General features: G+C 38.3%; 22 protein-coding genes, 1 long non-coding RNA gene and 2 pseudogenes across 27 annotated transcripts in view; 13 read left to right on the forward strand and 12 right to left on the reverse strand.

Moving 5' to 3' along the window:
- Positions 1–436, reverse strand: part of ier3 (immediate early response 3) — a 1,143-nt gene extending 707 nt beyond the window's left edge. Inside the window, exon 1 of the mRNA XM_067573424.1 lies at positions 1–436. This exon is cut by the window's left edge and continues 707 nt beyond it. Coding sequence (XP_067429525.1) covers positions 1–346 — 346 coding nt within the window. The 5' untranslated portion in view covers positions 347–436.
- Positions 437–62,026: 61,590 nt separating this feature from the next.
- On the reverse strand, positions 62,027–72,056 carry LOC137169975 (RING finger protein 223). The gene is made up of 3 exons (XM_067573425.1): positions 71,786–72,056; positions 66,116–66,987; positions 62,027–64,852 (listed from the first exon to the last, which is right to left on the reverse strand). The coding sequence occupies exons 2-3, from the start codon at positions 66,802–66,804 to the stop codon at positions 64,597–64,599; spliced, it is 945 nt and encodes a 314-aa protein (XP_067429526.1). The 5' UTR covers positions 66,805–66,987; positions 71,786–72,056; the 3' UTR covers positions 62,027–64,596.
- A 6,369-nt stretch (positions 72,057–78,425) lies between these two features.
- Positions 78,426–84,531, forward strand: LOC137172647 (uncharacterized). The gene is made up of 3 exons (XR_010925015.1): positions 78,426–78,525; positions 78,636–78,774; positions 83,358–84,531. It is a non-coding gene; the product is annotated as an uncharacterized lncRNA (long non-coding RNA).
- A 3,464-nt stretch (positions 84,532–87,995) lies between these two features.
- On the forward strand, positions 87,996–121,030 carry LOC137170075 (GTPase IMAP family member 8-like). The gene is made up of 5 exons (XM_067573433.1): positions 87,996–88,014; positions 88,458–88,517; positions 88,787–88,869; positions 90,679–90,726; positions 117,801–121,030. Coding segments are annotated over exons 4-5 (2,439 nt in total). The 5' UTR covers positions 87,996–88,014; positions 88,458–88,517; positions 88,787–88,869; positions 90,679–90,725; the 3' UTR covers positions 120,239–121,030.
- On the forward strand, positions 103,815–261,806 carry LOC137169991 (uncharacterized). The gene is made up of 10 exons (XM_067573426.1): positions 103,815–103,996; positions 192,782–192,824; positions 192,914–192,968; positions 194,936–194,998; positions 252,934–252,993; positions 253,111–253,755; positions 253,859–253,900; positions 254,278–254,334; positions 257,077–258,279; positions 258,798–261,806. The coding sequence occupies exons 3-10, from the start codon at positions 192,950–192,952 to the stop codon at positions 260,933–260,935; spliced, it is 4,227 nt and encodes a 1,408-aa protein (XP_067429527.1). The 5' UTR covers positions 103,815–103,996; positions 192,782–192,824; positions 192,914–192,949; the 3' UTR covers positions 260,936–261,806.
- Positions 121,818–235,832, reverse strand: LOC137170107 (actin, alpha skeletal muscle-like). Its single transcript, XM_067573435.1, is given in 2 exon segments — positions 121,818–122,001; positions 235,656–235,832. Coding segments are annotated over 2 exon segments (285 nt in total). The 3' UTR covers positions 121,818–121,893.
- On the forward strand, positions 143,194–148,850 carry LOC137170023 (GTPase IMAP family member 8-like). The gene is made up of 3 exons (XM_067573428.1): positions 143,194–143,247; positions 143,487–144,047; positions 145,960–148,850. Coding segments are annotated over exons 1-3 (3,288 nt in total). The 5' UTR covers positions 143,194–143,246; the 3' UTR covers positions 148,686–148,850.
- On the reverse strand, positions 154,196–177,995 carry LOC137167855 (S-antigen protein-like). The gene is made up of 15 exons (XM_067570167.1): positions 177,830–177,995; positions 177,585–177,722; positions 174,546–174,597; positions 171,711–171,734; positions 170,722–170,745; positions 169,733–169,756; positions 169,431–169,454; positions 169,287–169,310; positions 165,874–165,897; positions 164,026–164,049; positions 162,310–162,333; positions 160,239–160,265; positions 159,158–159,184; positions 154,668–154,771; positions 154,196–154,249 (listed from the first exon to the last, which is right to left on the reverse strand). Exons 2-15 carry the CDS (start codon positions 177,651–177,653, stop codon positions 154,196–154,198), a joined length of 525 nt encoding a protein of 174 aa, XP_067426268.1. The 5' UTR covers positions 177,654–177,722; positions 177,830–177,995.
- LOC137168010 (uncharacterized) lies at positions 178,149–180,649 on the forward strand. The gene is made up of 2 exons (XM_067570426.1): positions 178,149–179,652; positions 179,762–180,649. The coding sequence occupies exons 1-2, from the start codon at positions 179,569–179,571 to the stop codon at positions 180,647–180,649; spliced, it is 972 nt and encodes a 323-aa protein (XP_067426527.1). The 5' UTR covers positions 178,149–179,568.
- Positions 198,593–205,934, forward strand: LOC137170007 (uncharacterized). The gene is made up of 6 exons (XM_067573427.1): positions 198,593–198,719; positions 198,890–199,534; positions 199,638–199,679; positions 199,771–199,827; positions 201,751–202,944; positions 203,460–205,934. Exons 1-6 carry the CDS (start codon positions 198,608–198,610, stop codon positions 205,115–205,117), a joined length of 3,708 nt encoding a protein of 1,235 aa, XP_067429528.1. The 5' UTR covers positions 198,593–198,607; the 3' UTR covers positions 205,118–205,934.
- A 4,289-nt stretch (positions 261,807–266,095) lies between the features above and the next one.
- On the forward strand, positions 266,096–290,430 carry LOC137170039 (GTPase IMAP family member 8-like). 3 transcript variants are annotated; one of them, XM_067573430.1, is made up of 4 exons: positions 266,096–266,114; positions 281,665–281,751; positions 283,342–283,398; positions 286,009–290,430. In XM_067573430.1, exons 2-4 carry the CDS (start codon positions 281,730–281,732, stop codon positions 288,408–288,410), a joined length of 2,481 nt encoding a protein of 826 aa, XP_067429531.1. In that variant the 5' UTR covers positions 266,096–266,114; positions 281,665–281,729; the 3' UTR covers positions 288,411–290,430. The 3 variants fall into 3 exon arrangements, with proteins under 3 accessions (XP_067429531.1, XP_067429530.1, XP_067429533.1); XM_067573429.1 differs by lacking the exon at positions 266,096–266,114 and adding an exon at positions 280,329–280,423; XM_067573432.1 differs by lacking the exon at positions 266,096–266,114 and adding an exon at positions 282,353–282,428.
- A 1,834-nt stretch (positions 290,431–292,264) lies between these two features.
- On the reverse strand, positions 292,265–298,246 carry LOC137170091 (actin, cytoplasmic). The gene is made up of 9 exons (XM_067573434.1): positions 298,133–298,246; positions 296,180–296,304; positions 295,940–296,068; positions 295,285–295,395; positions 294,956–295,040; positions 294,586–294,747; positions 294,193–294,384; positions 293,545–293,726; positions 292,265–292,840 (listed from the first exon to the last, which is right to left on the reverse strand). Exons 2-9 carry the CDS (start codon positions 296,300–296,302, stop codon positions 292,697–292,699), a joined length of 1,128 nt encoding a protein of 375 aa, XP_067429535.1. The 5' UTR covers positions 296,303–296,304; positions 298,133–298,246; the 3' UTR covers positions 292,265–292,696.
- A 10,759-nt stretch (positions 298,247–309,005) lies between these two features.
- Positions 309,006–346,653, reverse strand: LOC137170172 (uncharacterized). 3 transcript variants are annotated; one of them, XM_067573440.1, is made up of 7 exons: positions 333,928–334,628; positions 333,386–333,503; positions 316,730–316,783; positions 315,849–316,490; positions 315,683–315,748; positions 312,902–314,076; positions 309,006–312,871 (listed from the first exon to the last, which is right to left on the reverse strand). In XM_067573440.1, exons 2-7 carry the CDS (start codon positions 333,423–333,425, stop codon positions 311,342–311,344), a joined length of 3,507 nt encoding a protein of 1,168 aa, XP_067429541.1. In that variant the 5' UTR covers positions 333,426–333,503; positions 333,928–334,628; the 3' UTR covers positions 309,006–311,341. The 3 variants fall into 3 exon arrangements, with proteins under 3 accessions (XP_067429541.1, XP_067429539.1, XP_067429540.1); XM_067573438.1 differs by having other exon boundaries at positions 309,006–314,076; XM_067573439.1 differs by lacking the exons at positions 333,386–333,503; positions 333,928–334,628 and adding an exon at positions 346,552–346,653 and having other exon boundaries at positions 309,006–314,076.
- Positions 318,664–322,334, forward strand: LOC137168124 (uncharacterized). Its single transcript, XM_067570615.1, has 3 exons — positions 318,664–318,729; positions 320,934–321,002; positions 321,112–322,334. Exons 1-3 carry the CDS (start codon positions 318,664–318,666, stop codon positions 322,012–322,014), a joined length of 1,038 nt encoding a protein of 345 aa, XP_067426716.1. The 3' UTR covers positions 322,015–322,334.
- LOC137170139 (uncharacterized) lies at positions 323,468–327,891 on the forward strand (annotated as a pseudogene).
- LOC137170123 (uncharacterized) lies at positions 327,991–333,266 on the forward strand. The gene is given in 4 exon segments (XM_067573436.1): positions 327,991–328,224; positions 328,227–330,152; positions 330,155–330,295; positions 330,298–333,266. Coding segments are annotated over 4 exon segments (2,682 nt in total). The 5' UTR covers positions 327,991–328,034; the 3' UTR covers positions 330,723–333,266.
- On the reverse strand, positions 342,550–373,663 carry LOC137170155 (trichohyalin-like). The gene is made up of 9 exons (XM_067573437.1): positions 373,489–373,663; positions 371,276–371,327; positions 371,049–371,133; positions 370,605–370,664; positions 369,655–369,714; positions 365,441–366,085; positions 362,103–363,881; positions 359,613–360,794; positions 342,550–344,438 (listed from the first exon to the last, which is right to left on the reverse strand). Exons 3-9 carry the CDS (start codon positions 371,065–371,067, stop codon positions 342,637–342,639), a joined length of 5,547 nt encoding a protein of 1,848 aa, XP_067429538.1. The 5' UTR covers positions 371,068–371,133; positions 371,276–371,327; positions 373,489–373,663; the 3' UTR covers positions 342,550–342,636.
- Positions 353,788–385,314, reverse strand: LOC137170208 (GTPase IMAP family member 8-like; annotated as a pseudogene).
- A 628-nt stretch (positions 385,315–385,942) lies between these two features.
- LOC137171831 (uncharacterized) lies at positions 385,943–395,099 on the reverse strand. The gene is made up of 7 exons (XM_067575992.1): positions 395,051–395,099; positions 394,824–394,908; positions 394,389–394,448; positions 393,439–393,498; positions 389,254–389,871; positions 386,216–387,669; positions 385,943–385,978 (listed from the first exon to the last, which is right to left on the reverse strand). Exons 2-7 carry the CDS (start codon positions 394,840–394,842, stop codon positions 385,943–385,945), a joined length of 2,247 nt encoding a protein of 748 aa, XP_067432093.1. The 5' UTR covers positions 394,843–394,908; positions 395,051–395,099.
- A 33,821-nt stretch (positions 395,100–428,920) lies between these two features.
- On the reverse strand, positions 428,921–447,451 carry LOC137170267 (GTPase IMAP family member 8-like). The gene is made up of 9 exons (XM_067573494.1): positions 447,349–447,451; positions 446,875–446,995; positions 445,755–445,818; positions 445,269–445,322; positions 444,949–445,035; positions 442,447–442,500; positions 442,114–442,200; positions 431,187–432,422; positions 428,921–430,382 (listed from the first exon to the last, which is right to left on the reverse strand). The coding sequence occupies exons 3-9, from the start codon at positions 445,768–445,770 to the stop codon at positions 429,232–429,234; spliced, it is 2,685 nt and encodes an 894-aa protein (XP_067429595.1). The 5' UTR covers positions 445,771–445,818; positions 446,875–446,995; positions 447,349–447,451; the 3' UTR covers positions 428,921–429,231.
- A 5,147-nt stretch (positions 447,452–452,598) lies between these two features.
- LOC137170258 (GTPase IMAP family member 7-like) lies at positions 452,599–459,737 on the forward strand. Its single transcript, XM_067573466.1, has 3 exons — positions 452,599–452,653; positions 453,313–453,380; positions 458,578–459,737. The coding sequence occupies exons 1-3, from the start codon at positions 452,616–452,618 to the stop codon at positions 459,720–459,722; spliced, it is 1,251 nt and encodes a 416-aa protein (XP_067429567.1). The 5' UTR covers positions 452,599–452,615; the 3' UTR covers positions 459,723–459,737.
- Positions 459,738–480,386: 20,649 nt separating this feature from the next.
- On the reverse strand, positions 480,387–498,063 carry LOC137170224 (GTPase IMAP family member 8-like). Its single transcript, XM_067573442.1, is given in 7 exon segments — positions 480,387–481,979; positions 482,763–483,971; positions 492,647–492,733; positions 495,951–496,004; positions 496,392–496,455; positions 497,491–497,607; positions 497,961–498,063. Coding segments are annotated over 4 exon segments (2,478 nt in total). The 5' UTR covers positions 495,988–496,004; positions 496,392–496,455; positions 497,491–497,607; positions 497,961–498,063; the 3' UTR covers positions 480,387–480,834.
- A 5,448-nt stretch (positions 498,064–503,511) lies between these two features.
- Positions 503,512–510,941, forward strand: LOC137170253 (GTPase IMAP family member 7-like). Its single transcript, XM_067573453.1, has 3 exons — positions 503,512–503,571; positions 504,231–504,298; positions 509,495–510,941. Exons 1-3 carry the CDS (start codon positions 503,534–503,536, stop codon positions 510,766–510,768), a joined length of 1,380 nt encoding a protein of 459 aa, XP_067429554.1. The 5' UTR covers positions 503,512–503,533; the 3' UTR covers positions 510,769–510,941.
- A 25,456-nt stretch (positions 510,942–536,397) lies between these two features.
- LOC137170240 (uncharacterized) lies at positions 536,398–539,150 on the reverse strand. The gene is made up of 2 exons (XM_067573443.1): positions 538,255–539,150; positions 536,398–538,135 (listed from the first exon to the last, which is right to left on the reverse strand). The coding sequence occupies exons 1-2, from the start codon at positions 538,916–538,918 to the stop codon at positions 536,751–536,753; spliced, it is 2,049 nt and encodes a 682-aa protein (XP_067429544.1). The 5' UTR covers positions 538,919–539,150; the 3' UTR covers positions 536,398–536,750.
- Positions 539,151–571,180: 32,030 nt separating this feature from the next.
- LOC137171843 (GTPase IMAP family member 4-like) lies at positions 571,181–572,891 on the forward strand (the record flags this gene model as incomplete). Its single annotated transcript, XM_067576018.1, has 1 exon — positions 571,181–572,891. A coding segment is annotated over one exon (1,149 nt), but the record flags the coding sequence as incomplete, so codon positions are not given.
- Positions 572,892–576,716: the final 3,825 nt, after the last annotated feature.

Raw genomic sequence — 576,716 nt, forward strand, 5'->3', positions numbered from 1 at the left:
CATGGTAGTCGCTGACCGGGCTGTCTGCGCTGCTCAGCGGCGTCTCGACGCAGGGATCCTCGGTGTAGATCTGCCACAGCACCACCAGGCACAGGATGACCAGCCAACGCTTGGCTTGGCTTTTCTCCGGTGGTGGAAGGTGCATGCGGACTTTAGCGGGGTACATCACCCGGGTGCAGCGCTTCTTCGGCCGGACGGGCACAAAGGAGTGCACGGCGGTGGCCTGAGTCGGAATCCGCTCGAAGGTGAAGACCTCCGGCTCCGTGCTGCGGGTCGCCAGCCTGGAGAAGGCGAAGCTCTCCTGTCGGCGAACAGTCAGAGTCATGCTGTCAGATCGTGAGTACATTTTCTTGGAGTTTTGTGTCTTTAGAGTTTCTCTGTTTGTCTCTCTCGAGGGCTTCTGTAAGTCAGATATGTCAGAAACAGCGCAGTGTTGAGATTTTATATGTTCTTCAGGTTGTGTGTTTTAGAGACGCCCATATAACCAGGCCACTCCCTAAAGCTCAGCCAACGCACCTTATTGCTCAAGTGTGTAAAGAACCTAAAAATTTGCATATTTCTACACCGGAGCAGTAGAAGTGAATCCGGAGGGACCAGGCGGCGGACACCAGCTGAATCATTGCGGTTTGGTGATTTAATTACATGGAATAATTTGGGGGAAAAAACAGATAATAAAGGAACTTCATCAAAATGAATTTTTTAATTTTATTTAAGTGCAGAAAACAATAATTGTTGATATAATGCACATTATGATAATGATAACACGATATATGTGATAATAGCCTAATTATCATTAACTCGACGTAACTTTTATTTGCATATAAATTGATAAGTTTTGGTTGAGACATAATTACTGAAATTCACAGGGATTTCATGCAACATGACAAGTCTTCATGTTATTGCACATGTGATTGTAAGAATATCACCTTCACATGATATTCAGAGTCATTCATAAGACCTATAAGGTGTCAGTTTACTGTCAACTCTTCAGTCACGTGTGTTACTCTGCTGGAAAATTACTTAAAATGATCGTCAGGTTGTATTTACTGGATGCAGAATTCAGGGTTAAAACCAAACATGAACTGAAACCTTGACAGGATGAATGAATGAATGATGAATGAATGACTGTCTCTCTAAACTGTTTGAATAATATCCTGTTTCATTTTTACCTCCAGGATGAAGTTGGATGTGTCATGAAGATGATGTAGCATTAATTGATGGTTCATAACTCATTTATTGATGTTTATAGATCATTTATATGAATATGAATAACATTTGGGTTATCAGGCTGTGGAAAATCCTCGTCTTTTTAGCTCTTTAGTTCATCAGAATTGTTTTACTGTCTGGAAAAGAGTTGAATCATCTGGACCTAAATTATAAACAGGTTATTGACATTTACAGCCTTGATGACTTAAGAGAAAGTGAGACACACAGGACTCTTTGTTAGTGACATTGGAGGATGTTGCTGATGCAATAAAGAGTTAAAAAGACGAAGAAAGGTCAATGCTACAGGAGGATTTTCCACTATTTGTTAACCCATGAGATGAGATGAGCAGCAGAAGAATAAACAGAGCACGTACAGCAGGTACAAAAAGAACAGAGCAAGACTGAATACAAATATAAAAATCAGGGAAAACTACCAATAAATCCAAATTAAATTAAGTCTATGTGAGTAAACAGTAAGTCAAGAACAAACTGTACAACATATTGACTTATGAAGGATTTATTAACCATTAATAAAGCCATTCAAATAAATGAAAAATACATTTTGACTTGATGTGGTCATTTTGTCTTGTAAACTCTATCCAGAGCTGGACATACAGTGAAATATCAATACCAAGCCCGATCTGAGAAATATATACATATTTATACGAAAATAAATGCATCTTTTTTAAATTTACACTCCGAAATTGTGCCACATGTTGACTCAACCATGATGGGGTTGTGTTTTTACCTTCAATTTACAAATTTCCCCCCCGGCCGTGTCTTAATTTGAACTGTGCAGAGTTTCAAAACACAAAGTTAGTTGAGGAACTCTGTGGATTTAAGGTGCTGTGACACAACCAAGGACTTTATCTTCAACCAAAATAGCCTTTGACTGATGTTGACCCCAAAACACTGAGATTAGGGTCATTGAAACAGTTGTCATGGCAAGTAAACATAAAAACTGGAGGTAACGGCTGTACTAATAAGCTGGAATATGAAATTACGGAGCCAAATCAACATGTTTTTCTGGATTATGTTGCCACTGTGGAAACTAAATGTTAGATATAAGTAAGTAAATAAGAGAACAAAAAAAAACAAAACACAAAAAGAGTCTGAGAGCTTCAGTTTGGGATCACTGTGGCACAAAACAGCCTCCACTATAAACACAAGCCTACATATTACTGTGTTTAATTATTTATTGAAATCCTGATATCCTCAAAAGCTGCGTCCGTTTGATGACGACCGATGACCTGATTCTAAAAATACATGTCGGTAATAACACTGGAGTTTTAGGAGTTTTCTAACCTGTGATTTTTGTCACGCTGAGCGGTGAAGTCACCGGATGTTACAGTTGTGAAATTCCAACCTCAAAGAGGAAGACGCTGTTCTTCAGCTACTGTTTCTGTAACAGAGTTTATACTGGGAAAAGTTTTTAATGTTTTATATATATTGTATATATTAGTCTGATTTGTTAAAACAGCTTCATAATAAAGACAATATTGTGCACATACACAAGTCATTCACAGGTCATTTAAATTTGGTTGCAGCTGCAGAATGTGTTCAAAGTTTACAGCACTTTATGTCAAGTAGATCAATGAATTGAATAAATAAAATAAAGAAACGCCCTTTCTTGCTTTGGTAAATATGTTGGTAATGCTTTAGTTTACAGGTCTCTTCATTTTATACAAATTTCCTAGAAATTTGCAGGTATTTAACAAGTAAATTTTAGGACATTTTACAGAAAGGGTGCTGCAATTTCGCAAAATTTGGCAGTATCAGTATTATGTGGTAGTAGTAATATAGTGGTAGCGTTACGAGAAATGTGCTCACAATAACATTTTTAAGAAACAACCTAATAAGCTAATATGTAGTTGGACACAAAACTACACACTAAAAGGCACCTTTTCTGTCTGTTAAAGAATTGTTAATAATCAAATTTTTTGAGAATTTTTGCAAATTAACAACAATGAACCCAAATATAATGACTTTTTTCAGTTTTTGCAGTACCCCTTCTGTAAAATGCCCATAAAAATAACAATTAAGCATTTGCAAATTACACAGAAAATCACTAGATAGCAAATGTGGGTGAAAATGAGGCGGTAAAAAGCTGGAAATGGAGAAAAATCTGAAGAGAGCTTCTGCCATGGAGTCCATGAGAGGCCGTGGAGAACAAAGAACTAATTTGTGCGCTCAACTCTTGATTTAGTAATTCATGCTCTCATCGTGTTTTATTTTGATCTTAAAATATATGGATATACTTTAGGCACAGTGCGTTCTCACTGAGATCCTTTATAACATCCCATAGCAGACTTTTTTTTGCCATAAACAATTTGATGTTCCTGCAGATATCATCCAGTTCATAAAAACGCTTCAGGGTGGAATTACTGAGTCGAGAACACGAATTATCACAGTGAGAGCACGGATTATTAAATCAAGAGCACGAATTATTAATTTAGAACAACATGAAACAAATTAGTTTTTTTGCCCTCCCAGGGTCCATAATTAGCAGAAGTTAAACTAATAATAAAATAACACAACAATAATAATAAAACCATCATCATCGCTTCAGCTCAGTGCAATTTTTGTTTCTCTCCTCCCCCTCTATTCTGTCCTTATTTCTGATGAAAACAAGGAAGTCATTTATTGCGGTCAGTAGTTAAAGTTGCCTCATTATCCTGCAGTTCTCTAGAATCCCTGCAGCCACCGCAACAGCGTGTAGAGATTCATGTCTTAACATCACTCCCAGATCATGTTGCGACATATCTGTTTCCATCAGGCCCTGCAGCATAAGAGATCTCATTTTTTTTTAAAGTAATTTTTCCTCAGAACTAGTCCTGAGTAACTAGTTAGTTCTATCAGATAAGAGCAGGGAAACATACGACAACAGACCTGCATTAGGAAATATATTTATGAAATGTATATAATGCTCATTTTCTGATGTGTCTTTGATTTCTATGCTTGGATTTTTGAGGTTTTAGTTGGTGCATTACATTTTAAATCTGCCATAATCAATATTTATCATATTAACTGTGAATCACATAGCTTTTTAGCCTCTTTTTGCAAATTAATACTTGTTTCCATCCATAACTGTTGTGAATATTAGAAGATAAACAGCAGATGGCGCTAATTTTCCAGTCGGTGCTGTTAAATCGTCGCAGCAGGAGACGACACGACGAGATGACGTCAATAAAAGAGCGACGGTCAGCTCAAACGATGGAAAACCACGTGGAAAACGTGATGGAAATATTTGTGTTTGTTTTGATTGTATTGATTTGAGGAAGGTTGCAGTCTCCTCATCGCTCCACACAGATCTGATGGGTTCAGCTCTTTAGTGACACATGCTTCATGTAGGTCATCAATAACTCAGTCTGTAGACTTTTTTTGTTTTGATTTTCAGATGTTCGAGTGACCGAACGTGTGTGCACCATTTGTTCGATTCATCACGTGCGGATATCCGTAAACCTGGCTCACAACACAGAGGTGTTTGATGAGGAGGTCAGCGCTCTGTGTAGGTTCCTCTCTAAACTGGGAAAATAACTTCTCTCTTTCATTTCCTTCTTTGTGGATGTTTGTTTAGAATTTTCTTTTTCCAGTAAGTTTCTGTTTCATAAGTTTAAACAAACGAATCCTCATTACTGTGTCTGGCTAACAGTAAAGATTCCCTGCAAACCTGTAAAGCTCAGTTACAAGTTCCGGTTCAAAATCTGCATCACAGCATTCTGTTGTTGTTTTCTGTGATGCAAAGACTTATTTCGGATTTCGTTAGGCGAAGGTTAATATTTCTATAAAACCATTAAGCTGAGAGACGTCAGAAAACGAGGATCTGCTGGTCAATTAAGATGTTTTATACTGTAACTGGGCCTTTCCTAAACTGTTGTCATAAAGTTTGAAGCATACTAATGTTTAAATTCTAAAGAACACTTTTGGCTCTATCCATTTACTACAGTGTGAAACTCAAATAGGGACCAAGTGGAAATTCACTAAAGAGAAAGTCAGCAGGTCACCAGAATAATCCTGAATCACCTCCTGGGTATCATGAATATCCACAGAAAAATCCATTTTATCTGTGTGACCTATGATTATATTCACTGCCGGAGGGCTCCTTGGTGTTTTCCCACAAAGCTGCCAGCTTGTTCGCAGAAACAATGTGATCTCATAGGATGGCGTATAAACATGGCGTGTTACGTTTACACATTTTAAGCTTTCCATGTGTCATTTAATGCCATTGGTTAGGTTTAGGCACAAAAACTACTTGGTAAGGATCAGAGAAAGATCAAGGTTTAGGTTAAAATGGTCAGTAAAATGTGGCAAAAATGTCCTGACTGATGGTAAAAACTATCCAGCCATCCACCCAACCCACCTTCTTCTTAATTAGTCAAAATCACCTTATAAAAGAAAAGAAAAATCACATTATATTGACATCATCTGAAATGCGTCACCTCCCCTGTCACTCAAACGAATTTACAACCTAAATGGTGAGATGACTTGAAAAAGCAGAAACCGTGTAGTCAATACACATGAAATGACTGAAGAAACTGGTGTATTATTCATATGCCATTTGTTGAGCCTAGGATAAACACTTTTGACTTCAGTTGGAATCTCTTCTGCCACCCACTCACTCTGTACAGTTGGCAAAGAATCACATCTACAGTTTCACTTGACATAGAACCCCTACGTGACAGTAAGCTTGCGACTTACTCTCTAATTACTAATGCACACAGTTCCTGGAGGTTTGGGTGGATTTTTCACAAGAATATCAAGATAAATGAAGAAGAGTGGGGGATGAAATGAATCATAAACTGCTTCTCCTCTCATAAAATTTTGCATATTTGGTATTTCCTCTTTGATCACATCTTTTCTCTGGATGTGCTTAATCAGTTTCAGCTGCAGAAGGCTTATTAATGCCATTCGCTTCCTTCCACAGTGTTTAGTTTTTGATTGATTTTACCACTACGGGGCACCAAAGTCAGAAATTTTCTACACATAGTGGCTTTAAAAAAGGAAATGAAGATGTAGAATGCAGGACTTTAACTTGTAATGGTGTATTTTTATACTGTGGTATTGCTACTTCTACTTAAACCTAACTGATTTTTTGTCCTCTAGTTTTCAGCAGAAACAAGTAGTGAACACAACTCTGACATATCAACCGTTAAGTTGATATGTTGAATTTGTTAGCAAACAGTTGCTTATTTCCACATCCAGCAGTTACGGAGCAACATTATCATTCATGTGGAGTCGTGTTTGGTGAATGTAAGTCCAATATTCACTCTCTTTTAGCTCTGTTTTTGCTCTCTACCAACTCCTGAGGGAAATATCTGGCTCTTTAGCTGCTAAATGCTCCACTATGTTCACCAGCTAGTCTACAGCTTACTGTGTCTGTTTGCCATTTGGTGCTCAGCACGTAGTGTACAGCGGCTTTTTACAGATTTTTATCTTAAAACAGCTGCCTGCTGCAGCTGAAAACGACCCTATGAGAGCGCTGCATGCTTTTAACACAGGATAGAGCCAAAAAACTCCACCAAACTCCATCACTCACCATAACTCATTTCACAGCAATAACCCAACAAGCTCAGTCGCTGTGTTGTGCCAACTGTAGCTGTAAAATTGAACCGCCGATGGGAAACCAGGAAACAAAGCAGTGTGTGGTTTTTGATATAATTTAGTGAAAGTTGAAAGCTTTGACGAGCAGCTTGTGGAGCGTTTCAGCAGCAAATGGCTTCATGTTGGGTCAAAGCCTTGGATTTGTTTAAGAAAACCAAACAATCCAAAATGTTTTGATTTCTTTTATTGTAAAGGCATAGTTGTAAGAGCCGTTGATATAATCAGACCGTGCCGAGAGCTTAATTTGAGGTGTGTGCAAACGTCTATATAGAACTGAAAGGAGAAGAAACTGTTGCTTGCAGGTTCATTTTGTTGTGAGAACTTGATTTGAACCATTCACAGCCTTTTTGATCCTTCATTAGTAATTTTGCAGGTTGTAGTGCAAGTTTTTTTTTACCCTTATTTTGCTTTACACACATGATCATTCGCCTTGTGCTCTCATCTAATATCCAACAAGATACAGATCTCAAACCTCGCCTGCCAAGTCTGTGGATGAAAATAACTCGTTCCAATGTGACACTTCAAACACAGTGGAGACCTTTGAAGGAGCCGCTGACAACTTGCTCCACTTTTAGTCCCAACAAAGAGCTTCAAAGTGAAACTTGTTGCGTTCACATGCTGCGTGTTTTGAATACCTGAAATATATTTCTGTTCCTGTTTCACAGTGAGCTTCAGCAGAAAGAATCAGTGGCATCTGAATCTGCTGCAGGATGAGGCTGCCATCAGCATAAGATCACACACACACACACACACACACACACACACACACACACACACACCCTTCCCCACCCTGGGAACCTTGACTGAGTGTCTGGGTGGCTGGTGGAGAACATGGCTATAAGATGTGTCACAAACACTCTCACATTTTTCTCTCAGTGGGGTGTGACAATCCTCACACTGTACATAATCATCTATACACACACACACACTCACCGTCTACTGTATCAGTGTTTCCAAATATGGTGAGTCAAGTTGCCGTCTCAGTCATCCGATGCAGTTTTCACCAACAGCAAAACTGAGTGAATAGTGCATATACTCACCGTCCTGGTTATCCGCTGCTCTGCAGATTGTGTGTTGGTGCAGAAGTACAGATTATTTAGTGTTGTGGAGTCATAATTTGGCAATTTGTTAACTAGAAAAGCCAGGAAAAATTAAGGCCAAGTTTGTATTAGCATCAAAATGTAGTTAAAGTATTAAAGTAAAAGTAGTGGTTTGGTCCTTCTGGCTGATAAATTGAGAACGCATTCACACTATTGTTCTTCAAAGCTACTTCTGCATACTTTGAGCTACAGGAACCATTCAGATTTCAAAATGTTCAGCGCTTCAAGGATATTTATGTTATGACTTTTCTTATTTCTAGCATATTCCAGTGATTTTATGTTTTAAAATATTAAAAGTTATAATGTAAAGTCTATGAGAGGAATGTTTGAAAGTGGATATCTCAAAAACTAAAAGCAGTGTTCATACTTCATGGACACGTGTCCCATGTGGAAATGCTTAACATATTAACACATGGTACCAATAGTGCCACCATGTGGTCAGTTATTACGTGTTTTAAGTTTTGGCTAATAACTCATAGCATAGCAATATTTGCACTGTGTGTTCCGACGATGCCTATTCATCTGAAATAGGCCACACCCATTTGCGCCTGGAAACATTTTCCGCCACTTTGGATTTTTTGGTAAACACGTTTTTGGGTTCTGTTGGCACATATTTCATTTAATTTTCTCCAAACTCAGTACATACCATATTTAGATGACCCTGAATAAAACTTATGAGTTAATTTTTGGGTATCACTTATCGTTTGTTTGTAACTGATTACCAAAAACCACTGGTTTCATCTTTAACAATGTGTTGTATTTTAAAAGCTTCTTATATTATCCATTGTGTCAAATCCTCATCTGAAAAGTAACTAAAGCTGTTAAATAAATGTAGTGGAGTAGAAAGTACAATATTTCCCTCTGAAATATAGAAAGTAGCATCACATGGAAATACTCAAGTAAAGTACAAGAACCTCAAAATTGTACTCAAGTACAGTACTTCAGTAAATGCACATATTTAATTCCCACCTCTGTACACATGAGTATCACCTTTGCAAAGGATGTTTTGACAGAAGTTACTGTTGGCTTTTGTGCAGTTCAACTTTCTCTGTTCATAAGTCCAAAACAAGTACACACAGGTTTAACAGCAGATTCTGTTGCGTGAGGATGTTTTGTAAGAGTTTGGAACATGCAGGCATTGAGTGACATCTGTAAATCTCACTCAGATTAATGGTTCTCAGGAATCAGAGTTATCGTCCAAAAACTATTAAAAACACATCAATGAGCCACACCGCTGCACTGGGTGACATGTTCCTGCATTATAAAGAGTCTGGTCACGTTAGTTTGTTCAGAAACGGCTCCAAAGACTAATAACAGCGATCATGTTTTCAATCTCCAGAGAGTAGTTCTGTGTAAGACAGACGCTACTGAGCATGTGCGCAGCTCTTTTCATAGATTCATTAGCTTGTTTTGCGACGTATCACAGCCTCTTGACTTTGTACTTACATTCTTTGAGTAATTTATAATGTAGTGCAAAGTGAAGAGGTTGTGATGTGTAGCACTACAAGCTTCAGGCTTCGAGCATCTTTTTCTAAAGGTGTTAAGACAGAATGTGATTGCATATAAAACTACTGCAGACAGCTTCAACAATGTCAGTAGTGTGATGTTAAAACGCAATGAAACATCTTAAACTGAGCAGACATTTACAGATTCAGCCCGATTGTAACCCTGAAACTGTTGCCGCTGACTGATTGTAGAATTGGACCGAATTTCCAACATATCCTCATAATTAAACGACCACATAGGTTGATTGTACCTTTCTCTCCAGAACGACCCAGTGGAGCGTCGCCTCTATCGGTGCTTTCCAAAAACGTTACCAATCACTCAATGGAGTGACAACGCTGTGGTTAAGGTCTGGTTAGGTTTAGACAGAAAAACCACTTGGTTAAGGTTAGAGAAAGATCATGGTTTGGGTTAAAATGATTAATTGAAATGCAGTGTGAGTTAAAGTTACTACTTCCTTAAAATTTGGCAACCTTCATCGTCATGGCAACAGTAAACACCATGACAATCGTAGTTACATTTTTAAAAAAACAGTGATCTCCTGTAGCTAAATCCACTTTTTGCCATCTAACTCTCTTTGCTATCCAGCCAACCTGTCACCTCCTAATACGGAAATTTGTTACCTTATACTGTATATACATCATCTGAGCTGCGTCATTTTCCCGGGTCATAATTACTAAGGCCGTGGATGGTGTCCGTCACTCAAATGTTACTAAAGGTCGTTTCTGCTGGCTGAATTTTCAACCCATATTGTCATTTTTCTTGTGAGGAGGGGGTGCGAATTTCTGTCAGATCAGTTGCAATTTCACGTGCAGTTTGAGGTCACAACGTCTGATTAATTACATAAATCATCAACAGTCTGTCTCTTGAATGATTGGTTCTGGCATTTGAGGTCGACTGTCTGCAGTTTGAGCACGGTCCACGGTCCAATTTCCCACTATTCAGCATAAGTTTACTTCAGAGGAAAACAACAACAAACATGGTGCAGACGAGAGAGCATGTCGTGTGGAGAGAATCTGTGGAGACCAGGTTAATCCAGCGCTGGGCTGGTTTCTGTATAAAATAAAATGGCTAAAACACTTTAATAGAACTTTATTGGAATTTTCAATGGACATATTCTGCTGGAAATCCATATGAAGGAGAAGAAAAACTAATACGGGGGATGAAATGTTCAGTGTGAGCACAGATGTCGTAGAATTAAGGACTGATTAAAATGTGTAGTGTGAGTTACAACATACACAATTAATAAAAAAACACACAGGGTCTGCCCGGCTTTAGGAAAGAGGTTGTGGTGGGTGGTTGGGCACAACAGCTCAACACTTAATGTTGGTTTTTTTAAACCATGCACCATCTTTCCCTCACTTTAATCAAGTAGTTTTGGTTATAAACTTAACCAAACCTTCACCATAGAAGTGGCAAATCAGCAAACTCTGGTTTTTGGAACAGTCCTCTGGGTCAGTGTGTGTCAGCACGCTTACAGAGGACCTGTTTTGTTATTTAGGATGTGTCGTGTGCAAGATACTGTCTGATAGTGCGGAGTTTATTCATTTATCTAAAGACAAGTTTGGATGGGAATCAACACTTTAAGCTGTTAAGCGCCGGCTCAGTTTCTGTGTGTGTGAACGTTTATTTTCCGCTCCGTCAGTAACTGAGGCTTACACATTAAAACAGCACTTTTTATGTCTGTAAAAACTCCCACATGTTGTTTTAATGCACCTAATGCTCCCTTTGTGCATGTGTTTGATTTCCGACTGAGACAGTGAAGTGACCTCAGCTCCGTCTGCTGTCTGGTATTCAAAGCCTCCATATCGTTTACATTCTGCTGCAACTCCGTCTGTCTTTTTCCACTTTTACTGTAAGTTATGGAGAGACCTTCAGCGGAGCGACAACAGATTTCTTTTCTTTAGGTTGAGTCATGTGTATAATGTCGACCACATGGTTTGTTTTATGGCGTGTTCACTTTCTCTCCCTGCGTTTCTCATCCTTTGAACCGCCGAGGAGTCATGGGTAGTTTCAGTCAGCACACGTACATCCCGTCCAACGAACGCACACTTGGACTTTCCTCGATCACATGTCCATCAGGTCGTTATGATGACTGTGTGATGTGGGTCACTGTTGTGCGGTAATTATGATCAAAGACTCTTTTAATTGGACATGCTGGCTGGTTGCCATGTGAACGGGCGTACGTGCAGAACCGGGCGACGACCGGCTGCAGAGAGGAGGCGACAGCAAGGGCACACACACACGTACACACACACACACACACACACACACACACACACACACACTTCCTGATTTCGGTTTTGCCATGCCTCTCCTAAAGGCTACGCCCCCAGTGAGGTCATATGTTTATTCCTGGATTGTTTGTTGTTGTCACAGTCTGGATTCATAACATTTGTGTTTATTCATTCTTTAATTTGCAGAAGTTTTTTTTTAAATCTGAGGATAGAGGGTGTCGTACAGATGGTAAAGCCCTCTGACTCCTGCCTGCTCCGTTATCTTTACACCCTCGTTCGGACCTCCGTTCAGTCTCTGTGATCATCTTTACTGTGTTTTAATGCAGCTGAATTCACATTATAGTTGTTTTTATTTACATATTTTTCTGTTGCTGTTGCCAGACATCAGCAGTAGTGTGAAATTTGATCACGACTCATAAATACTAACTTTTAACCAGCAGTCAATCTGCTGCTGCTGCTGCCGATAAAATCAATATTCTACGATCATTACATCGTCAGTCAGCACAAACAAAAATACAACTTAATGACATTTAAAATGAGGGATCACAGAGAAAATTAGAGGCAATAAAAAGGTCATCATATTCAAGTACAGCCACAAATCATCTGTTACTAAACTAGCTGTGTGATGCGTATTGAATATGCTGCAAAACAAGAAAAATGTCAGAAAAACGACTCTGAAGTACAGTTATATTAGAAACGTGGCTGCTGAAGAACAGACGCTCCACATCTGAAACGTGTCCAGTGGACATTAAAACAGCGGCTGGATCCTGCGGACATGAAGAGTGAGGCAAGTCTGTGATTTTCCCCTATTAGTACTGATATTATTATTAGTATTAAAAATGTTTTTACCATTATTCCTCTATAAGTCCTGCGGAGCAGACAAATGTCCAAATACTGAACTTTTGGTCTGGGTTTGTTTTTTCCTGGTTTGAGCCTCTTAATTCCAATGCAGGGAAATCTTCATCAGTGATATTTGAAACAATAGTGTTCTTCCAACTTTATAGCAACAGTTTGTGTTTGTCCTTTTGTGGTTTGAACATGCAGCGCCCCTGCAAACAAACCACCTCCATAAAGAAACGCTTTTCCCAGTTTGCTGTGGAAGAATTTGACTCAGATCTTTAAACCAGAAGAATAGAGGCTTTATGGCAGCAGATTAAAGGATTAAGGTTTTCTATATTTTTCTTATTGTCAAGAAATAAGAAACATAGTTCTTATTTGTTGAAGCAGTAATAAAGTTTCTAAACAAACTAACATGTCCAAACTCTTCATAATGAAGGAACAAGTCACCCGGTGCAGTGGTGTGGCTCACTGATGTGTTTTTAATAGTTTCTGAACAACAACGGAGGGAATAAGATATATCAGGCTTTAGATGCACACACAATACTTGTTAGTTCATTGTTGGTTTGGCTCCAAACATGAGATTTGTTGACAAAAAGAAAAGTATAGAAAATCACCAGACTAATCCTTTAATGCCCATGGTTTTGGAGGCACATGTTCACAGTGTGTGAAACAATCTGTTAACTCTTCTTGCAGTTTTTTTTTAAATTTAACACAGATTGAGGATATACTGTATTTGTATGAAATGTGCATAAACAAAGATACAATGAAAACATGAATTGTGTTGGTTTAAACTCATTCAAAGTTTATTAGAGTACAAACTGTCCAGTAAAGAGTTAAATCTGGACAGCAGGAGGTTCCGACCTCTCGTCTCCTCTTTGGCTCTGGAGCAAAACGCTTTCTCTGCTCTTTCGTCATTCTCCATCTGGATTTGATTGGACCAGCAGGTCTCAGAAGGGGGAGGGATGGATGGGGGGCGGGGGCGGAGGGGGGGATCCTTCTGACCAATCCCAGCTGTTTGTGGTTTGAGTCGAGCCGAAGTGGTTCATAGAGAGCTGCTGAACCATCCAGAAACGTGTTGCTTTTCACAGTTAACCTCGACCCCAGCAAACTAAACAGATGAGTAACCTCTGACTGCCGCTCCACGTCAGCAGCGTCTGATGTCCACGGCTCATCTCATAGAGGAAAATACACACAGGAGATTTTATGTCACACCGCTGTGTCACTGGTTTGTTTTCTCTCTCTTCCTGTAACCGCTGGACTCACCCTGACAGCTGGAAAGTCCCAGAGGTCTCTGAGTTCAAGGAAGTTTGACCTATGGATCATCATGATCTGACAAAAACATTCCTATCGTGAAAGTAAAAAGTTTTCAAACGTTAATGTAGGAACTTCCTTCATGAACAGGCTATAAGGGTGTTTCAGAGGGAAGCGTGACTTGCATTTTTGACATTTTAATCTCTAAATGTCAAGTAATGCAATGATTTAAAGACCCAAACTCATAATTTTTTGCTTTATTATGACGCTCAGTGTTTCAGTTGTGCACCCACATCCTGAAATTAAACCTCCAGCTCGGTAATGGATCTTTAGTCTTACACGGATGTGTTCACAGATTATGAGAAAATGGGCTGCTGAACAAAGACATGTAAAAGTTTCCACACCCTTCTACAAAGAGGCAAGATTCCCAGACTGAAAAAAGACACCAAAACAAAAACAACCCCGAACACGTCATTTTTAGTAAAAGCAGAGGTGGAAAGTAACTATGTACATTTACTCAAGTACTGTATTTGAGTACAATTTTGAGGTACTTGTACTTTACTAGAATATTTCCATTTGATGCTACTTTATACTTCCACTGCACTACTTTTCAGAGGGAAATATTGTACTTTCTACTACTACATTTCAACAAAAATCCGTCAGATAGACTTTCACAGAAGTTTGTGGTGAGCATGCTAACTCATAGCATTACATGCTAACTTGTAATGGAGTATATTTACATTGCTGTACTTAAGTAAAGGATCTGAATACTTTTTCCATCACTGGTAACTAAAATACACAATCCAGTAACTATTTAACCTCAGATATCTCGTACGCACTAATGTCAGATTTTAAAGCTTTATTATCTGATGTTTTTTATGAGTCTTGTAACTGTTGTAATTCATCCTTTTGTTGATTGTGTTCTTGTCTTATGAATGTTTCTTGTTCTCAGTTCTGTCTTGTATAAGAGATCTTAATCTGAATGAACCTGCCTGATTAAATAAAGAAAAGGAAGTGGAGATGTCCATGATTGTGTCCTTTTGGTTTTAATATAAATGATCTGTGAATACAATCCAATATTTGTTTTTGTTGATTTCATTCATAAATCAACAGCTTGACAGCATATTGAGGCTCCAATAACATGTCAGTGAAATACAGTAAATTAGTAAAGCAGTTAAAATTACAATTGAATATCCAGTGAATTAAATACTGAAGTTCAGCTGCAATTTTTGAAACAACAAGAACAAGAAGAGTTCTGCTTCACCTGCAAAATGTCACTGAAAGAGATAAGCAGAAGACGTACTCAGATCCTTTACTGCAGTAAAAGTACCAGTACAGTGATGTAAAAATACTCCATTACAAGTAAAAGTCCTGCATGAAAGATCCTACTTAAATAAAAGTACATAAGTATTATGAGCTTGATGTAGTTAAAGTATTGCAGTAAAAGTAGTGGTTTGGTCCCTCTGACTGATATATTATTATATATGACATCATTAGATTATTAATAGTGAAGCATCAGTGTTAGAGCAGCATGTTACTGTTGTAGCTGCTGGAGGTGCAAGTTCAGTCAGTCAGTTATCTTTTTTGTATGCCTAGGCCCGTAGTTTTATTTCTCATACCATCCATTGTCATTTTCCTCTCTCACACATGCTCACTCTATTTCCTAGTTCTCAGTAACTGGGGAGGAGATTGAGATATCAGCTGTTCATCAGCTGTCGCATCTATCCAATAGCGCAGTGACACACCTTCATTGTTAGCTTTTCATCTGGTTGCTGTCTTTTTAAATATGTCTCTCTCTGTTTAGTCTGGTATTCAGCTGTTATGCACACCCCTCCACCTCCCCATCTCCACCCAGTCTCCACAGGTTCATCAGTCTCATCAGTTCGTCAGCCTATCAGTCTCAACAGAGGTCATCAGCCATCACCACTAATGTCCATTTGGGGGATCTGTCTGGCGGCTGGTCAGGGATGATGTCACTGTGGAGTCCAAGCGCCTAAGACTTTCGTCATGTCTATCATTTCTACCTCAATTATAATAAACATTATCTTTCCATTCACTTGTCTCTCCTGATTGAAATACAGTTAGCTAGTTTAGTCCAGTGGTTCCCAACCTAGGGGTCGGGCCCCTCCAAAGGGTCAGCAGATAAATCTGAGGGGTCGTGAGATGATAAATGGGAGAGGAAAGAAGAAAAAACAAAGTTCTGATACACAAATCTGTTTTCAGTTTTTGGACATTTTCTCTAATCTTTGATTTTTGCTGAAATATTGGACATATTAGACATGTGAAATGTGACCCCGACTACACACTGCTTTTTGTAAGACGTCAAAAGACAAAAAGGTTGGAAACCACTGGTTTCATCTTTAACAATGTTTTGTATTTTAAAAGCTTGTTATATTATCCATTGTGTCAAATCTTCATCTGAAAAGTAACTAAAGCTGTCAAATAAGTGTAGTGGAGTAGAAAGTACAATATTTCCCTCTGAAATGTAGAAAGTAGCATCACATGGAAATACTCAAGTAAAGGTAGCTACTATTTGAATGAGAGATTAAAGATTAGAGATAAGAGATGTGAGGTAGTTTGGAAGCTTCAACAGTAGAGCTTTATAGATGAGAATCATCAGATGGTTACTTCTTCTTATCTGTACGAAAGTCCATCCAACCATATAATACAAAAAACAACTCATGAGTATGAGATGTGTCATTAGTGATGAAGCATAATGCAGTATGATAAACAGTCAAGGTTGACTGCACAATGGTTTAGAGTTAGTCATATCAAGTGAATACCTGCCACATTTACAGTCTTCTTAGCAACAAATTTCCACTTCGTGTTTCCTCGTACAGTGTTTGGACATCTTGGGCATCCATTCCCAGGAATACTGACAGATAGTGATAGAAGGATTTGTCACACTGAACATTGTAACAACTCTCGAAAACAAAAGAACTGATCTAATCAGAGCAGAAAACCTGAATCATTAGAAGATACCCCCTGTTTCTTCTGAGCATCATGAATGACCGCCACACCTTGAAACCTTAAGAAAGCTTCTTCTTTTATATACTGGCATCTAATCAGGCTTCAAGCCATTGAATGTGTAATGTGTACTCAGAGAAGCGTTACTTGTTGTTGGTATTTTTGGCTCAGATGGAAGGAAAACCTGTGATTATCCTGAAGTGTTTAAACAGCTCGTCTATTCATCTGTCCACTTTCTCTTCTCTGTAATCAGGTGTGATTTTTAAAACAAAATCAGCTGTCAGTGACTTACAGCTGACCTGTCAGCAGGTGGTTTTCTCTGGAAAGCAGGTAGAAGTTTCCAGGCAGCGACGTGCAACTAAAGCAAGATCGAGCTAACAATGGATTAGTGAAGTCACAAATAACCTGCAGCCATTCAAGTTTTTGTTGTTGGAAAACATGACGCACACACATAAACTCATGATTGACATTCGATCCATTTGGCTGATTCTGTGTTTAGAGGAGCTGCCAAAGTCCCGAAAGATAGTATTTTTTTCCTTGTGTGGTCAAGATATTAACTATGGATCTTGTTCACACAAGTTATTATGTTGTTTGAGCTCAAACCAGTCCACTCTTGACTCTGACTTGAATATTATCAGCTGTGTTTCACTGCACATAGCTGGAGTCCTTTATATGATGTTAGATGTTGTTGACCTGCAGCTGTATTCAAACATGCAGAACATCCAGACTGTTACACCACTGCACTAAGTCCTTTGTTTCATTCTACTGCATATAAAGTAGCACTGTACAAATAAACTACTTAATTTGACCTACATTTAATCAGTAACAATGTTTAATTGTATGATTCAATAATAATACTAAACACATGTAGCTGCAGAACAGGACAAGCAACTGCTGCAGCCTGTTGCATCAGCTGTGTGTAATAAAACTTAGTTATGACGTAAGTTATTACTAAATTGTGATTAATGCAATGCTAAAAGAAAAGCTTGCACCACAGAAATCAGTTACATTACAACTGAGTATTCACACACACGTCTCTGCGGGAGGTGTCACAAAATACCACAGAACTCACTGATGATAAAACAGCAGTTTTGCTGCCACACAGCGTCATTTTCTCATTAATTGCTGCCATTTTGCAACACAGTAATTACGTAGAGACCTAATTTATTGATATGATATTACTACAATGTGCTATGATACCACGTGGCTCATGCCAGCTTACACATAACTGGTGCAACTCAATGCAGAAATTTATGTTTTTATGGGGATAGCGTTAGTTATTATCACTGATATTGGTCAGTGAAATGTCAGCTCTGTGCCTTACGTTGTAGGAAGGAGCAGTTACCAGATAGCTTGCTATTGCTATTTGTTCTTTTGTTTGTTAGGGACGAAAATGAGGAAGAGCGTCTACTGGAAAATTATTCTTTCTTTTTTTCTTTTTTTTTTCCTTTGAGGGTGACCAGCACCCACCAGACAAGGTGGCGCCCTAAGCAACTGCCTATATGGCCTATGCCTTTAGCCGGCCCTGGTACAGCGGGTTTTCAGAGCTTTTTCTCTGGAAACAGCTGCCTGCTGTGGCCCAAAATGACGCTATGAGAGCACAGAGAGTGAACCAAAACAGTGAAGTTGCAGCCGGACAGATAAACAATGAGCTGAAACTCACTATAAAGCTCCATAAAGCCGAGAGGAGCTGCAGAGTCTCTGATAATTCTCTGTAGATTCATCACTACGATCCACAACCAACATATCACACACTGACAGATCAGACTGACATTTTTTTATGGTTTATGTGTGTGTATTGTCTCTGTGTGTGTGTTAACTTTTTTTTTTTTTTACATTGTTTTATGACTTTCTAAAAAAAGCACTTTTTTGCTACATATACACTGCAACATTCGATGAACATGAACACGTACGGAAAGAAACAGTTCAACATTCACATAAAGGCGCACAATTTTCTGAAAAGAGGCCGTGCTGACTTCAACATATGTTTGGTTTCATTCTGTCTGAAAACAACCTGCACAGAACACACCTTTCTAAATACTCACCCAAAACAAAACCAGACAAATAGACAGAGCTGTCGTGTGAAGATATTAAAGGGTGTTTTTTTTTTTTTAAATGCTGTCCTTTAGTATTCTGCAGAATCAGCTGTTATCAAAGTCACAGTCAGACACAAATATTCTGAACTTTGAAGGTCTAACACTCAGACAATGAGTCTCTCATAGTTTCATGATGACAATGTACATCAAATACATTCCTGCAGAGCAATATAGAAGGTTAATTTTTTTTAATTGCTGCAGTCACACAGGTATGTCACTGTGGAAAAGGTCAGTCGACTGGTTTCCCCGCTGAAGTTTTGCAAACATGCAAATTAGAAGATTTCAGATTACAGCTGCTGTAATGAGGTGTCATTATTATTTTACAACTTCCTCAAACTGTGTTGAGTCTAAATTTGTCCTTGTGGAAAAGATGAAAATGCAACAAATAACAATGAAACTGTACTGATTAATAATGAGATACTGTAGAGAAATTGAGCTTAATTAATATTAATTACTGCATTAATTACCTCCTGAACACAACTGGAATGAAAACATCTTCAACTAAAAAAAAACAACTCATAAAACAATAAACTGAAATAACTCAAAAAACAATTAATCAAAGTGGAAGTTGATATTTCGCAACAGTTCAAAACTTCTAAATATATGTTGAAATCTTCACTGAGTTAATGTGAAGCTCACATACACACACACACACACACACAAACACACACACACACTCACACACACACACACACTCCTGATAGAAACTACAGTCCTGTTCATCAAACTGTCATCCTTCTTTGAACTTTAGTCACTTAAGGAGTCACTCTGACAAGGTGACTGAATCTATCGAATCAACCTTTAAACATGTGTGTTGTGTTTGTCTTTATATGGATCTGTTCAGCAGAGCGACTCTGAGCTCATCACCACAAGCTGCATGTTTACAGTGAGTATTATTATCACTATTGATGTTGTCTGCTGACGTGTGTTAATCTATGACAAATTTTTAAAAAGGCCCAGATATATTAAACAAACAGACTAAACATGATGAGACACTGATTTGTCTGCTGTAATCATTCCTCCTGTCCATACTGACCATTAGAAGGTCCCTTTGTTATGCACGGGTGGATGATGGCATCTACGTCACGCAGACCAACGCAGACCCTCGTGGCTACGTGGACGGGGAAAGTATGAATTGGCCACCAAACACAGCTGCACCTTTTGGGTTACAAATCTTTGCACCGAATTTCACAGACTTTATTTGTAGGATAGCACCTTGAGATGTAGCATATCATTTTCAAAACACAAAATACAGAATATAACACATACTTACAACGACATTGTTACATAACAAACGTAGACTACAAATACACAGATACAGACAGCTCTCTCACCATCTCCCACCCACAACCCCCCCACACTCTCAGCAGTTGTACAAGAAGCTGGATACAAGAAATGAGAAATGACCCGTAAAAACAGATCAGTTTCATCATTACCGAGATTAACAATTCATCTTCTAATTGCAAATATGCACAGATTAAAAGCATGAACAGGTTGTTTTAAGATGACAAACTAAAGAAGTCTTGAAGCAGCGAAAAGAGTTAATAGATTTAAGACAGGGGTCGGCAACCCCTCTGCCCTGGCTCCCTGTGGCTTTGAAACAGAATATCAATAAATAATGGCTATTTCATTTTAATTTATTTTTATTTTATTTAGTTAGTTTATTTTAATGTAATAGTTGTTATTTTGGAGAGTTAGGTGATCTTGCAATATAAAAATAAAACGTGTTTTAATATTTTGTCGATCGAAATATACGTTACCTGCCGGGCCGTTGCCGGGCAACAGGCAAGTGCATTTTTTGAGCGGTCTATCCCCGGTAAGCTAACGATGGAAAAATCCAATAAAAGAAAGATTTCTGATGAAAATAGAACTTTTACTGCTTCATGGACAGATTTATTTGCTCTTACTGTTGACGAGAATGGTTCACCTGTTTGCTTAATATGTGGAGAGAAACTGGCGAACAAAAAAAAATCAAACCTTGAAAGACATTTCCAAAACAAACACTCAACTTTTGCTGAAAAATACCCAGCTGGAGATGATCGAAGAGCAGTTTCAGAACTGCTGCGGAAAACCGACCAGAGCAAAAACACTTTGAAGAGGTGGATGAAACCATTTGTACGTTTTTGTTTATGCGAAATATGAACTCCTAATTAGATATTCACTCATAAGTGTAATGTAACTATAAGTGGTGTAATCGTCATTTTAGGGATCAAACAGATTTTGCGGCTCCAGGTGGGTTTTATTTGGTGGGGAATGGCTCTTTGTATGCTGAAGGTTGCTGACCCCTGATCTAAGAGAAAGAGGGAGATTATCCAGTCGGCTGGAGCTTTGTACTGAAAAGACCTGCGGCCGAAATTCTGGAGACAGAAAAGAAGGGATACTGCATATGTCTGAGTGAATAAGAAGATATATATGGAACCAAAAACTGTTTCAAATAGGAAGGACAAGATGAACTGAACCCAGTGAAACTGTCTTCTAGCTTTAGGCTGCAACCAATGAAGTGATTCATACATAAAGCAATGATGAGTTCTATATGGGCACCTCAAAATAAATCTACACAGAGAGTTATACAATACATTTAGTGGTCTAAGATAAGTATCAGAGGTGTTCAGATAGACAATGTCAGCATTATCAATTATGGATAAAATTAACTGAGAAATTCTTTTTCTGACATGAAATGAAATGAAAAACAATTAATTGAGTGATAGAGTGAGCACAGACAACCAAATGTTTGTTTCATAATAAAATCAATATCGGGCTTAATGTGAAGTTCAGGGTCCAATCTAAAGTCCAAGATATTTGAAGGAGTCAACTCTCTCAAGGGGAGATCCATCATCAAAATTAATATGAAAGCCACAGGGATGTGAGCACTATCTAACTAACACCATGCTGCAGGACTTCTTCTTATTCAATATGAGTCTGTTATTATGAAGCCATTTTTTAACTTTTCTTGTGCAGAACAATTCCTGCACTTGGCTGTTATAAAACATCCTCTAACTTCCTCCGACTGACCTCAGAGAGTATAAGAAATTGTTTTCTCTGCTGAGGACTGTTTAAAGAAAGAAGAAAATCCCATTATTTTATATATACTGTATGATTCTGATGGTGTACATTCTGTCTCTCAGACAGAGTGTGACCCAAAATAGTGACTAATGAACAAGACACAGATTTACAGATACTGATCGTAGCCTTGTCACCCTCATAAAAAGTGTTGTACAACCCGACCTCCTCCCTACGCCGACTTTGTCACTCTATGATAACATCACCTGATTTCCTCCTTCACTCCCATCATAATTACTACGTCCACTGGAGAGCGTTGTCAATGCAACATAAACCTGTTATTTAGGGAACTCCCTAAAACAACTGATTTTATCGTTTGTCTTGGAGGGGCCACCTCAAATTTTAGCAGTTGGCATAGTTGGGTCATTCCATTCTTTAAGAAAACAAACAAAACACAAAAGAACAATGTAAAACTGTAAAGCAGTTACAGTTTGCAGCCTTATCAAGGAAGCAGAAACATTTACTTTCATTTTGCTTTCATGCGTTCATCCCACAAAGTCCTCCAAATGAAACGACCCATAGGAGTGTTTTTTTTAACATGGTGCCTCAATCGACAGTAATCAGCAGGACAACATAAACATCTGTGCTTTCCAAAACTGTTACACATCACTGTTACAAAATAATGATGTTTTATTGTGTGACAACGCTGTGGTTACGGTCTGGTTAGGTTTAAGGACAAAAATCACTTGGTTAGGGTGAAGGAAAGATCATGGTTTGAGTTAAAATCACTTGAAACGTGGTGTGGGTTAAAGTTACTACTTCCTTAAAGGTAGGTGACCTTCTTCGTCAAGACTACAATAATAACCACAGGGTTGAGGTTGGCAGCAGTTGCATGGCAACAGTAAACAGCACAACAATCATAGTTACGGTTTTTAAACTCGAAATGTGACACCTGCGATTGGAAGCAGGAAGCAAACAGCAAATTCTGCAGCAAAGTCCACTTTTGCAACCTGCCACCCGACCCACCACCTCCTAATATGGAAATTTGTCACCTTATATAGATTTAATCTGAAGTGTGCCACTTCTCCAGGTCATAATTACTAGTACAAGTAGTGAGACAGACCTCCAGTACAGACTGCACATCCACATATTTACGTATTTAGCTGCTAAGGTTTCCTCTCAGAGTCTTTGTTTCTGAGGCTGATGTGATGAGGTGATGAGTACAGAAACTGTCAGTCAGCTCTCTGATCAGCTGCAGTCCGTCTGTCATCAGTCTTCTTCTGCAGTGACGTGATGTTTGGGTTCACGTTGCTGAACAACACAGTGAGCTCACATACAACTTTATATGACTGAACACAGACACACATAAAACAGACACACAGAAAGCTCATATGAAATATTACGAATCCACAATGACGTCATTTTGCCTGAAGGCCGACTGTATAAACCTCTACTGTCTGTTTTCTATCTGTTCCTCCATACATCATAGATTCAAAAATCGTACATTATAAACAATATAAAACTCTTTCCTTTGTCTTTTGGCTGATAATATTTTGAGGTTTATAATTATCTGTATTTTGTTAGTCTCAATTTATTTGATTTGTTTAGATTGTTCTTATTTCTTTTAACTGAGGCTTTAACACCGCACATTTAAGGTGTCATTTCATGTTGTTTCTAGGATATTTTTATTATATTTACTATATGAAGTTTATAATATGATCTTGTAATTTTACATGTACTGTATATTGTCTAATTCTCATCTTGTAACATAGTTTGTGTTAAGAGATATTTTATGTTTTAGTCTCAGTGAGGTTTTCCTGGTTAAAAACAGTAAAAAAATAATTATTCATTGATCATCCAAAGAATTTCTCAGCCAAAATCGAATGTTTTTTGAGTGAACACAGTTTACTTTTACTTCTGAAATCTAAGTCCACTCAATATCTGATATTTAAAACACTTTACTTCAATCTTAAGTATTGATTCTTATGACTATTAACACCTAAATGTCTGTATATACACTGTAATGCACTGTACACAACACATTATATTATATATCATATTGCATTGATATATTGTGTATGAATATATGACATTATACTATATTGTATATTGAAAAATATTATATATATTGTATTGCTGTGTATATTTTATGTACAGTACATACTCTAGCTTATACATAATTATGTATCTTAGCAAGTCCCATTACTACTAAGGCTTCTGAGTTGCACTGACTAACAGTTCCATCATATTTATTTTTATATATTTGTATATTTGTAAATATTTGAACAACTTCAGATTTATATCTAATGTTATTTTATTTCATTCTGATTATTCTGTTTCCTGCTTCTTTAGGCTGTTTCTTTAGCTGCTGTAATGTTAAAACTCAATAAATTAGTATCTTACATGACTTAATATGGTAAATACAGTACATGAAAGCATTAATACCATATTGGTTCAGTCAGCTGGTGTTGCACACACCCTCACATACCAAGGCATGTTCAGACACACACTCATTTTCTCAGCCGTTGATACCAGCCAGTTGCATATTCCCTCTCACACACTCAGACTTGTGTGTTTGTTTTCTCAGCTTGCATAGGGCTGAACGAGGGATTACCTCCTCTCTCTGAGTCACTGCCTCAGTTCAAAGACCCCTCTGATAAAAGCAAACACCGCCCCACACACATTATACACACACACACACACCCACCAGATTCAGGCCTCACACAGTTTCCCAGACCGCCTTGGGCAACATCTGAGAGACAGCTGACCAATGAAGGAGGCGGCGCTGTCAGGTTTCAGAGCAGAAAGCAGGTCCGACCAGAAACCGATGATACAGAGTTTATACTGCACACCAGTGGTGGAAGAAGTATTCACATCCTTTGTGCAGGCTCTGGAAACAAGACTATTTATCTATCACTACCTGTCAGTCTTAATTTAAGAAAAAGTAGCAATACCACAACGTAAAAATACTTCATTGCAAGTAAATAAAAGTCCTCCATTAAAAGTGTCTGTGAAGATTCTCAGTCATCCTGGTCTTGAAAGTACATAAGTATTATCAGAAAAATGAACTTAAAGTATCAAAAGTACTCATAAGGCAGAAAAATGGTCCTGTGAATATTATATTATTGTAAATTATATTAATGGATTATTATAACTGATGCAGTAATGTAAAAATCAGTAATGTAACTTGTAGCTTGAATGTAATGGAGTAAAAAGAACAATATTTCTCTCAGAAATGTAGAAATCAGAGGCATAAAATAGAAGTACTCAAGTACAAGTACCTCAAAATTGTACTTCAGTATAGTGCTATAGTAAATGTCCTTTGAACACACATACACAGGCACACAGAAAAACGCTCACACACACTTTATTCATTTATTTAATTTATTAGAGTTTTACAGTTTAAAACTAATACTGATATTGAACAGCTCTCATATTTACAAATAATACATCATTATTGTCCTGCACACATTTTTTAAAAAACATATTTATCTTGGCATTTTTGCAGAAATGCAATGTCCTTTTGTGGCAGAGAATTTCTGGTTTGAATCCAGTCCTTTAATGAGATAAAGCACATCATCGTCAGTGTATCAGCTCACACAGTCACTGTACTTTAAAGTTTTTAGATTCTCCTCCAGGGAGAACCAAACATCAGCATGACCTCACACCCGAAATCAGCAACATTACGAGCATCCAACTGCTCCGAGGTCAAAGGTCAGAGGTCACCTGCAGTCCCGAGTCCAAATCCAGAAGAAGTGAACTCAACTAACTGCTCTTCGACTGATGTTATCTTCACCATCTGTCTGCTGCCTCTTCTATTTTGCTCACCAGCAATTGCTTTCATTGTCTTTGGGGACAAAAAATGGTGCAAGTGAAAATGACTCCCTTGTCCATCAGGCCACCACACACTCCAGCTGAGTCTCTGAAGCTCCGCCCACAGTTTGGACCCTCCAGGGTTCCTCCCCCGTCCACCCCCGCACTGCACCCAGGCTCCCCTCACCCTCCTGGGGCTGAGATGCAGCTATGCCTGGGCTCTGGCTCTGGAGCTCTGCAGATTCAGAGAAAGAGAGAGAAAGAGAATTATTTTTCCAAACTGAACTTTGGACAGAAAAGGAAAAACTTATCCATGCAATTAATATGCATCTGCAATTCACAGGAATTTAACACCTGAGAAAAACTTGGCCTATCACTCATAAAATTTGAGCATAATATACTTTAATCTTAAAGAATAATTGTACAGTATTATCAAGGCACTATTAAAGTCTGCAAAGCAACCTCTACACTGTTTTCTGGTACAAAGTAATCAGATATTATTCTTTATTAATAATTATTGCTATCTTTTTTGTGTTTGTCTCTAAAGCCATCACAACATTATCCACTGTAAGTTTTCCTTTATGTCTGTGAATCATTGCATTATAGGTAAAGACTGTTTATCAACACCACATGATTCGATTTTTGTCTGCATGTTGGTATTAAGTATACTTGTCATATATTTTTCTAGTGTACTTATATACTGTTAGTATTAGTTTTTATATTTGGTATATTATATATATTTTGCTAAGTAACTTGCAAATGTTGTCAAACAATACATGACTGCTAAAACTCATTCTTCATATCCTCCATAGCTGCACAAAATTCAGATTATTTATCTTTGCAGTGACAGATATATTTCACAGACACACACATGTGCAGACTGACCTGTGCAGGTGTGCGTCTCCTCTGTGTAGATCTGCAGGAAGACAAGTGCAGAGAGGAGCAGCAGCCAGCGGAGGGCCTGGTCCGGGGCCTCCCTCAGCGGGGGCCTCCGGCTCTGAGAGGCTGGGTACAGGACTCGACGAGGGCGACGACCGCGGGGAGGAGAGGGACGGAGTGAGGAAGAAGAGCAGGAGGAGGCGGTGAAGGTAGTGGGTGCTTCCAAAGGCCCCAGGGCCACAGGGAGCATTCTGCAGGAGGAGGAGGAGGAGGCAGACATGGTCGATGTTTGATGATCTTCTTTTGCTTTTAGAGCTTTTTTGTTTTTAGTTTCCAGTGCCTAAACACTCCATCAATATACCTCCTGCAGTCTGTTTTCTTTTATATCTAGTCTTCTCTTTCACCCCTTCAGTCTGTCTTTCAGTGTTGTCTTGTCCTGAATGTTGCTGCCAGAAACCTTCAGGTGTTGCTGTTGTCCTGCAGCAGATCGTGATCATCACAAACCCGCCTCTGCTTATCTTTCGCCTGAGTCTCACAGCCTGCAACAATCTCTATTTTCTCCTTCTTTTATCTCACTCTCTCTCAGTCTTTCAGACTCTTTTTCTGTATCTCCATCACCATCTCGTTCTAAACTCAGCTCACAGTCTGTTTAAATATCTGCAGAGTGGGTGTGCTCAGCTGCCTGTGGCAAGGTAAGCCACGCCCACCACTGAAATTATTGTTGTTGTGACTTAAAATTATTTTTAGATGCACGCAAACTCAAGTTCACCCCCTGTCCCCTAAAAAACTCCACCTCCACCTCCGAGCCTCCTGTGTGCATAATGTTTCCCTGCTGCGGGGAAATCCCCGCTGCAGCTGCACGGCAGGCTGTCATCATCAGTTTACTTGCAGAGATAGTTGAACTCTAAATGAGAAAAAGCTCTGCTGCAGTGCAAGAAAATACTATGAAAGTGAGTGCAGATTGCAGATTTAACTGCATGCAAAATAACAGCAGCAGAGCCAAATTCCCCAGAAAATAATAATAATTTTATTTTTATTTATTGAGTCAACAGATTTCACAGCAACTTTTAGTCTAATTGAGTTTAATGATGTTTCCTCTCCTCCAGTTCTCTGCAAAGTTTCAGCCTAGTCACCAGAATAAAACGTCTCCAAACCATGGATACGTTGAATCTCTACGTTTCAATACGTTTAATACATAGCACATCAACGTTTCTGAAATACCTATCATTGGAAAAGTGATGTAATTCAGTTGACATCTGTATGAGCTCACTTCCATATTAGGAGGAGGCAAGTTTGGTGGTTGGCTAGAAAGTTAGTTGCATGGCAAAAACTTGCAAGCTGTTTTTCTGGTGACAAAACCGGATATTTTAACCCAAACCATGATCTTTTCCTAACCAGACCATAACCACAGCGCTGTGGTTACCATAAAACACAATTATTCAATGGATGACGGCCATTTAATGCAGCGTTAAATGACACATGAAAAAGGTTAAAATGCGATCAACATTGACACGTGGAGACTGAAACATAGAGATTCAACGTTTCCGTGGTTTGCAGAAATGTACAATGCCAGCGTTTTATTCTGGTGATTAGGCTGAAAGTTCACAGTGCTTGTCCTGTCCTTGCAGGTTGTATAATATTTGTTGCCAACAAGAAAGAAAATGGAGAATAACACTGACCTTGTCATTTAAAAGGACTGTCAGATTATCTTCTTGTTGGAGAATTCACATTTGCAATAAAGGGAAAACCCCACAGACTTTGATATGATCATACATGTGCTTCCTGAAACATAACTCCATGGAGGATTCCTGGACACAAGAACTGCATCTGTTTTAAAATGCAAAACATGAGAGTGACGATCATCAGATCACCTGTAGCTCAGGCGGTTCAGTTCCTGTCTGCGACCGACACTGAATCACAAAAGTGTTGAGTCAAGAGGAACCGGACTAGTTGGTGATTCTTGAAGGTTTGAAAGGTGGACAGTGTGCACATCCAACCCTAATTGGGGTATTTGTATTTATTGCAACATTTTGACCTGAAACCAGGTTTGCAATAAATAGAAATATAACACAAATTCCAGTTTGCAGACAGCCACATATTTAATCCAACCCTGTCTCCTAGAAATTACGTTCATATGTGACTAAATTACAACAGCAAGCTGGATATATTATGTTTTCTCTCAACATAATGATAAAATGTTAATTAACGTATTTGGCAAGTCGCACAAATGATGATCTTGCAGCACAACATCCGCTAGAAGAAACTACAGCAATATGAAACTGTTCAGACTCTGGCAGCACTTGGTTAAGGTCAAAGGTCAAAGGTCAAGGTCTCTGTTTAATACAGAAAAAATCTGCAGTGACTCGAAGCTCAACAGGTTTATCAATATTTAAATGAAACCGCCATCTTTCACTGACCTTAACTAAAGTTAAACAAAACCACACACAGATCTGTTGTGTCCACCATCCTCCCTCCTGCTTCAGAGTGATATATAAATGTAGCTTCATTCATTAGAAAAAAAACTGTTACCTGTGAACATAATCCAGGCAGCAACTACACCTGCATACAGTGTTTCAGGTACTCGGCAGGTCGGTTGTTCCTGCATCTTGGAGAAGTTGCCACAGTTCTTCTGTGTTGAGATCAGGGCTCTGTGGGGGCCAAACCGTCTGTTGCAGGACTCCTTGTTCTTCTTGTTGATGAAAATAGTTCTTTATGACTCTGTCTGGATGTTTGGACTTGTTGTCCTGCTGTAGAATAAATATGGGACCAATCAGACGCCTCCCTGATGGCGCTGCATTATGGAGAAGAATGTAAACATCAAAAGTTCCTAAAACTTTTGCACAGTACTGTAGGTAAACAAGTCTTTTATTCTCAGTTTTATTGAACTTCATTATTTTTTACACATTTTGCTGCTTTTCCTTTGCTTTTTATTTACATTATTGTTTATTGTACATATATACACGTGTATCGTTGTTTCCTCTCCTCTCTTGTTTCAGTTCAATTCTGTTTTATTTATTTAGCACTAAATCATAACAGAAGTTATCTCAGGGCACTTTTCACATAGAGCAGGTCTAAACCGGACTCTTTAATTTACAGAGACCCAACATTCCTCCGTGAGCAGCACTTGGCGACAACAGCAAGGAAAAACTCCCCTTTAACGGGAAGAAAGCTCAAGCGGAACCGGGATCTAGGTGGGCGGCCATCTGCCTCGACTGGTTGGGTTGAGAGAGAGAGAAGGAGGGAGGGGGAGAGAGACACAGAGAAGCACAACAACAACAACAATAATATCAATAACAACATCAATAATAATAGAAATATAACTAATAACAATAATAGCAGGCATGGGTCCTCCTCCTCTCCTCTCCTCGCTTCCTTTCCTCCTCTCTCCTCTCCTTGCGTGTGGACTTTAGTTTTGTTTTTCCTCATCTCTCCTCAGGCTTCGACCACAGACACTCTCACTGAAAGGTCTGGAATGTTTTTGAGTTGCTTTGATTGCCTGCTTGCCTCTCTCCCTGCACGCAAAACACACACACACACACACACACACACCACATCACTGCACGCGACATACTGTATATCATTATTACATTACAGTATGTGATGTACAGTAATTTAGCACATGCAGAGTCCTGCATTCAGCGAGCAGTAAGTCAGCATGAGTCATGACACACACACACACACACACACACACACACACACACACACACAAGTTGTCCTAGGTCACTTTTGAGGACCCTAACCCTACCCTTAGCCCTAACCTTAACCTTAACCACTGACCCTAAAATCAACTCTTTCAATTGGGGACACTTCTTTTGCCCCCAGTTGGATAAGCTGTCCTCAATTAACTGGTCTTAAGTGTGAAGAAAAACAGGTTTCAATGTTCATTTGGGCTTCTGACTGTTGTTTTAAGGCACACTTGAAAAATTGTGAACCCGTCCTTTAAAATGTAAGTAACCATCTGTAGCTGTCTTCATGTTAACTAATGTAAACATCAGATCATTCAAGCCTGTTTAAGAATTTGTCATAGATGTTGTTCACAGTCATCAGCTGGTGTCATCATGATCAACAGATCCATTAAACGAAGAACACGCACACACGTGTAAAGATTGAGGTGTTTTGTCACTATGTGACTCCTGAAGTGACTAAAGTTCAAAGAGGAAGAAGAAGACGTCACGTCACCACAGAGCAGGATGACACTTTGATGAACAGGACTGTAGAGTCTATCAGAGTGTGTGTGTGTGTGTGTGTGTGTGTGTGTGTGTGTGTGTTGTTTTTTCCCACAGAGCTTCACATACACTCAGTCAAGATTTCAACACATTTTTCTACACTTTGAACTGTTGCTTAATATCAACTTCCTCTTCAATCAATTGTTTTTTGAGTCATTTGAGTTAATTGATTTATGAGTTTTTTTCTTTGGTTCAATACATTTTCATTCCTGTTGTGTTCAGGAGGTTAATTAAACTCTCTGAGAGTTACAGTAATGTCATAAAAACTCATTTTCTTTACAGCATCTCATTATTAATCGATACAGTTTCATCTGTATTTGTTGCATTTTCGTCTTTTCCACAAGGACAAATTGAGAATCAAAACAGAAGCAGAAATAGCTTTCAGTTTTGAGGATGTAGTAAAATAATAATGACACCTCGCTGCAGCAGCTCTTATCTGAAATCTTCTAATTTGCATGTTTGCAAAACATCAGCGGGAAACCCACTGAGCCACAGACAGACAGACAGACAGACAGACAGACAGACAGTCTCTCCCTTAAGGAAAGACTAACTGGAAATATCTGCAATTATCCCTGGATATAAACAATAGCATGTCTCACTCCTCTCTATGACGTCTGATGAAAGTGTTGCAACTGTTTTTCACAGTTTATGAGCTTGTTTCAAGGGTTTTCTTAGACCAAGTAATTAAAATAATCCAAGTAAATTACTACAAAAATCATTTGCACAGGGATTTAGAACCATGTAAAGTTTCAATATTGGAAACTGGAATCTGAACTTTCATATGATACAGTGAAATGTTACACTCCCAGTATGCGCAGAGGTGAGGTGCAGAAACGTACTGACCACTGATTTGTCAGACGGAGTTCAAGGCTGACGACTGAAACACTGAAATGTTTATTCTGTGATTCCCGCAGCTGCTTTGTGATCCATCACCATGACAACCCAGCATGTCGCCCGAGAGGAGAGAAGAAGAGGAAAACAGAGATGACCACAGAGAGGAAAAGCGTCTCACGTTTTTGAGACGAGCTGGATGTTGGATGGTCTCCATGACGTACGTGCTGAACTAAAATTAACAACAAATGAAGCTGGTTGAAAATGTGGTCTGACTCTCTGCTTCATTAAATCCTGACTCTTGTTCATCTCGACCCTTTGAACTCTGTGAGTTCACAGAGTCCAAACCCTCTCAGAGGCGTCCTGTTCAGGCCCGGCCAAAGAGAACACAATACTTCACTTGAATGTTGTTTTTATCCCTGAACCTGTTTTTATTAAGGTTCATGTATTCAATCAGTCTACATCCACAGGTGCTGAATGAGCACCAATAACAGTAAACAAGATATGAAACAGTCATTAAAGGGCTGGTATTGTGGGATGGATCGGGGTGATGTTGAGGTCTCCTGTGTTGATCTTTTTAAGTTATTTGAATTCAAGAGCGAGCAGTGTTGAGGTTGTACCTGTTACTTCCTCAGGGTACATTAGCCGCTACTAGCATAACACACCACAATCTCCAAATGAATGGCAGTTGAGCTGCATCATGGGTAATGTAGGAAGGAAGAAAATGTGTGGAACAAAAAAGATGAAATCTCTGGTTCTGTTGCATCAATTTTAGACCATTTATGTTAGGGATGTTAGGAGTGCAAAATACTAAAATGTTAAAGTTTAACTAAAAATGTTGATCATTAGGTGAAAAGTTAGGAGATCACCAAATACATTATAATTTATCTTTTGGGGTTCCACAAATGTCAAAACCAAATTTCATTGCAATCCATCCAACATTTGTTGAGATATTTCAGTCTTGAACAAAGTGACATTTCTGTCCATAGAAACATGCAACAAATCCATCACCAGCGTGCTTTACTGACATACAGGAGTCACACTAGTGTCATGTAAATAAGAGAACACCTTTAACACACTACAGCTGATCCCAGGAACCACAATCTACAGTTGGTATGAAGATCTATTTTTACAAGCAGGAAATGTCACACCGTTCTCTTGTGTTGATTCATGTCTCAATGAGCTCTTTCATACATAAATCATGTTTGTCACATTAGCAGAATAAATAGGTCTTGTTTTGATAAAGGCAGCAGCTTCTGTTGTTTAGGCCTCAACATTATTTATAACGCAGTGTTTTGTTCACATGCTGGAATCCTCCGCTGACATAAGTCAGAGCTGTTTTGTACGTCATCATGGTATATTTTCACAGCAGTAAGGTCACTCTTTTGTTCACACAACATGCCAGAGTGAAACCTTATACAGCTCAAGTTTAACACCAGTGTCTCTTTGTTTGTGTTGGTGTGTTGCTTCAGGTATAAGATCAAATAAAATCCAGTACAGTTTGACTGACACATATATGACTTTGGAGTTTTCTCTGATGCCGTTTATAACTCTATGAGACATGATTTTATTCCACAGTATATGCACAGTTCATGTATATTTTGAAGATGATTATTGGTGTAAATACTTGCTACATTTGTGTTCTTGGATGCTAGAATGCAGGAACATATAAAAACATGCTGCTAAAATGTAGGAATGTAGGAATTCAGGATAGACGCTGAGAGTGACAGTTGTAATGTATCTAACAGGCGACTTACAGGTGATATTACTGGTTTAACTGTTGCTAAGTGATCTAAATGTTGTTTTAGTGCCCTGCAAATGTAGGAATCTGCTATAAGTTCGGATCGAAACAAGTTTTTGACCATGTACAACGTGTTTTATGTGTAGATCAAGATAATGGATAATAACCTGTGTGTTACAGTTTGGAAAACAACATCACATCTGTAATGGACCAGGCTTTACATGAATACATTTGAATTTCACGTTTTTCACATTGGGGGTTTCACAAGAAATTGGATTTAATTCAGTGGAACATCAGTCAAAGCTCAGATACTTTGCAGATTGAGTGACCGAGGAACTTGCAACATGGTAAAACCATAGACTGTATAAAAATATGGACGTAGTTACCGTGACGTCACCCGTCGGTTTCTGAAGAGCGGTTTTGAAGCTCAAAGTGAGCCGCTCCGGCCGTCGCCATCTTGGCAGAACGTGATTCTGTCTAACTCCCAGCCAATCAAAAATGGGCAAAGAGGCGGGCCGAATGGCTGGCAGACCTGTCACTCAAAGCAGCCATGTCCTTCATTATGCAGAACTTTACGGCTTAATAAAATTTAAACAGGTGAGTTATAAAAAAATTCACCCCCCGTACAGTTGTCATGAAAGAGGAAATTAGCTACAGAGACCAAAACCGTTGTTTGTACCAGACTGTAAACATGTTTATTTCTGCTGTAAAGTTGGGCATTTTAACATGGGGGGTTATGGGGATTGACTCGCTTTTGGAGCCTCAAGTGGTCATTCAAGGAACTGCAGTTTTTGGCACTTCTGCATTGGCTTCATTTTACATCCCCGGAGGTTGCTGCTTGGGTAAAACAGCGCGACATCCGAACCCATCTGCATCAACACAGATGGATTTCTCTATGACAGTCGTGGTAAATGAGGTTTGATGAACACGTTCACATGCTGTGAATTCAGTGACAAGGTAAATGTGACTCCAGACAACAACAACAGTGTACGTTTATTTTATGTCACATTGTGTGAGACGTCTGTAGTAAAATCTTGGTCTAAATTCATTTCAGACTGTACGATATCAGCTTGAGGCTGGTGAATGCTGGTGAAATAGAAAATAGTTTATGAGAGCAGAGACACGTCATCAGCTCGTCATTAATCTGCAGCAAAGTCACACAAACTTCTTAGTCACATTGTGAGAATTTGGTCTTAAATTTCTGACCGTCAGAGTTTTGACTCAGACAGAATCACATGTATGATTTTCATTCAGTGGCTCTACTGTTATATCCCTCATGTTAAAGGACGAGTTCACAATTTTTCAAGTTTGTCTTAAAACAACAGTCAGGAGCTCAAATAAACATTGAAACATGTTTTTCTTGATGTAATCATTCCTCCTGTTCATACTGACCATTAGAAGATCCCTTCATAATGACCTTACAATGGAAGTGATGGAGGACAAAATCCACAGTCCTCCTTCTGTGCAAAAATGTATTTAAAAGTTTATCTGAAGCTAATATGAAGCTTCAGCGTCCTAATGAGTCAAATCAAGTAGATATCTTTCAACGTTACAGTCTTTTTAGTGTCAAAGTCCCTCTTTTTGTTACTATACTTCCACCGCAGCTCAACAGGGAAACACTGTCCGAGGACACACAACATACGAGTGCCCACGTTATAGAAATCCTGGGTTCCTGCAGTTGTTTTTACCAGGAAAAAGAGAGTAGATATTAGTAAGAACTCCTGCTAAAGAATGCAAACATAGAAGCAGCCAGGAAATCTGTTCTGCAGAACGGATATGACTGATATCGGTTGCGACACGGTGAGAAAGTGATGACTTCAGTTGAGGCCGACTCAGATTAATTCCTGAGATGATGGATTAGAGAGTCAGAGATGAAAATGGCTAACCTCCTGAACGCTGTCGAGTCTGAGAAGATGTTTTTTTTACTGCTGTTTGTCAGATCGCTGCAGTATCAACACCCTGGGAACATTTCACCTTCCTGTTGCCAAAATGCCTCTCACTGTCTTGGATGCTGCTGTGTGATGCTGAGGTAACTTCTGTCTGTTGTTTGCTCTGACATGGTAACAGAATACCGATGTGCTGGTTCATACCTGCTGAGAGGAAAAGGCTTGGCCTCTCGGCTGCAGGAAACGCGAAGCGAAGGCACGTTAGAGCTTGAAAATCACAGTTATTACAGCTTAATAATACAGATAAATATTTCCTAGAGCAGCGAACATCTTGCTGAAAGAATGCGGCCACATTATTTAATTTGTTTCAAAGGAGGGGTCTGAAGGAAAATTCCAGTTTTATCCAACATGAACTGTATTTTTGGCATCTTTCCCGCCGATTACTGTAAAGCAATTATTCCTCTTTACTCTAAACTGCTTCCTCAGGAATTAACATTAAAATATGAACTTTATGATTATTTCATCCACAAAATATTAAATGTCCAGAAGGTTCAATGGACTTTAGATAATGATGAACTCAGAAAGTTTGAGAATTTCAGTGTCTGAAAGCTTCAGTGTGTTTAAAAGCCACAAACATGTGATTTTGGACGTGAGTTAAAGATTTAAACAATTGAGTTTTGATCCGCTGGTTCCAGGATTGTTTTTCCCCGTCCTGTGTTTCCATCTTGTATATTTCTGAAAGCGACGTCCTCGATGTCACTAAACACAGAGACACGTGACTCTCCTGGATAATGTAACGATCATATAGGTGGTTTACGTTCTGACCATCAGTTTTAAATTTGTTTCTGAGAAATCATGTGTTGTCTGTTATTTTGGTGGATGGTTAAAAAAATACTACAATACCCATGAGCCTCGGCCGCCGTGCTACGGAGAAGAAACCAGGCAGAGGTGTCAATCAGAGCAGTAATGAATATAAAAAGTAAATGTATTTAAGCTGCTCAAATCAGTTTTTCAGCTCGGTGATGGCATATTTTGTTGTTGAAATGCACTCAAACTTCAGACTTCTTCTGTCCACAGCCTTGTGCTTCATCTGTGTTGCTTCTTTATGTTTTTAATTTTCAATTATTTTCTGTCTTTTTCTCTTGTTTTCTAGTGTACATTCTGCACTGTAAAAGTTTAGTGACTTTTTTGAGTGAGAGCGTTGTTCATCTTTTGTTCTGATGATTCAACCAGGAGAGTTTCATGTTGAGAACTAATGAGTCATTAATATCGTCTATGGAGGAAATGAATCGCATTTCAACTTGTCTTACCAGAGGCGACGAAAATCACTCCTCCAACTTCGCAACACAAATTAAGGAATGCATACATCCATTAAAGAAACAACCCGACTATGATTCCAGTCGTACTGGTTTAATGGAGAGTTTCTTCAACAATAAAGATGAGTTTAACAGGAGATTTAGTTTTAATGAGCCAGACTGATTAAATCCTGTTTGTTTGTTCAATACAGCAGACAAGGTTTTTAGTGAATAAGTGAATCGCGTCCCAAAGTCATAATTTTCCAACAAAACAGTATTGAGGATAGAGCTGAGAGTGACGGTTGTACTTACAGGTGATTGTACTGGTCCAACTGTTGCTAAGTGATCTAAACGTTGTTTTAGTGCCCTGCAGTCTATTTGGATTTAGTTTTATTTGCAAAAAAAATGTGATTCAGTGTTCACCTCCTGACCTGTGAGACAGTTTCACGTGTTCAGAGGAAATGAAAATACAACAGCTCTGAAAGCTTTTATTTAAATCAATAAGTGGTTTCTGAAAACAGGTTTTGTGTTTTTTTTTTCTTCGTCATGACAATCCTGATGCTAAACAGAGATAAACACGCACAATGTCTAATCTGGAGCCTAGTGATGATAAATAAATACAGCTGGAGGTAGAAGTTATAAATGAGCATTTAAACAGAGTGATTGTGTGAGTTTGTCTTCATGTTGTCATGACACAAACAGCCAAACAGAGGCCGAGAGATTTGGATTTACACCAGAAAAACTGGTGATATTCTATATTTTCCATATTTCTGTCAACAAATCCCATAAAAGCACCAAATCCAACAATGAACCGATCTACTAACAAGTATTGTGTGTGTATCCGAAGCCTGATATATCTTATTCCTCTGTGCCGTAGACCTCCGTTGTTGTCGAAAAACTATTACAAACACGTCAATGAGCCACTCATATTTTGTATCTCACATACAACATTCAGCTGCCAGAAATATCGTATTGGTGCAAATATAAGACGAGCACCCGGCTGTTTTCATAGAACACCGTCACACTCATCCTGGGAATTCTGACATACTGTTCATCAGAAGAGAGGAGAATCATCCTCATCCTGGAAGCTTTGTCTCATAAAAGTGAAATACTGAGGTGAAATATCAGTCACACACACACACACACACACTCTCTCTCTCTCTCTTTCCTGTTGGTTAGCAGTTTTATGACTATGATCATCGTCCTGTGTAGTATTTCTTTACTGTTTGACAGTATTCAGTCAGTCAGATTCAGTCATTGTCATTTTCACACAGAAAAACACGTCACATGAAGCTTCAGAAACTAAACTGAGCAACCAAACGCTTTTTAGCGCTGACTGACGCTACATCAGCTAGAAACAACACATAAAACAAGTTCAAAAAGAAGATCTGAGACGTCTCGTCACCCAGTCACGCCCTGAAATATAAGACATATAACCTCATTTTTTCAAAAGTAATATCCAGAATAAAATACCGTCTTAAATACTTGGCCGTATGGTACTCAATGTGAATTAATCCACTGCTGTAAATAGTCCCCAATAACTGCACTATTCACTGCTGTTTCAGTACAGTTTGTTAAAAACTACAGTGTCCAGCTGTTTTAGAAAATTACTGAACCTTTTTTTTAAAAAAATAAAGAAACTATATATTTACAGTATGTTGCTGTTTGTTAAAGATTTACGTCTTTAACCAGTGTCCTTACAGCTGAGAACTCTCAAAGAGTAGAGAAGGAGGAAAGTCTTTAGAGGGACAAACATACTGTTGGTTTTGTGTTTTCATGAGATTTGTTGACAGTAATAGAAGTGTAGAATAACAGTAGCCACGTAAAGCCACTTGTTGTGTTGTTTCAGCTACACGTTTAATATTAATAAGCTTTGAATGAACCAGCGAGCCGCTCCGCTCTGTACAGGGCAGGACGGAGCTTCAGGGCTCTGCTGACTGACTCCAAGCAGAGACAAGGCGTGACACCAGTCAGAGAAAAGTAGACAGTGAAAACAGAGCCTTTAATCAAGAATGGACACTCTGACACCAGGTCTGGACAGATGCTAATGCGTAGCATTAGCAGCACGTTTAGCAGACCGTTGTGTCGACACAGGAGGCGTTCAGGTATACGGTTGAGTGTAGGTCACCTGCATTTTGGAAGTGCTCAGAGCCAAATACACAATGATCATAGTTACAAACATAAAACGGAGCAAATACTTCCACAGATAGTTAAAAAACCAGTTGTGTCTAATGCGCTCAGAGACCTCAAATCCGAACTGAAGGCATTAAGAATAAGAGCCCAATATGATCGATCCACTTTAATTTAGGATGCACATTATTTTATTTTGAAATGCTGCCCTTATTTTAGGCTACTTTAAATGAGAAAAGAACATTTTTTTTTACTATTAGATTACTTATTATTTATAACATCTATGTATAATAGAATAGTTTCTGTCATGTTGTTGGTGTTTATACTCATTCACATCTCACATCAACTGTATTCATTCTTCTGTGGGTTGAAGTAGCAGCCGGAGGCCAAACAATCAGTTGGTTCCCAACAAGCACATTTTGAACAGGCACTGCTCTAGTTTTTGTGAGCAGCTGAAGACTGAAGCTATCTCATGTGTTCAGCGATATCAAATTAAAACTTGGCATGTTTAAAAGTCTAATTACAGACTGCCATGACAAAAAAAGCAGTCATTTTTGCATACAGACTGTTAATAGGATAATTAAGGGAGCTATTTTGCTGAGTGCCTCTCCCCTGCTCTACCTGCAGCCTGAGGCCTGCAGCAGGTCATGTTCTGTTCACTGGTTCTGTTGATCTGTTGCTGCTGATGCTGCTAGAATTTAGAGCATGAAATTACAGATTTTTGGATGAAACCATCTGTGTTTTAGATGCTCTAACAGTTGCAGGAATAGCAACAGACTTTGTGTAGCTGCTGGAGGTGGAGCTAGTTTCAACTACTTTATATACAGTTAGCTAGTTTAGTCCAGTGGTTCCCAACCTAGGGGTCGGGGCCCCTCCAAAGGGTCAGCAGATAAATCTGAGGGGTGGTGAGATGATTAATGGGAGAGGAAAGAAGAAAAAACAAAGTTCTGATACACAAATCTGTTTTCAGTTTTTGGACTTTTTCTCTAATCTTTGATTTTTGCTGAAATATTGGATCATTTGAACATTTATTGAAATGAAAGCATGTGAGAAGTTTAGAGGGAAAAATCACTATTTGGTGGAGCTGTTAACAACTCATAGACATGTGAAATGTGACCCTGACTACACACTGCTTTATGTAAGACGTCAAAAGCCAAAAAGGTTGGAAACCACTGGTTTCATCTTTAACAATGTGTTGTATTTTAAAAGCTTGTTATATTATCCATTGTGTCAAATCTTCATCTGAAAAGTAACTAAAGCTGTCAAATAAATGTAGTGGAGTAGAAAGTACAATATTTCCCTCTGAAATGTAGAAAGTAGCATCACATGGAAATACTCAAGTAAAGTACAAATACCTCAAAACTGTACTTTAGTACAGTACTTGAATAAATGTACTTAATCTCCATCACTGACATTTTCTAAGTGAGTGTAATAGATACACAAGACTTTCCTGCACACTCCCTCTGCTCTATGTTGCATCTCTGTCACCAGTTGTGTCTCATCAGTGTCATCTCATTTCACTTATTGCTTATTACATTTTATTGCTTTGCTTTCAGAGCTTGTGACATGTATTTTACATCTGGCCTCTCCATGTGTAATGAGCTCAGTGCTGTAGACTACCTGTTGTAGGCAGAGGCGGAGGAGCAATCAGGAGGACCAGGGAAAATCCTGGTGGGCTGGTACTGGTTTGGGTCAGTACTGTGGGCTAACAGGGTCTGAACCGACGGGTGTGTGCTGTTGCATTTTCAGGATAAGACACACTGGTTAGGTCACAATTAAGTCTACAGTCAAGGAGCAAATGAGTGGCCCCTCACCATGTAGTACAGTCCTACCTTGACCTGTTGAGATATTTACATGGTGGCTAACCTGCAGTTGGAGAGCAAAAAACAATCAATATATTCTGTGCTGGTGTGTGCTGCAAGATAAAATGCTAAATGAACGGATATAATTTAATTATTACATTTCAAACAGGCTACCCGTCACATGTACTCTGTCAGTAGAGGTGTGGCTTAACCATCACACTGTATCAGAGAAAGTCATTATATTTGGTTGAATGGCTTTGGAAAAAATGAAGAAGAATTACTGCAAATGATCGAATAGTTTAGGGGACTGAGCCAATGAACATGGAGGTTTAGTTTATTGTGTTGGCAGTCAGATCAATGATGAGGAGACGAGGAAGCAGAAAGACAAGCAAAGTGAAACTGACGAGATTTTATTTAGACAGCTTTGGAGCTTTGACCTGACTCATACCTCTCTCTGTGTTTCTTGTCTCGCTGCACTTCTGAGTGTCTAACAAAGGCAATAAAACTACCCAGAAAATCATCTTTACAAAAAAACATTTTCTTTAAATCACAGTCAGTGTGATTTATGAGTCTATGCAGGGTTTGAAGTTATTTCTTCAGACACTAGAAGATTTTAGTTGATTTCTCAGTGTAGTGTCAGGTATCTTTAATTGGTCGGGAGTCATGTCAAATTACTGCACAAATGATTTAAAATCCATCAAATGTTTTGGAAAATAAGAACACATTTTCTTAAAACTCTTAAGGTAATTTTACAAAAGATTGAATGTCTCCAGGATGCTCTGAGTGACATTACATTACAATTATTACAATGATTTTTACAATTTTTTCCTTTTGCTAATTTGTGCTAATGCTTTTCTTTAATGCTTTTTCTCTTGTCTTCTCAAAAGTAACCATCGCTTTCACTCACATATTGGTGCAGCTCTGTATATTATGTTCAGAAGTGGGTAATCGTGTGCAGAATAAAGGATTATGTGACAACAGCATTGGAGTTGGACACACAGTTTCCCTTTTAGTCACCACAATAAACAGTGACGAGAAATGGTTCAGACAAAGTTTGGGTTCTGGTTAAACGAAAACTTACTTATGGGAATCAAAACTGTCGTGAGAGTTGAACTTTCATCTACCTCCTCGACCTCCACACCCTCACGCTCCACCACAAACTACTCATGTCTCCCGCTGTTTAATCCTTTCCTGCCGGGGAAACATATTCGTCTCACTTTTCGTGCAAAGAACACATTATTTGCATTTTAAAGGCATCATCCTCTAAGGCTAAACTCTGCTGGGTTGATGCAGAGGACATAAATACAGCCAAGAAAAACAGACAGTAACACACAGACAGATGAGGTACAGTATGCCAGCCTCGGGCTGAATATTTGTGGGAGGTGGAGGTAGCGTGCAGGACACACACAGGTTATAACAGTGTGCAGAGGAAAAACCTCAGCTATGAAAATGAGTGAGTGTACAGGTGAATGCTGGCTCAGTGAACTCAGGTTCAACTCAGAGTCAATTTGGTTACCAAACATTTCACTGTCATAAGTTTTGATTATGAAAAGTGTAAATTACTGGGTTTGTTTTTCACACTGTGTCACAACATGAGCATGATATATCTGCAGGAGCTGATTCCTGATTATTATTGATCGGGATTGACTTCATGATAGTTTGACAGAGTGAGATTTCAGGCTTTCAAAACTTGTATGTACAAGAAAACTAAATAAATAATAAAATAAAATGAAATCCTGCTTTTTGATCACTATTCATGACCCTGAAAGGATGATTACTAATGATTTTAATGACCTCATGACCTTTTCTCTACTGCCGCCCCCAGGCCAGTCTTTCAAAAGTCACTTTTTAGCTTATTTTCTGCTTTGTAATGAACATTTTCAGTACTCCAGGGCTTTGGCTGTGTCCAAAATCACTCCTTCATTCATTCACTCATTCAGCATTTGATTTCCTACACTTGAGAATCTTCAAAGCTACCTGAGGCTGAAGCCAATGTGAAAGTACCTTAAAGGGTCACTGACAGCCCCTAGATGCTCCAACTGACTCCCATTCAAAAAGCCTGAACTTCCCTCTAGAAATAACAAGTCAATTGTTTCTTTCAATGAGTCATTCTGGTCTCAATCTTTGAATTCAGGCCCTCTTATAAGTGTGCCGGTGGTCATTTTGGGAATTATTGCTCCATTAATAATATTTAAAAACTTACAGTAGCTTTGATGTCCGCTGTGTGGGCGTTGATTGATGGCTGTGATTGACCGTTCGCTCACCTGCTGCTCTCCCTGGGTCCAGGACTTGCACTGAGTCAGACAACTGTGGAAATATTTCACTAAGTTTAATGTTACTTGATTATGATACCTGCCCTGTTAGCAGAATTTATCTAAAGTAGCTAACGTTAGCCCCTGTGTGCAGCGCTTGGTGTTTACACAAATGTTTGTGAGACATTTCTCCACCCTGAAACTATTCACCTTCTGCAGGAGATTGAGGTTGTTGGGAGGTTATAAGAAGGTCAGCTGGCAGATTCTCATCTTGCCTGAGGATGCTTCAGTCACAACAACTTTCTCTTCACACACACACACAACTCTATTAATACCTGCACATACAGACGAAGATGTTCGCTCACCTGCTGCTCTCCCTGGGTCCAGGACTTGCACTGAGTCGGACAACTGTCGCAGTATTTCACTAAGTTTAATGTTACTTGATTATGATACCTGCCCTGTTAGCAGAATTTATCTAAAGTAGGTAATGTTAGCCCAAGTGTGCAGCGCTTGGTGTTTACACAAATGTTTGTGAGACATTTCTTCACCCTGAAACTATTCACCTTCTGCAGGAGATTGAGGTTGTTGGGAGGTTATAAGAAGGTCAGCTGGCAGATTCTCATCTTGCCTGAGGATGCTTCAGTCACAACAATTCTCCCTTCACACCCACACACAATGAGTGTGTGTCAGAGTATTGGTGCAATATTTCCCTAAATTTAATGTTATTTGATTATGATACCTGCCCTATTAGCACAATTTATCTAAAGTAGCTAACGTTAGCCCCAGTGTGCAGCACTCAGTAATCCCAGTGAGCTAGTGTTAGCTTGGGTCTGAGTTAGCAGGACGTGTTTCTAGAGTGTGCACTGCGCTGACTACTGAGCTAAAACTTCACTCATCGCCTCATTGCAGACAGACCTCTACTTATTTATACACCCATAACACAGAGACACAGCGTGCAACATGTAGGGAAGAACTTCAAAGGTGATTCTTGCTTTGCACTTTTCATTTATTGCCTATTTTTTACAACCTAACTTTGTGGAAAGGAGAAGGGGAACAACAGGTTATGGAGAGTCCCTTTGGAGCACTTTGCTGGTGTCAGTAGCTCAGCTTTATCTCTGGGGAACATCCCCAACTCTGGGAGTGATGTCCATGTTAGGAAATGTGCGTCACGTAGCAGGTGGATGTGACTTCTCTCGTTGAGACCTGCTGATAGACATAACAGCGGAGCAGAGGAGAGAGACTGAGACAGTGATGTAACCGATCTGCATGCTGGTGTTTGACATGTTTTTTTCTTCTTCCCAAAAACAAATAATTTTTAAAATATTTGTACGAAATAAATATCGGTAAAAATCCACTATTTGAGCTTTGCCGAATAACGTATTTGTATTCTATATTCCTGGACTTCAGTTATTAATAAATTAATCTGAGTCCTGTCTGAGCCGGTTATATCTTTGAAGTTTATTTATATGCAGGTTGCTTTGAGGTTGAACATTGCTGACACTTTCATGCTTTGACAGAGTTTTTGTGCATCGTTGTACATAAACGATTTTGAGACATTTCTCCACCCTGAAAAGATTCACCTTCTGCAGTTGACTGAGGTTGTTGGGAGGTTATGAGAAGGTCAGTTGGCACATTCTCGTTTTGCCTGAGGATGCTTCAGGCACAACATTTCTGACTTTTCTTTCACACACAAACACATAACCCACAACTCTATTAATATCTGCACATACAGACAGAGACGTTCCCTTGTTCTGCTGCTCTCCCCCGCTACGGGACTTGCAGTGAGTCAAACAATTGTCGCAATATTTCACTAAATTAAATGTTAATTGATTATGATACCTGCCCTATTAGCACAATTTATCTAAAGTAGCTATTGTTAGCCCCAGTGTGCAGCACTTGGTAATCCCAGTAAGCTAGTGTTAGCTTGGGTCCAAGTTAGCGGGACGTGCTTCCAGAGCGTGACAGGAAACATCCTACACTAAAAAAGGAAAGGACAACATTGGCCATGAGCTGCAACTCTACGCTTCAAACCCGCTCCAATGAAACAAACAGTTGACGTCACAACTCACTACGTCCATCTTTATATACAGTCTGTGGGATCTTCATCATTTTGAACCTTGACTGACAGCTGTAGGGTTGCCTGATGTTAGTTTCCACGTCCAGCAAAGGTGAAGCATTGAGTTGTGTGTGTTTTAGAAAAATGTATAGAAAAAAGCATAGGAAAAAATACCCACAATTAATAGAAAATAGTAGCATCTATTCTATAGAAACTACTATTTTCAATTAATTGTTGTTTTGAGGGCACTTTATGGTCAGTTTAGTTCACAAAGTGTCCAAACTTTAGAAATTGAACACTTACATAAAATGGTGGGTAGTAAATATAGTGCACTAGAGAGCAAAGAACACAGATACACAATCCAGGACTTCAGTTATTAATTTACGAATCACAGTCCTGTCTGAGCAGGTTATATGTTTGAAGTTTATTTATGTGAAGGTTGCTTTGAGGTTGAACATTGCTGACACTTTCATGCTTTGACAGAGATTTTGTGCATCGTTGTACATAAACGTTTTTGAGACATTTCACCAACCTGAAAATATTCACCTTCTGCAGTTGACTGAGGTTGTTGGGAGGTTATGAGAAGGTCAGCTGGCAGATTCTCGTTTTGCCTGAGGATGCTTCAGGCTCAGCATTTCTCATTTTTCCTTCACACACAAACCAACACTCTATTAATATCTGCATATAAAGACAGAGGCGTGCCCTCGTTCTGCTGCCCTTCTCACCTACGGGACTTGATGTGAGTCGAACAACTGTTGCAACATTTCACTAAATTAAAAGTTAATCAAATATGATACATGTCCTATTAGCACAATTTATCTGAAGTAGCTATCGTTAGCCCCAGTGTGCAGCACTTGGTAATCCCAGTAAGCTAGCATTAGCTTGGGTCTGAGGTAGCGGGATGTGTTTCCAGTGCGTGACAGGAAACAGCAGCCACTATTAGGAAAAGACGGCGTTGACCATAAGCATCAACTCTGGGCTTCAAATCTGCTCTGATGAAACAAACAGGTGACGTCACACCTCACTACATCCATCTTTATATACAGTCTGTAGGATCTTCATCATTTTAAACCTTGACTGACAGCTGTAGGGTTGCATGATGTAAGTTAGCAAAAAAATACCCACAGTTCATAGAAAATATTAGCATCTATGCTATGGAAACTGCTATTTTCAGTTAATTGTGGGAAATTTTTGAGGGCACTTTATGTGAAATTTAGTTTACAAAGTGTTCACATTTTAGAATTTGGACACTTAAATAAAATAGTGGGTAGTAAATATAGTGCACTGGAGTGCAATGAACATACACAAACAATCCAGGGCTTCAATTTATGAATCTGAGTCTTGTCTGAGCAGGTTATATGTTTGAAGTTTATTTATGTGCAGGTTGCTTTGAAGTTAAACACTGCTGACACTTTCATGCTTTGACAGAGTTTTGTGCATTGTTGTACACAAATGTTTTTGAGACACCCTGAAAAAAATTCACTTTCTGTAGTTGACTGAGGTTGTTGGAAGGTTATGAGAAGGTCAATTGGCAGACGTCTTGCCTGAGGATGCTTCAGGCACAACATCTCTAACTCTTCCTTCACACACAAACACATAACCCACAACTCTATTAATATCTGCACAAACAGACAGAGGTGTTCCCTTTTTCTGCTGCTCTCCCCCGCTACGGGACTTGCAGTGAGTCAAACAATTGTCGCAATATTTCACTAAATTAAATGTTAATTGATTATGACACCTGCCCTGTTAGCATAATTTATCTAAAGTAGCTATCGTTAGCCCCAGTGTGCAGCACTTGGTAATCCCAGTAAGCTATTGTTAGCTTGGGTTGAAGGTAGCAGGACGTGCTTCCAGTGCGTGACAGGAAACATCCCGCACTATTAGGAAAAGACAGTGTTGACCATAAGCTGCAACTCTGGGCTTCAAACCTGCTCCAATGAAACAAACAGGTGACGTCACACCTCGCTATGTCCATCTTTATATACAGTCTGTGGGATCTTCATCATTTTAAACCTTCACTGACAGCTGTAGGGTTGCCTGATGTTAGTTTCCACATCCAGCAAAGGTGAAGCATTGACTTGTGTGAAAAATGTATAGAACAAAAGTCTGGCAAAAATGTATAGCAAAAAAACATAGGAAAAAATACCCACAATCAATAGAAAATATTAGCATCTATTCTGTGGAAACTACTATTTTCAATTAATTGTGGGAATTTTTTGAAGACACTTTATGGTCAGTTTAGTTCACAAAGTGTCCAAATTTTAGAAGTTGGACACTTAAATAAAATGGTGGGAAGTAAATATAGTGCACTTGAACGCAAAGAAAATACACAAACAATCCAGGGCTTCAGTTATTAATTTATGAATCAGTCCTGTCTGAGCAGGTTATATGTTTGAAGTTTACTTATGTGCAGGTTGCTTTGGGGTGAAACAGCGTTGATACTTTCATGCTTTGACAGAGTTTTTGTGCATCATTGTACACAAATATTTTTGAGACATTTCACCAACCTGAAACTATTCACCTTCTGCAGGAGACTGAGGTTGTTTGGAGGTTATAAGAAGGTCAGTTGGCAGACTGTCGTCTTACCTGAGGATGCTTCAGGCACAACATTTCTAACTCTTCCTTCACACTCAAACACACAGCTCACAACACTATTAATATCTGCATATACAGACAGAGGCGTTCCCTTGTTCTGGGGCTGCTTCGGCTCCAGGACTCGCAGTGAGTCAGACTATGGTTGCAATATTTCACTAAGTTTAATGATACTTGATTATGATACCTGCCCTATTAGCACAATTTATCTAAAGTAGTTAAAATTAACCCCAGTATGCAGCGCTTGGTAATCTCAGTAAACTCGTGTGAGCTTGGGGCCAAGGTAGCAGAATGTGTTTCCAGTGCATGACAGGAAACACCCCGCACTAAAAAAGTAAAAGATGGTGTCGATCATAAGCTGCAACTCTGGGCTTCAAACCTGCTCCAATGAAACAAACAGCTGACATCACACTTCATTACATCCATCTTTATACACAGTCTGTGGGATCTTCATCATTTTTAAACCATGACTGTCAGCTGTAGGGTTGCATAATGTTAGTTTCCATGTCCGGTAGAGGTGAGGCTTTGACTTGTGTGATTTTTAGAATGAAAGGTCCACAATTAATAGAAAAATAGTGGTATTTATGCTATGGAAACTACTATTTTTAATTAACTGTTGGAAATTTTTGAGGGCACTTTATGTTCAATTTAGTTTACAAAGTGTCCAAATTTTAGAATTTGGACACTTAAATAAAATGGTGGGAAGTAAATAAAGTGCACTAGAGAGCAAAGAACATACATACTAGGGATGTGCAGAGAGCCCAGTAATTGTATTTGTATCTGTATTTGTTGAGGCAGCAAAATTATTTGTATTTGTATTTGAATAAAAGTGGGAAGAGGCTTAAAAATCCTGTTTTTGTTTTTATTATGCTTTTAATTTTAGGATATTAAAGTGTTACAATAAGGGTTAATGAATAAACTACCTTACGAAGGAGGTTCCCACACCAACGACTACACTGACTACTGAGCTAAAACTTTACTAATCACCTCATTGCACACAGACCTCTACCTATTTATACACCCATAACACACAAACAGCACATTGTTTAATGTGTAGGAAAGAACTTCAGAGGTGATTCTTGTTTTGCGCTTTTCATTTATTGTCTATTTTTTACAACCTAACTTTGTGGAAAGGAGAAGGGGAACAACAGGTTATGGAGAGTCTCTTTGGAGCACTTTGCTGGTGTCAGTAGCTCAGTTTTATCTCTGGGGAACACCCCCAACTCTGGGAGTGATGTCCATGTTAGGAAATGTGCGTCATGTAGCAGGTGGATGTGACTTCCCTCGTTGAGACCTGCTGATAGACGTAAAAGCGGAGCAGAGGAGAGAGACTGAGACAGTGATGTAACCGACCTGCATGCTGGTATTTGACATGTTTTTTTGTTCTTCCTGAACACAAATAATTTTTTAAATATTTGTACGATATAAATATTCATAAAAAGCCCACTAGTTGTGCTTTGCTGAATGACGTATTTGTATTCAGGCACACCACTTATACATACACAGTCCTGGATTTCAGTGATAAATAAATGCATCTGAGTCCTGTCTGGGCAGGTTATATGTTTGAAGTTTATTTATATGCAGGTTGCTTTGAGGTTGAACATTGCTGACACTTTCATGCTTTGACAGAGATTTTGTGCATCGTTGTACATAAACGTTTTTGAGACATTTCACCAACCTGAAAATATTCACCTTCTGCAGTTGACTGAGGTTGTTGGGAGGTTATAAGAAGGTCACTTGGCAGATTCTCGTTTTGCCTGAGGATGCTTCAGGCACAACATTTCTGACTTTTCTTTCACACACAAACACATAACCCACAACTCTATTAATATCTGCACAAACAGAAAGAGGTCTTCTCTTGTTCTGCTGCTCCTCCCAGCTATGGGACTCACAGTGAGTCGAACAATTGTCGCAATATTTCACTAAATTAAACATCACTTGATTATGATACCTGTCCTATTATCATAATTTATCTAAAGTAGTTAACATTAGCCCCAGTGTGCAGTGCTTGGTTATCCCCGTAAGCTAGCGTTAGCTTGGGTCTGAGGTAGCGGGATGTGTTTCCAGTGAGTGAGTGCTAGAAATGTACACAGGAGTAGACCAACATATTTGGGTGCGATATTGCAATTCCTTCTGTCAAAATTATGAATTCTCAGAGTAGTCTAATGCTATGTAAGTCAGTTACAGTCCAACAGGCTTAATGCACACAGATCACCTCCAAATTATCACATAGTTGTCATATGGCAGCAAATTCATTTGACCATTTTACAAAAAATTTGTGACATCTAAACTGGTTTTAGTGATGAACATTAAAAGTTAACTTACAGCAGATAGTACTTTTAGATAGTACAATTTTGTTTTTGAAGGAAATTTGCCTAAATATTGAACAATTAGTCAGCTTTGGGAGCCCTCAGATCTTGACTTTCTCAGAGTCCATGTCAAAGTGCAAACAGCATTTCCTGGTAATGTGATGTGATCAATTTATGTTTCTTACTGTACGTCATCCAATTAAATACAATACAACAACAAATTATTTGTCCTATCAAAATAAAAGACCCCCCTTTTCACAACTAAACAGGAAAACATTTTGTTTTACTGCCTTTTAGTAAAATTGAGATAAAGTAATTGTTGCCATATGGCAACACCATGCAATAATGAATCAGAGTCCTGTCTGGGCAGGTCATATGTTTGAAGTTTATTCATGTGCAGGTTGCTGTGAGGTTAAACACTCTTGACCCTTCATGCTTTGACAGAGCTTTTGTGCATCGTTGTACACAAATGATTTTGAGACATTTCTCCACCCTGAAACTATTCACCTTCTGCAGGAGATGGAGGTTGTTGGGAGGTTATGAGAAGGTCAGTTGGCAGATTCTTGTCTTGCCTTCAGGCACAACATCTCTGACTTTTCCTTCACACACACACACACACACAGCTCTACACTATTAATACCTGCACATACAGACGGAGGCGTTCCCTCATTCTGAGGCTGCCAAACAAAGTATGTCTCCAATAACTGTGTTTAGCCTCACAGACTTCACAAACAGCGCTGATAAAACTAAAGATTACAGATATTAGATACATTTTATGTTGCATTGCATAATGGTTGTATGCATTCCATGATCTTCTCACATTTAAGTTATCGCATCTGCAACAATCGAGCCTCTTATGATGATTTATAATGGAGCAATTAAAATTCTAGACATGAAGCCAATGAGATCATATCACTGCCATGTTCTCAAGAAATGGAATATATCAAGTTATGACCATTTTATTAAATTTGCTGATCTTAAGCTCATCTGTAAATGACTCAATAACCAGCTCCTCAGGTGCTCAGTGACCTGGTTCCTCTCAGGGTTTCTGGCTCAGCAACATGGGGAGCGTCTACTGTAAGAAGCCGTTTTGTAAATCCTCATTGGGACAGATGACTTTTTCTGTTTCTTGGGATCAACATTTGGAACTTCTAACCCAGAGAACTCCCACAGAGGAAGACTGATCCTGAATGGGATCATTTAAGCTCAGATTGAGACCGTTTTTGAAGGATCAGTCATGTAGTCATGAGTGATCTGTTGCTTGTCGTTTTATGAAACTTTTATTGTATCATCGTCTGTAAATTATGCTGTTTTTGTATGTACTGTAAATTGTTGAGTTTTCTCAGTGAGTATACTTGTCTCTGTACAAATAAACATGAAATAAGAATAGGTTTGGAATATTTTGGAGATGAAGCTGATTATTAGTGTTGCTTCTTTGCGTAACGTTAGAAATATTCATAAAAATCTTCTTAGAAATATGCAAACACACACATTCACACTGTTTTAATATCAGCTTGTTAAGCACTAAGCTGTACAAATATTGATATTTGATTGATTTAAGATCCATTAGTAGTGAAATGTTGTGTAAATATGCATCCTATCTCCCAAAAACAGTATTAATAATCTTTTCTCAGCTGGTGAAGACAGAAGATGTCAGTAGCCACACACACACACACACACACACCTGGTGGAGATTTGATGTTTCAACATGTCGGCTGTGACAAAGGTTTATAGGGGGTGTCTGACTGTTCTTAAAACTTTCAATCCACTTGGATCCACACCCTCTTTATTCATTGATTGTTTCTCAGTTTTCTTTGGAAATATATTTCAGTAGAAGGTAGTTCCAATGAAAACCGTCTAGCCTGGAAGGTTAAAACAATCCTTGCTGAGGAAGTCCAACCAGACCTGAACATTGTTTCCATTCAGCGCTGTGAGTCTGCTGAGATATTTCCCATAACGTCCTTTATGACACAGTGTGTGACAGTGTGGGTGTGGGTGTGTGTGTGTGTGTCTGCGCAGGTGTATTAACAAATGACTTTTTGTATGACAGCAGTGAACACGCCTTAACAACACACTGGGCGATTCAACAAAGCTGTTTCCATGGAGAATCCCACCCATCCTGAGAGTTCACATTCTGCTCAGGTTTGACCTGAAGTCTGACAGCAAAGCTTTAAAGGATCATTCTGGTAATTGTCTATATTTTTCTTCATGTTTGGATCCAAACCAACAATGAACTGATCTACTAACAAGTATTGTGTGTTTATCCAAAGCCTGATATATCTTATTCCTCTGTGCCGACCTCTGTTGTTGTCTAAAAACTATTAAAAACACGTCAATAAGCCACACCGCTGCACCGGGTGACATATTCCATCATCATGAAGAGTTTGATCACCTTAGTTTATTTAGAAATTATTTTAGTTTAATTATTACTCTTTGGAACCATTTCTAAACAAACTAACTTCAAGTATTTGGGCATAATTGTTGATTCTCACTTAAATTTTAAGAAACATATAAAAAAGGTCACCAGCGTGTCAGAGCTAGCCTAATGAATTTTAGACATATTAAGCATCAACTGCTGCTCAGCTCTTCATGCATCGCTGTGCTACAAGCTGCTCCCAGGCAGGAGTGACTACACTAAAACCATTATACGCTCTTATCAAACAATCTGTGAAAATTCTTGATAACAAACCAATCAGCTCCCATTATTGTACCATCATTCAAAAGTATAATTTATTGAGGTTTGATTGTTTTCTTTGCTTTGCAGATAATAAGCCTGATTTGTAAATTAATTCATGATCATGCGCCACCACCAGTTAAACAATGTGTGTCATTCTGTGGGAACGATGCCAGGGAGACCAGGGCATCAGTCAGAGGTGACAGCTCGGCTAAATTCAGGGAAAACTGCTTTCAGACTATCAGCATTTTCAGTCAGAGCAGCAGATAAATGGAACTCAACTCCCTCCCATATCAGAGAAGCTTCAGTATTTTTAAAACAACACTTAAAACAAGGCTCAGGACAAACCGATCATGTGATCACTGATCTGAGCCTTTATGTGGAACCAACTGTTTTACAACATGTTGTTTTATATGTAATGTACTGTTTTGAATTTTGTTAATTATATTGTTCTAATTGTTTGTACTGTGTTGTTTGTATTGTGCTTTATAGTATTAATATCTTCCTGTCCGGAGACCGCAGATGTAAATTAGCTATAAAGCTGACTCTGTTGTGCATGGACCCTGTTAAATAAACTAATAAACTAAACTATAAATTTGACGTCATGTTTGCATGAATATTTATAATTCAAATGTGTTGTAATGAAGGGAGGTCATGTTATCTGCTGCACGTGTTACTCATCATTTAAACATAGAGACAAACAAACAGATGATTAAAGACATAAAGCAGATTAACAAACTTTACAGAGTTTTTCTCTTTTCAGAGTTTTACTCATTTTCCAGTGCCAGTACCAGTCGTGTTTTGTTCTTCTTCATTGTTTACCTTATGTTATAGTACAAATGGACAAACTAGACATCAAACATCCATTTAAAGAAGTGAGGAGCAGACAGAACATCCTCATACTGGTCCTCACAAAGACAGAAGTACAAGATCACACACACACACACACACTCATTGACACACTTTATCACTGAGTAAAGCTTTGTATTTTCTCAATGCTCATTCTTCTCAGTAATCAGGTTGTATAATGAGACAGAAGGAGAGAGAGACCCAACCAAGCAAACCAGGTAACACACAGTCCACAGTCTGCCTAGAGCTGCAACAATTAGTTGATTAATCAATTAGCTATTTAGTCTTTTATATAGTCATTTTCAATCATTTTCTTAAAAAAAACGACAAAATTCTCTGTTTTCAGCTTCTCAAATGAATATAATATAAATGAATATTTTCTGGTTTCTTTAGTCCTCTATGACAGTAAACTGAACATCTTTGGATTGCGGACAAAGTGAGACATTTGAGGACGTCATCTTGGGTTTTGATAAACAGTGATTGACATTTTTCACCATTTTCTGATATTTTAATTGCGGAACTAATCGGCAGATTAATTGATAATAAAAATAATTGTTAGCTGCAGGCTTATTATTGTTATTATTATTTCTTTGATTCAATCATTTTACTGTGTTACCGGAAAACCTGAGCATCAGATTCCTTAGAGGGTCTTTTAGTAACAAGAACTGAACAAGACTCTTTTAGGTGACCAAAATGTTACAGTGAACTTTCATGAACTGAAAACACACTGAAATAGTGACGGCTACGGGTACGCCTACTCTTTGAATCTGAGGTTACGCCATGGTTACGTTACCTTACCAACGTTAAGTGCCGTGGTAGCGACTTGCCTGTGACGACACCCATCTTTCACTCAAAGCGGCCCCGCCCTTAATTATGCAGAACTTTAAGCCTCAATAAAATTTAAATGGGTTATATAATAGTATATAATAGTAGTTAAAAAAGATTCACCCCACGTACTGTTGTCTTGAACGGCGATATTAGCTATAGAGACCCAAACTGTTTTTTGTACCTGTCTGTAAACATGTTTATTTCTGTTTTTGGCACTTCCACGTTGGTTTCATTTTCAGCTCCGTAGGTTGCCACTTGGTTCTGACAGGACTTTTGCAGGGATTAGTCATTTTATTGCCAGGACTCGTCTCCCCAAGTCCCCCCCCCCCCCAACACTACTTTGCAAGGGCACCATTGCTGCATCCTTGGCTTAGCGCCACTCAAGATGATTGTGATTGGTTTAAAGAATACAAGGAAGCCGGAGGGTTTTTTCAGTGTATTGCAGAACGATAGTGGGTGCAGAAGGTCTTGCTTTGCTAGACTAATAAATACTCTATGTGAATGTTGAAAAAGTCCATTCTAAGTGTATGTGCACTGGTGGCTTCAAGTTTCCACATCACGTCACGATTGGCACCGAACTACTTGTGATGTCATAAATCATGCTTGTAGGTGCACATGTTAAACTGAGATTTAATGGGGACATATTCTGCTTTTTGTGATTGTCTTTTATGTATATCCTGTTCTGACATTGAATGTTAAACATGGTCAAAGTTCAAAAACTGAGGCAAACATATGTAGAAATGCTGCCTGCAAATCAAAATTCAGAGCTTCAACTTGCTCTGATGCTTCGTTTGTGATGGTTTGTTTCTACCTTGCAGACGAGTTGACGTCAGCTTGTCGCACATGCCCATTAACAGCTGTCCGGTCCATAGCCTTGGTTACTCAGGTTGTTGCTAAGGTGTTTCCATGTGTTGTTGTTGTCGTCCTCTCTCATGTTTCAGATCTGATTCAGCTCCAACATGTACGGATGGATTTTAGAAGTTGATGTTTGCAGTAAAGAAGGAGAAAAATGAAATCCTGCTACTATAGTTTGTTTACATAGCCGAGCCAGAGGAAGCTTCCTGAAGCTGACCAATCAGAACAGAGTGGGCTCATCAGGAGGCGGGCCTTAAAGAGACAGGAGCTAAAACGGCCTGTTTCAGACAGAGGCTGAACTGAGGGGCTGCATAAAGGACCAGTAGAAGATAAATAAGGAGGTTTTGACTGTTAATCATGTAGAGCCCCAGAACATAAATATGGACCTGGAAATGTGCAGAATTCACCCACTTAAAGGTCAGAAAATGTCCTCCTTCAGCAGATGAATGTGAAAACAAACTCTGCCAATACATCATTCTGCACAGAGAAGAGAACAACATCCAACTGAAGGAACAAGAAGAAAAACATGTTTTTGAGTGCAGAGGGACTTTCAGCTTTTGGCTTTCTGGTGTGCAAGAATTTTGTATTATTGTCACCTGCTGGGTTTAAACTATTCAAACATTTCTCCTCCCTTTCTACAATCCTTCTCTTTATTGAACCTGACCTGGACAGGACACATTAGATTCACATTGTTGAATAACAGCAACAACAATCGGCTCTTCTTGTCCACTCTTCTTCCCGTTTTCTCTTGGCAACAAACACGTTTACTTTTACTCTCTCTCCTCACTGGAATCTGTTTCTGTGCATAGATTTTATTTTGTTCATCTCCCTGTTGATTTTTTTAAAAAATCTATTAAGTTTTTGATGTTGAATGTAAATCACTTTACTTGTTGTAAGCTGAGTAGAGTTGATGTGAGGGGCAGAGAGGACGGAGGAGGGTCTATTTAGTTCATTGACCTCATTCAGGGCAATTTCTTTTCTGTCCAGCACACACACAGACACACACTCACACACACACACACACGTTCATTTGTTTGTGTGATACAAAGCTTGTTGTTGAAGCAGTCTGAGAACATCCACATTGTCTCCGAATGCCCCATGAGCTTTGCCAGTTTCCCAGGATTCCATCCTCTGCGTGGGCACGTAGGCTGTGAGCCGAGTCGGTTTGTCTGGGACTCCTCAGACCTCGGACAGAGAAGGTTTGATGCAGCTGAACTGAGAGGAGAAAACTTCATTCTTCTGTCTGTTCTTTTTCTCTGTAATTGTGTTGCAATGCACATTTTGGAACTTAGATACCAGTAAATTACTCTTTAGGAATGAGGAAATCCAAACTTCACAGCATCAAACCACAGCTGAAACGACAAAAATCCACAGACATGTTTATACTGTTATTTATATATATATGTTTTGGTCACTTGTGTTATATTTAACTCGCTTTATATAGTTGTTCTGGCTGTTAGCAAACAGTTGCTTATTTTCACATCCAGCAGTTACGGAGCAACATTATCATTCATTTGGAGTCGTGTTTCTGTCCACCTGGTGAATGTAAGTCCAATATTCACTCTCTTTTAGCTCTGTTTTTGGTCTCTACCAACTCCCGAGGGAAATATCTGGCTCTTTAGCTGCTAAATGCTCCACTATGTTCACCAGCTAGTCTAAAGCTAACGGTGTCTGTTTGTTGTTTGGTGCTGAGCAGGTAGTGTACAGTTCATTTATCAGAGAATGTCTTTATAAAGACTGTCCTCCCCATCAGTTGTTTCAGGAAGTGCCCCAATATGAGATATGTTTACATTAAAGTGACAGCGCCCTCTAGCAGTTGTAGTATGTATGATGGGAGCAAAGGAGGAAATCAGGTGAGATTATTATAGAGCGACAAAGTCTGTGTATGGAGGATATGGAGGTGGATGGATTACCCCACTTACTGGCGTTAAAATGTGATCTGTATCTGGATCCGGCATCTGGTTTAGGAAAAACACATTAACGCAGGAGTAAACGCACTTGATCAGATCAGTCAGACCACATCTGGAGGTGTTCAGGCTCGCATTGTGATCAGATCTCAGCAGGTCTGTATAGCGCGACCCTTTTCATAATAAAAAAATTGGTCCAGTGAGTTGAAAGGTCACCTAACTCCGCCTCTTCCTACCAGCTAATGCAAGCGATGTAAAAAGTGGTAGCAGCAGCTGGAAGTCTTACATCGCAAAGAGTGATGAATAATATCCATTCTTGGCAGCAGTTTCTTTGACGTGGGATGCCATGTTTGTCCGCCCAGCTAATTTGCATAATTAAATCAGGTGTAAATGCAAAGATACATGGATCAGATGTTATTATCCTGACAGCGTCTCCAGATATACAGTTGATCACGTTTTTTTTGGTTTTTTTTACAATTGTATTTATAAACTAAAGAAAAACACATTTTTGACACATACATAGTAGTTCTATAGTCAAATTATAAGTCAGAGACAATAATAAATAAAATAGAATATTTCACAAAGGAATCAAAACAAATGTGCTTAACAATGATTTCCTGAAGAGCAGCTGTTCTTCGTGCTTTTCGACATTGAGAGTTGTGTTAAAATTTTCCACATCAATTGAAAAAAAGTCTCAAATTTGGCACGTTGTTAGTTGTTCCTTTATAAATGTGGCATTTCCCCAGCAGACGAAGGTTCACTTCCTGTTTCCAACTGCAAGTCAACGTTAGAATTAACACTTAAGTACTTATTTTAATCCTAACTGTGATGTTTCCCTAAACCTAACCAAACTTTAACCTTCGCGTTGTCAAACATATTTATTTTTCGGGCAGTGATGTGTAACAGTTTCAAAAAGCGCAGACAGATGATGTGGTCCTGCTGCGCCGTCAGATCAGAAAACACATCAGTGTGTCTACTGGAGTTCATGCACCAACAACAAATGTTGTCGTTTAATTAGGACGACTTGTTGTACAGTTAATATGCCAGAAAATCATATGTATAAGTGTAGCTTTAAAGATATGTGATAAAAAATAGAGTTGGATAGATGCTCATCTTCCTCTGTGAAGCTTTTGTACTCCAAAAGGTGCGATTCTGCCTAAATTATGATTAAAATTTAAAGATATACACAGGTTTGAAATTTGCAGTTCAGCCACAGTAACAGACTGCCAGTGACGTGAGGCAGGAACTGAAGTAACGTCTCTGTCTGTTTTTGGATCTTGCTGCAGTGTTTTGGAGCTGTTGAAGATGAGATAAAGTTTTCTCAGATGTCATGTCGTGTCATCAGCAGGTGGATGTGAAGACAGAATGACGTCTTGCAGGAACAGATGATCCACAGCTGATTGAATCTGAAAGCGAACTGATTTTGTGCCTCTAGAAAAAGTGTTGAAATCCACATATGTGTCGGAACTTGATGACTGTGTGTGTGTGTGTGTGTGTGTGTGAGTCTCAGCTGGACATTCCTAGCTTCTCCAACTTCCTGTTTCTCTAAAATCAACACACACACACTGTTGTTACACCGCTGCCACATCACATCATGTTACATCAGAACACACACACACACACACACACACACACACACACACACACACACACACACACACCAGCTGACTGTGAGCGGTGTTTTCTAGTTAAGTCCAGTCAAGCTGCACTAACCAGTCTCTCTGCTCAGAGTCACCTGGGAATTTTTACAGTGAACTCAGAGTATTTTCATACTGGACAGCAGAGATTTGATTTCCAGTAGTGGTACTGGCCTCCAGCTGAGAAGTGCGTTCCAGAAAACACAAACAGTAATGTTCATGGTGGGAAAACCAGTGAGAGATCATTTCGTTGTCATTTCCACCACATTAAAAGGTCCAGTGAGGCCGCATTCAATGATGATAAATACAAAAACTCCAGACCTTTGTATATGAACAGCATTTCAGCATTTCGAGTTCTTTACTTCATTCATTGATGAAAATGTTTGATTTTACATTCATCCTGCTGGAGGCTTCATATGACGACTTCAACTGGTTCAGTTTTGAGGTTTTGTACCTCTGAGTTTGATTCAAAACATTTATGTGGCGTTTTACGTGACCGCTCTTTACTGCCACCATTACATCGCAATTCAAACACGTCCTGTAGTTTTTAGTGCTTCTCTCAGGCAAAAAACATGTATTTCTCAGTCCACTCATCCTTAAACACTTGAAAAGAAATGATTACTTTAATGGCATGAACATAACTATACAGTATAATCACAGCGATCTCCTCCTCAGTGGCGGGTCCTGACCTCTGACCTCCCGATGGCCTGAGGAGAAGGGAGAGTGTATATTTTCCTACAGCGGCTCAATAACGAATAGCATTAGGTTGATCACTGCAGACCTGTCACAGTATCAAGCCACACTTCATCTTTTCCAAGTGACTAACGGCGTCTAAACAGAGGTGCAGCATCTCATCTCATGATAGACTGGTTTACAAATTGTTTTATTAAGCAAATGTTAGCTAGTACGTGGGATAACTTTGTTTAATGTAGCATCAAACACACATTTAGCTCAAAAAACAGCCTCACAGAGAAACTCTTAATATACTTTAACTACTTATATAAATGACATGGAAACATAGTAAGACATACCAAAAACTATATCGGAAGTATTCTGTGATGTATATAAGCATAAAAAAAATACTAAAAATCCTGACACTCTTCGTGTACTAGAGAGTCATTTTTCACTTCTGGTGATTTCAAAACACACAGAAAAAGTAAATGATACTGGAGCTGTTGCTGTGTCACTTATTTACCGTCTGACTAATTTTATCCGCAGCTGCGTGCTGCTCCGGCTTACGCAGTTGATTCAAAAGGATACAAAATAAAACGCTGTATTTATTTTAATTCAGGAAATGTGCATCAGCAGTCAGATTTCTGATTTTCCAGTTACAGTATTACTAATTTGTGTAGAAAGAATTTAAGAAATACAACTGAAACAATACACAGTGTCTGTTTAATCATTTATAGTCTAGTTGCACCTTTTGTGCACATTAGCACAAAATGAAGTTTTAAAGTTAGTATAATAAACTGTCACCTGACTCATGACGCCCTGATATATGTGAGTCTTTGTCATAAATATATAATTTCTACATATATTTTATTATGAATCGTTTAACAAAGAAAAAAGGAACTAACTTGAATTTGGACGTGGCTCCGTCCACTAAACATGTTTTCAGTTTCATTGGGAGCAGAGTGGACACAGTCAAATATGGGTCATGTCTCCATGAAACCGACTGTCTAAAAATATATATATTTCCATGTTATATTAATGTGGTGTAGAGTATTCTCAACTATCACATTTATGGAAATCTGACGCAGTTGTTTGTTTGTGGCCGTCATAATCAGGTTTCCATACTGTACTTTCCCCCACAGCACACACACAACAAACTTCTACATTTGTTGATGCTGCAGCTCCACCTGCTGGTTTACTAGAGGTGCAACACAATAAAATGTGGATTTGAAGACTTGGAGAAACCTAATATTATGGTCTGATATGAAGTACTTTTTTTCCCATTTGAACAGATATGATCAAAAATGTTGGAAAGATCTCCTCCAGTGATGTATTGATGTAAAAATGTTCTGTATTCAGTAATAACATAAAAACTTCAGTTAACTAGTTAAAATGTCCTAAAGCATCTCCTCCATGTGAAAACCCAGAATCTCTGAATATGTAAATTATTTTATTTCAAAGTCTTCCTGCTGGACACCAGATGTCTCCTTCTTCACTGTAAAGTAGTTCATTCTCAGTGTTTGTGCACTGGAGGCTTCAAGTTTCCACATCACACTTGTGTAAGTTGTATACTGGACCATGATTGGCTCCAAACTAGTTGTGATGGCAATTTTCATTTTTCAATGTCCTTTCTTCTCCTGTTTTTCCAGTTTGCCATTAATACACAGGTAGGTTAGGTCAGGAGTGATCTTATGCAGATTCAAAAACAGATTTTCCAGTTGCTTGGCTGCCATTAAGTTCGTTGTTTTATTGAAGTATTTGTACATGAACATACCGGGTTTCTGTCCTGCCAGCTGTACTGTGCGTCTGTTACTGGTCTGGTAAGAACTGCCTGTGCCTCCTGTTTCCTGTCACCTGTGCCCCAGCATATACAACCCTGTGCATCTAATGACCGCCACCCAGTGTCCAAAATAATACTGCAAGTTATAACTAAACAAATGACACACCAACAATCAACATAAATGGCTCCTACACTAGTTGTGATGTCAAATCATGCTGGTAGATACACGTTAAACTGAGATTTAAAAAGGTGATACAGAGAAACTTCTTCTAGTGTTAAACTCTGTACATCAGTCTTCACGGTGAAACTCAAACATCCAACAGAAGAAATATGAAGATAATCATGTGAGTGAACAAACAGACATTTTCAAAAATCATCCATCGTTTTTTTCCCCAGCAGACAGTAAACACATCACATGTCTGTTCTGACTGCAGATGGAGACTGCAGCCCACTAAACAGTTTGGTGTAAATGAAAATCCTGTCAGGGTCAACGTTGGATTAAAAAACATTATTGTGACTTGATAATTCCATTGATTCGCCTCATGATGTGTATTTAAACTCTTGAACAGTGGTTCCTAATCTGGGGGTCGTTGGATTCATCTAAAGGGTTGTGAGATAAATGTGACAGAAAATCTATTTGACACATTTTTCTATTTTTTCCTTAAAGCTTTCTTGTAAATTACTTTATTTTTAAAATAAATAATAAAAATAAAATTTTTAAAAGAGAAAAAAAAGCAGCCTTTCCTCAACATCAATGTGTGATGAGGGGAGGTTGGAACCACTGCTCTAACACACTGTTGGACACAAACTCAGGTTAATACAAACTTTTTTTTTTTACTCCTAGAACTTAGTGGACTTCCCTAACACACCAAATCTGTAAAAATCTTACTAAATCAGCTATAAAAACACATTAATATCTCACTGAGTGTAAATATATTGCAGCTTCAAAGACACACTGGAACAAGATGATACTGAAAATAGAGATACTGTCACACAGTGTGGATACATTTAAAAAATAAATTTAACCATCCAAGAGGTTAAAATCAACTTCTACTTTAATCAAATCTTTTTCATATGTTGCACTGTATTAAATTTTTTACTTTGCGCTCACTTCAGCCGCCATAAATAATGAAAATTTTAAACTATAAGCACAAAATACACAATGCATACAGTTAAAAAAAAACAAAACAAAAAAAACATACAAAACAAACTATATTTCAAAAAGGAATTTATTCAAGTTTAACATGAGAAAAATCGTGAGTGCAAGTTTTGCTAAAACAGTTCTATAAATATATAAAATAATTTATTTTACATTGCACACAGTAAAACAGGTTCAAGTCTAAAACACACAGAATATAACAGAACATAAAAAAAAAACAAAAAACAGGAAAATAAACTTTGAAATAAAAACAAACTTTCCTTGTCAAAGGCCGATTTAAATCATGTAAATATGTGTGATAGACTTTTAAAATACATTTTCAGCAGGTGAAGTTTTGAAGCAGCACAATGACGGTAGTTTGATTTCATGTTAAGTTTGATTTGCAAGTCAAAATGTTTAAGTTTTGCTTATTGGCTTTTTTCCCCTCACGTGAGTACAACGTTTTAGGATTATTTTAATGTAACATTCATAAGTGAAAAGGATGCAGCTGTTTCAAACACACAGTCGCTAATATCAGTGCAACACAGCATCCTGCAGCTCTGTTTTTACTCTCTACCAACTCCTGAGGGAAATATCTGGCTCTTTAGCTGCTAAATGCTCCACTATGTTCACCAGCTAGTCGACAGCTAACTGTTTGTTGTTTGGTGCTGAGCAGACAGTGTCCAGAGACTTTTTAAAGACTGTCCTCCTGCATCAGTTGTTTCTGCAAGTGGCCCAAAATGAGATATGTTTAAGTGACGGCGCCCTCTAGCAGCTGTAGTAGTTATGATGGAGGCAAAGGAGGAAATCAGGTGACGTTATTAGAGCCGTAAAGTCTGCGTACGGAGGAGAAAGTGACTAAACTGTTGGAAAGGAACGGCGCTCTGCAGGACGAGAACGAAAACATGTCAGCGTCTCTCTTTAAACCACACACTGACCCAAAAACTTTTAAATACTTTGTATTAGTCACTTGACTCCCTCATGATTTCAACACATTTCTGCTTCTTTTAAAAGGGTCAATTCATCAATTTTATTTGTTGAGATCTGTCTCCACACATATACAGTGGAGGATGATGGAGTGTTTGTGGTGTTGACAGCACTGAAGACACATTTTAAAATATTTAAAAAACTGCAGCATGACTTCACTGAAAGAATGTCCCTGGTTACTGTGGATAATCAACGGAGCTCACAGAAAACTTCACAGTGATCGACACCTCAAACTAAACTCCAGTCACCTCTATTTGTATTGTGCTGGTGGCAGAAATATCAGATAGATGTCTTAAAACCAAATGACCTGCATGGAGAGAAACCACTGGAGGTCAAGTCTTTATAAACCGTCTTTGTAAGAAAACCGCTGATATTTATGTTTCACCATCAATGAAAATCTACTGGCCGCTGCTCTGTGAGCTCTCTGTGTCAGACTGTCACTGCGGCTCGGGGTTATTTGCATCATCGCATGGCTACGGTTTACAGCATTTGGTTAAGAGTGAGGGCAGAACTGCAGCTTTGACAAGAGGAAACGGACTCTGATGTACATGACAGAATAAATAAAACACAGAATCAAAAAAAAGGTTTAAAATTCAGTCTTTGGGTTTTTTTTTTTTTTTTTTCCAAGTGCTGAGAGCTGCCAGAACAAGTTCCAACAGGAGGATATGAAGGAGGCTCCACCTGACGGCAGATCATTTCTATCTATACATTCATGTTTAAAGTGAGGAAGTTAATCTACAGGATGATCACAAACCTTATTCTATTCCTAAAAATGACAGTTCACATAATGTGTTTATACAGTTTGGACCATTAATCTACTGTCACTTTATTTTGGCTTTTATCTGCATCTGGATGGAGCCGCCAGACTTTGACCTGTTGACCTTTTCTTATATAAAGTGTCACCTCTTATGTTCACTGCTATCAGATCAGCCATCTTGTGTTACCTGACCGACATTTTGTTTTGAGAAGCAGTGACTGTGTGCATTCCCCCCCCCCCAAACTTGGAGGTGGATAATGGCAGATTAAAGTCCGCTGCTTCTTAGTTTCCAGTTCTTTCTAACCTCAGCTGTTACCTGACAGCCAGGAAGTTCTCATGTTCTGTTATTTCTTCTTCTTCTTCTGTTCAGCAGGTGAATATTTACAGCTTTTGGCAAAGTGAAACAGACTCGAGTCCACTGCTTCTCACTTTCCTCCATACATTTCTTTCTCAGCTGTGATATGATGTCATTTTGTAACTTAATATTGAGGGATGGGGGACGTTTTCAGACATCTGGGTGATGATTTGAAGCTTTTGGCACAAGTTAAACGTTATGAAGCTGATTAAAGTTCACTGCTTCTCAGTTTCTTAGACACTGTTGAGCTCAGGTGAGAGTTTCCATCAACTTCCAGAGTGTAGATTTAATAACAGCTTCCTCTCCGTCTCTGCTCTGAATGTCATCAGCAACTTAAAACCTGCTTATTTGTTTTATTGCACATCTGTATCCGTTTTCATCTTTTAACCACAGCAGTGAAACAGATGTTGCTCATTTACTGGATTCAGATGTTAAATGTCGAGATTGTGGAATTTCATTGTTCGACGGTTTTTCCCATCACAGAAATAAAAGCGGATTTCGTAGAAGGAAGACAGGATGTGATGTAATGTGATGTCACTCACGGTCAGTTTTCCTTTTTTTGGTAGGTCAGGAGGAAGATGATGATGCCCGTCAGCAGCACCATCATCATCACCACGGACGTCAGGAGGAAGGCTCGGCACGCCGGCCGGCCCGTCAGTCTGAACAGGGCTCCGCCCATGCCGCCCGCCTCGCTGCGGCCCCCGGTAGGCGGGCTGGGAAGCCCCACATCCAGAGAGCGGTTCATTGATCTCAGAGACGTCAGCGACCTTTGACCCCACCGCCGCTGACCTTCAGACGAACTTAATGAGAAACAGAGAATGTTATTGATCAAGTTAAGCTGATTCATCTGATAAAATCTGTTTTTTTCCAGTGAGAATCAATTAAAAAAAAACCTCTGCAAGTAGAAATTAAATATTTTGGCTGTTTTAACTTCAAAACAAATAGAAATAGACTGAATCAGTGGAAACAAAGCTGTGATTCTAATCAGAACACGCAGATGGATGAATGCTGATGAGCCTGTCGGCCTTTAAATAACTGATATTGTGTCGTTTCAGCCAAATTTAAACAGCATAACAAATGTGCTCCAAGAAATCAAACGTTTGACCTGCAGTTTGACTGTAAAAATGAACCAAAATCTGATTATTATTTATGTGCAGTAATCAAATAATTGGTTGGTTTTCCATCTATCTCCTGTAACAATTAGAGAGGCTGTTAACCTACTTCACTCTTTAACAGCAGAGGTGTTATCATTCTTGTCCACAGGACACTGTAAAAAAGTCATATCACAGTTGTTTTATAGTGCTGATAATCTTCCCTCCAGTGTGGTTAATCATAAACTCGGTTAGATCAGGAAACACCTGACCGAGGAGGCAGAACTCAGGCTGAATGAATCTTATTCATGTGTGAAGAATAAAGAGTTCTGGCTGACAACACTGTCAGATTTAGGTTATCAACATTTAGACTGTAAAATGGTAGGTAAGGTATCAGATGCTTAATTTGACAGGTAATGATTATAAATCAACCGTCAGTGTGGCTGCAGAGTCTCATTTTGTCTTTTTGTGTTCAAAACTTTGGCAGTTTGGGTAAACTGACTTTGTGTCCTTTCATCCCAAACATCTCAAAGTCAATGTTCTCCATCATAAATCAATAAATACATTCGATTTATGTTCATTATGAATTTCCAAAATTTAGGTTAATAAAAATTTGAATCAAAGGTTTAAAGGACAAAGCAGGTTTACAAAAAAGATTTTAGCTCTGAAATTTTATAGAGCAGTAGTCTACTGGTACATGAAATACATCTTAACATCTTGTTAAATCAGTTATTGATCTTGATTGTAATGTCTCAGCATTTAATTCATTTTTGTGGACAACTAAATTTAAGGGTTATTTTAAAAGTGTCCATATAATAAAATATAAAAAATATCTATATTTTGAAAACAAAGATATAAACTTAAAATCTCAGTAAGATGTGGGTGCAGCGTAGACATGAATTGTTGAAAAAAAAAAAGAAAAAAAAAAAAAAAAAAAAAAAAGAAAGAAAAAGTTGGGAACCACTAACTAACCTTTTGACCTGCAGCTTCCCTTTGTTGCGGGAGAAGCGGATGCTGTAGACTCGCTGCATGGCGGCCGGCAGGTAGGACAGCACGTCTGAGTCCGTGGTCAGCTTCGGGAGCCCGAGGGTGGGCAGCGGCGTGAAGCTGCGGCACAGCGGGCACTGGATGGCATTGGGCTCGGTCGACTTGACGTTGATGCGCGCCAGACACTCCAGGCAGAAGGTGTGCTTGCACTGGAGCATCTTGGGACAGCGGAAGATGTTGTTGAACTGGCTGAAGCAGATGGCGCACTCCAGGTCCGGGCAGGTTTCCTCGGAGCACTGCGAGGGGAGAGGAGACGGGTGGAGGTCTGGGGACGGGATGATGATGGACACCTGGTGGGAGGGGGGAGTGGAGAGGGCGGGGTAAGGGTTCAGCGCGGAGGCAGAAACTGTCTGGGCTGAGGCTGGAAGCAGCGAGGTGGAACGGTCCAAGACCAGGTTTTGACCTCCATCTTGCTCTGATGAGGACTGATAAGTTGGGGAGTTATGGCTCAGAACTGTCAGAGAGCTCCGACCTGTGTGGATGACTGGAGGGGAGGTGGCTGACAGAGATGGATTATGGGAATTGTAATGTTCAGGGGATGAATATGAAGGTGGACCAGGAGTGGTGACATCACTTGGACAGGAGCTCGGGTTTGTATCACTGTAGGGATTCATGACTGGAAGACAGAGGGGTTTAGAGAAAGAAGAGCAGAGTGAAGCTCTCTGGAGGATGTGGAGCCGTCAGGTCAGTGGGGACAGGAGGCATCAGTCATTGGTTAACAGACACATGGAGGATGGATGCAGGATGAAGAATGATGAGGATGCTCCTCAGTCTTCAGACACTTATCAAAACTCAGTCTGTGGAAGGAAAATCATCATCAATACACAGCAGGCCTACAGGATTCATTCTTACAGACTCAGTGGAAGCTAAACAGTCATTAGTATTATAATATATGGTCAAAACTAACTTAGTCCTGATTGGCTCTAGGCCCCTTAGTTCCAATGGAGGGAAAAACTGTATATTTTAAACAGTGTTCTTCTAACTGTGTCAACAGTATGTGTTCGTCTGTTTCAACATGACTGCGCACAAAGCCAGCGCCATTATAAAACAAACAAACAAACCCAGACCTCAACCCCATGCAGCACCTTTATGATGACCTACAGACCGCAAGCAGAGCGTTATCAGTTAGGGTTTTTCCATTGTGGTGGGGGTAGTCACGTTGTAAACAACCACGAGCAGTCCAGCCATGCTGGCACGTTGTGAGTGGTTTCCACTGTACAGCCTGGCAAGGTAGAAGTTGTTTACCTTGACGTGTTGGAGATGTGCGGCTTTCCAGAGAAAGCAGTAAAAGTCTGTCGTCTCCAACTCTTCAATATCTCACTGTGGCTGTTTCTGCTTCTATTATTCCTCCCTGTAGTATTAGAAGTTGATGCACTGATCAAATATCTCTATGCATGTTTTTAAATGGAAGAATAGCATCACTAACTCATCCATTCATTATACATTTCCTGTAATGTCTTCACAATAAAACATCTTCTGCTGGTTCAGGAAATGTTTGGGTTTTCATGAGCAGCAACTCACAGTTCTGGAAGTGGTCAGTAAACAGTGAAATAAGGCTGATATCTGAAAGCACAAACAGGAACGCAGGAGAGAAACTAAACTCCAAACTGCAGAGGTTCAGTTACTATCAGTGTGGCTAAAGTGGACGGACCGGGGCCCGTGGAAGATCAGTGTTGTACCTCACTGACGCTCTTATGGCTGAAGGGAGCAAATCCCTGCAAACAGGTTCAAGCATTTGGTGCAAAGCCTCAAATCAGAAGAGTGGAGACTTTTCAGCAGATTAATGCTCACGGTTTTAGAACAACATGTTCATCTATCACATATGGCTGCAGTGTTTGGGTGTCCATACTTTTGGGTATGTGCTGTTGGCTCATATTGAATTCAGTTTAGTTTTACTGACATTTAATTTTCTCCAGTTCCTCTCCAAGCACTGGGAAGTGAAAAAAAGCAACGCTGTGCTCAAAGATGTTGAAAGCTATGAGACCAGAACAGTGACAGTTACATCTGAGAAACACTGAAACACTTGTATTGGAAAAAGTTGTATTGGCACTGAAAAAAGTTTCATTGAAAAATAAAGACAGGTTTAAAAACAAACAAACAAACAAAAAAAAAAAAACTACAATCTTATATTGATATTTTTTCCCCCCAGCATCACTGGTTTTCAGTTTCTACTTTCTGTTACCGTGTTGGTGTAGAGAGGAGAGCCGCTACAATTGTTAGATTTCCATCTGTGAGACCAACATTTATATTCTATAAGGAATTATATCATATATCAAAATGCTGCTGAGACATTAGAGCCAGCAGTAAGTCACCAAAGAGCTGCACAGATCAGTTCATCGGATCATGTTCTCCTCAGGACGATGACATGTTGACCTGCCGATCATTTCAGGTGTCGAGCTGCTGCTGTGAGATGACCTGCTGGTCTCACCCGGCCAGCAGCTCCTCACATCTTTGAAAATGTTGCAGCAGATTTACAAAAACAGGTTATTTATATCTGAAAACCAGTGATACTGGGGGAAAAAAAACAAACAAACAACCAAACAACAACACGTCACTGAAAAAAGAATAAAATCTGAGGATTGACATTGAAAAACATAATGCAAAAAAAAGATCAAAATAAAAAGATTGTAAGAGTAATTTTTTTTTTAATACTCTATTTTTCAGTGGAACTTCTTTCACTGCTAATACAACCGTTTCAATGCCAATGTTTCCTTTTTCGGTTCAGGTTTTGTTTTCAATGCCAAATTTTATTTTTGATGTCAAAATTGAACTGTCGCTGTTCTGGCTCCATAGAAAGATCAGACTTCCTGTTACAGTGATAATAAGTAACTGTGTGTTATCTATATTAAAAGTGTGTGTGGTACTCACAGTATACTCTGCAAGACAACACAAACAATTGACAGGTTGTGGGAAAAGCATTGTATGAAAAGAAAACGCCTAACTAATCAGACCCTTTCAAAATAATAAAGACACACATAACTTCCACAAGTTCCACATAAACTTCTGCAACTACCAGACCCACCACTAAGACCAATGTTACAAACTCATGTCATTTATCCATAACTTTACTTCAAATTCGGGTGGAAAGCCTAAAGTTAGATACTTAAAAATACCAAATACATAAGTCTGAGTTTTGGGGAAATGTGTATAATATGATGCACGAGACGTTTAGACCGTCCATTTTCCCCTTTGCACTTTGCAACCTAATGTGTAATTTATAGTTAAAAATTGAGAATTTAAGGAGTTTAAAAGACAGAACGTACTTACCAGCCATCTCCATCACATTACGTCCTAGTACTAATGTCACATTTACTCTGCTTTGTACAAATTTGGGTAGAACTGAAGTCAGCTCTGTGTCCGAAAGATTTACACTGTACCACACAACTGGATTCATTTTCCAGTCTAGCGGGCGTCAACAGCACAGAAATTTGCATTGTCCGTTTTATTTACAAAAGGGAAATAATATGCAAAACGAGCTGGCTCTGCTGCTCTGACGCTGGGTAAACATCAGCAGGAATCACCTCACAACTTAGAAAGATCATCTCTACAACAACCTTTAGTCTGTCACACTGTTTGTGTTCTGTGGCTTTTTTCAGTCTGTCTCCTCACAGACTGACTGACTGACATTTCCTGTTATGATGTGTAGTTTTATTGTTTACCCGGAGGCAGACGCCATGTTCACTACTATTTGCCTGCATTCAGTGCGCTACTTCTAATTTTAAAGTTTAGGGTTAGTTGTGTATTAGTCATAATGCATTCAAATAAAATACCACAAACTAATCATTAACTTTTGTCATTCAGCTCTAACATTAACTGAACATAAAATAGATTCCATTTGATTTGACGGGTGTTTCCTCCCTGCATGTCTTTCCCTATAAACTATGAAAAAATGCAAATAAACTGGTTCAGAACTCACTTGCATTGAAACCTAAAAAGGCAGCAACAACAAGGCATCTGTAGAAATTGAGTTGAGTTTGAATCAGAAAAAAAAAACAACAACAAATAAAAAACACCATTAGGAGAAGATTTAAAATTTGGTTTATGAATTGCCACAATAAACTTCTTTGAAACTGGAGATGCACAGATATGTTTTTTTAAGCAGCCAATAATTTGGATTTTTGTAACAATTTCTGAAAAGTACAACTGCACCTGAGTTATGTCAGTAGGCTTTAAAGACAAATCCATGATCATTAGATTCTGGTAACAATCAGCTCTATGATGTAAAACGTAAAGAAAAGTCAGAAAAGTGAATGCTGGATCTTACTTTTTAAAGTGTGCCTCCAAATTTTAGGTGTACTGTCAACTAAAAACCCTGAGTGATACAATTATAGATCCTAATTAAAACCACATGTGCATCCATTTAGTTTAAGGGCTCCTCACAGATGACTGATGATATCACAGTGGACAAAAAGAAGCAGATTGTAACTGCTTAAAGAAATGCCACTATCGGCATAAAGTATCTCCTTTTGCATTTCTGTTATATTAATTTTTGATTTTAAAACATTTTATATGTTCTCTTCTGATATATTTAAAATGAGTATATTTGATGATGTTTATTTCCCATTTTGTGCTTCAGGACTTCCTTTGTCCTGTAATAGGACCAAATATTATCTGCATGTTTCTAATCTGCTGTACAAAACCAGCAAACTGACGGATTTTACAGTTAACTAGACAACAACTCAAACATGTTTGAAGACAAATTACATCTCACTGTCACATTTAGCAGGTGACCATCACTGACAGAGCAGCTGATCTCCTGTCAGCTCCTGCTTTCTACATCACATTAGATGTTAACTACAAAAAGGGCAAAACTATCCTACCATGTATATACAGTATTACTGATTTAACCCTTAAATGTTAAATGCCACTTATCTTAAAGCTACAGTACATAACTGTAGCCTGTATAGAAATCTTGAGTTTTTATATATTTCATTGTAGGAGTTTCATAACTTAGTTTAAGTTAGAGTACTGGTTTATGTTCAAGGCCCAGACAGCTGATAAAGATGAGCAAAAATGACTTTTACCTGCTTCTTTGTGTCCACTGTGATATGATGGACTTTATTTGGGTTCTTAAATATTCACATTTTCAGAAAAAAAAAAAAAATCTTATAGCCTACTACAGCTTTTTAAATTGGTGCTAAATAACAAGGCCTGACTGAGGTGGTTTACATTATGGCTCACGACTGCTTCTTAGAGGAGGCAGGTTTTCATAGCAACGACTGTTTAATTGTACGCAATTCAAGACTAAAGACGAGCGAGAGACACTAAACTCCACGCAAAAAAAATCCAGTTTACAATCTACAGCGTCAATTCAGCACACAAGCAACACCAAGCAACCGTTACTCTAACAGTCTTGATCGATCATGATGGACAGAATAAGGAAGTTTCCACAACAACAAATCACCTTTTCATCGACGTCAGGAGTTGCTTTGTCGGACATCACCCATGCCGAATTTACCTTAAGACCCCCTTGATTTGTAAAACTTCTAAAATAAGCTTTTTACTACTTGTGTGCATTTGCACATAAACAGGAACTGTTAAAGTGTAAGATTTATGAATGGTGTTTGGTGCACAAACGGAAAAAGGCGCTCCTACCATTTACAATCAGCGTAGATTGACGTCCTCCAGCATCTCACACCGGATCATCATTACATCTGTTTCTCACACACAGACCCTGCTGGAGTTCAGGTTTCACTGTCCCAGATGTTTTATGAGCTGCGACTTCTCTCTGTCTGTCTGCTTTGCGGTGTAGTGAACTGCTATTTGAATAGCTGATTTAAAACGAGGAAACGGGTTAGTTGAATCACCTGTTGGCCTCACAATTTCCTGGCTGTATTTGAACGTTAACACACCTGAAGAAAGTGATGCTGATTAACGGAGAAGTTCTCTGAAGCCCATCACCTGGTACTAATTACTGCTGCTGTTTTCTATTATTTTATATTTTATATGTTTTGCCCCAACTGCTTTATGCCAATTGTCAATAAAAACAGCTTAAATTTCACCACATTTCCACACTCAGCTGGCTAAAGTTATAGCAGCAGCCTAATTAGCAGCTGGAGCAGACAATTATCACATAAAGAAATGTGCTGACTCACAGCAATGAGAGGGAAGCACTTTTATGCAGTAAAACAAAAGGCAGTGATTGGACAGTATTGATCAATGAGTAAGGGAGGGCACTGTAAGGCTGTGACCAGACTGGATGCAAATACAGCTGACACAGTTGGTAAATGACAAGATCAAGGGGCCAAACCATATACTGTATAAAAGAAGTGGACGTTGCCACCATGATGCCACACATTGATTTGTGGACTCCCTCTTGAAGCATGGATGTATTATAAGAACTGGATACATTCTGTCCAATAAGAATTGCTTGGCTGGCACATATGCCAGTTTTACCAGTATAAAACCTCCATGGATCAAAAATTCATAATAGAAAGAGTCATAATTGACCTTGTTTGCAGTTGGAGGTTTCTTATCAACAGTTGACAGATGTCTCTTTTACAATGGTGGTCTATGGGGAAAATGCTTTTTGGGCCGCAGGGGATTTTTTGCCACAATACCACTGGGAAAAATTTGCTGCAAGGCTGAGCGGCGGGGCCATATCCAGCTCTTATAATACATCCATGTTTTGAAGCCTTTAGTTCAGCATTTTGGCCATTGTCATTTTGTTTTTCTGGAGCCAGAAGTGACCATATTTGGACATATAAGCACTAGCCAGCTAGCTTAGTTAGCAAGGTGCATCCATAAATCATGTTAACTGTGATATCCATCAGGATGTTAATTTTGGCTACTGAAAACCAGGCTTAAAACAAAATATACTTGCTGGAAAAACTGAACATCTGACTCCTTAGAGGGTCTTTTAGTACAAACAAATGCTGAACAAGTCTATTTTAAGTGACCAAAATGTTACAATTAACTTTCATGACCTGAAAAGACAGCTCTTGGATGGCTACACCTATACTCTGGGGTTATGATATGTAACCAATGTTGTCGCTGTGGTAGCGACTTGTCAATCACAAAGGAGCCATACCCTAAAGCATACCCTGCTTAAATGTCTATTTTACTATAAATGGGACCATAATTTACAAATGAACATCATGATATATTGACGAAGACTTGAAACTAGCAATTGAGACCATAAACTCATTAGGAAACTATTTACTGGGGTAGTAAATCAAGTGAGAAGTAGGGTCATTTTCTCGTAGACTTCCATACAATCAGACTTCTTTTTGTAGCAAGTTGAGTCGCCCCCTGCTGGCCATTCAAAAGTATGCACTTTTAAAGCACTTCCATAGGAGCTAATCACGTGTTGCAAACACTCAGCATCCGTACACTTTCCCACATACAGCCAATCATAATTTGTGACATCAACTGTAAACGCAGGACCCTGAGCCGACCAGGCAGTCCAAGTCGATCTGGTAACTACACTGGTCATCCCACAGCAGCAGCCTGACTCCCGTGTTGTCAGACTGATCTTTTAATTTTAATAAATTTATATTTATGTAAATGTGGTGATATCTATACATACAGAGCCCCAGAGGGAGCGCTGTTGTTCTGTCCAGTAAAAACATGAAGCTTCACTTTTCATTCAGGCAAACTAATGTGGCAGCTACAATTCTTAGATTTAATCTGTGAGACCAATATTCATCTTCCAAAAGGATTTATATCATAGATCAAAATGCTGCAGAGACATTAGAGCCAGCGGTAAATCACCAAAGACCTGCACAGAAATACTTTAACAAGTAGTGCAGTTTGTCTGAACACTGAACACAAATAAAGACAAAACATTCAAAATAATAAAATGCTCATTTAATGCAAACTGTAACCAAACTGTCCAAGTTTGATTTTATAAGGGGTTGTATGAATGAATGACAGTGTGGTTGAGTGACCAAGGGAATGACCGGGAAAGTGACTAAGTGACTGAGTGAGTGAATGAATGCATATCTTAGAATGACAGAGTGAATAAGTGAGCCAATGAATATTATTTAAAACTTTTTGTAGAAACATGACGTGTTACAGAGAGAGGCATCATGGAAGCTTTAAAATGGTGGCGCAGCTATCGATTTCTACACAAGCTATGAGTAAATTGATACCATGTATGTTAAGTAGGTTGCCATTTTTAGGAATATGAGAGCAAAAGCATCCATCAGTATTTGCAGTTCAGCTGATGGTGCAGATTACTATGAAAAGCTCTGTCAAGTTGGCACTTTGCAAATTCCACTATTATGTAACACAACTTTCCTAAACTACAGTATATAATACAATGCTTATACAAGTCTCATTCCCAGCATTTTGTGAAACAATGAACATTGAATGATTAAATGTTTTTTCCCATCGCTGTTTTATAACATCTAAACTCAGAAATGTGCTTGTGGGGAAGAGTGAGGACCAAAAGGCAGCACTTGGGCAGCACATCATACAGAGCGAAGCTTTTGATAGACGTTATCAACACTGACTGAAAGACACAGAACAAAACTACAAACTGCAGCCTCCAAAATGACCCCTGAGCTGAATCAGCAGCTCTGGCAGCGTCACACATTAATAACATTATGAGTTTCACAAAGCTTGTAGCTGGTGTCGCTTTGTGGCTTGTGTTCCTGTTATTTTGTCCACCTGCTGTATAATCAGTGGATGGTTTAATATAGGTGGGATCCTCTATTATCCACTGAACCTGTCTTGTGTGTTTTACACTGTTGTGTCCAGCAGGTGGAGCTCTCCTTTTGACAGTCATGAAGACATGACTGGTCATCTGTTTTTATTGGTTTATATTTATATTCTATTTATGTGTTCACTCTGCAGTGCTGCTGTGTTTTTGAGATTTTATCCACATTTTTATTGATTTTCCCCTTGACCCTCAAACTTATGTTTGTGTTTTTATTTGATTGTCATCAGTCTCTGTAAAGCACTTTGGTCAACATTTGTTTTTTTTAAATGTGCTCTATAAATAAGTTGACTTTGCTTTGACTTGACTTTGTCGTGGACCATTAACATTTAGGCTTGAGGACATTAAAGGACGGGTGCACAATTTTTAAGTGTGTCTTAAACCAACAGTCGGGTATCAGTGAAAGAGGGTTTCCTCACTGTAATCATTCCTCTTGTTCATACTGGATATTAAAAGATCCCCTTCAAATGTGCTTTCAGTGGAAGTGATGAAATTACTATTTCATACAGAGTATTTTTATGTGTCTTAAAATATGTCTGGCAGTAGACTCAAGTCATTCTCTCAATGGTTTGCTCAACTAGAGACTGAGGACAATCTCCCAGCTTTTGTTGGTAGAAACAATTAGAGAATTTAAAAAGAAATCTGCATTGCAGAACCAATCCAAAGTCTTTAGGGCGGCCTTTCATATTGGGGCAGTGACTTGAAGTTCACTACAGAGGAGAATGGGTGCAGAGCATTATTTCCAGTAAGGTGTGTCCTTGACAACATGTAAGGGGTGTAGGTTTGTCAGCGGCTGTACTCTCCACTGTTCGAGCAACTACCATGCATTTAGAAATCCACAGATGATCTGCAGGCGGGGAGATCTCTGACAGTCTGGTATCGCAAGACTAGTCTGGAGTCAATCCTTAAATACATTTCCATTTTCATGGTACATTTGAACTGCTCTGTTCAAATTTTGAAATCCTGGATGATAAGACATTTTCTCTGAGGAAAACTTTCCACAGCATTCCCAAACCATCATGATGGGGGAGAGGTCTGTGTTTAAAGGGGAAGAAAGTAGTGAATGAGATTGGACACGATTGTCAGCGCCTCCTACAAACCCATCTATATTGTATGATAAAGTATTCTTTCTGAATCTTTCCCAATAGGGAGCCATGTCTCTGGAACTCTTTCTCCAGTCCAATCATGATCATAGTTGCTCAGAGGGTAGATAATATATTTTATACACAATTTGTTTAAAAGTTTGGTCTGAACTATGCCAACAAACTTTAAATAGCATATGTTTGTTGACTGTACCAAACGTTCAAACAGAGTTCAGTAAGAGCTTTTCTGTATGTTGCTTCTTATACTTTGAATCTCCACTAAATGGGTTTAAATTACAGTCACTGGTTTCTCTGGGCAAGTTTGGAGCTTTGCTGCAGGAACTCTGTTCATCATCATCTATCTGCCAGTCAGTGATGTAAGGCAGGTTTATTTGTATAGCACATTTCAACAACAAGGCAATTCAAAGTGCTTTACATAGAGCATAAAAGGCATCAAAACAGAATATAAAAGCAACACAAGTAAAAATACATATAAAAACAACTAAAAAGTGTTAAATTTGGAAATAAAAAGAAGCTAAAATAGAATAAGAAAGATAAAACAAGAGACTAAAAGTTACAGTGCAGTGTAAAATATTAACCCTCAGTCTTCAGCTGTTAAAAGAACTGAAAGTTGCAGCTGACCTGCAGTTTTCTGGGAGTTTGTTCCAGATATGTGGAGCATAAAAACTGAACGCTGCTTCTCCATGTTTAGTTTTTACTCTGAAGACAGAAAGCAGACCTGATCCAGACCACCTGAGAGGTCTGGATGGTTCATAATGAAGCAGCAGATCAGAAACGTATTCAGTGGGGTGTCAATGAAGGTTTTAATGCCACAAACAGCCACTATTTCTCAGTCCAATTTATTAAGGTTGTATGTTTATTTTCTGTTTAACTGTAGTTTTATTCATGGTTTTATTATTTTATATTGACTAAAGAGAGGTCTGTCTGTATTACATGTTTTTATGTTGCTGCCTGTGTTTTTTAGGACTCTCTTGCAAGATTTTCAATCTCAGTGAGATTTTCCTGGTAAAATAAAGGTTAAATAAAATAAAATTAAAGAAGTATACTATTTGATAAACTGTTAATGTATTTTTGGAATGAGGATTGTTGTAATTTGAACTGACACAGAAACAAAATTCACCCATTTATCAGTGGATCAGCAGATAAGTTGGTCTGTTACAGACACTGAGCACCAGACCAAAGGTGAACAAGGAAATAAAACTCAAACTATAAAGATTAATCAACAAGATTATTGCTACAACTTTCTTTATTAATCTTTCTTATTCTGTCACTGCTGGGAATACAAACAGTAATGAAGCATTGTGTAGAAATACTTTTATTCAGAGAATGTTCAGCAAACCTAGATACACACTTGTGTTTATGCACACACACACACACACACACACACACACACACACACAGTCTTGGTTCCATCACTTCAGAGGACATTACATTAACTAACTCTAACCACTACCTTAACTTTAAACCAAGTCTTCACCTTAAAATTAATGATTTACATTATGTGGACTTACTTTTTGTCCCCAAAAGAGAGGTGAGTCCCCACAATGTGAGGAATACTTGTTACACATACATACATACACACACACACACATGCATGTCCACAACTAGCCCAGGGCAGTGGTTCCCAACCTGGCGGTCAGGACCCCCACAAAGGGTCGATGGATTAATCTAAGGGGTCGCAAGAGGATAGAAACATATTTCTGACACACAAAATTGTTTTTTTGCAAGCTTTCTTTAAACTGTCACTTTATTTATTCTAAATCACTGCATTCTATCTCTTTAAGTGCCTAAAGTTATTGAAATAAAACAAAATAAATCCTCTTTGATTACAGTGCAACGTGTGACGAGGGTCCCAGGTAGACTTTGTTGTATTTTATGGGGTCACAAGCTAAAAAGGTTTGGAACCACTGGCCTAATAGACTAAGATGTCAGCATGAACTGCATGAACTGCCACTCAGCACATTAAACATATTATCATTAACATTAAAGATCCCCTCCAGACATGTTGTAAGACATATAAATGTACTCTGCTTGATATAATAATTTGTCTGATAAGATTTTCCCTCAAAAAATTATCAAATTAAAAATTCTTAAAACATCTTGTCTTCTTTCTCCTCCATGTAAAAATCCATAAGTTCAAGTTTCTAACTAAATGTGAGAAACTTGAGAACTGCTCTAACTTAATCCATCATGAACCAGTAATGTAACTGGTTTTGTTCCGGTGCAGATTAGCTCATGCTGGGCCTTTGTGGGTTTTGTGGTAGTTGGTCCAAGTCAGACCAGCTCAAGTCCACTGTGAACCAGTGATGAGATGTGTGCTGGGTACTGGTCTATTATGGGTCCAATGAAATTAGTTCCTTGTAGGTCATCACCTGAAATGTTTTAATGTAACATCACATCTCTTTGAAGCACCGTGTTACTGGTTAAACATCTACCAATCTGTGTCATACCTGTTCAGCGTCCTGCCCACTCTCCTTGGAGGAGGTCGTATCAGGTGAGGTTTTTATCAGTGTGGAGAGGTTGTACTTTCATTTATGTTCAGGGAGAAAGAAGCAGTAACAGTTTCATTGGTAAGTGATATCAATTTAAATTAAATTAGAACAAATAGGGATCAGTATAACAGTAAGGACTATTTCTGTCAATTGTTCATTGATAACTGATTGTTGATAATCTGACTCAGGTTTGTATCGACTGTTGAAGCCCGGAGATCAGACAGAAACACTGTCTGTAAGTTACAGACAGTGAAATGAGTGAATAAACTCATATTACCAGTAGAAGATCACAGACCTACAGTCAAGGATAACAGACAGTCACCTCAGGTAAGTTCTGTATGTTGAACTTGTCTAAGAGAAATAAATGACAGCTGTCAAACACTGCAGGATATCTGATTCTATCTTGAAACTCAGTCTGAAAGAACAACATCCAGTGAAATGATTTGTTGAATTTACATTTGTAAAAATCTTCTGTTTAAATTTGTTGATTTGGACAAAATAATGCATTTATCCATCTTAGATAAGCAGATAAATCTATGTTTCAGACTCTTGAGTCTAAAGTCCAAAGATGAATCAAAGAGATAAACTCTCATTTGATTACAGCAATAATGATAACACAAGTACAAAGTATTACAACAATAATAAAGTTTATAACTGTAGCTGCAGGCAGTAATCTTTTCAGTTTTTTTAGTCTGCCAGCAAAGTTTCAGTTGAGATTATAGTCATCAATTAACCATTTTGTATTTTTATGTATGCTTTTCCAGCCCAAGTATCACACCAAATTGTGTAATACCATGTCAGTCACATTTTGCCTTGACTAAGCATGAAAATTACATGCGTGTATGAAGGTGTAGTACCAGCAGGGGGCCATGATTTTATGGCGTGACAACACTGTAGTTAAGGTCTGGTTAGGTTTAGGCACAAAATCCGCTTGTTTAGGGTTAAGGAAAAATCATGATTTGGATTAAAATGATCACTTAACGGGTGGTGTAAGTTAAAGTTTAAAAAACTGTCCTGACTCATAGTTGGAAACGCAGGGCCGGCTCTAAATATTTTGGTGCCCTAGGCAAGATAAGGATTTGGTGCCCCCCAACCAACCACATTCCACTCAAAGTACCCCACCAGTACCATACCAGTGCTGCCTCATCACCACCCGCTAATTCTACAGTAAAAATATGGACAACAAACATCAGACGCCACAATGGTTGCGAGACAAAAATATATATTTTTATAAATTAAATTTACTCCTCAAACAAATTAATCGCATATCAAAAAGAATGAATAAATTGTTAAATATTGCCAACTACCTGTTAGTAACATACAGACACTGGCACTTGGTTATTCATAGATTACACTCGATAGATGGCTCCCTCCATGATGTCATGTGTCTAAAATATTCTGGACTGTTCTCATGGCTTTTGAGTATGTCACTGCAGTTTTTACAGTCATTCAATCCATTACTGATTAGTTTGTAGTTGTTTGTTTTGTGAGAACAGTTTGCAGCAGAAGCAGTAAAGACTTTTTTTTCTTGGAATATACCAGCTTCTCTTGATTTTCTCTCCATTCACTAATTTTCTGTAAAGTGGTGGTGATGGGAACTTCTCCCATCCTGTCATTTGGGAAATGTAGAGTCTTATTTGACCCGATATGGCCTCTGCTGACTAACAGCATCCTCACCACATCAGACAGGATCTATAGCTGCTGCCTTGATGGACTCACATACTTCAGGATCTGTTCCAGTTGATGGAGTCTGCAGGCTGTAGAGTAGCAGCAGTGGATGTTATGTCTGTTGTTCCTTCACCTGCGGCCAAATCTAGACATACATGCAAATATAGTTATTAATCCTTTAGTAAAGACACACAATGATTCATAAATTACACATCAGGCAATAAGCATATCTGAAGCATAAATTACATAAAACGGTTGACCAGAACTGTTAAATTGAAAAAAGGTCAAGAATCCAGGTTTAAATTATTTTTGAATAATGAATGAATGATATTTATGATTCAATATACTTTATTGCGCTAGTGTTACCATGATAATGGAAGTATGTAAGAAACCATTTAATAATAGATAATATTGGTATTTGGCTTGAAACTTAAATGGACCCATAGTTCAGTGTAGTTGTAGCCCATTTGTAAAAATATTTAGGTGGTATTGCATTGAAAATGAAGGGAAAAGAAAGAATGAATGAATGAAAATGAAAGAAATTAAATCAATGTGTAAGCTGCAGTTCTGCCATTGTGAAGGGTTAGAAAATGGCCAAAGTAAATAAGTAATTAGAACTCACCTGCTGCAGGTTGTGTTTCACTGCAGGTAGCTGGAGTGCTTGATATGATGTTAGATGTTGCTTCACCTGCAGCTTTATTCAAACATAGGCAGTTTTCTCTGGAAAGCAGGTAAAAGTTTCCAGGCAGACTAAAGCAAGATCAAGCTAACACGTAAACTGATGATTGAAATTTGATCCATTTGGCTGATTCTGTGTTTACAGTGTTTTCCTGAAAGATAGTAATTTTTCCTTGTGTGGTTAAGATATCAACTTATGGATCTTGTTCACACAAGTTATTATATTGTTTGACCAGCCCACTCTTGACTCTTGACTTATGCATCAAAGAATGCATAAATTGTTAAATATTACTAGTTGTGTTTCACTGCAGTTAGCTGGATTGTTTGATATGATGTTAGATGTTGTTGACCTGCAGCTGTATTCAAATCAGTGGTGGCTGGTGACTCAAAAAATTGGGGACGACAGGAGGCAAACCAACATGGAATCTTACAACAAATCGCATCAAACTATATCATTGTCCTCCACCTGATGAAATCGGAGGGGTGGGGGGCAATTTTATATGCCAATAAAACAATTTGCTTTCAAAAACAAAAAGCCCTGATTGGTGTAAAGGCTGCTTCTTTAAAGACATTTAGCATATACATATTGTTTGTAAACAAAGAAGTGCTCATTTTAGCCGTGCAGTGGTTCAGGATGTGTCATTTTACCAACAAAGTAAAATTCAAATTTATAGTATTGTTCTATTGTGACAACAGATTTATGCTCTCATCAAAAACAGATAAGATATCACATGATTTACATGTGTTTCCTATGTATTTTCTTAGTATACAGAAATATATAAAGTTATATAAAGCTTATAATCTGATACAGGTTCAGATCAGTGGTGAATACTAGAACATTCACAGATCTCAAAGTGTAGGTTCACAAAAAGTATTAGCCTAATGCATGTATCAAATACATGACTTACACACTCTTATCTATGTGCATGACATACAAAATATAGTCTACAAAGCTGTTAACATTTGTTATTCTAGTTACTTTAAGTTTATTAATTAAAAAAACTGAAGAAATTGTCACTACAAGCAGCCAGACCTCCTGCACACTCATTCACTAATCACACAACATCAACAGGTGACTGAAAAACCACTTAATTTAAAACAAGATTGATTCCAAATGAATGAGTGAGTCCAGACAGCTCACTGTAACTTCAACAAGCAAACTACCCACAACACACTATATATATATATATATATATATATATATATATATATATATATATATATATATATATATATATATATATATATATCTGCTGCATTCTTGTTAAAGAGATAAATTCACACAACAGCCACAGAGAGACATTTAACCATCAGAGAAGAAATTAGCATCCAAAGAGACAGAGAGAGAGAAGCTGTATCTGACTCAGTAAGTATTCCTGTCATAACGTCCATTTGTGACTGTTGGTCATCTTGTTTGTTAGTTAAAAGAACTTTGTGGCTGCTGGTTAACCAGTCTGATATCATTAGCAACAATGACAAACAAGCTAACTCTCCTGGTTGTTTCTCCGGTTGCTTCTCTCTCCAGCCTCCCCGACAGCGTCTTGCTGCTGCTGCGCCGCACAGTCCAGATCCATTCTCCCGTCAGCTTAACAACAGTCCTTAACAGTCATAGATTAGCATGAAAAAAATGAAGTACATTAAATCGATGTAAGAGATCCCGCCCTGCAGAGGACAGAAGGTACCCATCCTCCTCTGTAACTTCTCCAGCAGCTGGAGGCTTCTGCAGATGTTCCCTAAGAGCATCTGGACAGTTATTGAGTAGATATTAGCCTGTTACAAGCAAACACATGTAGCTGCAGAGTAGACAAACAACTGCTGCAGCCTGTTGCACCAGCTGTGTGGAAGTTCAAACTTATACGTTACGTTACTTATACGTTATAACGTAAATTATTACTAAGTTATGATTTATGCATCACTAAAATAAAAGCTAAAAGATTAATTACAACATAACTGAGGAACAACTAAATGTTTGGAGGTGTAAATCATGAAATGTCAGAACTCACTGATGGTAAAACAGCAGTTTCTGCCACACAACATCATTTTCTCATTAATTAAAGAGACCTAATTTATTGATATGATATTTCAGTATTGATCCAACTTACTACAATGTGCTATGATACCAAGTGGCTCATGCCAGTTTACACATAGTTGATGCAACTCAGTGCAGCAATCTGTTTTTATAGGAATAGCATTTGTTATTACCAATGATCTGTGTGATGGTGTGTGGAAAGAAACTGTTCTTATGCCTGGTTTCTTTCCACACGTTATCACACTCATGAACAATGAAATCAGACATGTGATGACAGACAATCCCTGTACAACAATCCTCATGTAATAACCCTGTATTACCATAACATGTGCAAATCGAATATATTACAGTTTATATTGACATTATAAGTAAACAGATACACATTACTGTAAATGTAAGTCCAATCAGACTGTTGTTATTATTATTGTTGTGTGGTAAACAACAAAACAGTAATTTTTCACAAAGAAGCTTTCAGCTGACATAAGACAACTTAAACATCAAGATAATTTAACATTTTGTGCTTTTCTCTTTTTAGCCCAGCAGTTGGTCTCCAGTTAGTTTCTGATATTTCCAGCAGAGTGACGTTATGGGGGCCTCACCATCATCTGGTGAGTCCAGTCAGACTTTTAGTCTGAATAACACACTGTCCACATATTACACACATTATAAAAGAACTGTGCCCTCTTCCCTGTTTTTGTGACAAATCACCATATTTTTTTTAGTTCTGGTTTCTGGAGCTGAAACCAGCTGTTTGAGGTCATTAATATAACTATCATTATTTCATGAGGGACACATGCTGTTTTTAGTCGTGCAAGTAATTGATCTTAATATCTTTGTATTTCTGTTAAGGTGAGACAGGTGGATCAGAAAACAGCCACATTTAAAAACTGAGTCAAAAAAGCAGTGGAGTCATTGTTGTTTAACATTTGGTGAATTTCTTCCTTTAAAATCAACATGTTACACCAATACGATCAACTCATCACCCAAATACCCAAATATCAGAACAGTTTTCAAATGGTGATGAAATTTTGAGTGAGCCAGTTCTCTGAAACTTTAGTTACAATAAATTGCCGGAGTGAAGATGCTTTGGACACACAATAGTCAATCTTCGATTTGACTTTTTCTGATCGCATATCCTGTTGCATTTCTCAGCTCTAGACATATTTTACAAAACTGTGTTCTGTATCTGTTTAATTGATCAGATACAGTAAAATTATTCTTGTTTCCATGCCCTAAACTTTCATTTATTAAATGAATATAATATTCATGCCAAGAATAAAATACCACAACTGATGATACTTCTCTGCATTTATCTACCACAAAATATCTGATGAATTAATCAAAAAATAATCAAAACTTTGCTCTGAATGAGTCAAGTTTCTCTTCTTCTCCTTGTATTTATGTTTAAATGAGTCTAGACATCACAGGTACTGAGGTGTGGCCTTCAGATACTGATACAGATACAAGTATAATGGTCTCAGTTCAGGCAGAGTAGATAATACTTGTATCAGTCTATTCAGGCTGTGAAAATGTTAATGCTGCTTGTGGACACCAACAATCATGAGACGTTTGAATGGTCGTTGTCATGAGCAGAATTATTACTGATTAAATGTGACTGAATGGATGATTTTTTTTACATTTTCTGTATCTCTACAGTGGCAGTGGGGGCCAGCATGATAGGTGAGTAAAACTGGACTGAGATGGAATTATTCTTGTGTATATTAACATCTAAAATGACAGTGTTTTATATTTTATAAAAACTACAACTTTGTTTTTTATATATTTAATTGATCAAATACAGTAAGATTATTCTTGTTTACATGCCCAATATGCCAGTGGTGGAAAGTAACTAAGTACATTTACTCAAGCACTGTATAAGTTCAATTTTGAGGTACTTGTACTTTACTTGAGTATTTCCATGTGATGCTACTTTATACTTCCACTCCACTACATTTCAGAGGGAAATATTGTTCTTTCTACTCCACTACATTTATTTGACAGCTTTAGTTACTTTTCAGATGAAGATTTGACACAATGGATAATATAACAAGCTTTTAAAATACAACACATTGTTAAAGATGAAACCAGTGGTTTCCAACCTTTTTGGCTTTTGACGTCTTACAAAAAGCAGTGTGTAGTCGGGGTCACATGTCACATGTCTATGAGTTGTTAACAGCTCCACCAAATAGTGATTTTTCCCTCTAAACTTCTTACATGCTTTCATTTCAAGAAATGTTCAGATGATCCAATATTTCAGCAAAAATCAAAGATTAGAGAAAAAGTCCAAAAACTGAAAACAGAATTTTGTATCAGAACTTTGTTTTTTCTTCTTTCCTCTCCCATTAATCATCTCAAGACCCCTCAGATTTATCTGCTGACCCTTTGGAGGGGCCCGATCCCTAGGTTGGGAACCACTGGACTAAACTAGCCAACTGTATATAAAGTAGTTGAAATTAGCTCCACCTCCAGCAGCTACAATAGTAACATGCTGCTCTAACACTGATGCTTCACTATTAATAATCTAATGATGTCATATATAATAATATATCAGTCAGAGGGACCAAACCACTACTTTTACTGCAATACTTTAACTACATCGAGCTCATAATACTTATGTACTTTTACTGTAGTAGGATTTTTCATGCAGGACTTTTACTTGTAATGGAGTATTTTTACATTGCTGTATTGGTACTTTTACTGAAGTAAAGTATCTGAATACTTCTTCCACCACTGCCATCTGCCACACAAAATCTAAACTTTTATTCATTAAAGTCCTCCTCCACTCAAAAACATGTTCTTCTTCTTGTTCATTCAGTTGGATGTTGTTCTCTTCTCTGTGCAGAATGATGTATGTGCAGAGTTTGTTTTCACATTCATCTGCTGAAGGAAGAAAGTTTCTCTGAGTTCACTTTAAACCTCAGTTTAACACTTTAACCTACGAGCAGGATTTGTGACATCACAACTAGTTTGCAGCCAATGGTGGTCCAGTATGTAACTTACACAAGTGTGATGTGGAAACTTGAAGCCTCCAGTTGCACAAACAATGAGAATGAACTTTACAGTGAAGAAGGAGACATCTGGTGTCCAGCAGGAAAACTTTAGAAATCAAAAATATTTACATATATTACATCTATTAAGACTGTTGAAATGTTAATGCTGCTTGTGGACACCAACAATCCTGAGATGTTTGAATGGTCGTTGTCATGAGCAGGATTATTACTGATTACATGTGACTGAATTAATGATTTTGTACATTTTCTATATCTCTACAGGGGCAGCCTTGACCACCAGGGGAGGTGAGTAAAACTGGACTAAGACAGAATTATTCTTGTCTATATTACCATGCTAAACGGTTACTAAATACTATAATCTACAACAGGAATGCTGCTCTATAGGCTAAACATACAAGATGGATAAATTGATTATGACAAGATTATGGGCTGTGATTAGGTTATTTAGAATGAAAGATTTGTTGGACACTGACTGAGTGTTTAAAAGAGCAAAGACAACAGAATTGGGTGGCTTAACTGAATTGGAATTACTGCGGCAAACTGTAATTAAATTATCAAGTCTAGCAGTTGACAACACAGGATGCTTAAGATGGTGGGTATTTGTTCTAGTTGTGATCCTAACAGGAATACTATATGAGTCCAGGTAGGAAAAGTCAGATGGATTGACTGTGAGTCAGGCAGCAGGAGCCTTACAAGATAGCAAAGTCAGTTTGATGTTGGTTGATAACAGGTGAGAGCCTTCCAGGGAGGGGTGGAGGCCATCATGTTTAAACAGCTTAGGCTTGTTTAAAAATACAGAAAAATTGTCAACAAAGGGGATATCTCTGTTCCTGCAGTAACCTTTTAAGCGGATGTGTTGGCGTAGGCAGCTGAATTTTATGGCACCATAACCTAGGGGAGGGATCGCCTGTTTCCTGGTCACCAGATTGAGTATAATACTTGTATCAGTCTATTAAGGCTGTGAAAATGTTAATGCTGTTTGTGGACTCCCAAAAATCACGAGGTGTTTGAATGTGCATTGTCATGAGCAGGATTATTACTGATTACATGTGACTGAATTAATGATTCTTTACATTTTCTGTATCCCTCCCAGGGGCAGCTGGGGCTGGGGCCATTATAGGAGGTGAGTAAAACTGGACTGAGAGAGAATTATTCCTGTGTACGTTAACATCTAAAATGACTGTGTTTTGTAATTAACAAAAACTACAACTTTGTTCTTTATCTGTTTAATTGATCAGATAAAGTAAGATTATTCTTGTTTCTTTATGTTATTATGGTAAGCAGTACCTGCTTGTATTGAAGCTTAGTGGTTAGGAAATGCAGTCAGCGATATCGGTTGTCTAGTCAGAACACATGATCCTGAGTTTTATTGTGAGTAAAATGCAGATACACAGATGCACAAGAACTATTACTATTCCGTAGGAGTGTGCTTCTAAATGAGGGGGAAATAAGAAAAAACACATCAACGTTATGCTACTTAGACTATACTATCTCTATATTTAACATAAACCTCACAAGTGGGATTAACTTCTACAGCTGCAGGAAATGAACCATGCTAAACGGTTACTAAATACTATAATCCACAACAGGAATGCTGCTCTATAGGCTAAACATACAATATGGATAAATTGTTATCAGCCAATATAAACTCGCTGGTAAATTGATACAGAAACAGCTGGTAAACTTAAGACATTATGATATAAATCACCAACAGTAAATAAACATCTCCACAATACACAAATTAAGTTCTCACTTGTGGTCATGGACACACACGAACTGAAGAGATCAACTGAAACTTAACGTGCTAGAAAATATTTGACCGTCTAACTTATTAGTCTGTCCACTGTTCTCCACAACCTAGCACGAGCTGCCTGCAAAAGGGCTTTGCCTAGCACAATTTAAAGCCTCCAGTGCCCAAACACTGGAGGTGTAGCCTTCAGATACTGATACAGATACAAGTATAATGGTCTCAGTTCAGGCAGAGTAGATAATACTTGTATCAGTCTATTGAGGCTGTGAAAATGTTAATGCTGCTTGTGGACACCAACAATCATGAGACGTTTGAATGGTTGTTGTCATGAGCAGGATTATTACTGATTACATGTGACTGAATTATTGAAGAATTTAATTATTTTTACATTTTCTGTATCTCTACAGGGGTAACTGGGGCCATCATGGGAGGTGAGTAAAATTGGACTGAGATAGAATTATTCTTGTGTATATTAACATCTACATTGCCAGTGTTTTGTATTTTTCAAAAAGTGAAAATTTGTTCTGTATCTGTTTAATTGATGAGATACAGTAAGATTATTTTTTGTTTCTTTATGTTATTATGGTAAACAGCACCTGCTTGCATTGCAATTTCCTTTCAGACCAGTCGACATTTAAATCATTCATTGCAAAATAATACTTAAAATTTAAGTTTTGCAGTGTAGCTCTGTTCATGTGATGCTCCAGAAACAAATCTGAAGCGCTTTATTATAAAACCAAAGATGTCCAGTGTATAAAATATATTGATATATATACTTTTTAAATTATAGATATGCATTGCATTTTTTAGTTATACACATTTGTGCATCATCTTCAATCTTCATTAATGAATTTCTTTTTTGTTGATTTTACAGCCTGCCTGCCAGATGTATTTCAGAATCGCCGCGACAGCATGGACTCGAAGCAAATTAACAGTCAGTCAAACTGAATTGAATTAGAATTGTTTAATAAGATCTGAATTCAAAGCATTTTATATGTGGTGGACACAAACTTAAGGAGTTACTTTTAATTTGTTTTAAAAATGGGGGATCAAAGGTAAGTTTATCAGTTATTGATGGCTGACATATTCTCTTCATGTCCTAATTAAATAAACTGGAATTTCCCCAGTGGTTGTAACTCCTATTGGAGTCTATTCTCTTTGATTACTGTTAATTTACACTTGTGTTTGTGTTTTCTAATCCAGTGGTGGAGACAACACCCATCCAAGAACAGGAGGGGAGGGACTCCTAACGACAATCTGAATTTAAATTCTTGAGTCTGTCATTGGTTAGTATGTGAAGGATTTCTTTTTTACTTTATTGGCCTTTCTCCGTTATATTACTGTCTTGAGTAGTTACGTGCCATTAAGGTTCTGTATATAGATAATGAGATAATTAAACCTCAGTTTAGTTCATATTCTGCATTCTATGGGGTCAGCAACTCTGACTGTTTAATACTTTTGACTTGTCAACTTAGCAGCTGTAGGAAGTTTTGTCTCATCCACAGACTGATGTTATTCAAACAGTTGTGTAATGACAATTTTCATTTTTCCAATGTCCTTTCTTTTCCTAGTTTTCCTGTTGCCATTAATACAGAGTTAAGATTAGAAGTGATCTTATGCAGACTCAAAACAGATTTTCCAGTCAGTTGGCTGCCGCTTAGTTTGTTCTTTTATTGAAGTATTTGTACAAGCCATGAACATACCGGGTTTTCTGTCCTGCCAGCTGTGGTGTGTGACTCCGTTACCGGACTGGTAAGAACTGTATGTGCTCCCCCTACCTGTGCCTGCTGTTTCCTGTCACCTATGGCCGTACATATACAACCCTGTGCATCTAATGACCGCCACCCAGTGTCCAAAATAATACTGCAAGTTATAACTGAAAAAATGACATGCCAACAATCAACATAAATGGCTCCTACAAAGTCTCTGTTACCAGCTGCTGACAACGCTCTGGACAAAGAAACCTGCCCTCCCAGTTTCTCCTTAACTGTTGCCAAGACCATCGATGTGTGTCTAATCCATTCATTATTTACTTTAAGTTTGCTCCAAGACTTTTTGTTCAGAAAAGGTCAAACCGACAGAGATATCTCTGGGTTGAGCTCTTCTCTATCTGGACCCATCCAATCTCCTGATTATTACTAATCCATGTCACCACAGCACTGAGCTGAGCTGCCTAGAAATATCATCTGAAGTTAGATTGAACCAGACCTCCTCTGTCTTACTCTGGATCTAATCTTTACATCAAATATAACTGATGATCATATTCCATAGCAGTGTGTCACACCAACCACTTGTGTTGCCTCTCTGTATTCATCTACCACAAAATATCTGATGAATTAATAAAAAAAAAATAATCACAACTTTCTGCTGAAGGAGGAAAGTTTCTCTGAGTTCACCTTAAGTCTCAGTTTAACAAATGCACCTACGAGCAGGATTTGTGACATCACAACTAGTTTTGTAGCCAATCGTGATCCAGTATGTAACTTCCAATAGTGTGATGTGGAAACTTGAAGCCTCCAGTGCACAAACACTCAGAATGAACTTTACAGTGAAGGAGGAGACATCTGGTGTCCAGCAGGAAAACTTTAGAAATCAACAATATTTATATGTTAAGAGATTCTGGATTTTCAATGTGGGAGAAGGAGGAGATGTTTTGAGGATTTAATGAGGTAAATTAACATTTTTTGTGGCAGAACCACATCAGACACAAACTATTATTAAAAGCTGGGTATTTTTATATGTCCTAAAACATGTCTGGAGGGGATCTTGTGTTGCTTCTTTGTATTCATCTACTACAAAATATCTTCTGAATTAATCAAAAAATTAATCACAACTTTGTTCTGAAGGAGTGAAGTTTCTCTTCTTCTCCTTGTATTTATTTTTAAATGAGTCCAGACCTCACAGGTACTGAGGTGTGGCCTTCAGATACTGATACAGATACAAGTATAATGGTTTCAGTTCAGGTAGAGTAGATAATACTTGTATCAGTCTATTGCGGCTGTGAAAATGTTAATGCTGCTTGTGGACACCAACAATCATGAGACGTTTGAATGATCTAATGAATGATTTTTTACATTTTCTGTATCCTATTTCAGATGTGCTGCAGCACCTTAGAAGCAGCTCTAAATTACTGCCACCTAACAGTGAGTAGAACTGAACTGAGACAGACATTATTCTTGTGTATATTAACATTTAAAATTGCAGTGTTTTGTAGCTGGTAGGTACAAACTCACATTTTATTTCATCTAATAGTTATAAGCTCACTGGTAAATATACAATTTTAAAGATGACAATGGCTGAGAGATTCTCTTAAGCTTACTTTAAAGAAACTAGTTGTGAATCCACTTTTAATGTAATCAGTTTGGATGTGATCAACTGTGAGTTTATTTTCTAATTTAATTTTCTTCTCAGTGTCTGAGCTGAGGTTTGTTCTGCTGGGGAACAGCTGGTCTGAGAGGAGCTCAGTGGAGAACATCATACTGGGAAAGACTGAGTTCAGCACAAAGGACAGTTGAAGGAGAAAGAAATAGTTCTCATCAACACCCCAGATCTGCTGCTTCCAAACATCTCTGAAGACAAATTGACTGAGTTTATAGAAAACTGTGTGAGTCTCTCTGATCCTGGACCTCATGTGTTCCTGCTGGTTCTAAAGCCTGAAGACTTCACTGAGGAACACAAACTGAGGATGCGCAGAGTCTTGAAGAACTTTGGTGGTCAACCATTTGATCATTCACTGATATTGATATCAACACCCAGAGAGGAGAGTCCAGGTTTTATGGAAGAATACAGGCAACACCCACCCTTAAAAGACCTAAGCCTGTCAAGATGTAAAGAGGAACATAGTGTGTATATATGCACCCCAGTCTCACAGCAATTCATGAAATAGTCATGAAATTTAATGTAAATATTCGTGTACATGGACATGATTTTTCCATTTTTTTCTTGACAGTCAGCATGATTTTCAAACTAATGTATTTTAATTGGAAGTTGGTTTTGTACCTTTCGCACTTTTTTCTGTCAGTTGGGACTCAGGGGCCCAGAGGCTGTATTGTTTTCTCTCATTTGTTATTCATTTTTTGACTATAACTGCTACATTACTCAACATTTAATCACGAGATTTGATCCTTATTTTTATTCCTTTATTTTAATATTACCAGCCTGGTGGGCGGACCAGAGAGGACGCGCTGTGTATGAATATGTTCCTCACTGTCAATTTTCTTCTCTCTTTACCTCTATCTAACATTTCTCAACACAAAACACAAAGGTGTCCTTGATAACTCAAGAAATGAAAGGTTATGGCCATTTACTTTAATTATTTCTCCTTCGATTCTGAGCAATCAAGTTTTTTTGTCAGTTTTAGATGATAGCGGCTACATTAGCCTACCCATGATCCTCAGCCACCGTTACTATGGTGAAGATGCCAGCTAAAGTCGTGACATAACCTGTATTGCAACTCCCTTACATAGTCACTTAAGTTTCTACCATGGATGTATTATAAGAGCTGGATACTGAACTAAAAATGGTGCCCATTCAGTCTTATAGGAATTGCTTGGCTGGCGCATACGCCAAAAAAAGTTTCTAGCTTCCAGGTTTACTTCCATTTTGTGTGGCCCACTGAATATACGCAGTAGTGTTTCTCCTGTTGGTCCATGAGTTCCCACTCGGTCCATAGACTTTACATTGTGATGACATCACAGATTTTTAAATCACTTTTCTCGGCTCTAGGAAAGTTTTACAAATATAAAACCTCCATGGGTCAAAAGTTCATTATAGACAGAGTCATAATTAATGTTGTTTGCAGTTCGATGTGTCCTGTCAACAGTTTTACAGATGTCTCTTTTAATATGGTGGTCTATGGGGAAAATGCTTTTTGGGCTGCAGGGGGATTTTTCGCTGCAATACCACAAGTGACCACTGGGAAAAAATGGCTGCAAGGCTGAGTGGCGGCGCCCTATCCAGCTCTTATTATACATCCAGGGATACTACTTTGGCACCATTTGGGTTATTTTTTGGTTCCTACCTATAATATATAGTAGACCTAGAGGCAGAACTAACTTCTGCCACTCCAGTGTTCTGCACATAATTAATTAAATAAACACCATGTAAGGCAAAACACCAAAAAAAGCACAAGAAAGAACAACAGCATGAGAGTTTTAATTATCAAGTAAATATACAAACATATGTATACAGTCTATACTAATCTAGATGAAAGAAAACAAGAACAAGGATGAAGCGAGCAAGACTTAGTTCCTCCTAAATAGTAAGCAGCCCACGAGGTCATAAACTATTCAGTAAAGTTATCAGACAGGGATCCTACATCTTTTCAAATATGGGTCCGTGGCCTGATGTGTATCAATCTGGGGGTCCTTGACACCAAAAAGGTTGAGAACCACTGTGTTAAAACATATCTGGAGGGGATCTTTAAATACGTTTTCATGTTCATGGTACATTTAAACTGCTGTGTTCAAATTTTGAAATCGACAATAAAACATTTTCTCTGAGGAAAACTTTCCACAGCATTCCCAAACCGTCATTATGGGGAGAGGACTGTGTTTAAAGGGGATAAAAGTAGTGAATGAGAACATGATTGTCGCTGCCTCTGACACACCCATCTGTATTGTATGATAAAGTATTCTTTCTGATCCCACCCTGTATACAAGTGTGTATTTGGCTCACCCTCTATCACATTGGGCAGGGCCTGAAACTTGACTGTGAGTCACAGCGCTGCTGGATCCATGAAAATAGAGCCCAATAAAGGAGCCACGTCTCTGGAACACTTTCTCCAGTCCAATCATGATCATAGTTGCTCAGAGGGTAGATAATATATTTTATGCACAATTTGTTTAAACACAGTGTTTGTTTGCTTGGTGCTGTCAAAATAAGATGCTATTTAAAGTTTGTTGTCATAGTTCAGACCAAAATTTAAAACAGAGTTTGGTAAAAGAGCTTTTCTGTATGTTGCTCCTGATACTTTGAATCTCCACTAAATGGGTTTAAATTACAGTCACTGGTTTCTCTGGGCAGGTTTGAAGCTTTGCTGCAGGAACTCTGTTCATCATCATCTATCTACCAGTCAGTGATGTCAATGACGTTTTTAATGCCACAAACAGCCACTGTTTCTCAGTCCAACTTATTAAGGTTGTCTGTTTATTTTCTTTTTTATTGCAGTTTTATTCATGGTTTTATTATTTGACATTGACTAACAAGAGGTCAGTCTGTATTACTTGTTTTTATGGTGTTTGTCTGAAACTTGTTTCTGTCTGTGTTGGTTAGGACTCTCTTGCAAGATTTTTAATCTCAATGAGGATTTCCTGCAAATAAATATTAAATAAAATAAAATATTTAATGTATACTACTTGATAAACTGTTAATGTATTTTGTAATGAGGATTGCTTGTAATCTGAGCTGACACAGAAACAAAATTCACCCATTTATCAGTGTTCAGATCAGCAGATAAGCTGGTCTGTTACAGAAGCTGAGCACCAGACCAAAGATGAACAAGGAAATGACTCACTGTAAAGATTAATCAACAAGATTATTGCTACAACTTTCTTTATTAATTATTCTAATTATGTCACTGCTGGGAATACAAACAGTAATGAAGCATTGTGTAGAAATACTTTTACTCAGAGAATGTTCAGCAAACCCAGATACACACTTGTGTTTATGCACACACACACACACACACACACACACACCAGACTATATTTCTGAATGAATGAAGCAAAAATAATTGTTTATTATACGGATAATATTGATGATTGAAGTGTTGTCACAAGTCTTTGGCTCTTAGACTCTACAGGGAGATTTTGAATCGAGGGACATCAGTCCTGAGCAGCAGCAAGATAAAAAATCTCATGGAGACCAGATACTGACGGTGGCTGATTACTCCTGCTGAGACTGATGAGACTGATGAGACTGATGAGACTGATGAGACTGATGAGATTGATGAAGTGATGCACTGATGAATCTGCAGAGACTGGACGGTGATGGGGAGGTGCCACCCTGAAAGCACTAAAGGCAGAGAAGGAGAAAACATATTTAGAAAGACAGATGCAACATGATGAGACTGAGAATGAAGGTGTGTCATCATGTTATTGGTTAGATGTGACCAACTGATGTTAATAATTGATGTCTTAATTGATGCAATGACACACGAATCATGTTGTAGATGGAGATTTAATTAACTATGATGATTTGTAGAAAAATAGTCTACATGAAATCAAATAACCTGTAAAATGTTATATAATTATAATTGTGCAGTGTTATAATTGTTATTAATACTGTGTCAGAGTAGATTCTATGGTGGCTTTATAACTGTGGTTTGTGCAGAAAAATGGTTTCAGAAACACATTTTTAATATTAGTCCACAACTACAACACCAAAGTCAGCTACGGTCTCAAAAATTAGTTTGTAACAGTCAACACTCGAACAAAAAAAAAAAATCAACATTAGTAAAAATTGAATATTACTAAGATACTTCTGTTCAATTTGCATTTTTATTACATCATATTTCTATTTTTCATATTCAACTCTATAGTGAGTGTGAGATAATGCACAGCAGCAATACCTAAATACATCACCAGCAGGGGCATCACTAGAGATTTATGGTTAGGGGGGCTAAGCCTTTACAGAAAGAGGAGGGGGGGTGGGGTGGGGTGGGGGGGTTAAATGGCCCCAAAAAGTTTGTCATGAATTTTTAGAGTAGCAATAAGTGTAAAATCAACACAATAGATCTATCTCTTCATAGTTTGTATTAGGCACAGATCTCCTATGACTTAAATGCTTTCCATCCACTTACAACAGGCACAGATCAAGCAAAGGCATTGAAGTCAAGGAATGCTGCCTCCTCTCTCTTATATTTGTTGCAGGTTCTAAGTATGTTATTGATACACAGACTGATGTTTGATGTGTGAACCTCTAAAACTAAAAATGTCATAAAATCATTAGGCTAGTTTATTCCTATTATAGTATTCCGAGTAATAGGCCTATGTCATACAATTCAGTATTAGTTTTAACTGAAAGCTTAAACAACTCCCACTCGCTTTCTTTTTGATCACTAACCTCCATCAGACCTGCTCCTTCAGACACGTCTGTCTGGGTCAAATTATTTTTTTTTTTCTTTTTCTTTATTTCTCATTCAGATTACAATCTAATTGACATTTGTATATTCATTACACCAATAAAAAAGTAATGAAATGGCAGCTTTGCTATTTACTGTAGCTGTAAAAATAAAAATAGAGTTACCGTAATTTTATTTTTCTCCCCATGTTTTCATGTATGAAAAGACCCAAAATGAACACTTTAAGTGGACTATTGATTACTATAAGTTAATTATTTAAACAGCATTTGTATAGGAATGATTCTGTCCTGAGCTTTTTGATCCATATAAGAGGTAGATCACTGCAACTGTGATCATATAAGTGGTTTCCACTGTATAATGTTAGTGTTATATAGCCTATCCTCTTGTCTTTTCTTCACTTAAACCTAAAGTTAGCTAATGTTAAGCAAGAAACAAACAAGTAACAACTTGATAACTCACTACATTGACCATCATTTGCCACAAGTTCATATTACAGCTTGGTATCTTCACTCTGTCACAACTTCAGTGGTTTCTGACCTCCGTTACAGTCTCTACTGTGGGCTCTGAGTGAGCAGCACAGCCAATGGAAACGCTGGATTAGAGCACCAGCAGCCTCTCCCGGGTCCTAGTGCCCAGCCATCTAGGTATATAGTGGATTTGGAGACACAGTGGCACAATTCGATTGACTTTAATGAAAAATGAATGAGATCAAACTACTGATGATTTAAACTATTAATGTACATTTATTTTGGGGGGGGGGCTAAAGAAGATTGAAATAGACCTAGCGACGCCCCTGATCACCAGACATATTTTATGGTATGCGCTTGTGTAACGGGGGACTTATTCTCGGACTATATTAACCTCACAGTTTATAATGACTCGTTAAGTCTCTTTACATTACTGATAACAGTGACAGACTACAGTCTCTGCATTGTGTTGTGATGATGATGATGGACTAACAACTGACAGTTAGTAGTTGACTCCAACAAAGACACACAGTCAGCAACCTTGACCAGGATCAAAGACTTTCTATATTACAAATTACATAAAAGACACTATTGATACAGATGAATCAGTACACATAGATAATCACTCTGAATGTCAATATAGTTATAATTAGTAATAAAGTCTATCTCAGATAAGCTATACATTAATATTTACAGGTTTCCATTTAACAGTCACACACTCACCTGGGGGATACAAGCCCAGTCTGACTTGTTCCCCAGTGATGGGCTTTATAGCTGCATCATTACCTTGGATACTGTAGAGCCAGGAAATAAATATGAAATATAAGATAACAGCATGTAAATATGAAAATAACACAAATATGTACACCTTACAACTATTAAATAAAGGTAAAGTTAATGACAAAATTATATTCTATGTTACAAGATTTTGCTATTAGACATAGTGACCTTTTAAAGCACAAATTATGTATTTAATGTAATATGCAAGAAGCATATGTTACACTTAGAGAATTAAAACTGTGGAACTGAGGTGTGATTTTTTTTCCTTTTGGTCTAAAAAAATTACTGCCCTATCTTTTAACATATGATATTACACACGTGAAAGATCTGAAAACTTGAGTAAAAGCCCTCACTTTGGACTTTAATTGCTCCAAGAGTACAAATCACAACACAGAACATAACTTTGAATATTCAAAGTTTGCTGAATGTTTTAAAGTTTTAATGGGGTCAGTGGGCCAATGTACAAGTACAAGAGTGTCCGACTTCATATAAACTGCTGAAATATACTATAAATAAGAAAAGTAATAGCCTACATGGGCAAACAGGCTTCCAGCTGTAAGCGTGTGTGAGTAGTTAGGCGATGCAGAAGACAGAATGACAATAATAACTAGAGCATTTCACAATTTCTTGCCAAAAGCTGAAATTGATTGTGTTGCATCCTAAATGTAAAGGAAGAAGAGAGATTAATTTTGAGATTTAATAGAGAGAGGGACATAAGTAAAGGGAATGGAAAAGAACATTTTTTAAACTTTTATATAATCACCGTAATCACTCCAGCACACTCCAGTCTTCTTTGCAAAAGGGGTATTGTTACCAAGGTGCCAGCTACCAAGGAGCTCATTCAGAGCTGTGGAGGAAGGCATGTTGTTCTCAACATCAAGGACAAGCAGCAGATCTCTGAGATGTTGGATACTGTGGAGAAGATGAGAGATGAAGGATCCAGATGCTTCACAAAGGACATGTTCACCAAGGCTCTGATTGAGAAGCTTGTAGAGCAGGAGAACACTAACACAAGACTTAAGGCTGAACTGCAGAATGTGACACAGAGAAGTGATGATGAAAATCAGAGCAGAGAGAGTCTCAGGATGGTGCTGATTGGGAAGACTGGCAGTGGGAAGAGTGCGACTGGAAACACAATTTTAGGCAAAAATAATTTAAAACCAAAAATTAGCCCAAAGCCAGCGACCAAGTCTTGCGAGCAGGCAACAGGAGAGATAGATGGCCGGCCAGTTGTTGTGGTCAAAACCCCCGACTTGTTTGATACGACTCTCTCTGATGATGAAGTTCAACAGGAGCTTCTAAAAGGCATCAGCATGGTGGCTCCTGGACCTCATGTGTTCTTGTTGGTGCTGCAGATCGGGAGCTTTACACAAGAAGAAAAAGACTCTGTGGAGCTGATCAAGAGGGTTTTTGGTGAAAGGTCCGGAGATTTCATCATCATCATCTTCACCAGAGGAGAAGAACTGAATGATCAGTCATTTGAGAGTTACATTGAAGACTGTGATGACTTTGTCAAACAACTAATAAATGAGTGTGGAGGCAGATACCAGGTGTTCAACAACAAAGATCAGACAAACCGCACACAGGTCAGAGAGCTGCTGACCAAGATTGAGAACATGGTGAAGAAAAATGGCAGCAGCTGCTACAAAACTGAGATGTTAGAAATGGCAAAGGAACAGATACGGGAACAGAGGATCAACAAAAGAAAACATGACGAAATGCAACAGATAGAAAAAAAACTAGAAGCAAAAATATCTGAAATGGCACAGAGAGCTAAACATGGGGAACAAAGTAATCTAAAATTGGAAAAACAAATAAAAAAACTGAGACAAGAACTGGAAGATATGAAGATAAAACATGATGAGAACAAAAACAAATGCAACATCCTGTGATTAGTGGGCAGAACCACTATAAATGAAAACGTGATGCTAGCAGCTGGCACCAAGGCCTAACCTCATTCCAAAGAATGAGATTCTTTAGCTTTATTTTACGTAACTTGAGAAGCTTCATTTTATATATTGTCTGGATTTAGAGTTTAAATATTTATGTGCTTAAATAGCAAATAGCACTTTTAAGAAAGAGTTAATTCCTCTGCTCTCTTTTTATCCTATAAAGTTACACCATCTCTCACTCTATTATCTAAAAAATCATAAATGTAGTAAATTTATATAGAGCTGCAATGATTAATCAGTGAATTGATTAGTTGCCAACTATTAAATTAATCACCAAGTATTTTGATAATCCTTTAAGTTTTTGGAGTTACACTTTAAGAAAAAAATGTCCAAATTCTCTAATTCCAGCTTCTTAAATGTGAATATTATCTTGGGCTTTGGGAGACAGTGATCAACATTTTTCACCATTTCCAGACATTTTGTAGAACAAACATCTAATCAATTAATCTAGAAAACAATCATCAGATTAATCGATAATGAAAATAATTGTTAGTTGCCCTAATCTCCTAAAATTACACCGGCTCCCACTCTACATTTTATCTGACTGATAAAAAATTTAGAAATCAAATTGATAAGAGGCCTGGCTCAGTCTCTTCCCATTGTCTGCTGCAGCATGGTGAGCTGTGCATATTAGCTTCCTTCTCCTGTTGACTGTGCATCAGATGCATTCTTAAACCTTTAAATCATCATCATCATCATCATCATCATCATCATCATCATCATCATCATCATCATCTGCCAGTCAGCTATTCATTGTAAACCTGTGGACAAGACAATAAACTGTTGAACAGCTCTCATCCCTGGTCCTAGTCCTCATACTTTAACTGGTGTGCCAATGCAAAGGCATTTACAATACCCAGCTACCACAAAAGTCAAGTTTTTTACAATTATTGTAAAAAATCATTAATCATTAATCATTATATTTTAATGCTATGGGGAGTTTGTGAAATTTGCAGCAAATGAACAATTATGTATTTTGTATATGTAAGACCCATTTTTTGTTAAACTTTTGTTTGCTAAAACTTCCACCACTTGGGGGAGTACTGCCACTTTCAATTACACGGAGGTTAATATAATTACTTGACACAGGTGTTGCTGACCTGGGAGAAGCAAACAGCTATTGACAGTGTGGTAATGGTTGTAAATGAATATTATGGTTTTTTTTGTCTGTATTATGGAAATAGACTTATCACAGAAAAAGTGGATGCACTATGTTTGTCTTACAGATTGTAAGTAATAAATCACATTTGTACTGGAAACAGTGGAAAGTTTGTCATCTTTGCATCAAAATAAATCAATCAGCAACTGTTGTGGCCTTTTTTGATAGGCAAAGGGGTCAGTATGTATATATATATATGAGATGGGATGGAAGCCACCAAATGTCAGACATGAATGTGAGATCATTCGAATTTGACACAGACTTGCAAATATGCCTGAACAACAGCTCACTAAAAAGAAATTTGGTTGGGACATTTTGCATAAACACCCCTCAAGTTGTCAGGTGAAGTTTTGATGATTCCCTTTATATTTTCCACAACAGATTACAGCGTAATATTCAGGATGCCCAGTGCAAACTGTTACTAATGTACAAAGAAAGATGGTGTGTTGATGTTTGGTTCAAACTTACATTATGGACATATTGTCTGATGAATAACAGCGTGGAGCCTTATGTGAAGCAGAATTTATCCAAAAGTCAGAGATCTCCGATCGAGGTGAGACTGAAGACGAAGTCCATTTTGTTTTATTGCTCATTGTTTGATGATTTAAGGGCTACACTGTTTAGTAAAATGTCTTTAATTTCTGATGACTTTTTCTGGATGAATGACTGTAAGAAACAAGCCGTGTTTCAGGAAGGAAATCTTTTGTGTGGCTGATTTTATGTGTAAATCACAGAACAGAAGACAAAGTTCTCTGTTTGTAATGTCAGTTTGTTCTTGTCTATGTTTGACAGTGTTTCACCACTACAACTATATTTTGGTGTCTTGTGAGTTCATTTGGGCTGAGCTCCTGCGTGTACATGACACTAACTGACTCACTAACTCACTCCATCACTCACTTAGCCAACAGGCAGCTTAGCAGGCAGAACGAGTCATCCATTAATCATAGAGGTGGGTGGTTTGATTCCCAGGTCCTGTTTATAAATGTCCTTGAGCAATACGCTGAACTAATCAGCACCCTGCATGGTTTCTCACTGCAATCAGTGTGTAAGTGACAAGCAAAGTGAAAAGTGCGTTTGATTAAAAGCGCAATTAAAAAAAAAAAAAAAAAACTAGACTATTTACCAGTTCATTAAGAGTGGAAATCATTCACCTGAACAAGGTGTTTCCTCAGTTTGTTTTATGGAGCTCCCTGTCAGAGGTGTTGTCAGGTTGGTACTTCTGACGTTAATTGTCTTTCAGTCTGTGTTGTATCTACTGTGAACACATATATTTAACTGTTTGGCTCATGTGACCTTTGATATCTTCCTGAGAACTCTTAATGGCTTTTCCCTTTTTACACCTGTGATTTAGTCACTAGACACAAGTCCTGTTTCCATATTTTGCTTTTGTCCACCTTTGTAAGTCAGAATTATGAAGGCGGCCACAAAATCAGGTCAAGTGCAAGTTTATCAGAATGTGTTTTAATGGAGGTCAACTTTTTTTTATTTTATTTTTTGTGTGCAAATGTTTAGAAATCAACACAAAGTCAGATAGCTACTGTCTGAACTGCATTAGTCTCAGACACTGTTAAAGAATATGATGTGACAGAGGGAAAAGTCTCATCTATCATGAGGACACATGTTGGTCCAATCACAGGAAAACTATCAACCAAGACCCCTGCAGGTCCTCACCAACACTGACTGAAAGACACAGAACAAAACTACAAACTGCAGCGTCCAAAATGACCCCTGAGGTGAATCAGCAGCTCTGGCAGCGTCACACATTAATAACATTATGAACTTCACAAAGCTTGTAGCTGCTGTCGTCTTGTGGCTTGTGTTCTTGTTATTTTGTCCACCTGCTGTATAATCAGTGGATGGTTTAATATAGGTGGGATCCTCTATGATCCACTGAACCTGTCTTGTGTGTTTTACGCTGTTGTGTCCAGCAGGTGGAGCTCTCCTTTTGATAGTCATGAAGACATGACTGGTCATCTGTTTTTATTGGTTTATATTTATATTCTATTTATGTGTTCTCTCTGCAGTGCTGTTGTGTTTTTTAGATTTTATCCACATTTTTATTTATTTTCCCCTTGACCCCCAAACTGTCTGTGTTTTTATTTGAATGTCATTCTCAGTCTCTGTAAAGCACTTTGGTCAACATTTGTTTTTTTTTTTAAATGTGCTCTATAAATAAATTGACTTGACTTGACTTTTTCATGGACCATTAACATTTAGGCCTGAGGACATTAAAGGACAGGTTCACGATTTTTAAGTGTGTCTTAAACTAACAGTTAGGTGTCCATATGAACAGTGAAAGAGGTTTTCCTCCTGTTCATACTGGTAAGAGATCCCCTTCAAATGTGCTTTCAATGGAAGTGATGAAATTACTATTTCAAACAGAGTATTTTTATGTGTCTTAAAATATGTCTGGCAGTAGACTTAAGTCAGTCTCTCAACGGTTCGTTCAACTAGAGACTGAGGACAATCTCCCAGCTTTTGTTGGTAGAACCACTACCTTAACTTTAAACCAAGTCTTCACCCTAAAATTAATGATTTATGTTATGAGGACTTACTTTTTGTCCCCAAAAGAGAGGTGAGTCCCCACAGTGTGATTGTGTAAACAGATTTATGTCCCCACAAGATGAGGAATACCTGTTACACACACATACATACACACACACGCGCATGTTCACAACTAGCCCAGGGCAGCGGTTCCCAACCTGGCGGTCAGGACTCCCACAAAGGGTCAATGGATTAATCTAAGGGGTCGCAAGAGGATAGGACAAAATTAAAACATATTTGTGGCACACAAAATTGTTTTTTTGCAAGCTTTCTTTAAATTGTCACTTTATTTATTCTAAATCACTGCATTTTATCTCTTTAAGTGTCTAAAAGTTATTGAAATAAAATAAAATAAATCCTCTTTGATGACAGTGCAATGTGTGATGAGGGTCCCAGGTAGACTTTGTTGTATTTTATGGGGTCACAAGCCAAAAAGGTTTGGAACCACTGGCCTAATGGACTAAGATGTCAGCATGAACTGCATGAACTGCCACTCAGCACATTAAACATATTATGCTTGTTGCTGTTTGATGTTTTTATTTTGTCCACATTTCTGTTCATGGTTGTCATTTAAATAATTTTACAGTTGTGATATTTTTAAAGATGGTTTGTGGTCAGACTGACTTCAGTTTAATATCTCATATTGATTGTTCACCTGTCTGGTTGTGTGTTGGAAGAAAGAACATTACAGTACAGTGAGTGGTGGGTATGATGTGTGTGTCTGTATATATTTGCTACTAATATGTTTTAAATACGTTATTAAACATAGTTTCTAGTATATATGTTAAATAATAATAAGTAATTGAAGGCATCAGGTGGAGACATAGTGAACTGATCATTTCATTGCATTGATAACTTGTTTATTTCTGCATAATGACAATAAAACCTTTGGATCCTTTGAATTACATCGTTTTGACTTTAATGAGACAATTTCTGTCTGTGTTGAAATTATAAGCAAGAAGTGAAATATTTCATCATTTAAGAGACTAAAGAGGAAACTGAAAATACAACAAAGCATTTATAGATTCTCCTCTGATAGACAGTTAATGAGAAATAAAGAAGAAAACACTGCACAACATTAAAATCCTCAGTCTGTCAACAAGATTTAATGGGAATCTGTTTATCTGTACATATGTTCTGATAAAGGCCATCATGAGATATTCAGCAAATATTACATTTAAACAAAACATATGAATATCATTTAAACAGCAAATAATCACAGAAAACCTACTACAACCATTTTTTTCTTTTTCTTTCTGCTTTTTTGTTTTTAGAAAGGAGTCTGAACGTGTTGAGATATCTGCAGGAAGTCTTAAACTGAGTTTCACTTTCGATTCTTGACTCATGTCGCAGCAAGAATTTCACCGAGGAGAGAAAAGCAGAAAAGACACAAACTGACATCAGTGACCGAAAATTCAACATCATCAGGTGAGTTTATGTTCAGATCATTTTACTGTTGTATTAATTTATCACATTTAATCACTAACTGAGCCGTAAAGTTTTCTGTTCATTAACTTTAAACTGACGGACAGACGAGCTTTAAAAAGACTGACGATTTTGTTGTTGCTTGAACTGCAGTCAAAGGATGGTTTCAGTTAGTGTTCAATCTGAAAAATCATCTCAAGTCGTTTCTGTGCAACAAAGTTGAAGGTTTCATTAGTTTTATTTCATATCGATATTCATTAATGTCGGCGGTAATTCCGCCATTTCGGATTTCAGAGAAAAACACAGAATCAGGAAGTTAAAAAAACTCTCATTAAAGTTACATTTACGTACATTTAGATTGATCACTTTTAAATGAAACACAAGTCTTTCTCGAGTTCAGCTTCATCAGTTAAAACATGTTTTATATTAAACCCTTTATTTTAGGAACACGCACACACACACACACACACACACACACACACACACACACACACACACACACACACACACACACACATGCACAGGTTTGTCTTTCTATAGTTGTCAGGACACTCATTGACATAATTTATTCTCTGATCTCTAACCAACTTTAACCAGAACAACTAAATGTTCAAACCTAAACTGAAACTAAACCCAACTCTAATCTTAACTAAAACTGAGTTTTAACCCTTTGAACCTTTTGGTCTTTGTCCTTTGAAGTAGTGACCAACAAAATGTCCTCACAAAGACAGAAAGACACACATACACACACAGTAAAATATTTGGTGACTAAAGAACTTTTTAATGAGCTTTATTTCTTGTTCTCTCCCCTCCAGCTGAATCAGTCTCTGATGTTTCCAGCAGAGTAGATTATGGCGACTGAAGGATCTGGTGAGTTCAGTCAGACTTTATTAGTCCCAGTGATGGAAAGTAACCGAGTACATTTACTCAAGAACTGTACTTAAGTACAGTTTTGAGGTGTTTGTACTTTACTTTATACTTCCACTCCACTACATTTCAGAGGGAAATATTGTACTTTCTACTCCACTACATTTATTTGACAGCTTTAGTTACTTTTCAGACGAAGATTTGACACAATGGATAATATAACAAGCTTGTAAAATACAACACATTGTTAAAGATGAAACCAGTGGTTTCCAACCTTTTTGGCTTTTGACGTCTTACAAAAAGCAGTGTGTAGTCGGGGTCACATTTCACATGTCTATGAGTTGTTAACAGCTCCACCAAATAGTGATTTTTCCCTCTAAACTTCTCACATGCTTTCATTTCAAGAAATGTTCAAATGATCCAATATTTCAGCAAAAATCAAAGATTAGAGAAAAAGTCCAAAAACTGAAAACAGATTTGTGTATCAGAACTTTGTTTTTTCTTCTTTCCTCTCCCATTAATCATCTCACCACCCCTCAGATTTATCTGCTGACCCTTTGGAGGGGCCCGACCCCTAGGTTGGGAACCACTGGACTAAACTAGCTAACTGTATATAAAGTAGTGTAAACTAGCTCCACCTCCAGCAGCTACAACAGTAACATGCTGCTCTAACACTGATGCTTCACTATTAATAATCTAATGATGTCATATATAATAATATATCAGTCAGAGGGACCAAACCACTACTTTTACTGCAATACTTTAACTACATCAAGCTCATAATACTTATGTACTTTTACTGCAATACTTTAACTACATCAAGCTCATAATACTTATGTACTTTTACTGCAATACTTTAACTACATCGAGCTCATAATACTTATGTACTTTTACTGCAATACTTGAACTACATCAAGCTCATAATACTTATGTACTTTTACTGTAATACTTTTCTATATATCATACTCCTAAAAATAGATGTTAAGAGACTGCTGCAATCCTTACTTGCAGGCCTCCCCACATGTACATTCAAACCTCTGCTGGTGATCTATAACTTGTAAATTTCAGACACATAAAGACTGGTGTCATTGTCATAAAATAACATGCCAGTAACTGAGACAACCACAAAAAGAGAACTGGCTCCAGGTTGTTGAATCTGTCCTGGAGAATGATTATTTTTAAAAGAATGAGAATCATTTTGTTCTTTTGTGTTTGAAGGGTTTTAAAAGCAGACCACTGGTCTTCAGCTGAGCTTCTTCTGGTGTTTCCAGCACAGTGACAGGATGGCAGCTGCAGCAGCATCTGGTGAGTATAGTCAGATTTACAGCAGAAATATGCAAAAACTCTATCAAGTTGTTCAGAGTTACTATGTATGATACTAAATTGAAAATACGTAGTTGGGCAGGCTAAAAGTTCATCCTCATATCTCAGTTGTAAGGCCGAATCTTTACCACTAGGTGGCGACACAGCGTTACACATTTACTAGAAGGATTAATTCGCACATATTAGATAAGTGTATACACAGACAGCCAGCACAACAGACAAGCCTTTCACCACAGAGCATGAAGTGCAGTGCACCTGCTGCTTTTAATATTTTTTCATGTGAGAAAGTGTGCGTCGTCATATGTGGTACGTTTACCACATATGACGACGCAGGACTTGGGTTCCAGCTCTTTGGTGATTTACCGCTGGCTCTAATGTCTCTGCAGCATTTTGATGTAGGAGTGTTAATACTTTATTAATGAATTACCTCGTCATTAGGGCACCACCTCCTTTTTGGTTAGGATTTGTTAGTGCTAGGAGGGAGCACTAACCCTTGTTCAATTTAATTAATGATTCAGTCTCATAATCGTAAGTTCTTGTCCCAAACAGTGACCTCTGTTTACTGCAGCTCAAAGAAACAACCAAACACTTTTTAAATTAAATGAAGACATTTATTAATAGTTAAACGTCTTGAGGGTACATGATAAAGCATAGATGATATACAGAAAATAATAAATAAAAAGAAATTAAAATAAATAAATAAATAAGGCCTAAGAATGATAATAAAAATAATAAAGAAAATTATTCAGCAAGAGTAGCTCAAAGTGCGTGACTCGAGGCTTTACATATTGCACCAGGGAATGCTAAGGGGCTAATGCTAAAGCTAATTCAATTTCTCTAAATAAATTCTTTAACTTTAACGTTATTTGACATCAACCTTTGATCACAAAGCCATGTTATGCCTTACTGTTGAGGTGTCATGTCGTGGTAGAGGTGTCATCTTGGCAGGTCCAGCGTTGTTTGACGCAGCATCACCAGCGGTGTTGCTGTGAGAGAGCCCGTATCAGCTGTGGGCTGTGGCGCATCTCCGTAGATGCAGAAGCGTTGAATGCCGGTAAAGTATCAAGCCGTTTCAGGCTGTTCTGAAAGAGTCTTTAGGCCGGCTTCACTTCTGGTTTTCAGTATTGCAGAGAGCATTTTCTTCTTCTTCTTCTTCTGGAGCTTACGTTCAGGCTTTACTTGGCTTGTAATAACTTGAGTTAAGTGTTGATAAAGTTTAGTCTGACTACGCTCAAATCTTCAGCATCGTCTACTTCAAAATAAAATACTGTACATATTTACTTCAAAATTAAATCACTATACATGGAAATACAAGACTTAAGGTTAATAATAAAACAGAAACAAATTAACTTGTTACAATAAAAGACTAAATACGGATATATTTGGTTGAAAAATAAAAGTGACGTCTTAAGAGTTTTCTTGAGTTCTTGAGGAATTTTGGGAAATCTAATTCTGAGTTTTAACATGCAAAAACTCACACTTCAAGTCACTGTTGCCTATTATTTCACATTAAAGCTGTAAACGCATTCTTTTCATAATGTCCAAGCATTCATGATATTTCTGATTAATAACAGTCCTGTCAGCTTGTATCATATTTGTAAAACCATTCAAGAAACAGTTAAACAGTTTACATGATTCATGATAAGTCAATTCTTCTAATAACGAACATTAACCTTCATATTTACACTTCATGATGTCTAAACATACAACAGTCTGAAATAAAGTTTAAAACTATAGTGAAAGGAAATAAAGTTAGGCAACACTTATGTGATAAGATTATTTTCAGAAACATATAAATCTAAGTTGCTAAACTCTTACTTCATAATATAATTTATTATTTAGCAATAAAAGAAAATTTTAAACTCAGATCCTTCAAATATTATCTTTACATTCCTATTATTTTAGAAACTTTATTCTTTCAACACAACTACTTGTCTAATTTAACTACTAGAATATGATTGTCTATGAGATTAATAGATCACAAGTTAAACACTTTAAATACTAATACATGGTTATCAAACATTCATTAACTCTTCACATAGGGGAATTTAGCTCTTGTCAATAGAAGGCAGTATTGTTACCTGTAGTATAAAAGGTTAATAAAATGTAAGTAGTTGAGTAATTATATGAAAGTTATACCATTCTTCTTGTATTTACATGACAAATAACATGACATAAGTTGCATAATAATCAGACTTTTAATTCACATGAATTTCAGGTTTGCCTCAGATTTGCAGGGAGTCCTCAGGAATGTGGGTTAGTTTATGGCGTTGTTGATAAGAGTCTGTCTTCCCTCTAAGGTGGGAGTTGTTTTCCTCTGATCCAAGTGGCCTTTAGGGTCAGTTCATGCTTTTAGTTCGTGTCATAATTCAACTTATCGAAATGGTTTATTAGGAGCTTTCTGAGTCTGTTGAGCATCACTGATCAAACTCCCACTTAGGGTTACAAAGGTCAGTTCTGCAGGCCGAGGGTCTGCTCTTACGAACTTAGGAATCCAGGGAGTCTGTCTCTTATTTTCCTTAAGAATCAAAGATTAGTTAACACAATCAAAGAACAAGCGGTTGTCCTCCTACATTGATATATGATATAATTCCTTTTGGAAGATAAATGTAGGTCTCACTGATGAAATCAGCACTTGTAACTGCCAGTTCAGTTTGTCTGAATGTAAAGTGAACATTGCGTTTCAGCAACATTTTGCTACATTGTTATGTAGCAAAATAAATTAGAACGGAATCTAATATAGACTGATGTGTTCTTTTTAATACATTTATATTTATTGAAATGTGGTGATATCTATAGCTACATATAGAGCCAGCAGTGCCGGAATGAGTTTTCAAGTGGGGAGACATCCAGCTTTAGACGTAATGACGAAATAGTCATGATCAAGCCGACACTATTTCAGCGACAACTCTAATGTAGCCTGTCTCGCCTCGTAATTTGGTCACATGGTTTAGTAATTAATGTTACACAATGTTTAAACTGCAGTGTGTCTCAAGAATAAAACATGAGACGCTACTTTTGCTGAAAAGAAAGTTGGAAAAGAGACTGATCAGCCCTGCTAACCCAACATCTCATTCATGAAAAGGTAGAATATCCAGTTATAACCGACTATCAGATTTAATGAGCCATAAATGTTTTCATATCAACATGATGCCTGCTCCACAAGTCTGTACAGCTGTCAGTGAAATAAATGAGAAATAAAAAGAACATAAAAGGACAGAACTCCCCATGCACAGCCAGTATTTTCAGACAGGTGCTGGTCGGTCACAGGAACATGTAAGGTGAAAATCACTTTGACTTGTCAAATGACTTTACTGTGACTTTATTCAGAGCGAACAACGCGTTTCGCCTGTAGCTTCTTCAGGTTCGCTCAGTACAACTGCTGAGTACTCACAGGTGTGATAAATACATTTGAGTCACATGACTAATTATCACAGTCTTCATTTTCTCAAAGTGAACATTTTACAAAGGGCAAGAAAATGAAAATATACACATTACAAAAAACATGACATGATTAATGTTGCACAAAGTTACAAGAATTACACCATTTTATATAATTAAACTTCATTACATCCCGTAAACAACTGACTGAATAGGATGGGTAAAATTCCCTCAGCAGAATGGACTACAGGTCCTACAGCCGTCCCTCTACATCACTAAATGGGGACCTAGTGGCTCATCTCTCCCTAAGAGTCCAAATAGCCTGTGGAGAGAAATACAAGTTAATATTTACATATCACAGACAAAAACTCAAATCCTGTGTTTCATTAAGTCCATAAGGTTCAATAGTATTCAATTCATAAATCCAAAATGCCTCCCTTCTTAAGAGCTGGTTAATCAAACTACCACCTCTTGGATTGGGTCGCACTCTTTCAATGCCGATAAATTTGAGGGACGTAGCCGACCCATGGTTTTTCTCCTTGTAGTGTCTAGCAACGGCATAATCCATATCACCATTTCTACTGGCAGCCTTATGTTCGGCAACTCTTAGATTGCGCTTTGTTTGGCCTACGTACATTAAGCCACATGCGCATTTCAAGATGTAAACGACATGTGTAGAGAGACAGTTAATGAATTCTTTTATGTCATATTTCTTTCCTGTATGAGGGTGATTAAATGTCTTGGTATCAAATGTGTTTGAACAGTGTGCACATTTTCCACATCTATAATTTCCATACACTTGTTGAGAAAGCCAATTAGTTTGTGTAGGTTCCTTATACATAGAACTGACAACAGTATCTCTGACATTTCTGCCTCTTTTGAAGCAGAAACGAGGTCTAGAGGACGACAAATGATTCAAACTAGGGTCACATTCTAGGATTTTCCAGTGTTTGTTTATAATCTGTTTGACTTGCATAGATGCCGCACAATATTCAGACACAAAAGTTACTCTGTTTTCAATGTGTTTCGGGGGAGGATATAATAATACTTCCCTATCCACATTGTTAGCTTTATCAACAGCTTGATCAATGAGTGTCTGCTCTTATCCCCTTTGTTTAAAACGTTGAGACATTTCTTTAGCCTTAGTTTGATAATCCTCTTCTTTACTACATATTCTTCTCAACCTCACAAACTGGCCATATGGGATGTTACTGATCATATGGTGAGGGTGGAAACTTGTAGAGTGTAGAATGGTGTTTCTGTCAGTTTCTTTTCGATAAATAGATGTGTCCAATTTTCTATTTTCATTAACAGTAATCAAATGATCCAAAAAGTGAATTTTTTCACAACTGTATTCCATAGTAAAATGCAAAGAGGGATGAGTGCTATTTATATAGTCACTAAATGCCCTAAGTTCATCCTCAGAGCCTGTAAACCCCATAAAGATGTCATCAATGTATCTTCTCAAAAACAAGATGTTGTTAGCAAAGGTGTTGTTGTTAAATATATGTCTGTCTTCCCACAAACCCGTGAACAAATTGGCAAAGTTGGGATTAAATGGTGACCTCATGCTTGTACCTCGAGATTGTAAGTAATACTTGTTGTCAAACATAAAGTAGTTAGATTTTAGAATAAACTTAGTGAGTGACATAAGTAATTCTGCTGGAAGTGCATCTTTTCTAGGTTCAAGGCAAAAGTCCATAGCTTCCAGTCCACCATCATGTGGAATGTTGGTATACAAACTCTCCACATCAAAAGATACCAAAAAAGAATTGTCAGGCATAGAGATGTCCGCCACCAATTTTAAAATATCTCCAGTGTCCGCCACATATGACGGTAGTGTCTTTACAATGTCTTTAATGAAGTAGTCCACAAATTGGCTCAAAGGTTCAGACAATGACTTGCTACTCGCCACAATTGGTCTACCAGGAGGATTTTCCAAGCTTTTATGTATCTTTGGCAATAAGTAAAACACAGGCGTAATAGGATGTTCTATTTTTTAAAAATCATATTGACTCTTAGTAATCCACTTATTCTCAATTGCATTGTACAAAATGTCATCTCTCTCTCCCATGTATGTCTCCACTGGGTTTTGCAGCAATGGTCTGTAAAAAGTGGTATTACTTAACTGTCTTAAAGCTTCAGTTACATAGTCCTTTGTGTTTTGTATCACCTCAGCTCCACCTTTATCAGCTGGTTTTATAATAATTTTTGGATTATTCAATTCAATTCATTCAGAGCTTTTCTTTCTAATAGACTGATATTACAATTTTTGAGACTGTTTTTAGATTCAACAGCTGCCTCAATATCCTTTTCCACTAGTTTACTAAATGTAGCAAGTGTGGGATTTGGGACGCCAAGAGGCATGAAGGTGGATTTTTTCTTAAACTTGTTCAGAGGGTCTGATATTCCCCCTGTTGCTTCATTTAACTTACTGTGGAAGAAGTGTTTTAAGTGTAGCTGTAGCTGAAAAATTTATAAGAATCAACTTTCGATTGAAATGCATTTACTTTATTAGTAGGGACAAAGGATAGTCCACGATTCAAGACGTTTAATTGAGGGTTAGTCAGAGTATAATCAGAGATATTAATTACCGAGTTGTCATTCCTCTGATGGCGCTTCTGTCCCCTTCTGGTTTTCCTCTTTGTGGGCGCCCTTTTCCCCCTAAAAAACATTCATCCGTGGAGGACGTGCTTGTTTGCCCCTGATCACTCGCCACCTCCTCGCTAGTCAGAAGAAGCTCCCGGCATCGTCCTGGCCGGCTGCGGTCCCGGTCTCTTGTGTGTGAGTGCGTCTACGTCTTGGTTTCTGGCTGCGCCATGTATCAGATTTCCAAACAGGTGTCCAATTGTAGACAGTTCCTCTTCTATAATCCTCCGCATCTCGTTCATACTTTTTTATTTTGTAGGCCTTTAGTTCATAGCTCAGTTCAGTTTCCATCGTGGTGAAATTAGTGATGTCCATACGGTTCTTTAGCATAGTTCTTAGTTCTTGTAACTCAGTCTTTACTTTCAAAGCCTCTTGCTTAGTTTGCTCAATAATCAGTAAAGTCAGATCAAACAAGCACTTGTTAAGAATCTGTTCACACTTTTTTCTAAATTCAGGATCTTGATTGCCCAGTATGGGTTTCTTATTTATTCTCAGTCCTCTGGGAATTTGTTTGTTATGCCAGTATTCAGACCGTGCAATCCTGTGCCATCTCAGGCGGATATCTTTTTTCTCCAGATACATCATCTTCAATCTCTGATCATTTAGACTCACTGTTGACTTTTAATTTTGGCGATCCTCAAACAGAGAATGCTGAGAAATTATGTTGTGTGCCTCCGCATCACATAAGGAGAGGCACACCGCTTGGTTCAGGTGCTCTGCTTGGCCGCCCATCTTGGTCCGTATTGTGGCGTGCAATCAAGGGCAAGGAAACCTCCCGCAATGTTTTCAACAGTATATAAAAGGACAGAACTCCCCATGCACAGCCAGTATTTTCAGACAGGTGCTGGTCAGTCGCAGCAACATACGGTGAAAATCAAAATTAACCACTGCACACTGAGATGACTTTACTGTGACTTTATTAAGAGCGAACAACGCGTTTCGCCTGTAGCTTCTTCAGGTTTGCTCAGTACAACTGCTGAGTACTCACAGGTGTGATAAATACATTTGAGTCACATGACTAATTATCAGTCTTCATTTTCTCAAAGTGAACATTTTACAAAGGGAAGAGAGAAATAAAAAGAGCCGTTTCACTGATTGTGTTGCACTGGTGAGGTTCTCTAACAGTAGAGCAGCTGTCATTGCGTGCGGCTATTTATAGCATATCGTTAATTCATCACCATCGTCAGCAGTGATATCTCAGATGTGGCTCATATCTAAACCAACTTTACAAGGTGTGACACAAGTAAATTACAAAGTAATTACTCAGTGTTACCTTAATAAATGCTCCTTTGATTGGCATTTTACAAATCAGTGTAAATGCAAAAAACAATCACACAATCAGTGCAGCTGGTTATCAACATAAACAAACAATGTTTTACTAAAAGATTCCGTCTCAGCTCATCTCCACCTCATCACATCACCCTTAGATCGCTTTAGAAAAACATGTGTACGCCTGGTCTAAAGAATGCGTGAGGTGAGCACATTCTGCCTTTATACATACAAGTTTATATGCAGGGAATGGCTTATGGATGGTTTTTGTGCATATACATCATTCATGCATCTGGCCACAGGTGTTTTTTTCAGCCGATTTAATGAAGGTAAACATAGTGAACGAACGCGCATAACGGCACTGCACTCTAGCGCAGCATCTTAGAGGCTGCAGATTTATCAATACCGCAGAGATTTAATGAACTGAAGGAGAGGAAGATTGAAGATTCTAGGGCAGTGGAATTTATCGACCTTGTTACTAGTCTAGACTTTACCCAACATGTGAGGAACACTACTCACAACCGTGGAAATACACTGGACCTTATATTACAAAACGTATTGATGTTGATGTTTTATCTATTTGACAGGTTCCTTTTTCTGATCACTCTTGTGTCTTTTTCAAAGTTTCTCTCTGCACTCCAACTAAGTGTTCAGAGCCTGACACATACACTCTTCACCATAATGACACCACTGCTAGGTCTATACTGGCTGAGTGTTTACCTGATATACTTGACTCCAGTAGTGCAAATTCTGATTCCTTTAATCATGTCACAGACAATCTGAATAGTGCCTCGCTCAAAACGCTCGACTCTTTTGCTCCTCTTACAACCAGAAAACGTACTTGGATTAAATCAGCGTCATGGTTTTCAGATGACACCAGTGCACCCAAACAGATCTGTAGAAAACTTGAGCGCAGGTGGCGTATGACAAAACGAGAGTTATCACCTTGCCTGGGTTGAGTTTTAAGAAGTGTAAACATGCACTTTCAGCTGCTAGGACAGTATATTTCTCTTACTTGATTAACATTAATAAAAATAATCCACGGTTTCTGTTTGATACTGTTGTCTAACTCATACAGAATATCCCTGCTAATAGCTCTTCATTCAGTGCTGATGATTTTCTAAAATTCGTCACAAATAAGATTGACTCAATTAGAGATAAAGTCACTGGTCCACATTCCTCTCAGAATGATATCTATGAACTCTCCAATACCTGGATGGATGCAGGCACTGTGACCCAGACCAACTGCACCCTTTCACAGTTTGAAATACTTTCCCCTGAGGCCCTTACCAGCCTGGTAACTGCTTCCAAACCTACAACCTGTAAATAAGATCCTATATCATTTAATCTTTTTAAGGAACTGTTTCATGTTTTAGCTAGTCCTGTCCCCATGGGCTTAGTTTCCTCAGCTTTTAAAACTGCTATTATTAAACCGTTGCTTAAAAAACCTAATATTGAGCCCCAAATTCTGAACAATTATCGACCATTTTTCAATCTTCCTTTTATGTCAGAATTACTTGAGAGAGTAGTCGCTGATCAACTCACTGCCTACTTATCCAACAACAATCTTTTTGATAAATTTCAATCTGGCTTTTAGTCCAATCATTCTACTGAAACTGTCTTGACCAGAGTAGTCAGTGATCTACTAATTACTGTTGATTCTGATCTAATATCATTGTTGCTGCCTCTTGACTTGAGTGCAGCTTTTTACACCATGGGTCACAGCATATTTCTAGGCCACTTAGAGAAGCATATTGGTATCCAGGAGACCATGCTTTCATTGTTTCATTCATATTTATCAAATAGAACTCAACATGTAAGTTACAATACAATCTCTGAAGTTTCTGAAATAAAGTTTGGTGTACCCCAGGTTGTATCATTGATGGCTGTATTACTTCTGAAAGCTCGACCATCAAAAACCTTGGTGCGATTTTTTTATTCTTGTCTGACATTTCAGTCTCAGGGCTATTACCAAGACAGCATTTTTTCATCACTTCATTACAGCCTCCCCTAGGACAGACTGATGACAGCATTACGGTAGGGCCCTATAGTTTCTGTGATAACAGAGTCATGGATAGAATCACAGAATTGACTATTTCAAAAGCTATAACACAGATTCCACAGGGGCCTACATTAAGTCAGTGCTCAAAGCTGACTGGAGATTTGAAAATATGACTACATAATGTGTTATAAGTAATTTATTCAACACATATTTAAAAAAAATCAACAAATATAGGAGAGCCTTACAAAGAATCTGACAATGTAAAGTCTTGGAATGCTGTGTTTTCAACAGCAACAAAAGACATTAAATTATAATAAATAATATCAAAGTTTTTGCACTCTACAAAAACCTTGAAAACAGTCCTGATTGCCTACTGATTCTTAGAAACTGTCTTGGAATGCCAGGCACATTTCAACAACAACAAAATAAATTAAAATAAATAATATCAAAGTTTAAAGTTTAGTTAAAAACTGGTATTCAAGTCCTAATACACTGTCCGATACACTGTTATAGATTCACATAGTGCCAAGTATCGATACATGTTTTTTAAACAGGACTGGTCAGAATTGATTCAGCTACTTTAGTTTACCACTGCCAGAGCACCACAACCCTCCACCTCCTTATGGAGGCGCTAATAGACTGGTGACGATCAAATGGACAGCAATTGTAGGTGACAACAAAGAAAAAATGCAAGCAAAATAACCAGACATGAGCCGCTGCAGTCCAACTCTCCTGGTCTGAGCTGACAGTCACCTGTGTTGAAGCTGAGCTAGTGGCTCAATACATTAAAAAAAATCCCTGATGCTTTGGCCCCACAGGGGCTCAACTTAGTAAGAAATTCAACCTGCAAGTTGCTCTTTAACACTGACATGATAATTAAAAGGAAAATATTCAGGGCTGCTGTAAGGCAAAGTGAAAATATAACAGCATAAATTAGCAACCTCCAAGTCCCTCATAACTTGTGTCCCCCACAAAATTCCCTAACTCTTTACCACTGTGAACATTTCAAAATGAATCAAAATGCTTCACATGGTGTTAGCTTACAGCTAACAAACGCAGTTAAGTGCTAAACGTTACAGCTAAGCTAACATTGCTGAGTCACTGAGGTTGATTTGATAAGCAGCATACATGCTCTGCCTTTAAATTAAAAATAATATCAATATAGATAATTTTTGATATATTAAGTTTTTGAAATATCGTCCAACTCCTGGTTTTAATGGACTATTTTTCTAGAGTCACTGTAATTTTTCTACTGAGGAAAGTCTCAACAGTATAAAGGAATCTGAAGTGTAAAATTTGTCTAAAATATATTTTTTCTTACAGAAGGAAACAAAGGGAGACCTCTGAGCCACAGCAGCAGCTATCAGTGGCTGCCCCCTAACAGTGAGTTCAACTGATCTGACTCTGTTTAAGTGTTTTGAGGTATAATTTGCCAGCATTTCATAGTACATGGACACAAACTATGAGATTAATTTAAGTAAAGGAGGTGTTTGCAGCAGAATGTATAGAATTTTTTAAAAATTTTTAATTTATTTGAAAACTCGTACATTTAAAGGTGTTTAACAAAGGCACAAGATGTTGATCTTGTTCTTCCTATGTTGGTAACTGAGTTTATTGATGTACTGTACTGAGGTATTTGATTGCTGATAATTGACACAAGCCAAACTGGCTTAAAGTGTTGAACAGCTGCCTGCTGCTGCCAAAAACGACACTATGAGAGCGGTGACAGTGAACTAAAACAGTTAAGTTGCAGCTGGGTAAATCAGAGCAAGAGCTGAAAGATGCTGAAATGCTTTATAGAGCTGAGGGGAGCTGCTGAGGCATTTGAAGGACCAAGCTATAACATAATTTAATAATAATTTTATTAACATAATTTAACTGGATTAATTAAGCCATGTTTGAAGAACAGGGCCAGGACACAAACATTTATTACTAACATTTTAGTCATTTTCGTCACCACATTGCTCAAGAGATAAAACTATTCAGTCTGTAAGGCTGCTTGGATTTTATTAACTGATCATATTGTAAGTAAATCTATGTATAATATACTGTATATAGTACACATGAGTTGAGATGATCTCTGGTAAATATGGCCACAAATAGCACAAAACGCCTACATCTGTGCTGAGAAGTAGTTTGGATTGGCAGAGGCACAGGCATGTGTAACTGCACTGCATCACCGTTTTTGCATTAAAAATTCAAATTCTGAGTGGCTGACAGATTTTCTTCGGTTCCACTAGTGAACAATCATCTTGTATCATAATCCTGTTCTATTCATCGCTGGTTCATCTTTCTAATTCATTGTTTTGTTTCCAGTGTCTGAGCTGAGGGTTGTTCTGCTGGGGAACAGCTGGTCTGAGAGGAGTTCAGTGGGGAACTTCATCCTAGGAAAGACTGAGTTCAACACTGAGGAAGAACCAGACTGCTGTCTGAGAGTCAGAGGACAGTTGAAGGAGAAAGAAATAGTTCTTATCAACACCCCAGATCTGCTGCTTCCAAACATCTCTGAAGACAAACTAAGAAAACATGTAGAAAACTGTGTGAGTCTCTCTGATCCTGGACCTCATGTGTTCCTGCTGGTTCTACAGCCTGAAGACTTCACTGAGGAACACAAAAAGAGGCTCTGCACAGTTCTTCAGCTCCTCAGTGATCAATCATTTGATCATTCGCTGATACTCATATCAGCACCCAGAGAGGAGAGTTCAGGTTTCATGGAAAACTACATGAACCATCCACCCTTAAAAGAGATGATCAGAATGTGTAGATACAGATACTTGAAGAGGAAGGACCTTGAACTTCCAGAGCTGTTAACACGTTTGGGTCAAACTGCACAAGAAAACAATAGAGAACATCTGAGCTGTGAAGCATTTGATGATGAGGATGCTGGTTTAACCATGACGCTAAAGTCTGAACACATTAAACCAGTTTTAAACCTGGTTCTGTGTGGGAGGAGAGGAGCAGAGAACACTTCAGCAGTCAAGGCCATTTTAGGTCAGACAGAGCTTCATTCAGTCTCCAACTCATCAGAGTGTGTTAAACATCAGGGAGAGGTGTGTGGACGTTGGGTTTCCCTGGTGGAGCTGCCTGCCTTGTATGGAAAACCTCAGGAGGCAGTGATGGAGGAATCATTCAGGTGTATCTCCCTCTGTGATCCTGAGGGCGTCCATGCCTTCATCCTGGTCCTACCTGTGGATTCCCTTACTGATGAAGACAAGGGAGTGTTAGAGACCATCCAGAACACATTCAGCTCTTCAGTCAATGACTTCACCATGATTCTGTTCACTGTGGAGTCAGATCCTACAGCTCCAGCTGTTGACTTTGTAAGACAGAACAGAGACATCCAGGAGCTCTTTCAGAGCTGTGGAGGAAGATATGTTGTTCTCAACATCAAGGACAAGCAACAGATCTCTGAGATGTTGGATATTGTGGAGAAGATGAGAGTTGAAGGATCCAGATGCTTCACGAAGGACATGTTCACCAAGGCTCAGATGGAGAAGGTTACAAGACTTAAGGCTGAACTGCAGAATGTGACACAGAGAAGTGATGATGAAAATCAGAGCAGAGAGAGTGTCAGGATGGTGCTGATTGGGAAGACTGGCAGTGGGAAGAGTGCGACTGGAAACACGATTTTGGGTGAGAAGCATTTTAAACCTAGAATCAGACCAAAGCCAGCAACCAAGTCTTGTAAGAAAGCAACAGAGGAGATCGATGGACAGCTCATCACTGTGGTCACCACCCCCGGCTTGTTTGATACGACTCTCTCTGATGATGAAGTTCAACTGGAGTTCAACAAATGCATCAGCATGGTGGCTCCTGGACCTCATGTGTTCTTATTGGTGCTGCAAATCGGGAACTTTACACAAGAAGAAAAAGACTCTCTGGAGCTGATCAAGAAATATTTTGGCAAGAAATCAGGAGATTTCACCATCATCATCTTCACCAGAGGAGATGAACTGGACGATCAGTCATTTGAGAGTTACATTGAAGACTGTGATGACTTTGTCAAACAACTAATAATTGAGTGTGGAGGGAGATACCAGGTCTTCAACAACAAAGATCAGACAAACCGCACACAGGTCAGAGAGCTGCTGACCAAGATTAAGAACATGGTGAAGAAAAATGGCAGCGGCTGCTACAAAACTGAGATGAGTAATGACACTGAGGAACTCAAACAAATAGAAGTTAAGAATATCTTGAAACAGAAGGAAGAAGAGATGAAGAAAAAAGAGGAGGAACTCAGGAGAAAACATGAGGAGGAGATGAAAACACTAAAAAGAAAAATCAGTGAACAGAGTGGAGAAATTGAACAGGAGAAAAAACTGAGAGCAAAACAGCTGACGGACAAGGAGGAATGCTTCAACAAGGAGCGTGAGGGGAGAAAGAAAGAACGTGAGGAAGAGGAGAGAAAACGGAAAAAACAAGAAGAAGCTCAGCGTCAGGAATGGAGAAGAAAACTGGAGGATTCAGAGAAAAGAGTTAAATCAGAAAGAGAGGAAAAGGAAAGCGCTGAGAAGAAGCTGGAGCAGTGTAGAAAAGAGATGAAGAGAGATCGAGAGGCCTGGGATAAAGAAAGGAACAACATTTGGGAACGAGTACATCAGGAAGACAAAGAGAACCTGGAGGAGGTGAAAACAAGCCTCAGAAATCTCCAAGAAGAGTACCATCGCAAGAGAAAGAAATGGACATATTGTTTCTTTGTGCTGTCGTTGTTCCTAGTATTGTTATTGTATTATGTATTTCTGCATCATACATAAATACACACTACAGATAATACTAAGTTAAAAGAACACGCACAAGATTTTTACAACTTGATAAAGGATAGAGTTACACATTTTACAGATGAATGCCTACATGTTCAGTTTCAGATTTCAAAAGGCTGTATTCATGTATTTGAAATCTTACTTGTAAATACTTTTCTTAATGTGAAAATAATGTCTAATGTGTTTCTTTGAATTATCTGTGCATCTGTCCATGTTTAAACTATGTGTTTATTCTTATGTACAGGTCTATCCTGAAAAAGAGATCCCTCTCAATGAGACAGATATTGTCAGAGATGTACCTTTCAGCAAAACAGATGCTTTGCTATGTGATTTAAATGTAAATATAATACATGAGAGCTCTTTATATATTTCAATACATATCTTTATTTTTAAGTACGATAAAAGGAGGGTTTTGTTTTATAAATTGTTTGTACATAAAGTACCAGTCAAGAGTTTGGAAACAACTCCCCATTCACTTTCATGAGAAAGTGTGTTAAAACTTTTGACTGGTACTTTATTTTATTTAATAAAACTTTTTAACATCCTTAATGGCAATTCACACAAAGCAAATGTACTGTGTTTATCTGATAAAACATAACCTCAGATTTACCTGCTTGTGTCCCCTTAAAATAAAACTTACATCTGTTGTCTTGGTTCATGTATGTGTTGGTTCAGTTTTGTTAGATGACACTGGGAGGCTTCTTAATGAAAAATCTGGAGACAGAGATACTCTATTTATATGAATAACCTGATCCCAGATTAATAAAATATGTACTGTGAACTGTATGTCCTCTAATTGTTCCATAACCAGAGTTTGCATTTAAAAAGATACACACAAGATATTATAGGTCTTTATTTTGTGCACACAAGATAAAAATATTTTGGGACTGGTAGCTCCATAGTATCAAGCAATGCAGACAGTTGCAATTTTATGTTTCTGCTGCCACAGCAGTACGAGGGAAGTTCTGTCTTGTCAGGTTACTAAAGTGTAATCTGCTTTTCCGTTTGAATCAGAAATGGAAAAACAGCTGTTTTTCATTTTTTCATTTTAATCTAAAAATGAAAAACTGCTCAGTTTATCATTTTTTCAATGTCCATTAACATTGAAAATCAAGTGGAACAAAATGGGAGAGACGGCTTGTTTTTTGGTTTGGTGTAATTTCCATTTTTTAATTTTTCCCTTGTGAATTGAAGACCACAGATAACTGAAATGAATGAGAGGGTGAACCAGAAGTAAAAGAAAAAATAATAAAAGTGAAATGTGTGAGAACTTTACTGTCAGGAGAACGAGGCACTTTCTTTGTAAATGAATTGGTTGCCTGTAGCTAAAGTTAGCTAGGTAGTGTGATATATAGTGATATTATTTTAGTTGAGTGGCATTAATTAATATTGTGGAAACTTACCCCATTCCATATTCCCTAAAATAAAGAGCATCTATAAAATCACCAGCAGAGGCCCCCATCACCCACTATGAAGGTTGTAACATGGACATACCTCTAAACAACTATAATAATAATAATAATAATAATTTAAAATTTTAATTTTTAATTAAATCTACATTCCTCTATCATTACAAGTGGGGTTACAGACTAATTTTACTGACGTGGATCTTTCTAGAAGCACTTGCGGTGGATGGTGGCGGGGCTGGACTAATTGTACTCCTGCTTGCTGATCCACATCTGCTGGAAGGTGGAGAGGGAGGCTAGGATAGAGCCACCAATCCAGACGGAGTACTTCCTCTCTGGGGGAGCGATGATCTGGAGGTGTGAAGGAGGGAAAAACAGGTTAAACAGGGAAGCAGGATTTCCCTAATATGACCAGTATCATGCAAAATTATCTGACATGTTTTATTTAATTCGGGGGGTTGATAAAGCCCAAAAACTCCAACATTAGGAGTCCAGTAACAGGCAAGTGGGGTTTGAAAACTGAGAGTCATATTTTAAAAACTGCAAATAAAAAAAATCTGTTTCATTTCAGGATTTTTCCACCTTGTAAATGTGGTCAAGAAAACATTAGAACAACCTGACTGGCTCCTAATCTGTGTCTCAAGTCCAAACTACTTATGAAATGAATACTGTACAGAACATATGACAAACTAATCATCTAAGCATACAGTTTTTGCAGCTAGTATAAGCTGTAGTTGTCCATGTGTGGGAATTGATACATGGATATCAAACAGCAACTGCTAATTAAACTTCAAAAATAGACAGATGTTTTTCCATGGATTTAATTGTCATTTTTAGTTTTCTGAGGCATTCCTGGAGCAGTTTTTAAACATCCACAACTTTTGATTGACTTTGGGACTCAGCTTATTTTGTTCAGTTTGCAAACCAAATTTCTCAGGAGGAGAAAAACATTTTGACAAGTTAAAGTAACTTGTAATGTGGCATTAAAATGATCACTACAGGGCAGTAGAACCTACAAGTTAGGGAATACATATTAGGGATGTGCAGAGAGCCCAGTATTTGTATTTGTATCTATATTTGTTGAGGCAGCAAAATTATTTATATTTGTAAAAGATACAGTTTTGTTAAAATACAGTTTTTGTTTTATTATGCTCTTAATTTCAGGATATTAAAGTGTTGAAATAAGTATTTATGAATAAACTATCTTAAGAAGGAGGTCCCCACACCTAGTCTCAAACTCCAGTCTCCCAGATCATAGACGACTGCGCTGACATTGCAGACAGACCTCTACCTATTTATACACCTATAGCATAGAGACAGCACAGCGTGTAACGTGTAGAGAAGAACTTTAAAGGCGATTCTTGCTTTGCACTTTTCATTTATTGCCTGTTCTTTACAACCTAACTTTGTGGAAAGGAGAAGGGAAACAACAGGTTATGCAGAGACCCCCAACTCTGGGAGTGATGTCCAAATTAGGAAATGTGCGTCATGCAGTAAGTGGATGTGACTCCCCTTTTTGAGACCTGCTGATAGACATAACAGCGGAGCAGAGGAGAGACACTGAGATAGTGATGTGACCAACCTGCATGCTGGTATTTAACTTTTTTTTTCTTCCCAAAAACAAATATTTAAAAAAATATTTGTACGAAGTAAATGTTCGTAAAAAACCCACTATTTGTGCTTTTCTGAATAATGTATTTGTATTCGGGCACACCCGTAATAAATACCACCTTAAAGTATGACCTGCAGACAGACTGTTGCTGCTGCAACAAGGTTTATCAAGCCTCTGCTTCCCCTTCCTGGCACTGATGTGCATAAAGAAGTGGAGTGTGTTAATAAACTTTCTCTTCTTTCTTTTTGGATCTGGAGTCAAACTAAGACACCATCCAGAACTTCCAGTTAAAGCAGAGCAGACAGTAACAGCAGCAACAACTGCTGTAAATGATTTAGGTTGTATTCTAGATCATCAGCTCTGAGGGGACGCCATGGCACTAAAAGTTCTCAGACAGGAAAGCAGCTCTGCTAGATGGTGGAACATTAAAACCTCTGGCTGTGCTTTGGTTCAATGTCTCTTTGATGATGATGATGATGATGATGATGATGATGCCACCTGCTGGTGCAGCAGTTCTCCACAACTCTTCAAAACAAGCTGCTGACTGATCAAAATAAGCTTATTATTGTCATATCCAAACTTCCTCTATGAGCAAATGTCCAAAATCTCTATTTTCTTACAGTGGAAAGAAGAATTATTCAAATAAAGTTTGTCTCACGTTCAAAGAATACAGCTCCTGGTTACTTAACCAACTATTTTAGTTTGATCAGAGATTATCAGAGCGATGCAACAAGAGGAAGTTTAACTAATATTATTCCTTTTAGATTCCACAGACAGTCAAAAGTCAAAAGTCAATTATATTTTTTTTTCTTTGTATACTTCTATTTGCTTGTTTGTTTTGTTGTTGCATGTGTTTTAATCTTCCTCTATCAGCCATTTTACTCCCTTTTAAAAAAACAATGGAAATTAACTTTTATCTTCATTGTGTTTTTATCCTCAATCATATAATGTCAGGACTGGGTGACTGCAGTGTAGTATGTACTTTTATTGTTGTCACATCTATCTATCTATCTATCTATCTATCTATCTATCATCACAGCACCATCACCAACACTGACTGAAAGACACCGGACAAACTACTGCCTCCAACATGAACATCAAACACCTCTGACAGGATCATGAAACAACATCATGAACTTCACAAAGCTCATACATGTTACAAACTGTTATATTTAAAGTGTTCTTGTTATTTTGTCCACAATCACAACCGCTGTCAGCCTGTTAAAATGCTCTGCACCTCACCTGTGTGTGTTTACACTGTTGTGTCCAGCAGGTGGAGCTCTAACATCAACTTCAGCTTCACTAACTGTTGCAGGTTTGTTACTACTTGACTTCATTAATATCTTTACTGTTAATATTTGTCCCATTTAAACATGTTATGGGAACATAAACATAAATATAATATTATTTAATGAAGTAAAACACAGAAGACACAACAGTCTGGATCAACTGGACCCACTTTTATCTGTAGCAGACTCCAAATTAATTGGCAGTAACAAGTGTTTGTTGTTTTTTAAAGAGTAGATATCTCAGTGTGAAGTAGAGAAATTATTAATAAGAATAACAGTTGTCATTTATATTGAACTTTACTGATAGAAGGTTTTAATGAGAAGAGAAACCTGCTGTAATCATTTTGGATGTGATGATTATTGTTTTATATTTTACAAGTTTTAAAGTAAAATATTTGACTTGACTGTTTTCTTTGCCAAACACACAATTCACAGAATCAGATCAGTTAAACATCAGAGAAATCAAAAAGTTTAATGTTTAGAAGTTTTAAAAATGGTGTAGAAATTATTGACACATAGTTAGAATAGTTTTCTTTATTGATCATATTAAAACATAATCTGTTCTGTTAATAGATGAGTCTTCTCGACATGCGGAAACATTTAGGTTGCAGCATTTTTTTTAAGGTGTGTTGAAACATGATACTTGTTCTGAGTCGCTTCTTAACTTTCGTTTTTATTCTCCTGCTGATGACGGAGTAAGAAGTTCAGCCGGTGAGTAACTCAAACACAGATAAATATCAATTCATATATTAATGAGATAGAAGCGGTCTGTCTGTGATGTGGATTAGTGAACTGATTAAATACATGACGATAGATTTATATGAATAACTTTAATTGAATAATAACTTAATTGATCATCGTCAGGTGATCAGATCAGTTTATTATCACAGTAAATCAGCAGATATCGTTTATTAGTCTGAAAAATGATTCCAGTCGTTTCTGTGTGACTCAAAGTTTAAACTATCAGTGTTTTATCGCTTATCGATAAGGTTCATTACTGCAACTAGACCGTAAATCCGCCATTATAACAACAGGTAGAGAAGTTACGTAACTCTGATGTTACATTAACAGAATTACAGGTTCATCACTTTTAAATTAACGAAAGTCTTTTTTTTCCAGATTTAAAATTTACTCGAGTTAAACATGTTCAAGTACTTTATTTATTTTAGGTTTATTTCAGAACGTTTTTTACAGAGAACAAAGCTCTGATTGACCACACCCAACACACACACACACACACACACACACACACACACACACACACACACACCCAACACACACACACACACACACACACACACACACACCCAACACACACACAGAGAGAGAGAGAGAGAGAGAGAGAGGGAGAGAGAGAGAGAGAGAGACAAGTATTTCCAGTTTGTCAAATGTGAGAATTCGTTGTTTTTCTTTGTCGTACATGATAGTAAACTGAATATTTTTAAGTTTTTGACTGTTGGTCAAATAAAACAAGACATTTGAATAATCAATAATAAAAATAACTGTGATTATGTTTTGTCACAGTTGGTGACTCAGAGCTCTTTGTCTTCAGCAGAACTTCCTCCAGCTGTGTGAGGAAGAGATTTTACAGTATTGTTTAATTCTCCATTCAGGTGTTGAAACCCAGCAGTTGGTCTCCAGTTGAATCAGTGTTGATGTTTCCAGCAGAGTGATATTATGGCGACTGCGGCATCAGGTGAGTCCAGTCAGACTTTATTAGTCTGGATATCTCTCCTCTCTCTCTGTCCACATATTACACACATAATAACATCACTTTGTCCTCAGACTGTGAACCTGAATTCAATTCAGCTGATTCACCAACGGCTCTGATTTTCCTGTTTGTACAAACACAAACAGTCACAGAGCAGTTTTCCTCAGATGGTCTGTTTGCTTGTTTGTTTTGCACTTTCATCTGTTTGGTCAATTCCTGACTTCAGAGCAATTTTGTTCTCAGTTTGTCATGAAATGCAATTTTTATGCAACATTTTGTTATTTACTAAAGATTGATATATGCATCAAAATACAACTTTTAATGGGTCTGTACAGTCAGAGAACAGCTGAGTCATTAATAATGTCATTAACATGACCGAGTGTGATTTTTGCAACAAAAAAAGTCAATACTGTATTTTAACTGTATTTTGATGATGTTGCATGTGCCAACAATTTCTATGCAATTTGAAAACATTTTCAACTTTTGATCTCTCTTATGTCAAGTTTAACTGATATTCCTTGAGCTGATATTTACTGTAGTCTTTTAAATCAAAGGCAAATACAACTATTAGCAGCACAGTCTGGTGTGTTGTGTGATTTTGCTGCCATGTTGTTTTTCTCCACATTTGATCTGGGACACAAAATGCTATCAGTAATCTATAAACTGAAGAAACTGACACACAGTTGTTTTTTTTATGATCATGTGTGTTAAATATTGTATAAAACTTGTCAATCTTAAAGGATTTTAAACATTTATGTCTCTGAGGTTTGATTATAACTGTGTTTTTCTGAATTTCTACAGAGGAAGGTGATGGAAAATCCCAGAAGAGCCGGAGCAGCAGCCCTGACCTTCGCCCTGACTGTGAGTGAAATGACCCTGAATGAGAATGTGTTCAACATTTTCTTGAACAAATAAAGTGCAAAATGCTCAAATAGTTAAACCATCAAATGCTTAAACTAAATTACAGTTTCTGCCTCTAATCATCGTGAGCCCAGTAGTGTGACATCAGGGGATCTGAGGATGAAAACAGTGATCAGTGACACAGCAAAGTTTGTTTGTTTTTTAATAAAACGTTCAAGATTACAACTCAGTGTGATATTTAAATGCACTCTTTGCTGTTTGAGCATAATAAACAGAGCAAAGAAGAGACTGCAAATAAAACAAAAAGAGAGGTTAGTGTCCCAAACAGGCCCATTAGAGAATAGATGTGAGAGAAATAAAGAATGAATATTATATATTTCTTTGTCTTTACAGTCACAGATAATGTGTAACCTAGGGAGCGCAGTTTTGGACGTTTACCACCATTAACAGTGTTTCACAGGTGGAGGGCACAAATGAAAGATTTAAGTAACTAAACCCCAAATAGATTAATAGATGATTAGAAAGCATTACTAAGATAATAAAATGTAAATCACTGAAATAATATGAAGATTTTTAATTTAATGTAGTGATGTTGTGATGTAGAAACTCGCAGAACGTCATAACTTTTTGCAAGTTGTAACATTATAAGTTTAATGGCAATTTTTAAATTTTTAAAAATGTAATAATCACATATATATCGTAATAACTAAATAAAATGGAAATGTAACATGTAATATGTTTGGTATTTCATACAGAGCACTTTTTCCATCCCAACCATCACATCATGGCCTGCATGATCCACATTTCAATTCCCTATGTTTTCAAATATAAGGTTACCATTCAAATGTAAACCACACACATACACAATTGTTCCTTTAGGTTAATTTTAGGTTTTTTATGGACTGGAATAATGCACACTGTCTCAGAATCCACCTCTGGAAAAGACCAAAGCCAAAGACATAAACAAGACATTGGCATAACTAGTTCACCTATGAACGCATAATTTGTCAGAGCCTGTATGTCTGTCCATAAATGGAAGTGGATCATCCTGTTATGTAGGTTTCACAGCATTCTTCTTTTCCTCTTGAACAACAACAACATAACTTCATGATAAATGAAACTAAATGAAAGTGTATTCATGTGAACCTGTCAGTACAACAAAAGATAGTTCTGAGAAGGTTTTGTTGCATTACTAGCACAAATCTTCAATAAATACTTTGTGTAGTTTGCAAACAGTACACAGTACTAACTCAATTCTATATTACCAAAAGAAATCTGGTATTATATGGTATTATATTTTGAGTCCTAACAAGACATAGTAAAAACATTTTTGATAATTTTTTTTAAAATTTGTTTTGTTGATACTTCTGAGCGTTGATCTATTCAAAGATCTATTGATCTATTCTGATCTATTCAAATTATTAACTTATATACACAAAAGAGACAGTACCAGTCAAAAGTTGGGATACACCTGCTCCTTTAAGGTTTTTTCTTTATATTTACTATTTTCTACATTGTAGAACAATACTTAATACATCAAAACTATAAATAACACCTGAAATTATGTAGTAAGCAAAAAAAATGTAAACAAAGCAAAATATGTGTAAATTCAAGGTTGAGTAGCCACCTTTCTCTTTGATTGACAGCTTTGCAAACTCTTTGCATTCTCTCATCCAGCTTCATGAGGTCGTCACCTGGATATTTTTCCAACAGTCTTGAAGGTGTTTCCACATATGCCGAGCACTTGTTGGCTGCTTTTACTTCACTCTGCAGTCCAACTCATCCCAAACCAGAGAATCACGATCACCTTACCGAAACATCCGCATGTTCCTCTGCAACTGGTCCCTCAGCTTTCCAATGAGGTCTTGGCCACAATGCCTCCTCATAATGACTTTTCCTCACCACAGACACTCACTCACAAGGCTACAGACACACTCTGTTCCTCAATAGACTCCTCTCTGAACAATCATTGCCTTCTAACATCCAAACCTGCTTTTAACACCCCCCCTAGTCCATGGCTCACTGAAGTCATCAGAGAGCAAAGGGTGGAGCTCAGAGTGGCAGAGAGAAAATGGTGTAAATCCAGAGAGCCCACTGACCTCAGTGACTATCAGGGTCTCCTAGCATCATTCTCCTCCAGTCTAAAAACTGCTAAGACAGCTCATTATCAGAACAGGATCTGTGGTGCCACAGATGCTGGGAAAATGTTCTTTTAGTTCACTCCTCCTTCGCCCTCCACTCTACTTACTGCAGACATGTTCACCTCTTTCTTTACTGATAAGGTCTCTGCCATCAGTAACCAGTTCTCTAAGCCTGACCAGCTCAGTCTGCAGCTGCCAGCTAACAGGGCTGCACTCTCCTCATTCTCCCCTCTGACCGAGGAGGAAATCTCCAAACTTCTGCTGGACTCTTGTCCAACAACCTATCCACTGGACCCAATACCATCAAACCTTCTATAGACCAGTTCCTCCGTACTTAACCCCACAGTCACACACCTCATCATCTCCTCACTTAAAACAGGTGTGTTCCCCACCACATTTAAGCAAATGCAGGTCAGCCTGCTGCTTAAAAACCCTACACTCAACCCAGCCCGAGTTGAAAACTACAGACCAGTTTTATTTCTGCCCTTCCTATCAAAAATACTTGAGTGCACAGTCTTTGTTTCTGAATTCCTTCTTGAGAAAAACCTGTACAGTCTGAATCAGTCTGGCTTTAAGCAGAGTCACTCTAATGAGATCTTTTAAAGTATCTTGGAGAGAAGTGTCCAAACCACATGGTTTATCCACAGGTGTTCCACAGGGGTCAGTGCTTCGTCACTTTCTCTTTTCAACATACACCACCTCACTTGGTGCAATCATCCACTCCCATGGTTTCTCATACCATTGCTATGCTGATGATACCCAGCTCTTCCTATCATTCAGCATGGATGAAAGAACGCCACCTTCAACTTAACTTCTCTAAGTCTGAGCTCCTTGTCATAAAAGCCAGTCCCTCCATACAACAACAGATCAATATCCAGCTCGAATCAACCCAACTCATGCTCACAAAGTCTGCCCGAAACTTGGGTTTCATGATTGATGACCAACTAACCTTTGAGGTTCACGTGGCCTCAATTGCTCGGTCGTGTCAATTCGCCCTGTACAACATCAGGAAGATCAGAACCTACCTGTCTGAGCATGCAGAACAACTCCTGGTACAGGCTCTTGTAATATCACGCATTGACTACTGCAACTCCTTACTGGCAGGCCTCCTTGCATATACATTCAAACCTCTGCAGATGATCCAGAATGCACAGTACAGCTTAACGTTTTTTTAACGTTTTGATTTCTCTGATGTCAAGTTACTAATATTCTGTGAGTTGTGTGTGGCATGAAAACAGAATGTCAAGTAATATATTTTATTTCACTTTAAAACTTTAAATCAACTATCTTTTCTCAGAATATCTGAATAAGTCAAACTGATTCCCATGAAGTCTGGTGGACAAATTGAATGAAATGACATACAGGATCAAAATGTCAGGTTAAAGAGGAGCCTACAACAACTTGTAGAGTGTCAGATCTTTCCCTTGGTTGTTTTAATACCTGTAGTCATCATACAGCAGCAGGAATGAAGGTGAATTTCATCTACAGTCTGATTACAGAGAAGAGCTGTGATAATTTTACTCTGGGATGGAACAACTGCAGTAACTTCATCAATTATTTAAATCTTCTAACACAGTGACAGGACTGGTCGGGTTGATGGTAATTGATTATGATTAAGGCTAGGTCTTTGGAAAGTTGATTGGTTTGGTTGGCAGCAGGGCCGCTGCTAACCATTTGGAGGCCTTGAGCATAATTGGTCATGGGGGCCCAGTTTTCTCTTCTTCTGTTTTTCAGCTTTTTTTCAGAGATTCATGTTGTCTCTTACTTGCCATTATGCCTCATTCAGGGATGGAGCTAGACTCTCAGCACAGAGGGGGCGAAGAATTCTCAAGGGGCCTTTCTAAAACAGTCATTTTAAAATTCACAACTGTAAAATAGCCGATATATCTTATTCATAATCGCAACTTGTTATTGAGCCATGAAAGCCTATGTCTCAGGAAATATACAGTGAAGCCACTTTGAGACAAGCTTGTTCTGAAGAACAAAAAAGAAAACAGGTTGCCAGCCGCGTTCAAATGTTTCAGCACTGAGGACAGCATGTGGTGCTCTACATACACCGACTGATGAACAGTTCAGCACCACCACCAATAGATAGAGACAAGCCAGGTGCTTTGTCCCCGTACCATGTCTTTCTAACACGAGAATAACATAAACATAAAATAGACACAGCGGTCTACAACACTACAAAGCCTATTCAAATACAAAGTGGACAGTCTACAACACCACAGGCAGTGACACAGACAGGTGCTGAGATGCGGTAAGCATGGAGTTAAAAAACACATGAATCTAACATGACTGACTTCTTCATAACCAACTTTTATGTTAACAAAGACTAATTATGGATGTTTCACTCACCAGTTGTTGTAGTGTAACGTTAGTCCATTTGTGTATTTCTCCATCCTCCATGGAACAAAATAATCCGAACAGTTTAACAAACTTTGTACATTTCATGGTCCCTTTTAAAACCACATCCTCCTCTCCTTCATGGTGGCAAACCTGCCAACCACTTAGTCCTTACTAGTGTTTATGTCCCGCTCAACACACAGCAAAGTAAGGTTAGATAGTATGGCCTCATCCACACATGAATGCAAATAGCTCTTAATGAACCTCAGAAGGCTGAAACTTTGTCTGGCAAGTTTCATTCACCATAAACATAAAAAGACGCGAATATCTCATATTTTGGATAAAGTTTTGAGCGAAGTTAGTCATAAACTTTGGATCGCTGCTTCTGCGGTCTTCACTTCCAGCAGTGTTAACGAGCAGAAATACGGACAGCGCCACTCTGACATTGCAACCCACATTGTAGCCATCTAAATGTTAAATCTAAATCTAAATGTTTAATCTAAATGTTAAATCTCAAACCGCGCAGCCGCACCCACACATCTAACCGTGCATCATGGGATCAGAAACGCTAGGTGAAACGCAGGCAAGGCCAGTTCTCTCCAAATAGGAGAGATTGAATAGGTGGTTATTGTAGGTGTGCTGGCTGGACTCCAAGGTGCAGCTCCACCGGGACTGTCCACACCATTAATGGTAAGTTAAGTAGTTTTAATTTTTACGTTCTTTATGCATACTGGAGGGAGTTAGCCACTGTTAGCTAACCTACCTAGCTAGCTGTGTGACTCGATGCTAGCTGAAGTTTTGTGATCCACTGTAAGGACTTTTTTGTAGTTAATATGATTCAGAAAGGTAACTTAAGTTCAGGCACCAATTACATTACTTTTAAAACTCATTCAGCTCATATCGTGCATCAGCCTCAACGTTCATCTAATAAAAAAAACTCTAACGTTAGTTTGTAAAATACTAAGCATGTTTATTCAGTCGGTGAAACTGAAAGTGTCTGCTCCATGACCATGGAACAGCAGCAGCACAGAGTAGCCTAGTGAAACGTCTGTCCTTCCTCCTGCTTTCTGCTGTCAGCGAGCTCTCATGTCTCCCCGGGTCGCAAAAAGCCCATGCATTTAAGGGTTAAGCTTCTAAAGGAGTTTTTGTTGATGTTTTCACAGGTTCTGCCACTCCTGGAAGATATGGCTGTGAATCAGGAAAATAAGGCAAGGCCTCAAACTACATCTCTTTACACAGAACAAACACACAGTGATTTCCTGATTCACAGCCATCATGAACCCAGAAATCACTCCATCTTATCCAACAGTTCTGTAACACCTTGTACAGGCCAGATGCTGCATTCTCCGCACAATGTCATTGGAGTATGTAGTACAGTGGTTCTCAAATACATCCTGGTAACACCGATCCGCTTCTCATATTTGATCTGTTCTTCCATCTGCACACCTGATTCAACTTACTACCGAATCATCAAGCCCTTAGGCTCATTCAAGATGAGCCAGGCTAGCATAGAATAGAGTACCGGCGATCGGCGCACAACGCATGCCGATCAAGGTGGCTGCAGTGTGTGTAACCAGGCCCCATAGCTGTTCTCCACTGACTGCAAGTCCTTAGGGCATGATGGGAGGCACCTGGCTGTCACCTGATCAAAGAGCTGATTGACTCTCTCTAAAGAAAGATTTGATTACATTAGTCTGATCCTGTTGATGATGTTTATCAGCCAAAGAGATGGAAAACATTCAGTAGTCAAATATTAGACTACAGATAGCCTAAAATATGGACATTACATAATTATTTAATTCTTGTAAGCATTATGAACAGAAATAACATAACACAGTAACAAGTGTGACATGAGGATTCTAAATATTTCAGTCTAAATATTTGATAGATAAAGGATGTAATGTAAAAACACACTTTTACCTGCATATTCTAAGCTATACCTTAATTTAAAGTAAATAAAGATCTGTGCAGAAGAGACAGAAGGCTAAAAGTCCTAACTAAAAGCGAAGACCTCTCCCAAAAATTCAAGATAAACAGAATTGCATTGGATAAAAATAATTTAATTTCATATGAATTTCTTTATGTCTGGAATGAGATGTGAAGTAGTTTGGCAAGTCAGCTGATTTATGGTCGGTATGTTGACCAGCAGGTAGTGGTCCACCTGCTATTAGTTGAATTTCTATGTAGAATATAATAATAATAAAATAATATTGGACGTTACAGATGAAATGTTGTTTTGATGACCACAAGGTTCCAGGTCATTTTAATAGGTTATAGACCTACCCTATCATACAGAACACTGTTTAAACAAAAAAAAAACCAGTGATTGAGTGAATACAAGCTTGAGTAGATTAAGCTAATAAATTTTTATTAAGCGGGATCAGATTTAACAGGATGTAAACATTCTGTGACTTCTTGTATATTCTTGGGAGGCTGCTGGAAACTGCCCGACTTAACAGCAGCTCTTGGTTGCTGCCCCCTGCTGTTGCCTGATCCTCTTTCCAGGTGAGGCGCAGCTCATCTCAAATAGGGTTGTAACTAATGATTATTTTCCTTATCGATTAATCTGCCAATTATTTTCTTGATTAATCGATTAGTTTGGTCCATAAAATCAGAAACTGGTGAAAAAAAGCTCAATATGACGTCCTAAAATATCTTGTTTTGTCCACAGCCGAAAGATATTCAGTTTACTGTCATAGAGGACTAAACAAACCAGAAAATATTCACATTTAAGAGGCTGGAATCAGTGAATTTTGCCTTTAAAAAAATTAAAAAATAAATAAATTTTAAAAGAATACTTAAACCACTTTAATTGATTATCAAAATAGTTGGCAGTTAATTTAATAGTCGACAACTAATGGATTAATTGTTGCAGCTCTAATCTCAAACGAGCCTCTTGATTGGCTGAATAAGGTGTGATGGTGGTGGAATAGCTCAAATATGTGGAGTGGATGGGTTTTCCCAGGACTGGTTTGAGAACCACTGATGTAGAGGATATTGCTGTGCATGTCATAGTATATGTACTATCCTACTGCAGTCATAAGTGTTAAAATAGGCCTGTGTGTTGTCAAGTGTTTGTTCTGCCTTATTTCTACATTCTCCTACCTATGTTGAGAATAATTACAATACTATCATTTCACTGTCTGTAATCCGTGACACGTCAAAAATGCCATGTTACCTCTACATATCTTGATTTCAAGATATGTAGAGATAATTCTGTTTTATAGATAAAATTGTAATGTCTATATTTTCTATTGTTCTGTAACTTTTTCAACCTTGTAGAGAAGGAGCTTGGGGAACATCTTAATGCCAGGAACCTCACTGAGGCAGAAAAGGCATTTATCCTTACATTGAACCCTGGAGACATTCTAGCCTTTGCAACGGGATCTGTTCTAGTGAACAGATACCTGGAAAATGTGAAATGAGAGTATTTCCAGACTGAGTATAGTGTAATTTGTGTTATTGGTGGCTAGCTGCGTACCTCAACACTGAACTCATGAGAACTTTAATTTATGCTTGTTTCATTAGTAATTTGCAGACATGCAGCAGATGTTTTATTTGATTTGTTTGCATTTTGATTAATATCCACTTACAAAAAACACAGATTTTGACATTTGCTTTTCTTGTCCAATATCAACAGGTGTGATAAAAGGTTATGAAAAAAATTAGTCATTGAGACGAATTTCCAAGGATAAAGTATATATTTAATATTTTCATAAAGCTCACAGGTGTCACAGTCATCTTAAATAGCAAGTTACAGTTGGTTTGGTCAAAATTTTGTGTTTTATGTTGTATTCCCGCATGAGCATGTATAATGTGGGTCTGAAGATCCACAGGATCAAAACTACTTTAGAAGTGTTGTCCCTGACAGTAGCAAACCCTCGATGTCATCTTTGAAGATTAAAGTATGCCCATCCTAAAAAGAAAAAAGACAGGACATTCACTAATATCATAATAACTTGTTATTTTGCCTTGCATAGGATGTAGTCATTATATTCCACACAAGTTAATACATTTCACAATACAGTTTACATATTCCCACTTAGAACTGCAACGATTAATTGATTACTTGCCAACTATTGCACTAATTGCCAACTATTTTGATAATCGATTAAATTGGTTTGAGTATTTTTTTTAAAGGGCAAAAATGTTCAGATTCCAGTTTCTCAAATAATAATAATAATAATAATAGTAATAATAATAATAATAATAATAACCTTTATTTATATAGCATATTTCAAATGTAAATATTTTCTGGTTTCTTTAGTCCCCTATGACAAACAATATCTTTAGGTTGTGGACAAAACAAAACATTCAAGGACATCATCTTGGATTTAAGGAAACAGCGATCAACACTTTCACGGATTAGGCCTAGTTGTTTTATGGACTGAACAACTAATTGATGAATCAAGAAAATAACCAGCAGATGTATCGATTATGAAAATAATTGTTATTTGTAGCCCTAATCATCCAATTACCAATGTTGAACTTCAATATTAACCAGAAATATTTCTTTCATATCAATAGTTTTATTCTTTTTTTTTTTTTTCAGGGTAACATAGATGCTATCCAGTTATATCACAGCTTACTGATCTCAGTGATGTGACGGTGATGGCAAAGTTGGAAGTGCCTGTGGCACTGTGCACCACTGCTGTTGAGACCTGAAACAAGAGCCCCTATCTTAAATGTCAAATATGGCGGCAAAGTACGTTACACATATTACCATACCACGGGCTTCATGGAGTGAGTGGTCAGTTTTGTCACCGGTAACCACTATGTTAACCAGGTTATGGGTAACTTAAGTTACATTTCTGAATCATATTAACTACAAAAAAGTCCTTACAGTGGATCACAAAACTTCAGCTAGCATCGAGTCACACAGCTAGCTAGGTAGGTTAGCTAACAGTGGCTAACTCCCTCCAGTATACATAAAGAACTTAAAATTAAAACTACTTAACTTACCGTTAATGGTGTGGACAGTCCTGTTGGAGCTGCACCTTGGAGTCCAGCCAGCACACCTACAATAACCACCTATTCAATCTCTCCTATTTGGAGAGAACCAGCCTTGCCTGTGTTTCACCTTGTTTCACAGCGTTTCACCTAGCGTTTCTGATCCCATGATGCACGGTCAGATGTGTGGGCGGGGCCACACAGTTTGAGGCCGCTGCAGGGGGCATGGCCTCCTTGGTGATTTGCATATTTTCTAAATATTTAGCTTTACACTTGAAGACACGTTCCGATTTAGATTTAACATTTAGATTTTGATTTAGAGTTAACATTTAACATTTAACATTTAGATTTAACATTTAACATTTAGATTTAACATTTAACATTTAGACTTAACATTTAACATTTAGATTTAGATTTAGATTTAACATTTAACATTTAGACTTAACATTTAACATTTAGATTTAGATTTAGATTTAGATTTAACATTTAACATTTAACATTTAGATTTAGATTTAACATTTAACATTTAGATTTAACATATAAACATATTGTTAACAATTACATATAACATGTTTTACATGAATTTCTGTCTCAAATGTGAGGGAAATGAGCTAAATGTGAGGAAAGTAAGCTAAATATTGAAAATATATCAACTAGAAAATTGTAACTGAATTTTTACATTTGGTGCCCCATATAAATGAGCATACAGAACCAAACCATAATGCTGAATGACAACAGTAAGATAACATGAAAACGACTTACATTCTGGTCATTCACACATAAACAGCAGGAAAAACTTGGAAATATCCAGCCTTAGTTTTAGTGAGGCTGTGCAGGCTTTCTCACATTCATTCATTCCTTCATTCATTCATTCAAACCTTTATTTAGACAGGGTAAGCCATCATTTGAGTGCAAGCTCTCTCTTAAAGGGTGCCCTTATAATAATACAAATATAAAATATAAGAAACAATAAACATAATCAGCAAATATAAAAAGCAAATAAGAACAGGTAAGCAACAAGGAACATAAAATATAAGAAACAATAAAAGCAATATATAAAAGCAAAAAAACACATAATACGAAAACATACTAAGACATAAAAAGACACATAAAAAGCAATTTATGAACATAAAAGTTAAAGCTCAATTCAAAACACATGCATTCATGCTGCCCTGTGTCAGCTAAAAGAGACTGAAAATGACTAAAAGGGATTAGCTTGTCTCATTTTACTATCTTCTGCAAGTTGTTCCAATTGTGTTGAGCGTAATATTTAAAAGCCAATTTCCCAATCTCAGTGCTTATGTGTTGATTTTCAAGGACCTAATAGTCTTGGGACCTAGTGCAGTGTTAAAGTGAACTATAGTTAATAAGACATGTTTCCTGGGTACCCAGGAAGTTTGCCAAATAGAGCTTTATATATATATAGAGTGCAATGCTGTTCTCCTCTCCCTGCCAACGACTGCAACCCAACTTTCTGATATAGAATGCAATGAGTTCTAAAGCCAACCCTAGTATGAACCTTAGACTGCATTGAGGGGTTTAAGTGATCTTAGAAGTAGGGGTTCTAAAAGGGTTCTTCTTGAGGATTGTTGAAAGCATGGGTATTACAGATGTGGCCAAAATTATAGGTACCCTTTCATTTTATTAAAACATTGCACCATTTGCCCTGAATAGTGTTGAAATTAATAGATATTTCATTATCAATACATGTCTATGTTTGGTTTAAGACAAAAAAAGTTGTGAAAATTATTGAATTCATGCTTATTCTACAAAGACATTCTAAAATTGCCTGGACAAAATTATTGGTACCCTTTAGAAGTTGTAAGAAATAATTGTTTATAGTGATACTTTAAGCAGATTATTATGTTTTAATTAGTATCACAGGTGTTTTCAATCTTATAATCACACATCATGCAGCCAGTTTCAAAGGAGAAAATTACTCACTCTGTTGTTTCGTGCAACTCTTTGCATCACATTGAAAATGTAAAACAGAAGGAAAAGTAGAGAGTGGTCTGAAGACATTAGAAAAAAGGTAATAGCCAAGCATGGTCAACGTAAAGGTTACAGGATCATCTCCAAAGAGCCTGATGTTCCTATGACTACTGTTTGGACGGGCAGGAGTGCGTTTCGTTATTAGTAATAATACATAATTATCATAGATAATTATAATTCATAATTATCATAGATAATTATGAATTATGAAATCAAGATATTATTAATATCAATCAATAATTCAGGCACCAATTGTTGGATCTGTGAGGAGCACAGTTGGTAATTAACAATAATTAACAATAATTAACAATAATTAACAATTATCAGTAATAATTAATTAATTATAAAATTAATAGCATTATAAATGTATTAACAAATACGAGGGGACCACCTGGAAATAACCAAACAAGGTTGTCTCATAAAAGGAATTCCCCTAGAATGTTAATATCTGAGAGATATCAAAATTCAAGGGTGAACAAAGAAGGTTGAATTTGAGCTCTGACTCCTTCAATCAGCCACTTTTCATAATATGTTACACACAATAATGACAAAAGAACTTCTAAAGACATAACAGTATTTATTAAACTTAGAAAGATTAACAAAGTTAACAAGTGCGTCATTCAATAAACAACTATTCTAAAATCTAATTCTACCAAACAAAACACAAACAGCTATGTACAGGGTTAAACACATGCAGGGGAATGCATGTGTGTGTGTGTGTGTGTGTGTGTGTGTGTGTGTGTGCGCAACAAGATGGCGATGGGGCCTGACGTGATGACGTCGCCGGTCTGCAACGCGGACGTGACTATGGCAGGAAGTCACGTCATGCGAGAACCGAATGGCGGAAGTATGGTGGTGTCTGGGTTACACAATAGCAAGATGGCGCTGCCTGGTGGTCGGCGTTTTTCAATCACCAAATTCTGTGTTACATACATTTCTGATGTTGAATAAGGAAAGATAGAGCAGCGCTGTATCTAATGTTATCTGACCATCAGATGTGTAAAAAGATGCGTGTGTGTGTGTGCACGCATGTGTGTGTGTTAGTCGCAAGAGAGGGAGAAGAAGGAGGGAAAGTGATCATGAGGGGAAGAGAAGCGGTTCCTTTGTCCACAGACAGCATTCGTATAGACGGCAGTCTGTAACGCACGTTGTCTGGTTTCTGATCAACAAAGCAACTTACTTTCTCACTCACGGTGGCACAAACACAGCGGTAGTCCCGGGCGGGACAAACACAAATCAGTCTAGTGTCGTGAACACAACGAAACAGGCAGCAAACTTAAAATATTCCTTGGAGTAAAGCAGGAAAAATTGACTCGTTGGTCCATCAACTCACACAACAAGAACAACAGCAATAAAGCTAAAAAGCTAAATGCTAAACAACAGCAACTGATGCTGAAAAGATCACATAACTAACACTGCCTCTGCCCAGACTTATGCCTCTTACTTGGTCGCTTCAGAAAGCGAGCAGGGTGTGTGTGTGGTCCATCTCTCTGTCCGGTTCTGTCCGGCTCTGTCCTTGGCTCGGATGCAGGCGGTGGCCTTGCCGCTGTCGGCGGGCTTACGGGTGAGTTGGCTGATTCTCAGTGGTGTGGCGGAGAAAACAGCAGAGTCGACTCGGTGAAGAAGAGCGGGGCAGAGAAGTTCCACGTCTTCCTGAAGAAACTCCGTTTCTTCCTTCTCGAGGGAATTTGAGTGCGCTGGTTGCAGCAGCAGTCTCTCTTGGATCCAGGAATGTGTTCAGGTGAACATGGGTGAAGTCTCGTCTTGTCCGGTGAGGGGGGTCTTCGGTGAGGTGGGAAAGGCGTATTTTTCAGGGCGCATTCAGTTTTTAAAGGGGCGGTGATGTCATGGCTGCGTCATCAGGACGTTCTGCTGTACAAGAGCGTCTCCGCCAAAGACAGACTGTATGTTGACTGTTCCCTGCTGAGGTGTGAAAATCGCAAAGCATCACTGGAAATGGAGTTTGCAATGGACTCCCATTGTCTGTAAGCAGCATTTTGGCACTATTCCTTTGTCTCTGGGGAAACAAAGGAAAAAGCACCTCATGGTCAGGCCTCACAGGTTACATGTAGGCCTCCTCTGTGTGACCTCATGGTTTGAGGCCCAACACTACTGTTGCCAATATTATCAAGAAGTTTAAGGCCCATGGATCTGTAGCCAACATCTCTGGACATGTCACAAGAGGAAAATTGGCCCAAGATTGAACAGAAAGATTGCTCAAATGGTGGCGAAAGAACCAAGGAAAACTTCCATATAGATCCAAACTGATCTTCAAGTTCAAGGTACAATAGTTTCAAGTCACACCATCCCAGGAGACCCAGGAAAACCCCCAACTTTAAGAGGGAGACACAAAAACACTAGACTGGACTTTGCCAAAATGCATTTTGACAAGCAACAGTCTTTCTGGAAGAATATGCTTTGGACAGATGAAACAAAATTAGAGCTTTTTGGTAAATCACATCAACACTATATTTACAGAAGAAAAAATGAAGCCTTCAAAGAAAAGAATACCATGCCTACCGTGAAACTTAGAGGATGGGGTTGCTTTGCTGCCTCGGGCACTGTGTACCTTGAATCTGTGCAGGGAACAATGAAATCACAAGATTATCAAGGCATTTTGGAGGGAAACATACAGCCCAGTGTCAGAAAGCTGTGTCTTAATCGAAAGTCATGGGTCTTCCAACAGGATAATGACCCCAATCATACATCAAAAAGCACCCAAGAGTGGATGAGAAGAAAACGTTGGATCATCCTAAAGTGGCCTGTTATGAGTCCTGATCTGAATTCTATTGAACATTTGTGGAAAGAGCTGAAACTTGCAGTTGAGAGATGGCAGCCATCAAACCTGAGAGAACTGGAGCAGTTTGCTCAAGAAGAGTGGGCTGAACTACCAGTGGAGACGAGTAGAAACCTTATCCAGAGTTACAGAAAGTGCTTGACTGCAGTTATTGCCTCCCAAGGGCTGTGCTAAATAATATTAAGTTAAGGGTACCAATATTTTTGGCCATTTTCATTTGTTTTGTTATGTTAAATAATATGTTAAGTTGTAAATCAAGAGCAAAGTTGAACCCTTAATCAATTAATTTTACTTGTGTTCTGCCATAGTCTTTATTTACCATCATTTCATGCCATACAATGTCATTATAGTACAAATAAAACAAAAGTACTTGTTCAGAAAAGTGTTTAAAATTCCTTTTGACAGTGATACGTGGTTTGGATCTTTGTGATTTTGTGTCACAGATGCATGCAGTTGGGCAGTGGTCACTGAAGCCGAGAGACAAAATACTACTAGATTTATAATGTTGGGGTCTATTGGTAGAAATAAGCTGTGTGAGATTGAATTCATTACAGAGATTTTTTAGATTATCAGAAACATTATTTAACCAGTTAATGTTCATATCACCCAGGGTAAGAAGTTCTGAATTTTCATAGCTGGATATCAAATAAAATAAAACATCTATTGCACCTGTAGGTGCAGAGAGTGAGAATTAAACCCAATATCTAGTACCTTTCCAGTATTATTTTTTCACCAAACACTTTCAGACAATAGTTCAAAACATTTCAGCTTAGATACAGAGGTAATGACAGAGACAAATAAACAACTTTTCACAAAAATGGAAACACCTGCTTCCTTAGCAGGCCAATCACATAGAAATAAACTATAGTCATCAAAACAAATATGAGCATTTTTAACATTGCTCAACAACCATGTTTCAGAAAACATGTTTCAGTTTGTTGTGCCCAGACTTTAATATAGTCCATTTTGGATATAATACTAAGCATGTTCATATGAACAGTTCCAATGCCCTTGTGATGCAAGAAGCTTTGCATACTAAAATCAACATTCAGTGTTTCCTCCGAATTTGAGTCCCAACTTCCAGAACTGTAAGTGGCGCCGTTTATAAGCAGAGAACATAGTAATGGGTTTTGTTTTGAATCGGGGTTCATGAGCCTTTGATTTGCTTCCTTCTGTGGCAAGCACACAGTCAGAATTATGATCAAGTTATTAAAACCAACACTCCTGTGATTAGTCCAGTGATAGTCAAGCTGTCTATCACTAATTACTAGTGGAATATTAAAACCAAGGGGAGTGTCATAAAAATGCTAAGTAGAACAAATAATCTCCATAAATCAGTTGCATAGACTGATGTAAAAAGTCCTGCTGGGTTTTATTAAGCCAAGTTATCCAGACAACTCCAGATAGTTCTTTGTGCAACAGGCTTGTGGATATGCCACATCACTCCTTGAAATTGAGAGTGTCAGCCAGAAAAAGAATATATTACGTTAATATAGCCACAGGATTCTATGAAGAAGTATATGCAAACTTCTTGAAGACAACTTTTTTTGTAATTTTTTGCCTCTATTTGATATGGAAGAGAAAGAGGGGGGTGACATGCAAGGTCCTGCCTTGGTGACATATTTCATGAATAACAATTGTAAGAATGTATTTTCCAAAAATCTAAACTTACACTAAGTCTAAATCAGTGGGACATTAATACAGTATCACTTTAGACCTGTTGAGATAAATACCTGAAAATAGGTTCTGGCTCAACTTATCTGTTCACCCCATGTACTATAGTACAAAACATAGAAAATAAACACAAATTAATTTAATTGTACTTTTCTTTATCCTCACAGTCACAGATGATCTGCTACCCATCACACGCAGAAGCAGCTTTGAATTCCTTCCACCTGACAGTGAGTTTTATAAGACAGAGCAGTTTTAAATTGCACATAGGGGATGCGCAAACTATAAGAACGGATTAATTAATCCCTGAAGTTATGAATTTGTCTATAAAAATCATTTAATTTTAAAAATGTACAAAATTAAAACTAAATTTGCAACTCTGAGGTGACTTTGTTGCTCCTTGTATTAATTTAACCTTTGAAAGTTTCTTTGCTCACTTTTGCAGTGTTTTCACTTGTTTCGTTTCCAGTGTCTGAGCTGAGGGTTGTACTGCTGGGGAACAGCTGGTCTGAGAGGAGTTCAGCGGGGAACTTCATACTGGGAAAGACTGAGTTCAACACTGAGGAAGCACCAGACTGCTGTCAGAGAGTCAGAGGACAGTTGAAGGAGAAAGAAATAGTTCTCATCAACACCCCAGATCTGCTGCTTCCAAACATCTCTGAAGACAAACTAAGAAAACATGTAGAAAACTGTGTGAGTCTCTCTGATCCTGGACCTCATGTGTTCCTGCTGGTTCTACAGCCAGAAGACTTCACTGAGGAACACAAACTGAGACTCTGTAGAGTTCTTCAACTCCTCAGTGATCAATCATTTGATTATTCACTGATACTGATATCACCACCCAGAGAGGAGAATTCTGGTGTCATGGATCGTGCATCCTTACAGGACATGATCAGAAGATGCAGATACCAGTCACTGAGGCAGAAATACCTTGAAATTCCAGAGTTGTTAACAAAGTTTAACCAAATTGTAAATAAGAACAATGGAGAGCATCTGAGCTGTGACCATCCAGTCGTGAAACAATCTGTTGGTAAGTCCAGAAAATATTTTGATGATGATTTGTCTGTTTTCCATGCTGTATTACTGCAATTTGTCTTTCTTGATCTATTCTGTACACACATCTATTGCACATCTGTGTCTTGGAGGAGGGAGCTCTCCTCTTTTGCTCCTCTTGAGGTTTTCCCATTTTTTCCCTGTTAAAGAGTTTTTCCTGATTCAAATAGAGGGTCTCAGGACAGAGGATGTTGTATTGCTGTATGGATTGTAAAGCTACCTGAGGTAAATTTGTTATTTGTGACATTGGGGTATACAAATAAAAAATGACTTGACTTGACATAAGAGATCTCTAAGACACATGACTGAGACTGAGACATGACTGCTATTAATGGTATTTGTGTTTCAACAATACCACCTGTTAAAGACAAAACAGGTCATTTGAAACTACCCACCAATACTGATATAAGTGTTTTCTGCCATCTCTATGGTTATTGGGACAGAATAACAACAATCATAACAATAATAATAACAGCAGCAATAGCAGTAGCAATAGCCAGCGAAGGACGTCAACAGGACTGCGAAGGACCGCGAAGGCTCGGCCTGCAACCCAGGGTTTCCTGCGAGATGAGAAAGCACAAAAAACTCCGGGGAAGAAGCAAAGTTAGTGACATGCATTGATGTTACATGAATGCATACAGATGGAGAGGAGGAGGAGGAGAGAAGAGCTCAGTGCATCATGGGAAGTCCCCCAGCAGTCTAGGCCTATAGCAACTTAACTAATGGCTGATCCAAGGCGAGCCTGGTCGGCCCTAACTATAAGCTTTATCAAAAAGGAAAGTTTTAAGCCTACTCTTAAACATAGAGAGGGTGTCTGCCCCCCCCCCCAGACCAAATCTGGAAGATGGTTCCACAAGAGAGGAGCCTGATAGCTGAAGGCTCTGCCTCCCATTCTACCTTTAAAGACTGTAGGAACCACCAGTAAGCCTGCAAGTTAGGAGAAGGATTTTAAATTCTATTCTAGATTTTACAGGAAGCCAATGTAGCGAAGCTAAAATGGGAGAAATGTGATCTCTTTTTCTAGTTTTAGTCAGTACACGTGCAGCTGCATTCTGGACCAGCTGGAGAGTCTTTAGAGACTTGTTAGGGCAGCCTGATAATAAGGAATTGCAATAATCCAGCCTAGAAGTAACAAATGCGTGGATGAGTTTTTCTGCATATTTTTGGGACAGGATGTGCCTGATTTTTGCGATATTACATAAGTGAAAAAAGGCAGACTTTGAAATTTGATTTATGCGGGAGTTAAAGGACATATCCTGATCAAAGATAACTCCCAGATTCCTTACAATGGTGCTGGAGGCCAGGGTAATGCCATCCAGAGTAGCTATATCATTAGATAATGTATTTCTAAGGTGTTTAGGGCCAAGCACAATAACTTCAGTTTTATCTGAGTTTAATCACCCAAGTCTTTATGTCCTTAAGGCATGCTTGGAGTTTGTTTAAGTGATTGGTTTCATCATGCTTCATTGATAAATATAATTGGGTATCATCTGCATAACAATGAAAATTTATGTTTATGTTTCCTAAAAATATTACCTAAAGGAAGCATATACAAGGTGAATAGTATTGGTCCAAGTACAGAACCTTGTGGTACTCTGTGTCTAACTTTTTCCTTCATGGAGGATGCATCATTAACATGTACAAACTGAAATCGGTCTGATAAATAGGACTGAAACCAGCTTAATGCAGCTCCTTTAATGCCAATTAAATGTTCCAGTCTCTGCAAAAGGATTTGATGGTCAACTGTGTCGAATGCGGAACTGAGATCTAACAGGACAAGTATAGAGACAAATCCTTTGTCAGAGGAATAAGGAATACTCCACTAAAAGTTTATGTTTTGAATATCAAACATTAATCACCTTTTTCTGTTTTTTGTTGTTGTTTTACAGGATGTGGACTCAGGATTGTGCTGTTTGGAAAAAGCAAACATGAAAAGACAACACTCTGTAACTTTATCACAAAGAAAAAACATTTTGATTTTTTTGATTTTCAGAGATTTTCTCTGACCAACCAATGTGAATCAGTATCTGGAGAGTGGAACGGAAAATCTTTAACAGTAGTTAAGACTCCAGACATCTTCAGTCTGTCTGTGGAGACACTGAGAGAAGAGATGAAGAACTGTGTGACTCTTTGTCCTCCAGGACCAAATGTTCTGCTGCTGTTAGTGAAGCCTTCTGATTTCACTGAGAGGAACAGACAAACACTGAAGTTCATCTTGAGTTTGTTTGGTCAAGATGCTTTTAGACACTCCATGGTCATCATGAAATACAAGGAGAATGAAACAAGTTTCACTGTGTATCAGCTCCTTAAAGACTGTGGGGGAAGACACTGCAACATGTTTGAAGATGAACACAGACAGTTAATGAAGAAGATTGAGAACATTGTTCATGAAAACAAAGGAACCTTCCTCACCTTCACTGAAGAGATCATAAGACCAAAGTCTGAACTCGTCAAACCAGTTTTAAAGCTGGTTCTGTGTGGGAGGAGAGGAGCAGTAAAGACTTCAGCAGTCAAGGCCATTTTAGGTCAGACAGAGCTTCATTCAGTCTCCAACTCATCAGAGTGTATTAAACATCAGGGAGAGGTGTGTGGACGTTGGGTTTCCCTGGTGGAGCTGCCTGCCTTGTATGGAAAACCTCAGGAGGCAGTGATGGAGGAATCATTCAGGTGTATCTCCCTCTGTGATCCTGAGGGTGTCCATGCCTTCATCCTGGTCCTACCTGTGGATTCCCTCACTGATGAAGACAAGGGAGAGTTAAAGACCATCCAGAATACATTCAGCTCTCCAGTCAATGACTTCACCATGATTCTGTTCACTGTGGAGTCAGATCCTACAGCTCCAGCTGTTGTTGACTTTGTAAGACAGAACAGAGACATCCAGGAGCTCCTTCAGAGCTGTGGAGGAAGACATGTTGTTCTCAACATCAAGAACAAGCAGCAGATCTCTGAGATGTTGGATACTGTAGAAAAGATGAGAGTTGAAGAATCCAGATGCTTCACAAAGGACATGTTCACCAAGGTTCAGATGAAGAAGGTTGTAGAGCAGGAGAACACTAACACAAGACTTAAAGCTGAACTGCAGAATATGACACAGAGCAGAGAGAGTCTCAGGATGGTGTTGATTGGGAAGACTGGCAGTGGGAAGAGTGCGACTGGAAACACCATTTTGGGGAGGCATTTTGAATCCAAAGCCAGTCAGAAATCAGTGACTAAGTTTTGCCAGAAAGCAACAGGAGAGATTGATGGGCGGCGTGTTGTTGTGGTCGACACCCCCGGCTTGTTCGACACGACTCTGTCCAATGATGAAGTTCAACAGGAGCTTGTGAAATGCATCAGCATGTTGGCTCCTGGACCTCATGTGATCTTACTGGTGCTGCAGCTCGGTCGATTTACACAAGAGGAAAAAGACTCTGTGGAGCTGATCAAGAAATATTTTGGCAAGAAGTCAGAGGACTTCATCATCGTTTTATTCACCAGAGGAGATGATCTGGACAATAGATCAATTGAAAGTTACATAGAAGAAGACTGTGCTGACTTTGTCAAACATCTGATTACTGACTGTGGAGGAAGATACCATGTATTCAATAACAAAGATCAGAAAAACTGTAAACAAGTCAGTGAGTTGCTGACTAAGGTTGACACCATGATGAAGGAAAATGGAGGCAGCTGCTACACCACTGAGATGTTCCAAGACGCCGAGGCAGCAATAAAGAAGGAAGTGGAGAAAATCCTGAAGCAGAGGGAAGAAGAGATGAAGAGAGAGAGGGAGGAACTTGAAAGAAAACATGAAGAAGAAATGCAATCCTTGAAAAGAAAAACGGAAGAACAGATATCCAAAATTGAATCAGAGAGAGAACTGAGCGCCAACCAACTCAAGGAGAAGGAGGAATACATTAAAAAAGAACATGAAGAGAGAAAGAAAGAACAAGAAATTAGAGAAGAGGAAGACAGGAAGAGGAAACAACAAGAAGAAATTCAACAACAGGAGTGGGAAGAAAAACTTGAAACTTTGGAAAAACAAATAGAATCAGAGTCAAAGGAAGAGCTGAGCAGAGAGCTGGAGCACAACAGACAAGAAATGACACGAGAAAGAGAAGCGTGGGAGAAGGAAAGAAAAGAATGGTGGGAAAAAAGAAATCAAGAAAATATACAGAAAAGAGAAGCTGAAGAAATGAGAATCCAAAGGCTCAAAGAGGAATATGAGCAGGAAAAAGAGAAATATGAAAACAAAATAAAAGATGACTGTATCAGAATAGAACAGGAGGAAAAGAAGAGGAAAGAATTAGAGAAAAACTACAAGATGAAGCTGGAAGAAAAGAAGAAGGAATATGAAGAGGAGGCCAGAAAACAAGCTGAAGAACTGAATGAGTTCAGAGAGAAATACACCAAAGACTTTGGAGCTCTGACAGAAAAGTATGACGATGAACTGAAGGATCTGAAGCAAAGATATGAGATATTAATGAAAGAGAAAGATGAGCAAAAAAATGAGTTTACTCTTTTGCACAACCTCTCCAGTCACAAAGAAGAAAGTCTAAAAGAAGAATTAGAGGAACTAAAGAAAAAACAGATGAAATACTTAAAAAAGAAATCCAAGAACAAGTGCTTCATCTCATGATCATGAATGTGTTTAACAGTCAGATCATCAAGTGAGACATTTTAAGTTGCTGCTTCCAATATTATAACCAGAACCAATAACAAGTCACAGCTGGAATGATACTCATTAAATGACTGACTGCAACAGCTGTAACATTTTAATTCAACTAAATGTTTTTCTGCGTGGAATGATCACTAAAGAGACGAGAACAAACATGTTGAGTGCAAACATCTTAGTTACAGAACATAAAAGTAAAAGAGAGAGTCAGTAAAGGAAGGATTGGAAGATTTACTTGTTTATTCAAAATGATGTTTGTGCTCATCAAGACGTGAGAACATGATGTGAACATATTACAGGATGTAAATAAAACACTGACAGGACACGTGAAATAACATAATGTGATGTAATAATGTAATGTCACCTCTTTACTTTTAACACCCAATTCACTATTATTACTGCAATATGTAAGTCAAATCAATATCATATGGAAATAGTTGTGTAGAAACATTAATGTTATAAACTGAATGTCACTAATGTGTTTGGTTCAGTTCTGTTCGATATTTTAAAACAGATATACATATTTTTATTTTCAATTCTCTAATTTTTTATTTTATTTTAACACATATATATAACTGAAGCAGTAAATAATAATGTTGTCAGCTGTCTGACACTTGGAGCTGTTTGTTGGTTTGTTTTGTTTGGTTGTTGTTTTGTTGATGGTGATGGTATCGTCTGATTGTTTGATTATTCTACGTTTGTTTTATTTAGATTTGATTTTGATAGTATTTTCTTTTTGAAAGTTTCTTTTGTTTTGTTTAATAATTTGCTTGTTTAGCATATTTAGTTTTTGGGTAACTAGTATTTTGTTTTGTGAACTAGGTAACACTTTGGGCACCTGAGGTTATACAGGCAGGCAGGTTTAGGACCAGCATGCACCTGGATGGGCCTATGATTTTTTACTAGAGCAAGAGAAGCAGCAGGAACCAGGATTTATTTGTTCTTTTGTTTACTTGCTTGTTTTTGAGAGATAAATCATAAGAAATGCAACGTCCATTGTCCCTGCAAAAAACTTTGCAGGGACAATGAGACAATGGACGTTGATTCTAAGTTTGATTTAAATTTGATTTTGATTTTTGACAAATGGCCACTACAAGTATTGTCTGATGCTTTTGTGAGTTGGTCAACAATTGTTCTAGTTGTAATGTTTTTAATACTTTTATAATCTGCAAAAAATAAAAAATTAAAAAAATAAAAAAATAAAAAATATATATATATATATATGCACAAATTCTTAAATAGCAAAAAGGTAACTGACATTGCACCCAGCAAGGCAATCAGATATTTACAGACAAAACCCTAAAATATTCTGGTGTTCAGATGAGCAAAAACTGGAGTGGCTGTTAAATTTTGATGCATTTAAGTTAATATATGGTAAGCCTCTGACAGTAAATCACAATGTCTGCACTATTTAATGATGGTCTCTAGATTTGAAGGTGAAAGATTTTCTTTTTACAATATATATGTTGTACTCTGGTCCTGGCTTGTTGGAGTTTATGGTGTCTTGTAAGCCCATGTGGGCTGGGCATACAGTTGTATGCATGACACATAATGTTTTTGTTCAGTCTGTCATTTTACTTTATTCTTTGTAGTTTTAAACTTGTGTTTGAGTCACAGAGTCAAATAAAGTGTGTGACTGTGTTGAATCGTTGTGTTTGTTTAATTTTATAAAACAACTCCAGTGATGTAGAAAAAGAGCCTTAAAATGCAGCACAGGACTGAAGATCTGCTCACTCTAATTAAAACCAAAGATTGAGATCTTCTATGTCTGCTTTTTCTCTAATAAATCATTTTGCATGTTTTAAAGTTTTTGGACCTTTCATACTGTCAATCTGATCTTTATTTATTTAGTTTTGGAGTCTTTTACTGTAAAAAAAAACCCTATTCAGATGCATCTTAATAGCAGTTTGAGGCTTCATGTATCTGACTGGTATTTGTTCTTCATTCATCTGGATTTTGTTTATATGTTTTACTTTTAATATTTTCTTAAGTGAAGTATCTTTATAAGCTGCTTTTTTTGCTGTAAAAATCTAGAAATGTGTTCCCTTGTTTCCATAAACTACACAAAAAACTGAACTAACCTGAATGACTTGTTTCATAACTCAGTTTGTTCCTCAGTAGCAAAGCGTCAGAGGTCAAACAGGTCAGCTCAGATTATTAACAGATAAACTGTGAATACAGAACAGAGCACACAGGTTGATGTTACTAACAGGAAATGCACTAAACATAAACTATGTTCTGCTTCAGGATAGTGTCTTAAAACATGTTGCACAGGCCTAATTTATGGAACATTGAACTGAACTAAGTCCTAACTTAAGACCTAACTTAGCTAGATAATTAATTCATTAGCTATGAACAATACTAGGATAAATGTCCCTATTAAGCCCACATACCATATAAGCCCACTTGCAACTTCTGAGTCAAATAAATAAACAATTATTTTTTGCTGTGTGATGTTTCTTCCAATGAAGCTGCTTGTTAAATAAATGACGCTTTTTATTGTAAGTCAACTAGATTTGTCAATATTGAATTATTGAAGCACATGTGTGACATGTGCCTGCTGATCTGTATCAAAAACTTTGGTGATTTGGTACCCTAAGAAGATAATAGGTTTTGCATATTTCTACTCCTGTTTTTGGTAAATACTCATTTGTTATCAAAATTTAAAGTGAGTAGTGTTTTAATGAGACATATGTTAGAATATTACTTGAATTAGAAATATTGTTTCTTTTGAAATCAAAATATGAGTTTTAGCATGTGAGCAAACAGACCACATGCTGCACCAATACAGTAGCTGCACAGTATGGTTCACTGCAATGACATAAAGCATGATAAACATGTATAGTTTACATTTTTGTGTGCAGTTTATATTATTATACTGTTAAATATATAATAAATGTGTATGTTTATCTTCATGTATTTTTAATTAACATTTTTACCTGGTGGGCTTAAAGGGGACACTACTAAAAAATCCCACTGTTTGAGGTGGATATAAATGAGTATAGCTAATTACTTCTCTGCATGATCAATTAATACTTTTCATGTTATGTTAGTGCACTATATATAGATTTATTTCATATAGTTGTTTTTTAATGTCATGTGCATAGAATAAAATATTCTGTCTTCTAACCATAAATTCACTGATGTTCCCTCTAAGCCCACCTGCTCCCGTTAATCCTATTTGACTGTCTCAATGGGGATATTGTTCCTTTTGTTCCTTCCTCCCTAATTTTGACTTCACCTAATCAATCAGCTCAATAAATCAGATAATTGATACTCATATTTAAATATTAATGATATTGTATAGGTCAATTCATTCTGGACAGGCCTATATTTTATCCTAACATATGCAATATTTTTTTAATCTTTACTTTTCAGATAAGTTTTAGCTTGAGATGAGATAATGAGCTTCAAGATGTTATGACTGATGTCTCCTCATAATGAATGTTTTTATGTTAGCCTGTGTCTGTCCCCCGACCACTTAAATCAGTTAAATCTAAAATAAACAAAAGAGGAGTCACTCATAAAAATCTAATAAAAATGAACACCACTACTGCAATAGTACAACAAAATAAGAGAATTGAATGTGGACTCTTAAACATTAGATCATTATCATCCACAGCCGTATTAGTAAATGATCTAGTCTCACATTATGGTATTGATTTATTTTGTCTCACTGAAACCTGGCTGCGTCATGAAGAATATGTTAGCCTAAATGATCCACTCCTCCCAGTACTAATACTCTTCCACAATGACTGAGATTTATAAAACAGAACCATGCATTTGCACAACTCTATTAATCTGACAAAAGACTGAGTATGCATACTTCTAGCTTTGTGCGTACAAACAGTTTTAGTAACAATTTAAATGTAATGATCTGCAAACTGCCCTCAAACTAGATTCTTTCATCCCCACTGAAGAAGTTAAAGCTTTATTTTCTGATGTTATTAATGACTCTTGTGATTGTTTTTTTTAATTTAGTTTTGTCACTTCATTGGTTGGTTGTCTAGATGTGCTGTTATCGTAAGTTGTTATTGTTGTGTTGTTGTTTGACTGTGAATGTTTCTTGTTCGCAGGTCTTTCTTGAAAAAGAGATCTTGACCTCTTGATCTACATAGCGACACAAATATGTTGGTTTTAATCAATCATGTAGAGAATAGCTGAGAATGTCAAGTATTTGGAAAAAAATGACAAATAAACTGCACTTTAAAGATTGTAGAGTTTATTTCATCAATGCAAAAGCATGCAAACGGTAACAAGTGAATAACTAAGTCAAAAATTAAAAATCCAATAATTAGGAGTGGGTGATGTAATGATATATACCATTTGATGATATAAGTGCATTAACCATTAGAGATTTTCCCATATTGTTTATACTTTTAATCATCTCTGTGTGTATTGTGGATATTGTTGCAAATCGCTGAGCAGGATTGATTTATATTGATGCTGTATATTTATATGATGTTTGCATCAATGTCACCTGACCTTAATTTGTATTCAAACTTCTGGATCAGCCAAATAGAGAATGCCTGTCAGGTGATTTTAACCATTTACAGTTTTTCAATTGATCTTCTTGGAACTTTGCTATATGATATATATCAATATCACAATATAAAAACCACATATACTGTGAGAGAATTTTATCCTTATTACCCACCACTCCTACCAAACATAATCACATGATTACATACTGAATATTGAAAATCGATGTCTTAAAACTGGATAGATGATAGCCTAAATGGTAATGAAATAAAATGTCAACCAAAAAAATCTTAAAACAAAAAAGTAAAACATTTTGAAATATGGGGTAAATGTTGATAAAATGTTCTCAGAAATTGATTCATCAAACCACAATGTATTACTGAATAAATGCATTTTTTGTCAAAATGTCAAAGTGCATCAGTGACTAATGAAAACTGATATTTTACTTTTTAACACAAAATGTCACCATCATCCTGTGATTAACCATAAAATTATAAGTAATTAGTGATGAGAATAAAATGTTTAAATCTGTGATGAATAATTAACAAGACACAGTAACAGTTCCAGGCAAGTCATGGAAAAATAAGTTTCAGTCTTTTTGCTATTTTCACTAATTACCTTGACATTTTTTTGTCTTAAATTTTTTTTTATTTGGTTGAAGTCACTTACTTCAGAGCTTTGATTGAATGTTGAATGACTAAATATTTTCTAATGCCAGGAACATAAAATATTTTCTGACACATTAATGCTGGTTAATATTTTATCCTCGACTGTCCTTTTTCCAGACTTTCTAAGAACCCCCAGAATCTTTTATTTTCAATTTCTTTTTGGGGTAACTGTTATTCACACTGTATTATTTTGGCCCCACATTCATATAAAATGTAGTGATTATTAATAACTCAATCACAAAGAGGTAACACACCTACAGTCCTTATCCTAAATGGTAGCAGACACCAAACCAAAAATGAAAATTAACAACAAAACGCCTGCATTCACACCAGGGAAGCTGTCTCATCATTCCGTTGGCTGGATAGAGCCCGCTGTTCCTGTGTTCAAACAAAGGACAGAGAATGGTTAATAAAAGGGGTTAGGGTGGGAGGGACTTGCAAACTGAGACAAGGAAAAGGAAAACAACCTCTATGTTTCTTGCAAGGATTCAGGACACCTGCTGCTGAAAGGGGTCTCGCCTATTTTCTTCGCGTGACACACAAGGTTCTCGGCATAAATAGGGAAAACAATCTGTTGACAGTCATATGACATCATACTAGCAACATTACACCTTTCACTATGGTTTCAATGTCTATATCTGTAGAATATGTCACAGACATGAAGTGTCACTACTGTGGGTCAGCCTGCACGGTGCATGCCAGGGCAGAGAGTCGGTGACACACAGAGCTTCTTTTCTCGACTCCTGTCATTTTCTGTGGTATTAGTTCAAACCAGGGCTTCTGTCTGTTGTTTCACCTGCATCCAGATGGAGATCTGGTGTGGAGTGCGTTTGGCTCGTTTGGGGAATTTGGTGTCATCTGGAGGGGTTTTCTTCACTTGAAGCGGTGACAGCGGTTTAACTGGTGGATTGATTAATATAATCAATAAAAAAAAACGTCCTTTTTGAAGAGTGTTTGTGGCTGACAGAAGTATCCCCAACCAGACCCCATCATACCCATCAGAAAGAAAGCTGCTCTCACCTCACATATTGTTTATTTATTTTTAACAATTGAACACATGCTTCTTATTTTTTTCTGACTAAACTAAATATAAATGAAATTTATAATTAAATGACATGAAACATGCAATTATTGATGGCCATTATCAAAGCCAAACTCCATGTAGAAAGATAGAGCTAGCAGCAGAAGTGCCGCAGCAGCAGCTCTGTCTGTGTGGACACTGCATACCCCATGAGCATGCTTGTGGTGCACTGCCAAAACGTTCCAGATGGAACTCGCACTCTAAAATTATTTTTCTGCATGTCGGACTAAGCTGATTATTAAACTATTTTGACAGTAATTGTTCGGGTCACAGAGCGTATTCTTCATACAACTGCATGCACTGAACTGTAATGTCCATACTGTGACGGTTCGGGACAAATACACCGTTACACCCCGACTAATAAATCTAATTTATTATTGCCCCTTATATTGCCTATTACTGCCCTTTTAAATGTCCGATTAAAAGCTTTATTCTTAATTGAGTTTGTACATTCAGTTTTATTTCTCTTTTTAAAACTGCATTTTCAAATTGATTTTATTCCATTATTTATGCAGGAATTCATTAATTGAAGCTTATTTAGCGAAGTTTCAGGAGCTGGACCACAGCTCAACTGTGCCACTTCTGGCATTCCTATAAATACTACCTAATCCTCTCCTTTTCTTTCACTCTCGTACTCCACTAGTAAAGTTTTAGTTACAAAGACTTGATTTCCTGCATTCTGGTGAATTTTAGTGCATGTGAATAACAAACTAATGAGCCAACAACAGAACAATGTACTGTTATGAACCTCAAATAAAACCTCAAAGGTACATATCATCAAGGAGGGACTACTGTGGCACCAACACTGCTCTCTTCACCTTCAAAAAGTAAAAAAGCAGTAACATGCCATATTTTCAATGTATCATTATAATAGTTAACCACTCTCTCACCTGTTTAAAACTATTTTTTCCATAAATTACCCTAAACTGCTTATATTTGATTTTTCTAACATGTCTTGTACCTGTAGGTTGTTCTGAAGTAGTGGGCTTCTGTACTACTGTGGCATCAATGCTACTCTCTCCACCTCCAAAAAGAAAAAAGCAATAGCACAGCACACCATATCTTTTAAAGCCCCTGGAAAGGCAAATCCATGATCGGCTCTTAATTTGGGATCTAATGTGCATATAGTAAACACCTAAAAGGTATGAGAACATAGCCTTTGACATAGCCTATGTAATTCTTTGGAAAGTCTCTCTCCCTTCCCTTGTTACTGAGTTGCAGTTAGACGGGGCTAAGCAAGGGTAGGAGAGATCAATCATCTCTCTCAAATTTAGGAGAGAGATGATTGACGTGGCTATCCGGCCAAGCTGACTTCACAACACTTACTATCATCTCTCCTGTGAGAAAACAATGCACTGCACTTTTCTTTTCTCTTAGATAGATTGAGAATTCAAATTAGCCTGGCATGATTTGAAAGCTACTGTGTTAAGCTAACTAGCAGACTGGGGTACACTACCCAAATCTGTATTAATAATAGAGTGGATAAGTAGCTCAAAAGTGTAGTACAGCAAAGCTAATGCTAACTGTTTCATGTAAGTGAATGAAAGATGCTAAAACACTTAGCTTCTTGATCTGGGAGGTGTAGTTTAATAAAAACACAGATATGTGTGGTCTAGTGTGCTAGTTAGCCGATTAGTCAAGATAACTAGCAGACTACTGGGGTAGATGATAATAAGCTCAAAAGTTTTGCATAGAAAAGCTAGTGCTAACCGTTTCATGAGGGGTACAGTCAAATAAAAGCACAGATTTTGATGGTCTAACCTATTCTGATACTTAGTCAATAAGCTTAGTCAACTTAGTCAAGCTTTCTAACCAAGTAGGGTCCATTTTATAGATTTGGTAATTGAATGGAAAATAAAATGGTACTTCAGCTGAAAGTGAGCTATCAATCAGTCGTGATCTGAACACACCCACACAATCATGAGAAATGGTTTGAGCAGCCAAATGAGCTGTTTTTGAGCTTGGTTTCCTAATAGTTTATTTTCGTTTGGATTTTTGTGGATGCTTAAAGAGACACTCAACTTTGATATCATATATGCATTTTTTACTATTTCAAGCCACATGTCCAGAGGCTTTACTGTACCAATATAATACAGTTAACAACTCTCTTCACCTATTCAAAGAACAGAGCAAGAGCACAATACCCTACTCAGTTTACTGATGTACACAAACAGTTAACCATCAAAGGTTAAAATAGCCCTTTAACCAACACAAACATTAAATAACAAGTTTCAACAAATGACAGTAGCCTGAATAGTGACAGAAGACGTGTTGTCTCAATAATTTTAAATTATGAGCTCAAAGTATGAACTCACTGACTGAAATGTTCACCAAACTGACTGAATTTTCAAATAATATTGACCACATTAACCAGACTAGATATGGCAATTATATGCCATCAATATTTTTGAGGAAATTGGAAAGGGAACTACTAATTTTATTATTGATTGTCCATATTCTTGGCAGCTTTAACATTGTCAGGGGACGATGATGACGCATCGGTAACACTATCTACGTTAGGTAGGAAGCAAACATTAGATAGCACATTTATTTACCTTTCTTTTTTTCTGTCTTTCCCTCCCTGCTCCACCCTTCCTCTTTTTTCCACCGTCTTGCTGAAAAGTCATTTAGCCGCTCTAGATGCACTTCCTGCCAAACAAAACGTGTAACTGCCAACTACTTTCTCTCTCTCTCTGTCTTCTACTGCCTGGCTGTCACAGCACGCAGGCAGTGTTGCATTCAAGGTTCTCAGCCTGTGGTGTGCCTACCGCACCATTTAGCAGGCCAGACCACCAGGAAAAGACTCAGCGCTCCCGATTGCCAGTCTGGGCTTGTTTGCAGGGTCCTGAGGGGGTTCATTGCCTGGGTGCTATTGTGGATTCCTGTAAGCTTCCCCACAACAAAGTCAGCAAGTGGAAGAACTACGCTCATCAATTGTTTTTCTTAATAAATCATTTAAACCCATCTTGTTCTTGGTGTGGTCCTTGCTAGTGAATGTATTTTTAAATGATGTACTTATTGGCTATTTTAAAGTTACATTTGTAAATCCCTTTTTAATTTGAACAATTTATTGATGGATAATTATTTCATTTTATATTTCCTCTTTTTAATTGTACAATTGCTTATTAATTAATGAATTGCTTTATTACTATTTCCGTGACCTTTGTGGTCCTCCATTTCGAACAACATCTCCTTCTCCTTCATTACTAATCCAGAATCTCTGAATATGTAAATATTGTTGATTTCTAAAGTTTTCCTGCTGGACACCAGATGCCTCCTAAGTCACTGTAAAGTTCATTCTCAGTGTTTGTGCACTGGAGGCTTCAAGTTTCCACATCACACTTGTGTAATTTGCATACTGGACCACGATTGGCTACAAACTAGTTGTGATGTCACAAATCCTGCTCGTAGGCTCACGTGTTAAACTGAGATTTAAGGTGAACTCAGAGAAACTTTCCTCCTTCAGCAGATGAATGTGAAAACAAACACTGCACATACATCATTCTGCACAGAGAAGAGAACAACATCCAACTGAAGGAACAAGAAGAAAAACATGTTTTTGAGTGAAGGAGGACCTTAAAGAATAAAAGTTTAGACTTTATGTTGCAGAAGGACATGAAAACAAGAATAATCTTACTGTATCTGATCAATTAAACAGATACAGAACACAGTTGTACTTTTTGTAAAATACAAACACTGTCATTGTAGATGTTAATTGTTAGTATGATTTTTATCTGACCCTATATATTTTACTGATTTTACGTGTTGGACATGTGACATAAACATTCCAGAGTCTGCATGTCACCTTAGGTAATATGGTATAGCCCTTCGGGGGGGCCTTATAGATACAAACAATGGGTCCATGGTCAAGTTCGGAACTGTTCCAGATGTGGTATGTTGTGACACATAATATGTTGTGAGGTAGCTGTCAATCACTTGATGGATGGCTCCCAACTGAATTACTGCCCATGGAAAACATGTTATTCATGTGATAAGATACAGATGTGTAACCCTATATAAGCTATGCATCGACAGTGGTACGTTGCCCAGACCATCTTTGTACATGGAATGGACCCGATGGCCATCGTCTAATAAACGTCTTCAAAATAAGAACTTCATCAGCTCTTCCTTTGAACGATATTATCACACATCCTTCCTTTCATTAATATACACGAGTAATTCTGTCTCAGTCTAGTTTTACTCACCTTCCATGATTTCTTCATCAGCTGCCTCTGTAGAGATACAAAATCATTCATTTAATCACATGTAATCAGTAATAATCCTGCTCATGACAACGACCATTCAAACGTCTCATGATTGTTGGTGTCCACAAGCAGCATTAACATTTTCACAGCCTCAATAGACTGATACAAGTATTATCTTCTCTGCCTGAACTGAGACCATTATACTTGTATCTGTATCAGTATCTGAAGGCCACACCTCAGTACCTGTGATGTCTGAACTCATTTAAAAATAAATACAAGGAGAAGAAGAGAAACTTGACTCCTTCAGAACAAAGTTTTGATTAATTCATCAGATATTTTGTGGTAGATGAATAGAGAGACGCAACACAAGTGGTTTGTGTGACACACTGCTATGAAATATGATCATCAGTTATATTTGGTGGTGTAAAGATTAGATCCAGAGTAAGACAGAGGAGGTCTGGGTCAACCTAACTTCAGCTGATATTTCTGGGCAGCTCTCATTAAATCCTTTAAACATCTCCTTCTCCTTTATTACTAATCCAGAATCTCTGAATATGTAAATATTGTTGATTTCTAAAGTTTTCCTGCTGGACACCAGATGCCTCCTAAGTCACTGTAAAGTTCATTCTCAGTGTTTGTGCACTGGAGGCTTCAAGTTTCCACATCACACTTGTGTAATTTGCATACTGGACCACGATTGGCTACAAACTAGTTGTGATGTCACAAATCCTGCTCGTAGGCTCACGTGTTAAACTGAGATTTAAGGTGAACTCAGAGAAACTTTCCTCCTTCAGCAGATGAATGTGAAAACAAACTCTGCACATACATCATTCTGCACAGAGAAGAGAACAACATCCAACTGAAGGAACAAGAAGAAAAACATGTTTTTGAGTGGAGGAGGACTTTAATGAATAAAAGTTAGACTTTATGTTGCAGATGGACATGAAAACAAAAATAATCTTACTGTATCTGATCAATTAAACAGATACAGAAAACAGTTGTACTTTTCTAAAATTCAAAACAATGTCATTGTAGATGTTAATATACACGAGTAATTCTGTCTCAGTCTAGTTTTACTCACCTTCCATGATTTCTTCATCAGCTGCCTCTGTAGAGATACAAAATCATTCATTTAATCACATGTAATCAGTAATAATTCTGCTCATGACAACGACCATTCAAATGTCTCATGATTGTTGGTGTCCACAAGCAGCATTAACATTTTCACAGCCTCAATAGACTGATACAAGTATTATCTACTCTGCCTGAACTGAGACCATTATACTTGTATCTGTATCAGTATCTGAAGGCCACACATCAGTACCTGTGATGTCTGGACTCAATTAAACATAAATACAAGGAGAAGAAGAGAAACTTGACTCCTTCAGAACAAAGTTGTGATTATTTTTTGATTAATTCATCAGATATTTTGTGATAGATGAATCCAGAGAAGCAACACAAGTGGTTTGTGTGACACACTGCTATGAAATATGATCATCAGTTATATTTGGTGATGTAAAGATTAGATCCAGAGTAAGACAGAGGAGGTCTGGGTCAACCTAACTTCAGATGATATTTCTGGGCAGCTCAGCGCTGGGTTGATATGGATTAGCAATAATCAGGAGACTGGATGGGTCCAGATAGAGAAGAGCTCAACCCAGAGATATCTTTGTCTGTTTGACCTTTTCTGAACAAAAAGGCTTGGAGCAAACTTAAAGTAAAGAATGAATGGATTAGACACACATTGAGGGTCTGGGAAACAGTTAGGGAGAAACTGGGAGGTTTCTTTGTTCAGAGTCATGTCAGCAGCTGCTAACAGAGACTTCCTCCCATCCATGTGGGATGCTGCTTTCAGGAGGTGGACAGAGAAATAAAAGGTGCAAAGTACAAGTACAAATATGCACTCCTGTGATATTGTACTTAAGACCATGAAAACCTGAACAAAAAGGACATGAACACAGATTATTTTGTTCGCAAGTAGTTATCAACTGTGTGCCCAACATCAAGAGTTCTTCATAATAGTTTATCTTTGCTTCGAACAATGAACAAAGTAAAAAAAAAAAAGACTCTACTTGGAATAATAGTTTGCGACTGAAAACATCAATTACCTCATTAAATCCCTAAAACATCATCTCCTCCTTCTCCTTATTACTAATCCAGAATCTCTGAATATGTAAATATTGTTGATTTCTAAAGTTTTCCTGCTGGACACCAGATGTCTCCCCCTTCACTGTAAAGTTTATTCTCAGTGTTTGTACACTGGAGGCTTCAAGTTTCCACATCACACTTGTATAAGTTGCATACTGGACCATGATTGGCTACAAACTAGTTGTGATGTCACAAATCTTGCTCGTAGGTTCACATGTTAAACTAAGATTTAAGGTGAACTCAGAGAAACTTTCCTCCTTCAGCAGATGAATGTGAAAACAAACTCTGCACATACATCATTCTGCACAGAGAAGAGAACAACATCCAACTGAAGGAACAAGAAGAAAAACATGTTTTTGAGTGAAGGAGGACTTTAAAGAATAAAAGTTTAGACTTTATGTTGCAGATGGACATGAAAACAAGAATAATCTTACTGTATCTGATCAATTAAACAGATACAGAACACAGATGTACTTTTTGTAAAATACAAACACTGTCATTGTAGATGTTAATTGTTAGTATGATTTTTATCTGACCCTATATATTTTACTGATTTTACGTGTTGGACATGTGACATAAACATTCCAGAGTCTGCATGTCACCTCAGGTAATATGGTATAGCCCTTCGGGGGGGCCTTATAGATACAAACAATGGGTCCATGGTCAAGTTCGGAACTGTTCCAGATGTGGTATGTTGTGACACATAATATGTTGTGAGGTAGCTGTCAATCACTTGATGGATGGCTCCCAACTGAATTACTGCCCATGGAAAACATGTTATTCATGTGATAAGATACAGATGTGTAACCCTATATAAGCTATGCATCGACAGTGGTACGTTGCCCAGACCATCTTTGTACATGGAATGGACCCGATGGCCATCGTCTAATAAACGTCTTCAAAATAAGAACTTCATCAGCTCTTCCTTTGAACGATATTATCACACATCCTTCCTTTCATTAATATACACAAGAGTAATTTTGTCTCAGTCCAGTTTTACTCACCTCCCATAATGGCCTCAGCTGCCTCTGTAGGGATACAGAAAATATATAAAATCATTCATTTAATCACATGTAATCAGTAATAATCCTGTTCATGACAACAACCATTCAAACGTCTCATGATTGTTGGTGTCCACAAGCAGCGTTAACATTTTCACAGCCTCAATAGACTGATACAAGTATTATCTACTCTGCCTGAACTGAGACCATTATACTTGTATCTGTATCAGTATCTGAAGGCCACACCTCAGTACCTGTGATATCTGTTCTCATTTAAAAATAAATACAAGGAAAAGAAGAGAAACTTGCTTCTTTCAGAGCAATGTTGTGATTCTTCTGTCATTAATTCATCAGATATTTTGTGGTAGATCAATACAGAGAAACAACACAAGTGGTTTGTGTGACACACTGCTATGAAATGTGATCATCAGTTATATTTGGTGATGTAAAGATTAGATCCAGAGTAAGACAGAGGAGGTCTGGGTCAACCTAACTTCAGATGATATTTCTGGGCAGCTCAGCTCAGTGCTGTGGTGACATGGATTAGTAATAATCAGGAGACTGGATGGGTCCAGATAGAGAAGAGCTCAACCCAGAGATATCTCTGTCTGTTTGACCTTTTCTGAACAAAAAGTCTTGGAGCAAACTTAAAGTAAAGAATGAATGGATTAGACACACATTGAGGTTCTGGGACTCAGTAAGGGAGAAACTGGGAGGGCAGGTTTCTTTGTCAAGAGTCATGTCAGCAGCTGCTAACAGAGACTTCCTCCCATCCATGTGGGATGCTGCTTTCGGGAGGTGGACAGAGAAAAGTCTGATTGGAATCAGTCAATATTTGATGGAAATAAGTTCAAGTCCTTCTCCTATCTGCAAAACCAGTTTGCACTGCACTCCAGTGACTTCTATACATATTTACATATGAGGCATCACACACTTACCAGTACTTATTCTAAATGGCAGCAAACAGCAAACCAAAAATGAAAATGAACAACTACAAGTCTGAATACACACGCACAAGCTCCCCTACACAGAATGTGAATGAAAATATATTTAAACATCCCCTCCAGACATGTTTTAGGACATATTCTGCATTGACTAATAATTTGTGTCTGATGTGGTTTTTCTACAAAGAGGTTAATTTACCTCATTTAATCCTTAAAACAAGATCTTCTCTCTCATTAAAAATCCAGAATCTCTGAATATGTAAATATTGTTGATTTCTAAAGTTTTCCTGCTGGACACCAGATTTCTCCTCCTTCACTGTAAAGTCTATTCTCAGTGTTTGTGCACTGGAGGCTTCAAGTTTCCACATCACACTTGTGTAATTTGCATACTGGACCAAATTGGCTACAAACTAGTTGTGATGTCACAAATCCTGCTCGTAGGTTCACGTGTTAAGGTGAACTCAGAGAAACTTTCCTCCTTCAGCAGATGAATGTGAAAACAAACTCTGCACATACATCATTCTGCACAGAGAAGAGAACAACATCCAACTGAAGGAACAAGAAGAAAAATATGTTTTTGAGTGGAGGAGGACTTTAATGAAGAAAAGTTTAGACTTTGTGTTGCAGAAGGACATGGAAACAAGAATAATCTTACTGTATCTGATCAATTAAACAGATACAGAACACAGATGTACTTTTTGTAAAATACAAAACACTGTCATTTTATATGTTAATATACACAAGAGTACTTCTGACTCAGTCCAGTTTTACTCACCTCCAAGGACGGTCTCAGCTGCCCCTGTAGGGATACAGAAAATGTAAAAAATCATTCATTCAGTCACATGTAATCAGTAATAATTCTGCTCATGACAACGACCATTCAAACGTCTCATGATTGTTGGTGTCCACAAGCAGCATTAACATTTTCACAGCTGCAATAGACTGATACAAGTATTATCTACTCTGCCTGAACTGAAATAAGTCAGGAGACTGGATGGGTCCAGATAGGGAAGAGCTCAACCCAGAGATATCTCTGTCTCCTTGACCTTTTCTGAACAAAAAGTCTTGGAGAAAACTTAAAGTAAAGAATGAATGGATTAGACACTCATTGAGGGTCTGGGACACAGTTAGAGAGAAACTGGGAGGGCAGGTTTCTTTGTCCAGAGTCATGTCAGCAGCTGCTAACAGAGACTTCCTCCCATCCATGTGGGATGCTGCTTTCAGGAGGTGGACAGAGAAATAAAAGGCACAAAGTACAACTACAAACATGCACTCCTGTGATATTTAGACCATGAAAACCTGAACAAAAAGGACATGAACTGCAGATTATTTTGTTCACAAGTAGTTATCAACTGTGTGCCCAACATCAAGAATTCTTCATAATAGTTTCAGTTTCAAAGACTGCCTTTTTTCACTTACGTAATATCGCAAAAATCAGACACATCCTGTGTCAAAAAGATGTAGAAAAACTAGTCCACGCATTTGTTACTTCTAGGCTGGATTATAGCAATTCCTTGTTATCAGGCTGCTCTAACAAGTCTCTAAAGACTCTCCAGCTGGTCCAGAATGCAGCTGCACGTGTACTAAGAAAAACTAGAAAAAGAGATCACATTTCTCCCATTTTAGCTTCGCTACATTGGCTTCTTGTAAAATCTGGAATAGAATTTAAAATCCTTCACCTAACTTACAAAGCCCTTAATGGTCAGGCACCATCATATCTTGAAGAGCTCATAGTACCATATTATCCCACTAGAACATTGTGCTCCCAGAATGCAGGCTTACTGGTGGTTCCTACAGTGTTTAAAAGTAGAATGGGAGGCAGAGCCTTCAGCTATCAGGCTCCTCTCTTGTGGAACCATCTTCCAGATTCGGTCCGGGGGGGCAGACACCCTCTCTATGTTTAAGAGTAGGCTTAAAACTTTCCTTTTTGATAAAGCTTATAGTTAGGGCCGACCAGGCTCACCTTGGATCAGCCCTTAGTGTCCCCATGATGTCCCCCGGACATCGACTTCCCATGATGCACTGAGCTCCTCTCTCCTCCTCTCCATCTGTATGCATTCATATAACATCAATTCATATTACTAACTTGGCTTCTTCCTCGGAGTTTTGGTTGCAGGCCAAGCCTTCGCAGTCCTTCGCAGTCCTGTTGGCATCCTTCCCTGGCTATTGTCTTAGCCCTTTGTCGCAAGTGTTCCTGCATTATCTTCACTATAGTCTCTAGTGTTTTTTGACCCCGAATCTGCTTTTTTTGACTCTGCCTCTGCTTAGCCCTTTTGGTCTTGTTGCCTTCTCTGACTGCCTGCCCGTGTGCCAAACCTGCCTAGGTAAAGACCTTGTCTTTTGAAAACTGACTGTGAGTCGTGCGTTTGGGTCTAGCCCTGGTGTATCAGACATTCTTGTCAGGAACGAGAAAAAAAACATGCTTTTGAGTGGAGGAGGATTTTAATTAATGAAAGTTTAGACTTTGTGTTGCAGATGGACATGAAAAAAGAATAATCTTATTGTATGTGATCAATTAAACAGATAAAGAACACAGATGTACCTTTTGTAAAATACAAAACACTGTCATTGTACATGTTAATATACACAAGAGCAATTCTGTCTCAATCCAAGTTTTACTCACATTTCACGAAGGCCCCAGCTGCCCCTGTAGGGATACAGAAAATGTACAGAATCATTCATTTAATCACATGTAATCAGTAATAATTCTGCTCATGACAACGACCATTCAAACGTCTCAAAATTGCTGGTGTCCACAAGCAGCATTAACATTTTCACAGCCTCAATAGACTGATACAAGTATTATCTACTCTGCCTGAACTGAGACCATTATACTTGTATCTGTATCAGTATCTGAAGGCCACACCTCAGTACCTGTGATGTCTGTTCTCATTTAAAAATAAATACAAGGAAAAGAAGAGAAACTTGCTTCTTTCAGAGCAATGTTGTGATTCTTCTTTCATTAATTCATCAGATAGTTTGTGGTAGATGAATACAGAGAAGCAACACAAGTGGTTTGTGTGACACACTGCTATGAAATATGATCATCAGTTATATTTGGTGCTGTAAAGATTAGATCCAGAGTAAGACAGAGGAGGTCTGGGTCAACCTAACTTCAGATGATATTTCTGGGCAGCTCAGCTCAGTGCTGTGGTGACATGGATTAGTAATAATCAGGAGACTGGATGGGCCCAGATAGAGAAGAGCTCAACCCAGAGATATCTCTGTCTGTTTGACCTTTTCTGAACAAAAAGTCTTGGAGCAAACTTAAAGTAAAGAATGAATGGATTAGACACACATTGAGGGTCTGGGAAACAGTTAGGGAGAAACTGGGAGGGGAGGTTTCTCTGTCCAGAGCCATGTCAGCAGCTGGTAACAGAGACTTCCTTCCATCCATGTGGGATGCTGCTGTCAGGAGGTGGACAGAGAAAAGTCTGATTGGAATCAATCAATTATTTGATGGAAATTAGATGAAGTCTTTCTCCCAGCTGCAAAACCAGTTTTCACTGCCCTCCAGTGACTTCACAGGTACTTACCTACATTACTTGTTCTAAATGGCAAAGAACAGCAAACCAAAACTGAAAATGAACATCTACAAGCCTGCATTCACACTCATAAGCTCCCCTACACAGAATGTTAATGAATTTTTACTTAAAGATCTCCTCCAGGAATGTTTTGAGACACATACAAATACTTTGGTTTGAATAATAATTTGTTTCTGATATGGTTAACCTACAAAAAGGTTAATTTATCTCATTAAAGTCTTAGAACAACATCTCCTCCTTCTCCTTCATTAAAAATCCAGAATCTCTGAATATGTAAATATTGTTGATTTCTAAAGTTTTCCTGCTGGACACGATGTCTCCTAAGTCACTGTAAAGTTCATTCTCAGTGTTTGTGCACTGGAGGCTTCAAGTTTCCACATCACACTTGTGTAAGTTGCATAATGGACCACGATTGGCTTCAAATTAAACATAGCACAAAAAGTAAGGAAATTTGTGTTTGGTAGATTATTTCTTTGTTGTAACAATGCTTCTTGGCAATAAATCTAATACCGTTCGAAAGCCTGTTTATTTCCCTTTTAAATGGTGCCACATTTGTAAGGAACATGCATTTGTGGGATGAGCAGCAGAGCTGAGTATGTGGGTTGCGCCCATTAAAAATTTGCCAAATCTTCTATGCCAGTGCCAAACAGCTTATTTTGCTGTTGCTATTGACTCTTGTTTTGAGCCTCTGGTACCCTCAGGTGCTGGCAGCACCTGTGAGCATGGGCCTGCTACAGTGGTCTGTAGATGTCTGCTTCAAGAATCGGCATGCCACGTTTGACTGATCTGGATAGGGCCCATGCGATAGGCCAATTTCAAGATGGTGTTCCGCAAAACCAAGTTGCAGCATTATTTGGAGTGAGCCCTTGTACCATCTCCAAAGTGAAGGCCAAGTTCCATATAAGGGGGGATGTCAGAGACAGGCCGCGAAGTGGGTGTCCCAAGAAGACGACACCCCACGAAGACTATTTCCTCACCCTGTCAGCAATTAGGTACCGTAGGCTGTCTTCTACAGATTTGCAGTCAAGGTTTGCAGGATGATATGGCCGACAGCTCTCTGCCCAGACAATCCAGAACAGACTGCACGCAGCCAATCTCCAGTCTCATAGGGCTGCCAGGAGGCCTGCCATGACTGCCCCTCACTGTCAGGCCCATTTGCGCTCGTGTCGGCAACACGTGCACTGGAACCTGAACATGTGGAGGAATGTTATGTTCAGCAATAAGTCCAGATTCTGCCTACAGCAGTTGGATCGTAGGGTCAAAGTGTGGAGAAGACTTGGAGAATGCTATGCTGATCGATAGAGTAATATCTTTTGGTGGAGGCAGTGTGATGGTGTGGGGTGGCACCTCCCTCACTGGAAAAACGAGGCTTGTCATCATTGGAGGCAATCTCAATGCAGAGAGATATCGAGATGAGATTCTGCAACCAGTGGCAATCCCATATCTCCACAGTCTGGGACCGAATTCTATCCTCCAAGATGACAACGCTCGCCCCCACAGAGCGGGGTTTATCAAAGACTACCTCCAGAATTTGGGAGTGGAGAGGATGGAATGGCCTGCCAACAGTCCCGACCTCAACCCCATTGAACACTTGTGGGATCAGCTGGGGTGTGCTGTTCGTGCCAGAGTGACCAACACAACCACTTTGGCTGACTTGCGACAAATGCTGGTTGAAGAATGGGATGCCATCCCACAGCAGTGTGTGACCAGGCTGGTGACCAGCATGAGGAGGAGGTGCCAGGCTGTTGTGGCTGTGTATGGTTCTTCCACACACTACTGAGGCTCCTGTTTGTTAAATGAATAAATTGTTAAATTGCCAATATGCCTTGTTTCTTCAAACTTCAATCGCCCAATCCACCAAACACCAAAAAAGAGTCAATGGCAGAATAAGCTGTTTGGCATTGTCAGAGAAGATTTGGCAGATTTTTCATGGGCGCAACCCACATACTCAGCTCTGCTGCTCATCCCACAAATGCATGTTCCTTACAAATGTGACACCATTTAAAAGGGAAATAAACAGGCTTTCCAACGGCATAAGATTTATTGCTAAGAAGCATTGTTACAACAAAGAAATAATCTACAAAACAAAAATTTCCTTATTTTTTGTGCTAAGTTTAGTTGTGATGTCACAAATCCTGCTCATAGGTTAACATGTTAAACTGAGATTTAAGGTGAAGTCAGAGAAACTTTCCTTCTTCAGCAGATCAATGTGAAAACACACTGTGCACATACGTCATTCTGCACAGAGAAGAGAACAACATCCAACTGAAGGAACAAGAAGAAAAACATGTTTTTGAGTGGAGGAGGACTTTAAAGAATAAAAGTTTAGATTTGTGTTGCAGATGGACATGGAAACAAGAATAATCTTACTGTATCTGATCAATTAGACAGATAAAGAACACAGCTGTACCTTTTGTAAAATACAAAACACTGTCATTGTAGATGTTAATATACACAAGAGCAATTCTGTCTCAATCCAAGTTTTACTCACTTTTCATGAAGGCTTCAGATGGCCCTGTAGGGATACAGAAAATGTACAAAATCATTCGTTCATTCATTAGTTTTTGTCAAATACAAAACGCTGAGATTTTTGATGTTAACAAGAGTAATTCTGTCTCAGTCCACTTTTACTCACCACTCTTGTTGGCCCCAGCTGCCTCTATAGGGATACAGAAAATGTAAAAAATCATTAATTCAGTCACATGTAATCAGTAATAATCCTACTCATGACAACAACCATTCAAACATCTCAAACATCTTTAGAAAATGTATTTAGTTTCTTTCCAGTCCTGGCAGAAGGGCATATAAAGAATGATAATATTACTTTATCTGATCAACTACATAGATGAGAAGAAAGTTGTAGTTTTTGTCAAATACAAAACGCTGAGATTTTAGATGTTAACAAGAGTAATTCTGTCTCAGTCCACTTTTACTCACCACTCTTGTTGGCCCCAGCTGCCTCTATAGGGATACAGAAAATGTAAAAAATCATTAATTCAGTCACATGTAAACAGTAATAATCCTGCTCATGACAACAACCATTCAAACATCTCATAATTGTTGGTGTCCACAAGGAGCATTAACATTTTCACAGCCTCAATAGACTGATACAGGTATTATCTACTCTGCCTGAACTGAGACCATTATACTTGTATCTCTGTACTTCTATCTCTGGAAATCTATTATTCATCAGATATCTTGTGGTAGATGAATACAGAGAACCAGCAAGTGGTTTGTGTGACACACTGCTATGCAACCTGATCATCAGTTAGATTTGGTGTTGTAAAGATTAGTCTTGGCAGGATCAGGGTCATGTGGGGCGGGAGCCTATTCCAGTTTACGTTGGGTGAGTGATGGGTACACCTGTGCAGGTCATCAATCTATTGGCCAATTCAGAGTCACCAAAACACTGACTAGACACAGAGCTGATGTTTTCTGCCCCAGCAGTGACTCATGACTCACAGATGTCTCCCACATGTGCTTCTTGTGGTCGAAACGTAATCTGTCATACAGTGTTCATAGTGATGAGTGCAGGAGAGCAAACAAAGAAAATAAATCACACTTTAAATGGACCACATACCTACAGTATTTATTCTACAGGGCAGCTTAAACCAAACCAAAAATGAAAATTACAACACTACAATATTTCCCTTTGAAAAACTTTGGAGTGGAAGTATAAAGTAGCAACAAATGGAAATATTCCAGCAAAGTACAAGTTCCTCAGAACTGTACTCTTATGTACAGTACTTTAGAAAATGTATTTAGTTTCTTTCCAGTCCTGGCAGAAGGGCATATAAAGAATGATAATATTACTTTATCTGATCAACTACATAGATGAGAAGAAAGTTGTAGTTTTTGTCAAATACAAAACGCTGAGATTTTAGATGTTAACAAGAGTAATTCTGTCTCAGTCCACTTTTACTCACCACTCTTGTTGGCCCCAGCTGCCTCTATAGGGATACAGAAAATGTAAAAAATCATTAATTCAGTCACATGTAAACAGTAATAATCCTGCTCATGACAACAACCATTCAAACATCTCATAATTGTTGGTGTCCACAAGGAGCATTAACATTTTCACAGCCTCAATAGACTGATACAGGTATTATCTACTCTGCCTGAACTGAGACCATTATACTTGTATCTCTGTACTTCTATCTCTGGAAATCTATTATTCATCAGATATCTTGTGGTAGATGAATACAGAGAACCAGCAAGTGGTTTGTGTGACACACTGCTATGCAACCTGATCATCAGTTAGATTTGGTGTTGTAAAGATTAGTCTTGGCAGGATCAGGGTCATGTGGGGCGGGAGCCTATTCCAGTTTACGTTGGGTGAGTGATGGGTACACCTGTGCAGGTCATCAATCTATTGGCCAATTCAGAGTCACCAAAACACTGACTAGACACAGAGCTGATGTTTTCTGCCCCAGCAGTGACTCATGACTCACAGATGTCTCCCACATGTGCTTCTTGTGGTCGAAACGTAATCTGTCATACAGTGTTCATAGTGATGAGTGCAGGAGAGCAAACAAAGAAAATAAATCACACTTTAAATGGACCACATACCTACAGTATTTATTCTACAGGGCAGCTTAAACCAAACCAAAAATGAAAATTACAACACTACAATATTTCCCTTTGAAAAACTTTGGAGTGGAAGTATAAAGTAGCAACAAATGGAAATATTCCAGCAAAGTACAAGTTCCTCAGAACTGTACTCTTATGTACAGTACTTTAGAAAATGTATTTAGTTTCTTTCCAGTCCTGGCAGAAGGGCATATAAAGAATGATAATATTACTTTATCTGATCAACTACATAGATGAGAAGAAAGTTGTAGTTTTTGTCAAATACAAAACGCTGAGATTTAAGATGTTAACAAGAGTAATTCTGTCTCAGTTCACTTTTACTCACCACTCTTCTTGGCCCCGGCTTCTTCTGTAGGGATACAGACAATGTAAAAAAATCATTAATTCAGTCACATGTAATCAGTAGTAATCCTGCTCATGAAAAATACCATTCAAATGTCTCATGATTGTTGGTGTCCACCAGAAGCATTAACATTTTCACAGCCTCAATAGACTGATACAGGTATTATCTACTCTGCCTGAACTGAGACCATTACACCTGTATCTGTATCAGTATTTGAAGGCCACACCTCAGTACCTGTGATGTCTGTACTCATTTAAAAATTAAGACAAGGAGAAGAAGAGAAACTCACCTCCTTCAGAGCAAAGTTTTGATTCTTTTTTGATTAATTAAGCCGATAATTTATGAATACAGAGAAGTCATCTTTTATAGTATGTGGTGATGTAAAGATTAGATCCAGAGTAAGACAGAGGAGGTCTGGGCCAACCTAACTTCAAATGATATATCTGGGCAGCTCAGCTCAGCCTATCCCAGCTATGCTGAGTGAGTGGCGGATACACCTGGACAGGTCACCAGTGTATCTGACAATTTAGAGTTACCAAAACACTGACCAGACACAGGGCTGCTGTTTTCTGCCCCAGCAGTGACAAAAATGTGTGTGTTCTGTACATGTTAAATGGACCATGAAACTATATTACTAGTTCCAAAGGCCAAAGCTTACAGCAAACAAAAATGAAAATCAACAACTACAAGCCTGCATTAACAGTCATATGCTCCCCTACGCAGAATATGAATGGAATTATATTTAAAGATCCCCTCCAGATATTTATAATCATATATAGATAGATAGATAGATAGATAGATAGATAGATAGATAGATAGATAGCGAGAGAGAGAGAAAGAGAGAGAGAGAGAGAGAGAGAGAGAGAGAGAGAGATTCAGATATTTTGTGGTAGATGTATCAGTATATTATATTACATTAGTATCATCAGTTGTTGTATTTTATTTTTGGCATTCATGAAAACTTTCATTCACTGAATCAATACAAGTTTAGACTTTGTTTCCAAGCCGGTCATGGAAACAAGAATAATCTTACTATATCTGATCAATTAAAGAGATAGAGAACATAGTTTTTGTAAAATATGTCCAGTGCTCTGATGCAACAAGATATGGGATCAAAAAGTCAAAATTTTGAGAGTCCTATATTGTGTGTCCAAAACATCTTCACTCAGGCAATTTATTGTTTACTGTGTACTGGCTTGCTCAAAATTTTATCACCATTATGAGAACTGTCTTGATATTTGGATATTTGGCTGCATGCCCAGACTGGCAGTCAGGAGCACCAGGACTTTTACCAGTGGCCTGGCCTGCTAGATGGCCCGGTAAGCTAGCCACAGGTTGTTTTTTTTTCTCAACCTGAATGCAACACTGCCCTATGAGCTGTGACAGCCAGAGAAAGAGTTGAGAGAGAGAGAGAGAAAGAAAGAGAGTAGTTGGCAGTTATACATTTCGTTTGGCAGTAAGATCATCTAGAGTGGCTAAATTACTTTTCAGCTAGATGGACGGTGGAAATTGGCATCATTGGCATATCTAGTCTGGTTAATGTGGTCAATAGACACCAAAAGTCATTTTGGTGAAAATTTCAGTCAGTGAGTTAATACTTTGAGCTCATAATTTAAAATTATTGAAACAACACGTCTTCTGTCACTATTCAGGCTACTGTCATTTGTTGAAACTTGTTATTTAATGTTTGTGTTGGTTAAAGGGCTATTTAACCTTTGATGGTTAAGTGTTTGTGTATATCAATAACTGAGTAGGGTATTGTGCTCTTGCTCTGTTCTTTGAATAGGTGAAGAAAGTCATTAACTGTATTATATAATGGTACTTTAAAAGTTATGCAGTGCTGTGCTATTGCTTTTTTCTTTTTGGACGTGGAGAGAGTATCATTGGCGCCACAGTAGTACAGAAGCCCACTACTGCAGAGCAACCTGCAGGTACATGTTAGAAAAATCAAATGTCTGTAGTTTAGGGTAATTTTATGGAAAATGTCGTTTTTTAACAGGTGTACTCAAACTTCTGATGGTTGTATATTAGTAAACAGAATAGGGTGCTGTGCTCATGCTCTGTTTTCTGAATAGGTGGAGAGAGTTGTTACATGCATTATAATGGTACATTATAAAAATGGCATGCTCTTGCTTTTTTTCATTTTGAAGGTGGAGAGAGTAGCATTGGTGCCACAGTCATTGTAATGTGTCATTTCCCTCCTTAATGATATGCACCTTTGATTTTATTTGAGGTTCATAACAATATATTGTACGAAGCAGTTGTTGGCTCATTAGTTTGTTATTTACATGCACTAAAATTCACCAGAATGCAGGAAATCAACTCTTTGTAACTAAATATTTCCTAGTGGGGGACCCTCAGACCCCCAACTTAAAATATGTTCTGGCTGGGACTATATTTCACACTATATTTCCTGGCCTGTATGATGTTCCCAGTCTGCTTGGCTGTTGAGTTGATTGTGTTGGTGTAAGGTTAAATGGTGCAAGAAATGCACTAGGTATTAAACAACAATGGCTCCACTGTTTTTTGTCAATCAGTTTTTAAATGAGGCCAGTTTCTGACCCACCAGTCTCACCTTAACAGAAATACAAGGATATTAAGATCATTTACTTATACACCTAAAAACAGCATATGCCCCCCATGAAATAATAATAGTTATATTAATGACCTCCAAACAGCTTTTTTCAATTTTGGAAACCAGAACTAATGAATATTTGGTGATTGATCACAGTAATAGGGAAGAGGGCACAGTTCTTTTATGATGTGTGTAATATGTGGACAGTGTGTTATTCAGACTAAAAGTCTGACTGGACTCACCAGATGATGGTGAGGCCCCCATAATGACACTAACTGGAGACCAACTGCTGGACTAAAAAGAGAAAAGCACAAAATATTAAATACTCTTGATTTTTAAGTTGCCTTTTATTGTTTTGTTGTTTACCACAACACAATGACAATAAGAACAGTCTACTTGGATTTACATATACATAAATGTGTATCTGTTTATTTATAATTGAATATAAATTGTAATATATTGGATTTGTAGATGTAATGGTAATACAGGTTTATTTCACAGGGTTATCATCACATGTCTGATTTTAGTGTTCAGGAGTGTGGTGACATGTGGAAAGAAACCAAGCATAAGAACAGTTTCTTTCCAAACGACATCACACTCATGAACACTGAAATCAGACATGTGTTGACAAACAAACAATCACTGTTCAACAATCCCAATGTAATAAACCTGTATTATACAACACATAGTTCTGACCAAGCAATCTGATTGTTCAAGTAGACATTTAGAACGTGCTCAAATCAGCATGACAGCACACCTAGCCGTACTCAAATGAAAAAAGCCTCATCACTAAAAAATATTACTCCGCCATTCATCAGACCTATGGACCGTGACGTCGCACTATCAGTAACAGTCCTTTCTGGGTAAATGACTGGTGGTTAATTTGAATTGCAGAGATCTGTGAACTTGGCAAACTTGTATTTTTCTGTTGTCATTTTCAGTCGTAACTGTAACGTTTGAAGATATATAGTTAAACACGGTGGTCCAACCTATCTGACATTTCTGCTGGCTTTATTTTATGTAATGTGTTGCTTTACTAGTGTCTTTTTTTGACACTAGATTGAACTGAACTGATTTGGGGTTGTGGAGAAAACAAAACGGACCCTTACACACGCACACAAACACTCACACACAAAACCCGAACCCTTCTTCACTCTTCATCGTTACCCGGCACCCCCATACACAGCAAAACAAAGGACTTAGGATGTCAGTCATACAGTCTGGATGTTCTGTATGTTTGAATACAGCTGCAGATGAAGCAACATCTAACATCATATCAAACCCTCCAGCTACCTGCAGTGAAACACAGTCTGCAGCAGGTGAGTTCTGTTCATTGTATGTTACAGCTGCAGTTATGTGACTAATGTCAATATGGACAAATCCAGACACAATTTTGCTATAATTCTGTTAATATTCACAATCAGTTATGAACATACATAACTCATCCTATACATCTGGAATGTTTGGTCCATATGTCCACAAATGGATGCTAGAGAGTCTATTTTTATTATGTCAGTACTTTGGCTAAACCTTTAACCGTTTTCTCACCCTTCACAATGACAGAAAGCCATGAGAACTGCAGCCTACACACACACATTTCATTTCTTTCATTTTCATTCATTCATTCTTTCTTTTCCCTTCATTTTTAATGCAATACCGCCTAAATATTTTTACAAAGGAGCTACAACTACACTGAACTATGGGTCCATTTAAGTTTCAAGTCAAATATCAATATTATTGATTATTAAATGGTTTCTTACATACTCTCATTATCATGGTAACACTAGCGCGATAAAGTATATTGAATCATAAATATCATTTCTATATTAAGAAAGGGAACATAGCTCACTGAAATACTAATCAATATTAGACTGCAACTATCTATATTTATTCAAGTTGTCTACAGGACGCATTAAAGCTAGAATAACTTATTCAAAAATAATTTAAACCTGGATTCTGGACCTTTTTTCACTCATGTAATTGAACAGTTCTGGTCAACTGTTGTCTATAATTTATGCTTCAGATGTATGTATTGCCTGATGTGTAATTTATGAATCATTGTGTATTCTCACTAAAGTATTAATAACTAGATTTGCATGTATGTTTAGATTTGGCCGCAGGTGAAGGAACAACAGACACAACATCCACTGCTGCTACTCTACAGCCTGCAGACACCATCAACTGAAACAGATCCTGAAGTATGTGAGTCCATCAAGGCAGCAGCTATAGATCCTGTCTGATATGATGAGGATGCTGTTAGTCAGCAGAGGCCATATCGGGTCAAATAAGACTCTGCATTTCCAAAATGATAGGATGAGAGAAGTTCCCATCACCACCACTTTTACAGAAAATTAGTGAATGGAGAAAAAAATCAAGAGAAGCTGGGTGGTATATTATTTGTTATGAAACCATTGTGGTGTCTGATGTTTGTTGTCCATATTTTTACTGTAGAATGAGCAGGTGGTGATGAGGCAGCACTGGTAGGGTACTTGGAGTGGAATGTGGTTGGTGGGGGGGCACCAAATCCTTATCTTGCCTAGGGCACCCAAATATCTAGAGCTGGTCCTGTGTTTCCAACCATGAGTCAGGATAGTTTTTTAAACTTTAATTTACACCACCTTTCAACTGATCATTTTAATCCAATTAATCCAATTTTTCCCTAAACAAACGGTTTTTGTCCCTAAACCTAACCAGACCTTAACTACAGTGTTGTCATACCATAAAATCATGGTCCCCTCCTGGAACTACACCTTCATACACGCATGTAGGCTACTTTTCATGCCTAGTCAAGGCAAAATGTGACTGACATGGTGGACTGGCGGTGGTATTACAAAATTTGGTGTGATACTGGGTTGGAAAAGCATACAAAAAAACACAAAGTGGTTAATTGATGACTATAATCTCAACTGAAACTTTGCTAGCAGACTTAAAAAACTTGCAGCCTGCAGCTAAAGTTATAAACTTTATAACTGTTGTAATACTTTGTACTTCTGTTATCATTATTGCTGTAATCAAATGAGAGTTTATCTCATTAATTTTTCTTTGGACTTTAGACTCTAGAGTCTGAGACATAGATTTATCTGCTTATTAAAGATGGAGAAATGCATTATTTTGTCCAAATCAACAAATTTAAAGAGAAGATTTTTACAAATGTAAATTCAACAAATCACGTCACTGGATGTTCTTCTTTCGGACTGAGTTTCAAGATAGAATCAGATATCCTGCAGTGTGTGACAGCTGTCATTTATTTCTCTTAGACAAATTCAATATGCAGAACTTACCTGAGGTGACTGTCTGTTATCCTTGACTGTAGGTCTGTGATCTTCTACTGGTAACATGAGTTTATACATCAAATTTAGGTCTGTAATTTACAGACAGCGTTTCTGTCTGATCACCAGACTTCAACAGTCGACATGCACCTGAGAAAGATTATCAACAATCAGTTATCAATAAAAAATTTGAAGAAGTCATTACAGATTTACTAGTTCCTATTTGTTCAGATTTATTTTAAATTAATGTCACTTACAGATGAAACAGTAACTGCTCCTTTCTCCATGAACATAAATAAAGTACAACCTCTCCACACTGATAAGTTCCTCCCCTGATACAGCCTTTTCCAAGCAGAGTGGGCAGGACGCTGTACAGATATGACACAGATTAGTAAATGTTTAACCAGTAACACAGTGGTTGACACAGAGGTGATGGACAGTCCTGCATTAAAGTCTTGAGTCTACAGCACTGAAATGTAGCGACTGTGAACGTTTAAAGTAACTCCAGTTGTTTTGATGTTACAGGTGATGATGAGAATCAGAGCTCAGAGAGGCTCAGCATTGTGCTAAAGTAGACGGTCGTCCTGTCGTGGTCGACACGCCTAGTCTGTTTGACTCCACTTTGTCCCATGAAGAGGTTAATGAGGAGATGTTGAAATGCATCAGTCTTCTGGATCCAGGACCACATGTCTTCCTGTTGGTGGTACAGACTGGCAGATTAACACCAGAAGAGAAGGAGACATTAAAACTCATCAAGGAAGGTTTTGGGAAGAATTCAGAAAAAATCACCATCATTCTTTTCACAAGTGGAGATTCACTGGAGGATGAGGAGATGTCCATTGAAGATTACATAGAGTAAGAATGTGATGATTTAAGAAGCTGATTGCTGACTGTGGAGGAAGATACCATGTGTTTAATAATCGTGATAAAAAAAATCGCACACAAGTCAGTGAACTGATAAAGAAGATTGACTCCATGGTGAAGAAAAATGGCGGCAGCTGCTACACCAATGAGATGCTGCAAGAGGCCGAGACAGCAATAAAGAAAGAAGTGGAGAAGAAAGAGAAGGAAGAACAGATGAAGAGAGAGAGGGAGGAGATGGAAAGAAAACATGAAGAAGAACTGGAGGCAATGAAAATACAAATAGAAAAACAGAGAGCAGAAACTGATCAGGAGAGAAAACTGAGAGACAAACAACTTCAGGAGAAGGAGGAAAAGATTCAGAAAGAGCATGGAGAGAGAAAGAAAGAACAGGAAAAGAGAAAAGAAGAAGACAAGAAGAGGAAAAACCAGGAAGAAATTCAATGGCAGCAGTGGGAACAAAAACTTGTAGTTTTGGAGAAAAAGATAAAGTCAGAATCAGAAGAAAAAGAAAACATTGATAAAAAAGCTGATGCAGAGCAGAGAAGAAATGAGAAAAGAGGCCTGGGAGAAGAAACAAAAAGAAATGTGGGAGAAACGTCAAGAAACGAGATGAATATAGATGACAGGAGGAACAGAGAAGATTCGAAAACCTCCAAGATGTTTGATGAAAAACTTAAAATGCTCTCAGAGCCTTATCCTGAGTTTCATGTAGAGCTGATGTTTGTTTGTCAGAACTTCATTTCTTTGAGCAGTGAGGAAGAAGATAAAGTACCAGTAATTCTTAAGAGATACAGGTGTCTACCACTCATTTATGTTAGATAGAATAGAAGGCAGAATTAACTGCAGTTTCTAAACCTTTTCCTTCTGTAAACAGTCTTTATGCTGTTGTATTCTTCCTTTAATGCCAGTTTGTTAGAAATTATTTTAATTTAATTAATTACGGAGCCCCTAAAGGGACATGGGGAAAATTTTTTTTTTTTAGATATGTTTCTCGTGCACACGAGATAACCTTCTTGTGTGCACGAGATACTTCTTCGTGCGCACAAGAAAAACATCTTGTGAGCACGAGATCAGCATAATCAACAATAGGAGTTGTGTTGCTGTGATTCAGCCTCCAAGACAAGCACAAAGGATGGCAGCAGAAGTAGATTTATTCTCGTTCCTGAAAAGGCGGAATATACCTGATAGTGTCATCAACCAACTAAAAGATGACAAGGTGAGGATAATTGTTAACTTTCACATAAAGTAAGCAATAGCCTACATTTAATGTTGCTAGCTTTCTGTAGGCAGTGTAATTTTGCAAACGTTTGCCTTGCATTTTACAGATCGACATCAACGTCATAGGTGTTATGACAGATGAGGAGTTAAGCCAGTATATCGTAAGATATGGGGACCGACTTGCGCTCAGAGCATTTTGTCGTCAAAGAACTGTGACAAACGAAGAGTCGGGAGGAGTAGAGACAGTGAAGTCCTCTCTCATGCAGAAATTAAGAGACAGATTAAGAACTTCTGCTAACAGTGACACACAAGGCCCCGGTATTGGCAATAAACATGCAGCCAAAGTCACCCGGCGGGTTGAAATGGGATGGCTCCACTTTGAGAGCGGAACTTATCACCAGGTCAGAACGAGAAAAGGAGGAGGACCACGGAATCTGTTGGTCCAGAAATCAGTGACTATGGGTGAACTGGTGGAGACAGGCAAAGGCTTGTTTTTTCCAAATGGGCATTCATCCAAAGGACCAATGGAAGACTTCAAGTTTGACATTTGTGATTACAGTCACAATTCTGTGCCCCATGAAGTCATGGTGGGCCAGCTGTACGAACAGACTAAACTACGAATGCTGCGCATCTACACAACCACCAAGGCTAAAGACATTATACTCCTCTCAGATGAATCATCAGACTTCGAGCCAACACATAAGAGGCCAATGAAGGTAATTTATCTTCTGCCACATTTGTGGTATCAATACATAGGCTACTGTAGATATTTAATTTATATTGGTTGGTTGTTTATTGCTATGGTTTTAAAATGCTGCACTATAAGTAGAATTAATGACTTCCTTTATGGTTGGTGTGGTTGTATACCACACCTGTCTCATATGCTGAGTATGATGTATGCTGTAAAAAGATATGCATTTGATACATATTTATTGTTCTCAAAGAGTAGCCAATTTAATAAGTTTCACCTTAGCTTTCCTACCTGTGCTGTGTGACCTGTACATTCACAGATGTCAGTTATTTTTTAGGATAAATCTATTGTCTTAACTCTATGTCAAGTCTGTATAAGCCCATAATTTGCTGATTTGCTGACTTTTTTATAGGCTAGGACAATGAAGACACGATCCTTGAGGAACAAGACCAGGAGACGTCATCAAGTGGATCATCCAGAGAGCTCACCTGATTTAGATCTAGCTCCCAGTGGCTCAATGCAGAAAAACCATGAAAAAGTAAGCCCTGGTATTGCATTTTTATGGACCCAGTCTGTGCTATACAGTATAGAACTTGTATTGTCTGAAGATTTTTTTGTACCAAAATGTTCAGTATTCTTTAAAATTCAAACAAAAATTGATTAATCAAAAGTTATAGTTTCCTGTAGTGGTGACACATAGACAGGTGAAGTCTATGAGGACACAGAAATGGCCTTTAAGAGACCACAATTTTGTTGCAAGTTGTAAATCCATCTTAAATTTTAACTGCAGTTAAGATGGGAGTCATGGATCTGAAGATGACTGTTTAAAGCCTGTGCCAAATCAAGATGCAGACCAGTTGTTAAGTGATGTCTCAGATTCCCCTCTTGCTCCTGCCATTCAACAATCTCTTGAGGACTTTGAAGTGAACTTTGGACCCATTGCTGGTGATGATAGTGATAATCAAGACACCACCCTTCCCTGGAATCCACATGACTTGAGCAGCATGCAGGTACAATGTAGAACTAAGTTCTAACAGTACTGTAAAATTATTAGTGCCATTGTCAATTACTTTAAAGAGTTTTTCTTATTCATTATTCTGTCTATAAAATGTACAAGAACTGTAACATTACCATCCCAAGTTCTCTCACCCCAAGCTCATGTTTTTAAATTCATTTTTCATCCAAACATTCCAAAACCAATTTCCAATTTCATGCATCATAGTATGAAATAGAAAAGCAGCAAATCTAAAACCACAACATTATCACCATTTTTGCATGCTAATTGATATATTGATTGTCAAGATCTTTGATTCTTTTTCTGTTCACTAAGTGATTAATCAATCAATAATCACACCTAATTACCTTTTTAAAATATCTTGCAGCACTCTACATTCAATGATGGACCTGTATCATCAAGCTGTCCTCCAGCATCACCAGATCCATTTGACAAAGAAATCCTCCTTTTGAAATTAAGACGAGTAAACATAGTTGATGATGTCCTTAATGTCTTCATGGATCCAAAAGTGCTGAATGCTAGTCTAAGAATGGAGTTTACAAATGAGAAAGCTATGGACAGTGATGGTGTGTCAAGAGAGGCGTACTCCGCATTCTGGGACCATTTCTTGGACCAGTGTGAGGGGGAAGATGAACGAGTACCCAGACTACGACCAGACTATTCTGAGAAGAAATGGCAAGCTCTGGGAAGAGTGTGGTTGAAAGGATACTTAGACCACAAAATCCTACCAATCAGACTGTCACCAGCCTTTTCTTCTTGCCTGTTGTCAAGGAGTTAGCTCAGTGGATGAAGAACTCTTGATGATGTCATTTGCCAGATTTCTTTCAGAGAATGAGCGTGCATCGCCTGAAAAAGCACTACAGGGCAACATTGATGAAACTGTTGAGGAGGACTTACTCGATGTCTTTTCAAGAATGGGCTCACACTGCCTGCCCCCTAAAGACAACTTACGGGCTGCCATTTTAACAATGGCACACAAAGCTCTTCTTCAAGAGCCAAAGTTCATAATTGACTGTTTCCACTCCAGTGTTCACAATGCTATGCCAACACTCATAACCAAAGACAACATAATGGAGCTCTATGAATCTAAGAGGCCAACTAACAAGAAAGTGGCCCAGATGATAAAACCATCAACTGAAAGCCTAAATCCACAAGAGCAGACTGCTCTTAACCACCTGCTACGGTATGTGAGAAGCATCGACCAAAGAAGACTGGAGATCTTCTTACGCTTCTCCACAGGATCTACTGTGCTGTGCAAAGACACAATCGAAGTAACTTTTAATGCATTGTGTGGTTTAAGTCGCAGGCCTGTAGCACACACATGTGGTGCAGTTCTTGAGTTACCATACACCTACAGCTCATACCCTGAGTTTCGTAAAGAATTTGATAATGTCTTGTCTGGCGACTGCTTTACAATGGATATTGTGTAGTGAATGCAAAGGATCTTGCACATCCCTCTTCTACACTGAGATTATTATGGCATTTGTCTGAAGCAAAACTGTTTCTACAGATTTACATTTATTTAGATTTAAATCCTTGAAGCATTGTTCATTTATTGTTCTTATTAAAACAGAAACAGTTGACATTTTTTGATTTTTTATTTTGTTATTGTAAATGATTTTTCTGTAATTTGTTAGTACACTGAGATTGAAATTTTCCACAAGACGGTTAAAGATTCATAATTTTGATAAGTCAGTAGGGTCTGCTCTCACAGGTGAATGTCCCTTTTTGTACAATTATTACATTTTCATGTACATCTTTGCAATGCAATTGTTATTCTGAATGAAGTTCATCATTCAGCATTTTCGTCAGCATTCAACAAAGAAATACCTGTTCAATGCACATACAGTACCATTTCAAATGGCTGTTTTTCTTTGAGCCTCATATGGTAAATATACTGACAGTTAACTACGAAGAGCATAATATTCTCAAATAAATATTCAGTTCCTCTTTCATGTCCTGCCTTGTTGTTTCTCTTTGTAGTCAGTGTGCATATAGTGACATATCAATCCTTTTTGCCCCTCAATTTTGCTGCAAATGTTCTTAATGTCTGTGGCATAGCACTGTTCCAGTGTAGTCAGTGTGCACATGTTGTACCCCTGAATAATCTGAATAATAATCCATCTCAAATTAGAGAGCGGATGTTATCTCATTCCTCAAATGCAGGTACAAATCCAATGCTTGATAAGCATCAGCTGGAAGATGCAGCTGTGACTCTGCCATCAGAATGTTGCAGATGTTGTAGATGTCTGTGTCACATGGCACTGCTGGTCGAAATGTGCAGTTATTCTGACACAACTGTGCATCAGCTCTGTCCACTGGGGAAATGCAGTTATAAATTGTGTAGAGTTCTGGGAACATGTACATGATTCGGGGGCGACCACTGGGCACCCTGTCATTCTTTAATGGTCTGATGACATGTGAATCCCACACATGGATGGTCTTGTCTAATTCATCCTGGAAAAACAGTATAGAGAGAAAGAAAAGTTAATTAATATGCAATTTGTTATTCTCATCATGCGCTCCTTAAGTAAGTTATGAGATGACTTGAAATAAATCATGTTAAATCTTGAAGTTTTTGATGAAGTTAGGAGAAATTGAGTGGAAAAGGACCAGCATAAATAATTTAATAAATTAATAAAAATAAATTAATTAAAACAGTGTTTGCTGCCCACTATGCTTGTACTGGGGGAAAAATCACTATTATATGATGAGACGTTATTTCATGCCGATAGTTAAATGAGTGAAGTTGTCACAACTCTTCTTCTGTATGTCTGTGTCTGTATGGAGACAGCTCTACCCGCTGAGAGAGATTAGACTACAGGACACTGGTGAAGTGAGTTTCAGGGTGAATATTTAACACTGTTGAACCCACAATGAATATCTGAACAGCTGTCAAAAGTTCAACCTAAAACTAACTTCACCACCGTGCTGTTGTCGAATGAAGACAGAAATCATCAGATCAATTTTATGATTGTTTCACAGCGGTAACGTTCAACATAATACATCTAGAAGTCGAGTGTTAAGTAAAGACAGATTATAGTTATTTGAAGAAATGCGATCAAGAAGAAGATACACCAAGCAACAAAAATAAAATAGCTTTAGGCTTTTGCTGAAAATTTTCAGATGTAACTAAAATCATGAATTTTACATAAGTAACTGTAAATTAATAGGCCTAAGCCTAAACATTTTTCTCCAGTTATGTAACGGATTACAATTTTGTTTATTTTGTAATTAAATTAGGCCTACCTAACCCCCCAACACTGATTATGAATTAATAGGCTATTGTAGGACACCGATGACAGTGATTAAGAAGACAGATGGACATGATGAGACACGTGTCCTAATATTCACAACCAGTGTCCGCTCATGGGAGGATGTTAAAAGAAAAAACGAACATTTGTGGGCCTCAATTTAGGATGAAAATAGATATAACAATGCATTATAGCTTACCTGAATGATACTCATAAAGCAGAACTGAATTAGACCTCGGTCCAAATATGTACCGCCGAACAAACCACGGTCCTTCAGGTCAGTGAACAGAGAGATGTAGAACTCCATTGACTCCTTTCTGAGGAAACCCCACCAACTCTCTATGCGCTGATTTGCTGTGCTTGCCCCTTCGATGTAGCTGTCAATATCAGAGCCGTCATGAATGTTACGACGGAGAAAATGCTGAAAGTCTCTGACTTTAACATTTTCAGTGCCCCAGTCGCCTCTGACAATTCTTGGACAACCACCGAATTTCTGGACTGCCTCCATATAGTAGCCTCCAATGATTTTTGGGTCACTGCTGGTCATAAATGCATTCATCCAGATATTTTTCTGGGAAAATCCGTCAATACAGCCGTTTATACAGATACCAAATGGTTTCAGTTTGTCATAAGAGTCAAAGTGCCAAATATAATTGGGCCCTTTTGCAAAATAGTTTCGACGATGGAGCCGCCTCCTTCCTCTGAGTTCAACACCCCTTGGGTCAAGTTCTTTAAGAATTAAGCGTACCTCTTCTTTCTTGATGTGTAATCCATTCTCCTTGCATTTAGTGTACATCCACCTATACCCACACACCTGGCCACTTGTTTGTAACTGTTGGTGAATGAAATCAACCACACGATCCAAAGGGCTGTATCCCTTGCGCCGAAACAGACTACATGCCTTCAAAATTCGTTTTAAATGTCTTTCAGACACAACATAGCGATGACGACTTGCAAGCAAAGCAGCAATGTCCTTACAATGAAGTCTTAGTTCGAAATACAGCCGAATTAACTCCTGAACTGGCATTTTCACACAGACCTCAAACCAAATGCAGTGGATCTCCCACAAAACATGCGCGCGCATCCAATGCTTTCTCGTGCGCACGAAAAAGTAGTATCTCGTGAGCACTAGAAATTTTCTCATGCGCACGAGAAACATATCTAAAAAAAAAATTTCCCCATGTCCCTTTAGGGGCTCCGTAAAATATGAGGGAGAACATGATGTTTGTAATATCAGTGAAATGAAATGTTTAAATGTTATTCAGCCTTTTTTCTCTGCAGCATCCAAATCATCAATATCACAGTAAATATTAAACATGCATGAATATCATTTAAACTGCTCATCAGATGAATCAAAATGATGAAAAATGTGTTTATAGACGATGAACGCTTTGCTTTTTTTGTTACATTGTAGCAGAAAGGGGATGAGTGGATAGAGCAGTACAGCGCTTTGCATACTGTAAGTACAGGGAAGGGGAGTGGTGCAGGAGAGGGAGAGGAGATAAATGAGACACACCTGTGAGCCTGGGGAAGGGGGGAAATTGACAATGTAGCTGAGGGGAGTGAAAGGGAGGAGAGAAATAAGTAAACTTAAGTTTCTGGACAGGCTGCGGCGCAATCGAAGGGCTTCTGTTACGGGCATGTAGATGTCTTCAGACAATGCAAGAAGGAGATAAACATCACTTCCTTTGTCCACTATTTTGCCTGCTGCTGGGGCTGCTTCGCTGAAATTTCCTAGGGGGCGCTATTCAGCCAGTTTGCATCACTGATGGAATATTGTCATGTAGACGTGTTCAGGTCGGGACTCTTATCAAACATGTAAAGTTTGGTGCAGACTGGAGCATTTACAATAAAGTTATAGCAACTTCCTCTGTCATGGCGGAACATCATATCTCAATTGAGAGTGGATGAGAATTTTCTGCAGGGTGAGACATGTCTGTCTTGCTCACACCTGTATCATCAAAATCATGCAAGTTTTGGGCCCATTCACTTTAATTTCAATTAGTAAATTGAAAACTCTGGTGAGTTTGTGTGTAAAACAAATTAATTTCCTAATTTTCATCAAGTCTATTTTTAGAAATGAAAGACTTTTAACCCACATGACCTGGTCAAAGTTTGATTGAAATGTGTACTGTGAACATTTGTGCTTCCACATAGTTTTAGATACAAACTTAATTTGAACTTTGAATGAGTCACAAGACTTTGACCTACAAATCTTGAATTTACATGTTTGTTTTATCTTTTATTGTTTTTGAGATATTAGAGTGTGAGTTTTAAAGTCTTTTCTTGCTCCTCCTGTGATTTTATAATGAGTGTGTATTGCAGAATGTTTCACAGCACTGAGGGAGTGACATCACCAGGAGCAGTTGGAGAGGAGGATTTTGTGATCAGATCACAAATTTGGTCTTTGAAAACGGAAATGATGTCCGTGTTTCTTTGCATACGGAGCGGGGAAGTGAGATCGGATCACATGTGGTCACTCAGGACGCACGTGGAGACGCATGTTAATACCAGGTGTAAACAGGACCTAACAGACTGTTTTCATCTCATGTTCTGTTCATGCTTCTATTACTGAGAGTGTGAAATACTTTAAGGTGGTTCAGGATGGATTTAATATTCAAATCATCTCTGTGAAGATGAAGAAATGATAAATATTTTTACCAACGTGAACCTTATTTTGTATCCAATGTTAGCCTGCAACACATTTGAAATATGATTATAAACATCAATAATGAACATATAAAATGATGAAATTTTGTTATAGTCAACTAAAATATATATATTTATGAAAACTGTTTAAACTACACAATTACTGAATACCAACAGTATATTTATCTTTATAAAAACATTATTGATGCTTCAGTATTAATAATCTAATGATGTCATATATAATAATATATCAGTCAGAGGGACCAAACCACTACTTTTACTGCAATACTTTAACTACATCAAGCTCATAATACTTATGTACTTTTACTGCAATACTTTAACTACATCAAGCTCATAATACTTATGTACTTTTACTGCAATACTTTAACTACATCAAGCTCATAATACTTATGTACTTTTACTGCAATACTTTAACTACATCAAGCTCATAATACTTATGTACTTTTACTGCAATACTTTAACTACATCAAGCTCATGATACTTATGTACTTTTACTGCAATACTTTAACTACATCAAGCTCATAATACTTATGTACTTTTACTGCAATACTTTAACTACATCAAGCTCATAATACTTATGTACTTTTACTGCAATACTTTAACTACATCAAGCTCATAATACTTATGTACTTTTACTGCAATACTTTAACTACATCAAGCTCATAATACTTATGTACTTTTACTGCAATACTTTAACTACATCAAGCTCATAATACTTATGTACTTTTACTGTTGTAGGATTTTTCATGCAGGACTTTTACTTGTAATGGAGTATTTTTACATTGCTGTATTGATACTTTTACTGCAGTAAAGGATCTGAATACTTCTTCCATCTCTGCTCTAAAAGAACTTTTTCCACACTCTGGTCTTGAGGTGTCTGTGTACAGGAAGTCATTGTCTGATAGTGTCTCCATGTCCAGCAGGTGGAGCTGGAACTTCACTCTGTGAGGCTGAGAGCTTCACACAACACCTGCTTGTTGCTGTTTGATGTTTTTATTTTGTCCACATTTCTGTTCATGGTTGTCATTTAAATAATTTTACAGTTGTGATATTTTTAAAGATGGTTTGTGGTCAGACTGACTTCAGTTTAATATCTCATATTGATTGTTCACCTGTCTGGTTGTGTGTTGGAAGAAAGAACATTACAGTACAGTGAGTGGTGGGTATGATGTGTGTGTCTGTATATATTTGCTACTAATATGTTTTAAATACGTTATTAAACATAGTTTCTAGTATATATGTTAAATAATAATAAGTAATTGAAGGCAACAGGTGGAGACATAGTGAACTGATCATTTCATTGCATTGATAACTTGTTTATTTCTGCATAATGACAATAAAACCTTTGGATCCTTTGAATTACATCGTTTTGACTTTAATGAAATTAAATGTTTAATCATTTAAGAGACTAAAGAGGAAACTGAAAATACAACAAAGCATTTATAGATTCTCCTCTGATAGAAAGTTAATGAGAAATAAAGAAAAAAAAACTGTACAAAATTAAAATCCTCAGTTCAGATGTTCTGATAAAAGGCCATCATGATAATAATGTACTAATACTGTATAGTGCATTATAACATATTATCATCATTCAACAGTGTATACTCAACACATAGTGTATTATAGTTATATTTCTAGTCTCTATTATTATAATTATTGTTATTGTTGTTTTTGTTGTTGTATTGTGATTTAACAGGCTGCGGTAATACTTTCATATACCTTTAGGATTAATAGAGTTCTGTCATTTATCATTTTGGATGTGAGGAAGAACGATGAAGAATGTCTTAACCAACATTCATCACCGAAACTTACACATATTCACATTTAAACAAAACATATGAATATCATTTTGTTGTGTTGCAATGTGGACTCAAACGCAGACACAGACTACAGTGAAGGTGGATGAAATAAGGCTCTATTGCCAGGGAAGTGGGGAATGAAGGTGGATGGGGTAGGGATGAAACGGGCTGAGGCAGAGGACTGGAGGGCTGAGATAAGTGAGGGAGAATGGAGCAGGAGATAGTGGGCCAGAGGGCTAGTGTTGCCAACTTTCATTCAGAAAAATAAAAGACACCTACCACAGTGCTCGGGGCCATGGCCATCACAGGCTAGTGGCTCGCCAGTAGTGGCAAATCATAACTTAAAATAGGGTCTCAAAAAAGTATATGGTTCACATAGTTTGAACTGCTTTGTTACCAATAGACATTAGAAATAAGCTGAATGTTTAAATTGTACTGAAATCTTTTAATTGAACATATTTTTACCCAACAATCAATAAAGTGCAGGATGGATGGCTTTTACAAAGGAATTAAATAAATAAAGCAAATACAAATAAAAATAATAAGTACAACTCAGGATAGTGATGCTCCTTGTGCCACTACACATGACTTCATGTCAATATTTTAAGGCCTTTATGTGTCCTGTTTCTTCATAAAAGAAAAACCCTAAAATTCTGGGTGTTCAAATTTAACTGTAAAACATTCCTCCTTCTCATTGCCACATCCATCTCCCATGAACATCTCTCTTCCATGAACAGTCATCAGTTCAACCCTTTATTCGATGCATCCGTCTGTATGGCAAATGGGATGGGTTTATCTGACCCGTCTGTTAAGACATCAACAACGTCAGCCACTGCCTTCGGAGCAAGGAAGTCTTTGGCCATTGCTTCTGCCTTTGTTCTCCCCAGAGACATTTTCTTTGCGATTTTGGAGTCATGCAGAATCTTTTGGTTGAGCTTGTGTCCACAGTCGGCACTGTTATTGCTGAGGTTGTGTTTAACTGTGTGGTACGCCTGCGTTGACTCAGCTGTTGTGATCTAGAGGGGAGGAGTAGAATTAAAAAATATTAATGTCATTCATTCATTTTTTGATCATAATAAAATATCAGTTTAAAGTTAAAAACTTCAACCTTAATACATAAATCATAACATAGCCTGACGTTACTGAGGAGGCAATTTCGTGGCCTCATTTAGAAAGAAAATCAGTCCCTAGTAGTAAGTTATGGGATGTGATTAATTTAGACTAAGTTACATTAACGTTGGCTTACAAATAGGCACTCATGAGATCTACCAGAAAAAAAAAACAATAGAGTTAAAAACTTACTGTATCAACCTCAGGAGATGCTTGGGGTACGAAGAACTGTGACACTGTTTGGGTCTTGCTTGCTCTGACATTGCGGGAATGTTGTTCTCCTGAAGCATGCTGTCGCGCGTCTGCGAGGCCACCGTGCGCCACAGAAAACACTCGCCGACCAAGTTTGCAGTTTGCTTTGTAAGCATTTTCTCTCACAGCATTAAGCCAAACATTTGAATCTTCCCACTCTTGTCTGTATTTCAGCATCCGCTTTCGCTTCACATGCGGGGTGGTATCGGGAGGAGCCTCACCCATTTTCGTTTGCTGCTGAAAAGACCAAGCGATCCCGATTCATAGCCTACTCTACGCAAGCTACGCAGCCAGTACGCAGTGGTTGTGAATGGGTTGCGCAGTGGTATTGCCTGCAGCTACGTAGATTACGGTTTTGAACGCAAACTCTATGGAAACGAACGTGAGTTTGCATCGAAAATAAATTTACGTTTAAGACAACTCAGAAATACGGGACAAACCCCGTCCAAACATCAATTCAAAACGGGACGCACCATTTCGTTGTCAAATACGGAACAATTCTGTATTTTAAGGGACGGTTGGCAACTCTACGAGAGCGAAGAAGAGAAAGAAACAGCAGTTAGCAACGATACCAAACTCGGAGAAATCCCTATATACAAGTGACAGTATACTGTATATATACAGTGTACTGCAAGCTGGTGAACTTATGAGAGGCAGGAGAGGTGATGAGCTGATTGCAGACAGAAGTGTAGAGCTGGGAGCCAGGAGAGCCACGCTCAGTCCGACGCACACACACACGCGCGCGCGCGCGCGCACACACACACACACACACACACACACACACACACACACACACACACACACACAAACAAACAAACAAAACATCAACACAGAGAAACAAGAAACACAGGGAAGGGAAAAAACAGGTGAACAGTAAGGAATCTTCATGTACCATAACACAATTAAACAGCACATCATCAAAGAAATCGAAATGTTTAAGAAGGAAAATAAGTAAATAATACACTCTCCTTTTCATATATTTCATTATAACATTGAAGAGTTTCAAAAATAGAAATCGTGGGGGGAAAATGCTCAAATGTGAAAAAGACCACGTTTCTTTCTTTTCATCAAAAATATTTGCCCCGTCAATAAATTAGTCCATTTTTGTCGCTCTCTCTCTCTCTCTCTCTCTCTCTCTCTCTCTCTCTCTCTCTCTCTCTCTCCTTGTTTTTTGTTTTTCAGAAGGGAGTGTGAACATGCTGTGGCATCTGCAGGAAGTCTTAAACTGATCTTCTCTTTTGATTTTTGACTCATGTCGCAGGAAGAGCATTTCACCGAGGAAAGAAAAGCAGAAGAGACACAAACTGACATCAGTGACTGATGATTTAACATCATCAGGTGAGTTTCTGTTCAGATCATTTTACTGTTGTATTATTTTATCACAGTTAATCACTAACTGAGTTGCAAAATTTTCTGTTCATTAACTTTAAACTGACGGACAGACGAGCTCGAAAAAAACTGACGATTTTCTGTTTTTGCTTGAACTGCAGTCAAAGGATGGTTTCAGTCAGTGTTCAATCTGAAAAATCATCTCAAGTCATTTCTGTGCAACAAAGTTGAAGGTTTCATTAGTTTTATTTCAGATCGATATTATAACGTCGGCGGTAATTCCGCCATTTCAGATTTCAGAGTCTAAAACAGAATCAGGAAGTTAAAAAAAAACTCTCATTAAAATTACATTTACAGACATTCAGATTAATCACTTTTAAATGAAATACAGGTCTTTCCCGAGTTCAGATTTATCAGTTAAAACATGTTTTATACTAAACCCTTTATTTTAGGACGCACACACACACACACAGGTTTGTCTTCCTATAGTTGTCAGGACACTCATTGACATCATTTATTCTCTGATCTCTAACCAACTTTAACCAGAACAACTAAATGTCCAAACCTATAAACTCAACTCTAATCTTAACTCTAAAACTGAGTTTTAATCCTTTGAACCTTTTGGTGTCCTCACAAAGACAGAAAGACATATATACACGATGAAATATTCACTGGCTGAAGAATGAAAAATTATTTGTTTCTCTTTATGTTAATAAAATATTCAATATGTATTATTATATTTTGATTGTTTTACTCTCAGGGTTTTTCATTTATTGAATATTTACCTGTAAAAACTAAGATAAAAAGAACATTTCTGCCTCTCAGCTGCTTTGACTCAGAACATGTTTTTAGATTTTAAAGAGCAAGAAAATAAAATCCTTCAAACTGTCAAACATCACAGTTTTTAATCACTGGTTTGTTTAATTATGACCTCATCTTTCCCAAACTGTATCTTGATGTTTTTATTCTCGTCTCAAGATGATTGTGATGTTGTTACATTTCTTCAGCAGAACTCCTCAAAGAGAACACAGAGCACAAACTCTGACACCGGTAAGTATCCACATGTTTGTCCTCAGACACACGTCTTCATGTCACTTCAACACTTTAATGAGCTTTATTTCTTCTTCTCTCCCCTCCAGCTGAATCAGTCTCTGATGTTTCCAGCAGAGTAGATTATGGCGACTGAAGGATCTGGTGAGTTCAGTCAAACTTTATTAGTCCCAGAAGTGGAAAGTAACTAAGTACATTTACTCAAGTACTGTACAGCTTTGTGGTACTTGTACTTTACTTGAGTATTTCCATGTGATGCTACTTTCTAAACTTCTCACATGCTTTTATTTCAATAAATGTTCAAATGATCCAATATTTCAGCAAAAATCAAAGATTAGAGAAAAAGTCCAAAAACTGAAAACAGATTTGTGTATCAGAACTTTGTTTTACTGTAGTAGGATTTTTCATGCAGAACTTTTACTTTAATGGAGTATTTTTGCTGTATTGGTACTTTTATTGAAGTTAAGGATCTGAATACTTCTTCCATCACTGATTATTCTGGATGACAAACTGTCTTCTCTTGCTGTCCACATATTACACACATTACTAAAGAGCTGTGTCCTCAGACCTTAGAGTCCTGAATGAAACTCAGCATCTTGGACTCTTATATTAATATGACAAAATATTAAATATGAACCAATAAAAACTGTAACTCAGTGAGAAACAGACAGTGAGCAGAAGCTTCACAGCTCAGCTGGATCATCGTCTGATTCAACTTTAAAGATAGAAATTAACTGGGATGAATATTTAGTTTTACAGTATCTTCTTCATATACTTTCACTGAACAATGATTCATGTTTAGGATGAGTAATGCAGTTTTATTTTTTCATAAAAAAGTTAAACTACTAGTCATTCTTGAATTAAAGCATTAATCAGTCATTTACCTTCCTTCACTGGTTTGTGCTTTGCAGCTGTTAACAAATTCTGGAAAAAGACTTTTACAAGATAAAACATACTTTCACACTCGTCTTGTAAGGAATTTCACTGAGATACTATTAATCTAAGGAGAAGAGAATCCTCTTTCTTAAAGCATTTTCTCTTTTAAAAGTGAAATGCTTTAATTAAAGCATAGTATAATTCTGACATTTATGCAGCGTTTCAGTCTCACACTCACACTCTCTCCTGTCAGCCTCTTAGTAGTGGTCAAAATTGGCAGTTAGCATTTTTTAGCCTGTTTGAGCTCCTCATCATCTGTGACAGCAGTGATTCTTGGCTGTTTGACAGATTATTCAGTCTGTGGTCTGTTGCTGCAGTAAAGACACTGACAAACACTTTCGACTCATTTTCACTATTAATTTAATTAATTTCCTCTGCGGCCAAAAAACTTGTTACATGAGCCTTCAGAAACTCCTGCAGGTTAAACTGAGCTAACAAAACACTTTTAGTGCTGACTGACTCTAACAGACTGCAACATTAAGGCTACATTAAGGCTACAAACTACCCATAATGCAACACTCTCTGTAGGAGCTGGTGTTACAGCGCTACTCTCTCTACACTCTCACATAATTGTCTTGTACTGGAATATAAGGCAACCTCCACTTCTCAAAAGTAACTGATACAATAAAATAGTGTTTGGACTGATCAGGAATCAGATAAATGCTACAATAACTCATTAAGCTTTTTCTATAATCATATTATCTTCTATAATCATTGAAATGAGGACTTTAAGACCTAACCTGATTGAATCTGACTTGCCCAATTTAAGACCCAAGCCTGAGACCTGAAGCTGTAATTTTGCTTTATTACATTCATTACTGACACTTAGTTCAGTCTAACACAACAACACATCAACTACAGTGTTGTCTCTCTCCGTCTGATCAGTGTGTATCTGTTGCAACACATGACAGTCATGGACTGAGGTGATTGGCACAGTCAGAGAGAGGAAGAGAGACATTTCTTAATAATTAACCTTTGAAAATAACCAAACTGGAACCTGAACTAAACTTAAAGGTTTACACAACAACACAGCCTGAACCTGGAAACTCAAACTTTGTCTGAACCCGACATGAGCCTGTACAGTACTTTACATATCAGTGTAAAGGAATTTTAGATATGTAGGTGTTTGATGATTGATCTGGGATTTTCTGTTTTTGTTTTTTGTTTTTTTACAGATGATGATGATTTAAATGTCCAGAAGTGCAACAGGAGAAGCACTGAACTTGTGCGTCCTGACTGTAAGTCAAACTGAATGAGAATTCTTCAACAACATTTTATACATAATGAATAAAGTAAGAGATATTCAAATAGTTAAACCATCAAATATGCCAGGAACTTTATGAAGTAGTTGAGTCAATTTTCGTTATTTAGCCCAAAAACACAAATCACAAATTTGTATCAAGGGGCTTCACAATCTGTACAACATATGACATCCTCTATCTTTAGACCCTCAGTTTGGATCAGGAAGAAGTCTCCAAAAAACCTGTCAACACTTTGCACCAGCAGGAAGCCAATTTGTGTCAAAATCATGAATCAATGATTGTGCAGACATTATACACACACTGTAAAAATCAGCTGATCCTGCCCTTGACAAAGATGTTTCTCTGCAATTTACTGAGGCTAAAGCTTGGGACAAACTTACACACTGACTGAAACCTACAAAAAGTAGAAAGATTGTTTAAGATTGTTTCCACCAGCTGACACTGATTATTTGTCTTTGACTGTCAGGAAGGAGCATAAACCTTACGACTGAGTAATCACGCAGACAACACACTGAACCACTGCTCAGTACGACTTGAGTTCTGGAGGTTGATGAGTCCATAAACACCACAAGAAAGATGCCAATTATCATGTTCTTGTACCAAAACAAACATGGAGGCAACAAATTGCTTGTACTGTTTATATCATGGACGTCGTACAATTTATATGCAATTTGTGCAGAAAAGTCCTGTTGTCCTGGATGTAGAGGTTTGGGGAGATGAGTGAAGTTTTTAAAACCAATGATGAGCGAGGCTGCATCAGCATATGTAAACACTTCCATCAGCACAGAAATTCCAGCTCAGCAAATATTGTGAGACGCTGCATTTAAGCAGCAAAACTGAAAACTATAAACTTGACAGAACAGAGAGAACTCTCCAGAGGAAACAGAGTTAGGACTTTTAACTTTACTTAAAATAAAAATGTCTGATACTGATAAAATACTGAAATACTGATGTTTTTGCAAAATCCCAGATTACATTCAGTGACACGTGAACATTACTGATAATATTCAGACATTAATCTGACCACAGACCCTCCAGAATCACCTTAACTGACTAAAGATATGCAGATTGTGGCGCAGTCTGAGAGTCTTATTAAAGACCAATCTCTGTGCTGAAATGTAGAGAAAAGCCTGAAACACTGGAGGCAGCAGTGGCCCCTCCACTCACTGTAAAAGTAACTTTACTGTCTGTCTGCATCCTCAATACATCCATGGCCTGTGTGCATCTTGTCATGTACAGCGCTATATTTATCCTCCTGCTTGTGATGTTTGTGAAGTAAAGCTCCACTCTGTTACATAAAAATACCAGTTTTTGAGAAACAAAAATATTCGGGGTTGAAAACCAGAAATGATTGGCCCTAATGATGCAACTGTCTAAGAGAGAGGTTTCTTTGGACTGGTTGAAAAGAAAACAACCCCAGGTTGGCTAGGAGGCTAAAATCTCCACCTCTGTGGTGTTAGTCAGAACCAGCACACTACCTACTGATATCATTTCCATGGCTATGGTAAATGTTGAAAAGCAAACACAGCATGAAACTCTGTAGAGCAGATTCAACATAATGTAAAAAAAAGACTTCCCAAAACCTTGATATTACAACTTCAACTTTAGGTTGGATTCAAAGGACTCAACAGAGTCAGACTGTTTGATGTCAGCAGGGAGATTATTCTAGAGAAATGAGGCCTGATAGGAAAAGGCCCTGCTGACTTCTTTTTAACTGTGGGGACACACAGGAGCTCTGTATTTCTAGTGCGGAGAGCTCAAGATGGAATATAAGGTTTAAGAAGATCAGACAGGTATTAAGGGGTCCATTTAGGATTTCATAAGTCATCAGAATCACCTTAAAGTCTGATCTAACATGGATAGGGAGCTAACGAAGGAAGGCTGGAATTGGTGTAATGTGGTAAAATTTTCTTGCTTTAGTTGAGATTCTTGCTGCAGCATTTTGAACCACCTGAAGACTTTTAGTGGCAGACCTGCACGTGGCAGGACTGAAAACAGAACATTACAGTAATCAAGTCTGGATGAAACAAATGTGTGTATTAGAGTCTCTGCATCAGCCACAGACAGGGAAGACTGAATATTAGTCATGTTACGTAAATGGAAGAAGGCTGTCTTGGTGATTTCTTTGATGTGCTCATCAAAAGAGAGGCTGGGATCAAACATAACACCAAGATTCTTGGCTGCCACACTTTGTGAAATCACATAGTTGTTGAGAGTCACTGTCACATGATCAAACTGGTGTCTGTGTCTAGCAGGGCCAACGACCAGCATCTCAGTTTATCAGAATTTAAAATCTGAAATTTAGTGACATCCAGTTTTTCACAGCAGCCAAGCAGGTTTCTAATTTAGTAATTTGAGTGTTTTCATCAACCCTAAAACCCATAATAGGAGCACAGAAGTCAAATCTGAATCCACAGCAAGTGGAAGATCATTTACTACTCTCCCAGATAGCAAAATTGCTGCGGCCCAGATCTGGCACACACTCGACACTTTCGTCCAGCCCAGGTACCATGTGGAATGATGGCACCTGGGCAGTTCGCTCCTGTTTCCCAGATCTGGGCCACAAGCAAGCTGTATGTTAACCAAGAATAAACCAGAACTGGCCCACATCCAGAACACACATACATGAGAGCACTGCATCTTTACCAAAGAAGGCCCACATTTGATTAGGGATATTTGGCCATATTGGCTATTTTACATGTGGGCCATTTCAGGCTCACACCTATTTTGTCTGGGCCCTGACAGGCCCTGAAAGCCAATTGAAAAGGTTCAAAAAGATAATAGTTTGATATGTGGTCTGAAAGTTGTTGAGACACAACTCTCTCTAGTATTTTAGAAAAGAAGATTGAGGGCTGGTTGATAGTTATTAAGAGACCCTGGATCAAGATGACGTTTCTTAAGTAGAAGTTTAACCACAGCTATCTTAAAGATTTTAGGGACAATAGCAATCATAAGTGATAAATTAACAACATTGAACATTAAAGGTCCCAAGAAAAGGCCAGAGGTCTTTGGAGAGTTTAGTTGGTAGGGAGTCGACAAGGCTGATAGTTGGTTTAGAGGCTGACAGCAGCTAAGACAAACATTCTCAACGTTTGTGAGAACAGAGACTATCTGGGACTGTGGTGTTACTCACCCAACCCAGTCTCATGGCAATCTGTGAAATAGTCAGAAAATGTAATCTATCTATTCGTGTACATGGACACGATTTTTCCACTTTTTTGGTGACAGTCAGCATGACTTTCAAACTAATGTATTTCAATTGGAAGCAGGTTTCGTGCAGCACGTTTTTTTTCTGTCGGTCTGGACTCGGCAGACACAAAGGCTGTATTGTTTTTCTCTCATGCAGATAGATTAGATTTTGTGACTATTTCACAAATTGCGGTGAAACTGGTGAGTCAGCCCAGTTTCAGTAGTTATATCCTACAGTGGTATAAGAGGAGTTAATTTAATTTCACATTTTTTTCTGGAAGCAGCATTTAATTCAATATAATCTGGATGAAAATATCCTCAAGTCCAGAGGACAGAAATAATCACTGCATATTTGAATGATCCCATTGTTAGTGGCCCCAGCAGACCCATTAGAGAATGGATGTGAATAAAATAAAGAATTTATTTTTATATTTCTGTATCCTTGCAGTCAGAGATAATCTGCCATCCAGGGAGCGAAGAAACAGTGTTGGATATCTGCCACCTCTGAGTGAGTCAGACTGAACTGTTATAAATTGTTTTGATGTTTATTAAAATTGAATTAAGTGTTTCATATGTAGAGGCCACAAAATAAAAGATTTAAGAAACTAAATCTCATAGTTAACAGATTGATAGAAAATATTACTAAAATAATAACATTTAAATCACTTTTCATTTCAGTGTCTGAGCTGAGGGTTGTTCTGCTGGGGAACAGCTGGTCTGAGAGGAGTTCAGTGGGGAACTTCATACTGGGAACGACTGAGTTCAACACCGAGGAAGAACCAGATCGCTGTCTGAGATTCAGTGGACAGATTGAGGAGAAAAAAGTAATTCTCATCAACACCCCAGATCTGCTGCATCCTGACATCTCCCAACACAAACTGTCAGAACATGTAGAAAACTGTGTGAGTCTCTCTGATCCTGGACCTCATGTGTTCCTGCTGGTTCTACAGCCTGAAGACTTCACTGAGGAACACAAGAAGAGGTTACAATCAATCCTTGAACTGTTCAGTGATCAATCATTTAATCATTCACTGATACTGATATCAACACCCAGAGAGCAGAGTTCAGGTTTCATTGAGAAATATATGAAACATCCACAGTCAGGAGACTTGATCAAAAAATGTAGATCCAAGTTGTTTTGGCAGAAGAACCTTGAACATTCAGAGCTGTTAAGGACCATGGACCAAATTGTGAAGGAAAATGATGGAGATCATGTGAGCTGTGACATATTTAAAGAAGCAACACCTGTTTTACCAAGTAGTCATGGAAGCCTGAAACAAGGGGAAGCATCTGGGATCAACTTGGATCCTGTGAAAGATTTCGGTGAGTTCAGGAACATTTTTCACTGTGATGAATACAAACGACCTTTGATTAAGTTTAAACAATAAGTTAAGAGTTATTTTGGTTTACATTTATTTTTTTACAGGGTTGAAACTTCTTGAGGATTCAGCAAAAAACGTCATCAACAGTGAGTAAACTTATTAATTATTATCATGTGCAGTTAGACATCTATTAGATGAAGTTGATGAACTGTAATTGATGGTTTTGTCTTTTCACAGGGTTCAGACCTCATACATCACACACTCCATCACCGCCTGAAAGTACAATCAACCAGTGTAAGTCAATTAAATTCAGCCCTTATAATAAGTTAATATTGTAATATTTTATTCAAGATTTTATCTACAGCTCAAAGGTGGTAAAACATGATGTATTCTATCTGTAACCATCTGTTTGAATCCAAACTCTCCTTGTGTTGGTGCAACAGCTGTGTCTTGTCCTCCAGCTGGGGACGTTCCTAAAATGCACCGTTCATCTGTTTGCTGTAAAACTCAACACCTTGTAATGTTAGCTTGTTACTACATGTTTACTTGTTGTAAACATAAACTGTGGGAACTAGCATGGTTAGCTTGCTAAGAACAACATTCAACAAGCTGAACATTCTACAGCTTTTATCACTTTATTTTGGTAACTTTCTGTTCAGCCAAGCAGCATCCGTCCTTTTCTACTACTTTTATTGTTTCATCTTTCATTTATAGAAACAAAGATATAAACAATCAATATTTTCTGAGTGAGAGGTCAAACTGGCAGGACAGTCAGGAGCTTCCTCATGGCTTCATCACACTGCCTCTCTGATCTCCAACAACTCTGTCTTTTATGTCTTTGTAGTCTCCACGTGATGAATTATACACGTGGATAACAGTGAACACTTTCACACAGTCTCTCCTTGAAGACGTCCTTAGTGTTGTACTCAGTTTTAAACACAAAAGGTGACAGAAGTTGTTTGAATGGAACCAAAGAGAGTTTTAGAGAGAATTTAATCCTAGTTTACTTTCACTCCTCCTGACAGCTGACTGATCACTGCATGAAGCAGCTGTGTTGTTAGAAATGTTCTGTTTGCTTGCAGTTCTAAATAATATAATGCATCTCCTGCTGCTTTCATGACATAAATATATAATAAGCATAATCAATAACACAGTTCACATTTAAGCTAGTTGTTACTTTGTATGAGAGATTAAACTGGTTTAACAAGCAGCTTGAGAATCTAAATACTTGATGGTATTTTATTTATGGACATTTCCTTTTTTAAACATGTTTCCTCTCAGATTTCAGTTATAGGTTCATGTTAGTTTGTCTGGAAGCTGATGGATATCAGTGATATTTTACAGATAATGTTCTGTTAACTGTGTTAACTGTTAACTGTGATGAGATTCATGACATCAGTGTCTGTCTGGTAGAGGTAAAACCCATGCACCTCATTATTTTTAATTTTATTTATTTTATTATTTTAGCACCTTTTGAGTGTCTTTATCACCAGCTTTGCTCATAACATCACCACACCATCATGAAACCAGGCCAATGTTATACAGAGAGTACTGAAAAATACCCTCATTCATTGGTGTAGTGGTTTCACTTTTGGAGTAAATGTACAGTATATTTCCAAGACTGTGACATTGGAGGCTACATGTCTCCATCTCTAATCCCATCAAGAGGCTTTGATGGCCAGAGATTTTATGGGCTGTTATTTACTGGTGGGGCTATGAGTAAATACATGAATAAACAAAGCAAGGCATGGACATGTAGCATTTGAAAGTCAATTTCAAGAATCATATACCCAAATATTACACAGTAACAATAATAGAAACTAAAAAAAACTGACTATATATATGTATCCATGCATGCACACACATGCATATGTATACATCAATAAGCACATACGAACATACAGTATACAGACCCATTTTCATATATATACGTCCATCTATAATTGATGACTGTATTTACAACAAATAACTGGTTCTACAGGATCTCCTGGACAGATTTCTTGGCACAAGAAATACATTACAGTGATATACGTGTGTTTTCAAGTGACTTAACACCACAGTGATGTGACTTGTTTACTTCCTTTGTCCAGATCAAGATCTCAGATTTGTCTGTAAGGCTGTTTTGTCATCATGGTTGAGTACCTGCTGTGTTTGACTCACCTGTTGTCACCAACTCTGAACTGTGATAATGTGTTTTATCTCCTTGTTGTTTTACAGTCTCTACACTGAGGATTGTGCTGGTGGGGAAAAGTGAAGACAAAAAGACAAAACTTGGTAACTTCATCACAGGGAAAGAAGGCTTTCATTGCCAAAAAATTCCCCTCTGTGTGGCCACCTGTGGAGAGTGGAGAGGAAAATCATTGACTGTGGTAAAAACTCCAGACATCTTCAGTCAGTCTGAACAGAAACTGAGAGAAGAAGTGATGAAGTACATAAATCTTTGCTTCCCAGGACCAAATGTCCTGCTGCTGTTAGTGAAGCCCTCAGAGTTCAATGAAAAGGACAAACAAAGACTGAAGTTCATCCTGAGTTTGTTTGGTCAAGATGCTTTTAAACACTCCATGATCATCATGACACACAAGGAGAATGAAAGTATCACTGTGAATCAGCTGATTAAAGACTGTGGAGGAAGACATTACAACATGGTTGAAGATGACCACAGACAGTTAATGGAGAAGATTGAGAACATTGTTCATGAAAACAAAGGAACCTTCCTCACCTTCACTGAAGAGACCATCAAACCAGTTTTAAACCTGGTTCTGTGTGGGAGGAGAGGAGCAGGGAAGACTTCAGCAGTCAAGGCCATTTTAGGTCAGACAGAGCTTCATTCAGTCTCCAACTCATCAGAGTGTGTTAAACATCAGGGAGAGGTGTGTGGACGTCGGGTTTCCCTGGTGGAGCTGCCTGCCTTGTATGGAAAACCTCAGGAGGCAGTGATGGAGGAATCATTCAGGTGTATCTCCCTCTGTGATCCTGAGGGCGTCCATGCCTTCATCCTGGTCCTACCTGTGGATCCCCTCACTGATGAAGACAAGGGAGAGTTAAAGACCATCCAGAACACATTCAGCTCTCCAGTCAATGACTTCACCATGATTCTGTTCACTGTGGAGTCAGATCCTACAACTTCAGCTGTTGTTGACTTTGTAAAAGAAACCAGAGACATCCAGGAGCTCATTCAGAGCTGTGGAGGAAGACATGTTGTTCTCAACATCAAGAACAAGCAGCAGGTGTCTCTGATGTTGGATGCTGTGGAGAAGATGAAACAACACAGGGATGAACAATGCTGCTACACATCAAAAACATTTGCACGTGTCCAAACGAATCTTTACAACAAGGTCTTGCAACAAGAGAAAAACATTAACATGTTACAGGCTGAACTTAAAGACCTGAAAACAAAGATCATGGCCAGCTGTGAGTATAGTACTTAATTGATCTGCAGCTCTGTCATAAACTGTGTTGAGCAAGTTACTCAAAAACTGTAAATAATTACTTGTTACATATTACTCATTGTAAAAGTAATTACATTACTTTATTAACATGTTACATTACTCGTTACATTATTTTTTTCAACTTTTTTTTTCCTCAAAGTTTCTTACTCAGAATCCTCCACACACACACGCTGCATGCCTGTATTTAACACATGTGGTTTAACAAGCAGGCAGGAAACAGTTTGGAAGGATTTACTGACCATCCAACAACTAGCGTTAGCGTAGCCTCAGTGTTGCACACAGCACTGCAGAAGACTCAACCTCAGCTGCACGATACACACATCTGAACTCTGACTAAACCAGCATCAGGTGACTCCTGAATGTAGGTGTACCTGTGGCTAACGTTAGCAAGCAGGGCCATTACAGTCTTGAATCTACAACACTGAACTGTAGCAACTGTGAACATTTAAAGTAACTCCAGTTGTTTTGATGTTGCAGGTGATGATGAGAATCAGAGCTCAGAGAGTCTCAGGATTGTGCTGCTGGGGAAGACTGGCTGTGGAAAGAGCTCTTCAGGAAACACCATTCTGGGAAGAGAAGAGTTTAAAGCCAAAACAAGCAAAACATCAGTCACCAAACAGTGTCAGAAAGCAAAGACTGAAGCAGACGGTCGTCCTGTCGTTGTGGTCGACACTCCTGGTCTGTTTGACTCCACTTTGTCCCATGAAGAGGTTAATAAGGAGATGGTGAAATGCATCAGTCTTCTGGCTCCAGGACCACATGTCTTCCTGTTGGTGTTACAGATTGGCAGATTCACACCAGAAGAGAAGGAGACAATAAAACTCATCAAGGAAGGTTTCGGGAAGAATTCAGAAAAATTCACCATCATTCTTTTCACAAGAGGAGATTCACTGGAACGTGAGAACCGGTCCATTGAAGATTACATTAAAGAGGACTGTGATGATTCATTTAGTAATCTGATTGATGACTGTGGAGGAAGATACCATGTGTTTAATAACTATGATAAACAAAACCGAACACAAGTCAGTGAGCTGATAAAGAAGATTGTCTCCATGGTGAAGAAAAATGGCGGCAGCTGCTACACCAATGAGATGCTGCAAGAGGCCGAGGCAGCAATAAAGAAGGAAGTGGAGAAGATCCTGAAGGAGAAGGAAGAAGAGATGAAGAGAGAGAGAGAGAAACTTGAAAAAAAACATGAAGAAGAAATGGAGGCAATGAAAAGACGAATAGAAAAACAGAGAGCAGAAATTGAACAGGAGAGAAAACTGAGAGAGAAACAACTTCAGGAGAAGGAGGAAAACATTCAGAAAGAGCGTGAAGAGAGAAAGAAAGAACAGGAAAAGAGAGAAGAAGAAGACAAGAAGAGGAAAAACCAGGAAGACATTCAACGACAGGAGTGGGAACAAAAACTTGCAGCTTTGGAGAAAAAGATCAAGTTAGAATCAGAAGAAAAACAAGTCATCGATAAAGCATTGACAGAGAGCAGAGAAGAGATGAGAGAAGAACGAGAGGCCTGGGAGAAGAAACAAAAAGAAATGTGGGAGAAACGAAATCAAGAAGATGAAGAGAGACGAAAGAAGGAGCAGAGAAGATTTGAAAAGCTCCAAGAAGAATATGAGGAAGAAAGAGAAAAATATGAAAAGAAAAGAAAAGAAGATCAACTCAAAAGAGAACAAGAGGAAAGAGAGAAAGAGGAATTAGAGGAGAACTACAAGAAAAAACTGGAGAACATAAAGAAAACATATGAAGATGAAGCCAGAGAGAAAGCTGAAGAGTTCAATGAATTCATTGCAGCTCAGAAGCAAGAGCACAGTGAACAACTGAAAGACAAAGATAAAGATTATGACCTGTTAAAGGCACTGAAAGCCAACAATGAAAAAGAAATGAGGAAAAAACATCGAGCAGAAATCAATGACTTAGTGGAATGTGTGACAGAAAAGAGAGAAAATCTGAAAATAGTCAAAGACTTACTGACAACACATGAAAACCAAATGAAGACTGTGACAGATGAGAAAAGAGAAAACCTGCTAAAAATACAAAAAGAAGAAATAAGCAACCTGATACAGGAACTTTTGGAGGACGTCACAACATTAAAAAAGGCAAAATCTAAAGAGAAGCCCTGTTGCATTTTATGAGGTGATTTCTTTTATGTTTGTCACTAAAACAACATAGTTACAGATCTACTCAGTGTTATGACTGTGGTTGTAATAGTTCATTAACGTGTGTTTATTCCATCAGCATGGATGTATACATGATGTGTCAGGTGTGTGTATATATATGTAAATAGCTGTGTAGGGGAACAAGGAGGTGATTGGTGCACCAGGTCAGTCCAGTTAATCAGTGTTTGTGCAGCTCTTAAAAGAAAATGAGATCCTAAAACCACTAAAACTCCTGCAGGTTTAGGTTTGATAAAAACTGTGTCTCCACTTGAAATGTTCTCAGAACCTGATCCTGAGTTTAATGTAGAGCTGATGTTTGTTCGTCAGGGCTTCATTTCTTTGAGCAGTGAGGAAAAACATAAAGTGCCGGTAATTCTTAGAGATACAGGTGTCTACCACTCGTTTATGTTAGATACAATAGAAGGCAGAATTAACTACAGTTTCTAAACCTTTTCCATCTGCAGACAATCTTTATGCTGTTGTATTTTTCCTTTAATGCCGGTTTGTTAGAAATTGTTATTTTTGTTTTCTTTTGAATATGAGGAGGAACATGATGTTGTAATTGAATATCATTTAAACTGCTAATCAGATGAATCAAAATGATGAAAAATGTCTTTATAGATGATGAACTCTTAACTTTTTTTGTTACATGTCAAATAAGAACAGATGTTTTATAACTGTATATATCAATTTAAGACATAATTCATATTAATGTCAAATCAACTTGTCTGTATTTGATCTTTGGTGTGTTTGTTAATTGTTGCAGAAAGATGAATAAAGTGTTTTCTCTGTAGTTCAGTGTGGACTGATGTTTAATGCTGAAGTCAAACAGATAAAGTGATGAAACAGAACAGAGCTGACAGGTTTGTTTCTACCTGCACAGGAGACACTGAGGAAGGAAGTTTGTTTTATCTGACTCACGTCTTCATTCACCTCTGCATTTATTTCTCTATTTCCTTCATCTTATCAACCCAAGTAACTCCTAGTATTCCTGCTATACTTGTCCTGTGTTCAATAAAGAAATCCAATCCTGCCAAACATGAACAAATAACTATTTTAGCATCTGCAACACATTATATTGTTCAGTTAAAACAGGGAACTGTTTGTATAGAAAACACTTAAAACACACATTTGTGGTGTGAACCTCAGGTGGAAATATCATTCCTACAATAACGGTTCAGCTCAGGACTAAATGACTGATGCTGACCAGCCACAGTTGGTCTGAATCATTTTATACCAACTAACATTTTCACACAGACCAGATAAATAATGTCTTTGAGTAAATATCATAAATGTCTTTGAGTCAGTGCTGCTGAGGTTTACTGCTGTCCACTGATCTCTCTGCTGATGCAGTTTGTTCTCAGTTTTTATATAATTCAAAGACTCTTTTACACCTGTGATTTAGTTACTAGTTAATTTATTCTGAGCACTTTAAGTACTTCTCATCCATGTTGACTTAAAAGGTGAAATTAAGCATTCTTCTTTCTGACTCATCACAAGGTGTAGAAGTCCTTCAACTGCTCAGAATAATGAACATTTGATATGACATATTGACTGAAAATCAGTGATCACCCTCCAGTGATATTGTTCAGATCAGATTCACAGCTTGTTATTATCACAGTGACGTCACTAACAGTGATCGATGTGGACACAGTGCAGGTTTACTGTATTAACACGTAACTGCTATAATAACCTGTAAATGTGTATATGACGTTAGCAAAGCAAACAGGCTGTATGTGTTTGAAGTCCGCAAGAAAACGGATCATTTTCTGGGTTTTGGTCTGAACTTTGAGGTCCTGATATGTGTTCAGTCAGTGTTTAATCTCAAACTTCTGACTGAAATGAATTTTTACCTCTGAACATGTAGGCCTGAAAAACTCAACTAAAGACTCAATTTCAGATATAAAGAGAGGAGTCATAGCGCTGATCACATAGTCACAAGATTTATAGTGCTGCCATTATTAGACTACATCTGAGCCTGCCTATCGTTAGCAGCGCTGATGTCCATGGCCGTATGCAGGTCCCTCCTATATGTTTTAAGACTATCTGTGACTGAGCGAGATTCTTATAGTTTGGTGGAACACCTAATCCTTTCATATTTCGGCGATGTTTGCTTTAATTGGCGGGTTTGTGGGTTTTACCATAGAGCTAACCTCTTATGTTTTATTATTTTCCTTTTTAAAGGGGTGATGGAGTCAAGTGTCATTCCCAATGAGCTTGCGGCACTATCAATAAGATTATCAATTTGAGAGGGACTAAAATTAGCGTAAGAGTTCTCTGTAGTATTGAGACATTGCACTTAAGTCAATACTGATGGAATTGCTTCCTTAAATTTAGCTACAGCACTATCAGATAGACATCTAGTGAAGACATTTTTGCCTAATGGCATGTAATCCAGTAATAGGAATTCAAAAGTTATCACATAATGGTCTGATAAAATGGGATTTTGTGGAAAAAATATTAAATGTTCAATTTCAATCCCATAAGTCAGAACAAGGTCGAGGGTGTAATTGAGACAGTGAGTGGGTTTATTTACACTCAGAGAGAAGCCAATTGAATCTAATGAGATAGACACAGTGCTAAGACTATCATTATCGACATCCACATGAATATTAAAATCACCTACTATAATTACTTTATCTGTACTAAGGACTAAGTTTGATAAGTACGGGTCAGGAGGACGGTACACTATAACAAATAGAACTGGCTGTAAAGTTTTCCAGGTTGGCTGAGAGAGACTAAGAACAAGGCTTTCGAACGAATTAAATTTAGGTCTAGGGTTGATGATTAGGCTTGAGTTGAAGATGGCTGCAACTCCTCCTCCTCGGCCAGTGTCTCGAGTAATATGAGTATTAATATGACTGGGGGGAGTGGATTCATTTAGGCTGACATATTCTTCATGACACAACCAGGTTTCAGTAAGAAAATAAATCATTATAATCATTTGAGATTAAATCGTTTACTAATACGGTTTTAGATGACAGAGATCTAATGTTCAAGAATCCACGTTTAATTCTCTTATTTTGTTGTACTATTGCAGTAGTGGTTTTAATTTTTACTAGATTTTTATAAATGACTCCTCTTCTGTTTACTTAAGATATTGATTTAAGTGGTCGGAGGGCAGACACAGTCTCTATGTGGTTTTGGGTGTGTAAATGCTCTAATGGAAGCACAGAGAAGCGTGTAGCGTGAAGACTGCAGCTCTGCCTCCTGGTCTCAACTCTGGGTTGTCATGGTTTTGGCCTGCTAATAAACTCAGCCATATTTCTAGATATGAGAGCAGCTCCGTCCAAAGTGGGATATGCCATCTCTCTTAGTTAGACCTGGTCTCCCCCAGAAAATCTGCCAATTATCTATGAAGCCCACATCTTTTGCTGGACACCACCTCGACAGCCAGTGGTTGAATTGTGACATGCGGCTATACGTCATCACTGGTCAGGTTTAGTAGGGGTCCAGAGAAATCAACGGAGTCCGACATTGTTTTTGCACACGTACACACCGACTCAACATTAATTTTAGTTACCTCCAATTGGCGTAATCGAGAGTCGTTCCCGCCAACGTGAGTAACAGTTGTCCCATATTTATGTTTATCTTTAGCCAGCAGTTTTAGATTTGATTGCCATAGTCAAATACATTTGACTATGTTACTAACTTCTGTGTCTGACTATGGAGCTGCCAATAATCAGAGTTGGTTTCTCAGTGGGTGTGCCACTGAGTGGGGAGAACCTGTTAGAAACACAAACTGGTTGGTGGTGATCTGTGGGCTTCTGCTTAGGGCTATGCTTCTTTCAGACAGTCACCAAGTCACCCTGGCTTCCTGGCTGCTTGGGAACTACCGGGGTTGGCCGGCACCAGATACTGGGGGCTGGCTAACTACATTAGCTACTGATTTGTTTTCCATGGTGTGGAGCCGTGCTTCCAATTCACTGAGCCTTGCCTCCAACACTGCAAATAAACTATGTTTATTACACGTACTGTGCAAATTTCCCTGTTCTGCCTCACCATCGTCTAGGCATGATTACCAAATGGACCCAAAGGACTGTTACCTCACTCAACATGCATACTGCACAAGTTTAGCCAGCATTCCCAAGAAAGCTGCGCAAGTGAGTGCTGAACAGTCATCAGTGAATTTTTTTAGTTGTGCGTGAATGAAACTGTAAGTGTTAACTCATGCATCTTTGCACATTGTTTATAATTACGTTAATGTCAGGTTAATGTCATGAATAGACTATTTCAGTAGTTGTAGTGTTTGGTTATAAACTTGATGACTAGTTCAGAACTTATATTCTCTGTCCTGGATGTAACTTCAAGTATACTGTCACAAAAGGGTTGTGTAACTAGCCAGTAATTTAACTGTTTACTTGTTATTGTGCCTTTTTTTGAAGAAAATTCACTCAAGTCCTTGTTCAAAGTTTGCTGTGGTGGAAGTGGTTTAATAGCATTCCGGAAATGCGGTGAGCTTACTGACACAGAGCTGGTCTGATACAGCAGACTGACCCAGAGCAGAAGAAATGGAAGTGTGAAGAAGTGTTGTAAATCCCTGGCTGCAGTTGAGAGAGACTCCTTGTGGACATTTGGAGTACTGCATATACTATGGTTAAGCTTACTGTTTCCAACAGAATTAGTTATTATGGTAGTTACTTCTTGATTATTCAGAACAGTTAGACTCAATTCTTCATTTTCTGTTGCTTGTGTTCCTTCAGATAACCACAACTTCACAACTTGATGATTGGCTGTTTATCCTTACTGGATACAGGACTCAATGTACACATCTACCTTTACTCCCATGGGACATTACTAAAGATCATTGACTGAACTCCTGGAATGCTGCAGTTTTTCTGACAGAAGACTTGGGCCGGACTTGTATACGCCAGCATTCAATCAACAAATATATTTAAGAAGTGGTCCTTCGAGCCAGATGTATACAAACTGCGCTATGGCTACATCTAGAGAGTTTTATGATAGGCAGCCACAACTGAGTCCCCGTCTCAGCAGGGTGCAACGCATTCCCAGACATCTGGAGGACTTTGAACTCAGCTACCCATGCCAACATTTTTATCCCTCCACCATGAGGCTAGTCTCACCGCCAAGACCAACATATGTGGTGCCACCTAGCCCAGGGAGACCCCCTAGCTATCCTGTAGCTACTCATCAGCCAGTTGAGAATTCAGATGATAGATGACAGCACCTGGAGGCATTCTGGTGGACAATAAGCCAGCAGATGAAAGAGCTTGAAGTGGAAATAGGCAATGTGAGATTAGTATCATATCCACAAAGTGCCCTTGCACATTCCTCATATCACTCATACCAACATGCTGCATATAAGCGTCACTACAGTAGCCTCCCTCATTTAGAACTGGTTTGCCCCGCCCCAACGTTGGAGCAAGGGTTCCCCCCGCCTCTCACCTTCAAGCTCAACTCCATCCCACTCCTTCTGTGCATCCTGCTCCACTGACTCCTGTGCATCCGGCTTCACTGGCTCCTTTTGTGCCTCCTGCCCCATCAGAACAACCATATAGTACATTTCCCAGGTATTGGCAGTCTGCCCCACAGCCATACCTACCTGTTCAATATTCTGCACCACCTCCTGTCCAACACTCATACCCTGTGCAGCTTTCTGTACCTGCATGGCCACCAGATAACTCCAATCTGCCCAGTATGATGGACATGGCAATTGCTGCATCATTTGGCATCCCCAAGCCTAAACTATCTGTATTCAGCTCAGGGAGAGAAAGTGATTTTCTTATGCTCAAAAGGGGCGTGGACAGTGTGCTTGGTCCTCACAAACACTGAAGACTACGAGTATCAAATCCTCCTTGACCATCTCAGATTCTCCTCTGCACTTCAGGTAGCTAAGCGGTATGTCAACAGTCCGACTCCATACACAAGTGCCATGCAAGCCCTCACACAGAGATATGGTCAGCCTAGACAGCTGGTGCAGGGGGAACTCAAGGCCAGTTAGGGCTGGAGATTATCAAGATTTTGAGGACTTTGCCGCATCAGTTGGAACTCTGGTGGGAATGTTAAGTACGATGGATGGCCCCTCATCATCAGAGCTGAGTTGTGGGTCCCATGTTGACACATTACTCACCAAACTACCTGCCAATTTCAGAGATGCATTTGTTGAACACTGTTTCAACAGGGGAATTATCCAGAGTGGCAGTGACAGGACATACACTCTTCTAGATTTAGCGGAGTGGCTCAAAAGGAAAGTCCAGACACTACAGGTGTCTCGTTGGATTACAGGGACATGCCCATCAGAACCTACACATGCCGACAGTAGGGAGCACAAAGCAGTTAAACAGGAAAGAGTCAAAACCACTACTGTTTTACATGGTAGTCAGCAGGGAGCCCAGCACTCTACTCCATCAGTGTCCAAGGAGCGTGACCATTTCAAGCTTTACTGTCCTTATTGTAATAATCAAGAGCATTACCTCATCACTTGTGCTGACTTTGCTAAACTCACCAGCAATGCAAGGGCCAGCTGGATAAAGGAGAAGAAATGTTGCTGGTGGTGTGGGAGAAAACACCAGCCTGAGAACTGCACTTTGAAGAAGCCCTGTGCCACCTGTTGGGAGCAACACTTGCGTATACTGCATAAGGTGGCCCTTACTGCAAACATCCTGACTGTAAATACTTCATCTAGAATGGCATACATAGACCAAGCTAGCCATTCAGGGAGAGTAATGCTAAAGGTTGTTCCAGTTTGTCTTCAGAATGGAAATAAAATGCTGGACACGTACGCTGTTCTGGATGACGGCTCTGAAAGAACAATCATACTACAAGCTGCTGTTCATCACCTTGGCCTTGTCGGGAAGGAAGAGATCCTTGCCCTGAGGACCACTAGACAAGAAATAGTGCAGCCAAAGGGTGCTACTGTGTCATTTAAAGTGTCGGCTATGACAAAGAAAGGGGTGAAACACAACATCCATCATGCCTTCACTGCAGCAGAACTGAATCTGGCAGAGCAGTAATGTGCAGCTGAATACCTGAAAGAGAGATATAAACACCTGAGGGACATCCCACTGCAGTCCTTTAACAAAGTCAAACCCATGTTGCTCATTGGGTAAGATAATACTCACCTGATAATACCGACACACCAAGTACATACCAGTCCTATCAGGGGCCCTGTAGCTGTGTGTGATCCACAAGTTGGAGCGGGCTGGATATGTAGTGAAGATCAGCGTTAATGAAGTGAGCAACTCAGAGGTGTCATGGTTTATCCCACATCACGTTGTATATCATAATGGTAAAGCCAGAATCATCTTCAACTTCAACTGCTGTTCCATCAGGTTCGTCTCCTCCCCGAGGACCAGCCACTGCTCTGCTTCCTGTGGCATGATGGGGAGAGAGAGTGCAGCCCAGATGTTTACAAGTGGCGTGTACTGCCTTTTGGGACCACCTGTAACCCATGCTGTGCTACATATGCCCTGCAGCATCATGTAAAGGACCACAGTGAAGGTAACAAAGAGGAAGTTAACTCTGTGTTGCAAGCATTTTATGTGGATAACTGCCTCCAGTCTCTGCAGTGTCATGATCAGGCAGGAAACCTCATTGACAAGATGAGAGCACTCCTCACTAGTGGGGACTTTGAAATAAGACAGTGGGCCAGTAATGTGCCTGAGGTTGTCTCCCACCTACCAACAGAAGCCAAGTCAGTGGGATGTGAATTATGGCTGACAGCTAACAAGAGTCCACACTGTGTCTCCTGTGGCGCTGCATGCCTGACACCCTGGGATACAAGCATTGTGCTATTCCATCAACTAAGCCCACCTTGAGATATGTGTACTGAGTACTGGCGAGCCAGTATGACCCACTTGGCTACATTATACCCTTTACAACGCGAGCCAAGGTCCTGGTTCAAGCTCTCTGAGGAAAGAGAGAGGATGGGATGAGCCAATTGCTGATGAGCTCCTCCCCTTGTGGCAAGCATGCGGGAGGGAGTTGCCACAATTACAGAACATCACCCTACCACGGTGTTACACTTCCAATGTTCCTGCTAACAGCTCTGTCAACCTACACATCTTCTCTGATGCCTCAGAGAGAGCCTATGGCTCTGTTGCTCTCTTGAAGAGATCACAGCAGGAGAGTTTCCCTGCAGAGGTGGCTGCACAACAGTCAGGTAATCCTCTCAGACCTTACAGCCGTCTGCTCTCTCTTTCCCCTGTGTACGACAATGCTGTAGGATTGATCAGGGTCGGAGGCCGGCTCCGAAAGGCAGAAAATCTGAAGGAGGATGCAATACACCCCACAGTTCTGGCACCTGACCACCCTGTCACAAAGCTGTTAGTACAGGATTATGATAATCGTTTGCTACATGCCGGTCATGACCGTGTACTGGCAGAGATAAGAAGGACATACTGGATACTATGGACAGCAAGTAGTCAAGAAACATCAATACAACTGTGTAGAGTGTCGTAAATGGTGCAGCAAACCTGTCATTCCCTCAATGGCAGACCTCCCAGCTGCACGGCTACGCATCAACCAACCACCATACTGGTCCACCGGAGGTGACTGCTTCAGCCCATACACTATAAAAATAGGCCGCCGACATGAGAAAAGGTTGGGCATAATATTTAAATGCCTCACTTCCAGGTGTGTGCACTTAGACCTCTTGTGCAGCATGGACACAGAGTCCTTTTTGCTGGCTTTATGTCGCTTTGCGGCACGAAGAGGAAAACCATATGAAATCCTTTATGACAGAGGCACTAATTTCCGGGGAGGAGAATGAGAGCTGCAAGAAGCATTTGCTGCACTCGAGCCATGTTTGAAGGAACAGCTTGCTGAACAGAGCATCAACTTCAAATTTAATCCACCACTCGCTTCACACTTTGGTGGTACATGGGAAAGGGAGATCAAATCATTTAAAGCTTCACTTCAAGTGGTTCTGAAAGACCAAACAGTCCCAGAAGAGGTCCTGATGACAATGTTTGTAGAAGTTGAGGGGATCCTCAATTCAAAGCCCCTCCGCTATGCTACATCTGACGTTGCTGATCCTGACCCCATTACGCCAAATCTCCTGCTCATGGAGTGGCGGGATGCATCCTTGCCACAAGCAGTGACCTTCTAGGACGTCATCACAGGAAACATAGTCACGTACTGGCTGACCATTTCTGGGTCCAGTTTACTTGGAACTACTTCCCTAACCTTCAGCTCCGTCAGAAATGGCGCACCTCTACCCTAGATCTCACCACAGACCACGTTGTCATGATTGTCAATTCACAGCTGCTGAGGGTGCTTTCGCCAGTCGGGTGGGTAACCAAAGTAATCTCCAGCAATGATGGTAGGATATGCACAGCTGAGGTAAATATAAAGGGAACTACCTACATATGTCCTGTGGCCAAGCTCATCACACTTCCTAAAATGCCAGAGGACTGAGAAGCCTTTCTCATTGTGCAGCAGGGACATTTGTGTTACAACTCATTCCCTTAGTGAATTCAGGGGCGGCTGTGCAAATTTCCCTGTTCTGCCTCACCATCAAGCAGTCTAGGCATGATTACCAAACGGACCCAATGGACTGTTACCTCACTTGACATGCACACTGCACAAGTTTAGCCAGCATTCCCAAGAAAGCTGCGCGAGTGAGTGCTGAACAGTCATCAGTTAATTCTCTAAGTTGTGCGTAAATTAAACTGTAAGTGTTAACTCATGCATCGGGACGTGCTGACGTGCTACGGTAAGCGTATTGTATCATTTCCGGTTGCCGACTGTGTCTACTGATAGCGTTGTTGCTGCTCTCAACTCAGTTGATTTTCCTATATATATCACATTGCTGTGGATTAATATCTGCTGTATATTTAAACTTTCGCTAGTTTTACACAAGCACTCTCAGCACTTTTCTCTTAGTGACTTTTCTCGCTAATCGCACAAGTTGTTAGTTTAGCTCTGCAGCTAGCATTAGCAGCTAACTTAAACCAATTACGCCAATCGGAGGTCACCAAAATTAATGTTGAGTCGGTGTGTACATTTGCAAAAACAATGTCGGACTCCGTAATTTTCTCTGGACCGCTGCCTAATCTGACCAGTGATGACATGTATAGCCGCATGTCACAATTCAACCGCTGGTTGTCGAGGTGGTGTCCAGCAAACGATGTGGGCTTCATAGATAATTGGCAGACTTTCTGGGGAAGACCTGGTCTGATTAGGAGAGACGGCATACATCCCACTTTGGATGGAGCTGCTCTAATATCTAGAAATATGGCTGAGTTTATTAGTAGACCAAAACCATGACAACCCAGAGTTGAGACCAGGAGGCAGAGCTGCAGTCCTACACGCTTCTCTGCGCTTCCATTAGAGCAGTTACCCACCCAAAACTACATAGAGACTGTGTCTGTCCCCCGACCACTTGAATCAATTAAATCCAAAGTAAACAAATAAGAGTCATTCATGAAAATCTAGTAAAAATTAAAACCACTACTGCAATAGTACAACAAAATAAGATAATTAAATGTGGACTCTTGAACATTAGATCTCTATCATCTAAAGCTGTTTTAGTAAACGATTTAATTTCAGATCATCATATTGATTTATTTTGTCTTACTGAAACCTGGCTGTGTCATGAAGAATATGTCAGCCTAAATGAATCCACTCCCCCCAGTCATATTAATACTCATATTCCTCGAGACACTGGCCGAGGAGGTGGAGTTGCAGCCATTTTCAACTCAAGCCTAATCATCAACCCTAGACCTAAATTTAATTATAACTCATTCGAAAGCCTTGTTCTTAGTCTCTCTCAGCCAACCTGGAAAACTTTACAGCCAGTTCTATTTGTTATAGTGTACCGTCCTCCTGGCCCGTACTCTGAATTCCCTATCTGAATTCTCAGAGTTCATATTTAGTCCTTAGTACAGATAAAGTACTTATAGTAGGTGATTTTAATATTCACGTGGACGTTGATAATGACAGTCTCAGCACTGCCTTTATCTCATTATTAGACTCAATTTTCTTCTCTCAGTGTGTAAATAATCCCACTCACTGTCTTAACCATACCCTAGACCTTGTTCTGACTTATGGGATTGAAATTGAACATTTAATATTTTTCTACAAAATCCTATTCTATCAGATCATTTTTTAATAACTTTTGAATTCCTATTACTGGATTACACACCATTAGACAAAAATGTCCTCACTAGATGTCTATCTGATAGTGTTGTAGATAAATTTAAGAAAGCAATTCCATCAGTACTGAATTCACTGCCATGTCTCAATACTACAGAGGACTCTTATGTTAACTTTAGTCCCTCCCAGATTGATAATCTTGTTGACAGTGCTGCAGGCTCATTAAGAAAAACACTCGACTCTATCGCCCCCTTAAAAAAGAAGATAATAAAACATAAGAGGTTAGCTCCGTGGTATAACTCCCAAACCTGCAAATTAAAGCAAACATCGCGAAAATTGGAAAGGATTTGGCGTTCCACGAAAGTAGAAGAATCTCGCTTAGTCTGGCAAGATAGTCTTAAAACATATAGGAAGGCCCTCTGTAATGCCAGAGCCGCCTATTACTCAGCATTAATAGAAGAGAATAAAAACAGCCCTAGGTTCCTTTTCAGCGCTTTGGCCAGGCTGACAAAGAGTCATAACTCTATAGATCCATGTATTCCTATAGCTCTCAGTAGTAATGACTTTATGAGCTTCTTTAATGATAAAATTGTAACTATTAGAAACAAAATTAACCACCTCCTGCCCTCAACAGGCACCGTTCTCTCCCCAAACACAGGCACCTTAGAAACAGCTGTAAATCCTGACATATATTTGGACTGTTTTTCTCCAGTAGACTTTCCTGAAGTAACTTCAATGATTTGTTCAGCTAAACCATCAACCTGTCTCTTAGATCCCATCCCAACTAGGTTGCTTAAGGAAGCCTTACCCTTAGTGAGCACTTCTTTACTAGATATGATCAATCTGTCTTTAGTAACAGGCTACGTACCACAGTCCTTTAAAGTAGCTGTAATTAAACCTCTTCTTAAGAAGCCTACTCTTGATTCAGGTGTTTTAGCCAATTATAGACCTATATCTAAGCTTCCATTTCTATCTAAGATCCTTGAGAAAGCAGTCTCTAATCAGTTATGTGACTTTCTACATAACAATAGTTTATTTGAGGATTTTCAGTCAGGATTTAGAGCGCATCATAGCACAGAGACAGCACTGGTGAAAGTCACAAATGACCTCCTAACTGCATCAGACAAAGGATTTGTCTCTATACTTGTCCTGTTAGATCTTAGTGCCGCATTCGACACAATCAACCATCAAATCCTTTTGCAGAGACTGGAACATTTAATTGGCATTAAAGGAACTGCATTAAGCTGGTTTAAGTCCTATTTATCAGACCGATTTCAGTTTGTACATGTTAATGATGAATCCTCCGTGAAGGCAAGGGTTAGACATGGAGTTCCACAAGGTTCTGTACTTGGACCAATTCTATTCACCCTGTATATGCTTCCTTTAGGTAATATTATTAGGAAACACTCCATAAATTTTCATTGTTATGCAGATGACAGCCAATTATATTTATCAATGAAGCCAGATGAAACCAATCAGTTAAACAAACTCCAAGCATGCCTTAAGGACATAAAGACCTGGATGACCTGCAATTTTCTACTACTAAATTCAGATAAAACTGAAGTTATTGTTCTTGGCCCTAAACACCTTAGAAACACATTATCTAATGATATAGCTACTCTGGATGGCATTACCCTGGCCTCCAGCACCACCATAAGGAATCTGGGAGTTATCTTTGATCAGGATATGTCCTTTAACTCCCACATAAATCAAATCTCAAGGACTGCCTTTTTTCACTTACGTAATATCGCAAAAATCAGGCACATCCTGTCCCTAAAAGATGCAGAAAAACTAGTTCATGCATTTGTTACTTCTAGGCTGGATTATTGCAATTCCTTATTATCAGGCTGCCCTAACAAGTCTCTAAAGACTCTCCAGCTGGTCCAGAATGCAGCTGCACGTGTATTGACTAAAACTAGAAAAAGAGATCACATTTCTCCCATTTTAGCTTCGCTACGTTGGCTTCCTTTAAAATCTAGAATAGAATTTAAAATCCTTCGCCTAACTTACAAAGTCCTTAATGGTCAGGCACCATCATATCTTGAAGAGCTCATAGTACTGTATTATCCCACTAGAACACTGCGCTCCCAGTATGCAGGCTTACTGGTGGCTCCTACAGTCTTTAAAAGTAGAATGGGAGGCAGAGCCTTCAGCTATCAGGCTCCTCTTCTATGGAACCATCTACCAGATTGAGTCTGGGGTGCAGACACCCTCTCTATGTTTAAGAGTAGGCTTAAAACTTTCCTTTTTGATAAAGCTTATAGTTAGGGCCGACCAGGCTCGCCTTGGATCAGCCCTTAGTTATGCTGCTATAGGCCTAGACTGCTGGGGGACTTCCCATGATGCACTGAGCTCCTCTCTCCTCCTCCTCCTCTCCATCTGTATGCATTCATGTAACATCAATGCATGTCAATAACTTTGCTTCTTCCCCGGAGTTTTTTGTGCTTTCTCATCTCACAGGAAACCCTGGGTTCTGGGCTGAGCCTTCGCGGTCCTTCACAGTCCTGATGGCATCCTTCCCTGGCTATTGATGCTTATACTTATTGTTATTGTTATGATTGTTGTTCTTCTGTCCCCCCTCCCCCTTTCCCTCTCTCTTTCTCTCTCTCACAACCCAATCGGTCAAAGCAGATGGCGACCAAGAGCCGGGTTCTGCTTGAGGTTTCTACCCGTTAAAGGGGAGTTTTTCCTTACCGCTGTCGCCAAGTGCTTTCTCATGGGGGATTGTTGGGTCTCTGTAAATTAAAAAGTACGGTCTTGACCTGCTCAATGTTAAAAGTGCCTTGAGATGACTTTTGTTGTGATATGGCACTATATAAATAAAAATTGATTGATTGATTGATTGATCTCTGCACATTGTTTATAATTATGTTAATGTCAGGTTGGTTAAAAATAGCCCACAAATGTATACGGTTCATGAATAGACTATTTCAGTAGTTGTAGTGTTTGGTTATAAGCTTGACGACCTCACCCACACTGATGCAGCAAATACAGGGAACACCAGGTACATCCCATCCAGCCTCACAGACAGCACCACCGCAAATGGAGACATCCAGCCTGGGGATTGGAGGCGGCATGTGATAGGTGACAGCAACCTCCTTGAGTCAAGGCAGCTGTCTACTGGAAGAGCAACACGAGTTGCGCTCAACACAAGGCACAACATCATTACTTTCTTCCAGACACCAGCAGGACTCGTACCATGGCAAGACGCTATAGTTAGGAGGGCCAGGGTAGATATACTGCAAGCTGATGAAGTGATGAGAGGCAGGTGAGCAGACTGGGAGAGGTGATGAGCTGATTGCAGCCAGGAGAGCCACGCCCAGGCCAACACACACACACACAGACACACACACACACACCCAAAACATAAACACAGAGAAAGACAGACAGGGGAGCACTGGAAACACAGGGAAGGGGCTAAAACAGGGAAACACTAGGGAATCTTCAGGTACTGTTCTGACACCAGTCAGTGTTTGTTGTAAATTAGTGACACCCTCAGGCAGGTTGAGGTGCTGTGCTTTCAAGGTTAGTTAAAAGGTGCTGTATCCTCCATGTTGTTTTTTAGTTTGCACAGCACAGCCAAGCAGCACACATGCAGGCTCCGTGCAGCCCCACAGAGTTTTTTGATTTGATCCTTGGAGTAGATCTGTCTGTGAGTACAGTTACCTACCTTTGTAATTTAGTCATGTGCTTCAGAAACACTGTTAAGAGGATTTGTTGTTGTTTATGAGAAGCGTTAACTAGCTGCTGAGTTAATAATCTAAACTAATCCCTAGCATAGGCTCCATTTTAAGTTAACACATTAATGAAAATTTATGTTGGTCGGTCTGTATAAGATGTATAGGCTAACTGTTACCTCACTTGGAAGCTTGTGAAGAAGAAAATTGTTGTAATATTGTTGCACATATTTCATTGCAACTGTTGGGCCTCAAACCATGAGGTCACACAGAGAAGGCCTACATGTAACCTGTGAGGCCTGACCACAAGGTGCTTTTTCCTTTGTTTCCCCTGAGACAAAGGAATAGCGCCAAAATGCTGCTTACAGACAATGGGAGTCCATTGCAAACTCCATTTCCAAGGATGCTTTGCGATTTTCACACCTCAGCAGGGAACAGTCAACATACAATCTCTCATTGGCGGAGACGCACACGCCTTTCCCATGTCACTGAGCAAGGGGAAACTTCTGTTCCTCTGTGAGTCAGCTTGACTAAAGGGGGTACCCCACGCACGTGTTTTCCCCTCATTGAAGACTCCCCTCACCGGACGAGACGAGACTTCACCCGTGTTCACCCGAACACATTCCCGGATTCGAGAGAGACCGCTGTTGCAACCAGCGTCCTCAAATTCCCTCGAGAAGGAAGGAAAGCTTCCTCACCAAGTCGACTCTGCTGTTCTCTCCGCCATGCCGCTGAGAGCCAGTTGCTGTGCTTTTCGCCGACCGTGCGAGAACGGCCACCGTCTGCATCTGAGCCCAGGACAAAGCCGGACATAAAGACGTACTACACACACACCCTGCTCGCTTTCTGAAGCGACCAAGTAAGAGGCATAAGTCTGGGCAGAGGCAGTGTTAATTGTGTGTTCTTTTCAGCATCAGTTGCTGTTGTTTAGCATTTAGCTTTTAGCTTTATTGCTATTGTTTGTTGTGTTGTTGACGGACCACCGAGTCCATTTTTCTCTGTTTACTCTCAGGAGTATTTTAAGTTTGCTGCCTGTTTAGTTGTGTTCACCACGCTAGACTGTTTTGTGTTTGTCCCGCTCAGGACTACCGCTGTGTTTGTGCCATCGTGAGTGAGAAAGTAAGTTGCTTTGTCGATCAGAAACCAGACAACGTGCGTTACAGACTGCCGTCTGTACGCGCGCTCTCTGTGGACAAAGGAACCGCTTCTCTCCCTCTCATGATCGCTTTCTCTCCTTCTTCCATCTCTTCTGACTAACACGTACACGCGTGCGCACACACACATACACGCACTGACATCTTTTTGCGCATCTGATGGTCAGATAACGTTGGACAAAACTTTGCTTTGTCTTTCCTTATCCGCCATCAGACACGTGTGCTTTTCACAGAATTGGGTGAGTGCAAGACGCCGACCACTAGATGGCGCCATCTTGCTTCTGTCTAACCAAGACACCGCCATACTTGTGCCATTCAGTTCTCGCGCGACGTGACTTCCTCCCATAGTCACACGCCACCATCTTGTCGCACACGCGCGTGCACACACACAGACACACACGCATTCCCCTGCATGTGTCCAACCCTGTACATAGCTTTGTGTTTTGTTTGGTAGGATTAGATTTTAGAATAGTTGTTTATTGAATGAAGCATTTGTTAACTTTGTTAATTTTGCTAAGTTTAATAAACACTGTTATATCTTTAAAGAGAAGTTCTTCTGTCATTATTGTGTATAATATTGTGAAAAGTGGCTGATTGAAGGAGTCAGAGCTCGAATTCAACCCTTCTTTGTTCACCCTGGAATGCTGATATCTCTCAGATATTAACATTCTAGGTGAACTCCCATTTATGAGACTACCTGGTTTGGTTATTGGTCCCGGTTTCCGGGTGGTGCCCCGTATTTGTTCATTCATATTAATAATTCTATTAATTGTTATAATTAGTTAATTATATTTGATAATTGATAATTATTACAAATAATCAACTGTTTTCCTCACAGATCCAACAGTTGGTGCCCGAATTGTTGATTAAGGTTAACAATATCTTATTTTCATAATTCATAATTATCTATGATAATTATGAATTATTGCTAATAACCAAACACACTACTGCCCGTCCCTAACACAACTGTGTGATGTATTATGTATTCTTCTGTGATTGCAGTTTTACAATCTCAAGCTTCAGTAAATCACACTCAACATGAAGTACAGCCTACTGAGTCTTGTGTTAGCTATCTGTCTGGCTATGCAGTATGACGCATCTGCGAGGGCAGAATAGTAAAAAGACATTTACACAGCAGGAAAGACAAAGAAATAACTCTGTGAACAGCATGCTGCTGCTTCAACCTTTAGACTCTCTCAAGAAACACCACTATGATGGATAGCCGGAATAAAGAACTTCCGTCTCTGGAGACAAAGTCCCGAGTCTCAAGTCACAAGTCCTCTAGAGGATCAAGCAGGTCATCTGCCAATGCTGCAACAACAAGGGCCAGAGCTAAAGCTGAAGCAGCAAAAAAAAGAATATCCTACGCAGAAAAGGAGGCAGCCATGATGAAAGAGAAAGCTTTGATAGAGGCACAGCAGCAAAGGGACTCAGCTGAAGCAGCCCGGCGTAAAGCAGAAGTAGAGGCAAACCTTTATGTATTAAAGCTACAGAAAGAAGGTTTAGCAGCATCTACAGAGGCAGCAGTGTTCAAAGCAGAGGCAGATATGAAAGGAAGTCATCTTAGTGAGTTACAGGATTTAACTCATGAAGATCCAGCAACACGACTGACTGAGTACATAGAAAATCATTCATTTGTGCAGCAGGCTCAGCAGCAGCTTCCAGGTGCAGTGACACAGCAGCTGACTTCTCATGATAACAGCCAGCAGGGCTCAAATCAACCACCCCCTTGCAGCAGCACAATAAATGCAATATTAAGGCCTCATGATGGCACAGATGACCATAATCCCACCGAGAGCAGACACTGTGCATCTCTCCCTGTCTCTCATGAATTCTTCACAAAAGAATGCTCAACCGTAGAGAGAGATGGTGAGTTCTGGGCTCCTTGCCTTTGATGATCGCCCAGAAAATTACTGGACGTGGAAATCATCTTTCCAAGCGGTTACAAGGGAGCTGGATCTGTCAACCTCTTCGTTAAATGGCTCGGGCCGGAGTCAGCAGTGGATGAGTGGATGAGGTCAGTGCACATTCATAACCCTACAGCAGGTGTCAATATGATATGGCAGCATTTGGAGGAATGTTATGGATGCCCAGAGGTGATTTAACATGCCCTACTGAAACGGCTAGAGACTTTTCCATGCATCACAATCAAAGACACACACCAGCTCAGAGAATTAGGTGACTTGTTACTGGAGATAGATGCTGCTAAATCGGGTGGATACTTGCCTGGTCTGGCATATCTGGACACTGCAAGAGGTGTTAATTCCATAGTTGAAAAGCTTCCTTTCAGTCTACGGGAGCACTGGATTATGCAAGGCTCGCGGTACAAAGATCATTGTCATGTATCCTACTCACCATTCAGCTTCTTTGTCAAATTCATTTATGATCAGGCAAAGACTAGAAACGACCCCAGTTTCACATTCAATCTCTCCACTACTCCAAGCCACACCAGGGTGGAAAAGGCACCTATATACATTCCCAGGACAGCTGTATCAGTTAGAAAAACTGAGGTCACTGCTAGAACTTTTGCCTCTCAGTCCAGCTCAGCTACCAGAAAAGACGAACCAAACAAGCCATGTCCCGTACATAATAAATCTCATCCACTGTCAAAATGCTGTTGGTTCCGAGGAAGACAGCTCGATGAGAGAAAAACATACTTAAAGGAGAAATCCATCTGCTTTCGATGTTGCGCATCAACCAAGCATATTGCTAAAGATTGCAAGGTGACACTTAAATGCAAGGAGTGTGAAAGTGACAAACATACCTCAGCCATGCATCCTGATCCAGCTCCTTGGTCACCTGCAGCTGAGAATGAGCAAGGGGGGGGGGGCGGGAAGAACAAACACCGCCTGAAGTCACTTCCATGTGTACAGAAATCTGTAGTGGTGCTCCCAAGCCCAGATCCTTATCATGCTGACTATCCCAATATGTCACCAGAGTGTATGCAGTGCTAGATGACCAGAGCAATCGGTCTCTAGCTGTTAGTATGATTTTTATCTGACCCTATATACTTTACTGATTTTGGGTGTTGGACATGTGACATAAACATTCCAGAGTCTGCATGTCACCTTGGGTAATATGGTATAGCCCTTCGGGGGGGCCTTATAGATACAAACAATGGGTCCATGGTCAAGTTTGGAACTGTTCCAGATGTGGTATGTTGTGACACATACTATGTTGTGAGGTAGCTGTCAATCACTTGATGGATGGCTCCCAACTGAAGTAGTGCCCATGGAAAACATGTTATTCATGTGATAAGATACAGATGTGTAACCCTACATAAGCTATGCACCGACAGTGGTACGTTGCCCAGACCATCTTTGTATATGGAATGGACCCGATGGCCATCGTCTAATAAACGTCTTCAAAATAAGAACTTCGCCAGCTCTTCCTTTGAACGATATCATCGCACATCCTTCCTTTCACTAGCAAAATCACAATTCTTTGATCTGTTTGGTCTTAATGGCGGTACATCTCCCTATACTCTAAGGACGTGCTCAGGCACAGTAGAGGCAGCAGGGAGGAAAGCAAGCAATATTATAGTGGAATCACTTGATAGGAAAACCAAGGCAGCACTTCCCACTCTGTTAGAATGCAACGACCTACCTGACGACAGAGCGGAGATTCTCACTCCTGAGATCACGCAGCATTTCCCACACCTCCGGCCAGTGGCTAACAAGATTCCTCCCCTCAATACCAGTGCTCCTATCCTCCTGCTAGGCAGGGACATAAGGTATGTGAACAGTGCAACGGACCTCACAATTCACCATATGCCCAATGCCTTGACCTAGGCTGGGTCATAGTGGGAGAAATATGCCTAGGTGGAGCCCACAAGTCAGATGATGTCAAGGTCTACAGGACTCATGTCCTTCAGAATGGACGCACCTCCTTTCTTAAGCCATGTACCAACAGCATCCACGCGAAGGAGAGGTTAAATGTTCCAGCCCCATCTCACAGCCTGGTGATCTCCCTTAACACAAATTTGGATGGTCTAGGGGAAAGTATGTTTCAAAAAACACCTGATGATGAAAAACCAGCCCTGTCTGTAGATGATAATGTCTTTCTCAAAATCATGGAAAATGAGGTGCATATGGATGATGAAACTCACTGGGTGGCACCACTGCCTTTTCGCTCACCTCGAAACCCCCTTCCTAATAAGAGGGAGCATGCTCTACAGCGTCTCTCCTCTCCACAGCACACGTTCAGAAGGGGACCAGACATGAAGAAGCATTTCTTTGACTTCATGCAGAAAGTAATTGACAACCAGCAGGCAGAGCCAGCTCCACCATTTCAGCAAGAGCAAGAGTGCTGGTATTTACCTACATTTGGTGTATACCACCCTCAAAAACCGGGACAAATAAGGGTGGTTTTTGATTCGAGTGCTCAGTATAAAGGAGTATCATTGAACAACGTGCTCCTCAGTGGACCGAACCTCAACAACACTCTGGTTGGGGTCCTATTGAGATTCAGGAGGGAGCAAATAGTCATTACAACCGATGTAGAACAAATGTTCTATAGTTTCAAGATCAGAGGGGATTACCGCAACTTCCTCTGGTTTCTGTGGCACCAAGATAATGACCCAGATAAGGAGATTGTCGACCACTGGATCACCGTGCATGTGTTCAGGAATAGTCCATCTCCCACAGTAGCAACATATGGGTTGAGGAAAGCTGCAGAGCTAGGGGAAACTGAATATGGAACAGATACAAAGGAGTTCATCCTCAGGAATTTTTATGTGGACGATGGACTTGTCTTGGTGTCAAGTGAAGTCAAGGCTATTGATCTCCTCCAGCGCACCAAGAGCCTGCTGGCTGAGTCCAACTTGAGGCTTCATAAAATAGCTTCAAATAGCACACAGGTCATGGAGGCCTTTCTCCTGGAAGAATGAGCAAGTAGCTTTAAAGATCTGGATTTGGGAGCAGATCCCTTGCCCCTCCAATGGAGTTTGGGTATAAGCTGGGTACTCCATAGGGACAGTTTTACCTTCAGAGTGTCACAAGATGTAAAACCATTCACTCGGCGAGGCATACTGTCCACTGTCAATAGTCTATATAATCCCCTCGGATTTGCGTCACCCATCACAGTGCAAGGCAAGGCCTTAATAAGTGACCTTTCCACAGAGCAGTATGAGTGGGACATGCCACTCCCACCGGAGAAGAAAGCACAGCGGAAAGCGTGAACTGACTCCTTAGCTGAGCTGGAACAGGTTCACATTCAGAGACCATACATTCCAGTCTCTATATCAAGTTGTAGATGGACAGAACTATGTAGCTTCTACTATGGCAATAGCTGCTGTAGCTTACCTGCGTGTCCTGGGCTCTGATGGAAAGTGGCATGTAGGATTTGTGATGAGCAAATTGAAGCTGGCTCCTTACCCAGTACACACTGTACTGTGTCTGGAGCTGTGTGCAGCAGTCTTGGCAGTTGAGCTGGCAGAATTGATCCAGTCTAAGATAGACCTGGAGTTGCATGCAGTCAGGTTCTTCACAGACAGTCGTCTTGTTCTTGGCTACATCTACAACAGTTCAAGGAGGTTCCACACTTACATAGCCAACAGAGTGGCTCACATAAGAAGTTCCACCAAACCAGAACAGTGGCATTATGTGAACACTGAAGAAAACCCTGCAGACCATGGAACCAGGCTAATTTCAGTAGCTTATCTGACTTCGTCCAGTTGGTTCTTCGGCCCATCATTTCTCAGCAAGGCAAACACAAGTCAAGATGATGAGACTGAATCATTTGAGCTTGTGCAACCAGAGACAGATGAAGAGATTCAACCTCAAGTTACGTCTCTTGCAACCAAGGTCACAAAGCAGTCTCTTGGATCAAAAAGGTTTGAACACTTCTCTAATTGGAAGGCTCTAGTAAGAGGTATGGCAACTGTTATTCATGTGGCCAAGTCCTTTTCCAGTGAGACTCATATTGATGAGTGCAAGGGATGGCATCGCTGTAATCAGTCATGCACCTCAGAGCTTTTTCAGGCCAAGACAACCATCTTCAAGGCAGTGCAGGTGGATGTGTACAAGCAGGAGTTCAAATGCCTAACTCAGGACATTAAAGTTCACCGCTGCAGCGGTTCAGAAGATGTCTAAGTTTCTATGGATCCACCTTTCACACATGTAGGACTTGATGTCTTCGGTCTGTGGAGTGTGACAACCCATCACACACGAGGAGGTGCTGCTGAGAGCAAAAGGTGGGCAGTCATTTTCACTTGTCTTAGTACTAGAGCTGTCCACTTGGAAGTTATTGAATCTATGTTGACTTCAAGTTTCATTAATGCCTTGAGGCACTTCCTGTCGATAGGTGGACCTCAGGTCGGACAGAGGCACAAACTTCATTGGAGCTTGCAGGGTGCTTCAGATTAACACAGATGACCCTGAGATCAAGAATTACCTGCAAGACCAGGGCTGTACATGGACATTTAATGCACCTCATTCCTCACATATGGGTGGAGCATGGGCGAGAATGATTGGTGTGGCTCGCCGGGTTCTTGATGCACTGCTGATGAAAAATGGGGCTGAGACTGACCCATGAAGTCCTAACGACCTTGATGGCTGAAGTTATGGCCATCATGAATGCCAGACCTCTGGTTCCCATCTCATATGATGCAGAGACTCCTGAGATACTCTCGCCTGCCACTCTCCTAACGCAGAAGGTGAGTGTTACTCCCGCACCCCCAGGGAACTTTGAACTGGATTTCCTGTGTAAGGGACAATGGCGCAAGGTCCAGAGCTTGGCTGACTCCTTCTGGAAGGAGGCAGGAGTACCTGGCAACACTTCAGCCCTGGAGGAAGTGGACCAAAGAGCAGTATAACCTACAGGATGGTGACGTTGTTTTGATAAAGAACATTCAGGCAAAATGTAACGAGTGGCCTCTTGGACTGGTAGTAAAAGCCATTCCCAGCTCTGACAACAAGGTGCGTAAGGTCATGATGAAGACTCTCAGTCAAGGGACAACTAAAGAGAGTACCTTAGGCCCATCAGTGATGTGGTTTTACTTATACCAAGGATGAAAAATGGTAATTAGTGGTATAAAGATATCAAGCGGGGAGTGTTCTGACACCAGCCAGTGTTTGTTGTAAATTAGTGACACTTTCAGGCAGGTTGAGGTACTGTGCTTTCAACGTTAGTTAAAAGGTGCTGTATCCTCCATGTTGTTTTTTAGTTTACACAGCACAGCCAAGCAGCACACATGCAGGCTCCGTGCAGCCCCACAGAGTTTTTTGATTTGATCCTTGGAGTAGATCTGTCTGTGAGTACAGTTACCTACCTTTGTAATTTAGTCATGTGCTTCAGAAAAACTGTTAAGAGGATTTGTTGTTGTTTATGAGAAGAGTTAACAAGCTGCTGAGTTAATAATCTAAACTAATCTCTAGCATAGGCTCCATTTTAAGTTAACACAACGAAAATTTATGTTGGTTGGTCTGTATAAGTTGTATAGGCTAACTGTTACCTCACTTGGAAGCTTGTGAAGAAGAAAATTGTTGTAATATTGTTTCACATATTTCATTGCAACTGTGTGATGTATTATGTATTCTTGTGTTTGTGATTGCAGTTTTACAATCTCAAGCTTCAGTAAATCACACTCAACATGAAGTACAGCCTACTGAGTCTTGTGTTAGCTATCTGTCAAGCTATGCAATATGACGCATCTGCGAGGGCAGAATAGGTACCATAACAAAAAGTTGTGGATATCTTAATCCAAAAACATTATATATAATAGTAAAACACTGACGGGGACCATTTTTCTGCAGAATGAGTACTTTTGATATTTTAAGTAAATTTAATAATAAAATAGTTTTAACTAAGTAAGGTTTTAAATGCAGGACTTTTACGTGTGTATATATATATACACACACACACATACACACACACACACACACACACACACAAGTGTCGTTCAAGAAAAAGATGTAATGTGAAGTAACTCTTTTATTTACAGAACAACAACAAAACAGCAACGTTTAGAGCAAATATCTGCCTGATCACTGGCTTTCCAGCACTTCCTTCTGCTTCCGATAAAGCAGCTAGTGGATCTCAAATTGAGCCTCCATGCGCTCACATGTTGGAAGTTTTGCCAACATGTTGGCTGCCATCATGCCAAAGTGGTGTTCCTCCCTCTGATCATCTATTTCACTCAAAATGGGACCATAATTTACAAAATGAACATCATGATGTATTGAAGAAGACTTCATGCAAACGATTGAGAACATAAACTCATTAGGAAAGTGTTTACTGAGGTAATAAATCAAGTGAGAAGTAGGGTCATTTTCTCATAGACTTCCATACAATCAGACTTCTTTTTGCAACCAGTGGAGTCCCCCCACCTAGTTTTTGCAAACTTTGGTTCAAGACACCAAATGATCTGGCCTTTTATCTCTGTAGTTCCCTTTGTCAGCCAAAGTTCTGGCAAACCATGTGCTCAGTCACCAGGTGACTGCAGCCATCTTGCTATTGTCTTCCACACACACTCACACACACACACACACACACACACACACACACACACACACTTGTATATAGTTACACTTAGCTAGACTAGTATTGTGTGTTTTGCTCTTTTACCTGTTTGTTAAATAAATGCTTTTGGATATACCTGTTGTCTGTTTTAATGTTGCACAAGAATGAGTTGTGCCAATCTCTGCACTGCAAAGAACTCCAAAATCCTTCAACCTTGACTAGTTATTGATATGGTAATTTTGTTTATCGTTATCAAGTTAATTGTTAATCAAAGTTCCAAATTGATAAACTAGTACACTTTGAGACTGAATTGACTATCTTTTTCCCTGAGCCCAGTGTGGTGCCCCATTATTATTAATTTTATTAATAATTTTATTGATTTTAATAATTAACTAGAATGAAGGTTCAATAACCCGAGTTAGACAAAATCAAGTAGGTACTCTCCACATTTACAGATTTTTCAATATGAAATTCCTAAAATAAAGAACTTCAAAACACAAAACAAAACAGACCCAAAATAATAAAAGAAAATGTGAACAACACAAGTTACCCTTCCATTATGTTTTAGACATGGACTTTCAGAACTGTATATTCATTTTGTGGTTGGTGGAGAGAAGCTGTGGCATCTCATTCTGAAAACTGAATACGTGACAATAAATGCATATTATAATTCCAACATGCATGTATTGTCAAGTACTTACCCGTAATATACGCACAAGACTAGTTCTTCTAAAACAAGCTGTTATTTCCTCTGTGGTTTCGTCAGACAGGAAGTCACACTTGACAGCACGCTCTACAAAGCTCTGAGAGACTCAGACACAAAGAAGAAAACTAGAGAAACAGAAGCAAAGCAATAATCTTTATAAACATTATTACTGTATTTGTTTGAAGATTTCTGTCATTTTCCATAATAATAAGTATAAATCTTTCTTTTCAGTTTTCAGACTGCCAGGATTTTGCAACCGTTGATGTTACTTCTCTTATTACATGGGGAGGTAATTTCAGTGAAATATGCTTGAGTAACACATTGGTGTGTATACATGTGCTGGAAAGCAAAGAACATAATTCACCTTCTTACAAAAAAGAAACAAAATGTAAACACAATGAATGAGATGAGATTAAAAAAAACTGACATGAATGTAATACTGACATCAAAACTAATATTAAATTATAAAAAAGATAATTAATTCAACAAAGGCTGGTAGGAATCTACAGTTAAGCAGCTCTGTGAGGCTGAACTTCACAACACCAAGTGAAGTTTCCAGTGTGAATTCAGTTGATATTTCCAAAATGTTAAAATGTAATACTGGTATTTTTTTAATGACCAAAGATATTATAGATCAAAAATGTTTTTTGTGCACTTACCAACTGATTAAAAATGAAAATACACAGAGTTGTCAGTTTACTTTAACTATGACCAGATTAGCCTGCATTAGTTAGTACAGATCAATTTTATATGTTTGCCTGTTATTGACTAATTGAATATTATATTGTTCAGTAGCTTTAACTTGTGTAATTTTAAAATACCACCTGAATAAATGGTACATGAATTGACAAAACACTCTAGAAGAGCTCAACAGAGATTTAACATTTAAAAATTAAAGAAAAAAATGTTTTGTAGTGACGAGGTGAAAGGGTCTCTTCAGATAAATGTAATGTTTGAAAAGTTGAAAATCTCAAACTCAGTCAATCTTACAATCAGACACCATGAGAGAGACAAGAATTCATTCCCATGCTCACTTTTCAAATCTCATTTAGTTTCTCTTCCTGTTCCTCTGCAGCTGCTGAGATAAAATGTCACACTGGTTGTGGTTAGAAACACAGGAAGGTCAAAGAGTGAGAAACAGGATATTGAAAGTCACTGACTTCACCTTATAACTGTCTTCAGTGTATCATATACAGTATAATGGCTGAGGACTTTTTTATTCCTGATTCAATGATGACATATTTGTTAGTTTTCTTTTAACTCTTTTGAATTCAAGTTCAGGATGAATCACCTGACTGATGGACAGTCTTTCAGAGCTTTGCTTTTCCATCACACCATTATTTATTAAGGCCAGAGCTCCAAGTAGTTCAAAGGCCCCATTGTAATGCAAATAATTGTTGTTTTTTGTCCAAATGAATCACAATTTTTGATGGGCTAAAGGTGCACAAAAACTCAAGAAACTTTGCACATACATCATGATATACAGCGACATGACGTATAACTAGTGGGTGTTCTGAAGCGCCACATAGTGGATGCAGGAAGTGATAATCATCTCCGACATGTAATGTCCAATATTCATGAAAAAGTATATCCATGTCAGTTGCCCTCTGGTACATGTATCGCTGCATTAATATTTCACTTATGTAGTATTGCCTACGTGCAAAATGAAGTGAGGCCTAAATGACACATAGTTCATTAAATGTAAAGACAATTTCTAACGAGTCATCTTCAGCACCACATACTGCACACAGGAAACAATATTTTATCCATTCACAATCTCCAATAATCCCGACAATTCAGAGCCGTGTCAAGAGACCTCAATAGTGATAACACGGCTGCCGGCTCGAGGGCCTGTTCATCGCTTTTATTTTTAGAAGTTAAATGCATTTTTGTGGGCTTAAATGTGCTTGAAAACTCACAGAACTTTGCAAAACACCAGAAGTGGCGAAACTCAGACATTGGTGTGGGTCTTGGATTTGGGTGTCAAAATGGCTCAATAGCTCCCAATTTTCAAAGCCCCCAAATTTGACGTAGATGAATGAAATTTGGGAGGGAGATGAACCATCTCCTGACCTATAAAAAAGCCTCTTGGATGCATTCCTACATCCAACAGGATGTCAGCCATTTTGAATTTATTGTGCAATTTTAGTGCTGTTTTTGCCATTTAAAGGTGTTGTACTTTAACAAACTCCTCTCAGAGAATTAACCATAGCAATGTCATATTTGGTCATTGACATCTAAAGACCTTTGTGATGCTAAATTGCGAAGCTTTCAAGTGAATGTCGACATGAAAAAAGAAACTGTTGTAACTCAGCTCCACATTGTCAGATCTTTCCCAAATTTCACATATTTGATAACAGTCCTGGTCTGAAGACTTGTATCCCTATATTTTTACAAACTACTTCTAGCAGGTTAACCACATCCATCTAAAATTTTGTCAGTCAAGTTGTAAGGCCTTGATGATGCTGAATAGTGAAGCTTTTCAGTCCACCTTGAGACCACTATTATTCAACTGATAATGGCCAGTGCTAAATGATGTGACAACCTTGAAATGATAGAAGTGTAGTAGCTGTGCACCTCTTTTTGTGCATGAGTTGCGCAATCTGTTGTTTGGGAGACAATGACAAGTGTGGTAAGTAGTTGTTTGTTATTCAGGAAACTGATACGGGAGGTTATATTCTGATGTGGAAGATGGGTTTAACGGTGTTGTGTGTTCCACTGCATAGGCTGATGCTTAATTTTGGTTTAGTCCAAGGTGAGGTTACCATGAGCGTGCATCCTGCACTGCCAATTGAGAGTGTGGATAGGGAATGACCTGGCTGATAGTTGTGTGTGGGGCAATGGTATGCCACCCCCTAGAGTAACATCTTCACCAGCTGTTACGGGGAAACTAGATGAGAGTGCTCAGTGTTTCCCCGACATGTTTACAGTGTGTGCAGTGACATGGACCATGTGCCGTGTGGAGGTGGAGCCTGAGCCTGTACCTGATACCTGTTACTTGCTGTAGGACAACCTGTTGGTGAGGAAATGGGTGCCACGTGGGGAAAATTTGTTGGTAATCCTGTCTTTCAAATTGTTGTTCCTTGCAAGTTTCCTGATGAAGTGTTGAAGGCTTCTCATGATCAGTCAGGACATCTGGGAGTCTGTAAGACATATGACTACATTTTGCTGTACTTTTTTTGGTCTTGTGTGAAGAGGGATGTGTCCAAGTATACACATGTCAACAACATATCATGCATGTCAGGAAAGCCAAATCAGAGCCTTAAGCCATGTGGTCTGTGCCCTATTCCAGCAGTCACGCAGCCATCTGAGCACCTGATAATTCACTGTGTGGGTCCTTTGCCTTGTTCCAAGTCTGGTAGCAATTACTTGCTTACAGTAATGTGTCAGAGCACAAAGTATCCAGCTGCATATCCAATGCTTTCCATTACTGCTAAGTCGGTGGTAAAAGTGCTTAGACGGTTCATTTCTATCTTTGGGATCCCAAGAGTAATTCAGAGTGACCAGGGCTCAATTTTTTTCTCTCACTTGTTTGATGCAGTTCTAAAACAACTATGGATTAAGCATAATCAGGCTTCCGCATATCATGCTTAGAGTCAAGGGGCTCTGGAAAGATTTCAAGTTGTGCAGGAAAGCACCGGTTTTATTCCTAATGAGCTTGTGTTTCAGCGTACAGTGTGTGGGCCACTAACTCTGCTGCAGGATGCGCCTCCTAATAACTTGATAGATTATGTTAATGGGTTCCAGCATTGGTTGTACATGGCTGGGGAAAAGGCTAAAGAAAGGTTAACCTCTTCACAGGAGAAAATGAAGCGGCTTTATGACTGCAAAACTGAGCAGTCCTGGTGATGAGGTTCTTGCTTTGTTGCCAGTTGTTACTTTTCCCTGTCAGGCCAAGTCCACTGGACCATTCAGTAAGTCTGACAAAGTCCTAGATTTTGTACAGACTATCATAAGGTAAATGGGGTCACTAAACCAGATGCTTATCCACTGCTGCGCATTGAGGACTGTGTGGCCCTGTGTGATTGGCTCAGCTCAGTACGTCAGTAAATTTGATTTACTAAAGGGTTATTCGCAATTACCTTCCTTCTGGTCTTTTCTCCTACACAGTTATAAATTTTTGAGTTATATAATGCACCAGCGACATTCCAGTGCCTAATGAATATGGCTGTATAAGGCCACTATCACATATCTTGGTAAGGTAGTTGGGCAGGGCACTGTGCGTCCAGTACAGGCAAAAGTGACTGCAATTGAGCAGTATCCAGTGCCATCAACTAAGAAGGAACTCCAGTGGTTTCTGAGTCTTGTAGGTTACTACTGCAGTCTTTGTAAAAACTGAAAATACCACGATGGTGGTAGCTCCTTTGATGGATCCACTAAAAGACAAGGCAAGTTCATTTGATCAGCTTCTTGACAACTGTTTTTTCTTTCATTATTTGTAAATAAATGCTTTTCCACACTTCGTCTGGTCTCCCATTTTTGTTGCAGCCTAGGAGCCGGGCTGTGACAGTGAAATAATGAGATACATTTCTGAACTTCCTCTCTACTGACTTTCTTGAGGTAAATATATTTCTACTACTACATATCTGCTGGTTGTATAGGGAATACAAATAATACTCCTTGGTTCTAGAGGTAGAGCTTAGAGCTCTCTGCTCTTCATCTGTGGTGAGGTCTGGGTGATAGAGAGACATATCTGGGTTAGGGTTGAACTACTCAATCCACTCTCTCACACTGATATTGAGGTAACACACTCCTCACTTTCCATCCTGGCTTAGTCCCAAATAAGGTATCATTCTGTGCCTTGCAGCAAACAGAACATGTTAGGCTCTTCCTTGATTTGTGTCTTTAGATGATGTGGCTCCTAGTTAACATACATGTACATGTAGATGTATCTCGTGGCTGTTTGCCATTGGTTGTAATCCATAAGTTTGGGTGATTTGACCAATCAATGATCATTTCTTTGTCTCTAAAAGGGCTATAAAAAGGTCAGTTTGGCTCTGTATAGTGAGACAGAGGGATGATTCGCTTTGTGTGAGTTCTGTCTCCTTATTAATCAATAATAATTCCATCCATCCGTCTTAATATGACCAGTATCCTGCAAAATTATTGGACATATTTCATTTCACTGTGAGGTTGATAAAGCTCCAAAACTCTAGCATTAGGAGTTCAGGAACGGGCAAAGTAGGGTTTGAAAACTGAAGGTCTTAAATAAAAAGAATTTTAAAAAACTGTCAAGAAAAATCCATTTCAGAGGATTTTGCCACTTTGTAAGTGTGGTCAAGAAAATATCAGAACCTCCTGACTGGCTGACTGCTTTCCAGGAAACCAAATTCAAAATGTAATTTCAAACTCCTAATCTGTGTCTCAAGTCTATACTACATATGGAATGAATACTAGAAATAAAATCTGATTAAGAGTTGTTCTTTCACTGATGGGCATGAGAAGGAAAAATGTCATACCTTGATTTTCATGGTGGGCGGGGCCAGGGCAGTGATCTCCTGCATTCAATCAGCGATGCCGGGGGACATGGTGGTGCTGCCGGACAGCACAGTGTTGGCGTACAGATCTTTACAGATGTCCACGTCGCACTTCATGATGCTGTTGTAGGTCGTCTCGTTGACACCGGCTGACTCCATTCCTGAGCTCACAGACATGTTATTTTAGTGTTCAATTCAACTTAAAAGTTGTTTTTGTCCTCCACTACTGCCATTGTAAATGCATTATGAAGGAATCTTCTGATGGTCAGTATGAACAGGAGGAATGATTACAGCAAGAAAAACATGTTTCTTTCCTGACTGTTGTTTTAAGACACGCTTGAAAAGTTGTGAACCTGTCCTTTAAGTACTTCTTGTCCATGTTGGCTTAAAAGGTGAAATTAAACGTCCTTCTTGCTGGAAACTGGAACCAACATTTGATAAAATAATATGAATCACCACAAGGTGAAGAAGTCCTTCAGCTGCTCAGAATAATGAATATTTGAACATCAATTACATGAAAACTGGGCAAACTCCATCTGCTGATGAAAATAGTGTGACGCAGTCAGAAGCTCCAGGACAGCTACTACATGGACTTTGTGGAAAGATTGTTTTGTTCTGCTGCTGATTCCAAGAACAAGAATGAACTTTAAGTCTCATCCTTTGTCATGTTGTGTTTTCTGTTATTACAGTCAGAATTATAAAGAAACTCACAGATTTATAAGTCTAATTATATATAAGTAAAATCTGTTTGACTTTTCTGTGAAAACATAGTGGCTGTAATTATTTTGGATGTGATGATTACTGTTTTATATTTATATTATATTTATATAAGTTTTAAAGTGAAATAAAATATTTGACTTGACTGTTTTCTTTGCCAAACACAATTCACAGAATATCAATTAAACATCAGAGAAATCAAAAAGTTTAAATGTCCTTTTAATGGATGAGTGTTCTGGACATGCGCAAACATTTAAGTCACAGCCTTTTTTGACACTTTTTCTGAGTCGCTTCTTTACTTTCGTTTTTATTCTCCTGCTGATGACGGAGTAAGAAGTTCAGCTGGTGAGTAACTCAAACACATATCAATTTTAATTAATACATTAATGAGATAGAAGCGTTCTGTCTGTAATATGAATGAGTAAGAACTGATTAAATGCATGAGGATAGATTTACATGACATTACTTTAATTGAATAATAACTTAATTGATCGCCGTCAGGTGATCAAATCAGATTGAAAGTTTGTTATTATCACAATAATTTCACAGTCTCCTGTTCATTCTCATTAAACTGACAGAAACACACCGACACAGTGAGCACAGCAGGAATAACTGACTTCAAGTCATTAAACGCGGAGTATTGATCAGATATAAATGCGGAACATCTGAAGCTACTCCACCAAACAGTCTGCAAGAAATCTGATGATTTTCTTTTCTGAGCTGAAAGTCAGCATATATCGTTTCAGCAAGTATTAAACTGACTAAGTTTATCAGTGTTTTATCTCAAATCGATATGGTTAATTGCTACAACTAGGCCATAAATCTGCCATTTTAATCACTTTTTTATTGATTAATCCGCCATTGTAACAACAGGTAGAGAACTCTGATGTACACTGTATGTTAACTTTTACATTGTATCCTTGATTTAATTTTCATCAAAAATCCCAGTAAACAAATTCTTAAATAAACTCTATTAGATATTACATTACATACATTCGTCAATTTTAAAAGAAAAGAAAGATTTAAAAGATTTAAAGTTTATTTTGTTTAAGCACTTTATTTTAGGACGTTTTTACAGAGAACAAGCTCTGCTTGACTACACTCAACACACACACGCACACGCGCGCGCGCACACACGCACAAACACACACACGCCCAATATTGTGATTATGGACAGAAAATGAATTGGCAACTAGGCCTAATCGATGAATCATTTTAGTCTTTTTTATAGCAAAACTTTGTCATACATGATAGTAAACGGAATGTTTTGGGTTCTGGACTGTTGGTCAAATAAAACAAGACATTTGAATAATCAATAATAAAAACAACTGTGATTATGTTTTGTCACAGTTGGTGACACAGAGCCTTTTGTCTTCAGCAGAACTTCCTCTGACTCCACAGAGATTGAGAACAAGTAAGCATTCACTGCTCATAATATATCGTCTTAACACTTGTTAATTAGTGTGTGTGTGTGTGTGTGTGTGTGTGTGTGTGTGTGTGTGCGCGCGCAACCCAACCTCCAGAACAATACGTTGGCATTGAACGTTTTCAAACCACAGAAACGTTGAATAAATACGTTTCAACACGTGAATTATGTATCATTTCTAGAAACGTAGCATATTAACATTTCTACCCGTTTAATAATGATGTTTTATGGTGTGACAACGCTGTGGTTAAGGTCTGGCTAGGTTTAGGCACAAAGACCACTTGGTTAGGGTTATGGTTAAAATAAAAAATAAAATAAAAACGGCCGATGTCTCACTAAAAACATCCGGTTTTCTCGCCAGAAAAACGGCAGCAAATGTCCTGGCGTCTCGCTGAAAACACCCACTTTTGTCGGTTGAAACGGGAAGCGGACCTTACCACCAACCATCCACCAACCCCTCGTCATCATTATAGGAAAGTCGGGTCACATAGATCTCATGTGAACTACTTCACTTTAGAAATGTTGAGATGATACTTTTTGTTGAAATGTTAATGTGTTATATATAACACGTGTTGAAACGTAGATATTCAACGTTTCTGTGGTTCTCAGAAAAGTACAACGCCAATGTTTTATTCTGGCGACCAGGCTGCAATAAACAGAATATTTTGGGTTCTGGACTGTTGGTCAAATAAAACAAGACATTTGAATAATCAATAATAAAAATAACTGTGATGTGTAACAGTTGGTGACACAGAGCTTTGTCTTCAGCAGAACTTCCTCTGACTCCACAGAGATTAGGGACAAGTAAGCATTCACTGCTCATAATATATCGTCTTAACACTTGTCAATTAGTGTGTGTGTGTGTGTGTGTGCGTGCGTGTGTGTGTGTGTGTGTGTGTGTGTGAAACAAGAGGGTAAGTGATTCCCATGAAATTTTTTTATTGAAGCTATTAAGCGAAGTTTCAGGTGCAGGACCTGTAGTGGAAATTCTCTGCTGCTGGTGAATAACGAAATATAGACTTCTGCCGGCCGACAAGGTTTTATTTTCTTTGCAAAGAATAGGTCATTCAACATGTGAGCGGTTAATGAAGAAAGACCCCGAGCATGGGGAGAGCTAAACATTTATACCTGAGGAACGCCCCCCCTATCGAAAGATGTGTTTTCACATCTTCTGGTCTGCTGTGGGTATCGGAGCCGACCCCCTAGGGTGTGGTTCGCACTGGAGGCATCCTGCAGGTCTAATGTATAAATTTGAAGAGGTCTAGACATAATTAAAAACACAAAAGGGAAGGTGTGGTGTCTCAGGTAGACAAGACAATGAGATTACAATATACATCCAAAACACAAAAGGGGAGGTGGGATGTCTCAGTTGGACAAAAAAATGAAATTACAATTACAATTCCTCCCTTTTGATTATTAATTAATCACAAAATAACAACACCAAAAAAAAAAAAAAAAACCAAACAAACAAAAGGCAACAGTAAAAACGGAGAGAGAAAAAAAGGCAAAAAACAGGAAGAAAAAGAAAAAAATAAATTCACAACTTAATTATCCAATGCATTAGTTCACGCAGGTTTCAAAATGCATCATCATGGCAGCTGGTTCAAAAGGGAAACGAAAAGAAAGAAGAAAGATAATAATACCAATAATAATTTAAAAAATAAAATAATGAAATGAAACACTATTTATAAAATGTCATCATCAGAGTCAGAGTCTGAGTTGGAATAATGATGGGTATTGGTAATGTGAAGCAAGGCTGAATTTCAGGATATACAGTGCAGGTGAATGTAGCACTTTGTCCTTCTGTCAGAGTGATGGTCTTTGCAGGTTTGTAGGTGTAGGCATCTGTAAACATCACCAAACACTATAGGATCAGGATCAGGTGACGCATGGTGTAGTTTGGTGGGGTAAAGGTTTTGCCTTATTACCCTGCACGTCTGACCGGTGTCTGCTGAGTTCACAGAGTTATTCCTTGTGTTGTTCTTGCGTCGTCCGTCCTTGCGTCATTGGTCCTTGCGTTGCTCGTCCTCATGTAGTTGGTCCTCATATTTCGTCCTTGTGTCGTTGGTCCTCCTGTCATTGGTTCTTGTGTCGTTGGTCCTCCTGTTGTTGATCCTCCCTTTGTCCGGGTTGGCAGCTGTGTCTTTGTTGGCTCTGGGACCTTCCTGCAGTGGTTGGTGTGAATCCACGTTGCTCTCTCAGCGTTCTTCACAGCAGTGTGTGTTGTTAGGAGCACCTAGAATGGACCTCGCCAGTGTTTGGAGTGCCAGGGCTTCCTTCTTAGGTCCTTTATCACTACTCAGTCGCCAGGAGGTCATGGAGTAGTGTGGACGCTGGTGATGGAAGGGCTGATTTTACCTGCTGAGAGATGAGAGAGGGTGGAAGATAAGTTTTTGCAATACAGTAGAATGTCATCCTCGCATAAACCAGTGGAGGGGAGTGGCCTGGTTACAAGATTCAATCCTAGGGATGGAGGTCTGCCAAAAAGAATTTCAAAGGGACTCATATTCACTCTGGATCTTTTTCTTATTCTCATGTGCATTAGAACAATGGGCAGAGGCTTTGTCCAAGGCAATCCCGTTTCCTCACAACATTTTGCTAATTTTGATTTCAGGGTGCCATTCTCTCGTTTGACAGCACCTTCACTGGCAGGGTGGTATGCACAATGTTGTTTGAAGTCAATGGCAAGAAATTCACTAATTTGGGTTATTGCAGAATTGAGAGTGAGAGCCATTATCGCTACTCTCAATCTCCGTTAACAGATCCTTTGCTCTACTACTTGGCTGCTTTGGTGTTTTGCTGGAAATGCTTCAACCCATTTTGACCACATGTCAACCATCACTAAGCAGTATTTCTTCCCTTCTGCTGGTGACAGTTCTATGAAATCCATCGTCAAATGTTCGAATGGTCTGTCTGGTCGTGGGTGAGTGGCGTGTGTAATTGTTTTGGTTTTACCTGCGTTATGTGTTGCACAAATTATACATGATGGCAAAACCTCTGCGCATAGACTGAAAAACCAGTGTTGAGTTATGGCGTCCAACATCCCTCCTTTTGACATGTGGTCCAAAACCATGTGTCAATTTTGCAAAGTGAGGAAAGAAATGTTTAGGCAGGCAAGGTTTGTTATCGGGTCCCCGCCACACTGCGTCTTTATAGGTGGCACCACAGCATCGCCACAGCGTCTTTTCTTGTGGTGTGGCAAAGGACTGTATCGCTGTAAGGGAGTGGGGAACAGAGACTAGAGATGAAACAAACAATGGATCAAAGGTAGTGGGTTGGGCTGCAGCTCTTTTTGCAGCAGTATCAGCTCTTGCGTTTTTTAGGGAGACAGAATCTGAGTTGTTAGTATGAGCAAGGCATTTACAAACAGCAATTGACTTAGGAAGCAAAATGGCATCTATGGGTTTTCCGTCAGATTCTAAGAATTGTCTGTGTTTCCATAGAGTACCAAAATCATGCATAACACCAAATGTGTATCTAAAGTCAGTGTAGATAGTTACAGTCTTGTTGCTTGCCAGTTTGCATGCTTCTGTCAATGCTGTCAGTTCTGCAGCTTGTGCAGAATAGTGAGAGGGGAGTGAACCAGAGACAAGAGTTTCATGATTAGTGACAACAGCAAATCCAACTCTGTTATGACCAGTTTGTGGGTTGTGTGAAGAAGATCCATCTACAAAAACAACCAAATCAGGGTTAGTTAGTGGTGTTTCTTGTAGATCTGGTCTTGGAGCAAACCTGTTGTAGGGCAGCAACACAGTTATTGTCCATCATCTGATGTAGGAAGGAGAGTGGCAGGGTTTAAAACATTGCATTTCACAGTCTTTGATTAGGCCAACATCATATTTACTGACAACCCACAGTGTCTTAGGGACCTCTCATAGGGCTGTAATAGCTGTAAGTTGTTCTTCAGATAGAAAAGAAAAAGAAAAAGGTTCAGAAGTGCTTTTTGGTACCAGCTGGATTGTTCTTTGAGTGTGCACAACAGATGTTAAACTCTTAGAGTAGCACTGCAGTTTTGGTGAAAAAAAAAAAAAAATCGATCAGAAGTTTTTTAGCCAATCAGCTGCGTGCTGACATGATTTCATAAATGGGCCCAAATCTTTCCAACTATCTGATGTGTGTTTTGCAAGTGTGATGTATGGGACTGAACCGTCCATGGTGTACATATCACATTGAGCCGGTGTGAGAGAGACTGATATAGTGCATTTATGTTGTGTCCAATAAATGTGTGTCAGTGTGAGTCTATCAAATTCTTCTCTCAACCAGCGTTCCTCATATGGCTCATCGGGTTCTGGTGACACATGAGAGATGCAATATAAATCTCCTGGTGTCATGAAATCTGTTGCAGCTGTTGAAACTAACTAGCCTTTGTTACAAGGTCAGAAAAGGCAGTCACTGGTTGCAATTTCCATTGATATGCATACTGCAAGTCTGGGGTGTGGTGAACAAAGGAGTGTGAAAAATTTGGTTCCAGATCAGATAGTCTGCAAACTTTGATACCTTCTGGGGTTGAGAACAGACAAATGCCTAATTTGTACATCAGGTCTCTGCCCATCAGGTTAATGGGGCAGACGTTAGAGAGAAAAAATGCATCTGTGAAGCTATTTGACTTGTCTGTACATTTGAATGGGACAGTGATGTTGTCTCTAATTGTTTGACCTGATGAACCAACAGAGTACACATAATCTCTGCTCAGTTTTGGTTTTGTAGTGAGTTCTAAATTTCTTATCACAGAATGTGTGGCCCCCAAGTAAACTAAGAATACCACATTTTGTTCTGTAATGATCAATGTATGTTGAGGAAACTTCTTGAAATGATCAGATGTGCAAAAGTTAGAGCAATTGCATATGTATTGTCTGAGCCCTCAATAGATGGTGTATTAATCTGCTCAGCATGTGTGTGTGGGTGTGGTGCAGTACCTTCTTCCGACCTCACAAGTTGGTTTGGCTTGCAGCAGGAGTCCATTCCTCTCCGACAACCCCCGACCATCGTCAGTCTGATGTGTTTGCTGGATTTGATGGTGTTAGTGTGGGACAATCACATCTCCAATGTCCAACTCTGCCACAGCTGTAGCAGACATCATTTGAAATTCTTCTCTCCTGATTGCTGTCTCTATCACGTCTTTTGTCTCTGTGTCCATGACGTGGTTGTTCATGTTCTTCGACTGTGTTAAACATGGTTATTGCTGCCATCTGAAGTTCTTTCTGTGTTGTCTCTTCTCTTTTCTTCATCTTGGAGAGAAGTTGGTCATGGGCGTGCATGGCATGCCGACAAAGTTCAGACAGGCATGCATCACACCAACCGATGCAGGAAATTTTAACAGTTGATGCAACATCTGGTTTTAGTCCACCTAGGAAACTGATGCTATGGGGTTAGGCAGATGTTGAGAGGCCAATGTGACATCAGCAGAAGTCCATGGACGGAAAACCAGCGTTGCACCTTCTGGTCCAGATACTTCAACCATGGGCATGTAGAGTCTACATCTTTTTTGCCGTGGCGCAGTCTATGTGCAATTGGAGAAGAGGTGTCGATTGTCAGGTTTTGTGGTGGGACAAACACATCAGGATGAGCTGCTCCCAGTCTTGTCTTTCCTTGTGGCATGGTGAGGTCTGTTTGTCCTCTTTTATTGCCAACCGGTGGGATGATCATTGTTTTATACTCTCATCTCATATATTCTCACTTTTTTATACAGATATACCGCATTATAGCTGTAAAGGAGATCCGTCACAAAGCCACCTTCGCTTTTTTTTTTTTCACTGAACCAATCAAAACTGGGGGACGGTGGGGTGTCTCAGGTAGACAAAGAAATGAGATTACAATTACAGACCACACCTCAAATACGCTACGTTCAGCCATCCTATAAATACCACCTAACCCTCTCCTCTTCTTCCGCTCTTGTATTCTGCAAACCCCCCCACCCTATTTCTCTCTTCCTGCTCCTTCCTCTCCTTCATAGGGCCCTGAGGGGGTCCGCTGTTGCCCAGGTGCTACGGCGGATTCCCCATAAGCAACCAGAAGAATTATGCACATCAATTGTTTTCCTCAATAAATAATCCAAACATTTTGTTGATGGTGTGGTCCTTGCTAGTGAATCATTTGCTCTGAAAAGAAGCTCAAAGCCCCCAATTACATAGATGTCCATACACACACATACATTTACTCCTTCCAGATAAAACAACCTGCAGCCCCACAAAGACGCAGCAGGGCAAAAACAAAGCTAAGCATCCTAAACCAGGGACTGCAGAAGATGTTAGAGGGGCCCAAATTCTTAAAGGGTGATTTTTGCAAATAATCTAATAAATATATGCCTGGAATAGATGCTTTTGCGAAACTGTTGAAGAGACATTAAAATGTATGTATTTAAAACAAACACATGACTGAAGTTGGTTCAAACACTGCTACATGACAGTTCATTAATGATACATGAAAGAAATGTATTTTCAGTAAATTCCCCTCACGTTTACCAGCCCAACTCTTACCTACTGTAGCCCTTTACCTGACATCCTCACTTGCAGAAGCTCAACTTAAAACTGCTGACAAAGATGCACTTCCTCTGGCTGCATGGCTGCCTCTCTCGCCACCATATTGGTGTGTGTGTGAATCAGAGAGTTTACAGTATTTTTTAATTCTCCATTCAGGTGTTGAAACCCAGCAGTTGGTCTCCAGTTGAATCAGTGTTGATGTTTCCAGCAGAGTGATATTATGGCATCTGCAGGTGAGTCCATTCAGACTTTATTAGTCTGGATATCTCTCCTCTCTCTCTGTCTACATATTACACACATAATAACATCACTTTGTCCTCAGACTGTAAACTTGTGACTGTGAACCTGAATTCAATTCAGCTGATTCACCAACAACTCTGATTTTCCTGTTTGTACAAACACAAACAGTCACAGAGCAGTTTTCCTCAGATGGTCTGTTTGCTTGTTTGTTTTGCACTTTCATCTGTTTGGTCAATTCCTGACTTCAGAGCAGTTTTGTTCAATTTTGAAACACAGATTAGACAATTTTTATGTCACATTTTGTTATTTACTTAAGATTAATATGTGCATCAAAATACAACTTTTAATGGGTCTGTACAGTCAAAGAACAGCAGCGTCTTATCAATAATGTCATTAACATGACTGAGTGTGACTCTGGGTATTGCAAAAAAAAAAAGTCAATACTATATTTTAACTGTATGATGTTGATGTTTTTGCATGTGCCAACAATTTCTACACAATGTTTTAAACTTTAATATTTTTTGATTTCTCTGATGTCAAGTTTAACATCATTTAATATATTTGTGTTGTGTGTGGCATGAAAACAGAATGTCAAGTAATATATTTTATTTCACTTTAAAACTTTAAAGCAACTATCTTTTCTCAGAATATCTGAATAAGTCAAACTGATTCCCATGAATAAAATGACACACAGGATCAAAATGTCAGGTTAAAGAGGAGCCAACAGCAACCTGTAGAATATCAGATCTTTCCTTTGGTTTATTTAATACCTGTATTCATCATACAGCAGCAGGAATGAAGGTAAATTTCATCTACAGTCTGTTTACAGAGAAGAGCTGTGATCATTTTACTCTGGGATGGAACAACTGCAGTAATTTCATCAATTATTTAAATCTTCTGACACAGTGACAAGACTGGTCAGGTTGATGGTAATTGGTTATAATTAAGGCTGGGTCTTTGGAAAGTTGATTGGTTTGGTCGTCAGATATGGAGATGATTCCAGTCAAAGAATCGGGAGGAGAGAGGATCCTCAGGTCAAAGGGTTTATTGTAGACAGTGCAGTGGTCAGTAAATTATGCCAATATCAGGAAGGTTATGAGTTGAATATGTCTGTGATCTATGAAGAGAAATAATAATATATTTAATAATAACATAATAGTGTTAATAAGTTAATGTATTTTTAAAGCAATAAAGATATTTACTGTAGTCCTTTAAATCAAAGGCAAATAGAGCTCAACTAGAATCTAAGTGGATCATCTGTAAATGTAGGAAAACCTATTTAAAGGTACAACAGCTGTAGCACATCTGTAAAAACTAACTAAATCAAAAACAATAAAATAACTTCAGACAGGTATACAGAACCAAGCCATAATGTTGAATGACAACAGTCAGAGAACATGAAACAACTTAAATTCTGATCATTCACACACAAACAGTGAAAAAAACTCAGAAGTGTTCAGACTTTGCTCCTCTGCTCTGCTGCAGTGAGTGCAGACAGACTGTGATGATGTCAGCGCTTGTTAACGAGGCTGTGCAGAGTTTCTAATGTTGATGTTTTGTGTTTTTCCACACAAGAGAGAGTTAAACTATTTCAGCCTCATTTTCATATTCAGCTTCTCTTCCACATTACACCGAGCTGGTTTGTGTTACAACCATTGATCACCAAAATCGCAAAAATCAGTTGGGGGTAGGACACAGTTGGTATCTTGTTGGTCAAGGGGTTGTTCTGTTCCCAGACGTCACTTGATTATCAAGTCTCTACCCAAATGTGTATTTGTTCTTCACAACTAAATAGCAAAAAATACTCACTCTATACTTAAGTCATATATAATAATTCCTACATGTATTTTAAGCCGTAGCCTACTTTTAATATGTGGAAATTATTTCTAATGTTTCTACATCTTCTTATTCTGTTGTATGATTACAGGCTTGTTTACATTTCACTTTGTTGAATATGAAATTTTTTCTGTCCCTAAAACAGAAGTTTTCTGCAGGTACTTGGTATCACCGTTTCATCTCATATATTATGAAGTACTTCATTCATGGTTCTGATGATGTTGCTTGTAATTAACAATCCGCTTCTTTCACATGAACGCACTCGTAGCTGGAAGACCCAGAGTTGACTGAGCTGGTTGATAACCAGCTTCATCATACTTGTTATCCTTGAGGGGTGATGTCAGTGAAACCAGCTCACCCAGAGAGACAAACTAAGTTGAACTTGCTCTGTACTTCACCCCTCTGTTCTGCATATAAAAGACAGAAACACATTACAAAATAAAAACAGAAGCAATCACAAAGACAAAACAACAACAAAACATAAACAGCTACACAAACACTACAGAGGACTTAACCCTTGTGTCTTGCTTATATAATTAATTATATCATATAATAAAATTAATATACTTTCAATACAAAATGTTAAGAACCTAAAAGGTCCCAATCAAAGCCTGCCATAAAAATATTAAATGTTAATATTTATTTTCCATTTTCACTGAGTTAGTTTTTTAAATTAACTTCAGACCTGATCATAACTATCAAATATTCATTCATTTTCAGAATTTTAACCCTTTAATTGCCTTTTTTTATCATAATAAAAGATGCACAATAATGACAAGAAACTTCTCTTTAAAGCTATAAATAGTATTTATTAACTTCCACAAGAATTAACAAGGTCAACAATTGCTTCAATCAATAAATACTATACTACCAACTAATACTGAGGAAAAACACACATAAGACAACGGCTGTGTAAAGGCAAACAGGTAAACCGAAGCGTGTGTGAGTGTATGAGTGTGTGTGTGTGTGTGTGTGTGTGTGTGTGTGTGTGTTTGTGTGTGTGTGTGAGAGAGAGAGAGGATGTAAGAATATGTGCAAGTGTGTGGGTGTGTGGGTGTGTGTGTGTCACAAGTTGGCTGACGTGAAGATGACGCCGATAGCGCCGACCGGTGGTCGGTGGCGTTTCTGCACTCACGTGTCTGATGGCTGTTAACTAAGGGGCAAGGCGGCGCTATGGCCCTCTGTTATCTGGCTATCAGATGTGTGGAAAACGTGCGTGGTTAGGTGGATGTGTAAGTGTATGTGTGTGTGTGTGTGTGTGTGTGTGTGTGTGTGTGTGTGTGGGTGTTAGTAAGAGAAGGAAAGAGAGGAAGGGAGATCGACTCTCGTTTCCGCGACCGTGAGCAGAGAGCAGCGGTTGCTTTGTCTACAGAGAGCGAGTGTACGGACGGTAGTCTGTACGCACGTTGTCTGGTTGTGGACTGTCAAAGCAACTTACTTTCCACTTGCGGTGGCACAAACACAGAAATCCCGAATGGGATAACACAAACAGTTTAGCGTGGTGAACACAAACTAAACAGGCAGTAACTTAAAAACACTCCTCAGCAGCAAACGGGACTCCGCGGTCCGTTAAAATACACAACAACAATACGAGCACTAAGCTCATTAACACACAATTCTAATACTATCTCTGCCCAGACAACCTCTTACTTGTGTCGCTCTCCGGAGCGAACCGATGTGTGTTTGTAAAAGTCCGTCAGTGAAATCCAGCAGCGGCTCCTCCGGTGCGTGGTGCTGGCGGAGCCATCCTTGTTTCTCGAGAAAGTCCCACCCAGTTTTCCAGTCTGTCTAGTAATATGTTGTGGTCGACCGTGTCAAATATGGCACTGAGATCCAGTAATACTAATACTGTAATTCTGCCACTGTCAGTGTTTAAGTGTATGTCATTGAAGACTTTAACAATAGCAGTCTCAGTGCCGTGATGTGGTCGAAATCCCGACTGGAAGACATCAAAACAGTCGTTTAGTGCCACAAAGTTGTTCAGTTGTTGAAAAACAGCTTTTTCAATGATCTTGCTTAAAAATGGGAGGTTTGATATGGGCCTATAGTTGCTCATTAATGAAGTGTCCAGATTGTTCTTTTTTAAGAGTGGCTTGATGACGGCAGTTTTCAGGGCCTGTGGGAAGACACCTGAGAGAAGAGATGTGTTGACAGTCTGTAGAAGATCTGAGGCTGTGCAGTTTGAAACAGTTTTGAAAAAGCCTGTAGGCAGAATATCAAAGCAGCAAGAGGAGGATTTCAGATGTTGTATAATGTCCTCCAGGTTTTTATGGTTGATCGATAGAATTGTATCATACTACTCAAATTGATTTTAAGTGGACACAGGGACAACGAATATCCTGCACCTGATATGGAGGCACTGACTGTTTGTCTAATTTTCTGAATTTTATCAGTGAAGAAGGAGGCAAATTCATTTTAGGTCCTGGTGGATAGAAGCTCAGGGGCTACTGACACAGGAGGGTTTGTCAGCCTGTCGACAGTAGCAAATAAGGCACGTGCATTACTATTATTTTTGGCAATGATTTCAGAGAAGGAGGACCGCCTTGCATTTCTGAGTTCCAAATTATAAATGTGATGTCTCTCTTTATAGATGTCATAATGAGCCTGGAGATTTGTTTTTCGCCACCTGCGTTCAGCTTTTCGACACTCTCTTTTTTTCATTCTGACCAGCGTGGCATTTCTCCATGGAGATCTTTTCTTACCAGAGACAGCCTTCACCTCAGTAGGTGCAATGGCATCAATAACATTTGTAATTTTAGAACTGAAATTATCTACAAGCTCATTGATCGAGACCCAAGAGAGGGCAGGTATGATAGAAAAGGCCTGAATAAATATTTCACTGGTGTTTTCAGTGATATACTGTTTTTTGATTACCTCTGTTTGAACATTTGTGTGCATGGAGATAACACTCTCAAAGAAAACACAGGAATGATCAGAGAGAGCAACATCAGTCACCACAACCGTAGAAATGTTCAGACCTTTAGAGATGATTAAGTCCAGAGTGTGCCCCTTGTTGTGTGTGGGCTCTGTTACATGCTGAGTCAGTCCATAGTTATCAAGAACATAACACAGTTCTTTAGTCCCTCTGTCCTGGGGGTTGCCAACATGGATGTTAAAATCACCAACAATAACTATACAGTCCAAGTCAATACAGATAATAGACAGCAGTTCAGCAAAGTCATCAAAAAAGGTTGCACAGTATTTCGGTGGCCTGTAGATATTTAGAAATATAGCTCGAGAGGAGGAATTCAACTGAAGAGCCACATGTTCAAAAGAATCAAAGTTTCCATAAGATATCTGTTTGCATTGGAGGGAATCATTAAATAAAATGGCAACTCCACCTCCACCATTAGCCTTCAGAAACTCCTGCAGGTTAAACTGAGCTAACAAAACACTTTTATTGCTGACTAAGTCTAACACACTGGTAGAAACTCACTAGCCTAGCAACAGTAAGGCTACAAACTACCCATAATGCAACACTCTCTGTAGGAGCTGGTGTTACAGCGCTACTCTCTCTATCCTCTCTGATCTTGTGAACACATAATTGTCTCGTCCTGCTTTTTTACATTCATTACTGACGCTTAGTTCAGTCTAACACAACAACACATCAACTACAGTGTTGTCTTTCTCCTTCTGATCATTGTATATCTGTTGCAACACATGACACTCATGGACTGAGGTGATTGTCACAGTCAGAGAGAGGAAGAGAGACATTTCTTAATAATTAACATTTGAAAATAACCAAACTGGAACCTGAACTAAACCAAAAGGTTTACATAACAACACAGCCTGAACCTGGAAACTCAAACTTTATCTGAACCTCAACCATCACTGTTTACTGTTTAGCCATGAGCCTGTACAGTACATTACTTATCAGTCTAAAGGAATTTTAGATATATAGGTGTTTGATGATTGATCTGGGTTTTTCTGTTTTGTTTTTTAACAGATGATGGTGATTATTTAAATTCCCAGGAGTGCAACAGGAAAAGCCCTGAACTTCAGTGCCCTGACTGTAAGTTAAACTGAATGAAATTTCTTTATGAAATAGTCAGGTCAATTTTTGTTTTTTGTTATATAGCTCAAGAACACAAATCACAAATTTGCATCAAGTAGCTTTACAATCTGTACAACACATGACACCCTCTATCCCTAGACTCTTAATTTGGATCCAAAAACCTGTCAACACTTTGCACCAGAGGGAAGCCAATTTATGTCAAAATCATGAATCAATGATTACACAGACATTACACACAGTGTAAAAATCAGCTGATCCTGCCCTACGATCTGCTGAGGCTAAAGCTGAGGACAAACCTACACACTAACGAGCAGTAATGCCAGTTCAGGAAATATTGTGAGACGCTGCATTTAAACAGCAGAACTGAAAACTATTTACTCGACAAAACAGAGAGAACTCTCCAGAGGAAACAGAGTTTGGACTACTTAAAATTAAAACACAGAAATACTGATGTTTGTGTAAAATCCCAGATTACATTGAGTGACAGAGAGTTTTATTAAAGACCAATCTCTGTGCTGAAATGAAAAGCCTGAAACACTGGAGGCAGCAGTGGCCCCTCCACTCACTGTAAAAGTAACTTTACTGTCTGCCTGCATCCTCAGTACATCCATGACCTGTCTGCATCTTGTCATGTACAGCACTATATTTATCCTCCTGCTTGTGACACTTGCAAAGTAAATCTCTGCTCTGTTGCATAAAAATACTAGTTTTTGAGAAACAAAAATATTCAGGGCTGAAGACCATAAATGATTGGCCCTAATGATGCCACTGTCTAAGAGAGAGCTTTCTTTGGACTGGTTGGAAAGAAAACAACTCCAGGTATATCTGGGAGGCTAAAATCTTCACCTCTGTGGTGTTAGTTAGAACCAGCACACTACCTACTGATATCATTTCCATGGCTATGGGAGGTGTTGAAAAACAAACACAGCATGAAACTCTGTAGAGCAGATTCAACATAATCTAAAAGAAAAACTTTCCAAAACCTTGATATTACAACTTCAACTTTAAGTTGGATTTAAAGGACTCAACAGAGTCAGACTGTTTGATGTCAGCAGGGAGATTATTCTAGAGAAATGAGACCTGATAGGAAAAGGCCCTGCTGACTTCTTTTTTAACTTTGGGGACACACAGGAGCTCTGTATTTTGAGTGTAGAGAGATCAAGTTGGAATATAAGGTTTAAAGAGATCAGACAGGTATGATGGGGCCCATTTATGATTTTATTAGTCATCAGAAGCACCTTTAAGTCTGATCTAACATAGGGAAGGCTAGAATTGGTGTTATGTGGTCAAATTGTCTGAAAACAGAATATTACAGTTATCAAGTCTGGATGAAACAGATGTGTGTATTAGAGTCTCTGCATCAGCCACAGACAGGGAAGAACGAATTGTAGTTATGTTATGTAAATGGAAGAAGGCAGTCTTGGTGATTTCTTTGAAAAAAGAGAGGCTGGGATCAAACTGGGATCAAACATAACACCAAGATACTTGGCTGCCACACTTTGTGAAATTACACAGTCGACGAGTCAATGTCATGTGATCAAACTGGTGTCAACTGGACCAACGACCAGCATCTCAGTTTATCAGAATTTAAAATCTGAAATTTAGTGACATCCAGTTTTTCACAGCAGCCAAGCAGGTTTCTAATTTAGTAATTTGAGTGTTTTCATCAACCCTAAAACCCATGATAGGAGCAAAGAGGTGGAGTCTGAATCCACAGCAAGAAGATAATTTACTACTCTGGTTAGAGCAGTTTATGTTTTGGGGGCAATACCAGTCGTAGGTGATAAATTAACAACATTGAGCATTGAATGACCCAAAAAATGCCAGAGGTTTTATTGTTGGTAGGGAGTCGACTAGGCAGGTAGTTGGTTTAGAGGCTGACACCAGCTAAGACAAACATTCTCAATATTTGTAAGAACAGAGACTATCTGGGACTGTGGTGTTACTCACCAGTAGTTATAGGGTAGTTATATCCTACAGTGGTATAAGAGGAGTTCATTTAATGTTACATCACTTCTCAGTTATATTTTTTTCATTCATTTCTAGTCGGAGAATTTTACATTTGGAAATTGGTTAAATCTTTGTAAATCAAACAATGCAATGAACAACCAGTCACTCTTACAATATCTGTTCTGTTCAGTGTTTGTGTCCAAAAAAAGTTTGCAAAAGCCTCAGATTATCTATTCCTTTATCTGGTATTTATTCATTGGCTTCTCTGCGTAGGTTCGTGGAGATGTTTACGTGTACCTTTGGAGAACCATAAATCCACCATAAGATTAAAGCTCTACAGATGAATCTTTTTTTGAGTAAATAAACCTGAAGGTGACTAGATGATGCTTGTCACAGGTCTCACAATTAACTATGTAGCCCAGTGTTGTTTTTTTTCTGGTCAATTAGTTTAGAAGAAGCAGTATTTAATTCAATATAATCTAGGTGAATATATCCTCAAGACCAGAGGACAGAAATAATCACTGCATTTTTCGACCCATTAGAAAATGGATGTGAATAAAATAAAGAATTTATTTTTATATTTCTGTATCCTTGCAGTCAGAGATAATGTGCCATCCAGGGAGCGAAGAAACAGTGTTGGATTTCTGCCACCTCTGAGTGAGTCAGACTGAACTGTTATAAATTGTTTTGATGTTTATTAAAATTGAATTACTAAACTATTACTATTACTAAATATTACTAAAATAATAACATTTAAATTACTTTTCATTTCAGTGTCTGAGCTGAGGGTTGTTCTGCTGGGGAACAGCTGGTCTGAGAGGAATTCAGTGGGGAACTTCATACTGGGAGAGACTGTGTTCAACACTGAAGAAGAACCAGACTGCTGTCAGAGATTCAGTCGACTGATTGAGGAGAAAAAAATAATTCTCATCAACACCCCAGATCTGCTGCATCCTGACATCTCCCAACACAAGCTGTCAGAACATGTAGAAAACTGTGTGAGTCCCTCTTATCCTGGACCTCATGTGTTCCTGCTGGTTCTACAGCCTGAAGACTTCACTGAGGAACACAAGAAGAGGTTACAAACAGTCCTTGAATGTCTCGGTGATCAATCAATCAATCACTCACTGGTATTGATATCAACATCAACACCAGGAGAGCAGAGTTCAGGTTTCATGGAGGAATATATGAAACATCCACAGTTAGGAGACTTGATCAGAAAATGTAGATCCAAGTTGTTTTGGCAGAAGAACCTTAAACGTTCAGAGCTGTTTAGGATCATGGACCAAATTGTGAAGGAAAGTGATGGAGATCATGTGAGCTGTGACATATTTAAAGAAGCAACATCTGTTTTACCAAGTAGTCATGGAAACCTGAAACAAGAGGAAACAGTCAACTTGGATCCTGTTAGAGCTGCTGGTGGGTTCAGGAACATTTTTTACTGTGATGAATACAAACGACCTTTGATTAAGTTTAAACAATAAGTTAAAACTTATTTTGGTTTACATTTATTTTGTTACAGGGCAGAAATCTCTCTGGGATTCAACAAAAAACGTCATCAACTGTGAGTAAACTTACTAATTCTTATCATGTAAATGGTAAATGGTAAATGGACTGTACTTGTATAGCGCCTTTCTAGTCTTCCGACCACTCAAAGCGCTTTTTACACTACGAATCACATTCACCCATTCACACACATTCATATGCTGAATGGGTACAGGGGCTACCATGCAAGGTCCCAACCTGCCCATCAGAGGAAGCTAACCATTCACACACATTCATACACTGATGGCACAGCCATCAGTGTATGAATGGAAAACAGTACGGTTATTTCTCCCAGGCTCCGGTCGAGCCTGTGTGGTCTATAGAGCTGGCATGTGCAGTTAGACATCTATTAGATGAAGTTGATGAACTGTAATTGATGGTTTTGTCTTTTCACAGGGTTCATGCCTCATACATCACAAACTCCATCACTACCTGAAAGTACAATCAACCAGTGTAAGTCAGTGTATTAAATTCAGCCCTAATAATATGTTATTATTGCAGCATTTAATAAGAAATTTGATCTGCCGTTCAAAGGTGGTAAAACATGATGTATTCTATCTGTAACCATCTGTTTGAATCCAAACTCTCCTTGTGTTGGTGCAACAGCTGTGTCTTGTCCTCCAGCTGGGGAAGTTCCTAAAATGCACTGTTCATCTTGTTACTACATCTTTACTTGTTGTAAACATAAACTGTGGGAACTAGCATGGTTAGCTTGCTAAGAACAATATTCAACAAGCTGAACATTCTACAGCTTTTTATCACTTTATTTTGGTAACTTTCTGTTCAGCCAAGCAGCATCCCTCCTTCTCTACTACTTTTATTTTCTCATCTTTCATTTATAGGAACAACGATATAAACAATCAATATTTTCTGAGTGAGAGGTCAAACTGGCAGGACAGTCAGGAGCTTCCTCATGGCTGCATCACACTGCCTCCCTGATCTCCAACAACTCTGTCTTTTGTGTCTTTGTAGTCTCCACGTGATGAATTATACACGTGGATAACAGTGAACACTTTCACACAGTCTCTCCTTGAAGACATTCTTAGTGTTGTACTCAGTTTTAAACACAAAAGGTGACAGAAGTTGTTTGAATTGAACAAAAGAGTTTTAAACAGAGTTTAATCCTAGTTTACTTTCACTCCTCCTGACAGCTGACTGATCACTGCATAAAGCAGCTGTGTTGTTAGAAATGTTCTGTTTGCTTGCAGTCCTAAATAATATAATGCATCTCCTGCTGCTTTCATGACACAAAAAATACAATAAGCATAATTAATAACATATTTCACTTTTAGGCTAGTTGTTACGTTGTATGAGAGATTAAACTGGTTAAATAAGCCACTTAAGAAACTAAATACTTGATGGTATTTTATTTATGGAAATTTCCTTTTTTAAACATGTTTCCTCTCAGATTTCTGTCAGGAGTTATAGGTTCATTTCCAAGACTGTGATGTTGGAGGCTACATGTCTCCATCTCGAACCCCATCAAGAGGCTTTAATGGCCAGAGATTTTATGGGCTGTATTATTTACTGGTGGGGCTATGAGTTTATAGTAAATACATGAATAAACAAAGCAAGGCATGGACATGTAACATTTGAAAGTCAATTACAAGAATCATATACCCAAATATTACACAGTAACAATAACAATCACAGTTTTTTCTTTAAGATAAACATTCATAATAATATTTCAATCACTTTGATGGTAGACAGAAGGAAGGCAGAAGCCAAAATAGACAGTCAACTTTAGAGAAATCAAAAAACTGACTAAATGATTATAAACAGAATAACAGAAACTACACAGCTCACATCTGGAGAAAAAAAGGAGCACAGCCAGGTAGCACAAGAAATGCCTTCAAAAAGTTGCATCCTAAATGACAGAATATTCCAGACAAGTCCTGCTCCTACCAGCTCTGAATGAAGCTTGTTTGGTGACTTTTTTGGGGGGTGTATTAATATCAGGGCTGGGTACCAGGGTTCCTCGTCAGCACTGAAGGACTGAGCAGCACCAGAGGAGCTACTGTACCTGTCACAGGTCATCTCCCTCTGCTGTTATAAATCTCTCTGCCTCCACTTTGATGTTTTCACTATTTTCTGGTTCCTATGACAAGCTCGTTTTATGGTGAAACAATGTGTTTTCATCACACGCTACTAGTGTGACATTAAGTATGATGCAGTTTTTGTGAACAAATAACATGAATGTAGCTTCTGTTTGACCTCCACAGTCTGGATGTCAAAGTGTTTGTGTGGAGTCGCTCATTAAACCAGCAGGAATTACTTTCAATCATCAAACTCCTGATTTCTGTCACTGTAATCAGAAGAAATTCATCATTTCATACAAATCTGAAACACATGATGCTGTAAAAGTGAAACATCGACCAGCTGCCAGGAAACATCAGTGAGGAGGCAGCTCAGGTCGCCATAGTGGACTAAATTCTTTTATATTGAAACCTTTGATGACGATATTTATTTATTTATTGACAATTCTGTTTTTTATTAAAAAGAGAATAAATCTAATTTAAATAGTTTTACATCTTGCACTGACATTGACTGTTCTCTATTTTTCTTTAGTTTTTGACCAAAGAGAAACAAACAATAACATCAGCAAGAGACAAAAAATGGGAAAATCGCAACAGTAATAAATAAAATTAAATTAAATAAAAAAATAAACCCATCCACCCCTGGACAAGTGCAGTCACTGAAATATCGTCATGCACTAGATAGAGCAGCATATTAAATGAAGGCAGAAAACCTGTATATTTAATAAAATATCAAAGGTAATGACTTTATATCAAGTACGTTTCTGTATATTGTATAAGAACAGCTGTAAGTCACATTATATGCATATATGTATCCATACATGCACACACATGCATACGCATACATCAATCTATAATTTATGACTGTATTTACAACAAATAACTGGCTCTACAGGATCTCCTGGACAGATTTCTTGGCACAAGAAATACATCAGAGTGATATACGTGTGTTTTCAAGTGACTTAACACCACAGTGATGTGACTTGTTTACTTCCACCTGCAACTTGGATTTATCTAGATCTAGATCTCAGATTTGTCTGTAAGGCTGTTTTGTCATCATGGTTGAGTACCTGCTGTGTTCTAGTGGCTGAATTTGACTCACCTGTTGTCACCAACTCTGAACTGTGATAATGTGTTTTTTCTCCTTGTTGTTTTACAGTCTCTGTACTGAGGATTGTGCTGGTGGGGAAAAGTGAAGACAAAAAGAAAAAACTTCGTAACTTCATCACTGAAGATCAAGATTTTCATTTCCAAAAAAAAACAAAATTCAAACAGTGTGTGGCCACCTGTGGAGAATGGAGAGAAAAATCATTAACTGTGGTAAAAACTCCAGACATCTTCAGTCTGTCTGAGCAGAAACTGAGAGAAGATGTGATGAGGTGCATAAATCTTTCCCCCCCTGGACCGAATGTTCTGCTGCTGTTAGTGAACCCCTCTGAGTTCAATGAAATGGACAAACAAAGACTGAAGTCTGTTTGTGTGAGTTTGTTTGGTCAAGATGCTTTTAAACACTCCATGGTCATCATGACACACAAGGAGAATGACATAAGTTTCACTGTGAATCAGCTCCTTGAAGACTGTGGAGGAAGACACTACAACATGTTTGAAGATGACCACAGACAGTTAATGGAGAAGATTGAGAACATTGTTCATCGAAACAAAGGAACCTTCCTCACCTTCACTGAAGAGACCATTAAACCAGTTTTAAACCTGGTTCTGTGTGGGAGGAGAGGAGCAGGGAAGACTTCAGCAGTCAAGGCCATTTTAGGTCAGACGGAGCTTCATTCAGTCTCCAACTCATCAGAGTGTGTTAAACATCAGGGAGAGGTGTGTGGACGTCGGGTTTCCCTGGTGGAGCTGCCTGCCTTGTATGGAAAACCTCAGGAGGCAGTGATGGAGGAATCATTCAGGTGTATCTCCCTCTGTGATCCTGAGGGCGTCCATGCCTTCATCCTGGTCCTACCTGTGGATTCCCTCACTGATGAAGACAAGGGAGAGTTAGAGACCATCCAGAACACATTCAGCTCTCCAGTCAATGACTTCACCATGATTCTGTTCACTGTGGAGACAGATCCTACAGCTCCAGCTGTTGTTGACTTTGTAAGAAAGAACAGAGACATCCAGGAGCTCATTCAGAGCTGTGGAGGAAGACATGTTGTTCTCAACATCAAGGACAAGCAGCAGATCTCTGAGATGTTGGATACTGTGGAGAAGATGAGACAAGACAGGGATGAACAATGCTGCTACACATCAAAAACATTTGCACGTGTCCAAATGGATCTTTACAACAAGGTCTTACAACAAGAGAAAATCATTAACAAGTTACAAGCTGAACTTAGAGACCTGAAAACAAAGACCAGCTGTAAGTATAGTACTTCATTGATCTGCAGCTCTGTCATAAACTGTGTTGAGCAAGTTACTCGAAAACTGTAAATAATTACTAGTTACATATTACTCATTGTAAAAGTAATTACATTACTTTATTAACATGTTACATTACTCGTTACATTATTTTTTTTTTACTTTTTTTTTCCTCAAAGTTTCTTACTCAGAATCCTCCACACACACACACGCTGCATGCCTGTATTTAACACATGTGGTTTAACAAGCAGGCAGGAAACAGTTTGGAAGGATTTACTGACCATCCAACAACTAGCGTTAGCGTAGCCTCAGTGTTGTACACAGCACTGCAGAAGACTCAACCTCAGCTGCACGATACACACATCTGAACTCTGACTAAACCAGCATCAGGTGACTCCTGAATGTAGGTGTACCTGTGGCTAACGTTAGCAAGCAGGGCCATTACAGTCTTGAGTCTACAACACTGAACTGTAGCAACTGTGAACATTTAAAGTAACTTCAGTTGTTTTGATGTTACAGGTGATGATGAGAATCAGAGCTCAGAGAGTCTCAGGATTGTGCTGCTGGGGAAGACTGGCTGTGGAAAGAGCTCTTCAGGAAACACCATTCTGGGAAGAAAGAAGTTTAAAGCCAAATCAAGTCAGAAGTCAGTCACCAAACAGTGTCAGAAAGTACAGAGTAAAGTAGACGGTCGTCCTGTTGTTGTGGTCGACACTCCTGGTCTGTTTGACTCCACTTTGTCCCGTGAACAGGTTAATGAGGAGATGGTGAAATGCATCAGTCTTCTGGCTCCAGGACCACATGTCTTCCTGTTGGTGTTAGAGATTGGCAGATTAACACCAGAAGAGAAGAAGACATTAAAACTCATCAAGGAAGGTTTTGGGAAGAATTCAGAAAAATTCACCATCATTCTTTTCACAAGAGGAGATTCACTGGTGGAGGATGACAACCTGTCCATTGAAGAATACATTGAGAAAGAATGTGATGATTCCTTTAAGAAGCTGATTACTGACTGTGGAGGAAGATACCATGTGTTTAATAACTATGATAAAGGAAACCGCACACAAGTCAGTGAGCTGATAAACAAGATTGACTCCATGGTGAAGAAAAATGGCGGCAGCTGCTACACCAATGAGATGCTGCAAGAGGCCGAGGCAGCAATAAAGAAAGAAGTGGAGAAGATCCTAAAGGAGAAGGAAGAAGAGATGAAGAGAGAGAGGGAGGAACTTGAAAGAAAACATGAAGAAGAAATGGAGACAATGAAAAGAAGAATAGAAAAACAGAGAACAGAAATTGAACAGGAGAGAAAACTGAGAGAGAAACAACTTCAGGAGAAGGAGGAAAAGATTCAGAAAGAGCGTGAAGAGAGAAAGAAAGAACAGAAAAAGAGAGAAGAAGAAGACAAGAAGAGGAAAAGACAGGAAGAAATTCAAAGACAGGAGTGGGAACAAAAACTTGCAGCTTTGGAGAAAAAGAGAAAGTCAGAATCAGAAGAAAAACAAATCATCGATAAAGCATTGACAGAGAGCAGAGAAGAGATGAGAAAAGAACGAGAGGCCTGGGAGAAGAAACAAAAAGAAATGTGGGAGAAACGAAATCAAGAAGATGAAGAGAGACGACAGGAGGAACAGATAAAGCTGAAAAAGCTCCAAGAAGAATATGAGAAGGAAAGAGAAAAATATGAAAAGAAAAGAAAAGAAGATCAAATCAGAGGAGAACAGCAGACAGCAGAAATTGAACAGGAGAGAAAACTGGGAGAGAAACAACTTCAGGAGAAGGAGGAAAAGATTCAGACAGAACGTGAAGAGAGAAAGAAAGAACAGAAAAAGAGAGAAGAAGAAGACAAGAAGAGGAAAAGACAGGAAGAAATTCAAAGACAGGAGTGGGAACAAAAACTTGCAGCTTTGGAGGAAAAGATCAAGTTAGAATCAGAAGAAAAACAAAACATTGATAAAAAGCTGGTGCAGAGCAGAGAAGAGATGAGAAAACAACAAGAGGCCTTAGAGAAGAAACGAATAGAAATGTGGGACAAACGAAATCGAGAATATGAAGAGAGACGACAGGAAGAACAGAGAAGATTAAAAAAGCTCCAAGAAGATTATGAGGAAGAAAGAGAAAAATATGAAAAGAAAAGAAAAGAAGATGATAAAATCAGAAGAGAAGAAGAGGAAAAAGAGAGAAAAATATTAGAGGAGAAGTATAAGAAAAAACTGGAGAATGTAAAGATGACATATGAAGATAAAGCCAGAGAGAAAGCTGAAGAGTTCAATGAATTCATTGCAGCTCAGAAGCAAAAGCATGAGGAACAACTGAAAGACAAAGATGAGAAATATGGGAAACAACTGAAAGACAAAGATGAGCAGTATGACCTGTTAAAGGCACTAAAAGCCAACAATGAAAAAGAAATGAGGAAAAAACATCGAGCAGAAATCAATGAGTTAGTGGAATGTGTGACAGAAAAGAGAGAAAATCTGAAAATAGTCAAAGACTTACTGACAAAACATGAAAACCAAATGAAGACTGTGACAGATGAGAAAAGAGAAAACCTGCTAAAACTGCAAAAAGAAGAAATAAGTAACCTGATACAGGAACTTTTGGAGGACGTCACAACATTAAAAAAGGCAAAATCTAAAGAGAAGCCCTGTTGCATTTTATGAGGTGATTTCTTTTATGTTTGATGTCACTAAAACAACATAGTTACAGATCTACTCAGTGTTATGACTGTGGTTGTCATAGTTCATTAACGTGTGTTTATTCCATCAGCATGGATGTATACATGATGTGTCAGGTGTGTGTATATATATGTAAATAGCTGTGTAGGGGAACAAGGAGGTGATTGGTGCACCAGGTCAGTCCAGTTAATCACTGTTTGTGCAGCTCTTAAAAGAAAATGAGATCCTAAAACCACTAAAGCTCCTGCAGGTTTAAGTTTGATAAAAACTGTGTCTCCACTTGAAATGTTCTCAGAGCCTGATCCTGAGTTTAATGTAGAGCTGATGTTTGTTCGTCAGGGCTTCATTTCTTTGAGCAGTGAGGAAAAAGATAAAGTGCCGGTAATTCTTAGAGATACAGGTGTCTACCACTTGTTTATGTTAGATAGAATAGAAGGCAGAATTAACTACAGTTTCTAAACCTTTTCCTTCTGTAAACAGTCTTTATGCTGTTGTATTTTTCCTTTAATGCCAGTTTGTTAGAAATTATATTTTTGTTTTCTTTTGAATATGAGGAAGAACATGATGTTTGTAACATCAGTTAAAGCATCCAAATCATCAATATCACAGTAAATATTAAACATGCATGAATATCATTTAAACTGCTCATCAGATGAATCAAAATGATGAAAAATGTCATTATAGACGATGAATTCTTAACTTTTTTTGTTACATGTCAAATAAGAACAGATGTTTTATAACTGTATATATCAATTGAAGACATAATTCATATTCATCTCAAATCAACTTGTCTGTATTTGATCTTTGGTGTGTTTGTTCATTCTTGCAGAAAGATGAATAAAGTGTTTTCTCTGTAGTTCAGTGTGGACTGATGTTTAATGCTGAAGTCAAACAGATAAAGTGATGAAACAGAACAGAGCTGACAGGTTTGTTTCTACCTGCACAGGAGACACTGAGGAAGGAAGTTTGTTTTATCTGACTCACGTCTTCATTCACCTCTGCATTTATTTCTCTATTTCCTTCATCTTATCAACCCAAGTAACTCCTAGTATTCCTGCTATACTTGTCCAGTGTTCAATAAAGAAATCCAATCCTGCCAAACATGAACAAATAACTATTTTAGCATCTGCAACACATTATATTGTTCAGTTAAAACAGGGAACTGTTTGTATAGAAAACACTTAAAACACACATTTGTGGTGTGAACCTCAGGTGGAAATATCATTCCTACAATAACGGTTCAGCTCAGGACTAAATGACTGATGCTGACCAGCCACAGTTGGTCTGAATCATTTTATACCAACTGATATTTTCACACAGACCAGATAAATAATGTCTTTGAGTAAATATCATAAATGTCTTTGAGTCAGTGCTGCTGAGGTTTACTGCTGTCCACTGATCTGCTGATGCAGTTTGTTCTCACAGTTTTTATATAATTCAAAGACTCTTTTACACCTGTGATTTAGTTACTAGTTAATTTATTCTGAGCACTTTAAGTACTTCTCATCCATGTTGACTTAAAAGGTGAAATTAAACATTCTTCTTTCTGACTCATCACAAGGTGAAGAAGTCCTTCATCTGCTCAGAATAATGAACATTTGAACCTCTCTTGTGTGTTTGACACTGTTGTGTCCAGCAGGTGGAGCTCTAACATCAACAGTGAGGTGAAGTCTGTTTTACAGCTTCTCTACTGCACATCTGATTGGATTTGACTCTAATAGACTGTTTTCATCTCATGTTCTGTTCATGCTTCTATTACCGAGAGTGTGAAACACTTTAAGGTGGTTCAGGATGGATTTAATATTGCATAATGATGATATAATATACCAGCTACAATATAAAAACTTTACTGTATAGTTTTTATTATTGTGACTTAAATCAGTGATAAAAGTGTTTGAGCTGTAACTTTAAACCTGTTCTGTGCTTCAGTGTTTCAGCTGTAAAGTTGTATCAGTGTGAACAGACAGCAGGTTGGAAAATAAAACTACAACAGCTGTTTGCTTATTTCAAATCATCTCTGTGAAGATGAAGAAATGATAAATATTTTAACCAACGTGAAACTTATTTTGCATCCAATATTATCCTGCAACACATTTGAAATATGATTATAAACATCAATAATAAACATATAAAATGATGAAATTTTGTCATAGTCAAGTAAAATACATATTTTCATGAAAACTGTTGGTCCCTGTTTAAACTACACAATTACTGAATACCAACAATATATTTATCTTTATAAGAACATTATTGATGCTTCAGTATTAATAATCTAATGATGTCATATATAATAATATATCAGTCAGAGGGACCAAACCACTACTTTTACTGCAATACTTTAACTACATCAAGCTCATGATACTTATGTACTTTTACTGCAATACTTTAACTACATCAAGCTCATAATACTTATGTACTTTTACTGCAATACTTTAACTACATCAAGCTCATAATACTTATGTACTTTTACTGCAATACTTTAACTACATCAAGCTCATAAAACGTACTTTTACTGTAGGAGGATTTTTCATGCAGGACTTTTACTTGTAATGGAGTATTTTTACATTGCTGTATTGATACTTTTACTTCAGGAAGGATCTGAATATTTCTTCCATCTCTGCTCTAAAAGAACTTTTCCACACTCTGGTCTTGAGGTGTCTGTGTACAGGAAGTCATTGTCTGATAATAACTTCACTCTCTGAGGCTGAGAGCTTCACACAACACCTGCTTGTTGCTGTGTTTGATGTTTTTATTTTGTCCACATTTCTGTTCATGGTTGTCATTTAAATAATTTTACAGTTGTGATATTTTTAAAGATGGTTTGTGGTCAGACTGACTTCAGTTTAATATCTCATATTGATTGTTCACCTGTCTGGTTGTGTGTTGGAAGAAAGAACATTACAGTACAGTGAGTGGTGGGTGTGATGTGTGTGTCTGTATATATTTGCTACTAATATGTTTTAAATACGTTATTAAACATTGTTTCTAGTATATATGTTAAATAATAATAATTGAAGGCACCAGATAGAGACATAGTGAACTAATCATTTAATTTGCATTGATAACTTGTTTATTTCTGCATAATGACAATAAAACCTTTGGATCCTTTGAATTACATTGTTTTGACTTTAATGAGACAATTTCTGTCTGTGTTGAAATTATAAGCAAGAAGTGAAATATTTCATCATTTAAGAGACTAAAGAGGAAACTGAAAATACAACAAAGCATTTATAGATTCTCCTCTGATATAAAGTTAATGAGAAATAAAGAAGAAAAAACTGCACAACATTAAAATCCTCAGTTCAGATGTTCTGATAAAAGGCCATCATGATAATAATGTACTAATACTGTATAGTGTATTATAACATATTAACATCATTGAACAGTGTATACTCAGCAAATAGTGTATTATAGTTATATTTCTGTTTCTGTAACACTTTATTTACCTTCAGGATTAACAGAGTTCTGTCATTTATCATTCTGGATGTGAAGAAGAACGATGAAGAACGTCTTAACCAACATTCATCACCGAAACTTACACATATTCAGCAAATATTATATTTAAACAAAACATATGAATATCACTGAAACAGCAAATCATCAAAGAAATCTAAATGTTTATGAATGAAAATGAGAAGTAAACAATACACTCTCGTTTTCATGTATTTCATTAGAAATATGAAGAGTTTCAAAAATAAAATGGAAAAAAAGCTCAAATCTGAATAAAATGAACACGTTTCTTTCTATTCATCAAAGTATTTCCCCCGTCAATAAATGAGTCCTTCAGATGTACTTCAACTATTGTTTGAATTTTTTTCTTATCTAGAAACGAGTCTGAACATGTTGTGAAATATGAAGAGTCTTTCTGATTTTCACTTTGGTCTGAACTGATGTCGCAGCAAGAATTTCACCGACGAAACTCAAAGAAAAGCAGAAAAGACACAAACTGACATCAGTGAAAATTCAACATCATCAGGTGAGTTTCTGTTCAGATCGTTTTACTGTTGTATTAATTTTTTTTAATTTAATCACTAACTGAGCTGCAAAGTTTTCTGTTCACTAACTTTAAACTGACGAGCTCGAGAAAAAAAGAAAAAGAAAAAACGGAAGATTTCCCGTTTTTTCTTAAATTACAAAGTCAAATGATCTTTTTAGTCAGATCGATGTGCATTAATGTTAACGGTTATTAATTTCAGATTTCAGAGTCTAAAACAGAATCAGGAAGTTATAAATCTGTCATTAAAGTTACTTTTACGGACATTTAGATTCATCACTTGGGGAGGAAACTAAAGTCTTTCCCGAGTTCAGATTTATCAGTTAAAACATGTTTTATACTAAACCCTTTATTTTAGGACGCGCGCACACACACACACACACACACACACACACACACACACACACACACACACACACACACACACACACACACACACACACACACAGGTTTGTCTTCCTACAGTTGTCAGGACACTCATTGACATCATTTATTCCCTAATCTCTAACCAACTTTAACCAGAACAACTGAATGTCCAAACCTAGAAAACCAACTCTAATCTTAACTCTAAAACTGAGTTTTAACTCTTTTAAACTTTTGGTCTTTGTCCTTTGAAATAGTGACCAACAAAATGTCCTCACAAAGACATATATATACACACACAGTAAAATATTTAGTGGTTAAAGAATTGGTCTTTATGTCAATAAAATATTCAATATTTGGTCATTTTAATCTTAGAGATTTTCATTTATTGAATATTTGCCTGTAAATAAGATAAAAAAGAACATTTCTGCCTCTCAGCTGCTTTGACTCAGAACATGTTTTTAGATTTTAAAGAGCAAGAAAATAAAATCCTTCAAACTGTCAAACATCACAGTTTTTAATCACTGGTTTGTTTAATTATGACCTCATCTTTCCCAAACTGTATCTTGATGTTTTTATTCTCGTCTCAAGATGATTGTGATGTTGTTACATTTCTTCAGCAGAACTCCTCAAAGAGAACACAGAGCACAAACTCTGACACCAGTAAGTATCCACATGTTTGTCCTCAGACACACGTCTTCATGTCACTTCAACACTTTAATGAGCTTTATTTCTTCTTCTCTCCCCTCCAGCTGAATCAGTCTCTGATGTTTCCAGCAGAGTAGATTATGGCGACTGAAGGATCTGGTGAGTTCAGTCAAACTTTATTAGTCCCAGAGGTGGAAAGTAACTAAGTACATTTACTCAAGTACTGTATAAGTTAGGTACGTGTACTTTACTTGAGTATTTCCATGTGATGCTACTTTCTACATTTCAGAGGGAAATATTGTACTTTCTACTCCACTACATTTATTTGACAGCTTTAGTTACTTTTCAGATGAAGATTTGACACAATGGATAATATAACAAGCTTTTAAAATACAACACATTGTTAAAGATGAAACCAGTGGTTTCCAACCTTTTTGTCTTTTGACGTCTTACAAAAAGCAGTGTGTAGTCGGGGTCACATTTCACATGTCTATGAGTTGTTAACAGCTCCACCAAATAGTGATTTTACCCTCTAAACTTCTCACATGCTTTCATTTCAATAAATGTTCAAATGATCCAATATTTCAGCAAAAATCAAAGATTAAAGAAAAAGTCCAAAAACTGAAAACAGATTTGTGTATCAGAACTTTGTTTTTTCTTCTTTCCTCTCCCATTAATCATCTCATCATCTGACTTGCCAAATTTAACATCCAAGCCAAACCTGAGACCTGAAGCTGTATTTTTGCTTTATTACATTCATTACTGACACTTAGTTCAGTCTAACACAAAAACACGTCAACTACAGTGTTGTCTTTCTCCTTCTGATCATTTTATATCTGTTGCAACACATGACACTCATGGACTGAGGTGATTGGCACAGTCAGAGAGAGGAAGAGAGACATTTATTGATAATTAACTTTTGAAAATAACCAAACTGGAACCTGAACTAAGCCTAAAGGTTTACGCAACAACACAGCCTGAACCTGGAAACTCAAACTTTGTCCGGACCTCAACCATCACTGTTTACTGTTTAGCTGTGTGTGTGTACAGTACATTACTTATCAGTGTAAAGGAATTTTAGATATATAGGTGTTTGATGATTTATCTGGGTTTTTCTGTTTTGTTTTTTTACAGATGATGATGATTTAAATGTCCAGAAGTGCAACAGGAGCAGCCCTAAACTTGAGCGTCCTGACTGTAAGTCAAACTGAATGAGAATTCTTCAACACCATCTTATATATCATGAATAAAGTAAGAGATATTCAAATAGTTAAACCATCAAATTTGCCAGGAACTTTATGAAGTAGTCAAGTCCATTTTTGTTATTTAGCCCAAAAACACAAATCATAAATTTGCATCAAGAGGCTTCACAATCTGTACAACATATGACATCCTTTATCTTTAGACCCTCAGTTTGGATGAAGAAAAACTCTCCAAAAAACCTGTCAACACTTTGCACCAGCAGGAAGCCAATTTGTGTCAAAATCATGAATCAATGATAGAGCAGACATTATACACACTGTAAAAATCACCTAAACCTACACTTTACAAAGATGGCTGTTCATCTGCAATTTACTGAGGCTAAAGCTTAGGACCAACCTGCACACTGACTGAAACCTACAAAAAGTAGAAAGATTGTTTAAGATTGTTTCCACCAGCTGGAACTGATTTTTTATCTCTGACTGTCAGGAAGGAGCATAAATCTAATGACTGAGTAATCACACAGACAACACACTGAACCACTGCTCAGTACGACTTGTGTTCTGGAGGCTGACCAACCCTTAAACACCCAACCCAGTCACCAGAACAAAATGTTGGCATTGAACATTTCTGCAAACCACTGAAATGTTGAATATATATGTTTTAATACATGTAATACGTATCATATCAACATTTCTACAAATGTAGCATATTAACATTTCTACCCATTAAATGATGATGTTTTATGGTGTGACAACGCTGTGGTTAAGGTCTGGTTAGGTTTAGGCACAAAGACCATTTGGTTAGGGTTAGGGAAAGATCATGGTTTGGGTTAAAATAAAAATAAAAAATAAAATAAAAATAGCTGACGTCTTGCTAAAAACACCAGCTTTGGTCAGTTGAAACGGGAAGCTGGCATTGGTTTCAAGGTGGTCTCGAACCGTCTCTCTGCTGACTTCCAACTTGCTAAAACTTACCAACCATCCACTGACTTCTTCTCCTAATAGGAAAGTCAGCTCATATAGATCGCATGAAAACTACGTCCCTTTAGAAATGTTGAGATGACACGTTTTGTTGAAATGTTAATATGCTACATATTACATGTGTTGAAACATAGATATTCAACATTTCTGTGGTTTGCAGAAACGTAAACTGCCAATGTTTTATTATGGCGACCGGGCTGAAACACCACAAGAAAGATGCCAGTTATCATGTGTTCTTGTACCAAAACAAACATGGAGGCAGCCAATTGCTTGTGCTGCCTATATCATAGTTGTCATACAATTTATATGCAATTTGTGCAGAAAAGGCAAAAAAAAAAAAAATTAAAAAAGCTCAGTGTTTGTGTGAGATCTTGGATGGAGAGATGTGGGTAATGTGGACTGTGACTGGAGGTGAGTGAAGTTTGTAAAACAAAGCTAACTTCAGGTTCTGGTTGGCTGTGTAGCTTTTTGATTTAAGTAATTTGTTCTCTTTACAACTCAATTAGCTTTTCCTCCATTTCTTTCACACCACAAACCTTTCTTCTTCTTTTGTTAATTTACTGGTAAATCTACCCTGGATGACACACAAGATGTCAGTGGCAAATATCAAACATGCCAAAAATACTCTTTATGAAAACTTGAGATTAGAATCTAAATGATTTTGTTACCACCAGCTGACCCAGACTGGAACTGACCTGCTCCAAGTCCAAGTCGCTCCCATCAGTCGTCACGTCCAAATCAGATTCAGAATCAGTTCAGCAGTTGTCATGTGTGCCCCTGCCTTAAGCATCAGCAAATCCACTCAGAAATCATAGAAAAAAGACGCTTCGCATGACTTGAGATCACGGCTCAGAATCATCAAATTTCTGCTCTGTAAGTGTCATAACTATGAATGCTAGAGCTGCCGCAACACCCCCGTCTCTGGGTGGCTGGGGCAGCCTATATGCCCATCTGTGGTGTTGCAAGATTTTATTTTTTTCTGTCATGTGCAAGCTGGTCCCACAAATACCCGGTGCGTAGAGATTGTGGAGTGTACAATACCAAGACTATCTGAATGAAAAATACAAGTAGAGTTAGACGTAAGAGCAGAGACGTTTTTAGGAAATGAAAAGATGTGGGGCTAAGCTAAGATCGTCCAGGGCTTTTTTTGGTGTGTGTGTATGTGTGTGTGTGTTTCGGGGGTTATCAAGTCCTAAATATAATAACAGCACTGAAATTCCTTATTGTACACAATGATAGTCATATCTGTCCAGAATCAATCAAATGACTGTGTGTAATGTGAAAGGGGTCACTTAAAGTTGTGAAGCCACAGAGAATTATCATCAACTTCGTACCTGGTTTTGGTTATAAATAACCTATGTGGTGATTATTTTTAATTGTAAAGATGCAAATACAGTCTCTCTAGGATCTGGAACATAAAACACAATACTTTCAGCAAATATTAATGCATAGTTACTTTTTATGTCATAAAATAAAAATAAATAAATACATCATTGAAATTGGAATTGGAGCTGAGCTGCCATCACTAGAACATCTTCACAGCATTTACTGTGTGAGGAGGGCTAAGAACATCATAAAAGACATCACACACCCTGGACACCATCTGTTGAAGCTCTTCCCATCAGGCAGAGGCCACAGATCAGTTCGTACATGCACAAATAGACAGAAAAACAACTTCTTACCAAAAGCTGTGGCACTATTAAACTCAGATATCTCCCCAGTCTGAGACTAAAACTCATATGCTGCCAACTTTGGACACATGCAGTACTTATTTACTTACATGTCACTTTAAGCCACCAATCATGTGATATACACATATCCTTGAACACCCCCAACACACCATCACTTCATATCTGTACACCACACCTTTGCCGTATTTTTGCTGCTGATGCTGTTGCTGTTAGTTGTATTTTTGTTGTATTTTATCATTAATTGCATTTTATATTTTATATTGCTTATATTTTGTACTGATATTGCTCAAATTCTGCACTCTTTATCACTGAAATTTTTATATTTCTGTCTAATTTATTCTTTTTAAAAATGTGTGAAGTAAATATGTGTAAAGTCTTAAATACAAATGCTCCATTTGAAGTTGACACAATTGCAATTTCGTTGTGCTTACATAATGGAAATAAAGTTATTAACTTGACCTGACTTTTGTGACATGTACAAATGTTTGGGCACCCAAAGAGTTCTGAAGTCGGCAGTTCTTTGTACAAGATTTCAGACCTTAGTCAGCTCATTAGGCCTGATGCATGTCAACAGTTGTCATCAGGAAATGTCAGCTGGTGCCAATTTCAAAGCTTTACAAATACTCTGACTCTTCAGACCTTGTGTGAACACTCAGTAACCATGAGTTCCTCTAAGCAGCTGTGTAAGATGCTGAAAATGGAAGTTATTGATGCCCACAATGCATGTTAAGGCTACGAGAAGTTAGCAAAGCCTTATCAGCTTGCAGTTTCCACAGTGTGAAATGTAATTAAGAGATGGCAGTTTAGGGCAGCTGTTGAGGTCAAGATGAAATCTGCAAGATCAAGAAAACTCTCAGAGAGACCTGCTAATATGCTGGTCAGAAAGGCGAATTAAACCCCCATTTGACTGCAAAAACCTGCAGGAAGATTTATCAGACTTAGGAGTGATGGTGCTGCCCAAGAGTCAATAGAAGGAAATCTTACCTGTATCAGATAAATACAACGGAACATCTACAGATGCCTGATGTGTTTTGGAAACAAGTGCTATGGACTGATGAAGTTAAATTAAAACTCTTTGGACACATCAGCAAAGGAATGTTTAGAGAAAACAAGTAGCAGCATTTCATGAAAAGAACACCTTGCCAACTGTTAAGCATGGGGGTGGATCTATCATGCTTTAGGGTTGTGTTGCAGCAGGAAACATTGCGTGTGTAGAGGGAAGAATGGATTCCACTAAATACCAGCAAAGTCTGGAAGCAAACATCCCACTGTCTGTAAAAAAGCTGAAGCTGAAAGGAGGATGGCTTCTACAACAGGATAATGATCCTAAACATACCTCAAAATCCAGCATGGACTATCTCAAGAGACACAAGATGAAGGTTTTGGAATGGCCCTCAGTCCCCTGACTTAAACATAACTGAAAATCTGTGGGTAGATCTTAAAAGAGCTGTGCACGCAAGACTGCCCAAGAATATTGCAGAACTAGAAGCCTTTTGCAGGATGAATGGGAGAAAATCCCAAGTAAGAGAATTGGAAGACTTTCATCTGGCTACAAAAGTCGTTTGCAAGCTAATATCTGCCAGAGGGGATGTTACTAAGTATTGACTATGTACGGTGCCCAAACTTTTTCACATGTCACAATGACGTCTTTATTTTTTATTTTTTGTTCAATTTATGACATGAAAAGTAACATGCATTATACATGTTTGCTGAAAATATTGTGTTTTTTCCATATCATAGAGAGACTGTGTTTACATCTTTCAATTGAAAATCACCAAATTATGTAGTTTATCAAGGTGTGGCCAAACCTTTGCATAAAACTGTTTACTAATGTAACACACAATTCAATGGGTAGAATACAAATGTCAGTGTTCAGTTGGGTGCTGGACCAAATGCCAAGGTCTGTCACATGTCTAATCTGGTTACTACACATTTATACCCACAGTAAAAGAACCAATCAAAATGACATTACATCAAAAAAGAATGGGCCCAAAATACTGAAAAAGTCTGTCCCATCAGAATAACATCCATTTGACTTTTAGTTAGCAAGTTTTTTTTTGACAACATTATACTGAAGGAAGGCATTCGCTCTTCTTGGCTTGAAGGATGAATGAATGTGTATTTCTATATCCTTACAGTTACTGATGAAGCTCAACCTCTGAAGCGTAGCAGCAGTTATGAAATCATGCCTCCTGACAGTGAGTCAAACTGAACTGAGTCTGAATTATTCTTGTTTATTCAGATTTATATCTATAAACACATTATTTTACTTGATAGAGACCAGTTTTTTTTATGAATAATGTTGTATTTACAATATTACTACAAAGGGAACTTGGCTTTACTTGCATGAGAATAATTGAAGGTGACTCTTACGAGCCTATCAACATTTTCATCATCTCCTTTGCTCTGCTCTGTTTATCCCTCTGGCATTATTAGAAAACATTTCATGTTGATCCCTTAAGAAATTTAAAATAATAATTTAACCTCAGACATACAGGCCTTGTAATGACCCCCATTACACTTGTATAACCGAAAGCATATTTTTTACTGGCTGACATTGACAGCAGTGACAGTAGAAGTACAGTATGAGACAAACAAGTGGATGTCATGTAAAGTTCCTGTTGAAATAACTGAATTTATTTTCATTACAGTGTCAGAGCTGAGGGTCGTTGTGCTTGGGAACAGCTGGTCTGAGAGGAGTTCAGTGGGGAACTTCATACTGGGAAAGACTGAGTTCAACACTGAGGAAGCACCAGACTGCTGTCAGAGAGTCAGAGGACAGTTGAAGGAGAAAGAAATAGTTCTCATTAACACCCCAGATCTGCTGCTTCCAAACATCTCTGAAGACAAACTGACAGAGTTTATAGAAAACTGTATGAGTCTCTCTGATCCTGGACCTCATGTGTTCCTGTTGGTTCTACATCCTGAAGATTTCACTGAGGAACACAAAAAGAGGCTACAAACAATCCTTGAACTTTTCAGTGATCGATCATTTGAATATTCACTGATACTGATATCACCACACAGAGAGGAGAGTTCAGGTTTCATGGAAAACTACATGAACCATCCACCCTTAAAAGAAATGATCAGAATGTGCAGATACAGATATTTAAAGCAGAAGAACCTTGAACTTCCAGAGCTGTTAACACGATTCGGTCAAATTGTCAAAGAGAACAATGGAGAACATCTGAGCTGTGATGTATGTAAGAATACAGCAACTGCCTTATCTGATGACCATCCAAATCCAACACAAATGGAAAACATTTTGGATGCTGATGAAACCGCCGGTAAACTCAGAAAAACATTCTGACACATGATGGGAATTTTGTAAATTATCACAAATGATTGTATCGAGATATTTGTTCCGTCTTGATGTGATAAATGGTATTTTTATGTTTACAGGGACATCCAAGATGGAAAGTAGCACTTCATACCACTGTAAGTAAATGTGCACAATGTCAAGATATTGTAAAAGAATACTTTAGTGAATCCTTGGTGCAACTGTGTAGTTGCAAGCTGCAACGAGTGACGTCTGCTTACAATAATAGAAGATGATGATCTTAGAAGGTAATTTTCAAAATGTATTTATTTATTTATTTTCACAGCACATGAACTCAGGATAGTGTTGTTTGGAAAACGTGATGACAAAAAAACAATACTGGGAAACATCCTCATCGGGAAAAAAGAGTTTCATGTGTTCATGCCAAAAGTCTTTACAGGAAAACAGTGTCAGGCTGCAAATGGAAAGTGGAGAGAGAAATCATTAACAGTAGTGAAAACTCCAGACATCTTCAGTCTGCCTGTGGAAACTGTGAGACAAGAGATTAAGAGATGTGTGACTCTTTGTCCTCCTGGACCAAATGTTCTGCTGCTGTTAGTGAAGCCTTCTGATTTCACAGAGGAGGACAGAAAAACACTGAAGTTCATCCTGAGTTTGTTCGGTCAAGATGCTTTTAAACACTCCATGGTCACCATGAAACACAAGGAGAATGACATTTCAGCTGTGAATCAGCTGCTTAAAGACTGTGGAGGAAGACACTACAAGATGTTTGACAGTGACCATAACCTGTTAATGGAGAAGATTGAGAACATTGTGCATGAAAACAAAGGAACCTTCCTCACTTTCACTGAAGAGACCATAAGATCAAAGTCTGAACACATTAAACCAGTTTTAAAACTGGTTCTGTGTGGGAGGAGAGGAGCGGGGAAGACTTCAGCAGCCAAGGCCATTTTAGGTCAGACAGAGCTTCATTCAGTCTCAAACTCATCAGAGTGTGTTAAACATCAGGGAGAGGTGTGTGGACGTCGGGTTTCCCTGGTGGAGCTGCCTGCCTTGTATGGAAAACCTCAGGAGGCAGTGATGGAGGAATCATTCAGGTGTGTCTCCCTCTGTGATCCTGAGGGCGTCCATGCCTTCATCCTGGTCCTACCTGTGGATCCCCTCACTGATGAAGACAAGAGAGAGTTAGAGACCATCCAGAACACATTCAGCTCTCCAGTCAATGACTTCACCATGATTCTGTTCACTCGGGAGTCAGATCCTACAGCTCCAGCTGTTGTTGACTTTGTAAGAAAGAACAGAGACATCCAGGAGCTCATTCAGAGCTGTGGAGGAAGACATGTTGTTCTCAACATCAAGGACAAGCAGCAGATCTCTGAGATGTTGGATACTGTGGAGAAGATGAGACTCAACAATAATAAACCATTCTGCTATACAACAGAAACATTTGCACATGTCCAAATAGAGAAGATCATACAACAACAGACAATCACCACCACACTTCAGACTGAGCTTAAGGCAATGAACACAAAAACTATGGTCAGCTGTAAGTACTACATGTTAAATTTAAAATACACATAATTAATAATAACATTTTATTTTTTTGTGTCTTAAACCATCCATTCAACATACTCTGCAGTCTATACTGTTTCAACTGTCAATATTTAATGAAAATCCTGATCTTTCAACGTTACAGGTGATGATGAGAATCAGAGCTCAGAGAGTCTCAGGATTGTGCTGATAGGGAAGACTGGCAGTGGAAAGAGCTCTTCAGGAAACACCATTCTGGGAAGAAAAGAGTTTGAGGCTGAGTCGAGCCCAACATCAGTCACCAGGCTTTGTCAGAAAGCACAGAGTGAAGTAGATGGTCGTCCTGTCGTTGTGGTCGACACTCCTGGTCTGTTTGACACAACTTTGTCCCATGAAGAGGTTAATGAGGAGATGGTGAAATGCATCACTCTTCTGGCTCCAGGACCACATGTCTTCCTGTTGGTGGTACAGATTGGCAGATTCACACAAGAAGAGAAGGAGACATTAAAACTCATCAAGGAAGTCTTTGGGAAGAATTCTGAAAAGTTCACCATCATTCTTTTCACAAGAGGAGATTCACTGGAACATGAGAAGCGGTCCATTGAAGATTACATTAGAAAAAAATGTGACAAATCATTCGAGGATATGATTGACAAATGTGGAGGAAGATACCATGTGTTTAATAACTTTGATCAACAAAACCGCACACAAGTCAGTGAACTGATAAACAAGATTGACTCCATGGTGAAGAAAAATGGCGGCAGCTGCTACACCAATGAGATGTTCCAAGAGGCCGAGGCAGCAATAAAGAAGGAAGTGCAGAGGATCCTGAAGGAGAAAGAAGAAGAGATGAAAAGAGAGAGGGAGGAACTTGGAAGAAAACATGAAGAAGAAATTCAAACAATGGAAAGAAGAATAAAAGAACAGAGAGCAGAAATTGAAAAGGAGAGACAACTGAGAGAAAAAGAACTCAAGGAGAAGGAGGAAAACATTAACAAGGAGCGTGAACAGAGAAAGATAGAACAAGAAAAGAGAGAAGAAGAAGACAAGAAAAGGAAAGAACAGGAAGAAATTCAGCGACAAAAGTGGGAACAACAACAAAAAGATCTTGAGGAAAGAATAAAGTCAGAATCCAAAGAAAAAGAAACCATTGATAAAGAGCTGGTGCAGAGTAGAGCAGAGATGAGAAAAAAACAAGAGGCCTGGGAGAAGGAACGCAAAGAAAAACAAAAAGAAGATGAACAGAGACAACAGGAGGCACAAGAAAGACTAAGGAAGCTCCAAGAAGAGTACGAGCAGGAAAGAGAAAAATATGAAAACAAAAGGAAAGAAGAGGATCAGATCAGAAGGGAACAGGAGGAAAAGGAGCGGAAAGAGTTAGAAGAAAACTATAACATAAAACTGGAGAATATGAAGAAGAAATATGAAGAGGAGGCCAGAAAACGAGCTGAAGAGTTCAATGAATTCAAAGAGAAAAAGGAGGCAGACTTTGCAGCTCAAACAGAAAAACACTTGGAGGAAGTGATGGTTCTGAAGCAACAACATGAGGACGAAATGAAGAAGCAGCAGCAGGATTATGACAGCTTGAAAGAACTCGCAGACCACAAAGAAAAAAATCTGAAAAAAGTTATGGATGAACTGCAGAACAAACATATGGGAGAAATGACTGATTTGATACTGCTACTTCTGACTCAAAAGAAAGAAAACAGGGAAAAACTAAGGAAAATGGAGGAACAACACAGAAAGGAGGTGGATACATTTATAAAAGATCTTTCAAGCCAAAACAGAAAAAGAGAAAAGGAACAAATTGATAAATTAAAGAAAAAACACAACCAGGAAATGAAAGCCCTGGATAAGGAACCTTCAACCCCAAACCAGAGCATAAAAAGGTCTGAATTGTCCATCAAACATGCCCAAGATATTAATGAGTTGAAACAACGACTTCTGACCCAACAGCAACAACATCAGAGGGAACAGCTGGATAAATTACTGAAACAACATGAGCAAAAACTGAATGATTTCAAAGAGCAAATTCTGGAAGAAAACAAAAGAAATGAGACAGAAAAAATGGATGAATTGCAGAAGAAACACGAACATGAGATGAATGAGTTGAAACAGCAATTGAAGGGAGACAGTCAGGAGGAAGAATTGAATGACCTGCAGAGAAAACATGAAAAAGAAATGAATAACTTGAAGGAGAAACTTCTGACCCCAGAGGAGCAACAGTCCTGTTGCATTTCATGAGATGTTTATTTATTCCAACAGCAGCTCATCTTGTCATGTGTTTTTTACTTTTAATGTCCTCTAAGCCATCAGAGGCTTGTCATACTTTTTGATGTATATGAGTCAAGTTCATTTTTATAGCCTTTAAAAATTGCCTCAAGGGGCTTTACAATCTGTACAGCAATACAATATTCTCTATAAGGAAAAACTCCCTTGAAAAATGGAAGAAACCTCAGGAAGAGCAACCAAGGAGGGATCCGTCTCCCAGGACAGACAGACAGGAAATAGATGTTGCATGTACAGAATAGACCAAAGAAAGCAAAATTACACAAATACAGCATGAATATATATGAAGAATGTGATCAAGAGGACACTGAGCAACTTCCAGGTGCTGCCAAAAACAGAATAGAGGAAACTCACATCACACTATTCGCACAGACAGAGGAAGGAGAGACAAGAAACCACATATAAAGGGAGAGACATGAGCTGAGGCTGAATCTCCTGCAGGATGAGGAACCAAAAGCAGAACTTCTGGGAATGGCGCCGACAGCCAGAAAAGCAGAGTGGTACCAGGATGGCTGATGGCCCGACAAAGAGAGAAAAGAGAGGACGAGGAGGAGAGAATAGGTACAGTTACCATGGTTACAGTCGTTTTTCTTATGTATGGCAAGGGTACCCGAAGAGGCAATATACCAGACTGTAATGGTTTAGATGCAATATCCACATCACTCTGCACTGTGGTTAAACAAAAGACTCAAATCAAGCTGATAATCACAAACTGGCCAAGAAGCTGGATTCACTCACCTGTTCATTTAAATATTGACTGTCTGGGTTTTTTCTTCAAACAAGTGGCTAAAAGTCAGATATATGAATGCAAACATATAAGCATAGGTTCACAATTTTCCAAGTCTGTTTTAAAACAACAAGTGCTTGTATGTCAGTCTACTGTTACCACAAAGAGATCCTTCCCTAATGAGTTTCCAATGTAAGTAAAGGGGGACAAAATCCTCATTTTGAGAAAAAATACATTCCAAAGTTTATCTAAAGCTAATATGAGTCAGCTGTCTGAAGCTTTAGATGATTGACAGCCAACAACCCTGCACTCATTCCTACCAAGAGCCTTTAAACACCAGAGATATCCATCTGAAGTTAACGTTAACATTACATCTACGGCCCTTCATCATTTTGCATCAATGTTAACTTTGGTGATATTTTTCCCCTAGTGGTGTTTTTAAAAGGTTTACCAGCGCACTGCAAATTAGTTAGCAGAGAGTAATATTGTCTGTTGGTTGTTTTGTTCACAGTATTTTCCTGTAATACTGGCCTCATGGAAATGAGACAACACATGTATTTTTCCTCTCCATATTCTCTAAAGGCGACATGCTCTGCTCTTCATAGTCATAGTCATAGAATTTTTCCCTTTTATCAAGATATTACATTCAGTCTGAATGTGGTATTAGTATCTTGCCACATCTTCATCTTTGGTTAGTCAGTTGTTTTTTGTTGTTGTTTTTTTTAAATGTTGAGTTATTTACCCAACATGAAGCTTGTTATAATCTATTCTACTCTTTTGAACTTACATGTAATTGTTTTATATTGATTGTTAATAACTTGTGTATCTTTTGAATGTCATCTGCACATCATTTTGTACAAGAAACAATATATTTGTTTTTAGATAAAGCTTGTTGTGGCAGATTGCAACTGCGTGAAGTTAACCTAATGTATAATTGTGACCCAGTGATTTTTAGTGTAGTTAGCTTTGATATAAGCAGGAAATGTTTGTGTAGTTACTGAGCAGCAGTATTTTATACAAACACAGTAGGGTTAGATTTTGAATTCCCTTGATAGTTTTACTGTTCTTTAATAAATGATTTTACAATCATATGTTGCTTGTTCATATTTGGAATATTTAGTTTTACTGATAAGAATATATATTTGAATAGAGGTTGTGCATAATTAGTGAATATTGATATTTGACATCTTGATTTCTCTTTTATTTCTTATCAAAGACATGATTTTACATGCTGTCTGTGTTTTTGTTTTGATTTTCTTACTGAACAATCTGGAAATGTATCCTTTAACATTTTGTCCAGCTGAATAAACAAAACTGTAACTGAACTGACGTGAATCATTTGTTTCATGTCTCAGTGTGAGTTTCTCCTCAGAGGTCAAACAGAGTTTACAACCTGCTGCTGATCAGTGTCAAAACTCATTACAAATAAAATTAATTTTAATAGTCAGATTATTTTTTCTCAAGGAAATTGAAGTGTGGTTTCTCCTTTGTGCTGTTAACAACTGCAATTATTCAAATCAGGCCTAACAGCAGTAAATTCTAGACCCATTAAATCTGCAGGAAGAAGTTATGCAATTCAACACAACAGTCCTGTAACAAATACCAGCAGTGTAGAGTTTATTAACTTCAACCTGGTTATTGTTTTAGGTTTGTGTTGTTAAAAGCCCAATAAGTTCACTTGTGATAATTGAAATGATTTTTTAGAATGATTAGAATATAAATTAGAATTACAGATGGAAAATCAACATTTTGGGTTTCTTAGCTGATATTTTATTGAAAAGGTGGGCATCATGTGTTTAAAACCCACTTCTGAGGTAAACAATCCTGTAACATGATAAAATATTCAGTCAGTCACACAAAAGAGTTGTTAACCACAGTCAACCCTTGAAACACTGTCAGACATTCAACAAGATATTTACTTCACATCATGACAAACTACAGAATCCAAAAGAACCACTGAGCTGAATCAGCACCTCTGACAGAGTGAAAAAAGCTTCAAGAGGAGCCTCACAAAGCTAGTATTTGTTTCAGATTGTTGGCTAGTTCCATCACTGCTCCTCTTGTGTGTTTTCAGTGTTATGTCCAGCAGGTGGAGCTCTAACATCAACTACTGCAGTCTGTTAAAGGGATTCACTACATGTTTCCACAAATGAGGATCCAGTAATTTACATTGTTTTAAAGTGGAGGCAGAAATCTCAAAACCTGGACAAATAAAACCAAATTATAGACACAAAATACTGCAGAAATTGAGACAATAAAAAAACAAATCATGCTGTAACAGAAAGATTCGCCCATGTTTAAATAGCCATAAATGAAAAATGACACCTGTAAGAACTTTTATTTCTTTTAAATTTTTATAGTATTTTTGTTTGTTTGGTTTTTTTTTTTTGTAAAAAAAAAAAATCAATAAAAATCCTGCGCACAGTCTATAATGTGATGACGTTTACGTCTCAACAATGCAGACAGTGTTTCTACAGTGAATAAAAATAGTTATAATTATAATAATTATATCTCATTGATTTATTCTGTGAAGAAAAAATATTTCAGATGGTTTTATTTCAGAGAGAAATAAGTTTTGTTCATTTTGATTTTTAAACGCTTGTTTCAGTTCATGAACTTGAATATGTTTGGCTGATTTTGAATATTGGTGAAACACATCTGAACATGAGAGAAAAACCGATGCAGACCTTTTTTTCTCTCTCTTTGACTTAAGTTTCACTTTCATCGTCTTTGGACTGATGGCGCAGCAAGAATGAAAACGTCACCAAGTAAGTAAATTAACTACCGAATTAAATACAAATAAAATACATATAAAGTTGATGTAATGTGTTAGAACTGTAGAGGAATGAAAAGACTTTTTATTATTTATGTCTCATGAGTCTACAAAGTGATTAAAACTGATACTTGATGGTTTTGAAGCGGTTTGGGGTGATGGGTGGGCCGCTTGCAGTACAGCTGGTAAAACATCGCGGCAACAAAATGGAATAGAGAAGAAAAACTTGAATTATCTTTCACATTATTCTTTCATATTCTCGGCTGAACACTAGTTTGTTGACTGGTTTCAGGTCTTTGTGGCAAATCTATTGGACAGGAAATAAAAGATCTGGTGATTTTATTTGAGAAAAAAAACGTTTTTAAGAAAAAAAAAAAAAAAAGGAAAGGAAGTTTGACTTCCTGATGATAAGAGTCCTGGGAGGTGACTCTTTTGTTCTGAACGTCCTGGAACACTGAGCTGTGCTGGAGACGTTTTTGAAATGTAACGCCATTAGAACGGTCACAATTTGATTTCTGTCCGATGTCCCTGCAGCAGCTGAGAGAAAAGCTGTTGTTCAAAGAAGAGGTAAAGGTGAAATACTGAAGTTATGATCTCACAGTCATGCTTTATATTACTCTGAAAACCCCAGAATGTGTAACAGCAGCTTTAAAATAACAGAAGTGATTGAAGGAATGACAGCTGGTTTGGGATGAGTACAGTCCTCTCTCACACATGAATTATCACCAAGTCAACAATCAATCTTTACTATCATAAAGGGGAAATTGATTTGTATTATTAATACACATTAAAACCATTTAAAAAGAAAAGTAATAAGTACATCAGAGAAATACTCTACACATGTCAAATATCTATATGAGCATAACACATAAAGGCTCTACAGTATTTACCATAAAAATGTAAAAGCAATACTGGAACAAACACACCTACATGGAATAGACCTATGAATGTTAATAACACCTGTGCTTTTCCTCTATGTCAGAATGTTTGCTGTGAGAGACGTCCGTTATTTATTCTACACTTTTCACTTTTTGTCTGTCGGCATCTTATGTGTTTTGAGAGATTTTGTGTGAAAAAAAATCTGTAAATGTTCACCTGAAATTGTTGCAACTCCAGACTGCATCAACAATTTGTATTGGACCACAGAAAGAGAACTGGCTCCAGGTTGTTGAAAGTGTCCTGGAGAATGATTATTTTTAAAAGAATGAGAATTATTTTGTCCTTTTGTGTTTGAAGGGTTTTAAAAGCAGACTGCTGGTCTTCAGCTGAGCTTCTTCTGGTGTTTCCAGCACAGTGACAGGATGGCAGCTGCAGCAGCATCTGGTGAGTATAGTCAGATTTACAGCAGAAATATGCAAAAACTCTCACAAGCTGTTCAGAGTTACTATGTTTGATGTTAAATTGAAAATAGTTGGCCAAGCTAAAAGTTCCTCCTCATATCTCAGTTGTAGGGCCAAATCTGTACCACTAGGTGGCGACACAGCGTTACACATTTATTAGCAAACAGCAGCTGACTGTTTTCAGACTGTGTTTTTCTGGGCTGCTAAGAGGAATCTATCGCTGCAATATTTCATTCACAAAATCCAACATCACAGTAATCGATATCAATAATGTAACTATGTTTTGTTGATGACATTTGCTGTTTTAGAGGCAGGATAATCCAGGAGAGGGTCAGTACCTTTCTAGAGGGTCACTGCTCCATCTAATGAGAACACAAACTATGCTATGAAAATAATAAGGCTTGTTATATTAGACATATGGATGAAAACTATTATGATCAAGAAAGTACACTCCTTTGTTTCACCAGGGCTTAAAGGATAGATTCAAACATTTTCAAGTCTCAAAACAACTGTCAGGAGCATATGAACACTGAAACAGTTGTTACTTGCTTTAATCATTTGTCCTGTTCATACTTACTGCAAAGAGATTCTTTCTGATGTGTTTCCAATGTAAGAGACAGAGCAGAAAATCCACTGGCTGATGTTGACACTCGAAACTGAGTGAGTTGAAACTTGTTCTGTTAAAATCACCACTAGGATGAACATAATAGTGATGAATAGATGAATCTGATCTAATTGTATTCAGAACATAAGAGTACAGTTTGTACTTCAATCTATCTATTTATCTCTAACATTATCTACAATATCTAAATATGTAACAGTAATTTACAGTATCTATCTAACAACTCCAGTGAACTAATGTGTGAATGTGTGGCAAAATGGTATAAGACATAATTTATATACATATATATGTGTGTGTGTGTGTGTGTGTGTGTGTGTGTATAGTCGATATATATATATATATATATACAGTCAACTTATAGTCAATTATTGTCAATTTTATGAGGCAGTAATAATAATAATAATAATAATGATAATAATAATTTTCCATGTGAATTTCTGCCTTCATGTCTCATTAAACTAATAAAATCATACATCGATTTTCATGATATATAAACTGTAAATCTATTAAGAAATTAAACCTGAAAGTTGCTCTTTAACAATGACATGAGACATGAAAAGGAAAATATTCAGGGCTGCTTTCCAACTAAAATAAGGCAGAGTGAAAATATAATATATATATATAAATTATTAGAAACCTTGAAGTTCCTCAGAACTTAAGTTAACTCATGTGTGCATGTGTGTGTGTGTGTGTGTGTGTGTGTGCGTGTGTGTGTGTGTGTGCATGAGTTTGATTTGATAAGTAGAAAGCATGTTCTGCCTTTGGATTAAAAATAATATAGATATCAATAATTATTTACATATTTAGTTTTTTAATATATCATCTAATTCCTGGTGTTAATGGACTTGTTTTCTAGAGTCGCTGTACTTTGTCTACTGAGGAGACCCAACAGTATAAAGGAATATGAAATGTAAAATTTTTCTAAAATATAGCTTTTCTTTTTTCTTGCAGAAGTCAAAGAGAGACCTCTGAGGCGCAGCAGCAGCAATGAATTTATGCCCCCTGACAGTGAGTTCAACTGATCTGACTCTGTTTAGGTGTTTCGAGATATAATGAAGTAAAAGAAGAGTTTGTGGGAGAATGTTAAGAACTTTTTCAAATTTAAATTAATTTTAAAACTCATACATTTAAAAGTGTTTTATCAAAGGCACAAGATGTTGATCTTGTTCTTCCTATGTGGGTAACTGAGTTCATTGATGTACTGTACTGAAGTATCTGATTGTTGATCATTTGACACAAGCCAAACTGGCTTAAAGTGCCGCACAGGTAATGTACAATTAGTGTTACTAACAGTGTTAGTTTTGGTTTCTGCTGCGGCCAAAAATGACACAATGAGAGCAGTGACAGTGAAACAAAACAGTAAAGTTCCAAAACAATGAGCTGAAACACACTGAAATACTTTCTAGAGCTGAGAAGAGCTGCTGAGTCAGATGATAATTCTTCTTTCATCATTGTGAGCGACCCCTTTCACATGCACATAGTCCATCGATGTGATCCATCATTGATATATTAATATTGATTATAGCCACTTTAAACACAGAACTAAGGATGTACTTGTTTCATGAATGAATTCTACTTAAATAAGTCAGTTTGATAAATTATAGATTTATGTAATTAGGCCTTTTTAAGACTGAGTTCTTACATTTATTAATTTATTTTTACATTTTTTTCAGGTTTCATGCTGTCGTTAGAATGTGTTTAAGGTGCTTGCTCAGCTTTAAATTAACTGCTATGTTCAGCTGTAGTAAAATATGCTGTTTTTGGTCAAAACGCCATGTCAGCCAATCATGATTACAATCATATGAATGATAATCATGGTTCTGACTGTCTACTGTTGTTGCCTATTGATAAGAGAACGCTGCTATTCAAGAGAACATCAACAAAGATTAAAGGATCAATCTGGTGATTTTCTATATTTTTAATATTGTCATAAAATCTCATGTTTGGATCCAAACCAACAATGAACTGATCTACTAACAAGTATTGTGTGTGTATCAAAGCCTGATATATCTTATTCCTCCGTTGTTGTCCAGAAAATATTAAAAACATGTGAGTGAGTCACACCGCTGCACTGGGTGACATGTTCTTTCATCATGAAGAGTTTGGTCACGTTAGTTTGTTTATAAATAAATAAATAAATAAATAATAACTGTGTAAGGCAGACGCCACCGAGCATGTGTTCTGTTTACAGCTTCACTAGCTTGTTGTGCTACAGCCTCTGGACTTTCTCCTGAAGGTCTTTGAGAAATCAGAATCAGAATCTGTTTTATTAGCAAAGTATAAAAGCATACAAACTGTGATTGTGACTGTACAAAGGAAATATGGACTGTGCTATGGACAAAGAAATGAAATGTATGAAATATATGAAGGTGACTAGAGCAAAAATTTAATGTGACATGTGCATAAATAATTAAATGATGTAACAGTGGAGGTTGAATCAATGTACAAGTCCAGTTTGATGAAATATATGAAAGTGACATTGCAGGGATTAAATGAGGGATGTGAACTGTAAAGTTTGATAACAGTTAATTCAGCTATTAAGTAGGGAAACAGCTTCTGGAAAGAAGCTGGTGGGTGGAGGGAGGGTAGGGCAGGGACTCTCCTGAAGTCTATTGTTAAATCTACTGTAGCAGGATGTTAGCTGCGCCACTTCCTGTCTATATGCAGACTCGTCCCCTTTCCTGGATCAGACCAGTGACGGTTGTGTCATCTGCAAACCTTTGAGGAGGAGCTTGTGGCGGCGCAGTCATTCGTATACAGACAGTAGAGGAGGGGGTAGAGCACGCCGCCCTTCGGTGCTCCTGTTCAGATGGTCAGAGGGGTGGAGGGGTGATTTCCAGCCTCACACACTTCCTGTCTGTCAGGAAGTTACTGATCCACAGACAGAAATTACAATGTTGTACTAGACAAACTAATGTGCCAAATTTTTTAGTGTGAAGAAACACCCAGTTTAACAGAGGTCTACCGCACAGAGGAATAAGATATATCAGGCTGTGGATACACACACAGTACTTGTTAGTAGATCAGTTCATTGTTGGTTTGGATCCAAACATGAGATTTGTTGACAAATGAAAAATATAGAAAATCAGCAGTCAAATACTTTAACAAATCTAACATTTAACTGCATTCGAAGGACCAAGTTATAACATAATTCAATAATATTTTCTACATCCATAACAATCATTTTTACTAACATAATTTAACCTGAATTAGCTAAACCATGTTTGAAGAACAGGAGCAGGCCACATACATTTATCACCAACATTTCGGTCATTTTGGTCACACTATTCAGTCTGTAAGGCTACTTGGATCTAATCAACTGATTGTCTCATATATAAATGTATGTATTATATACTGTATGTACATACAGTATATATGAGTTTGGATGATGAAAAACACCTCTGCCAAATATGGCCACAAATAGCACAAAGTGCCTACATCTGCACTGAGTGGTGGTTTGGATTGGCAGAGGCACTGCATCACTGTTTTTGCATTAAAAATTCAAATTCTGGATGGCTGACAGCTTTTCTTCAGTTCCACTATTTAGAATCATGTTCTATCATAATCCTGTTCTATTCAGTGCTGGTTCATCTTTCTAATTCATTGTTTTGTTTTCAGTGTCTGAGCTGAGGGTTGTTCTGCTGGGGAACAGCTGGTCTGAGAGGAGTTCAGTGGGGAACTTCATACTGGGAAAGACTGAGTTCAACACTGAGGAAGCACCAGACTGCTGTCTGACAGTCAGAGGACAGTTGAAGGATAAAGAAATAGTTCTCATCAACACCCCAGATCTGCTGCATCCAAACATCTCTGAAGACAAACTGACAGAACATGTAGAAAACTGTGTGAGACTCTCTGTTCCTGGACCTCATGTGTTCCTGCTGGTTCTACATCCTGAAGTCTTCACTGAGAAACACAAACAGAGGCTCTGCACAGTTCTTCAACTCTTCAGTGATCAATCATTTGATCATTCACTGATACTGATATCACCAACCAGAGAGGAGAGTTCAGGTTTCATAGAAAACTACATGAACCATCCTCACTTAAAAGAGATGATCAGAATGTGCAGATACAGATACTTGAAGCAGAAGGACCTTGAACTTCCAGAGCTGTTAACACGTTTGGGTCAAACTTCACAGGAAAACAATGGAGAACATCTGAGCTGTGATGTATTTGATGATCAGGATGCTGGTTTAATCATGAGACCAAAGTCTGAACACACTGAACCAGTTTTAAACCTGGTTCTGTGTGGGAGGAGAGAAGCAGTGAAGACTTCAGCAGTCAAGGCCATTTTAGGTCAGACAGAGCTTCATTCAGTCTCCAACTCATCAGAGTGTGTTAAACATCAGGGAGAGGTGTGTGGACGTTGGGTTTCCCTGGTGGAGCTGCCTGCCTTGTATGGAAAACCTCAGGAGGCAGTGATGGAGGAATCATTCAGGTGTATCTCCCTCTGTGATCCTGAGGGCATCCATGCCTTCATCCTGGTCCTACCTGTGGATCCCCTCACTGATGAAGACAAGGGAGAGTTAAAGACCATCCAGAACACATTCAGCTCTCAAGTCAATGACTTCACCATGATTCTGTTCACTGTGGAGTCAGATCCTACAGCTCCAGCTGTTGACTTTGTAAGAAAGAACAGAGACATCCAGGAGCTCATTCAGAGCTGTGGAGGAAGACGTGTTGTTCTCAACATCAAGAACAAGCAGCAGATCTCTGAGATGTTGGATACTGTGGAGAAGATGAGAGTTGAAGGATCCAGATGCTTCACAAAGGACATGTTCACCAAGGCTCAGATGGAGAAGGTTACAAGACTTCAGAGCAATCAGAGCAGAGAGAGTGTCAGGATGGTGCTGATTGGGAAGACTGGCTGTGGAAAGAGTGCAACTGGAAACACCATTTTGGGTGAGAAGCATTTTAAACCTAGAATCAGACCAAAGCCAGCAACCAAGTCTTGTAAGAAAGCAACAGGGGAGATCGATGGACAGCTCATCACTGTGGTCACCACCCCCGGCCTCTTTGATACGACTCTCTCTGATGATGAAGTTCAACTGGAGTTCAACAAATGCATCAGCATGGTGGCTCCTGGACCTCATGTGTTCTTATTGGTGCTGCAAATCGGGAGCTTTTCACAAAGAGAAAAAGACTCTGTGGAGCTGATCAAGAAATATTTTGGCAAGAAATCAGGAGATTTCACCATCATCATCTTCACCAGAGGAGATGAACTGGATGATCAGTCATTTGAGAGTTACATTGAAGACTGTGATGACTTTGTCAAACAACTAATAATTGAGTGTGGAGGGAGATACCAGGTCTTCAACAACAAAGATCAGACAAACCGCACACAAGTCAGAGAGCTGCTGACCAAGATTGAGAACATGGTGAAGAAAAATGGCAGCGGCTGCTACAAGACTGAGATGAGTAATGACACTGAGGAACTCAAACAAATAGAAGTGAAGAATATCTTGAAACAGAAGGAAGAAGAGATGAAGAAAAAAGAGGAGGAACTCAGGAGAAAACATGAGGAGGAGATGAAAACACTGAAAAGAAAAATCAGTGAACAGAGTGGAGAAATTGAACAGGAGAAAAAACTGAGAGCAAAACAGCTGAAGGACAAGGAGGAATGCTTCAACAAGGAGCGTGAGGGGAGAAAGAAAGAACGTGAGGAAGAGGAGAGAAAACGGAAAAAACAAGAAGAAACTCAGCGTCAGGAATGGAAAAGAAAACTGGAGGATTCAGAGAAAAGAGTTAAATCAGAAAGAGAGGAAAGGGAAAGCGCTGAGAAGAAGCTGGAGCAGTGTAGAAAAGAGATGAAGAGAAATAGAGAGGCCTGGGATAAAGAAAGGAAGGACATCTGGGAACAAAAATATAGGGACCTAAAACAGAACCTGGAGGAGGAGAAAACAAGCCTCAGAAATCTCCGAGAAGAGTACCATCACAAGAGAAAGAAATGGATATATTGTTTTTTTGTGCTGTCGTTGTTCCTTGTATTTTTATTGTATTATGTATTTCAGCATCATACATAAATACACACTACAGATAATACTAAGCCAAGTGAACACACATGAAGATTTTTACAACTTAGCAGCTATCGTACAGTTTAGGGGTATTTACGGACCATCGACTGATAGCTTAGGTCTGGTGACTGCACACAGTTCTCCAGAAGTCCTTACAGTGAAGCTGCCGTGTTTACACATCCTCCAAAGTCTGAAAGAAACCAGGATTCCTCGATTCCAGTCACACCAGTGGCTAGCTGGAAGGCTGAGATGACAATACATGTAAATAGTAACTAGTAACTAAATTACTACAATTAAATTACTTGTTTTATTTTTCTGTTAAACTACATATGTGTAAATAAGACAGTTTGTAAGCTGCTCCGAGGCACATTTGATGGAGCTAAGCTAACAATGTCCCCTTGCTTCCAGTCTTTTTGCTCAACTAATCAAAATATAACACTGAAATACACTACAATATTGAAAACACAGAAATGTAATAAAAATTGATTAATTTAGACGTATGGCTAAACAGCTGTGGGCTATCATTTTTATTTAAAATATCCAAGCTTACATGACAAGTCTGTTTTATTGTAATCCGTCTTTGATTGTCCCTTTAAATACATTTTAAATGACATATATTTTACAGTGTTTATATATTTTTTCACACTGAATCATAATAATTGTTTAAAGCTGGAACATCTTTCCCAGTCTGCATGTGAGCAAACATGCACCAAGGTTGTTTGGAGATGTTTTATACTTGTACACATGTTGAGAATAACTTTAACATGTTTTTTCTTTATCATGTTTGCCTCCCTACACAAAGTTCAATCAGCTTGCTCAGAATAGCACAATGCCCACTGACTACGTTAATGTTCTTGTTTGTTTGGACAAGTAATATATGCTGTATATATTCCCATTTATTTGCTCATCCAGTTTGTTCATCTCAATCAATCAGTGCATTAAATGGTTTTATGACTATCTCTAGGTTAGAACTCAGGCAACAGTTTCCAATAGTTCCAAGTCAAGTCTCCTTCAGGACAGTATTGGTGTCCCACAATGGTCTATTCTCAGTCCTGTTTTATTCACAATATACAAAAACAAAATAATCTCTGCATCTCTGAAACTGTTGAATGTTATATGATGATATGATTGAAATTGAAAAACTCAGAAGGTCATTTAAGAACAATATTTAATTTCACAGTTTTGAGGTTTTTCCAGTTCCCTAAAAAGTTCCTCTATCAGGATAAAAAAAATACTCACAATAAAAAGATTTTTTATCAATTTTCCCAAGGTAAGACTCTAAAGTCATGTCTCCTCGCTCATTGTGTACAGTACAAGAAAAATATAAATGTGTTGTTGTGCATGAAAATATATTGTCATATATAACCGTTACTGTTAAAAAATATATTTTGGTACACTTGTGAAATATGTACTTGGGGGGGAAAAAGTCTGTTTTATGGTACAGCGGAAAACATTTTTCTAATTGCTGTAATAACTGGTTAGAGATTAGATGAGGATTAATGCCTCCAGAACAGTGTTTTTAAACAAATGTGTTTGTTTGTTTGTTTTATTCTCAAATATTTGTCGGGCATATCTTTCAGCAAAACAGATGCTTTGTTCTGTGATTTACATGTAAATATAAAATGTGAGCACTGTTTATACTTTTCCATACATATCTTTAAATTTTGTTTATAAATTGTTTATACATAAAGTACCAGTCAAGAGTTTGGATACACCTTCCCATTCACTTTAATGAGAAAATGTGTCCAAACTTTTGACTTGTAATTTATTGTTTAGTGAAACATTTTAACATCCTCGATGGCAGTTCACTCAAAGCAAATGTACTGTGTTTATCTGATAAAACATAACCTCAGATTTCCTGTTTGTGTCCCCTTAAAACACAACTTACATCTGTTGTCTTGGTTCATGTATGTGTTGGTTCAGTTTTGTTAGATGACACTGGGAGGCTTCTTAATGAAAAATCTGGAGACACAGATACTCTATTTATATGAATAACCTGATCCCAGATTAATAAAATATGTACTGTGAACTGTTCGTCCTCCATTTGTTTCCATAACCAGAGTTTGCATGTAAAAAGATACACACAAGGTATTATAGGTCTATATTTTGTGCACACAGGATAAAAAAAAATCTTTTGAGACTGGCAGCAGACAGTTGTAGTTTTATGTTTCTGCTGCCACACCAGTGCGATGGAAGTTTATGGAATTTTGTTTGTTGCGCCTGAAGAATTCAGAAAATTCATGAGGAAAACTTAAACCCAGAAACAATATTCCTGTTCTAGTCCTGTCAGACTCTTATTGGTGAGCTGTGCTGGTAAAAAGCAGGAAATAAGGTTGGAAGGTTTGGAAGCACAAGCTACATGAGCTAGCAAGGTTAGCAGGTTCAAATTAGCATTCCATAAATTGTACATCATATATCTACGTATCAAGAAGCTAATGTGTCTCAACCCTTTGTTCACTGAAATGAATGGAAAGTTCTCTGTGACTGCAACTTTATGCTTCTCACTGAAACTACTTTCTACCAAAGAAACAGTCACAATAAAAATGTTTCTGTAAGGAAACATGCTGTATGTTGAGTTTTTCAAATGTCATTTTTCAATATTTTTAGCAGCACAAATGAAATTAAACTCACCTCTGTTGTGTGATATGAAAGCAGATATCACAAAGCCTCAGAACATAAAACAGAAACTCTTTGCATGGACAGGTAACACTAGACATAAGTGAGAATATCTTTTTTTTTTCATTTGGGTAAATTGTTCACAAACTGTAGTGTCACACTCATAAACTGTTTAAAGCTTGTAAGTCCTACACATTTAGTTTAATTGACATTCCACAATTGAAGTTTGATTGATGTTTGATGGCGTAAGCATTGTATCATTCCCTGTTAGTATAAAACAGTTTAGGATGTTGATTGTACTAACAGCATAAAACAGTAAACTATTAAGATTGGTATATTGTATAAAGTTAGTATGTAGTATGGAACTGGGACACATTGCTTTGCAAAAACATTTTTAAGAACTGTGTATGTTGAAAGAGCCGGGGGGGCTGTATTTACAGATTCTGTATTTCAGGGGTCAGCAGTCAAGGTCAACCATGGGTCAGGTTTTTTTCAGCGCTGTAAACTAGGTGGCCAACATACAGGCGTCATGAAAACACAGACCAATAAATATATTTTTGGTTGTTTATTTTAATTCATCCAATACAATTGAAACATTTTTGGGGTTGTATCTGAGGGCAGATGACATAATTCCCATTAGGAATTGAAGACTAACAGCAATTTATGTTGATACTCAACTTGCAAAAAATGACTCAAACACTTTGAAACTAGAAATGTAATTGTTAGTTTTTCTACATACAATAAACAGTGGCCTGCTTCATGGCTGCAGCAGAGTATTGTTATTCACATACATCTGTGCTGTACAAATTATTACCTTTATTTCATTAAGTGTATCAGATGACACTGTTATAGTGAGCCTTGAGTTCACATCATTATCTACTGTAGATTTATGGGGAGTCAAAAGTGTTGACATCTTTAAAAAGCAGAAAACTTCACTTAGTATGTAGTTGGATATTAGAAAAATAGAAGAGGAAAAGAGCATGACCTGCATTTATATGTACTGTATTTGGACACAGGGATGGAAACAAAACTGCTGTTGATTATGGGATCAGTTTCTTTCCTTTAAACTTTTATCCTTAGTATTGCGTTTGTCATAATTTGCTTTTATAATGAAGCTTTTTTTTTTTAAAAAAAAAAAAATCATTGTGCTACAGAATTAGACATTTAATGGAATTGAGTCCAGAAAACACCACAGATATTTACAATTTTCAATGTGAACATCAGCAAATGACCACATAGAGAAGATGTAACCATCACATGTTGGCATTTTATTGATAACACTCCTGCGGAGTATTGATACAACTCAACTCTGACAGAGTGAATTGACAGAATGGACGAGGAGGAAAAGCTGATATGTGCAATTTATTGCAGCAGATAGTTAGAGGTAGAAAAGATGTTGAGTGATAATACTGTTTGTTTGAGCAGTAGTTTTATCACCAGGAGGAGCAGAAGCTGTGAGCACAGTTAAGAGTAACATGTTCAGAAATGTTTGGAAGTTCAGTGGAGGTTCAGGTGAGCTGCTGAGGATCTGCCGAGCTGAAACATTAAAATGTAAACAGTCGCTTATTCATCTTGTATGTGGCATCTCACATCTTTTAGTCTGTTCATACAAGAGAAACCAGAGACATTTCTAGTTGGATGGAGCAGTTGAAAAGCAGAGGAAGACGACGTGGATCTTTCTAGAAGCACTTGCGGTGGACGATGGCGGGGCCGGACTCATCGTACTCCTGCTTGCTGATCCACATCTGCTGGAAGGTGGAGAGGGAGGCCAGGATGGAGCCGCCGATCCAGACGGAGTACTTCCTCTCTGGGGGAGCGATGATCTGGAGGTGGAAGGAGGGAAAATGGGTTAGACTGGGAAGCAGGATTTCACCAATTAATATGACCAGTACCATGCAAAAATTATCCGACATGTTTCATTTCCTTCTGAGGGAAAAAAGGCCCCAAAACTCCAGCATTAGCAGTTCAGTAACAGACAAAGTAGGGTTTGAAAAATGAAGGTCTTACATTTTAAAAGAAAAAAAAAAAAAAAAAAAAATCTGTTTAGATTTTTCCACTTTGTAAATGCGTTCCAGAAAATCAGAACCTCCTGACTGGATGACTGCTTTTCAGGAAACCAAAGTCAAAGAACATGTATAGGAATTGATACATGCACAACTTGTTGATTAAATTTTGATTTTAAGACTTTTTGTTCACTTTGTAAACCAAATTTCTCAGGAGGGACAGACATTTTGACAAGTTAAAGTAACTTGTAATGTGACATTAAACCAATCACTAAATAGTGTCCCTGCTATAAAAAAGGTTTACAGATCAGATTCCCCAGAAAACTGATGACCAAGTTTGTCCACTGGGGGCAGTAGAACTTACAAGTCAGGAGATAAACGCCACCTTAAAGTATGACCTGCAGACAGACTGTTACTCCTGCAACAAGGTTTACAAGCCTCTACTTTGTACCCCTTCCTGACAAATCAAGTATGTGATAAAGAGTCGTTCTTTCACTGATGTGCATGAAAAAGAAATGTTATACCTTGATTTTCATGGTGGGTGGGGCCAGGGCAGTGATCTCCTTCTGCATTCGGTCAGCGATGCCGGGGTACATGGTGGTGCCGCCGGACAGCACAGTGTTGGCGTACAAATCTTTACGGATGTCCACGTCGCACTTCATGATGCTGTTGTAGGTCGTCTCGTGGACGCCGGCTGACTCCATTCCTGAGCACACAGACATGATATTTAAGTGTTCAGTTCAACTTCAGTGTTGCTTCAGAGCCTTTTGTGGTCATGTTTATGCTAGAAAACCCAACTAAGATGATGCCTTGATGGTAGAAAATTCAGTGATTGGATATCAAGTGTTTAGAGCGTTACTAGGATGAATAATGACCTTAAACTTAGGTTTTCACTGCAAAAGGCTTCAGAGTGACTAAGATGAAGGTTTAAAACATTCAAAGGGATCAGAGATTTGAGACTGCTGTAGTATGGGACCTGGTGTACCTTGTGGGTGTTTGTTTCAATTGTATATTAAAGTATTGACCAAGAAGAGGCCACAACTGCAGCAGGCTGGATTCTGATATTGTGCCGTACAAAGTGAAGCTATTTTAAATTAAGGGTCACATTCTCATAACACTAAGTGTTGGGCTTATTTTCTTTAGTGATAGTCTGTTTAACATTCGTTACCCACCGATGAATGAGGGCTGGAACAGCGTCTCGGGGCAGCGGAACCTCTCATTGCCAATGGTGATGACCTGACCGTCAGGAAGCTCGTAGCTCTTCTCCAGGGAGGAGGAGGAAGCTGCCGTCTGCATCTCCTGCTCGAAGTCCAGAGCCACGTAGCAGAGCTTCTCCTTGATGTCACGCACGATCTCACGCTCAGCTGGAGGTGAGAGTGGAAATATTACCGTGAGAAAAAGACAAGCTTTCCAATATTTTAGAACTTCTAGAGCATTTAAAGTCATCATCCTCTGCAGTGGCTGCATATATGCAGGAGCTTCATCTCCTGTTCCAACAGGACACTCAAGATTACAAGTTTGGCCTAAACCATTTATCACTTTAGGAGGTAAAAACCGTTTTGTACCAGTGGTGGTGAAGCTGTAGCCTCTCTCTGTGAGGATCTTCATCAGGTAATCTGTCAGATCTCTGCCAGCCAGGTCCAGACGGAGGATGGCGTGAGGCAGAGCATAACCCTCATAGATGGGCACAGTGTGGCTGACACCATCACCAGAGTCCATCACAATACCTGCAGGACAAAGAAAAAGACCCCACTCATTACAAACAGTCTGAGGTCACATGTGATTCATTATTAGCAGCAGCATCAGCAGACTGCGACCTCCACAGCAGCAGTTCCTGTGGTGTTTGAGAGTTGATGTTTCACTGCTGATGAGCAGCTTAAAGTTAAATCCATTAACAGCATTTTAAGGCTCAGAGACATGTTGTGGTCCTCTCACCTGTGGTACGACCGGAGGCGTACAGTGACAGGACGGCCTGGATGGCCACATACATGGCAGGACAGTTGAAGGTCTCAAACATGATCTGGACCAAAGAGAGACAGAAAGTGTCAGTGTGGAAACTGGAAGATGATTGAACTGACAAGGAGCCAGGAAACAGCATCAGTGCATTAAGAAAAAATATATATAAAAATCGGCTAAACAGAAAATGCATCTTAGGCGCCAAATATTACAGAATTACAGGACACATTGGTGCTTCAGAGAGCCTCAGTAGATTTTAAAAACAGAAAACAGTTCATTGTCTGTGTTGAGCAGTCGCATGAACACACCTGTGTCATCTTCTCCCTGTTGGCTTTGGGGTTGAGTGGAGCCTCAGTCAGCAGGACTGGATGCTCCTCAGGAGCAACACGGAGCTCGTTGTAGAAGGTGTGATGCCAGATCTGCAGGACAGGACAGAGAGTTGGAAGTTAGACTCAATTATTCAGCTACAGAAACTGTCAAATTTTCTGAGAAAAACACATGAACAGTTTGTTTTCTCTTCCTGCATTCCTGTTGTAGTTTCTAGCTGTTATGAATAAAGGATATTTTCCTTTTTTGTCCACCCCCCAGTAATGAATTAAAAGTGGCAAACAGTACTCCATCAATATGACAGTTTACACTGATCTCTTCAAATATGGCAGACCATCCAGAGTCATGCTGTCGATGTTTTGTGTCATTCTGTGCGTGTAGCTACTGAAGATGAATGAAAATGTCTCCAGGGCAACAACCTCAATAATTCGTTTTAACTTGGAAATTAAATTTCAGTGGAAGGAGTCAGACTTTCACTCCAACAACAGTTCTGGTTTGAACAGAGGCACAAACAGGAAGTTCAACCACATCAGCCAAAGGCAGACAGTTACATTTTCACACCACCTGAGTCACTGTTCAGGTAGTTTTCTGTCTGAACAGAAGAATTATTTTGTAAGGTGGGATAAATGTCTTCACCTTCTCCATATCGTCCCAGTTGGTGACGATGCCATGCTCGATGGGGTACTTCAGAGTCAGGATGCCTCTTTTGCTCTGAGCCTCGTCACCCACGTAGCTGTCCTTCTGTCCCATTCCAACCATCACACCCTGCAGACACACAGACACAACGTTACAGATCACATCTTTACGCAGCATTTACCTGACTGATGCATGTTGTAGTCCTGAGATGCAGGTGATAATCATGTTAGCAGGTTGTACCTGATGTCTGGGGCGACCCACGATGGAGGGGAAGACAGCACGTGGAGCATCATCTCCGGCAAAACCGGCCTTGCACATGCCGGAGCCATTGTCAACAACGAGGGCAGCGATGTCTTCATCCATTTCTGAAATGACATTTGGATTAATGCAACTTGTTTAAAATTCTCCTAATAAATCTGAGTGTCTGTAAAATCATGTAAATGTTGGATTTCAGGACCAACAGGACAAGATGCAAAAACTCTTAGTTACTGAAATGTCCACTTAGTGCTACAAGAACTTTGCCTGAATGCAGCATAAGATTTAAGCACATTTAAAATTAAAATATTTAAACAAATTATAATATAATAGGAATAAGTTAGTCAGAAATTGAGGTTGATATACAACCTTTTCCTAAATTCTTTTCCTCCAAGCTCATAATTGACATTTTGAAATGGAGCCACAGTCAAGTTTTGAGATTTAGCCACATTAAAAGTTACAAATGCACCTTTAAAAGTGATGCAACATTCTTCAGCATGATCTTAGAGGTTTCTGTTGATGTGAACTTCCTCTTCAGATAAACTAGTCTTCATTCATTCTGTACCATCTTTTCATTTGTTTCCCCCCAGCAGGAGACGGCCAGCCCACGCTGGAATGACAGTAGTTAGTTGGGCGTGGCAGTTTTTAAGTCGTCCAATCAGATGAGCTTTTCTTGTGACCTTCTTCACTTCAGGACATTTTTAAACAAGTTCAGGCAGAACATAAACCACTCCTGTTCAGCCAAGACTGTGTCTGCCTTCACCATTCAACATGTAGCTAATGTTTTTATACCTTTACTGCACCTATTTTTTAAATATCACATGTGAGGCGAGTCAACCAAGATTCAAGGTTTTATTTTGTTGAGTATCTGATGCAGAGAGGACCAGCCCTCCCCTCAGGACATTCATAGTCTGACAATGATATCTAGATGTCCAGTAACAAGAGTCAGAGGTAAAAGAGCAAAACTTATTGATTTGAATATGAAATTGTGAATATAAGTTGTTAGAAACAGATGAATGAAAGCTTCAACATCTAAACTAGAGCAGCATTTTACTGAATTAAGATTTCATTGCAGAACTTATTGCCACAGTGAAATCACTGCACAATTATTTGACATTTTTTCCTAATTTTATCAAAAAAGTATTTGGACACAAGGTGACTTAACAGATTAAAAATATACTTTTTAAGAAGTGTCCATGGAGATAATTTCCTCTTGCATGTGTGTGTTATTGCTCATTTCATTTTAGCTGCGAGTTTCAGAAGTAGATGAAATTTATCAGGCTTGATCTCCTTGTTAAAGCTTTATTTCAGTCTCACAATTTCTAACGTGAACAGTCAAGTATTTTGTTAGAATTTGGCTTTTTTTTCTTCCTCTTTTAAAAAAAACAAAACAAAAAAACCAGGAAGTTTGGTTGGTGGGAAACACCGTTTTTTTGACACAACATCCTCATACTTGCAGAGATCAGATAGTTTTCCTGACACCCTGATGATAAAACTGATTAGAGTTAACGACGCCTATCTGTGAGCTTACAGAGAGAAACTCACAGTCATAAACCCTGAAAAATGTTTCAAGATTCTGTCAGAAAGTTTTATTTGCATAAAATACCTATAAAAAAAAACATAAATAAATAAATAACTCTACTGGAGCCTAAATGTTTTATTAATGAACTTAAAAGCTTTAAGACCTGAAAATAAGTTTTCCATTTCAAACGTTTCCGGAAGCAGTGAAACATATAATACATTAATACATTTGTCTCTAAACGGGGGGATGCGTCAGACATCCTGCCATCTGCTGCCTCTCACACACCTGAAGTGATTCAATGTTGATGAATCGGTTCAATAAATCTGTTTTCTAATAAATCTCGGTTACATTTTGTGTGAAACTTCATAGAAAAAGACTTCAGAACTGACAGAAGGTGCAGCGGTGGTGGTTCTTACCTGTGCAGCTGAGTCTCGGGTGTGTCTCTAGGTGAAGTCTTGCAGGTGTTGTTCTGCCCCAGCTGTGCTCAGTGAAAGCGGCATCACGAGCCAAGAGCACCGGTTTTATTTGCGCTCGCGGGGCTGCTGGCGTTGTCCATAAAAGGTAACGTTCTCTCAGCGGACCCTCTGATTGGTCCAGGTGAGCGGGATCCTTCAGGTTCTCTCAGCTCGCGCTCTGATTGGTTGAAGCAGGCATCTGTCAAGGGGGAGGGGGCGCGTGGAACCTTTCAACCAGTTCCCCCTTAAAAAAAATAACCCTGCAGGGTTTTTGCTGAAATTTACCACAGAAGAAGAGCTGTGATTGGCCCGTCAGACCGGAAGGTTGAGAAAAGATTTAAAATGTTTTTCTGGAGGTAGAAAGGGCCTCTCTCAACCCAAACAACTCATCTCTGGACCAAAAATAACACTTCTTCAAATGACTGACTGAATTGATTTTTTTTTGGGGGGGGGGGGGGGGGGCTTTTCTTTATTTGTTTACACATAAGCAGAAGATACAAATTGAAACAGGCAACATATGAACAACAGAAAAATGTGAGATGTCAAAAACCCTCAAAGGGGCTTGAACAGGGCACTCTCTAAGACAAGAAAGGGTAAAGAGAGAGGAAAAAAAGACAAGACTGCAACAAATAGCAGACATCTATATAACTGAGCTTAATGATGTGCAGTTTTGATTCACATGTTTGGATCCAAACCAACAATGAACTGATCTACTAACAAGTATTGTGTTCGTATCAAAGCCTGATATATCTTATTCCTCCGTTGTTGTCCAAAAACTAGTAAAAACATGTCAGTGAGCCACACCGCTGCACTGGGTGACATGTTCCTTCATCATGTTAATTTGTTAGACACATGTCAGTCGAGAATAATTATCAGATTAATCAGTAATGAAAATAATCATTGGTTGCAGCTGTAGCCTGATCATGTCTGATAGTGTTGCGGTGGTGATATCAGTGGGAGAAATGTGATGCAGAAATATAAATCAAAACCTACACAGTAGTTATTAGACCGCCATTAATCAACCATAAATCCAGTTTAAGAGCTTTTCTTCTTACAAATCAAACATTAAAATGTCAAATAACTTTTTGACAGCGACAGTAGAGAAGTGAGAGATGACTTGAAACAAGGATGTTGCAAAATACACAGTCAGTGTGTCAGATCTCCAGTTCACACAGGCTAACACAGGTTAGCTTGTGTTAGCCGCTGCTAACAGCTGCCCGGTGTTTTAAACAACCAGACAGAGTTCTGGTTTAGTTGGTCAATGAACTGAAAGCTGCTTAAAGTTGCAGATTGCAGCATCATTTGATCTCTCTATATCTCTCTGCTATACACCATCAGAAATAAAGTCTAAATGCCCTACAAATAACCTTAAAAATATAAATATTGTTTAATGAAGTTGTTTTTTCTTGAGAAAATATTACATATGATTGATGCCCTTATTCACTATTTTATACATTATATTTATATTACGACATTTTACTTCAGTGTCTACATGGTGAGTGTAAAGTTTATGCTCTAAATTTCCCCAAAAATTCCCAAAATGGAACAAAAAAGGTATTTTTTTAAAGGTCCCACAATGTAATTTCCCTTAAATACAAGTTTAAATCACAGCTGTGTTAAGTGTTTAATCTCTGTGGAGTAAACTATTGAGTGGGAGCAATTTCAGACACAACATCAGTGTTTATTTTCTTTATTCAAATGAATCTGAGTTACGCTGCGCAGGTTATTCATTACAGGTGATGTTATCTGATGTGGGAACAAAAAGCTAAAAGCAGGAACTTCAGTCCGAATGTTTCTGGTTTTGTTTTGGTTTCAAGCTGCAAGTAAATCCTGCAAATCAGGACGAACAACATGAGTTTGTAAAGTTAAACTCATTACAATCTTCTCTCCTATAAATGAATGAATATATTGTATATATATAAGTCCTCAAAGAACAAAGAAGTCCTCGATTGAGACAGAAAAATACAAATAACCTTCTTTTAATTCAACTTAATGAAAAATTTACGCCTACAGTCATCTAGTTGTGATAAAACTGAAACTAGCTGGTAAATAGTTGTGACAAATCAACCCTGACGTCACTACATCATTGGTCTCCTGGAGTCTCCACTGAACTAGTAGTTACACTGTGTTGGTTTAGCGTGTTAGCATGCTCATGTTTGTGAATTAGCACTAGCCACAAATTACAGCTGAGGCTCATGGGAATGTCATGGGCTTTCAGGAATTTAGTCATAAAACAAATTATTGGACATAATTAAATGTTGATATGATGGCACTAGATGAAAAGTCAGAGGATCAAAGACATTACAATTCATCCTGAGGGGAACATGAATGTCTGAACAAAAAGTCATCACAAGGCATCCAATAGTTTTTGAGATATTTTGATAAGTCAGTAGGATTCATCCTCTGAGGAACATGAATGTGTGCACACAATTACATAGCAATCAGTCTAATAGTTGTTGAGATATTTCAGTCTGGACTAAAGTGGAGGATCAACTGACTGACATGGCCATACATAGAGACATGCTGCTAACGTGGTTAAAATACAGAGAAACTACATGTGTAGTTACATGTGGAGTTGTGATCACTGCATGCTTACATATGCAGCATCAGAATATAGTTCTAATGAATTATCAGACTGTGTTCACACTGACTGGGGGTGAATTTGTCTTTAATTTCAACTTTAAGTCCACAAAGACAGAAGTTCAGATTGTACATGTATGTTCTGAATTGGACTAAACATTTTCTCTGCAAGTTTATTCTTGTTTTTACACTAAAATTAACTTCTTTTTTTTTAAATTGATCAAATCTAGATCAGAGCTGGATAAACTGGTCAGCTCTGCATAGTTTTTTTAGTTTAATTGTTTAATTGTAATTTAATCAGATGGTTACTGATTTTTGTAAGTTTTGGATTTGGATTTAATTTGATTTAGATAAAGTTCATGTGACAACTTTACCTTTAGAGGTTTTGTAGAGAAGCAGGTTCATATGATTTTTTAAAATAAGGTATCTAGAGCTGCATCGATTAATTAATAATTAATCAATCAGTTGACAATTATGATTCCAGTTTCTCAAATGTGAATATGTTCTGGTTTCTTTCATCCTGTATGACAGTAAACTGAATATCTTTGTGTTGTGGATTGTTGGACAAAAGAAGACATCTGAGGACATTATATCTTGGTCTGTGGGTGACTTTTTTCACCATTTTCTGACATTTTCTGGTCCAAACAACTAATCGATTAATCAAGAAAATAATCAACAGATTAATTGATAATGAAAGTAATCATTAGTTGCAGCCCTAAAGATACCATCATGTGCTGTGCAGCCCTGCAGTAATCTGTACTGTTTTTGTTGGTGTGAACAGATTCAGCAGGAAGGTCACTGCTGTGTCACTGTGGAATTCAAAGCAGCTGCTTAATTGTCGTCTGTTTCCTGGAAGCCTGTACTTTATCCACAAGTCCTCAGATTAGTTAGAACTCTTACAGCTAACTGGTGGGTTCAAACCTTCCTCCTCCTCCTCCTTCTCCTCCTCCTCCTCGTCTTCATCTTCTGAATCAGTGGCTCCAAACTTTTTATTATCTCATGACACAAAGCAACAAGCAGCAAAGCAGAGGAGCAGGACTCTGTGAGCTCTGTTGTTATCTGTTTCTGCATCTTTCTGCATTCTGTCTGCACTTTGGTCCAATCTACTATTATTGATTTATTAACTTAAACCTGTAATAACTGATTATTTATGTCCACTAGTTTTCAGCAGAAACAAGCAATCAACACAACACTGACATATCATTAGCTTTTAAGTTGATATGTTGAACAAACAGTTGTTTATTTCCACATCCAGCAGTTATGGAGCAACATTATCATTCATTTGGAGAAGAGTTTCTGTCTGTCTTTCTGCCTGGAGAATGTAAGTCCACCAGCAACAGCTAACTGTGTCTGTTTGCTGTTTGGTGCTAAGCAGGTAGTGTACAGTGGCTTTTTACAGCTTTTTCTCTGAAAACAGCTGCCTGCTGTGGCCCAAAACGACGCTATGAGAGCGCTGAGAGTGAAATAAAACAGTAAAGTTGCAGCCAGACAGATAAACAATGAGCTGAAACTCAATATAAAGCTCCGTAAAGCCGAGAGGAGCTGCAGAGTCTCTGATGATTCTCTGTAGGTTCATCACTACGAGCCAAACACATTATACATTGACAGATCAGAATGTAGTGTTATAAAAATCAGCTGTTATAGCTGCTTTAATGAAAAAACTTTGCCATTTGCCCTAATCTGCATGAACCAGGTCCCTGTGAGGGCATCAACATACAGGCCAAAATCTGTGACGCACTTCCTGTACAGACTACAAGTTTGCCAACTATGCATGAACTACTAAAGAAAACCGGACACCAGTTTCATGTACTGGATGTAAGAACTGTTCTCCACATCTTCAGTCCTATTCAGTCCTATTCTTGTTAAGCAGTCACACACACACTACTTTCTTCTTTTTGACTTTCTCTTGTTGTTCAGCCAAATACAACAAACAAATGAGCTCTTCCTCGTGCTTCCTCTCACCTCTGTCACAAAGTGTGAATGATGCTTTTCCCCTGAACTAACCCCAGCAAGAAGAAACAAGGTGGCTTGTGAAAAGGAATATGTTATTGTCAGATTTTAAATTTAACAAAACTGAATGAATGAATTTATTATTATTGTGACATGTATATAACTATGTCACATGTGCCAACAAGACACCACAAATGTATACAAGCCAGAGGTTTGTGTAAACACTTCCAAACCCAAACCACTTAAAGATCAATCTTTAAGAGCAATCAAATCACTGATTAAAACATATTCTATATCATCCAGGAGAAATCAGAATTAACTCTTAAATAATCCAACTTGTCCTCTTTTCCAGGCTTCTGAGTCAAAGTTAGAAAACTTAACCATGTTCAAATTAAAGTGGAACCAGAAAACTTTTTTGCTTTAACTTATTATCATGAGGTAAATGTTGACAGCTTTAGAATAATGACACCATCTTTGTTTAGATTGGTTCCCTATAAGCCTCGCTGTCGCTATGCAGTTCTGTCTGTCATCATATGATCTCACAGGAAAATGAGGCTCGATTTACGGCACAAAGGAAGTGTGGCAACCAAAAGAGGAAGAGGATGGCGCTTTTGTTTTCCCCAGTAGTTATTGGTAGCTATATCTCATAATAATTTGTTAGGTGACCAACCTCTTTCTATCGTCTTATTGCTATGTGATAAACCTGGAATATTACACAGGTGAATCTGATAAGACACTACTTATATCTGTGTGTGCTACGTTTTAGTCACATTGAAAAAATATGTTCTCACCATCTGTTTCACAGTTTCTTTCATTTTGTAAAAACATAAACATGCTACCAACCCAGTTAGTTTTTCTCAACACATACTAAAAAGTGTCTATTTGCTTTCATGTCTCCATTATAGACTGAATGAATAAACAAACTCAGGCTTTTTCTCCTCATGTTTTCTTGTAATGTTACTCCCTCCTCCACTCCGACACCAACTCCTGCTGTAGTTACTTGTTTGTTTAAAGCAATAATGTTACTCAAACTGTTACTATGCAAAGCACATCATTACAGTAGTTCCTGTTCCCAGATTTAATATAAAATTGTGACAATTTCAATTAACCTCTTCAGTGAACATTCTTCTTTCTTCTCTTTTATTTCTAAAGTGGTGTTGATCTTTTCTTCATGGAGCGACGCTCTGAGGAAAACAGAAAGCAATCCGTTCTGCTTTAAACAATCAACACACAAACACAGCTCCAAATATCTTGCCTGTCCCACCCACATACAACCTGAAAAGACCTTATTCAGAAGGAGGTTGTGATCAATATAATTATTATTATTTATAGATGAAAGACTAATCAGTTGTAAAAACATTTTTATATCAAGTCTGATACCTGCGTCAGCAAAGTGTCCATTTAGCTTCAATAAGGCTGCCAAACGTTTAGAAAGATGTTGTTTTAATTGGTGAGAGTATGTGTTCATTTCCAAAAACATGTATTTATGAAGAGATGGGAGTCTGACGTTCATGTCTTTGCTGTTTCTATAAACTTTTTTTGAAAGGTCGTAAAATTTCCAAGTAAACAAAGTAGTGGATCCGATGTGAAGATGAATCCTGTAAGTGTTGTTGACAGACGTCGTACCAGACGGTTCTGACTTCTGCCCTCGTCTATAATATCATATTTAATATTTACATATGTCAATCTTGAGGTCGTCTCTTACAGAGGGACCCTGCATGTGTGAAAATCTAGTTTTGGCTCAGGAATCAGTGGGACGGGGGGTCAACAGGGGCCCACAGCTGATTTCGGCCCGAGGACCCTCTGACAAGTTAATCCGGCCCTGATCTTTTTACTTCTCTTCATTTACACTTTTCCTTTCATTTTCTCACTTTCTTCTGTTTTCTGGCTGTTTGTTTTTCCTCTTTTTACTTCTCTTCACCTTTTACTTTTTAACTCTTTTAATTCTTCTGTCACCTTCTTCTCTCTTTTCATTTGTTGCCTTAATTCATTTAATAATTTTCTTTATTCAGGTTGCTTTTGCCTCCTCGTCACTCTTTTCTGTCTCTTTTCATCTCCGGTTTGTTCTTTTGTGCTCTGTAAAGAAGATAAACTCGTCCTCGTTCACTTCTTATATAATTCCCCTTCAGTGCTGTTTAATGATATCATTTTCTTTCTACTGTAGTCATTTAGTCTTTTATGAGATGTTCCACTTAATGATGTAACGACACACTCGCAACAAAAACTCAACATTACTGCTTCACAATAGCAACACTTTTGCAAGGCTTTATATTGCAAAGGTGTTCCTGTTATTGTGTCCACACCCTGAACCTGCACAGACATGTCTGCATCTTCAGTTACAACCACTCGACTGTTCGTCTTTCATTCATGTAAACTCTTGTTATGCAATAAAAATTCTCATTTTTGGGCAACAACAACCTCAAAATCTTTCTCTTGTTTCACCTCTAACTTGGCAATCGGCCAATCACAGCTCAGGATTTCGGGGTGACACCTGAGTGTGCCTTTCAGATTTCAGGGGGCGGTCTTCCCCAGGTGTGACCGCGCCCCCCTTCTGCGTATCAGACCGAAGCTTCTTCCCATCTGTCCTTGTATGGACTTAACTTCAGCTGAAAGTCCACCAAGTGACACACCTGCTGCAGCGGAGGGAAGTGAGATTCACTGAAGACCTGCTGTACTTTAAGTTTTACAGATTGTGATGATTTATACTTTTATTTCTTAACATTTACCTGAAGGATGCAGATACCAGAGACTTCACAGGTTCTGAGTTAAACTTGCAAAATAACTGATGAGCTGATACAATGAGATGCGTCAAAGATACAGAACCTCCAAATCCAGACGTGGCGTGCAGCTGCAGGACAAGATTTAGAGATTTGGAGGCTCTGTTGGGTGTTTTATATATCACAAAATCAGGGAATGTACGCCATCTTTCAACTGTATAAAAGTATATGAGATTAAAATAAAATGTTCATAAGTGAGCAAGAGAATAATAAAAACTCAGGGAATGATTCAACTTTTGATTTTTAGCTGAATTTTACTGCTAATTCTTGTTTATTTTACCAAACTACTTGTAGATAAATGAGTATTGTGACAAAGTCATGCTGCTGTTGTCCTTATATGGGCTCAACTGCAGCTGAAGGTCCATCAAATGACACATCTGCTGCAGAGGGATCCTGCTGTACTTCAGTTTTTACTGATTTTTACAATTTATACTTTTATTCCACAACATTCACTCGATGGATGCAGACACCACTGACTTCACAGATTCTGATTTTTCTCACAAAATAAATAATAATCTGATAAAATGTGATGCATCTAAAATACACAGTGGTTTAAATTAACTAAATATATTTACTAAAGTACTGTACGGCAGTCAGAAAATGGCAGTATTTCCATTTTCTTCTATGTTCTACTTCTACTCCACTACATTTCAGAGTAAAATATCACATTTTTTGCGTGCATATTAAAACAATAAAATATTTTCTATAATAGAAACAATTCTGCATAATGAGCACTTTGACTTTTGATACTTTAAGTACATTTTCCTGATAAAACTTTAAATTTTTAGGGGTTGAATTTTACTTGTAGAAGAGTATTTTTACAGTGTGGTATGTCTACTTTTACTGGGTTCTTCTGAATACTTTGTCATCCACTGAAGATACACAACTCCAAAATCCTTGAATGTCAAGAGCAGGGTGGAGATGTGGAGGCACTATTTGTCTTTATATATTACAAAAAAAAGGAGTGTGCAATATTTAAACTACCTAAAAGTATATTAGAAGTAGAATAGTGCTCAGAAAGGAGCACAGGAATAATTAATAAAGCTTTGGAAGAAACTATTTCTTCACTATTTTACCCCCAATGCTTGTTTTTCTGTTACCAAACTGAAAAATGTGAATGCATTAGATTTACAGTCTTTAAGGTTGTCGTCGTGCTGCAGAATACTGAAGTGCAGGATTTCCCTACAGTGAAGTCACAGCACCGGTTTGCCTCGGCATGCAGGTTTAGAGCCCTGACCTGTGATCATCGCCCCGGAGTCAGGCAGAGCCGACATTGTCCACATTCTCCGGCTGGTTCAGGCCTGTTCAAGGAGCCGGAGGAGTGTCAGTCTGCCTCTAATGAAACCACACTCACTCTGAAACTGATTTACATGCAACAACACAAAGACCTAAAAAGGTGTGAACACATGAGAAACTTCCTGACAGGATGGAGATCACAGGGTCTCGTCTGTGTATGCTACTTTTTTTGTAAAAATTAAATTGATTTTTATAAAATCAACGTGCAGAGATTTGAGACTGCAGTGGAGAGATAATCCATCATGGTTGACATCATTTCTGCCTTTATCTCTGTCAGTTACATTTTTTGGGGCAGAAATGCAGAGAAGGAAACAGGCCGAGAGTAAATGACAGCATGTTGACTGACAGAGATTAGATGCAGGTTTCAAGTCTCTACAAGCTGATTTACATGGAAATGAGATGAAACTAATGGCTGCACAGACGGAAGGAAACATCCATTTAAAATGTAAAACGTGTTTGTGAAACAGTTAACAGGAAGTCTGAGTGTCTCTAAAATGTCAGAGTCTTGTTTTCACTTGGGAGGCAGTAGATTGTAGACAGTGGTGGAAAATAACTAAGTACTTGTATTTTACTTGAGTATTTCCATGTGATGCTACTTTCTACATTTCAGAGGGAAATATTGTACTTTCTACTCCACTACATTTATTTGACAGCTTTAGTTACTTTTCAGATGAAGATTTGACACAATGGATAATATAACAAGCTTTTAAAATACAACACATTGTTAAAGATGAAACCAGTGGTTTCCAACCTTTTTGTCTTTTGACGTCTTACAAAAAGCAGTGTGTAGTCGGGGTCACATTTCACATGTCTATGAGTTGTTAACAGCTCCACCAAATAGTGATTTTTCCCTCTAAACTTCTCACATGCTTTCATTTCAATAAATGTTCAAATGATCCAATATTTCAGCAAAAATCAAAGATTAGAGAAAAAGTCCAAAAACTGAAAACAGATTTGTGTATCAGAACTTTGTTTTTTCTTCTTTCCTCTCCCATTAATCATCTCACGACCCCTCAGATTTATCTGCTGACCCTTTGGAGGGGCCCGACCCCTAGGTTGGGAACCACTGGACTAAACTAGCTAACTGTATATAAAGTAGTGTAAACTAGCTCCACCTCCAGCAGCTACAACAGTAACATGCTGCTCTAACACTGATGCTTCACTATTAATAATCTAATGATGTCATATATAATAATATATCAGTCAGAGGGACCAAACCACTACTTTTACTGCAATACTTTAACTACATCAAGCTCATAATACTTATGTACTTTTACTGCAATACTTTAACTACATCAAGCTCATAATACTCATGTACTTTTACTGTGGTAGGATTTTTCACGCAGGACTTTTACTTGTAATGGAGTATTTTTACATTGCTGTATTAGTACTAAACAGGTTTTGAGCTTTATTTTTGCCAAAATAAATAAGTAAAACTGGTTTAATCTTGTTTACAAAGTAAATCATGTAGGGCTGCAGCTATACTGATCAGTTTCATTAATTTTGATTAATTGTTTTCTCCATTAAAAAGCAGCGACTGATCATTAAGACCAAAGTGACGTTCATCACATAAGACAAAGAATAAAACAGCAAATATTCAGCGTTGTTGTATGAAACATGAAACTGTTGTTTATTATTTAATTTAAGTTTCAGCTCTCAAATCATGTTTATGCATAAAATTGCTTACTGTAAGTGTCAACAATACAGACATCATCAAAAACATACAAAAAATGTGTGAAAGATGTTTCTCAACAAACAGAAATTCTGAGTTTAATGTAATAAAATGACTCAGTTACAAGATACATGATGTGTCTGCACATGTTGCCACTGACAGTTCACTTCTGAATGGAAAATTACAATTATCAAACCCCAGCAGAGTTCATGTAATTCATGAAAGAGATATAAAATAATACCAAATATAATAAAATCAAATGTAAAACAAAAATTTAAAAATACATAAATGTTTAAAGATTTATCAGTAAAAGTTGCAGCAGAAACCAATCAGCTCTCTCCTGTTGTGTCCAATCAGCAGCTTCCCCTCAACTCTTAATATATGTGTGTACAGCTTTACAGCAGGCCTGTGCTGTAGCTTCTCAAAGGACAACAGCAGCATTTTGAGTCATTTTAAATTTGTAATAATGTAATTTATTGGTGCATCCTACAAAACAAGTCATAAAACAGTCAAACAGAAATATATCCAGGAAGGAAACATGAGCAGGTAAAGACCCAAGTTTTATTTTACATAACTTTTAATGAAGTGAAACAAAGACAAACATGAAAACAGACACTGTGATCGCTTGTCAACCACTGAATACTTTACCTCTTCAAAAAGTTATAAAATGATGGATTTTTCCATTTAAATCCTGATTTTAAGACCTGGAAGTGTTTGGTTGAATCCTGCTTTAACCTTCTGCAGGATATCAACAGCACCTCTCTACTGTCCTCTAGTGGCGGAAAAGAAGAGAAACGTCTACATGTTCCTGTACTAACATCTCCCCTGTTACATAAGAGCTTCTATCTCTTAAAAAAAAAAAAAGATGTTTAAAAATGCACAGAAAACAGTCTTGTTCTGGGAAATAAATATCAAACATAACGTTCGACTACAACCAGCACATCATGACACCAAATGATCACTTTTGTTAGTTTATTTCCTAGATATTAACACACATGAGGGGGTGAATATACATTTAGACATGTTCAGTCTTGGTCTAGTCTAGTCTAGACCAAGAGTTGAATATAGATCAGGAATATGAATCATTGATGTACATTCACACTGCAGTAACCAGCAGTAGTCAAACAGGAATCACCTCACTTCACATAGATATGGTGTTGTGGAAAAATAACAACTGTATTCTCTAAATACAATAAGATATTATAGAAAATATACTTCAAAATTATAATACAGAACTTTAAAACACACAAAGGATGAAATACAGAAACATTGACACATGTTAACAAGATAATTAATAATTTGTGCTTTCAATTTAAAGGAATTCACCCTCATGCTACTCTGTCATCTTGCTACACCCTCACTGTGGATCTCTTGGATTTAACAAGGTTTTATTTTGATCTTGGACTAAGATATGTGGGCATAGTTCAGTTTTTGGATTTTAAGCATAAACCTGAAGCAAATCAAACAAGTTTTACTCAATCTTCATTCAACGTGCATCAGCACATTGAGAAGTAACTGATGTTACGGGGAAATGTTTTCTTCATCGCTTGACTGCGATTGGTGACCTCTAGAGGGGAACAGGCATAACAGATGGATCACGAGCACTAATTAAGTCATCCGTGCACACAAATTATTAAATCGAGAGCATGAATTAGTCATTTTTTCCTCCCTGGCCCCTCTAAGGCTCCATACACTCTTATATCCAAGGGTTCCATAATAAGGGCAAATAAAAAATGGTAACAGTGGGCAACCTCGCCTTGTTCATATGTTAATCAGAAATATAGATTGTAATGTTCTTTTTACAGTGACAACTGATTTAGAGTATATTAAAAAATATTAGAAAGCATAAGAAAACAAATCTTGTAGTTTTGAAGAGATAATGCCAATTTAATCATATTGAATGTTTTTTATATATTGATATGGACACAGGGCCTGTTTAGAAGACGACCTGAAGATCAGGTGAAAATACAAAAGCCATCTTCGGACGATTTTATGGTGCCTATTACAAAACAAATGTGCAAAAAATAATTACACTTTTATAAGCTTACTACAAAGTAAACCCTTGTGGCGTTTGGCCCTCTGAGGGTTCTGGTCTCAGGGGAAGTTGCCCACTTTGCCTGTTTGGTAATCCTGCTGTTCTTTACAAATGACACTGTGGATAATTCTCAGTCAGTTAATTTATTGACCATGAAACAGTGAACAGATCCACTGCAGATAGCTGTGGTATCAATTAGGCACTCATGCAAACAAAACAATATTTGTGGTTTTAAAGACACCATTGTCTATACAGAAACAAAATAACGTGATAGTAAGATGTGATGTTAAAGAAATCAACATAAAAGGAAGTTGTTACAATCATGTTACAGTCATCGTTTTTGGAAAACTCCACGCTGCCATCCAGTGGTAATTAAACAATTGTAAATTTCAATAAACACATATACTGTATATAAAAGTAAAGTCCTTTATAATGGAGAAAGTACATGAATGAATGCTGTGAGAAACTTGGTTATTTGTTTTATCGGATGTCAGAGAAGTTTCTTGGTGGTCTCACTGGTTCCCTACTGGACACTGTCGAACATATTCATGTTTGATTCAACAATGATTATCAATCAATAAGTGAATAAAAAACACCCAGTCTCCTGGCTGCATCACCTCCATCGTCCAGCAAAAAAACAGTAAAAGAATATAAAAGAAAATATCAAAAATTATACATATATATATTTAAAAATCATTTACATTTGACAAAATATGTTTAAAAAAAAAACCCTAAAGTATTCTTAAAACTATCTGTTTAAATGAAGACAGCATGTAACAGCCCAGAAACTTCACATTAACTGCTGGTAAATGATGTTCAAATGATGCTAATAATGATGAAGAGTTCAGTCAGTGGGAACATCAGAGGATGATACATTTGTCTTTGTATTTCTGTTTCAGTTCATTGATTTCTTGATCATGTTTTTTCTTCAAGTCATCAATTTCTTCTTTAAGATATTTTTCTTTGTGACTTGAAAGATTCTGTAAGAGTTGAAGCTCTTCGTCCTGCCTCCCTTCTTTCTCTATCATTTGTCTGCCATGTCTTTGCTTCAGTTCCTGTATTTCCTCCATGTGCTTGTCTACCAACACCGCAAAGTCTCTGGTGTATTTCTGTCTGAACTCATTGAACTCTTCGGCTTGTTTTCTGGCCTCCTCTTCATATTTCTTCTTCATGTCATCCAGTTTTTTCTTATAATTTTCCTCTGATTCTTTCCTCTCTTTCTCCTCTTGTTCTTTTCTGATTCGATCTTCTTCTTTTCTTTTCATTTCATATTTTTCTCTTTCCTGATCATATTCTTCTTGGAGCTTTTTAAGTTTTTCTTGCTCCTCCTGTCGTCTTTGTTCTTCTTCTTGATGTCGTTTGTCCCACCACTCTTTTTGTTTCTTCTCCCAGGCCTCTCGTTCTTTTCTCATCTCTGCTCTGCTCTGCTCCAACTTTCTGTCAATTGTTTCCTTTTCCTCTGATTCTGACTCTATTTTTTTCTTCAGACTTTTAAGTTTTTGCTCCCACTCTTGTTGTTGAAGTTGTTCCTGCCTTTTCTTCTTCTTATCCTCTTTTTCTCTCATTACTTGTTCTTCCTTTCTCTCCCTTCGCTCCTTGTTAATCTTTTCCTCCATTTCTTTAAGTTGTTTGGCTCTCTGTTGTTCAATTTCTGCTCTCTCTGCATTCATTCTTCTTCTCATCTCTTGCATTTCTTCCTTATGTTTAGTTTGAAGTTCCTCCTGCTTCCTCTTCATCTCCTCTTCCTTCTCCTTCAGGATCCTCTCTACTTCCTTCTGTATGGCTTCTTCGGCCTCTTGGAACATCTCGCTGGTGTAGCAGCTGCCGCCATTTTCCTTCACCATTTTGTTAGACTTTGTCAACAACTCACTGACTTGTGTGCGGTCTTTCTGGTCCTTATTGTTGAAGACCTGGTGTCTCCCTCCACAATCATTTATTAGTTTTTTCAAAAAGTCATCACAGTCTTCGATGTAATCCTCAATTGACTGACTGAGATCATCTCCTCTGGTGAATAAAGTGATGATGAAATCTGCTGAATTCTTACCAAAATATTTCTTGATCAGCTCCACTGACTCTTTTTCCTCCTTTGTAAATCGACCAATCTGCAGCACCAGTAAGATTACATGAGGTCCAGGAGCCAACATGCTGATGCATTTCAGAAGCTCCTGTTGAACTTCATCATTGGACAGAGTCGTATCAAACAAACCGGGGGTGTCGACTACAACAACAGACTGTCCATCAATCTCTCCTGTTGCTTTCTTGCAAAACTTGGTCACTGACCTTGAGCTGCCTGTGGATTTGAAATGTTCTTTGCCCAAAATGGTGTTTCCAGTCGCACTCTTTCCATTTCCAGTCTTTCCAATCAGCACCATCCTGAGACTCTCTCTGCTCTGATTTTCATCATCATTTCTCTGTGGCACATTCTGTAGTTCAGCTTTAAGTCTTGTAACCTTCTCCATCAGAGCCTTGGTGAACATGTCCTTTGTGAAGCATCTGGATCCTTCAACTCTCATCTTCTCCACAGTATCCATCATCTCAGAGATCTGCTGCTTGTTTTTGATGTTGAGAACAACATGTCTTCCTCCACAGCTATGAATGAGCTCCTGGATGTCTCTGTTCTTTCTTACAAAGTCAACAACAGCTGGAGCTGTAGGATCTGACTCCACAGTGAACAGAATCATGGTGAAGTCATTGACTGGAGAGCTGAATGTGTTCTGGATGGTCTCTAACTCTCCCTTGTCTTCATCAGTGAGGGGATCCACAGGTAGGACCAGGATGAAGGCATGGACGCCCTCAGGATCACAGAGGGAGATACACCTGAATGATTCCTCCATCACTGCCTCCTGAGGTTTTCCATACAAGGCAGGCAGCTCCACCAGGGAAACCCGACGTCCACACACCTCTCCCTGATGTTTAACACACTCTGATGAGTTGGAGACTGAATGAAGCTCTGTCTGACCTAAAATGGCCTTGACTGCTGAAGTCTTCCCTGCTCCTCTCCTCCCACACAGAACCAGGTTTAAAACTGGTTTCATGTGTTCAGACTGTGGTCTCATGATCTCTTCAGAGAAGGTGAGGAAGGTTCCTCTGTTTTCATGAACAATGTTCTCAATCTTCTCCATCAACTGTCTGTGGTCATCTTTAAACATGTTGTAGTGTCTTCCTCCACATTCTCTAACAAGCTGATTCACAGTGAAACTTGTTTCCATCCCCTCATGTGTCACAATGACCATGGAGTGTTTAAAAGCATCTTGACCAAACAAACTCAGGATGAACTTCAGTGTGTTTCTGTCCTCTTCAGTGAAATCAGAAGGCTTCACTAACAGCAGCAGAACATTTGGTCCTGGAGGACAAAGAGTCACACGTTTCCTCATCTCTCTTCTCAGTGTCACCACATTCAAACTGAAGATGTCTGGGGTTTTTACTACTTTTAGAGACTTTCCTCTCCATTCTCCATGGATAGCCACACTGTGTTTGATTACATAAGGTTTTGGCAGTAATGTTTGCATGTGTGAAGTGTTACCAATGATGAAGTTACCAAGTTTTGACTTTTTGTCCTCTTTTTTCCCCAACAGCAGAATTCTGAGTGCAGATGCTGCAATAAAACAAAGAGCATATAAAAGAGAGACGGAGTCATACAAAATTATTCTTAATCCAGAAACACACTCATAAGCTAAAATCGCTACCCTCAGTATCATTACTATGATCATACAGTCCAGAGTTAATGTCTGGAGGTTAAGGTAGAGGATGGGTTTGTAAAAGGCAGAACACAGGCAGCATCCTGATGATCCTCATCATGAGTTGATGTGTTGCAACTTTGTGGGACACACCACTGTCCTTTTTCTTTATAAACTCTTCAGAAAGGCTGCTGTACTTTGACCACTACTTCTGGTCTGTATGATGGAAAATGTCCACCAGGTCCAGCTGTGTTGGGTTCCAGCTCACCTGTCGATATTCTAACCAGTAAAGAAATGTCCACCAGCTCTGTGTGGAGCGTCTCACTCTCAGCTCTTTTCTCCTCTCTGCCATCTTTACAGGCCGGGTCTAATTTTACTGGAGCAGTTTGCATTTCTGAAGCATGAAATTCATTTCTGAATGTATATAAATGTCTATATCTGTTATCAGATGAATGATAAATGTTATTTGTATTTAATTACAGCAAAACTATTTTTTTGTGTCTGTAGTTAGTGGGAAAGAAAAAGAGAAATAAGGAAAAAAGTGAGGGAGTCTTTTCTTTTGTCAGTTAGTTGAATGAATAATACATTTGATTGCAGCTTATCAATACTGTGTCAACCAGTGTCATGGATAAAATTATTGATCACACATGATCACAGCAATGTCATAAACATAAATACCGGTTAATTATGACAGCTGTGCTTTGTGATCTGACATGCAGCCATACTCTTGTATCAGCACAGTGTTGCAACTGTTGTTTTATTGCAGTACACTGAGGTTACTTCCTGGACTACACCAGTTTGGTATTTTGGTGGCTCGCTGTGCGTCACAGGGGGAGGAGCAGATATTGTGGTGATGCAGTAGCTCACTGCAGTCTTGTTCTGTCTGCTGCTCGCCTGCTCAGAGCAGGTTGAACACTCAGTGTACTTATGTTCCATAATACTGTCACTTTATTTGGTGATCACACATCCATATAAAGAACCAAGAATATTCTGTGCTTGTTAAATCTTATACATGATCCTCTTTCTTACCATTTGTGTTCCTCAACCCCTCTCTCCCCTCTGCTGAACTTCAAAATGGCTTCAAATGAAACTCAACACACACTGACTGCATTGCATATTGTCAGTTGACATGCATATCATACACCAGACATGTCATACAGTTAGAAAAAATAGTCCAGATACAGTAGCCTGGATGTGCTGATCTGGAGAGCAAATGTAAAAACATTTACCCTGAGTGAGCACCCACAAGGAAAACAAATACTTTGGATCTGTAGAACACACTGCTACATATAGAAAAACAGTACAGCCTCATGTAGAAGGAACCACAGCATTCAGAGGATCACCATGTTGCCTTGTAAATAAACTCTGGTCACGATGATGGTTGTCAAACTGATATCATCATATATGCTGTTTGATTAATGTTGCATTGTGTTTACTGTAAAAGTTTGCTATTGTTACTACAGATGTGATTTAGGACTGCACGTAATAATAACAAATTTACAACTTTTGTGATCATTCACTTACTTTGAGAGAGAATAGGTTTCCCTGTGAGAGGAAGAGTCTCAGTGTTTTCATCAATAGCACGGATCCCTGTAAAAACATGACATTATTATCTCAGCAGCCTGATGTTGAAGGATGAATTGTTGGAAGAAAGTTTTTATATCTTTATTAGAATCATTCCTGAACTTACCAGCAGCAGTAACAGCATCCAGGATAACAGTTTGTGTTTCCTTTTGTTTTGGGCTTCGTTCCTCATCAGGTGAAGCAGGTGCGTCTTCAAATACATCACAGCTCAGATGTTCTCCATTGTTCTCTTTGACAATTTGACCCAAACGTGTTAACAGCTCTGGAAGTTCAAGGTCCATCTGCTTCAAGTATCTGTATCTGCACATTCTGATCATCTCTTTTAAGGGTGGATGGTTCATGTAGTTTTCTATGAAACCTGAACTCTCCTCTCTGGTTGGTGATATCAGTATCAGTAAATGATCAAATGATCGCTCGCTGAGAAGTTGAAGAACTCTGCAGAGTCTCAGTTTGTGTTCCTCAGTGAAGTCTTCTGGCTGTAGAACGAGCAGGAACACATGAGGTCCAGGATCAGAGAGACTCACACAGTTTTCTACATGTTTTGTAAGTTTGTCTTCAGAGATGTTTGGATGCAGCAGATCTGGGGTGTTGATGAGAACTATTTCTTTCTCCTTCAACTGTCCTCTGACTCTCAGACAGCAGTCTGGTTCTTCCTTAGTGTTGAACTCAATCTTTCCCAGTATGATGTTCCCCACTGAACTCCTCTCAGACCAGCTGTTCCCCAGCAGAACAACCCTCAGCTCAGACACTGGAAACAAAACAATGAATTATTCAAGGCAACTGTGTGCAGATTTAATCCAAAGTCAGCAGCTCAAATTGTCAACCAGAGAGAATCACAGCAGTTTGAAGGCAGATTTGTAGAAACTCTGTCAGCTATTAATCTTGTATATGTCATTAAACCAGACAATATGGACCCTCCTCCTGTGAAACAATGTAAATTCAGATCTCATTAAACACCAGAATATTTCTAAGGTCAGTTTGACTCACTGTCAGGTGGCAGTAATCCAAAGCTGCTGCTGCGCTTCAGTGGTTGCAGATCATCTGTAATATACAATATCATTTACTCAATAAGTTATTCTTTCCCATGTATTGTGTAATAAGCATGCTGATGACAGTAACAGTGGTATCATTATGATGTAGCATCATTGTTGTGTTCTGCTTTTTTACTGCATTACCAACTATCACTGTATTTAGTTATCACATGGTCTAACTTTCTCCCTTTTCACTAAAATCTTTTTCAACCAACTAACAAACAAAAAGGCATATAAACATTCAGGAGTGAAAACAAAACTTTCTTGGCAGGTAAAAAAAAAAAAATCCTATAGAGAAACTGTATCTCTGTAGCAAGTATAGAGAAGCTGAAATACAGGAAATATAGAGCAAACATTTAGGTGTAAAGCACAGACATTACAAGTTTAATCTCATCGAAGAAATTCTTGTTCCCTGCAACTTTGCTATTCTATCAAGCTATAATTAAAATGAAGTATTTTAATTAGAAACACATTGTGAATTAAAGCTGCAAACAGCGATGAATGGGCCCTCGGACCTCCGCACACTACATGACAATATTCCATCAGTGATGCAAACTGACTGAATAGCGCCCCCTACGAAATTTCAGTGAAGCAGCCCCAGCAGCAGGCAAAACAGTGGACAAAGGAATTGATGTTTATCTCCTTCTTGCACAGTCTGAAAACAGCCCGGGTCTGAAGACATCTACATGCCCATAACAGAAGCCCCTCGATTGCACGGCAGCCCGACGTGCGTAGAGGCGTGAGGGCCTGTTCAACGCTGCTTGCAGCTTTAATTAGGGCCCAAGCCCAAAGGGCGAAGGCCCTATTGTATTTCGTGTGTTTGTTTCTTTCTTTCTTTATTATTACTCCACTTAAACCCTAAATTTGACCCCCTAAACATGCTCAAAAACTCCACATAAATCATATTACTTTGGCCAAATCTTACATCAAAAATCATATTTAGTAGGACATTTCGTGGCGAATCCATTGATACAGGTTTGAAAGTGGTCAGACTTATAGTTTAGACATCAGAAGCCTCTGTTTGACACAAAGTCTATACCTCCCCCATTGTTAAGGGGTACATTTGATGTGATGTGGCACTGCAACTTTCAGGGCTTATAAAATCCAAACTGTTTGAGTTATTTCAAAGTTTTTAACAACTTCCTTTCAGCACAGTGTCATAAATCACGTATTAAAGTTTGAAGCCGATACCATTAACTCCATCGCCACTTCACAAATTTAGATGTGAAGTGGCGTTATACTGAAGAAAGACAGAAAAGTCTTATTTTGGCTAAAGGCTAATTGGACACAGAAAAAAACTCATATATTTGAATGGAGAGCGTGAGTGAACTGCAAGGTGCTCAGGCCTTAATAAAGGAAAAACTGCAGTACAGAGCTACAAATTTTAGTTGTGATTTTATTTTTCTACAGCACTTCATCACTAAACTGTCATCCTCACTCCATTTTTTCCCTTCCCGTCATAGGTCATCCCCACTACTGAATTATACATATAAGACCTATAATTATTGTAAAATAAATGATAATAACACCAAACTTCATACAAAGTTTATATATAATGTATTGTATGTATATAGGCCTTTCTGCTGTATCCTACAAAAATGAGCTGTATTCAACCCCCACACCAGTGGCGGCTTTTATCAAACTTTGTATGAAGTTTGGTGTCATTATCATTTATCTTACAATAATTATAGGTCTTACATGTATAATTCAGTTTTGTAATTCAGGTGACACACATGAAGTGCAATTAGGCAGATTCCCAGAGCCATGGAGACAAGCTTTGTGATTTGTCAGCTTCCAGAAAGTCCCAGAAAACGCCATTTTATTGACGTGATTGGTGCTACCCGTTGCTCGATTACTGTGGGCGTCATGACGGCCCGATGACATGTCATCATGCAAGCTTATAAAAGCAGCCTGCTTAGGTGTGGCCCTCCCACACTTTTTCACACCGACATCAAGGTAAGACATGTTTTCATCTCTGTTAACATGAACTCTTTGTTAAGTTTACCGATGCTTTTAGTAATAACGTCTTATTTTGTCATTTAACATTTATGGTAAATTTGTAATGTGACGGTTGTTTGTTGACTCTGTGGTGAGGTTAGATGCAGGCGTGGGCTAAAATTTCACTCACAGCTTACTTTTCCCTGAGAAAATGTAGTTTTTACACACAAGTGGCTGACGTAAAAATAATATGATAACATACAAAAAGGAGTGCAAATGATGTGAGATGGATTAAAAGATTTATTGATGGTTTTTCGTTGATTATCACAATTTGGGCTTATGCGAATTGTATGCTGGCCATATTCAGACCAAATCAGACGATGCGGCGAAAACGCGAAAAACCCCACATTTGAATGGGGGTAATGTGCAGTCATTGGACTGCAGTGGGAAAGTTGAGCCAGAGTCAAGTTTTGGAGAAACCATAGACTGCAAAAAGGATGGACGTAGTCACCGTGATGTCACCCATTGGTTTGCGAACTGCCGTTGTGAAGCCTCGAGTGTAGCGATATGACCATTGCCATCTTGGATTTGGCCGTCGCCATGTTTGATTTTTGGAGCCAGAAGTGACCATATTTGGATGAGGGGGTGGGGCTGGCCATAGCGCTAGCTTGGTTAGCATGGTGCATTTACAATCTATGGTTAACAGCGACAATGCTAATGCTAATTTTCGCTAGCGAAAAACAGGCCTAAAACCGTTAAAACAAAATGTACTCACTAAAAAAATGGATAATCCGACTCATTGATTGATTTTTTATTACAACTAAACGCTGAACAAGATTGTTTTTAGGAAACCATAATGTTACAATACACTTTAGTTAACTGAAAACGCATTGTGAAATAGCAGCAGCTACACCTATACGCCATGATTACATTACTAAAGCAACAATGTTGCCATGGTAGCAACTTGTCAATCACATCATACCCATGCCCTGAAGCATATGCTGCTTTATCGTCTATTTTATTCTAAATGGGACCATAATTTACAAAATGAACATAATGCTATATTGAAGATGACTTGAAACTAGCAATTGAGACCACAAACTCATCAGGAAAGTGTTCACTGAGGTAATCAATCAAGAGAGAAGTAGGGTCATTTTCTCATAGACTTCCATACAATTGGACTTCTTTTTGTAGGCAGTGGAGTCGCCCCCTGATGGCCATTAGATAGAATGCAGGTTTTTGGCACTTCAGCATTCGCCTCATTTTTCAGCCCTGGAGGTTGCCGCTTGGGAGAAACCATACACTGAAAGTAAATAGTTTGTTAGTCAGCCATGCTATTACAGATGGTTTTCTATTCTTTTGTGAGGGGAAAAAATCCTTTTCAGTGGCTTCAGATGTGAATTGGTGTATTAAGGATGTTTAGGGAGAAATTTTTTTTTTCTTTATTTCCTGTGCTCATGGCTTTTATTCAATTAGCATGACATTCTAAATCTTATGCTAACATTGCAGAGGCTAAAGGTTGGCTTTGTTAACCTGTTAATAACTAGCTTTTGTGCTAAGTTGTGGCTGAGAGACTGCATTGCATGTAATTGCGTGTGTGTGTGTGATTTGGCTTAATCTGTTATGTAGATTCAGTTGTGTGTTTCTGGCTTGTCCACCATTGCTGAATTGTGAGAAGTTGTGTTGGCTGTTTTCTGTGTATTAAGTCAGCAATTTTTTAAATGGGATGATAGTTTTTTAGTTAGCCATGCTATTAAAGAAGGATGTCTTGTTTCTGTGAGGGAAAAATCTCATTTTCAGTAGCTTCAGATGTGAATTGGTGTATTAAGGATTTTTGGGGTGATTTGTTTTTTGTGTATATCCTGTGCTTATGGCTTGTATTCATTTCACATGACATGCTCATATGCTAAACATATGCTAATGTTGCAGATGCTAAAGGTTGGCTGAGTTACCTTTTTGTGCCAGGTTGTGACTGAGAGACTGCATTGCATATAATTGCCTGTCTGTTTGATTTGCTGTGTGTGTAAATCTTTGAGATGTAGATTCAGTTGTGTGTTTCTGTCTTGACCATCATGTGTAAGCTGTGAGATGGTGAGTTGAGTAATTCCTATGTATCGGGTGAGCAAATGTGTCATCAGGATGCTACTTTGTTGGTGTTTGGTATGCAAATTTAAAGAGTGCATTGTTTCAATGACTTTTGTGTCCTTTCCTTTTCTTTATAGGTGCTGGCAACACCTTCACCTGCCCATGTGACAGAGTCTGCCTCCAGGCCCAGCCCAGCAGTGCGGCAGGTTTGTTTTTGTTTAAATATATGTGACTTGTTGTTGATGACAGGTAGCATCAACATTTCTTCTCCTATTTTGTTTCTTAGTAAAACCTCGTTTTTAAATTTTGTGTCAGGTGGAGGCGGCAGCCCAGGAGTCCGTGGAGGGGTATGTGGTGCCATTGTCTGCTGGTGTGGTGCCAAAGGTGGTGGGGGAGGAGGTTGCTGCAGCTTGCCCTGCCATGCCGATGGAGTCCACCATCGAGGAGGGAGCGCGGATACCACATCAGATCAGCAAAGCTAAGTCTAGTTTTGCTCCTTGTTTTTCTGTTCCTGATGTTAAAGCTGCTCAGTTACATTCCAACAGCAATGCTGTGGCAGTGGTGGGTAAGAATAGCAGAGGAATTAGGCTAGTAAAGGTTGTTAGGGGGTCATTTCACCAGGGAGACGAGCAGTTTATATACAGAGGATTGCAGTGTATGGCTATAGCTTTGGTCAGCTTAACCAAACACACAGTGAGCAGTGTGTTCTTGTGGGAGAGGCATGATCTGGATCACATGTTGGTTATAGGTGATAAGTTCTACAGCAGTTTGTGTGACAGTGGTGTCCTTATGCATCAGTCAGATCTGCTGTCTGTTCCAGATTTGCCACAGCAATTAGTGATTGATGGACAAGTGCGTGGATTTAGTTTTGGTGATGTGGTCTTAGGTGAAGTAGATGTGACTGAAGGTGAACTAGTTAACTTTGGTGTGTTCATCAGTCTGTATAATGGACTGGAGAGGATCTTCAGTCAGTACAGCACATGTCTTCTGACACTGTGTTTTAACACTTCTGCCATCATCTGTAAGGATGGACAGTTTGCTATGGTCGACCGTCACTCACGCAGTTATATTGGCTTGTTACACTGCAACGGTACAAGTGTGGTTCTGCATTTTGCATGTCTTGATGACCTGCACCACTACATCTGTCATTTGGCTAACAATTCCAGGCAGAAGCAATACGAACTGTGTGGTGTTAGTGTTAGTGTAGTGTATCATTGAGATGAATACAGCTCCAGCATCAGAGTTTAGTGTTCTTACTGAGTGCAGGAGAAATAAAGTTTCTGCAGGCGTGTCTGAGTGTGTAGTTAGTGTAGCTGCAAGTCCAGCACTGTCTAACATTTCTGTTCAGACTTTAGCCAGTGAGGTGAGCAGTGGTTCCGAGGAAGAACCAACAAGTACTTATGGCAGAAAGCGCAAGATTTCTTCTGACACTTGCATGTCTATGAAATTAAAGAGGTTTGCTGTTAGTGAGGTTAACTCAGATGTGGAGTTTGTTAGTGCTGTGAGAAATGAGGAGCTGGTTTTCTGTTCTCTTGGTGTAGATGTTTGTCAGGTTTTGTGTAGGAAGTTAAATGTTGACCTCGTGAAGGTCAGTGGTCCAATGTCCAAAGAAGTTGGGTTGATAGGTGTTCCATGTAGGAATGAGAGGATCATGGCAGATGGTAACTGCTTCTTCAGAACCATCTCTCAGGCTGTGACTGGTTCACAGAAGCACCATCGTAAGATTAGACTGGCAGTATGTAAAGAGCTGGAGAGGAATGCGGATAAATATCAGAGTATTTTGAGGAGTGAATATTCAGCATTCAGTACATTCAGCAGTCCAGGATGAGAACTGTTAACACTTGGGCAACAGAGGTGGAAATACAGGTCACAGCAGATTGGTTAGGAGTTAGTGTGTATACTTTTTATGGTGGATGTTGGCTGAAGTACAGCAGTGGCAGTGAGCATTTGTCAGCAGAGTGCATTTTCTTAGAGAACATCATGGACAGGCATTTTGAGAATGTCGTTTGTGTTTGTAAGCCTGGACTGCAGAGTTGTTACGGTTACTGTAAAGTTAGTGAAGTGACAGGTTACAGCACTAGGTCTAGAATGAAGGATGTTGTAGACGATGACAAGGCAGGAGTAAAATGTAATTTTGAATTTGTAGTTTCTGATAAAGGTGTTGATAGTGATGAGGTTGTGGAGGATGCTACTGAGGTAAAATCAAGTAGTAAGTCTCTGAGGTCAAAGTATTTGAGGCAGAAGAAAAGGACACAGGAGAAATCGAATATGTTGATTAGGGAGAAACATCAGTTAAGAATTAGAAAGATGTATTATGAAAATGTGCTGTTTAGGGAAAGGGCAAAATTATGGAGTTGTGAAAACTATCATGAAAATATACCACATAGAGAGAGCGTTAAAGCTGAGAGTAAAGTAAAGAGTATGGTGAAATATAGAGACAGCTTCCAGCATAGAGAGAGAGTTAAAGCCAAGAGTAAAGAAAAGAGTATGGTGAAATATAGAGACAGCCTCAAGCATAGAGAGAAAGTTAGAGAAAGGAGTAGGGAAGAGAGGAGAAGAAAGTATCATGATAGTTCAGAGTTTAAGCAGCAAGTTATTGCCAGTGTTGGGTTGAATAGGAAGCAGAGGATAGAGAAGCCAAAAGATTTTGGTTTTGTTATGGATCAGTTTTTGTAGAAGGTCAGAGATGGACCAGATTTTGTGTGTTGTGTTTGTCATAGGTTGATGTTCAGTTCTCAGGTGCTGAGTTGTGATTGGAAAGTGTATAGTAGAAGTTCTGCAACGGTTGGTATTGCAGAGACGTGCATTAGTGAGACATTTTTGCACAGATGTTCTGATGACTGTGTTGTGCCCTGTCAGTTACTTTCATCTAGAGGTCAGCTTTGGATTTGTTATACGTGTCACAGTAAGATTAGTAAAGGTTAGATAACAACTGAATGTTGGGTTAATACCTTAAATCTAGATCCCATTCCACCTGAACTGGGATGTTTGAATAGTTTAGAGCAGCAGTTGATAGCTCTGCACATTCCGTTCATGAAAATGTTGGCATTGCTTAAAGGAGGACAGAACGGAGTACATGGGCCCGTAACATGTATTCCAGCCAACGTAGTGCAGACAACTAATGTGTTGCCATGTGTTAGCATGGAAGGGTGTTTGCTGCAGGTGAAGTTAGAGCAAAAATTGACGTATAAAGGGCATTACAAATATCAGTTTGTAGATACTTCATGTGTAAGACAGGTGCTAGAGTATTTAAAGAGGACTAATGTGTATTACAAGGATATTGAGTTTAATGAAGAGTGGGTAAATGAGCTTTGTAGGCAAAAAGATGGGAAGAGTGAGGAGGATCAGTCAGCCAGTGAGGATGAAACTGTTGTAGTAAAGGTAAAATCATGTCAGGATGAACAGGTTGTTGGAGAGGGTGAGGTGACAGCTCAGGAAGGTGGTCAGGTTACAGAACAGGCTGTAGTTGATGGTGTGGAGGAAACATTAGAGATAATACAAGATGAACTGTTACATGACAGACAGCAGCACTGCATGTTTCAGGACACGTGTCTTATGAATGTTGATATTGGTCAGGAGGCATTAGACCAGTATTTTGCTGATATTGTAAACATTGCACCTGCAGAAGGGAATAGTCCAATTAGGGTGCTTTCTGACCACATGAATGAGGCTAAATGTTTCTGTGTGTTATTTCCTCTTGGTAATAAGACTTTCCATGACGGTTGGTCATATCACTTAACATTGTCGCGTTACTTTAACAATAGGATCATGCATGTATATGGTCATTTTGGGCATAATGCAGAGTACATTTTTTTTCTCAGTACATGTCAGAGATAGATTGGGTGTCGTTGGGTATTTCTGTGGTGTTACGTAAGGGTAAAGGAGGTCAGAAGACTCAAAGGATTAGTCAGAAAATGTTGATGGACGAGGAGTCGTTAAAGCAGCTCTTACAGTTCGATGAGGGGTTTAGGTGTCTTAGACCAATTAGAGGAACTCAAGCTTTTTGGCAGTCAGTTCAGAAGGACATCTTGGCCTGTGTACATCAGTTAGGGATCTCAACATGAGTTTGCTTGTTTTCATCTGCAGATCTGCACTGGCAGAATCTCCTGCCAGCATCCTGAAACAGGAAGACAGAATGCAGACGGTAGAGGATTTAGAGTGGGAAGACAGGTGTGAGTTGCTGCGTCGCAACCCGGTCACAGCTGCAAGGATGTTTGACTACAGATGGCATTGTTTCTTGAAAGAGGTTCTCATGTCTCCTTCTCAACCAATTGGCAAAATCATTGATTACTTTTATAAGATAGAGTTTCAGCAATGTGGTTCTCATGTTCATTGTCTGTTTTGGATTGAAGGTGCTCCCCAAATTGATAAGAACACAGATGAGGAGGTGGTTGACTTTATTGATAAATGTTATATGTGAGTTACCCTCAGATGATGAGTAAGTATTGGACATTGTGTCATCAGTCCAAACACATTCCAAATGACATTCGAAATCATGCAGAAAAACAAAAGATGTTGTTTTAATTTCCCAAAGCCTGTTTCTGCAAGGACATTTATTTGTAAATTAGAAATGAAACAATGCAAATGTGATCAGAAGGTGAAGGAGACTGAGAATGATCCTGGTTCAAAAAACAAGCCGGTCTGTAAGTGTTTGGATGATGATGATTTGATGCCAAAAGAGAGGACACAGTATATTCTGAAAGATGTTAAGACAGCTGTTAAGAGAGCCGAGAAAGATGAAGTGAGTTATGCAAGTGTACAGTAGTTGTTTCAGACTCTGGGCATCAATCAGGAGATCTTTGAAGAGGCTTATAAGAGAATGGAGAGAAGGACCAAGGTTGTTTATAGGAGAAGGGTAAACAAGGTTTGGGTGAATCAGTATAGTAAGCAGTTGTTAAAGTGCTGGAATGCAAACATGGACATTAGCTTTGTCGCCAATGCCTACGCAGTAGTCATTTATATCATATCATACATTATGAAAGCAGAGAGAGAAATTGGCCTATTATTGAGTAATACCCAAAAAGAAGCAACAAAACAAGGGAATTTCTCTGCTAAAGAAGCATTAAAGAAGCTAGGCAGTGTATATTTAACAACAGGGACGCTTGTGCCCAGGAGGCAGTGTATAGGCTAACGAACATGCATCTGAAGGAGTGTTCCAGAAAGGTTGTGTTTGTACAGACAGGGAACTACATAGTGAAGCAGCGAGCGGCTTTGTTGGGCCTCAAACCATGAGGTCACACAGAGAAGGCCTACATGTAACCTGTGAGGCCTGACCACGAGGTGCTTGTTCCTTTGTGTCTCCCGAGACAAAGGAATAGCGCCAAAATGCTGCTTACAGACAATGGGAGTCCATTGCAAACTCCATTTCCAAGGATGCTTTGCAATTTTCACACCTCAGCAGGGAACAGTCAACATACAGTCTCATTGGCGGAGACGCTCCTGCACAGCGGAGCGCCCTGATGACGCAGCCGTGACATCACCGCCCCTTTAAAAACTGAACGTGCCCTGAAGCACACACCTTTCCCATGTCACTGAGCTAGGGGTAACTTCAGTTCCTCTGAGTCAGCTGACTAAAGGGGGTACCCCACGCACGTGTTTTCCCCTCATCGAGGACTCCCCTCGCCAGACGAGAAGCGACTTCGCCCGTGTTCACCCGAACACATTCCCGGATCCGAGAGAGACTGCTGCTGCAACCAGCGTCCTCAAATTCCCTCGAGATGGAAGAAACGCTTCTTCACCGAGTCGACTCTGCTGTTCTGTCTGCCACGCCGCCGAGAGCCAGCTGCTGTGCTTTTCGCCGACCGTGCGAGAACGGCCACCATCTGCATCCGAACCCAGGACAAAGCCGGACATAAAGACGGACTACACACACACCCTGCTCGCTTTCTGAAGCGACCAAGTAAGAGGCATAAGTCTGGGCAGAGGCAGTGTAATTGTGTGTTCTTATCAGCATCAGTTGCTGTTGTTTGGCGTTTAGCTTTTAGCTTTATTGCTATCGTTTGTTGTGTTGTTGACGGACCGCCGAGTCCCATTTTTCCTGCTTTACTCTGAGGAGTATTTTAAGTTTGCTGCCTGTTTAGTTGTGTTCACCACGCTAGACTGTTTTGTGTTTGTCCCGCTCGGGACTACCGCTGTGTTTGTGCCATCGTGAGTGAGAAAGTAAGTTGCTTTGTTGGTCAGAAACCAGACAACGTGCGTTACAGACTGCCGTCCATACACATGCTGTCTGTGGACAGAAGAACCGCTTCTCTCCCTCTCACGATCGCTTTCTCTCCTTCTTCCCTCTCTTCTGGCTAACACATACACGCGTGCGTACACACACATACACGCACCGACATCTTTTTGCGCATCTGATGGTCAGATAACATCGGACAAAGCTTCGCTTTGTCTTTCCTTATCCGCCATTAGACAACGTGTGTTTTTCACAGAATTGGGTGAGTGCAAGACACCGGCCACCTGGCAGCGTCGTCTTGCTTCTGTCTAACCGCCACATTTCTGCCATCCGGTTCTCGCGCAAGGTGACTTCCTCCCGTAGTCACGTCCGCGCCGCAGACCGACGACGTCATCACGTCAGGCCCCGTCGCCATCTTGTCAGACACGCACGCTCACACACACACACACGCATGCACACACGCACACACACACACACACATGCATCCCCCTGCATGTGTCCAACCCTGTACATAGCTGTTTGTGTTTTGTTTGGTAGGATTAGATTTTAGAATAGTTGTTTATTGAATGAAGCATTTGTTAACTTTGTTAATTTTGCTAAGTTTAATAAACACTGTTATATCTTTAAAGAGAAGTTCTTCTGTCATTATTGTGTGTAATATTGTAAAAGTGGCTGACTGAAGGAGTCAGAGCTCGATTTCATCCTTCTTTGTTCACCCTCGAATGTTGATATCTCTCAGATATTAATATTCTAGGTGAACTCCGATTTATGAGACTACCTTGTTTGGTTATTGGTCCCGGTTTCCGGGTGGTGCCCCATATTTGTTAATTCATATTAATAATTCTATTGTCATAATTGGTTAATTATCCTTGATAATTGATAATTATTGCAAATAATCAACGTTCCTCACAGATCCAACAGTTGGTGCCTGAATTATTGATTAAGGTTAACAATATCTTATTTTCATAATTCATAATTATCTATGATAATAGTTGAATAGTTGAATAGTTGAAATTGCTAATAACCAAACGCACTACTGCCCGTCCCAACAGCTTGTAGTGAGCTCATGACAGAAGATATGTGGATGACTACCATAGTAGACAGGTATAAGAACCGGCTTGACAATGATGTATTTGATGACATGTGCATTGCTAGGTTTGCGTCTGAGTATCGTGTTCTCTCCAAGAATGAAAAATCTAATGACATGATTTAATTGAAAAATGGTTTGGGATTCATCTTGAGGAGAACGCGTTCTCAGTGGCAGTTGTTCGTTATATGCATTTTGATTTAGAAAAACAAGAGGAGGCCCATTTTCAGATTCTCCTGCAGTTGTTCCTTCTTTATAGAGCTGACTCAGACCTCAGACCCGAAGGCTTTGAGCTGTTTAGTCAGTTCTATAAAGACGGTGAGGTGACGTGTAGTGATGGCTCCATGCATTCAGTTAAGAGCGTGGTCGACAAGAACAGGGCAAAGTTTGAAGTAGATTGTCTTGATTTGGTGTGAGCTCAGGAGATTGCCGAGCAGAACAACGGGGTCGATTAAGATGTTTGGGGGGAGCTGTGTCCTGAACAGGAAGTGGAACGCTTTAAATGTGTAGAGGAAATAAGGCAGCAACAGGAAGTTGAGGTAGGGGATGAGCAGTTAGTAGAAGCGATGGAGAATGTTCCAGATTTGGCTGTTGATAGCAGATGGGTTGCACATTTAGAGAGAAACAGGAACATCATGCCTAGAAGTGAGGGTTTAGCTTTGGTTGTGTCTCTGAATGAGACACAGATGGCTGTTTTTTGTAAGGTGAGACAGTGGTGTTTGCAAAAGGTGATGGGTAAAAACCCAGGACTTCTGCATGTGTTTGTGACAGGTGGCTCAGGGAGGCTGTAGTCAACACTTTGTCAACCAGACAATATTTGTGTTTTGTTAACTGCTTCTACAGGCTTAGCTGCATACACTTTAAATGCATCAACAATTCATCACATACTGAGTATTGGCACACACTCTAGTTTACCTTACACCCCCTTGGGTGAAGATAAACTAAACTCTCTGAGAGCTAAATTTAGTCACCTCCAAATTCTTATCATTGATGAAATCAGTATGGTTGATCACAATCTGTTGGCCTATGTTCATGGCAGGTTGAGGCAGATTAAGCAGACAGGTGACTTTTCCCCATTTGGTAATGTTAGTGTGATAGCTGTTGGTGACTTCTATCAGTTGCCTCCTGTTAAAGGGAAGTCTCTGTATAAGAGTCAGGTTGGTGTGGAACTGTGGTGCCACTTTAGTGTAGTGGAGCTGAAAACAGTAGTTAGGCAGAAGGAAAGCTTGTTTGCAGAGTTGTTGAACAGGTTACGAGTGCGTTCCAAGAAAACCCCTATGTTACAGAGCGACGTCAAATTGTTAAAATCACGTGAGACAGGGGAAGAGAGCTTAGTAAATGACCACAATTTCAATAAGTTGTTTGACATGTGTCCCGATTATATCAAAACTGAAGCTAAAAATTTCACAATCAATAAGAAAACAGGGAAATAGGAACGGGGGACTCATATTAATGAACTGGACACATGTTTAGAGCAGACTTTGTGTTTGGCCAAGGATGCGCGTGTGATGTTGTGTAAGAACGTGGATGTTGAAGATGGTCTGGTCAATGGAGCAAGTGGCACAGTCACTCACATGGATTTTGGTAATGATAAAACATTTCCTCTCAAAGTTTATGTTAAATTTGATGATGATAAAATTGGCTTACAGAGGAGGAAAACATGTGCACATGCAGCAGTAGAATGCAGGGATTCTACTGCTATTGATCCAGAGAAGGAGGAGGCCACTAAATGTAGGTGTGTGCATCTACAGTTTCCTCTAAGGTTAGCGCAAGTGTGTACTGTTCACAAAGTTCAGGGCTTAATTGTAGTGTCATTGAAGAAGGTGTTTGCACCTGGGCAGGCGTATGTAGCCCTGAGTCGTGTTAGGGCTTTGTCTGGACTGATCATCAGGGATTTTGAAGAGAAGGCCATTTACTGCAAGGACACCGTAAAGGAGGCCATGGATAGCATGCCTCCATTTTTAAATGAGCAGCCAAAGCCTTCAATAAATGCACAAAGTTTCTCTGTGTATTTAATGAACGTTCAAAGTTTAAGGTGCCACCTATTAGAATTGGTGTCTTGCACACAGTATTTACAGCCTAACTGTATTGCTGTCACAGCACACAGCTCACCGCACAATCCTCATTAAACATTGTGCAAATTGATGGGTACACTTTCCACAGTCGTCCTCGAGGTTTGTATTACAGCAGCAGTAACCCCAAATTGTCTGAACTACAGGATCTAGAACATGGTGGAGTTGGCTTTACAGTGTAGACGATTTGGACTGTGACATTCTGAAGGTACCAGATTTGAATCTGGAGTGTTTGGTGTGCCTGTGTAACAAATTAAACATATTGATGGCAGTAATTTATTGTCCACCATGTTATCCAAATTCTTTATTCAAACATTATCTGGGGAAGTTACTTGACTGGTTAAATCAAATCAGTAACACAATTGTAGTAATGGGAGATTTTAATGAAAACTCTTTAAAAGGATCATCAATTTGTAAATTCATGGCCCAAAAAGGATTTGAACAACATGTAACACAAGAGCCTACAGAGAAGGGGACATTGATTTATCATGTTTATGTTAGGACAACACAGTATGATGTGGAATGTGCAGTGATGCCCACGTACTTCAGTGATCATGAAAGTATTCTGTGTAGTTTTAGTGTTAAAGATGATTAGGGGCAGTTAGACGACATAGAGAGTTTGTTTGTGTTTGATGACTTTGAGGATGTGGAGGCAGTTTTTGATGTGGAGTTTAATTTAGATCAGGATTAGGTTGGTTTGTCTGAGTCAAACAGCTACATTGCAGTATCCCAGTGCAAGTGTTGTTGTCATCGTGTTCATGTTGTCAGTCAGTTGGAACAAACTGACTTGTAATGTATTGTCTTGTTCATAATGTGTAGGTTGGCTTTCATCATGGATGTTGTCTTTTTTAGTGTAGGTTTGTCCCACTCCAACTGGTCAATCGTGTGTATAAATTGTAGATTTTGTACTATTTATTGTGGAGAATTTTTGGATTTTTATGTATTTATTGTGTGTATTATGTGAAAATGATCATGATAGAGATTTTAGATGGAACAATTCATGTCTTAAAGGTTGAACCTGTGGTGGATGATATAGTCATGTGTCACAGCAATTCGTAATTGTAGATGTGTTAGTCTTTGCCACATGTTAGCTGTTGGTCTCTTTTGCAAGTTTAAATGTATATATTTCTGCATGTTTCTGTTCATGTTTCCTTCATTCCTGATGTGTTAATATGACACAGTTTTACTCCTCAGTGATCCAAAATATCAAAAGATCAATGTCAATTGAACAAATGTATCTTAAAAGGAAATGAGCAGGTTTCATGTTGCATGTTGTCTGTATCCCTTCAGTGTTTCCAATTCTGATCAGTAGGTTAGAAAAGTTGCAACAATTCAGTAACTACATGTTGCGTATAAACATGACAGGAAAGGAAATTATTTTTATTTAATAACTGAGCAGTAAATACATTTGAGACATTTGTATTTTTCTTCATTAGCATGTACTGTATAAGGTTCACCATCAGTAGTTTAAATAAGAGTTGTTCATGTTTGTGTGCATGAACTCTGAACTGTTGCCGTTTTTTTCCATGCTCTCTGCTCCCTTTTGTGTCCCCCCAATCTTATGTTTTCTCTCTCTATCCCTTGAAACCTTTACAGTTTCAAGATTGCAGCAGAAGACGTAGATCTGACCCCTTGTTTGCATAGTAAATCTGTCTGTAGAATCATTTTAGTCAACAAAGTAGTTTGGTTGCCTTTCCTATTTAAACTCCAGTCTTTGTTTTTCTCTGAGATGAACTTCCTGGTTGAGGATGCTACTGTGATAGAGCGTCCCCAACCTTCCTACCCTTCAAGTGATGGTGACTTGTAGCAAGAGGGATTTTGGCATAGAAGTACATATGTATATTTTTGTGTTCCACCAAAGTAGTTCATATTAACTGTAGTCTTATTTACTTTGTTAGAATCAATAGATGTATCAAAGTAATCCATTTTGATTGCAATTTGTCAGCATGGATAGAATTCAGGTCTGTAAGTTGGTTATTTCTCCTACATAAATTGTAAAGTGAAACAGTTAACTAATTGTTTGTCTTGATTAACTTTTTTTAAACCACATTTACAACAGAATTAATAAATAAATGTACTGAGAACAAATGTCAGTTATTGAATGAAATCATTAAAACATCCAAATATAACAAACAAACAAAAAAAAAAAAAAACTACTGAAAATTAAATTGCCATGCTCACTGCGAAATTTTGTCAACGATTAAGATGTTAATCATTTAGTGTAAAAAAACATACTTCCGTGGTAATGGTACTTCTGGCTCACCATGTAACACATTACTGAATAATTACATGAAACGTATATATGTATAAATATTCATTACGTAAGACAACATATTCACATGGATAAAGATATAAGCTTTGAACATGAGGACATATTAAAAATTGTTTTTTATTAAGAACTGCGTAAGGGATAATATATTCAATGTTGGGGTTTCTTTCCCCTGGCATGTATACCTTCGTGCAATTCCTTTGAGTCTTACAAAGGCATGTCTGATTTGTTCCTCTTATGGAACGTGTTAATGTGCTATAACGCTCCAGCTCATTCAGCTGTGTTTGGAGATAAAAATGACCACAGCCCAACGTGCATGGGGCACGAGGGCCCATTCATCGCTGCTTGCACCTTTAATTTTGTAGTAGTTTCTACGTCTGATAGTTCAGGAATTGTGCTGTTCGCAGAGATCATTGAAGTTAGTTTCATCCATCAATCTGTAATTCCATATTTAATTGTATGAACTGGTTCAGCAGCTTGATTTGAACAACTGTTTGGCAGCTTTGCATTCTGAACAATACAAATGTAAAGTGGTTGATTAAAACGGCTAAAGTATTGTGTTTTGTATTTATTGCAACATGCAAAAAGAGATGAAGGCCAAAGTGTTTCTCACTCAGCGTCTGACCAATATTTTATCATCTTTAAACAGCTGTATTGGTTCAAAACAGGACACATGCTCAGCTCTCTCTCTCTCTGAACTAAAAAGTAACTAACAGACTGTAAACAATTTTATTACAAGCAGAAGCAGTAGTAGTTATATTAGTGCTCTTGCACCGTAATATTAATCATTTCCTCGTTCGACTTTATTTTGGACTTTGAGAGAAGGATTGATTTATTTTCTAACTATAAAACCAATAAAAGCATGAATAATACCAGAAAAGACATAAAAGGCATTCTAAATTAAAGAATTGAAGAAGTCTTTGCATATCACATCAAACACAAACAAAATATATAAAATCACCTGAAAATGCTGGAAATGCTTCACCTACCTGAACTTGTTGCTGTTGTCACCAGTTGTACATCGGTCATTGTGCTTTTTACAGCAGATAGTTTTCAGCTGTTAGAGTCACTGTGACAGTTATGATCTTTAACTCTGATGCATCAGACCTGAACAGTCAGCACACAAAATAAAATCAGTTCTCAGTTAACAATGATAATGTAAATATACCATTTAAAAAGAAGAAATACAGTGAGAAGAAAGACTAGAAATCCATTTACACTGTAAAGTGATTCAACAGTCTGTAAAATGAAAAGTTAAACTTGTAAAATGTGAAGTGATGATTAAAAATTGTGGTAATTTGTATCTTTGTGCTACGAGACAGAACTGTTATGTAAACTGTATTTCTCATAACTGACCACAACCATAACGTTCAGTTATAGAAATTAAACACACAGTCAACACAAGCAATTAAAGTCATCTCAACAAAAGCTGAACATTTAGTCACACAGCTGTTGAATCAACCTGCATTACACTGTTTCTATTAAGTCATTAATTAATTATTCTAATATTTCTTTGGTTAAATCTACTCACCTGAAGTCGTTACTGCACCATTTCACCTTCAAGCTCATAAAGGAAAGTACAGACTTCACAGTGTAAACTGACTCAATGAGAGTGAACAAAAGGTGTGTCAGGAGCAAACGAGGAGCCTGATTGGACAGAAAAACTTGACTTTGAACTCTAATCATACGTTAAAATATGTTAAAAAGTCAAAATCTGACCTGTCTTTAGATATAAAGTGCACTCTACTTGATCTCTGTGTGTCCAGCTTGATGAGTCTCTATCTTGGAGAAAATAAATTAGCACAGTTACAACAAAGTGTTCGAATTCTGGAAAAAGCCTAAACCATGATAAACAATGAGGTTGCCGCTCCTTATACTAATCTATGATTTATCATATGTATATATAATATTTAACTCAGTCTGGGTGAGGACTCATCCCACTAAACTTGTCTTTATTTTTCATCTTCAGAAACGAGCAAATTAATATGAAAACTAACATACAGGTAAATCTTGAGTCAGTTTTCCCTTCAGATGATGATCCACCCAAACTTGGCAGCAACACACGGTCACACTGCAATAAATCAGACCTTTGATCTGCTGTTTGACTGTAAAATTTAACTGTGACAGAGATGAAGTTACTGTGTGGAAATTTGATATAATGGCAACCAAAGAGAAAATCACACCAATTTTTAATTTTTGTTAAATGGACTTTTTGTGATAAATATTAACATCTGGGTAAATTCAGTCACTATAGCAGCCAAGAGAGCCGCTCACTGAGGAGAAATGGCAGCTCAGATTGTTGATGTCAGATTCAGAAAGTTGAACTGCAGGTCAGATGTTTGTTTTATTGGTTTATGATATTGGTAAATCCCTTAACCAACATCCTGGTCAGAGTTAGAAATGTTCAATCCCACCAAAAGTATTATTGACTGAATTTCTGTCAGATTAAAACAGAAGCAAAAGGTTTTCTCAGATGAGATCACTGAAGAGTACATGTCAAAAGCAAGTTTTAAGCTTGTAGCTCACTGTGCTTAAAGTATGTGATAACATTTCGTTTCTGTGCAAAGTTTTTAATTTACTGTTAAACTTCAGGTGGAAGGTCTGATTTATTGACTGTGTGTTGCTGCTAAATTTGGCTGGATCATGTCCAGAATAAGAAATTTAATTAATGTGTGGAAACCTTTGTAAAGTAAGAACATTTTGACAGTGAGGACGTTTTGGAACAATTAGAACATTTTTGAAAGTACACACAGTTGCACTGTCCATTACATGAAATGAATGCATGTCTGACAGCCAGTCAGTCAAAAACTGTCAGTGGCCAAGTTAGAGATTATTTTATCTTAAATCTTAAGTCACCAGTAGATGTCAGAAACCAGTATTTCACTTTGACATTGTATAATAACATTTATTAAAACCATGAGGACATTTAACCCAACCCAATGTTTTTCAGCAATACTAAAAAATAGAATAACAGTGATAACAGCAAAAATAATCAAGAAAACCATGCACACAGGGTGTTCTTTAATAAATTTCAAAACAAATTAAAGCAACTTTGCATGTAGTTTATGAAATTAATGAAAAATATGTTTTTGGTAAAATATACTCAGGGGTATCTTTCATTCATTCAACTTTTATTTATACAGAAAGGTCCAATGAGAGCAGAAACACTGTCTTTAGCATAAAAAGGCAAATAAGAAATGGGGATACAGTTAAACGTGTGGATGTGTCTTAGTGTGTATGTATGTATTTGTGTGTGTGTGTGTGTGTGTGTGTGTGTGTGCGCGTAGCAAGTATTCTTCATGTCATGGGGACTCACCTCTCTTATGGGGTGTAAGGTTTGGATGGTGGTGACCCTTCACAACCAGGATGAAAGCCAGCAGGATTGAGGTGTAAAGTGATGGAGAAATGAACAGCATCAGTCACACAAGGATTGGTGTCAGAGCTCTGATTTTTTTTTTTTTCTTTATACTTGTGACCATAAACAAATTACAAAGTCCAACATCTTTTACATACATGTAGCAGAATGGTTGACAGCAGAAGCAGTCTGGCTGATGTAGCAGGCTGCAGTGGATTACAACAGCAGCAGAGGTGATCCTGTGGCTGCATTCTCACTGTGCACTCCGTGAAAACACGACCTCAAAGAGAGAGAGATTAGTAGGGGTTCCCAAAATAAAAGCACAACATAACAATAATGAACTTCCTGTATTAGTCAATGTACGTGTGTGTTGTTGTTTTTCACCTTAGTTAGGGGGATGTTTGCCAGCTCCCTCACATGAGGACAATGTAAATAATTAATTTTACATTATTTTATTAAGTTAACAACTAAACACCAATAAGACTGAGGTCCTTATCATTGCATCATCAGTGTGTTGGGTCCCTTTCTTCAGCTGTACAGTCTAATCTTAGAAACTTTGGTGTTATATTTGATCAGGCTAAACTTCAGTCAACATATCAAATCATTAACCCATTCATGTTTCTTTCATTTAAGAAACATTGCCAAACTCAGGTCTGTTGTATCACAACCTGAGTTTGAGATGATTATTCAGGCTTTCATATCATCCCGGCTGGATTACTGCAGTTCCCTTACCACCTGCCTCAGCAAGTCGTCCCTGGACCGTCTACAGATGGTCCAGAACACTGCTGTGAGGCTGCTGACCAGGTCCAGCAGGACGACTCACATCACACCCACCTTATGATCTTTACATTGGCTTCCCATCAGATTTAGGATTCATTTTAAGGTTCTTGTTTTCACATACAGAGCCCTGCATGATCAGACATCTCTGACCTGCTCCATCCTTATATCACCAGTAGATCACTAAGGTCTTCTGATCTGGGCTTACTGGTTGTTCTTTGTGCTCAACTGAAAACAAAAGGTGATCATACCTTTGAAGTTGTGGCTCCAACACTGTGGAAGGTTCTTCTCATAGACACACTGTTTGATCTGTGGTCTCTGACACCTTTAAAAAACAGCTGAAGACTCATTTATTCAAACTGGTCTTTGTCTCACCTCATAGTCTCTAGTGTTTGTATTTTCTGTCTTTTAAAGTCTGTTGTTGTTTATGTTTTATTGTTTGTTTCTTTTATTGTACCTTATCTTGCACTGTTTTTGGAAATATTTCATTAATAATTTGACTCTTGTGAAGCACTTTGTGACCTGCTCTGTGATATATTAAATAAATATTACTAACCTTACGAAAGTTAAGGTTAGTTTAGGGTTATGTTAAGGTTAGGATAAGTCTCCAGGAAATGAAAGTAAGTCAATGTAATGTCCTCTGAGGTGGTCTCTTTTATATATATATATACACAATGTGAACTTCCTGCTGTTGCCAGCTAAATATAATAATAAAATTATAATATTTTATGACTACAGTGTTTATAGGAAAAGCTTCACTCATACTTAACTCTCAGTGAAAGATTGGATGAGTGAATGTATTTGTCAGCCACAGAGAAACATGAAAGGAAACTGACTGCTTAACATGTGTTTGTAGGTTTTTTGTAAAGTGATGCTTTTTTCCACCTAAAGTCTGATTTGGGCCCTGAAAAAGTTTGAATAAAAACAATAAATAATGAAAATTAGACGTTCAATATTTTAAAATCAACAACACAGGAAATAATTATGTCACAACTGCTTCACCTATTTTTTGTAATGAACAGTGGTGGAAGAAATACTGAGATCTTAAGCAAAAGTATCAATACCACAATGTAATAATAACAATAATAATAATAATAATAATAATAATAATAATAACAATAACAACAACAACAACAATGTATTACAAGTAAAAGTCCTGCATTCAAACTTCTAAATATCTGAAAATCTAATGATTTTTTCTTCATGATGAAGTTTCCTAGTTTCATCTTTTCTTCCTCACTTTTCCCAAACAGCACAATCCTGAGTCCATGAACTGTCACAGCAGAAGAAATAAAACAGTTACATTCTCATCATCCTCCATTTTTACATTCTGTCATTTCAAAAAGACCAAAGAACTGATGTGAGATTTGCTCTTAAATTCTTTTGCTTTTGAACATTAAAATTCACTCCATGAATCTTGATTCACACATTTCTAAACATGTGACAGTTTCTTCTTCATGGATCATTTATCAGTCAGCGATGTCACTGCTCAAAAATGTGCATCACATCTGTATTAATGATACATTTTACAGTTTCTAGATAAACACAGTTTGCCAATAAAATCCACTGAAGAAGATCAGGTGGAAGCTTCAGAAACAAATAGCAAGTGAACCTTCAATGAAAAATTTATCAGATCAACTCCATCTTACTAATGTGTAAATAATAACTGACCTCTTTCAGTAGTGAAGTACTTCATGTGTACATTACACACATCTACAGTGATATAACAGCCTGTAGTCACTCAGTCCTGACCTTCCATTAAATGACTGAGGATAAAAATACAATAAAGCTAAAAGCTGATTTCTATTGATTAAAACAAACAAATTATACAAACAAGCAAAACAAACTTATAATTGACTTTTCATCAACTTTATAAAGATTGTAAAACTCCTGTTGCTTCAGAGAACTGCAGCAGTGTGAATGTATTTCTGTCTGTGGAATCTAAAAGGAATAATATTAGTTAAACTTCCTCTTGTTGCATCGCTCTGATAATCTCTGATCAAAGTAAAATAGTTGGTTAAGTAACCAGGAGCTGTATTCTTTGAACGTGAGACAAACTTTATTCGAATAATTCTTATTTCAACTGTAAGAAAATAGAGATTTTGGATCATCATCATCATCATCATCATCATCATCATCATCATCATCATCATCATCATCATCATCATCATCAGGTTTTAATGTTCCACCATCTAGCAGAGCTGCTTTCCTGTCTGAGAACTTTTAGTGCCATGACGTCCCCTCAGAGCTGATGATCTAGAATACAACCTAAATCATTTACAGCAGTTGTTGCTGCTGTTACTGTCTGCTCTGCTTTAACTGGAAGTTCTGGATGTTTTCTTAGTTTGACTCCAGATCCAAAAAGAAAGAAGAGAAAGTTTATTATCAGAGAGCCAAACAGCAATATGAGATGAGACTGAAAGTTCATTCTTCTTCTTGGAAACAAAAGCTGACAAAACATCTCAGCACAAGATCCATTTAGTAGCTGTCCTGGAGCTTTTGACTGTATCGCACTATCTTCATCAGCAGATGGAGTTTTCCAAGTTTTCATGTAATTGATGTTCAAATGTTCATTATTCTGAGCAGATGAAGAACTTCTTCACCTTGTGATGAGTCAGATTGTTTTATCAGCTGCTGGTTCCAGTTTACAGAAAGAAGAACATTTAATTTCACTTCAAGCCATCATGGATGAGAAATACTCAATTTTCTAAGTGAGTCTTAAAACAACAGTCAGGAGCCCAAATGAACATTAAAGCTGTTTTTCTTGCTGTAATCATTCCTCCTGTTCATACTGACCATTAGAAGATCCCTTCATAATGACTTTACAATGGAAGTGATGGAGGACAAAATCCACAGTCCTCCTTCTGTGCAAAAATGTATTTTAAACTTTATCTGAAGCTGATATGAAGCTTCAGCGTCCAAATGAGTCAAATCAACTGTCAGAAAGAGGGACTTTGGCACTAATAATAAGAACAATAATAGAAACTATACAGTAAAGTTTTTATATTGTAGCTGGTATATTATATCATCATTATGCAATATTAAATCCATCCTGAAACACCTTAAAGTGTTTCACACTCTCAGTAATAGAAGCATTAACAGAACATGAGATGAAAACAGTCTATTAGAGTCAAATCCAATCAGATGTGCAGTAGAGAAGCTGTAAAACAGACTTCACCTCACTGTTGATGTTAGAGCTCCACCTGCTGGACACAACAGTGTCAAACACACAAGAGAGGTTCAAATGTTCATTATTCTGAGCAGACGAAGGACTTCTTCACCTTGTGATGAGTCAGAAAGAAGAATGTTTAATTTCACCTTTTAAGTCAACATGGATGAGAAGTACTTAAAGTGCTCAGAATAAATTAACTAGTAACTAAATCACAGGTGTAAAAGAGTCTTTGAATTATATAAAAACTGTGAGAACAAACTGCATCAGCAGAGAGATCAGTGGACAGCAGTAAACCTCAGCAGCACTGACTCAAAGACATTTATGATATTTACTCAAAGACATTATTTATCTGGTCTGTGTGAAAATGTCAGTTGGTATAAAATGATTCAGACCAACTGTGGCTGGTCAGCATCAGTCATTTAGTCCTGAGCTGAACCGTTATTGTAGGAATGATATTTCCACCTGAGGTTCACACCACAAATGTGTGTTTTAAGTGTTTTCTATACAAACAGTTCCCTGTTTTAACTGAACAATATAATGTGTCGAAATTATTATTTGCATATGTGTGACAGGATTGGATTTTTTAAAAACATTGGAATATTAGGAGTTACTTGGGATGACACGATCAAGGAAATACAGAAATACTCATAGCAAACACAGACAGCACAATTAAGAAATAGCTAAATAAGAGAAAAAGAAATATAGAAATGAAAATATGAAACAATTAAAAATTAAAATAAAAGTAAAAGAATAAAAAATAAATGAATAAATAGATTAAAAACAATAATAATACAGTAATAAAAAGACCTTGAGTTTTAAAACATTTAGTTAAAAGCTCTTGAGATCAATAAGGATTTCAGGGTCGAGGTTTTCCTCAGACCATCAGGCAGCTGCTTCCAGCTGTGCTGCATAATGACTAAAAGCCGCTTTTCCTTGTTTAGATTTTGCTCTGGACACCAGCAGCCCACTCCCAGTGATCTATTATCTATTACTTCAGTTTTATTGCTGAAGCATATCAGTCATATATTCAGGGTCAACTCCATGTAGAGATTTATAAGTAAATAAAATCAGTTCTGTGGCTTACTGGAAACCAGTGTAGAGATTTAAGAACTGGAGTGATGTGGGCGGTCCTTTTGGTTTTGGTCCATTGCAGTGATCAATTTTGCTGGAGATAAAAGCATGAATCAATCTTTCCAAATCTTGTTTTGTCACAAGGTCCCTGACTTTGTTTTTAAGTTGATAAAATGCTGATTTTGCTTTTATATGACTGTTAAAACTTATGTTGGAGTCAATAAAAACACCAAGATTCTTAACCTGCTATTTTATTTTTAAAAAAGATAAAACCAACTTCCTTTCACAGTGTCTCTTCATAATTAAACATGTTATACTGAACTACATGAAAACACTTTATTCATCTTTCTGCAATAATTAACAAAGACACCAAAGATCAAATACAGATGAGTTGAGATTAATATGAATTATGTCTTAAATCGATGTATTCAGTTATAAAACATCTGTTTTTATTTGACATGTAAAAAATAAACAGCAAAGTGTTCATTTATCTGATGAGCAGTTTAAATGATATTCATGCTTGTTTAATATTTGCTGTGATATTAATATAATATATTAATATTAATATTTAATATAATTTGGATGCTGCAGAGAAAAAGTTTTAATAACATTTAAACATTTCATTTCACTGATATTACAAACATTATGTTCTTCTTCATATTCAAAAGAAAACAAAAATAACATAATTTTCAACAAACCAGCACAGAAGGAAAAAATCAACACAGCACAAAGATCGTCTGCAGATTAAAACCGTTTAGTGTGAAACTGCAGCTCATTGTTCCTTCTTATCTTAAAATACTGAACTTAACAAACCAAATCTCTACCATCTACTGCTGATTAGACCAAACTTTACACACAATTAAACAATTAATAACAAAATATATACAGTCAACAAGTATTTTAATTATTAAAAACCTGATTTATCACCAGACAGACAAAACTGAAATCAACATTTTATCACTTAATGTGTCCAAGTAAAGGATAAAGTTTATCTCTTGATATATTGGACTGAAAATCAGAAGACAATAAAAGTTTGGTTGTTATTTGGCCCTAAACGCAGCTACTGGCCCCTAAATTCTCACTGTAAACTACAGCTGATACAGAGCTTCACTTCCTCACCGACTGCACCAAACATTCAGAAATAAGAGATCAATTTCTTCACAAAACAGCATCAAATATCAAGAAAAAAATCTTTCATCACACAAATGAGGGTAAACTTCCTACATCATGAAAGAAAGCAGCAAAATAGCTTCTTAATTCATTCCACATTGTTGAAAAATGCTAAAAGATCCTGTAACATCAGTGCTGTTGCCATGGTTACCTGCAGTTTAATGTACCTTGAGTACTTCCAACACGTTGCTATAAGCTACTGATTTAGAACAACAGAGAAACTGCTGACAGGAGCTGATATATAATCAGAAGTCATTTCTGTGGTCGTGGTTCATTACAGTGTAGTCCAACACTAAATATTACAAACCTTTAAGTTATTGAAACTGAATGATTATAGAAAAAGGAAACAGCTGAAACTTCTCTGCTGTTGTGACGTTTACATGAAACCAGTCGACTCATGAAATGCAACAGTCTGATGTGTCGTCTTCCTTCAGAAGTTCTTCTATCAAGTCATTTAATTGTTTTTCATGTATTTTCTGCAGATTTTCCTTTTCACTCTCATTTTTCACATTCTTTATTTCCTGTTCTTGTTTGTTCAGCAAGACGTTGATTTTGTTCAGGTTTTCACTCTTTTTGGTCAAATATTTAAATATGTTATAGATTTCACCTTGATGTTTTTCTCTCATTTGTTTTTCAGTGTCGGCTTTTAGTGCCTTTAACAGGTCAAACTGCTGATCTTTGTCTTTCAGTTGTTTCTAATATTCTTGCTTCTGAGCTTCAAATTCCTTCATATTTTTCTCTTTGAATTCATTGAACTCTTCAGCTTTCTTTCTGGCTTCATCTTCATACATCTTCTTCATATTCTCCATTTCTTTCTTATAGTTTTCCTCTAATTCTTTTCTCTCTTTCTCCTCTTGTTCTCTTCTGATTTGATCTTCTTCTTTTCTTTTCTTTTCACATCCTCCTCTTTCTTCCTCATATTCTTCTTGGAGCTTTTTTAATCTTCTCTGTTCTTTCTGTCGTCTCTCTTCATCTTCTTGATATCGTTTCTCCCACATTTCTTTTTGTTTCTTCTCCCAGGCCTCTCGTTCTTCTCTCATCTCTTCTCTGCTCTGCATCAGCTCTTTATCAAGTTTTTCTTTTTCTTCTAACTCTAACTTGATCTTTTTCTCCAAAACTGCAAGTTTTTGTTCCCACTCCTGTCTTTGAATTTCTTCCTGGTTTTTCCTCTTCTTGTCTTCTTCTTCTCTCTTTTCCTGTTCTTTCTTTCTCTCTTCATGTTCTTTATGAATCTTTTCTTCCTTCTCCTGAAGTTGTTTCTCTCTCAGTTTTCTCTCCTGTTCAGTTTCTGCTCTCTGTTGTTCTCTTCTGATTTGATCTTCTTTTCTTTTCTTTTCATATTCTTCTCTTTCTTCCTCATATTCTTCTTGGAGCTTTTTTAATCTTCTCTGTTCTTCCTGTCGTCTCTCTTCATCTTCTCGATATCGTTTCTCCCACATTTCTTTTTGTTTCTTCTCCCAGGCCTCTCGTTCTTCTCTCATCTCTTCGTTGCTCTGCATCAGCTTTTTATCAATGTTTTCTTTTTCCTCTGATTGTAACTTGATCTTCTTCTCCAAAGCTGCATGTTTTTGTTCCCACTCCTGTCTTTGAATTTCTTCCTGGTTTTTCCTCTTCTTGTCTTCTTCTTCTCTCTTTTCCTGTTCTTTCTTTCTCTCTTCATGTTCTTTCTGAATCTTTTCTTCCTTCTCTTGAAGTTGTTTTTCTCTCAGTTTTCTCTCCTGTTCAATTTCTTCTCTCTGTTCTTCCATCCTTCTTTTCATTTCCTCCATTTCTTCTTCATATTTTCTTTCAAACTCCTCCCTCTCTCTCTTCATCTCTTCTTCCTTCTCCTTCAGGATCTTCTCCACTTCCTTCTTTATTGCTGCCTCGGCCTCTTGCAGCATCTCATTGGTGTAGCAGCTGCCACCATTTTTCTTCACCATGGAGTCAATCTTGTTTATCAGTTCACTGACTTGTGTGCGGTTTTGTTTATCATAGTTATTAAACACATGGTATCTTCCTCCACAGTCATCAATCAGCTTCTTAAAGGACTCATCACATTTCTTCTCAATGTATTCTTCAATGGACATCTCGTCATGTTCCAGTGAATCTCCTCTTGTGAAAAGAATGATGGTGAATTTTTCTGAATTCTTCCCAAAACCTTCCTTGATGAGTTTTAATGTCTCCTTCTCTTCTGGTGAGAATCTGCCAATCTGTACCACCAACAGGAAGACATGTGGTCCTGGAGCCAGAAGACTGATGCATTTCACCATCTGATCATTAACCTCTTCATGGGACAAGTTGGAGTCAAACAGACCAGGAGTGTCGACCACAACGACAAGACGACCGTCTACTTCACTCTGTGCTTTCTGACACTCTTTGGTGACTGATGTTTGACTTGATTCAGCTTCAAACTCTTTTCTTCCCAGAATGGTGTTTGCTGAAGAGCTCTTTCCACAGCCAGTCTTCCCCAGCAGCACAATCCTGAGACTCTCTGAGCTCTGATTCTCATCATCACCTGTAACATCAAAACAACTAGAGTTACTTTAAATGTTCACAGTTGCTACAGTTCAGTGCTGTAGACTCAAGACTGTGATACAGGAAATGATTTAGACAAAAAATGTTTCAATTTAAATTACTTACAAGTGATCTTGTTCTTTCTCAGCTTCTCAAGTTTAGATTGTTGCATGTTGATGTGTTTCTCTTGTTGTATGGCTTTATCCATTTTGGCATGTGCAAATGTTTGTGTTGTATAGCAACATGGTTTATTTTTAGATTGTCTCATCTTCTCCACAGTATCCAACATCTCAGAGATCTGCTGCTTGTCCTTGATGTTGAGAACAACATGTCTTCCTCCACAGCTCTGAATGAGCTCCTGGATGTCTCTGTTCTTTCTTACAAAGTCATCAACAGCTGGAGCTGTAGGATCTGACTCCACAGTGAACAGAATCATGGTGAAGTCATTGACTTGAGAGCTGAATGTGTTCTGGATGGTCTTTAACTCTCCCTTGTCTTCATCAGTGAGGGGATCCACAGGTAGGACCAGGATGAAGGCATGGACGCCCTCAGGATCACAGAGGGAGATACACCTGAATGATTCCTCCATCACTGCCTCCTGAGGTTTTCCATACAAGGCAGGCAGCTCCACCAGGGAAACCCAACGTCCACACACCTCTCCCTGATGTTTAACACACTCTGATGAGTTGGAGACTGAATGAAGCTCTGTCTGACCTAAAATGGCCTTGACTGCTGAAGTCCTCACTGCTTCTCTCCTCCCACACAGAACCAGGTTTAAAACTGGTTTCATGTGTTCAGACTTTAGTGTCATGGTTAAACCAGCATCCTCATCAAAAAATACATCACAGCTCAGATGTTCTCCATTATTCTCTTTTACAATTTGTCCCAAGCGTGTTAACAGCTCTGGAAGTTCAAGGTCCTTCTGCTTCAAGTATCTGTATCTGCACATTCTGATCATCTCTTTTAAGTGAGGATGGTTCATGTAGTTTTCTGTGAAACCTGAACTCTCCTCTCTGGGTGGTGATATCAATATCAGTGAATGATCAAATGATTGATCGCTGAGAAGTTGAAGAACTCTGCAGAGTCTCAGTTTGTGTTTCTCAGTGAAGTCTTCAGGATGTAGAACCAACAGGAACACATGAGGTCCAGGATCAGAGAATCTCACACAGTTTTCTATAAACTCTGTCAGTTTGTGTTGTGAGATGTTTGGATGCAGCAGATCTGGGGTGTTGATGAGAACTATTTCTTTCTCCTTCAACTGTCCTCTGACTCTCAGACAGCAGTCTGGTTCTTCCTCAGTGTTGAACTCAGTCTTTCCCAGTATGAAGTTCCCCACTGAACTCCTCTCCGACCAGCTGTTCCCCAGTAGAACAACCCTCAGCTCAGACACTGAGAAGAAAAAAACTATGAATTATTCAAGGCAACTGTGTGCAGATTTAATCCAAAGTCAGCAGTTAAAATTATCAACCAGAGAGAATCAGCAGTTTAAAGGCAGATTTGGAGAAACTCTGTCAGCCATTAATCTTTTATATTTCTTTAAACCAGACATTTTGGACCCTCAGATCTCATTAAACACCAGAATATTTCTGACTAAGGTCAGTTTGACTCACTGTGAGGTGGCAGCAATTCACAGCTGTTGCTGCGCTTCAGTGGTTGCAGATCATCTGTAATATACAAACTCATTGGTTTATTCAACAATTTTGTCTTTCATTATAATGTCTCATCATTGTTGTCTCCTGTTTTTATTGCTGCATTACCAACTATTATTTAGTCATCACATGGTCTAACTTTCTCCCTAATTTAACTAAAATCTTTTTCAGCCAACTAACAAACAAAAAGGCAAATAAACAAACATAAAGAAGTGAAAAAAACTTTCTTTGCAGACATAAAAAAAAAATCTTTGGAGAAACTATATCACTGCAGCAAGTAAAGAGAAGCTGAACATTTACAGGAAATATAGTGCAACATTTAGGCATAAAGTACAGACATTACAAGTTTTATCCCATAAAAGAAATTCTTGTTCCCTGCAACTCTGTTATTCTGTCAAACTATATGCAAGGACTAAAAGTGAAGTATAATTATTTGAAACACATTCTTAGTTTGACTGGACTCACCAGATCCTGCAGTCGCCATGATGTCATTCTGCTGGAAACATCAGAGACTGATTCAACTGGAGAACAACAGCTGCATTCAAAAAAAGGAAAGTGCACAAAAAATATTTCTCTTATTCACACATACAGGTTATAGATAATGATTTCATAAAGTTCATAAACAACTTTGCACACTGGCTGATCTAATATGGAAGAGAGGAATCTTTGTAATTTTTAAAATTCAGAGTGAAAAACTTTAAACTTTAGTACTCACAGACAATCCTCAAATAACCACCACCAACATGATGTATGGGTTTTTGGTAAATACATTTATAATGCTGACATAGTTTAGCTGCAGTGTATACGATAGTTTGTATGGAGGGTTTTAGAGACCAAATCAGGTGTTGTGGTGCACCGCAGCAGGGTTGAGTGGGGGTGTGAGGGTATTTATGCTCTGGAACATAACCGCTGTGAAACAATCAGAAAATAACATTTTATCGATCTGATTCACCAGCTTCCTCACTAACGTTACTAGCACTCCCTCTCTTCATTCACTCTCTAGCTCACTCGACCACAGCTGCTCTCTCTCTCTGTTTTTCTCTCGTCTTTTTTAAAACAAGTCAGGAAGCCGACAGAAAAGTCTGACTTTACGTTTAACGTTCTCAAATGAAGACAAATGTCTTCCCCTCGTCACAGTAACGTCTTTGTACTCAGGCAATTGGTGGTTGAACTTGAATCTACTGCTTTTGCCTAATTCAAGATGTCAGCACCCGGTGCGGATCTTAATGAAATCTTGTGTGCTACAATGGTAGATATGTTGGCTGAAGCTGAACAGATGGAGGTTAATGCCAATTCCTGTGCTTTGTTAGATCAGATTGAGGGCTTTGTTGAATGAATTGGAATGATATCGGCCCTGACTATCACAGAAATTAATGGAGCTGTATTCACAATCCTCGCAGAGATAGTTCAGCAACTGAGGCTGAGAGTGACCAATCAGAGGCTTTAACCCATTTATTTATATCTATTTATTTCACTGTAGCAAGTTACACTATGGATAAATAAAAGTACGCCTATATATATAAATAAATAAATAAAATTATGAATAAATAAATACATGTGTGAATAAATTAATAACTAAATAAATTAATGAATATAGAAATGAATAAATAAATATGCAAATGTGTGAATATATATAAATACACAAATAAATATAACATTTATATATTTAATTTCTCATTTAATTTGTGTTTTGTTTATTTATGGTGCCAACTGAGCATTAAATTATAGAATTATTTATTTATTCATTGATTTAAGCATTTTATAATATGATTATATATTTACTTATTTATTTAAGCATTTAAATATATAATTATTAATGTATTAATATATTTAGTTTTGGCCCTTAAAACCTTCCATAAGTTTTTGGTCTTTAACAATATGCTAAATGTCCTGGGGAACATTTATAACTCAAATATAAATTAGACTGTTGTTATGGTACCTGAAGATTTTCTAGTGTTTCCCTGTTTTTTTCCCTTCCCTGTGATCCCAGTGCTCCCCTGTCTGTCTTTCTCTGTTTATGTTGTGTGTGTGTGTGTGTGTGTGTGTGTGTGTGTGTGTGTGTGTGTGTGTGTGTGTGTGTGTGTGTGTGTATGTGTCTTGGCCTGGGCGTGGCTCTCCTGGCTCCCAGCTCCACACTCCTGGCTGCAATCAGCTCATCACCTCTCCCAGTCTGCTCACCTGCCTCTCATCATTTCATCAGCTTGCAGTATACCTACCCTGGCTCATCATCCACTCATCGCCAGATCGTTGTTTCTGCCCAAGTGGTAGCTTACACCTCAGGCCTCTCACTTATATTTAGTGATTTCTCAAAGTTTGGACTTGTTACTAACTGCTTTTTCTCTATCCAGTGCCCCTGGACCATTACTCGCCTGCCTGCCAGCTCTCCAGCCCACTACCACTTACTCCCTCCTGCCTGATCTTACCATTCTCCTTCACTCCTCTCAGCCCTCCAGTCCTCGGCCTCAGCCTGCTTCATCCCCACTCCATCCACCTCAACTTCCCCCACTTCCCTGGCAATGAAGCTTACTTCAATTAACATCACTCTAGTCTGTGTCTGCATTTGGGTCCACACTGCAAACCACAACAACTGTTTGACGTTAGTGTCACTCATTCCTAGCTGGAGCATCCCACTTCAACCAGTCTGTACTGGTACAAAACCAAAAACTTTCAGGTAACGTGTCTTCTCTACATGCTGCTTTTTGCCAAAAAATGCAGACCGTGTGTGTGTGTGTGTGTGTATGTGGTCACACGAATAGACATGAATAAATACTATATAACTCTATAATACGGCTAAGATGCAAATACATTTGTGTCTTTATTGTAAATAAAGGAAAACATCATTTAATGTAACTTTGTATTACTTAATATAATTCCTCTTCCTGGTTCTGTTTAACAACCGGAATCTGAAATGGCGGATTTACAGTTGATTAAAAATTGTAATTTGAGATACAATTATTAAAACTTTGTTATAGTCTCACAGAAACGGAAACAGAATTTTCTCAGATTAAACAGAGAACTATCTGAGTTTCGCATTATACACCAAATTACAGAAAGTCATTCGTTTTCTTGCGAACAGTTTAGTCCATTTCCGTTTCAAACTATTTTACACATTTAGCTGAAGTGAGACGGTATTTACTTGAACTGACGGTGTGTCAGTGAGTTCAGTTAGAGAAGTTATAACACTCTGTAAATCTGATCTGAACAGACGCCCATCTGTCAACGATTAGTGATCGATTTTCAGTCATTAATGTCACTAAAGCTTAGTGCGGTGTAATAATCGGTCCTGTTGATCCATCCGCATTACTGTATTTACATTATTTGTTGGTATTTATATGGTATATGTAAGTATTAGTTGAGTTTACTCACCAGTTGAACTTTTTTTTTTTACTGCGCCACCGACCCTCAACACGAATGAAAGTGAAAGAAAATATTCATATAGCGAGCTGCCTTGTCCTACATAGTGTTGCAACCTCCAGAAAATGTGTTGATGAGGAAGTTGCCTTAACACTGTTATTCACATATTTTACTGTATCCTGCCATTATGCTATCAACTACTCTCTCTTCTTTGTAATGTAGTTTATGCTGTGATATTAATTAAGAATATATACATGGTTTGTTCTCGTCAGGTGTCCATTTTGTGCCACCGGCGCCATCTTGTGGAACCCCTGCAAACTCGAGCGGGGCAACCCAAAAAGCCGTTGGCACAGTCAGTGCCCCAATCTGAACACATATAATAGGCAGCCTTTATGTTAATAAGTAACAAACCGAGTTTTAAAAAAGTGAATAAATTGTGGGTAAGTTATAGGCTATATGTTTTAGGTGTGATTTTTGATGTTAGAAATCACTCCTGGGCAAGGAATGAGCCTAATGTATTTTTATACCCTTCTTGGAATTAAATGTGTGGAAGCAAATGATGGATAAATATGTAATTTAAGAATGCCATCAGACAAGGATTTATGTTTATTAGGAATGACTATTTATTTGTATGAAGGAGAAATAAATCAAGTTTTCTATGAGTTCTTGAGGAATTGTGATTGATTATCATTTGTGTTTGGCTTAATTTCCAGTTGAATGACAATTTTGCTTTTTTGTATGAACTTAATTGTAATTAAATGAGATGAGCTGGTTTGTTTAAGTTTATGTGGTTATAATGTGCATGTAAGTGTGGCGGTGGAAGAAAAGCCAATGCTTATACTGGTGCTAATGTGGATCCTAATAAATAATGAGAGAAGCTGGCTGTGAGAGACCAACTCTGTTGTCAACAAGTATATTGTCATTTACTTTACCTTGATAGCCAGTCTGCTGTATTGTGTCCAGATGTATGAACCTTGGTACAAACTGGCTGTGAGACCCAATGTTACCGATTCAGGGTGGTCGAGGAGAAGGTGAGGTGATATATTGGCAGGGGTGTGTGGAAAACTTCTAAACTTGACCAGTAGACCCACCAACCAGACGTCACGTAAAGGTAGGACTGTACTATATTGGGAGGAGACGTTCACTTACTCCACTGCTACAGTGTAGATAATACAAATAGGTAATGTAGGTTCTTTTTCTGGGTTAATTGTGCGTCCATCTATTGGTAATGCCTCAGGGCTCCAGTAGGGGGGATCGCGCTCCTCTCCCTCACTCAATACAGACAAGTGAAGGTGAGAGCAGTGTGTTGGTTTCTTCATCCCTCTCCACTAACTATTTTCCCCATTTTAAGGGCAGAATAACACTTCAACACAAAACATGTGACTGGAGGAAAAAAGATTATTTTAGGATATCACAGTGTCCACATTCCCTTCTTGAAGTTTTACTTTCTGCACTTCAGACCAAAATGATTTTGTGTCCTGAGTTTATAAATTCTTTAACAGACTAACCTGTGGTGGAAGGTGACCGAGAACATTTAGAAGAAGAAGAAGAAGAATCTTTTTTATAGCATGTTTCAAAACCAGCGTTACAAAGTGCAAAATAATATGATACTGTACATACTCAAGTAATGTACTAAAGTACAATTATGAGGTACTTGTACCTTACTTGAGTATTTCAGTTTTATGCTACTTTATACTTCCACACAACAACATTTCAGAAGGAGATAATTGCACTTTTTACTCCATTATATTTATTGATCAACTGTAGTTACTTTTCAGATGTAGATTTTAGGAGTAAAACATGTATTTTATATTTGTAATTAATTTAGCTTTTACTTGTAAAAGTATATTTTTATACTGTTGAATTGTTGTTTTTACCCTCTCAGTACTTCTTCCACCACTGATATTAACCTACAGTCACTGTTTAAAATCCTCACATGTGCAGAGTTTTGATCATTTTTATCAGCTTGATGATGCTGCATGTTTGAAACCATCTAAAATCACTGTGAGCGGTCGTCTATATACTGAACAATGTCTCTACACACACTGCTGTCTGCCACAGTGTCATTATTGATCACATTTTCTACAGATTTACATACATGTTCACACTTTTTTTGATTCAGTCTTTTGAAGTTTTTGAAGTCTACTCAGCCACTACTGTGTTTAGTTAACAGGAAATTAATGAATGATTCAGCATGGAGTGGTTCTCTTGACTAACAGGAGCAGAACTAGTTGCTCTAATCTGTATAAATCAAGAACACACCTGCTTGTCAGTCAGACAGGTTGTGTGTGAGGACTGAGAAGGAAACAATATATTCAGCCAGATTTAACCTGCAATAAAATGCAGGTTGAGATATCTCTTGATAGTTTTTCTTCCCTTTCTACAGCTCTGGATAAGAGACACAAAGAGCTCCAGAAACACATCAGACAACATCAGACATCTGAACTCCAGACCAGAACCAGCCACAGCATCCACTGGAAAGAGGTCAAAGGTCATCGACCAGCAGTCTGAATGACCGGAGAAAGATCAGTGAAAACTTTCACGTCTGACACCAGAGACGGAGTTGCCATCTTCCCCAAATACAACCATCTGTTATTCCATACTTGGTCATGTGATAACAATAAAACTGTCTCCTTGACAACTGAGCAACTCTCTCCACTGAGGAAGGCCACAAGATGAAGCTGAAAGCTTAAGAGACAAACACACTCTCCTTGGTGCTGTGGTCACTTGTGTAAAGTATTTAATAAACTGGACATTCTTGCTCCAAACAGTTGTCTGAACTCCAAGAAACAGAATTTACTTCAATAATGCTGTTGTGTGTTTATTTGTCTGCCTCAGCAGTATTTGAGTATCTGACCTTCTTGTCCTGAATGTTACTGAACTGATACTTGAACTATTTAACTTTGTTAATGTTGTGAGACTCTTGAACTTAAACTTGCATCTGGATATTGAATTGAGATGTTTACATGAATGTTTTACTGATTTAATTGGAAAAGAAAATATACAGGTCATTTGAAGGAACAAAGATAATGTTCAAACAATAGTTTCTTCAATTGTTAATAATGAATAAGTATGAATAAAAAACATTTGTTTAAGATTCAGTGAAGTTTATAATAAACATGTAACACAAAATGTAACAATAACCCAACAACTGATAATCAACATATTAAAACCATTAAAATTTGACAGATGTTGAAAGAAAAAATGTAAAATTGAATGAACTTGTAGTTTCTGGGTAGGTCAGGAGAGGCTCCGAAATACTCAAAAATGTTTATTAGGAAGAACATCATTAAAAGTCACCATCAGTCACTTCCTCATTATTTATGTGGTCCAAGGTGAGTGAACCCCAGAGGACGATTTCAATCTATTTTCCATTTGCAGATGCTCATATTTATTAATATTCTGGCTTGTTGCTTTGTTAACTTACATCTCTGAGAATTTCTGCCCTTTTTCCTGATTTGCCCAAAGAATCATTACAGAACAGATACAGATCACTGCAAACTAAACATCATATTCAGTTCTATCTTTACATTCATCATTAGTTAAATACGCAACGATCATTACTTGTTGAATCAATCCCAGAACTGATTTAAAGTCCCGTTTCTGCTCCTCTAACAGTTTCAGTGTCTTCATCCTTTAGACTTGATGATCTTTCCTTCATAAGCTTCCAGTGCAGTTTCCTCCCTCCACTGATGGCAAACAGAAGCATGAAGAATCAAAGTAGATGAATAGAAGAATGAACAATTTGACTATTTACAATAAACATAAATGTTCCCTAAATGTGGGGGAGGACAGGACAAAGAGTTGTGCCAAAGTAAAACAAATCAAAAAACATAATTTGGCCTGATTAATCTCTACATCTGGAGACAAAAACCCAACTTTCTCATCTACAAAGTGACTCAATAAAAACCATCACAGTGGAGACACCAACCAATAAACCTCGAGTATCTAACAAACAGTTACCTACATGAGTGAAAGTGTACAGAGTAGCACAACTTATCTAAAGTCCTAAACCTCCCACCACAAACCTCTTAAACTCTTTAAGCTTAAACAGAGAAGCAGCAGTTCAGGAACAGACAAGTCAAGACCAGAGAACGAGAGACGCTCGAGTTTTCATACAGACACCCACAGGTGGAAACTATTTACTGACATCACCTGCAGAGAGAAGTGAAATGAGAGAGAAACAGAGAGAGAAGAACATACAACATACAAACACACACACTCAGTTCCCCTGATGACACCGAACACCAAACCTAAGTGTTAATATGACAAAGTGAGTTTAACCCCTCAGACTGCAGACCTCCCCAATACAAACTCTTAAACATAATATTTATGTGAATACATTACATGTTAGACGGCACTATTATATGTCATCTATGACCAGTGAGGTGTCAAATGTCTGAACCACTGCTGGATGATGTCAAATGTATTTGTTCTACTGTAGACATAAAACCAGTGCAACACTTTATATTCATGAGGATATTCTAATATGGAAAATGACTATTTATTAGTTTATTGTTATGTAGTTGAAGATCTGCATGTATGAAATGATTTTTAATTTATTCTGTATCATTCTGACATGTCAGCTGACTAACACAGCTGCTAGTAAATGTTAGTTTGCTGAATGTCAAGCTAAAACTCAAAACCAATCTTGCCAGGAGATGTGATAATAAAAGAGGAAGAGTATTTGATAAATGTCCTTTTTGTTCTGTTAATACAAGTTACTAAACAGCAGCAGTCAGATTCTCTTCAAACTGTGATGTGATCAAAGATATTGATGATGTTCAGTTTGTAACATCACAGTGAATCATAGAGTTTCTGTAGTGAGAAGAATCATCAGCAGATGGTGCATTTATCTTCGTATTTCTTCTTCCACTCATTTATTTCTTGTTCTTGCTTTTTCTTTAAGTCCTCCAATTCTCTGATTTGTTCTTCTTTGTTCTTCATTTTTTCCCTTTCGTCTTTTAATTCTTTCTCTTTGCCCTCCATTTCCTCTTTTAGTTCCTTTTCTTTGTGGCTTGAGAGATCATGTAACAGTTTGTACTGTTTGCTGTGTGTCTCCTGTGTTTGTTTCATTTCTTTAACATGTTGTTGCTTCAGATCTTTGAGTTGTTCACTATATTTTTCCATCAGAGCTTCAAATTCCTTTCTGTATTTCTCTCTGAATTCATTGAACTCTTCAGCTTGTTTTCTGGCCTCCTCTTCATACTTTGTCTTCATGTTCTCCAGCTTTTTCTTGTAATTTTCCTCTAATTCTTTTCTCTCTTGTTCCTCCTGTTCTTTTCTGATTCGATCGTCTTCTTTTCTTTTCTGTTCATATTTTTCTCTTTCCTGATCGTATTCTTCTTGGAGCTTTCTAAGTCTTGTTTGTTCCTCCCGTCGTCTCTGTTCATCTTCTCGATACTGTTTCTCCCACATTTCTTTTTGTTTCTTCTCCCAGGCCTCTCGTTTCTTTCTCATCTCTTCTCTGCTCTCCACCAGCTTTTCATCAATTATTTGTTTTTCTTTTGATTCTGATTTTATTTTTTCCTCCAGAGCTTTATGTTTTTGTTCCCACTCCTGTCGCTGAATTTCTTCCTGTCTTCTTCTTCTCTCTCTTCACGTTCTTTCTGAATGTTTTCCTCCTTCTCCTGAAGTTGTTTCTCTCTGTTTTCTCTCCTGTTCAATTTCTGTTCTCTGTTTTTCTATTCTTCTTCTCATTGCCTCCATTTCTTCCTCATGTTTTCTTTCAAGTTCTTCTCTCTCTCTCTTCATCTCTTCTTCCTTCTCCTTCAGGATCTTCTCCACTTCCTTCTTTATTGCTGCCTCGCCCTCTTGCAGCATCTCATTGGTGAAGCAGCTGCCGCCATTTTTCTTCACCATGGAATCAATCTTGTTTATCAGTTCACTGACTTGTGTGCTGTTTTCTTCATCACGGTTATTAAACACATGGTATCTTCCTCCACAGTCATCAATCAGCTTCTTAAAGGAATCATCACATTCATATTCAATGTATTCTTCAATGGACATGTTGTCACGCTTTAGTTTGTCTCCTCCTGTGAAAAGAATGATGGTGAATTTTTCTGAGTTCTTCCCAAAACCTTCCTTGATGAGTTTTAATGTCTCCTTCTCTTCTTGTGTTAATCTGCCAATCTGTAACACCAACAGGAAGACATGTGGTCCTGGAGCCAGAAGACTGATGCATTTCAACATCTCCTCATTAACCTCTTCATGGGACAAAGTGGAGTCAAACAGACCAGGAGTGTCGACCACAACGACAGGACAACCGTCTACTTCACTCTTTGCTTTCTGACACCATTTGGTGACTGATATTTGACTTAATTTGGCTTTAAACTCTTTTCTTCCCAGAATGATGTTTCCTGAAGAGCTCTTTCCACAGCCAGTCTTCCCAATCAGCACAATCCTGAGACTCTCTGATCTCTGATTCTCATCATCACCTGTGAAATAAGAAGACCAAGAGTTACCTCAAATAGTGATAGTTATAACTAGAGATAATAATAATAGTAATAATAATAACTTTATTTATACAGCACCTTTAAAAACAGAGTTTACAAAGAGCTTTGACAGACAAAGAGAAAACTGGAAACTCAGAAGGCAAAATAACAAAGTCAAACAAAATAAAAGCAAGAAGAAGTTAAGATAAAATCACAACAAGAAGACAAAAGATGCAAAAACACAGTAGACAATAGACAAAAAGACGATGAAAAATAAAAAGACAGTAAAAAAACCTTTGAAAAAATATAAACATGAATTATTTTTTTTAAAAAGGAATAAAAAGATGACATCACATTAAAGAAGGTCTATGAGATGTCTCGAGCTGATCCTGAGGATCATTATCAGGGCCGATCAGGGGAATATTTGAAAGAATGGTGTCGACTTAAATAAAGCTGAAAATTTGATCCTTTCATTACTTTACTCTTGTCCATCTCAACAAGCTAGTAGCACTGCTCTCCTTTACAGCCTACAGTACAGCATTCTGCTCGTTTATGCAAAAAAAGATTTAAGCGTGATTGTGAAAAAATATTTGGGGACACCAGTGCAGGTGACTCAGAATTCTGATGTCCTGGTTGGAGAAATACACAGATTTGCTCAACTCCACCGTAACTCTCTTTTCATTGGCAATATTGCCGCGTACACAAACATTCAGCGAACAGCTTCTCATGTTCAGACACACTAAAAGTCACCTTCAGAGGTAAAAATGACAAACTCATATCAGCTGTCACTAATTCATACTGTGTGTTCACCTTTCCTGTTTCAGCGTCCAGACCGTGGTCAGGAAGCACAGGGGAGACTTTGTCAACTAGTCCAGGGCTGAAGTCACCGCTAACTTCAGGGTTAACTCCCTCCACTTTATCAACAGGTAGCAAGCAAGAAACGGGAACTCAGCTTCAGTCTTGAGGAGTTGCAGAATTTATTCTCTGTCAGAACAGCAGCTCAAACTGTACTATTACTGCCACAGCTAACTGCTAACTGAACTCTCTCTCTGCTCCGGTCGCCGCTAACACAGTTACACCCGCTCGCTCTCTCGCTCTCGCTCGACCACTGTTGTCAGTTTGTGTGTCTTTACTCAACTAAAGATCATTTGTGAGGGAAGAAGCTCCACTCTGTAACATCACTGTACAATCAGAGTGTTTCTGTAGTTCCAACAACTCCAACAGAGTGAGATGTCTTCTCTCTAGAGGATCCTCTCACACTATCTTTGAATGCAGTTCTATCAATGTTCTATACATCCAGGCTCTGAATGTATACATGTATATTGAGTTAGAGGTCTATTCACTCTTACAACTGTCACAACTCTGAAATGTCAGTTAGTTCATCAATTTTACAGCAGTTTGGTTTGTCACAAAATATATTTATGTGTAAATAGTTTTTTGATTAAAAATTATATTTTTTATACCAAAACACTTTAGTTTAATGGAGATACCATTACTACAATAAATGAAAGCTGAGCCTGCATTTTGTAATTTACCTTGAAGTATTTTCTGTCTTCATATTGTTGTTGTTGTAATACAGCTACTATGATGATTTAAAAATACAGAATACTGAATATGTTTCTTAATAGTTATGACTATTAAAAATGTCAAATGTCAACATGCTTCACAATTCTATTTTAATATTTATATTTTCATAAACACTCTACTGACATTTTCCAGACTGTTTTCATAAATGATACATTCACTAAGTTTTACCATCAGTTTGTTCAAGTAGTTCCAGTCTAACATCCTACAGCCCAGATGTGGTATGTGTTTATATCTGTGGCTGTTCATGCTACACTGAGCGGTGGTCAGTCACCTCCATCAATCAGTGATGATACATTATAACGTTCAGCTGTCTTGTATTTCCTCATGTATTTTTGTTGAGACCAAAATTAATGCTTCAGTAAACCCTTTCTATTGCAATGTTTCAAAAGACACCGACAAGAGAATGTGATAGAGAGATGAAGTGATCAGAATGTTTATTTCCTGGTTAGTTGACAATGTGTCCTAACAAGCCACAACTACCACACATCTGTCTCATGCCAAGCCCCCAGGAACAGCGCCGGGCTGTGAAGCCAATTTGACATAGTGGCCAAACCCTGTAATTATGCCATGTGATGCTATTGGGCCCAAAAAGACATTTTCCCATAGGCTTACATTGTGAAAGTGTCTGTAAATCAGCAGATCATTTTTTTGAGCATTGCAAAACCCACAAAATGACTCATCTCAGAATTTGATCCATTCGGTCCGATAACATTTCAAACATCTAGAAGAGCCGCACGATTGAATTATTCTAACCCCATTCAAGTTAGCTGGAGGGCTAAACTGGAAGTAGCCAGCTCAGCCAGCGAATGTCTCCAGTGCGCTCGCTCTATGGGATCCAACAGATGCGGAAGTAATGCAGAAGAAGTTGAACTTTTCTGGCTTCATGCGCAACTGAACAACTTTCATAGGAATGAACAGGGCCCCGCCTCTAATGCTGTATCCAGTTCTCTTTATACATCCATGTCTCACACACGCAAGTATCACCAGTTAATCAGAAACACCAGTTAACCGGTCAACATGTTGTCATCCCAGAGATAACAGTCTGATCTCTGCAACCCTTGGGTAATTTAGTGCTGGTTCTGATGTCTGCGTAAAATTTTGATATATGATATAATTCCTTTTGGAAGATAAATTTTGGTTTTGCAGATTAAATCTAATATTTGTAGCAGCCACATCAGTTTGTCTGACGGTAAAGTGAAGCTTCATGTTTTCACTGGACAGAACATCACTGCTGGCTCTGTGGACTTTTGGCTCCTCATATGTACAGATATGTTTCAATAAAAATCTATGAATACAAATTTATCAAAATGAACAGTTTATTTAATTTAGTTTTATTTTTTATATACATACTAGATTGGATTTTTGTTATAGCTACATTACAGATTGGGTAACATAATTTATTGCATTTCACCGTGAATTAGGTTATTTTTCAGCCGAAAGTCTGTTGGTGGAGCTTTTGAGTTGGGATTATTTTGTTACAGTGCAGTCAGGTAAAGGTGTGTTGAAGTGTAATCACCAGAGACGAGTTGATTTCCTGCTTTCGGCAAGAACACTGCTGTTCCAACTGCAAATGAGTAGCTACTCCATCCTCCCGTACTCTGGAGTTTGTATTCTCGAGTTGAACTTGCTGAGTTCAAACTCCCAAGTACACAAGTCCAGACTTGCTGCACTCTGTATTGAGAAAAACCTTCGGTGTCCTCTGACCCTCTGCGTTACACACTACAGTAACTGCCCTCCACTCCTCCGCTGCATTTTTTAAATATACTGGGAGGGAGGAAGCCAGCAGAAATTTGAGTGTGTAGTTATAATTTATGCAACCTTATCGCCTTGGCTACAATAATAACCATGATTCTATAGTTAGGGAAGTTTTGTGCACTTTGGTCATATTGGGCCATTTGTATTTACAACCCATGTATTGTTTTTCTTGGGAGGACAGTCTCTGTCAGATATGTATTGAATCATCATTGCATATCTTCTATTGCTATTTAAATACAAGAATCACATCTAACATTAAAGGACTCCGATTGGAGCCAGAAACACTTGACCCATAGTTATAACTGTATTTAAATCTAAACTCAAGCTTATAATGTATCTAGACTGACAGGAAACAGAAAAATATTTTAGGTTTGATTATATAATTGAAGTACTTACCAGCATCTGTGATCTTCTCAAGCTCAGCCTGCAGTTTTCTGATGGTTTTCTGTTGTTGTACGATCTGATCCATTTTGCCTTGTGCAAATGTTTGAGTTGTATAGCAGCATGATTTATCCTTGTTGAGTCTCATCTTCTCCACAGTATCCAACATCTCAGAGATCTGCTGCTTGTCCTTGATGTTGAGAACAACATGTCTTCCTCCACAGCTCTGAATGAGCTCCTGGATGTCTCTGTTCTTTCCTACAAAGTCAACAACAGCTGGAGCTGTAGGATCTGACTCCACAGTGAACAGAATCATGGTGAAGTCATTGACTGGAGAGCCGAATGAGTTCTGGATGGTCTCTAACTCTCCCTTGTCTTCATCAGTGAGGGGATCCACAGGTAGGACCAGGAGGAAGGCATGGATGCCCTCAGGATCACAGAGGGGGATACACCTGAATGATTCCTCCATCACTGCCTCCTGAGGTTTTCCATACAAGGCAGGCAGCTCCACCAGGGAAACCCAACGTCCACACACCTCTCCCTGATGTTTAACACACTCTGATGAGTTGGAGACTGAATGAAGCTCTGTCTGACCTAAAATGGCCTTGATTGCTGAAGTCTTCTCTGCTCCTCTCCTCCCACACAGAACCAGGTTTAAAACTGGTTTAATGTGTTCACGTGAAGGCAGAAGGGTTTCATTGTTTCTATTTGCAATTTCTTCAATCTTCTCCATTAACAACCGATAGTTTTCTTCAGACATGTTGTAGTGTCTTCCTGCACAGTCTTGAAGGAGTTTATTAACAGATACATTCTTTTCCATCCCCTCATGTGTGATGATGACCATGGAGTGTTTAAAAGCATCTTGACCAAACAAACTCAGGATGAACTTCAGTCTTTGTCTGTCGTCCTCAGTGAAATCAGAAGGCTTCACTAACAGCAGCAGAACATTCGGTCCAGGAGGACAAAGAGTCAAACAGTTCTTCACTTCTCTTCTCACAGCCTCCTCAGACACACTGAACATGTCTGGAGTTTTAACAACTGTGACTGGTTTTCCTTTCCACTTTCCACAGGAAGCCACACGTTGTTTGATGGGTGAATGTTTTTGGAAATAAAAACCTTGGTTCCCAATGATCAAGTTACCAATCTTTGTCTTTTTGTCCTCAGTTTTCCCCAACAGCACAATCCTGAATGCAGAAGCTGTAATACAACACAGAGAGAAAGATAAAATAATGCAAAATAATCTTGATGATTGCAGTGATCACACATAAACAGCATGTTGTATAAACTTGTGGACACAAACTCACTATGAGGCTGAAATCACTTGAGATATTTTTCAGTCATCTTTAGGTTCTGGCAATGATCTAGTGCAATTCGGTGTCAGCATGTTAAAATGTGATGTTTTACCATGTTATTCATGATTAACCTGGGTTGTATGATGGACTTAAAATTCCAAATACCAATTAAATCAAAGCAAAGCCTCTCACAACATATATCCGAGGTACCCTTTTGTCTTTCTGTCTTAAATCAACAGTCAGGAGCCTAAATGAACATTAAACATGTTTTTCTTGCTGTAATCATTCCTCCTGTTCATACTGACCATTAGAAGATCCCTTCATAATGACCTTACAATGGAAGTGATGGGGGACAAAATCCACAGTCCTCCTTCTGTGCCAAAAATGTATTTAAAAGTTTATCTGAAGCTAATATGAAGCTTCAGCGTCCAAATGAGTCAAATCAAGTAGATATCTTTCAATGTTACAGTCTTTTTAGTGCTAAAGTTCCTCTTTTTGTTACTATACTTCCACATGCAGCTCAACAGGGAAACACTGTCCGAGGAAACACAAAGAGGGAATTTGATGCTAAAAAGACTGTAAATGTGTCAGATATCCACTTGATATGACTAACTCAGACTGATGAAGCTGAATAGAAGCTTCACACAGACTTTTAAATGACTGTGTGGACACACTGTGGATTTTGGTCTCCATCACTTCCATTGAAAGCACATTTGAAGGATCTTTTAATATCCAGTATGAACAGGAGGAATGATTACAGCGAGGAAAACCTCTTTCACTGTTCATATGTACACCTGACTGTTGGTTTATGACACACTCTTCATACAGTTTTGCTGCTACACCTCTCACTTAAAGCTATGCTGTCGTTTGTCTCTGCCTGTCTGTAATGATACAGTAAAGGAGATTACACATCACTTCTGTTTTAGGAGACGGAACCTATCAGTTAAAATTAGACGAGCAGTCACTGCCTCCGTATCAGGAACAGGACATGTGTTGTCCCTCTGTCCACTTAAAATCAAGTCAAATACCATGACACAATTTTATCCAATTAACCATGAAAACTATAATGTTTTTATGGTTAATTTTATCTGATTAACCATGAAAACATTATATAACACCTGAGATCCTCCTCCTGCTGCCTTGATATTCTGCCAACAGGCTTTTTCAAAAAGCACAATCCTGACAAACTCTGAGCTCTGTTTCTCATAATCACCTGAGTGTTTCTCTCTCAGCTCATTCTTCTCTTGCTCAGGCTTTTTCCTTAAGTCCTCCATTTCTTCTTTCAGACGTTGTTCTTTGTGTTTTGAGCGATCAGCTAACAGTTCACATTCTTTGCTGTGTCTCTCCTCTGCCTCTTGCATTTGTCTCTCATGTTTTTGCTTCATGTCCTTTGTTTCCTCCGTGTGCTTTTCTGTCAGAGCTTCCAAGTCCTTTGTGTATTTCTCTCTGAACTCAATAAACTCTTCAGTTTGTTTTCTGGCCTCCTCTTCATATTTCATCTTCATTTCATCCATTTTTTTCTTGTAGTTTTCCTCTAAATCTTTTCTCTCTTTCTCCTCCTGTTCTCTACTGATTCGATCTTCTTCTCTTTTCTTTTCACGTTGTTCTCTTTCCTGCTTGTGTTCTTTTTGGAGCTTTTTTATTCTTTTCTGCTCCTCCTTTAGTCTCTGTTCATCTTCTAGACGTTTCTCCCACATTTCTTTTTGTTTCTTCCCCCAGGCCTCTCGTTCTTTTCTCATCTCTTCTCTGTTCTGCATCAGCTCTTTATCAATAGTTTCTTTTTCCTCTGATTCTAACTTGATCTTTTTCTCCAAAGCTGCAAGTTTTTGTTTCCACTCCTGTCTTTGAATGTCTTCCTGTCTTTTCCTCTTCTTGTCTTCTTCTTCTCTCTTTTCCTGTTCTTTCTTTCTCTCTTCACGCTCTTTCTGAATCTTTTCCTCCTTCTCCTGAAGTTGTTTGTCTCTCAGTTTTCTCTCCTGTTCAATTTCTGTTCTCTGTTCTTCTATTCTGGTTTGATCTTCTTTTCTTTTCTTTTCATATTCTTCTTGGAGCTTTTTTAATCTTCTCTGTTCTTCTTCTTGATGTTGTTTCTCCCACATTTCTTTTTGTTTCTTCTCCCAGGTCTCTTGTTCTTTTCTCATCTCTTCTCTGTTCTGCACCAGCTGTTTATCAATAGTTTCTTTTTCTTCTGATTCTGACTTTATCTTTTTCTCCAAAGCTGCAAGTTTTTGTTCCCACTCCTGTCTTTGAATTTCTTCCTGTCTTTTCCTCCTCTTGTCTTCTTCTTCTCTCTTTTCCTGTTCTTTCTTTCTCTCTTCACGCCCCTTGTTTATGATTTCCTCCTTTTTCTGTAGTTGTTCATCTCTCTGTTTTCTCTCCTGTTCAATATCTGCTCTCTGTTCTTCTATTCTTCTTTTCATTGTTTGCATTTCTTCTTCATGTTTTTTTTCTAACTCCTCCCTCTCTCTCTTTAAGGTGAGGAAGGTTCCTTTGTTTTCATGAACAATGTTCTCAATCTTCACCATTAACTGTTTATGGTCTTCATCAAACATGTTGTGGAGTCTTCCTCCACATTCCAGAAGGAGTTTGTTTACAGAAACACTTGTTTCATTCCACTGATGGCAGTATGTGGTGATGATCATGGAGTGTTTAAAAGCATCTTGACCAAACAAACTCAGGATGAACTTCAGTGTTTGTCTGTTCTTCTCAGTGAAATCAGAAGGCTTCACTAACAGCAGGAGAACGTTTGGTCCTGGAGGACAAAGAGTCACACAGTTCTTCATCTCTTCTCTCACTGTTTCCACAGACAGACTGAAGATATCTGGAGTCTTAACTACTGTTAATGGTTTTCCGTTCCACTCTCCAGACACTGACTCACACTGTTTGGTTGGAGAAAATCTCTGAAAATCACAAGATTTTTTCGTCATGAAGTTTCCTAGTTTCATCTTTTCTTCCTCACTTTTCCCAAACAGCACAATCCTGAGTCCATGAACTGTCACAGCAGAAGAAATAAAACCGTTACATTCTCATCATCCTCCATTTTTACATTCAGTCACACAATCATTTCAAAAAGACAAGAGAACTAATATAAGATTTGCTCTTAAATTCTTTTGGTTTTGAACATTAAAATTCACCCCATGAATCTTGATTCACACATTTCTAAACATGTGACAGTTTTTATCAGTCAGCGATGTCACTGTTCAAAAATGTGCATCACATCTGTATTAATGACACGTTTTGCAGTTTTTAGATAAACACAGTTTGCCAATAAAATCCACTGAAGAAGATCAGGTGGAAGCTTCAGAAACAAATAGCAAGTGAACCTTCAATGAAGAATTTATCAGATAAACTCCATCTTACTAATGTGCAAATAATAACTGACCTCTTTCAGTAGTGAAGTACTTCATGTGTACATTACACACATCTACATTGACATTTGACAACACTGCAGAAAAGTTCAATTATTTTCTCCTAAAAGTCAACATTGGTTTCTTTAAACCATGAAGACAATCTTTCCCTGATCTAGTAGTTTTGGGTTCTTGAACTTAACCAAACTTTTACAAGTGACAGATCAGAAAACTGAAAACCAATATGGGTTAATTTTCTCAAAATATCACAAAAACAGACGTATCAACAGTCAAACTAAGTATGTACAAAACTGTGCAGCGGTAGTTATACTATGTTACACTATATTATGTTATAGTCATTTAACAGATACTTTGTCCAACACAACTTCAGTACAATAAATGCATTCAACCTCCATAGGAACCAGACCTGGAGCTTATTCTCATTTTGAACACAGGCTCAGATACATCAAAACATTTTCAACTCATATTTTTAAGGTTTTAACTCTCTAAACTGAACACTGCCACCACAGACTGCTGAAGCATTTAATTAATGAAGCATTCAATGGGCTTGATGAAAAGTCAGAGGATCAAAGTTATTGTAATACATCCTGAGGGGGATATAAATGTGTGAACAAAATTTAATGGAAAATCCATCCAACAATTGCTGAGATATTTCAGTCTGGACCAGAGCTGTCTACAGAGCCTCCACCACTGACGTCAATAGACAGCCTGATTAAAAATATACACAGCTAATGCCATCAGGTATGATGTTTTGTCATTTCATAGTGTGAAATGTTTCCTTGTGGAAAACAACTGATTCTTTGTCTAGGACACCTCATGAGAACCCAAACGAGTGCATTTTCTCTGTTCTAGTCTGTAGTTTACAACAGTCTTTGGATGTCATGGTTTTTAACATTCCTCATCCTAGACGTCTGTCACCTTTACATGTCATGCAGGTTGTGAAAGATCGCTAGTTGTTTTTTTTCAACATGTAGTCTAATATGATTTTCGGTTACAGTAGGATTACGTTCACCTAATATGATAGTGGCCATCTCAAAAGACATAAATATCCTTTAGTCTGGTAGCAGCATAAAGCAGCAATTCATTTGGTTGAAACTATTTTTCCTGGCAGCAACAAAATTTGAAAGGAGCAGTAAAAATTATGTTCATTAACATGATCATCAAAATGTTTTCCTTCACTTACCAGCAGCTCGAGCAGGATCCATGTTAGCAGGTAGTGCTTTCTGTAGGTTCAGGGTTTGATGAGAACTAGTTAACCCATCTGTCCAGTTCTCAGATTCATCACAGCTCAGATGTTCTCCGTTATGCTCCCTCACAATTTGACCCAAACGTGTCAACAGCTCAAAAAGTTCAAGATCCTTCTGCTTCAAGTATCTGTATCTACACATTTTGATCATGGGTCCTAATGTTGGATGTTGCTTATAGTTTTCTGTGAGACCTGAACTCTCCTCTGTAGGTGTTGATATCAGTATCAGTGAACGATCAAATGATCGATCACTGAAGTTTTCAAGGACCGTTTGTAGTTTCAGTTTGTGTTCCTCAGTGAAGTCTTCAGGCTGTAGAACCAGCAGGAACACATGAGGTCCAGGATCAGAGAGACTCACACAGTTTTCTATAAACTCTGTCAGTTTGTCTTCAGAGATGTTTGGACGCAGCAGATCTGGGGTGTTGATGAGAACTATTTCTTTCTGCTTGCATCGTCCTCTGACTCTCAGACAGCAGTCTGGTGCTTTTTGAGTGTCGAACACAGTCTCACCAAACATGAAGGTCCCCACTGAACTCCTCTCAGACCAGCTGTTCCCCAACAGAACAACCCTCAGCTCAGACACTGAAAAGAAAACACAATGAAACAGACAAAACATCGTCAACAAACCTGTAAAACGATCAATGTGACAAAATGTTTCTCTATTTAAATCTTATTTGCTGATAACCAGTGAGAAAATTTAAAGGGGCAACTGTTTGTGAAGTCACAGCTTCTCCAGTCAGATGGAAAGATGGAAATCAGTTTAATTTTTGCGCATCAAGTCCACAACATGTTTAGCTTAACTTAGCTCAGCTTCAATCAATAATGTTAAAAACCACAAATCAAGCCAGAAATCTTGGTGTAATCATGGACTCAGACCTGAATTTCAACAGCCACATCAAGACAATTACAAAGTCAGCCTACCATCCCCTGAAGAATATATCAAGAATTAAAGCACGTTTGTCTCAGCAGGATTGGAAAAACTTCCATGCATTTATCTTCAGTAGATTTGACTACTGTGAGTGTCTTTAAAGGTCTCTCTAAAAAAGACATTTGATCAGACAGCTGCAGCTGATTCAGAACTGGGAGGGGGGGGGGGCTGCATCACATCACTCCAGTTCTCAGATCTTTACACTGGCTGCCTGTCTGTCAAATAATTGATTTCAAAATACTGCTGTTGGTTTAATGGTTTAAAATACATTTCTGATCTGCTGCTACATTATGAACCATCTAGACCTCTCAGGTCATCTGGGACAGGTCTGCTTTCTGTCCCCAGAGTCAAAACTAAACTTGGAGAAGCAGCGTTCAGTTTTTATGCTCCACATATCTGAACAAACTCCCAGAAAACTGCAGGTCTGCTGCAACTCTCAGTTCTTTGAAATCACAGCTGAAGACTTTTCTGTTTGCTGCTGCCTTTTATTAAATCAAATAATTATTCATTTCTTACACTGCATACTGTAACTTTTATTCTTGTATTTTATACCTGTCTTATTCTATATTAGCTTGTTTTTATTTTATATGTAACTTTTTTTTAAATTTTATTTAAAAGTCTTTTTATACTGTCTTATGTTTCTTTTACATTTTGTCTTGATGCCTTTTATGTTTTATGTAAAGCACTCTGAATTGTTGTGTTGTTGAAATATGCTGACAGGAAACAGGGAAAGTGCTTGTCTAGCTCCTCTGAATCGTGATTCTATCTCTGCCGATTCAGAAATGATTCAGAAATTCCAAGAATCGATTCACATTTTTCAGTCTTGCCACGACGCTGTTTTCCATTTTTTCCTGACATGAGTTAAATCCCATAGATGGCGCAATGACGCCGCGCCAGTTTTCACCCAGACTCAACTCCGGGGGGAAGAAGGGAGTGAAGTGTGACCCCGGGATTCCACCGGGCGCCGGGTTCCGGCTCCGACGTGGTTTTGCTCCTTCCTCTGCACAGCGCCCTATTCCACTGGGAGTGTGTCAGAAGCGGAGCGTCTTCACTGTGGGGAAGCCATCCGCCGTTGAAAGTCAGTTGTACTCCTACTACAGTAATTACAGCAGCCTAATCAAAGCTGATAAAGAGCCTTAAGGCTACCGTAATTACTGCAGTAGCAGGGCAACTAAACTGCCCAATTTTGTTAACTTGCTCAGCTTTTGTTGATTTGGTCATTTTCCTTTTTGTGCTTCTTCTGTGGTTAAGTAGGCTACATAGTTAAATGGTTTCTTTGTTCGTCTGTTTTAATTGCGTTTATTGTTGATAAAAGGCCATGGAGTCTGCACGGGGGTTTTATTTTGAAAATTGACTGGATGCTCAATGCTGTTTCTGTGTCTCACTTCCTGCCCAGCTCGATCTGCTCTGTGCTGCTTGACGCGGCTTCCGTAAAAAAATAGACGAGGTGCCTATCTTTAGCGCAGCGGAGCGCAGAGCCACTTCTGGGACACTTCTGAAACGCGCCGCGGCGCACCCGGTGGAATCGGATACATTGACTAGAGTGGCCACGATCAGCTCCGGCGGCCGCGACAGAGCCGGAACGCGGCGCACACGCACCCGGTGGAATTTAGGAGTAATGCCATTATCAAGTGCTGCAGCGCACCTCCGCAGGTTTGTGTGGTTGTGGGCATGTTTATTTGTAACCGCTGTGAAACAGTCAGAAAATTAAGTTTTATTCCTCTCATTCACCGGCTTTCTCACTACCACCGCTCGCTTTCCTCATCCACTCTCTAGCTCACTTTAGTCAGCAAAGCCTAACTTTACTTTTAACATTATCAAACAAAGAGAAATGTCCTCCCCTCTTCCTAGTAATGTTTTGGTCAAATAACAGGTTGTACAGCGTTACAGGTTGGTTTCTCCAAAAGATGACTCTGGTTTAACTTCTCACTGCGGCCCCCGCAGCCTAACACACAACGCACAACCCGTGAGCCTGCCAGGTGCTTACCTTTGCAGCTAAATATAGCAGGCAGCTATTGTTTGTTTGATTTTGTTATTTGAAGTATGAATTTAAGTTATTATTTGAGGTTTTGCACTTAGCAGTTTATCTTTGCAATCATTTTTATTTTTGTATGAAGTATTCATTTGACCCTTTGTCTCAGGGCTGCTTTGGTTTCCTATTGAATGAGTGAACTAAAGGAACATAAATCTTGACATTGAGTAATAAATGTTTACATTTGATTCAGTGTGATTTTTTTTTGAGACCTATGAAAGTGTCTACTGCAGTCAAATGGAAAGACATCAATCTAGAATCAAATCTATGAATGTATTGAATTGAGAATTGATTATGAATCACAAATTGATTGTGAATCGAATCGTGATCCCAAGAATTCGAATCAAATCAAATTGTGAGATTTCCTGAATCGTGCACCCCTATAAATCAGACAGCTTTAGTTTTGTTGGAAAATGATTTTTTTTCTTTTGATGGAGCTAAGCTAGCACTCTCCCTCTGCATCCAGCCTTTGTGCTAAGCTAGGCTAAATACATCCAAGATCTATCTTTGTACTGGACACACAGAGATGAAACTGATATCCATTTCTTATCTGACTGTGGGGCAGACGGCTATCAAGAGGATTTCCCAAACTGTCACCACCTGAAATTAAACATTTTGCCAATAAATATATTGGTGAGAGCCGCAAACTGATGAGTGGGCTCATGGAGAGCAAGTGTGCAAGACAGCAGGCTGCCTCCATGTTGCTGAGATTTTTTTTAATTATAAGATGGGTCTGACATAACATTTGTAAGCTAAGCTAACTAGCTTCCATTTTCTGGGTGAAATACAAAGTAAACGGCACCATGGGTCCTCCCAAATGTGGACATCCATCTGAAGTTGCTAATGATAAATACTTAACACTATGTGGACTTAAAAAGGTTTTTAAAAAAGGCCTGTATCAGCATTCATAGGATTTACAGAACAAAGTTCCCAAGTTAGTAGCTAGCTATGGATGCACCCACTCAGGTCGAGGCTTAAAGATGTTTCCACAAATATGTCCAAAACTTGATTTATCCTTCTTTGAATAATGGAAAAATGTGCACAATAGCTACAGTATCATTGCAGTTTATATTTCCTTATAGACAAAAAGTGAAGAAAGAAATCAGTTCATTTTTAAGACAAGAAGAAACTTGTCACACTGGTATGAATCACCAAAACAGTTATAACCTGACTCAGTTCAGATTGACTTACTGGTGGGAGGAAGTACTTGATAGCTGCTTTTGCGTTCCCGGGACTTAACATCATCTCCCTCTGTGAAAATGCACACAAATAACATTTATAGACAAACCTTAACACCTCGATGCTGTGATAGACCTGCCCATGAACACTAAATGTCCTGAGGTTTTTAACATGGGAATAGAAAGAGGAGGACACAACTTGGTCCAACATTTAACCAAGTACATGTTAAAACTGACATAAATTCTCACATGTGGTTTTCCAGCTCTGATTCAGAACTGACATCTGACATCTAGTCCGTCTAAAGACGCCAGTTCAAAGTCTAACATTAAGAAAACATTCTCATTTATTAAGTTATTCTACTTGTTTGATCTTGTCCTCTCAACTCATCTTTCATCATTACTTTCAGTCTGACAAGTCTGTTATGTTGAATATGAAATGAAAAACTCTTTTTGTGCATCAGTCTTCATGTTCCCAGAACATTCTTGAGTTAAAAAACATGATGTAAATGACATCCCATCTATAATTATTCATGCTCCCATTGTTGTAGTCATTATATCTTGCTGCACTGCTGCCACTGACAGCAAGCTTTGATTTATAGGAGTATTTTCACCACTTTGTATCACAGCTAATGTTAGCAAGATATAATATCATGTCCAGTGAAAGTAGTGAAAAGAGAGAACAAAGACAGAACAAAGTCCTCCAGTTAGTAGCTAGCTATGGATGCACCCAATCAGAGGCTCGAAGCTTACAGATGTTTCCACAAATATATCCAAATATTGTTGTATCCTTCTTTGAAAAATGGGAAAATGTGCACAATAGCTACAGTATCATTACAGTTTATATTTCCTTATAGACAAAAAGTGAAAAAGGAAATCAGTTATTTTTTAAGACAAGAAGAAACTTGTCAGACTGGTATGAATCACCAAAACAGTTATAACCTGACTCAGTTCAGAGTGACTTACTGGTGGGAGGAAGTACTTGATGGCTGCTTTTGCGTTCCCGGGACTTAACATCATCTCCCTCTGTGAAAATGCACACAAATAACAATTATAGACACACCTAGATGCTATGATGAGATATAATATCATGTCCAGTGAAAGTAGAGAAAAGTAACATGGCAAGAAATTCACAGAAAAAGACAACATGTTACATGTCAGTACATATTATACTGTAACGTAATGTTTTATCACCACCAAGTGGAGGTCCGTTACCCTTACAGCATTTAAATGATGAATAATGTTGAAGACATGATATTAACCTGAGCATAGTGATTATGTAGTGTGTTGAAATAATTTCAAATGTGGGCTTTGTTATTTATAAAAGGAAAAAGAAAACTAAATGTTATTACTTAAAGTGAAGAGAACAAAACATTCATATCTATAATATAAAAGTCAGATTAGACTCACCAGCTGCTGCAGTCGCCATGATGTCACTCAGCTGGAAACATCACAGACTGATTCATCTGGACACCAATGGTAATTTTTTAAGAATCTAAATAAAAGGCACAAGAAAGAAAAGTTAGCTTATCTTCATACATTACCTGTCCTGTAACATCACAATCATAAGACAAGAAACAAACATCAAACTAGTGACAGGTGATAACTGTGATGTTGGACAGTTTGATGGACTTTACCTGCATGTCAGTGTTGAAGCTCTACAAACATGTCATGGAGGTCAAAACTGTTCTGGAGGCAGAAAAAAACAACAACTCAGTAAACAGTGAAAAGAGGAAACAACAGAACTAATATCCTGTAAAAAGCAATCTGGATTTATTCATTCAGTAAATTTGTTGAGAGAAAACTTGCATCATAACCATATCTAACAACAACAAGAACACATGCAGTGACAGCTACTCATGGAGGGATTAATGAACGGGACTACCGGGCTCAGACCAGGGGCCCAAGTGGTCTCAATTTGAAGTGACTGTTAACATTTCTGACTGAGGAGTTCAGTTCAGTTAAAAGTAGAGAGTCGTAGTAGAGATGTCCTGGTCAGTTTTTTTGGCTCCTAATTCATATCAGAGACTTTTAATATTGAGTATCTGCCACCCAAATACAGTCTGATGTTTTTTTACATCATATTACAGCTGCACATCACACTGAAGCTACGATAACATTTCATTAAACAATTAAGTTACTAAAAATGGAATTTAAAACGCAATAAAATTAGTAAAGCAATTTAAATCAGTTTGACAGCAGAACTGTTCTGCTTTAAGAAAATGTAATCTTCCTGCATAGTGTGCTGTTGTATGTAGTATATTTATTATTAATTGATTAGTTGATCAACAGAAAATTAATCTCTATTAATCTCTAACTATTTTGATACTCACTTTGAGTCATTTTAAGGAAGAAAATGTCCAAATTCTCTGATTGCAGTTTCTTAAATGTATAAAATACATTTTCTGGTTTCTTTAGTCTCTATGACAGTAAACTGAATATCTTTGTGTTGTGGACAAAACAAGACATTTGAGGACGTCATCTTGGGTTTTGGGAACACTGATTAACATTTTTCATAATTTTCTGACATTTCATAAACGAAACAACTAATAAATTAATCGACAGTGAAAATAATTGTTAGTTGCAGCCCTGTTTATTTGTACAGAGGAGTGTCAGTGTGGATCTACTGTGACAGGAAGCTTTAAAGAGTCAGACAGCTTCTCTTCATCTCCAGTAACTAAATACTGAAGTTCAGCTGCAGTTTTTCAACCAACAGCAGCACCTGAGAGTCTGATTGACCTGCAAATATCACTGATGGAGCAAAACAACTGAAAAACGACAACAAACAATGTGATTTATCTGTATTTAAGTTTGGGTGACTTGCTCCTCTGTAGGAGTGTGGGAGGCCTCTTACATGTCTGTGCCCAGGGGCCCGGTGCCTCATAATCTGCCCATGTAGCTATTTGACTAACATAGTAATTATCTAGCAGGAATGTTACACACTTAACATATGTGTGAAATATTTTCCAGCTTTACAATGTGATCAATGCTAATGATCACATGCAGGCAGCTGACATGCTACAAAGACATTTAACTTTGAGGAAATAAAACTAATCTTCTTCTCATAAGAGTTACCGCTCAGACACACAGCCATCAATAATAAAATGTTTCATATCATTTCATTATAAATTTCATTTATATTTTGTTAAGACAGAAAAAGGTTAAGGAGTGTGTGCTCAATTGTGAAAAATAAATAACATGAGGTGAAAGCAGCTTTCTTTCTGACGGGCATGGTGGGGTCTGGGAGGAGCTACTTCTGTGTCAGTCACACACACTCCTCACACAGGACAGTGTTTTATTAATTATACTGATTATTCCACCAGTTAAACCCCCGCGGTCACCGCTGCAAGTGAAGAAAGACCCTCCAATCAAAAGATCATTTTCTATTTTTGCTGAGACGCTCAATCTGCAGATGACGGCCGCAGGCTGTGTCCCAGCCGCAGGCCTGGACTGACCTAACGAACATGGCGGCTTGACAGCTATAACTAGGCCTGTCTGTGATCCTGAATCAATAAACAATAACTTGACGGAGTGGAACAGAAATGACATTAATTCAGACACATTTCTGTAATGAAATCTGACGGAAAATACTTTCTCAGTTGAGATCAAAAAATACAGAAAACCATCAGTTGTCTTACCGACTGTTTGATACCTGCCGTCTGTTTCCGCCTCAAAGAGCTGAACCAACCTTTAACCTTTAACTAACCATTAACAACCATTAGCTAACCATTAACCTGAGGTCATTAATCTAAAACTGTCCCTGCTTCTTCTGTCTTCAGTATAATATGAGAGCAGAAAGCTGTTTCCAGCTCAGTTAACCGTGATAACAACAAGCTTCAATCTGACTCACCTGATGATGATCAATGATCGATCTATTGTGACCTCGTGCGGTAAAACGATCGGTTTAAACAGTGAACATCAGTGAATCAGATTAATCGATCTATTTGCAGCAGGTTGACCACATGTAGAAACTTTAACTGTTCGGTTTTAAACGCGTTTACTCAACAGATGAACTTCTGTCGGTCCACGAAGAAACTGAAAGTAAAAAGCTGAAAACCAACAAGGAAACGTTTCAGTCCCATCCGCCAAAACACTCAGATTAAAAACTAACTGAGTGATTTTGAACACACACCTGGTAGAATAAGAAGAAGAAGAAGAAGAAGAAGAATAGTAAACACCTAGAGGCCTAGTAGCCTAGTTATACTGGTCATAAACAGCCAGTGATAATTTTGATAGTTAAATAAATAAATATTTTTTAATTCACTGACAAGTTCAACAAACAGGCTACACAGGTCACTGTTTTCCTTTTAAAACCATTTTATCATTTGAGTTTCGTGACACAGCAGCTCTGTCATGTGTTTTATCAGTTTTTCTTACATTCTTGTCTCCAAAACAGAAATATTTTTAAATTTGTGTTAACCTTAACATACTAAATGTCCATGTATGATCTGTGCCTACGAACATCTAACTTTTGTGTTTAAAAGTCACGTCACTGTACAACATTTTAGAAATGGGTTAATGAAAGATTTTTTGCACAAACATCTACAAACTAAAGAAACAAAGTGTTCACTGCTACTGTTATCTTCTATAATGTGAAACCGATATAACGAATGAATACAACCCAAATACAGGATATAACAAATTATAATTTATTCAAATATGCATTCATATTTCACAAACATTTGATTAAACATCTGATACAGTATTGGTATTTTTCAGTTAGTCTCTCAGTATTTTCTCTACACCAAGTCAAACATCATGTTCTACCAGATTTCTGAAAGAAATCAAGTGAACTGAATCTACTGAACATTACAGCCAACACACTGAAGTAAAGAGCCTGCATGTTATAGCTTAATAACATCATTAGATACAGTCACATAGGACACAAAATTCATATACTTTACATGACAAGTCAGTCATGATTTAAAGTAGCAGCTCTTCAGTCCAGTTTCAATCTCTGCTGTTTCAGTCATGGTCAAGGAAGACGTGTTGATCCAGGTCTTATTTGCCATATAGTGAAAATAACTATGAAACCAACAAAGACAGAAACTTGCTTCCAAATGTCATGGGATGTTAACTGGGTCCAGACATCAGTTTCCAAACAACTCAGTAAAAGAAATTATGTGTTTTACTGTAACAGCAAGTTGGAGGATTTAAGGAGGGTTCTTTTGTCAGTTTTTTTGGAAAATTATGCCTTTTACATGCATTTTCATCGCAACCAGTCACTTCAGGGATGTCATCTGGTTTATTGAGCTTAACAGATCCTGGACCAATCTTTGTACCAGACACAAAGAGATGAATCTGATATCCATTTCTAATCTGACTCTGGGGCAGACAGAGGATTTCCCAAACTGTCACTGTTCCTTGTAGGTCCATTACATAACATTTTGCCAAAAAATATAAAGAAATATATTGATGAGAGCCACAAACTGATGAGTGGGCTCATGGGGAGCACGTGTGCAATACTGCAAGCTGCCTCCATGTTGCTGAGATTGTTGGGTTACGACCACCCTGTGTTTTTTAAATTATAAAGTGGGTTTGCCGTAACATGTGCAAGCTGAGCAAACTAGCTTCCATTTTCTGGGTGAAATACAAAGTGAACAGCATAATGGGTCCTCCCAAATGCTGAATGTTGTAAAGGGACATCCATCTTAAGTTGCTAATTGTAAATACTTAACACTATGTGGATTTAAAAAGGTAAAAAAAAAAAAGGCCTGTATCAAGATTCATAGAATATACAGAACAACAACTCCAGTTAGTAGCTGCACCCACTCAGAGGCTCCAGGCTACAGATGTTTCCACACATATGTCCAAAACTTTTATCTATATTTTCCATTTTTTGAAGAACAGAAAAAATTGCACAATACCTGCAGTTAGGGCTGTGCGATATGACGATATATATCGTTTGATGATAGAAAAACGTATATCGTTTCATTTTATGTTCTATCGTTTATATCATGGTGTTGCAAATCACTCTCTTTACGGCAATATCTTTCGTCATTTGACGACACTTTGCGTTCTTCCGCACAGTCGGATGTAAGTCAAAGGACGAAGGCAAGACGACATAAACAAACATGGAGGAGTGTGCACAGGAGTCCAACGAGGAGCTCGTACCTAAGAAAGGGGCTACTTCTGTCGTATGGATGTGGTTTGGGTATGAAAAGTCTGACACGGACCAGAAAACTGTATTTTGCAAATTATTCGGCAGACCGGTCCCCTCATCAAACTCAAACACCACTAACCTCTTTTACCACCTGTGCAAAAGTCATGTCAAAGAGTACAGGGAGAGTCTACGGATGAGAAAGTACGGCAGAGTGCTCAAAAGAAACCCCAGACTGAGACACTGCAAGAAGCTTTTGCCCGCGGCACACCATATAGCAAAGATTCACGGTCAGCAGGAGGATTCATGTAAAATGTAATAAGAAACAGGCCTTTCTATGTGGTCATTTTACATAAAATATTTATTCATTGAATTTACAGAAAATGTGCTATATCGTGATATGAGATTTTGGTCATATCGCCCAGCCCTTCCTGCAGTATTATTACAGTTTATATTTCCTTAGACAAAAAGTGAAAAAAGAAATCAAGACAGGAGGAAACTCGTCAGACTGGTATGAATCACTAAAACAGTTATAACCTGACTCAGTTCAGATTGACCTACTGGTGGGAGGAAGTACTTGATAGCTGCTTTTGCGTTCCTGGGACTTAACATCATCTCCCTCTGTGAAAACACCTCGATGCTGTGATAGACCTGCCCGTGAACACTAAATGTCCTGAGGTTGTTAACATGGGAGTAGAAAGAGGAGGACACAACTAGGTCCAACATTTAACCAAGTACATGTTAAAACTGACATAAATTCTCACATGTGGTTTTCCAGCTCTGATTCAGAACTGACATCTGACATCTAGTCCGTCTAAAGATGCCAGTTCAAAGTCTAACATTAAGAAAACATTCTCATTTATTAAGTTATTCTACTTGTTTGATCTTGTCCTCTCAACTCATCTTTCATTATTACTTTCAGTCTGACAAGTCTGTTATGTTGAATATGAAATGAAAAACTCTTTTTGTGCATCAGTCTTCATGTTCCCAAAACGTTCTTGAGTTAAAAAACATGATCTAAATGACATCCCATCTATAATTATTCATGCTCCCATTGTTGTAGTCATTCTATTCATTGCTGCATCATATTTGAATTGTTATATTTTTGAGTAAAAATGTGAATCTGCAACAGAACCAGTAACATTTATCTGTCAGGTAAATGTAGTGGTACAATGTTTCCTCTGAAGTAGAAGTACACAGTTGCATATTTTATTTTTTTTAATTGCTTAATTGAGGCCATTTGTGAGTTAATTCTGGGTACAATGACTTACAATAGTAACATAATTTAATATTTTCCATGTCTAAACATAATAAATCTATATCTGTCCGAATATAAAAATGTTATAATTAGTAGCAGAACAAACCATTACCACTGTTCATTTCATGTGTCATCAGTCACTGCCGTATTTTACCATTATGCTCAACAATCATCTTGTTTATAGGCTGTAATATCAAAGAGTGTAGAATCACAATCAATGTCAGTTCTTTGGTAATATTACTTTTTTCTCTGGGGTTTGTTTTCATCAGGTTTTATTTTTGTGACATGGGCGCCATATTGAGGAGTCTCTGCAAACAGCTTCAGGAAACACTGATCAACATTTATCATCATTTTCTGACAATTTATGGATCAAACAACTAATCGATTAATAGAGAAAACAATCAGATTAATTAATAATTAAAATAATAGTTAGTTGCAGCGCTGTATTGGTGCTTAAAAATTCACTGAAAAACATTACAATTTCAGGGGGAAAAATTCACATCAAACAACTTTTAACTGGCCTCTGGAGTCATTCTTTAATCTCGAGACAATCTTGGTAACCAGAAACATAAATTATTGCAGTAAGTCGTACAAATGTGAGACTTATAATTACAAGATAATTTGAGTTATGCTCACATTTGACATTGGTCTATTGATCTCTTCAAGAGTATAAAAGTAAATGTTCATTCTGTATGTCAGTGCTACGTCATGACATCTTCCAGTTCAATATGCAACCTGTGTGATAAACCCAGAAATTAGCAGTAATTTAATCATCTACTGTATACTGTTAGGGTTCAGTCATGGGTTGGTTTTTCAGCTTTGGTCAATGATTTTTGATTTCTTGCAACTTGAGTTCAGCACAAGGATTTGTCACCAGTCTGACCTGTTGGTAGTGAGGTCGTGCAGGTTCAGTAAAGTTGTGTATGTGATGTGTTTGAGGTGTGCTGGTCACAAACCACAGTGAGAGTCTGTCTCCTGCTGCTCTCCATCTAACAGCTCACTGTGGCTGTTTCTGATTGTAATATTCGTCTCTGCAATGTTCAAAACTGATCTGCCAACCAAACAGCATAAAGGGGTTTACATGGGCCTTATATCTGCTGTTATATCTATGGTACATTTATTTAAAAAGGATGTAAACATTTGCTGCAGTCTTTGTGGATTACTAGATTTATACTCAGTGATTGTCACTGAGTTTCATAAATTCTATGTAAACATGACACCATGACTGAGGAAGTCCAGTCATAGGATGTCCAGAATTTGTTGTTTGAAAGTAGTTCTTATAGTTGTTGTATAGTAGTCTATTAGTAGTTCTTATATTATTTGTATAATCATTGTATTACCTGATTCCCACTGTTATATTGATATTTAGTGCCACCTTTTTGGTTGGCTATATATATTTGAGGAGCAAAATCCATGTGTTGTTGTGTGTTTTTGACTGTTAGTAGTGTCTTGTTTGTTCTTCTTTGGAGTGTTATTATTACTGTAAGTACTGATGTAGAGAACTGTTGTCCATTTTGTCTAACCTGTACTCGAGAGTACTGTGCTTAATGAATATGCAAATTATTAAGCCACATGCCTGGTGTTAGTTTGCCTCTTTTCTTGTCTTTGTTCGTGTGCATTGAAATTTAACTTCACATAGGAGATAATATTTGAAGTTAGGCTGTTGCCTCCTGTGGTAGGATTTCTGCTTTCAGCTCATGTTCAGTCTGACATTGGTAGTTTCTTGGCTTTACTAATTAAGTACTGCGTCATCTGTGCTCAGCTGATATGTGTATTTAAAGCCAGCAGATGTCACTGTTTTTCCTCATCACCACCTGTACAACCCAAGCTGTTAATGAATAAGCCAGAAGAGTTATCAGAGAGTTCAGTATTGTTTCCTGACAAACACTCAAATATCCACCGGCATAATGCAGAACTTTGATCACCCACCCACAGAAATCATGGAGACACATTTTGAGAGATTTTTACAGGGACCCACAGAAACTCCTCAGCCCTCAGATGAAAGCAGTTGTCAGGTTTTCACATGACAGTAGCAATCTGTAACTTACAATGTACATTAATAACTTGTGGAAAAATTAATCCAAGATAACATATTCATCACTAAGTTCTGCTAGATTTCTCTACAGGCTGCAATGTTCGTTACACCTCACAGTACTTAAATTATCTGACAGAACAAACATTGAGCTGAAAAATTTTGTCCTGGGTGTGGAGTTTGAGGAAAGGTCAGTTCAAGCAGACTCTAGTATTTCCTGTGTGCTCAGAGCTTGGAGCACCTTAATTATTGAAGTAAATGGTAAATTGACTGCATTTATAGGGCACCTTTATAGTCTTCTGACCACTCAAAGCGCTTTACACTACATGCCACATTCATACACTGATGGCAGACGCTGCCATGCAAAGTGCCAACCTGGTCATCATGAAGAGTTTCTAACCATTCACACAGTGATGACACTTCAACATGCGGACTGGAGGAGCCGGGGATCTTCTGATTACTGGACAACCTGCTGAACTTCCTGAGCCACAGCCGCCCCAGTAGATGAGGAAACACTCATGTTGTTATTTGGGAGAAATTAACAAGCCTTTTGGAACACACTGGCAGGCAACCTATTTTGTCATTTAGATATGCGGATCTGTGGGATATCATCATCCTAACTGAGATGAGAAATACTATTATAAGAATAAATATGATGCGGTGGAAGCATGTAAAAGACAATGTTTATTATTTATTATTATTTTGTTTTTGTCACCAAAAGCAATTGAGTGAAAATAAGCTGTGTATGTTCATCATAATGATGGAACATGTCATCCAGTGCAACAGTGTAGCTCATTGATGTTTTTCAATTTACAAAAATAAAATAATATGAAATCATGAAAATCTTAAACTTGGTACGGCCTTAGTGACCCGACTAACTGATGCACAATCTTTGAGTGTCTACGCTGACTATGTGGCAGAACTAACAAGTGGTTTGACAGCAGTCATCTTTTGTTAAATGTGTTTAAAACCAAAGAGATGTGCATAGACAGCAATAAGAACCCTTTATTTAAGCCTGTAATGGTCAACAGCCAGGAGATGGAGCAAGTGAGCTCCTTTAATACCTTGAGACTGTTATGGATCAAGTCCTCACCTTTTCTGAGTATGTGGATCACATTTACAAAAAAACACAACAAAGAGTCTTCTATTGTGTAAATTCAACACTATGTCCTGGTTTGAATACCTAAATGTCAGAAACAAGGTCAAACTCTCCAGAATAGACTTGACAGTGTAATATCAGGCTGTAAACAACACTTGTTAGCTTATCACTATGACAAAGCAGATGAACAGATGACAGACAAAATCTTGGAGGATTCACACCATCCCCTGAATCATCAGGGGCCTTCAGGGAGACACTACAGAGTCTCCTGTGCAAAGAAAAATATCTATAAAAAATCACTCACCCCACCTGCCATCAGTTAAACTGGTAATTAATGGACTAATGGAAATGATTTTAAATTATTTCTCACAATTTATTTTCTTTTTTATGAAGTTGCATCTAATATAGTGTAAATGTTTTTTACTTACTGTTTGTAGTGTATGATGTGAATGATGTTGATTGTCATACAAGATAAAGACAAGCTAAAAATCTTGTTGTCACACAACAGTGCAACAAAGGTGGACAATAAAGTTGTTCTGATTTGATTTAATAATTTTCTGACAACAATGGAGCTTTATGGTAGAGAGGAATAAGATATATCAGGCTTTGGGTACAAAACAAAGTACTTGTTACTAAATCAATTTATTGCTGGTTTTGGTCTTTTCATTGTTCTATAAGAACAATAGAGAATATCCATATCCATTAAAAAAGACAAAGGTCTGAGAAACTAACTCCACATTAAGGCTTGTACTGTGTAGAAATAAAACAGTGAACTTGTAATGTTGTGTTCTCCCTCCTGCATGTACAAATCAATGGAAACACCTCTCATTATTATGCAGTCCAAAACAACAACAACAATACAAATAACTACATCCTCCAAGGACCAAAGGATTGAATCACTTCTGTCTGAACATTATCAGCTTCACAGATACATTATTTAGTGTTGCAAGGCTGTTGTATTGGTTCAGATTGTGCAAGTGTACCTAATAAAGAGGGAATTGTGATCCATCACAGCAATCTGAACAACCAAACCCAAACAAGAATGATCAATGATCAGTTTATGTATTTCATTTTGAGCCTCTAAGGTTGCCTGTTCTGAAGGTCCATACATATTATTGTCTATTTTATTGTTCAATAATGTTAAAGCTACTTGCCAGCACATTGTTGTGATTTGAAATATAAATCTTTTCATAAAGTACATAACAATATGTTTACTTTGTTCCAAGAAATGTGGACCAGAAACTATACATTAAACTGACAAGGACAAATGTACACGAGTCATTAAAAAAGTATTCACTGTACTATATGTATTATTACAGTAACAACTTTTTTCCAATCATGTGTTTTAAAAAATGTTACTGAGGAATATAAAGAAAAGTTCACATTCAATTATGGAAAAATACTCAGTTATAGTTAAGTTACAGTGAAGTTTATTTGAAGAAACAAGAAGCAAAATAAGTTCAGATAAAAATGTTAAAAGACATAAAAATGAAAATAAAAGTCATAAAAAATGAGACTATGAATAACTTCCACACAACGTGTATCAATATCTTTAAACAGAGTGAATCAATCCCTCATAGAAAGTGTTCTTACATTCAACATTGAGTCCTGCTTTGAATACCTGACTGTCAGAAACAAGGTCAAACTCTCCAGAATAGTCAGACTTGGCAAATTAAAACAACACTCAAATCTCATCACTACGACAAAGCAGTTGAACAAATAACAAACAAAATTTCATCAGGGAGACATTACAGAGTATAAAAAAGTCATTCATCCCACATGTCAAACATCAGTTAAAACAGTCATTAATGGACAGTATTATTCTGGATCCCATGTACCCTACACTTTACTTCTCAAATTGAATTATTTTAAATTCTTTCTATCAATTTATTATTTACTTTTCTTTTTATAAGAAGCTGCTTCTAATATAATGTAAATGTTTTTTGCTTACTGTTTTTGAAGCTAAATTACTTCAGATAAAAACATATGAGAGAAATTAAATTGAAAATAAAAAATAAGTCATTAAAAAATTAGAATATAAATAACTTCCACAAAAATCTGCCATAATGAAACAATTGAATTATGTACAAGATTTAATTAACAAAACACATTTCAGTTAAATTGCATCTTACTGTAATTGTATTCATCAATTAAATGCAATAAAAGAAAAAGATCATTTTGTTCTCATACATATTTTTTTTTACATACATACATTTATATAGGGTGTTGTTAAAGGAGTAACATTAACATATTAACTTGATCCTCCAGTATCAGTATCAGTGCATCTCTACATACAATCAGAATAAACACTTTTTATCAAACTACTCAAATATAAAGTGAAACAAACTTTACTGACATGTTAATATTTCCTGAGCGTTCTGCACTCTGTTTACATCTATAATCATTTCAAAAGGAACACATTAGGCACAAATGTTGCTATGAACCTTTACATGAATATCATTTTATCTGTTGTGTGTTTGTTTTTTAAGTATGAAAATTATTATGCTCCCAAATGATATTAGCCAAATATCATCTAACTGACAGAATGATACACAGCTGAGTTTTTCTCAAACATGTTGTGCTAATCAAGAAATTGTGCTGCATGATCAGGAAATGATACACTCTTCTTTGTGTTTATTTTTTAAGTCATGAAATGCTTTTTCATGCTTTTGTTGCAGTTTCTTCAATTCTAATTGTTTTCTCTCTTTTTCCTCCTGTTCTCTTCTGATGTCCTCTTCTTTTCTTTGATTTTCAGATTTTTCTCTTTCCTGGTCAAATTCTTCTTGGAGTTTTCTAAGTTTTGTTTCTTCCTCCTGTTTTCTCTTTTCATCCTCTTGTTTTCGTTCTTCCCACCACTCTCTCCGTTCATTCTCCCAAGCTTCTCGTCTTTTTCTCAGACGTTTTCTGTTCTGCTCCAACTTTTCTTCGATTGTTTCTTTTTCTTCTGATTGTGATTTTATTTGATCCTCCAGTTCATGAAGTTTTTGTTCCCATTCCTGTTTCTGAATTTCATCCTGTTCTTTCCTCTTCTTGTCTTCTTCTTCTCTCTTTTCCTGTTCTTTCTTTCTCTTCACGCTCCTTGTTGATGTTTTCCTCCTTTTCTTTGAGTTGTTTTTCTCTCTGTTTTCTCTCCTTTTCAATTACAGCTCTTTGTTCTTCCATTTTTCTGTTCATATCTTCCTTTTCTTCTTCATGTTTTCTTTCAAACTCCTCCCTCTCTCTCTTCATCTCTTCTTCCTTCTCTTTCTTCTCCACTTCCTTCTTTATTGCTGCCTCGGCCTCTTGCAGCATCTCATTGGTGTAGCAGCTACCGCCATTTTTCTTCACCATGGAGTCAATCTTGTTTATCAGTTCACTGACTTGTGTGCGTTTTTTTTTTTCACAGTTATTAAACACATGGTATCTTCCTCCACAGTCAGCAATCAGCTTCTTAAAAGAATCATCAAATTTCTTTTCAATGTAATCCTCAATGGACATCTCCTCATCCTCCAGTGCATCTCCTCCACTTAAAAGAATGATGGTGAATCTTTCTGAATTCTTTCCAAAACCTTCCTTGATGAGTTTTAATGTCTCCTTCTCTTCTTGTGTTAATCTGCCAATCTGTAACACCAACAGGAAGACATGTGGTCCTGGAGCCAGAAGACTGATGCATTTCACCATCTCCTCATTAACCTCTTCATGTGACAAAGTGGAGTCAAACAGACCAGGAGTGTCGACCACAACGACGGGACGACCGTCTACTTCACTCTGTACTTTCTGACAGCGGTTGGTGACTGATGTTTGACTTGATTCAGCTTTAAACTCTTTTCTTCCCAGAATGGTGTTTCCTGAAGAGCTCTTTCCACAGCCAGTCTTCCCCAGCAGCACAATTCTGAGACTCTCTGAGCTCTGATTCTCATCATCACCTGTAACATCAGAACAACTGGAGTTACTTGACAAATTAATCAACAGCACAAAACAAGATCAAAGAAAACTATTAGAAGTGTACTTACAGATGATCATGCTTTTTGTCTGAAGTTTTATAAGTTCAGTTTGTAACATGCTGATCTTTTCCATCTGGACATGTGCAAATGTTTGTGTTTTATAGCAGCATGATTGATCCTTGATGGGTCTCATCTTCTCCACAGTATCCAACATCTCAGAGATCTGCTGCTTGTCCTTGATGTTGAGAACAACATGTCTTCCTCCACAGCTCTGAATGAGCTCCTGGATGTCTCTGTTCTTTCCTACAAAGTCAACAACAGCTGGAGCTGTAGGATCTGACTCCACAGTGAACAGAATCATGGTGAAGTCATTGACTGGAGAGCCGAATGAGTTCTGGATGGTCTCTAACTCTCCCTTGTCTTCATCAGTGAGGGGACCCACAGGTAGGACCAGGATGAAGGCATGGACGCCCTCAGGATCACAGAGGGAGATACACCTGAATGATTCCTCCATCACTGCCTCCTGAGGTTTTCCATACAAGGCAGGCAGCTCCACCAGGGAAACCCGACGTCCACACACCTCTCCCTGATGTTTAACACACTCTGATGAGTTGGAGACTGAATGAAGCTCTGTCTGACCTAAAATGGCCTTGACTGCTGAAATCTTCCCTGCTCCTCTCCTCCCACACAGAACCAGGTTTGAAACTGGTTTGATGAGTTCAAACTTTGGTCTCATGGTCTCTTCAGTGAAGGTGAGGAAGGTCCCTTTGTTTTGATGAACAATGTTTTCAATCTTCTCCATTAACTGTCTGTGGTCATATTCAAACATGTTGTAGTGTCTTCCTCCACAGTCTTCAATCAGCTGATTCACAGTGAAACCCGTTTCATTCTCCTTGTGTGTTATGATGATCATGGAGTGTTTAAAAGCATCTTGACCAAACAAACTCAGGATGAACTTCAGTCTTTGTTTGTCCTTTTCATTAAACTCAGAAGGCTTCACTAACAGCAGCAGAACATTTGGTCCTGGGAAGCAAAGATTTATGTACTTCATCACTTCTCTCAGTTTCTGCTCAGACAGACTGAAGATGTCTGGAGTTTTTACTATAGTCAAGGATTTTCCTCTCCACTCTCCACAGGTGGCCACACATTGAGTGGTTCGGAAATGAAAACCTTGGTTCCCAATAATCAAATTACCAATCTTTGTCTTTTTGTCCTCAGTTTTCCCCAACAGCACAATCCTGAGTGCAGATGCTGTAATACAACACAGAGAGAAAGATAAGATAATACAAAATAATCTTGATGATTGCAGTGATCACACATAAACAGCATGTTGTATAAACTTGTGGACATAAACTCACTATGAAGCTGAAATCACTTTGCTTGTCTACACCTGGGATATTTTTCAGTGTGTGAACAAATGTGATGTTTTACCACGTTATTCATGATTAACCTGGCTTGCACGATGGACTTAAAATACCAATTAAATGAAAGCAAAGCCTCTCACAACATTAATCCAAGGTACCCTTTTGTCTTAAACCAACAGTCAGAAGCCCAAATGAACATTAAAGCTGTTTTTCTTGCTGTAATCATTCCTCCTGTTCATACTGACCATTAGAAGATCCCTTCATAATGACCTTACAATGGAAGTGATGGAACTAACTCAGACTGATGAAGCTGAATATAAGCTTCACATCAACTTTTAAATGACTGTGTGGACACACTGTGGATTTTGGCCTCCATCACTTCCATTGAAAGCACATTTGAAGGATCTTTTAATATCCAGTATGAACAGGAGGAATGATTACAGCGAGGAAAACCTCTTTCACTGTTCATATGAACACCTGACTCTTGGTTTATGACACACTTTTCATACAGTTTTGCTGCCACATCTCTCACTCAAAGCTATGCTGTCGTTTGTCTCTGCCTGTCTGTAATGATACAATAAAGGAGATTACACATCACTTCTGTTTTAGCAGACAGAACCTCTGAGTTAACATTAGACGCGCAGTCACTGCTTCCATATCAGGAACAGGACATGTGTTGTCCCTCTGTCCACTTAAAATCAAGTCAAATACCATAACACAATTTTATCCATTTAACCATGAAAACTATAATGTTTTTATGGTTAATTTTATCTGATTAACCATGAAAACATTATATAACACCTGAGATCCTCCTCCTGCTGCCTTGATATTCTGCCAACAGGCTTTTTCAAAAAGCACAATCCTGACAAACTCTGAGCTCTGTTCCTCATAATCACCTGGGTGTTTCTCTTTCAGCTCATTCTTCTCTTGCTCAGGCTTTTTCCTTAAGTCCTCCATTTCTTCTTTCAGACGTTGTTCTTTGTGTTTTGAGCGATCAGCTAACAGTTCATACTCTTTGCTGTGTCTCTCCTCTGCTTCTTGCATTTGTCTCTCATGTTTTTGCTTCATGTCCTTTGTTTCCTTCATGTGCTTTTCTGTCAGAGCTTCTGAGTCCTTTGTGTATTTCTCTCTGAACTCAATAAACTCTTCAGTTTGTTTTCTGGTCTCCTCTTCATATTTCATCTTCATTTCATCCATTTTTTTCTTGTAGTTTTCCTCTAAATCTTTTCTCTCTTTCTCCTCTTGTTCTCTACTGATTCGATCTTCTTCTCTTTTCTTTTCACGTTGTTCTCTTTCCTGCTTGTGTTCGTCTTGGAGCTTTTTTATTCTTTTCTGCTCCTCCTTTAGTCTCTGTTCATCTTCTAGATGTTTGTCCCACATTTCTTTTTGTTTCTTCTCCCAGGCTTCTTGTTCTTCTCTCATCTCTTCTCTGCTCTGCACCAGCTTTTTATCAATGATTTGTTTTTCTTCTGATTCTAACTTGATCTTTTTCTCCAAAGCTGCAAGTTTTTGTTCCCACTCCTGTCTTTGAATGTCTTCCTGTCTTTTCCTCTTCTTGTCTTCTTCTTCTCTCTTTTCCTGTTCTTTCTGAATCTTTTCTTCCTTCTCCTGAAGTTGTTTGTCTCTCAGTTTTCTCTCTTGTTCAATTTCTGCTCTCTGTTCTTCTATTCTTCTTTTCATTGTTTGCATTTCTTCTTCATGTTTTTTTTCAAGGTCCTCCCTCTCTCTCTTTAAGGTGAGGAAGGTTCCTTTGTTTTCATGAACAATGTTCTCAATCTTCACCATTAACTGTTTATGGTCTTCATCAAACATGTTGTAGAGTCTTCCTCCACATTCCTGAAGGAGCTTGTTGACAGAAACACTTGTTTCATTCCACTGATGGCAGTATGTGGTGATGATCATGGAGTGTTTAAAAGCATCTTGATCAAACAAACTCAGGATGAACTTCGGTGTTTGTCTGTTCTTCTCAGTGAAATCAGAAGGCTTCACTAACAGCAGCAGAACATTTGGTCCTGGAGGACAAAGAGTCACACAGTTCTTCATCTCTTCTCTCACTGTTTCCACAGACAGACTGAAGATATGTGGAGTTTTCACTACTGTTAATGGTTTTCCGTTCCACTCTCCAGACACTGACTCACACTGTGTGCTTAGAGAAAATCTCTGAAAATCAAAAGATTTTTTCTTCATGATGAAGTTTCCTAGTTTCGTCTTTTCTTCCTCACTTTTCCCAAACAGCACAATCCTGAGTCCATGAACTGTCACAGCAGAAGAAATAAAAACAGTTACATTCTCATCATCCTCCATTTTTACATTCTGTCATTTCAAAAAGACAAGAGAACTAATATAAGATTTGCTCTTAAATTCTTTTGGTTTTGAACATTAAAATTCACTCCATGAATCTTGATTCACACATTTCTAAACATGTGACAGTTTCTTCTTCATGGATCATTTATCAGTCAGCTGTGTCACTGTTCAAAAATGTGCATCACATCTGTATTAATGACACGTTTTACAGTTTCTAGATAAACACAGTTTGCCAATAAAATCCACTGAAGAAGATCAGAAGCTTCAGAAACAAATAGCAAGTGAACCTTCAATGAAGAATTTATCAGATAAACTCCATCTTACTAATGTGCAAATAATAACTGACCTCTTTCAGTAGTGAAGTACTTCATGTGTACATTACACACATCTACATTGACATTTGACAACACTGCAGAAAAGTTCATATATTGTCTCCTAAAAGTCAAAATTGATTTCTTTAAACCATGAAGAATATCTTTCCCTGATCTAGTAGTTTTGGGTTCTTGAACTTAACCAAACTTTAACCATAGAAGTGAAAGATCAGAAAACTGAAAACTAATATGAGTTCATTTTCTCAAAATATCACAAAAACAGACGTATCAATGGTCAAACTAAGTATGTACAAAACTGTACAGCGGTAGTTATACTATGTTACACTATATTATGTTATAGTCATTTAACAGATACTTTGTCCAACACAACTTCAGTACAATAACTGCATTCAACCTCCATAGGAACAAGACCTGGAGCTTATTCTCATTTTGAACACAGGCTCAGATACATCAAAACATTTTCAACTCATATTTTTAAGGTTTTAACTCTCTAAACTGAACACTGCCACCACAGACTGCTGAAGCATTTAATTAATGAAGCATTCAATGGGCTTGATGAAAAGTCAGAGGATCAAAGTTATTGTAATACATCCTGAGGGGGATATAAATGTGTGAACAAATTTCTTGGAAATTCCATCCAACAATTGCTGAGATATTTCAGTCTAGACCAGAGCTGTCTACAGAGCCTCCACCACTGACATCAATAGACAGCCTGATTAAAAACATATACGACATAGTGCTACACAGCTAATGCCATCAGGGATGATGTTTTGTCATTTCATAGTGTGAATGTTTCCTTGTGGAAAACAACTGATTCTTTGTCTAGGACACCTCATGAGAACCCAAACGAGTGCATTTTCTCTGTTCTAGTCTGTAGTTTACAACAGTCTTTGGATGTCATGGTTTTTAACATTCCTCATCCTGGATGTCTGTCACCTTTACATGTCATGCAGGTTGTGAAAGATCGCTAGTTGTTTTTTTTCAACATGTAGTCTAATATGATTTTTGGTTACAGTAGGAGTATGTTTACCTAATATGACACAGTGGCCATCTCAAAAGACATAAATATCCTTTAGTCTGGTAGCAGCATAAAGCAGCAATTCATTTGGTTGAAACTATTTTTCCTGGCAGCAACAAAATTTGAAAGAAGCAGTAAAAATTATGTTCATTAACATGATCATCAAAATGTTTTCCTTCACTTACCAGCAGCTCGAGCAGGATCCATGTTAGCAGGCACTGAACTAGTTAACCTATCTGTCCAATTCTCAGATTCATCACAGCTCAGATGCTCTCCGTTATTCTCCCTCACAATTTGACCCAAACGTGTCAACAGCTCAGAAAGTTCAAGATCCTTCTGCTTCAAGTATCTGTATCTACACATTCTGATCATGGGTCCTAATGTTGGATGTTGCTTATAGTTTTCTGTGAGACCTGAACTCTCCTCAGTAGGTGTTGATATCAGTATCAGTGAACGATCAAATGATCGAACACTGAAGTTTTCAAGGACCGTTTGTAGTCTCAGTTTGTGTTCCTCAGTGAAGTCTTCAGGCTGTAGAACCAGCAGGAACACATGAGGTCCAGGATCAGAGAGACTCACACAGTTTTCTATAAACTCTGTCAGTTTGTCTTCGGAGATGTTTGGAAGCAGCAGATCTGGGGTGTTGATGAGAACTATTTCTTTCGGCTTGCATCGTCCTCTGACTCTCAGACAGCAGTCTGGTGCTTTTTGAGTGTCGAACACAGTCCCACCAAACATGAAGTTCCCCACTGAACTCCTCTCAGACCAGCTGTTCCCCAACAGAACAACCCTCAGCTCAGACACTGAAAAGAAAACACAATGAAACAGACAAACTTAACATCAACAAACCTGTAAAACGATCAATGTGACAAAATGTTTCTCTATTTAAATCTTATTTGCTGATAACCAGTGAGAAAATTTAAAGAGGCAACTGTTTGTGAAGTCACAGCTTCTCCAGTCAGATGGAAAGATGGAAATCAGTTTAATTTTTGTGCATCAAGTACACAACATGTTCAGCTTAAGTTAGCTCAGCTTCAATCAATAATGTTAAAAACCCCAGACCAAGCCAGAAATCTTGGTGTAGTCATGGATTCAGACCTGAATTTTAACAACCACATTAAGACAATTACAAAGTCAGCTGACTATCACCTGAAGAATATATCAAGAATTAAAGCACGTTTGTCTCAGCAGGATTGGAAAAACTTCCATGCATTTATCTTCAGTAGACTTGGCTACTGTGACAGTGTCTTTAAAGGTCTCTCTAAAAAAGACATTTCATCAGACAGCTGCAGTTGATTCAGAACTGAGGGGGGGGGGGGGGGGGCTGCATCACATCACTCCAGTTCTCAGATCTTTACACTGGCTGTCTGTCTGTCAAATAATTGATTTCAAAATACTGCTGTTGGTTTAATGGTTTAAAATACATCTCTGATCTGCTGCTACATTATGAACCATCTAAACCTCTCAGGTGGTCTGGATCAGGTCTGCTTTCTGTCCCTAGAGTCAAAACTAAATTTGGAGAAGCAGCTTTCAGTTTTTATGCTCCACATATCTGAACAAACTCCCAGAAAACTGCAGGTCTGCTGCAACTCTCAGTTCTTTGAAATCACAGCTGAAGACTTTTCTGTTTGCTGCTGCCTTTTATTAAATCAAATAATCATTCATTTCTTACACTGTACACTGTAACTTTTATTCTTGTATTTTATACCTGTCTTATTCTATATTAGCTTGTTTTTATTTTATATGTAACTTTTTTTAAAAATTTTATTTAAAAGTCTTTTTATACTGTCTTATGTTTCTTTTACATTTTGTGCACTGCACTCTGAATTGTTGTGTTGTTGAAATATGCTGACAGGGAAACTGCTTGTCTAGCTCCTCTGAATCGCGTTTCTATCTCTGCCGATTCAGAAATGATTCAGAAATTCCAAGAATCGATTCACATTTTTCAGTCTTGCCACGACGCTGTTTTTCATTTTTTCCTGACATGAGTTAAATCCCATAGATGGCGCAATGACGCCGCGCCAGTTTTCGCCCAGACTCAACTCCGAGGGGAAAAAGGGAGTGAAGTGAGACCCCTATTCCACTGGGAGCGTGTCAGAAGCGGAGCGTCTTCACTGTGGGGAAGCCTTTAAAGTCAGTTGTACTCCTACTACAGTAATTACAGCAGCCTAGTCAAAGCTGATAAAGAGCCTTAAGGCTACCGTAATTACTGCAGTAGCACGGCAACTAAACTGCCCAATTTTGTTAACTTGCTCAGCTTTTGTTGATTTGGTCATTTTCCTTTTTGTGCTTCTTCTGTGGTTAAGTAGGCTACATAGTTATATGGTTTCTTTGTTCGTCTGTTTTAATTGCGTTTATTGTTGATATACGACCAGGAGTCTGCACGGTGTGTTTTATTTTGAAAATTGACTGGATGCTCAATGCTGTTTCTGTGTCTCACTTCCTGCCCAGCTCGATCTGCTCTGTGCTGCTTGACGCAGCTTCCGTAAAAAAATAGATGAGGTGCCTATCTTTAGCACAGCAGAGCGGAGAGCCGCTTCTGGGACACTTCTGAAACGTGCCGCGGCGCACCCAGTGGAATCGGATACATTGACTAGAGTGGCCACGATCAGCTCCGGCGGCCGCGACGGAGCCGGAACGCGGTGCACACGCGCCCGGTGGAATTTAGGAGTAATGCCATTATCAAGTGCTGCAGCGCACCTCCGCAGGTTTGTGTGGTTGTGGGCATGTTTATTTGTAACCGCTGTGAAACAGTCAGAAAATAAAGTTTTATTCCTCTCATTCACCGGCTTTCTCACTACCACCGCTCGCTTTCCTCATCCACTCTCTAGCTCACTTTAGTCAGCAAAGCCTAACTTTACTTTTTATGTTATCAAACGAAGAGAAATGTCCTCCCCTCTTCCTAGTAATGTTTTTGTCAAATAACAGGTTGTACAGCGTTACAGGTTGCGTTTCTCCAAAAGATGACTCTGGTTTAACTTCTCACTGCGGCCCCCGCAGCCTAACGCACAACACACAACCCGTGAGCCTGCCAGGTGCTTACCTTTGCAGCTAAATATAGCAGGCAGCTATTGTTTATTTGATTTTGTTATTTGAAGTATGAATTTAAGTTATTATTTGAGGTTTTGCACTTAGCAGTTTATCTTTGCAATCATTTTATTTTTTTTATTTGGCTGCCTTGGTTTCCTATTGAATGAGTGAACTAAAGGAACATAAATCTTGACATTGAGTAATAAATGTTTACATTTGATTCAGTGTGATTTTTTTTTCTTTGAGACCTATGAAAGTGTCTACTGCAGTCAAATGGAAAGACATCAATCTAGAATCAAATCTATGAATGTATTGAATTGAGAATTGATTATGAATCACAAATTGATTGTGAATCGAATCGTGATCCCAAGAATTTGAATCAAATCAAATCGTGAGATTTCCTGAATCGTGCACCCCTATAAATCAGACAGCTTTGAACTTGTTGGAAAGTGATTTTTTTTCTTTTGATGGAGCTAAGCTAGCACTCTCCCTCTGCATCCAGTCTTTGTGCTAAGCTAGGCTAAATACATCCAAGATCTATCTTTGTACTGGACACACAGAGATGAAACTGATATCCATTTCTTATCTGACTGTGGTGCAGACGGCTATCAAGAGGATTTCTCAAACTGTCACCACCTGAAATTAAACATTTTGCCAATAAATATATTGGTGAGAGCCGCAAACTGATGAGTGGGCTCATGGGGAGCAAGTGTGCAAGACAGCAGGCTGCCTCCATGTTGCTGAGATTTTTTTTAATTATAAAATGGGTTTGACATAACATTTGTAAGCTAAGCTAACTAGCTTCCATTTTCTGGGTGAAATACAAAGTGAACAGCACCATGGGTCCTCCCAAATGTGGACATCCATCTGAAGTTGCTTATTATAAATACTTAACACTATGTGGACTTAAAAAGGTTTAAAAAAGGCCTGTATCAACATTCATAGGATTTACAGAACAAAGTTCCCCAGTTTGTAGCTAGCTATGGATGCACCCACTCAGGTCGAGGCTTAAAGATGTTTCCACAAATATGTCCAAAACTTGTTGTATCCTTCTTTGAAAAATGGGAAAATGTGCACAATAGCTACAGTCTCATTACAGTTTATATTTCCTTATAGACAAAAAGTGAAAAAAGAAAATCAGTTAATTTTTAAGACATGTTTTATCTATATTTTCCATTTTTTGAAAAACAGAAAAATTTGCACAGTACCTGCAGTATCATTACAGTTTATGTTTCCTTATAGACAAAAAGTGAAAAAAGAAATCAAGACAGGAGGAAACTTGTCACATGTGGGGTGAATCACAAAACAGTTATAACCTAATTCAGTTCAGATTGACTTACTGGTGGGAGGAAGTACTTGATTGCTGCTTTTGCGTTCCCGGGACTTAACATCATCTCCCTCTGTGAAAATGCACACAAATAACATTTATTGACAAACCTTAACACCTCGATGCTGTGATAGACCTGCCCATGAACACTAAATGTCCTGAGGTTGTTAACATGGGAGTAGAAAGAGGAGGACACAACTAGGTCCAACATTTAACCAAGTACATGTTAAAACTGACATAAATTCTCACATGTGGTTTTCCAGCTCTGATTCAGAACTGATATCTGACATCTAGTCCGTCTAAAGACGCCAGTTCAAAGTCTAATATTAAGAAAACATTCTCATTTATGAACTTATTCTACTTGTTTGATCTTGTCCTCTCAACTCATCTTTCATCATTACTTTCAGTCTGACAAGTCTGTTATGTTGAATATGAATAAAAAAACGTGTTTTGTGCATCAGTCTTCATGTTCCCAGAACATTCTTGAGTTAAAAAACATGATGTAAATGACATCCCATCTATAATTATTCATGCTCCCATTGTTGTAGTCATTATATTTTGCTGCACTGCTGCCACTGACAGCAAGCTTTGATTTATAGGAGTATTTTCACCACTTTGTATCACAGCTCATGTTAGCAAGATATAATATCATGTCCAGTGAAAGTAGAGAAAAGAGAGAACAAAGACAGAACAAAGTCCTCCAGTTAGTAGCTAGCTACAGATGCACCCAATCAGAGGCTCGAAGCTTACAGATGTTTCCACAAATATATCCAAATATTGTTGTATCGTTCTTTGAAAAATGGGAAAATGTGTACAATAGCTACAGTATCATTGCAGTTTATATTTCCTTATAGACAAAAAGTGAAAAAGGAAATCAGTTCATTTTTAAGACAAGAAGAAACTTGTCAGACTGGTATGAATCACCAAAACAGTTATAACCTGACTCAGTTCAGAGTGACTTACTGGTGGGAGGAAGTACTTGATGGCTGCTTTTTTGCTCCATGTACTTAACATCATCTCCCTCTGTGAAAATGCACACAAATAACAATTATAGACACACCTAGATGCTGTGATGAGATATAATATCATGTCCAGTGAAAGTAGAGAAAAGTAACATGGCAAGAAATTCACAGAAAAAGACAACATGTTACATGTCAGTACATATTATACTGTAACGTAATGTTTTATCACCACCAAGTGGAGGTCCGTTACCCTTACAGCATTTAAATGATGAATAATGTTGAATACCTGATATTAACCTGAGCATAGTGATTATGTAGTGTGTTGAAATAATTTCAAATGTGCGCTCTGTTATTTATAAAAGGAAAAAGAAAACTAACTTATACTGAGGAGAACAGAACATTCATATCTATAATATAAAAGTCAGATTAGACTCACCAGCTGCTGCAGTCGCCATGATGTCACTCAGCTGGAAACATCACAGACTGATTCATCTGGACACCAATGGTAATTTTTTAAGAATCTACATAAAAGGCACAAGAAAGAAAAGTTAGATTATCTTCATACATTACCTGTCCTGTAACATCACAATCATAAGACAAGAAAAAAACATCAAACTAGTAACAGGTGATAACTGTGATGTTGGACAGTTTGATGGACTTTACCTGCATGTCAGTGTTGAAGCTCTGCTAACATGTCAAAACTGTTCTGGAGGCAGAAAAAAACAACTCAGTAAACAGTGAAAAGAGGAAACAACAGAACTAATATCCTGTAAAGGGCAATCTGGATTTATTCATTCAGTAAATTTGTTGAGAGAAAACTTGCATCATAACCACATCTAACAACAACAAGAACACATGCAGTGACAGCTACTCATGGAGGGATTAATGAACGGGACTACCAGGCTCAGACCAGGGGCCCAAGTGGTCTCAATTTGAAGTGACTGTTAACATTTCTGACTGAAGAGTTCAGTTCAGTTAAAAGTAGAGAGTCGTAGTAGAGATGTCCTGGTCAGTTTTTTTGGCTCCTAATTCATATCAGAGACTTTTAATATTGAGTATCTGCCACCCAAGAAAATGTCTAAATTCTCTGATTGCAGCTTCTTAAATGTATAAAATAAATTTTCTGGTTTCTTTAGTCTCTATGACAGTAAACTGAATATCTTTGTGTTGTAGACAAAACAAGACATTTGAGGACGTCATCTTGGGTTTTGGGAAACAATGATTAACATTTTTCATAATTTTCTCACATTTCATAAATCAAACAACTAATCAATTAATCGACAGTGAAAATAATTGTTAGTTGCAGCCCTATTTATTTGTACAGAGGAGTATCAGTGTGGATCTACTGTAACAGGAAGCTTTAAAGAGTCAGACAGCTTCTCTTCATCTCCAGTAAATAAAAACTGAAGTTCAGCTGCAGTTTTTCAACCAACAGCAGCACCTGAGAGTCTGATTGACCTGCAAATATCACTGATGGAGCAAAACAACTGAAAAACAACAACAAACGATGTGATTTATCTGTATTTAAGTTTGGGTGACTTGCTCCTCTGTAGGAGTGTGGGAGGCCTCTTACATGTCTGTGCCCAGGGGCCCGGTGCCTCATAATCTGCCCATGTAGCTATTTGACTAACATAGTAATTATCTAGCAGGAATGTTACACACTTAACATATGTGTGAAATATTTTCCAGCTTTACAATGTGATCAATGCTAATGATCACATGCAGGCAGCTGACATGCTACAAAGACATTTAACTTTGAGGAAATAAAACTAATCTTCTTCTCATTAGAGTTACGGCTCAGACACACAGCCATCAATAATAAAATGTTTCATATCATTTCATTATAAATTTCATTTATATTTCGTTTAGACAGAAAAAGGTTAAGGAGTGTGTGCTCAATTGTGAAAAATAAATAACATGAGGTGAAAGCAGCTTTCTTTCTGACGGACATGGTGGGGTCTGGGAGGAGCTACTTCTGTGTCAGTCACACACACTCCTCACACAGGACAGTGTTTTATTAATTATACTGATTATTCCACCAGTTAAACCCCCGCGGTCACCGCTGCAAGTGAAGAAAGACCCTCCAATCAAAAGATCATTTTCTATTTTTGCTGAGACGCTCAATCTGCAGATGACGGCCGCAGGCTGTGTCCCAGCCGCAGGCCTGGACTGACCTAACGAACATGGCGGCTTGACAGCTATAACTAGGCCTGTCTGTGATCCTGAATCAATAAACAATAACTTGACGGAGTGGAACAGAAATGACATTAATTCAGGCAAAATTCTGCAATGAAATCTGACGGAAAATACTTTCTCAGTTGAGATAAAAAAAATACAAAAAACCATCAGTTGTCTTACCGACTGTTTGATACCTGCCGTCTGTTTCCGCCTCAAAGAGCTGAACCAACCTTTAACCTTTAACTAACCATTAACAACCATTAGCTAACCATTAACCTGAGGTCATTAATCTAAAACTGTCCCTGCTTCTTCTGTCTTCAGTATAATATGAGAGCAGAATGCTGTTTCCAGCTCAGTTAACCGTGATAACAACAAGCTTCAATCTGACTCACCTGATGATGATCAATGATCGATCTTTTGTGACCTCGTGCGGTAAAACGATCGGTTTAAACAGTGAACATCAGTGAATCAGATTAATCGATCTATTTGCAGCAGGTTGACCACATGTAGAAACTTTAACTGTTCGGTTTTAAACGCGTTTACTCAACAGATGAACTTCTGTCGGTCCACGAAGAAACTGAAAGTAAAAAGCTGAAAACCAACAAGGAAACGTTTCAGTCCCATCCGCCAAAAGATTCAGATTAAAAACTAACTGAGTGATTTTGAACACACACCTGGTAGAATAATAATTTACAATAAGAAGAAGAAGAATAAACACCTATAGGCCTAGTAGCCTAGTTATACTGGTCATAAACAGCCAGTGATAATTTTGATAGTTAAATAAATAAATATTTTTTAATTCACTGACAAGTTCAACAAATAGGCTACACAGGTCACTGTTTTCCTTTTAAAACCATTTTATCATTTGAGTTTCGTGACACAGCAGCTCTGTCATGTGTTTTATCAGTTTTTCTTACATTCTTGTCTCCAAAACAGAAATATTTTTAAATTTGTGTTAACCTTAACATACTAAATGTCCACGTATGATCTGTGCCTACGAACATCTAACTTTTGTGTTTAAAAGTCACGTCACTGTACAACATTTTAGAAATGGGTTAATGAAAGATTTTTTGCACAATCATCTACAAACTAAAGAAACAAAGTGTTCACTGCTACTGTTATCTTCTATAATGTGAAACCGATATAACGAATGAATACAACCCAAATACAGGATATAACAAATTATAATTTATTCAAATATGCATTCATATTTCACAAATATTTGATTAAATATCTGATACAGTATTTGTATTCTTCAGTTAGTCTCTCAGTATTTTCTCTACACCAAGTCAAACATCATGTTCTACCAGATTTCTGAAAGAAATCAAGTGAACTGAATCTACTGAACATTACAGCCAACACACTGAAGTAAAGAGCCTGCATGTTACAGCTTAATAATATCATTAGATACAGTCACATAGGACACAAAATTCATATACTTTACATGACAAGTCAGTGATGATTTAAAGTAGCAGCTCTTCAGTCCAGTTTCAATCTCTGCTGTTTCAGTCATGGTCAAGGAAGACGTGTTGATCCAGGTCTTATTTGCCATATAGTGAAAATAACTATGAAACCAACAAAGACAGAAACTTGCTTCCAAATGTCATGGGATGTTAGCCGGGTCCGGACATCAGTTTCCAAACAACTCAGTAAAAGAAATTATGTGTTTTACTGTAACAGCAAGTTGGAGGATTTAAGGAGGGTTCTTTTGTCAGTTTTTTTGGAAAATTATGCCTTTTACATGCATTTTCATCGCAACCAGTCACTTCAGGAATGTCATCTGGTTTATTGAGCTTAACAGATCCTGGACCAATCTTTGTACCAGACACAAAGAGATGAATCTGATATCCATTTCTAATCTGACTCTGGGGCAGACAGAGGATTTCCCAAACTGTCGCTGTTCCTTGTTGGTCCACCTGAAATTTAACATTTTGCCGAAAAATATAAAGAAATATATTGATGAAAGCCACAAACTGATGAGTGGGCTCATGGGGAGCAGGTGTGCAATACTGCAAGCTGCCTCCATGTTGCTGAGATTGTTGGGTTACGACCACCCTGTGTTTTTTAAATTATAAAGTGGTTTTGCCGTAACATGTGCAAGCTGAGCAAACTAGCTTCCATTTTCTGGGTGAAATACAAAGTGAACAGCATAATGGGTCCTCCCAAATGCTGAATGTTGTAAAGGGACATCCATCTTAAGTTGCTAATTGTAAAAACTTAACACTATATGGATTTAAAAATGTAAAAAAAAAAGGGCTTGTATCAAGATTCATAGAATATACAGAACAAAGTTCTCCAGTTAGTAGCTGCACCCACTCAGAGGCTCCAGGCTACAGATGTTTCCACACATATGTCCAAAACTTGTTTTATCTATATTTTCCATTTTTTGAAGAACAGAAAAATTTGCACAATACCTGCAGTTAGGGCTGTGCAATATGATGATATATATCGTTTGATGATAGAAAAACGTATATCGTTTCATTTTATGTTCTATCGTTTATATCATGGTGTTGCAAATCACACTCTTTATGGCAATATCTTTCATCATTTGACAACACTTTGCGTTCTTCCGCACAGTCGGATGTAAGTCAAAGGACGAAGGCAAGACGACATAAACAAACATGGAGGAGTGTGCAGAGGAATCCAACGAGGAGCTCGTACCTAAGAAAGGGGCTACTTCTGTCGTATGGATGTGGTTTGGGTATGAAAAGTCTGACACGGACCAGAAAACTGTATTTTGCAAATTATTCGGCAGACCGGTCCACTCATCAAACTCAAACACCACTGACCTCTTTTACCACCTGTGCAAAAGTCATGTCAAAGAGTACAGGGAGAGTCTACGGATGAGAAAGTACAGCAGAGTGTTCAAAAGAAACCCCAGACTGAGACACTGCAAGAAGCTTTTGCCCGCGGCACACCATATAGCAAAGATTCACGGTCAGCAGGAGGATTCATGTAAAATGTAATAAGAAACAGGCCTTTCTATGTGGTCATTTTACATAAAATATTTATTCATTGAATTTACAGAAAATGTGCTATATCGTGATATGAGATTTTGGTCATATCGCCCAGCCCTACCTGCAGTATCATTACAGTTTATATTTCCTTATAGACAAAAAGTGAAAAAAGAAATCAAGACAGGAGGAAACTTGTCATATGTGGTATGAATCACCAAAACAGTTATAACCCGATTCAGTTCAGATTGACTTACTGGTGGGAGGAAGAACTTGATTGCTGCTTGTGCGTTCCCGGGACTTAACATCATCTCCCTCTGTGAAAATGCACACAAATAACATTTATAGACAAACCTTAACACCTCGATGCTGTGATAGACCTGCCCATGAACAGTAAATGTCCTGAGGTTGTTAACATGGGAGTTGAAAGAGGAGGACACAACTTGGTCCAACATTTAACCAAGTACATGTTAAAACTGACATAAATTCTCACATGTGGTTTTCCAGCTCTGATTCAGAACTGACATCTGACATCTAGTCCGTCTAAAGACGCCAGTTCAAAGTCTAACATTAAGAAAACATTCTCATTTATTAAGTTATTCTACTTGTTTGATCTTGTCCTCTCAACTCATCTCTCATCATTACTTTCAGTCTGACAAGTCTGTTATGTTGAATATGAAATGAAAAACTCTTTTTGTGCATCAGTCTTCATGTTCCCAGAACGTTCTTGAGTTAAAAAACATGATCTAAATGACATCCCATCTATAATTATTCATGCTCCCATTGTTGTAGTCATTCTATTCATTGCTGCATCATATTTGAATTGTTATATTTTTGAGTGAAAATTTGAATCTGCAACATAACCAGTAACATTTATCTGTCAGGTAAATGTAGTGGTACAATGTTTCCTCTGAAGTAGAAGTACACAGTTGCATATTTTATTTTTTTTAATTGCTTAATTGAGGCCATTTGTGAGTTAATTCTGGGTACAATGACTTAGAATAGTAACATAATTTAATATTTTCCATGTCTAAACATAATAAATCTATATCTGTCCGAATATAAAAATGTTATAATTAGTAGCAGAACAAACCATTACCACTGTTCATTTCATGTGTCATCAGTCACTGCCGTATTTTACCATTATGCTCAACAATCATCTTGTTTATAGGCTGTAATATCAAAGAGTATAGAAGCACAATCAATGTCAGTTCTTTGGTAATATTACTTTTCTCTCTGGGGTTTGGTTTCATCAGGTTTTATTTTTGTGACATGCGCGCCATCTTGTGGATTCTCTGCAAACTGCTTCAGGAAACACTGATCAACATTTATCATTATTTTCTGACATTTTATGGATCAAACAACTAATCGGTTATTAGAGAAAACAATCAGATTAATTAATAATGAAAATAATTGTCAGTTGCAGCGCTGTATTGGTGCTTAAAAATTCACTGAAAAACATTACAATTTCAGGGGGAAAAATTCACATCAAACAACTTTTAACTGGCCTCTGGAGTCACTCTTTAATCTCGAGACAATCTCGGTAACCAGAAACATGAATTATTGCAGTAAGTCGTATGATAGGTAAAAATTACCAAATAGACTGAGGTTGGTTGAAGTCAAGCGTCTCTTTAATTCAAACCAAACATATGTTGTAGACACGGAGAGTACGCAGAGTCTCTGTGGAGAATTCTGACAAGAAAAAGGAAAGACACTAGTATATATTGATGGCCTTGATGCCCTGGGAGGCACCTCTAGTTGTTTACAGATTCCTTCTAACAGCCCCAGACAAAACTTTACAGAGCTCTCACTTTCACATGATGACCATGATGTCCATATGTCTATTATAGTGTTCCCCTCAAGGCCCTGCCGCCAAATACATACATACATATGACCATATCTACTTAACTAATACATGAATTTTTCTATCATTTCCCCCCTGTTTATACTTTGTAACACAAATGAATAAAATCAAAAACATAGAAAAATGTATAGTGAAAACTAAATGTGTAATTGATTAGGATATTCGTAATACAGGATACAATCAAATCAACATCAAATCATCATGAATGAACATAGATATAAAAGTGGATTTTTTTTTTTTTTTTTTAAACGATTACATGGATACATGATAAAAGATTACAGTCATCGTAAAATCAATCAACATCAACTATGCCTAAGCCAGTAATTAATTACTAATGATTAATAGTGATTAATAATGATTACTAGTGATTAATAATTTTGACAATTTCGATTATACCATCATAATTGATGAAAATGATCAAAATACATCACAGCTGTAAGTTACAACGTTTCCATCAGAATCATCAGTCAATATCACTTCTCACGATTTTCAATATTAACGTCATAAAGAATCCTTCTTTTGCAACATTACATCACATATCCAAAAGTAGGAGTTGTTCTTGATATCTTGCTTCCTGGTGCATGACCACAGCTACAGACTTTTTTACCAGTGCCTTGATAATGGGAATGATGCAACAAACACTTACAAAGATCAGAATCAAAAATGGAGCGACTGGAGCCAATAATTCCCCAATCCATATGCCGTATATGTTTGTTCAACTAAGCTCACCATCCCCCCTGACGAGACATGAGTGACTCCATGGCTCGTCAGAGCTGCATAGCGATAGAGAGACTTTGGTAAAATTGGTTTACCTGCAGGTCAGATGTAAAGACCATCTGCGTCTTGACTAACTCCCTTAGTCTTCCAAAACTGTTTTTCTTGTTTAGGAGAGCTATGTTGCATGTCCATTAAAAAGTCAGTGGTTACTTGAGCTTTGTCAATCTGTACAGAGAAAGAATGACTAACACTCCCGCGAGCTGCTTTCTTTGCTGCTTCATCTGCCTTCCTGTTCCCACGAGACACACTGTCGGTATTGTTTGTATGTGCCACACACTTGCAGACAGCGACCTTGGCAGGTAGCTGTATTTCATCAAGTAATTTCAACAGTAAATCCTTATGCGTTACTGGCCGACCTGTGGATGTTATCATTCCTCGGTTCCTCCACTGCTGTGCAAAGGTAAACAAAGTGGAAAAGGCATACTGACTGTCTGTCCAGATCGTGACCTTCTTATCTTTCCCTAACCTGCACGCAGCTGACAATGCAACTAATTCTGCTGCTTGGGCAGAGAAATTAGAAGGCAAAGCTCCAGACTCTAAGACTTCATGCAGTGTAACTACAGCATAACCAACTCTGTTAATCCCATCTACATGTTTACTTGCAGAACCATCTACAAACATCACAATGTCTGCATCAGGTAAAGGCGTGTCAATCAAATCAGCGCGAGGCAGGGTTAATTCGTCGGTGATTGCCACACAATCATGAGGAATCCCTTCTACAGGTGTTGGAAGGAGCGTAGCTGGATTCAAAGCCGTACATCTCTCAATGGTCAAGTTTGGCTGGCCTAACAATGTGGCTATGCAAGATAAGTGTCTTGCTGGTGACATGTGTGAATGTTTGTGTTCCAGTAATAGCAAAGAGACGACATGTGGCACTCTAAGAGTCAGTGGCCTAAACAAAACCAAAGCAGCTGAGGTCTGCACTGCCATAGCCGCTGCCACCACCGCCTGCAGGCATCCGGGCAGGGCTCTGCTTACTGGGTCAAGTCTGGAGGAGTAGAACGCGACAGGTCTTAATTTATCCCCATACTCCTGTGACAGGACAGATGTCATAAAACCATTTTTGCAATCCACTGTTTGTATGAAATCCTTTTTCATGTTAGGTAAGGCAAGTACAGACGAAGAAGCTATCAACTGTTTTAACTTTGTGAAAGCCTGCTCGCCCTCCTCAGTCCACACCACCTTATCTGAAGCAGCCATTGCTTTACCATAAATCATATTCTGTAATGGTTGTGCAATTTCGGCATAATTAGCAATCCATAACCTGCAGAAGTTGCAAGTACCAAGAAAAGACATCATCTCTCGCTTTGTTGTAGGCTGTGGTAACTGCAGAATAGTTGTTTTTCTCTGTTCATCCAACACACGGCCTTCAGGAGTTAGCGTGTAGCCTAAATATTTCACTTCCTGACTCCACAGCTGGAGTTTAGACTTAGAGACTTTAACACCAGCTGCAGCTAGATATCTCAACAAGGCCAAAGTCATGTTTTTGCACTTTTGTTGAGAGCTAGAAGTCACAAGAATATCATCAACATAAGTCAAAATCTGTGACTCCTCTTCAGGAGGTTCAAAAAGGTCAATACATTTTTTAATTTCTTGTGAAAAGATAGTAGGGCTATCTTGAAACCCTTGAGGAAGTCTTGAATACGTCAATCGTCTGTGTTTAAACGTAAACGCAAACCAAAACTATGACTCAGGGCTCAAAGGAATGGTAAAAAATGCATTTGCCAAGTCAATCACTGAATACCAAACATTTGTGGGTTTTATGTTGTTCAGAAGAGTGTAGGGGTCTGGCACGTTTGGAGCTCGTGGAACTATAGCACGGTTCACAGCTTGTAAATCATTTACTAACCGCCACCTGGAAGTAGGTTTTTTCACAGGCAGAATTGGTGTGTTGCAGGGTGAGTCAGGACAATCAACTAAAACTCCTTGTTTTATCAAACTGTCTATCACTTCTGAAATACCTTCCTCAGCTTCCGGCTTCAAAGGATATTGTTTAACAAATGGTCTATAAGAGCTTTTAGGTTTAATGGTAACAGGTGTGGCAGTACGTAACAACCCAATATCACCACCTTTCCCTGTACTCCACAGTTCAGGAGGCAACTCTTCTAGCTCTTTTTCCTGCTCCTCTGTCAACAAACACACTTAGTCCTGCAATGATCACAAAGAGGGCTGCAAATGAGTGGTGGCTGCTCCCACAGTTACCCAATTCAGTGCCTTCCTGTACAGACTGTGTCTCTGGTGGAAAAACACTCCGTTCCCCCCTGACTCAAGCTGCACCCAACCTTTTAAAGCCCTCTCCCCCAACTCCACTAACGCACCGACGTCTGTCCAGTGCGTCCTAGGGGCCTTAGCAAGACCAATATGGGGCAAGGAATGACCTCTGTACACTCTGTCCAATTGCTCATCCCCTTTCACTGCGACCCCCACATTTCCCAATTTATCCCAGTACAGTGAGGTCAAAGTTAGTCGGTAATTGGGACACCGGAAAAAAATCTCCTCATATGCAGGTGTAGCCCAGGCTCTAAAATGACACCCTGTAATATTAGAATTATCCCTTTAAAATAATTCATCTTAATTGAGAAGTTAATAATTCATTGAAAAGTCGTTAAAATCCTTGAAAACAATTCATTTTATTTTGAAACAAACAAATAATTAATTTAGGGTGATTATATACATTAAGAAAATAATAATAAGAAGAACTATTTAAAAAGTGTTGGCATAAAAATAACATTTGGAGTAAATATCATTCAAATAACTCATATAAATGACTACATCTGTTAAAAGTTGTTTAAAATCATGAAACTATGTGCGTAAAAGGAGAAACACAGCCAACATTGTTGTAATGGCAATTTTCATTTTTTGATGTCCTTTCTTTTCCTGTTTTTCCAGTTTACCATTACTACACAGGTAGGTTAAGTTAGGAGTGATCTTACGCAGATTCAAGAACAGATTTTCCAGTCCGTTGGCTGCCGTTTAGTTTGTTGTTTTATTGAAGTCTTTGTACATGTCATGAACATACCGGGTTTCTATCCTGCCAGCTGTAGTGTACGTCTGTTCCCGATCTGTTGGCTGTATGTGCTCCACCTGCCTGTGCCTTCCGTTTCCTGTCACCTATGCCCCTAAATATACAACCCTGTGCATCTCATGACCGCCACCCAGTGTCCAAAATAATACTGCAAGTTATAACTAAACAAATGACATGCCAACAATCAACATAAATGGCTCCTACATACCGGCCCCTAATTGTTTTAAGTATATAACAAACAATTACCAATAAATAAAAAAGGTGCCATATCCATTATACATTACATATACAATTTTCAAAAAATGCATGTACTATGTGTTGGCATTAATCTTCTTTACTGATTCTTCAATCTTCCTTTTTTTTTTTTTTTTTTTTTTTCTTGCCGTTTAGGTCTCGGCTTCTTGGAGCAGACATATCTTTGTTATTGGTCTTTCCAAGATGCTGCTCTTCGTCTGAAGTCGAACTGTGCGCACAAGTCCTTGTGCATCTGGTTTAGTTTCCAGTATTCTGCCCATTAGCCATGAGCCTCGTGGTGCAGTAGAATCAACCACCACAACAATGTCACCTGGAGCAAAGCTTCTTTTCACCTTTGACCACCGTTGTCGTTCTTGGATAAGAGGTAAGTATTCCTGTGTCCACCGTTTCCAAAAGAGATCTGCCATGTATTGCACTTGTCTCCATCTGCGTTTGATGTACAAGTCTTCTTTTACAAAGAGTCCAGGTGGTAGTATTGGCTTAGACTTCAACAGAAGAAGATGGTTTGGTGTGAGTGCTACCAGATCCATTGGATCATCAGAGATTTTGGTAATGGGTCGATCATTCAAGATTGCTTCAACTTCACAAATTAAAGTCTGCAATCCTTCATCATCCAAAGCTTGTTGCTTAAGAACAGAGCGCAGCACATTTCGAACGATGCGGATCAGTCGTTCCCAAACACCGCCGTGATGGGATCCTGCTGGGGGATTTAAGTACCACTTTATCCCTCGCTGAAGCATAGCACTCTGGATTTTGTTATGATTCAAGCCACTGAGTGCTTCTCTCAAGTCTCTTTCCGCTCCGATAAAATTTGTGCCGTTGTCTGATCTTAAAGACATAACTTGACCTCGTCGACAGATGAATCTCCGTAATGCATGGATGCAGGAGTCTGTGTCAAGTGTATATGCAACTTCAAGATGTACTGCCCTGCTTGCCATGCAGGTGAAGATTACACCATATCTTTTCACAAGACTTCGTCCTCTCTTGATTTCTATAGGACCAAAGTAGTCCACTCCTACATCTGTAAATGGAGGCTTGTCTGGTAGAATCCTCTCCAGGGGCAAGTCTGCCATTTTTTGTTCTCCAACTCTGCCCCGCTGTCGTTTACACACAACACAGTCTGTAATGACCTTTCTTGCGGCAGAGTTAGCTTTGATAATCCAGTATTTTTTACGGAGGCGAGACAGCATATAATTTCTTCCTCCATGTCCAAGTTGTTCATGAATATGTCGTAACAATAGTGTGGATATGTGTAAGTCCTTTGAGAGAATAATTGGATGCTTGGCCTCTTCTGGCATCGCTAGTCTATTCAGGCGACCACCTACTCTCAGAAGTCCATCATCCAACACTGGATCCAGTTTGTACAAATGACTGCTTCTTTTTACGCCATGTTTACCAGCTTCTAGTGGAAGAAGCTCTTCTTTGAATCTTTGTCTTTGGCTGAAAGAGATGATGGCGCTTTCTGCTTGGATAAGATCTTCAGGACATAAACACTGTCCACAGAGTTTTGTTTTAAAGACTTGCATCTCCTTTTCAACCTTTTCTTTTAGCTTGCCAGGATCTTTTTCAAAGCTACTCATAGCAGCCTGAATCTCTTTTCTCATTCGAGCCAGCTGCAGGAGTGTTGTCTTTACTTTAAGAAGCCAAGCCACAGCAATCTTCAGATTCCTCCATGATGAGAAATAGTTGATCAGAGAGTTTGTGGGGTTCGATGGACTCTAGACAATAACGTTTATTGTGATGTCTTGTTTGATTTCTGGATCATTAGCAGAGATTGCAGATTCCAAGTGAGGTTTTGGCCATTCTCTGTCTGGCTTACAGAGAAAATCTGGTCCCTGGATCCATCTTTTGCAGCTCAAGAAGCGGTCTGCTGTTAGTCCTTTTGAGGCTTCATCTGCAGGATTTTCCTTTGTGTTAACATATCTCCATTGTGATACATCAGTAGCATCCCTTATAAAAGAGGTCCTGTTTGCTACAAATGTTTGGAAGCGTTTGGTTTCGTTGTTGATGTATTTAAGCACCGTTGTGCTATCGGTCCAGAAGATGGATTTGTCCAGTTGAAGCTGTAATTCCTTTCGCAGCATTGTGTCAACTTTGACAGCTAGGACTGCAGCTGTGAGCTCCATTCGGGGAATCGTTACTTGTTTCAATGGTGCCACTCTGGATTTTCCTATTACGAATGCAACATGCGCTTCTCTGTTATAGTTTTCCAGTCTTATATATGAGGCAGTACCATAGCCACTTTCACTGGCGTCTGAAAAGTGGTGTAGCTGTGCAAATCTGATTTGACCAAAGCTTGTGGGCTTCATGCACCGGTCTACTTTAAACTCTGCCATCTTGTTAAGGTCTGCTAGCCATCCTGTCCACCGATGCAAGAAGGTTTGGGGTATGTTTTCATCCCATCCAAGTTTTTTCTTACAGAGCTCCTGCATAATCAGTTTGGCTGGCAGAGTAAATGGTGCCACAAATCCTAAAGGGTCGTATATAGAGCCGACTACGGACAAGATGCCACGTCTGGTGTATGGTCGTTCCTGTGCAGCAATTTTGAACTTGAAGACATCTGTTTCAACACACCAGTGCAATCCCAGGGCTCTTTCCATTGGCAGATTGTCTTTGTTCAAGTCCAACTCCTTAGTCTCTTTGGTTCGGTTTTCTTGGGGAATGGATGCCAATAAAGCACGGCTGTTGCTGATCCACTTTGACAGCATGAATCCTCCCATTTTGCAGAGAGCAGTCAGGTCTCTTACCATTTGAACTGCTTCCTGTTCCGAAGGCAGGGATTTCAAACAATCATCTACATAGAAGTTGTTCTTTACTGTGTTTGTTACCTCTGATGGAAAGTGACCTTTGTTGTCATCAGCAGTCTTCCTTAATGCAAAGTTTGCACAACTTGGTGACGACACGGCTCCAAAGAGATGTACTTTCATCCGGTATTCAACAAGATCTTGCTGCACATCACCATCGGGCCACCACAGGAATCGCAGATAGTCAACATGCTTTTCTGATACTCTGACTTGATGAAACATTGCTTTGATGTCAGCCATCAAAACAACTGGCTCTTGTCTGAATCTGATGAGAACTCCAATGAGTGAGTTGTTAAGGTCTGGACCCTGCAGCAATTGGCAGTTAAGTGATGTTCCTTTAAAGACTGCACCTCAGTCAAACACTACCCTTAAGGTTCCTTTCTTTGAGTGATACACTCCGTGATGTGGGATGTACCAGAGTTCTCCATCGCTTCGATTCAGCTGGTCGACTGGTACCATTTCAGCATAACCATTAACAATCATTTCTGTGAGGAAAGATGTATATTCATCATGAAATTTCTTATTCTTGGCAAACTTGCGTTTCAGGCTTTGGATGCGCTGCACTGCAATGCAACGGTTCTTTGGCATGCTGGGCTTTTCTTGTGTGAAAGGTAAATCTAGGCAGTAGTGTCCATCTGTCACTTTTGCTGAGCGATTCACAATGTCCAAGAATTTTACATCTTCCCTAGACATTTCCTCTGTTTCCTTGCTGGTTCCTTCACTGAAGTCATGATTGTACTGTTTGACCAGTAGCTCCTCCAAGTTTACAATGGATATTCGATTGACAGCAGCAGCAGGGCAGCCATTTTCATCCCTTATGCTTTTGTCTCCTCTCAGGGGACCATAGATGACCCACCCCAGTAGGGTCCTCACAGCATATGGTCCATCCCCTTGGCTGTTGACCAGCTCCCAAGGTTCCAATACCTTTGAAGCATTTGTCCCGATGAGTAGGTCAATGCCAGAGTCTATTTTATGAATCTTGATATCCTTCAAGTAAGGCCATTGTGTCAGATCTTCTTGTCTGGGAATGTTGAGCTGGGAAACAGGCATGGTTTTATGTGTGAACACATCAGATATTTGAATGAAATAGTCTTTGTCCAGACTAGATATTTCCAAACCTGAGATATGATGACTGGTCACAGGCTTCACTTGGTTCATGGTACGTAAAAGAATATTGGTCCTTTGCCCTGTTATGTTCAGCCTTCTCATCAAGCTTTCTGTGCAAAAGGTAGATGTACTTCCATGATCCAAAAATGCATATGTTTGCAACACTGTGTCCCCCTTTTGGCTCTTTACTTGTACTGGTACAATGGAAAAGGTACAGTTTTCATCACCGGCCCCAATATGCCCACATGTATGAGGTGAGAGAACAGCATTACTCCCAGTTGCTTTTTCACTCTGTTCTGTATGTTCTGTTTTTTTTCCTTTGTCCTTTTGTTCAATGTGAAGTATTTCAGGATGATTTTGGTTGCACACATCACAAGTCAAACAACTCTTGCAGTCTTTGCTCATGTGTCCTATTTTTAAACATCCAAAACAGACTCCCTTCTCCTTTAAGAAGTCTATTTTTTCTCTGTGCATCTTCTTCCTGATCTGTGGACACCGCCCCAATGTGTGACCACTCTTGTTGCAGAACAAACAAGAACTTTGAGAATTGGTAGTAGATACATTTCCTTTCATTCCATTTGTTGTCAAATTTTCTTGTACTGATGTTTTTACCGGTGTTACAGCTGTTGCAAAACTGCCTTCTCTAGGTCTTGACTTTTCTCTTGTTTTAGTAGAGCTTTTGACAGTTGCAGCTGGCTTAGCATCCTGAATGTTTCCAAAAAGTGGATCTGATAGTATCTTCACTTGTCTCTCTATGAAGTCTACCAGGTCAGGAAATCTAGCTCAATGTCCACGCTGCTCCTGTAACTGACATGCTCTACTTCTCCACTTGTCTCTGAGCCTGTAAGGCAGTTTCAGAAGGATGGTCTTCATATTGGAAGCAACATTCATTTCCTCCATATAGGTGAGATGTTCCATTGCAGTGCAACAACCTCTAAGGAACAGTGAGAATGCTTGCAATGCTTCCACATCCTCTGATTTGATCACTGACCAGGCAAATGCTTTGTCCATATATGCAGTGGCAATCTTATGTTCATTACCAAAATGTTCTTTGAGCAGATCTTTTGCTCTTTGATAGCCCTGGGCTGGGGGCAGATGTTGACAGCTGCGGACTAAGTCTTTTGGATGGCCTCTTGTATATTGCTCTAGGAAATGCAAGCAGTCACTGTAGTCATCACACTTTTTTTCCACTCCTCTCTCAAATGCCCTGCGGAAAACTTCGTACTGTAAAGGATCACCATCATAAACAGGAATGACTCTTGGTGGTAAAGTAGAAGAGAGACTTTGTTGAGCCAGGAGAGCAGTGATGTCATTTTGCCTCTGTATTAGGTTACACATATCACCTTGATTGCCATCATTCAATACAGGGGGTGTAGTGCGAACATACCCCTGCATACGACTCTGTACATTTTGCTTTTGAGGAGAATATTGTATTAGATGGGTTGTATCATGAGGTCGAACAGATGGTCCATGAGCTGTTTCTTTTGGTCTAACAACCTGTTGCTGGGAAGAAGAGTTAGTTTCAATCAACACATTCTGTCTTTGCTGCACTTGATCTGGTAAATATTCATTTGCGTGTGGATTTAATTTAGCTGATGTTTCATTTTGAGCAGTTCCTTTTCTCAAATAAGAGTTCATCCCATCAGAAACTCTAGAGCTGCTTCTTGATCCCAAGGCCTCAAGTATGTTGATTTTTGCATTGGTTGCTGCCAGTTCAGTTTCTAGTTCCAGTTGCTCTTTCTTTCTTTTCAATTGTTCTTCTTGTGCCTCAAGCTCATGTTTTTTCTTCAGGGCAGCAACACGTTCCATGAGAGCAGCCTTTTCTGCCTGAGCTTTAATGCGAGCAGAGGATGTTGAAGATGCACGTGATGAAGAACTGGATTTGTGCTTTGATTTAGGTTTTGAGGTATTTGAAACACTGTCATCAGGTCCAATGTCATCTGAATTTACTACACTTTGTAGTATGACACTTTAAGCAATGGAGTGTGCAATTTGCTGTCCAGCCTCATGTAACCACACCTTCACATCTTGTATAAACCCTTTAAAGATTTCCAATTTTCGTTGAAACCACTGATTTTGCTTTTCAAGTTCATCTTCAGGCAGTGGTAAATTCACCAGTGATTCATGGTTTTCCTTGGCTTCATCACAGAGCTTGATTAATTGAAACAAATTAGATTGTACTTCTCTTGCATTTTCCTTTAATTTCATGAGCTCTTTCAGCATTTCCATCAACTTGTTAGCTTGTTTACATTTCCTGTTTCTTGTCTTCTGACAATTTGCAATGAACAATTCCAAGCCTTTGGCAGTGTGTTTGATAACTCTTTTTTCCTTTTCAACATCGTCATCTTGTGACTGAGCATCAGACTTAACAACAGACATATTTGTTCACTGTCCCTTTAAGACTTGTTGACGAAAGCCGTATGCTGCCGGCACAATGTTTCAAACAGCTGATCGATGTGCGATCGTAGCTTTCAGTCTTCAGTCGACCAACTCCATTATAATAGCCGTCTTCCAATACGGCTTTGCATATAGCTTCTCCAATAAAGCTTAATGCTTGCATGTACTCACTCAGTTTGCGGTTTTCAATCACCGTCAGGTAAGCGCAGGTGACGAAGATGTCCACCTGGTTTGGTAATGGCGGCGTCCTCTTTGTTGTTCCGCGAGACAATGCTCAGTCCGTCTGAATGAATCACGAGCTCCAATTTCACTCGAAGAGCGAGTTCTTACTTAGGTGTAATGGCAATTTTCATTTTTTGATGTCCTTTCTTTTCCTGTTTTTCCAGTTTACCATTACTACACAGGTAGGTTAAGTTAGGAGTGATCTTACGCAGATTCAAGAACAGATTTTCCAGTCCGTTGGCTGCCGTTTAGTTTGTTGTTTTATTGAAGTCTTTGTACATGTCATGAACATACCGGGTTTCTATCCTGCCAGCTGTAGTGTACGTCTGTTCCCGATCTGTTGGCTGTATGTGCTCCACCTGCCTGTGCCTTCCGTTTCCTGTCACCTATGCCCCTAAATATACAACCCTGTGCATCTCATGACCGCCACCCAGTGTCCAAAATAATTCTGCAAGTTATAACTAAACAAATGACATGCCAACAATCAACATAAATGGCTCCTACAATTGTATTTTCCAAGCAGCAGTGAAGGGCTCAGTATGACAAGATCCCCAAATAACAAATCAATGAACCCCACTAGTCCCAGGTGATCGGCTGCAGTTCCGCTTCCTGTTATAACTTCCTGTTTTAAAAAACAATCTATGCTGGCTACCTCGAGTGCTGATGGGACATAGAGAAAATAAAATCTTTTGTCATCCGTTGGGTATGAACTAAAAATGATCTTCTGAACGAAGTAATATTAACTCTAGATGATGTTAAACAGCTGCTGACCGCCATACTGTTGCATTTAAGATTGTAAAGCAGCGTGAGAGGCCGGATGATTTTCGCGGGTCTGCCGAGGTGAAATGCTGTAAACCTCGTTCATACTTTGACTCAGCGGTGAGTGAAAACACTATAAAACCTGTTAAGATGACTGTAAGGCAGCTGATATTTATGTTAATTGGCGCTGATAGCCATTAAAAGGTGCTAATAGTGCTCTATCTGAGACTGTGTTTTGTGATGCTAATGGCGTGTTAACTTGAGCCTAGCCACTTAGCTGGCATGATTATTTGGTGTTACGTGCAATTTATGTTTATTTTATGTTTATGGTAATTAAAGAGGTTAATATTTAGTGCAATCTCTCACTGTTACCGGTGCAAGGAGAGACAATTAAGCACGTTAAGCCTTAATGCCTCACGTTACTATTAATGTTTACTGCATTTGATGCAATTTTGACCAAATTAAAGGGGTACTCCACAGTATTTTATATTATTTTTGTGAAATGTACTTTTGTCAGTTACTTGTGTAACCACATAATTTTGAGTATTTGTAGATGGTTATTAATGTGTATTTGAACATGATTATAAGAAGCACTTTGAATGTATTTATAGTTACACAACTACAAATGAACACTTGAAACTAAAGATATATTTTTGTTGTACAACTAAACCTTTTTGAGAACATGATTGAACTAATTAATACAAAATATTATTATTAATTGGTAATAATTCATGGGAGATTAGAAAATGAACATGATTTATGCAGACAGTATGAATGTAATGAGATATTTGGATCTCATCTGGCCTGTCTCTAGGTCAGGTTTTTGGTGATACCATAAAGAAAAAAGGGGACGCAGCCAGTACTTCCTGCTGGACTCCTGCAAGGCTTCAGATCCCTAGACCCAGAGATTCCCAGTGTGAACTGGGTGGCGAGCCGAACCGAACCACTGGTATTGAACCTGAGATGCGTGCAGGGTTCCTTGGTTTCGCCTTTCTCACAGACCGTGTGGTAGGACTAAAATAGACAGTGATACACTGATATTTGGTCGGAAAAAAGGGCCCCAACGCAATAAAGACTAACTTTGGGAACAAAGGGTATCTTCTGTTTTATTTTGCCGGCTTTATTATTTTAGTTTGTTATTTTTCATACATTGTTCTTTCCAAAAAAAGCTGTTGTATTACATGTTGACCTTCAGCTTGAAATAACAAGTGGCCACAAACATACAAACCATTGTAGTCTGTGTCATTATTGATGTTCAAAATATTGGCTCTTAAAAGCTTAGTGTCTTCCGTTACTGGTCCAGTTATTACTATTGACTATTACTTACCTGTGCTCTGTTATTACATCGTAACAAGGGTTACACAGGGTCTGGCCCTGCTTCGAAATTTGAGTGTGTAAACACGCACATGTCACCTTCCCCTTGAACTTCAATACCTGGCCTAGTTACACTAGTCGCTTCTCTCCGCAGTTCGGCAGTGATAGCTGCTGGGCCTTTTGTGACAGGGTCAATGCTATACCAAAACCGTGGCCTGTTCTTATCTTCAATCACGAAGATACAATCAGTCTGAGCTTTTCGGAAAACCACAACCCCTCTGTCAGTTGGCATGATTCCAAGTTGCAATGCTGCCATGCCATCTCGACCTAGGAGATTGACTGGGCAATAATCAGAGGCCACCATTTTCAACATTACTGAAAAACCAGTCACAGGATCAGTTAGTTTTGTTTTTTCTGTCAATCTCTCCGACACCTGATGTCCTGAAGCTGACACTACTGATAGTTCTTGTTTTGTCAACCGAATACTGTCAGGCAACTCTTTTTTCTTCATCACAGTCATGCAAGCTCCTGAATCACACAAAAAGGTACACTTTTCTCCCCTCACCAGCAGAGTCACAAAAGGTTTATCATCCCACTCAGCTAACATTACTTCAACAGATTCCAAATTTAGCACTTCTTCTTGCGATATAAACTCTGATCCCTCCACTTCCTCAGAATCATAGTCAGCATCTTCAGTTTTTGTTTTCTGTTCTGTATGTGTGTGTGTGATTGCATGACCTGATTCTGCAGGGGAAGCTAGTCAGAAGTCCTGCTCCTCATCCTTCTCTCTGTCATCTCATTCCCTTTTCTCCCTCCGACCGCCTCCACGGCCCCCGCGTCCTCTCTTGCCCCGTCCACCACCTCGACCTCCGCCCCGCCCGGTGTCCGCAGCTGGCATGAGACTTCTGCATTCTCTGGCGATGTGGCCTCTTTTCCCGCAGCGATAGCAAATAATTTCCTTCCTGCAGGACTCAGAAGAGGAAAAGCAACCATCATCATTCTCACCGTCATTATAAAACACCTCTACTTTTTTATGTTTCTTATCTACATTTTCCAGAACTTTTTCAGCGTGTTTAGCATTTGCGAGAATAACCCTTCTCTGCTCTCCTTCCCATCCGACCAGATGTTTTTTCACCCAATTTGCAATCGGTAGCCTTAAACCCCTCAGGAGGCAGGATGTTAGCTGCGCCTCGTAGCGTGGATTAACATTCTCTCCGATTTGCGGCTCCAGCCCACTGTGTCTATTAAACACTTCCGTGAGCCTGGCAGCATATTGTGCTACTGTCTCTTTTTCCTCCTGTACCACAGCATCAATTTCAGCCCAATCGTTTCTCCGGGCAAATGTTTCCCGAAGAATCTCTGCCATTCGGTTCAGCTGTGGACCAAGCCCGCGTGTTCTATCTCGGTCCCACAGGAGCGGCTCACCGTTTTCCCCCATAGGTCTCCAATCAACATTTACAGTCGCCCAATCAGTAGTCAAACTTTGCATGAGGCAGTTAGTCATTTCTTCCCCGTTTAGCCTATAGCTATTATACAGCCCATACATTTTATCGATGTATGCTTGCACATCTTTACGTGGATGAGGAATCCCATCTACTGCTTTTTCACGTCCTCCTTTGGCCAATTACGGAAGACCCAAACCGAATCTGGTTGCCCTTCCCCTTGTCTGGGATTCGGCAGTTCAATCAGTGGCGCTACTAAATCAGACAGTTTTTTCTGTGACAGATCACAATGTTGTCTGGTTCTGCTTGATATCGGAGGGTCTGTTACAGACCTCTCCTCCCCACTTAATTTGGTCAGATCAGGATAGAGAGATGGTGCTTTTTGAGATACAGGGCTATCCAGGCTCAATCTGTTTATACCCTCTGTGATTCCACTTATCTGTTCCCAAGCTGTGGCTCCTTCCTGGTACGGTGGCGGGGTGCGCTGTGTGGTCGGAGGCGAGGATGACGCGAGGCCGGGGATCGGAGCGGTGTCCTGTACCTGTTTAGCAACAACAGAGTGCAAGACAACAGAGCTTGCCACAGCATTAGTTCCATCATCATCTTGTTGTTTTACTTGGCCCATAGACAAAAGTTTCTTTCGTCTTCTGCACTCACTCCTTTTCTTTGCCTGTTCTAGCCACAAGTATGCCTGTAACAGCCCTTCCTTTTTCTCCCGTTTTTCATCCCCTTTGCACGCCTTGGTTATTTCTTCACACAGTTTTTTACAGTCCTCTGCATACAGTCCCCCTTTAAACTTATATTTCTTCTTCCATTTGTCAAGGTACTGCACGCTCTCTTCATTCATCGTGTACATAAATTTTGCATCCCCCGTCCACCCATTTTTCGGGGTTTTGCTTTGATTTGTACCCATACTTCACCCCTTTTTTTTTTCTTTTTTTTCTTTTTAGTGACTTTATCTCACTATTTTCCCTTAACAGCCAACCACTTTGTACGGAATTCACCCGAGCAACTGGTCCAATCAGTGAAATGTAGACTTTTGTTGTCACCGTTAGGTTTCAAGTCTCCAGACAATTTGTTGACACCGTAAGGTTACCCTTGTCTGGCTATTTCACTGAGACACTGTTAATAACTACCTCCTATACCAAGATCCCAATTTACGTGTTTGATATAAAAGGAAAATTTTGTAGTTTTTTTTTTTGTTTGTTTTTGTTTTTTTGTTTTTTTGTTATTTGTTTTTTGTTGTTTTTTGTTTTAATGTAAGACTACTACTTATTCCCCCCCTTTTTTTTTTTTTTTGAAGTTTATATTTTATATATGTCTTTAGGTTGACACTTTTCACACTTCTAACCTAGGTAGACACACCTATTCTCCCATCACTCTCTCAAGGGTTGCCAGTCTTATACAGCCGTTTAAAATCACCACTAAACTCTCTCCCACATAGCTTGAGGCTGGGCTTACAAATTCAGGCCTTTTACACAACTCAATTGTTGATTAAAGAGACAACTTCTCACCTCACAAAGGAATCCGTGGGGCTCCCGACCCTCTCCAGCCCGCAAGCGCCTTTATCTCTGAACGTAGCAGGAAAAGGATTTTGTAACCTAGGTCGTGCACTCTACTCCGCTCCGGCTTGGAAAGAGGGCCGAGAAGCACATCCAGGAATCCGGCTCGAAGGACCAAATGATAGGTAAAAATTACCAAATAGACTGAGGTTGGTTGAAGTCAAGCGTCTCTTTAATTCAAACCAAACATATGTTGTAGACACGGAGAGTACGTAGAGTCTCTGTGGAGAATTCTGACAAGAAAAAGGAAAGACACTAGTATATATTGACGGCCTTGATGCCCTGGGAGGCACCTCTAGTTGTTTACAGATTCCTTCTAACAGCCCCAGACAAAACTTTACAGAGCTCTCACTTTCACATGATGACCATGATGTCCATATGTCTATTATAGTGTTCCCCTCAAGGCCCTGCCGCCAAATACATACATACATATGACCATATCTACTTAACTAATACATGAATTTTTCTATCATCGTACAAATGTGAGACTTATAATTACAAGATAATTTGAGTTATGCTCACATTTGACATTGGTCTATTGATCTCTTCAAGAGTATAAAAGTACATATTCATTCTGTATGTCAGTGCTACGTCATGACATCTTCCAGTTCAATATGCAACCTGTGTGATTGTTGGGACTACATGTGGACCACAGTTTACCACATGTTTCAAGACTCCAAGAAACCTGAGCCCTGGGGGTTCGCACCCAAAGTGTGAAGCTCCACCCATGGATCCAGGTTATCAAAACTAGAGATTCCCCTCTTATCTCTCTTTTCTCCACGAGCTGCAGCAGGAGCAGCTCTCTGCTCTCTTGTGTGGCCTGCTCACAGCAGACACACACAGTCTTCTTTACGGCAGAAGACGCGAGAGCCTGCCTAAGACTCAGAAACTAAGTTTCCTTGTGCCAGCAGCTAACACACAAGTCTGCTGGTTTAACAAGTTTAACAAGTACAGGAGCCGCGAAATGGAGTTAGCTTGCCGCTAACTCTACACCAAGGAGTGACCTGGGCCCTCTGCACAACTGGAGTGCTGTCTGCCCAGCAACGCCTGCATCTTTCAGCTTCAGAGCCAAAGCCTTCTCAGCCTGACTCACCCACGGATTCACCGGCTACAAAGCAGGACACCACAAAGCATCTCTTCCTTCATGGACTGGTAACAACTGGGCATAGCCTAGCAACACAGTGAAGCATAGTACGGCTAAGCAAGAATGTTTAACTCAAACAATGTACTGTACGTGTATTGATTTGGTTAAGGTTATACATTGAACTGTTGTTGTGATGTCCTTGTTGCCTATAGTCAGGTTACTGCATAGCCACACCGCTAGGTTAATGTTAGCATGCTTAACACATGTTACGTCCAGTAACTAGGCCTTGCATGCAACTAACCTTGTTTTAACCTGGCACCTTTAGCATACACCAATTGGCCTTGAATAGAGAACCACACAGTTAAGAGGTTAAAACCTAGTTTGGCAAACTTTGGTTCAGGCAGCACATGTGGTTCAAGACACCACATGGTCTGGCCTTTTATCCCTGTAGTTCCCTTTATCAGCCAAAGTGTCGGCATGCCATGTGCTCAGTCACCAGGTGACTGCAGCCATCTTGCTATTGTCTTCCCTACACACACACACACACACACACACACACACACACACTCACACATTCACACTTGTATATAGATACACTTAGCTAGATTAGTATTGTGTGTTGCTTTTACCCTTTTGTTAAATAAATGCTTTTGGATATACCTGTTGTCTGTTTTAATGTTGCACAAGAATGAGTTTTGCCAACCTCTGCTCTGTAAAGAACTCCAAATCCTTTAACCTTTACTAGCTATTGATATGGTGATTTTGTTTATAGTTATTCAAGTAATTATTAATCAAAGTCCCAAATTCATAGATTAGTACACTTTGAGACTGAATTGGCTATCTTTTTCCCTGAGTCCAGGGTGGTGCCCCGTTATTATTAATTCTTATTAATAATTTTATTGATTTTAATAATTAACGATTATCTTTGATAATCGTTAATTGATAGCCAAACTTGTAGCCACTGCCCAACAAAATGGTGCCCCGTGTGAGGCAGAGTATTGTTGGCAATTATTCATAATTGTGCAATATTTATTTCAGCATAATTTTGGCCAGTACCAAAATTCTGGAATCTAAAACCTTTAGACTATCCAAAAGTCTTTATATTTAACACGACCAGTCTGCCACAGGAGAAGATATCTAGCTGTACTTACAAACAAGTGAAGTGTTGGGAGAATTGATTTTTTCAAATCAATTTTCGCTAAAGCAATTGGTAACCCAAATCTTGAGTTGTTGATAACTACCACTTTAAGCCCTCGTAGTGTTAAACTAAGAGATTGCTGTTGCTGCTAGCCACTCAGGTTAAACCTACTCTGTAGGAAGTGTAAGAATTTTGGTTCAGCATTCGAATAGTACACATTCAATGCCATCCAGTCAAGCTGTCAGAATTAGTTGTTAATTCAAGTGCTCCCCTTGTTAATTAAACCACAGTGTGCCACCGGCCCTGTGACACATAGAGAGCTTGTACCTGGCTGTTACTGCCATGCATTCCAGCCTGAGTAAGAAATAGAGCCTGTGAGATAGAGCCACAGTGTGCTACCAGCCCTGTGAAACTTAGAAGTTATCCTCTAGCTGTTACTGCCATGCATTCCAGCCTGAGTCAACTTTAAGAAACAATCCTCTAGCTGTTACTGCGCTGCATCTCAGTTAGTGCATGTTGAAATCTGTTGTGCCCACTAGAGCCACTAGACGGTGTCGTAGCTACCCCTCCTCCACAGGAAGCTACTCCCCATAGTGTAAGCCACAACATTGTTTGGTTAGGCTAGTGTACTGCCCAAACTACACTACAAAGTGTCTGCCACGCAACACCATAGCCAACCACATTGTTTTGTTGTACTAGTCAACTGTTAATCTAATCCTCCGTTCCGGATACAACAATGGAGAACCCCTGTGTAGAACAATTTATTTCTTCCCTAGCACAGAGCCTAGAACCTGGCTACCCAGAATTCATCAGCAGGTTGAATTTCAGTGAGTGCAGGAAAGAGATAGACTCACTACTCAAGGACAGGAATGATGCACAGACCGCATCCAAAGACCCATTGTTATGCTTGCTTCTGAACTTCCACAGGCAAACCAGCCTTGCCTGTCAGAGCAGAGCAGCCCTAGAAAAGGAGGTAGATTTCCTTAGAGCGCAAAATGCTTGCCTCCTCCATGAGGTTCAGACGGCCAATAAGAAAGCCATGCGCTATTTAGAAGACCTGTACTCAGCAGAGTTAAATCTCTGCTCACACAAGGAGGAATTGTTAAGGCTTAGGTCAGAATGTCCTGCCCCACTACAGTCATTCAGCCAATGTGATTCCGGTTATTCCGATTCACACTCCTCCCATAATGAAAGGTTAACTCCCTCTCCACTCAGAAGATTGGAACAATTCCCAACTGACCCTAAGTTCTTGGGAATGAAGTCAGCTTCTCAACCTCCACTGAGAGACAGAGCTAACAGCTACCTGAGTTCCCATCTCTCTAAAACAGACACTGAAGAGACATGTAGTTTATCCTCTAGAAGATATTCTGCCCAGTGTTTTCCTCAGCCACCGATACATGACCCATTCATCCGTGCTCATCCTTCCGAAGGGGGGACTAGATCATCCCAGAACTGTTCAGCCTCTCCTCAGCACTATCAGGAAAGTGATAACAATTGTTCAGCCCCTGCCCTTCAACCAGAGAGAACTGTAGTACGTGATGCACATGTCCATGATAGTGCTAGTTTAGTCTTGTCTTCACCAGAAATTACTTCACAGTGTCCCCGCCTTAAAGTGCTTGAGCTTATAGCTAAGGACATTGATCATTTTGACCCAGACAGCTGTAATCATCACATTGAAGATTACTTTAGAGAACTAGAATACAATCTAGTTGACCTGCCCCATGCAACCCAAAGTGAGAAAGTTAAACTTGTGTGGAAAACCAGCTCTAAAGCTGTACACAAGTTTATAGAATCACAACCTTCCAGAGTCAGAAATGACTACCAAGAGCTCCGTCAAGCACTAGTAAAAGAATTCTCTTCTACTGCTGACGAGACCACATCAATGGTTGCAGCCCTCCAAGTTAAACATTCCCGTCGTGAGCATCCCAGGGATTATTACCAACGTTTGAGGCATGCGTACTTCCAGGGCAAGAATGCACCAGGCTTAGAAGAAAACCCCACCTTCAAGTCCATATTCTTGCAGAACCTTCATCCATGCGTACGCACTCACGTTGTACTTATGACGCACCAAGGTAACCCTTCACTGCGTGAGATAAGAAAGATGACACAGGTGGCTTGGGAAACTGCTGTCACTTCCAAAGCAGGAGGGAAAACAATTGAGCCTGCCAGCTCAAACACTGAAGCGTCATACAGGTCTGCTGCCTCAAAAGATCACCCTCAGACCAGTCCAAAGGGGGGTGACAAAAGGCAGCATAGGGACACTGAGCGTAAGCGCCATGTCCACCAACTGCGTCGAGATAGGCATTCACACGGTAGAAGCTTTAGAAGGCCATACGCAGAGATTCTGGCCCAGAAGTGTGACCAGACAATGGACAGATCAGATGATGACCACAGCATCTCTGACCACAGTTCAGTACATGGTCACCATCTATCAGACAGTGACAGTGCCTCTGAATGTCTCTCTCCCTCTGGCTACACGGAGCGTTACAGCCCTGAGCCACAAGTTAGAAACTTAAGGCACAAGAGCTCTAGAGTTCGCTTCTCACAATTCTAGACAGCAACACAGTCCACCCCTGTACTGACAGTAAGACAGATACCAGTGCCTTACCTTTCCTGCAGTTACATAGGTAAACTTGGGTTCGTTAGCAACAGTAGCAACCTCAGTTATTCTAAACTCAGTAATAGCCAGACAGCCTGCTATTAGTTGAGGAAAGCCTAAATTCTGATTCAGCTCAGACACCACTGTCCTACTTTGCAAGTACAATTGGATCAACTCCTTGGTAGTATTTTGTCAATAGGATCACTTTGCAAAACACTAGCTTAGGACACTTGATTAGGTACTTTCAGAAGTAGTCATACACATGTCCTCACCCACCACATGTTTAGGACATAGTGCCAAACAAACAATGATACAGCCATTAGGACTTTGGGATTTTTGGAAATATGATGACATCCTTCTGCAGCTACACTTGCTTGAAGGACAAAATTGTAAAGTCTGCCAAGATCAGACTGAGTACTACATTGAGTAGTCAGTATTGTCATCAGATCCAATGAAACAACACTCTTGGACACTCCAGAATTGGCTTTATCATTTTAGGTGCCACTCTCTCTGCATCTCACCTTTACAAAGTTACACCACTAACATTCCTGTTCTCACTAACCCAAAGAGTAATGAGAAATCCAGGTTATGTTATTTAGGACTATGCCTTCGTTGTTGTCTATCATGCTGTTGTTTTGTAATTCTGACTGTTCTTGCTTAGCCAAGATAGATAGTGTTAACCACTGCCCAGATGTTACAAACTTGAATGAACTGACAAATGAACTCTTGAACTCAACTGTGGACCATACAGTACATGTATGTTTGTGCTCCCAGGATCACACATCAGGTGCAATCCTAGGACCAAAGGGGGGATGTTGGTAGCCAAACTTGTAGCCACGGCCCAACAGTGATAAACCCAGAAATTAGCAGTAATTTAATCATCTACTGTACACTGTTAGGGTTCATTCATGGGTTGGTTTTTCAGCTTTGGTCAATGATTTTTGATTTCTTGCAACTTGAGTTCAGCACAAGGATTTGTCACCAGTCAGACCTGTTGGTAGTGAGGTCGTGCAGGTTCAGTATAGTTATGTATGTGATGTGTTTGAGGTGTGCTGGTCACAAACCACAGAAAGAGTCTGTCACCTGCTGCTCTCCCTCTAACAGCTCACTGTGGCTGTTTCTGATTGTAATATTCCTCTCTGCAATATTCAAAACTGATCTGCCAACCAAACAGCATGAAGGGATTTACATGGGCTTTATATCTGCTGTTATATCTATGGTACATTTATTTAAAAAGGATGTAAACATTTTGCTGCAGTCTTTGTGGATTACCAGATTTATACTCAGTGATTGTCACTGAATTTCATAAATTCTATGTAAACATGACACCATGACTGAGGAAGTCCAGTTATAGGATGTCCAGAATTTATTGTTTGAAAGTAGTTCTTATAGGTGTTGTATAGTAGTCTATTAGTAGTTCTTATATTAGTTGTACAATCATTGTATTACCTGATTCCCACTGTTATATTGATATTTAGTGCCACCTTTTTGGTTGGCTATACATATTTAAGGAGCAAAATCCATGTGTTGTTGTGTGTTTTTGACTGTTAGTAGTTTCTTGTTTGTTCTTCTTTGGAGTGTTATTATTACTGTAAGTACTGATGTAGAGATCTGTTGTCCATTTTGTGTAATCCGTACTAGAGAGTACTGTGCTATGTGAATATGCAAATTATTAAGCCACATGCCTGGTGTTAGTTTGCCTCTTTTCTTGTCTTTGTTCATGTGCATTGAAATTTAACTTCACATAGGACATAATATTTGAAGTTAGGCTGGTGCCTCCTGTGGTAGGATTTCTGTTTTCAGCTCATGTTCAGTCTGACAGTGGTAGTTTCTTGGCTTTACTAATTAAGTACTGCGTCATCTGTGCTCAGCTACTATGTGTATTTAAAGCCAGCAGATGTCACTGTTTTTTCCTCATCACCACCCGTACGACCCAAGCTGTTAATAAATAAGCCAGAAGAGTTATCAGAGAGTTCAGTATTGTTTCCTGACTAACATTCAAATATCCACCAGCATAATGCAGAACTTTACAGACTCACAGAAACTCCTCAGCCCTCAGATGAAAGCAGTTGTCAGGTTTTCACATGACAGTAGCGATCTGTGACTTACAATGTGTAAAGGTATGTTAATAACTTGTGAAAAAATTCATCCAAGATAAAATATTCATCACTAAGTCCTGCTAGATTTCTCTACAGGCTGCAATGTTCATTACACCTCACAGTACTTAAATTATCTGACAGAACAAACATTGAGCTGTTCCTACAGTCTTATGAGTAGTGGACCTAAAAAAAGTTTTGTAGAAAAGGTCGGTTCAAGCAGAGTGTAGTATTTCCTGTGTGCTCAGGTGTTCTTCCAGTTTGCATTACAGGTGAGAGTGAAACCACTGTCATTGTTGCTTGTCATTTCCCATCTCTTGCCACTCATTTCCTACAACCTCTCTACTGTCCAAGCTTGAATGAAGGCAAGAATACTTTAAAATATACATCTATTCATATTTGACAGTGTTTTCTTATTCTTAAAAATCTCATATTTATATACAGTACAATACATTATGCTTTGCTGATACCAGTATTATCTTTTTTTTTTTTGTTTAATAATTGCTGTAGTGTTTTTTTATTGGGTAAATGAGGAAAAAAATAATAAAAAATTTTGTTTCACTGTTTCCCTCAGTGTCTTCTACGTTTAGTGATATTCAAAGAGCTTCTCAAAAAAGATCACTTCAAGTAAAACAGACCTCCCAGCTGTGTCTTCACTGTTTGATTACATCATAGACTGTATATAAAGATGTAAGTAGTGAAGTGTGACATCACCCGATGGTTTGCATTGGAGCCAGTTTGAAGCTGCTCACGGTCAGCGCCATCTTTTCTGTTTAGAGCCAGGACCGTTTGATTTGAACAACATGGTTGATTACAACAGTCCAAGAAGTGTGTTTTGTGTTTATTGCAACATGCAAAAAGAGATGAAGGCCAAAGTGTTTCTCACTCAGTGTCTGACCATTTTAACATCTTTAAAACATCTGTATCAGTTAAAAACAGGATGCATGCTTAACTCTCTTTCTCTGAACTAAAAAGTAACTAATATACTGTAAACAGTTTTATTACAAGAAGCAGTTGGAGTTTTATTAATGTTCTTGTCATCATGTCCTCATTTGTTTTTATTTTGGACTTTGGACTCTGGGATAAGAACTGATTTATTTGCCATCTATAAAACTGATAAAAGCATGAATAACACCACTAAAGACTAGAAACAGCTGCATTTTAAAGTGAATTCCAAATTAATTAAATGAAGAAGTCTTTGCACTTCACACCCAAAACAAACAAAATATATTAAATCACCTGAAAATGCTTCACCTACCTGAACTTGTTGCTGTTGTCACCAGTTGTACGTCGGTCATTGTGCTTTTTACAGCAGATAGTTTTCAGCTGTTGGAGTCACTGTGACAGTTATAATCTTTAACTCTGCTGCATCAAACCTGCACAGTCAGCACACAAACATGTAAAACTTGAAGTGATGATTAAATATTGTGGTCATTTCTTATCCTGTAGTTTGTGTCGTTGTGCTACGAGACAGAACTGTAATGTAAACTGTGTTTCTGATAACTGACCAGAACCATAAAGTTCAGTTATAGAAATTAAGTCAACACACAAACAAGTAAAGGAGTCATCTCAACAAAAGCTGAACATTTAGGTGCAGAACTATTGAATCAAACTGTTTTACACTGTATCTGTGATTCTGGTCGTTATTTTCTTTATTCTCATAATTGTAGTTTTTATAGTGGATATAAGGGTCATTTTGTAAGACAGTAACAACATGTGGTTGGTTTGTCCAATCAGGTTTATGAAGAGTTCATGTTGATGTCTGAGTGAAGGAGACAACTGTCAGTAGTGTTGACTGTTGTATCATTTTTAAATAATTTGAGCAATGAAATTGAAACACATTTTTAACACATTTTTTATTCTGCTTATCATTACGAATAACATAACTTAAACAAAAGAGAAGTTGGCTGGTGATTGTTATATAGTATAAATTAGCAGCTAGTTTCAAGTAGAAGAAAAGGAAGGAAGTGACTGCTTGGCATAGAAAATGGTTGGAAATAATGTAAACTGGCTAAAGGTCTGATCCTAATGAGAATCAGAAAATGTAGTAAAAAGTAATAGTAGTCAAATTAATATGAAAACTAATATGCAGGTAAATCTTGAGCCAGTTTTCCCTTCAGATGATGATCCACCCAAACTTTGCAGCAACACACAGTCACACTCCAATAAATCAGACCTTTGATCTGCTGTTTGACTGTAAAATTAAAGTTACTGTGTGGAAACTTGGATTGTAAATGTTCTTCATGTCTTTGGTTTAATGGTAAATATTAACATCTGGATAAATTCAGTTATTACAGCAGCCAAGAGAGCTGCTCACTGCGGAGAAATGGCTGCTCAGATTCACAAAGTTAAACTGGGGGTCAGATGTTTGGTTTATTGGTTAATGATAATCGCTGCAGATCAACCAACATCCTGGTCAGAGTTAATGTTTAATATCATTGACTGAATTCCTGTCAGATTAAAACAGAAGCAAAAGGTTTTCTCGGGTGAGTTGTTGTTACCTGTGTGAAGTTTTTACTTTCATTTACTTTAATGACAGAGAAGGTGCAAAAGCAAATTTAGTAAAAACATTTCAGATCTAAACAACATTTAAGCCTGTATCTCAGTGTCAGAGTTTTTGTTTTATAGCTTAAAGTCAGTGTGTGATCACATTTAGTTTCTTTCATCCTGTTCAAAGGTTTAATTTACTGATTAACTTCAGGCCAAAGGTCTGATTTATTAGAGTGACTGTGTTGTTTTTGCCAAGTTTGGCTGCATGTCCAGAATCAGTAACTGAAGGGATGTGAGGAAACCTTTGTAAAGCAGGACCATTTTTAAAAGAGAGGATATTTTGGAACAATTAGGACAATTTTGAAAGATTACAGTAATGAGCGTTTGTTTTCTGGTCAACTTAAAAACAGGAAACACAGTTGTACTGCCGATTATATAAAATGAAGGCATGTCTGACAGCCAATCAGAGTTGAAAATTCTCCAGTTCGCCAAATTAAAGATTATTTTATCTTAAATCTTAATTCACCAGCTGACATCAGAAACCAATATTTTTACTTTGAACTTGTATAACAATATTATATATATATATATATATATATTATATATATATATATATTATATATATACATATATATATATATTAAAACCACAAGGACATTTAACCAGACTTGATGTTTTGCATCAATATTAAAAAATACAAATAATAATGATAACAGCAACAATGATCAAGAGAACCTTGTACACAGGATGTATTTTATTATATTTCAAAACAAATTAAAGCAACTCTGAATGTAGTTTATGAAATCAATGAAAATCAATATATGTTCTGGTAAAATATACTCAGTGATTTCTTTCATTTATTCATTCAACTTCTATTTACACAGAAAGGTTCAATGAGAGCAGAAACACTGTCTTTAGCATAAAAAAGGAATATAAAAAACAATAACAAACATTAATACAAACATTAAAATATAGAAGGCAAATAAGAGATGGTGATACAGTGATAAATGATAAGAACAAGAGTTTCATCCAACAATAAGGGATAAAAACTGTGAGATCTACACTTCACTCTATCTGAACACAGCAGGTACACATGAAGTCAGACTAACAAAATTAAGTTGATTCAGTTTCAGATCTTGTTGCAGTTTGTTCAGTTTGAGTGGAGAAAAACATTTGAAGGTTTTTTGTTTTTTTTTCACTTTCAGAGACTGAATGCTGAGTTTGAGAAACTAAATGAAGTAGAATTTGAATAATCATATTCACACAATAACAAACTTGAGTAAATGTATTTAGTTACTTTCCACTACTAGTTACATTACTGCTTTACTGAAATCCAACCAACATGGCGCCTTTACAGTTGATAACTGTAACGATCGGAGATCCATCAATGAACAATGGCGTTTAGCAAAAGTTCAGTCAGGAAGATCTTTTTTGCATGTCTAGGCCTGTAGCTTTATTTCTCATACCATCATGTCATAGTCAGCTGTTCCAGAGTTCATAAACAGTTTGAAAAGCTGAATCTCCTTCACAGACCTGCTGATGAACAGATCAGGAGACAACAGACAAATATTGGATTTGGTTTCTTTCTTCCTAACAAGAAAAATGACCAGAGACTTTAAACAGAGGCTCTGACCCTGTAAACACACTAAAGTAATTATTAACATAACTTATTGTTGATATTCAAACTGTATATCAGTCTTTGGTCAATAAAACATATAAAGATATAAAACATACAGAACTGCTCAGTACTTCTGAACATATAAAAGGATAAAAAGGATCAAAAGTGATGCAGCAGAACCAGAGATATCATCCTTTATACTAAACACTTGTGTTTGTCAAAACCTGGCGCCTACATTACCCACAATGCAACTTGACTCTATTCACTTGACTGTACAGATTGTGGTGTGTTGTGATGCTAGTAGCGGCTAATGTAGCCTGCAGCTGTTAGCCTCCAGCAGAGAAGATAACATCACTGCTTTCTTACTTCACATCATCACATCTTTACTTTTCAAACTTGTAGTTTTCAGCCCCGACTGATGCTGTGACATCATCAGTGACATCATCAGCTCCCTCTGGAGACACAGATACATTAATACTACTGTTTTACACAGAGATCACGTGGAAACACCATTATGTATTTATAATTATTTCATATGTACAGTTATCCATTCCCATATTAGAGCTTTAAACACAAAACACCACAGTGACGCCGTAATTTACAAAATAAGAATATATCTCTTTCTAGGATGATTATGTTAAATTGTAGGTATGAAATGGGGAGAAAAAATAGATTAGAATTATGTTTAGGTTGAGTTTGTGGGCAGAATGGATTATGTCAGTGAGGATATACAGGTGTGTGATGATGATGATCATGATGATGATGAAGAATGTAGGCAGTGCTTCACATTCTCAGGTAATGATGCATTTATCAAGTTTTATTTCTTTTCTCTCAACTTCTTCCATTAGTTGTTTTTCTTTGTTTGACAGATGATGTCATAGTTGAAACTCTGAAGCTTCTCTTCTGTCTGTTGCTTTTGTCTCCATCACAGCTTCAAAGTCTTTGCTGTATTTATGTCTCAACTCAACATTCAGCTTCTTTCTGGTTTCCTCTTCATACTTTGTCTTCATTATATCAGATTTTTTCTTTTTCCTCTTGCTGTTTTCTGATTCTGTCCTCTTCTTTCATATTAAGCTCTTTCCTTCTTGTGCCTCTTTCTGTCGTCTTCTTCTCTCTTTTCTTGTTATTTTTTCTGTTTACACTCTTTAGTGCGGGACGTTCAGAGGATAATACAATTGTTTTTGTATTTCTGTTCCAGTTCATTGATTTCTTGATCATGTTTTTTCTTCAAGTTTTCAAGTTTTTCTTCTTTTTGTTCTAACTCTTTGCTGTACTTCTCTTCTGTCTCTTGCATTTGTCTCTCATACTTTTGCTTCAGTGCCTCCTTTTCCTCCATATACTCTGCCATCAGACCTGCAAAGTTATTGTTGTATTTCTGTCTGAATTCATTGGATTCTTCTGCTTGTTTTCTAGCCGCCTCTTCATGTTTCTTATTGATATCATCTGTTAGTTTCTTATATTTCTCCTCTATTGCCTTTCTTCCCTCTTCTTCCTGTTTTGTTCTGTTTTGAACATCTGATGATTCTCTCTCCTGTTCACTTTCTGCTCTTTGTTCTTCCATCCTTTTTCTCATCACTTTCATGTCTTCTTGTTTTGGTATTTCAAGCTCCTCCCTCTCTCTCTTCATCTCTTCTTCTTTCTCCTTCAGGATCTTCTCCACTTCCTTCTTTATTGCTGCCTCGGCCTCTTGCAGCATCTCATTGGTGTAGCAGCTGCCGCCATTTTTCTTCACCATGGAGTCAATCTTGTTTATCAGTTCACTGACTTGTGTTCGGTTTTGTTTATCATAGTTATTAAACACATGGTATCTTCCTCCACAGTCATCAATCAGCTTCTTAAAGGAATCATCACATTCTTCTTTAATGTATTCTTCAATGGACATCTCATCTTGTTCCAGTGAATCTCCTCTTGTGAAAAGAATGATGGTGAACTTTTCTGAATTCCTCCCAAAGACTTTCTCGATGAGTTTTAATGTCTTCTTCTCCTCTGGTGTGAATCTGCCAATCTGTAACACCAACAGGAAGACATGTGGTCCTGGAGCCAGAAGACTGATGCATTTCAACATCTCCTCATCAACCTTTTCACGGGACAAAGAGGGGTCAAACAGACCAGGAGTGTCGACCATAATGAGAGCACGACCGTCCACTTCACTCTTTGCTTTCTGACACCATTTGGTGACTGATGTTTTGCTAGTTTTGGCTTCAAACTCTTTTCTTCCCAGAATGGTGTTTGCTGAAGAGCTCTTTCCACAGCCAGTCTTCCCCAGCAGCACAATCCTGAGACTCTCTGATCTCTGATTCTCATCATCACCTGTGAAATAAGAAGAAGGAGTTCAATGGTGACAGTTGCTAAAGCTCAGGAGCCTTGTATACAACATGTTTAATGACCAGCGTTGGGTAGAAACACATTACTTTGTAACACATTATAGTAATATTATTACTTCTTTCAGTAACAGTAGTGTAGGGATTACAATTTGAAATTCAGTAATTACATTACAGTCACTAATCCCAGTAACACTCTGTTACTTTTACACTTGAGGTGTTTGCTGTCTTACTGGGATTATTAGGGTTGATATCAGTTTGGTTTGCAATCAGTTGACAGATAGAAATGCAACTTGCAGTTAATTTCAAAGTTCTCTTATTCACATGTGTATTTAGCGTGCTTGCTAACGTTAGCCACAGGTACGTCTACATTCAGGAGTCACCTGATGCTGGTTTAGTTCAGAGTTCAGGTGTGTGAATCCTGCAGCTGAGGTTGAGTCTTCTGCAGTGCTGCATCACTGAGGCTACACTAACGCTAGCTGTTGGATGGTCAGTAAATCCTTCCAAACTGTTTCCTGCCTGATTGTTAAACCACAAACGTCTCATTTCCTGTTTCTATATTTGATCAATACAGAATATGCAGTGTGTGTGTGTGTGTGTGTGTGTGTGTGTGTGTGTGTAGTTTAAAGGAAACTTTGACAGAACTGACAGCTGAGTAATAAAAGTACTGTAACATGTTAATAAAGTAATGTCATTACTTTTACAATGAGTAATATGTAATAAGTAATTAATTATAATTTTTGAGTAACTTGCTCAACATTGTTTATGACAGAACTGCAGATCATTGAAGTACTATACTCACAGCTGGTCTTTGTTTTCAGGTCTCTAAGTTCATCCTGTAACATGTTAATGTTTTTCTCTTGTTGCAAAACCTTGTTGTAAAGATCCGTTTGGACACGTGCAAATGTTTTTGTTGTATAGCAGCATTGTTCATCCCTGTGTCGTCTCATTTCATCCACAATATCCATCATCTCAGGGATCTGCTGCTTGTCCTTGATGTTGAGAACAACATGTCTTCCTCCACAGCTCTGAATGAGCTCCTGGATGTCTCTGTTCCTTCTTACAAAGTCAACAGTTGGAGCTGTAGGATCTGTCTCCACAGTGAACAGAATCATGGTGAAGTCATTGACTGGAGAGCTGAATGTGTTCTGGATGGTCTTTAACTCTCCCTTGTCTTCATCAGTGAGGGGACCCACAGGTAGGACCAGGATGAAGGCATGGATGCCCTCAGGATCACAGAGGGAGATACACCTGAATGATTCCTCCATCACTGCCTCCTGAGGTTTTCCATACAAGGCAGGCAGCTCCACCAGGGAAACCCAACGTCCACACACCTCTCCCTGATGTTTAACACACTCTGATGAGTTGGAGACTGAATGAAGCTCTGTCTGACCTAAAATGGCCTTGACTGCTGAAGTCTTCCCTGCTCCTCTCCTCCCACACAGAACCAGGTTTAAAACTGGTTTAATGAGTTCAGACTTTGGTCTTATGGTCTCTTCAGAGAAGGTGAGGAAGTTTCCTTTGTTTTCACGCACGATTCTCCTAACCTTCTTCACAAACAATCTGTGGTCATTTTCAAACATGTTGTAGTGTCTTTGTCCACATTTCTCAAGAAGCCGAGTCAAAGACAAATTTTCAGTCCCCTCATGATGTGTCATGATGACCATTGAGTGTTTAAAAGCATCTTCACTAAACAAACTCAGAATGGACTCCAGTTTTTCTCTCTTCTTCTCTGTAAATGTAGAAGGTTCGACTAACAGCAGCAGAACATTAGGTCCAGGCAAACAAGAAGCCACACATCTCTTCATCTCTTCTTCTAATGTTTTTGTAGACAGTCTGAACATGTTTGGAGTTTTAACTACTGTTATTCTTTTTCCTTTCCACTCCCCATGGGTGACCACACTTTGCTTGACTGGAGAAGTTTTCTGGAAATGATCCTCTTGGTCACCAATGATGAAGCTTCGAAGTCTTGTCTTTTTGTCCTCACTTTCCCCCAAAAGCACAATCCTGAATGCAGATTCTGTAATATCTTAGAGAGATAGACAAAAATAATTTATCAATTTTTGCAAGTGTATAAATCTGCACAAAATAACCAAAAAATTACCTGCTCACTGTTATATTGGTTCCAGTTCTTTAATTCCACATGGACATGACAATAGGCCTCAAGCAAGAACCATTTGTAGGAGCAGATTTGTTCTTAAGATGCACGTACAAGTAATTTAAGAACATTTGTGGCATTCATCAATTTTCTTGTACTTAGAATTTTCTCTGAGGTACACATGGACAAGAGGTCCAGACCTGTCGTGAGTGTCATGAATAGATCATCTCTGCCTTTCTTCACAAGAGGAGAAACACTGGTTTAACTCCCAATTATAATGTCCAGATCTGAATTAATTTGGTGTTTAAATATGATAGCAAATCAACAAAATACGTATCTAACTAAAACTGAAAAAATTAAAATTAATATTCTGTTTGCCATATTATCATCGTCATGGCTGCCAATTTACTGAAAAGTTTTTTATGATTTTTATTGGCATATTTTGGCACAGCAACATATACATTTCATTAGTTGCTCAGATACTCTGACAGCTGCCTCAGTGTCTCTCTGCAGGTCTCTTTACAGTATCATGTTGATCATGTCAACCTGTGGGCTGTAATATTCTCTCTTCTAATATCTCTCTGACTGTCACATGACCACCTCCTGTCAGACCCCATTGTTTTAGAAAGACATTTTTTATCTTCTAACTTCATGTTGAAGCATGCGCTGTTTATTTCTGTCACAGCAACTTCAAGCATAGCTCTGATGGATTCATATTTTCCAATAGTTTTTGGTCTCTGACTACTGACAATCCTAAATTTGTTATATTTTTGTAATAGTGATACCTGTACCAGAGTCACCATTTGCTTGATTTTAAAAGACAATCTTTAGAGCTAATCCCAGAACTGGATGTTGGCATAGGTAGAGTGAAAGCGTCCATCATGTTGTCAGTGGATTTTAGCTTTTATTTATTCAGGGAAGTTTCACTGAGAGGAACCCTGATCACATTCACACAGTAACACACATTCACACCTGGAAGCTGCCCAGTACAACCACAGCTTGACCTGCTGCCACTGAGCAGCTCCACTGGAGCAGTTGGGATTAAGGGCCTTGCTCAAGGGCAACTTGGTGGTGGTAGTGAGGGAAGCAATGCTTTCCACTTTCCTGCCGGTCTGGGGATTGAACCCATGACCCTCCAGTCACAAGCTCGATTCTCTAACCTTTAGGCCACCGCTGTCCTAATATAAGCCTTCAGCCATCAGCAGTAGGACTATGTGTGTTGCGTCTGTTGTCTCCAGTTTTTGATGTGCATTGTAAATTGTACATTACATTTGATGATTACACATCTTTTGAATATCACTCTTTTATTTTTAGCAGGCCCTCTTTACTATATGTGACAGTTTACAGACCATCCAAACAATACGCTTCTTTTATTTCAGACTTTTCAGAATTACTGTCAATTATCCACTCCAACTGCAACAAAATTATTATTTTAGGTGATTTTAACTTGCATGTGGACAATCAATCAGACTCTTTTGCTTCAGAATTTTTACATTTGCTGAACTGTATGAATTTTATACAACATGTTACTCAGCCTATTCATAACAGAGGACACATTTTAGACCTTTTAATAAGCCATAGCCTATCTGCTAATATCTTTTCAGTTGTGGATGTAGGCTTGTCAGATCACTTCTGTGTATTTTTTTCTGTAAATGGTTTTATACAACAGGATATTCCAGAACAAACTGTCAGGAAATCGATCTTACTACTGAAGTGGCTGCAAATTTCATTGATCTGTAAGGTGACATGATAGTTTTATTAGTAAACTAAGGTCAACCCTCGACACAGTAGCCCCACTAAGACTGAAAATGATCACCACTAATCCAACACCTCCCTGGAGAAACAAAGAAATTAAGCAATTAAAAAGAAACTGCCACACAGCAGAAAGAAGACAGAGAAATAATAAATTAACAGTCAATTACCTAATTTTCCGTGAACAGCTGAGTATTTACAATAAGGCAATCAAACTGGCAAGACAAGCTCACTTTTCAAAAGAAATAACCGACAACCAAAACAACCCCAAGATCCACTTCCAACCACTGACCCTCTAATCAACCCTGTTTTTATGCAGTCTGGCAGTATGTCTTCCAACTCCAAATGTGAGGATTTTGCAGTCGACTTCAGAAAACAAATAGACACTATTAGTTCAAATCTACCCAGAGCGGGTCCCTGGCATAAACACTCTATGCAGTTGTTTAGGGCCACAACCGCTAGGGGGGACCACGCGATCAGTGTGACTTTCTGTGTGGTTCACTCCTCACACTGCAATGCAGGACTTTTACATATAAACGAGCGTCCGTTACATTTAAGCCCTTGCTTAAATGTAACCTCGTTCACACAATGCTAATTAAGCCATTCACCTCCAGATAAATCTCTCTGTCGACCACATAAAGAGTTTTAAAATCTGAAATCTGTGGTGACTTTCCCGTACTGGCTGGATGAATGCATGCCAGAGATGTCCACCAGGCGAGCAGCTAACTTCAGGTTAGCCTTCTGCTAACTTGAACAGGGATAAAATAATTTAGTCATGCGGCTCTTCTAGACTTTCCAACTGTTATCGGAGTGAATGGATCAAATTCTGATGGTAAAACGAGTCGTTTCACAGGGTTGTGTGTCGCTGAAAACAATTTATCCACTGTTTTACAGCCGCAACAGTAGCAACAAACTCAGTGTGTAACCATGGCAACTTAGCTTTGGTCAACGGTTTGTTGTTATGTAGCAGCGCCATCTTGTTGAGTCTGCTGCTGGTTAATGCGGCAATAAATCTCCATTTGCAACTTATTTAGATGAACCAAGTAACATTACACAAATGGCTCCTAAAAGAAAATTTAGGAGTGGCGCTCAGGGGCAAAAGAAGAGAAAATTGGAGATGGACAAATACCACAGGATAAAGGTATGTTATGTTATTAATTATTGAATCTGATTGAATGAATTTGACATTTGTCGTTTTTCTTGCAACATTAAAGTCATGTTTTTGAACGAATTAAACTGAATATAGCCACAATAATTTTAACTTTGCAAGCTGGCTAGAAAGTAGTGAATATAGTAGTATTATTTATTTTAGCTGAAATGTTTTTCATTAGAAAAAGCTTGATTTCTTGCTATTTTTTTGCTAGTTAACATAAGTGGGATTGCAAGCACCATTTATAATTCATAATGGCTAGCTTTCCTTGTTAACTAGCAATGAATGTTTTCTTGCAACATTAAATTGGTGTTTTGACTTTTATTTTCATATGTAACATATCAAGTGTCCAAATTACCCCAAATTGTTTCAGGCTAACCACTAGCTTTCTAGCTATGTTAAATAGTAGATTGTAGATCATATTTTGACATACTTATAATAATTGGATAATTTGCATAATTGGATAAAATTGTGGTTGTTGTGTGGTTTAATAAATATGCCCGGAAGATACATATAACATACCTATATAATGTCTTACATCCTATATTTAAAAAGCCTTAATATCTAATATATAATCTTTTCAGGGGTGTTATTGAAATATTTTGGAGGATCTTCCACTGCACCAGGACCATCTACCTCATCAGCTGATAAACTGCTGCTGAGGGGACATCGACAGAGACTTAAGGGGCATCTACTCCCTCTTCTGATGTGACTGCAGCTACAGAGGCAAAAAAAGCAAGTTTGGGGTACTGCTAAACTTCCCAACCTTGGATGATGAAGCACTGGAGAAACAATGTGAGGAGCTTGAGAACACACTGAGGAGTGGAGAGGAAGCCAACATTTATGGGAGAGAGCTGGCCATGGAAATCAGAAACCCTCCTCAGTTACAAACAGGATGACTGCATTTGAACTGCTGGACTTTGTCCAGAAGAAGGAACTGACAGCATTGTATCCAAATCTTAATATATCCCTGAGGATTGCCTGTACCCTGCCAGTGACTTTTGTAGTGTTCACTTCATTCAGAATATTTTGCACTCTTACATTGATTTTTCATTGCTATTCATTTGGCAAAATATTTTTGGTTGTATTGTGTTCATTTGTCATTGTCTTTTTTTATAGACCTCATGTGCAAGTTTGCTGCTTTTTATAGTTTAAATATATCAACTTTATCATTTATTATTTTGAATGACTTGTAATTGTTAATTGTATCTTAACTTCTCAAATTTTAATATATTTTTATATATTTTAATATAATATTTTTGATAGACATTGTTTTGTTCATGTTCATTCAGTTATGAGCAGTGTGTGTGATTTGGTGGTTGAGCTCGGAGTGTTTTGGGGCCACAAACAAAATTTCGTTTAGGGCCACCAAAAACCAAGGGCTGGCCCTGAATCTACCTCAGTGTCAGTGTATGAATTTTAACACCCCATAACCTTTGATTTTACATGAAGACACACTGGAGAAATTTGTCCTAGTTGATGCTGAGATGCTTGGCAAAGCTATTTCTCAATTAAAACCAGCAACCTGCTTTTATAGCTTTTTTTAATGAAGATTTTCTTAACATTGTAAATTATTCTCTTCAGATGGGTGTCTCCCCTACTGCTCTTAAGACCGTCATAGTTATTTGGATGTCTCCATACTTAATAACTACAGACTAGTATCCAATCTACCATTTTTTTAGTAAAATTTTAGAGAAGCTTGTTTTAACCAGTTAAATGATTTTATTAACACTCACAATATTTTTGAAAAAATAAAACAGTCTGGTTTTCGGACCAATCATAGCACTAAGACAGCACTAGTTAAGATTGTAAATGACCTCAGGTCCAATATGGATGTGAAAAATCCCTCCAAATTAGTATTACTTGACTTAAGTTCAGCCTTTCATACAGTAGATCACTCAATTCTTTAAGACAGACTTCACAGTTTAATTGGCCTCTGTGGTGCTGTTTTTAACTGGTTTTTAGTAAGCATTGATGATTGCTCATCTAAAAGCTATAAAATGAACTGTGGTGTTCCTCAAGGTTCAATTTTAGGTCCTACACTTTTTAACCTTTACGTGCTGCCACTCGGAAATGTCATCAGGAGCCACAGCATCAATTTCCATAGCTATGCTGATGACACACAGCTTTACATCGCCATGTTTCCTGATGACTCAGGGCCAATCAATGCCCTTTTTAACTGTATTCTAGATATCAAATTATGGATGGCAGAGAATTTTTGACAGCTCAGCCAGGACAAACCTGAAGTCTTGGTCATTGGTAGTGAAGCTCAGAGAGAGGAACTCAATGTGAATCTGCAAGCACTGGCATTAAAACCCTGTCAACAGGTGAAAAACTTAGGAGTCATCTTTGACTCAGATCTCAGTTTTGAACCCCACATTAGATAATAGATAATAGATAATAAAACTAAGAATGTATTTGATCATTTTGATCAAAACATTGCCAGGGTGCGATCGTTCCTCTCTAAAGCCAATACAGAGACACTACTGCACACTTTTATTACCTGCAAGACTGACTACTGTAATGCGCTGCTTTCTGGTCTCCCTAAGGAGAATTTATCACAACTACAGTTGCTTCATAACTCAGCTGCATGTGTGTTGACTTGGACCAGCAAGAGAGCACACATCACTTTTAAAGTCTCTGCACTGCTTCAGAATTGATTTCAAGATCCTTTTATTGGTTTATAAAGCTCTTAATTGTCTTAGTCCTACTTATTTATCAGATTTGCTTTCAGCCTATGAACCTCCTAGAACCCTCTAGCATCCTGTCATTACTATGGTCCTCATCTCTGGAACAGCTTCATGAAGACCTGCAGCAGAGAGTGTTGATATTTTTAAAAGCAAACTTAAGACCTATCTTTTTAATCTGGCTTTTGATCTAACTTTATTTATTTTATTTATTTATCTGTCTTTTATTTATATGTTTTAGCCTGTTTTACTACTTGGTATATCCTTTTATTCTATTCTTATTTTGTTTTTTTCTTTTTTGTTTGTTTTTTTAATTGTTTGTTTTTTATAACCTAATTTTTATTTCTGGCTTTACTTACTTCAACACATCTCCTTTCTTTTAGTATTTCATTGTCTTTTTTCACACTTCAATTTTGTATTATTATTTTATTTTGTGATTCAGACTTTTTACATGTTTATCCTACCTCTGGTGTTTCCTCACTGCAAATTCATGAGGGTTATGTTAGCGTTTCCTCAGTTCCTGTTTTTTTTCCCTTTATTTATTCATTTATTTATCTATTATTCCCCACAATGCTGACAGATGTCTTATGGAAATTAGATTATTTTGAATATGTGGCTCTTCAGTTGAATTCCTCCTCTCAAGCTATATTTCTAAATATCTACAGGCCACCGAAATACTGTGCAACCTTTTTTGATGACTTTACGGAACTGCTGTCTATTATCTGTATTGACTCTGACTGTGTAGTTATTGTTGGTGATTTTAACATCCATGCGGACAACCTCCAGGACAGAGAGACTAAAGAACTGTGTTTTGTTCTTGATAACTATGGACTGATCCAGCATGTAATGGAGCCCACACACAACAAGGGGCACACTCTGGACTTAATCATCTCTAAGGGTATTAACATTTCTAAGGTTGTGATGACTCTGATCATTCCTGTTTTGTCTTTGAGAGTGCTAAATCTGTGCAATCAAATGTTCAAACAGAAGTAATCACAAAACGGTATATCACTGAAAACACCAGTGAAATGTTTATTCAGACTTTCTCTTCCACACCTGCCCTCTCTTGGGTCTCAGTCAATGAGCTTGTAGATAATTTCAGTTCTAAAATTACAAATGTTATTGATTGCATTGTACCTACTAAGGTGAAGGTTGTCTATGGTAAGAAAAGATCTCCATGAGAGTGTGAAAAAGCTAAAAGCAGGTGGTGAAAAATAAATCTCCAGGTTCATTGTGACATCTGTAAAGAGGAAATTTCCTCGGTCCTTCTTCTCTCACATCATTTCCAAAAACAATAATAATGCGCGTGCCTTATTTGCTGCTGTTGACAGGCTAACAAACCCAGTGTCAGTGGCCCCTGAGCTTCTATCCACCAAGGCCTACAATAAATTTGCCTCCTTCTTCACTGACAAAATTCAGAAAATTAGACAAGCAGTCAGTGCCACCATATCAGGTGCAGGATATATGTTGTCCCTGTCCACTTAAAACCAATTTGAGTAGTATGACACAATTTTATCCGGTCAACCATAAAAACCTGGAGGATATTATACAACATCTGAAATCCTCGTCTTGCTTACAGGCTTTTTCAAAACTGTTTCAAACTGCATGGCCTCAGATCCTCTTCAGATTGTCAACACATCTCCTCTCTCAGGTGTCTTCCCACAGGCCCTGAAAACTGCCGTCATCAAGACACTCTTAAAAAAGAACAATCTCGACACTTCACTAATTAACAATTATAGGCCCATATCCAACCTCCCAATTTAAGTAAAATCATTGAAAAAGCTGTTTTTCAATAGCTGAACAACTCTGTGGCACTGAACAACCATTTTGATGTCTTCCAGTCAGGATTTTGACCACATCACAGCACTGAGACTGCTCTTGTTAAGGTCTTCGATGACATACATTTAAACACTGACAGTGGCAGAATTTCAATATTAGTATATATATACTGGATCTCAGTGCCTCATTTGACACGGTCGACCACATCATATTACTAGACAGACTGGAAAACTGGGTGGGACTTTCTGGCACAGTACTGAACTAGTTTGAATCCTACTTAAAGGACAGGGATTACTTTGTGTCTATAGGTAATTACACATCTGAGCGGACAAAAATGACTTCTGGAGTTCCCCAAGGCTCCATTCTGGGGCCTCTTCTGTTCAACATCTACATGCTTCCACTAGCTCAGATTATGAAAAACAACAAAATATTTAACCACAGTTATGCAGATGACAAATTTACATAACCGCATCACCAGGGGACTATGGTCCAATACAAGTAATGAGTAAGTGCATTGAACAAACCATCAATTGGATGTGCCGGAATTTTCTTCAATTAAACAAAGACAAAGCCGAAGTAATTGTTTTTGGAGCCAAGGAAGAACATTTAAAAATCAGCACTCAGCTTCAATCGATAATGTTAAAAACTACAAACCAAGCCAGAAATCTTGGTGTAGTCATGGACTCAGACCTGAATTTAAACAACCACATTAAGACAATTACAAAGTCAGCCTACTATCACCTGAAGAATATATCAAGAATTAAAGGACTTATGTCTCAGCAGGATTTGGAAAAACTTGTCCATGCATTTATCTTCAGTAGACTCGACTACTGTAACGCTGTCTTCACAGGTCTCCCTAAAAAATTGATCAGATAGCTGCAGCTGATTCAGAACGCTGCTGCTCGAGTCCTCACTAAGACCAAGAAAGTGGATCATATCACTCCAGTTCTCAGATCTTTACATTGGCTTCCTGTCTGTCAAAGAATTGGATTGTAAAATACTGTCAAAATACATTTCTGATCTGCTGCTACGTTATGAACCAGCAAGACCTCTCAGGTCATCTGGGACAGGTCTGCTTTCTGTCCCCAGAGTAAAAACTAAAAATGGAGAAGCAGCTTTCAGTTTTTATGTTCCACATATCTGAACAAACTCCCAGAAAACTGCAGGTCTGCAGTAACTCTCAGTTCTTTTAAATCACAGCTGAAGACTTTTCTGTTTGCCTTTTATTAAACCAAATTTGAGGGTTAATATCTTACACTGCACTGTAACTTTTATTCTCCTGTTTTATCTGTCTTATTCCTTTTTAGCTTCTTTTTATTTCCAAATTCAACACTTTTAATTGTTTTTAAATGTCTTTTTACATTGCTTTGTGTTGCTTTTATATTCTGTCTTGATGCCTTTTATGCTCTATGTAAAGCACTTTAAATTCCCTTGTTATTGAAATGTGCTATATAAATAAACTTGCCTTGCCTATAACATAGTCATTTATTGTGCCTTGCTGATATATCGGCATGGATGAAAGAACGCCACCTTCAACTCAACCTCTAAAAGACAGAGCTCCTTGTCATCCCAGACAATCCCTCTATACAACAAAACATCAGGTGTCATGATTGATGACCAACTAACCTTTAAGGTTCAGGTGGCCTCAATCACTCCATCGTGTCAGTTTGCCCTGTACAACATCAGGAAGATCAGACCCTACCTGTCTGAGCATGCAGCACAACTCCTAGTACAGGCTCTCATAATATCATAAATTGACTACTGCAACTCCTTACTGGCAGGCTTCCCTGAATGTACATTCAAACCTCTGCAGATGATCCAAAACGCGGGTTGTCTGTAGTCTGTAGTATATTAGTCAGTCAGCACTAAAAGTGTTTGGTTTGCTCACTTTAACCTGCAAGACTTTCTGAAGGCTCATGTAACATGTTTTTCTGCCATGGAGGAAATACATTCATGATGAGTGAAAACAAGTCAGAAGCATCTTCTGACGTTTCTACTGCAGAAACAGGCTGCAAACTGAATCTGTCAAGGTGCAAATCTGTCCTTTATTTAAGGCTCTGGAGATCCTAGATTCCTACAATCATATTCATATTTTAAAGTAATATGAATATCATATTTTGAACCTACCAGCCACTCTTCTGCCATGAGACTACAGTGAACATTCTTACAATAGTACATATTGCCTTTTATTAGTAATGGATTCTGTGATGAACTGGTTTTTATGCCAGTGATATCAGCCATTACACTCACTTACCAGTAACTTTAACATGGTCCAGGATAGTAGAGATTGTCTCCTGTTGTTTCAGCTTCGGATGATCATCAGGTAAAGCAGATGCAGACACTGAAAAGAAAACAATGAATTATTCAAGGCAACTAAATTCTAACAGACTTAATCCAAGGTCAGCATCTAAAATGATCAACCAGAGAAGAAATCACAGCAGTTTAAAGGCAGATTTGGAGATTTGTCAGCCATTATTCTTGTGTATTTCTTTAAATCAGACATTTTGTACCCATCTCTTATGTAACACTGTACATTCAGATCTCATTAAACACCACAATATTTCTGACTAAGGTCAGTTTGACTCACTGTTAGGTGGCAGGAATCGAAAGCTGCTGTCGCGCTTCAGTGGTTGCAGATCATCTGTAATATACAAACTCATTCATTTATTCAACACTTGATTCTTTCCCATGTATTCTGTAATAAGTATGCTGATGACAGTAACAGTGGTATCATTACAATGTTGCATCATTTTTATGGCCTGCTTTTTTGCTGCATTACCAACTATCACTGTAGTCAGTTGTCACATGTTCTAACTTTCTCCCTTATTAAATTCTCCCTAAATTCTTTTTCAGCCAACTAACAAAAAAAAGGCAAATAAACAAACATACAGGAGTGAAAACAAAACTTTCTTGACAGAGATAAAAAAAAAAACATCCTGTGGAGAAACTATAGTATTGCAGCGAGTCAAGAGAAGCTGAACATTTACAGGAAATATAGTGCATACATTTAGGCGACAAAACTGAAGTCTTGGTCATTGGTAGTGAAGCTCAGAGAGAGGAACTCTCTGCAAGCACTGGCATTAAAACCCTGTCAACAGATGAAAAACTTAGGAGTCATCTTTGACTCAGATCTCAGTTTTGAACCCCACATTAGAAATAAAACTAGTGATGCATTTGATCATTTGAAAAACATTGCCAGAGTGTGATCATTCCTCTCTCAAGCCAATACAGAGACACTACTGCACACTTTTATTACCTGCAGGATTGACTAATGTAATGCTCTACTTCCTGGTCTCCCTAAGAAGAAAATATCACAAATACAATTACTTCATAACTCAGCTGCACATGTGTTGACATGGACCAGAAAGAGAGCACACATTACATCACTTTTAAAGTCTCTGCACTGGCTACCCGTCTGCTTCAGAATTGATTTCAAGATCCTTTTATTGGTCTATAAAAGCTCTTAATTGTCTTGGTCCTACCTATTTATCAGATTTGCTTTTAATCTATGAACCCTCTAGGACCCTCAGGTCTTCTGGTAATAGCCTTTTAATTATCCCTAAAGTCAGAACAAAAACCCACGAAGAGGCATCCTTTTATTACTATGGTCTACGTCTCTGGAACAGCTTCCTTTGTTTATCCTTTTATTCTATTCTTATTTTGTTTTTTGGTTTTTGTTTGTTGGTTTTTTTGATTGTTCTCTCTTTTTATAACGTACTTTTTATTTCTAGTTTTACTTACTTCAACACATCTCCTTTTTTTTAGTATTTTATTATCTTATTTCACACTTCAATTTTATATCATTTTATTTGGATATTCTGAATTTGTACATTTTCATCCTACCTCTAGTGTTTCCTCACTGCAAATTCATGAGAGTTATGACAGTGTTTCCTCAGTTCCTGTTTTGTTTCTTTTTTGAGTCCTTTATTTATAATATAGCAATTTGTTGTTTGTGCGTGGATGGGGGATTTGGGGGTGGAGGGTGGGAGGGTGTGGGGGGATTTATTGTGTCAAGCACTTTGTGTTACATTGTATTTGTATGAAAAGTGCTATACAAATAAAGTCTGATTGATTGATTGATTGATTGATTGATTCTGTATTTTTATGAACAGGTCACACAGTGGGTACCTTAATCAGTTATTTAAATCTCATGTCATGGTACCAGAATTGACCTTCTGTGCTTTTCCTACGCAGTTACGAGATGTTTCACACATATTTCAAGTTTATACAGTCTGATTATTTGTAGAGCAGCAAATATTTGTACTTTTAGCAAATCTACAACCCCTTTCTCTTTGAGTAATCAAAATCTATTGTGTCAGCAAGATTGATTTCTCAGTTTAGTAAGTGGCTGGTTGCCTATATTATCAGTGGTGGACTGTGCACAAACCATACTGGCATATCGAATATAAGACAATGTTTTACTCTGGAAATTATGTTTTAAAAAGTGGGGTTGTCCTTTTTTTTAAATTGAGAAAGTACTGGTGTAACACTGGTTCTAGCGTTGTATTTTGGGTTGTCTGTAGTCTGTAGTCTGTTAGTCAGTCAGCACTAAAAGTGTTTGGTTTGCTCAGTTTAACCTGCAAGACTTTCTGAAGGCTTATGTAACATGTTTTTCTGCCATGGAGGAAATACATTCATGATGAGTGAAAACAAGTCAAAAGCATCTTCTGACGTTTCTACTGCAGAAACAGGCTGTAATGTCACAGATGATGAGGAGCTTAAAAAGACAGACAGTCTGAAAAATACTACACTGCTAATATTTGGGGTGCTGTATATATTTCACAGTTTTCTTCAGAAAGTCAGCCTGGACTCTCTGCTGAGTTCCTTAAACTGTCTGCTGCTTTTAAAGAATTAAAAAGGATGGTGGACTAAATAGACTCTGTCAGATCTTTAAGTCATCCTTCCCTTTTTAACTGGACTTTTAAGATTCCACAGTGCTTTGTGGACTTGATTATAATTTAGAGTTCTGCCCCTTTGTTTTACTTACATTAATATTTTAACTATGGCTGTCAAGGTTTTATTAAACCTGGTGCTTCACAACGGCCTTTTGGTTTTTATGCCAGCGATATCAACCATTACACTCACTTACCAGTAACTTTAACATGGTCCAGGATAGTAGAGATCGTCTTCTTTTGTTTCAGCCTTGGATGATCATCAGGGAAAGCAGATGCAGACACTGAAAAGAAAACAATCAATTATTCAAGGCAACTATGTGCAGATTTAATCCAAGGTCAGCAGTTAAAATGATCAACCAGAGAGAATCACAGCAGTTTAAAGGCAGATTTGGAGAAACTCTGTTTTTGTGTATTTCTTTAAACCAGACATTTTGTACCCATCTCTTATGTAACACTGTAAATTCAGATCTCATTAAACACCACAATATTTCTGACTAAGGTCAGTTTGACTCACTGTTAGGTGGCAGGAATCGAAAGCTGCTGTCACGCTTCAGTGGTTGCAGATCATCTGTAATATACAAACTCATTCATTTATTCAATACTTGATTCTTTCTCATATATTCTGTAATAAATATGCTGATGACAGTAACAGTGGTATCATTATAATGTTGCATCATTTTAGTGTTCTGCTTCTTTGCTGCATTACCAACTATTACTGTATTAAGTTATCACATGTTCTAACTTTCTCCCTTATTTCACTAAATTCTTTTTCAGACAACTAACAAACAAAAAGACAAATAAATAAATATACAGGAGTGAAAACAAAACTTTCTTGGCAAAGGTAAAAAAAAAAAAACATCCCGTGTTTAATCTCATAGAGGAAATTCTTGTTCCCTGCAACTTTGCTATTCTGTCAAACTGTAATTAAAATGAAGTATATTAATTAGAAACACGTCGTTAATCAGTGCATATCTGTGAGGTAAAGTCTGACTGGACTCACCAGAATCTGCAGCCATACTGTCACTCTGCTGGAAACCCACAAGACAGAAATTCAACTGGTGCTGCTGGTTGATAAAAACACAACGAAAAACACTAAATTAGAACAAAACTCTTTTTGAATTCACTTTAATTAGAATTGACAGGATGACTTTATAATTAGATCTATAAATGTATATGGTTCTATGAACGTAATGGCACTGATGTAACAGTAAATGTCTTTGTTATGGCTTTATCTGGAATTTATTTAATAAGCTCGAAATACTTCTTAATTTTGCAAAAAGTTTTCTCTCATATTTGACACATACTGCTGCTGCTCAGTTTCACAAACATTCAGGTTACATTGTTCACTAATCCTGTGTCTCTTAGGCAGACATGTTTTGTGATGCCTCGTTCTTTAAGTGGCTAATTTACAATCATTGATTCTGTACCTGATTAGTTTTCATATGTTTATTTATTTAAGTGATCAGGTCATTTTCCACTCTGTATTCCTTGTCAGGTAACTCCTCCTTTATTTTGATATTTTGTAGTGATTTTTTCTAACGTCTGATCACTCAGGAATTGTTCTGTATGTAGAGATCATTTAAGTTTCATTTGTTAATCTGTAATATCATATTGAATTTTATGAACTTGTTCAACAGTTTGATTTGAAAAACATGGTTGATTACAACAGTTAAAGAATTGTGTTTTGTGTTTATTGCAACATGCAAAAAGAGATGAAGGTCAAAGTGTTTCTCACTCAGTCTCTGATCATTTTAATATCTTTAAAACATCTGTATCGGTTCAAAACAGGACACATGCTCAGCTCTCTCTTTCTGAACTAAAAAGTAACTAATATACTGTAAACAGTTTTATTACAAGAAGCAGAAGCAGTTGTAGTTTTATTACTGCTCTTGCACCGTAACATTAATTTTGTCCTCGTTTGACTTTATTTTGGACTTTGGACTCTGGGATAAGAACTGATTTATTTGCCGTCTATAAAACTGATAAAAGCATGAATAACACCAGTAAAGACTAGAAACAGCTGCATTTTAAAGTGAATTCCAAATTAATTAAATGAAGAAGTCTTTGCACATCACATCAAAGACAAACAAAATATATTAAATCACCTGAAAATGCTTCACCTACCTGAACTTGTTGCTGTTGTCACCAGTTGTACGTCGTCATTGTGCTTTTTACAGCAGATAGTTTTCAGCTGTTGGAGTCACTGTGACAGTTATAATCTTTAACTCTGATCCATCAAACCTGAACAGTCAGCACACAAAATAAAAATCAGTTCTCAGTTAACAATGATAATGTAAATATACCATTAAAAAGAAGAAATACAGTGAGAAGAAAAACTAGAAATTCACGTACACTGTAAAGTGATTCAATAGTCTGTAAAATGAAAAGTTAAACTTGTAAAACCTGTTGATGATTAAAAATTGTGGAGAAGTTAATTATAGAAATTAAACACACAGTCAACAGAAACAAGTAACGTAGTCATCTCAACAAAAAAATAACATTTAGTAACACGGCTGTTGAATCAACCTGCATTACATTGTATCTATCAAGTCATGAAGTGCATATTTTCTTTATTCTCATATTTCTTTACTCACCTGAAGTTGTTACTGCAACATTTCACCTTCAAGCTCATAAAGGAAAGTACAGACTTCACAGTGATAACTGACTCACTGAGGGTGAACAAAAGGTGTGTCCGGAGCAAACGAGTAACCTGATTGGACAGAAAAACTGGACTTTGATCCGAACTCTAATCATACTTGAATCAAACATCCTCGTATTGCAAGATGGCCGTCCCTGTGGACATGTTAATAAAACAGGAAGGACAGAGTTGTTTAACATCCAGTGCTGAGATCATCAGGCGAGTTGTCTTATGACGCTGATATACAGATCTGTCCATGAATGACAAGTCTGGGTGAATCTATAAGATTCTCCAAACACTGAAAACAGGTTTCAGCTGAGTCACAGATCTACTGACCTGTCAGAGAAAGTTTAGATGAAATTAAATTTAGTGGCTAGTTCAGGGTGGATGGTTGGACGAATAAAATGTCTGACTTTTCTGTTTTTGACACCAGAAATTGTCATTTGCATCTTGTTTCTTACAAGCTTCTTTACTTGGGGCGGCTGTGACTCAGGAGGTAGAGCAGGTCGTCCACTAATCGGAAGATCGGCGGTTCAATTCCCGGCTCCTCCAGTCCACATGCTGATGTTTCCTTGGGCAAGATACTTAGCCCCAAATTGGCTGTGCCATCAGTGTATGAATGTGTGTGAATGGGTGAATGTGATTTGTAGTGTAAAAGTGCTTTGAGTGGTTGGAAGACTAGAAAGGTGCTATAGAATTACAGTCCATTTACTCACTGCCTAAATGTAATCAAACTTAAACCTTAGTGGTGGTAGATCATAAAATGTCATATGAATAATACTGTTATATGGGTCATTCTATTAGGCAGTAACAGATGACTTATTTTGTTGTTGAGGTATGAGGTAATGATTTTCCTGATTAAAAATCAAAATCTGACCTGTCTTTAAATATAAAGTGCACTCTACTCGATCTCTGTGTGCCCAACTTGATGAGATCAATTCCACAATTATTCCACTGGAAATAACTGTAAACTCAGGCCTCCTGTCTGTCAAACATCTCAATTATAGTTTGATTTACAGAGGTTCAATCATCTGGAACATTCAGTCATCTCATATTATAAACCTAAAACCTGCAAAATGTAAGAAAGCTGTAAAAGGTTGGTCACTTTCTCCACAATGGATTATGGATTATGTTTTTTTATTGTATTATAAATTACTATGTATACAAATGGATGTCTACTATTATGTGCACTCTTATCTGCTTTTTTCTCCCTTCCATCCTTTTAATATATTTTCTCCTTTTCTAATGAAGTATGGTTTGCATTGATGAGTGCCCCGATCAAACCCCTTTGACGGTTTTTTCCACCTTTCTGTTGTTTATGTGTTTATCAATTTGTATCTTTTGCATATCTGTAAAGGATTTTTTTTTTAAATCAAAAGCAACGACTAATGATCGCCCAACAAGTTGCAGGTTTGTCCAGTGAGTGAAGGAGAGAACTGTCAGTATAGTAAATATAATTTCTGCTTTTGTTTTTGCCTAAATTACATGATTTTGGCATAAATGAAGCAATGAAATTGAAACACATTTCAAACACATTTTTTAGTTCCACTTTGCATTATGAATAACATAATTTAAACAAAAGAAAAAAGTTGACTGTTGATTGTTATAATGTATAAATTTGCAGCTAGTTTAAAGTAGAATAGAAGGAAGGAAGTGATATCCTGGAAGAGAGAAAAAGATACAAAAACAAGAAAAATAGAAATAATGTGAACTGATTTAAAGTCTGATCTAAATCAGGATGTTAAGATGTCAAATCAATATGATGAATAAGATTTTCCTCCAGATGATGATCCATCCAAACTTGGCAGCAACACACAGTCACACTCCAATAAATCAAACCTTTGATCTGCTGTTTCACTATAAAATAGAAAACTGTGACAGAGATGAAGTTTCTGTGTGGAAACTTGATATTATGGCGACCAAAGAGAAACTCACACCAAATGAAGACATTGAATACTTTACCCATAGTTTCAGCATGTTTAATTTTTGTTAAATTGATTTTTAGTGATCATACACACATTGAAATCAATAGACATGGATTGTAAATGTTCTTCATGTCTTTGGTTTAATGGTAAATATTAACATCTGGATAAATTCAGTTACTATAGCAGCCAAGAGAGCTGCTCACTGAGGAGAAATGGCTGCTCAGATTCAGAAAGTTAAACTGCAGGTCAGATGTTTAGTTTGTTGGTTAATGATAATTGCTGCAGATCAACCAACGTTTTGGTCAGAGTTAATGTTTAATATCATTGACTGAATTCCTGCCAGATTAAAAGGAAGGTTTTCTCAGGTGAGCTGTTGTTACCTGTGTGAAGTTTTTACCTTAATTTACTTTGACAACAGTAAAGGTGCAAAAACAAATCTAGTAAAAACATGATCTAAACAACAATTAAGCCTGTATCTCAGTGTCAGTTTGTTTTATAGCTTAAAGTCAGTGTGTGATTACATTTAGTTTCTTTCATCCTGTTCAAAGGTTTAATTTACTGATTAACTTCAGGCCAAAGGTCTGATTTATTAGAGTGACTGTGTTGTTTTTGCCAAGTTTGGCTGCATGTCCAGAATCAGTAACTGAAGGGATGTGAGGACACGTCTGTACAGTAAAGCAGATATTTTGGAACAATTAGGACATTTTGAAAGATTACAGTAATGAGCGTTTGTTTTCTGGTGAATTTAAAAACAGGAAACACAGCTGTATTGTCCATCATATAAAATGAACACATGTCTGACAGCCAATCAGAGTAGAAAATTGTCAGTGGCCAAAATAAAGATTATTTTATCTTAAATCTTAATTCACCAGTTGACATCAGAAGCCAATATTTTTACTTTGAACTTGTATAACAACATTTATTAAAACCACAAGGACATTTAACCAGACTTGATGTTTTGCGTCAGTATTAAAAAATACAAATAATAATGATAACAGCAACAATGATCAAGAGAACCATGTACACAGGATGTATTTTATTATATTTCAAAAATGAATTAAAGCAACTCTGCATGTCGTTTATGAAATCAATGAAAATCAATATATGTTCTGGTAAAATATACTCAATGATTTCTTTCATTTATTCATTCAACTTGTATTTACACAGAAAGGTCCAACGAGAGCAGAAACACAGGAATATAAAAACAATAACAAACATTAATACAAATATTAAAATTTAGAAGGCAAGTAAGAGACAGTGATACAGTGATAAATGATAAGAACAAGAGTAATTCAACAGTTAATACATTTGAATCCAACAATAAGGGATCAAAACCAAATTGTGAGATCTACACTTCACTGATCTGAACACAGCAGGTACACATGAAGTCAGATTAACAAAATAATTTAGTTGATTCAGTTTCAAATCCTGTTGCAGTTTATTCAATCTGAGAGGAGAAAAACATTTAATGGCCTTTTTACTGATCTCTGTTTGAGAAAACGTCACTCCTGGGATCTGGTGAAGCACTTATCCACAATGGGCCTGCATGGGCATGTTTGCTGGGTTAATTGTTATTTAGATCAGAAATATTTTTGCTGAATTTGCTTTTGCACCTTCACCATTGTTAAAGTAAATGAAAGTTAAAAAATTCACACAGGTAACAACAGCTCACCTGAGAAAACTCAGAAAACTGTTTTAATCGGACAGAAATTTAGTCATTAATTATTTTGGTGGTATTAAACATTAACTCTGACCAGGATATTGTTGTTGTTGATCTGCACCGATTATTATAAACCAATAAAACAAACATCTGACCTGCAGTTTGACTTTGTGAATCTGAGCAGCCATTTCTCCTCAGTGAGCAGCTCTCTTAGCTGCTATAGTAACTGAATTTATCCAGATGTTAATATTTATCACTAAAAATCAATTTAACAAAAAATAAACATGCTGAAACTATGGGTAAAGTATTTCATGTCTTCATTTGGTTTGAGTTTCTCTTTGGTCGCCATAATATCAAGTTTCCACACAGTAACTTCATCTCTGTCACAGTTTTATTTTACAGTCAAACAGCAGATCAAAGGTCTGATTTATTGGAGTGTGACTGTGTGTTGCTGCCAAGTTTGGGTGGATCATCATCTGAAGGGGAAACTGGCTCAAGATTTATCTGCATGTTAATTTTCATATTAATTTGACATCTTCACATTTCAAGCCAGTTCACATTATTTCCATTTTTTCTTGTTTATGAATCTTTTTCTCTCTCCCAGGCAAATACTTCTTTCCTTTTATTCTACTTGAAACTAGCTTCAAATTTATACATTATAACAATCAACAGTCAACTTTTTTCTTTTGTTTAAATTATGTTATTCATAATGCAAAGCAGAATTTAAAAATGTGTTTTCAATTTCTTGTTTAAATTATGCAAAAATGATTAAATCTAATTTACACAAACACAACAGCAGAAATTTTATTTACTGTACGGACAGTTCTCTCCTTCACTCAGACATCAACATGAACTCTTCCTGAACATGAGTGGACAAACTCACCACTTGCTGAGCTGTTGAATAATTGTGGGATTGATGATTGTAGGAACACAAGTCATGAAATATGAGAGAAGTTTCCTGCTGAAGGAACAAATAAAGCAAATCTGTAGTTGGTTGATCTGATGAACACTGAGGATGCTTGACTGTAGAAACAAACATGAATGAGTTTGATGTACACAGTTGAGTCTTAATGATCGTTTCTGAAGACGGAAAATAGAGACAAGTTTAGTGGGATGAGTCCTCACCCAGACTGAGTTACATATTATATATACATATGATAAACCAGTTTTAGTTGAATTTTACTATCAACCATAGTTAGTAACCACAATTCCTGGTGTCAAAAACAGAAAAATCAGACATTTCATTCATCCAACCATCCACCCTGAACTAGCCACTAAATTCAGTTTCATCTAAACTTTCTCTGACAGGTCAGCAGATCTGTGACATGACTGAAACCTGTTTTCAGTATTTGGAGAATCCTAAAGATTCACCCATAACTGTCATTCATGGACAGATCTATATATCAGTATGTCACCCGATAATGTCAGCACTGGATGTTAAATTAACTCTGTCCTTGTTTTATTAACATGTCAACAGGGACGGCCATCTTGAAATACAAGGTTGTTTGATTCAAGTATGATTAGAGTTCAGATCAAAGTCCAGTTTTTCTGTCCAATCAGGTTCCTCGTTTGCTCCTGACACACCTTTAGTTCACTCTCAGTGAGTCAGTTATCACTGTGAAGTCTGTACTTTCCTTGATGAGCTTGAAGGTGAAATGTTGCAGTAACAACTTCAGGTGAGTAGATTTAACCAAAGAAATATGAGAATAAAGACAATATGAACTTAATGACTTAATAGACAAAGTGAAACAGTGTAATGCAGGTTGATTCTACAGTCCTGCATCTTACCTAAATGTTCATTTTTTGTTGAGATGACTACTTTTATAAGACAGATACTTCCGATCTTTGATTATGATTGGCTGAGCCGTGTTCAAAACCGCTGTAAAATAATGTATGAACACACACCTGTGACTGCATTACAATTTTAGTAGTGAACAGGAGTAATTCAACAGTTAATACATTTGAATCCAACAATAAGGGATAAAAACCAAACTGTGAGATCTGCACTTCACTATATCTGAACACAGCAGGTACACATGAAGCCAGATCAACAAAAGAATTTTGTTGATTCAGTTTCAAATCCTGTTGTAGTTTGTTCAGTCTGTTTAATGGCTTTTTTTACCATGTTCTGTTGAAGAAAACATCACTCCTGGGATCTGGTGAAACACTGCATTTGCCTAAAATTTCAGAACCTGCAATTAACTTAATTGTGTCATTAAATCACAAGCCATGTTTGAAAACTTAAACTCCTGACTTTAAAGGCAGTGCAACCTAAACTAATAATATATCTTTTCTAAATTATGTCTGTTTTGATCGAATTTTGTGTTTTTATCAGTCAGCAGCACCAGTTGAATTTCTCTCTTGTGGGTTTCCAGCAGAGTGACAGTATGGCTGCAGCTTCTGGTGAGTCCAGATAGACTTTCCAACCCAGTCACCAGAACAAAACGTTGTCATTGAACATTTCTGAAAACCACAGAAACGTTGAATATCTACGTTTCAACACATGTAATACGTATCAATATCAACATTTCTACAAACATAGCATATTAACATTTCTACCCGTTGAATAATGATGTTTTATGGTGTGACAACGCTGTGGTTCAGGTCTGGTTAGGTTTAGGCACAAAGACCACTTGGTTAGGGTTAGAGAAAGATCATAAAATAAAAATAAAAAAGAAAAGAAAAACGACTGATGTCTCACCAAAAACACCCGGTTTTCTCGCCAGAAAAACGGCTGCAAATGTCCTGACGTCTCGCTGAAAACACCTGCTTTTGTCAGTGGGAAGCGGACATTGGTTTCGAGGTGGTCTCGAACTGTGTTCTGCTGATTTCCAATTTACTAACCATCCACCTGCCCCTCTTCCTCCTGATAGGAAAGTCAGTTTATATAGATCACATATGAACTACGTCACTTGATGACATGATACATTTTGTTGAAAATTTGACATGATACGTTTTGTTGAAATGTTGATATGATACGTATTACATGTGTTGAAACATAGATATTCAACATTTCAGTGGTTTGCAGAAACGTACAATGCCAACGTTTTATTCTGGTGACCAGGCTGGACTTTACCTCACAGATATGCACTAATTAACATTGTGTTTCTAATTAATATACTTCATTTTAATTCACCCATATAGTTTGAAAGAATAGCAAAGTTGCAGGGAACAAGAATTTTCTGTGGGATTTAATTTATAATGTCTGTACTTTACTTTACTTAATGTGAGCACTTTATTTCCTGTATTTCAGCTTCTCTCTTTACTTGATGTAGTAATACAATTTTTCCACAGGATTTTTTTTACCTGCCAAGAAAGTTTTGTTTTTACTCCTGTATGTTTTTATTCGCCTTTTTGTTTTTTTAGTTGGCTATAAAATAATTTAGTGAAATAAGGGAGAAAGTTGGACCATGTGACAACTAAATACAGTAAGAGAGCTGACTGACTAACATACTACAGACTAGGGATGTGCAGAGGGCCCAGTATTTGTATTTGTATTTGTATTTGTTGAGGCAGCAAAATGATTAATCCTGTTTTTGTTTTATTACGCTTTTAATTTTAGAAAATTAAAGTGTTACAATGAGTGTTCATGAATAAACTACCTCCCAGATCATAGACTACTGAGCTAAAACTTTACTCATCACTCATTGCAGACAGACCTCTACTGATTTATACACCCATAACACAGAGACAGCACAGTGTGCAACATGTAAGGAAGAACTTCAAAGGCGATTATTACTTTGCACTTTTCATTTATTGCCTATTTTTTACAACCTAACATTGTGGAAAGGAGAAGGGGAACAACAGGTGATGGAGAGTCCCTTTGGGAGCACTTTGCTTGTGTCAGTAGCTCAGCTTTATCCCTGGGGAACACTCCCAACAAATCATTTTTTAAATATTTGTATGAAACAAATATACGTATAAAACCTACTATTTGTGCTTTGCCAAATAATTTATTTGTATTGGGGCACACCCCTACTACAAACAACCTAAAATGCAACACTAGAACCAGTTTTACACCAGTTTTAACTGCTTGAACTTGTAAAACGTTTGTTTCAGCCTGATGAATGCCACCTGTTCGTGATGAAGTGTGTGATCATTAGCATAATCCACACACCTAAAATTACTATATAATGCTCCATGTTTCGCTCCATTTGTGGGCAAGTTTCATTCACACAAAAGTTCACAAGGATTAAAAACATTGTGCAGTTTCAAGTCCTGCTGTCAGAAATCATAACAAATTTAGGATTGTCAGTAGTCAGAGACCCAAAACAATTAGAAAATATGAATCCATCAGAGCTATGCTTTAAGTTGCTGTGACAGAAATAAACAGGGAATGCTTCAACATTAAGTTGGAAGATAAAAAATGTCTTTCTAAAACAAAGGGGTCCTTGATGGGACGTGGTCATGTGACAGTCAGAGAGATATTAGATGAGAGAATATTGCAGCCTACAGGCTGACATGATCAACATGATACTTTACAGAGACGTTGTGACGACCCCTCCGCTCCACTATGTGCTCCTGCGTTCCGTTTGCTGGTTTCCTTTTGTCTTGCAGGCTCCGGGGCAGGGCAGAGGTTCGTCATTGCCATAATGAACCACACCCGGGCACGGTGTGGTCGTGACTATAAAGCTTGGCCTACTATAAAGTTTCTCTCTTCTCTTTCATCTCGCCTCTTCCACTCCGAGCGCGGCGCGACACGGCTGTTTTGGTTTTTTGTTTGCCAACACGCACACACACATCCAGACATGTCTACACTACTGATTACTGACTTCCACGTTTTTTCCGTTCTTACGTGTTATTTTGTAAATAAACACTTATCCTGAGTTGCAAAACTCGTTTGGTCTCCCATATTTTGTCGCAGCCTATGAGCCGGGCTGTGACAACGTGCAGAGAGACACTGAGGCAGCTGACGGAGTTTCTGAGCAACTACAGAACTGTAACTGCGGTCAAGCCAGCCACCACTACGGAAATCCCATTCAAGCGAACCGCCACGTAATTTCCTACTGCGCGTACACTTCCGTTATTACGATAATAACTTTTTTCTGCTTAGAAGACACGGATGGTCTGTCGACTAAATGTGGTTTGACATCGCTTTCATTTCCTGTACAGTCGACCGATAATTTTACAGTTTGATTGAAACAGTGAATTGAAAAAATGCACTATTTATTTCACTTATTCACCAAGACGGTTATGACTCGGGAGAATTCACTGTGGAATTAGAATCTACAGAGTCTTGACTTCACGTATACAGATTAACAATGTATCATATTCAGCATATTATGAAAAGGAAACTGTCTGTTTCCAATCACAAAAATATGTTCAAAAAATTATTAAAAAAAAATCTCTCTGTTTCCAATCAATGATTCCACTTCTCACACATCCTACAGGACCCCAACTAGCTACACAACAACTTCCAGAACATTTCACTGGCAAATTTAACAATAAAGACCCAGTGAAAACATTATACACAAAAATATATTCAAAATTTAAAAAAAAAGAAACTTCTTGTTTCCAATCAGTGATTACACTTCTCACACATCCAACAGGACCCCAGCTAGCTGCACAACAACTTCCAGAACATTTCACTGGCAAATTTCACAATAAAGTCTCATTGAAAATATTACACACAAAAATATGCTCAAAAATTATTTTAAAAAATCTCTGTTTCCAATCAGTGATTCCACTTCTCACACATCCTACAGGACCCCAGCTAGCTACACAAAAACTTTCAGAGCATTTCAGCAAATTTCACAATAAAGGCTTATTGAAAATATTATATACCAAAATATATTCAAAATTTTAAAAAAAGAAAGAAAGAAACTTCCTGTTTCCAATCAGTGATTCCACTTCTCACACATCCTACAGGACGCCAGCTAGCTGCACAAAAACTTCCAGAGCATTTCATGGGAAAATTTCACAATAAAGGCTCTTTCAAAATATTATACACATATTTTGGTGTATAATTTAATAATTCAAAAAAATTCTGGCACATTCAGGCAGTTATTTTCTGCTTCAAACACTGGAAAGGAAAATACCACATTTAAAACATATACTGCAAAAGGTGCTATAAAATCTATGTATTATGCATATGCATTATATATTTTGTTGTATATTTTCAATGGTCCTTCATTGTGAAATTCGACAGTGAAATTATCTGGAAATTTTTGTGTAGCTAGCTGGGGTCCTGTAGGATGTGTGAGAAGTGGAATCATTGATTGGAAACAGAGAGATTTTTTAAAATAATTTTTGAACATATTTTGGTATATAATATTTTCAATGGGCCCTTATTGTTTAGTTCGCCAGTGAAATGTTCTGGAAGTTGTTATGCAGCTAGCTGGGGTCCTGTAGGATGTGTGAGAAGTGTAATCACTGATTGGAAACAGGAAGTTTCTTTTTTCTTTTTTTTTAAATTTTGAACATATTTTGGTATAGAATATTTTCAATGAGCCTTTACTGTTAAAATTCGCCAGTGAAATGTTCTATAAGTTGTTGTGCATCTAGCTGGGGTCCTGTAGGATGTAGAGAAGTGGAATCACTGATTGGAAACAGTTTCCTTTTCATAATATGCTGAATGAGACATTGTTAATCTATATAAGTGAAGTCAAGACTCTGTAGATTTTAATTCCACAGTGAATTCTCCCGAGTTCTTGGTGAACAAATGAAACAAATAGTGCATTTTTTCAATTCACTGTTTCAATCAGACTGTAATATTATTGGCTGTAAAGTAAATGAAAGCGACATCAAACCACGTTTAGTTGATGGATCACTCATGTCCTCCCGGCAGAAAAGCCTCATTACCATAATAACGGAAGCGTACGCGCATTAGCGGCTAGTTTGACTATAATTTCCCGAGTGGCGGCTGACTTTATGCCAATAAAAATCCTAAAATCTAAAAAACCTGAACTAAGAGACCTGAAAACAAAGAACATGGCCAGCTGTTCATGCTCAGTTCTGTCAGTTTCCTTTAAACTACTCAGAATCCTCCACACACACACACACGCTGCATCTTCTGCATTGATCAAATATAGAAACAGGAAATGAGACGTTTGTGGTTTAACAATCAGGCAGGAAACAGTTTGGAAGGATTTACTGACCATCCAACAGCTAGCGTTAGCGTAGCCTCAGTGATGCAGCACTGCAGAAGACTCAACCTCAGCTGCAGGATTCACACACCTGAACTCTGAACTAAACCAGCATCAGGTGACTCCTGACTGTAGACGTACCTGTGGCTAACGTTAGCAAGCACGCTAAATACACATGTGAATAAGAGAACTTTGAAATTACTGCAAGTTGCATTTCTGTCTGTCAGCTGATTGCAGAAACCAAACTGATATCAACCCTCCATTAATCCCAGTAAGACAGCAAACCTCCAAGTGTAAAAGTAACAGAGTGTTACTGGAATTAATGACTGTAATGTAATCACTGAATTTCATATTGTAATCCCTTACACTACTGTTACTTAAAGAAGTAATAATATTACTATAATATGTTACAAAGTAATGTGTTTCTACCCAACGCTGGTCATTAAACATGTTGTATACAAGACTCTTGAGCTTTAGCAACTGTCACCATTGAACTCCTTCTTCTTATTTCACAGGTGATGATGAGAATCAGAGCTCAGAGAGTCTCAGGATTGTGCTGATTGGGAAGACTGGCTGTGGAAAGAGCTCTTCAGGAAACATCCTTCTGAGAAGAAAAGAGTTTAAAGCTGAATCAAGCCAAATATCAGTCACCAAACGTTGTCAGAAAGCAAAGAGTGAAGTAGACGGTCGTCCTGTCGTTGTGGTCGACACTCCTGGTCTGTTTGACTCCACTTTGTCCCATGAAGAGGTTAATGAGGAGATGGTGAAATGCATCAGTCTTCTGGCTCCAGGACCACATGTCTTCCTGTTGGTGTTACAGATTGGCAGATTCACATCAGAAGAGAAGGAGACAATAAAACTCATCAAGAAAGGTTTTGGAAAGAATTCAAAAAAGTTCACCATCATTCTTTTCACAAGAGGAGATTCACTGGAACAAGATGAGATGTCCATTGAGGATTACATTGAAGACGAATGTGATGATTCCTTTAAGAAGCTGATTGCTGACTGTGGAGGAAGATACCATGTGTTTAATAACTATGATAAACAAAACTGCACACAAGTCAGTGAACTGATAAACAAGATTGACTCCATGGTGAAGAAAAATGGCAGTAGCTGCTACACCAATGAGATACTGCAAGAGGCCGAGGCAGCAATAAAGAAGGAAGAGGAGAAGATCCTGAAGGAGAAGGAAGAAGAGATGAAGAGAGAGAGGGAGGAACTTGAAAGAAAAAAAGAAGAAGACATGAATGCAATGATAAAAAGGATGGAAGAACAAAGAGCAGAAAGTGAACAGGAATCGTCAGATGTTCAAATCAGAACAAAACAGGAAGAAGAGGGAAGAAAGGCGATAGAGGAGAAATATAAGAAACTAACAGATGATATCAAAAAGAAATATGAAGAGAAGGCGAGAAAACAAGCAGAAGAATCCAATGAATTCAGACAGAAATACAACAATAACTTTGCAGGTCTGATGGCAGAGTATATGGAGGAAAAGGAGGCACTGAAGCAAAAGTATGAGAGACAAATGCAAGAGACAGAAGAGAAGTACAGCAAAGAGTTAGAACAAAAAGAAGAAAAACTTGAAAACTTGAAGAAAAAACATGATCAAGAAATCAACGAACTGGAACAGAAATACAAAAACAATTGTATCATCCTCTGAACGTCCCGCACTGAAGAGTGTAAACAGAAAAAATAACAAGAAAAGAGAGAAGAAGACGACAGAAAGAGGCCTCAGCAGGTAGAGAATCAGCAACAGGAGTGAAAACAAAAACTTGCTGCTTTGGAGAGAAAAATCAAGTCAGAATCAGAGAAAAAATAACAATTGATAAAGATCTGGAACAAAGTAGAGAAGAGATGAGAAAAGAACGAGAGGCCTGAAAGAAGAAACAAGAAGAAATGTTCTCAACAAACGATGTTGAGAAGATGAACAGAAACAAAAGGAAGAACAAAAAAGACTGAAAAAACTCCAAGAAGAACACAAGAAGGAAAGAGAAAAATATGAAAGAAGAGGACAGAATCAGAAAACAACAAGAGGAAAAAGAAAAAATCTGATATAATGAAGACAAAGTATGAAGAGGAAACCAGAAAGAAGCTGAATGTTCAATGAGTTCAGACATAAATACAGCAAAGACTTTGAAGCTGTGATGGAGACAAAAGCAACAGACAGAAGAGAAGCTTCAGAGTTTCAACTATGACATCATCTGTCAAACAAAGAAAAGAGAGAAAAGAAATAAAACTTGATGAATGCATCATTACCTGAGAATGTGAAGCACTGGCTTCATTCTTCATCATCATCATCATCATCATCATCATCACACACCTGTATATCCTCACTGACATAATCCATTCTGCCCACAATCTCAACCTAAACATAATTTTAACTTTAACCCTAAAATCAAATCTTGACTTGAAACAGTCTGTTGACGAGGCAAGGACCTGACAAAATGTCTTTAAACTCCAAATGATCCTCACAAAGATACACACACACTGTAAATATGAAGGAATGAAGTCTGACAGATGATCTGTGAACTTGTTTTAGAGAAGAAATGTGAAGTGATGACATCACATGTTCCAGCTGTGAGGAACATTATAACAGGTGAAACAACCAGAGACTGAATGAAGACCAGAAACAGACATCAGCTGTCTGAGAACATCACACCAAACCCACTCACAGCATCCACTGGACAGAGGTCAAAGGTCATCCAGCAGGAGAGAAAGGTGAAGGACATTTATATCTGACATCAGAGACCTTCTTTGAACAGATGTAATGACATGATGACACTGAACAAATCTAACAAGTTGACCTTGAGTTCAGATTTTTTCAATTTATTGGAGCCATTTGCAGTTTTATGTATAAATACTTTGTATTTACACATCAAACAACCAGGTGAAGCTTTATTGCTTTGAGGTGAAACTAAAACTCTTTAAGTGAAGCAAATAGTCACTTTTTTTCTGCCTGTTTCATACCTGAAATTTAACATGATCATCCTAGAAAGAGATATAATCTTATTTTGTAAATTACGGTGTGACTGTGATGTTTTGTGTTTAAATCTCTAATATGGGAATGGATAACTGTACATATGAAATAATTATAAATACATAATTGTGTTTCCAGGTGATCTCTGTGTAAAACAGTAGTATTAATGTATCTGTGTCTCCAGAGGGAGCTGATGATGTCATTGATGATGTCACAGCATCAGTTGGGGCTGAAGACAAGTTTGAAAAGTAAAGATGTGATGATGTGAAGTTAGAAAGCAGTGATGTTATCAGACCTCTGTAGCTCCTCTTCTCTGCTGGAGGCTAACAGCTGCAGGCTACATTAGCCGCTACTAACATCACAACACACCACAATCTGTACAGTCAAGTGAATAGAGTCGAGTTGCATTGTGGGTAACGTAGGCACCAGATTTTGACAAACAAGAGTGTTTAATATAAAGGATGATATCTCTGGTTCTGCTGCATCACTTTTGATCCTTTTATATGTTCAGAAGTACTGAGCAGTTCTGCATGTTTTATATCTTTATATGTTTTATTAACCAAAGACTGATAAACAGTTTGAATATCAACAATAAGTTATGTTAATAACTTACTTTAGTGTGTTTACAGGGTCAGAGCCTCTGTTTAAAGTCACTGGTCATTTCTCTTGTTAGGAAGAAAGAAACTAAATCCAATATTTGTCTGTTGTCTCCTGATCTGTTCATCAGCAGGTCTGTGAAGGAGATTATTGTTTATGAACTCTGGAACAGCTGATTATGACATCATGGTTGAACAGCTGATTTTATTGATATTCTTAAAGACTTAAAGATTCTGTTAAAGACTCACTTGTAACTTGTGCTTTGACATTGTAATTTTTATTTACTGCCTCCTTCTGTTTTATTGTTTTTAACTGATGTTATTGTCTACTTGCTCTGTGTTTTTTCTTCATTCGTTACCAAACAATCTCAAACTAAAGGTCCATTTACTAGTTTTGGGGCTTTGGACCACCACCACTCATCAACAGATGGAGTTCAGCTCAGTTGTCATGGAGATGAATCTGTTGACATGTGAGCTCAGTAGCTGTTATTATCTTTTTAAATTTGTCCATGTTAACAGATCCATCATGACCACTGAGCAAACTGCATCCAAAACAAAACGGTAATAAATGGTATATATTAAATCTGTGTTTTCTATAACTTGCTCATTAAAAAGTTAAAAGCTGACATGTTAAACAGACTTATTGCTGATCATTTTACTAAACATATTACACATGTTTTACATTTCTGAATGGATTGTTCTGTCAGTTTATTAAATATCCGTGTCTGAATTTCATTAGATCATTTGATTGACATCTTGGCAGCAGGACAGAAGAAAACATGCAAACAATATGAAGGTTATTTCTGTATTTATTGAAAAGCTTCTGTACATGTTAATAATATTATATGTGGAAATAAACTACTGTAACACTACACTCATGCCTTTCACTGCTTATTGATAAAATAGTTTTAAATAATGTGAAAGAAAATTGAATAGTAGGTTATCATTTTATAAATCTTTTGTATATATGTTACAAATGTTTTCAAACTAAGGAGTCAATGTTTGTTATCAACTGAATGTGATGTAATGTCATTGTCATTTTGGGGACACATGTTGGTGAAGAAATCCTGCTCCTAGGCTAGTTGAACTCTTGAACCTGTTTCTATCTGAGGGTTGCTTGCTGACCTCTGGGGTTAGCTAGACATATCTTTGTCTTAAGCCTACTGTTTTAGAGACCATACTTGTTTGTAAGAAGGTGTAATGGTTTGTGGAAGTGTCCATTTAGGGACCAGACTGTTTTTAGCTTTGCTCCTGGAGAGGTATAAAGCTGTCTAGTTTGAGTTCACAATCTTTAGAGAAAGGGATGGCTTTAGGGAAAGGGCCAGCTGAACAACATGCTTTCTCTCCAAAAATACAAGATGATTGTATTTTTGTTTGTGTGTGGACATTTGTATAATTGTTATTGATGATGTGATGGATTGTACAGTGTTTACAACTGCTTCAACAAGTAACAATGTTTAATGCTTTCTTTATGTCTCCATGTGCCTTCTTTCTCGAGAGAAAATTTCCACAACAATAAACAGTCTATTTAGATTTTTTAATGACTTTTGAAATGATTTTTTATGTAATTATACAATGATAACTAGCTGTGATCATGTTATAAATAACCAGGCCTGTAAAGATCAGATCAATCAATAAACAATAGATCTATGCAGAAGTTCAGTCAGGAAGACTGACGATCTTTGTTGCATTTATTTTCTTTTGTATTTCAGTAAAGCAGTAATGTGACCAGTGTTGGAAAATAACTAAATACATTTACTCAAGTTTGTTATTGTGTGATTAAGATTATTCAGATTCTGTTTCCTTCAGATTCAAACTCAACATTCACAGTTTAGTCTCTGAAAGTGAAGAAATTTTAGGCAAATTCACTGTTTTACCAGAGTGACTTGTTGATGTTTTTCTCCTCTCAGATTGAATAAACTACAACAGGATTTGAAACTGAATCAACTAAATTCTTTTGTTGATCTGACTATTCTGTTGATCTCTACCTGCTGTGTTCAGATCAGTGAAGTGTAGATCTCAGTTTGGTTTTTATCCCTTATTGTTGGATTCAAATGTATTAACTACTGAATTACTCTTGTTCTTATCATTTATCACTGTATCACCGTCTCTTACTTGCCTTCTATATTTTAATGTTTGTTATTGTTTTTATATTCCTGTTTTTATGCTAAAGACAGTGTTTCTGCTCTCATTGGACCTTTCTGTAGAAATACAATTCCAACAAATAAATGAAGAAATCATTATATAGTATATTTTACCAAAACAAATATTTCATTAATTTCATAAACTACATTCAGAGTTGTTTTAATTCATTTTTGAAAAATAATAAAGTACATCCTGTGTACATAGCTCTCTTGATCATATTTGCTGTATTTTTTAATATTGATGTGAAACATATTAAGTTTGATTAAATGTCCTTGTGGTTTTAATAAATGTTGTTATACAATGTAAAAGAGTAAATTCTGGTTTCTGATGTCTACTGGTGTCTAAAACAATCTTTAACTTGACTGCTGACAATCTCAAATCTGATTGGCTGGCAGACTAAACAGTTGTATGGAATTAATGGACGGTTCAACTAGATGACTGTATTAACTGTTTGTCAAAAAGGCACACAAACACTACTGTCACTTTTCCAAAATATTCACTTCACTGCACAGATGTGTCCTCACATCCCTTCAGTTACTGATTCTGGACACACAACTTGGCAAAAACAACACAGTCACTCCAATAATTCAGACCTTTGACCTGAAGTTAATCAGTAAATTAAACCTTTGAACAAGATGAAAGAAACTCATCACACATCATCATCATCATCATCACACTGACTTTAAGCTATAAAACAAACACTCTAACACTGAGATACAGGCTTAAATGTTGTTCAGATCTGAAATGTTTTTTCTAAATTTGCTTTTGCACCTTCTCTGTCATTCAAGTACATGAAAGTAAAAACTTCACACAGGTAACAACAGCTCACCTGAGAAAACCTTTTGCTTCTGTTTTAATCTGACAGGAATTCAGTCAATGATATTAAACATTAACTCTGACCAGGATGTTGGTTGATCTGTACCGATTATCATTAACCAATAAAACAAACATCTGACCTGCAGTTTAATTTAGACAGACAGACAGACGAGTGGAGCAGGTGGACCCAAATGCAGAGACAGCAGGCAGGCAAGATCCGATGCAGAAATATTTAATGAAAATTAAAAATGAAAGTTTGAAAAGTTCCTGCCAGCGTTGATGCTGCTACTTCAGTAACATTAGTGGACATTTTCTAACAGAAAGCTACATTACTGTTCTATTCTGAGTACATAAAGCAGCCTTCCTGAACTTGAAATTATGCATTTGGACAACTGTGTTGCCTTACAATGACAGCGAACTAACACACACATTAAATGTTAACCATTAATATCTTCAGCGTCTTCAAGTACAGTTAAACCCACCTGGGTTGCAGGAGAGCTGCACCATCGTCCATCTTCAAGACCTGCAGGGAGATGAAAGCAAAGGAAACATGTCCCCTCTGATTGGACAGATTGACTCAAGGTTTGACCAATAGGGATTCACACATCAAAACAGGGTCAAAATTCGTACTATTGAACTTGTATTTTGTAACTTCAGTGTCACACACACAGGTAGGAAATGTGTGTGTCTGTCTCTCTGACAGAAACCTCACTGTTGAAAAAAATCCAGTGAAAGTAGAGAAAAGTAACATGGCAAGAAATTCACAGAAAAAGACAACATGTTACATGTCAGTACATATTATACTGTAATGTAATGTTTTATCACCACCAAGTGGAGGTCTGTTACCCTTACAGCATTTAAATGATAAACTTCACCTGTAAAAAAAATTAAGATAATGTTGTAAACTGTGTAACAGCAAAGACATTTTACTGATGAATAATGTTGAAGACATGATATTAACCTGTGCATTTGAGTTAGTGACTATGTAGTGTGTTGAAATAATTTCAAATATGAGCTCTGTTATTTAAAAATAAATAAATAAATTTGATAATCTAAACTGAAGAAAACAAAACATTCATATCTATAATATAAAAGTTGGATTAGACTCACCAGCTGCTGCAGTCGCCATGATGTCACTCAGCTGGAAACATCACAGACTGATTCAACTGGACACCAATGGTAATTTTTTAAGAATCTAAATAAAAGGCACAAGAAAGAAAAGTTAGATTATCTTCATACATTACCTGTCCTGTAACATCATAATCATAAGACAAGAAACAAACATCAAACTAGTGACAGGTGATAACTGTGATGTTGGACAGTTTGATGGACTTTACCTGCATGTCAGTGTTGAAGCTCTGCAAACATGTCAAAACTGTTCTGGAGGCAGAAAAAAACAACTCAGTAAACAGTGAAAAGAGGAAACAACAGAACTAATATCCTGTAAAGGGCAATCTGGATTTATTCATTCAGTAAATTTGTTGAGAGAAAACTTGCATCATAACCACATCTAACAACAACAAGAACACATGCAGTGACAGCTACTCATGGAAGGATTAATGAACGGGACTACCAGGCTCAGACCAGGGGCCCAAGTGGTCTCAATTTGAAGTGACTGTTAACATTTCTGACTGAAGAGTTCAGTTCAGTTAAAAGTAGAGAGTCGTAGTAGAGATGTCCTGGTCAGTTTTTTTGGCTCCTAATTCATATCAGAGACTTTTAATATTGAGTATCTGCCACCCAAATACAGTCTGATGTTTTTTTACTTCATACTACAGCTGCACATCACACTGAAGCTACGATAACATTTCATTAAACAATTAAGTTACTAAAAATGGAATTTAAAACGCAGTAAAATTAGTAAAGCAATTTAAATCAGTTTGACAGCAGAACTGTTCTGCTTTAAGAAAATGTAATCTTCCTGCATAGTGTGCTGTTGTATTTAGTATATTTATTATTAATTGATTAGTTGATCAACAGAAAATTAATCTCTATTAATCTCTAACTATTTTGATACTCACTTTGAGTCATTTTAAGGAAGAAAATGTCTAAATTCTCTGATTGCAGCTTTTTAAATGTATAAAATACATTTTCTGGTTTCTTTAGTCTCTATGACAGTAAACTGAATATCTTTGTGTTGTAGACAAAACAAGACATTTGAGGACGTCATCTTGGGTTTTGGGAAACAATGATTAACATTTTTCATAATTTTCTCACATTTCATAAACGAAACAACTAATCAATTAATCGACAGTGAAAATAATTGTTAGTTGCAGCCCTATTTATTTGTACAGAGGAGTGTCAGTGTGGATCTACTGTGACAGGAAGCTTTAAAGAGTCAGACAGCTTCTCTTCATCTCCAGTAAATAAAAACTGAAGTTCAGCTGCAGTTTTTCAACCAACAGCAGCACCTGAGAGTCTGATTGACCTGCAAATATCACTGATGGAGCAAAACAACTGAAAAACAACAACAAACGATGTGATTTATCTGTATTTAAGTTTGGGTGACTTGCTCCTCTGTAGGAGTGTGGGAGGCCTCTTACATGTCTGTGCCCAGGGGCCCGGTGCCTCATAATCTGCCCATGTAGCTATTTGACTAACATAGTAATTATCTAGCAGGAATGTTACACATTTATCATATGTGTGAAATATTTTCCAGCTTTACAATGTGATCAATGCTAATGATCACATGCAGGCAGCTGACATGCTACAAAGACATTTAACTTTGAGGAAATAAAACTAATCTTCTTCTCATAAGAGTTACCGCTCAGACACACAGCCATCAATAATAAAATGTTTCATATCATTTCATTATAAATTTCATTTATATTTCGTTTAGACAGAAAAAGGTTAAGGAGTGTGTGCTCAATTGTGAAAAATAAATAACATGAGGTGAAAGCAGCTTTCTTTCTGACGGACATGGTGGGGTCTGGGAGGAGCTACTTCTGTGTCAGTCACACACACTCCTCACACAGGACAGTGTTTTATTAATTATACTGATTATTCCACCAGTTAAACCCCCGCGGTCACCGCTGCAAGTGAAGAAAGACCCTCCAATCAAAAGATCATTTTCTATTTTTGCTGAGACGCTCAATCTGCAGATGACGGCCGCAGGCTGTGTCCCAGCCGCAGGCCTGGACTGACCTAACGAACATGGCGGCTTGACAGCTATAACTAGGCCTGTCTGTGATCCTGAATCAATAAACAATAACTTGACGGAGTGGAACAGAAATGACATTAATTCAGACACATTTCTGTAATGAAATCTGACGGAAAATACTTTCTCAGTTGAGATCAAAAAATACAGAAAACCATCAGTTGTCTTACCGACTGTTTGATACCTGCCGTCTGTTTCCGCCTCAAAGAGCTGAACCAACCTTTAACCTTTAACTAACCATTAACAACCATTAGCTAACCATTAACCTGAGGTCATTAATCTAAAACTGTCCCTGCTTCTTCTGTCTTCAGTATAATATGAGAGCAGAAAGCTGTTTCCAGCTCAGTTAACCGTGATAACAACAAGCTTCAATCTGACTCACCTGATGATGATCAATGATCGATCTATTGTGATCTCGTGCGGTAAAACGATCGGTTTAAACAGTGAACATCAGTGAATCAGATTAATCGATCTATTTGCAGCAGGTTGACCACATGTAGAAACTTTAACTGTTCGGTTTTAAACGCGTTTACTCATCAGATGAACTTCTGTCGGTCCACGAAGAAACTGAAAGTAAAAAGCTGAAAACCAACAAGGAAACGTTTCAGTCCCATCCGCCAAAACACTCAGATTAAAAACTAACTGAGTGATTTTGAACACACACCTGGTAGAATAATAATAATAATAATAAGAAGAAGAAGAAGAAGAAGAAGAAGAAGAAGAAGAAGAATAGTAAACACCTAGAGGCCTAGTAGCCTAGTTATACTGGTCATAAACAGCCAGTGATAATTTTGATAGTTAAATAAATAAATATTTTTTAATTCACTGACAAGTTCAACAAACAGGCTACACAGGTCACTGTTTTCCTTTTAAAACCATTTTATCATTTGAGTTTCGTGACACAGCAGCTCTGTCATGTGTTTTATCAGTTTTTCTTACATTCTTGTCTCCAAAACAGAAATATTTTCAAATTTGTGTTAACCTTAACATACTAAATGTCCATGTATGATCTGTGCCTACGAACATCTAACTTTTGTGTTTAAAAGTCACGTCACTGTACAACATTTTAGAAATGGGTTAATGAAAGATTTTTTGCATAAACATCTACAAACTAAAGAAACAAAGTGTTCACTGCTACTGTTATCTTCTATAATGTGAAACCGATATAACCAATGAATACAACCCAAATACAGGATATAACAAATTATAATTTATTCAAATATGCATTCATATTTCACAAACATTTGATTAAACATCTGATACAGTATTGGTATTTTTCAGTTAGTCTCTTTTTCTTTTTTCTCTACACCAAGTCAAACATCATGTTCTACCAGATTTCTGAAAGAAATCAAGTGAACTGAATCTACTGAACATTACAGCCAACACACTGAAGTAAAGAGCCTGCATGTTATAGCTTAATAATATCATTAGATACAGTCACATAGGACACAAAATTCATATACTTTACATGACAAGTCAGTGATGATTTAAAGTAGCAGCTCTTCAGTCCAGTTTCAATCTCTGCTGTTTCAGTCATGGTCAAGGAAGACGTGTTGATTCAGGTCTTATTTGCCGTATAGTGAAAATAACTATGAAACCAACAAAGACAGAAACTTGCTTCCAAATGTCATGGGATGTTAGCCGGGTCCGGACATCAGTTTCCAAATAACTCAGTAAAAGAAATTATGTGTTTTACTGTAACAGCAAGTTGGAGGATTTAATGAGGGTTCTTTTGTCAGTTTTTTTTTGAAAATTATGCCTTTTACATGCATTTTCATCGCAACCAGTTACTTCAGGGATGTCATCTGGTTTATTGAGCTTAACAGATCCTAGACCAATCTTTGTACCAGACACAAAGAGATGAATCCATTTCTAATCTGACTCTGGGGCAGACAGAGGATTTCCCAAACTGTCACTGTTCCTTGTTGGTCCACCTGAAATTTAACATTTTGCCGAAAAATATAGAGAAATATATTGATGAGAGCCACAAACTGATGAGTGGGCTCATGGGGAGCAGGTGTGCAATACTGCCTCCATGTTGCTGAGATTGTTGGGTTACGAGCACCCTGTGTTTTTTAAATTATAAAGTGGGTTTGCCGTAACATGAGCAAGCTGAGCAAACTAGCTTCCATTTTCTGGGTGAAATACAAAGTGAACAGCATAATGGGTCCTCCCAAATGCTGAATCTTGTAAAGGGACATCCATCTTAAGTTGCTAATTGTAAAAACTTAACACTATATGGATTTAAAAAGGTAAAAAAAAAAGGGCCTGTATCAAGATTCATAGAATATACAGAACAAAGTTCTCCAGTTAGTAGCTGCACCCACTCAGAGGCTCCAGGCTACAGATGTTTCCACACATATGTCCAAAACTTGTTTTATCTATATTTTCCATTTTTTGAAGAACAGATACCTGCAGTTAGGGCTGTGCGATATGACGATATATATCGTTTGATGATAGAAAAACGTATATTGTTTCATTTTATGTTCTATCGTTTATATCGTGGTGTTGCAAATCACTCTCTTTACAGCAATATCTTTCGTCATTTGACGACACTTTGCGTTCTTCCGCACAGTCGGATGTAAGTCAAAGGACGAAGGCAAGACGACATAAACAAACATGGAGGAGTGTGCACAGGAGTCCAACGAGGAGCTCGTACCTAAGAAAGGGGCTACTTCTGTCGTACGGATGTGGTTTGGGTATGAAAAGTCTGACACGGACCAGAAAACTGTATTTTGCAAATTATGCGGCAGACCGGTCCCCTCATCAAACTCAAACACCACTGACCTCTTTTACCACCTGTGGAAAAGTCATGTCAAAGAGTACAGGGAGAGTCTACGGATGAGAAAGTACAGCAGAGTGTTCAAAAGAAACCCCAGACTGAGACACTGCAAGAAGCTTTTGCCCGCGGCACACCATATAGCAATGATTCACGGTCAGCAGGAGGATTCATGTAAAATGTAATAAGAAACAGGCCTTTCTATGTGGTCATTTTACATAAAATATTTATTCATTGAATTTACAGAAAATGTGCTATATCGTGATATGAGATTTTGGTCATATCACCCAGCCCTACCTGCAGTATCATTACAGTTTATATTTCCTTATAGACAAAAAGTGAAAAAGGAATCGAGACAGGAGGAAACTTGTCATATGTGGTATGAATCACCAAAACAGTTATAATCTGACTCAGTTCAGATTGACTTACTGGTGGGAGGAAGAAATTCTTTGCTGCTTGTGCGTTCCTGGGACTTAACATCATCTCCCTCTGTGAAAATGCACACAAATAACATTTATAGACAAACCTTAACACCTCGATGCTGTGATAGACCTGCCCATGAACACTAAATGTCCTGAGGTTGTTAACATGGGAGTAGAAAGAGGAGGACACAACTTAGTCCAACATTTAACCAAGTACATGTTAAAACTGACATAAATTCTCACATGTGGTTTTCCAGCTCTGATTCAGAACTGACATCTGACATCTAGTCCGTCTAAAGACGCCAGTTCAAAGTCTAACATTAAGAAAACATTCTCATTTATTAAGTTATTCTACTTGTTTGATCTTGTCCTCTCAACTCATCTCTCATCATTACTTTCAGTCTGACAAGTCTGTTATGTTGAATATGAAATGAAAAACTCTTTTTGTGCATCAGTCTTCATGTTCCCAGAACGTTCTTGAGTTAAAAAACATGATCTAAATGACATCCCATCTATAATTATTCATGCTCCCATTGTTGTAGTCATTCTATTCATTGCTGCATCATATTTGAATTGTTATATTTTTGAGTGAAAATTTGAATCTGCAACATAACCAGTAACATTTATCTGTCAGTTAAATGTAGTGGTACAATGTTTCCTCTGAAGTAGAAGTACACAGTTGCATATTTTATTTTTTTTAATTGCTTAATTGAGGCCATTTGTGAGTTAATTCTGGATACAATGACTTAGAATAGTAACATAATTTAATATTTTCCATATCTAAACATAATAAATCTATATCTGTCCAAATATAAAAATGTTATAATTAGTAGCAGAACAAACCATTACCACTGTTCATTTCATGTGTCATCAGTCACTGCCGTATTTTACCATTATGCTCAACAATCATCTTGTTTATAGGCTGTAATATCAAAGAGTGTAGAATCACAATCAATGTCAGTTCTTTGGTAATATTACTTTTCTCTCTGGGGTTTGGTTTCATCAGGTTTTATTTTTGTGACATGGGCGCCATCTTGTGGATTCTCTGCAAACGGCTTCAGGAAACACTGATCGACATTTATCATTATTTTCTGACATTGTATGGCTCAAACTAATTGATTAATAGAGAAAACAATCAGATTAATTAATAATGAAAATAATTGTTAGTTGCAGTGCTGTATTGGTGCTTAAAAATTCACTGAAAAACATTACAATTTCAGGGGGAAAAATTCACATCAAACAACTTTTAACTGGCCTCTGGAGTCACTCTTTAATCTCGAGACAATCTTGGTAACCAGAAACATGAATTATTGCAGTAAGTCGTACAATTTGAGACTAATAATTACAAGATAATTTGAGTTATGCTCAAATTTGACATTGGTCTATTGATCTCTTCAAGAGAATGAAAGTACATGTTCATTCTGTATGTCAGTGCTACGTCGTGACATCTTCCAGTTCAATATGCAACCTGTGTGATAAACCCAGAAATTAGCAGTAATTTAATCATCTACTGTACACTGTTAGGGTTCAGTCATGGGTTGGTTTTTCAGCTTTGGTCAATGATTTTTGATTTCTTGCAACTTGAGTTCAGCTCAAGGATTTGTCACCAGGTTGACCTGTTGGTAGTGAGGTCGTGCAGGTTCAGTAAAGTTGTGTATGTGATGTGTTTGAGGTGTGCTGGTCACAAACCACAGTGAGAGTCTGTCTCCTGCTGCTCTCCATCTAACAGCTCACTGTGGCTGTTTCTGATTGTAATATTCTTCTCTGCAATATTCAAAACTGATCTGCCAACCAAACAGCATGAAGGGGTTTACATGGGCCTTATATCTGCTGTTATATCTATGGTACATTTATTTAAAAAGGATGTAAACATTTTGTTACAGTCTACATTTGGAGAAGGGTACATCATTTTTGTGGATTATTAGATTTATACTCAGTGATTGTCATTGAGTTTCATAAATTCTTTGTAAACTTGACACCATGACTGAGGAAGTCCTGTAGTAGTAGTATAAGAAGTTCTTATAGTTGTTGTATAGTAGTCTATTGGTAGTTCTTATATTAGTTGTACAATCATTGTATTACCTGATTCTGTTATACTGATATATTACTGTTATATTGATATTTAGTGCCACCTATTGGCTGGCTATACATATTTAAGGGGCAAAATCCATGTGTTGTTGTGTGTTTTTGACTGTTAGTAGTTTCTTGTTTGTTCTTCTTTGGAGTGTTATTATTACTGTAAGTACTGATGTAGAGATCTGTTGTCCATTTTGTCTAATCCGTACTAGAGAGTACTGTGCTGTGTGAATACGCAAATTATTAAGCCACATGCCTGGTGTTAGTTTGCCTCTTTTCTTGTCTTTGTTCATGTGCATTGAAATTTAACTTCACATAGGACATAATATTTGAAGTTAGGCTGTTGCCTCCTGTGGTAGGATTTCTGTTTTCAGCTCATGTTCTGTCTGACAGTGGTAGTTTCTTGGCTTTACTAATTAAGTACTGCGTCATCTGTGCTCAGCTGATATGTGTATTTAAAGCCAGCAGATGTCACTGTTTTTTCCTCATCACCACCTGTACAACCCAAGCTGTTAATGAATAAGACAGAAGAGTTATCAGAGAGTTCAGTATTGTTTCCTGACTGACACTCAAATATCCACCAGCATAATGCAGAACTTCGATCACCCACCCACAGAAATCATGGAGACACATTTTGAGAGATTTTTACAGGGACCCACAGAAATTCCTCAGCCCTCAGATGAAAGCAGTTGTCAGGTTTTCACATGACAGTAGCAATCTGTAACTTACAATGTACATTAATAACTTGTGAAAAAATTAATCCAAGATAACATATTCATCACTAAGTCCTGCTAGATTTCTCTACAGGCTGCAATGTTCGTTACACCTCACAGTACTTAAATTATCTGACAGAACAAACATTGAGCTGTTCCTACAGTGTTAGGAGTAGTGGACCTAAAAAAAGTTTTGTGGAAAAGGTCAGTTCAAGCAGAGTGTAGTATTTCCTGTGTGCTCAGGTGTTCTTCCAGTTTGCATTACAGGTGAGAGTGAAACCATTGTCATTGTTGCTTGTCATTTCCCATCTCTTGCCACTCATTTCCTACAACCTCTCTACTGTCCACGCTTGAATGAAGGCAAGAATACTTTAAAATATACATCCATTCATATTTGAAAGTGTTTTCTTATTCTTAAAAATCTCATATTTATATACAGTACAATACATTATGCTTTGCTGATACCAGTATTATCATTTTTTTTGTTTAATAATTGCTGTAGTGTTTTTATTGGGTAAATGAGGAAAAAAATAATAAAAATTTTTGTTTCACTGTTTCCCTCAATGTCTTCTACATCTAGTGATATTCAAAGAGCTTCTCAAAAAAGATCACTTCAAGTAAAGCAGACCTCCCAGCTGTGTCTTCACTGTTTACATCATAGACTGTATATAAAGATGTAAGTAGTGAAGTGTGACATCACCCGATGGTTTGCATTGGAGCCAGTTTGAAGCTGCTCACAGTCAGCGCCATCTTTTCTGTTTACAGCCAGGACCTTCTAAATAAGGAGTGCGGGGTGTTGCCTTTCACACTCAAGATACACTCCCAGCTACCTCGGACCCAAGCTAACACTAGCTTACTGGGAACACCAAGCACTTCAGCCCTGTGCTAACATTAGTTAAATAAAACAATAGGTATCGTTATCAAGTATCATTAAACTTACTGAAATATTGAGACGATAGTCCAACTCAGTGTGTATCCCAGAGGTACCTGTCAATCAACGCCCACACGGCCGACATCAAAGCTACTATAAGTCTTCAAAGTCTTATTAACGGAGCAGTAATTTTCAAAATGACCACCAGCACACTTATTAAGGGCTTGAATTTAGAGATTGAGACCAGAATGACTTGTTGAAAAAATTAATTGACTTAGTATTTCTAGAGAGAAGTTGAGGTTTTTTGAATGGGAGTCAGTTGGAGCGTCTAGTAGCCGTCAGTGGTATTGCACTTTAAGGTACTTCCACAGTTTTAATTACTTATTCTAATCATAAATCAAATACATAAATCAAATAATGTGAAATCATGAAAATCTTGAACTTGGCATGGCCTTAATGGCCCGTCTGACTGATGTACAATCCTTGAGTGTCTATGCTGACTATGTAACAGAACCAACAAGTGGTTTGACAGCAGTCATTTTTTGTTAAATGTGTTTAAAACCAAAGAGATTTGCATAGACAGCAATGAGAACCCTTTATTTAAGCCTGTAATGGTCAACGGCCAGGAAGTGGAGCAAGTGAGCTTCTTTAAATACCTTCCATATAAGACCAGAATCATTTATGTCACACCTGAAAATGCTGAAAATGCTTCATGTACCTGAATTTGTTGCTGTTGTCACCAGTTGTATGTTGGTCATTGTGCTTATTATTGTTCTGTTTGCAGAGATCATTGAAGTTAGTTTCATCTGTTAATCTGTAATTTCATATTTAATTTTATGAACTTGTTCAACAGTTTGATTTGAACAACATGGTTGATTACAACAGAATTGTGTTTTGTGTTTATTGCAACATGCAAAAAGAGATGAAGGCCAAAGTGTTTCTCACTCAGCGTCTGACCAATAATTTAACATCTTTAAAACATCTGTATCGGTTAAAAACAGGATGCATGCTTAACTCTCTTTCTCTGAACTAAAAAGTAACTAATATACTGTAAACAGTTTTATTACAAGAAACAGCTGTAGTTTTATTAATGTTCTTGTCGTCATGTCCTCATTTGATTTTATTTTGGACTTTGGACTCTGGGATAAGAACTGATTTATTTGCCGTCTATAAAACTGATAAAAGCATGAATAACACCAGTAAAGACTAGAAACAGCTGCATTTTAAAGTGAATTCCAAATTAATTAAATGAAGAAGTCTTTGCACTTCACACCCAAAACAAACAAAATATATTAAATCACCTGAAAATGCTTCATCTACCTGAACTTGTTGCTGTTGTCACCAGTTGTACGTCGGTCATTGTGTTTTTTACAGCAGATAGTTTTCAGCTGTTGGAGTCACTGTGACAGTTATGATCTTTAACTCTGCTGCATCAGACCTGAACAGTCAGCACACAAACATGTAAAACTTGAAGTGATGATTAAATATTGTGGTCATTTCTTATTCTGTAGTTTGTGTCTTTGTCCTATGAGACAGAGCTGTAATGTAAACTGTGTTTCTGATAACTGACCACAACCATAAAGTTCAGTTATAGAAATGAAGTCAACACACAAACAAGTAAAGGAGTCATCTCAACAAAAGCTGAACATTTAGGTGCAGGACTGTTGAATCAAACTGTTTTACACTGTATCTGTTAGTCTGATCATTATTTTCTTTATTCTCATAATTGTAGTTTTTATAATGGATATAAGGGTCATTTTGTAAGACAGTAACAACATGTGGTTGGTTTGTCCAATCAGGTTTATGAAGAGTTCATGTTGATGTCTGAGTGAAGGAGACAACTGTCAGTAGTGTTGACTGTTGTATCATTTTTTTGCAGAATTTAAGCAATGAAATTGAAACACATTTTTAACACATTTTTTATTCTGCTTATCATTACGAATAACATAACTTAAACAAAAGAAAAGTTGGCTGGTGATTCTTATATAGTATAAATTAGCAGCTAGTTTCAAGTAGAAGAGAAGGAAGGAAGTGACTGCCTGGCATAGTAAAATGGTTGGAAATAATGTAAACTGGCTAAAGGTCTGATCCTAATGAGAATCAGAAAATGTAGTAAAAAGTAATAGTAGTCAAATTAATATGAAAACTAACATGCAGGTAAATCTTGAGCCAGTTTTCCCTTCAGATGATGATCCATCCAAACTTGGCGGCAACATACAGTCACACTTCAATAAATCAGACCTTTGATCTGCTGTTTCACTAAAGTTACTGTGTGGAAACTTGATATTTTGCCAACCAAAGAGAAATTCAATTCAAATTCAATTGTTTGTTATCTTACATATGTTGAAATCAAGAAACATGGATTATAAATGTTCTTCATGTCTTTGGTTTAGTGATAAATATTAACATCTGGATACATTCAGTTACTACAGCTGCCAAGAGAGCTGCTCACTGAGGAGAAATGGCTGCTCAGATTGTGAAAGTTAAACTGCAGGTCAGATGTTTATTTTATTGGTTTATGATAATCGGTGCAGATCAACCAACATCCTGGTCAGAGTTCATGTTTAATATCATTGACTGAATTCCTGTCAGATTAAAACAGAAGCAAAAGGTTTTCCCAGGTGAGCTGTTGTTACCTGTGTGCAGTTTTTACTTGCATTTACTTTAATGACAGTAAAGATGCAAAAACAAATTTAGAAAAAACATGATCTGAACAACATTTAAACCTGTATCTCAGTGTTAGAGTGTTTGTTTTATAGCTTAAAGTCAGTGTGTGATTACATTTAGTTTCTTTCATCCTGTTCAAAGGTTTAATTTACTGATTAACTTCAGGCTAAAGGTCTGAATTATTAGAGTGACTGTGTTGTTTTTGCCAAGTTTGGCTGCATGTCCAGAATCAGTAACTGAAGGGATGTGAGGACACGTCTGTAAAGCAAGAACATTGTTAAAAGAGATATTTTGGAACAATTAGGACATTTTGAAAGATTACAGTAATGAGCGTTTGTTTTCTGGTGAACTTAAAAACAGGAAACACAGTTGTACTGTCCATCATATAAAATGAACACATGTCTGACAGCCAATCAGAGTCGAAAATTGTCAGTTGTCAAGTTACAATTATTTTATCTTAAATCTTAATTCACCAGTTGACATCAGAAACCAATATTTTTAATTTGAACTTGCATAACAACATTTATTAAAACCACAAGGACATTTAACCAGACTTGATGTTTTGCGTCAGTATTAAAAAATACAAATAATAATGATAACAGCAACAATGATCAAGAGAACCATGTACACAGGATGTATTTTATTATATTTCAAAACAAATTAAAGCAACTCTGCATGTAGTTTATGAAATCAATGAAAATCAATATATGTTCTGGTAAAATATACTCAATGATATCTTCATTTATTCATTCAACTTGTATTTCTACAGAAAGGTCCAATGAGAGCAGAAACACAGGAATATAAAAACAATAACAATCATTAATAGAAATATTAAGATATAGAAGGCAACTAAGAGACAGTGATACAGTGATAAATGATAAGAACAAGAGTTTAATGCAACAATAAGGGATAAAAATCAAACTGAGATCTGCACTTCACTCTATCTGAACACAGCAGGTACACATGAAGTCAGCTCAAAAAATTAAGTTGATTCAGTTTCAGATCTTGTTGCAGTTTGTTCAGTTTGAGTGGAGAAAAACATTTGAAGGTTTGTTTTTTTTCACTTTCAGAGACTGAATACTGAGTTTGAGAAACTAAATGAAGTAGAATTTGAATATTCATTCATTCATAATCACATAATAACAAACTTGAGTAAATGTATTTAGTTATTTTCCACCACTGGTTACATTACTGCTTTACTGAAATCCAACCAACATGGCGCCTTTACAGTTGATAACTGTAGCGATCGGAGATCAATCAATGAATAATGGCGTTTAGCAAAAGTTCAGCCAGGAAGATCTTTTTTGCATGTCTAGGCCAGTAGCTTTATATGTCATACCATGATGTCATAATCAGCTGCTCCAGAGTTCATAAACAATAATCTCCTTCACAGACCTGCTGATGAACAGATCAGGAGACAACAGACAAATATTGGATTTAGTTTCTTTCTTCCTGACAAGAAAAATGACCAGTGACTTTAAACAGAGGCTCTGACCCTGTAAACACACTAAAGTAAGTTATTAACATAACTTATTGTTGATATTCAAACTGTTTATCAGTCTTTGGTTAATAAAATATATAAAGATATAAAACATACAGAACTGTTCAGTACTTCTGAACATATAAAAGGATCAAAAGTGATGCAGCAGAACCAGAGATATCATCCTTTATATTAAACACCCTTGTTTGTCAAAACCTGGCGCCTACATTACCCACAATGCAACTTGACTCTATTCACTTGACTGTACAGATTGTGGTGTGTTGTGATGTTAGTAGCGGCTAATGTAGCCTGCAGCTGTTAGCCTCCAGCAGAGAAGAGGAGCTACAGAGGTCTGATAACATCACTGCTTTCTAACTTCACATCATCACATCTTTACTTTTCAAACTTGTCTTCAGCCCCAACTGATGCTGTGACATCATCAGTGACATCATCAGCTCCCTCTGGAGACACAGATACATTAATACTACTGTTTTACACAGAGATCACCTGGAAACACAATTATGTATTTATAATTATTTCATATGTACAGTTATCCATTCCCATATTAGAGATTTAAACACAAAACATCACAGTCACACCGTAATTTACAAAATAAGATTATATCTCTTTCTAGGATGATCATGTTAAATTTCAGGTATGAAACAGGCAGAAAAAAAGTGACTATTTGCTTCACTTAAAGAGTTTTAGTTTCACCTCAAAGCAATAAAGCTTCACCTGGTTGTTTGATGTGTAAATACAAAGTATTTATACATAAAACTGCAAATGGCTCCAATAAATTGAAAAAATCTGAACTCAAGGTCAACTTGTTAGATTTGTTCAGTGTCATCATGTCATTACATCTGTTCAAAGAAGGTCTCTGATGTCAGATATAAATGTCCTTCACCTTTCTCTCCTGCTGGATGACCTTTGACCTCTGTCCAGTGGATGCTGTGAGTGGGTTTGGTGTGATGTTCTCAGACAGCTGATGTCTGTTTCTGGTCTTCATTCAGTCTCTGGTTGTTTCACCTGTTATAATGTTCCTCACAGCTGGAACATGTGATGTCATCACTTCACATTTCTTCTCTAAAACAAGTTCACAGATCATCTGTCAGACTTCATTCCTTCATATTTACAGTGTGTGTGTGTGAGTGTGTGTGTGTGTGTGTGTGTGTGTGTGTGTGTGTGTGTGTGTGCACGCGTGTGTGTGTGTGTGTGTTTCTGTGTGTGTGTGTGTGTGTGTGTGTGTGTGTGTGAGTGTATTTAGTCAAGTATTTGCCTCGTCAACAATGTTTGATTTTAGGTTTAAAGTAATAATTATGTTTAGGTTGAGATTGTGGGCAGAATGGATTATGTCAGTGAGGATATACAGGTGTGTGATGATGATGATGATGATGAAGAATGTAGGCAGTGCTTCACATTGTCAGGTAATGATGCAATTATCTGTTTTTTTCCTTTTCATGTCTTGTTCATAATCTTTCATCAAGTTTTATTTCTTTTCTCTCTTTTCTTTGTTTGACAGATGATGTCATAGTTGAAACTCTGAAGCTTCTCTTCTGTCTGTTGCTTTTGTCTCCATCACAGCTTCAAAGTCTTTGCTGTATTTATGTCTGAACTCAACATTCAGCTTCTTTCTGGTTTCCTCTTCATACTTTGTCTTCATTATAATCCAGATTTTTAGTTTTACTTTTCTCTCTTTTTCCTCTTGTTGTTTTCTGATTCTGTCCTCTTCTTTCATATTTTTCTCTTTCCTTCTTGTGTTCTTCTTGGAGTTTTTTCAGTCTTTTTTGTTCTTCCTTTTGTTTCTGTTCATCTTCTCAACATCGTTTGTTGAGAACATTTCTTCTTGTTTCTTCTTTCAGGCCTCTCGTTCTTTTCTCATCTCTTCTCTACTTTGTTCCAGATCTTTATCAATTGTTATTTTTTCTCTGATTCTGACTTGATTTTTCTCTCCAAAGCAACAAGTTTTTGTTTTCACTCCTGTTGCTGATTCTCTACCTGCTGAGGCCTCTTTCTGTCGTCTTCTTCTCTCTTTTCTTGTTATTTTTTCTGTTTACACTCTTCAGTGCGGGACGTTCAGAGGATGATACAATTGTTTTTGTATTTCTGTTCCAGTTCATTGATTTCTTGATCATGTTTTTTCTTCAAGTTTTCAATTTCTTCTTCTTTTTGTTCTAACTCTTTGCTGTACTTCCCATCTGTCTCTTGTATTTGTCTCTCATACTTTTGCTTCAGTGCCTCCTTTTCCTCCATATACTCTGCCATCAGACCTGCAAAGTTATTGTTGTATTTCTGTCTGAATTCATTGGATTCTTCTGCTTGTTTTCTCGCCTTCTCTTCATGTTTCTTTTTGATATCATCTGTTAGTTTCTTATATTTCTCGTCTATCGCCTTTCTTCCCTCTTCTTCCTGTTTTGTTCTGTTTTGAACATCTGACGATTCCTGTTCACTTTCTGCTCTTTGTTCTTCCATCCTTTTTATCATTGCATTCATGTCTTCCTCATGTTTTCTTTCAAGTTCCTCCCTCTCTCTCTTCATCTCTTCTTCCTTCTCCTTCAGGATCTTCTCCTCTTCCTTCTTTATTGCTGCTTCGGCCTCTTGCAGTATCTCATTGGTGTAGCAGCTGCCGCCATTTTTCTTCACCATGGAGTCAATCTTGTTTATTAGTTCACTGACTTGTGTTCGGTTTTGTTTATCATAGTTATTAAACACATGGTATCTTCCTCCACAGTCATCAATCAGCTTCTTAAAGGAATCATCACATTCGTCTTCAATGTAATCCTCAATGGACATCTCATCTTGTTCCAGTGAATCTCCTCTTGTGAAAAGAATGATGGTGAACTTTCCAGAATTCTTCCCAAAGACTTTCTTGATGAGTTTTATTGTCTCCTTCTCTTCTGGTGTTAATCTGCCAATCTGTAACACCAACAGGAAGACATGTGGTCCTGGAGCCAGAAGACTGATGCATTTCACCATCTCCTCATTAACCTCTTCATGGGACAAAGTTGTGTCAAACAGTCCAGGAGTGTCGACCACAACGACAGGACGACCGTCTACTTCACTCTGTGCTTTCTGACAAAGTTTGGTGACTGATATTTGACTTGATTCAGCTTTAAACTCTTTTCTTCCCAGAATGGTGTTTCCTGAAGAGCTCTTTCCACTGCCAGTCTTCCCCAGCAGCACAATCCTGAGACTCTCTGAGCTCTGATTCTCATCATCACCTGTGAAATAAGAAGAAGGAGTTCAATGGTGACAGTTGCTAAAGCTCAAGAGTCTTGTATACAACATGTTTAATGACCAGCGTTGGGTAGAAACACATTACTTTGTAACATGTTATAGTAATATTATTACTTCTTTCAGTAACAGTAGTGTAGGGATTACAATATGAAATTCAGTGATTACATTACAGTCACTAATCCCAGTAACACTCTTACTTTTGCACTTGGACGTTCACTGTCTTACTGGGATTAATGGAGGGTTGATATCAGTTTGGCTTCTGCAGTCAGCTGACAGACAGAAATGCAACTTGCAGTAATTTCAAAGTTCTCTTATTCACATGTGTATTTAGCGTGCTTGCTAACGTTAGCCACAGGTACGTCTACATTCAGGAGTCACCTGATGCTGGTTTAGTTCAGAGTTCAGGTGTGTGAATCCTGCAGCTGAGGTTGAGTCTTCTGCAGTGCTGCATCACTGAGGCTACGCTAACGCTAGCTGTTGGATGGTCAGTAAATCCTTCCAAACTGTTTCCTGCCTGATTGTTAAACCACAAACGTCTCATTTCCTGTTTCTATATTTTATCAATACAGAAGATGCAGCGTGTGTGTAGTTTAAATGGAAACTTTGACAGAACTGACAGCTGAGTAACAAAAGTACTGTGACATGTTTATAAAGTAATGTCATTACTTTTACAATGAGTAATATGTAATAAGTAATTAATCATAATTTTTGAGTAACTTGCTCAACATTGTTTATGACAGAACTGCAGATCAATGTACAATACTCACAGCTGGTCTTTGTTTTCAGGTCTCTAAGTTCAGCCTGTAACATGTTAATGTTTTTCTCTTGTTGCAAGACCTTGTTGTAAAGATCCGTTTAGACATGTGCAAATGTTTTTGTTGTATAGCAGCATTGTTTATCCCTGTGTCGTCTCATTTCATCCACAATATCCAACATCTCAGAGATCTGCTGCTTGTCCTTGATGTTGAGAACAACATGTCTTCCTCCACAGCTCTGAATGAGCTCCTGGATGTCTCTGTTCCTTCTTACAAAGTCATCAACAGCTGGAGCTGTAGGATCTGACTCCACAGTGAACAGAATCATGGTGAAGTCATTGACTGGAGAGCTGAATGTGTCCTGGATGATCTTTAACTCTCCCTTGTCTTCATCAGTGAGGGGACCCACAGGTAGGACCAGGATGAAGGCATGGACGCCCTCAGGATCACAGAGGGAGATACACCTGAATGATTCCTCCATCACTGCCTCCTGAGGTTTTCCATACAAGGCAGGCAGCTCCACCAGGGAAACCCGACGTCCACACACCTCTCCCTGATGTTTAACACACTCTGATGAGTTGGAGACTGAATGAAGCTCTGTCTGACCTAAAATGTCCTTGACTGCTGAAGTCTTCCCTGCTCCTCTCCTCCCACACAGAACCAGGTTTAAAACTGGTTTGATGGTCTCTTCAGAGAAGGTGAGGAAGTTTCCTTTGTTTTCACGCACGATTCTCCTAACCTTCCTCACTAACAAACTGTGGTCATTTTCAAACATGTTGTAGTGTCTTTGTCCACATTTCTCAAGAAACCGAGTCAAAGACAAATTTTCAGTCCCCTCATGATGTGTCATGATGACCATTGAGTGTTTAAAAGCATCTTCACTAAACAAACTCAGAATGGACTCCAGTTTTTCTCTCTTCTTCTCTGTAAATGTAGGAGGATCAACTAACAGCAGCAGAACATTAGGTCCTGGCAAACAAGAAGCCACACATCTCTTCATCTCTTCTTCTACTGTTTTTGTAGACAGTCTGAACATGTTTGGAGTTTTAACTACTGTTATTCTTTTTCCTTTCCACTCCCCATGGGTGACCACACTTTGCTTGACTGGAGAAGGTTTCTGGAAATGATCCTCTTGGTCACCAATGATGAAGCTTTCAAGTCTTGCCTTTTTGTCCTCACTTTCCCCCAAACGCACAATCCTGAATGCAGATTCTGTAATATCTTAGAGAGATAGACAAAAATAATTTATCAATTTTTGCAGGTGTATAAATCTGCACAAAATAACAAAAAAAGTACCTGCTCACTGCTATATTGGTTCCAGTTCTTTAATTCCACATGGACATGACAATAGGCCTCAAGCAAGAACAATTTGTAGGAGCAGATTTGTCCTTAAGATACATGTACGAGTAATTTAAGAACATTTGTGGCATTCATCAATTTTCTTGTACTTAGAATTTTCTCTGAGTTACGCATGGACGAGAGGTCCAGACCTGTCGTGAGTGTCGTGAATAGATCGTCTCTGCCTTTCTTCACAAGAGGAGAAACACTGGTTTAACTCACGATTATAATGTCCAGATCTGAATTAATTTGGTGTTTAAATATGATAGCAAATCAACAAAATACGTATCTAACTAAAACTTAAAAAATTAAAATTAATATTCTTTTTGCCATATTATCATCGTCATTGCTGCCAATTTACTGAAAAGTTTTTTATGATTTTTTTTGGCATATTTTGGCGCAGCAACATATACATTTCAGTAGTTGCTCAGATACTCCGACAGCTGCCTCAGTGTCTCTCTGGAGGTCTCTGTCCAGTATCATGTTGATCATGTCAACTTGTAGGCTGTAATATTCTCTCTTCTAATATCTCTCTGACTGTCACATGACCACCTCCCGACACAGACCCCTTTGTTTTAGAAAGACATTTTTTATCTTCTAACTTCATGTTGAAGCATGTGCTGTTTATTTCTGTCACAGCAACTTTAAGCATGGCTCTGATGGATTCATATTTTCCAATAGTTTTTGGTCTCTGACTATCCTAAATTTGTTATATTTTTGTAATAGTAATACCTGTATCAGAGTCACCATTTGCTTGATTTTAAAAGACAATCTTTAGAGCTAATCCCAGAACTGGATGTTGGCATAGGTAGAGTGAAAGCCATCATGTTGTCAGTAGATTTAAACTTTTATTTATTCAGGGAAGTTTCACTGAGAGGAACCCTGATCACATTCACACAGTAACACACATTCACACCTGGAAGCTGCCCAGTACAACCACAGCTTGACCTGCTGCCACTGAGCAGCTCCACTGGAGCAGTTGGGATTAAGGGCCTTGCTCAAAGGCAACTTGGTGGTGGTAGTGAGAGAAGCAATGCTTTTCACTTTCCTGCCGGTCTGGGGATTGAGCCCATGACCCTCCAGTCAGTTACTCAGCCTACTCAGCCTACACAAGCTCGCTTCTCTAACCTTTAGGCCACCGCTGTCCTAATATAAGCCTTTAGCCATCAGCAGTGGGACTATGTGTGTTGCGTCTGTGGTCTCCAGTTTTTGATGTACATTGTAAATTGTACATTACATTTGATGATTACACATCTTTTGAATATCACTCTTTTATTTTTACTATATGTGACTGTTTACAGACCATCCAAATGATGCGCTTCTTTTATTTCAGACTTTTCAGAAATACTGTCAATTATCCACTCCAACTGCAACAAAATTATTATTTTAGGTGATTTTAACTTGCATGTGGACAATCAATCAGACTCTTTTGCTTCAGAATTTTTACATTTGCTGAACTGTATGAATTTTATACAACATGTTACTCAGCCTACTCATAACAGAGGACACATTTTAGACCTTGTAATAACCCATAGCCTATCTGCTAATATCTTTTCAGTTGTGGATGTAGGCTTGTCAGATCACTTCTGTTTATTTTTTTCTGTAAATGGTTTTATATAACAGGATATTCCAGAACAAACTGTCAGGAAATCGATCTTACTACTGAAGTGGCTGCCAATTTCATTGATCTGTAAGGTGACATGATAGTTTTATTAGTAAACTAAGGTCAACCCTCGACACAGTAGCCCCACTAAGACTGAAAATGATCACCACTAATCCAACACCTCCCTGGAGAAACAAAGAAATTAAGCAATTAAAAAGAAACTGCCACACAGCAGAAAGAAGACAGAGAAATAATAAATTAACAGTCAATTACCTAATTTTCCGTGAACAGCTGACTATTTACAATAAGGCAATCAACCTTGCTTAAATGTAACCTCGTTCACACAATGCTAATTAAGCCATTCACCTCCAGATAAATCTCTCTGTCGACCACATAAAGAGTTTTAAAATCTGAAATCTGTGGTGACTTTCCCGTACTGGCTGGATGAATGCATGCCAGAGATGTCCACCAGGCGAGCAGCTAACTTCAGGTTAGCCTTCTGCTAACTTGAACAGGGATAAAATAATTTAGTCATGTGGCTCTTCTAGACTTTCCAACTGTTATCGGAACGAATGGATCAAATTCTGATAGTAAAACGAGTTGTTTCACGGGGTTGTGTGTCGCTGAAAACAATTTATTCACCGTTTTACAGCCGCAACAGTAGCAACAAACTCAGTGTGTAACCATGGCAACTTAGCTTTGGTCAACGATTTGTTGTTATGTAGCAGCGCCATCTTGTTGAGTCTGCTGCTGGTTAATGCAGCAATAAATCTCCATTTGCAACTTATTTAGATGAACCGAGTAACATTACACAAATGGCTCCTAAAAGAAAATTTAGGAGTGGCGCTCAGGGGCGAAAGAAGAGAAAATTGGAGATGGACAAATACCACAGGATAAAGGTATGTTATGTTATTAATTATTGAATCCGATTGAATGAATTTGACATTTGTCGTTTTTCTTGCAACATTAAAGTCATGTTTTTGAATGAATTAAACTGAACATGGCCACAATAATTTTAACTTTGCAAGCTGGCTAGAAAGTAGTGAATATAGTAGTATTATTTATTTTAGCTGAAATGTTTTTCATTAGAACAAGCTTGATTTCTTGCTATTTGTTTGCTAGGTAACATGAGTAGGATTGCAAGCACCATTTATAATTCATAAAGGCCAGCTTTCCTTGTTAACTAGCAACCAATATTTTCTTGCAACATTAAATTGGTGTTTTGACTTATTATTTTAATATGTAACATATCAAGTGTCCAAATTACCCCAAATTGTTTCAGGCTAACCACTAGCTTTCTAGCTATGTTAAATTGTATCTTTGTAGACCATATTTGGACATATTTATAATAATTGGATAATTTGCATAATTGGATAAAATTGCGTTTGGTGTGTGGTTAATAAATAGGCCTGGAAGATACATATAACATACCTATATAATGTCTTACATCCTATATTTAAAAAGTCTTAATATCTAACATATAATCTTTTCAGGGGCATTATTGAAATATTTTGGAGGATCTTCCACTGCACCAGGACCATCTACTTCATCAGCTGATAAACTGCTGCTGAGGGGACATCATCAGAGACTTCAGGGGCATCTACTCCCTCTCCTGATGTGACTGCAGCTACAGAGGTCTACATCCACCTCCGACATGACTGCGTCTGCAGTGTTTGAAACGCTTGGAAAAGTTAAAAGTAAGTTTGGGGTACTGCTAAACTTCCCAACCTTGGATGATGAAGCACTGGAGAAACAATGTGAGGAGCTTGAGAACACACTGAGGAGTGGAGAGGAAGCCAACATTTATGGAAGAGAGCTGGCCATGGAAATCAGAAACCTTCCTCAGTTACAAACAGGATGACTGCATTTGAACTGCTGGACTTTGTCCAGAAGAAGGAACTGACAGCATTGTATCCAAATCTTAGTATATCCCTGAGGATTGCCTGTACCCTGCCAGTGACTTTTGCAGTGTTCACTTCATTCAGAATATTTTGCAATCTTACATTGATTTTTCATTGCTATTCATTTGGCAAAATATTTTTGGTTGTATTGTGTTCATTTGTCATTGTCTTTTTTTATAGACCTCATGTGCAGGTTTGCTGCTTTTTATAGTTTAAATATATCAACTTTATCATTTATTATTTTGAATGACTTGTAATTGTTAATTGTATCTTAACTTCTCAAATTTTAATATATTTTTATATATTTTAATATAATATTTTTGATAGACATTGTTTTGTTCATGTTCATTCAGTTATGAGCAGTGTGTGTGATTTGGTGGTTGAGCTCGGAGTGTTTTGGGGCCACAAACAAAATTTCGTTTAGGGCCACCAAAAACCAAGGGCTGGCCCTGAATCTACCTCAGTGTCAGTGTATGAATTTTAACACCCCAGAACCTTTGATTTTACATGAAGACACACTGGAGAAATTTGTCCTAGTTGATGCTGAGATGCTTGGCAAAGCTATTTCTCAATTAAAACCAGCGACCTGCTTTTTGATCCCATTCCCAAATCCTTTTCTAAAACATTTTATAGCTTTTTTAATGAAGATTTTCTTAACATTGTAAATTATTCTCTTCAGATGGGTGTCTCCCCTACTGCTCTTAAGACCGTCATAGTTATTTGGATGTCTCCATACTTAATAACTACAGACTAGTATCCAATCTACCATTTTTTTAGTAAAATTTTAGAGAAGCTTGTTTTTAACCAGTTAAATGATTTTATTAACACTCACGATATTTTTGAAAAAATAAAACAGTCTGGTTTTTGGACCAATCATAGCACTAAGACAGCACTAGTTAAGATTGTAAATGACCTCAGGTCCAATATGGATGTGAAAAATCCCTCCAAATTAGTATTACTTGACTTTAGTGCAGCCTTTGATACAGTAGATCACTCAATTCTTTAAGACAGACTTCACAGTTTAATTGGCCTCTGTGGTGCTGTTTTTAACTGGTTTTTAGTAAGCATTGATGATTGCTCATCTAAAAGCTATAGAATGAACTGTGGTGTTCCTCAAGGTTCAATTTTAGGTCCTACACTTTTTAACCTTTACGTGCTGCCACTTGGAAATGTCATCAGGAGCAACAGCATCAATTTCTATAGCTATGCTGATGACACACAGCTTTACATCGCCATGTTTCCTGATGACTCAGGGCCAATCAATGCCCTTTTTAACTGTATTCTAGATATCAAATTATGGATGGCAGAGAATTTTTGACAGCTCAGCCAGGACAAACCTGAAGTCTTGGCCATTGGTAGTGAAGCTCAGAGAGAGGAACTCAATGTGAATCTGCAAGCACTGGCATTAAAACCCTGTCAACAGGTGAAAAACTTAGGAGTCATCTTTGACTCAGATCTCAGTTTTGAACCCCACATTAGAAATAAAACTAAGAATGCATTTGATCATTTTGATCAAAACATTGCCAGAGTGTGATCATTCCTCTCGAAAGCCAATACAGAGACACTACTGCACACTTTCATTACCTGCAAGACTGACTACTATAATGCGCTGCTTTCTGGTCTCCCTAAGGAGAATTTATCACAACTACAGTTGCTTCATAACTCAGCTGCATGTGTGTTGACTTGGACCAGCAAGAGAGCACACATTACATCACTTTTAAAGTCTCTGCACTGCTTCAGAATTGATTTCAAGATCCTTTTATTGGTTTATAAAGCTCTTAATTGTCTTAGTCCTACTTATTTATCAGATTTGCTTTCAGCCTATGAACCTCCTAGAACCCTCTAGCATCCTGTCATTACTATGATCCTCATCTCTGGAACAGCTTCATGAAGACCTGCAGCAGAAAGTGTTGATATTTTTAAAAGCACCTACCTTTTTAATCTGACTTTTGATCTAACTTTATTTATTTTATTTATTTATCTGTCTTTTATTTATATGTTTTAGCCTGTTTTACTACTTGGTATATCCTTTTATTCTATTCTTATTTTGTTTTTTTCTTTTTTGTTTGTTTTTTTAATTGTTTGTTTGTTTTTTATAACCTACCTTTTATTTCTGGCTTTACTTACTTCAACACATCTCCTTTCTTTTAGTATTTCATTGTCTTTTTTCACACTTCAATTTTGTATTATTATTTTATTTTGTGATTCAGACTTTTTACATGTTTATCCTACCTCTGGTGTTTCCTCACTGCAAATTCATGAGGGTTATGATAGCGTTTCCTCAGTTCCTGTTTTTTTTTCCTTTATTTATTCATTTATTTATCTATTATTCCCCACAATGCAGACAGATGTCTTATGGAAATTTAGATTATTTTGAATATGTGGCTCTTCAGTTGAATTCCTCCTCTCAAGCTATATTTCTAAATATCTACAGGCCACCGAAATACTGTGCAACCTTTTTTGATGACTTTACTGAACTGCTGTCTATTATCTGTATTGACTCTGACTGTGTAGTTATTGTTGGTGATTTTAACATCCATGTGGACAACCTCCAGGACAGAGAGACTAAAGAACTGTGTTATTTTCTTGATAACTATGGACTGATCCAGCATGTAATGGAGCCCACACACAACAAGGGGCACACTCTGGACTTAATCATCTCTAAGGGTCTTAACATTTCTAAGGTTGTGATGACTCTGATCATTCCTGTTTTGTCTTTGAGAATGCTATATCTGTGCAAACAAATGTTCAAACAGAAGTAATCACAAAACGGTATATCACTGAAAACACCAGTGAAATGTTTATTCAGACTTTCTCTTCCACATCCACCCTCTCTTGGGTCTCAGTCAATGAGCTTGTAGATAATTTCAGTTCTAAAATTACAAATGTTATTGATTGCATTGTACCTACTAAGGTGAAGGTTGTCTCTGGTAAGAAAAGATCTCCATGAGAGTGTGAAAAAGCTAAAAGCAGGTGGTGAAAAATAAATCTCCAGGTTCATTATGATGTCCATAAAGAGGAAATTTCCTCGGTCCTTCTTCTCTCACATCATTTCCAAAAACTAGTTTGAATCCTACTTAAAGGACAGGGACTACTTTGTGTCTATAGGTAATTACACATCTGAGCGGACAAAAATGACTTCTGGAGTTCCCTAAGGCTCCATTCTGGGGCCTCTTCTGTTCAACATCTACATGCTTCCACTAGCTCAGATTATGAAAAACAACAAAATATTTAACCACAGTTATGCAGATGACAAATTTACATAACCACATCACCAGGGGACTATGGTCCAATACAAGCAATGAGTAAGTGCATTGAACAAACCATCAATTGGATGTGCCGGAATTTTCTTCAATTAAACAAAGACAAAGCCGAAGTAATTGTTTTTGGAGCCAAGGAAGAACGTTTAAAAGTCAGCACTCAGCTTCAATCGATAATGTTAAAAACTACAAACCAAGCCAGAAATCTTGGTGTAGTCATGGACTCAGACCTGAATTTCAACAGCCACATTAAGACAATTACAAAGTCAGCCTACTATCACCTGAAGAATATATCAAGAATTAAAGGACTTATGTCTCAGCAGGATTTGGAAAAACTTGTCCATGTATTTATCTTCAGTAGACTCGACTACTGTAACGCTGTCTTTACAGGTCTCCCTAAAAAATTGATCAGATAGCTGCAGCTGATTCAGAACGCTGCTGCTCGAGTCCTCACTAAGACGAAGAAAGTGGATCATATCACTCCAGTTCTCAGATCTTTACATTGGCTTCCTGTCTGTCAAAGAATTGGATTGTAAAATACTGTCAAAATACATTTCTGATCTGCTGCTACGTTATGAACCAGCAAGACCTCTCAGGTCATCTGGGACAGGTCTGCTTTCTGTCCCCAGAGTAAAAACTAAAAATGGAGAAGCAGCGTTCAGTTTTTATGCTCCACATATCTGAACAAACTCCCAGAAAACTGCAGGTCTGCAGTAACTCTCAGTTCTTTTAAATCACAGCTGAAGACTTTTCTGTTTGCCTTTTATTAAACCAAATTTGAGGGTTAATATCTTACACTGCACTGTAAGTTTTATTCTCCTGTTTTATCTGTCTTATTCCTTTTTAGCTTCTTTTTATTTCCAAATTCAACACTTTTAATTGTTTTTAAATGTCTTTTTACATTGCTTTGTGTTGCTTTTATATTCTGTCTTGATGCCTTTTATGCTCTATGTAAAGCACTTTAAATTCCCTTGTTATTGAAATGTGCTATATAAATAAACTTGCCTTGCCTATAACATAGTCATTTATTGTGCCTTGCTGATATATCGGCATGGATGAAAGAACGCCACCTTCAACTCAACCTCTAAAAGACAGAGCTCCTTGTCATCCCAGACAATCCCTCTATACAACAAAACATCAGGTGTCATGATTGATGACCAACTAACCTTTAAGGTTCAGGTGGCCTCAATCACTCCATCGTGTCAGTTTGCCCTGTACAACACCAGGAAGATCAGACCCTACCTGTCTGAGCATGCAGCACAACTCGTAGTACAGGCTCTCATAATATCATAAATTGACTACTGCAACTCCTTACTGGCAGGCTTCCCTGAATGTACATTCAAACCTCTGCAGATGATCCAAAACGCGGGTTGTCTGTAGTCTGTAGTATATTAGTCAGTCAGCACTAAAAGTGTTTGGTTTACTCACTTTAACCTGCAAAACTTTCTGAAGGCTCATGTAACATGTTTTTCTGCCATGGAGGAAATACATTCATGATGAGTGAAAACGAGTCAGAAGCATCTTCTGACGTTTCTACTGCAGCAACAGGCTGCAAACTGAATCTGTCAAGGTGCAAATCTGTCCTTGATTTAAGGCTCTGGAGATCCTAGATTCCTACAATCATATTCATATTTTAAAGTAATATGAATATCATATTTTAAACCTACCAGCCACTCTTCTGCCATGAGACTACAGTGAACATTCTTACAATAGTACATATTGCCTTTTATTAGTAATGGATTCTGTGATGAACTGGTTTTTATGCCAGTGATATCAGCCATTACACTCACTTACCAGTAACTTTAACATGGTCCAGGATAGTAGAGATTGTCTCCTGTTGTTTCAGCTTCAGATGATCATCAGGTAAAGCAGATGCAGACACTGAAAAGAAAACAATCAATTATTCAAGGCAACTAAATTCTAACAGACTTAATCCAAGGTCAGCAGCTAAAATGATCAACCAGATAAGAAATCACAGCAGTTTAAAGGCAGATTTGGAGATTTGTCAGCCATTATTCTTGTGTATTTCTTTAAATCAGACATTTTGTACCCATCTCTTATGTAACACTGTACATTCAGATCTCATTAAACACCACAATTTTTCTGACTAAGGTCAGTTTGACTCACTGTTAGGTGGCAGGAATCGAAAGCTGCTGTCGCGCTTCAGTGGTTGCTGTAATATACAAACTCATTCATTTATTCAACACTTGATTCTTTCCCATGTATTCTGTAATAAGTATGCTGATGACAGTAACAGTGGTATCATTACAATGTTGCATCATTTTTATGGCCTGCTTTTTTGCTGCATTACCAACTATCACTGTATTCAGTTGTCACATGTTCTAACTTTCTCCCTTATTTCACTAAATTCTTTTTCAGCCAACTAACAAACAAAAAGGCAAATAAACAAACAGGAGTGAAAACAAAACTTTCTTGACAGAGATAAAAAAAAAAAACCATCCTGTGGAGAAACTATAGTATTGCAGCGAGTCAAGAGAAGCTGAACATTTACAGGAAATATAGTGCATACATTTAGGCGACAAAACTGAAGTCTTGGTCATTGGTAGTGAAGCTCAGAGAGAGGAACTCTCTGCAAGCACTGGCATTAAAACCCTGTCAACAGATGAAAAACTTAGGAGTCATCTTTGACTCAGATCTCAGTTTTGAACCCCACATTAGAAATAAAACTAGTGATGCATTTGATCATTTGAAAAACATTGCCAGAGTGTGACCATTCCTCTCTCAAGCCAATACAGAGACACTACTGCACACTTTTATTACCTGCAGGATTGACTAATGTAATGCTCTGCTTCCTGGTCTCCCTAAGAAGAAAATATCACAAATACAATTACTTCATAACTCAGCTGCACATGTGTTGACTTGGACCAGAAAGAGAGCACACATTACATCACTTTTAAAGTCTCTGCACTGGCTACCCGTCTGCTTCAGAATTGATTTCAAGATCCTTTTATTGGTCTATAAAAGCTCTTAATTGTCTTGGTCCTACCTATTTATCAGATTTGCTTTTAATCTATGAACCCTCTAGGACCCTCAGGTCTTCTGGTAATGGCCTTTTAATTATCCCTAAAGTCAGAACAAAAACCCACGAAGAGGCATCCTTTTATTACTATGGTCTACGTCTCTGGAACAGCTTCCTTTGTTTATCCTTTTATTCTATTCTTATTTTGTTTTTTGTTTTTTGTTTGTTGGTTTTTTTGATTGTTCTCTCTTTTTATAACGTACTTTTTATTTCTAGTTTTACTTACTTCAACACATCTCCTTTTTTTAGTATTTTATTATCTTATTTCACACTTCAATTTTATATCATTTTATTTGGATATTCTGAATTTGTACATTTTCATTCTACCTCTAGTGTTTCCTCACTGCAAATTCATGAGAGTTATGACAGTGTTTCCTCAGTTCCTGTTTTGTTTCTTTTTTGAGTCCTTTATTTATAATATAGCAATTTGTTGTTTGTGCGTGGATAGGGGATTTGGGGGTGGAGGGTGGGAGGGTGTGGGGGGATTTATTGTGTCAAGCACTTTGCGTTACATTGTATTTGTATGAAAAGTGCTATACAAATAAGGTCTGATTGATTGATTGATTGATTCTGTATTTTTATGAACAGGTCACACAGTGGGTACCTTAATCAGTTATTTAACTCTCATGTCATGGTACCAGAATTGACCTTCTGTGCTTTTCCTACGCAGTTACGAGATGTTTCACACATATTTCAAGTTTATAGAGCAGCAAATATTTGTACTTTTAGCAAATCTACAACCCCTGTCTCTTTGAGTAATCAAAATCTGTTGTGTCAGCAAGATTGATTTCTCAGTTTAGTAAGTGGCTGGTTGCCTATATTATCAGTGCTGGACTGTGCACAAACCATACTGGCATATCGAATATAAGACAATGTTTTACTCTGGAAATGATGTTTTAAAAAGTGGGGTTGTCCTTTTTTTTAAATTGAGAAAGTACTGGTGTAACACTGGTTCTAGCGTTGTATTTTGGGTTGTCTGTAGTCTGTAGTCTGTTAGTCAGTCAGCACTAAAAGTGTTTGGTTTGCTCAGTTTAACCTGCAAGACTTTCTGAAGGCTCATGTAACATGTTTTTCTGCCATGGAGGAAATACATTCATGATGAGTGAAAACAAGTCAAAAGCATCTTCTGACGTTTCTACTGCAGAAACAGGCTGCAATGTCACAGATGATGAGGAGCTTAAAAAGACAGACAGTCTGAAAAACACTACACTGCTAATATTTGAGGTGCTGTATATGTTTCACAGTTTTCTTCAGAAAGTCAGCCTGGACTCTCTGCTGAGTTCCTTAAACTGTCTGCTGCTTTTAAAGAATTAAAGAGGATGGTGGACTAAATAGACTCTGTCAGATCTTTAAGTCATCCTTCCCTTTTTAACTGGACTTTTAAGATTCCACAGTGCTTTGTGGATTTGATTATAATTTAGAGTTCTGCCCCTTTGTTTTACTTACGTTAATATTTTAACTATGGCTGTCAAGGTTTTATTAAACCTGGTGCTTCACAATGGCCTTTTGTAATAATTATTTATAAAATGACTGACAGATGATGACTGGTGTCCTTGAGTGTAAGGCTCTGGAGATCCTAGATTAATTAATTGAATTCACATCTTTACCTACCAGCCACTCTTCTGCCATGACACTACAGTAAACATTCTTATAAAGGTAGATATTGCTTTATATTAGCAATGGATTCTGTGATGAACTGGTTTTTATGCCAGCAATATCAACCATTACACTCACTTACCAGTAACTTTAACATGGTCCAGGATAGTAGAGATCGTCTTCTTTTGTTTCAGCCTTGGATGATCATCAGGTAAAGCAGATGCAGACACTGAAAAGAAAACAATCAATTATTCAAGGCAACTATGTGCAGATGTAATCCAAGGTCAGCAGTTAAAATGATCAACCAGAGAGAATCACAGCAGTTTAAAGGCAGATTTGGAGAAACTCTGTTTTTGTGTATTTCTTTAAACCAGACATTTTGTACCCATCTCTTATGTAACACTGTAAATTCAGATCTCATTAAACACCAGAATATTTCTGACTAAGGTCAGTTTGACTCACTGTCAGGTCGCAGGAATCGAAAGCTGCTGTCACGCATCAGTGGTTACAGATCATCTGTAATATACAAACTCATTCATTTATTCAATACTTGATTCTTTCTCATGTATTCTGTAATAAATATGCTGATGACAGTAACAGTAGTATCATTATAATGTTGCATCATTTTAGTGTTCTGCTTCTTTGCTGCATTACCAACTATCACTGTATTCAGTTATCACATGTTCACAAAAAGACAAATAAATAAATATACAGGAGTGAAAACAAAACTTTCTTGGCAAAGGTAAAAAAACAAAAAAACATCCCGTGTTTAATCTCATAGAAGAAATTCTTGTTCCCTGCAACTTTGCTATTCTGTCAAACTGTAATTAAAATGAAGTATATTAATTAGAAACACATTATTAATTAGTGCAAATCTGTGAGGTAAAGTCTGACTGGACTCACCAGAATCTGCAGCCATACTGTCACTCTGCTGGAAACCCACAAGACAGAAATTCAACTGGTGCTGCTGGCTGATAAAAACACAACGAAAAACACTTCGAACAAAACTCTTTTTGAATTCACTTTAATTAGAATTGACAGGATGACTTTATAATTAGATCTATAAATGTATATGGTTTTATGAACGTAATGGCACTGATGTAACAGTAAATGTCTTTGTTATGGCTTTATCTGGAGTTTATTTAATTTTGCAAAAAGTTTTCTCTCATATTTGACACATACTGCTGCTGCTCAGTTTCACAAACATTCAGGTTACATTGTTCACTAATCCTGTGTCTCTTAGGCAGACATGTTTTGTGATGCCTCGTTCTTTAAGTGGCTAATTTACAATCATTGATTCTGTACCTGATTAGTTTTCATATGTTTATTTATTTAAGTGATCAGGTCATTTTCCACTCTGTATTCCTTGTCAGGTAACTCCTCCTTTATTTTGATATTTTGTAGTGATTTTTTCTAACGTCTGATCACTCAGGAATTGTTCTGTATGTAGAGATCATTTAAGTTTCATTTGTTAATCTGTAATATCATATTGAATTTTATGAACTTGTTCAACAGTCTGATTTGAAAAACATGGTTGATTACAACAGTCAAAGAATTGTGTTTTGTGTTTATTGCAACATGCAAAAAGAGATGAAGGTCAAAGTGTTTCTCACTCAGTGTCTGACCATTTTAATATCTTTAAAACATCTGTATCGGTTCAAAACAGGACACATGCTCAGCTCTCTCTTTCTGAACTAAAAAGTAACTAATATACTGTAAACAGTTTTATTACAAGAAGCAGAAGCAGTTGTAGTTTTATTACTGTTCTTGCACCGTAACATTAATTTTGTCCTCGTTTGACTTTATTTTGGACTTTGGACTCTGGGATAAGAACTGATTTATTTGCCGTCTATAAAACTGATAAAAGCATGAATAACACCAGTAAAGACTAGAAACAGCTGCATTTTAAAGTGAATTCCAAATTAATTAAATGAAGAAGTCTTTGCACATCACATCAAAGACAAACAAAATATATTAAATCACCTGAAAATGCTTCACCTACCTGAACTTGTTGCTGTTGTCACCAGTTGTACGTCGTCATTGTGCTTTTTACAGCAGATAGTTTTCAGCTGTTGGAGTCACTGTGACAGTTATGATCTTTAACTCTGATCCATCAAACCTGAACAGTCAGCACACAAAATAAAAATCAGTTCTCAGTTAACAATGATAATGTAAATATACCATTAAAAAGAAGAAATACAGTGAGAAGAAAGACTAAAAATTCACGTACACTGTAAAGTGATTCAATAGTCTGTAAAATGAAAAGTTAAACTTGTAAAACCTGTTGATGATTAAAAATTGTGGAGAAGTTAATTATAGAAATTAAACACACAGTCAACAGAAACAAGTAACGTAGTCATCTCAACAAAAAAATAACATTTAGTAACACGGCTGTTGAATCAACCTGCATTACATTGTATCTATCAAGTCATGAAGTGCATATTTTCTTTATTCTCATATTTCTTTACTCACCTGAAGTTGTTACTGCAACATTTCACCTTCAAGCTCATAAAGGAAAGTACAGACTTCACAGTGATAACTGACTCACTGAGGGTGAACAAAAGGTGTGTCAGGAGCAAACGAGGAACCTGATTGGACAGAAAAACTGGACTTTGATCCGAACTCTAATCATACTTGAATCAAACATCCTCGTATTGCAAGATGGCCGTCCCTGTAGACATGTTAATAAAACAGGAAGGACAGAGTTGTTTAACATCCAGTGCTGAGATCATCAGGCGAGTTGTCTTATGACGCTGATATACAGATCTGTCCATGAATGACAAGTCTTTAGGATTCTCCAAACACGGAAAACAGGTTTCAGCTGAGTCACAGATCTGTTGACCTGTCAGAGAAAGTTTAGATGAAACTAAATTTAGTGGCTAGTTCAGGGTGGATGGTTGGACGAATAAAATGTCTGACTTTTCTGTTTTTGACACCAGAAATTGTCATTTGCATCTTGTTTCTTATAAGCTTTTTTACTTGGGGCGGCTGTGACTCAATTCCCGGCTCCTCCAGTCCACATGCTGATGTTTCCTTGGGCAAGATACTTAGCCCCAAATTGGCTGTGCCATCAGTGTATAAATGTGTGTGAATGGGTGAATGTGATTTGTAGTGTAAAAGTGCTTTGAGTGGTTGGAAGACTAGAAAGGTGCTATAGAATTACAGTCCATTTACTCACTGCCTAAATGTAACCAAACTTAAACCTTAGTGGTGGTAGATCATAAAATGTCATATGAATAATACTGTTATATGGGTCATTCTATTAGGCAGTAACAGATGACTTATTTTGTTGTTGAGGTATGAGGTAATGATTTTCCTGAATAAAAATAAAAATCTGACTTGTCTTTAAATATAAAGTGCACTTTACTCGATCTCTGTGTGTCCAACTTGATGAGTCTCTATCTTGGAGAAAATAAATTAGCACAGTTACAACAAAGTGTTGGAATTCTGGAAAAAGTCTAAACCATGATAAACACTGAGGTTGCTGCTCTTTATACTAATCTCTGGTTTATCATATGTATATAATATGTAACTCAGTCTGGGTGAGGACTCATCCCACTAAACTTGTCTCTATTTTCAGTCTTCAGAAACGATCATTAAGAATCAACTGTGTGCATCAAACTCATTCATGTTTGTTTCTGCAGTCAGGCATCCTCAGTGTTCATCACATCAACCAACTACAGATTTGCTTTATTTGTTCCTTCAGCAGGAAACCTCTCTCATATTTCATGACTTGTATTCCTACAATGATCAATTCCACAATTATTCCACTGGAAATAACTGTAAACTCAGGCCTCCTGTCTGTCAAACATCTCAATTATAGTTTGATTTACAGAGGTTCAATCATCTGGAACATTCAGTCATCTCATATTATAAACCTAAAACCTGCAAAATGTAAGAAAGCTGTAAAAGGTTGGTTTCTTTCTCCACAATGGATTATGGATTATGTTTTTTTATTGTATTATAAATTACTGTGTATACAAATGGATGTCTACTATTATGTGCACTCTTATCTGCTTTTTTCTCCCTTCCATCCTTTTAATATATTTTCTCCTTTTCTAATGAAGTATGGTTTGCATTGATGAGTGCCCCGATCAAACCCCTTTGAGGGTTTTTTCCACCTTTCTGTTGTTTATGTGTTTATCAATTTGTATCTTTTGCATATCTGTAAAGGAGTTTTTTTTTAAATCAAAAGCAACGACTAATGATCGCCCAACAAGTTGCAGGTTTGTCCAGTGAGTGAAGGAGAGAACTGTCAGTATAGTAAATATAATTTCTGCTTTTGTTTTTGCCTAAATTACATGATTTTGGCATAAATGAAGCAATGAAATTGAAACACATTTCAAACACATTTTTTTGTTCCACTTTGCATTATGAATAACATAATTTAAACAAAAGAAAAAAGTTGACTGTTGATTGTTATAATGTATAAATTTGCAGCTAGTTTAAAGTAGAATAGAAGGAAGGAAGTGATATCCTGGAAGAGAGAAAAAGATACAAAAACAAGAAAAATAGAAATAATGTGAACTGATTTAAAGTCTGATCTAAATCAGGATGTTAAGATGTCAAATTAATATGATGAATAAGATTTTCCTCCAGATGATGATCCATCCAAACTTGGCAGCAACACACAGTCACACTCCAATAAATCAAACCTTTGATCTGCTGTTTCACTATAAAATAAAAAACTGTGACAGAGATGAAGTTTCTGTGTGGAAACTTGATATTATGGCGACCAAAGAGAAACTCAAACCAAATGAAGACATTGAATACTTTACCCATAGTTTCAGCATGATTAATTTTGGTTAAATTGATTTTTAGTTATCATACACACATTGAAATCAAGAAACATGGATTGTAAATGTTCTTCATGTCTTTGGTTTAATGGTAAATATTAACATCTGGATAAATTCAGTTACTATAGCAGCCAAGAGAGCTGCTCACTGAGGAGAAATGGCTGCTCAGATTCACAAAGTAAAACTGCAGGTCAGATGTTTAGTTTGTTGGTTAATGATAATCGGTACAGATCAACCAACGTTCTGGTCAGAGTTAATGTTTAATATCATTGACTGAATTCCTGTCAGATTAAAAGGAAGGTTTTCTCAGGTGAGCTGTTGTTACCTGTGTGAAGTTTTTACCTTCATTTACTTTGACAACAGTAAAGGTGCAAAAACAAATTTAGTAAAAACATGATCTGAACAACAATTAAGCCTGTATCTCAGTGTCAGTTTGTTTTATAGCTTAAAGTCAGTGTGATGATGATGATGTGTGATGAGTTTCTTTCATCTTGTTCAAATGTTTAATTTACTGATTAACTTCAGGCCAAAGGTCTGATTTATTAGAGTGACTGTGTGTTGCTGCCAAGTTTGGCTGCATGTCCAGAATCAGTAGCTGAAGGGATGTGAGGACACGTCTGTACAGTAAAGTGGATATTTTGGAACAATTAGGACATTTTGAAAGATTACAGTAATGAGCGTTTGTTTTCTGGTGAATTTAAAAACAGGAAACACAGCTGTATTGTCCATCATATAAAATGAACACATGTCTGACAGCCAATCAGAGTAGAAAATTGTCAGTGGCCAAGTTAGAGATTATTTTATCTTAAATCTTAATTCACCAGTTGACATCAGAAGCCAATATTTTTAATTTGAACTTGCATAACAACATTTATTAAAACCACAAGGACATTTAACCAGACTTGATGTTTTGCGTCAGTATTAAAAAATACAAATAATAATGATAACAGCAACAATGATCAAGAGAACCATGTACACAGGATGTATTTTATTATATTTCAAAACAAATTAAAGCAACTCTGCATGTAGTTTATGAAATTAATGAAAATCAATATATGTTCTGGTAAAATATACTCAATGATTTCTTTCATTTATTCATTCAACTTGTATTTACACAGAAAGGTCCAACGAGAGCAGAAACACAGGAATATAAAAACAATAACAAACATTAATACAAATATTAAAATTTAGAAGGCAAGTAAGAGACAGTGATACAGTGATAAATGATAAGAACAAGAGTAATTCAACAGTTAATACATTTGAATCCAACAATAAGGGATCAAAACCAAATTGTGAGATCTACACTTCACTGATCTGAACACAGCAGGTACACATGAAGTCAGATTAACAAAATAATTTAGTTGATTCAGTTTCAAATCCTGTTGCAGTTTATTCAATCTGAGAGGAGAAAAACATTTAATGGCCTTTTTACTGATCTCTGTTTGAGAAAACGTCACTCCTGGGATCTGGTGAAGCACTTATCCACAATGGGCCTGCATGGGCATGTTTGCTGGGTTAATTGTTATTTAGATCAGGAATATTTTTGCTGAATTTGCTTTTGCACCTTCACCATTGTTAAAGTAAATGAAAGTTAAAAAATTCACACAGGTAACAACAGCTCACCTGAGAAAACTCAGAAAACTGTTTTAATCGGACAGAAATTTAGTCATTAATTATTTTGGTGGTATTAAACATTAACTCTGACCAGGATATTGTTGTTGTTGATCTGCACCGATTATTATAAACCAATAAAACAAACATCTGACCTGCAGTTTGACTTTGTGAATCTGAGCAGCCATTTCTCCTCAGTGAGCAGCTCTCTTAGCTGCTATAGTAACTGAATTTATCCAGATGTTAATATTTATCACTAAAAATCAATTTAACAAAAAATAAACATGCTGAAACTATGGGTAAAGTATTTCATGTCTTCATTTGGTTTGAGTTTCTCTTTGGTCGCCATAATATCAAGTTTCCACACAGTAACTTCATCTCTGTCACAGTTTTATTTTACAGTCAAACAGCAGATCAAAGGTCTGATTTATTGGAGTGTGACTGTGTGTTGCTGCCAAGTTTGGGTGGATCATCATCTGAAGGGGAAACTGGCTCAAGATTTATCTGCATGTTAATTTTCATATTAATTTGACATCTTCACATTTCAAGCCAGTTCACATTATTTCCATTTTTTCTTGTTTATGAATCTTTTTCTCTCTCCCAGGCAAATACTTCTTTCCTTTTATTCTACTTGAAACTAGCTTCAAATTTATACATTATAACAATCAACAGTCAACTTTTTTCTTTTGTTTAAATTATGTTATTCATAATGCAAAGCAGAATTTAAAAATGTGTTTTCAATTTCTTGTTTAAATTATGCAAAAATGATTAAATCTAATTTACGCAAACACAACAGCAGAAATTATATTTACTGTACGGACAGTTCTCTCCTTCACTCAGACATCAACATGAACTCTTCCTGAACATGAGTGGACAAACTCACCACTTGCTGAGCTGTTGAATAATTGTGGGATTGATGATTGTAGGAACACAAGTCATGAAATATGAGAGAAGTTTCCTGCTGAAGGAACAAATAAAGCAAATCTGTAGTTGGTTGATCTGATGAACACTGAGGATGCTTGACTGTAGAAACAAACATGAATGAGTTTGATGTACACAGTTGAGTCTTAATGATCGTTTCTGAAGACGGAAAATAGAGACAAGTTTAGTGGGATGAGTCCTCACCCAGACTGAGTTACATATTATATATACATATGATAAACCAGTTTTAGTTGAATTATACTATCAACCATAGTTAGTAACCACAATTCCTGGTGTCAAAAACAGAAAAATCAGACATTTCATTCATCCAACCATCCACCCTGAACTAGCCACTAAATTCAGTTTCATCTAAACTTTCTCTGACAGGTCAGTAGATCTGTGACATGACTGAAACCTGTTTTCAGTGTTTGGAGAATCCTTTAGATTCACCCATAACTGTCATTCATGGACAGATCTGTATATCAGTATGTCACCCGATAATGTCAGCACTGGATGTTAAATTAACTCTGTCCTTGTTTTATTAACATGTCAACAGGGACGGCCATCTTGAAATACAAGGTTGTTTGATTCAAGTATGATTAGAGTTCAGATCAAAGTCCAGTTTTTCTGTCCAATCAGGTTCCTCGTTTGCTCCTGACACACCTTTAGTTCACTCTCAGTGAGTCAGTTATCACTGTGAAGTCTGTACTTTCCTTGATGAGCTTGAAGGTGAAATGTTGCAGTAACAACTTCAGGTGAGTAGATTTAACCAAAGAAATATGAGAATAAAGACAATATGAACTTAATGACTTAATAGACAAAGTGAAACAGTGTAATGCAGGTTGATTCTACAGTCCTGCATCTTACCTAAATGTTCATTTTTTGTTGAGATGACTACTTTTATAAGACAGATACTTCCGATCTTTGATTATGATTGGCTGAGCCGTGTTCAAAACCGCTGTAAAATAATGTATGAACACACACCTGTGACTGCATTATAATTTTAGTAGTGAACAGGAGTAATTCAACAGTTAATACATTTGAATCCAACAATAAGGGATAAAAACCAAACTGTGAGATCTGCACTTCACTATATCTGAACACAGCAGGTACACATGAAGCCAGATCAACAAAAGAATTTTGTTGATTCAGTTTCAAATCCTGTTGTAGTTTGTTCAGTCTGTTTAATGGCTTTTTTTACCATGTTCTGTTGAAGAAAACATCACTCCTGGGATCTGGTGAAACACTGCATTTGCCTAAAATTTCAGAACCTGCAATTAACTTAATTGTGTCATTAAATCACAAGCCATGTTTGAAAACTTAAACTCCTGACTTTAAAGGCAGTGCAACCTAAACTAATAATATATCTTTTCTAAATTATGTCTGTTTTGATCGAATTTTGTGTTTTTATCAGTCAGCAGCACCAGTTGAATTTCTCTCTTGTGGGTTTCCAGCAGAGTGACAGTATGGCTGCAGCTTCTGGTGAGTCCAGATAGACTTTCCAACCCAGTCACCAGAACAAAACGTTGTCATTGAACATTTCTGAAAACCACAGAAACGTTGAATATCTACGTTTCAACACATGTAATACGTATCAATATCAACATTTCTACAAACATAGCATATTAACATTTCTACCCGTTGAATAATGATGTTTTATGGTGTGACAACGCTGTGGTTCAGGTCTGGTTAGGTTTAGGCACAAAGACCACTTGGTTAGGGTTAGAGAAAGATCATAAAATAAAAATAAAAAAGAAAAGAAAAACGACTGATGTCTCACCAAAAACACCCGGTTTTCTCGCCAGAAAAACGGCTGCAAATGTCCTGACGTCTCGCTGAAAACACCTGCTTTTGTCAGTGGGAAGCGGACATTGGTTTCGAGGTGGTCTCGAACTGTGTTCTGCTGATTTCCAATTTACTAACCATCCACCTGCCCCTCTTCCTCCTGATAGGAAAGTCAGTTTATATAGATCACATATGAACTACGTCACTTGATGACATGATACATTTTGTTGAAAATTTGACATGATACGTTTTGTTGAAATGTTGATATGATACGTATTACATGTGTTGAAACATAGATATTCAACATTTCAGTGGTTTGCAGAAACGTACAATGCCAACGTTTTATTCTGGTGACCAGGCTGGACTTTACCTCACAGATATGCACTAATTAACATTGTGTTTCTAATTAATATACTTCATTTTAATTCACCCATATAGTTTGAAAGAATAGCAAAGTTGCAGGGAACAAGAATTTTCTGTGGGATTTAATTTATAATGTCTGTACTTTACTTTACTTAATGTGAGCACTTTATTTCCTGTATTTCAGCTTCTCTCTTTACTTGATGTAGTAATACAATTTTTCCACAGGATTTTTTTTACCTGCCAAGAAAGTTTTGTTTTTACTCCTGTATGTTTTTATTCGCCTTTTTGTTTTTTTAGTTGGCTATAAAATAATTTAGTGAAATAAGGGAGAAAGTTGGACCATGTGACAACTAAATACAGTAAGAGAGCTGACTGACTAACATACTACAGACTAGGGATGTGCAGAGGGCCCAGTATTTGTATTTGTATTTGTATTTGTTGAGGCAGCAAAATGATTAATCCTGTTTTTGTTTTATTACGCTTTTAATTTTAGAAAATTAAAGTGTTACAATGAGTGTTCATGAATAAACTACCTCCCAGATCATAGACTACTGAGCTAAAACTTTACTCATCACTCATTGCAGACAGACCTCTACTGATTTATACACCCATAACACAGAGACAGCACAGTGTGCAACATGTAAGGAAGAACTTCAAAGGCGATTATTACTTTGCACTTTTCATTTATTGCCTATTTTTTACAACCTAACATTGTGGAAAGGAGAAGGGGAACAACAGGTGATGGAGAGTCCCTTTGGGAGCACTTTGCTTGTGTCAGTAGCTCAGCTTTATCCCTGGGGAACACTCCCAACAAATCATTTTTTAAATATTTGTATGAAACAAATATACGTATAAAACCTACTATTTGTGCTTTGCCAAATAATTTATTTGTATTGGGGCACACCCCTACTACAAACAACCTAAAATGCAACACTAGAACCAGTTTTACACCAGTTTTAACTGCTTGAACTTGTAAAACGTTTGTTTCAGCCTGATGAATGCCACCTGTTCGTGATGAAGTGTGTGATCATTAGCATAATCCACACACCTAAAATTACTATATAATGCTCCATGTTTCGCTCCATTTGTGGGCAAGTTTCATTCACACAAAAGTTCACAAGGATTAAAAACATTGTGCAGTTTCAAGTCCTGCTGTCAGAAATCATAACAAATTTAGGATTGTCAGTAGTCAGAGACCCAAAACAATTAGAAAATATGAATCCATCAGAGCTATGCTTTAAGTTGCTGTGACAGAAATAAACAGGGAATGCTTCAACATTAAGTTGGAAGATAAAAAATGTCTTTCTAAAACAAAGGGGTCCTTGATGGGACGTGGTCATGTGACAGTCAGAGAGATATTAGATGAGAGAATATTGCAGCCTACAGGCTGACATGATCAACATGATACTTTACAGAGACGTTGTGACGACCCCTCCGCTCCACTATGTGCTCCTGCGATCCGTTTGCTGGTTTCCTTTTGTCTTGCAGGCTCCGGGGCAGGGCAGAGGTTCGTCATTGCCATAATGAACCACACCCGGGCACGGTGTGGTCGTGACTATAAAGCTTGGCCTACTATAAAGTTTCTCTCTTCTCTTTCATCTCGCCTCTTCCACTCCGAGCGCGGCGCGACACGGCTGTTTTGGTTTTTTGTTTGCCAACACGCACACACACATCCAGACATGTCTACACTACTGATTACTGACTTCCACGTTTTTTCCGTTCTTACGTGTTATTTTGTAAATAAACACTTATCCTGAGTTGCAAAACTCGTTTGGTCTCCCATATTTTGTCGCAGCCTATGAGCCGGGCTGTGACAACGTGCAGAGAGACACTGAGGCAGCTGACGGAGTTTCTGAGCAACTACAGAACTGTAACTGCGGTCAAGCCAGCCACCACTACGGAAATCCCATTCAAGCGAACCGCCACGTAATTTCCTACTGCGCGTACACTTCCGTTATTACGATAATAACTTTTTTCTGCTTAGAAGACACGGATGGTCTGTCGACTAAATGTGGTTTGACATCGCTTTCATTTCCTGTACAGTCGACCGATAATTTTACAGTTTGATTGAAACAGTGAATTGAAAAAATGCACTATTTATTTCACTTATTCACCAAGACGGTTATGACTCGGGAGAATTCACTGTGGAATTAGAATCTACAGAGTCTTGACTTCACGTATACAGATTAACAATGTATCATATTCAGCATATTATGAAAAGGAAACTGTCTGTTTCCAATCACAAAAATATGTTCAAAAAATTATTTAAAAAAAATCTCTCTGTTTCCAATCAATGATTCCACTTCTCACACATCCTACAGGACCCCAACTAGCTACACAACAACTTCCAGAACATTTCACTGGCAAATTTAACAATAAAGACCCAGTGAAAACATTATACACAAAAATATATTCAAAATTTAAAAAAAAAGAAACTTCTTGTTTCCAATCAGTGATTACACTTCTCACACATCCAACAGGACCCCAGCTAGCTGCACAACAACTTCCAGAACATTTCACTGGCAAATTTCACAATAAAGTCTCATTGAAAATATTACACACAAAAATATGCTCAAAAATTATTTTAAAAAATCTCTGTTTCCAATCAGTGATTCCACTTCTCACACATCCTACAGGACCCCAGCTAGCTACACAAAAACTTTCAGAGCATTTCAGCAAATTTCACAATAAAGGCTTATTGAAAATATTATATACCAAAATATATTCAAAATTTTAAAAAAAGAAAGAAAGAAACTTCCTGTTTCCAATCAGTGATTCCACTTCTCACACATCCTACAGGACGCCAGCTAGCTGCACAAAAACTTCCAGAGCATTTCATGGGAAAATTTCACAATAAAGGCTCTTTCAAAATATTATACACATATTTTGGTGTATAATTTAATAATTCAAAAAAATTCTGGCACATTCAGGCAGTTATTTTCTGCTTCAAACACTGGAAAGGAAAATACCACATTTAAAACATATACTGCAAAAGGTGCTATAAAATCTATGTATTATGCATATGCATTATATATTTTGTTGTATATTTTCAATGGTCCTTCATTGTGAAATTCGACAGTGAAATTATCTGGAAATTTTTGTGTAGCTAGCTGGGGTCCTGTAGGATGTGTGAGAAGTGGAATCATTGATTGGAAACAGAGAGATTTTTTAAAATAATTTTTGAACATATTTTGGTATATAATATTTTCAATGGGCCCTTATTGTTTAGTTCGCCAGTGAAATGTTCTGGAAGTTGTTATGCAGCTAGCTGGGGTCCTGTAGGATGTGTGAGAAGTGTAATCACTGATTGGAAACAGGAAGTTTCTTTTTTCTTTTTTTTTAAATTTTGAACATATTTTGGTATAGAATATTTTCAATGAGCCTTTACTGTTAAAATTCGCCAGTGAAATGTTCTATAAGTTGTTGTGCATCTAGCTGGGGTCCTGTAGGATGTAGAGAAGTGGAATCACTGATTGGAAACAGTTTCCTTTTCATAATATGCTGAATGAGACATTGTTAATCTATATAAGTGAAGTCAAGACTCTGTAGATTTTAATTCCACAGTGAATTCTCCCGAGTTCTTGGTGAACAAATGAAACAAATAGTGCATTTTTTCAATTCACTGTTTCAATCAGACTGTAATATTATTGGCTGTAAAGTAAATGAAAGCGACGTCAAACCACGTTTAGTTGATGGATCACTCATGTCCTCCCGGCAGAAAAGCCTCATTACCATAATAACGGAAGCGTACGCGCATTAGCGGCTAGTTTGACTATAATTTCCCGAGTGGCGGCTGACTTTATGCCAATAAAAATCCTAAAATCTAAAAAACCTGAACTAAGAGACCTGAAAACAAAGAACATGGCCAGCTGTTCATGCTCAGTTCTGTCAGTTTCCTTTAAACTACTCAGAATCCTCCACACACACACACACGCTGCATCTTCTGCATTGATCAAATATAGAAACAGGAAATGAGACGTTTGTGGTTTAACAATCAGGCAGGAAACAGTTTGGAAGGATTTACTGACCATCCAACAGCTAGCGTTAGCGTAGCCTCAGTGATGCAGCACTGCAGAAGACTCAACCTCAGCTGCAGGATTCACACACCTGAACTCTGAACTAAACCAGCATCAGGTGACTCCTGACTGTAGACGTACCTGTGGCTAACGTTAGCAAGCACGCTAAATACACATGTGAATAAGAGAACTTTGAAATTAATGCAAGTTGCATTTCTGTCTGTCAGCTGATTGCAGAAACCAAACTGATATCAACCCTCCATTAATCCCAGTAAGACAGCAAACCTCCAAGTGTAAAAGTAACAGAGTGTTACTGGGATTAATGACTGTAATGTAATCACTGAATTTCATATTGTAATCCCTACACTACTGTTACTTAAAGAAGTAATAATATTACTATAATATGTTACAAAGTAATGTGTTTCTACCCAACGCTGGTCATTAAACATGTTGTATACAAGACTCTTGAGCTTTAGCAACTGTCACCATTGAACTCCTTCTTCTTATTTCACAGGTGATGATGAGAATCAGAGCTCAGAGAGTCTCAGGATTGTGCTGATAGGGAAGACTGGCAATGGAAAGAGCTCTTCAGGAAACACCATTCTGAGAAGAAAAGAGTTTAAAGCTGAATCAAGCCAAATATCAGTCACCAAACGTTGTCAGAAAGCAAAGAGTGAAGTAGACGGTCGTCCTGTCGTTGTGGTCGACACTCCTGGTCTGTTTGACTCCACATTGTCCCATAAAGAGGTTAATGAGGAGATGGTGAAATGCATCAGTCTTCTGGCTCCAGGACCACATGTCTTCCTGTTGGTGTTACAGATTGGCAGATTCACATCAGAAGAGAAGGAGACATTAAAACTCATCAAGAAAGTCTTTGGGAAGAATTCTGAAAAGTTCACCATCATTCTTTTCACAAGAGGAGATTCACTGGAACAAGATGAGATGTCCATTGAGGATTACATTGAAGACGAATGTGATGATTCCTTTAAGAAGCTGATTGCTGACTGTGGAGGAAGATACCATGTGTTTAATAACAGTGATAAACAAAACTGCACACAAGTCAGTGAGCTGATAAACAAGATTGACTCCATGGTGAAGAAAAATGACGGCAGCTGCTACACCAATGAGATACTGCAAGAGGCCGAGGCAGCAATAAAGAAGGAAGTGGAGAAGATCCTGAAGGAGAAGGAAGAAGAGATGAAGAGAGAGAGGGAGGAACTTGAAAGAAAACATGAGGAAGACATGAATGCGATGATAAAAAGGATGGAAGAACAAAGAGCAGAAAGTGAACAGGAATCGTCAGATGTTCAAAACAGAACAAAACAGGAAGAAGAGGGAAGAAAGGCGATAGAGGAGAAAGATAAGAAACTAACAGATGATATCAAAAAGAAATATGAAGAGAAGGCGAGAAAACAAGCAGAAGAATCCAATGAATTCAGACAGAAATACAACAATAACTTTGCAGGTCTGATGGCAGAGTATATGGAGGAAAAGGAGGCACTGAAGCAAAAGTATGAGAGACAAATGCAAGAGACAGATGGGAAGTACAGCAAAGAGTTAGAACAAAAAGAAGAAGAAATTGAAAACTTGAAGAAAAAACATGATCAAGAAATCAATGAAAAGGAGGCACTGAAGCAAAAGTATGAGAGACAAATTCAAGAGACAGAAGAGACGCACAGCAAAGAGTTAGAACAAAAAAAAGAAGAAATTGAAAACTTGAAGAAACAACATGATCAAGAAATCAATGAACTGGAACAGAAATACAAAATCAATTGTATCATCCTCTGAACGTCCCGCACTAAAGAGTGTAAACAGAAAAAATAACAAGAAAAGAGAGAAGAAGACGACAGAAAGAGGCCTCAGCAGGTAGAGAATCAGCAACAGGAGTGAAAACAAAAACTTGCTGCTTTGGAGAGAAAAATCAAGTCAGAATCAGAGAAAAAATAACAATTGATAAAGATCTGGAACAAAGTAGAGAAGACATGAGAAAAGAACGAGAGGCCTGAAAGAAGAAACAAGAAGAAATGTTCTCAACAAACGATGTTGAGAAGATGAACAGAAACAAAAGGAAGAACAAAAAAGACTGAAAAAACTCCAAGAAGAACACAAGAAGGAAAGAGAAAAATATGAAAGAAGAGGACAGAATCAGAAAACAACAAGAGGAAAAAGAAAAAATCTGATATAATGAAGACAAAGTATGAAGAGGAAACCAGAAAGAAGCTGAATGTTCAATGAGTTCAGACATAAATACAGCAAAGACTTTGAAGCTGTGATGGAGACAAAAGCAACAGACAGAAGAGAAGCTTCAGAGTTTCAACTATGACATCATCTGTCAAACAAAGAAAAACAACTAATGGAAGAAGTTGAGAGAAAAGAAATAAAACTTGATAAATGCATCATTACCTGAGAATGTGAAGCACTGCCTACATTCTTCATCATCATCATCATCATCATCATCACACACCTGTATATCCTCACTGACATAATCCATTCTGCCCACAATCTCAACCTAAACATAATTTTAACTTTAACCCTAAAATCAAACATTGTTGACGAGGCAAAGACTTGACTAAATACACTCACACACACACACACACACACACACACAGATGATCTGTGAACTTGTGTTAGAGAAGAAATGTGAAGTGATGACATCACATGTTCCAGCTGTGAGGAACATTATAACAGGTGAAACAACCAGAGACTGAATGAAGACCAGAAACAGACATCAGCTGTCTGAGAACATCACACCAAACCCACTCACAGCATCCACTGGACAGAGGTCAAAGGTCATCCAGCAGGAGAGAAAGGTGAAGGACATTTATATCTGACATCAGAGACCTTCTTTGAACAGATTTAATGACATGATGACACTGAACAAATCTAACAAGTTGACCTTGAGTTCAGATTTTTTCAATTTATTGGAGCCATTTGCAGTTTTATGTATAAATACTTTGTATTTACACATCAAACAACCAGGTGAAGCTTTATTGCTTTGAGGTGAAACTAAAACTCTTTAAGTGAAGCAAATAGTCACTTTTTTTCTGCCTGTTTCATACCTGAAATTTAACATGATCATCCTAGAAAGAGATATAATCTTATTTTGTAAATTACGGTGTGACTGTGATGTTTTGTGTTTAAATCTCTAATATGGGAATGGATAACTGTACATATGAAATCATTATAAATACATAATTGTGTTTCCAGGTGATCTCTGTGTAAAACAGTAGTATTAATGTATCTGTGTCTCCAGAGGGAGCTGATGATGTCACTGATGATGTCACTGATGATGTCACAGCATCAGTTGGGGCTGAAAACTACAAGTTTGAAAAGTAAAGATGTGATGATGTGAAGTTAGAAAGCAGTGATGTTATCAGACCTCTGTAGCTCCTCTTCTCTGCTGGAGGCTAACAGCTGCAGGCTACATTAGCCGCTACTAACATCACAACACACCACAATCTGTACAGTCAAGTGAATAGAGTCGAGTTGCATTGTGGGTAACGTAGGCACCAGATTTTGACAAACAAGAGTGTTTAATATAAAGGATGATATCTCTGGTTCTGCTGCATCACTTTTGATCCTTTTATATGTTCAGAAGTACTGAACAGTTCTGTATGTTTTATATCTTTATATGTTTTATTAACCAAAGACTGATAAACAGTTTGAATATCAACAATAAGTTATGTTAATAACTTACTTTAGTGTGTTTACAGGGTCAGAGCCTCTGTTTAAAGTCACTGGTCATTTTTCTTGTTAGGAAGAAAGAAACTAAATCCAATATTTGTCTGTTGTCTCCTGATCTGTTCATCAGCAGGTCTGTGAAGGAGATTATTGTTTATGAACTCTGGAACAGCTGATTATGACATCATGGTTGAACAGCTGATTTTATTGATATTCTTAAAGACTTAAAGATTCTGTTAAAGACTCACTTGTAACTTGTGCTTTGACATTGTAATTTTTATTTACTGCCTCCTTCTGTTTTATTGTTTTTAACTGATGTTATTGTCTACTTGCTCTGTGTTTTTTCTTCATTCGTTACCAAACAATCTCAAACTAAAGGTCCATTTACTAGTTTTGGGGCTTTGGACCACCACCACTCATCAACAGATGGAGTTCAGCTCAGTTGTCATGGAGATGAATCTGTTGACATGTGAGCTCAGTAGCTGTTATTATCTTTTTAAATTTGTCCATGTTAACAGATCCATCATGACCACTGAGCAAACTGCATCCAAAACAAAACGGTAATAAATGGTATATATTAAATCTGTGTTTTCTATAACTTGCTCATTAAAAAGTTAAAAGCTGACATGTTAAACAGACTTATTGCTGATCATTTTACTAAACATATTACACGTTTTACATTTCTGAATGGATTGTTCTGTCAGTTTATTAAATATCCGTGTCTGAATTTCATTTGATCATTTGATTGACATCTTGGCAGCAGGACAGAAGAAAACATGCAAACAATATGAAGGTTATTTCTGTATTTATTGAAAAGCTTCTGTACATGTTAATAATATTATATGTGGAAATAAACTACTGTAACACTACACTCATGCCTTTCACTGCTTATTGATAAAATAGTTTTAAATAAACAGTCTATTTAGATTTTTTAATGACTTTTGAAATTATTTTTTATGTAATTATACAATGATAACTAGCTGTGATCATGTTATAAATAACCAGGCCTGTAAAGATCAGATCAATCAATAAACAATAGATCTATGCAGAAGTTCAGTCAGGAAGACTGACGATCTTTGTTGCATTTATTTTCTTTTGTATTTCAGTAAAGCAGTAATGTGACCAGTGTTGGAAAATAACTAAATACATTTACTCAAGTTTGTTATTGTGTGATTAAGATTATTCAGATTCTGTTTCCTTCAGATTCAAACTCAACATTCACAGTTTAGTCTCTGAAAGTGAAGAAATTTTAGGCAAATTCACTGTTTTACCAGAGTGACTTGTTGATGTTTTTCTCCTCTCAGATTGAATAAACTACAACAGGATTTGAAACTGAATCAACTAAATTCTTTTGTTGATCTGACTATTCTGTTGATCTCTACCTGCTGTGTTCAGATCAGTGAAGTGTAGATCTCAGTTTGGTTTTTATCCCTTATTGTTGGATTCAAATGTATTAACTACTGAATTACTCTTGTTCTTATCATTTATCACTGTATCACCGTCTCTTACTTGCCTTCTATATTTTAATGTTTGTTATTGTTTTTATATTCCTGTTTTTATGCTAAAGACAGTGTTTCTGCTCTCATTGGACCTTTCTGTAGAAATACAATTCCAACAAATAAATGAAGAAATCATTATATAGTATATTTTACCAAAACAAATATTTCATTAATTTCATAAACTACATTCAGAGTTGTTTTAATTCATTTTTGAAAAATAATAAAGTACATCCTGTGTACATAGCTCTCTTGATCATATTTGCTGTATTTTTTAATATTGATGTGAAACATATTAAGTTTGATTAAATGTCCTTGTGGTTTTAATAAATGTTGTTATACAATGTAAAAGAGTAAATTCTGGTTTCTGATGTCTACTGGTGTCTAAAACAATCTTTAACTTGACTGCTGACAATCTCAAATCTGATTGGCTGGCAGACTAAACAGTTGTATGGAATTAATGGACGGTTCAACTAGATGACTGTATTAACTGTTTGTCAAAAAGGCACACAAACACTACTGTCACTTTTCCAAAATATTCACTTCACTGCACAGATGTGTCCTCACATCCCTTCAGTTACTGATTCTGGACACACAACTTGGCAAAAACAACACAGTCACTCCAATAATTCAGACCTTTGACCTGAAGTTAATCAGTAAATTAAACCTTTGAACAAGATGAAAGAAACTCATCACACATCATCATCATCATCATCACACTGACTTTAAGCTATAAAACAAACACTCTAACACTGAGATACAGGCTTAAATGTTGTTCAGATCTGAAATGTTTTTTCTAAATTTGCTTTTGCACCTTCTCTGTCATTCAAGTACATGAAAGTAAAAACTTCACACAGGTAACAACAGCTCACCTGAGAAAACCTTTTGCTTCTGTTTTAATCTGACAGGAATTCAGTCAATGATATTAAACATTAACTCTGACCAGGATGTTGGTTGATCTGTACCGATTATCATTAACCAATAAAACAAACATCTGACCTGCAGTTTAATTTAGACAGACAGACAGACGAGTGGAGCAGGTGGACCCAAATGCAGAGACAGCAGGCAGGCAAGATCCGATGCAGAAATATTTAATGAAAATTAAAAATGAAAGTTTGAAAAGTTCCTGCCAGCGTTGATGCTGCTACTTCAGTAACATTAGTGGACATTTTCTAACAGAAAGCTACATTACTGTTCTATTCTGAGTACATAAAGCAGCCTTCCTGAACTTGAAATTATGCATTTGGACAACTGTGTTGCCTTACAATGACAGCGAACTAACACACACATTAAATGTTAACCATTAATATCTTCAGCGTCTTCAAGTACAGTTAAACCCACCTGGGTTGCAGGAGAGCTGCACCATCGTCCATCTTCAAGACCTGCAGGGAGATGAAAGCAAAGGAAACATGTCCCCTCTGATTGGACAGATTGACTCAAGGTTTGACCAATAGGGATTCACACATCAAAACAGGGTCAAAATTCGTACTATTGAACTTGTATTTTGTAACTTCAGTGTCACACACACAGGTAGGAAATGTGTGTGTCTGTCTCTCTGACAGAAACCTCACTGTTGAAAAAAATCCAGTGAAAGTAGAGAAAAGTAAGATGGCAAGAAATTCACAGAAAAAGACAACATGTTACATGTCAGTACATATTATACTGTAATGTAATGTTTTATCACCACCAAGTGGAGGTCTGTTACCCTTACAGCATTTACATGATGAATAATGTTGAAGACATGATATTAACCTGAGCATAGTGATTATGTAGTGTGTTGAAATAATTTCAAATGTGGGCTTTGTTATTTATAAAAGGAAAAAGAAAACTAACTTATACTGAGGAGAACAAAACATTCATATCTATAATATAAAAGTCAGATTAGACTCACCAGCTGCTGCAGTCGCCATGATGTCACTCAGCTGGAAACATCACAGACTGATTCATCTGGACACCAATGGTAATTTTTTAAGAATCTAAATAAAAGGCACAAGAAAGAAAAGTTAGATTATCTTCATACATTACCTGTCCTGTAGCATCACAATCATAAGACAAGAAAAAAACATCAAACTAGTAACAGGTGATAACTGTGATGTTGGACAGTTTGATGGACTTTACCTGCATGTCAGTGTTGAAGCTCTGCAAACATGTCAAAACTGTTCTGGAGGCAGAAAAAAACAACAACTCAGTAGGCTGCATTCACACCAAATCAGGCGGTGCGGTCAGAACGCCAGTCGTCCCATTCTGCCAGAAAGGTGGCCAGTCACAGCGGGAGATCAGACTGACAAGAGTTGTAAACTCTGTCATGAGGGCGGACAAAGACGTTACTAGGACGAGGGGAGGACATTTCTCTTTGCTTGATAACGTTGGTAATGAATGGGACTGCTGGGCTCAGGCCAGGGGCCCAAGTGGTCTCAGTTTGAAGTGACTGTTAACATTTCTTGTTGAATAGTCCCAGAGCTCAGTTCAGTTAAAAGTAGAGATGTCCTGGTCAGACTCCATATCAGAGTCTTTTAATACTGAGTATCTGCCACCCAAAACCAATCTGATGTTTTTGTTTGCTTATTTTTTACATCATATTACAGCTGCACAGCACACTGAGGCCACAGTAATATTTCTTTAAAAAAATATGTTGGTAAAAATGGAATTTGAAATACAGTAAAATTAGTAAAGCAATTTAAATCAGTTTGACAGCAGAACTGTTCTGCTTTAAGAAAATGTAATCTTCCTGCATAGTGTGCTGTTGTATTTAGTATATTTATTATTAATTGATTAGTTGATCAACAGAAAATTAATCTCTAACTATTTTTATACTCACTTTGAGTCATTTTAAGGAAGAAAATGTCTAAATTCTCTGATTGCAGCTTTTTAAATGTATAAAATAAATTTTCTGGTTTCTTTAGTCTCTATGACAGTAAACTGAATATCTTTGTGTTGTGGACAAAACAAGACATTTGAGGACGTCATCTTGGGTTTTGGGAACACTGATTAACATTTTTCATCATTTTCTGACATTTCATAAATGAAACAACTAATCAATTAATCGACAGTGAAAATAATTGTTAGTTGCAGCCCTGTTTATTTGTACAGAGGAGTGTCAGTGTGGATCTACTGTGACAGGAAGCTTTAAAGAGTCAGACAGCTTCTCTTCATCTCCAGTAACTAAATACTGAAGTTCAGCTGCAGTTTTTCAACCAACAGCAGCACCTGAGAGTCTGATTGACCTGCAAATATCACTGATGAAGCAAAACAACTGAAAAACAACAACAAACGATGTGATTTATCTGTATTTAAGTTTGGGTGACTTGCTCCTCTGTAGGAGTGTGGGAGGCCTCTTACATGTCTGTGCCCAGGGGCCCAGTGCCTCATAATCTGCCCATGTAGCTATTTGACTAACATAGTAATTATCTAGCAGGAATGTTACACATTTATCATATGTGTGAAATATTTTGCAGCTTTACAAAATGCTAATGATCACATGCAGGCAGCTGACATGCTACAAAGACATTTACCTTTGAGGAAATAAAACTAATCTCAGGCCTTCATATATATGATATATGTTATACTATATATGAGTATATTATACTAATCAAACCAACATGGAGCCTTGACAGCTGATAACTAGGCCTGTGATAAATCAATAAACAATAACTTAACAAAGTGGAGCAGAAATTACCTTAATTGAGACAAATTTCTGTAATGAAATCTGACTGAAAATACTTTCTCAGTTGAGATAAAAATATACAGAAAACCATCAATTTTCTTACCTGCCGTCTGTTTCCGCCTCAAACAGCTGAACTAACCATTAACAACCATTACCTAACCATTAACCTGAGGCCATTAATCTAAAATTGTCCGACTGCTTCTTCTGTCTTCAGTATAATATGAGAGCAGAAAGCTGTTTCCAGCTCAGTTAACTGTGATAACAACAAGCTTCAATCTGTCTCACCTGATGATGATCAATGATCAATCCATTGTTACCTTGTGCGGTAAAACGATCAGTTTAAATGGTGAACATCAGTGAATCAGATTAATCATGGAAAGTCTGAAAGCACTAAACACACATATGAAATAATACACAAAACACTGCTGGGTTGAAGAATAAAAAATATTATTGTACAATATTGAGACAGAACACAAAAAGATTAACATTAGCTTGTCTCATTGAACAAAGAGCAAACCTAATCTATTATAGTGGCAGAGGGAACAGAGAAATAATGTGTGATTGGTCAGTGTATCAGTTTATATAATTACAGCCAATGGCAGACAGCCACGACATATACATTTACATGCACATGTATGTTAGACAAGAGTCACATCTGCCCAAGACTCAGGAAACCAAGAGCCCCAAGCCATATATGGCCTTTGACCCCTTAACATGTTCTGCTTACACCAAGACCTAGAATGTCACCTTATCTGGGCCTAAGCCAGGATGTAAGGAGAGGAGTTGACCTCCTAGAGTACACTCTTTCTCTCGGTGACATGCACACAGAAACAAAGCAAAGGAACAATGATTTTTCTTCCACAATTCTGTACATTAAAGATAAATAAATCATTTGGTCTTTCATTACTTTCACACCATCAGCAGCAGGTTGATCACATGTAAAAACTTTAATTTTTTGGTTTTAAATGTGTTAATCCATCAGCTGAACTTCTGTCTGTCCATGAAGAGAGTGAAAATAAACAGCTGGAAACAAACAAGGAAACGTTTCAGTTCCATCTGCAAAAAGATTCTGATTGAGTGATTTTGAACACACAGCCAGAATAATAATAATAATAATAATAATAATAATAATAATAATAATAATAATAATAATGACACAAGTTCAAGTTCCAACAATACAGACATCATCAAAAACATACAAACGTGTCAAAAATGTTTCTCAGCAAACAGAAGATCTGAGTTTTATGGATTAAAATAACATCTATTACAATATACATTATGTGTTCACACATGTTAATGGTGACAGTTTACTTCTGAATAGAAAATTACAACTATCTGTAAAAAAGTTGCACAAAGACCGGCGCTAATTGCCACAGGTAATTAGTGTGGAGTTATTATCACCTTCAGAGTTGTTGTTAACTGCGTGTACATTAACTCCTCTCTCTCTGTCACAACCCAAGTTTCTTTCTCTTCAAATCTTCAAGCTTGTGAAGCTTGAATGATATTGAATTGATATCGAATGATATCAAGGGAGAGGTCAAACATTGGGGGGATCAATGTTGCACCCTCAAAATGGACTAGGACTACTTTCCATTTTCTTGTGACAACTTTTATTTTAGGCTCGGCTCAGTTACAAAGCATACTGTTCGTTTTTTCTTAACAACAGAAAAAACTTCCGGCCCACAACAACAACAGAATCTCTCTTAAAGGGGCAGCGCTCAAACAAATGCAACCTCCTCTAATGACAAAATATGACACCATTATAGCCATGTGATGCCTAATATGTTAGCAGAAATGTTAATACAATAAAAGAATATATAGACATCTATAATTCCACTGCAAACATAAATTCAAGACAACCTTTGGCCAGTTGTACCTTTTTCTTCTAGGGCACAACATCAAGTGGGTATGGGATGATGGACTTATCTCAGACTTTCAGCCATTTAAAAATAAAAATGTCCTGACAGCTCTGATGGAGCGCAGGATTCATCTGTACTGGCTACTTTATTACAAACAATTCCACCATATAAACCTGGAATCTGTGTGTAACAGATGGCCTGTATAGATGTGTAGCAGAACATGCGCACAGCCTCTTTCTCAGTTTGGAGACGCACTTATTGTTACTGTGGACAACAAACAGAACAGCAGTACTGATGTTTCTGTGTTTCTGTGAAATCACAGATACATTCAGTGACACCTGAACGACATTAATGCAAAATTCAGACATTAATCTCACACGTTTCAGACCTGCCTGGGTCACATTAATAGCTATTTTAGGCTATTTTGATACACATTTCAGTAGATTATGTTATAGATGCGAAATACTAGAGAAGTAAAAGAAGCAAAATACATGAAAGTTGGTTTGTGATATTGGAGAGCTCTGTGTGTGCGCATCCCTGCTTATTATAGACACGCAATTTGAGGCTTTTGTGCTCTCTGCAGTTTTCAATCTATGTGCCGAAATATGGAGAAAAGCCTGAAACCCTTGAAACAGCCCTGCTTAGTTAATCAGACGCAAAACAAGGGCAAATTGTACTCAGCTGCGAAAACTTTATGTTTGCGATAGTATATCATAGCGCAAAATCTTTTGACGGGTTAGTTTGAGGCTGCAAATGCTTCGCTATTCACGGTGCCGTTAGCAGGCACAATCCATTGTTTGTGGATTTGGCTATGAGTCATCATTTCGAGAAAGTTTCTCATTATAATGACTTATTAATATTAATGACTTTCATTACATTGGCGGAAATTAGCTTCCATATATTATGATTTGTGTAATCACTACTAGTATTATTAGATAAAGAAGTTAGATATTACTCAAATAAGTATAGCAGGGGAGAACAGGGTAACATGAGCCACTTTTTACATTTGATGATTTTACTGAAAAATAAAAGTGTATTTGTTTCAAATAATAATTACTATATATACTTCAGGATGTTCTGTACTCATGGAGATTAAAACAAATTATCTAATTATTATGGTTTTAGAACAATGACCCATCAAAAAAAGTTAGTCTATGCCTATGGCACAACTTACCCCAAGGTAGGGGTAACATGAGAATGGGGATGGGGTAAATAGTGCCTCCACTATATACTGATATAAAAATTACACAAAATCAAACAAATTCATTATAAAATTAAAAATAATGTTGAAGTTTATTAATGCCATCAATTTAACAAAGGCAAAAACTCATACTTTTAAGTAAAATGATATGTTTGTGTCCTGTTGTTCAACATGTTACCTTAACAGCCTCAGTAGAGGCAGTAAAGATTAAACAGTGATCTTTGTGTGTTACTATAGCAACAGAGAGAATGTTTGTGTATATGTGCAAATGTGACAAATTATCAGAGAAACTGGTCCAGGTCTGAATGCCTGACCCCTACAGTGAGAGGGTCTGGTGACTCTGTTATGCTTTGGGGGGCATTTTGCTGGCATGGTTTGGGTCCACTTGTCCCCTTAGAGGGAAGGGTCACTGCTAATCAATGCAAAGTAGTTGCGAGTGATCAGCTTTATCCTATGATGAAACGTTTCTATCCTGATGAGAGCGGTCTCTTCCAGGATGACTGTTAGTATGACTTTTATCTGACCCTATGTAGTTTACTGATTTTGGATGTCGGACATGTGACAGAAACATTCCATAGTCTGCATGTCACCTTATGTAATATGGTATAGCCCTTTATGGGGGCCTTTTAAATATAAACAATGGGTTCATGGTCAAGATGGGAGTGATTTCAGATGTGGCATGTTATGATACATAAAATGTTGTGAGGTAGCTGTCAATCACTTGATGGACAGCTCCTAATTGTATTAGGGCTCATGGAGAACCTATGTTATTCATATGATAAGATACAGATGTGTAACCCTATATAAGTTATGCACCGACAGTGGTACATCGCCCAGACCATAATAATAATAATAATAATATAAACGTCTTCAAAATAAGAACTTCGCCAGCTCTTCCTTGGAATGATATCATCACACATCCTTCCTTTCATTTAGCGTCACGAACAGCCGGTGACGAGATATCAGGTAAGCAGATGTTTGTGATATTTTGAATTTCACTGCTTACCTGACTGCTCACTGCGAAGTACCTGGTTTTTGGGATGATGTGATGTGATGTTGTTCTATTGGCTATGTGGGACTGAATAAAATTATTAATTAATTGGTATGGTTATTGGAACCACTTCTCATAGTGATTGTTGATTGGTTTTGAGCAACTGTTGTCAGGGGTACTTAACATATAGTTTATTATTGGGGTCGGACTGTGTGTGCCTTACGAGCGCGCGCCTTGGTGTTCTGACGAAGAGAGGTCAGACACATAGAAAAAAAGAAAAAAGAGAAATCTCCGGAGTGGACACACAGTATAAGTCACACTGTCAGAGCGCTTTTCAAAAGAGAGAAAGGCGGGTCTGGGCAGGGGTGCAGACGAGAGGCTATAGAGCGCTCCGTCCCGACAGAGACACTGTTAGAGCACTTTGAGAGAGAAAGTGGGTCTGGACGAGTGTCACAGGCAAGGGCTGTCTAGCGCCTTGCGCTGTATGTAAATGTTATTGTGTTGCTGATTAGGCTATATAGCGGTTGAGTGCTTTCTGACATACAGTTCATCGTCAAATCAGCCCACAAAAAAAAAAAAAAAAAAAAAAAAAAGAGAGTGTGGAAGAGACATAGGAAAGTTCTTATTTCAGAGACGCTGCATGCTTTGGTGTATTATATACTAACAACATTTAATCATGGGGTCACAATCCAGTAAAATGTGTAAAGAGGAGATTGAGATAAAACACAAAACAGAACATGATTTACCAAGAAAGGAAAGGAAAGCAATGAAGAAACTGTTAAAGACGAACCCTCATCTTAAAGAAGTTGAAGCTAAAACAGTAAATCAGATGTCACCTAGAGAGTGGATGCAAACTAAAATAGGATTTTACTACGTTGAACCATTCTTAACAGACATCTCTGAGTGGACAGATAGCCTAATAAATTTCCCAGGGACGGTAGTTTTGACAAGAGTAAATTAGACTTCATACGAGCATACATAATGGATAATACTGCCGTACCTAATCCGAGTTGGGACAAAGAATATATGATAAAGGTGTTCAAAGCATGGGAGATGATGAGTCGTCAATGGCCGGCAAATATGACAAAAAAGTTAATGAAAAAGAAGAAATTTACAAATTGTAAATTTACTTTACAATGACGCAAGATACAATGAGTACGGAGCAAGTGCAAGGGGAGAAAACACAAATGATCAAGACAACACCAGAGAATAAGTTATATCCTAATATAGATGACATTATATCTCCACCCGAATATGAATCTGATAATGAAATTATGGAATGGATGATTTTATGTACAGAAAACAAAACTAAATCTTACACGCCGAAAAAAGTCACTGCATCTTTGATATTTCCAGTGGAAAATATATTTAATCAAATCAAGGGCTGGAGAAGACAGTGTACTTTCGAATGGATGCAAAACTGTAGGAAAATGTTTGATATGATATCGAGCAAGTATCATGGGCACAGTGACAAAATTCGAGCACAACAAATCAACTATCTGAAGGAAGCAATGTCCTGCGAATTTAAAAAGTGTTTTGCCATACTGAAGAATGGGCAAGAGATAGAGATTAATGAAGTATCTAAATGCATGATTGACAGTTTCAAAAGAGTGTTGAAACGGTATGAGCGCGAACAGGGTTTCACATTAGATGTAGAGAGATTTAAAGACCCTAAATATACTAAAGCTGTAATTAACAGTATTACGAATAAAGATGCGGAAATTCTTGATGACCTCATAATGACATACATACAATATCAAGAGGAGCAAGAGAAACAATCAGCGGACGGAGAAACTATGAATGTTGCGTTTCCACTAGTCACGTTTGATGATAGAGTTTTAGACAAACCTTTGACGCTGAGTGAAATATCACAAATCACACGGGACGCCCCTAAACCATTGATAAATCCCACAGCCTTTCTGAACTGGTGGACAACTGCTTTAATGCATAGCGCGATGTCAGGGAGAGATGTTCGCTACATATTGACAACCTTAATGCCAAATATCAGTGTAGACAAACTGATAGAAGCATGTGAAACATTAAGTTTTGATAATGATGGTCCTCTTGAACATGAAACTCGACTGGAGAAGAAATAACCTTGGTTAGACAAAAGGCATAAAGAAGAACACATTAGAGAAATGGCTGATTTTCTTCAAAAAATGCTGCGCAAGAGAGAGATATCACGCAAATTTTGAACTGCAAACGTAAATCTAATGAATCAATGTTTGAATATGCAGCGAGATTTCAAAAGTGCTGGAAAGAACAGGCCAAATTAGAAATAAAGGAGGACAAAGACCCTTTTTTCACTGCTATGTTTCTAAATGGATTAGATTCAAATTCTTCTTACACTCTAAAAATCGCCGCACCAGATGTTTACTCTTTAACTCCACAAGATTTGTTAAAGAAAATAAGGGAGTTAGACGCCATTGGGTTGTTTGAAAAGAATAAGAATATGACACAGGCTTTGCAACTCAATCATGAAGAGCCAACATACAATTTGGCAGGTTTCCAAAACACGAACAGAGGGAGAGAGATGAGAAGAGGCAGAGGCAGAGGAAATGGAGCTTGGGGTGAGGGGCAGAATTGGGCCCCCACACAGAGAGCAGGTTACAGGCAGATGACAAGAAGGGGGAGAAATTTTAACAGGAATGGGATTGGACGTGGAGCAAGGCGAAATCCATCTGATGTATTCCATTATTGTCAACAGATGGGACATTGGGCAAGAGATTGTGAACTAAAATGGCAGGAAGAATGTCAAAGACAGACGCACATAGGACCAAATTTTAACAATAATACACGCCCATACACACAGCCTCGAACACAGACACCGAACCAGCAGTCTGAAACAGCTGCTGCAGGAAATGTGATATGGAATGCATGACTCAGCCAACAGAGGGACATGGATGATTCAAATTTACAGCATGTTAGAGTGATAATTAATACACCTCAATTACAGATTTCTAGCAAACCATCTGAAATACCACAGTTAACCTTGAGCATTGCAGGTAAAAGGATCCCCTTCTTAGTGGACACTGGAGCTACTATGTCATGCTTGAGAAGAAAAGATTTGAAATGCCCAGTTAGTAATGAAATTGTTAAGTCAATTGGCATTTCTGGAGTGACTCAAACTGAACCAATGTCTATACCATTGACAACCTGTGTGGATGAACATAAATTTCAGCATTCATTTATAGTGAGTAATACGACACCAATATCACTATTAGGGAGAGACATTTTAAGCAAATTAAATGCGGTTATTTCATGCTCTCCAGATGGGTTGGAGATACATATTCCTGCAGATAAAGTGCATCAACTGTTGTCTCATAATATTGGAACAGCTTACACAGCTACATCCATATTAACAAATGTTGATTTAATTTATAGGTTGTTTACCATGGACGAAATTAAGAAATTAGTGGCATGTCAACAAGCAGCTGCAGCTAAAATATTACATATGAAACCAGTTGATCCTCCATTCTCAAATAAGATGACGAGTCAAAAGGAAATGGATGAAAATATACCATGTTTTTACATGTCTCCCAATGGTCTTGTATTATTGTGGGAAACAACAACTAAAGAGATTCGATTTTTTGTATGTGCTGTACGCACAGACTTTACAGATATTGATCCATTAGTGAAATCATGTATTGAATACCTTGAGAAAGTACCAGATAATAAGGATCAAAACAAAGACTATGTCATATGGTCTTATAATGTGGAACCAACTCACTTCTTCATTAAACCGTTGCAGCATAACATGAAACCACTGATCGTGGAGAATGCGAAGAGAGAAATTCAATTGAAAACACCATCCATATTAGCGTCAGTTCCAACAGAATTATGAGCACTGCATGCTAATCATGTTGGATTATTAAATATACCACTTTATCGAGCTAAAATTAATCCCAATAAATATCCGGTTTACGTTAAGCAATATCCACTTTCTAAAGAAAAGGAAGAAGGAATTAAACCGGTTATTGAAAGTTTAAGATCCCAAAATAATACGCCAATAAATCCAATCTTAAAGCAAGGAACAAATAAATATCGGTTCACACAAGACTTAAGAAAGGTTAATGAAGCCGTTTATCCCATTGCACCAGTAGTACCAGATGTTAATTCCATTTTAGCAGCACTGCCAGCAGACTCTAAATTTTATACAGTAGTAGATTTATGCTCAGCATATTTCTCCATCCCTGTACATCAGGATACACAAGATTTGTTTGCATTTACATTCAAAAATGAACAATACGTGTGGAGGCGCTTGCCAATGGGCTTTGTTGATTCAGCAACTGTATACGCCTCAGCGGTTAATATGCATCTGGCTCAATTGACCCTACCCGGACCATCTACGCTATGTGTTTATATTGACGATATCCTCATAGCATCACCAACTGAGTCTCATTGCCTCCAAGACTCTATTGCTCTCTTAAAGCATCTTGCCATGGGTGGACACAAAGCCTCTCTTACAAAGTTACAGTTTTGCCAGCCAGCGGTCAATTATCTGGGCTTTGTTTTACGAGATGGATGCCGATATTTGTCTCCAGAAAGAGTGAAGGCGATAAAAGACATCAAAAGACCAAAGACAAAGACTGAACTTCTATCCTTTCTGGGTCTGGTGAACTATTGTAGAGCATGGTTGGCTGATTATGCCACATATGACTCTGTATTGCGCAAGGCAACCATCAAGGATGCTCTAAACGACATCCAGTGGAATGAGGAAATGAAACAAGCCTTTCGTCTAATCAAATACCTTCTCTGCACAGCTCCAGCATTGGGACTGCCGAATTACAAGCTAACTTTTCACCTCTATGTGGCAGAGAATGGTACTGTCGCATCCGCAGTGTTAGCACAGATGCATGGTGACAGGTCAAGACCCGTTGCATATTACTCCAAAACACTTCCGTTAATCGTACAAGGCATGGTTCCTTGTTTACGAGCTGTTGCCGCTGCTGCTATCATGGTTGAGAAAGCACAAACGATAGTCTTAGGACATCCACTGGTATTACACACAACACATGTGGTAAACATTATTTTGCTCAACATAACAACACAACATATGACTAGTCAGAGACGTAGTAATTATGAGCACATTTTAACGGGGACTCAAAATCTTACTATTTCAACCACAATACACATTAACCCCGCACTACATTTAAAAGCATTACTACATGGGGAAGACAAAGAACACGAGGAAGTGGAACATGATTGTATGGAATTGATTAACTCCACCTCCAGTGTGAGAGCAGACTTGCAACAAACACCATTGGAAATTAATGACCTCATCTTATTTTGTGATGGATCATCAATGAGACCGGATGATAAAACCACATTATCAGGTTATGCAATTGTGGACAATCAAGATAAATGCATTGAAGCATATAGGCTACCTGTTTCATCAGCACAAGCGGCGGAGCTAATAGCCTTAACTAGAGCATGTACTCTAGCACAAAATAAGACTGCAACTATATACACGGATTCAAAATATGCGTTTTCAGTGGCGCATGATTTCAGTAAAATTTGGGAAAATAGAGGATTTATAGCAACCTCAGGCAAACCAATTCAACATGCTACTTTAGTGAAAGATCTATTGGCAGCCATGATGTTACCAGAGCAGCTTGCTATAGTAAAGTGTGCAGGTCATTCTAAAGGCGAATCAGAAGTGGCAAAAGGAAATAACTTAGCAGACAAATATGCTAGAGAAGCAGCTTTAAATGCAACCTTCCAACCGTGGTTGAACGGCAGTACAAACGACTGATCCACCTTATACTGTTAATGATTTAATTGCATTTCAAACACAAGCCTCAGAGGCAGAAAAAAGTTATGGCTAAAGAAGAATTGCCATAAAGATGTGGATAATTTGTGGAAATTTAAGGACAAAAGAGTAGCCTTACCTAAGCTAGCATATGATCCTCTAATCGCGTACGTACATGGGATAACACATGTAAATTATAAAGCGGTAACAGATTATATATCTAAATTGTTTTTCACGATAGGTTTGGAGAAACATGTTAGAAGATATATTAAAAGATGCTTAATTTGTGCACGATGCAATCCACATAATAATCCACTGAGGCATGAACATTTGCCAAGACCGGAAGGACCTCTTCAGTCATTACAAAGTGATTTTACGCATATGCCCAAATGTCGAGGCTATGCATATCTACTCGTGATTGTGGATCGATTTTCTAAATGGCCGGAAGCTTTCCCGACAAGAAAAGAAAATGCTCAAACTGTAGTTAAGTGTTTAATGGAACATGTTATTCCACGTTTTGGTATACCTGAGAGCATTGATTCAGATAATGGAACTCCGTTCACGTCGAGAGTAACTGAATTACTTGCAAAATCATTGGGAATTGAATGGAATTTTCATATTCCTTATCATCCACAGAGTTCAGCTCAAGTAGAGAGAACAAATAGGACGATTAAGGAAAAACTGATAAAAGTGCACCAATCCAGACAGCTAAATTGGATAGATGCATTACCATTGACGCTCTTGTCTATAAGAGCAATGCCTAACAAAACTACTGGATTGTCGCCACATGAAGTGTTAATGGCACGACCTTTTCCTTTAGGAGTCAAGATGAACAAGAGAACACCAGTGGATCTGACACAACTACAAGAATTACAACAAAATTATGTTAAACATCTGTTTTCTTTTGTTTCTCAGTATTCTCAGCAGGTATTTGACGCTCTTCCTTTTCCAGCTGATATGCCTACACATAACTTCCAACCAGGTGACCACGTGCTGATTCGCAGTCTGAAGCCTACAGGAGGAGAACCACGCTACGGACCTCCAACTCAAGTGCTGATGGTGACAAGGACCGCCATCAAGGTCAAAGGACAACCACAATGGATTCACGCATCCAGAGTGAGGGCGGCACCATCGAACGCAATGGAGGCGACGGATGCGAATACGGCAACGTCACAAAAGGCGGATACGGCAACGCTGGAAATACACGAAGGGGAGTGATTCGACGGCGTGAACAAGAGAGAAACACGCATGACACATGTAACATTTTCAAGTTTACTAAAATAACTAACCCCAGAGTTATTCTAAGTATTATTGCATGCGGCATGATATTTACTCGGATAGTGATAAAATGTATGTAGACGGAATTAATATGAATGATGGAAGTGATGAGAAGGATAAAAGCATGAGGGATAGAAAAGAAGAGAAAAGTGAATGGAAGAAGAGGATGACTAATCGCATGATAAGAGCGACGAAGTCAGAGATTGTGAAACCTAGACCGCACATGGAAGTAGGAATGATGGATCACGTACCAATGACTGATTTGGAAATGCAATGTCTGTACTACCCACTAACAACTGAGGCAACTAAACCCTACTACATTAATAAGGTCACATACAGCATAATTGAACCACATAAGGTAGATGTACAAGTAGATTACCAATCGGTAGCAAATGAGACAATCGTGATTCGAATATTTGTATTGAGTGCATTGGCATCAAGACCGAGTGTAGACTTCTATAATGACGTATGGGAGAATATGACACCAAAATTCTACGTACACATAGATCAAGACGCGTATAAAGACTTTCACTCTATTGTGTTGAAAGCCGTTCAGAGAAAACCACCCCAAGTATGTGTAAATGCGATAACAGGTATCATACGGTATGACCTAGGGTTTACTAAGGGATGCAGAAGTAATATATATATCCTTACCAGTTATCCTTTCCCATCTCTGGATAATGTGATTGTCGTGTGGAGAGAATGTGTATACTTTCATACCTACAAATTGGCAGGGAGCTTGCGCACCATATTGGATTCCCAAAACAGCCAAATTTACATCAGAGACAGAAGCTGAAAGAGATAAAATAGGTGTTGAAGACACTCAAGAGATAGAATGGCCGAATACAACAGGAAGGGACCAAAAGGCGAATGAGGTGACTGAGGAGGACGATACACACACTTACAAGACATTGAACATTAAACTAGGATCAGGCCATCCTTTTGAATCTAATTTGTGGTATCAATCAATCAAGAGAAGAGTTAGAAGATTGACACAGAAATCTTGCTATGCATGTTCGTTACTCCCATTGTCAACCAAAGATGTATTTGCTCTAGTAGCAAAACCTCTTAAAGGACCAGAAGGATTACCTTCGTTATGTACACTAGCATATATGTACGTAGTCCAAAACCACCCTAAGACAGGAACACACGTGTTGACAACTTCATCTCCGAGACCAAAAATTAAAACAAATAGAGTGCATTTCGGTAAGATACTTAATCTAGTGATGAAAGAGAATAACATCATGTACAAAGTAACACAATATGCAATTTATTCCAACATCTCAATCAGTCAACCAAATGGACAGGATCTCGTGAGCATTCATGTGATTAAATTTCACGCACCAGGAGATCACCCATCTCTTATGGGATGTGCTAGTTTCTATGAAAAACACATTTGCGATGTGCCATATGATTTATCGGCAACGCCAACGAAGTCATCAGCAATAGTTAATGACACTGACATTTTTGACCTATGTCTCAAAGGAAAACAAGAAAATGACATAGGAGGAGGTCAAAATATGGGATTTGTGCAGGTTGACAAATGTAGATACATCATTGACAAAGGAAACGATTATGCACAGCTGGCCTTTATGGGTGTACCAGGATTTTATTGGTGCTGTGGAGAACATGTTTGGGACAGTCTTCCACCTCGATTCAAAGGAAGATGTGGAATTTGCATACTACATGACGTAACTTATGTAGTGGAGCCCGTAGAGTATATTAGAAATAATGTGACTTCGTCTAGAGCCAAAAGAGAGGCCAGAGAAGTAAAAGGATACATACATCTGAGGAACACTGATCCTCAACGGTTGGCAGAACAATTTTATGCATTGGATGATGGGTACCAAATTTACACTCATTCTCAAATGGTGTTCGCATCTATATTTTGGAATACTGAATTACAGTACAATAATCATTATCTTATAGCATTGGCACGACATGATTTAGCATTAATGGCTAATTCTACATCTTTAGCGCTTAAGTCTATCAGTAGTGAATTGGACCTGATTAAGCGATTTGCTAATGACAATCGTGTAGCATTAGACGCTTTAACCGCAGTTAATGGTGGCGTCTGCGCTATCGTAGGTGAAGGATGCTGCACGTATTTGCCCTCGGATTCGGAAGGAAGTGGCAATTTGTCGATTGCGATTAAGAATTTGAGAGATATCCAGGAAAGCATTGTTACAGTTAATAGGAATGCACAATTATGTGCCCCTCTCATAGGCATTGTGTTGATAGTAGCCATAATAATGGGTTGTTGTTTCCCAATTTTCCGTGCCTTAATCATGAAATCCGTTTCTTCTGTTTCCAAGACTATACTGGTCTCCGATCCGATCCGATGGAATCCGATCAGAAACACCTACATCTACGCTCCACCTGAGACGAATGAAGACGACGACACAATGTCTGTTTCATCCGAATCGTCTGAAGATCCAATGAACAACGTGGACTAAAGACTGCGAGACACATTGTAATTAGTCAGAAAAGGCGGAGAAGATGGGGATAATGAGATACATGAGACCTCTGTGTATGAAGAGACGCACATGGGAGCATTCTCACTTGCTTGTCAGTGATTTGGTGAAGTCTGGTTAAAGGGAGGTCGGGGAACCAATAGGGGCCTTGTCCCTGATGCCAGTGAAAAGTTGTAGCAAGGACACAATGGTAGCCAGGTCAGGGAAAGTGAAGCAGGTGTAGTCTAACATAACAGAGGATAATAAACACTGATGTATTCTGCAATCAGCATTGTAACGTGAAGATTTGAGATGGAAGGGAAGATTTTACATGTATTATGTGTATTTTCTAGCATGTGTATGTAAGATGCTACATTTCTGGTTATATATGTTAATTTTATGATACCCTTCTGAAAAAAAAGGAAAAGAAAAAAAGGGGGAATTGTTAGTATGACTTTTATCTGACCCTATGTATTTTACTGATTTTGGATGTTGGACATGTGACAGAAACATTCCATAGTCTGCATGTCACCTTATGTAATATGGTATAGCCCTTTATGGGGGCCTTTTAAATATAAACAATGGGTTCATGGTCAAGATGGGAGTGATTTCAGATGTGGCATGTTACGATACATAAAATGTTGTGAGGTAGCTGTCAATCACTTGATGGACAGCTCCTAATTGTATTAGGGCTCATGGAAAACCAATGTTATTCATATGATAAGATACAGATGTGTAACCCTATATAAGTTATGCACCGACAGTGGTACATCGCCCAGACCATCTTTGTACATGGAATGGACCCGATGGCCATCGTCTAATAAACGTCTTCAAAATAAGAACTTCGCCAGCTCTTCCTTGGAATGATATCATCACACATCCTTCCTTTCAATGACAATGCCCCAATTCACAGGACACGAGGGGTCACTGAATGGTTTGATGAGTATTAAATGATGTGAATCATATGCTATGACCTTCACAGTCACCAGATCTCAACCCAGCTGAACATCTATGGGAGATTTAGGACTGACGTGTCAAAACACGTGTCAAAACACCACATGAGGAAATATCTCTTTGAAGAATGATGTTCATCCCTCCAGAAGAGTTCAGAGACTGTAGAATCAATGCTTAAGTGTATTGATGCTTTTCTGGTGGTCCAACACCTTACTAAGACACTTTATGTTGGCTTTTCCTTTAATTTGTCACCCGTCTGTATGTACAGCATGTTTGTGTGTGGCTTAAACTTAACATTAGTCAACAATTAGGTATTTATTCATCAACATTGTAACAGTGATCAAATATTAACATGAACAGTGTCTCTAGTCTGTAGAATATCAGAAAATAAGTTTTGGGGGTAAACTGAACCATTGACTCAACATCTCTGGCACGTTTTACCCCACAACCTCCATTTTGACAAAACTGTTTCACACAGTGGTTCAGATCCACAGTTATGCTAAGTTTATGACCTTGTTTTGTGGCTTACACTGACTTAAATTAACATGTAATAATGTCCAAAACTTATCTTTTTTTAATTAAGAGACAAGACTGATAACTTTAGCAACATGATGAATTCACTTGACATGACAAAAATCTTTTTTTTGCTCTGTTTTGCTGACCACTCTCTCCATGTGTTTTAGTGCAAGATGGATTGACTAATGTGAACTATACTTTCTTAATTTGTGGTCACATGATTGCTTTTGCTTATGGTTACCAAAGGGGATGGCTCATTTTACCCACTGGCTCTATTTACTCCATTCACCCCTATATAACTCATATAATTTTTCTTGTGTGGTGAATATGTGATTGCAGTTTACTATAAATGATTTATTTACATCTTAACTTAAACATTTCTATTCTGTATCTTTTCTAGACCACACACACACCTAAAGCTTGTATCTTTACACCCTCTACTACAAGTGCCAAGTTACTTAACTCAACAAACGTATCATCATCCAAAATAAATATCTTGAGGTGACTCCTGTGTTCTGACCGACATGCCACAGAGACAGCTGCAACTTCCTAACTGGCTACCTACCTAAACCTGTTCAACAGTATGTCTGGTATATTGCAGATCATTAGCAATATTAAATCCAATCAGATGTGCAGTAGAGAAGCTGTAAAACAGACTTCACCTCACTGTTGATGTTAGAGCTCCACCTGCTGGACACAACAGTGTCAAACACACAAGAGAGGTTCAAATGTTCATTATTCTGAGCAGATGAAGGACTTCTTCACCTTGTGATGAGTCAGAAAGAGGAATGTTTAATTTCACCTTTTAAGTCAACATGGATGAGAAGTACTTAAAGTGCTCAGAATAAATTAACTAGTAACAAAATCACAGGTGTAAAAACTGGGAGAACAAACAGTAAATATCATAAATGTCTTTGAGTCAGTGCTGCTGAGGTTTACTGCTGTCCACTGATCTCTCTGCTGATGCAGTTTTCCTGAGTTTTTACAAAGACATTATTTATCTGGTCTGTGTGAAAATGTCAGTTGGTATAAAATGATTCAGACCAACTGTGGCTGGTCAGCATCAGTCATTTAGTCCTGAGCTGAACCGTTATTGTAAGAATGATATTTCCACCTGAGGTTCACACCACAAATGTGTGTTTTAAGTGTTTTCTATACAAACAGTTCCCTGTTTTAACTGAACAATATCATGTGTTGCAGATGCTACAATTGTTATTTGTTCATGTTTGGCAGGATTGGATTTCTTTATTGAACACTGGACAAGTATAGCAGGAATACTAGGAGTTACTTGGGTTGATAAGATGAAGGAAATAGAGAAATAAATGCAGAGGTGAATGAAGACGTGAGTCAGATAAAACAAACTTCCTTCCTCAGTGTCTCCTGTGCAGGTAGAAACAAACCTGTCAGCTCTGTTCTGTTTCATCACTTTATCTGTTTGACTTCAGCATTAAACATCAGTCCACACTGAACTACAGAGAAAACACTTTATTCATCTTTCTGCAAGAATTAACAAACACACCAAAGATCAAATACAGACGAGTTGATTTGAGATAATATGAATTATGTCTTAAATTGATTTATAAAGTTATAAAACATCTGTTCTTATTTGACATGTAACAAAAAAAGTTAAGAGTTCATCATCTATAATGACATTTTTTATTATTCTGATTTATCTGATGAGCAGTTTAAATGATTTTCATGCATGTTTAATATTTGCTGTGATATTTGTGATTTCACTGATATCATAAACATCATGTTCTTCCTCATATTCAAAAGAAAACAAAGATTTTTTTAATCACTGAGCAGAGCTTTCAGCTGCTGAACTTCTTCACTAAGCTGATTTTTTTGTAGAAAATCAAAAAAAGTATTTCATTGCAGAGGATATAGGATTGACACTATTTATTAAGGGATTACATTGAAAAACAAAAGTAGTGAACTACGTGGTTCACATATTGCTTCAACAAATTCACTCTGTGTTTGATTACTATCAGGTGTGTCTTTAAATAGTCAGGTGCTGATCAACAGAGGATCCAAACAGTCTACACAAAAACAGTAAACAACAGGTAACAGTGACTGATAATACCTTACAAAATCAGATATAAATATATATAAGACTCATTTGGTCAATGTACTGTACTTGTATAGCACCTTTCTAGTCTGCGGACCACTCAAAGCGCTCTTACACTGCGAATCACATTCACCCGTTCACACACATTCATACGCTGACACATCGACATACAGACTGGAGGAACTAGGAATCGAACCACCAATCTTCCAATTAGTGGACGACCCGTTCTACCTCCTGAGCCACAGCCGCCCCCTATCCATACGATAATGAGATGCAATTGATATCAGAGTACAAAATGCACATATAAAAAATAAAGTTATCCCATCTCTAATATTACAGAGGATTAGTACATCCATGCACACCTTTACATAAGAGTACAAAATACACAAATTTCCTCATATCAAAATTAATAGAGAATATTAGAAGAAAAAATATATATATTAGAGGAAAAAAGGGTACTGTACAAAATAAGGTAGTGTCTATCCTAGTATCCTGCTGTGTGATGAAATACTTTTTTTGATTTTCTGTCATTTGCCCTGCATCAGCTGGCAGGACAGAGGCACTGCTGGGCACAAGGTATCTACATTTTACTGATTTTTTGTAATTTATGTTTGTGTGTAAGTAATCATACAAATAATAAAGGAAAAGAAGAAAACACAAACGTGCAATAATTCCAAACAAAACAGTTCAAAAGAAAGCAATACAACACAGCATAAATACTTTTTACAGATTGAAAGTTGTATGTTGAAACTGCAACATGCAGCAACAACCCTTTTACAATATTCAGCCTATTTGGTTTAAAAATATAATTGCAAGAAACAGTCACACTAATGTCAATGTTTCATTCTGATCTGATTTTACAAAACTTCACAGAAAACTGATACAAAGAAGATCCTGAATGTTACAGATTAAACATCATTATCAGTGATTCAGACCAGCAGCTGTTTGAAACTAAATATTCTACAGTCAGTGAGATGTTTAGATATTAAAAGCCTGATGTATCACAGACATGACTAAGATGAACATTTTGTCACTTGAAAAAGTCCAACTCAGTGATTCAGTGTATCTCTTAAATGACACAACAAAGAATATATCAGCAGGACCAGAATTATTGTATGATATTAATCACTGGATTTGCAAAAGGGAAAGTTTATTGTTTAATCTGCCTTTGATTAAAAAACCCACTGAGAATTGATTACTGTTCTCGTTTTTCTGGATGGAGGGTTTGGCCCAGATCACAGTGATGTGACAGTGACATTAGTACTCTGACGGCCTGGAGTACCAGGAAACATCACAGCTTTTTAACAATTTCTTGATTTCTCTGGAAAAAGGCAAATAACTGCAGTTGTAATGAGGGGGTCAAGATCAATTATAGTATAATAACTTGAATGTACATATAATTTAGTAAATCAAGTGAGTATCAGGTACTTCTAGTCTTCTTAATGTTCCCTCTTTGTGTTTAATCAGACAGTGTTTCTCTGCTGAGCAGCAGTGGAAGAACACAAGTGTAACAGGTGTTGTGTTGTATCTTTGGAAGATCCTCACTTGATTTGTTTAACTCAGACTGAAGCTGAAGCTTCATTTTAACTTGAAAATACATTTTTACACAAAACAAGGACTGTGGATTTTGGCCCCCATATCTAGTTTAGGGGCCCTAGAGAGGAATTTGGCCCAGAAGGATTACAGCGACTAACAACTCTTTCAACACACATGTGGGCATGTGAGGATCAGATTTAAAGACTTCTTAGATCTGAATCTATCATTTTAAGTTAAAGTTCATAAAAGTGTAATAATCTCCTCTGATGTTAGTTTCATTTGTAAGTTGTGTTTTTATTTCAGGCTGGTGATGCAAATCAGCTATAATATACTGCAGAGTTTTCTCAGTGACTTTTGCTTCTGAGCTGCAAATTTCTTTTTGTGTTTCTCTTTGAATTCATTGAACTCTTCAGCTTTCTCTCTGGCTTCATCTTCATACTTCTTCTTCATATTTTCATTTTTCTTCTTATAGTTCTCCTCTAATTCTTTTCTCTCTTTCTCCTCTTGTTCTCTTCTGATTTGATCTTCTTCTTTTCTTTTCTTTTCATATTCTTCTCTTTCCTGATCATATTCTTCTTGGAGCTTTTTTATTCTTTTATACTCCTCCTGTCGTCTCTCTTCATCTTCTCGATATCGTTTCTCCCACATTTCTTTTTGTTTCTTCTCCCAGGCCTCTCGTTCTTCTCTCATCTCTTCTCTGTTCTCTGTCAATGCTTTATCAATGATTTGTTTTTCTTCTGATTCAAACTTTATCTTTTTCTCCAAAGCTCCAAGTTTTTGTTCCCACTCCTGTCTTTGAATGTGTTCCTGTCTTTTCCTCTTCTTGTCTTCTTCTTCTCTCTTTTCCTGATCTTTCTTTCTCTCTTCTCGTTCTTTCTGAATCTTTTCCTCCTTCTCCTGAAGTTGTTTCTCTCTCAGTTTTCTCTCCTGTTCAATTTCTGCTCTCTGTTTTTCTATTCGTCTTTTCATTGCCTCCATTTCTTCCTCATGTTTTCTTTCCATCTCCTCTCTCTCTCTCTTCATCTCCTCTTCCTTCTCCTTCAGGATCTTCTCCATTTCCTTCTTTATTGCTGCCTCGGCCTCTTGCAGCATCTCATTGGTGAAGCAGCTGCCGCCATTTTCCTTCACCATGGAGTCAATCTTGTTTATCAGTTCACTGACTTGTGTGCGGTTTTGTTTATCACGATTATTAAACACATGGTATCTTCCTCCACAGTTAGCAATCAGCTTCTTAAAGGAATTATCACATTTCTCTTTGATGTAATCTTCAATGGACTGGTTGTCACGCTGCAGTGAATCTCCTCCAGTTAAAAGAATGATGGTGAAATTTTCTGAATTCTTCTCAAAGACTTCTTTGATGAGTTTTAATGTCTCCTTCTCTTCTGGTGTTAATCTGCCAATCTGTAACACCAACAGGAAGACATGTGGTCCTGGAGCCAGAAGACTGATGCATTTCACCATCTCCTCATTAACCTCTTCATGGGACAAAGTTGTGTGAAACAGACCAGGAGTGTCGACCACAACGACAGGACGACCGTCTACTTCACTCTGTACTTTCTCACAACGTTTGGTTACTGATGTTTGACTTGATTTGGCTTTAAACTCTTTTCTTCCCAGAATAGTGTTTCCTGAAGAGCTCTTTCCACAGCCAGTCTTCCCCATCAGCACAATCCTGAGACTCTCTGAGCTCTGATTCTCATCATCACCTGCAACATCAAAACAACTGGAGTTACTTTAAATGTTCACAGTAGCTACAGTTCAGTGCTGTAGACTCAAGACTGTAATACAGGACACAGAAAAAAATGATTCAATTTAAATTACTTACAAGTGATCTTGTTCTTTTTCAGCCTCTCAAGTTCAGATTGTTGCATGTTGATGTGTTTCTCTTGTTGTATGACTTTATCCATCTGAGCATGTGCAAACATATGTGTTGTATAGCAACATGGTTCATTTTTAGATTGTCTCATCTTCTCCACAGTATCCAACATCTCAGAGATCTGCTGCTTGTCCTTGATGTTGAGAACAACATGTCTTCCTCCACAGCTCTGAATGAGCTCCTGGATGTCTCTGTTTTCTTTTACAAAGTCATCAACAGCTGGAGCTGTAGGATCTGACTCCTGAGTGAAAAGAATCATGGTGAAGTCATCGACTGGAGAGCTCAATGTGTTCTGGATGGTCTTTAACTCTCCCTTGTCTTCATCAGTGAGGGAATCCACAGGTAGGACCAGGATGAAGGCATGGACGCCCTCAGGATCACAGAGGGAGATACACCTGAATGATTCCTCCATCACTGCCTCCTGAGGTTTTCCATACAAGGCAGGCAGCTCCACCAGGGAAACCCGACGTCCACACACCTCTCCCTGATGTTTAACACACTCTGATGAGTTGGAGACTGAATGAAGCTCTGTCTGACCTAAAATGGCCTTGACTGCTGAAGTCTTCTCTGCTCCTCTCCTCCCACACAGAACCAGGTTTAAAACTGGTCTCATGGTCTCTTCAGTGAAGGTGAGGAAGGTTCCTTTGTTTTCATGGACAATGTTTTAAATCTTCTTCATGAACTGTCTGTGGTCAGCTGATTCAAAGTTAAACTTTAATTTTCCCTGTGTGTCATAATCACCATTGAATATTTAAAAGCATCTTGACCAAACAAGTTTAGTATTAACATACAGACAGATATTCTTTCCTTTAGTAGATAAATAGATATTTCACTCAGGTGATTAATTATTATTGATATGAATCAATGTAAATTAGGATCCAGATCAGATGTGACTCCATTCAGTTGAACTCACAGTCAGGTAGCCTGAATGGAAAGCTGATGCTGTGCTTCAGGGGTTGCAGGTCACCAGTCACTGTAATGATAAAGAAATGTAATTATTTATTCATTCATGAATTCATATGAATTCTATAAGAGGCCTTGTTAATGACTCACATGACTTCATGTAATGTGAAAGGAGTCACTCACAGGAACAAACACACAGACAATTATCAACTCTGCAGCTTTTTCTCAATTTCAGTGTTTTGTTGACCCAAAGTGAAAAAAAAAATAATTTTGTGAAAAACTGAGCAGCTTAAAAGGACAAAACTCAGGCTAATGAAGAATAACCAGTAGTGTAAAAACCATATTGTAAGCAGCATACTGATCAGGGCTTTAATTCTCACTGAGTCACTGTTCATATTTAGTTCTATTGGATTAAAATGAGACATTCATTCATTTATTCATTAGACCTCTTTTGGGTTGACACTAGCAAACAAAAAAAACAAAAAAAAATACACTGTCCCATCATTAATTTCAATGAGACCACTGTGCATTGGACAATCAAATACTGTACAGTCCAGATAGATTACTGTGTAATGAGACTGATGTATTTCAGATTGCCCACTAATCACAGGGTTGGTAGTTTGATCCTCCTCTCCACATGTCAACTTGTCCTTGAACATGACACTAAACCCCAAATTACTGCCAATGCAGACAGCACCTTACATACTAGCTCACTGACATCAGTGTTTGTGTGTGTGTGAATGGGTAAATGAGAGGAAAAATGTAAAGCGCTTTGAATAAAAGCATTATATATAAGCAGTCCAAAAAGAGAAAAAACTTTAAGCATAGCATGTACTGCCGATCAACAACAGTTGGCGCCTGCAAGACAAACAGTTTAGTCATAAAAAATAAATCATTACTGTTTGTGGTAGTGAACGCACACTCAGCCCATAAAAATATATGATCAAGGACTTTTTAACAGTGATAACAGCAACTTGTATCACTCAGCGCTTCATGAGGCTCAGAATAGGCAAAGAGTTTAAATATGTGAAAACATTTTGGTACATGAACAACAACTCGTACTAATTAGCGAATGCCCACGTGTGTAAATCCACTTTTAAATTGACTAACTGTCACACAAAGACAATGAAGACAAATTAAAATCAGAAGACAAGTCAGAATTAAAATCAGAATGTGACCAGGTACTCCTAACAGAGTAAGTATATCTAGTGATAAATTTATCAGATGTGGCTGCACAGCCTTTTAACTAATTTTAGACAGTGCATGTTTGGTCCTTCAAGCAACATTGAAAAAAATAAAAATGATCTAAAATCCCAACATCGAGAGTGCAGTTTAGTTAGTTAGTTATATCGAGGCCTTTGGAAATGACCAGTCAGGAGTGTGACCCTGATTATCAGTGGGCCTGGAAGTGTGCTGTGTGAAATCAAAGGTTGATAACATGTCAGTAAACTGGTTAGCAAAATGATCTGTGGTGTTATCAATATAAATGTTGAAAGGATGGAGTCATATTGAACAGTGATTTTAGATAAAAGCTCACTAAATTCAGATATGAAAGCCTTTTTAAGCCTTGGAGGGCAGCAAACTGTGATGTTGATTTCATTAGCAGGGCTAAACACTCAAAAGTAGAGTAAGAACCAAATAAAATACATTTGCATGATAAAATATAAGAAAAAATGCCTCCCTCTTTCATTGGCTAAAAATGTTTTGACCTTTTGTACCATTTTTTTACTGATCTGTGAGTTGTTATGCGAAGCACAGAGGACAGGGAGCTTTGCATTTTATGACCATCTACTGGTTTTCTCCTCCAGAAAACTTTCACAGAAATTAAAAAGAAACAAAAACAAACACTGAAGGAACAGTTAGTCTATCTGGATGTTTTGTATAATAAGACATGGGGTGACAGTCAAAGTTTCCAGATTAGACTTCATAACATGTACATGTCTGTGGGTACAAACATGACTGTGTGCAGCAATCCAAAAAGCAAACTTCAAAGACAAAAACGATGAGACAACGATGGCTGAGCGTTCGGTGTGTTACATGTGGCATGTGGGTGCAATACTGCATGCTGCCTGTGGGAGTGTTTTCTCTGTCTCTCTCTCTCCCTCTCTCTTGTTCTCTCTCTCTCTCCGCCGCTCTTCCTCTCTCTCCCTCTGCCTTCCTTTGTAGGAATGAAGCACCTGGAGCCAATTATTCCACGAGAGAAAAGGGGGCAGCTGAGGGGTGGTGGAAGACACACCTTTTCAAGAGGTTGTATTCTCTTAGGTAAAACATTTCAAAGATTTTTAGTAGCATGCTTTATTAATCTGACTGCATGTGTTTGTCTCTACCTGTGAGTGGAAATGTTACACTGGGAAGAGTCGTTATGTGAATGTAGCAGCAGATTTTATTGTCTAAAGTCGCTCACATAGAAGTTTTCTCTGTATTTTTACAGTGTTGCTGATATTTCAACTGTCTCTAAACTGATGCACACATGAAAACCATATTGATTTGTTCCAGGCAGAAATGAATAAATAAAAATATCAATAAAAACACAAAATGGTTAATTGATGACTATAATCTCAACTGAAACTTTGCTGTCAGACAATAAAAACTTAAAAGATTACCGCCTGCAGCTACAGTTATAAACTTTATTATTCTTGTAATACTTTGTACTTGTGTGAGCAAATGAGAGTTTATCTCTTTGATTCATCTTTGGACTTTAGACTCCAGAGTCTGAAACATAGATTTATCTGCTTATCTAAGATGGATAAATGCATTATTTTGTCCAAATCAACAAATTTAAACAGAAGATTTTTACAAATGTAAATTCAACAAATCATTTCACTGGATGTTCTTCTTTCAGACTGAGTTTCAACATAGAATCAGATATCCTGCAGTGTTTGACAGCTGTCATTTATTTTTCTTCAACATGCAGAACTTACCTGAGGTGACTGTCTGTTATCGTTGCCTGTAGGTCTGTGATCTTCTACTGGTAATATGAGTTCATTCACTTATTTCAGTCTGTTACTTACAGACAGTTTCTGTCTGATCTCCGGGCTTCAACAGACGACACAAACCTGAGACAGATTATCAACAATCAGTTATCAATAAAAAATTTAAAGAAATAGTCCTTACAGTTTAACTGATTCCTATTTGTTCTCTTTTTTTAAAAAAAAATTGATATCACTTACCGTTGAAGCAGTTACTGCTTCTCTCTCCATGTACACAGATGAAAGTACAGCCTCTCCACACTGATAAAAACCTCACCTGATACGACCTCCTCCAAGCAGAGTGGGCAGGACGCTGAACAGGTATGACACAGATTAGTGAATGTTTAACCTGTGACACGGTGCTTCAAAGAGATGTGATGTTACATTAAAACATTTTAGGTGATGACCTACAAGAAACTAATTTCATTGGACCCATAACAGACCAGTACCCACCACACGTCTCACCACTGGCTCACAGTGGACTTGAGCTGGTCAGACTTGGACCAACTAACACAAAACCCACAAAGGCCCAGCATGAGGTGATCTGCAACCTAGAATATACACGGTTTGCTGAACATTCTCTGAATAAAAGTATTTCTACACAATGCTTCATTACTGTTTGTATTCCAAGCAGTGACATAATTAGAATAATTAATAAAGAAAGTTGTAGCAATAATCTTGTTGATTAATCTTTACAGTGAGTTATTTCCTTGTTCATCTTTGGTCTGGTGCTCAGTTTCTGTAACAGACCAGCTTATCTGCTGATCTAAACACTGATAAATGGGTGAATTTTGTTTCACCAGATTACACGCAATCCTCATTACAAAAAACATTTAACAGCTTTAAATATTTTATTTTATTTAATCTTTATTTGCAGGAAATCCTCACTGAGATTAAAAATCTTGCAAGAGTGTCCCAACCAACACTGACAGAAACAAGTTTCAGTCAAACACCTTAAGAACATGTAATACAAACTGACCTCTCTTTAGTCAATATAAAATAATAAAATCATGAATAAAACTAAAATAAAAGAGAAAATAAAAATACAACCTTAATAAGTTGGACTGAGAAACAGTGGCTGTTTGTGGCATTAAAAACTTCATTGACATCACTGACTGGCAGATAGATGATGATGAACCTGCAGCAAAGCTTCAAACCTGCCCAGAGAAACCAGTGACTGTAATTTGAACCCATTTAGTGGAGATTCAAAGTACAAGTCACAGTCAAGTTCCCGGCCCTGCCCAATGTGATAGAGGGTGAGTCAAATACACACTTGTATACAGGGTGGGATGAGAAAGAATACTTTATCATACAATACAGATGGGTGTGTAGGAGGCAGCGACAATCATGTCCAGTTTCATTCACTACTTTTATCCCCTTTCAACACAGTCCTCTCCCCATCATGACGGTTTGGGAATGCTGTGGAAGGTTTTCCTCAGAGAAAACGTTTTATCTTCCAGGGCTTCAAAAAATTGAACACAGCAGTTCAAATGTACCATGAAAATGAAAATGTATTTAGAGAGCTCCTCAAGACATGTTTTAAGACAGCGGTTCTCAACCTTTTTGGTGTCAAGGACCCCCAGATTGATACACATCAGGCCACGGACCCATATTTGATAATTTGATAAGTCCTTGAGAGTCTTTGAGTCCTAAACCTACATCTCTCCCCTTAAATAGGCCCTCCAATCTACCAGACAGAACCACATTTATTGCAGGGGTGTCCTTTCCTTTATACCAACTGGCAAATAACAATGCTACTTGTATCAGTCAACATTGTTTACACAAAACACATCCACAGCATAAACGCAAAGACGAGCCAAAACAAGCACAAATCATATAAATGCTAAACCAAACATTTGACTAAGTAAAATAAATCCCTCTATACTTGGTCTAACCCAGTGACATCACTGATGATGTCACCCGGTGTGTAAATACAGGAAGTGGTTGGGTGCTTTCTCCTTTTATCTCTGTAACACATGGGGCTCTTCTCATTTCTCTATTTTGTGCCTCCTCATCTCCTCTCTCCTCTGTCCTCTTGCCTGTGACCTGGAAATTGCTTGTCAGAGGAGCTATGAGCAAGGATGCACAGGTGTATCCTTTGCGGAAGTTTTTCGGTACCCATGACATATAAACGAGGCGTGACACACATACGCACATATACAAACCATGAAATAATATAAAGTATATATATATATGTGTGTGTGTGTGTGTGTGTGTGTGTGTGTGTGTGTGTGTGTGTGCATGTTAAATAAAAAATAACAATGTATGACATCCACACATCTTTGTCACATTATGACACATTGTGATTTGAATTAAAAGTAAATAAAGTTGTCATGAACACTGTTCTGCTCATCTGTCAGAGATCATAAAATACAGCGGTAGGCTGTAACAAAACAATGGACAGATGATTGAAGATGCAGTTATATTTAATTGATATGACGGTTCTGAAGCGAGGATGTCTCATTTTGTTAAATGCCTGTTGCCTCGACTCCTCTCTCCTCGTGTCTCTTCCTCGTCTCCTCCGCTCACATCTCAGGTAGGAGGGACTAAGATGCGGGGAAAGGAGGCGAGGAAAGGAATCGAGGATGTGCAAACTGAGAAATGAGAATAGGGGATAGTTGGTATGGTAAGTAACAAAGAAAGACAATGATTAACTTATGAAACGCAGAACTAAACCAATAAACAATCACTACACTTACCAATACTTGCCTGTGTTTTACTTTAACTAAACATGTTGCTGGTATGTAAACTGTAACCAAACATAGGCAAGGCAAGGTAAGGCAAGTTTATTTGTAAAGCACATTTTAACAACAAGGCAATTCAAAGTGCTTTACATAGAGCATAAAAGGCATCAAGACAGAATATGAAAGTGTTACCGGTGCCAGACCTAGGGGAAATCTGAACCGGCAGCAAAGGTTACACAGGCAAGGGTGCACTGTGTAGCCGATAAAAACATGGTCTGTGGACTGTGGATTAATAAGGGAAAGAGCCAAAGTTAGCGTCTTGCTCTAGCCGATGCTCATTTAATATTGGACACAACAGTATAAATCTGTACAGATTTCTCAGTTACGTCAATTTCCTGAAACCCACAGCTACAAGGTTCATATTTCACATTCACACAAAACATGTTACAAAAATAAAATAAATGTTGAAACCAAATTCACAATAAACAATATAAAACATTTTGTCTAAAGAAAAATAACTTCACATTAATTCAAAATATGACTTACATTTTTAAATAAATAAGAATAGGCTTAACTACAATATAATGTAATATATGTATAAAATATAATCTAAGTTATATATATAAAATATATGTATAAAATATAATATAACAGCACAAAAATTATATTACCCAAAACAAACATTTACTTTACTAACATTACTACAATCACTCCTATTTTAACACATACACCACAGTTACACTCATCCTACACTGATATGACGTACACAGAACCTTTCTGCAACATTAGCATAACACTCCTTTGCACTTGCACTTAACCTCTTAACAAAATGGCGCGACTCTGCCATGTTAACGAGCGACCGGAAGTGAAACTGGTTTGAATATAGCATCTCTATTTACCATTAACTCGCGACTGACTGGCTTATACTCTAAAACAATCTTTTAAACACATTTTCATATTGTAGCGTCCGCCAGGATGTGTTCAAATAACAGGCAACTGATCGGCACTGTACCGTTTATTTAGCTGAACAGGATGGGTTACTGTTGGCCGTAACCACGCCAAAAAAAACAACAACAATAATGTAACTCGAACTCACAGAACTGTAGCTGCTGTCACTCGCGCCTCTCGCTCTCTCACTCTCTCTCCTCGCGCACGCGCACACACACACTCACATCCCTGCCCCTCCCCTACTCACGCCCTCTTAACATGTGGCTACCAACAAACGCTTAACAGTACAAGAACATTAACAGGGTCGCTACACTGCCCCCCCGTTACAAAGTCCCTCGCCCCGAGGGGTCACATGCAAAGTCTCTGAGGTGGGCTGGGGCTTTCTCTGTCTCTGGGGCCGCCTTGAAGTGGGTTGCACCTGCACTCTTGGACTCTCCAGTTGATGAGCAGGAGTTGTGTCTTGAGGTGTGGGGGTGTGTGCAGGGGGATGTGAGGGGGAATGTGAGGGGTCGGTAAGGGAAACAGCCAGAGAATCTGGGGGTGTGGCTGTCTGCTTCTTTTGGGAATGTGCAGAGTGTGCAGGGCGCTGATGAGGGCGTGCGTCACCTCTATACGGGGCCAACCTATCTCTGTGGAGAACAACCCGCCTCCCCCTAGGCGGCAGCTGGACCCTATATACTACCTCCCCCAGCTTCTCCAACACCTCACACGGGCCCACCCAGTGACAGTCCAGCTTGGGGCACCGGCCCTTTTTTCTCCGTGGGCTATACACCCACACCAGGTCCCCAGCCCCAAAGTCTCCCCCTCTGGCCCTCAGGTCATAGTTTCTTTTCTGCCTCATACCCGCCTTCTGCAGCTGGTTACGGGCAAAGACATGAGCTGACTCCATACGATCCTGAAGCCTCCTAGCGTACTCTGGGCCAGGAGGAGCTGCTGGGGCATCTGGGGGCCTGCCAAAAGCCATCTCTGCTGGCGTGCGCAGTTCTCGCCCTAACATGAGCAGGGCAGGTGTGCATAAGGTTGAATCTTGCACAGCCGACCTGTAGGCCAATAGGACAAGGGGAAGGTGCATGTCCCAATCACGCTGATGCTCTGTAGTGAGGATTGCAAGTTGTTTCGCCAGAGTTCGGTTAAACCGTTCAACTAGTCCATCACTCTGGGGGTGTAAAGGTGTAGTTCGAGTCTTTTGCATGCCCAGCCGGTCACACATAGCAGAGAACACAGCCGACTCAAAGTTCCTTCCCTGGTCGCTGTGGATGACCTCAGCTGCCCCGAACCTGGCAAACATGCCCTCCACTAGAGCATCAGCAACAGTCTCCGCCTCCTGATCTGGTATGGCATAGGCCTCAGGCCATTTTGTGAAATAATCCATGGCAGCCAAAACATACCGATTCCCTTTATCTGTGCGGGGGAATGGGCCCATTATGTCTACCGCCCCCCTTTCCATAGGAGCCCCCACCGCCAGCTGCTGGAGCTGGGCACGAGACTGCTCCGGGGGCCCTTTATGTGCAGTACAGAGGTCACAGCGGCGGCAGAAGTCCTCAACATCTCTCCTGAGCTGACCCCAGTAGAAACTCTGCCGGAGTCGACGAAGGGTTTTTGAGACCCCAAAGTGTCCTGCTCCAGTTGTGCCATGAGAGGCTTTTAGCACCGACTCTCTCAGTGCCCTGGGGACTACTACCTGCCACCTCTCTTCTCCTGTGGCTGGCTCTCTCCAGGCTCTTTGAAGCACTCCATCCTTCACTTGGAGAGCCTCAAATTTTGAGACCAGTCCTTTGGTGGCAGGTGAGCATCCTGCAACCTCATTCCACCGCGGCTTTTGTCCTGACTCCACCCACTGCAAAACAGGCTGTAAGTCAACATCCCTTTCCTGCTGTACCTTCCACTCCGTGGAGTCCACAACCTGTGCACCTCTACAGAACAGCCTGTTTCCATTAAGCTCTTCCTCCATACCAAGCTCTTTCTCCCGAGCCTCTCTCTTTTCACAGTACCGGCAGCCATCAGAAGCACAGGGGCGCCGAGACATGGCGTCAGCGTTGGTATGGCGAGCTCCAGCCCTGTACTCCACTTTAAAGACGTACGGTGCCAATTCCTCTAGCCAGCGTGCAATCTGCCCTTCTGGCTCCCTGAAGGACATTAACCATTGGAGGGCTGCATGGTCAGTTCGGACTGTGAAGGGAAGGCCGCAGAGATAGTACCTGAAGTGTCTTATTGTTCTCACAATAGCAAGGAGCTCTCTGCGTGTCACACAGTAGCGTTCAGCTTTGTTGAAAGTTTTACTGAAGTACGCTATTACCTTCTCCCCCTCCGGTCCCACCTGGCTCAGCACCGCACCCATCCCAACATCACTGGCATCAGTATCCAGTACAAAAGGCAAATTGGGGTCTGGGGGGGTGAGGATGGGAGACTCTGTCAGGGCCTTCTTCAAAGAGCTGAAGGCTTGTTCACAGTCAGAAGTCCAGGCAAAATCACAGTCTTTCTGTTGCAGGCGGAACAGAGGGGCAGCTATACAAGAGAAGCCACGCACAAACCTCCTGTAGTAGGATGCCAGCCCAAGGAAGCTTTTCAGCTCTCTCACATTAGCGGGGACTGGCCAGTCCTTCACTGCCCGCACTTTCTCCTCCAATGTGCTGATGAGAGAGTATAAGGTACACCCTTTCGTCAAACTGACAGATCTAGGTCAAGGTCAAGAGGTCACCCTAATTAGCATAATTTATGCATAATTTATGCATATATTAGGTTATCGTGGGAAAGTGTGAAATTGGTAAGTTATGTTTTTAGAAATTAGCATATGGTTGAGACATGTTAGTCTGGCGCGGGTATTTTGAAATGCGGCGGTATTATGGCATTTTCTGTAGAAAAAATAGAGAAATGAATAAAAAAGTGAGAAACTGTGTTAAAAAGATGATTTTTTCAGCAGTAAGTTGTGTTTGTTGATAGAGAAGAAAAGTAAATTAGAAGCACCTTCTGCTATCCTGTTTCAGCAGTGAATACCTAATAAAAATCATTCAGCATTCTGGAGTATTTTGAAGAAATAATATAGTTGAGTGAAAAACTGTTTTGATAATACAGAGTATTTCTTGACCGCAGACAAGACCTTGAACTTCAGACGACGCTCCGGCATAATGTCAGAATAACCTGAACAAACGCAGGAGTCCGACTTATTACGCGCGCACATCCCCCCGCATTGCACTTCTATTCTCTGTGTGTGAGAACTTCTGAGCGCGGGATTTTTTGTATTGTTTTCTTGTAGAAAAGGTTTTGTTTACAGAGAATATAGAACTTCAGACGACGCTCCGGCATAATGTCAGAATAACCTGAACAAATGCAGGAGTCCGACTTATTACGCGCGCACATCCCCCCGCATTGCACTTCTATTCTCTGAGTGTGACAACTAAGATTTTTACCCTCGCTTCATACCTTAACTCCGCCCAAGACCATTCCCACAAATTTTATCATCCTATAAATTGAAAGGGTATGTAAGAGTACTGAAAATAAATTCTGGAGAGTCTGCGTTGAGAGTACCTTCAGGCTGAATGTTTTATTTAAAAAAAAAAAAAAGAGAACTCACCATGTCTGAACCGGTCGGTAAAAGGGGAGTTGACTGTAAAGAAGAAGAAGAAGAAGTTTCCATCGCTGAAGACGTGCAGCAGGCAAAGTTAAGGGTAGAGAGAGCCATGATGTCGATGATTAGCCAGACGCCTGTATCCCTCTACAATGATAAGTCTACGCATATGGGTAGTCTCGCTGACTGCAATGCACCGCGGAAAAGCGTGGTGTTTCTGTGTCGTACCCAGATGCCTCCTCCAGAGTCCCTGCGTGAAGAATGGTCTCTAGAGCCTTATGGACTGCGTGGATCCTGGGGATACATTTTCAAGTATGAGATGGCTGAGCTCTGTCTGTATCAGTTGGATGAGAATGAGACGTTGGGGCCCGATTCTTACACAGTCTCCCTGACCTCCAATGACTGGGGAGTGTTGAAGCTGACTACGCCTGAATTTCTTTGGCAGAGCTCTCCTCCGACCCCTAAACGGGTGAAGCGTGGGGAAGACTTGGAATCTTGTCCGTCCACGAGTGAGGTCCGGAGGAGAAGAATTCTTTTCAGCGCTACGTGGGAGGGAAGATCTGCGGCCTGTGGCCGCTGGTTCCATCGAGCCAGTCTCCGCATGGGCGAGATAAAGGAGCCGTCATGCTCTGTCACGCATGCAATGAAGGACGTGGCAGACGTCTTTGTCTTGGAGGCCTTCAACTCCAACTGCGGGGTGTTTAAGACGATGCTGGTCCTACCCGTAGCGGCCTGGTCAGACCAGATGAATCAGACGGCTGAGAAGATCAGTTCACTCTTTCACAGCTGCTGCAACTGGAAGGATATTCTAGCTACGAAGAAAATTTATGCACATTATATTTCATTTGGAAATGTAGATAAAAAATCAGTTGCAGATTTCATACATGACCAGTGTCTGAAAAAGAAAATCCAAGCCATTTTTGTCAGCATTATCTCATTCTGTGACCATAGATTCATGATGACCAGTGTCCAAATGACCCAACTCTATAGCAAAGTTCTTTAACAACTGGCTGCTTCTCACACACAGGGGGCATTGTGTCCTGTAATGGAACCCCAGCCTCAGGGTCTGTGTCTTCACAGCTCACAACTCATAGACATGGAGGCTTAGATCTCAGCCTCAAAACACATTGTTGCGGTTGCATATCCTTCCAAAGTGCATACAGTATATTTCCCATATAGCCTAATACAGACAATCAAAGACAGGAGCCAGTAATGTTTTAATAAAATCACAGAAATCTGGGAGCAGACTCAAGATGCATGGAGTACATTTCCCATGTGGAATATCTACAAAAAAATGGAACCAGCTATGAGCAGGAAATCACTTGGCTGACGTCCTTACCAACATATCAAAATCTGTTTTGTGGTCAACTGTCTAGCAGCAATCACACAGTCATGCCCAAGATAGTACAAGGACATTGTATCTCATAATTTTTGACAGAATCCAATTTCCATCAGTCCCTCCCACAAACTCCCTTGATTTCTTTTTAGAGGGTGTTTTTCCCCCTTTAGCATGAATTCCATAGATATGAGCCACAAGGGCTCAAAAGCTACCATTTTTTCCCAGACGTGAAACCTCTGTGACTCACATGCACGTCAGAACACGTCCTAACCCCATCCCTCTGACGTCTACACATCACAATGATAATTATTTCATCTCAGTTTGTCTAAGAATTTTTTCCCATTCACTTTTACTCCATCTTTGTGGTCATTAACACCACGTCACTTGGGCAAGCGCATGCAGGTGCCCCTTCCTTTGTGCTGTTGCCAACAAACACTCAGTATCATACAAAATACAACATGTGACAACCATCAAAACTATATTTAAAATTACATACGGCAGATATGTCACAACATCACTTTGTAATTTTCCAAACTGATAAGAACATGACTTCAACATCATATGGACAACCTTCTCTGGAGATTTAGCCCATCTCACAGTAAGAAGTAGATTAGAAAATAGCATTTCTAGGATTTTACACATAAGCTCTGATAAACCTATTATGCACTACCTGTGAGACTGTTCTCCCCAGAAAAACTACAAAATCAGTTGTTCCAGCAATTACCCAAACAACATACAGTATGTTTACATTCAAAGTGACAAACACTGTGTTTTCAGTGTACTCAGATACTTCCATTAGTTCACTTCCATATAGTACAATGTGTACACTATGTACTTAGTTGTGTAGTGTGGGAATTTTGACAGGGTAGTGATGTCTCAAATCGAACATTGCCGTTGTGCACTTGAACAAACTGGAAGTTTGAGCCAGGGGTAAATAACCACAGAGCTGCTGCTCAGCTCATCAGCTCAGGTTGGGGGTCCCTCCCTTTCTGCTACGTAGCCAAGACGGTGACCATTGAAGGTGAGAAGTGTCCAGCGTTCCACACTCAACTTTTTGATCGTTCTGAGTACACCATCAAGGTACTCATAGTGCATTTTGCCATAATTGTCAGTGTGAACGCACTTATGCACTCAAAATAGCAAGTATAAGTTCAGAAGAATACGTGTTGAGATGCAAGAAGGTCAGGGTGGAAGGATTGGTTGACAAAACATTGCACTTTAATTCCCTTTTCCAACTGAAAGTCAATAGCTAAAAAAAAATAAAAGAAAAACATGACCACAATCCTCCTCTAACCTTAACCACGTGGTTATTCATGTAACCATGATGACGAAGGTCCCTACCATTAAGGAAGTAGTCAATTTAAACGGAAAAAAGTTTCAGAGAAAAGAGAAAAGTTTTCCTAGCCATAACAAAGAACTTATTTTAAATCAAATCATGATTTTTTCCTAACCAAACCTTAACCTTAGCATTGTCACGTAATGGTTTTGGAAGGCACAGACAAATGATGTCCTGCCGATTATTGCTGATGGGGGGGGGCATCAGATCAGAAAAGGCTTCTATGTATTGTTTGCATGGATCAACGGCGTATTTTGTCACTTAATTAGGAAGACTTGTTGGCCAAAGCTGTGGCTACAGACAACCTTCCCAGCATCCAGCTTCCCAGCAACAGCAGACAGACAAAATAAGTAACTAGATGGGGAGGAAAGTGAGGCATTTAGCTACACCAGAGCCACGTATTTCCTTCAGGATTTGGTGGAAATCAGACCAGAGCTAAAAGGAGAGTGAATATTGAATTCAAAACTCATCAGGTGATTGTTAATGTTGCGGCATATCTGCTAGATGTGTAAATAGGCAAATATAAGGCTAATATGTTACCCATCAGGCATATTTCTGTAAAAGTCAGCTATATCTGAATGACAAATTCCATGTCTGATGGCTTCCTTTAATCTCCCATGAAGTACTTCACTCTGTTCTCCAAGTTTATCGTGCTTTTATCTTGCCTTTCTAAGAATTCTAATTTTGTAGTGCACATTTGATTACATGTAATACTAATACCATTTCTTTTGCCAGATGACTGTGCAAGTATAAAACCAGGATTTCATTGAAGGTCATAAATGCTTCCCAGTAACCACAGTGGCAACATTTAACTTGAATGCATAATTGGCATAGTATCACAAAAATTGACATGAACATGAAATAAACTGTCTGAAGGTTTATGACTGTTGTCAGTAGGCAAATTTTGGTTAATCTGTCCTGACAACTCAAATTTAGCATTAACATGGCAGGCCTTAGATATTAAATTGCAAGTAAAAATGTGAAATAATAACAGTGAAATAATAACAGTGTCATGGATAATTTCCCTTGCTCAAGTTGTAAAGTTGCCTGACAGTATAATTAAGCATCATGAATTGTGAAATGCTAGAAATGCTTTCAACATTTGGTAAAAACACTACATGTGAGGTCTTCATTTGAAACTTAAATTCATGTTTATATCTTATGACACAGTTTTGACAGTATTGTTCCAGCCTTATGCACACCCACTCAAAAGGCTAAACAACTTCAACAGTCTCTGGGCCTGTATTTATCTAACTGCTAAAGTAAAAATTTGGACTTAAGTGAAAGATAAATGTAAAAAAAAAAACTTCACTTTTACGTCTACTCACAAACTTAAGACTAAAAGCTTTATCAAAAAAGTTCTGATAAATTGAAAAAAATATCAAGCATTAAAAATGCTCTCAAATTTAGGAGAGGTCGCTCAAGTTCTCCCCCTCCCTCTTTCTCTCTCAAACCAAGCGGTCAAAGCAGATGGCCGCCCACCTAGAACCCGGTTCTGCTTGAGGTTTCTTCCCGTTAAAGGGGAGTTTTTCCTTGCTGCTGTCGCCAAGTGCTTGCTCATGGAGGAATGTTGGGTCTCTGTAAAATAGAGAGTACAGTCTAGACCTGCTCTGTGTGAAAAGTGCCCTGAGATAACCTCTGTTGTGATTTGGTGCTATGTAAATAAAATTGAATTGAATTGAACTGAAATTAAGTTGGTTAAAGAGTAGATGGCTGCAGTACAGAGACAGCTGAGCCTCTGTTTTCTGTGTGATTGTACTAAATATCATAGGTCAGGATGAATAATAATAATTACGAAGAGTTAAAGTTTTTGCCTAATATGCTAGGATATTACAATATATTATAAATCTAGTATCTGATTTTATTTGCAATCACTTGCCAAGCGTCTTCATCATCTGCACTTTATTTAATTTCTCTGACGTACCTCATCTACCAACACCAGACTGTCTTGCAGCAGATTTTGTTTCTATTTCAGGCAATATCCAACATTATTTCATCCTTATTTATATATTCATACATTATAAATATAATAGATATCGGAGATTTAAAGATTTCTGTATACAGTATGTCCTTGCCGAATAACATACTATTGAATACACAGTAGGGATTTTTAAAAAGAATGTACAATTTAGGGTCAATTCATATCTCCAATTGGCTGTTCCCTCTCTGAGCAATCATGTGATCACCTGAGAGTTGCTCTTAAAAGTAACTTTTAGACTTTACTTTTACTGTCAGTAGGAAGTCACTTGATAAATGTGTCTCATTGCTCACAGTCAGCGAAGAACATTTTTATTGTTAAGATGGTTATGTCTTTCTGTCTTAAGTGTAATATTTATACTTAAAGTTTGATAAATGTGGGCCCTGGTATCCCTCTCAAAACTACAATGCGAGAGTGCTATTTGAAAACGGCAGTTAAGTATGCAGAGGAAGCTGGAGTGGAGAAATGTCTATGTATATGCAGGAGACAGTTTCAGATGTGGTTTCTGTTGGAGGCCAAATGAACCCTGGCCTCTCCATAAATATATTGTAATAAAGAAAATGAAATTCATCATTCGCACCTATGTGTCTTTTACTGATTTTGCCAATCCCTTGTTATCAAAACATCATATTTTTCTTCTTTAGTTGGTGTAGCAAGCAAAACAGCACCCCTCTGCTGCATGCATTACAATGTGTAGCAACAGTTAGCAAGTTATCAGAATGGATGGAGATGGGGACCTCAAGTTTCTCATAAAAAATGACTTTACTAAACTCGCTTTTGAGCTGCAACTGAAGATAAAACAGAACGGTAGGCCTACCCCAAAGCTGGACCTGACTCAGGAGCTAAGGGAAAAGATAGGTCTTTTTGTGATGGGAACTACGCAAAAACGAAATAGCTAACAGGAAGCGTGAAGCTAAACTGGCTTTTCTGCTAGCATTGCTTCCTGTTTGACTGGTCAAACTGCTCCTTGAACAACCCATGGAGCAAAGCAGGATTCATTCATCTGGCAGACCTCTCTTACAACGGTAAGTTTTTGTGTAGCAGGAAGTTACCTTTGTTTTGATAATGTAGATTGTTGTCTTTAAAACATATTTTCTTGTAATATGATCCATCTAATGCTTAAGTCATTGCTATTTTGTGTGTGATTGTGCGTGTATCTTTTAGAGAAAACAACATTGTTGTTTCTTGCTGATTGCAGTTATATCGTTGATGTCCCCTCATAGGGGTATGCACATAATTCCTCTGTTATTAAACAGTGTATGTGTTGTTGTACAGTATTTGGAGAGAGAAAATAAATCACACTTTGTGTTGTTTTGTAGTCCACAAAAGCCTTGTAAATGCTATTGTTCCTGACAAAAGGGAATGAGAAGCATTGCCACAGTAACGGCACTTGCTCATTCTGGTTTGTGAAAGCAAGTAACTATGATATATCCATGTGATGCCATCACATGGCGATATGATCTCCATACCAAGCTGACTGGCTTTCTATGTAATATTTGCCTTGCACCACCACTGGATAGTTTGGGTGAATTGTAAAAGGTGAAGGGGGGAGGAGAGAGGAGAAAGGCATGAAGGCAGAGTCAGTTGTGAGGGGTGAGCTAAAAGAGACACCTGGGAGAGGAACAAAGCAGCAGCTGGCTTGGCTTTACTTCTTGCAAACACCACAGAGAGTCTTTTAAAGGGTTAAACCAGGTCAACATATACACGCATATACACCCAGATATTCTTACACACATAAACACACAAACAGGTCCAAACATAACCTGTCTAGTGTGCAGTCATGTTTCATTTTGTTGGACTGACATAGGTTTAATGTTTCTGTCTCCCAGCGTGTTGACACTGAGACCAATGTAACCAATGTAATGTGTTTGAGTCTGACAAATCTGACACTACTTAGCACATCTTCACACTGTCTTTGTTGTAGGGGTCTACAGTATCTGACACGCAACCAGGGACACAATCACTGCTATAATAAACTGGGATGGTACCACAATATGTTACAGTACACCAGATGCTCCATTACCATGGGTTTCCTGCCCCGTAAGGAGCAGGAAACTATCTGTTTATTCCAGACAGATATAAGGTTATTTGATGGCAACCTTATGACACTACGTGGCCCAGGGTTTTTCCATCTCTGACTAATCCGAATAGTTTTCCAACTAGGTTAAGAGTGAAAGTGTGGGAACCCTGAGGGTAATTACTGTACATAGCAGGAATGTACACTACTCAAAAATACTCCTAGACTGGCAAATACATGTGGTGTGGCACACTCTCTCCGATCTCAGTGAGCAAGGGAAATTATCCATGACACTGTTATTATTTCACTGTTATTATTTCACATTTTTACTTGCAATTTAATATCTAAGGCCTGCCATGTTAATGCTAAATTTGAGTTGTCAGGACAGATTAACCAAAATTTGCCTACTGACAACAGTCATAAACCTTCAGACAGTTTATTTCATGTTCATGTCAATTTTTGTGATACTATGCCAATTATGCATTCAAGTTAAATGTTGCCACTGTGGTTACTGGGAAGCATTTATGACCTTCAATGAAATCCTGGTTTTATACTTGCACAGTCATCTGGCAAAAGAAATGGTATTAGTATTACATGTAATCAAATGTGCACTACAAAATTAGAATTCTTAGAAAGGCAAGATAAAAGCACGATAAACTTGGAGAACAGAGTGAAGTACTTCATGGGAGATTAAAGGAAGCCATCAGACATGGAATTTGTCATTCAGATATAGCTGACTTTTACAGAAATATGCCTGATGGGTAACATATTAGCCTTATATTTGCCTATTTACACATCTAGCAGATATGCCGCAACATTAACAATCACCTGATGAGTTTTGAATTCAATATTCACTCTCCTTTTAGCTCTGGTCTGATTTCCACCAAATCCTGAAGGAAATACGTGGCTCTGGTGTAGCTAAATGCCTCACTTTCCTCCCCATCTAGTTACTTATTTTGTCTGTCTGCTGTTGCTGGGAAGCTGGATGCTGGGAAGGTTGTCTGTAGCCACAGCTTTGGCCAACAAGTCTTCCTAATTAAGTGACAAAATACGCCGTTGATCCATGCAAACAATACATAGAAGCCTTTTCTGATCTGATGCCCCCCCCCATCAGCAATAATCGGCAGGACATCATTTGTCTGTGCCTTCCAAAACCATTACGTGACAATGCTAAGGTTAAGGTTTGGTTAGGAAAAAATCATGATTTGATTTAAAATAAGTTCTTTGTTATGGCTAGGAAAACTTTTCTCTTTTCTCTGAAACTTTTTTCCGTTTAAATTGACTACTTCCTTAATGGTAGGGACCTTCGTCATCATGGTTACATGAATAACCACGTGGTTAAGGTTAGAGGAGGATTGTGGTCATGTTTTTCTTTTATTTTTTTTTAGCTATTGACTTTCAGTTGGAAAAGGGAATTAAAGTGCAATGTTTTGTCAACCAATCCTTCCACCCTGACCTTCTTGCATCTCAACACGTATTCTTCTGAACTTATACTTGCTATTTTGAGTGCATAAGTGCGTTCACACTGACAATTATGGCAAAATGCACTATGAGTACCTTGATGGTGTACTCAGAACGATCAAAAAGTTGAGTGTGGAACGCTGGACACTTCTCACCTTCAATGGTCACCATCTTGGCTACGTAGCAGAAAGGGAGGGACCCCCAACCTGAGCTGATGAGCTGAGCAGCAGCTCTGTGGTTATTTACCCCTGGCTCTAATGTTTCCGTAGCATTTTGATATATGATCTACTTCCTTTTGGAAGATACATGTTGGTCTCACAAATGAAATCTAATTGTAGCTGCCACATGAATGTAAAGTGAAGCTTCATGTTTTTACTGGACAGAACAGTGCTGCCTCTGGGGCTCTATATGTACATATATCACCACATTTCAATAAATATAAATGTATTAAAATGAACAGATCTGTTTATACTAAATTTCATTTTATTTTATTAAGCTACACAACAGTTTGGATTTTTATTATAGCTAAATTACAGACCGAATAACACAATTTACTTCATCTCTCTGTCAATGAGGTTATTTTTTTGTGAGAGGAAAAGTGTTAGTGGAGCTTTGAGTTGAGATTATTTTGTCACAGTACAGTCAGGTAGGTGTATGTTGAGAACTTGGCAAGCTTGACTCTGGAGTACAAACTTCTGAGGATGGGAGGATGTTGAGATTGTCACTTCCAGTTTGTTCAAGTGCACAACGGCAATGTTCGATTTGAGACATCACTACCCTGTCAAAATTCCCACACTACACAACTAAGTACATAGTGTACACATTGTACTATATGGAAGTGAACTAATGGAAGTATCTGAGTACACTGAAAACACAGTGTTTGTCACTTTGAATGTAAACATACTGTATGTTGTTTGGGTAATTGCTGGAACAACTGATTTTGTAGTTTTTCTGGGGAGAACAGTCTCACAGGTAGTGCATAATAGGTTTATCAGAGCTTATGTGTAAAATCCTAGAAATGCTATTTTCTAATCTACTTCTTACTGTGAGATGGGCTAAATCTCCAGAGAAGGTTGTCCATATGATGTTGAAGTCATGTTCTTATCAGTTTGGAAAATTACAAAGTGATGTTGTGACATATCTGCCGTATGTAATTTTAAATATAGTTTTGATGGTTGTCACATGTTGTATTTTGTATGATACTGAGTGTTTGTTGGCAACAGCACAAAGGAAGGGGCACCTGCATGCGCTTGCCCAAGTGACGTGGTGTTAATGACCACAAAGATGGAGTAAAAGTGAATGGGAAAAAATTCTTAGACAAACTGAGATGAAATAATTATCATTGTGATGTGTAGACGTCAGAGGGATGGGGTTAGGACGTGTTCTGACGTGCATGTGAGTCACAGAGGTTTCACGTCTGGGAAAAAATGGTAGCTTTTGAGCCCTTGTGGCTCATATCTATGGAATTCATGCTAAAGGGGGAAAAACACCCTCTAAAAAGAAATCAAGGGAGTTTGTGGGAGGGACTGATGGAAATTGGATTCTGTCAAAAATTATGAGATACAATGTCCTTGTACTATCTTGGGCATGACTGTGTGATTGCTGCTAGACAGTTGACCACAAAACAGATTTTGATATGTTGGTAAGGACGTCAGCCAAGTGATTTCCTGCTCATAGCTGGTTCCATTTTTTTGTAGATATTCCACATGGGAAATGTACTCCATGCATCTTGAGTCTGCTCCCAGATTTCTGTGATTTTATTAAAACATTACTGGCTCCTGTCTTTGATTGTCTGTATTAGGCTATATGGGAAATATACTGTATGCACTTTGGAAGGATATGCAACCGCAACAATGTGTTTTGAGGCTGAGATCTAAGCCTCCATGTCTATGAGTTGTGAGCTGTGAAGACACAGACCCTGAGGCTGGGGTTCCATTACAGGACACAATGCCCCCTGTGTGTGAGAAGCAGCCAGTTGTTAAAGAACTTTGCTATAGAGTTGGGTCATTTGGACACTGGTCATCATGAATCTATGGTCACAGAATGAGATAATGCTGACAAAAATGGCTTGGATTTTCTTTTTCAGACACTGGTCATGTATGAAATCTGCAACTGATTTTTTATCTACATTTCCAAATGAAATATAATGTGCATAAATTTTCTTCGTAGCTAGAATATCCTTCCAGTTGCAGCAGCTGTGAAAGAGTGAACTGATCTTCTCAGCCGTCTGATTCATCTGGTCTGACCAGGCCGCTACGGGTAGGACCAGCATCGTCTTAAACACCCCGCAGTTGGAGTTGAAGGCCTCCAAGACAAAGACGTCTGCCACGTCCTTCATTGCATGCGTGACAGAGCATGACGGCTCCTTTATCTCGCCCATGCGGAGACTGGCTCGATGGAACCAGCGGCCACAGGCCGCAGATCTTCCCTCCCACGTAGCGCTGAAAAGAATTCTTCTCCTCCGGACCTCACTCGTGGACGGACAAGATTCCAAGTCTTCCCCACGCTTCACCCGTTTAGGGGTCGGAGGAGAGCTCTGCCAAAGAAATTCAGGCGTAGTCAGCTTCAACACTCCCCAGTCATTGGAGGTCAGGGAGACTGTGTAAGAATCGGGCCCCAACGTCTCATTCTCATCCAACTGATACAGACAGAGCTCAGCCATCTCATACTTGAAAATGTACCCCCAGGATCCACGCAGTCCATAAGGCTCTAGAGACCATTCTTCACGCAGGGACTCTGGAGGAGGCATCTGGGTACGACACAGAAACACCACGCTTTTCCGCGGTGCATTGCAGTCAGCGAGACTACCCATATGCGTAGACTTATCATTGTAGAGGGATACAGGCGTCTGGCTAATCATCGACATCATGGCTCTCTCTACCCTTAACTTTGCCTGCTGCACGTCTTCAGCGATGGAAACTTCTTCTTCTTCTTCTTTACAGTCAACTCCCCTTTTACCGACCGGTTCAGACATGGTGAGTTCTCTTTTTTTTTTTTTTAAATAAAAATTCAGCCTGAAGGTACTCTCAACGCAGACTCTCCAGAATTTATTTTCAGTACTCTTACATACCCTTTCAATTTATAGGATGATAAAATTTGTGGGAATGGTCTTGGGCGGAGTTAAGGTATGAAGCGAGGGTAAAAATCTTAGTTGTCACACTCAGAGAATAGAAGTGCAATGCGGGGGGATGTGCGCGCGTAATAAGTCGGACTCCTGCATTTGTTCAGGTTATTCTGACATTATGCCGGAGCGTCGTCTGAAGTTCAAGGTCTTGTCTGCGGTCAAGAAATACTCTGTATTATCATTGCTATTAAAAAAAAAAAAAAAAAAACTATGTTACAAGGCTACCATAAGAAAAAAAAAGAATAGGTAAGAAAGAGGGTTTATATTTTTATTAGGTTTTACTTTACTGCAGAGTCATAGTAAGTACTTTTAATTTACTATTTTTTTCTCCTTTTTTCTCTCCTTTTTTCTCTTTTTTTTTTTTTTTCCTCCATCAACAACCATGCCGCTAAAAAAAAAAAAGAAACAGTTTTTCACTCAACTATATTATTTCTTCAAAATACTCCAGAATGCTGAATGATTTTTATTAGGTATTCACTGCTGAAACAGGATAGCAGAAGGTGCTTCTAATTTACTTTTCTTCTCTATCAACAAACACAACTTACTGCAGAAAAAATTATCTTTTTAACACAGTTTCTCACTTTTTTATTCATTTCTCTATTTTTTCTACAGAAAATGCCATAATACCGCCGCATTTCAAAATACCCGCGCCAGACTAACATGTCTCAACCATATGCTAATTTCTAAAAACATAACTTACCAATTTCACACTTTCCCACGATAACCTAATATATGCATAAATTATGCATAAATTATGCTAATTAGGGTGACCTCTTGACCTTGACCTAGATCTGTCAGTTTGACGAAAGGGTGTACCTTATACTCTCTCTGATGCCCTCCTCCCCAACTCTGTGGCCCAGAAACTCTAGTTCTTTTCTCATGAAGCAGCACTTGTCTGGGTGTAGCTTCAGTCCTGCAGCTGCTATTCGATGTAGAACTCGCCGCAGGGCCCCTAAGGCGGTCTGAAAGGAGCTGCCGTGGACCAGGATGTCGTCCAGGTATACCAGACATTCCTGCCGGGGAATGTCTGCCAACACCTTTTCCATCAGCCGTTCAAAGGTGGCTGGTGCGTTGCATAGGCCAAAACAGAGGACTTTAAACTGCCATAATCCCCTCCCCGTACAGAAAGCTGTCTTTGGCCTGGCTGAGGGGCTGAGGGGCACCTGCCAATACCCGCAACGTAGGTCCAAAGAGGAAAACCAGGATGACCCGGACACCAAGTCGAGGCACTCATCAATGCGGGGCAGTGGATATGAGTCCTTCCTGGTCACGCTATTTAGCGGCCTGTAGTCCACACAGAATCTCATTTTTGGACTCTTTTTTTTGTTGACCATCACGACTCCCGAGGCCCAGGGGCTGTCAGAGGGCTCGATGATGCCGGCCTCCAGCATCTCATCTATTGCAACGTCTGCAGCTGACTGATGTGCCAGGGGAAGGCGCCGTGGGCGTGTCTTAATGGGTTGTGCATCCCCTGTGTCAATTTCGTGTTGCACTAAGTGTGTCAGCCCCACTTCTTCCTCTGACAGTGCAAAAATGTCCTTAAATTCCACCAACAGCTGCCATAGCTCTTCCCTCTGATCAGGTTCCAGGTTAACGCTGCTGCGTTCCCACACCTCTTTAACTGCTGCCAGTCTGTCCACCTGCCCTCCCGCTGTTGGTGGCTTGATAGGGGCAGGTGGCTGTATATCAGCTGTGGCATGGGGGGTAGGGGCAAGAGGTGCAGGAAGGGGTTGGGGGGCTTGAACGTGCCTCTACTGTTCTCACGGTTGGCAGCTGTGGTTCAACAGTTTGAGCAGGGTGTACCATTGCGACTATGGGACCCCCTGGGAAAGCAAGTGTGTTCTTCCCCAGGTCCAACACACACTGGGCAGCCCGCAGAAAGTCCAGTCCTATTATGCAGGGGTCCTGCACTGCCGCGACCCACACCCTAAAGGTCACCGCTAGCCCCCCCACCTGAATAACCACCACCCATCTTCCCAGCATAGGCGCTAACTCACCAGTCACAGTCCTTAGCCTCACAGCAGTAGGTATCAACTGTGTCCCCACTGGGACCATGTCAGGTCTCAACAGCGTAGCGGTGGAGCCAGTGTCAACAAGGGCAGTGCATGGAGCCCCCGCCAGGGTGACAGGGACATGGCAAAAATCCCCTGCGTGGGTCCAACCCACCACCCTTGCGGACTCAGTGGTGTCATCTGCCTGCAGGGGGTCTAGAGTCTCGCTCCGACGTTCAAGCTTCTGGGCTCTGTCTACCAGGGAGGAGGTAGGGTGGGACATAGGGGCAGGGGTCTGTGCCGTCCCGCTTACACAGACCCTGGGTCGTTTCCCTGAACATCGATACGTTTGGGGCACCGCACACTGATATGGCCAGCCTGGCCACATACCCAGCAAACAGGGGCTCCTCTGCGAGGACGGGTGTTGCTGTGTGGTGATTGCAGTGACACAGCACGGATCATTTCAGTCAATTCAGCCACCCATGCAGGTTTTTCTTGACCTGGGCCCTCCTGTACCACGGATCTCACAACATGGCTGCCCCCATTAAAGTCGCTTTCAGACGCCCCTCCTACGACCTCTCTCTCCAACGCCAGCTCTAGCGCCTCCTGCAGAGTGCAGGGATGTGCCAGCTGAGTCTGGATGCGCAGCTCCCTTGGGGTTATGGCTCGAATGAACTGGTCCCTTGCCAGCTCGCACTGTACCTCAGCGGGCATGTGGGCATATGCTCTCCTCGCCAGGGTCTCAATGTCATTAGCCAATACACGGAGCGGTTCACCCGGTTGCCTCTGCCTGCTTGACAGCTCCGAACGCAGGACACCAGGCTGGCAGCATTGTCCAAACCTCCGTTGCAGCGCCCCAACTAAGGCTCCGTAGTCAGCTCTCTCAGCTGGGCTGAGGAGCAGCAAACATGTCAGTGCTTCTTCAGTAAGATACATGGCCAGCTGGAGCGCCTTTTTCTTTCCAGACCAGCCTGCAGCCTGTGCTAACAGTTCGAATTGTGCATGGTAGGCCTCCCAGTTCGCCTTACCGGAGTATTTTGGCGTTTTCACTTGGAGCTGGTCACAGTTGCCGCCAATTCCGGTGCGCGCCTCCAAGCCTGGTGAGTCGAAGCCGGCAGCAGCAGCCATGTCTCTCGCTGTCCGTCTCAGGTGAGCGACATGCTCCGAGGTGCGGCCATACTCGTTCACATAATTAGGCTCACCGGCACGCCAGCTGTCCATAAGCACCTCCTCCTTGACTTTCGGACGGGTCCCGGTCCGGTCCCGCTGCGCCGCCATCACCTTAGACTGTAGCAGGCAGCCGAGTCCAACTAGCTGCTAATGGTGAGTAGCCAGTGTTGGGCCGTGGCTACAAGTTTGGCTATCAGCAATAATTAACGATTATCAAAGATAATTGTTAATTATTAAAATCAATAAAATTATTAATAAGAATTAATAATAACGGGGCACCACCCTGGACTCAGGGAAAAAGATAGCCAATTCAGTCTCAAAGGGTACTAATCTATGAATTTGGGACTTTGATTAATAATTACTTGAATAACTATAAGCAAAATCACCATATCAATAGCTAGTAAAGGTTGAAGGATTTGGAGTTCTTTACAGAGCAGAGGTTGGCAAAACTCATTCTTGTGCAACATTAAAACAGACAACAGGTATATCCAAAAGCATTTATTTAACAAAAGGGTAAAAGCAACACACAATACTAATCTAGCTAAGTGTACCTATTTACAAGTGTGAATGTGTGAGTGTGTGTGTGTGTGTGTGTGTGTGTGTGTGTGTGTGTAGGGAAGACAATAGCAAGATGGCTGCAGTCACCTGGTGACTGAGCACATGGCATGTCGACACGTTGGCTGATAAAGGGAACTACAGGGATAAAAGGCCAGACCATGTGGTGTCTTGAACCACATGTGCTGCCTGAACCAAAGTTTGCCAAACTAGGTTTTAACCTCTTAACTGTGTGGTTCTCTATTCAAGGCCAATTGGTGTATGCTAAAGGTGCCAGGTTAAGATGAGGTTAGTTGCATGCAAGGCCTAGTTACTGGATGTAACATGTGTTAAGCATGCTAACATTAACCTAGCGGTGTGGCTATGCAGTAACCTGACTATAGGCAACAAGGACATCACAACAACAGTTCAATGTATAACCTTAACCAAATCAATACACGTACAGTACATTGTTTGAGTTAAACATTCTTGCTTAGCCGTACTATGCTTCACTGTGTTGCTAGGCTATGCCCAGTTGTTACCAGTCCATGAAGGAAGAGATGCTTTGTGGTGTCCTGCTTTGTAGCTGGTGAATCCGTGGGTGAGTCAGGCTGAGAAGGCTTTGGCTCTGAAGCTGAAAGATGCAGGCTTTGCTGGGCAGACAGCACTCCAGTCGTGCAGAGGGCCCAGGTCACTCCTTGGTGTAGAGTTAGCGGCAAGCTAACTCCATTTCGCGGCTCCTGTACTTGTTAAACTGGCCAGCAGACTTGTGTGTTAGCTGCTGGCACAAGGAAACTTAGTTTCTGAGTCTTAGGCAGGCTCTCGCGTCTTCTGCCGTAAAGAAGACTGTGTGTGTCTGCTGTGAGCAGGCCACACAAGAGAGCAGAGATGGTGTGAAAGAGAGCAAGGAGCTGCTCCTGCTGCAGCTCGTGGAGAAAAGAGAGAGATAAGAGGGGAATCTCTAGTTTTGATAACCTGGATCCATGGGTGGAGCTTCACACTTTGGGTGCGAACCCCCAGGGCTCAGGTTTCTTGGAGTCTTGAGACATGTGGTAAACTGTGGTCCACATGTAGTCCCAACATCCCCCCTTTGGTCCTAGGATTGCACCTGATGTGTGATCCTGGGAGCACAAACATACATGTACTGTATGGTCCACAGTTGAGTTCAAGAGTTCATTTGTCAGTTCATTCAAGTTTGTAACATCTGGGCAGTGGTTAACACTATCTATCTTGGCTAAGCAAGAACAGTCAGAATTACAAAACAAAAGCATGATAGACAACAACAAAGGCATAGTCCTAAATAACATAACCTGGGTTTCTCATTACTCTTTGGGTTAGTGAGAACAGGAATGTTAGTGGTGTAACTTTGTTAAGGTGAGATGCAGAGAGTGGCACCTAAAATGATAAAGCCATTTCTGGAGTGTCCAAGAGTGTTTGTTGTTTCACTCATTGGATCTGATGACAATACTGACTACTCAATGTAGTACTCAGTCTGATCTTGGCAGACTTTACAATTTTGTCCTTCAGGCAAGTGTAGCTGCAGAAGGATGTCATCATATTTCCAAAAATCCCAAAGTCCTAATGGCTGTATCATTGTTTGTTTGGCACGATGTCCTAAACATGTGGTGGGTGAGGACATGTGTATGACTACTTCTGAAAGTACCTAATCAAGTGTCCTAAGCTAGTGTTTTGCAAAGTGATCCTATTGACAAAATACTACCAAGGAGTTGATCCAATTGTACTTGCAAAGTAGGACAGTGGTGTCTGAGCTGAATCAGGATTTAGGCTTTCCTCAACTAATAGCAGGCTGTCTGGCTATTACTGAGTTTAGAATAACTGAGGTTGCTACTGTTGCTAACGAACCCAAGTTTACCTATGTAACTGCAGGAAAGGTAAGGCACTGGTATCTGTCTTACTGTCAGTACAGGGGTAGACTGTGTTGCTGTCTAGAATTGTGAGAAGCGAACTCTAGAGCTCTTGTGCCTTAAGTTTCTAACTTGTGGCTCAGGGCTGTAACGCTCCTTGTAGCCAGAGGGAGAGAGACATTCAGAGGCACTGTCACTGTCTGATAGATGGTGACCATGTACTGAACTGTGGTCAGAGATGCTGTGGTCATCATCTGATCTGTCCATTGTCTGGTCACACTTCTGGGCCAGAATCTCTGCGTATGGCCTTCTTAAGCTTCTACTGTGTGAATGCCTATTTCGACGCAGTTGGTGGACATGGCGCTTACGCTCAGTGTCCCTATGCTGCCTTTTGTCACCCCCCTTTGGACTGTTCTGAGGGTGATCTTTTGAGGCAGCAGACCTGTATGACGTTTCAGTGTTTGAGCTGGCAGGCTCAATTGTTTTCCCTCCTGCTTTGGAAGTGACAGCAGTTTCCCAAGCCACCTGTGTCATCTTTCTTATCTCACGCAGTGAGGGGTTACCTTGGTGCGTCATAAGTACAACGTGAGTGCGTACGCATGGATGAAGGTTCTGCAAGAATAAGGACTTGAAGGTGGGGTTTTCTTCTAAGCCTGGTGCATTCTTGCCCTGGAAGAACGCATGCCTCAAACGTTGGTAATAATCCCTGGGATGCTCACGACGGGAATGTTTAACTTGGAGGGCTGCAACCATTGATGTGGTCTCGTCAGCAGTAAAAGAGAATTCTTCTACTAGTGCTTGACGGAGCTCTTGGTAGTCATTTCTGACTCTGGAAGGTTGTGATTGTATAAACTTGTGTACAGCTTTAGAGCTGGTTTTCCACACAAGTTTAACTTTCTCACTTTGGGTTGCATGGGGCAGGTCAACTAGATTGTATTCTAGTTCTCTAAAGTAATCTTCAATGTGGTGATTACAGCTGTCTGGGTCAAAATGATCAATGTCCTTAGCTATGAGCTCAAGCACTTTAAGGCGGGGACACTGTGAAATCATTTCTGGTGAAGACAAGACTAAACTAGCACTATCATGGACATGTGCATCACGTACTACAGTTCTCTCTGGTTGAAGGGCAGGGGCTGAACAACTGTTATTACTTTCCTGATAGTGCTGAGGAGAGGCTGAACAGTTCTGGGATGTTCTAGTCCCCCCTTCGGAAGGATGAGCACGGATGAATGTGTCATGTATCGGTGGCTGAGAAAAACACTGGGCAGAATATCTTCTAGAGGATAAACTACATGTCTCTTCAGTGTCTGTTTCAGAGAGATGGGAACTCAGGTAGCTGTTAGCTCTGTCTCTCAGTGGAGGTTGAGAAGCTGACTTCATTCCCAAGAACTTAGGGTCAGTTGGGAATTGTTCCAATCTTCTGAGTGGAGAGGGAGTTAACCTTTCATTATGGGAGGAGTGTGAATCGGAATAACCGGAATCACATTGGCTGAATGACTGTAGTGGGGCAGGACATTCTGACCTAAGCCTTAACAATTCCTCCTTGTGTGAGCAGAGATTTAACTCTGCTGAGTACAGGTCTTCTAAATAGCGCATGGCTTTCTTATTGGCCGTCTGAACCTCATGGAGGAGGCAAGCATTTTGCGCTCTAAGGAGATCTACCTCCTTTTCTAGGGCTGCTCTGCTCTGACAGGCAAGGCTGGTTTGCCTGTGGAAGTTCAGAAGCAAGCATAACAATGGATCTTTGGATGAGGTCTGTGCATCATTCCTGTCCTTGAGTAGCGAGTCTATCTCTTTCCTGCACTCACTGAAATTCAACCTGCTGATGAATTCTGGGTAGCCAGGTTCTAGGCTCTGTGCTAGGGAAGAAATAAACTGTTCTACACAGGGGTTCTCCATTGTTGTATCCGGAACAGAGGATTAGATTAACAGTTGACTAGTACAACAAAACAATGTGGTTGGCTATGGTGTTGCGTGGCAGACACTTTGTAGTGTAGTTTGGGCAGTACAGTAGCCAAACCAAACAATAGAGTGGCCTACACTATGGGGAGTAGCTTCCTGTGGAGGAGGGGTAGCTACGACACCGTCTAGTGGCTCTAGTGGGCACAACAGATTTCAACATGCACTAACTGAGATGCAGCGCAGTAACAGCTAGAGGATTGTTTCTTAAAGTTGACTCAGGCTGAAATGCATGGCAGTAACAGCTAGAGGATAACTTCTAAGTTTCACAGGGCTGGTAGCACACTGTGGCTCTATCTCACGGGCTCTATTTCTTACTCAGGCTGGAATGCATGGCAGTAACAGCCAGGTACAAGCTCTCTATGTGTCACAGGGCCGGTGGCACACTGTGTTTTAATTAACAAGGGGAGCACTTGAATTAACAACTAATTCTGACAGCTTGACTGGATGGCATTGAATGTGTACTATTCGAATGCTGAACCAAAATTCTTACACTTCCTACAGAGTAGGTTTAACCTGAGTGGCTAGCAGCAACAGCAATCTCTTAGTTTAACACTACGAGGGCTTAAAGTGGTAGTTATCAACAACTCAAGATTTGGGTTACCAATTGCTTTAGCTAAAATTGATTTGAAAAAAAATCAATTCTCCCAACACTTCACTTGTTTGTAAGTACAGCTAGATATATTCTCCTGTGGCAGACTGGTTGTGTTAAATATAAAGACTTTTGGATAGTCTAAAGGTTTTAGATTCCAGAATTTTGGTACTGGCCAAAATTATGCTGAAATTAATATTGCACAATTATGAATAATTGCCAACAATACTCTGCCTCACGCGGGGTGCCATTTTGTTGGGCCGTGGCTACAAGTTTGGCTATCAGCAATAATTAATGATTATCAAAGATAATTGTTAATTATTAAAATCAATAAAATTATTAATAAGAATTAATAATAACGGGGCACCACCCTGGACTCAGGGAAAAAGATAGCCAATTCAGTCTCAAAGGGTACTAATCTATGAATTTGGGACTTTGATTAATAATTACTTGAATAACTATAAGCAAAATCACCATATCAATAGCTAGTAAAGGTTGAAGGATTTGGAGTTCTTTACAGAGCAGAGGTTGGCAAAACTCATTCTTGTGCAACATTAAAACAGACAACAGGTATATCCAAAAGCATTTATTTAACAAAAGGGTAAAAGCAACACACAATACTAATCTAGCTAAGTGTACCTATTTACAAGTGTGAATGTGTGAGTGTGTGTGTGTGTGTGTGTGTGTGTGTGTAGGGAAGACAATAGCAAGATGGCTGCAGTCACCTGGTGACTGAGCACATGGCATGTCGACACGTTGGCTGATAAAGGGAACTACAGGGATAAAAGACCAGACCATGTGGTGTCTTGAACCACATGTGCTGCCTGAACCAAAGTTTGCCAAACTAGGTTTTAACCTCTTAACTGTGTGGTTCTCTATTCAAGGCCAATTGGTGTATACTAAAGGTGCCAGGTTAAGATGAGGTTAGTTGCATGCAAGGCCTAGTTACTGGATGTAACATGTGTTAAGCATGCTAACATTAACCTAGCGGTGTGGCTATGCAGTAACCTGACTACAGGCAACAAGGACATCACAACGATAGTTCAATGTGTAACCTCAACCAAATCAATACACATACAGTACGTTGTTTGAGTTAAACATTCTTGCTTAGCCGTACTATGCTTCACTGTGTTGCTAGGCTATGCCCAGTTGTTACCAGTCCATGAAGTAAGAGATGCTTTGTGGTGTGCTGCCTCTTAGCTGGTGAATCCATGGATAAGTCAGGCTGAGAAGGGTTTGGCTCTGAAGCTGAAAGGATGCAGGATTTGCTGTGTAGGTCTGGTGCTCCAGTCGTGCAGGTCAGAGGGCCCAGGTCACTCCTTTGTGTAGTTAGCGGCAAGCTAACTCTGTTTCGCAGCTCCTGTACTTGTTAAACTGGCCAGCAGACTTGTGTGTTAGCTGCTGGCACAAGGAAACTTAGTTTCTGAGTCTTAGGCAGGCTCTCGCGTCTTCTGCCGTAAAGAAGACTTTGTGTGTCTGCTGTGAGCAGGCCACACAAGAGAGCAGAGAGCTGCTCCAGCAGGTGCTGGAGGTGTGAAAGACCAAGCAGCTGCTCCTGCAGCTGAAGGAGAAAGAGAGCAAGGAGCTGCTCCTGCTGCAGCTCGGGGAGAAAAGAGAAAGATAAGAGAGGAATCTCTAGTTTTGATAACCTGGATCCATGGGTGGAGCTTCACACTTTGAGTGTGAACCCCCATGGCTCAGGTTTCTTGGAGTCTTGAAACATGTGGTAAACTGTGGTCCACATGTAGTCCCAACATTACATTATTATTGTAAACGTAATTACATTACTTTATTAACATGTTACAGTACTTTTGTTACTCAGCTGTCAGTTCTGTCAAGTTTAGATTTAAACTACACACACATACACACTGCATCTTCTGTATTTAACACATGTAGAAACAGGAAATGAGACGTTTGTGGTTTAACAATCAGTCAGGAAACAGTTTGGAAGGATTTACTGACCATCCAACAGCTAGCGTTAGCGTAGCCTCAGTGATGCAGCACTGCAGAAGACTCAGAACCTCAGCTGCAGGATTCAGACACCTGAACTCTGACTAAACCAGCATCAGGTGACTCCTGAATGTAGACGTACCTGTGGCTAACGTTAGCAAACACGCTAAATACACATGTGAATAAGAGAACTTTGAAATTACTGCAAGTTGCATTTCTGTCTGTCAGCTGACTGCAGAAACCAATATCTGATATCAACCCTCCATTAATCCCAGTAAGACAGCGAGTGTTACTGGGATTAGTGACTGTAATGTAATTACTGAATTTCATATTGTAATCCCTTACACTACTGTTACTGAAAGAAGTAATAATATTACTATAAGATGTTACAAAGTAATGTGTTTCTACCCAACGCTGGTCATTAAACATGTTGTATACAAGACTCTTGAGCTTTAGCAACTGTCACCATTGAACTCCTTCTTCTTATTTCACAGGTGATGATGAGAATCAGAGATCAGAGAGTCTCAGGATTGTGCTGCTGGGGAAGACTGGCTGTGGAAAGAGCTCTTCAGGAAACATCATTCTGGAAAGAAAAGAGTTTAAAGCTGAAGCAAGTCAAACATCAGTCACCAAACGTTGTCTGAAAGCAAAGAGTGAAGTAGACGGTCGTCCTGTCGTTGTGGTCGACACTCCTGGTCTGTTTGACTCCACTTTGTCCCATAAAGAGGTTAATGAGGAGATGGTGAAATGCATCAGTCTTCTGGATCCAGGACCACATGTCTTCCTGTTGGTGTTACAGATTGGCAGATTAACACCAGAAGAGAAGGAGACATTAAAACTCATCAAGAAAGTCTTTGGGAAGAATTCAGAAAAATACACCACCGTTCTTTTGACTGGAGGAGATTCACTGGAACAAGATGAGATGTCCATTGAAGAATACATTAAAGACGGATGTGATGATTCCTTTAAGAAGCTGATTGCTGACTGTGGAGGAAGATACCATGTGTTTAATAACTATGATGAACAAAACCGCACACAAGTCAGTGAACTGATAAACAAGATTGACTCCATGGTGAAGAAAAATGGCGGCAGCTGCTACACCAATGAGGTGCTGCAAGAGGCCGAGGCAGCAATAAAGAAGGAAGTGGAGAAGATCCTGAAGGAGAAGGAAGAAGAGATGAAGAGAGAGAGGGAGGAACTTGAAAGAAAAAAAGAAGCCATGAATGCAATGAGAAAAAGGATGGAAGAACAAAGAGCAGAAAGTGAACAGAAGAGAGAATCAGATGTTCAAAACAAAGCAAAACAGGAAGAAGAGGGAAGAAAGGCAATAGAGGAGAAAGATAAGAAACTAACAGATGATATCAATAAGAAATATGAAGAGGAGGCAAGAAAACAAGCAGAACAATCCAATGAATTCAGACAGAAATACAACAATAACTTTGCAGGTCTGATGGCAGAGTATATGGAGGAAAAGGAGGCACTGAAGCAAAAGTATGAGAGACAAATGCAAGAGACAGATGGGAAGTACAGCAAAGAGTTAGAACAAAAAGAAGAAGAAATTGATGACTTGAAGAAAAAACATGATCAAGAAATCAGTGATCTGGAACAGAAATACAAAAACAAATGTATCATCCTCTGAATGTCCCGCACTAAAGAGTGTAAACAGAAAAAATAACAAGAAAAGAGAGAAGAAGACGACAGAAAGAGGCCTCAGCAGGCAGAAATTCAGCAACAGGAGTGGAAACAAAAACTTGCTGCTTTGGAGAGAAAAATCAAATCAGAATCAGAGAAAAAATAACGATTGATAAAGATCTGGAACAAAGTAGAGAAGAGATGAGAAAAGAACGAGAGGCCTGAAAGAAGAAACAAGAAGAAATGTTCTCAACAAACGATGTTGAGAAGATGAACAGAAACAAAAGGAAGAACAAAAAAGACTGAAAAAGCTCCAAGAAGAACACAAGAAGGAAAGAGAAAAATATGAAAGAAGAGGACAGAATCAGAAAACAACAAGAGGAAAAAGAAAAAATCTGATATAATGAAGACAAAGTATGAAGAGGAAACCAGAAAGAAGCTGAATGTTCAATGAGTTCAGACATAAATACAGCAAAGACTTTGAAGCTGTGATGGAGACAAAAGCAACAGACAGAAGAGAAGCTTCAGAGTTTCAACTATGACATCATCTGTCAAACAAAGAAAAGAGAGAAAAGAAATAAAACTTGATGAATGCATCATTACCTGAGAATGTGAAGCACTGGCTTCATTCTTCATCATCATCATCATCATCATCATCATCACACACCTGTATATCCTCACTGACATAATCCATTCTGCCCACAACCCTAAAATCAAACATTGTTGACGAGGCAAAGACTTGACTAAATACACACACACACAAACACACACACACACACACACACACACACACACACACACACAAACACACACACTCACTCACACACTCACACACATACACACTGTAAATATGAAGGAATGAAGCCTGACAGATGATCTGTGAACTTGTTTTAGAGAAGAAATGTGAAGTGATGACATCACATGTTCCAGCTGTGAGGAACATTATAACAGGTGAAACAACCAGAGACTGGATGAAGACCAGAAACAGACATCAGCTGTCTGAGAACATCACACCAAACCCACTCACAGCATCCACTGGACAGAGGTCAAAGGTCATCCAGCAGGAGAGAAAGGTGAAGGACATTTATATCTGACATCAGAGACCTTCTTTGAACAGATGTAATGACATGATGACACTGAACAAATCTAACAAGTTGACCTTGAGTTCAGATTTTTTCAATTTATTGGAGCCATTTGCAGTTTTATGTATAAATACTTTGTATTTACACATCAAACAACCAGGTGAAGCTTTATTGCTTTGAGGTGAAACTAAAACTCTTTAAGTGAAGCAAATAGTCACTTTTTTTCTGCCTGTTTCATACCTGAAATTTAACATGATCATCCTAGAAAGAGATATAATCTTATTTTGTAAATTACGGTGTGACTGTGATGTTTTGTGTTTAAATCTCTAATATGGGAATGGATAACTGTACATATGAAATCATTATAAATACATAATTGTGTTTCCAGGTGATCTCTGTGTAAAACAGTAGTATTAATGTATCTGTGTCTCCAGAGGGAGCTGATGATGTCACTGATGATGTCACTGATGATGTCACAGCATCAGTTGGGGCTGAAAACTACAAGTTTGAAAAGTAAAGATGTGATGATGTGAAGTTAGAAAGCAGTGATGTTATCAGACCTCTGTAGCTCCTCTTCTCTGCTGGAGGCTAACAGCTGCAGGCTACATTAGCCGCTACTAACATCACAACACACCACAATCTGTACAGTCAAGTGAATAGAGTCGAGTTGCATTGTGGGTAACGTAGGCACCAGATTTTGACAAACAAGAGTGTTTAATATAAAGGATGATATCTCTGGTTCTGCTGCATCACTTTTGATCCTTTTATATGTTCAGAAGTACTGAACAGTTCTGTATGTTTTATATCTTTATATGTTTTATTGACCAAAGACTGATAAACAGTTTGAATATCAACAATAAGTTATGTTAATAACTTACTTTAGTGTGTTTACAGGGTCAGAGCCTCTGTTTAAAGTCACTGGTCATTTTTCTTGTTAGGAAGAAAGAAACTAAATCCAATATTTGTCTGTTGTCTCCTGATCTGTTCATCAGCAGGTCTGTGAAGGAGATTATTGTTTATGAACTCTGGAACAGCTGATTATGACATCATGGTTGAACAGCTGATTTTATTGATATTCTTAAAGACTTAAAGATTCTGTTAAAGACTCACTTGTAACTTGTGCTTTGACATTGTAATTTTTATTTACTGCCTCCTTCTGTTTTATTGTTTTTAACTGATGTTATTGTCTACTTGCTCTGTTTTTGTTCATTTTTTACCAAACAATCTCAAACTAAAGGTCCATTTACTAGTTTTGGGGCTTTGGACCACCACCACTCATCAGCAGATGGAGTTCAGCTCAGTTGTCATGGAGATGAATCTGTTGACATGTGAGCTCAGTAGCTGTTATTATCTTTTTAAATCTGTCCATGTTAACAGATCCATCATGACCACTGAGCAAACTGCATCCAAAACAAAACGGTAATAAATGGTGTATATTAAATCTGTGTTTTCTATAACTTGCTCATTAAAAAGTTAAAAGCTGACATGTTAAACAGACTTATTGCTGATCATTTTACTAAACATATTACACATGTTTTACATTTCTGAATGGATTGTTCTGTCAGTTTATTAAATATAAATCAGCTTGTAGAAACTTCAGACCTGTTTCAGTCATTTTATCTCTGCAGTCAACAAGATTTAATTTCCTCACTGACCGATTGTTCACTTTTTAATGAACTGCTGCAAATTCATAAAAATTACACAATTATCAATTTTCGTACCCAGCAATGGTTTTAAATTATACTGATGATGTAGGGCTGCAACTGAAATTTATTTTTGTTATCAATTAATCTGTTGATTGTTTTCTCAATTAATCAATTAGTTGTTTGATCCATAAAATATCAGAAAATGATGACTCAAACTTAAGTTTCTCACTACAGTTGTGAACTTTCACTTCAGTCTGGACTGATGTGGCTCCAGAAAATCTCACCTGGTGACTACTGTAAAATACTGACAATTACAGTAAATGTAGTTTATCAATACTAGACAGAAAAGAACTGATTATTTAGCTGATCAGTTTATTGCAGGAGGCAACAAAGAGGCATCAGTAACTTAAAGTGATCATCAGGTGAGTTGTTCAGATCAGACTGACAGCTTGTTATTATCAATAACTGAGCTGGTCAGTAGAAACAGCTTTCTGTTCACTCACACATTAAACTTACAGAAATACAGAAACACACTCGGACACACTGTCAGCTTTAGATAAAATTTTATATATATAAATGCACAGGTTAGTTCAGGTGTTGGAGGCAGAAACAGACGACAGCTGTCAAACAGTCTGCAAGAAAACTTAATTATAAATGATCATTTTGTACACTGTAGCCTGTAGGCTACTTCCTCAACTGGAAGATATTATCGCTGTATGTAACTCATTTCTGTTGGACTCTGACAAAATTAGTGTTTATTGATTGATCTCAGATCGTTACAGTTATCAACTGTAAAGCCGCCATATTGGTTGGATTTCAGTAAAGCAGTAATGTAACCAGTGGTGGAAAGTAACTAAATACATTTACTCAAGTTTGTTATTGTGTGAATATGATTATTCAGATTCTATTTCCTTTAGATTCAAACTCAGCATTCAGTTTAATCTCTGAAAGTGAAGAAATTTTGGCAAATTTACTACTTCACTGCTTCACTGCTTTTAGAAACTCCCGAATTCAAAACAGAGCTTGATAATAAAAAAAAACAACCTTCAAATGTTTTTCTCCTCTCAGATTGAATAAACTGCAACAGGATTTAAAACTGAATCAACTGAAGTCTTTTGTTAATCTGACTTCATGTGTACCTGCTGTGTTCAGATAGAATGAAGTGTAGATCTCTCAGTTTGGTTTTTATCCCTAATTGTTGATGTACAGCGGCAACAGCAGAAAAGAAAAATTCAGATGTTAGTATTTAAGATATGAAATGTGTGTAGGTGTGAGTGTGTATGTAAGTGTAGAAGAGCATCTGGGGCGAGTGGTTAAGGGAAGAGAGGGGAAAAAAGGGAAAAACATGGAGAGGGGGAATAAATAGGGAAAGCAAGAAAGATATCTCAGGTACAGCCAATTCATAATATTTTCTTTGTGTGTTTAATGTTTTGAGTTTGCTCAAAACATTAAACAAAATATATGTGTGTTAGTCTTATAATTGATAAAAGTATTAAAAAAACGGTAGCAGTTGTAGTGGGAGTAATAACCAGGATAAATAGTGATGGTACTAATAGCAGTGGAAGCAAAGATAATAATAATATTGATAATAACCATAGGTGAGGCTGATAATGATATAATTAATATAATGATATAATTAAAAATAATATCATTATTCTGAAGAAAG

This window comes from Thunnus thynnus, chromosome 2, assembly GCF_963924715.1.
Source record: "Thunnus thynnus chromosome 2, fThuThy2.1, whole genome shotgun sequence".
Taxonomy (NCBI): Eukaryota; Metazoa; Chordata; class Actinopteri; order Scombriformes; family Scombridae; genus Thunnus; species Thunnus thynnus.

Bases quoted from the DNA above. Each gene is read 5' to 3' on its own strand.
- LOC137170258 (XM_067573466.1), top strand. From the start codon at position 452,616: ATGAGCTTGAAGGTGAAATGTTGCAGTAACAACTTCAG. The intron at 452,654-453,312 runs GTGAGTAGATTT...TGTTTTTATCAG, and splicing joins TGTTGCAGTAACAACTTCAG to TCAGCAGCACCAGTTGAATT. The intron at 453,381-458,577 runs GTGAGTCCAGAT...CTTATTTCACAG, and splicing joins CAGTATGGCTGCAGCTTCTG to GTGATGATGAGAATCAGAGC.
- LOC137170172 (XM_067573438.1), bottom strand. From the start codon at position 333,425: ATGACCGATGTACAACTGGTGACAACAGCAACAAGTTCAG. The intron at 316,784-333,385 runs GTAGGTGAAGCA...TGTATATTACAG, and splicing joins GACAACAGCAACAAGTTCAG to ATGATCTGCAACCACTGAAG. The intron at 316,491-316,729 runs GTGAGTCAAACT...TTTTGTTTCCAG, and splicing joins TGGATTACTGCCACCTGACA to TGTCTGAGCTGAGGGTTGTT.
- LOC137169991 (XM_067573426.1), top strand. The intron at 254,335-257,076 runs GTAAGTCAGTGT...GTTGTTTTACAG, and splicing joins TGAAAGTACAATCAACCAGT to TCTCTGTACTGAGGATTGTG. The intron at 258,280-258,797 runs GTAAGTATAGTA...TTGATGTTACAG, and splicing joins CCTGAAAACAAAGACCAGCT to GTGATGATGAGAATCAGAGC.
- LOC137168124 (XM_067570615.1), top strand. From the start codon at position 318,664: ATGCAAGCTTATAAAAGCAGCCTGCTTAGGTGTGGCCCTCCCACACTT. The intron at 318,730-320,933 runs GTAAGACATGTT...TTTTCTTTATAG, and splicing joins TTTTTCACACCGACATCAAG to GTGCTGGCAACACCTTCACC. The intron at 321,003-321,111 runs GTTTGTTTTTGT...ATTTTGTGTCAG, and splicing joins CCAGCCCAGCAGTGCGGCAG to GTGGAGGCGGCAGCCCAGGA.
- LOC137170267 (XM_067573494.1), bottom strand. The intron at 442,501-444,948 runs GTAAGTGAGTGT...TGTATATTACAG, and splicing joins GGACCATGTTAAAGTTACTG to ATGATCTGCAACCACTGAAG. The intron at 432,423-442,113 runs GTAAGTGAGTGT...TATCTCTCTAAG, and splicing joins GGACCATGTTAAAGTTACTG to ATATTACAGAATCTGCATTC.
- LOC137170155 (XM_067573437.1), bottom strand. The intron at 366,086-369,654 runs GTAAGTCAATCT...TTTTCTTTTCAG, and splicing joins TCAAGTACTTCCTCCCACCA to TGTCTGAGCTGAGGGTTGTT. The intron at 344,439-359,612 runs GTAAGTACTTCA...TTGATGTTACAG, and splicing joins TGAGAAGATCACAGATGCTG to GTGATGATGAGAATCAGAGC.
- LOC137170007 (XM_067573427.1), top strand. From the start codon at position 198,608: ATGGATGTGAATAAAATAAAGAATTTATTTTTATATTTCTGTATCCTT. The intron at 198,720-198,889 runs GTGAGTCAGACT...TTTTCATTTCAG, and splicing joins TGGATATCTGCCACCTCTGA to TGTCTGAGCTGAGGGTTGTT. The intron at 199,828-201,750 runs GTAAGTCAATTA...GTTGTTTTACAG, and splicing joins TGAAAGTACAATCAACCAGT to TCTCTACACTGAGGATTGTG.
- LOC137170240 (XM_067573443.1), bottom strand. From the start codon at position 538,918: ATGAGACCAGTTTTAAACCTGGTTCTGTGTGGGAGGAGAGGAGCAGAG. The intron at 538,136-538,254 runs GTAAGTAATTTA...TTGATGTTGCAG, and splicing joins GAAAAAGAACAAGATCACTT to GTGATGATGAGAATCAGAGC.
- LOC137168010 (XM_067570426.1), top strand. From the start codon at position 179,569: ATGGCAGCAGAAGTAGATTTATTCTCGTTCCTGAAAAGGCGGAATATA. The intron at 179,653-179,761 runs GTGAGGATAATT...TGCATTTTACAG, and splicing joins ACCAACTAAAAGATGACAAG to ATCGACATCAACGTCATAGG.
- LOC137169975 (XM_067573425.1), bottom strand. From the start codon at position 66,804: ATGAATCCCTACAGTGATACAAACCCGAGCTCCTGTCCAAGTGATGTC. The intron at 64,853-66,115 runs GTTAGTTAGTGG...TTTCTCATTAAG, and splicing joins GGGAAGCTGCAGGTCAAAAG to TTCGTCTGAAGGTCAGCGGC.
- LOC137170039 (XM_067573430.1), top strand. From the start codon at position 281,730: ATGGCAGCTGCAGCAGCATCTG. The intron at 281,752-283,341 runs GTGAGTATAGTC...TTTTTCTTGCAG, and splicing joins GGCAGCTGCAGCAGCATCTG to AAGTCAAAGAGAGACCTCTG. The intron at 283,399-286,008 runs GTGAGTTCAACT...TTTTGTTTTCAG, and splicing joins TGAATTTATGCCCCCTGACA to TGTCTGAGCTGAGGGTTGTT.
- LOC137167855 (XM_067570167.1), bottom strand. From the start codon at position 177,653: ATGTATAAACTCATGTTACCAGTAGAAGATCACAGACCTACAGTCAAG. The intron at 174,598-177,584 runs GTAAGTTCTGCA...TTCTCTTTTTAG, and splicing joins ATAACAGACAGTCACCTCAG to TCCAGCAGTTGGTCTCCAGT. The intron at 154,772-159,157 runs GTGAGTAAAACT...TCAATCCACCAG, and splicing joins TGATGAAGAAATCATGGAAG to TTAAACCGCTGTCACCGCTT.
- LOC137170091 (XM_067573434.1), bottom strand. From the start codon at position 296,302: ATGGATGAAGACATCGCTGCCCTCGTTGTTGACAATGGCTCCGGCATG. The intron at 295,396-295,939 runs GTGAAGACATTT...CCTGTCCTGCAG, and splicing joins ACTGGGACGATATGGAGAAG to ATCTGGCATCACACCTTCTA. The intron at 292,841-293,544 runs GTATAACATTTC...TTCCACCTCCAG, and splicing joins CACCCACCATGAAAATCAAG to ATCATCGCTCCCCCAGAGAG.
- LOC137170253 (XM_067573453.1), top strand. From the start codon at position 503,534: ATGAGCTTGAAGGTGAAATGTTGCAGTAACAACTTCAG. The intron at 503,572-504,230 runs GTGAGTAGATTT...TGTTTTTATCAG, and splicing joins TGTTGCAGTAACAACTTCAG to TCAGCAGCACCAGTTGAATT. The intron at 504,299-509,494 runs GTGAGTCCAGAT...CTTATTTCACAG, and splicing joins CAGTATGGCTGCAGCTTCTG to GTGATGATGAGAATCAGAGC.
- LOC137170023 (XM_067573428.1), top strand. The intron at 144,048-145,959 runs GTAAGTCCAGAA...GTTGTTTTACAG, and splicing joins AGTCGTGAAACAATCTGTTG to GATGTGGACTCAGGATTGTG.
- LOC137171831 (XM_067575992.1), bottom strand. The intron at 393,499-394,388 runs GTAAGTCACTCT...GCATTTTCACAG, and splicing joins TCAAGTACTTCCTCCCACCA to AGGGAGATGATGTTAAGTCC. The intron at 387,670-389,253 runs GTAAGTGAAGGA...CTGCTGTGACAG, and splicing joins GGATCCTGCTCGAGCTGCTG to TTCATGGACTCAGGATTGTG.